Genomic DNA, 437,840 nt, shown 5'->3' on the forward strand with positions numbered 1-437,840 from the left:
TTTTCCGACGAGAGGAGCGGAGAAATGGAGGAGAAATAGAAGGTCGATCTAATTTCTGTGTTCGAGGGGCCTAGGGTGACTATATTGACAACCCCCTTTGCAGCTAAGGCTCCGCTCCTCACTAGTCCATTTTGATATAATTATAAAATTTTATCTATGCCTACAGAAGTACTTTTTTAACCCCATGCTGTTACCAGCTCTAAAGAAAGAAAGAAACAGAAAGAGAGAGAGAGAGATGTATGCAATATTCACACACAGACAGACATTGTTCTTTGATCTTCCTTCTTTGTATGTGTTTCTGATATTATTCTTAGTAAAGTATGTATGAAGTCAAAACTAATTGCTTATTTTTGTTGCTATAAGACAAACTCTTCCCCTCGGAAAATTTTGATTTGGGAGGGTTAATAGAACAAGATCGTTGGTGCGAAGGTAGATCTCCCTCCTTTATGGGAATTCGTACCCTGGATGTGTTCACCAACGCTATGGTAGTATTGAAGCTCGGTGTACAATTGTAGTGTTGCAATATTATGGACCAAAGTAACGGGAAAAAAATTAACTCAGTGATACCCCCTCTCTCCCTGACCCGACAATTAACAATACATTCCATTCTCAAAAGTATGCGAATAATACAATATACCCAAATTAAAATGTTTTCAATTTAGTTATATCAGCACCATTAAACAACCATGATTTGATTTGATTTGTAATAAAGATAATCTATGATTAAAAAATAATATATTTGTATTTATAAGATAAATGACATGTATTAGGAATGATTCTTATAATTAAGATCCTGTCTGAATGTGAATTAACAAAATAAAAAGGACATTTTCTCATCAAGACTGTAGTTCGTAAAAAATCAGGACAGGGATTAAGAATAGTGATCAGTCCAGACCAAATTGGGACTCTTGGTAACTTTGCAATTAAACAAAAATTGCTAAATATGCTACACTACATAGGAGAATATTTCTCTCCAGAAATAACCCATATAGCCTGTATATTATTATAATTGCATTATTGAAGTTTTAGAGCAAGCCTCCAGACAAAAGAATGCAGTAATTAGATACCACAATTTACCGACCTATACCATGACCGATACCCACCGATACCGATGCCGATACCGATACTTGTATAATTCCAGTATAAAATGACAAAGGCTAGTTACCGAGTCATACTAACCCTTCACATCACTAGGCACTTATTTAGAAATATATAATTTGGGGAGCCAGTCGGTGCCAAGTGTCTCAGAAATATAATAATACATCGGTATCGGTATCGGCTCAGCCTTAAATACAATCATTTTGTTACATGAAACTATAAACATTTGTAAATTAGTATTTTTTGGTGATACTAAATAGCACAATTTATCACACTTTCATTTCTATAATTGCGTTCATTGATTTACTGATACATTTACTTCCCATGTAAGGTGTACAGAACCTTAAATTTTTAGTGCATATTCTAAGTGCATATTTTGGCATTTTTAGTGCATATTTGCATACATATTTTGGCTTTTCTTAGCGCCCCCTAATAATAACCTCATTCATTCATTATTCACAGCACTTTTCATAGCTCAACGTTTGGCAACGCTGTTGGCAGGCGAGACACTAGACTACATTCTTCGCAAGAACCGAGGGGCATGAAAGGGGTCCATTCATTCAGGTCGAATGCAGGGCCACACCCAACTGCGAACACGTAACGAAAACAGCCTTAAACCTGGTCCCCTAATCTAACAACGTGGGCATTATTAGAATTCTGTTAAAATAATGCATGTAAGTTGGCTTACGTGGGTAAAGTTTGGTACTATCAGCTTCTAATTGTATTACAAACAGATTTTCGCGAAGTGTTAGCAGCTGGTTGTGTCCCTCGCCAATCACGAATTACGTTCTATCCATGCGTTCGTGAGGAGCGGTTAGCATAGCGAGCCAGGGGCCCGGGTTTGATTTCCGGCCTAGACATGGGCGTTTATGAGTGTCCCTTCATCAATTTCATTGTATCATCACTCATCCTCATCTCACGATTAGCCAAAAGTGGCCGAAAAGCAAAGTAAAATAAACCAAATCAATCAATGAATCATTTCACTTCGGTGTTTCATCAATGAAATTTGTCTTTTTCCACTGCTGTTGTTTAACCCTGGAATAGTACCTAAAAAAATCTATGTTTAATGGTACCTATACGTCCCATAGACGTACACATAAAAAAAAGTTACTATACCCTCTATAAATGATTTAATTTTTTTCCATACTCTTCTCGCTGCATTTTAGATACTTTTTATTGTTAATGAATATAATTAAAATAACATTTTTCCGTAAACTCATACATTTTAAACATTTATAAACTAGGTTGCATAGAAAGAGTCATAATATATATGCAAATACGAGTAGGTAACTCGAACATCAAGAAAATAATAAACAAATAAAGATTATACTTAGGTATAAGACAATCCCTTTAACTAGGAAATGGATGTAAAAGTATTAATGAAGAATACATGAACTAAAATTTACTCTCTATCACTAACAAACAGTCATTTAGACTAGCCACAATAACTAGAAAAAACTTCATGAATAAAAATGTTCACTCCTCCTTCCACATCCAGAACAGTAAATAGTTACAAACAAATCAGTCTTTAAATTATCATTTTTTACAAATGTGGCAAACGATGAAAGAATGCTCGCCACAGATAGGCTTTTTGCAGTTACAGCAGATCATTTTACTCATCCTTCTCTTTTTATACGAGCAGTGAGTACAGTACTGCCTCTTTCCAGATTTCGCTGCAGGTTGAACCACAACAGGTGGATCCACAACGCCAAGGCAATTTTGTATGCTGCTTCTTAGAGTGTGAGACATATGTGGCTGTTTCATTCGTTCCTTCATCCATGGAAACGTTAGTTGATTTGCCAATTTGATGAGGAACTGAAATCTCGACAAAGGCTTTGCGTCGTCATCTTTTTTCTTTTTCTTGTAAAAGTTGAGCACATATATTATGTAAAAGTTGTAGCATGCAATATTGAGCATGTTGTAGAACTGGTTCATTGGCCACCTTCTTGTTTTTCGTATGCAAGAAGTATTCGTGACACACTGGTCAAAGGCATCAACTGCTCCCTTTGTTTGATTATAACACAGAATTACCTCAGGCTTCATACTGTTTTCATTTATTGCATCGTCGTCATGTATTGTGGAAATAAGAGTGACCAGTTTGTTAACACGTGGAGTAAATGAAACTGCTGTCAGATCCTCATGAAAAAGAAAGAGCGATGACTGAGGAGGTCGTCAAAGATAACTGGGGTCCACAAACTCCTTAGGAAACTCAGGTTTATTTTTCTTCGTCGTCCCAATCATTGTGAGGCCTCTTTCTGCCATTTTCTTAGCTAACTGGATGCTGGAAAACCAATTATCCATTGTAACATTACGACTTGAATTTTGGATGATGTCTGTTAGCTTTTCAACAAAGTAATCTGCTGCAGGCGTGCCTGAAGGTGTAGTTCCTTTACCAAGGTACGGGATCGCATTTACCATGTAATTCGTTCCTTGGTCGCAAAGCATCACAATTTTTATCCCATACTTTGCTGGTTTGTTTGGGATGTACATTTTGAACCCGAGTCGTCCTCGGAATGGCACTAGTTGCTCATCAATTGTCATGTAGGCACTTGGTTCATAATTTGATATGCATTGCTCAATCAGCATGTTCCATATATCCCGTACGGGTGCAAACTTATCAGTTATCTTCCTTTCCTCACGAGTTTCTCGAGAATCAAAGCGAAGAGTGTTGAGCAAGAAGTGATGTCTCTGCACAGAAAATGATGCATGATATTTTTCGCCGCATTCCTTTGTGTCATGTAATGTTTGTAACTTCATATGGTTGTCTTTCTTGGCCACTGCGAGAATTGTCACACCGAGGAGTGCTCTCAGTTCAGCCAATGAAACGTCCTTCAAAGCAGAAGCATTCTTGTTTTTATAAGACTCCCTTTGTCTTGCAATTTCCTCATTTGTGTTGTGCAGGATCATGTCCAACATTGTTGAGGTAAAGAAGACGTTAAAACATTCAACAGGGTCAGAAACATCTTTCGTTTGACATGTACAATGTTTTTAACTGCGGCTTTTCCAGATGTGTTAGAAATGGGAACAGTTTTCCAAGCAAACCCGTTACGCCCGAACATATCGTCACATTCAGGTTTTAATCTTTTGTTTGTTGAATGGTCATCATTTCCTTCGGCTGACCTCTTCCTCTTTTCACCTGACTTTGGAGGTTGTTTTGCAGGTCCTGACTTTTGCTTGCCTTCAGCTCTTGACGAACTTGATTTAGAAACAGCTGAAGGCCGAGATGATTGTGCTGCTGATTGAATGATGGTTAAAGCTAAGTAGACGTTAAGACGTTCCACTTTTATTTTTTGCAAAGTAATTTCCCTACTTAGAAAGAATTCAATAACGTTCTGTTTTTAAAGCTGATATATACTTCCATTTCTGGAGCTGGGCTGCAGCCCCATCAGCTCCCCCCCCCACCCCACCCCCTTTGTAAGTCAGTCCTGAAGCAGGGATTAGATGCGTGTGGGGCTTAGGGCTTGCAATATACGCGGGGCCTATAACCGAAATTTTTAAGAGGTTTGACATTATTCTTCTTTAGTCTGAATGTAGGTGTTCCGTATGATCACAACATAAACATTATTATAATTAATGAACAATAAATTATATATTTCTTTTCATTGCCAAAGAGATGGCCTATATACAGAACATATTGAAGATTAATGTAATGAATTATGAGAGGCTAATGAAAGTTTCTAAATTAGGGCTTCATTTTATTTCCGATGTGCCACTGCTCCTACGTTCATTATATTTAATTGCAAAACTGGGTGTGCTCAACATCAAACTATTATCTAACGTAACAAAGTGGAAGTTTTTAATGATATCGAGTAAGATTCTCTATCACAATTCTCTTTCATTTAGTTTTCAATAAATTTTAACGCTGTACTGAATTCATTTTGTTTCAGATGGAATAATATTTTCACTTCATGATTTTGTTCTAAAGCAAACTGTCCTTGCCTCCCTCCCCCAAGGTTTGTCACCCAATCGCCGCAACTGATTTCAGTAATTGTGGATATTTTAAACATATGCGTGCTCAGTCTCTGTGATTAGGGAGGCAAAAACCTTGATGTAAGTTCAGTCGGGGAAAGAAAAACCTCATTCCACTTCACTGTTATAGAAATGGAACTCATATTTAATTATGTTAGTAAAGGAAAACCGAATTTATGCAAAATTTACGTTCTTGTTAAACTAAAATTTCACTACATACACAATTACAAATTAAGGGTATATATGTATGTAGCATAAACCCTGTTTTCTGAGCCTTAGAATGAACTTCTGCAGTCCTTCGAAAATATGCTACAACACAATGTTAGTCTTCTTTCAGTTGGTACAAGATTTTAAACACCTTCACTATGTTACTGACACAGACCTACACGGCAAGGGTATCTGATGTTGTTGATCGTAATTTAGTTTTACATGCGACATATTTGACAACACTCTTTCTCACGAACAACTTGTCACAGAAAAAAAAAAAAAAACAGAAAACATCCTCAACACTTTACAAAAAATTATATATGTTGCAGTTGAGCTAGTATCAGAATTACTCAACCACTTAAGCAATTTCCCATGGAAGTCAATTTTGAACTGTTTAGAAGAAGTCAGCCTTTCACACATAGCTCGGTTTCTGACACAATTAACTGAGCAGAAATAAGTCTGATATCTTCTTCATTAGGTTAGCCTGCCCACTGCATTCGCCATATTTACAGTTTCCTGACTAAAACGTAAATCGGTGCGGTTGACAAGTGAGTCAGGAAAGGGGCAAAGTGTACTCCTTTCCCTTTTGATTTGAGCTGGACTTAATTTTCTTACGTATCATCTAGACGGTGAGGAACTTATTTCTTTTGACTGGGCGAATTTCTGTATCCAAGGTACAAGGTATTACATCTTTCAACAGTGCTTGTGATTCTGGTTTTGTACCATGTGTCAGCTTCACGTAGGTTTTGTAGAGTGGCTTTAAGGTATCTCACATTATTTATTGCCGAAAGCAGGTCAATCTGTTGACTACGAAGTCTTGCAAACAATAACAATCGACTTAAAATGAGCCAATATATCTTTCCTTTCGCCTTCAGATACTTTTGTGAGTGATAAGACTGCCCGCAGGATTTTCTCTCGGGGGGACAGCAGTGCTTAAAGTGGGGGAAACGGGAAATAATGCTTTCGCCCAGTTAAGATAATTCTCATAAAGCATACGCAGCAGTCAGCACTAGGATATTTTGCATAGCCACATAATTTACTGTCCTTCACAGAACCCCCTCTCGGCGTTCTCGCGCTACAATTTCAAAATTTGAATTATATAAAGATTTTCCGGATATCCCATGGGTTCAACTGACCACTTCCCCTCTGCAGGACCCTTCGTGCGTGAGCCCATTTCATCAAAGCTGCTATCAAATATATACGGCATGATTTTATGATGGTCACAGAATCAGCATGGCAAGTCCATCTTGTTAATGGACGTCCGGAAGGAGAGCAAGGGGGAGCACGGCCTCCCTTGAAAATGAAAGTCAACCAAAAAATATATATTCCATGCATGTAATTTAATTTCAGTCACACTAATATATTGTAATTATTGCAAGGACGTAGCCAGGATCATTGTAACTTCAAACTAAAGCAATGTTTTATGAGGAGACACTATTAAGGAGGGAAATGTGCCATTTTTGCCTCCTTTCCGAAAAAAAATACCTTGATTGTACCTCCTTGAAAAAATCATTCTGATATCTGTGCTGATAGTGACTTTAAAGAAAGAAGTTTTTGTATTGATTCTTTTAAATTTCTTTCGAAGATAGTGTTGGTGCGTGAATGAAATTAAAATATTCCGAAAGAAAATGTGGGAAAGAAATCTAAGTTTAACTGCCCCCCTTGCCCCCCCCCCCCCCCTTGCACCCCGTGCGCACACCAACGATTTTAAACTGTGTCAAACTACCATGAAGTCAGGAAAAATCAGATTACTTGCTTAATTGGAACCACAAGCGCTTCATAAACTCGTAATAAACCGTGTACAGTGTCTCTCAAAAATTTTAGGACAACGACATTTTAAACTAGGCAACCCAATTTACGCAAGCCGTTGGTGGGTTGCGTGCAGAGTTAGGCTCAATTTCAGGGTTGCCACATGCACAATAGATATTTATAAAATACGCGAAAGAAATATAAACAAGTATTATTCTATAAAATTATTAAAAATATCACTATTATATCGCAAATGACAAAATTCTTTCTGAAAGAAAAAAATAGGTTTTCTAGTATTTCATCGCTGATTAGTCTACAGTAAGGAAAAGAGGTGAGAGGAAACGAAAGGTTACAGAGGAGAGGAGAAAGAGAAATCGAAAGGAGAAGAGGAAAAGTAGAGGAGAGAAGAAAGATAGGATAGACGAGGAGAGGAGATGTAGTGAGGAGAATGGAAAAAGATTCGAGGAGAGATGAGGAAAAAAGAACAAAGAAGAGAAAAGAGGAGGAAAACGAGAGGAGAGGAGAGGAGGAGACGAGAAGAGGGAAGTGGAGAGTAAAGTAAAGGAGAGAAAAAGAGAAGAACGAAAAAAGAGAGAATAGTGCAGTGGAGTCGGAAATCTAAGACAGGAAAGGAGATAGAAGGAGTGGAGAAGAGTGGGATGGAGATAAGATGCGAGAAAAGTAGGGAAGGCGATATGAGATAAAAGCAGAACGGAAAGAGGGGAGAGAAGAAGGAGATGGAACTGGAGAGATGAGGTAGTTGCAGAAAATATCGTCTGAGCGTCAAGAATGGATGCATTGGTCAAATTATCGACATGAAACATTCAATAACATTTTGAAATGTATTGGAGAATATATTAGATCGGTGCGAAATGCCTTTTGGCTGAGTTCATAGCAAATTAAAATCTTCCATGTAAGATCTTTGACTTTACCTGCGATTACACCACTAAAAAAATGAACGTAATTTTTAATATTTATAAGAATTATTCAATTTTTCACCACTTCTCGGTTCGTTGAAATGGAGATTTTGTAATTCAATATTTCCCCTCCCCCCATTGTTAATTCTAAACTGAATCATTCCGTTTCACACGGCGTGGACAATGAACACAATGGGATATGTCTAAAACCTAAGAAAATTTTCTGCCACCGGAAGGGTTTGAACCTACGACCATCAGATTGACAATCCTGAACGGTAGCCACTACCCTACAAGCTTTAGCTCCTTAAACCAGGTAGAAGAACCACTACACCACGCCTTTACCTTCGAATGAAACAACAATTTTTTTTAAGTATTCTGTCCCTCCAATATTGTAAATGTCGTTTGGTATACGTGTAGTTGAACTTTTACTTTAATTTTGATTTGCTTTCTTGTAGTATAACCGATATCTTCGAGAAATAATTTTCGGAGTGATTAAAAACGAGAATATTAGTAGTTGTGAAAATGCGAGATATTTCTTCTAACTTATTATTGTGATTAGACATTACTAATGGAAAATATCTAGAGGCTTGAACATTACAGGACGATGTTCTTTTCCTGTGATACTGTAACAGACAAAATGCTTGTTTACTGATGCAAGTCTTGTGTCCAGAACAGTCTTATGAAATGTATTTGCTGTTGCGTAAGATAACACGAAATAATTACACCGTGTACGAACTACCAAATCTGTGCAACGTTATACGTAAACAGGCGGAAAATTTTATTCATAAAATCACTTCACATTTGACAGTGTTAGTCAAGAGAGACTCGTGGGACACTGTGTTAAGGTGCTGGACTAAATCCTTCTAATTTTTCTTCCTCGAAGAACAACAATTTCTAAGGAAGAGCAACAGTGATGATCTTTCTTATTTCTTTTAAATGCTTACACTTTCCTTTAATTGGGTTAAAAATAAATAAGAATATTGCTTGCATTTCTGTCATTGTCGTAGACCAGAGAGAAAGACAGACAGACAGACAGACAGACAGACAGATATTACAAAATAGTTCAAATAGTGCGAGCGCCATTAAAAGGTCACGATAATTCTATGTTGCGTACTTAGAATTATTCATACAATAAAGAACATGTCTAATTGTGAGTTAACAAAAAAAAAAGCAATAATAAAGAGACATTTTCGCATCACGATTGCAGTTCGAAAAAAGTCGGGACAGGGATTGAAAGTAACGCACTGTCCTGCCTAAATCGGTGAATCGGACGTCTGGTAGCCTTGCACCAATGATTATAAAACTAAAACCACCTAATATTGCAGGTTAAACCGTTTATTGACAATCGTGAACTTTTCGTTTAGTAGATAATATTTGGTTTTAATCGACGGGAGAACATTGGTCGAATTTCATTTCTGCTCTTTTGAGAGAATATATACTTCTACAATAGGAATCGCGTTCGGAAACCGTGAAAAAAATGACTTGGTCTTCAAAGGCAGACAAGCTTGGTAGTCTAGCTTGCTCGCGATCAAAGTGACTCACTCACGCTATTCAAGGCCCGCTTCTTATCGCAAAACACCGTGCTTCGATGCACAGTGTCTGCACCGAGCACGTTACAAGTGACCAGAGTCGAATTTTAAAGAGAATATGAAGAATGGTAGATGTCATTAGAGGCGGTTAGGTAGGCACCAGCTCAACATGCAATAGTTTAAGTGATAATTTCTGACAAACAAAAAACCGTATTGAATAATTATTGGGATAGTATACTTGTATCCGCTCCTTTTTAACAATGTAAGCTCGAAGACAATCTGTATTCCATTTATTTATATTGGCAACTTGGTCAACCGGAGGTTATTTTATCGCCTTCGATAATCGAATTGTCTGATCGATTATTTTTTGTTTACCCAGGAACATGCCCCATAGGAGATTTCCGAGGCCGGGTTAGCTACTCACTCGTAGCTCCCCGATTTCTTCACGATGGTGGGTTGCAACCGGTCCCATACACAGGCCGGGAACCTAGAGAGTGAGCATAGGCGGACTCGAATCCATGCCGTCCTGCAGTCGGAGGTCACGGAGGAGAACTTTTCTTATTTTACCTTTGGCTAATCGCGACGATGAGGATGAATAATGAATAGAAAAATAAAGAAGGTCACGCACAAAGTAGAGTACGATCTTCAACCTCTTAGGTGACGAGTTCAAGCCCTAAATATGAGGATTTCAACCTTAGATGACCTCAATTTCAAAGTTATAAACAAAATGCCTACTTACACTAAACTTCTCATTAAGGCCAAAATAGTTTGTAACTGTGAAACTACCCCTGAATACAAATTGACATGTGAGTAAGAATTAAATGTGTGGCCTACAGAGATAGATGATACCTTTTGAGAAACAATTAACTGTACCCTGTCCCATCATCTCTGGAACAAAGCCACGCATAGCGGAAGATAAGTGAAGAGAGGGGAGAGGGGATCGAGTGGACAGAGTGAATCAGTGCACGCTGCTGGGAAGGCTGGTAACTGCAGTGGCTTTCCTCCCTCTACGCAATCCCATTCCTCTCACGTGTTCATCGTTGCTCAAATACTTGTTTTCGTTCACCTGCTCCAGAGATAAGTGGGACAGAGTGTAGTTCGCATACATGTAGCAAGTAAAGAACTTATCCCAGAATGAAATTTCCACATACTTTTAAAACGTTTGTTTAAGCAATGAATAACTGGAAACGGATCACACATAATTCCCTTGCCAAAATCTGGTGGTCGAAAATTAATTTCAAGACATTTCATATCTATTCACCATATTCCAAGTTATAAGGAACTATTTCGTAGATGTTCATGAAACCGTTATAAAATTACAAATAAAATATATTCACAAGCTTAGATATACCAATACGAAGAAAGAAATTCAGAGTTAAATTTCAAATGCATGTGTATAAAGTAATTCTAGAAGTACAGAGCTATCTATATCTGAGTATTTAACTTCTTTTTTGCAGATAACGTTTACAATATTGAGGCGACAGAATAATTAGGAACAGTAGCTCCAAGAAAACAAAGAGCGTAGTGTATTGGTTTGAGTTCTTGAAAGCATTGCGGTCCCACGTTCGATCCTCCATACTAGATGTTAATTAAAAAAGAATCCCTTCCATTAACAAGAGCATGGTAACATTATTTGTAATAGCAGTATATAGTGACTACATTGTTCTGCATATGGAATTTATTAAAACAAAATAAACAATTAAATGAATTGACACACGTTCAACGGGATATTTTTATATATAAGATCATGAATTATGATACTCTAATGATAATTGTGTACTGGGATCGAACCCGGGACATTTAGCATGGTAGTCAGACGCGTTACCGACTGAGCCACCGCGGCCACCGCAAGGATGTGTAAAAATTTCAATTTTGCTTTTGTATAAATGAATCTGTTTCTTGCGCAAAAGTCTTCAAGCTGCAATATTAGGTGGTTTTAGTTTTACAATCATTGGTGCAAGGCTACCAGACGTCCGATTCACCGATTTAGGCAGGACAGTGCGTTACTTTCAATCCCTGTCCCGACTTTTTCGAACTGCAATCGTGATGCGAAAATGTCTCTTTATTATTGCTTTTTTTTTTTGTTAACTCACAATTAGACATGTTCTTTATTGTATGAATAATTCTAAGTACGCAACATAGAATTATCGTGACCTTTTAATGGCGCTCGCACTATTTGAACTATTTTGTAATATCTGTCTGTCTGTCTGTCTGTCTTTCTCTCTGGTCTACGACAATGACAGAAATGCAAGCAATATTCTTATTTATTTTTAACCCAATTAAAGGAAAGTGTAAGCATTTAAAAGAAATAAGAAAGATCATCACTGTTGCTCTTCCTTAGAAATTGTTGTTCTTCGAGGAAGAAAAATTAGAAGGATTTAGTCCAGCACCTTAACACAGTGTCCCACGAGTCTCTCTTGACTAACACTGTCAAATGTGAAGTGATTTTATGAATAAAATTTTCCGCCTGTTTACGTATAACGTTGCACAGATTTGGTAGTTCGTACACGGTGTAATTATTTCGTGTTATCTTACGCAACAGCAAATACATTTCATAAGACTGTTCTGGACACAAGACTTGCATCAGTAAACAAGCATTTTGTCTGTTACAGTATCACAGGAAAAGAACATCGTCCTGTAATGTTCAAGCCTCTAGATATTTTCCATTAGTAATGTCTAATCACAATAATAAGTTAGAAGAAATATCTCGCATTTTCACAACTACTAATATTCTCGTTTTTAATCACTCCGAAAATTATTTCTCGAAGATATCGGTTATACTACAAGAAAGCAAATCAAAATTAAAGTAAAAGTTCAACTACACGTATACCAAACGACATTTACAATATTGGAGGGACAGAATACTTAAAAAAAATTGTTGTTTCATTCGAAGGTAAAGGCGTGGTGTAGTGGTTCTTCTACCTGGTTTAAGGAGCTAAAGCTTGTAGGGTAGTGGCTACCGTTCAGGATTGTCAATCTGATGGTCGTAGGTTCAAACCCTTCCGGTGGCAGAAAATTTTCTTAGGTTTTAGACATATCCCATTGTGTTCATTGTCCACGCCGTGTGAAACGGAATGATTCAGTTTAGAATTAACGATGGGGGGAGGGGAAATATTGAATTACAAAATCTCCATTTCAACGAACCGAGAAGTGGTGAAAAATTGAATAATTCTTATAAATATTAAACATTACGTTCATTTTTTTAGTGGTGTAATCGCAGGTAAAATCAAAGATCTTACATGGAAGATTTTAATTTGCTATGAACTCAGCCAAAAGGCATTTCGCACCGATCTAATATATTCTCCAATACATTTCAAAATGTTATTGAATGTTTCATGTCGATAATTTGACCAATGCATCCATTCTTGACGCTCAGACGATATTTTCTGCAACTACCTCATCTCTCCAGTTCCATCTCCTTCTTCTCTCCCCTCTTTCCGTTCTGCTTTTATCTCATATCGCCTTCCCTACTTTTCTCGCATCTTATCTCCATCCCACTCTTCTCCACTCCTCCTATCTCCTTTCCTGTCTTAGATTTCCGACTCCACTGCACTATTCTCTCTTTTTTCGTTCTTCTCTTTTTCTCTCCTTTACTCTACTCTCCACTTCCCTCTTCTCGTCTCCCCCTCTCCTCTCCTCTCGTTTTCCTTCTCTTTTCTCTTCTTTGTTCTTTTTTCCTCATCTCTCCTCGAATCTTTTTCCATTCTCCTCACTACATCTCCTCTCCTCGTCTATCCTATCTTTCTTCTCTCCTCTACTTTTCCTCTTCTCCTTTCGATTTCTCTTTCTCCTCTCCTTTGTAACCTTTCGTTTCCTCTCACCTCTTTTCCTTACTGTAGACTCATCAGCGATGAAATACTACAAAACTTATTTTTTTCTTTCAGAAAGAATTTTGTCATTTGCGATATAATAGTGATATTTTTAATAATTTTATAGAATAATACTTGTTTATATTTCTTTCGCGTATTTTATAAATATCTATTGTGCATGTGGCAACCCTGAAATTGAGCCTAACTCTGCACGCAACCCACCAACGGCTTGCGTAAATTGGGTTGCCTAGTTTAAAATGTCGTTGTCCTAAAACTTTTGAGAGACACTGTACAAATAATTATCTTCATCTGACGCAGGCCCCCTTGAAGCGCGGTGTCTCGGGCGAGTGCCCGAGTTGTGCTTCCTCAGGGCCAGTTCTGTTCTCAAGTAACTGAGGGAAAATGGACACAAAGATAGGGGCAGCTGTATTTAAACCTGTCGTTGCCTTACGTTATTGTAATAAAACATGGTTACCATGCACCAAAACCTAGTATCCAGAGAAGACACATAGTTGGAAAGAGAGTTGACAAATTAGCTCTTCCCCGCCGTTTGAAATTTTCAAGTTAACAATTTAAGTGTCGTAAAGTAACTGTTGATAACGAGTAACTCTGTTACAGTTACAGCTACTTAAATTTAAAAGTAGCTAGATACAGTTAAAATTCTTGCGTTACAAGCAGGATGTATAAAATTCATGTTTTTCAAAAATCATTCTTAATGATTTTCTTGATTTAAATCAGATATTTTTATTTAAATCGATTTTTTGATTTTTTGAAAAACATGCTTAAAATTGTTTGTATGTTTCTTGACACCATACATATAGACAGAGGCTAAGATATAGTAGCTAAAAGCTATGCAAGCACTGCTTGTGTTATTCGAATATATTTTAATGTACTTAATATTTTAGCCTTATTTAGTTTCCATCGTACTCGATTTCACGAAAAATTACGGCTGCAAACTCATTCAAAGTGAGAATAGGTTTAGTACAAAGGAGACAACTTGTCAATTATTCTATATAATTTTGTTCTGGAATTAGTAATGAGAAGCATGAAAACAAATCAGATGGAACAATACTGAATAGAACAAGGCAGTATTTAGCTTATGCTGATGATAATGTGGTACTTGGATGGTCAGTGAGGTAACCATACAAAAAATGGAATTGTAGAACACTTGTTCGAATCGTAACCATACAAATACAAGAAACAGCACAAACAGCAGGACTTGTGATAAATCAACAATAGACTAAATATAGGAAAGACACAAAGACTATCTCCAAGAAGTAGACATTGAACGTAAATGATATGCAGTTTTGAAGAAGTTAACTGCTTCAAATACCTAGGCTTGCTGATAACAGTAAAAAAAATGAAATAAAAGGAGACATGATAATAGACTTGCAGCAGGCAATGGATGCTACTATAGCCTCTGTATCGAATAGTCTCCTAACAATTGCAAATTTGAAATCAAGGAGGTGTCATGTGGACAGCCTGTACGTACATTTTTATGTCCAGGCGAATCAATAAAACTGTTAAAATAAAAATATATAAAACTATGATAACGCAATTAGTGATATGTTGGAGTAAGACATGGTCCTTAGCAGAAAGTGATATGATAATTCTGAACACATGAGAGAGAAAGATATTAATACGAATCTATGGTCATGTGATAGATAATGAATGTTGAAGAAGAGGAACAAGCCAGAAACTACACACTTGATATAAAGACTTTGATATACAGTAGAGCGTCGATTATCCGAAGTAATTGGGGGACATGGGTGTTCGGAAAACTGGTTTGTTCGGATAATCGAACTGTACATGTTTATTTGCCAAAAAGAAGTACTGTACAGTAAATTTATTCATAAAAACAGGCATCTCTTTAAGTATGTATTACAAAGTAACGTACAAAGGCAACTTTAGTAGGAATATATAGTATGTGGTACAGTTTATTAAACAAAAATATGTACATATTACATACGCATTTTGCATGAACAATACACACAGTACACAAAATTAACGTTTAAAAGAATCCTTTATTTTGGTCTGTCTAAGCAAGCCTACACGCTTACGAGCAGCTAAGTCACGTACTTTTTTCATTACAGATATCTGAAAGTGAGCGAGTACACAGTTCGGTTAAGCGGTCGTTCGGTTGACCGACGTTCGGATAATCGACGCTCTACTGTAGTAGCAGATATCAGAAGGAGAGGACTTCAGTGGTGAGGGCATGTTATAACAAGGATGGATGAAAGTAGATTGTTAAAGGGAGTGTTAGATGGTAAATCTGAAGGGAGGAGGAAAGTATGAAGACCCAGATTATCTATGGGAGGAAAAAATATAATAGATTCTCTACCTATATCAATTAGAATCATTATTATAAATTTGAAAATTAAATTGAATATTGACTTTCTTGTGGCTGAATTGCATTTAAAATTGAAAATATTGCAACAAGGATTTCATTGTGCCCTTAACTCCAACAATAAGTTTTCCATGCCTGAAGACAGATTATACATTAACAATAGTAAGTTGTAAATCATCATAATGGAATGTTAACCCCTAAGTTAGAGGAATTAAAAATATGGACCATCTCTCGGACCATTCTGAATTTATATTTTACTCTATTTCTCACACCCCACCTACCACGAGTGAATCCTTCTCCATGCCTTTCAGTTGAAGTGCTGGTACATGCTGTCAAGGTCACAAGGTTTTGCCTTTGTTTCTTCAAATCTTATGGAATTGTATTTGTGGAAAGTGGTCTGACAAATGTACCATAGTAGTTGTGTGTGTGTTTTTGTTACATTTTCCTTCAAATGGCTCATTACTCATTTTCAATTTCTGCAAACGCTTTCATATTACTTTGAACTCCTGCTCTTCTGGCAACATAAAAATGTAGAAATTTAAGAATTTGGAATTTCAAAGAAATAAAGAAGCCAATGTTGAAATTTTTGACTGATATCCTTCCTTTTTTGCATAAATTATGTCACGTTTGTTTAACTAAACGTTAAAATATTAGAACCGCTTTACATTAGTCTTCTATAACCATGTCAAGTTTCTCATGATTATGTTGCAAGTTATTTGAGGAAGTTATCTCTCCAAGTTCCGAAATTATGAATCAAAACATATTGGCCGGCGTTGTATTATAAAGCAGATATTAAACCTGCATTTCAAATTCTTCAGTTCAGTTTACCAAGATATAACGAAGAAGACACATAACCTTTATGTACATTTGAATACATATATCATTCGTAACGAATTTGCAGTTTTTGAGATGATATTACTTTAAATTGATGTGCAAGGGGTGTTCAAAAAGTAAAGTTACCTATTTTCCATTGCGAAGTGAAGCAAGGCATCATGTAGCCGCAGCAAGTGGATCTGGAATATGCACAACACCCAGGATATTTTCTTATATTACTGCTCTGTTGAATTAAAAATAGTGGACAGTAATAACACTTTGACGGTAGATGTTCTAGATCGTTTATCATGAGAGATGTAACCATCAATCCATGCTAACCGTAAATGAAAATATAATTTATTAAATCGCAAGCAAAAGTAATCTCGTAAAGCTAGTGCTCATAAATATATATTTCAAATGGAGGCCTCCCCGATGGCACAGTGGTAACGTCGTCGCCTTGTAATCAAGGGGCCCCGGTTTGATACCCACTTTAAACTGTAGGCCCAGTCCCGATTAGTCTTACTGTGCATAAAGTGGACACAAAATCAAGCAACTAATCAAATGGAATGGACAAGTACTACTTTCAATAAAATTTAAGTGTGTACATATGATTTCTTTTCTGGGGGGGGGGGGAATTGGCCTATAAATTATTAACTACCAAATTGAGATGACAACATAACGAAGTGTTTACTTCAATTTCTTCCGGAAACTTTGTTGCAAACAAAAAGTTAACACAGAAAAAAAAAAAATAAAGATTCCATCCATCTTCTGGCAAACTAAATATTTGGATTGGTATGAAATGTATTTCTCCTAATAAGAGCTTGATAATTGGCTCGTGTTATGTGCAGTCGAAGTTTTTGTGTCCTTTAATATGACATACAGTATTACACAATCAGTCAAACTATTGAATCCTAATAATAACATGACGCCCTGTCACAACTCCCGTGAGGGCCAGGGCCTACCCACAGACTGCCGACCGCACTCCCACCTGCCGATGTGGGAGACCACCCAACCAGTTACGGGGTGAAGTGTGGTGAACACGACGAACCTCAGTCATTGTTGCAGGTTTCCATGACCGCGTTACACTACTCATTCGTAGCTCCCGAATTTCCTTACGATTGTGGGTGGCCACCGATCCCATATACAGGCCGAAATCTCAGGAGAAAAGTTGTTACGCTTTTCCCAGAAGGATCGCACATACGCGCATCTCGTAGCCGGAGCCCAAATCATGATGCGTTAGATCGCACGGCCACTGTGCGGAGCAGAATTCTAATATGACTGATATTTGTCAGACAGATATGCTGCAATCTTATGAATGGGTATTATACTTTAGTATTGCTCCTTTTCAACCACACTCCAAGAGCTATATTATACATGAGAAGATCAGTCAAGACATCGGTAATGTCACGAGAGAAAACAAGTGAAGTGCAACTATGATCAAGTTCATGCTTCCCGTGGAGTATTATTGTTGTGTCTGCGTTTTAAAGTTGCGAATGAAGTCCATCAATGCTTACTTCTTGAGGGAGTTTTCAGCCTTTCCTACTGAAAACCATACAGCTGTTACTTTTTGGTCGCTTCTGAGTTATTTTCATGATATTTCGATAGTTTCCTCAGCTCAGAAATTTCTCATAAACAGGCCCAAAGTGGCAAGTGTCATGAAATTGGACCAGAATTAAGGAAAAGGAGTTGGCCTGCTGCTGATAATTCTGCGAAAAAGTGTAGCTCTGTTGCATCTCGTTTCACTTGTGCGTGAGTTTATTGATGGTAAAACATACTGAGCGAAAACATCAACTCTGTTACATGACGGGTAAAAAAATAAGACTTTCTCTCTATGAAGAATCTGCTGGTGCTCCTAAACATTGTGTTGTTTTTGGTTTTCCAATCCTTTGGACAAGAGCCACATCATCCACAACTGAAAATTCTCAGTAGTTTCGCAGTGAAGAATATGTTGTCCAATAAGTATGTATTAAAGAGATGATTTTTAACCAAACAGGAGTGATCCATCAGGCTTGAAAAGCAAATCCATTGACTTTATATCCCCGAAAGTCTTTGGGTTAAAGTTCTGTATTTTGTCATCGTAAACTACCTAGGTAGCATCAGCATTTCATCCAAGAATATGCTATAACATGATATTGGGGAGCCCGACCCTGTGGCCGAGTGGTTAGCACATCGCGCTGCGACGCCAAGGGTCCCGGGTTCGAATTCCGGTCGGGCTTGGTTGTTTGTGAATGTCCATTCATCAATTTCATCATTTCATCACTCATCCCCATCTTCGCAAATTAGCCAAGAGGCACAAAACGCGAAGTAAAATAAACTAAATCAAATCAAATCAAATCAAACATGATATTGGTGAATTTTCTGCCTTTGCTCGGTGCGTTGATCATTGTAAAAACTGGTTAAGTATTTATTGAGTAAAATTGATTTGCCGATGATGGTTTGCAGAGTTATTTCTTTCATTCAGAGAGAAAAGTGGTTTTCAATTTTATTTCTTTGTCTATTTAGTTGATACTTCAAGTCTTATATCATCGTAAAACGGACCTTTAATATCTTACGAAACATTTATAGGAGGTATCTCCAACCAAGAACTTATCACGTGTCTTGTTCTTATAATGAACGACCGAATTGGTAACTTTACTTTTTGGCAACCCCTCGCACATCATTTTAAAGTATTATCATGTCAAAAATTGTAAAACGTTACGACTGAAATATGTATTCAAATGTACATGAAGGTTATGTGTCTTCTTCGTAATATCTTGGTGAACTGAACTGGAGAGTCTGAAATGCCACGTTTAAAATCCGCGTTATAATCAGACCTCGCTCGGATTTTAGGTTTTTAACATATTTCTTTCTTTACAGGTATGTAACAAATAATAAGTTATGTCAGCGTTTCGTTACTGATGAAGTTTAATAGTGCCTAAAAAAAATATTTTGCTTGTTACAACCTATTTTAAGTTCATGCACCTAAATCAAGCCTTTTTTTAGATTTTTAAATATTTTTAAAGGTTTTACAGGATTTTTATGTTACACAGAGGCATTTGCTTTGTTTGGTCAGGGAAAAATTGAATGACGAACGTGTTTCAAACGTACTATCTGTCGATTTCCCATCCTCGAAGTCCATGGTGATTTTTCAAACATCTAAACAAAGCAAAATGTCTGGTGCCACTGTTACGTTCCTGTACAGTCTAAAGTGCAAACTTTCGATCCGCGTGGTCTTGCTCACTTTCGCGTCACTTCGATGCTTTGTGGCATTCACCACTTGCAAACTAACATTTCAGCATTGAAGTTCGCCCACTGACTATGCTTTTGTTGAAAGATTATTTTTAGCATATAAGATGATCCTCACAGACAAAATTGAGGAGTTTGACTGTGGATAACATGAAAAACGATTGTTGCCTACCTATACGTCGAAGAGTGGAATTAATAGCAAATTTCCAAGGAAAAATTCTGCCATCGCTGTAGGGTTAGGCAACACACATAACGTTATGCAAGATAGTGTGTATTTCATGATATAAGTTTCCCATTTTCACAGTATTATTCACGAGGTCTATTTTCAGATCCTATGAACCTACTTCAGGATTATTCGAGCCTAACTTAAGATTTTTAGGACCTATTTATAATTTTTAGAACATATTTTAGGATTTTTAGAACCTATTTTAGGAATTTTAGAACCTATTTTATGACTTTTAGAGCCTATTTCAGGAACCTAAAAGCACACTTTTTAGAACCTAAAAATCCGAGGTCTAGTTATAATATAACGCCGACCAATATGTTTTGATTCATTACTTCGGAACTAAGAGAGATAACTTCCTCAAATAACTTGCAACATAATCATGAGAAACTGTACTTTACTTTATGTCATAACCATATGTTCGATCTGATTGATATTTACCATGTTATGGAACAAAATACAATTTCGAGAGCAAGAAAGATATTTATCTTTGAAAGTTTTTTGTTTCTATATTCAACGGTAACAATAAAAACTTTAAGATTAATGGTAATGTTACACTTTGTTGGAGTTCTCTATTTTTGAATGACACCAGTTTTGCAAGTCTGTGTAGCATAGTAACGTTTCTATCATGAGAAACAGCAAGCAAGCTAATTGCATTTGACCTGCCGCCATTTTCAATGCAATATGGCGGCCAGTGTCCCAGGTTGCGAAGTTGGCCACATCACTTTTTTAACTCTCCATGATGACCTCTTTCAGAAAAATAGTGTTGCTGCTTGTGGTGGTGACGATCCTACGACATTTATTTCTAGGCACATTTTATACTAAAAGTCGCCCTACCGTAACGCAGCTACAAAACGTATCGCAATGTAACATCTGCGTTTGGGATCGAACCAAGAACCTTTAGATTATATTCATCTCTCAGATGGTTATCACTCGCTTGTCCTAAATGTGATAAATGCGAGAGGTTACCTTTAAAGGAAAGGCGATAGAAATTAACTTAAGTTAGATTTGGGTTTTTGTACTCTCCATGACTGAACCGATATGGATTAGTTTAGAAAAGGATATTACTTGCCTTACAATTACGTAGATGAAGATTATTCCCACACTTGTCCTCTCAAATGTCACTTGTCTGACCTCCCTGTCAGACATCATTCTCATCACACACCATTGTCCTAATCGTTCTCCACTTCGCTTCTCTCTCACAATCTGCAGGCCTTACTCTCTCTCGTATTCTCGCCAACCTCCTCGTCTTCCAAGTCAATAACCTCACGTTTCCCTCATTGCTTATTCCGCATTCCTATCTCTGTTTCCTACTATGCTAAGAATGACATAAGACTTATCATTTCTATTCAATACCTTGGGTACGATACGTTACTCTACCCCCTAAAGAAAATCTTTTGATTTTCACTAAAAGATGAAAGATTTAAAATTGTATTCCATATCGATCCTTTCTATGGAGAGATTTTTTATTATTATTCCATACTTATGTCAAGCTCTGAGCTGTATAAAATAAAGGGAATTCAAAGAAAACTAAATTGGCAACATTCTGTTGAACGAGACATCTTATTCACATGCAAGTAAACTAATTTGTGTACCTTCAGATAAACAGGCTTCTGCGAAACTGGAGTAATTCGTACGGTACTAAGAAACCTCTGGATTTGTATCTACAGCTACACGAAGCAAAGCGTTATGAGGCCAAGGTCACAAAATAACCAAAGTACGACAGGTTTTCTGAACAACAGTGGCAAGAAGGATTCACTAAACACGTTCTATCTATAGACGTCAGTGACAACTGATAATGCATGTGAGGAAAATTATTTGGTGTTACAAAAGAAGGTTTAAAGATTTAAAGTACTGTAGTATCAATCCCACTGGAACATGCGAATTAAAGATTTAAAGTACTGTAGTATCAATCCCACTGGAACATGCGAATTAAAAACTATGTTACAACAACTCTCTCTCTCTCTCTCTCTATCTAGGCAAACTGGGTAATCTCAAATGCTCTGCTAATGACGTTATATCAATAATTATTTTTTATGGAAACTAATTACAGCGAGTTCCGTGCCTGTCTGTGCAAGTTTATTCAACAATTCACGATATCGAATGACTTTGGTTCATAGACAGAGATTTTCGTAATTCTTACTGCATTTACATGTGAGAATTTTTTTTTTTTTTTTTTTTTTTTTTTGTTTTTGTAGCTGATTCTTTTGTCATCGAACGAGAAAGATTGTTAAGCAAAGTAAAACGGAGAACGCGTCATAAATTGTCCACATTTTTCATTATACATTGTAGTGAAAGGCTGATATTTTCCGACGGCGCTCGAGAAGTGCTTCTGATACTCGGATCAGCAATCCTCGTGTATTTCTATTTTTCTCATTTTACTTAATCCTTCTGGCTTTCCAGGCAAGTCGCAACCATAACGATGAATGACCCAGTGACACTTTTGTCCAGGCAGGAACTCGAATCCGAAAGCTTTGATAGCGAGATCGTTTTCCGATCATCTAAACGTAATCGGTCACTTCGGCGGCTCGAGAATATTCCGTTGCGGGGTTTTATGTTGTTTTTGTTTTGTCATTGTGCATTCCAAGCACCCTATACAGCTCGGCGCTTAACATAAGTATGGATAATTTCAAATTATTAATTTGGGTTTACTTCCTAATAAGGATTGATTGATTTGGTTGGTATATTATCCTTCGAATTTTTGCTACTTTTGGTTAATCGCGAAGATGAGGATGAGTGATGATATGATGAAATTGATGAAGGACCACTCACAAAGAACATCCATGCACGGGCCTGGATTCGAACCCTAGGCCCTCGGCGTAGTAACGCGCTGTGGGGACCACTCTGCAACGGAGACCTCTTCATGAAAAGTTGATCCTTTCATTATTTTTATTCTGAATTAATTTATCTTTACCCAACGTTTTTCTTAGTATTTTTATTTTGTTTTATGTAAGGGACTTGAGATAATGCCTTGGAGCCCCGTGATATTATTTGCACCCTATTAGGGGCAAATAGGGGAGGTTACGGTGGGCAAACATTAACGGCCAAGGGCATCCGCAGAGGGGGGAGAGAAGAAATTAACCCCTTCGATTTCAAATTTTATGCAAATAAAAATACATTTCGTAAAATGTTCTTGGTTGTTTCGCTCGCAATGCCTGCTTTTCTCAGTCTTGTCAATTGATTGATTGATTTAGTTTATTTTACTTTGCGTTTTGTGCCTCTTGGCTAATTTGCGAAGATGAGGATGAGTGATGAAAGGATGACATTGATGAATGGACATTCACAAACAACCAACCCGGGACCCTTGGCGTCGTAGCGCGATGTGCTAACCACTCGGCCACAGGGTCGGGCTCAGTCTTGTCAAGTTCAGAGCCGTAGATAGGGGGCGGTGGGAGTCGGCCATGGGCACCGAATGATCTAAATGTAAAACAAGTTGTGAAAGATAGAATGCCATAGCGTCCAGTGAAATTATTGGCACCCTATTAAATCAATATTGCTTTCAATTGTAAAAGTTGGATCTAAAAATGTTCTTGCTCGCTTCGCTCGCATTGTGATTATTTTCTGTAATGTATTTAAACAATATGTGTTGTATATGTGTATATAATTAACTTAGAATACGTATACAATTTACTGTTAGCATGTTGCATATGTGTTTTCTTATTTCATGTTGCTCTATGTTGCATATGTGTAAAACATATGTTGTACATGAAAGTTATACATGTTTTATGTACAAAAAGAATTGTCTTCGGAATGTATTTATCAATAATGATCTGCCATTCAAGGATACAGTTTGTGTGCTTGTTTTTCATTACTAGCTAATGTGAAATTGACGGTGTTGAAAAAATATTCAAATAGTTTGTTCCAAACAAATGCTTTAGCACCGGCTTCTACCACCTTCTTTTCGTAATTTAAGAGGATGATAACGTCCTTGATACTACTACTGCTACTACTATCACTAGTAGTAGTACAAAGAATAATAATAATAATAATAATAATAATAATAATAATAATAATGCCATGTTGTTGTTATTATTATATATTATTATAACATTATAATACAAATATATATATATATATATATATGCCATTATTAATGTTTTGTTGTTGTTGTTATTATTATTATTATTATTATTATTATTATTATTATTATTATTATTATTATTATTATTGGTACTTTTATCCTGGCACTTGCTCCCCCTCAGACAAAAATTCGTGGTTGCACCTCTGGAGAACATTCTCAGACACCTCATCGAAAATACATACATTCCCAGGAGGTAGATTAACAAGGGGTTGAAACTACATGTCGATTATCTCAAGTTCTTCACGGTACTAGTGTCGTCTCTAATATTTTTTACTCCAATATTTAAACTTTCTGGTCTTGATCTTGGTTCATGTTTCCATCACGTTCACCAATGATAATTTGGGCCTCCCCGATGGCGCAGTGGTAACGTCGTCGCCTTGTAATACCGAATTCGATACCCGGTAAAAGCGCATGTCACAGATCCCACTTTAAACTGTAGGTCCAGTCCCGATTAGCCTTTCTGTCCATGAAGTGGACTTAAAGCTATAATTCAGTGAACCAATGATAATTTCTCGTTGCCATTAACCAGAAGTGGCCGAAATGCGATCCTAAATAACGAGAATCAAATCAACCCATGTGAATTCTGAGATATATTTCTCCGAGGAAGTGTTCCACCCAAATAATTTATATATAAATTACTCTATGGTTTATTTTAAGAGATCTTCTATGTTCTCTCAAAGTTACACTGTAAGAAAGGAGTCGTTGAATGACCAAAAATACAAAAGAATGGTGAAAACAATCACTCAATTGATATGAAATTCCTAGACACAACCGTACATACCCTCGTTTAATTATATCACATTTTTCATGGGAACAGCCAAGTAGTAGAATTGGTGATAGGATGAGCACCACTTACAAGTGTAGAAAGGAAGAGCCCCCCCCAAGCAGAATTGTTTACACTTAAAACTAACTCAACATGCCCATATGAGCTTTTTGCTCAAGTGTGGAACCCCCTCGAATCCAAGATTTTTGTAAAAATGCCCTCATGGACTCCATGAGAAAGGAAGAGCTCTTCTCCAGCAGAATTGCTTACACTTAAACCTAGCTCAACATGCCTATATGAGCTTTTTGCTCTAGTGTGGAACCCTCTCTAATTGCTCAGAAAGAAAGAGCCTCTTGCCCATACTTACAAAAGTTGCATCAGCCAGATTTTTGTCCATAAACTTGTCAAAATTGGCCACACTTAAAACTATGCCAAGACACACACACATACACATACATACACACCTAATTTAAGTTTAATTGGACCCCAGCCTCAATCCAATATTAAAACAATGCAATATGCAGAGACCCTCTAGAATTGCTCCGTGACTCTTTCATTTCTTACATCATAAACATATGATTTCTCTCCTATGAGAATAACACTACATATGGTGTCATCAGGTAAAGCCTCATGAAATTCACAGATAATTTTAATGTTTGTTCTGTCATTCACCACAACCTGTTTCCTTTTTGAAGCATTGATTACAAACATGGGTCTCTGTGCTTTGAATTCATCTGGTGTGTAGTACATGTCAGTATTGCCAATTGTAGAAAACAGTAAACAAAATTTGCTTGTTTTAGAAATATTCCAAAAATATATAAGCAACAACAACAGGGGCCATCTATGAGCAAATGTCTGAACTCGGTGAACACTTGGGAACAAGCCAACTTTTTTCAATACTACATCATTTTCAACTCTTTCTGTTAGTAATAGGGAATGGTAGTAAGCATTAGACAAAGTACTTTGGAGCCGAATAAGCCTTTCTTAAGACGTCGTATATTGCTAAAATATCTTTAATTCACATATTTCTCATACCGCCGTATCTTGTTCTATTAGGCCTCTTCAAGAAAATTGCCAATTAGTGAAAATTAATTGAGCACAACAGCAAAAGAGGATCCTAATAGGGCAAGCATACAATGATATGGGGATATGCGAATTGTTGGTTTCTTCGATTCAGATAAATGGATCGAATTGAAACTGGGATATTTTGCATTTTTTTATACAAAATCTGATATTTGTTGTAATCCACTCTTATTTAGGGTCGGGCCTATACCTGTCACAGCTTGTTATACAAAAATCAATACACATGGCATTAGGTCAGTGCCTTCTGGGACATGCATGTTTGTGCTAGGTCAGTGCCTCTGAAGGCCGCTGAGGAGAAAAGAGGGGAAAAGGGTTTGTGAAATTTTTTGCATGGAGCTATCAGCATCGGTTCAATACATTAGTTCCTCAAATTCCCGTTGGAGCTGTGAGCATCGGGTCAATATATTAATTCCTCAAATTCTCGCATGGAGTTATGAGCATCGGATCGCTGTGAGCATCGGATCAATATATTGCCTTCAGCAATTGCCTTGATGGATTAGTTCCTGCGAGCCCCGGGGCATGGCGTGCAGTGTTGATTGCATGTACACCCAGCAGAGAAACGGGAGGTACGCACAGGAAAAAATACTCCAGCTATGCAGTTTTTTTTTGTCTGTACTGAACCCAACTGATTAAGCATAGAGATTAGATTTAAAACCCAGGAAATTTTATATAAATACCAAAGCGAGAAATATTAACACACATACACACATACACACATACACACACACACAAAGCACAGTGCTGAACCCAACTGATATTTTTATTCAGTATAAAGTTTTGAATTGAAGCCCAGGAAATATATATAATAAACAATAGGAAAAAATGCCAAGTCAAAAATATTGCAATCAGTGTAATAAGAATATATTTAGCTCTAATTGGGCTAGACACCAAAAGATTTGTAACCCAGACAAATACAGAACTCCCACGAAAATTTGCCCCAAATGCAATAGAAAATACAGCATGCAATACTTCAAATATACACATAAAGATACCTGCTCTGCACAGTCATCAACATTGCCCCCACAACCATCTACATCTGGTCTGAAAAGAAAGCACGAAGCACCTCTTAATGCCAGAGCAGCAAAGCAGCCACGCTATGAACCTATCCATAGCAGTTTTAATGGTCAACTTAGGGATTACCCGTTTGTATCAGAGCCAAGATGTGGTATTGAGAATTTTTTGAATAGTATAAATCCTAATCTGCAGGCAATTCTAAATGAACAAAATGGCTCTTATAAGCTCTCCCTCAAATTGTATACTCAATATAAGAAGCCAAACGGCACTAAATTTACACAGCCCCACATAACAGAAACTGTACCGGTATATTCAAATGCAAATTCAGACACAATAATAAACAGTTTAATAGATCAATTGAATATCAAACACTCTGAATTTGCTGGAAAAGAGTCTGGATGGAGCCTATGCGGCTCTCCACACAGGCTCTATGTTCATATTTCTGAATTCAGCCCATTGCAAGGTTCTACATATCTGCCATTACCTGCCAAAATTAAAAACAGAAGAGCCGTGGTTAATATAAAAAATACCGACCAGAAATGCTTTTTGTGGTGTATATTAGCTGCTTTGTATCCAGTTTCAAGAAATCCTCAGAGAATAAGTTATTACAAACAACATGAACATGATTTTGACGATGCAATGAAAGGTTTAGAATATCCAATGTCTGTTCGGAATATTGATAAATTTGAAAAAAGGGCCCGGGATATCAATGGCAAACAATTATCTATTAATGTATATATTTGCTCCACTAACCGTGGCAATTGCTTGATAGAACCTCTCAGAATCAGTGCATTTGACGATGATTCTGCTGTTCCTATTAATTTGCTCTTAATTGAAGGGGATGGCACATATCATTACACTCTGATACACAGTCTTGAAGCTTTAGTGAGAACACAACTAGACAAATCCAATAGAATATTCAAGTTGTGCAGAAGATGTTTAACTGTATTTGATGGCAGGAAAATGGTAAATGGGGTTCGTGAAGAGAGTGCAGAAATTGCAAAGAACAAATTAATTGAGCATCGGAAATACTGTGGCAACCATAAACCTGTTCATATGGTGATGCCTAATCCAAGTGAAAATTGCAAATTCAAAAAGTTTGAAGCCTTGTTGGAACACCCAGCATATATTGTCTGTGATTTTGAATCAAACCTCAAATCTATTGCATTCTGCAATCCAGATCCTGAAGAATCTTCTATTACACCATACCAGCTACATGAACCTTCCAGCTTTTGTTATGTGGTTGTACAGGATGGTGTTGCTAGTAAAAAATATTCATACTTGGGGCCAGATGCCATCAAAATATTTGCACATAGAATAGAAAATGAGTGCCGTGACATAGCATCTAACATCTTATTAAAATCAAAACGCATGTTGCCTTTAACAGAGGATCAGATTGAGGATTTCAACAATGCAGAAAAATGCCCGGTATGTGATTCTGAATTTTCAGATACAAATAACAAGGTGAAACATCATTCTCATACAGATGCTAAATTCTTAATGGCCCTGTGTAATAGCTGTAATCTTAAGATCCAGACACCAAGATTTGTCCCCATATTTTGCCATGGAGCATCCAATTATGATTTTCATCATCTGATCAGATACGAGGGGTTTGAGAAGCAGAATTTAAATATTTTAGCTGAAAATGATGAGAAATATATATCTATTAGCAAAACAATTAAAGTTAATGGTGTTCTTATTCACATAAGATTTCTTGATTCTTACAGATTTTTATCTGCTAGCCTGGATACACTGGCCACTCAATTATCTGATGATCAATTCAAAATCACACGTGCATTGTTTCCAAATCAGGATCTGAAATTAATTAGGCGGAAGGGGGTATATCCTTATGACTATGTCACAGATTTTTCTAAATTTGATGAGTGTTCCCTGCCACCACAAGAAGAGTTTTACAGCAAAATCAGAGGATCTGGAATCACAGATGAAGATTATCACCGTGCCCAATTGATGTTTAACAATTTAAAATGCCGGACATTTGGTGATTATCACATGGCTTATTTGAAACTTGATGTGACCATCTTTGCAGATATAATGCAGGCATTCAGAAAATCTTGCATGCAAAATTATGGACTGGACCCAGTGTATTTTTTCAGTGCCCCGGGCCTAGCATGGTCTGCAATGTTTTTAAACACCAAAATGCAATTGGATCTGATCCAAGATCAAGATATGTATCTGTTTATGGAGCAACATATAAGAGGAGGCATGGTGCAATGTTCTCAGAGATATGCCAGAGCAAATAACAAATATATTTCTGGTTATGATCCAGAATTGCCATCAAATTATATATTGTATGTGGATGCCAACAGCCTCTATGGTCACGCAATGATGCAAAAACTGCCATATGCAGGGCTTGAATGGGTTGAAGATTTCAATATTGAAGATCTTCAGGATTTTGATGACCGTGAGTGTGGCCTATTCTTAGAGGTTGATCTGACAATTCCAGATCATTTACACAACAAATTTTCTGATCTGCCCCCAATTCCCGAGGTTCAGTGCTCACCTGGCTCTAAACAGAAGAAGCTCATGATGACACTGGAGTCAAAACAGGGTTGTGTCATATATTACAAGAACCTCCAGTTCCTGATGAAACATGGTGTTCAAGTAACCAAAGTTGGCAAAGTTTTGAGGTTCAGGCACTCAAGATGGTTGAAACCATACATTGATACAAACACGGAGCTTCGAACATCTGCAAAGAGCGAATTTGATAAGACCTTGTTTAAATTGATGGTAAATTCTGTATATGGCAAAACAATTGAAAATGTCAGAAAACATACCGATGTTAAATTAATTACTGACCCCAGCCGGAGCAAAAAATTGGTTGCAAAGCCTAATTTCAATTACAGAAGAATTTATGATGAGCATATGGCACTTTTCAACATGAAAAAAACAAGGATTAAGTTTGATAAACCTATTTATGTAGGGGCTGCAATATTGGAATTGTCCAAATTACATATGATAACATTGTATTATGATGTGCTGAAACCTTTTTATGGTGATAATGTAAAATTGATGTACATGGACACGGATAGTTTTATTCTTGATATTAAAACAGAAGATGTTTATCAAGATATGGTACAGCCTGAATTGTTTCAATACTTTGATACCAGTGAACATAAAGAGATTCAACAACACCACAACAAGAAAGTGCCCGGCAAGTTAAAAGATGAGACACTTGGTGATGTTATTGTGGAATTTGCTGGGTTAAGTGCCAAGATGTACAGTTTTAAAACATGTGATGCTGTTGTCAAAAAAGCCAAGGGCATTGGCAGAGTGACTGTTGAAAAAGAGCTCCAATTTGAAGATTATAAAAATTGCCTCAAATCCCAGAGTTCAATCAAAACATCAGAATCCAGAATTCAGAGTGTGGATCACTTATTGACTTCAAATGTTGTAAGAAAAGTGGCTCTGGACCCACATGACGATAAGAGATGCATTTTATCATGTGGCATACATACTTTACCATGGGGTCATTGTGATTTGAAAAATGGCAATCAATGCACAAGCACAGAGCATGATTTGAAATAAATAAACATGCCTATGAACTTATTTGGGTTCAAAAAACGGACTGTTATGGACCTGCCAACACCACAACCCTCTCCTGATATGCAGTCTAAACTGAGTGGCTTGTTAATTATTCATCTGAACAGCATACTTACAGATGTTGATGATGAGACAGGCAAAATATTGTACATATTTAACAATAATTTAAATCATTACCAATTACCTGTGGGTGGGCAATTGCAATTTATTACAACCCCTGAGGGCGATGTCAAAATTTCAGTAGGGAGAAATATTTACAGAATTAAGCACTCAAACATGATTTCTGGCACTGTTTATACTGTTTCTGCTGGTGACTGCTTATATATCGAAGTCCCTGGATCTTATGACAAGCTTATACCCTTTTTTATAGAATTAAGAATCAGGTATTCAATAATAAATAACTACTAAACAAAATGCCTAATGATATATTTGGCCACACAAGACATGAAGATCACAGTGATGAGATTCTGATGCTTGATGTCAGAGTCAAGAAATTAAGAAGTGATTTACAAGCTTTACAAACTACACTCAATGCCAGCCTTCAATTAGAAATTACAAATTTACAATCACAATGCATGGACCCTCTTCTTAAAATTGATTCTGAACTTAAATTATTGCTTCAGAAATATACTGATCTGGCGACATTGGATAATTTTCAAAGTTTAGAAGAAGCTGTTGCAGCTCTTCAAGCCAAATTTAAGACCCAGGCCACCAATTCTGAGCAATTGAAACAGCAATTGGAAGAGCAGATAAATAATGTCCAGACACAACTCCAAACAATTGTCAAAAGCATAAAATCACAAGAAGATTTTGATCTAGTGATTTCCACTCTAAAGGAACAGATTCAATCACTCCAAATACCTAATCTGGACCCTCTGAACAATGCCATAGCCGAGGTTAAAGAAAAAATTGAGACACTTGAAAATTTTATGAACAATTTGCCATCTTCTGATGCTTTGAATGCAATAACTCGGAGTGTTGCAAACATCAAGCTGCAACTTGAAACATATGAAGATTTTGGAAAAATTCAAAGTTCCATAACCCATCTTGAAGGTACAATAGCAGCAGTGCAAAGTGATTTGGCAAATGTACTAGAATCCAGATTGCCTGGGATTGTAGATACCCTTGTTAGTGTCCAGCAACAAATCACAAAGCTTGAAAACCTCAACACTGAATCTGAACTGTCTCATTTTCATCACTTGATAGATGATATCCAAACAAAACTTGAAATTTTACAACAATCCACACCCTCTCAGGCAGATATAGCCCTGCTCCAAAATGCTATGCAAAATGTGGCTGATGCTTCTGAATTAAACAATGTAAAATTGGCACTTGAATTTTTACAAAATACAGTATCAAATCTGCCTACATCACAGGAACTTAAAAATATTAAGAGAGCAGTGAATCGCATATTGAAATCAGAAGATATCAAAAATATCCAAGCAGAGATCAAACATCTCACACAGACAGTGGCCACTCTTCCAACCAATCAACATATTAATGAACTGCATGCCCTGTTTGAGGATATCAGAAGACAGGTCCATGACCTTACAGCTCAAAATTCAAAATTGGCAGTTGTTGAAAATTTGCAACAAATTGTAGCTAATATCAAGCAACAGCTAGGGACCATGGAATCCAATCAAGCAAATGCCCTGTCTGTTTTTGCCACCCAGCTACAAGAAATTGTGCAACAATACAAGAAACTTGCTGTTGACATAAGAATCAAGCCTGGGCACGATGAGATTGTTAGGACCATCAATGAGCATCTTGAATCTGTAACAAGCAGATTGCTCACAGCAGAAAAAGAAATAACAGGCATAATCGAGAATCCTAAACATTCAGTAATTCTTGAATTGTACAGCATCCCCAACAAAGAATATGATTCTCCATTTACACCAGGTGGCAAAATATATATGTTGTCCCCTGCACAATTTTATTACCAATTTTTTGTTGGGGGCACATTGAGACCAATCAAGATCAAATATTGGCTTCAACCACAGGCACACCACTACCCTACCTTATCAATAACAAATGCTGATAACAAACCAAAAATCACCAGTGTAGAATTGGAGGATTTTACAGACCCCAATACATTAGAAACAGCCTATGCTGAAGATGATGGCACTCTGGAATTTAAAATACAAATTGGAGACAAATTATATTTAGAAAATCCTGCAGTCTCAGCTGCTGAACACCCCATAGTTGCAATATTCTTGTTTACATATTATGTCTAGACAAATTATTGTTGATGAATTACACAGACAAGCCCGACATAATTTTAAGAGACTCCCAGTAGTCACAAAGGGCATAGATGATTTATGGCAAAGCGACTTGATTGAAATAGCAAGTGGACAGTTGAAAAACTTAGACAAAATCAACAAGGGCTACAAGTATCTACTCACTGTAATAGACACATTTTCAAAATTTGCCTGGGCTGTGCCACTCAAATCCAAGACTGGAAAATGTGTTACAGAAGCCCTCAGGACAATCATCAATCAGAGTGGAAGATCCCCGCGCTATTTGCAAACAGATAATGGCAAAGAATTTTATAATTCAGTGTTTCAACAATTTATTAAAAGCCAGGCAATAAAACATTATTCGAGTTACAGTGACCTCAAGGCCTCAATTGTAGAGAGATTCAACAGAACCTTAAAAAATCTTATGTATAAACAATTTACCCTGCAAGGTAATTATAAATGGATTAATATTCTTCCAGAACTTCTACAAAAATATAACAATTCTGTCCATTCCACAATCAACATGAAACCCTCTGAAGTAACTTCATCTGATGAGCAAAAATTGATCAGCACTGTTTATTATCCTAAATACCAGCCAACAACAAGAAAGGCCAAATACAGGGTGGGTGATCAAGTAAGAATAAGCAAATATAAGCACTTATTCAAGAGAGGCTTCACAAGAAACTGGAGCACTGAATTATTTACAGTGGTTCAAGTTAAACCCGGGACCCTTAACACATATATAATAAAGGATCACAGAGGAGAAATTCTCAAAGGCAGGTTCTATGAACAAGAGCTCAGCAAAACTAAACAGCCTGACACATATCTTATAGAAAAAATCATCCGCAGAAAAGGCAACAAGTTACTTGTCAAATGGCTGGGTCATCCGGAAAACAGCTGGATCGATGCAAACAAAGTGATAATATGAACACCTGGGATGTTATAAAGAGGCTCCCAGAACCTGAACAACAGAATAAGAGAAATGGAGTGCTGCTACCTGATAATATTAGGTGTCTTATTGTTGGGCCATCTGCTTGTGGTAAAACTACACTAATGGTTGATAATTTTTTATTGGCACCCAACTGGTTAGACTGGAAAAACAGGCACTTGTATATCTTCTCTAAGAGCTTGGAACAATTAAAATATCAGCAGCTGATGAAGCTATATGATGGATTGGATATAGCCACTTTTGAACCAGATGTTAAGCAACTCCATGAATGTCTTGATAATTCTGTTGTTGTGTTTGATGACATTATACTGGATAATCAAAACAAGGTTAGAAACTTCTTTACACAGGGCCGACACAAAAACATTGATTGCTTCTACCTGGCACAGACTTTTTCAAAAATTCCGAAGCAGCTGATCCGGGACAATAGCAATTTTATATGTGTGTTTCATCAAGACCATACCAACCTCAAACACATACATGATGAATATGTAGGTGGGGACCTGAGCTACAATGATTTTTCCAAGTTTTGCAGCAAGTGCTGGAACCAGGACAGTTATGGGTTTGTCACAATTGATATGACAAGAACACCCAACAGTGGCAAATACAGAAATAAAATCAACAATTTTCTAGACGTTGAGACGTATATAAATAAACATGAAAAGGCCAATCATTGATGACCATAAGTTAAGAGATTATCTTGTAAAAAGATTTAGGGGATGGAAATCAGAGAACCGAGGAATTTATGAAAAACACAAACAAACAGAACAGCCTGTAATTGATGCTATTAATAATTTAGGTAAGAATATCAAAACTGTTACAGAGCAAAATCAAAATTTGCTCACAGAGCTTGTACCTGTAGCTGCTAGGAACATATTAGATTATCCATTCACTCCACTTTCCAGTATTCATACACCTAGTCCTCCTAGAAGAATTGAAGCTAGTCAAGATCCTATTGAATTGGGTCTTCTTGCTCAAAAATATTTAACAACACCTAAAGACAATAAAGATGAGGTGTTTGGCTTATATGCTGACACAGAGCTTGATGGCAGCATCATACATAGAATTGGCAATTTCAGAGTAACATTTATGGGAGATGATATAATTGTATATTCAGAATCTCGACTTGGAGAAAAAGGTGCTTTTGTTAAGTATCTCGGAACACCTGGATTGTGGGAACTGATGACTAGGAAAAGACCTGGCAGCTATACAGATCAAGATTATGAGGATTACAAAGAAATATTAATAAAATCAGATGCTCTGTACCAGAACAATGATCCCACACAAAAAAGAGTCAAGTCTAGCAGTGGGGCAAAATACAACAATTTAATCAAGCCCATATGGTCACAGATCAAGACTGGCAGTGGAATCAAACAATACAACACCCTGCCTAAAGAATTTGTGTGGGTTGATGATGTCAGGAAACTTGTAGACAGGTTATTGGTGATAGCTGGGGAGGAAAATGCTGGGAACCACAATTTTTACAATGAAAAGGTTGGAATTATGGACATGATAAGCACAAAATTGTCTAATTTTATAGTGAATGACACTAAGGGGATTGGATATCTCATAAAAATTATTAATACTCTACCCCCCAAATTTTGGAATATTTCTGAGGGTCGGGGCCTTGTTAATGACATTATAAACAAGTTGCCATTTGAACTGCATATTCCAGGCTATCAGTATTGTGGTCCAGGCACAAAACTGGATGAGAGATTAAACAGAGGGGACCCTGGTGTTAATCCTTTAGATGCTGCTTGTAGAGACCATGATATTGCATACAACACACATTCTGATCTTGACAAGAGACATGTTGCAGACAAGAAATTAGAAGAGGCTGCATTTGGCAGATTTGTAAGCAAAGATGCTTCTTTAAGTGAAAAAATAGCAGCATTGGGAACCACCATAGCTATGAGCACCAAACAAAAACTGGGGTGGGGGCTGTGAATATGTATATAATAAACCTACAATGAAGGCCAAGGGTGTTATGTATCAAATACCTTATGCAGGTCTCAAATCTCTTAAAACTATTGACAGTCTCTTGACCAAAAAGCAGCGCAAGAAAAAAAATTCCTGTATTGCAAAGGGGCATGGTATGAAATTGTTACTTAGTACCCCCCAATTAAAAAAATTACAGCAATCAAGAAAAAAATCACATGTGGGGGGATTTATATTTACTATCCCTGCCATCTTAGCTGCTCTCGGGGCTGTTGGGAGCTTGGCTGGGGGATCAGCTGCCATAGCAAAAACAGTAATAGATGCCAAGAAGAATAGGGCAGAATTAGATGAGCAGAGGCGCCATAACCTGGCCATGGAGAAACAAGGCAAAGGTGTTAAGAGAGCCATGAATAAGTTTAAAAAAAACAAGAGCCGCTTACAAACCAAGATATTGAAGCTTTAATCAGGCCACTGGGCATCAAACATTTTAGAGGTGTGTACATGTCTGATTCTTTACCAGAACAACCACTCAACAAAGAGTGTGGCATTGTTAATTTGGATGAGTTCAAAAATCAGGGCACTCACTGGATCTGTTATCTTCAATATTTAAACGATGAGGCATTTGTGTTTGATTCATTTGGAGGTGTTCCACCTGAAAATTTAATAAAATATCTAAAATCAGCTAATCTTTATTACAATAATGCCCGTGTTCAAAACTTCAGAGATGTTAATTGCGGACATTTGTGCTTATCTGTTCTTAGATACATGTCTCAAATAAATAAACCATCAATTGAAGATTTTCAAAAAGCCTTGTGGTATTTGAAACATCATGGGGGTATTCCATCTCACCAGCCAAAATTCAATATTGAAACTCAAATTGCATGATGACATTGTATATCCCAAAACAATAGCTCTCAGAGCATTTTATGGCATGTACTTGATCCCTAATATTACACACCACAACAACAAAATTGCAGTTGGTGATGAAAAAATTGTCATTACTCCAGGGCAGTATAATCTATCTACTTTAAATGCTCAATTACCCAGAGGTATAGTGTTAAGTCAAAATTCTGTCACTCACAGAGTAGAGATTGTATCTGCTACAGAAACAGTGGATTTGGGTACTATTGGAGAGCTGTTAGGCTTTGAGAACAACACAAAACTTGAACCAGGCATCAAACACACTGCTATGAATATACCTAAATTCTTAGCCATAGAGACTCTGAATATTCACTGTAATGTGGCTGAGGGTATGATCACCAAATCAAATGGCATAGGCTCTCACAAACAAACAGGCATCATTGCAACATTCAAACCTAATTCTGAATTTATGGAGCCCATCATCTACAATCCATCCCCAACATTATATTTTCCTGTGTGCCACAACAGAATAGATTATATTGAATTGATGGTCACTAATGAAAAAGAAGAATTAGTTGATTTTGCTGGAGCCACAACAACTGCAATCATAGAGATTAATATTTAAATAAAAATACATACAAGAAGAAAATGGAAAATATTGAGAGTTATGAGCTACAATCATTCCCCCCAAACAGGAGGACATTTGCAAATTTAAATCAACCCAACACAGAGATTGAGGTTGATCTTGATGTAGGGGATGGATTTATACACCCTCACAGAGCAGATCTATACATCAAATTTGATGTTGTAAAGCTCGATGGAACAGATTATCCGGCAAATTCAAATATAAGATTGGTAGACAATTTTGTGCCACATCTATTCTCTGAAATTGAGATCAGAAAGCATGGCGTTGTTATAAACAGAGTGGATTATCCCGGCATTACCTCCACAGCTTTGGCCACATTAAAATTATCCAAAACCGAGGCTTCATACTACAAAATAGGCGGATTTGAGGCTGGTGACAAGATATTATCTAAGAACCACACAGTGCTGTTCCCGATGCGCCTGTTGCCAGGATTCTTCTCAGATTACAAAGAAATTATGTGGAAGGGGGGGTTAAGAATCACATTTAGAAGAGCTGCAAATGATAATAATGCTTTGATGAGGTACAGTGCAATAAACTCTACAGGGGAAGCTCTGCCCAATACCCTGCCAGATGCAGGCAAATGCATTATTCAGACTATGGAGTTAAGAATCCCTGTTGTTGAGTACGAGGCCAGTTATGCTCTTAAATACAAAGCTGATATTCTAAAAAATCCACAGATTCCTCTACAATTTTATACATATCAATGCGTACAGAAGCCTGCATCTGGTACATATTATGAGTTTGATGCCACAAATTCATTCTCCAGTATTCAATTTGACATGCCTGATTTTGTGGTGGTACTGTTTCAGACTGGAAGACACAACAATCAGGAAAAAAATTCAAGTAAATTTGATAACTGCAACATCAAGAACATATATCTTAAAAATGGCAGAAATGAGGTTTTTCCTAGAGAGAATTATAATTTAGACATGTCCAAGAATGATTTTCTTAAATTATATGAGGCTTTTTCGGCTTTCAAAAGAGTCACTACAGGCAATACTGACATGTACTACACACCAGATGAATTCAAAGCACAGAGACCCATGTTTGTAATCAATGCTTCAAAAAGAAAACAAGTTGTGGTGAATGACAGAACAAATATTAAAATTATCTGTGAATTCCATGAGGCTTTACCTGATGACACCATATGTAGTGTTATTCTCATAGGAGAGAAATCATATGTTTATGATGTAAGAAATGAAAGAGTCACGGAGCAATTCTAGAGGGTCTCTGCATATTGCATTGTTTTAATATTGGATTGAGGCTGGGGTCCAATTAAACTTAAATTAGGTGTGTATGTATGTGTATGTGTGTGTGTCTTGGCATAGTTTTAAGTGTGGCCAATTTTGACAAGTTTATGGACAAAAATCTGGCTGATGCAACTTTTGTAAGTATGGGCAAGAGGCTCTTTCTTTCTGAGCAATTAGAGAGGGTTCCACACTAGAGCAAAAAGCTCATATAGGCATGTTGAGCTAGGTTTAAGTGTAAGCAATTCTGCTGGAGAAGAGCTCTTCCTTTCTCATGGAGTCCATGAGGGCATTTTTACAAAAATCTTGGATTCGAGGGGGTTCCACACTTGAGCAAAAAGCTCATATGGGCATGTTGAGTTAGTTTTAAGTGTAAACAATTCTGCTTGGGGGGGGCTCTTCCTTTCTACACTTGTAAGTGGTGCTCATCCTATCACCAATTCTACTACTCAGCCATTCCAATCACGCCTGATTTCTCACTCGATAGGTTCCCAGTCTCAACAAGGGTCAACGTAATAACAGGAAGCGGAGCCCAGTCACGTACCATAAACTATGAGTCAACCTCATACCGTGACAAGCGAGAATTCAACTGACAATCAACAAACCCCATTGTTTAACGGCAATATTCCATCCTGCCGAGATCCTCCCCCCCAAACTCTTGAATTGAATTCTTTCCGTTTTCTCGCCACGCAATAATTTGACCTCATTTTAGAGTGTGTAAATTACAAACTAATTAGTAACGCGTTACTTTCTATGAGTAATTGTAACGGTTCTTCGTTACTTGATGCAGTAGCGCAGAAAGTTCTTCATTTGAGGGGGTAAAAAGTTCTCTTCAGACATCTCATGTGTAATGAAAGGGAGAGGAAGAATGGAATCTGTACACGATTGGGCTTCAAACAGCCTATTTCTTCAGATTTTATGAAATTTGTGAAATCTATGCTTCCAGAAACACAACACTTGCAAATTTTTTTAAAAAAATATTTGTGTGTAGTTCTTATATTATAATATTGTAATGTTTTCTTCTAGTATTTTTTTTTTTCGAAATTCACATCATAAAACAAAGATTCTTTTGCGTTTATAAGGATCAAAATTATATTTTAATACATCTTGTATAAATTTCTAAATATAATAAAATATGAAGATGCCGTACTTCACTGTGCAATGTAAATGATAAATTCCTGTTGTGCACAACATAGTAAATGACAATGTAACAAAATTACATCATTCCCACTGCATTCCTTCTGGGTCGGTCCACGAACTTTTCAGCACTTCCTCATATTATAATAGAGGAAAATTTTACGGCACCGACCACAGCCAGAGAGCAGAACTTGACAATGACACATTGAAGATAATAACAATGTGTCACATACGCTAGGTACACTAGGGTTTGTTCAGAGCGGGACAAGCTACGAGACGCTGAAGGTTTTGCGTGGTGTTTAATGTGTGATAAAAGTTGTCTTGAAGCTCATCCTTCCTCTTTCTGAAGTGAGTTGATGATTTTGTGGTGACATATGTTTTACTTATAATCTATTACTTGAAGTTAAACATTTATAGCATTAGCTTGACTATGTGCTCCGTACGCAAATTACAATGAATATAAAATGTTCTCATTCAACATGGTCATTTTCACTTTTCACCATTTCCGAGTTATTGATATTTCGGTTGTCTTTTTGTTGTTGTTTTTTCGGGAGTTGATCGGGACTTTGAATAGTTTGAATTTTTGGGTGATTTTTGTTTATGTGATTTTCTTTTGCTAATGCTGATATGTATATGTTGCTTTTGTTGAAGTTAATTCCCATTTAGTTCTCTTTTCTTTGTATTTCGCCGCGAGTAAGAAGAGGAAGATTGAAGGAGAACAAAGAAAAGGCGAACGGCTCAAGAGAGGAAAGAAGCCGAATAAGGTAAGAAAGAAAACATAGGCCTACATGAGAATGGATATTTGATATTTCTATGGATAACCTGAATTTTAGTGGCGATGTCACAAACTGGGTCATTTGTGATAATGAGTAATTGTAAAATATGGGCGTAAGCCAGGTAGGCGTCCCTGATTTTAAGGGACAGTTATTTTTTTGGTAATATGTCCCGCGTCCAGTGAATAAATTTCCCGGAACGTCATTTGACTCGTGTTTGAAAGTTAATTATTCCCCGGCTGTATTCATGCTTCTGAACGATTAGATCATCAATTTTTCTTTCATCGGTAGGGTGCATTGTGGGGCAGATGTTAATTCTAGTTCCAGTGCCAGTTCCATTTCCACATGTTTGTACCGCTACACTATTTCCACTTACTTCCCAGTAAATTGGATGGGTTTTTTGAGAAGGTACTTAAAAGTTAACCTCACTTCCGAGTCATTCCATGCGAAATCAACACAGCCTTTGACCTGACCATCTCCGATTTTCATGAAATTTGGGGAGTTGAAACTATGCATGGAACTTAGTAAGTATAAAAATTTTTAGTTTCGTGCGTCTTGTAATTGTTAAATTATTTAAGGTCAAAGTTAGCATAAATTGCCCTTTTTGAGCCCGCTTAGCTATACTAAATGTGCTGTAACTCCGCCCCTATTTTGCCTAGGAAGCTCAAATAAAGCTTATTGTACAGGGAATTGAATAAGCTTTCCAGTGATATATAACAAGCCTACCTTTGGATAAAAATATAATTTTGTCACGTGACCTTGACTTTTGACCTTGAATATCTCAAAACATGTCATCACCAAAAATCGTAAAAAAAATATATTTGGTCCCTCACACCATACTCTAAAACATACCAAAAAATCATTCTGGGACTGCAAAGGGATCAGAAGATACAAAATAATATGTGTAACTATGTGACTGATAAAAGCCCCATTACATGAACTATGAAGAGTCAAATGTCCCTTAACACCCCCTACAAAATGTGAAGGAGTTATCCTGGGTATAATTGGTCATAAAAGAAATAGGTTAGGCACAGGGAGATCCCTAGCCGTGTGTGTCAAGCGCAGGTCCGGCATATTGTTGACCGCCATATTGAATTCAACGCAAAAATTTCAAAGGAGTTACAAGTTGGCACACACATAGACAAATCACATGGCAACACACAATCCCACAGAGGATTATACTGGCCGTAGGTCCAGACGCCAGAGCCTCGTTGGCTTGCAAGTCTTCTGTTATCGGGGTGTACTACGTGGAAGAGTCATTCCATGCCAAATCAACACAGATATGTGCAATTTTTAACCTGACCATCTCCGATTTTCATGAAATTTGGGGAGTTGAAACTATGCATAGAACTTAGTAACTATGAAAATTTTTAGTCTCGTGCGTCTTGTAATTGTTAAATTATTTAAGGTCAAAGTTTGCAGAAATTGCCCTTTTTGAGCCGGCTTAGCTATACTAAATGTGCTGTAACTCCGCCACAAGAGTAACATATTAAACTTACATACTGTGCCTTTGCAATTTTGTCCCTTGTTTTTAACTTGTGATTCCGATTTTGTCCCGTATTTTCATCTTACCACCTGGCAATCCTGAATTCAGGGTGCAAAATTTCGGGGAATCCCCAACCCCCCTCCAAAATTTTGTTTTGACCTCAAACATACGTACGGAAAACATCGATCTCGCTTTCTCTCTTAAATAAATATATGGTACGGGGAGCAAGATGTTTACTGCATATTATACAGGTGTATGCACATCAGTGGTGTATGCAGGTTTCTACCAACGGAAACCTGTGACCATTAAGCAAAGTAATATTATATAGTAGTTTTCTTGACACGCATTCACTTCATATTATACTCATTACCAGGGCTCGAAAAATCCCGGTCGCCAGGTGGCCATGGCGACTAAAAATTTCAGCCTGGCGACTGTGATCTTTTGCTGTAATTTGTACGAAATTTTGAAGATTTTAAGTTCAAATTGCAGTACAGCGTAAGTTAGCATATGATTTTTAATCAACATTGTGAGCATTCCATAGAGTCCGTAACAATGTCTTACCCTTTGTCCCCTAACACCCCATTTCCTGCTTTCTCAAATAATTTAGCGATGTTTTGAATACCGTGATGCTCAGCATCTTATACAGAGTGTTTCAAAAGTCGCACAACCCAAACTTTAGAAATGTGGTATATCATGAAAATCATAAGAGATATTTACACCGCGTTTTCTGCATTATAAAGCCTCATCCATTGAGATATATTTCAATGCTTAAAATTATTAGTTCACTCCATACAGAAAATTATATAAATTAATAACTGACGGAAAGCACCATTCAAATTTTTCCATAAATGAACTTCTGAGTAAGAAAAATATGTAAGAAATTATCGAAGGGTCATAATCAGACATTTGATGACTGATGCCATGTCAGTCTGTCATTTGCGACCAATATTGGTCATGTGCAACATTTGATGAATTTTTGACTGGCGATTTTATGTGTTGAGCGAAAAGTGCCATTTTTGGGAGATATCTTCGTATATGGCAACACTAGCAGGTCGAAATATTGCCAACAGTCGCAAACATGTGTCTAAGTATTGGCTATACATTTACGTGAAAAATCGTAAATCAAGATTTTGTGCCGAAATTGGACTCTTGAGAGAATCCTAGGCTGCCCCTGGTTACATTGAATTCTCTTCGCTCACTATCGCCGCTACTGTGCCTGTTTGTTTTAATTGATTCAGTATGGCGTATTCAATGGAGCAGTGCCTGTGCATTGCTGAAGAGTATTATACTACTCATTCATACACTCATGTGCAAGAAGTTTTCTAATAAAAATGCCCTGCTTCTGCTGTAGCTACCTCACAAGGCAACTGTTTTGCAACCAAACACCAACAAATGATCCCACAAATTGTTTAAGAGTTGGTATTTATGGTTGAAAATGAGTTCTCAGATGCTTTCAGCAAATGAACAATGTTTTTAAAATAATGTAATTGCCTTTATTTAGATATATGCTAACATACATTTATGAACCCAGTGATAGCCTACAGGATTAGTTTAGTGCAGAGAACCCGGTGTAAATATCTCTTACGATTTTCATGATATACATTTTCAAAGTTTGAATTGTGCGACTTTTGAAACATACTGTAGTATGCACAATTGCTAGTAGGTGGTTTCCTGGTGCCTGATATTCAGAGCAGGCGCCTAGCTTTGAAGAAAATTTTTCGAGCACTGCTCATTACAAGTAGTACTGGATTAATTTGAGGTAGACAGGAAATGCTATGTATTAGTGATCCCCAGTCAAGAGTGAGCTTAAGAGACAGTGTTGCCGCATCGTGAGCAGCAGAATGTTCCACTGCGCACTGAACTTCTGAAGCAAAAGTTACTATACGGCGCACGCTTTTAGAAGGAACATGAGTTCGGGCAATACCCAGCCAGTGCTACTGCGCTGTTGCCAAACTAACGGCTAGCGCAAGGGAAGGACAGCAAATTCGCGATGTGTCCATTATTTTGATAATGCATGCACAGTATATATGAGTACAGTGAAATAATATAGTGAATACTTCTACACAGGATTATAACATCATATCACTGTAGCATATACGAGAAACCCATACCTGAAAGAAGCTTGAAGGTATTTATTCATCGCCGCTCTCGTCGTCTTCCTCGGTCTCCTTGTCACTGATTTCACTCATTCCCGAGTCACTCTCCTGGAGGTTAATGATTAGATTTTGCACCCTTGGTGCCTGTACTACTGGTGCTAGGTTTTGAGAGTGACATTATTTAAAATAAAAAGAACACACGGAACACACACTATCGCAAGAAAGGGCTGTATTTAATCTTTTCACAAACTGTTCTTTGTGGCGCACGAGTGAACGATAAGCGAATAATTTTACACCGGCCTTGCTAAGAAAACGCTGAACTCACACTGACCCAGACTTTCAATGTTCGAGAATGCCCAGAACAATGAAGGGTCATTGTTTATATCGAGGCGAATTTAACACCCACAGTTTTCCCTAGACACAACAACTCAGCTGCGTCAACACGGTGGCAACGAAAAAAAAAAAACAGGCTGAAGGAAATGAAAGGTGTTGTTTCCCTTGTTTCTTCAAGGAACGATAACTCCGGCTGTAGGCGACGGAAATTCATGGGATTTGGACAGTCAGGTTCAAAATGTCTTTCCCCATCTTATGATGAACCTTAAAGTGACGTGTTTTATGAAAACTTCTTGCGCGCAAGAAAAATCCAGAACACGGCTTTTAACTTCCGCGCCGCAGTCTCCTAACGCACACCCTCTGCGTGGCCCCACCCGATATCGCTTCTAAAGGCGTGTGTCGTATAAGCAACGTTTACTGCGTAATAGAAGAGCGAAAATTTTTACAACAAATCAACGGTGCTAAGAAACGCTGATTTTAAAAGAAATAAAGAGGAAATCGTAAAATAATAATTAATCAAGATTTGCTTACTTAAAATACCATTCAATTACTATTCCAAAGGACAAGTCGATGGAATAGTGGCGACCAGTGGCGTACGCTAGGGGGGTTACGGGGTTTAACTCCCCCCCCCCTTGAGCTTGTGAAATATTATGAAAAATGCTGTGGAAAAAAATTAAATGGCAAATTTTTCACAGTCAAAGATCTGGGACAATAATATTACTATTACTACTTCTACTACTACTACTACTAATAATAATAATATAATAATAATTTGAATTATTATTTCCATGCAGCATGGAGAAAAGCACAGTATTCCAAACACACGCGTCTTTCAGTGATGCCTTGAAAATAACCACGAGTTTATGAGGTTAGGTTAGGGTAACTATGATTTAAAAGAGAAAAAAATTGTTTTGTATCTCAGTTGCAACAATGCTCAACACACTGGCGTACGCAGGACTTTTTTTTTTCTGGAGGGACTGGAATAGTAAATGTGGATAGACATGGCTTCGTTTTGGAAGGCAGGATGCATAATAAAATATTTCGTATTTTTGGAGCTTTTCAGTCTATTAAAATTGTATTCAAAGACAAAAATGGTAATCGGGATTCACTTTAAAAGAGGTTTCGCATTTACACATTTTGATTTTTTAAAGTTCTTAACGGATTTTTATTTGAAAATTCTGATTTTATCAAAATTTCGATAGGGGCTGGAACACCATCGGCCATCCCTCTACGTACGCCAGTGTTCAACGAACATGTATTTTTTTGTGTGTGTGAACAATGAGAATTAACTAAATAAAGTTATTGGTACGGTTGTAAGAGGCTAATGTATAGACAAAGGCTAGGCGGACAAGAATACAGTCACGAATTCGCCTTCTCATTATATTGTTTACCGCAGCACGTTTGAATGTCTCTCTTTAAAATGTCTCACCTTGTTGACTAGACAATTATTCAAACGACAATAAGATTAACTATTGTAAAATGTTTTGTTGGTAAGAACAGCGAGATAATCCAGATGTGAATTGTCGGGGACATTTATGCGGGGAAAAAGTCGGAAAAATTCCAACCAATTTCGGGAATCGAATCCAGATCTCCCGCGTGATATCACTTGTCAGACGCTCTACCGACCAGATCACCGCAGCTCCTTGTATGAGTTCCATACTTTGATTATTTCAATTTATTTTAATATATTTTCTTGTATTTATGGATCTTCTTCACCCTTGAAATGTCTCACCTCGTTGACCAGACAATTATTTCTTAACAAAGAAACAAAACAATGCTCCCAGGATTTGATAAAAATCGAATGACTAGAAAGTAATTTCGTTCTATTGTTTTCATAAACACTATATCTATGTAGATCTCTACTACTTAATAGTAGTAGTAGTGGTATTTGTAGTATTATTAGTATTAATTCAGCTAATTAATTAATTATAAGTATTATTAATTAATTGTGATTATTATTATTTAATTAAAGTATAATAAAACAATGGTAATGTGAATTTGGAAAAAAAGTTTTAGAAATAACACCCCCCTTGATGAAATCCTGCGTACGCTACTGGTGGCGACGTCGTTGCCTTGTAATCAAGGTATACAGGGTTCGATAACCGGTGAAAGTACGTTGCACAGTGGTTCAGATTCTACTTTAAACCATAAGTCCAGTTACGATTATCCTACCTGTGTATAAAGTGGGCTTAAATCAACAATCCAATCCGAAGGACAACTAACACTTTTCTTCAGGCTACAAGAAATCCTGATTTAGTTCGGACAGTCGATTCCTTTTAATCTATTCCCCGACTTATTTCGTCTCGGCTCGGACATCATTCACATAAAGGAAGACTCTCTATCACCACTACAGGGTGGTCCAAAAGTGCGGAACGGGCCGAATAAAACCGAAATCCATGCGGTTATTGAAATTTTATATGTGTACATGTAGTTTGGGGATGGGGGAAAACCTACCGAACCGCTTTTGAAATATGGTCACCATCTTGAAAGCCGCCATCTTGGATCGAGATCACTTTATTTTAAATGGGAACCAAGGCATGTGACACATGAAATTACACTAGAAAAAGCTCACAAACGCGATGGGCATTCATTTTTGCAAAACGTTATTCATGTTCATGCTACAGGGTGTTAAAGATGTGTTTACAACGGTTTCTCTCATTGTTGCAGGATGTTAGAGGATATGCTTAATGTGTCCACCATTGTTGGCCAGTGTCACATTCAGTCGGTTCACCCATTTCTGATAGACTTTCGATAAGATGTCGGGTGTGATGCTTGCATAACACTCGACAATTCTGTCTTTCAAATGTTCCATATCACGATTTTTTACGGAATAGACTAGTGATTTCACGTGACCCCACAGATAAAAATCGAGGGGGTCAGGTTCGGCAAGCGTGGTGGCCATTCCACAGGTCCCCTGCGACCTATACACCGATTGGGAAACAGTTCCTAACATTGTGACCAAAATGCGGAGGAGTGCCGTCATGTTGAAAGAACTCAGAGAAACTGCCATCCTCGATCATGAGAGATGGAAACACTTGTGTATCCAGTAAGTTCAAATAATCCTCGGCATTGAGGCTACCGTCAATGAAGAAAGGTCCTACCACACGGGTTCCCCATATGCCACACCATACCATCACTTTTGAACTTAGGACTGTTCCAGATGTATCCACCCAATAAGGATTCGATTCAGACCAGTATCTCATGTTTTGTCTGTTCACCTCCCCATTGAGATAAAAGTTTGCGTCATCACTGAAAAACACCTTGTGAGGGTAGGTAGGGTCTTGTGACACCTTACGGGACATTTATTCTGCAAATTCAACCCTGCGGTCAGGATCGTCCTCACTCAGGTGTTGAAGCAACTGGATCTTGTATGGATGCCATTTGTGCCTTTTCCGAATCCTCATAATGGAAGCACGACTCACACCAGTAACAGCAGCATGGCTACGGGTATTACGGTGCGGACTCAACGTAACTGCCGCCAACACAGCTGTTGATGTCGCTTCATCTGTGGCTACCTTAGGTCTACCTGATTTGGGCCTTTTTGCAACAGATCCAGTGTCTCTGAACTTAGCGATCAGTTTCCGCACAGTGCTATCAACAATGGGAGCTCGTTCTGGATGGCGCTGAGATGACTTTCCAGCTTCTTTCCCCACACATCAGGATGATATCCACGCGTTCTGCTTGTATGAGCTCCATTTCTTAATGCACCTGCAACAATGAGAGAAACCGCTGAAAACACTTCCTTAACACCCTGTAGAATGAACATGAATAACGTTTTGCAAAAATGAATGCTACCATCGTGTTTGTGAGCTTTTTCTAGTGTAATTTCATGTGTTACATATCTAGGTTCCCATTTAGAAAAAGTGATCACGATCCAAGATTCAAGATGGCGACCATATTTCAAAAGCGGTTTGGTAGGTTTTTCCCCATCCCCGAACTACATGTACACATATAAATTTTCAATATCCGCATGTATTACGGTTTTATTCGGCCCGTTCCGCACTTTGGGATCACCCTGTAAAGACATTTTACTGGTTATGTAGGACATTCTGCAGAAAACTGTGTATATTGTAAAAATTGGTTTGAATTTATCAGAACCAGCTGTTTGACACCCGATAAGCAAATAGGAACACCTTGATTATTGAATGGTTTCTTGGATTATAATGCCATTAATGTTTCACATAAATTGTCATTGAGGAGAATTTTTTATTTCCGTTACATTATAGATGAGGCACGATCCTGAAATGAGACGTCTTTATGTTGCGCAACTCCCCGCTTATAGCTCTAGCGTAGCACTGATCTTGGAGACCACAGCTGTTTACTCCATAACTTTCGGATTACAACTCCGGGTGGAGATCTGTTATCGCGATCTATTTAAAGGGGATTCAAATTTCCGATCGTTAAAGCCGTTGAGCCAGTTCCATCTTGTCGTTAATCGTACTTTTTTGCATAAAGCTGACTTTACTTTATTTCATATGATTTCCTGTCGATTCCCGTGTCAGTGGAGTTTAAAGTTCCACTGAAGGTCGCCGGTGTAAATATGCTCGTAACAAGCTACTTCCAGCGCTTCAGCCGGACACCTTGGCGAAGTGATTAGTCTATCGAGCTATGACGGCCGGGGTCCCGGGTTCGAATCACGCCTTTGGCGTGATACGCTACACACCTTTACAATTCCAGCCCCTCCAGAAAAATAATCCTGCGTACGCCAGTGTCCAATATCATGGTTTTTCTGCATCTGATGTTGATTCTGCCAGTCATAGAATAGCATAGGGTTAATGAAAATAATGAAAATCGAAGATTCCACTTCACAGCAGAAGCGTTGCTAGATTATCCAAAACACTCAAGATATTAAGTACAATATTATTTACGAGATTCTGCCAATCGAATTTATTTTACTATAACTTTCCTTCTTTCCTACTTGTAATTGTCTTGAGCAAGAATACACCGTACAACACCAACAACTATCACAGAGTGTGGAGGACAAATTCGATGTTACGAACCATTGAAAATGGTGTTTTATATCCTATACAGGGTGAGGCACTTAAAATTACCACCGGAAATATTTCGTGAACAACGATAAATAATGAAAACTACTTTCACAGACATAAAATTATGAGAGGGGCTAATGAAATTAGTGGATACAATGCGTTCAACTGCTTAAGGAAGTACGTTTTTCAAAACAAACTTATGTTATTTTTTTGTTGTTGTTGTTTCTTGTTTTCTTCTTATGGAAACCCCATATTATTTTTAGTGCAATTGAAAGTAGGAGAAAATACATTAGGGTACAACGAGGCTATTCCACCCGAAATAATAAATGTGGAAACAGCGCCATCCGTTGGCACTGTGGAATGTGGAGAGCTTCTGTTTCGTTCAATGTGAAGCGTGGTCTCCTTACTGCCGCCCATGTCCGTTGTTCAGTGCTTTGTGTTATATTTTGGATGTGACAGAAGTTGGGGGGGGGTCTCATGAGGTAAGTGAACTGCTATGAATTATTGAGGGTGTTAAAGAATAGAGCCTGCGAACTTAAGGTCTAGCATACACAATAACTCGCAATTTTAACTATTTGCTATTAAAATCCACTCTTCGCAACAATCTTTTTCCATGTTATCCACAGTCAAACTCCGTAATTTTGTCTATAGGGATCATCGTATATGCTGAAAATAATATCTCAACAAAAACATAGTCAGTGGTGCAATGCTCAATGCTGAAATGTTAGTTTGCAAGGTGTGAATGCCACAAATTCCCGAAGTGACGCGAAAGCGAGCAAGACCACACAGATCAGAACACTTTGAATTGTACAGGTAACAGTGGCACCATACATTTTGCTTTGTTTAGAGCTTTGAAAAATCACAATGGACTTGGAGGAAGGACAATTGAAAGAGAGTTCGTTCTAAACACGTTCGTCATTGAATTTTTTCGTGACCAAACAAAGCAAATACCTCTGTGTGACATAAAAATCCTGTAAAACCTTTAAAAATATATAAAAACCTAAAAAAGGCTTGATTTAGGCGCATAAACCTAAAATAGGTTCTAACAAGCAAAATAGTTTTTGTATGCACTATAAAACTTCATCAGTTGTTGCGTTTTTTAACAAAACGCTGACATAACTTATTATATACCTGTAAAGGAAAAAAATAGGTTAAAAACCTAAAATCCGAGGCCTAGACATAACTGAGATGTCCTTATTTATCCTTTTTTAAAATCAGAAATGGAAACTGCGAATCTTTAATTATAACATATAGTATCATTATTTTTATTAGTATTTCTTTTTTTCCTCATTTCAAAATTTGAAGGATGTAAATATCAGAAGCAGAAGAAGAAACTATCGAAGAATGCACATGAAATGTCGGTGATCTGTAGAGCGGTGGCACTAAACCACAATTATGTCTAGGACGCCAAAATACGAAGATGGCTCTTCAATATCAACAAATCTTAAATCGATAGTCAATGTCTCCATTCGTGTGGAATGTTTGGTACAGTCAACTTTTTTTTTTTTAATATAGGCGTGTTTACTTTGTTACACATTAATTGTAACAGTTAATTTTGAATTTCAGGACTTAGATGATAATTGTGAATTTCGTTTTGTTGTAAGCGCCTGAAATGTTATTGTAGTATAAAATATTCGACGTAGTGCTGTAACAAAATCTTTAGGTACGTGCAAGAAACAAATTAGGGGCCCAGTCAGATTCTTCCAAGAAATGTATGTAATTACTTCTAATGGCTGGTTGCGGCTACACTTACATTAATAGTTATGCGAATCGAACCTCTACCAGTGAATTTTCATGTATTACAACGTATCTTTCTTTGACATTTATGTATTCAAAGAAGACAAGTACAGTACTTACTTATCCCCTCCCCTCCTCCTTGAGTTGAAAACAACCACAAGTATTTAAATGCTCCGTGGAAGTTGGAGGTGCTTTATTGTTAACATATTAAAATCGTAAGAACAGATTCAAGAAATAGAAGGAATGAAAAGACAAAGTTCCTTTTATTCAAGAAAGGAATAAATGCGGAAAAATTCCAAGCAAGTTATTGTCAAATCTGCATAAATGTTTCACATGAGACAATAATTTTTACTTTTATTGTGGGCTCCCTTAGGCTTAGGGCCCATCTGCCTCTATGTTACGCCCCTGATTTGATGTTTTCATTCAAATTATAACTTTAAACTAAAATTTAAAGCCAGATAAAAACACAATTTTAAATTTTATTGTCCATAAAGTAGCCATTTTCATGTATATTTCTCATTTTTATTTATTACATTTTCGTACCAACCCTTTGGGACGTGGGGCCCCTTCAAGCGCGAGGCTCACTTCACTCACCCCTTGCTACGCCACCGATTGTGTGTATACATAAATGTAGTTTGCTTTTTCCGTAGCCGCCCTAGTTGGTGGGTTTTTCACAATTACTACAGTTTCGTTCAGTAAATGCGGAGCTATTCCGTTCAAGAAAATTATTTACGTAATTGGTGTTGTAATGTGTAATTGTCAACAGTAAATTATAAGTTCTCATTTCAGATGGTTCGTACATATAGCAGAAAAAAACCCGGCCCTAAATGGTCCGAAGAGATGATGAATGAAGCAATACATAGTTACCTAAGGGGAGACAGAAGTATGAGACGAGCTGCTGCATTGTTTGGAATTCCGTCCTCCACACTTAAAGATCGAGTAAAGGCTTCAAATTCTGATCTGGTATTAGAAGCAAAAACAGCGCATAGAACAACCGGCCATCCAACAGTTTTCGGCCCACAAAAAGAGAATGAGTTGACGTCTAGATTGAAGCATTTAGCTGAAATAGGATTTGACTGTTCACCGGATCAAGTTCGTAGAGCAGCATTTACTTATGTAACAATAAATAAATATTCGACATCCTTGGCGCATGCAAAGCATGACTGCAGCTAAAGACTGATTTTCCGGATTCTAGAAAGGAAACAGTGATATATATGTCTCCGGAAGGATTATCAAAATCGAGAGCTGAGAGAATGAATAAGTTTGAAAAAATTTGCTTCCCCAAACTTTCAGGTTTATTAACACTTACAAGTTAATGGTACTTTTGTTAAACACGTGAGAGCTGAGGGTCAAAATAATGGAGTAAATATTATAATTTCGGTAATGTAGCAGTTATTTAGCTATTTTGCTAAATAACTGCTGCGTAGTTATTTTTGTGGGATAGAACATTTTTGATCCCCCCCCCCCCCAAAAGTAAAGCCCCAAGTTAGATCCTGCTCCCCAAAGTTAGGCCCCAATATCCATATTTCCATCCAAGACTGTAGAGGCACTCTTCCTCAAAACAAATATTAGTTCGAATTTCCCATAGAAAAAAAATAAATGTGTATTCAGGTATTCAGTCACTTTACATGCATAAATAACTTTAGAAATGTTAGAACACTTCATATTAGAAATAATAATGTACATCGTGCCAAAACAAGCTCCCGATGTTTTAAAAGAACAGCATAGTCTTCTTTATGTCGCCATCCTTGCATCCATACAATGATATCAATTATTCATCGCTAAATATTTCTGGCACCCCTTCCTGTTGATTCACAGCTGGCTTTTAAATATACAAGAGTAAACTTCCTTTAAGAAACAATGGGCATGTGAGTGTAATGTTTCATGTAATGAATGATATCATATCCTGCGCAGCATAGACAAAGCATCGATGACACAATTGCGCATTGACAGCATGCTAGACGATGACTCAAGGTGCCTGGAATTCAAAAACTGAAACAACACGACGAGATACAATACACCTTTTTCACGTTATCTCTTTGCACGTGTTGGGTATTTGCGACACTTCCTCATGACCTCTGTTCCAGTTGTTTCCATAGGCTTATTGTTTTCTTTTAGACTTTGATTGTTGACTGACTCACTTGTAGACGTCAGAGATAATGCACGATAGCCCTCCGTTCTTCCAGCAGACACAATCGCTACTACATTGCACGAATTCTTTCTTCACAGGCGCTTGATTGGTTTGATTCATTGATTAGGTGTTCTAATTACACTTTATGCACAGTAAGGCTAATCGGGACTAGACCTACAGTTTAAAGTGGGATCCGAACAACTATGTGCCTCCACCGGGTATCGAACAAGGTGAGGACACTACCACTATGCCATAGGGGAGGCCGTCTTCACAGACGCACCTGGAAATTTTGCGTCGTTTTTCTGTTACATTATTTTTCTAATCTCGACGACTGAATTATTCTTTCTCTCTTATCAGCCAGATTTTGTATTTGCATTTTACTTTTGGCCCGACCCTGTGGCCGAGTGGTTAGCACATCGCGCTGCGACGCCAAGGTTCCCGGGTTCGAATCCCGGTCGGGCTTGGTTGTTTGTGAATGTCCATTCATCAATTTCATCATTTCATCACCCATCCCCATCTTCTCAAATTAGCCAAGAGGCACAAAACGCGAAGAAAAATAAACTAAATCAATCAATCATTTTACTTTGGCACTTCACTCGATTAAGGTGAACAATAGCGTTCTTAACCAAGGTTCCGGGTTTTTCGAAAAAAACTAACCCGGATAGGTTTTTCGGAAGGAAACAGAAATATTCGGGTGAAACTGTGTTCATTGGTCTTCTCAGGTCATGCTTGAAAATACGTCTTAAAAATGAAATATAGTGTTTCTTGTACTAGTATGTCGGAACATTCAAGTTGTATTGTTTTAGTTGACTTAATCGGAAAGTATTTAATATATTTATTCTTATTTTTAAAAAACCTCATTACTAGGGGGCTGATTTCTTCTATTTTCTTCCTTTGCAGTAAGAACTTTAAAGTTTTAAATTCATTTCATGTTCTTCGGAGCTCAATAACGGATTTTATAGTGCCTAGAAATGCCTACTTGAGGGTTAAATTCCTATTTTGTATAAAATTACCTAAAATGCCTTTCTTGGTATTTTTTGTAACAGTACGTTATAGAAATTCACAGAAAGTTCATCCAGAGCTCACCTGGTTGATATCCCCAGAGAATATGTTTAACCCTTAACTAGTGTCGTGGATCCATTTGAGCCATATCGAATTTTTCAAAGCTTGTTTACACAGCTATATGCACCGCAGCACCCCCATGCACCCCTACCTTCCTCTATTCGTCTGAGGCACATGCAAGTGGATGGGCATGTTTTTCTCGCTACTCCAAGGTTTAGTCCTGATACTCATATGAGTCCAGTGGGGCCACAACACTAGATAAGTTACTTTTTAAAAAATATATATGTTTCAATTGTCTCCTTATTTCACTAAATACATGAAAACTAAGGAACTTGCTGTGGTTGGAACTTGGGAAAAGGGTTTTAAAAAAGAGGTTACTAAAGAATTTTTGTCAACAAGGACCGAGAAGTTGGATCATCTTGTTTGGTTTTACCAAAAATGTGACCAATGTCAAGTTATGCACCTAAGAAATGGTATTGTATTATAATGACAGGAATGGGAGTGTATACTCTGCAGACCAGAAGTGTTCAGCATACACAAGCGCTGGCATATATGCAGTATGTAAGTTCCTTAAATTGAACAAGCGAACGGAAACGAATTGTCTGTGCAAGTAGTGGCTCTAAAGGGCTCTCCCATTACTCATGAAAGCGATAGGTAGGGCATAAACTTAGAGTATAAACGGAATAGAGAGATCGTGTGTGACGTCGGCTGAAGCCAAAATAGCTTTCGGCGGCCACCATGTTGGGTGGTGCCATCCGCCTGTTGCGTCCATTTGTTAACATTCAGAGCAGTAGCGTAACTAACACGCTGTGCGCCCCCCCCCCCCCACCGCAACTTTCAGTTGTGCGCCCCTACTCGTCCTTTTTTAAAAGAGAAGCTCTAAAATATTAATTCACGCCTACATTTATATTAGGTATAGTATACAAATATGAAAATAAATAGTACGTGTAATTAGAATCAATGTAAAAACTGGTACGAAAGGTTAAGACAACATACAAACTGTAAAAATTTAAATATTATAATCACATATGAAGATACACTGTTACTGCAAAAATTACAATATTGTTAAATGTCCATTACCAGTACTCTGCGTTTTTTGATGGAAGCAACTTCTTTTGCTAGTTTGGTCAAGTCCAGTTTTCGATCCCGATCGTTTTCGATGCTTAACAGCGCCAATTCACTCAATCTCACTCCTTTCATTGTGCTTTTCAAGTAATTTTTGATCAATTTTAGCTTTGAAAACGATCTCTCAGCTAATGAAGACGACACAGGTAGGGTCAAATACAGAATATAAGCAGTGCATACATCAAGAATGCTACTAGCAAGAATTTTGTTTTCTACGGAAGAGCATATTCTGCAACTTCGGTGATGTTCGACGTGTTTCTTCTTTTGATATCAGTTGACACCACATTCCGAAAACAAACAATTTCTATAGCTATAGTGCAAGATAAATACATCATTTTCATATTTCTCCCAGAAATTATTAGTGGATTTCGCTAACTCTCTGTGGGTATGTTCCGTTAGGGCGGTGGGGCTTATAAAGGCGAAGCTTTCTTTGATTTGAAATCAATTGTTACTTGATTAACTAGAATGCCTAAAGCACGGTAGAAAATCTTTAATTATAACCAATCCAATGGGTCGAGAAAGCCAACATCTTCTGTCAGTTCGTCGAAGAAGTTTTTTACTTTTCTTCTCCGTTCGGTAGAAATTGATGTTTCCAATTGCCACCTTCTGACCATTTCTTTAGCTTCATTTTCTAACACCCCAAAATTATTCTGAAGCTCATTAAGACCACGTACATACTTTTCTAGAAGCTGCATGTCTCTACAAGGAATTCTGGGATTGTGTAAAGGTTTTGAAACAACATTTACATGTCCCAAGATTTTACTTTGGAATGCAAGCATTAAGAAGAAGTGAAATGAAAATATTTTCTTTCGTAATGCAGATGCTTCTGCTATTTCTGCCCTTTTCTTTGACATTACGATCAATTTTGACAAGCAGTTTAAGATTAAATGGAAAGTGACTTGAATTGCCAATTAACATTTTCTGTTTGCAGTTGTAGGGCCATAAAAATATAATATGTTTGGTTGAAAACATATTTTAACCCCGAAATGAAAACTTTTATGAACTCTCGGTCTTTGTTATTTCATTCTTACTGCTCCCCCGAAGCCCGTGCAATTCTTATCTCCAGATTTAAGATCGTTAGAATATTGGCACGCATGAACAGGTCAGGAAACACACCTGTATAAATACACTTACTAAGTAAGAGGCACAGAGGCTGGGCCAAGGAGTCGGCAGTTTTGCAAAGGAAAATTGTCGGAATTCCATCTGGGGCTAAGGACCGGCACAACGGCAAAGGGGTGAGGAGAGATTTTAATTTTTCCAGGAGAGGTTTTAATGGAATATGGTGTGTGTTTGAGTTTGGTTTGAATTGGTCTTTTTAAGTCCACTTTATGATCAGTAAGACTAATCGGGACTGGACCTACCGTTTAAAGTGTGATCCGAACCACTGTGCCATGTGCCTCCACCGGGTATCAAACCCGGGAATAGGGTGTGTGTGAGCTGACATATTACGTGAGGAAGAGGTTCAGAAACTGTCTCCGAGGAGAGAGTTTCATGTAAAAACACATTGAAAAGTTGTACTCTCTCATCTCCTACAGAGGTGGTAGAATGGACCTTTTCACTACGACATAAAAAACGTTTTAAATCCATTCATTTTACGGATTATGACACAAAAATGAGGTGTGCAATATATCTCGGCTATATTTGTTTTGGTTCTTGAGAAATACGCCATCAAACATCGCTGAAATTCTCCCTCCTACGTCACTGAAGTGAAAACAGTCTCTGACGTACGCTGACGTCATCTGTCAGCGAGACGTGCAGGCAGGGCTTTCTGCTAGCCACGTGAACTTAGCGTGGGCCGTGAAAGCGACAAGAAAAAGTCATTAGTTAATACCTAGGTAGTTACTGTGTAAAAACACAAGTACCTTAAAATTCCTGTACAAAAAAGACATCTCCATGTCTTCAGATGCATTATGTCCGAACGGTGGCAGCATTCATTATCAATACATTGGTTCTGACTGACAATAATTTATTGATACAAGAATGCCTTTCTGGAATTACAATTATTTTCGTCACACAATATTTTGTTCTCAAATTTTAAAATAACAGTGCGTTTAGAACACTCTGGTTTACACGTCATTTTCTTCAATAAAAAAGGTACCTGGAGTTTTTAATTTCCTGCAGTAAACGACAATTTTCTTCATTTAATATATACGAGGGTTATTTTTTCAACCTCCGATGGCGCCGCTAGGTGGCCCGTGAAGCACTAGGAAGCGGGGGCGCAGCGTGATTGGCGCCCCCCCCCCTTCCACTAAGACCACCACTACCAAGGCCAACGCTTCATTTCAAGCTGAGCGACAGGCCCATAGAGATGTCTGCTACAATCGACTCTCCCGCCAAGTGTGAGGTGCGTAGTGTGTTACGATTTATACAGGCAGAGGGGCACAATCAATGCGGCTGCATACTGTGAGACACTGCGCAGACTACGCAGAGCCACCCAGAACAAATGGAGAAGCATGCTGTCTTCAGGCATTGTCTTGTTTCATGATAATGCCGGACCGCATGTTGCTGCGTCAAACAAAGACCTTCTTCAACTATTCCACTGGGAAGTGTTTGATCACCCTCCCTACAGTCCAGACCTGGCGCCGAGTGACTTCCACCTTTTCCCGGCGATGAAGAAGTGGTTGGGAGAACTGCGCTTCCACACCAATGAGGAGCTTCGGGACACCGTGCAGACCTGGCTTAACAGACAGGCGACACCTTTTTTTTGCAGAGGGTATTATTGGAAAGCTGGTGCATCGGTACGATACATGTCCGAATGTTCTTGGTGATTACGTAGAAAAGTAGATTATACGTGTACGTAACTTTTGCCAATAAACCAATTTTGCTATTCGCTGTGGTTTTCATTGCATGCCCTTTCGGAGGTTGAAAAATAATAACCCTCGTATTTTGCAAAATTATGTATTTATCCTACTTTCACGTTCCTTTTCTGTCATCATAACTACGAGAACACATACAGGCACGTATCCAGGAATTCCTTTCGGGGGGGGGGGGGGCTGAACATCATATTTTTAAGGGGTATAGACAGAACCTCACAATTGTATATGTAAGGGCAGTGGTGGCCATTGGGTTTCAAAACGGGGGGGGGGGGGAGTGCAAGGAAAGTTTACTTTCTCTTGGTAGACAAGGCCTAGGATTACGAGGCAAAAAAAAGGTGAGCAACTATCCCCTAAATCGATGCCACTGTTAAAGGCTGCCATTTTAATCAGGACGTGAAATTGGAACGTTTTTTACCACTAGACTCCCCTGTTTCCATGCATTAACATTGTGCGCCGGAACCAGAGTATGTGTGTTTGTCCATTTCTTATCATCAGGCATCAAAACATATATGGTGTCTTGAGTGTCTTTACGAAGCTGTTACACATGCATGGGATGGACAATTCACTCGACAACGCGAGATTCAAGCTGTGAACTGCGAACTGGATGCAGACAGTTCTCGAATATTTCTCTCTGATTCGAGCCTGAACACCACTAATGTGTCTTGTCCTCTCATGTTTGCAGCTCTCATAAAAGCCGAAACCCACCAAATTGTTCATATTCAGGCCTAAGCAATCGCAAGTGTTCAAAATTGTTTCACAGCTTGCAGTCTTGTCATACACGTATATCAGCACGAAACAAAGGAAGTCTTCTGGAATACGGTTGGATCGTGAAACAATTAATGCACAGTGAAAACACTTCCGTTCCAAACACATCTAATGTTTCGTCTCCCAATATGATCAAATGCTTACTCATTTATTTCTAGTGACGTGCCCAAGGGAGGATTTGTGGGATCATAACCCCATTTCATCCAGTATTCTTTAAAAAGGGAACGTCAAAGACAGGAAAAGATGGCAAAATGAGGACTGACTACCAAAAATACGTAGTATTCGTAACCCATTTCCCATCTGATAATCCTGGGTACACCACTCTTTATCTCGGATACATTTTTTATAATCAACTCACCAGAAGTTTTTATCCTTTCGTATGTATTAAAGACATAAGTAAGATGCATTCTTCCTGCAGGTTTGGATATTATCCTTTAGGGTGCTGACGCCTGACTTCGGACCTAACCTTAATAAAGTCCTAATTTTCCACCCTTGTGACTTGCATCTTCAAGACTTAGGAAGATTTCAGACGGAAGGAACACGCGATACATGTCGTATGGAAAGAGCCAATAAACAGCAACGTTTCACACCGTAGCTACACAAAAGGCCGCACAAACCAACGTTCGACTTGTGAAATCCTCAGGCGACACGGTGTAAAATCTCCCTTAGTAGGTCACTGTCATCGTCACCACGAAGCGGCAGCTTGTGTTGACTACAGAAGTAAAATGTCTCGTCAACCGGTGGGAATGCTCCTCAGTTTTCTTCTATCTCCTATATTTTCTGCGCTTGTTAATTAAACCGGTAACATCTTACGATTTGACATACACAGAACATGTACTATGCATACATTTTAGCGCAAAATCAGTCGAAGTCAAGGGTGGCTCTGTGGCTCAGTTGGTTGAGCAATAGTATGGTATGCCAGAGCCCTGATTCGGGTCCTGGTAGAACCTGCAATTTCCGCTAAAATAACTACATATGCAACATCTTCTTGCTTTCTCTTCTCGACATTCATAAAATTTTCGGATGCCCCTTGATGGTAGTTAAGTATTTGTGTGAGTGAGAACCTAGTAGACTTAAACAAAAGGTTTTTTTTTTTTTTTTATGCCATGAAATTCTCGGACTGCATACATGAAATTTTGTTCGGGCACAACTAAACCATCACTCAAAACTTTGATTTTCAGTTGATCTGTGAAGCTTATTTATTTTTAATAAAGCGCTGAAATATTCACCTTCGATCTCTTCGGCCTTCGGCCTGAACTAGCACTACACTGAGGCTCCGGAAGTTCCGCTGTCGTCAATGTCTTCAGTTTTAGACTCGAACTGGAACTAGTAGTAGACTTCGTTATTTTACGGTATTTAGTCCTTTTCATTTTCGAATCACTAGATCTTATAAAGCTATCAATGGACACTGACTGATCACTAATCGACTGTATTGACTGTCACACTTACCTCTGAAGTTTATTAACCGATTCTGTTGTACAGATCAACCGGGAAATTGAAGTCGCATATTTATATCCTCATTATCCTGTATTCTAGAACGTTCCGCAGATAAAACCATTCGATAATATTGCCAGTAGTTCGACTCCTTCTCTTATTCAAGAACGTTCCCTCTCGCTCTTTCCAGAGATTAAAAATTACAACGAATCATCCTACTTATGGTGCTACCTTTGTTGTGTAGCTTCCAAATGCTGACAAGTCTTTACATATTGCTAAAGTTTGGTGCAACAACACCGAAAGCGCAAGAAAAGTTTACGTGCAATATTATCAACAATAGGGTTATAGAACATTCTCCGTCTTGTCTCGATAATTATTTATCTCCTTGAAATATCATAACATTTTTCAAGGAGACAAAAATATAATTTTTGTAGTGTAAACAAAAAAAAAATATCCTGGGGGGGAATGCTCCAACCCCCTGATCCCCACCTTGGATACGTGCTATTTACAATAACAGGGTTATAGAACATTCTCCGTCTTATCTCGATAATTATTTCTCTCGAATTATCATCATATTATTCAAGAACCAAAAACGTAACTCCATCTAGCGTAAACAGAAAAAAATCCTCTGTTTGCCACTTTTAGCCACTTTTGCCCCCGCCTAAGCCTTGTCTACCAAGATATAGCAAACTGTCTCCCCCCTTCACCATTATTGACACCCAATCACCGCTACTGACTAGATAACGTAAGTAAATATTTTAACAAGTTGGGAATTTACTGCATTACTGCTGACATAACCAACCCTGGACAAGGTACAGTCAGGGCACTTCTCGGTTGTAACTATACCATTTACTTTAACACTTTCAATTACAAGATGCTCATATTCTGGGCACAAATTTGGTTAACTGCCAGGCCGTGGTACCCTTCGTATAGGCACCGTGCTAGTCTGTCCTTTGAGCCGATGTGCCTAGCTTATGGACACCATACCAACTGCTATGAAGTTTCGTGTGCACTTGAAGTAGCTGGCGTGGCAGTAAACCAAATCACCATTGGCCTCTGAATATGTTTTATTTTAGTCATTGTAGGGTGCGAAATCATTTAAGACTGTTGGGGGGAGAAAGATATTAATCTACAAACCCCTCCCCACAAACATATATATAAACTATACGATATACATATTTATAATGTTACCAAAGGTACAAAAAAATTACAAAATTAAATTATTAAATTAAAAATATGGTATTATTATTATTATTATTATTATTATTATTATTATTATTATTATTAATTACCCAAAAATAAATAAATTTGTTACTTTTAAATATATCAGATATTATAAAGTAGTAAACTACGTCATTTACTAACTGGTTAAAGATGTTAATAAATTATGAAATAGTTAAAGTGGTTCTATTATGTGTAAGTTTTTATTAAGTTTTTGGTATATGTTAATATAAATCAATTAGATTTCATAGTTATTATTGATTGGAAACACTAATTTGTGTATGTATTCGATATTGTTCTTAGTACAGTATATTTGACATTAAAAGTAATTGTTTATCTTTTGTTAGTTGTAACAAAAACTCTCGCCCCCAAAAATTGGGGGGGGGGGTTGAGGCCAAGATTGTTGGTGGGAGAATCCCCCCCAAAATTTTGCACCCTGCTTTTAGTAGATTCGTAATGTAGAAATACACATTGCTCAGAAACAATTGGTGAACATTTTGTGTACTAACAACTTGGAATATAAAAGTATGCGTCAATTAATGTTTGACCATGAAATACAATCCATGAATATAACGTTACCAGCTTCTACCCAGACCCGTGAAGCAGGGAAATTTGTTCCACCGTACAGTGACTGCTATTGGGTGCCAAAACTGGAGGGCAAGGAGAGTTTACTTTCTCTTTGGAGATAAAGTTTAGCATAGTTTTGCCTTGGCAAAAGGGGCAATTGCTGTCCCACGCCTTCCCTAATCGCCGCTACTGGCACCGTACAATGAACAATCACACAAACTGTATTCCACAGGGTCCGTGGGGCACCATTACAACTTGTACTCTATCCGAAATATGGGTACCATCACAAATGTGAAATATTCACATTATTTACAAAGTAAAAACACAATTTATATCACAATATGCGAAGAGACATTGGGAACTAAACTATGTATTCAACTTCGGGTAAGCTTTACCGAAACCAATCTGGCAGGGAAAGTGTTAAATAGGATCGTTACAACCCACAAGTGTCCGTCACAGTGTATCCCATACTATGATCAAACCCTGACAAAAAGTCCACATGATTAACACAGTTTCTATTTCTTATAAAACGTAACAATATTTATTTGATTTGCAGTTGCAGGGGCCGTAGCCAGGCAGGCTCCAGCAGAGGCATGAGGTTCAATGGCACTGCCCCCCTCCCCTAGTTAGGTATAATATAAGTCCTTTGTAAAATTTGTTTGCAGTGACGAGTAAAAATGTAGACACATGCCTTGATAATGGACAAATTCACAAAATACGAAGAACAGCTCTCAACCGCATTCATTCGTCCTGGTTATCAGCTGAATCTAACTAGCGAGAAGTAATTAGAAAACTTTCTCGAATTCAATTATGAGTGGGGATACCCGGTGGAGGCACATAGTGGTTTGGATCCCACTTTATACTGTAGGTCCAGTCCCGATTAGCCTTGCTGTGCATAAAGTGGACTTACAACTCAAACTCAATCAATCAATCAATCAATTATGAGTGGGGAAGAAAATGGATTGCATGCTGTAAGAGAGCAACAACTTGGTCGTCGAATTCGATAGGTTAATTGCTTTTAATCATCTCCTTACTGTTAAATGTATGGCAGAAATTGCTCTTATTAAACACTTCTTTTTTCAAGTGTTCAATGTTGTACAGATATTCTAACTAGAGGAGGGTAAGTTGCTAAACTATACGATGGCAGTTGTCTTTCGCGACATTTGACAGCAACGTTAGTCAGACCATTTAAATGTGATACAGGAAAATATTTGAAAATGGCAGGTAGGTAACACTGGTTTAATTAACTTTCTGCTTAGGAACTCGGACCCTATTTAAACTGATCCGGAATATGGGTTCCTGGACCGCATTTAAATTCAACCGGAGAAAAGGTTCCTGGACCGTATTTAAAATGATCCGGAAAATGGTTCCTGGAACGAATTGAAATACTTTACAGATAAAAAGTTTATTTACGGTCCAGAACCCATTTGCGCTTGCTGATTTTCTGTCCTGAACCGTAATTGAATTCCTGGTTCTTTAACTTCCCTGGTTACCAGATATCCGAATATGGCTACTTCTCTCATGAAATGGATATTCCCAAAAACCATAAAGTTCTCCATGTCACTCACAAACTTCCAATTTCATAATTTCTTTTTCTCTCCCGAAATTAAAATTTTGGACCAATATTTATACTAAATTTTTTCATTAATTAATTTCTAGTGGTTACGGGACAAATTTGTAAATAAAAGTATTAGAAATACGTAGAAACATAAAAATCCTGCTGAAAGTATATTTTACGACTATTGCGTGACGTTTGAAACACTGCATATTAGGTTTCTCACCTGAGTGTAAGAAGAATGCTTTGTAACGACCTTCTCACATCGCCGTCAAGTTAGGCAACACACATAACGCCATGCGGGCTAGCGAACATTTCAGGATCTAGGTGTCCCTTTTTTGCCGGTGGCTGTACAATCACAAAGAACACCCATGCCCAGGACGGGATTCGAAACCGCGACCTCTGGAGTCGAAGAGCGCTGTCTTAACCACTCCGCCACGGAGGCCGGATGTAGTCTCCCAGAAATGTACACTCTAACCATAGGCGTGCGCACGGAGGTGCAAGGTGCACGTTTCCCCCACCCTTAATAATTTCACCTATAAATTGAATGCAAATCTAAGTTATTTAGTCCAGGACCTGGCTATGGCTCTGTAGACAAATTTAGGAACGGATATTTTACGCCAGGTGTCTTTGGAAGTAGTTTTGACTTGGGTCGACATAGCCACCTGGTGCATTTTCCCTGTATGATGTCATCGAAGATGGAGGCCACTCGCTCACATAACTGATCACATCTCTGTTAAAACTTAATCAAATTTAGTATTATGTTTTAATTTCTATTGAGAAGGCGAAACACAATGCTTCGTTAACCATTTGGTATTTTGTTTATTGCTTCTAGTTTCCATCCAATAAAAAGATTCCTAGATATTTTCTTCTGCAATGAATTCAACATTAAGGTAAGGTAAGGTGAAGTTCCCGGTGCGTATTGCACCGCACCATGAAGGCACATCTTAGAGAATATGGGGCTAGGGCCTCACACATTCAGGACCTCGGGCATTTTGAAGGTGATATGATCAGCACTACACTCCGGCCGCCTTTACCCCCAGGGTGGCACCCAAGCACCCATTGATTTGAGGCTGAATTACCGCCAGAGCCGTTTTTTGCGAGGTCAGGGCCGGAAAAATTCCTACTTTAGATCATCCACCCCGGCAATGGAATCCGGGTCTCCCGCGAGTGGCAGTCAGACGCCCTATCAACGGAGTTTACTAGCAGTATATATTGCATATTTCGCGGCGTTTTTAGCATTATATGTAAACTTCGGCGTTATTCTGAAAATGGTATAATTTGCGTTAATTCGCGATACTGGAACGCCGAAAATTTGCCTTCTTGACCTGCCCAAATACATTTTAAACGCTTTATTTTGCATTCTTCAACTTTTCGATCATATTAAATCGAAAACTCCACGTCCTTACCTACGGCCAACATTTTGGACAACTTGAAAGTGAAATACGGAAAGTACCCAGAATCTTGAGCAAAAGTTGGGGGCTGTATCGGAAGTGTGTCCAGATCGTAGCTTGAATGATTGATATGGTTGCCGTTAGGAAGAAAAACTGGGCGCCTAGAGGGTATTAACGTCCTATTAAATTAAAATTAGCTGGTTTTCTCTGATAGTTGCCTCATTATTATTCGAACAAAATTATTAAATATGATTTGTTAATGAATGACAAATATCATGCGAAGGGATGCTTTGAATATCATACAGCAGCGTCGATTTTAATTAAAATTTTGGCATCCCCAGTGGCGTTGTGTAAATAAAATTTGGGGCGAGATTAATATAAACAACATTTTATAAATGCATTCCATTAATTTAAATTGAAAAACAAAAATATGTGAAATAATTAGTTCGTAGGCCAATTTAAGCCCCCAACTCTCCATGAGGATTTTGAGACACCTTATTGTAAACCTTACTGTGTAAGAAAGGCGAGTTTCAAGATGCATGTTGCACGTTGATTAGGCAAGGGTATGTAAAATTCATTCTGTCTGTCTTTACAATATAATTTTATTGACCTTGCCTCAACTAAAAATTAATAATTCGCTGAGCATAAATTTATGGTGACCTCCCTCTAATGGACATTTCCACTCTAACCTAAAATATTATTTTAACTGTATCACTGCATGCCATTCATTTTATATTAACGTTGTGCAAAATAGTTCGTGTTAATTCGACATAGTTTTCGAAAAATTGACCTTAGAAGTTGTACCAGATTGATGATATACGTCACGAAAACCGAGACGGCCTCTGATTGGATATTGCAGTTATAACGTTCTCGTTCGGCAGTGAAAGCGTTCGTCTGCTTCGCGCTTTGCAAGACGGTGCTGCTCCTCGTGCTTGTAACGCTGAACACCGAAGATTATCTGTGATTTTCATAATTAAAGTTTCTTATTATGACAGGCGAAAGATATACGAAAACCAATTCCGGTAATCTAACAGGTGTACATGCATTCACGGTAGCTTCATGTTTTGCAGAAATGAGAGGAGCGAAAGCAGCGAGTTAAGTTTTGCAAGGGAAAATTCACATTTTACTTATCGACAGCATCATTCAATATTATTCTGTTGCAAGACTTTTCTCAGTAGCAATCATTCCTAATCTTCTGTTATTATTATTGGTACTATTATCGTATGAGGGAAACACCTAGGAATCATATATTTCGGACTTCTTTACATTGCTAACGTGTTATTTTCGATTGCGGAACATTTCCTAAAGTGAAATAATGCATACCAATGTCTATTTCTTAGATTTTCTAGTACTTACTGTTACTTGATGTTTCAAATCTGTAACACATTATGGTCGTGATAGCGTACTGGTTTAGGGGGCGTTCTGAGAGTGTTTTGTCGATGTATGCAGTGTTGCAACCTCGTTCACCGGAAAATATCTACTTTCGTGCCCGGATTTGAAATTTTGCTAATACGTCGCAAACCACTGACGTTAGCCTCACAACCATTGACGTTAGCCTCACAAACCATTGACGTTAGCCCCACAAACCATTCACGTTAGCCCCAAAAACCATTCACGTTAGCCCCAAAAACCATTTTCCGTAAGGTTAGGTTAGGTTAAGTTAGGTTAGGCAAGCATAGTTAAAAAAAAATTAAAAATACTCGACACGTCATGTTCTAGTGAAAACACGGTGAGGCTGAAACACTGGCTACGGGGTTGCATCATCTTAACACACGGAACATTGCACTCTCGTGCAGAAAGCAAATGGCGGGAGCACAAACAGCGTGTCGGACAGAGATTTTCGCAGAAAACAACACGCATTCACATTAAAATGGATGAAATCTACATTCAGGAACTTCCACAACGCTAAAGAAAATGATTTCCGTAAGTACTTTCTCCTGTAAATTTGAAGGAATCCGTTTCCCTCATACGATAATGTTACCTTATTATTAGTAGTGGTGGTACTATTGCAGTGCAATACGTTTACCTGGAGAGAAATTTTACAGTGTCTTTTCGCGCGACGGTACAAAAAATAGTTTTTTTCTCGTTTTCTCGTAGCCGAAAGTAAATATATCTAATGCATATGAGCACCGGGAGGGGCGGGGGGCGAGAACCGATCCGTTGACCAGCTCCTAGAAGTTGGCATCGTTCATTTCAAGTTACAAAAAGCAGAAAGTATGTTATTTTTATTGTTAATAATAATAACAAATTAATTTCATTTAGGCATTATTCCAACCATGGTCGTTGCCAGAATTTTTTGCAGGAACTCGGTCAATGATATAACTTGAATAGTAGAAGTAATAACATTAATAAAACTTGATGAAATATACAATTGTTTTTATACAATGATAAATATTTAACTACTAAAAATAAATCAATTTTATTCTAATTATTATTATTATTATATTATTACATAAACGGGAGAATTCACTATTCGATTCAACAGATGAGTGAATATCTAGTACAAATTTCATTTCACACATTCTTTTTCACATTTCACTCAGTTAGTGTACTGAAATTCACAGTAATTGTAATGTTATTAAATTTTGCATACCTTTCGCCTAAAATTATAATTTTTGGAATTTTGAAAACTGTGGAACCATTTATTTCTTGGATTAAATGGTAAAACATAGAAAGAGATACAACCTGGTTCCTGTATTTTATATTATTCTTTTTAACACGGTTCGGTCGCTATTCTGTTCGAATACTAACTAAATTTACTCCTTTTCTGTTATTAACAATACATAAGGATTATGATTATGAATAAAAATAACAAGTTTTCTGCTTTTTTGTAACTGGAAATGAACGATGCCAATTTCCAAGGGGGTCGACGGACCCCTCCCTTTCCTACGCCCATAATTCCAACAGAAAAACCAAAGTAAAAAATGCGCGAGATGGAAAAAGTTAAGTGTAAAATGCAGGAAAAATATTTTACCATTTAAATCAAAGAATAAATGGATCTACAATTTTCAAAATTCCAAAAAATAGATTTCTTTGTGTGAGAGGTCGCACAACATAAACTTTATGATCAACATTTACACCTAACTTAAATTATTTTCTTTAATAAGGCGTGTGAATGTAAATAACAAAATATAGTACTATACATTTCATAATAACTGTATTGAAGGGTGAAAAATAAAGGTAAAAAAAAGGTAAAGTGCTCCCCTGTGCATAGCACCACGCCATGAAGGCGTATAGGGGGTGTGGGGGTAACGGGTGAAAAATATAAAATAAAAGACCTTTGTGCTGCATAGTCGCTCATCTGGTGGACCGAATAGAACAGCCTCCCGAAGGAGGAATGTATAGTAGAACCACGAGCAAAACAACCTGCGCAGACCCGCGACTATTGTGCACCGTACCCCCGCGAATAGGGGAGGTTAGAGTGGACCATGCTTCCTTATGGCCCGAGGTGGAGGGAAGAAGGGAAAGCTGCGCGGGGACTTTTCGTCCCAAGGTTTTTTTCCTTGTGGTCGATCTAATATAATAAAATTATTATAGGAATAAAACTGCTTTGTTTTATTAGTTTATAATATTGTTCTAATGTACAATGACAATCATAACCATTATTATATTTATCATTTCTATTATTTTGAGTTTTATCAGAGCCTGAACCCCTACCTCGTACAAAAATTTCTGGCTACGCCTATGGTAATGCATGACATTGTAATTAAGTAGAACAGTGTTTTTTCTAGTAATTTGTACTTTTACATAACTTTCACAGACCAAGTTCATTGTTCTTGTACCTTTTCAATTATTATTCATGTGGCCTCGCCATGCAAATCCCACCCCACCAAGTCGCCTTTTCATTCGTGGGTACCAGGGGTGCCCACAGGGGATATTATGACGCAGACTGCGCCATCGAGATTTTTTGGGGGGGATTTTTTTTGCCTTCAAATAATATAAAGTTCCACATTTATATATTTTTCTAAAATATATGTAAAAAGTTTAGACCTTAAATCCACCATATTGAATTCATTACATGAAGAAAATAAAGTATATATGGATAGGGGTGTCCAGAGGTGGGTTTCTGGACGCATGTTGTGTCCACTCAACTTTGGAGCTTTGTGGGGGGGGGGTATTTTTATAACTGAAATTTCAATGATAATTCAAACTTGTGTCCAATGCTACATTGTTGACGTCATTTACGGCGTACGCTTTTAAAAGGAACATGAGTTCAGCCAATACGCTGCCAGCGCTCTTGCGCTCTTGCGCTGTTAACCAACTGCTAGCGGAAGGGGAACACAGAGAATTCGTTGTGTTCAACTTTTTATATATAATGCATGCACGTGATATTTGAGTACAATGAAATATATAGTGAAGAATTTTACTCAGGATTATATCATATCACTGCAGCATATAAGAGAAACTCGTACCTGAAAGAATTTTGAAGGAATTTATTATAGAGGAACTGCAAGGTCATCATCATCATCGCTCGTTTCTGTTTTCTGGCATGTATCCCAGGATTTTTTAATAGGGGATCACCGATTTCAGTGGTAGATACTTTACCCTTTTTTATATTACGCAACACAGTAAAAACAAATACACCACACGCTTTAGCCGTAAGTTCTCGACTCTGAGAAATCACTGTTTCATCACGCACTTCTTCCGACGCCAATTCATTGAAGTAAGAATATACTTTAAAAGTAAGATTTCTGTCTTGTGAACTTAATATTTTACCCTCGGTGCCTGTACTACTGGTACTACGTTTCGAGAGCAACGTTATTCATTTGATTTGATTTGTTTTACTTTGCTTTTCTGTCACTTTTGGCTAATTGCGAAGATGGGAATGAGTGATGATATAATGAAATTGATGAATGGACATTCATAAACATCCATGTCCAGGCCGGGATTCGAACCCGGGACCCCTGGCGTCGTATCGCGATATGCTAACTACTGCACCATAGGAGCCGGCGCGACATTATTTAATAACACTCACGGAACACAAACTATTGCACAACTATCGAACATAATGGCTGTATTACACAGCGCGCTACGACGCCAGGGTTCTCGGGTTCGAATCCCGGCCCGGGCATAGGTGTTTGTAAGTTTCCCTTCATCAATTTCATCATATCACCACCCATCCTCATCTTCGCGATTAGCCAAAAGTGGCAGAAAAGCGAAGTAAAATAAATTGAATCAATCAATCAATAAGGGCTGTATTGAATCCTCTCACAACTGTTCTTCGTGGCGTACGGGTATTATCTTATACCGCCCTTGTTACGAAAACGCTGAACTCAAACTGACTTAACTGACTCGCAATGTTTGTGAACGCCCACAACAATGAAGGGTTATCGTGTATATTCAGCCGAATTTGACACCCACAGCTTTACCAAGACACAACAACTCAGCGGGGTCAACACGGTGGCAACGAAAAAAACAAACAGACTGAACCTGAACACTGATGGAAAACGAAAGGGTCATTGTGTGTGTGTAGAGACGTGTTGTTCCCGTGTTTCTTCAAGAAGCGATAACTCCGGCTGTAGGCGACGGAAATTCATGGGACTTGGACGGTCATGTTCAAAATGTCGTCCCCCATCTTATGATTAACCTTAAAGTGGCGAGTTTTATGCAAACTTCTTGCACGCAAGAAAAAATACAGAACCCGGCGTTTAACTTGCGCGCCGCATTCTCCTAACTGTAGAACGTTGCACTCCTGCCATTGGCTGGTCGCCAAGGACACGCTTTCAGTAGCTAGTAGCTCCGCCCGATATCGCTTCTAAAAACGTGCGTCGTATAGGTATAGATATCAATTTGTAGACTTCGAAGGGAATTGTAACGGGTAATATGTGTTATTGGGGAGGGGGCAATATCCAAATCTTACATATTAGGCCTTAAATTGACACTTGGATTCTGGGGTGGATTGAGAATTAAATGTTGGGGGGGGGGGGGGACAATACATCCAATTCTTCAATATCAGCGTTAAGTCTTTGATTATGGCGGGTATTTTAGTTATACCCTGGAGCAAGCGAACGAGAAAAAGTCTCTGTGCAAGTAGTGGCCTGAGACGGCTCCACCTGTGAACACGTGAGAGTATTGGGTTTGCATGGAAGGGGGCGGGGGACGGGGGAGAGACTGCACTTACCAGCCTCTACTGCTTCGCTCTGCCCAGTCGATTTCCCTCACTTCTCTGAGGCTATGCGCGACTTTGCTCCAGAGATTTCCGGGACAGAGTATAAGGGCAATTGAGCATTCAATTGAGGGGGCATCCAATTCTCGTGTATTACTCTTGTCTTAGACTCTTGCGCAAATTATTGTGCGGGGACTGAGAATTATTTGTTTTGGAGGAGGAAATATCCACTCTTCAACATAAACAGTAAGTCTAAAATTGTCATGGAAATTTTGGTGGGAGGGTTGAGTGTTAAATTTAAGGAGAGAGATATGAAGCTCTTGATAAAGAATTAGGTCTTGGATTGTCAAGGGATTTCTGTAGTGGAGGGGGGGTTCGAATATTATATCACAGACAAACACACATTTTCGGAATCGAAAGTTCGAAAAGAGTGACTATAGCGGGATATTAAGAAAGTATTGACACCCCATAAAATTAATATTCTTGAAAGCCTGCAAAGAAATGGATGTAAAAATTTTTTTGCTGGCTTCGCTCGCAATAATAGAAATGTGTGTTTGACGTTTTACTCGAGTGAATGTGAAGTTTTATACTATTGCTACATTACAAGACATTGACGATATTCTCGATATTGATTAATAACATCACTTCTTAAAATAAAATGCTTAGTGTTGGTATGCTGCTTAATTTAAAGCAGGTGCATCACTTGTATGGTGTACTTCTATTATCAATATTATTGTATTATTGATTTCCTGTATGCTGTAATAGTTGTACTAAGTGTACTTCATATGTTAACACCTTGCACATTACCCGATAAAACAGAAAAATAATATTTTCAAATTCACATTTCTAACTTCTTGTCACAGGACAATGTTACGTTAACAAGTGAAATTTGCATTGAAGATAAAATCTAGGTAATTATTGCTATGGATTACCAAAATAATTATATTTACCTCAAGCAGAGGGAGCGAGTTCTTTGAAGGAGGAACCGTATTATATTCTCGCCCTGAGCTTAGAAATTTCAATCTAAGCCTCGCGACAGGTTAAGTTTGCAGCAAGTTTTATGTATTAATCCACGCGAGAACGGCGCTCAGCATCTCCCGTGCCAATCAATCTTGCCTCAACCGTCGAGCTGCATGGTGTCGAGCTGTTCATGTAACAGGCAGCGATAAAATCGGCAGTGTTGCAGCGGAACTATATTCTGCGCGTACATTTGGGTCTACATGTGTGAAATGTTGCTGTAAACTTAACCTGTCACGGGGCTGCAGCAAGTTATTTGTTTGGCCAGGTTGAATTATCTATTTTAAGTTGTGTAACAATTTGTGATAAATATGTGGATTTTATAAATCTTATTCTCCAATTCACAAACACTGTTTAAATGCATATTTATATAATTTAATTTATTACATTTAAGCAATCAATGTGCTAGTTTCCGTTATTTCGAAAAGTGAACAATTAATTAAATATGGACAGTTCAACATGTTATTGCATTCAAATAAACATCAACTATTATGTATTCATCCAAACTATTGTGGGGGATTTTGATGAATGAATTAAGGTGGGGGAGGGGGTAATGCATTCACGATCTTGGGGTGATGGACAACCCTGTTTAGAGAGGAGGGACAGATAAATTATAGTGTTCAGTAAAGCTAAAAAAAATAGTTACTGTCAGTAGACTCACTGTTGTAATTAAATACTTTATAGAGATTATAACATAGTTTGAGGGGACGAATGACATGTTTCGGGGCCCGGGGAACGCATTATGTGATTTGAGGAGGGCACGTTACATGATTTGGGGGGGACACATGAGAAGATATGGAGGGATTGCGCCATTGGTCTTGGGGGGATTGCGCCATTGGTCTTGGGGGATGGGTACCCATGGTGGGTACATTGAGGCATCTGGTACTCGTATTTGTGCATAATGTTAAAATGCACCACTTATAATTCTTTATTATCCATTGTGATATCAACAACACTGACCAACTACAAATTCGAGCGGCTCGGCTCTTGTAATAACTCACAACATGGAAACGTGTTTTTTTTCGCAAAGCAACAGTAAAATCTTATTTGTAATGTTAACTCAACAGAAAAAAAACTGTAGTAAAGCACTGACAGAATATTTTCTTAGTTGTAAAGACCACTTCCTATTCAAATAGGCTAACCACATTTCTTTTCCAATCAATTATCTCATAGCAGACACAGACACGCCCTAATACCAAATGCAGCCAACACAAAGTGCAGACGACAAGACGAACCGAACCACGACGTCACAACATGGCGCAGGTGTGTTATGTGCGCAACGCTCGGCTCGAAAAATGGAAAGTCAATTTTCTACCTAGAAATGAACGCACACGAAGGTGGGAAATTGCAGGGTTTATTTGTCGATGGTATAGATTTTAAAAGTGCCCTATATAATATGCACATTATTCCTGACTGCAATTCTCTCGAAGCCGACATCTTCCCCTTCTGTTCTTTCACTTTTCCACGGAATTGAAAACAGCTCGGTGTTCGCGATTTTTTCAGTATTTTCAATATGGACCACCAGCTGGTGGTATTCTGTACAGTTTGCACTAGAGGCGTGGCATTCATGTAGCCGTTGTTACCGCAGGTAACAGCAAAATAAAAAGAATTGAAGAACCTGTCTTAAAATATTATTACATACATAAACTGGTAATATTGTCGTAAAGTAAATATTTCAGACTTACATTTTTTCTGACACCGTCAAAAGCGAAGAGGAGGACTGTTCCGGTATCCTCCTGAGCAGTGACGTGTACTGAGGAGTAGCTAGTCTAGCAGTGATAGATCAATCAATCTCACATCTCGAATTATAATCATATCATAATATTTATTGTCTTGTTAAAGCCACAGTTCATATGCAACACTTTCTTTTCAACGCGCTTCTCGTCCATCGGTGCGATCCGCGGGCAAAGCTGGCTGGATACCCCAGCTCGTTCTTCCTCCGCCTGACCAGTTTCCAGGAAACGGCCGCCCGAAGGCAAAAGAAAGATTTCTACCTCTACCTCCCTTGCCCCCTCGCCCCCCGCTGCAATGGTTGAAAGCACGTGCTTTCAGGTCCATCAGTCTATCTCTTATAGGACAGTTAGGGTATTGGTTTCTCATAGATTTTTTTGTAAATCCTCTAAAGAACTCAGATCAGGGTAAAATTTTCTGCAGTACTTATTTTCTCTGTATTTACACAACCTTTTACACGTTGTACAATATGTATGTATACTATGGGATGATGTTTTATTCTTTATGAAATGGGAACGTGTTATGTGCAGACAATAATGTTATGCTTTCTTTTTTTTTTCAAATATGGAATATATAATGATTAAATTACAAATATGTGCTTAGGCTCTCTCTCACTCTCGATTTAGTAGTGTTTTATTTAAATATACTACTCTTGGCCTCTAACCGTCATAAATACAGATGTATTTATTTGGGCAAGAGAACGCGTGTTCATATTGTTGTTGGTTTGGTTTATTTTACTTCGCTTTTCTGTCTCATTTGGTTATCGCGAAAATGAGGATGAGTGATGATATGATGAAATTGATGAAGGGACCTCATATGAACAATCCAGGCCAGGATTCGAACCCTTGATGAGTGCGCATTCTTGTCCTATGTGTTCTCCTCTGCAGTGAATAATGAAATAATTTGGAATGAATCTCAGAACTCAAAAAGCCAAATGAATATTATTGAAGAAACTACAAAAAAGTGTGTTTTGTTACCTGTTTTGTTTCTGTGCATAAAGTGTACATAAGACACCAAATCAACCAACCGTGGGGGAGTGGTTATCACAGCGCGCTACGACACCAGGATACGTGTACTTTTTTTGGAACTCATTCATCATTTTGCAATCTTTTCCTGTTAATGACATTCTCTTTTTAGGAATACTGGGCCCTAAAGGGGGGAGAGGTGTGACCCACACCAACTCCCCCCCTTGAGCACGCCACTGACTGCTACCCCAAGTGTCGACGTCACCACACGTCACTGCTCCTGAGGCAACATGAGAAAGGGGCCGTGAACCCACGCAAGGAAGAATTCGCGTAGCGGCAAAGGCCGTGTCCGAATCGGCAGCAGATGTCACCTAGAGCACCGTTCCATCCAGGGACTCAGCCAACCTCCGTTGTCCAAATTCGCGGCAGACGTGGAGTCGGAGGGGAGAGCAGAGAGGTGCGACAGATGCACGCTTGAACTTGCTGTGACCCTGCGCTTGGCAGCCATATTCTAACTTTCACTTTGTACAGACAACATTTACTGATTACACGATGTAAAATTCAGTGATACTTTAACATTTTATATATAATACTGAATGTAGAAAAATTATAAATGATGTTGGGACCTCTCCCATAATTTTTTTTTTTTTTTTGGAATATTGACAAGTGTGGAACAATTCACTTCTTGGATTAAATCGTAGAACATGAAGATAGAACTTTGTCACGGTATCCAGTGACATGTAAAACGCAGTTCGATAAAAATTATTTTTTGTTTATTGATTCATTTTATGCACCAACTTGAAAGTGTGAGGTTGTTTATTTTGTGAATAAACTTGTATCCGAGCCAGACGTCGGGAGTTGGGAGAAGGGTTTTCCTTGAGTGACAGCCGAACTGTCATTTCGGCTTAGGACATGACATATTTGCACCAACGCGGAGATAAGGAAAGATTATTTTCGCCGCTACCGGGCTTGAGTCGCAGCAGGCGTTCGAACCCATGTTAACGGATGACCAGAGATACCAGCTGGACCCCACGCCTGCAAGTATCGAAGACGCCTCGGTGACCGAGTTTCAAGACAATGGACACAGGTCATTCGCATCTCCTCCAAAAGCGAAGCCAAGCTACCTGAGCGTGGGTTTCAACGGACAAATTCGAAAGGGACATATAAACAAGAGTACCACGATCCCGAAGACAGTTTTTACCCGGATTTCACAGAGAGAGCATCTCCGCGCTACACTCTCGCGTGATCATTGTTTTGTGTCCGTGAACTTTGTTTCCTTACGAACCGCGAGCGAATCGCAGATAGAGCGTTACCAGTGTGCGCCTTATTTTTGGTGAAGATTACGCGGTGATTTGTTTTCGCCAAGCGTGGACTACATAAGGATGGAGGGCTAAAGAAGATAGAGAAGGGGGGCGTCGCTCCCCCTGACGCCTGCAACGACGCCGAAGCCAGTCAGCCAACGCCAAAGACGACACCAAAGCCAAACACTGCCCAAAGCCCGAAGAACGTCTTCGGAACGACGCCGATCGAAGCCAGAGGGAGAGATTGAAGGACGACTCCAGAACGACGCTTCCAGAACGACGCCGAATCGAAGCCAGTCACCAGAGAGATTCCGAACCGGCGCGTGACCACGTACATCCGACGCTAGTGGCAAGAGGAACGCCCGAAGTTCTGAGGAGGTGCAAGTACACCATATCGTCGCAATTATTCTTCGTCGCGATCGACCTCGGAGGACAATTTCGCCACAAAGGAACCGTGTGCAAGTCCCGCGTCCAGGAGAGATGAATGACCACGCCATGTAGCAGAGTCTGGTACAGTATACTTCAGAGGGTCTATGTTCATGTAAACGTGCGTCGTTAGTATCAACACCGTACAGTTAACGCCGAAGTCTCACTTATTCGCAAAGTTACTCAGGAAAAACCTAAACCTAATTTCCGCGTCTAAAAATTGTTTTGGTATTGTTGTAAAAAAGAGTTATTTCAGGTTCAGATGTGCTAATTTAATTGTCTGCATTCAGCGTTAGAAGCTCCATTTCATTTCTTTAATATTTAGTGTAAATTGTCAAAGTGTGCTCCATTTCTTGTGTAACCGACCGCCCCGTCGCGCCATTTAATTTGTCAATAGTTGACTGATGTGTCCTTTATAATTGTGGAAAGCGTAATTTTTATTGCAAGGTCGTGCGCATGAAGTAGTATTATTTGTTGCATAGTGGTTATTAAGGTAATTTTTGCTCGCGCCGACGATTGATTAGTGTATTCCGGCAGCTGGAGCCAATTAAGTTTTTGCATCACTATGTAATTGAGTAGTTGTTCTCATGGGACGAGAGAGGCTTGTGTGTAATGCCCCCGTCCGGGAAACTTGTATAATGTCGAGCTTACGACTCGATGCACACGTTCATTCGAACGAAAGATTTAACCACGCCGACCCAATTGTCTTAGATAACCGCTTTCCGAGGGCTGGCACTTAAGTTAAATTAAAAGAGCACAGGAGCTGGCAGACAAATGCCCCAAATTCACATTAAGGTTTAAAAATTAAAAGGAATGCTATGTTAATGAGATCCATGATTTGTATCCATACTTCACATGTAAAAATACCTCATGTGTGTGAAAGAGAGATAGCGTGAATGTTGTGAGAGTGAGGAGGTTTTGTAAACAGTTGTTGATTGCAATATTTTATTTGTTGCTACAATATATATTCACTTTTTTACCGTTCGTCAGTGTTGTTATTTGACGTTTTTCAGGTACCAGATACTATGCTATTAGTGTTTTATGATTGTTCGAATCTACATATCAAAGGTAAACAAAACAGTGTAACTTTTCAAGGTATTAATCTCCGCCTCGCAATAGTAAGACAATAAACGACCGTCTCAGTACCGAACTTGATAACTGGACCGTGAGTCACGACCGGTTTCCCGTACACATAACGACGTTTGGCCCCGTGCCGGGGTATGATTGACACGTCATTTCGGGGACCGTGAGTGCACTCGTTACAACTTGGTTCCTATATTTTCCTCTATTTTCTTTGATCTAACACACTTTCTACTGTTGCTATATTCTGTTCAAATACTAACTAAATTATCTTTATTTCTCCTATTAACAATAAAAATAACAAGCTTTCTTATTTTTTTACTTGAAATGAACGATGCCAATTTCCAAAAGTGTGGGGGGGGGGCGTCCGACTCCCCTAACTTCGACGCCCATGATTCCAACAGAATAATCGAAGTAAAAAGAAATGCGCGAGATCAAAAAAGTTTAGTGTAAAATGCAGGAACCATATTTTTATTATTTAATCCAAGGAATAGGTGGTTCAAGTTTTCAAAATTCCAGAAATTAGATTTCTTATGTGAGAGGTCGCACTATATGACCAAAATTTACTCCACACTTAATTATTTTATTTTGAACAAGGCGTGTTAATGTAAATAACAAAATATGGTACTTTGCATTTCACTACACTAACTGTATTTGAAATGTGTGTATATATATATATATATATAAATAGTTGCGCTGCGTATTCGCTCATCTGGTGGATCGAATAGAACAGCCTACCCAAGGAAGGATGTAATAAAAATATTTTAGAAATAAAAACTTTTATTTTATTAGTTTATAATAGTTATTTTTGTGAAATAACAATCATAACCATTATTATTATTTTTAATGTTTTAACTTTTATCAGAGCCTGAACCCCATCCTCCTTACAAAAATTTCTGGCTACGTCCATGGTAATGCACTACAATGTAATAAAATAGAACAGTATTTTTAGTAACTTGCACTTTTACATAGCTTTCACAGACAAATTTCATTGTTCTTGTAGCTTATCATTCATGTGGCCTCGCCATGTAAATCGCACACAAACAAATCATCTGTTTTTTTTTTTTCATCTTTATTTTCCACTGTGCTATCCACAACACTGACTCAGCTATAAAATTCGGGCTGCTCTGCTCTTGTAACTCACAAGATGGAAACTTGTTTCGGCACAAGGCAACAAATACATATATATATATATTTGTAAAGTTTACTCAGCAGAGAAAACTGTAGTAAAGCACTGACTTAGTGCTTGCTTAATGGTAACGACCATTTCCTGTTCTAGTAGTTACGTATCTTTTCCAATCCATTATCTCATATCAAAAACAGACACGTCCTACCACCGTCCTAACACGAAATGCAGCCAACGCGAAGTCCAGACGACAGGACGAGCCGAACGACGACGTCACAACATGGCGCAGGTGTGTTTTGCGCACAACGCTAGGCTCAAAAATTAGAAACACTATTTTTTACCTAAAAACGAACGCACATGAACGTAGGAAATTGCAGGGGTTATTTGTCGATGGTGTAGATTTTAAAAATGATCTTTAAAAAAAGTAGTGGAAATGTCCATTGTGTATGTTCATTTGAATGTGAAAGAAGGCCTTCCCGATGGCGCAGGGGTACCGTTGTCGCCTTGAAATCAAGGGGTCCCGGGTTCAATACCCGGTGGAGGCACATAGTGGTTCGGATCCCACTTTAAACTGTAGGTCCAGTCCCGATTTGCCTTTCTGTGTATAAAGTGGACTTAAAACAACAATTCAATCAATGAATGTGAAAGAAGTTTGGTACATTCTCATGTCTCCAACTTTTATGATCATCCCTCCCTCATATGTTAACGTGCTACTCGATTGTGGCAAAAAAAATTGCATTACATAGGAAATTAGTAAAGTCAATATCGGCAGTTCTCTGAGGGGGAGGTTTTACCCCCCCCCCCATAACCCATGGTCTAGTTACCGTAAGAAGTCCAGTGTGCGAGAACTCCCAAACTTTTTTTTGGCAAAAAGAGCATTGGGTATGTTTAAAACATACAAACGTTTTTTTCTTCTTTTTTACATGATTCCTGGCCACCCTCATGCACTCATTGATCACCCACCACCACCACCCACCCTTCTTCTTGCCTGGATCAGAGTCGGTCTGCCCGTGCAAGAGAGCCAGTCTGCCAAAAGCGTGTACGTACCAAGGGCGCACAAGTGTCGCAGAACACCGTGCGAATTAAAATTTTGGTTTTTTTGGGGGGGATGCCCACTCAGCGGCATATTTGTGATATCCTTGCGGGAAGTAGTATTTCCTAATAATAATAATAATAATAATCTCCCGACTGCCAGGCTCCCTCGCAGACGCAATGTGATTTTCAATTATTATCAGCTGTAAAAAGTCGACTTTATCGTACAACGTGATGACAACATTGCTTTCTGGCGTCACCGGAGGACTCTTTCATTGTTAGGCTATATGCATAAGTTGTTAGGTTTAGTTCTCTTAGCATAGATAATACATTTACGGTGTATTTATGCTAAGAGAACCAAACTTAACCGACCTAATCTAACAACGTAAGCATTCTAGCTCTGACGTCAGAGCGCAAGGTTGTCCTAGCGTTGTGCAATAAAAAAAGTATCACTGCATCCATAGTGAAGTCGCTGTCGCTCCTTCTTCACTTCATACAAGTAGCCAGCGCCTCCAAGGATCCTTGCTATGCTACTCAACAATGGGCGCCTCCAGGATCACTCAGCAACCCAACATTGTTGAGTAGCAAGAACCCTGAAGGCGCTTGCTACCTGGTTGTTGAGAAGGAGCGAACGCGGCTTCACTCAACATAAAATTCTCTCGCTACCTGCGGTCAACTGTCGTCTGCAAGTCTGTTGTCTTCTGTTAGTTGCATCATGGCGCGGCGGAACTAAAAGATGCGTGGAGTAAAAAGTATTTGCAAGTTTGATTATGTAGCCCAAGCGCACCTTTAGGTCGCGCATCCAATAGCCTTAAATAGTAATAACTTTTTCGCCACTATATTCTCGGAGAATGAGTGATCTGTCAACGGATAATTATGCACTGGATTCAACTGAACTATATTTAAAAATACCAACAAAAAAACGCAGTTAAAAAAAGTAATGAACCCAAGTACTGTTCACAACATTAAGTTTTTTTTGGCAAAACGGATGAGCATGCTTTGCAAACATGTGTTCAACTTGAGGTGGAGACCACTTTTTATCAAGCTACGTAAGTTTTGGGTTCGAGTTCCGGTATAGGCATGGATGTTATTTGATTGATTTAATTTATTTTACTTTGCATTTTTGCCACTTTAGGCTAATCGCGAAAATGAGGATGAGTGATGATATGGTGAACACTCACAAGGAACAGCATGCCCAGGCCGGGATTCGAAGCCGGAACCCCTGGCGTCTTAGCGCGATGTGTTAACCACTCCGGGATATTATTTATGAATGTCCCTTCTTCAAGTACGTGTCCAGCTTCTTTTTGCAAGAAAAATTGGCATCAAGTATCGAGGCCTTTTCCTGGGTGAAATACATACTTTTCAAGGGAGCGTGATATCAAGAAATGCACCGTGTGATATTTGAAAATCCATTGGAAGGAGGATGGTATTACAATAACTTAAACGATGATCATGCAGAGTTATCATAAAGACAACTAAAAAATGTGGCATATTCATGTATGAACGCCAATTCGTACGTGTTTATTTATATATATTTATATAGTGGTTTAATTTACATTTTTTGCAGCTACGAAAGCACAATCAGCAATTGATAATTTAAACTATATCAAACATTATTGCGTGAAATCAACGTGAGAACACCGTTATACAATCTTGCACACATTTTGCAACTTATACTCACTGTTAACCTTTCTTTTCGTAAGCCGACCTCCGTGGTGTGCTACGACGCAAGGGTCACGGATTTGAATCCCAGTCTGGCGTTCGTTGTAAGTGTCCTTTCATCACTTTCGTCATAACATCAATCATCCTCATATTCGCGATTAGCCAAAAGTGGCAGAAAAGCGACGATAAAAAACAAAATTTAAAGGAAACTATAGTTCATAAATCGTATTTATTATTGTCCTATTAACAATGGTTGATTGATTGGTTTTATTTTACTTCACTTTCGTGCCACTTTTGACAAATTTGCGAAAATGGGAATGAGTGATGATATCATGAAACTGATGAAAGGACACTCAAAAGCATTCATTCCCAGGCCGGGAACCACTCCACAACGGGGGCCGACCTATTAACAATGGCATGAAACTATTGAGGAATAGTTTCATTTCAAAGCACATTCTCGAAATTACTATAATAAAGGTTTACAACCAATAAGGTCACACACACACAATACCCGTGTGGGCACATGGTGTTCGGATTTCACTTTAAACTGTAGGTCCAGTCCCAATTAGCCTTACTGTGCATTAAAGTGGACTTAAAACACCAAATCAAACAAAGACACAAGAAGTAGAGTGTTGTGTCGAACTTGCACTCCTATACGAAAATAGTATTTAATTAAAAATATATATCCTTAAATAAAACTGGCCACAACCTTTCTGCACTCAATGCCACTCCTCCATGGTTACCTATTATTTTTTAGAAAGAAAATTGTAACCACGGAGAATTTGTTGTAACCAATGCTCTCAAATTAGGAATATAACATTTCCCCCCAATTATATCTCTATAGACAGTAGACACAGATCTAGATCTACTCATGTTTTACTTCGAGATTAACCACATACTTTAATTTGAAATAGCATCCATACATGTCATTCACATCGATTCATAATCCTTGAATAGTGACACCGTATTCAACAGCCCAACACGCCCTGCCATTTTCGCTGCAGACGCCACAAGGCAACGGGATGCGATTTTCAATTGTTTTCGGCTGGAACATCGCTACTTCTCAACTCTGCATCCAGGAAAGGCCATAAAACTGTGTGACGTAGCAGGTCAACATTTGCTACCATGTTGAGCGATCCTGGAGGCGCGTCCGGAAGGGGGGGCAAGGGGGGGCCGCGGCCATCCCCTGGAAAACAAAAGTGAATTACATAATGTTGGATTGCTGAATGCTGAGTGATCCTTGATGGATTGTTATCAGTACGCATGGGCGTCCGGAAGGGGGGGCAAGGGGGGGCCGCGGCCATCCCCTGGAAAACAAAAGTGAACCAAAAATTACATATTTCACACATATAATTTAATTTCAGCCACAATAATGTGTGTTAATTATTGCACGAACATGATAAATTCAAATTTATCTTTGAGGGATGAACACTATTATTGGGGAAAATATGCCATGTTGGCCCCCCTGGAAAAAAATACCTTCCTTGCCTCTCCCTGAAAAAAATCCTGCGGACGTCCATGTCAGTACGTACACACATCTTCACGATACGATTGACTTTCGTGTGTACCGTTGACCTTGGTATTAGACACACAAACTATGTTAGTCGATTGTGATGTTATATTTTCCCCCGTTTTCTTGGCTTAACTGAGCTTCTTTGCTACTCCTGGCTACCCTGCTCGTGTATGCTCACTTGTTCACTACGTTTGTATCGCTCACTTCAGAGATTTGAAGTCTGTGGTGGTAATATCACCGACGTGGTGGACGAAGAGGCGGTCTTTTCCATTTAGATTGCACTTCCTTTGAAATGGATAAAGATATTGATGCTTAGACGGAGGTTGAAAAACTCAAGCAGGTACAATAAACTGTACTAGTATACGAAACAATGTTGAACACAACAATTATGTTCTTCAATATTAGTATTCGGTATTTAATATGCACGTGTGTTGTTGCTCCTATTAAAAAAGAAAAAAAAAACTTTTCGCTAACAATTTTTGATAAGTACCTTACTTCAATGTGAGGGATTCGTCGAAAATTGTGTTTGTCTTAAAGATTAAAAACAGTGCCACACTGTGTATTGAGGTGCATTAAAAGTTGACATAATCAATTAATAGTCATGACAATTAATAGTCATGACAAAATCACTTCAAGTTCTTGCTATTATCATTCACTGGTGTTTCCCATATCTAATCTTGCATTATAGAAGATGAACTGTTCCATTACACCATTTCGACGGGCAGAGTGGAAAACAAAGTAGTAACTTTTTCTACACAGTCTTTTACCTCATTTTACTAACTAAATTTGGCTCAACTTCCCGATTGCTTGTTCATCAATATGCGGGTAAAAATCTGATTGTCCCCGAACACCTATAACTTTTTCGTTTTGTGAATTTTTGAGATTCGTACGTACCCATCTGCTACCGATCTACTTCGTATGAATTTGGGTAAATTTCTCGTATCTGACAAACTGCTGAAATTTGCTAGTTCATTTAATGTGAATATTCGTACTTACGTATTCTGCATTGAGAAACATTGCTGAAGGTGACATTTCGCTTATTTCACTGAAATAAGCTCTGTTTGCGACATATCAAGTAAGTTTTCTTAGTTTCTTTTTGCCTTCGGTAACACGCAAAATGGCGGTCACAGTTTCACTACCGTACTCGGCATGCAGTGTTTCCACCCCAATGCACCCAAAAATACCAACGTAGCCCCACAAACCATTCATACATAGCCCCACGAACCATTTCCGGTAAGGTTAGGTTAGGTGGGGTCAGGTATAGGTTACAATAGTTAAAAATTGGTTTCGAAAAAAGTATGCGTAGCCCCACACCATTCTCGCATAGCCCCACAAACCATTTGCGGAAACGTACCTTCTTCAGTTACAAAAACACGTGTTTGGAAACACTGACCGGGATTACGTCATCACACACAGGCTACATCCACTTGGAAGTAAATGGATGCAAGAGCTTTCGTGCATCGGTCACACATTTATATCGAAAAAATGGATGATTTACTGGCAAAATTCAATGAACGATGCGAGAAAACACTTCCCCGAACTTCCACAAGTATAAAGAAACTGCATTCGGTAAGTAATTTCTCCTGTAAATTTGAAGAAATCCGTTTGTCCGATACGAGAAATTTACCTGCTTTATGAGAATCTGTTTTATATTCGGCTGCTGCCTAGGTAATAATAATAATAATAATAATTCTTTATAAAGGGGGCGAGGTTCAGCCAAGGGCTGCTCTGCCACCTAACCCTTGTCAACACCTAACCCTTGTCAATATGATAATACGGTAACAGTTTCATACATCGGAGACACATTTCTTCAATTTTACACAAGAAACTACTTACGGAAATGAGTTTCTCCAAGGTTTACATAGTTCGTCGAGGTATTGGCTCAAGTTCCTTTTGTTTTATTGTAATTTCATCATGCTACAAATGCAATTTTTACATGGTTCGATTTTGATTTATGTCTGTTAACACATACTGCAGAGTTTTAGCGATCACTTAATATTTTGTTAAATATATGCTTTCATGGTTAGGTTAGGCAGGTTAGGTTTGGTTTCCTTAGTATTAAAATAAAGTCCCTAAATGCATTCTACTAAGGTTCCGATTTACTTCTACATTCATTTCCATGCTTCTACGATATTTACTGTTGCTTGTTGACAGAGAATAAATATCTTGTCCATGACAAGTGCATAAGGTCATTTTCAAGTTTTTTTTTCAACATAAATAACTTTTTTTTTTTCGAATCCAAATAACGCTCATTACTTTAAGGAAGGTTCAAATTTTGTGTGACAATGATTTCCAAAATTCTACGATAATTAGTCTTTGTGCTAGGAGAAATCATAAAACAATCTGAACTGTTACCATTCGTGGGGCTATCCATGAATGGTTCGTGGGGCTATCCGTGTATGGTTCGTGGGGCTATCCATCAGCTACTCGTGCATAATGTATAATTTCCACCAGTGACGAACATGATAGTAGGTATTTTTCGGCGAAGAAGATTGACACAATGCATATCCACAACGTGAGTCAAGATGTGCCTGCCATATTGTGTGTTCCGGAAGCGAAGAAAGGAATAAAAAAAGCACTCAGAATGTGAAAAATTGCATTTGTTTTCGTGTAGAAAGCATAATGACACCTTGAACGATGTTCCGCAATACACAATTGGTAAGTACGAACCATGCGAAACACAAAATATGCGATTTTAATGTTTCTCCGATCTATGAAACTGGTACTGATAATACATATAAGATGATATAAACTGCTTATGGAGCAGTGAACTAGAGTTGCCATCGTCAAAATATTTTATGTTCAATTGTGCATTTTCTTTGACTGCCAGGGTAGAAATTTTGGTAACAGTATGGTATAGTGAAAACACATTTCACTCGTTTATTTCCTAATTATTTACTTACCTCTTATGCATAGCGGAACATTTTTGAACGTGGGATTATGCTTTTTTCACTGAAAAATGCGTAATTTTTCATATTACAAGTATTTATTGTTAATTGCTAATTTGCTTTCGTTGCACACAATATGGCGGGCAAATCTTGGCTCACGTTGTCTAGTGTCAGCTGATATGCAGTGTTTCCAAACTTATGAACCGATAAATGCCGCACAAACTATTCACAGATGGTTTTTAAGCGAAAATTGATCCACAAACCATTCATGGAAGGTTAGGTTCAGTTAGGTTAGGCAAACATAGAAAATTAAATTGGAAAAAGAAAACCGCTCTCGCATCATCTTGTAAAACTACCGCGTGGTTGCTACACGAAGAGTTATTAACCGAAAAATGCCGCACAAACTATTCACAGAAGGTTTTAAAGCGAAAATTGATCCACAAACTATTCACAGAAGGTTAGGTTAGGTTCAGTTAGGTTTGGCAAACAGAAAATTAATTTGGAAAAAAAAAATGCTCACATGTCATCTTGTAAAACTACCATGTGGTTGCTACACTAACAGGGGGTTACATAATCGAACGCACGGAACATTTCATTCACATAGTCGATGGTAGTGGTGGCAAGAGCTATCGTGCTTCGGAGAGACATTAATGTCGAAAAATATGATTTACCGGCCAAATAAGTTGAACGAAGGAAGAAAACACTTCCACGACCTTCCAAAAGTCTACAGAAACTCAGTTCCATAAGTAGTTTCTCCTGTAAATTTGAAGAAATGTGTTTTCACTATACCATACTGTTACCGAAATTTTATTATTTGTATGCCTACAATTAAAATCAGTCATTTTTACATATGCCATCTATTTGTGTTTTGCTGTGCCATCCTTGGACCAAGTTCCTTTTGTTTTATTGCGATTTCGTCATGCTATGAACGCAATTTTTACATGGTTCGATTTCGATGTGCGTCTGTTAACACATAATGTGGAGTTTTAGGGATTACTTAAGGTTTTGTTCAATATATGCTTTCGTGGTTAGGTTAGGCAGGTTAGGTTTGGATCCCTTAGCATTAAAATAGTCTCTAAATGCATTCTACTAAAGTTCCGATTTACTTCTACATTCATTCCCACGCTTCTACCATATGTACTGTTGCTTCTTGACAGAGAAATCTTGTCCATGAGAAGTGCATAAGGTAATTTTCAAGTTGTTTTTTCGACATAAATAACTTTTTTCAAGTCCAAACAGCTTTCATTACTTTAAGGAAGGTTCAAATTTCGTGTGACAATGATTTCCAAAATTCTACAATAATTAGTCTTTGTGCTAGGAGAAATCATAAACCAATCGGAACCATTACCGAAAAAATTATGAATTAAGAGAAAGGAAGTGTAGAGATACTAAGGATATCAAATCAAATATGCCTCACATTTTATAAAATGTAAACTTTTGAAGAAATTGAAGCAAGTAAGTAATTGAACCTGCCTAACTTACTGACATTCACAAAAAGAATATTTTTCATAGTGTTGATGCACCCACAATTTGAAATAAAATGTATGTGTAGGATGATTAGTTCGTTATTAAATAATTTATACTTATGCCGATACTTCAGTATGCACAATTTATTCGATTAGTCCAACATTAAATCGTGAGGAATACACGTTTCAAACTTTTGTATCAATTTGTGACTCATTATTCTTTTTATTTCTACCAGAGCTATTACGTCGATTTCGAGATATGTCTGTTAACACGTGCTGCAGAGTTTTCACAATTACTTACTGCATTTTTCCTTGACACTGGTTTTTCACTTCCATATACTTTTATATAATTCAGTATTTGCCAACAGCCATTCAATTTTATCATCTTGGTTAGGAACAAACTGCCCCTCCTGCCTAGGTCACATGTGTGAGGTACAAAAGGGTTTCCGGTATCGGTGCATTAAAATGATATCCATAAATACTTTCTAAAAAAGGTATAAACTACTTCTACATTCATTCCCACTAATCTATGATACATACTGTCACTTCTATCAATGGAGAATGTCTATGGGGAGCCCACATGCTTACATAAGGTAATTTTTAAGTTTTTACCCAACATAAATATTTTTTTGGTACTTGTTTACTATCCTTCAGACACATTTATTTAGAAGAAACTACTTACCGTAATAAGTTCCTGTAGCATTGTCGAACATCGGGAAGGTGTTTTGTGTGATGTGGGGATGTTTCATAGCTGAAATTCATGTTGTTCGTTGAAAATTAATTCTCCGATGGAGAATAGCTAGCCCCACGAACCATTGCCGCGTGGATAGGTTAGTTCTGTTAGGTTAGGAAACATAGTTCAAATTTCATCAAAACAACGTTGATACACCTTCAGGAATGTTCCGCGAAGCAGATACATAAGTACGAATGTCAAAAATTGACGAAATGAAAAAATTAGAGGTGTCCGAAGGATAGTAAATTTTTACCAAATACAAATAGTACTCATTACCTTGAGGAAGGTTCAAATTTTGTATGAAAATGATTGCCAAAATTCTGCTATAATTAGGCTTTCTCCTCTGAGAGTTGGAAAATATCATATAAAAATTGGAACCGTTACCGTGACAAGTAAATATTCTTCCAGGAATCTGTTTTTCAGTATGCCTCTGTAGTACATACATGTGTCTGATGTATAAATACATATGTAGACATTCATATGATGTAAAACAAGTGCACACATTATCATACACCAATTGGAAGTTGTGCCAGTCATATTGCTTTGGGGAAAGAATTAAGGTCACAGTTTGATTGTGTAATGGTTTATGGAAATTTTACAGGAGGGTGGGGATGAGAATTTAGAGTACTGGGAAGATGATTGTGGAGGTAAGTTTGAAGTTTGGAGAAACCAATTTGTATATTTTAGAGAGAGAGAGTATTAATTTTGGAGGAATTATGTTGCGAAAAGTAGATTTGCAAGCCACAGTGCATGTAAGTTGCTGTTGTTTGAAGAATTCATTTGACAGGGAAAATATTGTATTTACTCTTTGCAACACAATGTTTGCATGCCCTGAAAAAATTCGAAGTCCTGAATTTCTAAATTTGGCAACATAGCACTTCTGAGCCAACTTTGCAATAGTTCTTCTTTTTGGTACTACTTTACTATAGTTGTGAAACCTATAAATCATTTATTTCACACTTTTTTACATTGCTAACGTACTATTCTGCATTGCGGAACATTTCTTTAGGTGAAATAATGAATTTCTAACGAAAATAATGTATATTTCTTACATTTACGAGTACTTACTCGTTATTCTTTTTATTATTCTTTTTATTATTATTATTTTTATTACTCGTTATTTTGATTCTGTAACACACATTATGGCGATAGCTTACTGGTTCATCACACGTTATGAGAGTGTTTTGTCGATTTATGCAGTGTTGCAACTTGTTCACCGGAAAATACCTACTTTCGTGCCCAGATACCTCGCAAACCATTGATGTTAGCCTCACAAACCATTGATGTTAGCCTCACAAATGGTTTTTTAGCCCCAAAAACCATTCACGTTAGCCCCACAAACCATTTTCCGTAAGGTTAGGCAAGGCAAGCATAGTTAAAAAAATTAAAAATACTCGACATGTCATGTTATAGTGAAAACACGGCGAGTTTGAAACATTGACTACGGGGTTTACGTCATCTAACACACTGAACATTGTGCTATTCTTAGTAAAAACTTTAAACAAGTGTAACTTGAGTAGGATCACTTGTAAGACTTGCTTTAAACAATTACCAATGGACAGTCTTTTGATGTGCCAAGTTGATGTACCCTTTTGGTACCATACCATCCAACCATGCCATGATTGAATTTGTGAAAAAAATATTTTTCTGAATTTCTACATAAAATACATGGTTCAAGTTCTGATTATTTCATTCAGATTTCATCATGGTACACAGACATTTTTTTCATTAAACTATTTCTATTTATGTCTGTTAACCATACTTTCGGTCCCATGCCGTGGCCGTGCAGTGTAAGGCATCAGGCTTTGGGTTCCGACTATAGGATGCTCGTAGATTCAAGTCTCCTGAAGGAAGTGAATGACTTTTCTCCTGAGCTTATAGCCTGTCTATGGGGTAGGTGGCCACCCACCGTCATGAGGAAATTGGGGAGCTATGAATGAGTAGCATAACCTGGTCATGAAAACCTACAATAATGACTGGGGGTTCAGCGTGCTGACCACACATAACCTCATAACCGGTTGGATGATTGTCCACCTCTGCATGTGGGGGTGAGGCTGTCAGTCGGTAGGTAGGCCTTGGCTCTCACGGTCTGTTGAGCCACGGGTTTTAAAATTTTTAACACATACTTTGGAGTTTGCTTGAGAATGGTTTTTCACTTCCGTGTATTCCTATATGATTCTTCTGTTGCAACCATCCATTCTTTTACTATGATCTTGGTTATGGACTGCTTCAGCCATCTAGGTCACATGTGTGGTGCAAAAGGGGTTTGTAGTTAGGTTAATTGAGTCAGGTTTAGGGTTCTTAGCATAGGCGGAGCTACGGGTGTGCCTAGGCACACCCTAATTGGCTGCTTTATCAAAGAGAATTAAAGACAGATATTTCAATAAAGGAGAAAATAAGCGGCATCTTTCTTTTCCAGGACAAAATTATTAAAAGTAGAGATTATTCGAAATATTAAACTCGCTGAGTTTATCCCCGAATCCCACCCCCTTCCTCAATATTGGTCTAAAACTTACCTATATTTGTGGAAATAGGTTATTTTCTTTACTGAATGCTCGAAATTAAAAACTGATATAATACAGGGAAACAATATGTATAACAATAACAACAATGTCACAGAAACATATTTGCTGCAAACAATCGCCTTCCCCTCCATTCTCACAATCAACTCATTATTGTATGCTTTCTTGGGGCAGAAAGCTTATCAGTAAACATTTTGATGATGCAACTATATTGTTGGAAGTTTATTTATCAATGTCGCTGGTGGCTGGTATTTAAATCTCTTTTTTGAACAGACTAGTTTACTTCGTTGTACTTGTTTTTTTGTTTTTTTCGGATTCTGTTGCAATTTCGTCTCTCGGAATGATCGAAGGAGCCATTATTTGATGAAAATTGCCGCTTGTGGACGTCGTATTTCGTTCGTGAAAACTTACAGTACTTTTTTTTTTTTAAATAGTGAGTTTATGCTCTAAAAGAAGATGAATAGTTTTGTCATAAGACTGAAAAGAAACGAAGGTGGTCCCAATCGAAAGAAGACAGTTGAAAGTTCAAACGCCTGTGATAGTACCAGTTGTAGTGGTATCGGTGAACTTGTAAATAACAAACCATCCTGTTTGAATGCTCCTGACCCTGAACAAACACCACGTAAGCCTATTGACATATCAGTAGATCCTTGTGACCCTGTGAATGCAATACCACATAACAGAACAGAATGTGATGTAAGGGTGATTTTAGGACCATACTAACCAAACCTGGTGGTTTTCCCTAGAAGTAGAATAGGTGGGAAAGAAAGGGCCTTTCAATCTAGCTGGTTTTACAGTTACAAATAGTTGGAATATAGAATAGCTGTTGACTGCATTTTGTTTTTACTGCAGAGTTCTTGCTTCAAACAATGCATCAGTGAGAGGGCACCTTGATCAAGCATTCATTACACGAGGTTTTAAAAACTGGCATAGAGCAAACGAATGTTTTTGAAGTCATGAAAAATCTAAAGGACACCAGAAAAGCTTAAGTTCCTGGTCAAACTACAATAAAAATAAACCAATTGACGTCCAATTAGATGAGTGTAAGAAGGCTTTTCTTTCAAAGCAAGAACAAACAAGACTGCAAAATCGACAAATCATGGAGAGGCTAATAAACATAATTCTTTGTCTTACAAAAGGAGGCTGCCCATTGAGAGGTCATACTGAGAATAAAGAAGCAAATGACAGGGGTTTATTTCTAGATGTCGTTGATTTAATTTCCAAATATGACCCCACTTTGAAAGAATACTTAGTGAACTGGCCAAAAAATTGCACTTACTTAAGTCCACAAATTCAGAATGATCTAATCCGCAGTTTGAAAAATGTTCTTGTACGGAAGTTGAAAATGTCATTACTTGGTACAAACGTGTGCATTATCGCTGATGAAACGCGTGATTGTGGTCATCATGAACAGATGTCAAAATTTTTCGATATTTTGATGTCATTAAACAGTTACCTGTTGAGCACTTAGTGTCTCTTCGTAAGTTATCTTCTGTAGATGCACAGACAATTTTGAATATGTTAGCACTAGTACTAGTGGTGTCAAAGTTTGGTGTTGACTGCCAAAATGTTCTTTCAGTTTGCTTCGATGGAGCCTCAACAATTTCTGGGAAACTATCTGGGGTGCAAAGAAAAGAACAGTCCAATAATGTACGTTCACTGCTATGCTCATTGTTTGAATGTTGTACTTGTGGACTTATGTAACTTGCGACCCGAAAATAGACTAGTTTTGAATTTTTTCAGAACAATTCAATTCCTTTACTCTTTCATTGAATGTAGTTCGTCAAGGCATGCAGTTGTTTGAAAGTGTATACCAGGAAATTGGTCTTAGTTTAAGAACACTGAAGTCTTTGTCAACAACGAGATGGGCGTGCCGTGCTGAAGTTGTTTCTGCAGTGAAAAGGAACTACTCTGCAATTATTTTGGCTTTGGAAGACATCACTCAAAACAGTCATCAGGGTGATGTGAGAGCTAAAGGGAATGGACTAAAACAACAAGTCAGATCGTTTGAGTTCGTCTTTTGTCTCACAATGCTATATCCAGTCCTACAAAAGATCATGTCCAAAGTCCAGATGTAAATCTACTTTCAGCTGTATCGAGTGTCAGATCGCTCTGCAATGCTGTGAAATCCATGAGAAATTCATCTCAATTCATTGAACTCTTCAACGAAGCTATGAAGGTCTGTGATAGTCTGGAGATTTCAATTACTCCAGTGAAGAGGCGCAAAATTGCAAAGACTCTTGACGAATCGGTCAGCTCGCAGTATTTGTATGAAACAAAGGAAGAGGAGATGAGAATTTCTTGTTATTATCCTCTTTTAGACTCGGTTGTTTGTGGTATTGATGAGAGATTTCGTCAAGAAACTGTTGGGGTCATCATTGCCATGGGAAATCTGGTTAACTTGAACGTAAAGGATGAAGAAATAGCAGTCTTAGCTAGAACATTCAAATTGTCAGGCGACGAGTTGGCAGAAGTAAGGTTTCTGAATGGAAAATCCTCTGTACCTAAGGGAAGTTCTTCTGTTACTCTACAGGAGTGGTTTGAGTGGTTGGAGAAAGAACGGAGAAAGAAGATATTTACTGCATTCTATTCTGTACTACAGCGCTTTTCTTCTATACCTGCCACAAGCTGCACGTGTGAGAGATCTTTCTCCAAGCTTACCCAAGTTAAAACTAAATTAAGAGCAACTCAGAAGCAGGATAGATTGGAGTTATTGATGAGTTTAAGAACATTGTACCTTTTGACAGACTCTCCTGTTATAGATGACGTGTATTTTGATGTATTTGTTTGTAACATTTATGAACATTTTGTGTGTGTAATTTCTATGCAATTTGATTTTTTCTACTACATATATTCAGAAATTTTCAGCTAGTGAATTTATATTCCTTTACAAACATCAGTGCAGTTAAAGAGCAAAGTGATTGTATTGCAAAATATGCTATTAAAAAGCTACAAGACCTCATTATTTTTTATTTGTGCACACCCAAATATAAAGTTCTAGCTACGCCTATGTTTCTTAGTGTTCAAATAATGTTACTAAATGGTTTCATGGTTAGGTTAGGCAGGCCAGGTTTAGGGCTTTTAGCATTACCATAATTCCACTAAATACTTTCAACAGCTAATCATGTTGGTCTCAAGCACAACACTCCTTCAAGCCTTATGTCGGCAGTAGTTTGTGGAATGCCTTGTCCATGGGACACGAGGATATTTGCGCAAGGTATTTTGTACATCTGCTTTTTTTCAATAAATCAGACTTTTCAGGTGTGAAAACTGTGCTAATTACTTTCAGAAAGCAAAATTCAAATTTACCTTCACATTCATATCCACTATTCTGTGATACTTTCTCTTCTGTGAATGAAAAATGCCTTGCCAATGAGAAGTGTAGATGCTTGCGTAAGTTTCTTATTTTTTTTTTTCCCCTGATAAATTGCATTTTTCAAAACTCATAACATTTCTAATTACTTTCATCAAAGTTCAAATTTACTGTAACAATCATATTTATAATACTTTGTCTTTCTTCTGTGAAATGTCTAAAAAATCATTAAACATTCAGAATCGTTATCAAATACATTGCAAATAAATTACCTTGACAGCTCTGTTTACAGTGCTTCACCCATTTAAGTTCAGTATAGCATTAAAAAAAGATTAAAGTAAGCAGTGAATGATAAAAATAAACCACATGTATATATCAATAAGTTGTGCATGCATATTTTCTGCATAGGATGTATCAGATTTATATATTTTTTCCTCTTCAGGACCAGATTTTTACCACATTTTTGATGACCAGTAACATTTATGGAGAATGAGAATGGATGTTGTGTGAGTACATTTTAATGTATTTGGTTTACTCAGCATCCTGGGATTTTTTTTAATTACATGAATGCCTTGTGAATAAATGTGTAAGTGGGGGTGTATTCCTATCACTGCTTGTTCGATATCCGGTGGAGGCACATAGTGGTTCGAATCCCACTTTAAAATGTAGGTCCAGTCCCGATTAGCCTTACTGTGCCTAAAGTGCACTTAAAACACCAAATCAACCAACCTACCACTACTTAGTTTGAGAAACATTACTTATTTTTTTGCAAAGCTTTACACTCCAAAGTTAATAGGTTGTCAAAATATGAAACACAATCATAACTGATCACAGATTATGTTGTACCACATTTTATAGTGGTAAAATCATTATATCATTACAGTACACAGTAATATCTCCCAGGGCGTAAACTACAAAATTTCAAAGTCCTTCCCAAAACAAAATTGACACTGGAAAAAGGAATGAGTAGTCATCCCCCCAGAACAAAAAGTTCTCATACTCTCATATTGCTCAATACACATGGGGGCATTTTTATCGAGATTAACCTAATGGTAGTAAAGTAAAGTAATATAACCTACTAGTGAATCAATCAAGCTGGGGCAAGTGAAACCATCTAAGCTTCTAGGTGGATGCTCTTACCCCACCCCACATGTTTTATTTTTTTGTCCCCCCCCCCCTGTATGCGAGGTTAAAAATGCTACATTAACCATATGCCATCATGAGGTTCGTAAAAAGATATGTTGTGCAATATATACATTAGAACTGTTAATATGTATTGGCAATAAGTAATGCACGCTTCTTTATATACATACCATAATCCTTGTAAAGATAACACTGAAGATAAATACATACCCGTCAAATCCTCTATTTTCAAGCAAGCATGCAACTGCCTCACACACAGCCTCTCCAGCTTCCATGACACCAACTAGCTTTCCGCGGAGTCATTTCCTGTCATGGTCTACAATTCAGCAAGGGTGGATGCACTTGCCCCACCCTCCCCTACCTATGACCCCTCCCTCAAAATGCACTACTAATGGCTTATTACTTATCTTCACTCCACACTGTACATACTGCCCGTCCCTGTGGCCGAGTGGTTAGCACATCGCGCTGCGACGCCAAGGGATTCGGGTCGAATCCCGGTCGGGCTTGGTTGTTTGTGAATGTCCATTCATCAATTTCATCATTTCATCAATCATCCCCATCTTCGCAAATTAGCCAAGAGGCACAAAACACAAAGTAAAATAAACTAAATCAATCAATCAATCACACTGTACATACTAGCCTAATCAATTCAATGTATTATTTTATCATGGTATAATCTTTGTATTATCTTTTTTCTCTCTCTCTTTGTTTCTGTGACAAGGTTTGACTGTAAGAATGGCCCATGAGGCCAAAACATGCCTGCTTCTTAAATTGAGATACATTCTATTCTATTTCAGCATGGCCTTACTCATTGTATGAGAATACCAAATTAGAGCAAATTGCCGAAGTGCATTTTATTCCCAAATAGGCAAATTGGTGCTGGGCCAACATTTTTAAAGTAGGATTGGAACCACTGTACAGTTTGCTTTCACTAGCTATTGAACCCAGGATCATTTGATTACAAAGTGGAAGTGTGCTGGCAGGAAGGCACAAGAGTAAATTTCGTAATGAAATGTGGCAAGGGATGGTTTGTCTTTTTGTATTGATATAAAGATGGTAAATTTTTACCAGTATCAATAAAATAAAAATTACAAATACATATATATTACACTAATCTATGTGAAATGTCAGATGTTTCATGAAAAACATGTGTGAATTCACTTCTGTAATTAATGACTGTGTTTGTTTCATGTGCTGACTTATGCCATAGAAAAATAGACATTGATGAGAATACTACAGGTGTTATTCATATTCAGTTAAATCATGGAAGACGTGGAGTTAAATTAACATTCTCAAAATTTTAATGAAATGTATCCATAAATATACACTGGTCGACAATTGCTAAGGAACAAGCACGTTGTGACCAATAACAATTGACTACGTGATCAGGGTGCAACAAGTGAACAATATATAAGTACAGATATCAGTTAAGGTTTATTGAAAAAAGATGACTGGGATTCCCCATCGACCAAAGAAACAGGACGTCATAAAGCAAACCCAGCATAAGCAAAACAAAGTGAGGAAAGCACATGAATCACAATTTGGCATGTGTAGAGTGAGTCCAGAGGTAATCAGTATGGTGTGTGGTCACCACGGACTGCACAGCAAGCTGCACACCTGTTCGGCATGCTGTCGATGAGAGCGTTCGTGAGCACGAGGGGTATATTGTCCCATTCTTCCTGAAGTGCAGTTTTCAGCTCCTGGAGGGTCCAGGTTGGGGGATTATTTGTGCAACCTGCCTTCCGAGAGCATCCCACGCATGTTCGATGGGATTGAGATCCGGTGAATATGCAGGCCAGTCCATGCGGTTGATGTTTTCTCTTTCCAGTGTCTCTGTCACTTGGACAGTTCTGTGTGGACGCACATTATCATCCATGTAAAGAAAGTCAGGGCCCACTGCACCCCGAAAAAAATGAACATAACCTTCCAGGATCTCTGTAGAATACCGTGCTCCAGTAACGGATCCTGCGGCGAAGATGTGCAGTGGCGTTTTCCCATTTTTCATTATGCCCCCCCATACCATGACTCCAGGTCCCCCATTCCTGTCATGTTCACAGATGTGCTGTGCATGATATCATGTTCCACGTTCTCTCAACACCATTTGATGTCCAGAATCACTTGTCACATAGTACCGCGATTCATCGGAGAACATAACATTTGCCAATTTATCTTAGTCCCAGTTACAATGCTGCACACATCAGTGTAATCTGGCACGTCAGTGAGCTGGTTATAATGATACACACTTAACTGGCTTCCAGGCATACAACCCACCACTATTCAGTCGTCGTGTAATGGTTTTTGGGGACACATGGACACCTGAAGCACCGACAAGGTCTTGAGCAATTTGGGCTGGAGTGGCAGATCGATTCTTTTTTGCCACCTGGACGATGTACCGATCCTGGCAAGCAGTTGTACACCTTCCTTGACCTCCACCATGCATACACAAAGCTGTTCCTCTGGTACGAGTAGCTTTCTGAAGTCTGGAAATGACACTTTTCAATACCTCCCCATAACACGTGCCACTTCAGTGACACTTCACCCTTACTCCAGCTAACCAACCACTCTGCCCCGTTTGTAATCACTTAAATGTACTCTTCTTGCCATCTTCCTACACACTTCATCTGTTGCACAACAGTATTGCACTGCCAACGGCCTCTACCATGTTTGATTGTCTCCCGTGGGTACCACCTCCTGCCACAGCACTGCAGTCTGTTCCTGATAACGATGCTCCAAGCTCACACATTTCTTTCTGAATGGGCACAACGACTCCTTGCTGCCCTCTACTGGTCTCTTTCTGGCAACAAACTGACAGGGAGTTGTGTATGAAAAAGATGTGGGTCAATATGTGTTTGTTCCTTAGCAATTGTTGACCAGTGTATAAATAAATCACCAAGGTGTATATGTGTATTTCATGTATTTATTTAATTTATTCCTTTTATTTTTTTATGGGTGTATTTTATTTCGGTTACATTATCGTATGACGGAAATGGATTCCTTCAAATTTACAGGAGAAAGTACTTACGGAAATCATTTTCTTTAGCGTTGTGGAAGTTCCTGAATGTAGATTTCATCCATTTTAATGTGAATGCGTGTTGTTTTCTGCGAAAATATCTGTCCGACACGCTGTTTCTGCTCCCGCCATTTGCTTTCTGCACGAGAGTGCAATGTTCCGTGTGTTAAGATGATGCAACCCCGTAGCCAGTGTTTCAGCCTCACCGTGTTTTCACTAGAACATGACGTGTCGAGTATTTTTATTTTTTTTTTAACTATGCTTGCCTAACCTAACCTAACTTAACCTAACCTAACCTTACGGAAAATGGTTTTTGGGGCTAACGTGAATGGTTTTTGGGGCTAACGTGAATGGTTTGTGGGGCTAACGTCGATGGTTTGTGAGCGACGTATTAGCATAATTTCAAATCCGGGCACGAAAGTAGATATTTTCCGGTGAACGAGGTTGCAACACTGCATACATCGACAAAACACACTCTATCACGGCCATAATGTGTTACAGATTTGAAACAACAAGTAACAGTAAGTACTCGTAAATCTAAGAAATAGACATTGATATGCATTATTTCACTTTAGGAAATGTTCCACATTTGAAAATAACACGTTAGCAATGTAAAGAAGTCCGAAATATATGATTCGTAGGTGTTTCCCTCATACGATAATAGTACCTTTATTTCTTTATGGTGTGTATTTTTTTTTGTTTTTTTTGTTTTTGTATTTGTAGAAACATTTTTCATTACCATTTATATTACAATTCCCTTTTTCATTGATGGGAACTTTTGAAAAATATAATTACGTTATTCTATCACAATAATTAGAATTACATGAACACTCACTGGGAAATAAGAAAACGTCGGCCTCTGTGGCATAGTGGTTATCACATCGTGCTGCAATGCCGGGGTTCCTAGGTTCAAATCCTAGTGGTTATCACATCGTGCTGCAATGCCGGGGTTCCTAGGTTCGAATCCTGGCCTGGGCATGGATGTTTGTGAGTGTCCATTCATCAATTTAATCATATCATCACTCTTTCCCATCTTCACAATTAGCCAAAAGTGGCACAAAAGCAAAGTAAAATAAACTAAATAATTCGATAAAAATCAATACAAGAGGAAACATCTATCTGCCGACATTCACATGTATTGCCATCATCTTGCACATCTTCATCTGAAGAATAATTGTAGACAAGTTCGTAAGTCATATGTAATGAACATCTATTCTGGCATTGTCATTATCTACTCTGAACTCACCATATTCATCAATATTGCCCTCTCCCTCAGATTCGACATCTGACAAATCAAGGAGATAATGAAGTAGCTACATCACGATCCAGTAAGCCAGGTTCGGGCGACATATTGGACACTGAACTGAGCCAAATAGAGTAAGCGAATAGATTACTCTAGATAATTCATTGTCCTATCTGAACTAACATTCAACTTGAAAATACGTCCGTTAGACGAACAATAATGAGCAAATATGAACTAAGGTTCACTCACACTTAGAATATGCTACTGCTAACAGATGCATCTACCTAAAAACTGTACCCGTCAAAATGACTGGTGATCGTACTTATAGTATTAATCCAATATATTATCCTTTACACGTGAGATAAAAGTTTAACTTTTTACACAAGGGTATAGCATAAATATTTGTTAAAAGTCAGAGAACATGGAAGCTGTGGAGTAAAATTAACATTGTCAAAATTAGAATCAAAATACGATCACCCGTGAAATTGACGGGTCCCGTCCTTCGAGTGTTAATATGTCATAATTGTGAGCAGTTATATTTATCACCTGCAGCATTATTAGCAAATTCATCAGGCTGGTTCTATCAGAATCACCTAGGCTCTATGAACTATAATATCATATTCATAAAAGTAATAACAAAATGGTTGAATTGTTCACTATATTACAGACTATTACTATTACACTATTGGGCCTCCTTGATGGCATAGTGGTAGTGTCGTTGCTTTGTAATCAAAGGGTCACGGGTTTGATACCCGGTGGAGGCACATAGTGGTTCAGATTCCACTTTAAACTGTAGGTCCAGTCCCAATTAGCCTTACTGTGCATAAAGTGGACTTAAAACACCAATTCAATCAATCAATATTACACAATTGCTTTTGATTTATTTCATTTGTTTTTATATTGTTGCATTTTAAACACCACATGTTATTCATTGGTTTGATGAAATGATTTTGTTTTAAAATTTCTTTCATAGATATTGCAAGCAGTTGTGGGGCATCACCTCTGGGACACACATTTTAGCTTCAAATGATGCAGTTCTTTCAGCATTGAAGAGTGCAGAAAAGCAGATAACTCAGGGTTTGAGCTTCTATAAGCCACCTAATGAGTTATCTGTGGAAGTAGTAAAGGGATTTGTGACCAAAGATCAACTGGATTTTGTTTGCCGTATCACCAAACTCTTGGTAAGAATGAAATGCATTTGGTTATTTCATAGTAAAATTTGCAAAACGTGTACATTACTCTCAATATGGATACACCACACTCCATGCTATCATCTTTACCACTGGTAAACCAAATCTTCTCATATACATTTAGCTTTACTATATGGGAAATTGCTCATTATATATTATGCAAACTATTAAAGCAAGCTTTTAAACCTGAATTTAAGTAAATTATTTAAAGAGGACTGGCTTGTGTTCACCATTGATCTTTCTCCAAAGGAAGCTGCTGATGACCAGGTTTCCTCCCTAGTGGTACACAGGGAGGGTGAGGGAGCCAAATAGAAAGTGGGCAAGTGGCAATTCAGAAACACCTGGCTAGCATGTTCAGTTCCACTGCTGCAAACAATGTTGACAGAAGAAAACTGTCAGAAAATTTGAAGTTAATACACTCCTGTTTTTGTTTACGTGCATGCCTGCTGATATTTTATTTGTTATATGTATTTAAATTAGAATTGTTGCTGTAAACCAGGTCAAATTTTCAGGATGCACTACTGATACACCAAGAACAGTTGAAAAGAGTACTTAGTTTGGAGCTCTTCACCAAAGGTTGCTAACATTTCGAAAACCACAAGTTTTTTTTCAAGCCACACTAGATGTTGTTTGATCAAATACTATACAGCTTCATATGTGGGTCTTGGGTGTTGATAGGAATACCCCATTTTAAAAGCAAGTAAAATTGCAATGATATTCATGAGTGTTGTTCAGCTGGAGGTGAACGTGTGTGTGCGGGAAGAATTCTGTCAGAAATCCAAGGACTGATGTATCTTGTGATAAATTATTCTTGACAAATATTTTTTTTATAGGAAAGCACGACAACAAGACCAGTCTTAGAGAACATATAATGCCCATTCCCCAAATTTGAAAAAATGGAAAACCTGCAAAATTTTAGAAAATGGTAATTTTCAGGAAATATTGAAATTCGGATATTTCCTGCTGAACCCCTAATTGTCACACATTGTGAACATGTTCTATTGTTTTTCATTATTGCATGTAAAATTAAAATATTTAAGCAAAAAGCGGTGGTTGAAGAGTACCATAAAATGACAAGGGAAAACATCAACATGTTCAATTTTTTTTGTTAATAATAGTAACAATGGATATATTAATTACTATGTCGTACCTTCATGTGTATATAAATGAACAGAAAAGACAGAATTGAAGAAATATCGTGTGTAGTTTGGAGAGATTTTGAGTTAATTCCTGCAATCTGGATGGATAAACATAAGTATATTTTTTTCCAGCCCTGTAGCCCAGATTTAAGTTTGGGAGGAACTCATCCTCCATCAGCATCCACCATCTAAAGGTGAAAAAGGTGGAGGGGGGGGTAGAAGCCCTGAAGATGAATTTTTCAGTATATTACAAATTATCATACAAGATGGTTAATCCTGCTAAGGATATAAGATTTATTACCACTATTCATTAATTAAATTAGATATTTGGTGGGGGGCTTCAGCCCCCTTAGTCCACCCCTGACTACGTGCCTGATTAGTCCTGAGCAAAATACGCATGCTGGTAAACATAGCTATTGCTTGTTAATTTTTTCATGTGTAAGCATAGCAATAGCAATAAATATGTTTAGCTAACTTAAATAAAATTGAAGTGTGTTATTTCTACTAAATCTTAGTGTGGCATAGTGTGTTTGGTGATAAATTCCACTTACTTATACAAAACCACATTATGAATGTGCTTAGTGTGTGTGAAAATCAACAGTGGTGATATTCTATTCCCCCCACCCCCAAAAAGTGAAGCAAGGAAACATTTTATTTGAACATGTGTGTTCAAGACAGTCAACCATTCCTGACAAGTAATAAATTATGTCAAAGCTGTATCACATATGAACTGACTGATGAAGACCACTCATAATATACAGCCAGCAACGTATACAAAAATATCGATAGTGTGTCCAATCATAAATTCAGTGTTCAAACAAATACATTTGTTATTGTGCTGCATACTGTAAAAAATTATAAAAGGGTAGGGTTGGAAGTTGTGATAGATGATACAAACTGTCAAGCAACCTTCATGAAAAAGCATAACTGACTCACATTTCACCTTCAAATGTAATACCACACCATGGATACGAAGAGCTGACATTTCAAAAGTTCTTCCAATTCCTGGAGACAATTGCCAATGATATTTCTTCCCAAGATTGACATTTGATCTGTGGTTTTTAACAACACAGCTCTGAAATTGGAAAAATGTTGTGCAAAGTTATTTAGATGTTTGAAAATGCTCTTGCCAAGGTTGTTTCTTGTTCCGTAGCCAGGAATTCTGAAGTTAGTGTTTCTCCAACCCCTTTCCTTCTTACAGCTCTCAATATGTCCTTTGTCCCAGTGTGTGGGGCCTGGCTGGTTGTCATGAGTATATAAGTACCTGGTTCGAACTAGAACCACAGGTTGAGTTCAAGATACAGTTGGAGAGGATAGAGTCGCTAGTTTTTGCTTATGGACACCTTGTGTAGGGTCTCCTGCATGATCAACTCTGGGAGCAGGTTCGCGCTATGACAGATTGTATACTTGTAGGACGAATTGAACTTACAGCACTTAATATAAGAGAGGACTACATAGGGACTCCTGTGTGGAAAAATATGTTGTGTTCTTATTTTCCAGGAAACAATCCCTGTGTACATTGCTTTGAGTTCACACAACTTTCACTTGTATTATTTGAGTTGCAAATTACATTTGTTCTAGTCATGTTTCAAGTGTAGCTACTTTACTAAGTTATATATGTTCCTTCATTTAACACAATCATGATAAAAAAATTAAACCTAGGTTTGTTCTAATTAACTTTACAGAATAAAGAATCTAAATTTTAATTTGCTTTCAGAATGTAGAGGCTAACCTGGTGTGGGATATGCTGAAAAATTACTTTGCATATGAATTTCGTGGATCTGAAGAAAGCTTAAAAGAGTTTACTTCATATGTATTGAGAACTCCATTCCTGGTGAAAGATATATATTATTTCCACATGTCAGAATGCTTATTTCTACTACAAACCATCAAAATGATTATATTGTATGTTGAAGATAGGAGCCATCCCCATCAGGTAAGATGTGTTAAATAAAATAGATTCTTCCATCAATTAGTGGTAAGCTGGAAACACCGTACGATTAATTTCATTCTTTGAATTCTGCATAGATGTGTTAAATTGTTTGTGTGCTTGTGGTTATTACTTTTCTACATTTTCAGGTAATAGTGGCCATGAAAGCCACAGTCATTTGAAAAAGGGGGTGGATGTAACGCACCTCATAGAAAATAAATGTCGCCCAAAAATTATGTATTTTTGTATTTTACGTACATAATGTCAGTTACAATAATATGCTTATTTAACCCTTAGTTCGCCGCCATAACATATATGTTACAAAAAAAGTATGTCCCTTGTAGCCGCTGTAACACACATGTTACAAACAACTTTAGATACAATTATCGAGGGTTTGCCACACTTATATTTGTATATTGAGGTTGAAACACTGACAGTTCGTTCGGAACATGTTTTGCAATCGTGTTTCGAAAATTCCAAATCCCCCCCCCCCTCCTTGTCACGTGTTTGGGCTCACCCAAACACGTGTTCGCTCGTCAGTTGACAGACACAATAAATGCTTGGTATTTACGATGCTGTTTTCCTCCAAGCTTCCAATGCTGTGATTTAGTACTGATAAGGCACACATTCTTCTTTGTGTTTAGACCTGTTGATCCAGCTGAAGTAGTGGTGGGGGGGGGGGGGTAGGGCAAGGAGAGAGGGGATTGGATGAGGTTTGGTGTTGTTGCCTCTATGTTAGAAATGCAATGAAGCTTGACGATAGCCAGAGGCCAGAAGCATGAGTCTAAAGCATGTGTCTATCCAGAAGTATAGACAAAATAAACGATTGCAAAGGCTCCCTTCCCTCCTCTGTTAGGACTAACAAACGCCTCACCATAAACACTTCGTATCATATAACAGCTCATCGATTTCCCTAACGCACAATCGTTTCCTTCCGGACATATTTCCACAAAGAGCCGAGTCAAAAGGGAGAAATAGATTCACAGTAGCTACACAAGATGCAAGTGTGAACGAAAAAAGCAAAAGTTCGGGTTTTCTCCCCAAAGTAGCTGGAGAAGGGGGGGGCAAACTCCATATTTTTGTGATTTTTTCATTGAAATTTGGGGGATGCAGCCCCCGCCCGTAACCCCCCCTTCACGGTTGGGGCATCCAAATTTTACATGGTTGCATGCACTGATGATCTGCCCGCAAAACAAAAGTTATCCAAAGTAGATTGGTCCCATAGTGTCAGTTATAACAATTTTATGAATAATATGCAAATTGGCTAAAATTCGCTAGAGTTTTACGTTTTGCCTTATTATTCAAATTGTATTGCACCCACGATCATGAATCAAGTTTCATTCTGTTGCGGAAGGTCCATTCTTTGAAAAAAAAAGCAAAAGTTCCGGTTTTCTCCCCAAAGTAGCTGGAGAAGAGGGGGCAAACTTCACATTTTTATGTTTTTTTCATTGAAATTCGGGGGATGCAGCCCCTGCCCGTAAACCCCCCCGTGGTTGGGGCATCCAAATTTTACATGGTTGCATGCACCGATGTATTGCCTGCAAAACAAAAGTTATCTGAAGTAGATTGGTCCCATAGTGCCAGAGTTATTACGATTTTTCTCCATTATGTATACAAATTCAAATTTCCCGCTCAAAGCCTCGGCGACACTGGGCTTACTTTCGTCAGACCGAGATGCTGGAACAATCATGGTAAAATCTGACTTACCTCATTGCCAGAAAACAAAGAAACAGCATGAAACACATTAAAAATTTAGGTCCAGACTTTCGACCTGCTCTCAGGGTCATCATCAGGCAGGGGTTTATCCAGAATTTGTTATTGGGGGGGGGGGGGTTGTAATTTTGTGTTTAGATGGGTATAAGTGTATATTTAGAGCCAAAATGACCATAAATTAGTCTTTGTGAAAAATTTTAAGGTGTGTGTTTGTGTGTATCAAATACATATCTTTACTACGTAGATACTTAAGAAATGTACATTTTAGGGAAACATGCACTTATCATCAGGTAGGAAACAATAGAAGTCTTTAATGTGTTTCAAGCTCTTTGTTTTAGTTCTCAGGCTACAAGGCAAGTTAGATTTTACCACAGTAGTTTGTGTGTTCATTATTATAAAGAACTGGTAATTACAAGTAAGACTACTATCCGTGACAAAAATATTGAGCCCTCAGTTTACACGCTTATAAAATTGTACTCCGTGGGAGGATACAAGTCAAATATACCTCATAGGAAAGCTTCACGTATCTACTTTTTAATAAGCATTATATGAAAATTAATTGCAACTTTATTTTCTTATAACGAAAAGTTCACTGAAAAGGGTAGTTTTTTCTTCCAATTTTAATGAACGGGAAACTTAACATCGTACAGTTCATAATCAACTCTACATATAATATTGAGATTTTGTGTACTTAAAGTTTGATTATTTTTGCACCTCTGTGGAAAAAATCAAATACATATCTTTACTAGATACTTCAAAAGTGGACATTTTAGGGAAACGTGCAAACTTCAAATGCATAATTGCAAGAAATCTGCTGATAACGCATTTTATTGAATTCGAGATGTTTGGCGTATGTACCTGATATATGGTCCCATATATTAATTATTCTTTCGTATTCCTAATATGGTAAACGTGTGCGTGACGTATGACGGTGTGCTGCCAATCTCAGACTCCGCAGGCTGCAGGCGACTTCCACAGCATCGCTGTTCTTCGCTGTGAGAGTTGCGGAAGTGCATTCCGTTGAGCCGATCCAAAGTATTGTCGCAGCATAAAATAATAAATAAAATATTTCTCATATTGCAAGTGGAGTACTGCTGTACTGCAGTTTTCTTTCCTTTTCATTTTTTCTAGCTTTTATCTTCATATGAATGTCGTCTCCTTCGACACCTGGTGGAGGTACATAGTGGTTCGGATTCCACTTTAAACTGTAATTCCAGTTCCGATTACCCTATCTGTGTATAAAGTGGACTTAAAGAGAGAGAAAACAACTCAATTCCGCTTTATATGAACGTCATTGTTATTATTTTATGTTGCATATTTAAGCAAATATATTGAATTCAACAATATTCGATGAAGACGATTTGAATGAAGTCGATGAGAGATCCAGTCTTTTCTGTATCAATAATAATGTGCATGCTGTGTACAGTGATTTCATTAAGGGAAACGGAGAGAGATAGGTGTGTACCAGCGACAGTGACGGTGCCAGCCTAAAATAAGGGGGGGGGGGGGCGCTACAGATTTCGGAGTCAAATTCTCGGGGGCTAACTAATATTGGCTAAAAGTTAATTACGTAATACTTTACTATGGTATAATTTTACCAGTGACATATTTTACAGTCAGATCCACAGATAAATCACAGAGATGTTATGTTGCATTTTGTTCCATAGGCACAAATCTTTTATATCAAATAAAATACAATAATGGTAATTGTTTTCTTTTCCTAAATCATTATCAGGGCCGGGAAGTTGAGGAAATGTCTTCTTTTCTTTGTGATGTAATAGACCTATCCAAGGAAGGTGTTTATCCATTTCACATGAAAGGGAGTCAGAATCTGTAACTTTTATTTTGCTTTTTTGTCCTTTTTTCCAGTTTTTGCCTTTTGTCGTCTTTTTTTTTTAATATTTTGCATCTTTTTGGACCTTTTCAAGCTTTCTTTCAAGTTTTTGTAATATTTTCATACAAAATTAACAATTGCTCAACTGACAGCAAAAGCAGGTAGGAGCCGGGGTTACTGAAACAATAGCCACGTCTTTCTGTGGCAACAATTAACTACCGCTTATTGGCAATAATAGGCATGGAGCAGGCAGCGGAGAGTGCCAACTGTAAGAGTTTTATTCCTTACTCTTTGGCAGCGATGTTAGTGGGAGAGTTAGCAGGGAGACAGTTCTACGAGGCCACTTATTTCAGTGTTCTTCAAGATGCCTAAGGTTAAACCATCGAAGTCATGTTTCTTACGACAACTTGTATCCTATTTCGGAGATGATGTGTTTTCAACTGATGGAACATATCTATTCTGTAATCTGTGTGAAACAAAAGTTTCTGTAGAAAAACTATTCCATGTGCAGGATCACATAGGGTGTGAGAAACATTTGAGAGATATTGCATGGGCGAAGGAGAGGAAAACAGCATCCCAGCTTCTTTTTCAACAAAGTTTGTCGGGTTCCTCAAAATGTTCTCCTTTCAACCAAGATCTCTGCAAAGCCTTTGTAAGTGCCAATATTCCATTATGGAAAGTGAATAATCCTTCACTTCGACAGTTTCAAGAAAAATACACTGGTCAAAGTATTCCCGACGAATCTACACTCCGTAAGGGATATTTGGAACGCTGTTAAACAAACATGGTAGAAAGAATTCGCACCGACATAGAAAATATTTTTTTTTGTCTCTATAGGTATTTTTTCTTATTTTTTTCGGTCCTTTTCTCCAATTTTAACGATATTTTGAAGGGTCTTTTTCTCATATTTTTTTGGGCCTCAACTTCCGGGCCCTAGTCATTATCGAGAGGAATAACATCACATACTTAATAATAATATGAACAGTAAACAAAATACACTATAAAAACTACACTCATTATCAAGTCGCTGGATATATGTATAAATACTACATGTAACACTCTTTCTATGTAAAGAGTGTGAGTACATTTTTGTTCAAACAGAAAACAACCAAAGCAATGAATTATGATAAGACACTTCTGTTTTTATGAGCCGCTACAACCTTGTTTAAATCCAAATATTTTGCAAGCTCTTTCTCAGAGGACAGAATAGATAGAGCTACTAAACCTCTCAGACACTTAGTGGTTCGGACCCCACTTTATACTGGAGATCCTGTCCTGATTAGCCTTACTGTCCATAAAGTGAACTTAAAACACCAACTCGATCAATCAATAAAAATAAATCCATTTAATCCTGTCTCAAAGCTAGAGTTATGTAGCATTGTATGCCGTTCAAAGCATTTACTTGCCTTATCATTGCTTATGAATTCATAATCATCATTCATTAGTAAAGTACCTATATTGATATTCACTCATTGGATTAAGGGAATTCTTGATTCCTTGCAAAATGGAATTTCCAGCTACTTATCTGTGTTATTGCTAATTTACAGGATTAAGTAGTCTTTGTAGTCTTGAAACCCCGGACTAGACAGAATTAGAAAACATGATTTGAACTGCCAGTGACTGACACATGAATCTTTAGATTACACAGATTTGTAGTACATACTACAAACATGCACACACATACTTTCAAGTTCATGTGTTTTATACAAAATGGTAAAAATCAACGCACTAAAAAAGATTGCAGTAAACTTTTGAAATGAGCTGCAAATGTAACAAGTGTTACAAAATGTTACATGAGATCCACTTATGCTTCCTTTCTTTCCCACATAAACATGCTGAGATTTCAGGAATCTGAATTCCTCATCTTGTATAAGGAAAAATGCCAGCTGTATACACTGAAAACTGCTTCCAAGAAGGAATTTGTAGAGGACAGGGCCACAAGGTTTTACAGATGAGTGAACTTTTCTGTTCAATGTTTCTACCCAACCTTTATAAAAACATCATTACCATTCAGTACTATTCCAAAGCTGGTATCGTATCTAATTGCTACACAGCCGACTTTGCAACTTCTTCTTCTTTCCTGGCACTACAGTCCATCACAGACCCTGGCCTCCTTCAGAATCTTCCGCCATCCATCTCTATTCACAACATTTCTTCTCCAACTCCTAATTCCCAGCACACTCGTATCCCACCGAATCAACCCACCTTAAAGGTGGTCTTCCTACTTTTCTTCTCCCATCCATATTCGTAAATGTGATCTTCTTACACACCATGTTGTCTGGCATTCGCTATATATGCACCAACCACCTTAGCCGTGTTAGTTTAATTTCCTTCACAATTTCTATATCCTGATAAAGCTGATATAGTTTCATATTATATCTTCTCCATAATCCATTTTCATATATCGGCCCATACATCCTCCTCAGAATCTTCCTTTCAAAGCTTCCTTCCCATCATTGACTCAACCTTCTTGGTTATTATCCATGATTCACATCCATACATTAAAATAGGTCTTATTAACGTTTTGTATAGTTTAACTTTTTTTTCCTTCTGATGTACTGAGACTTCATATGTCTCCCGAGTCCAAAATAGCTTCTATTTGCCATACTTATCCTGAATTTAATCTCTGTCAGAGAATCTCCTTTCTCAGTTATATTTGCGCCAAGATATTTAAATTCCTGAACTCTCTTAATTAAAAGAAAGTCCGTTAACTTCAAAGGTTGCAGTATTAGTAGGCACTTTAGTTATTTCCATATACTTTGTTTTAGCTTCATTTACCGTGAGCCCCATTTTTTGTACTGCAGTGAGAAGGTTAGCTACAGCTTCACGTAATGCTCTTGTTGTTCTGGCTATTATTACTATATCATCTGCACATGCCATAATTTGCACTGATTTGTTTATTATGGTTCCACTAGTTTCTATTCCTGCTTCCCTGACAGCCTTTTCTAATGCAACATTGAATAGCATGCATGTCAGGGCATCCCCTTGATGCAATCCTTGTTTGGTTTCAAATTCTTCTGTCAGCTGGTTTCTTATTTGTACTCTACAACGTACTTTTTTAAGGGTCTCTTCTACTAAGTTTGTTAGCTTCTGTGGGATGTCAAATTCCCTCATGGCTTCAATTAACTCTCTCCTTTTTATGGTATCTTATGCAGAATTAAAGTCTATGTAAAGGTGATATGTGTTGGCACATATTTGTCTGATTGTATGTATGTGGTCTGTTGATTTTCCCTCTCTAAAGCCACATTGGTAGTCACCTATTATTTTATTTACATATAGGGAAAGCCTTCGGAACAGTACATTAGAAAAAAAATTGTATCCAGTGTTAAGTTTGCTAATACCTCTATAGTTTCCCATTTGTAGACGGTCTCCTTTCTTATATATGGGGTATATGATACCTTCCTCCCATTGTGATGGAATTTCTTCATCCTTCCGTATTCTATCTAATAGCTTTTGCATGCTTCCCATGAAATCCCTTCCATAAAGTTTCATCATCTCAGTTGTTATTTTGTCAGATTCTGGTGCTCTGGTGTTGTTCAGCTTTGCAATGGCACTGATAACTTCTTCAAGGCTAGGCCCATCTTTTTCCCGTTCATTCATTTGGAGGCTTGTGGCATTCCGATTTTCTTCCCTATCCTGATTCTGTCCTTGCTCCCTTTCATTCTCATTCTGGTTCTGGTCATTCAATAGTTCATTAAAATGTTCCTGCCATCTAGTTAAAATATCCTGGTAATTGCTTAGCAGTTGTCCATCCTTATCCTTGCATATATATGCTCCTGTTTGGAATCCTACTCTCATTTCATTAACATTTCTATAGAATCGTCTACTTTCTCGTTTTGCATTAAATCCCTCCAGTTGCCTCATCTTACTTTTCTCATGCTCCCTCTTCTTCCTTTTGTGTATTTTCTTTTCTTTCTTCCTCAATTCCCTATATAGTTCTAACTTTGTTCTTGTAAAGTAGCTATTTATCATATTTCGATAAGCTTCATTTTTCTGCCTTGTTATCTCCCTACACTCCTCATCAAACCATTCACTATGATGTTGTTTCTTCATTTCCCTTATTTCTTCATCAGCTACTTTTATTATTGTGTGTCTTATGTTGGTCCACCCCTCACTACTACTACTATTCATACCACCTTCCAATTTCCTCAGTTTGTCAGCGATCTTTTGCTCATACCTTTTCTTTCCTTCTTTTACCTTTAATTTATTTGTCATATCTTCGTTGTCTCCCTTTTTTACAAGATATTCAGTTCTTAACCTTAGCAATAACCAGGTAATGGTCTGTATCCACATTAGCTCCTCTAAAACTACATACGTCTAAAATGTTAGATTTGTGTTTACTATCTAAAATTACATGGTCTATCTGATTACTTGATCCCCCATCGAGAGTTCTCCATGTTGCTTTATGTATATCTTTATGAGGACAAAAGGTACGTATGATCATTTGATATCTATTTGCAAAACCAATCAGTTTTATTCCGTTATCATTACTCTCATGGTGCAGGCTTTGCGTTCCAATCACTGGTCTAGCCCAGGTTTCCTGACCTACCTTTGCATTAAGATCTCCGACGATTATTTTAATATCATGTCGAGAGCAGGAATCATAGGCCCTCTCTAATTATCATAGTAGGCATCCAGTTTTATCCTCTGTTGGTGCATGGGTTATCAAGCTGTAGTTATGAAATTTTCCTCTAACTCTTAATACAGGGTCTGTCATCTGTTGCCTTCATCTATTGCCTTAAAATCCATTACAAGACTTTTCAACTTCTTTATTAAAAACCCTGTCCCAAATTCATGTCTTTCTCCACAGCTATAGTATATAACTGTATCTTTTTGCTCCAACACATCCTTCCCAGTCCACCTTACTTCCTGTAATGCAAGAATATCAAGGTTGTATTTATTGAACTCTTCGATAAGGTTTCTTAGGGCCCCAGTTCTATATAGGGATAATATGTTCCATGTTCCTAATCTCATAACCTTTTCCTTGCCTGTTCGTCTTACATGTTCCAGTCCAGCTCTCTGATTTGAAGGCTTCTCAGCAGTTGGTGTTTTTACTGGGAGGAATGGTCAGTCCCACGCCAAACCCCCAAACTTGAGGGACCAGGATTTTCCATTAGGGTTTACTCCCCTAGGGAGGCTGGCTTTGCTACACCTTAAAGAGTCCTTCCTACCCTTGGTTTTCTGTCAGGGTATCCTTCCCTTAGCCTTTGGGGATCCCTCCCCTCCCTGCAAGGCAGCAGGAGCAGTGCTTATTTGCTTGCATCACTTCCTCGTCATGTCACAGTGTTGTCAGTGGGCTTTTCTGGGTTTTTAATGGGGATGGTCCTGCCACCGGCCAACCCCCCCCCCCCCCCCCCCCCCCCGAGCCTGGTAACACTGCCGCCTCGGTCCGGGACTGCTTATTTGGCATTGCCTTATTCACAGCTAACCACCATATCTGATGGCCGTTCGCTATCCGCCACCTGCAACCCGCCCGGTTGTTGAGGCTTACCCCTCCCTAGAGAGGCCTGGAACTTTACAACTACAAAATGTAGTTGCAATGTAAAAATAAATCCAGGATTAGGTAAAAGAAGGTATTGGGATATGGAATTTAAAATTACATGAAGTTAAAAATGCCATGAAGGCTAAGAGATAATTCTAAAAGAACGGTGTACCCATATTACCATACAGAATGAATGACTACTGTAGCGTATGAATGCTACATCCCCTCCAATGAGAACTCCACAGATTCCGATGCAGCGCGAGTCACTTCCGGCATGACATGGAATTTAACAGACTCTTCATTATTTTTTCCACACCGTTTAAACATGTTGATCCAGGCCTCATTCAAGTTACCATCATCCCAATTTAGTTTTTCCCCCATCAACACAAATATTTGCAGCCTCGTGAACATTCATATCAGGTTGTTTATGAACTCTTTGTACCACTTCTCTTTTTCTAACCTTATGCTTTAATTCTAAAACATGTTCAGAAAGCCCGGTCTTCGGAGATTGTTCCCTAATATACTTGTCATGTTCATCCCAACGAGTTCCTATGCTTCTTCCTGTTTGTCCAATATATGCTTTATTACAAGAGCAAGTTATCTTATACACACCCTTCTCATCTCTGACTTCTTTTCGCCCCTTTCCATCCTTTTTGTATTCAGTGAAATATTCCTCTATATTTCGGGGAGCTCTGATCCCCCCTTTTAACCTGAAGGCTTTTAGAATCTTATCAAATTTTTCGGACACCCCTATTACATATGGGATGCGGACGTATTTGTATTCTATTTCCCCTATCTTGTTATTCTTACTTATCCCATTCTTTCCACCTTCCTTATTCAAGACTTTAAGTGCCCCCCTCTTTATTCTCCTCATTTCCTCTACTTTATAACCATTTCTTAACCCCACCTTCATTATCCAATTTTCCTCCCTACAATTACAGAGCCTCCCGGCCCGAATGTAGAAGTTCATGTATAGATTATTCTTAATTCTCATTGTGTGTTCAGAATCTTGGTGGATATATCTATCCCCTGCCAACTTCTTGTGGTCAACCCCGGTCCGAAATCTGCCATTAACCCATTCAATCCTCATGTCCAAATAGTTAATTCCTCCTTCGTTTTCTATCTCACAAGTGAATTTTATTCAATCGTCTTGTTCTCCCATGATTTCAAAAATACGATCTAATATTTCTTTTTTCCAAATAACCAAGATGTCATCAACATATCTACAAAAATATTTAATATCATTGTTAACCTCATTCAGTGAATCCTTCTCAATGTAATGGAGGAATATGCTGGAAACTATTCCCGAAACAGGGTTGCCCATAGCAAGTCCTTCGTTCTGTCTATAAATTTTCCCATTGAAACAGAAATAATTATATCCTGATACTAAATGGAACCACTGAACGAACTCCCAGGCTGTCACAACATCAGTTCCCTTATCCGTAACCCACCTCTGACATCAAAACTACATATTTCATCCTTCTCATCTAGGTTTATCCCCTCCAATCCCTTCTTCACTTCCCAAGAATTCTCAACACTGTATTCAGTTTTCCCCCCAACCTCCCTTAACCTCTCTACTAATGTTTTCGCCAGTTTATACCCTGGGTGAGAATACATGGATATAATCGGTCTCATCGGGATCCCTTCCTTATGAGTTTTCGGAATACTGAAAGCGATAGGAAGTTCACCCCTCTTACAGTATTCAATAAGTTTCTTCTTTTCTGATCTCGAAAAGGATGGAAAGGGGCGAAAAGAAGTCAGAGATGAGAAGGGTGTGTATAAGATAACTTGCTCTTGTAATAAAGCATATATTGGACAAACAGGAAGAAGCATGGGAACTCGCTGGGATGAACATGACAAGTATATTAGGGAACAATCTCCGAAGACCGGGCTTTCTGAACATGTTTTAGAATTAAATCATAAGGTTAGAAAAAGAGAAGTGGTAAAAAGAGTTCATAAACAACCTGATATGAATGTTCACGAGGCTGCAAATATTTGTGTTGATCGGGGGAAAAAACTAAATAGGGATGATGGTAACTTGAATGAGGCCTGGATCAACATGTTTAAACGGTGTGAAAAAAATAATGAAGAGTCTGTTAAATTCCATGTCATGCCGGAAGTGACTCGCGCTGCATCGGAATCTGTGGAGTTCTCATTGGAGGGGATGTGGCATTCGTACGCTACAGTAGTCATTCATTCTGTATGGTAATATGGGTACACCGTTCTTTTAGAATTATCTCTTAGCCTACATGGCATTTTTAACTTCATGTAATTTTAAATTCCATATCCCAATACCTTCTTTTACCTAATCCTGGATTTATTTTTACATGTGTGACGAAGTATTTTATATACTGAAAAGAAAGACTTAAAGAAGCAAAGCTTAGCTTCGCGAAACGTCGTCTGCAAGGAGTTTTACGACTATCATACTCACTCACGTACGTTTTTTATACATTTTATACTGTGAATATATTTAGTGAGTAAAAGCACACATTTTCAAAATGTACAATGTCTTTCTTGTCTTTCCACTTTAGTACCATCACACCATTGGATTCGGCAGAAATCACCTCCCCCTTTTTAAGCTTTTTTGAAGTTACTATGTGCGGCAACCCTTTTCTATTCATTCTCCAAGTACCTGCAACATTCACCCCATTTTGCCTGAGAAGTAAAGCTAATGTTGGAGAATTGTTATAATTATCCATCCATAGTGTATAGTTTTTTCTAAGAAGAGGTTCCATCAGTTTCACAACTATTTTCGAATTTTTCAAATCAACTGAGACATGAATATTGGTAGTAATATCTGTACCCTTACCCTCATATATAATGAAATCCCATAAATAGCCTGATGATGATTCACAAAGTTCAAAAGTTTTGATACCAAATTTCGCTGCCTTGCTTGGAATATATTGCCTAAAACCTAATCTACCACTCCACAAAGTAAGTGATTCATCTATTGTTATATTTTCCGAAGGCAAAAGCGCTCTTTTGAAATGTTCCCTTAGCATTTCAGCTGTGTCATGAATTTTGAAGTTTTTTAGGCCCTGGAAATGAATTTAGTTTCGTGTTATCAACAAAATGTAAAAATTTACATATGAGTTCAAACTTGTCCCTTGATATCGTTTTAGGAAATATTGGATTCTCAACAAATGCATCTTTACTAAAATAACTCTTTATAGTTGGCTTTCGAACTATACTCATAAGCATAAATATTTCCAGAACAAGATATATTTCTTCCACTGTAACTGGTTGCCATTTGTGCATTCCTGAACGTGGTTTCAATGTGCATTGTTGAATATAAGTGTCGGCATATAAGTTAGTTTCTCTGACAATGAGTTCTACAACGTCTTTGTCAAAAAACAACAAAATGGCATCAAGAACATTATTGGCTGCTTTTTGGGGACCGCACAATCCACAAAACGCAAGTTTATTTGCTTTGAAAGAGTCGTCAACTTCTTTCCAGTTCCAGGTTGCATTCGATGATGCAACAGGTGAGGATGTAATGCCATCTAATTCGCTTTCACTATCACTGACACTATCTACTTCCTGTTCTGCATAGTTTACTTCACTTTCACTTGTAGGGCCTCCCAATGGCGCAGTGGTAGCGTCGTCGCCTTGTAATCAAGGGGTCCTGGGTTCGATACCCGGTGGAAATACATAGTGGTTCGGATTCCACTTTAAACTGAAGGTCCAGTCCTGTGCAGAAAGTGTACTTAGTGTGCAGAAAGTGGACTTAAAACACCAACTCAAACCAAACTTTCACTTGTAGATAGAAATGAATAAATTGAACCTTCACCGTCACTTTCCTCTAGAAACGCACAAATTTCGTCCGCTTCGATGCCATTTCTCAGCTGCTTTCGTAATAAAGTGATGCAGTCGCACATAATTTCATGTAATTTGAAGGAAAACCAACAGATGGCAGCACATTGCAGTCTACTCTTGAGTTACATGTGTTTTCATTCATGTTGGAAAACAACAGATGGCAGAATATGCATCATTTTGTCACTACTACATGGGACGTATACGTGTATGTTGAACCGCCTCTAGAATAACTATGAGGGTCGGTACACATGTACGTCGAATCGGCTTGAAGAGTTAAAGAACAGCTGAGTAAGAAACTGTTCGAGAAGAATGGCAAGGTGAAAGAGGAAGCCATTAGTGATTCAATAGCCTGGTGGCAGATATCTACGTATCTGGGATACAGAACCTGGTTACAAGACTTAATAAGTACTTGGATAATGGCAGCAACTCTGTTGAAAATTGAAGTATATACAGGTAATTCATGCATAGTTGAAGTTTTAGAATGTAAAAATTATGTGAATGCATATTGATCTTTGTATCTTTACTTTCTGGACACCCCTTGCACTTGGCAAAACCTGAACAAATTTTTCACAGAAAATAACATTGTATTGCTCATGTTGTTGTAGAAATAAGATAAAAATAGTTTTGTAATTTTTCCTGTATATTTTGTAATTGTTTCTTTTTTTCTCAATGTTAATGACATACATTCTTTTTTAACAGGCCATTTTCAAACAGTTTTTGGATGGTGTTGACTTGAATGCATTGAAAGGGTCATTTATTCAGCAACTGAGAAATATTACGGGTGATTACATACCATCAAGAAAATTGAATGGTGAATTTTTTAATGATTACATGAGGAAAGTTTGGATTACCTTTAATTTACATGAGCAGTTAGAACTTTCACAGATACTTCTATTCTACTTCCATCAAAATGAATTCACGACTAAGGACTTCCGTACTGTTTTTGAAATTTTCCGAGTGAGTATATTTTCTGTAATTTTGACCTATGCTGCAAATAATGTTTTATTTTCCAATACATCTGTTTTGACTAAGATGCCTAAGTAGTTTGCTTCTTGCCACACAAAATTGAATATGTGATTAGAGGTATCAAAATTTTTATGAACAAATTGATATTTGGAGGCCTTCCAAAATTTATAAAGAAAAGTCTTCATGAGAGTGTAATAGTTCTTAAAGTTTGTAAATGCTTTGAGAATATCCTCTTAAGTTTTTGATTATTTCTTTTATTCAAAGTTTGCATATCTTCATAATGTACTGATGTAAATTCATTATGAAATTAAATGTGAACAAATTTCTTCCTAACCTTTCCTAGATCTTGAAGAACTAGAGTGGGTTAGTGCGTGAGTAAGTGAGTTTGTGTGAGTGAGGCAGAGAAATGGTAGGATCAGTGGTGGTGATTAAGGGGGGGGCAGTTGCCCCCCCCAGTTTTTGCTACTTTTGCCCCCGCACTATGCTAAATCTTATCTACGAAGGGAAATGTACTGTCTTTGCCCCCCCCCCCCCCTCCCCAGTTTTGGCACCTTGCCCCTCGGTTTTGGAACCCAGTCGTCGCCACTGGGTAGATACGTCTAGGGCTGTGCTGATACCAGTGGTATCTGTATCAGAAAGTATTGCTTGGAATGTATTTACAGATACCAGCCAATACTTTTCTGTTGATTTTGTTTTTCAAGTTGTCCGCAAAAATTCATTGTGACAATGGAAATTATCCTGGATTTGAACTTTACTTTTATTTTGCACCAGTGTTGTTTGGAAAACAGATTATGTAACATATTTTAATATTCTGATGAAAATCTTGAATATTTGAAAGCAAAACTCTTAGTAAGGTGGTGCATACAATTTGAGTTCAATATTTGCACACTTAATATTAATCAGGCGAGTACTGAATGTACTAGAGCCAGTGTTTACTGCATGGTTAGTGGTAGGTGAAGTTTGGGAAGGAAAAGGATGGAGGGGGTGATTATTGGGTGCCTAGGTTTAGTCTGCGGGAGGGGGTATAGTGCCATGCAACTGTGAAACTTTAAATAGAAATCCCCATTTTGTATTGTAGAATCGGAAAGAGGACTTTATTCAGAGTCCAACGCTGCCCATAATTGAGCTAGAGTGAAAGCGATTGGAGATTCGGAATCTGCATGTCAAGACCTTTCAATAGAGTATATGGAAGGGGGTCTACCGTATACTGTATTGAAAGGCCTTGACATGCAGATTTCAAATCTGCAATCGTTTTCACTCTAGCTCAATTAGGGGCAGTGTGTCCCTTTGAAAATTTTTTGAGTTTTATGATTTGACTTTATTTTATTATTATTATTATTATTATTATTTTTTTTTTTGGGCGAAAATTTAAAATCACCATATCTCCGTTCCTAATTGAGCTAGGAGGATGGTTGATAGCTCGTTGAACTCGGAATGAAGTCCTCTTTCTGATTCTGCAATACAAAAATGGAGGTTTCCATTTAAAATTTCACAGTTGCCCTCTGCCCCACCCCCAGAAGTTGGGGGTGGGGAATCAAGTGTGATATCATTGAATAGCTTTCTTTCACTTATTAAACACGTATTTTTTCGTTTTCCGATTCGATGTGTATTTCTCACGATATGTGACCGTTCCGGGACTTTTGGACCACCCGGTATGTTGAATGCAATGAAGGAGAGCCAGAAGGACTAAATAGCAAATGAGAAGGAATAGGAAACACTCGCCAGACACTGGTATAGTTTAAATTTTCATTGCTGCATCTTCATTTCAAGAAAAAAGGAGACAGAAATGGAAGTGAATGTTTGATGTGCAGAGTTACAAGTTCTGGTTCTCTCACCAGGCTTGTCTAAAAGTTATGTACAAATTCAGGGAAACAGTACACCCCACACAACATGAAAATTTTTGTAATTTGCCGCCACGGGTCCCAGGTTCGAATTCTGGCCTGCTCATGGGTGCTCTTTGTGAGTGTCCCTTCTTCAATTTCATCATATCACTCATCCTCATGTTTGCAATTATCCAAAAGTAGCATGAATGTGAAGTAAAATAACCAAACCAATCAATCAATCAATTTATGTAATTTGCAGCCTGGGCACATTTTCAATTAAGGAAAAAAGATGCATTGTACTTCAGTGTAGCCAGATGGGAGAAGGTAGCAACAGGTATTAGATGAACAGTCACTTTCACCAGAATCTAACTGTTCGTTGCTGTGTGGGTGGAATGGAAAATGTTGGAAATAGGTTGCTGGTAACAAGGGATTTAGATTGAGATGGTTACTGAGCAGCTAGGCCAAGTCCCAGCCTATGGTTGAATTCATAACTGATTGTAGGATCTTTCCCAGTATTTCCAAAATGATGTGTTGGTTGACTTGAGTAGTTGGTGGAATTAATATGTATGCGTATATTTAGATGTCTGTGAGATGTGTACATGTGTGTGTCACACAAATATATGAGAATTTGTGAGACTTGTTCTGCAATATACTTTTCTTTTAATGCAGTTTTCTGGATTTGGACTTGATCAACCATATGACCGGTATACTACTGATGCTGACCGTGAACAAATGCAAAAAATTTGCTACGTGCAGACGGTATTGGTTTTATACATGATGGGCTTTGGAAGTACTAAAAGTGAAGGGTAAGTACATGATTGTGTGTGATTAAGAAATTAATATGTAAATCTACGTACAGTAGAACTTCCACTTTGTGTTTTTGGATTTTACATTTTCTTGTATTAAATGTTATATTTTCCCCAGTTCCATTGCAAAAACATTAGAAATATTTCCTGTATTTTAAATTCTTTTATTGTAAGCCCATGAACAATTTCTAATTGAGGTTCAACAGTAATCAGTTATGGAAAACACACCAATGATGCAACATACATTATAAGTAGTGCTCGGAAGTTGACCTAAAAATCTTTAAAAAATGACCTATAAAATGACCTTAATATTATTCTAAAATAACTAAAAATTTTAAAAAATGATCTAAAAATAATTTTTGCTCTTAAAATGAAAGCTTGATTTTTTATAAATTATAGGAAAGTAGATAAATAATTTGATAAAAGTCATTGTGTGATGGTTTAAACTGCCAAGGCAAAGGGATAAGAGCAATTAGTGCTATGATGATTATTTCTTAATTTTTATTTCAAAGGTAAATAAATTCACCATTAGGTGGACCTTGCATGATACAGTGTTTTTAGTTTCTTGGGAGAGAAATAAAAATTTACCACAATTAATTATTTAATCCATTTCCAAATATTTCAGTTAAAAATAATATAGTGCTTTTGCATTGACCATATTTTCAGTCAGTGGTATACTGGGTGTACTTGCTAAAAAAACTGTTAGAAAATTTAAATATGTAATTTATGATAGCAAATGCATTTAACATTTATGAAACAACAGAAGGAGTGAATAGAATTCTCAAGAATGATAAAAATGCAACAAAGATGGCAAAAATAAACAAAAATACTGAAAAATGACCTAAAAGCAAAAAATGTCCAGAAAATGCAAAAAGTGCAAAATAAAAGCAATGTATTTTGGTTATAACTGAAGAGAAACTGACTATTATCAGGTACACCATTGTCTTCAAGGCCCAGAAAAAAGACTATTTTTCATCAACTTCCGAGCCCTATTTATAAATGTACATTATGGTCAGTTAGACAATTACTTTGCAAAGTGAGTTCACAATACAGTTACTCATGTTCCTCACCTATAGTGAGAATTCTGGCAAGGAAAAAATGTCATCTTGTACACTAGTCTCATCAAGTACTACGTTACCCTCCCCCTCCCAAACTGAGCCTCGGCTAAATGAAAAACCACGGTCAAGGTCTCAAGACAGCCAACACTGATTGGAGCAACAGACACAGGTTCTTATCGAACTACTATAAGGTGCACGTCCTTGAGGCGAAGACTCCTGGATATCGAGAGCAAATTAGCTTTTCTTCTCTTTTTCTTTGCATTGGATGATGTCCTGTAATAAGTTGCAAGTCAATACGCAATACGTTTGCTTTACTTGGGAACGTGAGCGATACCAATGCCTGCGCCGTGATAGCTATGAAATTATCAGGTGTGTGAATGTGTCAGCGTAGTGTGTTGTGTGTGCACGAGGGGGGGAGAGTGAGGTATGGAACAGAGAGACATGCACGCGTTCATCGAAATTTCAGACTCACATGTCACTCTTAACCCACACTGCTGACATACATGGAGGAGTGGTTAGCAGAGCACACTACGTCGCCAAGGACACAGTTTCGATTCCCGGCCACCTGGGAATGGGTGTTCTTTAAGTGTGTCCCTTCATCAATTTCACCATATCGTAACTCATCTTCATCTTCATGGTTAGCCAATAGAGACAGAAAAGCGACAAAACAAACAAAAGCGACAAAAACAAACAAAAGCAATCAAATCAATCAGTCTTAATCCCCACTGACCCTTTTTTCATACGTAGCACCAAAAAAGTGTTGACATGGACCCCTCCAGCTAATTCTTAAACATAACTCAGGTCTTCTAATGGCTGTCAATATATTTTTAAAAAGAGAAGAAGAAAGCACTAATGATTTCCCAGTTACATTCGTTTCATGACAAAAAATTTGTAAAAAGTTTATCAAGCAACTAACATGCAGGCCTCTCCGATGTGGCAGTTGTAAACAAGGAGTTCGGTTTCGATATGTGGAGGCACATAGTGATTCGGTTCCCACTTTAACCTGTAGGTGCAGCCCCGATTAGTCTGTCAGCATAAGAAGTAGACTTAAACAACATCCAAACAAACTAATTTAGCTGCTGTAATTATTAAAATTAATATGTGGTTAAATTTTCAATTAAAAACATTTTAAAATTTCATAACTTATAAACAAAGTAACGCTAATAATGGAATATAATGCAACTCAACATAAAACACTAATTTTGATTTGATTTCATTATTTAGCATAAAATAAACTAAATCAAGATCAACCAGTCAATGCCTTCTTATATTTCTGAAAAAAAAAAGAGCCTAAAATTTTCAACAGTCCTCCGTGACCGTGCTATCTAAGGTGCTGCGTGACGGCATGGGTTCGAGTCTGCCTAGGTTCAGTCTCTGGGTTCTCGGCCGGTGTATAGGACCGGTGGCAACCCACCATTGTGAAGAAATTGGGGAGCTACGAGTGAATAGTGTAACATAAAAATCTCCTCTAACGGCTCAGGGTTCAATGTGCCGACTCCACATCACCCCATTACCGGTTGAAGATCTCCACACTTCTAGGTAGGATTGTGGGAAGGAGACTGGCAGTCAGAAGATAGACCAAAGCCCTTCCAGGGCTGTAGAGCCATGGAATATGTTAAAATTTCCAACATTTTGTTTTGAATTCATTTTCAGTTTGATTGGTTACCTAGGTATATATTTAAAATTTATAATGACACACACTACTACTATTTACCTTTGACCAGGCTTTGAGATGCCTTCTATCTCTCTAGAAACTGGCATTTTTCTTATTTAACATTGCTTCTCTCTGCCACTCTTGCTCAGTCGCAAGAATAAAAATGAACGATTGATGGGTGAGATTTGTGAAAGGACACTCCCAATGGACATGCCTATGTCCAAGCTGAGACTCGAACTCGGAACCTTCGATGACGAGATCGTGAAGAGACAACTAAGGCAGCAAAGGTTTTTGTTATTTTGTCGTTGCTTTTCTATCTCTCATATTAATCTCGACTATGAAAAGGATGAAATGACAATGCACATAAACATTCATGACTGACCAGGGTTCGAACCTGGGACCTCTGGCTTCGCAATGCATTACGTTGTCCGTTTGTTTTCAGATGTCTTTATTTGGCTCTAATTCTCCTACGTTAGTTGTAATAAACATATTTTTTGTAACAAGATCAACATGTCAAGTGCTGTTTTTGAACTGACACAATTCATCTAAGAGATTACGTGTGTGAGCGAACGCACATGCACACAAAAACACCAGAGAGAGACATTTGTGACTATCATATATAAATCCTAACTCCCAGAGATACACGTTGATTCATTCCCGTGTTGCAATTGTAAAGCCGCACTTCTTTTCCTATTATAACACCATTAAGCCTTGTTTCCATGATTATGAAAAACTAAATATGCTGACCAAGGCAGTAATTTAATTTTATTAAAAATATAAACTAAAACGTTTTAGTTTATATTTTTAATAAAATTAAATTACTGCCTTGGTCAGCATATTTAGTTTTTCTTTTCCTAGTATGGTGACATTACAGTGAAATGATCCTGTAATTAACTGTAGATAAGTCACAATTAGTAGATCGAATGAAGTTGTTTTGAGGTAAAGAAAATAGTGTTATACTTGATGTATTGTAGCCGGCACACATGAATAAAATCAGAACACATTTATGGGTGGGCACACACAAACTGATATTTATATATGTGAATATATCTGAAACCGCATCACTAATGTATTTGTGTTTTTGGTTATATAGCGTCACTTTTCTACCACTTCTAGCTAACGCGACGATCAGGATGGATAATAATTAAATGAAATTGACGAAGGGAACTTAAAAAACAAACAAACAAAAAAAAAAACATCCATGTGCAGGCCGTTAATTGAACCCGGGAACTTCGGTGGCAAGATCAAAAAACAACTACGTAATGCCTTCGGCTGTCGATGGAAATCCACGCTTCTCAGTGAATATCAGCAAATCTAAACACCCCTTCCCCTTCCTCCTGTAGGTTGTGTGTATCGAGTTCGTTCAAGGTCTTGTTTGAATTGTGTTCAAGCTTTAAGCAGGTGGGCAGTGTGGATGGAAATGAGGCCTCGGACATGTTTTCTTACTAGCCAGGACTGCCTTGTGTAGCACGGCATTATCAGATTAGATGCAGTAGTTCTTTCTGAGCTGGCTGTACCTACTTTGTTTTTCTTAGTTTTGAAACTGTCAGTCAAACACCATCTTTCATTACATGATCCCTTTTTTTTCTTTTTAACCATATGCCAAAGTTGTGGCCTATTGCTGAGGTCTTCATATTTCCTTCTTGTTATGTATAATCTGTTCTCATGGAAATTGTCATGTATCGGTAGGTTGAAGAGACTGGACACTACACTCACTACCACTCAGTGCACGTCACTGCTTGAAATGTCCTGTGTGCCACTCGGAAATCTAAACATTAAATAGAGAAATATTTTTCCCACTTCTCAGCTTTCTCATTGCACACTTTCTTCATTGTTCCCAAAATAGAAGTGTAGAAATTAATACATACTTTTTCAATTATGACACCATTAAGCCTAGTTTCCATGATATGAAAAACTCAATATGCTGACCAAGGCAGAAATTTATTTTATTATAAAACATAAACTAAACGCAACGTTTCAACCTTCTAGCGAGGTCTTCATCAGACTCTGCATCAAGTACAAATGTAACAAGGTACAAAACAGGATGATATATATATATATACACACAAAAATTACTCCCCTCCAGACTATTAGAAAGTTGTTCTGGAACATTCTAGCAGGTGGCTTTCTCTTGTCAACTGTACTTTCACCTGAAAGGCTAAACATTTTCTTTCATCTGGAATGTGGTTGGACTCTATATCTCATGCTCTTTTTCCTTCTAGACCTTGCTAGAAGGTTGAAATGTTATGTTTAGTTTATGTTTTATAATAAAATAAATTTCTGCCTTGGTCAGCATATTGAGTTTTACACTTTTTCAATGTGAGTTGGTTTGTCAGTGAAACTGATGATAATTTTACCAGTCTGGTAAGTCTATAAATAGGCTGTAATTGAGTTCACAATTGTGCCAATTTGTTATCGTCTATAACCCTGGTGTAATAAGATATTATTATGTGAAGCATAATTCAGGTTGCTCATTGAATTCTTGCAATTTTTGCAAGCCAATTCCAAGCTGACTAGTAGCAGAGTACTTCAAAGGAAATCATGCCAACGTGTGAAGTGGATGCGGTACCTAGTGTGTGTAGAACAGGTTGAGGAAAGATTGGTCTTCTTTGTTCAACTTCTGATCGTGGAGTGAACGAACTCTGAAGTTATAACAATAGAAATATACTGTAATCATCCTCAGCTGTGGGATTTCAGACTGGGGACTATAAAAATTGAGACAAATGGAAATTGCTGTTTCATTTGGTAGCATTAACAAGTACAGAAGCTGCTGCTAAAAGCTCATCTTCTTTGTCAAACATTTTCACAGAGCATTTCACGTTTACTGTGAACAAGGTATCGAACCAGACTGATGCATGTCTCCACACCGCAGTGCTACGGGATCATCCATAGAGTTTGCCAAAGCAGATTAGCTGCTTTGCCATTTGGTCTTGCTGACTGACATAGTGGGGATGCACCTTCAAAAATGTTCAAAAGTGCCACTTTGTTTCACTACTCATTGACCCTGTGTGGAGATTGTTTCAGTTCCATCAATTACACACACCTTCATTTTTGCTACTTTTTCCGTTTTACTAGGATACTTTCACTTTGTAGTTGGAGACCTGGTGATGGTAATTTTCCTTGTAAATAGGATAAATAGCTCATTAATAGAGCCACGTATTTATGATGAATAGAAGATCACGATTTTGGTACAAAAACTGAACACGTTTCAGGATCAAAAGTAAAAATGACATTTCAGTGTTACAATGGTGAATGTAACCCTAAATTTAATTTAAAAACTGTACTTATTATACAAAATAAACTTTTCCCCTCTAATAGAACATTTATGTGGTTGTCAGAGTATTAAGTTAATTCTTATATAAAGAAGTCCATTTTTGCTTCTCAAATATTTACTGCATAATTAATGAATTTTCAGTTATTTGCATAACTTGCAGGATAGTTCAGAGTTCAAAAAGTGTCATGTCTGTAAACAAACTCTAAATTTCATTTTTAAGAGTTTTTTTTGCATTTTGCTGTTCACTTCACATCATTTTGTGACAAACCATGGTAGGAAATTTTACCTCATACCTTTCAAAAACATGAAAAATGAACATTACAGTGCTTTATTTCACATTTCATGTTTCTGTCAAATATGAAAGTGCATGTTTGTATGCATTATACATTCATCCTAACGGTTCCATTAGAGCATATTATAAATTTTCCTGTATTTTAAGTTTTTTTTCTCTTGATTCCTTTGATAATGGAAAATCAAGGTTCCAGATTGAGGATCTAGATGATGAAGATATGCTACTTTTGTTCTAACCACAAAAAAGCAACAAAAGAAGCAAATCTTGCATACATTTTTGTAATTTCTTCTTCCTAAGCAATTTGTTCCAATATTTTGATGCACTAAACATGACTTTTGGTGCTTTTTGTTCCACATTGTTCCTTAGTCTCTATCATAAAATGTTCTATATTTCCTCCCTTTTCAAAATTTTTTTTTTTTTTTATATCCGCTTTATGCATATACAGTGAACCTTGATTTTATGTTTTCCTTGAGACCAATGTGAAGAAACTTATAATGTGGGAAAGTGTAAAATCCTGGGAAAGTGTAAAATCCTGGGAAATTTTTCAAACACTTTTTCCTGTTGGGATCTGCATATGCTAATCAGGACTGAACCTACAGATTGAAATGGAAATCTGAACCACTATGTGCCTTCACTGGGTATTGAACCCACAGCCCCTTGATTATAAGGTGACAACGTTATGGCTATGACATCAGAGGAGTCCAAAAATATTGATGATAAATATTTGCCTTCATACAGGACTGTGATGTCTCCTTGGCTTGACCAAGCATCTGCATTGGAACTCAAATGGTTCAATGACATTCTGCAAATGTGGAGTCACTGCCTAGTGTCAAATGTTGTATCCTACTATAGAATCTAGCATAGAGCATGCCATAAACACCCACAAAAGTGCCATTCGGTGCCACTGTGTGAAGAGACCATTTTTTTTCCTTCTCCATGTCACAACAATGGTTTAAGGTCCCATTTGTTACAAACAAATTTTTATTTGTTAACACATGGCTGGTGCATCAAGTCCCATTACTGCTGTTATTTGGTGTTCTTTACTGAAGCTACTGTTTCTTCTTTACTTGTCCTCATGATGTAAGTGAAGGAAAGAGCACTAACCATTCAGCTACATGTGAACTCTTCTGATATGCATGGGATTAAATCTAAAAATATGCTAACAAGTTGTGCTGTTACAATTTTATTTATTAAGACAATGGTTTGAGGAATTAAAATTATTTTAGGATATGTTGATAGTCAAAACTGTATCTTTATGAATTCACCAATTGTGTGAAGGAACATAATTAATTTGTCACAGGTCATGGGAAAACTCACTTTAGATTCTCTATGTCCCGTAAAAGTAAGGAATTTCATAGCAGATTTTCTGTAGCAACCTAGGTGACCTCTGTGGCAGAGTGGTTAGCACAGCATGCTATGATGCCAGGGGTCCTGGGTTCGAACCCCAGCTTGAGCTTTGGTGATCTTTGTAAGAGTCCCTTCATCAATTTCATCATATCATCACTCATTCTCATCGTTGTAAGATGCCAAAAGTGGCAAAAAACAACGTTCAGTAACAAAAATCAAAATCAAATCCGTGCCCATCTTGTGATTTGGAATTTACTATTATTGGGCAATACACCAAGAAACTGTAGAATTGATAGTGCTGTCTTTTTTGCAGATGTTTTAAAATTCTGCTTTTTTTGTGTTTTGAATAATCTTTGTTGCTTAGTCATTTAATAGTTTTTCTCGTGTTCTAGTGATAAACTAAGACACTTATATTCATTTTCAGAATCTGGACTGATGAAGAGTCATACAATGCTATAAATGAGTCCATTAGCAAAATGCCAATGGCCCCTGGTGTTGCAAGTCCATTTCAGTTATGTTGGACGCTCCTAAACATGCATTGCAAGAGCGAGGAAGAATTATTTGCTCATAGATCTTTGGGTGAAACATTGCTTACCACTGGTCATTCACTGTCTTATTTGAGTAATATGCTGCAACATTCTCTATTTCAGGTGAGTGGAACACATGTGATGATATTTTGTTAGAAATACACTATGTAGCCTAAAGTCACTGGACACCCAGTGCAGTTCATTCAACATACACCAGCCAGGCAACTAATAAGATGTCGGACCTCCCTTTGCTATTATTACAACATTTACTCTTCGGGGCAGGCTTTCCGCTAAGTTCTGGTGTATTGCTGGTGGATTTTTTCTACATTCATCCTGTAGCCTAATGAATAGTTAGTTCATGGGTGGTTTTCTGTTGAGTGGGTCTTTCAAGCAAATGATGCTCCAGTTCATCCCAAAGATGTTCTATGGGGTTTGCCGTCAGGGCTTTGAGCAGGCCAACTAAGCACATCCACCTGATTGTCCTCAAACCATGATGCAATGGACCCTACTTTATGTACAGGAGCATTATCGTACTGATGGAGAAAAGGGCCCATTCCAAACTGTTGCTACAGTGTGGACAGCATGCTATTGTCCTAAATGTCCTCATAAACACCACTGTTCATGCTGCCATTGGCCAAATCTAATGGCCTGAGCCCAAACCAGGTGGTACAGCCCAAGACAATGACACTACCGCCATGTTCACTTGGTTGTCCGGTGTCTTTTGGCTATATAGTGTTTCAGTTTGTACTACTACATTTATTTTTCTGTGCTTTATCACTATCCATGTTACCATTTTAGAAATAATGATTTTTGTTGTATGCTCCATAACTAAATTAAATTTGCAAGTAATAATTTAAAGTGAAAGAAGTCATTTTTAAGAGACTATATAATGGCTGTATGTGCCAGAGAATGTAGGGTAGGTTTTTTAGGGGAAGTGGAGGGGAGGAGGGGTTGCAAAATCAGAAGTTAGAAACCCCTGAAATGCCTTTGAGATAATTTATTGTGGAACGGACAAGTAACGTTGCATTAATGGTTATCTTGAGAAATAAATCATAGCATCACACAAAAGAGTGGAGCTTCTTTGCTAACCATTAGCAGATGTCAATCTCTCCTGATGGGAATTTTCATGCACCGGCTTGTGAAACTTGCAGTGATGTACAAAATAAATTGTTGCAAGAGAACTAAATTTCATAGACAGGTGTTCTCCCTCTCTCATCTTTTCCTTCTTCTTTTTATTTTTAGAAATAGACCAAAATAAATGGGAAAAATGTGTAGCATGTAGCAGTGGTATATTCTTACTACCATGCGAAGTTGTGTTGAAAATGGACAGATACTTGGGGAAAAAAATAACAATAATATGTAAGAAAAGCAGTGTTGCCATCTTAATTATCCTCATCTTCATGATTAACAAAAGTCACAGAAAAGCAAAATAAAACAAACAAATCCATCAATCAGAATCTTACCATTTCTTCTACAAGGTGTGCCAGTTAATAATTCTTAATTTCGTCGCTGGATGGTGCTGGAAGCAAGGGTTGGTGCACAGTCTCAACTGTTACATCAGTGTTTTTCCAGGACAGTACCTGACAAATCTCCGTGGTTGTGCAACCGAGTGCCAATGATCGTGATATTGGGTTTGTGTGGGAAACATGTTGACCTGCAAACCAAATAAGGAACATGTGCGGCATGTCCTGCTTTTCTTGTTCAACCAAAAGAAAAACATGAGTGAAAGCCATCGTATCCTTGTGAAAACGTGACAAAGTCCTAATGCAAGACGTGTGTGTGCGTTTGTTTCGACGATTCAAAAGTGGTGATTTTGACTTGAAAGACAGAGATCACTTGGGCCAGCCGAAAAAATTCCAAGATGCCGAATTGCAAGCACTGTTGGACTAAGACGATACGCAAATGCAACAAGAACTGGCAGAGAAGTTAAATGTTGGTTGCCAAACCATATCTGATCATCTTCATGCCATGGGAAAGATTCAGAAGGCAGGAAAATGGGTCCCACATCATCTGAATGAGAGACAAATGGAAAAGTGAAAAACTGTGTGTGAAGTGTTGCTTTCTTGGCATGAAAGAAAGTCTTTCTTGCATCGGATAGTGACTGGGGACGAAAAATGGATCTACTTCGAGAACCCAAAAAGCAAAAAGTCATGGGTTGACCCAGGACAACCTTCAACATCGACCGCAAAACCGAATCACTTTGGAAGGAAGACAATGCTGTGCATTTGGTGGGATCAGAAGGCTGTGGTGTACCAGGTGAAACAGTGAATGCCGTTCACTACAGTCAACAACTCATCAATTTGAACCATGCATTGATTGAAAAGTGCCCAGATTGGGCCACAAGACACGGAAAAGTGATTTTGCAGCATGACAACGCCTCATCACACACAGCGAAAGGCGTCAGAGACACCATTTCTGCACTTGGCTGGGAATTCTTGCCCCACAGTGCAGGAAGCAGGACTTTACTAGGATCGACCAGACTTTCTCGTATTACATTTTTATTATTGAATTATTAAAATTATTGTTAGATCACCACATATTGCCCACTCATGTCCATTGTATATCAGTTTTGTGAGAATTACAGATAGGTTCTCGTAGCTTTCGTACAGATACACAGAATAACCAACAGAAAATGCATACATACTACCATTATGGATAAGCCCTGCTTTGAGGCTTCTCATGGAAGAGTCTATGAACAGTCTCCAATCCTTAACCTCATACTGTGTATTCTACCTCTCCATCAACCCAGGGACATTGCAAGAGTAAACTAGGCTCCCTTTCTTGGAAAAGTATGGAATGAAATCTGCTTCTCTCTTTCTAAACCTAAACCTAAACATGGTGCTAAGAAATTCTTTTCCTTTAGTTGAGAACCTAGGAGTGCTGTGGATTCTTTTGAAAAACCAGTCTCTCGATCAGTTTAGATGATCAATGATAGAGGTTGAAGTAAATCATGGAGTATTTAATGTTGCACACAAATGACATCTTATTTTCTTACTGGAGTATTTAATTCTGTCTAATACACAGTATACAACATAACGTTATAGTTTTATTGTCTATCAGTTTCTCAACCTAATTCAAGAAACCACACTGCTGCCAATTAGCAAGCAGATTTCTAGAATACAGTCAACTCTCGATACAACGACCTATCACACTTCCCGGGAAAATGGTCGTTTTTGGAATTTGCACCAATTTTCAGCTTAAACGGAGCTCAAACGGACACAAAGATGCCTAGAAGATGGTAACACCATTTATCCTGGTAGTTATACAACCTGTTATGCACAGGATGCATGTTGTGAGAAGGAAAATAGAACAGGAAAACGTTTTCAAAAAAAAAGAATTTAAAATAATGTTACTTTTTTCAATTGTGCACAGTCGTTGCTTTTCCAGGAAATTCTTACAATTCTAGTTCATGAGAAACCTGTTTGCACTGAGACCTATGGAAAGGAAAACAATCTCTCGCTTATTGCAAGCGAAACTCGAAGAATCTTGACACCAGTCACACTGGCACCAGCAAAAGTCTGGAGATAATCGGCCAGAATGAATGTTGGATTTTATACGGGTCTACTGGAGCATTGTCTGTTACAAGATTAACTGGTAAGATTAGATCTCTCGGGAGAAACAACACAACCTTTCTAGAAACCAGACAAAAAAAAACAAAACAACTCCTTCCTTCACTTGCATTGTAATCCAGTGTGAAAAAGTAAACGTGCAACTTGCGATCTGTTTTCACCCAATGTATGTTCTAGGACAGTCATTAAACAGCGTCACAGTCACAGTCGATAATCATTCGGGTTTCGAATTGAATTTCACTTTAAACTGTATATTTAGTCCCGATTAGCCCATCAGCATAAAATGAACTGAAAACAAGCTTTATCAAACTGTGCATTTTCCCATATCAAAATGGTAGATTGTTATTTTCTCTCACGTTAATGGACAATTTAATGTTGGATTTAGGAGTATTCTCGTGTCAAACACCCACTCCTCCAAAAGTTTTTCCCTTGAATAATGTCTTTTTAATCGGTCTCGGCGACCATTCCTACATTGAGCACTTTTTTTTTTCCACATGAATGGTTCTGAAGAAAAGTGGATGTGAATTCAATTTACAGTTTTGATTATCAGAAGGTGCAGAACATGAAGTTATTTTAACTCTTGTTTTCCTTTGTGGAGATCTTGTTATCGTCAAATCAAAACAGCTTTGCGAGATTCAAAACAATAACTTTTTCCTTCACGTTGGATGAGTCATTGCTGTTATCGGCAAGCAAGAGCTTTGCAGATGCTAGACAAAACACTGGCCCCAGCTGCATCGTAAAAACAAGGAGACTGGCTGGAAGTTCGAGCAACAGGTGGCGGAAGAGAAAAATCCCAGAATTTTAAAGATAACGCAACTGTCGAAGATGGAACTTTTAACAGCATTGTAAAGAAGAAAGAAATGAACCTTGCTTTATGTTTTACCATGCAACAGACAATAATATGGGCAATATTTCGTATGCAGACAACAGCATAAAAAAAAATAGGACCTGAATTCTGCAATTATCAACATTGCCCTGCACACCAGTGGCGGAGAATGAACTGGGTAAAGAGGGGGAAGGTCAATTTTTTTTACTTGTTCTATGGTTTTTGTTCGTTTACAAGAATATGTCCAGTACAGAACTCGTTGCCCCATTTTAGACGTGCAAGGAAAGGAAGAGGGGTGAGTCTGCTTTCACCCTCGCCTGTAATCAGCCCGTGTGCACACACGAGCAAGAAAATCGTGGCTGAAACAATGGACGTCGCCCCCCCCCCCACGTTTGCTGACAGGAAAAGAGGGAGAAGTCAGTCAGCCAATGGAACACTTTTTTGGCAGATATTACAACATCGACACAATTAGGAAAACGCATGAAGTGGGAAACTGGAGTTATGATGCATGTAAGATTGAAGTAAACTTTTGTGGAAACCTGGATGACAATGCATTAAGTGGGTTAACGATCTTTAGTTCGCCTATGTGTTTTTGATTATCTCTAACAGTTTCGCTTTTTTATGAAGTGTTGCAGGGAACAAAGAACATGTTTTGAATGAAAGCGGTTACCGGAAGTTGTCAGCTACAAGGCCAAGAGTTGCTCAATCACGGGAACCTGCTGAACTCTAGGTCAGAGCTAAACAGATGGGCCAGACTTCCAGGTGCCATGCATCTGTACTTTGGAACATTCCTGTGATCTTATCTCTCAAGGTGGTGTATTTATTGATGAAAGAGCTTGTCCTGCCATACAGATTGGCAAAGACTGCAAGTCCAGCAGTCATTTCGGGCCTCTCCCCACCCCCTCCCCCACAAGTTTTCAGCAGATCTTAGGACGAGGAAACAAGTCAAGGTCGATTTCAAAATAACATCCAAGCACATTCGATCTTCTCTTCTTGCATATTCAAGAGCAAGCGTGGAAAAACAATCCTGGCACATTGGGTAGCGGCCGTCGGGTATGGGGTAACATTGGTGCACTTGAGGGAGGGGAGGGCAGAGGTCAAGTGCTATTGGATATCACTCAAGCATGGTGTGGTGGTGTCTATTTTTAGTTCAGACCCAATTGTGAGTGGTAGAGCACTCGTGAAGGAAATGAGTGGAAATGAAAAGCAACACATTTTTCAGCCGATTTCCTTCAATTTTTCAACTTTTTTCTAAATTATTCATGGTTCCCGGGAAAAGGGTCATTATACCTGAGGTTGTAGAATCAAGAGTTGACTGTAGTTGCTTACATTGCTGGTTAGAGAAGGAAAAAGTGATGGACAAAAAGGATTTTGTGACAAATCCTTACATCATGGGACTTTTCTGATACTTTTTCTGAAATCAGTAGCCAAAGGTCTAAAGGAATCTGCTACTAGTTTTCAAACACTTTTTTCATTGCAGGGTAGTGTTATCGATGGAAATTAGGGTTGCATGACATTTGAAGCACTGTAATAGATACATTAGGAATCTCTTGTCATTGAGTGTGATTTTTGTAGTTTTGTTAGTTCTTGATCAATGCAGCTATGTGATACATTAAGTTTTAACACAAATATGTTTTTTTTTATTTTCAGGAGAAGTGGAAACTAAGAGACATAGCCTATGAAACAGTCTCCGTTGTAGTCAATACATTGTTCACCAGCTTCGATCCAGATTCATTGATTCATATTAAAGATCTGTGGACTTTGGGACAAACTCTGTTGAAACATCCTATAGTTGCAAGAGAATTTTGGGAAAGTGGTACTAACTTTGGCTTGAGATGGTTCTTTCAGCAGGCTGAGGCAAATTTTCCATTCCGTTTTCAACCCTTCATTGGTATGTGCACGTCGCTAGCTGAAGCTGGATCAGAAAGTAACATAAAGGTAAGCAGATGCGTTTCATGTATTTTTTAACTTCTCACATTCTGTCATGAGCTTTTACATTTTATTTTCATGAGCTTACAGTTTGTGACTGCATAAGCTAAATTACACTTGAACCCTGTTTTTATGTTCCTACATTATACATTGTCTTGATTAATATGTTCAGCCAACCAGATCCCAGCAAAAGGCCATGTTAAATAGGAGGATATTTACCTCTACTTTAGGTTTGCCATAACTCCTATTTCCCACTTGATTCATTTTCTCAACTGTCATGATATAAAATTGAGGTGGAACATGTGTATTTTTATTCTTAAACTAAGAAGAACATTTTTTGTATGCAGATCATGTGACTTGAGTCTTGTGTAATACAGTAAATTGTGTATCATCATGTTCAGTGGTTCTGTTTTCCACAGTATGCTGTTCAGTAATTGAAACAACAAGAATGAACAACTCAAGATGAACCTCTGCTCTAGCATAAGTACAATTCTATTCTCTGGAAATGCATAGAGTGAAGAAGAGGAAAGATCTTCACAGCTGATTGCACACCCAATGGTAAAAGTAATAATAGGCAAATTGTCCATCACAATTTTCATTCACTCTTGCTTTCCACAACATAATATTCGTGAATTGAAATAAAAACATCAATAAGCAAAAGACGACATTCTGCTTCACATCAACTGATTTCCATTCCAAAAAACAACACAGGATGTATAACAAAAAGGAATGAAAACGGTGATGAACAATTTGCCTACTCTATTATCTTTGCCATTTCCTGTACAATGATGGTGACAGATGAGTGTGGCAATATTTTCGTGGGAGAAGGGGAATCAATTTGGTACACATCAAAATACCATACAAAGATGCTTATTTTGGCTAAAATAGCATATATTTATCTAATTTTCCCTGTGTTTGCTGGTAGCAAACTGGTAAACCAAGGGAGGAGTTCATGCCTTTTCCTGGCCCTCTGGCACAATCACTCATGTTGTAATTACTAAAGAGTGCTGAGTATTTCAATTTTTTTCCAATTTTCTTGCTCGTGTGTGCTTATGGGCAAGTTAACCCTTAAGGGCATGCAGGACAGTCTCCTCCCAGCTTTTCCTTCCGATGCAGTGTTGCCAACTTAGCACTCTTGGAGCTAGATCTGGCTCTTTCGTGTACCTGTTTGGCTGTGAACTGGGGTGCCCACCCCCCGTGCCTCATTATGTGACTAAACAACAATAGCTTGCATTCTATGTACATATTATTCACTCGTTCCGGCCCACATATACCAACTTTTGCCATGATTATACATTTTGCACGTGACGTGATATTGTTATATTGGCTGCGTCGCTCCAACCCCCTCTTATATCCCCAGCTACTTTTTTTATAGCGTCGTGACGTGAAATTGGCATAATATTGTTATGAGGGAATCCTTTATTTTCAATTTCATATGACCATGAAATGGGCCAGATCTAGATGGTAAAAACTAAGAATAAATTGTCATCAATTCAGAGTTAACGGTAATAGCAGTGCCCCACCTCTTTGGCAACTAACATTACTCTAGGAAGACCTTCATAAATCTAGCTCCTTGAAAGTCAGTTTTAACTCCAGTTAAGGTGAAATTTAGCTCTTTTATGCACACCACATTTGACAACACTGCCAGGAGGCAAGGAGAATTGCATTGGGCATATGGGAGTATCATGTGATTTGTTATCTTGGGAATATCAAACTTCCATTTGAATAGAAAATGATATCAACGGGAAGAGGGCAGTTTGAAGAAGTGATTGCCAAGCAGAAAAGTCGAAACTCCCATTTGATTAGCCGAAACTTGATGTTGAAGTTGATTCCCCATAAGGAATTCATGGTATTCCAAAAATTCTTATTCTTTATATTTTTCAAATATCGTGTCCAGTTTAATAATCAACATAAAAAAAATGCTTCCACTTGCAACATGGAGAGAAATTCATACTCTTGATACACCCAAGTTTTTTTAGTAGCAGTGCCCATTCGATCGATATTGAAATAAATGTACAATTAGTGCATAACTGTACCTCCTCCCCTTAAGTGCCGGGGCTGGCGAATGCTGAATGCCAACACGTTTTAAGCAGGAAATTTAAAATTCTGCAAGTTTTTAAATAAAATTTTATTACTCAGAAACTGTGAATGCTGGAGTTACAAATTACACAAGCCTATGGGGGGGGGGGGGAGAGTTTTAATTTATGTTCCATTCTGATAGCAAATATTTGTGCATTTGTTGCTGATACTTTCGGAGAAAAAAATATTTTCCAATGTAAAGCAAAAAATCCACAGCTACACAAAAATACATTTCTATGTTACCTTTAATCCAATAGGCTACCATGTGAGGGCACTATTTTCTGAACCCATGTGTAAGGAAGCTTTCAGACTGAAGTGACTGGCAACTAAAGGCATACGGCAGGTGACAAACAACATTGATATTTCACACTAAAGCAACAAGTGGCTTGAGTCACTTCAGTCTAGCTCTTTCCTGTTACTAAATTATTTTTAACACACATTAGCCTACAGATAGGAGAGAGATTTGCCTGATGGAAAATAAGTTGGCAATGCTGTGCATACTGAGGCATTCTTGATAAGATGCTTGAAGAGCCTTGAGCAAACTTTTCTCAAACACAGAACTTCATTACTGAAGGTCATGCTACAGGTTGATTGACAACTTATGGCAGCATTCTCTCTGTCCACACACTGTCCCCAAAAGATGAGTATTGTGTTCACATTTTCTTTAAATGTAGTTCTCACATTGTACTAATCTTACAATATTTTTTTCTTATTATTATTTTCCTTTGCTTTTATGCCACTTTTATAATTAATTGCAACTACTGGGATGGATGATAATTAGATTCAATTGATGAAGGGACACTCACAGACCAAGACTCGAACTTGGAACTTCAAGTGGAGAGATTTCTGAAGACCGTCAATAAATCTTGGCCACGAACTGGCGTATAATTATTTGTAATTGCTAAGGAGTATTTTTTTTTTGTTATATTCATGCCAAATAGCTTTTTTGGACACTTACTTTCTGAGTGATATTAGATCCAAAATTCGTTCTGCACAGATTTGGTTGACAATCCCTGTTTTGTTTTGGGAGGGCGGACACCTAGTTCACATCCTAGAAACAATCATGGCCCATACTCGAAGTGCAACCTGCTAAACACTACATACAGAGATCAGTTGGACGTGGCAATTGTGTCTGCAAATTGCATTTTTCCTACTCAGATTCTTTAGGTCCAAAAGTTATCCTAATGGATAATCTAGAAACAACTCAAAATGTTTGCTGATTTACGTGAATTCACAGTGACTAATCTATACTGGGCCTACAATTTTTAATCTGGAAAATCTTGGTGATGGAACTGAATGAAATACTCAATCACTACAAAGTGAAAGATGTAAATATTAGCTAAACTTGAAACCAGTGAGTGGTATTCATACGAAGAGAGTGGTAGGATATTTCGAAAATCATGTAACAATTTAATCTAAGATATTACCTTTATTTTGATGTCATTATGTAGGTGTAAAATAAACACACACTTACAATAAATGTGTTCTTGAACAGTAACACTTAAAGCATTTTTAAAATGAGGCTATTATTTTTTATCATTAAAATCGTAAATATATAACATGGCCATTTTTTTTATTGAAGGAAGGTAGAAAGTAGGAGAACCAGGGTAGAAAGATGGAGGCAGGGTGGAAAGTTGGGGGAAGGGTGCCAAAAATTCACCTTGCCTGGGTGAAAATTTTATCTTGAACCACGTCTGATAACTGATTTGAGAAATCACAAAGAAATGTATATTTTCTTTGTTCCTCAGGTCCCAGGAGGTTGATAGAAATGCCTTTAACTTATAAATGTTAATAAATCTGAAAGTATTGGGGAACAATTGCCCTTCCCTTCTTCTCCTGTGAAGTTACACCTATGGTTGAACCATTGTAATGCACAGGTTTTGCCAAAAATTGGAATGCAGATATCAGGATTTTAACTGTAAAATAATAATTCTTAATTGACAAATAATGACTTGGTGAATATTAGGGAGGATTGTAAGTATTGATAAGTGCTTTTGTTGTTCTTACTTATGAATTCATTTTCAGAATGGTATCTTTCTGGTCTGGACATTTTTTTTGTATGCAGTCTGAAATTAATTAAATCTACATAGATTAACTTGTAATAAATTAATTTCACATAAATATAAAACACTTCACACTTCCGGGAATTGGAACAGTTTGGAAATTAGTTTTAGAAATGATCAAAAATAGTGGAAATGCCTATCCATCTTCCCATGTTACTATTGCCTTTATTATAATAAGAATTTAATTTACTGCCATACTCTATTGTCGCTGTTGATTGAAGAAACAACAATGCTTTAAACTCAGAAGTTCATACCACAGGTTATCGGCAAATCTGTATTTCTTTATTTTCCTACTCTTATTTTTGTTGGTTTTTTCACTGTTCTGTCCATCGCATTGATGAAGATATAAGATGAGATGCAATAAATGGTGTGAGTGGGATAAAAACAATGACACATCCATATTTTCCAGCTCAGGTTTAACCCCAGATATCTGACTTTAAAGCATGTTACCTTAGCCTCCCATGGGGGGAGGGGGGTTGGCCTTTTTGTGTTTGTTTGTCAAATTAATTTATTAAATTTGTCATTCAATCTTACCATTGTGAATATCAAGATGTAGCAAAGCGCCATAAAATAATGAAACTAGAAAATAATTTCATGTTCACTTAATATCTTGTATTATCATATCTAGGGTGCAGATTTTTGCCTATTTGCCTTTTTTATTCCTTTGTAGTAAAACATAGGCTTTAAGGTTTAAGTTTATTTCATGGTGTTTGTAGTCCAAAATGCATTTTTATAGTGCTTACAAATGCCTATTTTGAGGTTAGTGCCTATTTTGCTTAATCGTGCCTAAATGCCTATTCTGCAATTTTTGCTTACTTCAGCTTGTTTTATGCACCTTTGGCTTTTCCTGCATTGAAGAAGGTAAGCTTTTGTTTATGTTGAACTGATTGAAATCTGGTATTTGCCAGATTTGAGGGTTGCAAGGGATGTCAGATCTTTGGAAATACCAAATGTCCCTTAGTCAGGATAAGCAAACTGGACAACCTGTTGGCGACTCATACTTGAACAAAAGGACGCCAACTCACCCCTTCTTTTTTTCCACCTAAAAGCTTGTAGGAGTCAATCAGTTCTCATTTGCTTTGTTGTGTGTGTGTGAAAGGAAGTAGATAGTTATCTGTGGAGATATCATGTTCATATATTTAAAAATACCAAAGCACAAGATGGCCAGATGTGTATTAATTAAAGAATGCATTGCTGTAGAAGCATGTTTTACCACTGACTGAAAATTCGATTTTTGTTATTTAGCATCACTTTTCTTCCAATTTTGGCTAATCATGATGATTAGGATGAATGATGATATGATGAAATTTATGTAGGAATGCTCACAAAGAACACCCATGCCCAGGCCGTGATTCGAATCCAGGGGTCCTGGCATCATCAGCCATACTGTGCTAACCACTCTGCCATGGAGGTTGGCCTCACTGACAGGAAAGTAATTTTCTGTCAAGTCTGTGTTAAATTACTTTACAAATGAATACTTTGTCCCACACGTGCATAGTTTTATATATGGGCTTGTTCAATAACTATCAGCTGCTGATGTGATTTCCGGCTCCTGAAAATATTTTTCTACCTCTCACATTATATGGAAACCAGGATAAATGGTGAGCAATGCACACTGTGATGGGTCGTTATCTTACTTTACCTCAGTTCTGAATAGAACAATGTTACGTTATTATGTGAAAAACTTGAAGTGGCCTTTTGTTGCATCCAGAGAAATACACAGATTAACAATAATAATAATAAAACAAAACTTTAAATTAACCAGATTGTGTTATCGTAGCCTCTCTGCAAATGAGGATTTGATTCAAACTATTGTCAATTGTTTGTCAAACATTGGCTAACTACAAGTTCATTTCTTCATATAAAATTTAATTGGAATTTTCCTTTTTTTTTGTTAAAAGTGTGCAACTTGTGAACAATTGGGCATGAAATGGGCATTTGTTCAAAATTTGCAGTCATTAACTCAAGCTCTTTATGTGAATTACTTTAACTGACAATTCCCTACAAATGTGGATTGCGGTCAAAATAATGTTAATTGTTTGTGAATCGTTAACACACTTTCATATATAAACTGGAATGCTAACAGTATAACCAGTAGCGTGCCCAGAAATTTTGAAAAGTAGGGTTATGTATATTTTTTTTAGTAGTCAGCCCTTGCTGGACTTGCAGTCTTTGTCTATGTATATGGCAGGTCAAGCTTTTTCATCGATAAATACACCACCTTGAGAAATTAGAGATAAGATCGCAGGAATGTTCCAAAATACAGATGTGTGGTGCCTGGAAGTGTGGACCCTCTGTGCAGCTCTGACCTAGATTTCAGCAGGTCCCCGTGAGTGAGCAACTCTTGGCCTTGTAGCAGACAACTTCCCGTAACCGCTTTCATTCAAAACACGTTCTTTGTTCCCTGTAACACTTCATAAAAAAGCGAAACTGTTAGAGATAATCAAAGCCACATAGACCAACTAAAGATTGCAAACCCGCTTAATGATTTGTCATCCAAGCTTCCCCAAAAGTTTACTTCAATCTTACGTGCATCATAACTCCCGTTTCCCACTTCATACGTTTTCCTAACTGTGCCGATGTCATAATATTTGCCAAAAAAGTGTTCCGTTGGCTGAGTGACTTCTCTCTCCTTTCCTCTCAGCAAACTTGTAGGGGAAGGAGGAGGGGACAGCGATAACGATTGTTTCAGCCACGATTTTCTTGCTCTTGTGTGCACATGGGGTGATGGCAGGCGGGAGTGGAAGTGGACCCCTCTTCCTTTCCTTTGGTGTCTAAAATGGGGCAACCAGTTCTGAATACATTCTTGAAAACATACAAAAACCATAGGACAAGTAAAGAAAAAAAAGTGTGCCCCCCTTCCCAGATCAATCTCCGCCACTGGTGTGCATGGCAATGTCAGAGAGGCAATGTGATAATTGCAGAGTTCAGGTCCTATTTTTTCTTTTAACGCTATTTACTGCATAGGAAATATTGCCTGTATTATTGTCTGTTGCATAGTAAAACGTAAAGCAAGGTTCATTTCTTTCTTCTTCACACTGCTTATAAAAGTTTCGTCTTCGACAGTTGCATTATCTTAAAATGCTGAGGATTTTCTCTTTGAACACCTGTTGCTCGAACTTCCAGCCGGTCTTCGTTTTTACGCTGCAGCTGGCGCCAGTGTTTTGTCTAGCATCTGCAAAGCTGTTGCTTGCCGATAACAGCAATGACTCATTCAGGGCGAAACAAAAAGTCATTGTTTTGAATCTCGCAAATCTGTTTTGATTTGAAGATAACGAAATTCGATCTCCAGAAAGGAAAACAAGATTTAAACAACTTCATGTTCTGCACCTTCTGATAAGTAAAACTGTAAATTTTATTTTGCATCTGACAAGAATAAACTTCCTCAACACTCGGAGAGGAAATGCACACAATATAATCGCCGCTTTTCTTCAGAACCATTCATGTGGGAGAAAAAATAAGTTCTCAATGTAGGAACGAACGCTGAGACCGATTTAAAGAAACATTATTTAAGGGGAAAATGCTTGGAGGAGCAGATGTTTGACATCGAGAATACTCCTAAAGCCAACATTAAATCGTCCATTAATGTGAGAGTAAATAAAGATCTCCCATTTTGATATCTAAGAATGCGCAGGTTTCATAAACTTGTTTTGAGTTTATTTTATGCTGATGGGCTAATCGGGACTAAATATAGAGTTTAAAGTTAAATCCAATTCCAAACCCAAATGATTATTGACTGCGACTCTGTTTAATGACGTGTCCTAGAATACACATTGGGTTAAAACAGGTCGCAAGTTGCGTGTTTCCTTTTTCACGCTGGATTACAATGCAAGTCGAGGAAGGAGTTTGGACTGCTCCCTTGAATGGGGGAGGGGGTTGACTATGAAGTTGGTTGAATCAATGAAATCGTGACCTTTTTTTGCAATGTATTTTACACAGCCGAACCAGAACGAAATTTACAGCCGTGCTTTTTTTTTTTTTTGGTCTGGTGCCTAGAAAGGCTGTGTTGTTTCTCCCAAGAAATCTTATCTTACCAGTTAATCTTGTAACCAACAATGCTCCAGTAGACCCGTATAAAATCTAACAATCATTTTGCCTGATTATCTCCTGACTTTTGCTGGCGCCAGTGTGACTGGTGTCAAGATTCTTTGAGTTTTGCTTGCAATAAGCGAGAGATTGTTGTCCTTTCCATAAGTCTCGGTGCAAACGTGTTTCTCATGAACTAGAATTGTAAGAATTTCCTGGAAGAACAACGGCTGTGTACAACTAAAAGAAAGTAACATTATTTTAAATCCTTTTTTGTGAAGACGTTTTCATGTTCTGTTTTCCTTCTCACAACATGCATCATGTGCATAACACTTTGTATAACTACCAGGATAAATGGTGTTACTGTCTCCTAGGCATCTTTGTTTCCATTTGAGCTCCGTTTAAGCTGAAGAGTGGTTCACATTTCAGTAACAATCCCTTCAAAATAACAACCCTTTTCCCGGAAACTGTGGAAGGTCGTCGTATCGAGACCTGACTGTATATACATACAACATATTATTTAAATGCATTTCATACCAATTCAACCACCTCATAACCAATCAACAGCAACAATTATATATATCTTCTCTGAAATGTGCGTGCGCCATTTCCGCAAACCATTTGTCCATGCACATAAGACAAAACTGTTTAGCAGCAACAGTCTGATGTACATGGTTGGTCTTACTTCTTTCTCTGGTAATTTGCAATGCATTAAAGAAAAGAATCACATTGCGAGCAAAGCGATCAAGATAATATTTAGATCCAAATATTACAAATAATTTCACTGGGCACCAAGGCATTCTCTTTTCCATTTTTTTTGTTTAGATTGTGTACACTTGGATGCATCATTATTTATGAACTTAACACAATTTAGTACTCATGATGAAAACATTAACATCACAAATCAACTTGAATAGTGCCAGAACCTTTCTTTCCAGTAAAATAGCAATTACTGTAACTTTTATAGTGAGACTTTTAATTTTATCAATCTGCGATTTATCAATGATACAAAATTTAAGCATGTTAAAGTACAGTGGACTCTTTTTAATTCGAACTCCAACAGGCTTAAAAAAAAATTCGAATTATCCAAAATTCGAATTAACCAGAATATAAAAAAAGAATAACACACTGTATTAAACATAAAACTGCGTTTATGCGCAAACAGTACACCTTACCTTACAACTGCTATGTTTTATCTGTACAGTGGAACCTCGATTTTACGTTTTTCAGGGGACCAAGCTGAAGAAACTTGAAATGCGGGAAAATGTAAAATTGGGGGAAATTTTATAACTTTTTGCTATGTTGGGACCATCAAGATTGAATGTATAATACGGGAAAATGTAAAAACCGGGAACGTAAAATCGAGGTTTCACTGTATCTCCATCCAGGAACAGTACACTTATTGGAATATTCGCATCACGTGATTGTTTTTCATTCTTTTTCATTCCTCTTTCTACCTCTCTTAGCACTTCAACTTTCTTATCTAATGTTAAGCTACAGTACGCACTAAGTTTTGACATTGTGACTCCACTAAAACACACAGACAAATGACCCCTTCTGTCTGGCTATCCACTCTCCTCTCAACTTGTTTCTGAGAGGGTGAAGGTCACATTCCTACAATCAAAACTCTGGTGATTCCCGCTGCCCTCTCTTATCTGCCGTCGGCACATCTGTTAACCATAAAAACAACCTTTTCAAGAAGAAAAGGGGGACAAGTCATTTGTTGGAATTTCTTATGTAGCAACCACTTTGGTCTTTCTTGGAAAGATTTATGTTAAATTATTGGAAACCTGACTTCGAATTATCCAAATTTAACCTTCAAAATTCAAATTAAGTAGTCACTTTTAACATTGTTTTAGATAGGGGTTTCAAGGGGAATGTGCTTTTGTTCGAATTATCCAAGTTCGAATTCAAGAAAGCACACTGTATATGTTTTTCACGATGCAGCACATTTTTTAGTAAATACTATTAGTGAATATTTCATTTTGAACTTCAGTTTATGAAACAAATTATTTTGTGAATGCTGTGTTGTTCCTATGTTGGAATGAATTATGCTGCAGCTACCAACACATTTTTAATCACATTTATTTCATTTCCTTACAAGCTGCCATAGGCCATTAAATAATCCAAAAATATGATTGAATTCCTTGTTAAAGATGGAATTCCTGCTGCTGAAATTCAAAATCAACTTCAGCATGCTTATGGATATAACACAAGGGTTTAAATTTGCTTCAATAAAGTTTGTTCACAGTTTATCAGTTGTTTTTTTTCCATTATTTTTCTGGATATTTCAAGCATAATTACCTACTCCATGTATTAATCATGCCAAATTATAAGTCTGCCACATTTAACTGTCTTCGCTGATTTTGTCCAAATGGAATACCTTAACTGTCCTGCAAAATACCTGGCTATGGAAATGGCAGTCTGCATGGTCAAAACATAACAAACTAAAAAATTTACCAAACCAAGATTTGGTCCCCAATTTTCCCAAAATATATTTCAAAACATTAATTGTCAAACTATAGCTTAAGTGATGCCCTAAAATTCTTGAAAGAGTATCTTTTCATAAACTCCAAAAATGTAGTTTAGGCAGAGATTTGTGTGTGTCATCAGAATTTGGAATCTACCTCAGTATATGAAAAATTCCATTTTTCATCCACAATCTTGAAATGCTTTGAACAAATACAAAATAAAATCATTCCAGAGGTGTATCTAGATGTGATTAATTTAAGCTAAATACCTCTAAATTTGCTGCAGTTATTGTGGTCTCAAAATTGGTGACTTACCCCCAACATTCCTAAAACACACTATTTTACAGAGTTTTTATTAATAACTTAAAGCTCAAGTGATACGCAAGTGTTGCTGAGACTTGTGTTTCTTAATCTACGAAAATCTACCCTTGTCAAATACGAACATAATTTAAATCTCTCGCAAGACATTTTAAATCTGTCTGTCATGCACCATCTTTAAACATGGTGACCATTCTTAAATACAATGTGCAACCAATCCTTCAAGTTATCTTGCAACTATAAACATTGAAACTCAAAAGCTTTACATTTATGGCAGTTATCAGAAATCCAACGTTTACCACTACCTCTCCTAAACTATGAAATATGATTTTAAAAGTTTTACTGAAAAGTTGCAGTTTTTCATCCACCATCTTGAAACACATTGTCCAGTTTCACTCACAAGTTTTTGTCCAATTTCACTCAAAAGTTTTCTAGCTGCAGGAATAATTTTACCCAAATGATTTTAAATTTACATAAGTTATCATGGCCACTAAATAGATGACTTATCCCTCTCAGCTCGCCCATCCACCTCAAGTGCCTCCCCGATGGTTCAGTGGTAGCGATGTCACCTTGTAATCAAGGTGTCTCATATTCGATACCCGGTGGAGGCACATAAAGTGGTTCTGATCCATCTTTAAACTGTAAGTCCAGTCCCGATTAGCCAACCATGCACCCCAACTCATGCTCCTTCTAAACCATGCACCATATTTTGTTAATTTTATTGCCAAATTATAGTGCAAGTGATATCATAATGCTCCTGTAAGTTTTGTGCACAAAGCTCAAAAGTGTAGTCTTTACAAAGGTTTCAAAATGTAAAAAATGATCAAAATATGAAAGTATATAAAGTAAAAGATAAAGTGCTTCCCTGTGCCTTGTACCATGCGATGAAGGTGTATCAGGGGTGTGGAGTTAGGGTTCCACAATTTCTTGATCACAGCCGAAGTTTGGGGTTGATGTGATCAGCACCATGATCCAGGTCACCTTTACTCCCCAGAGTTTTCTCAGGTACCCACTTTATGTGACACTGGGTTGGCACCAGAGTATACATGTACACTGTATTTACTGTACTTGAGTACCCCACACCATTAAAGAAAGAAAGAAAAAACTGAAATTGTGACAGATTATGACAGTGCATGACTTTTACATGGGTATAGAGCTCCTAACCAGACATAAATAACATTTATCCTATAGGCAAACCAGCCATTATGATGGGAAATAAAAAATCATTTAAAGAATGTTCAGATTTAATTATGTCACAATTAATGAGATTTCAATCAAATGTACTCAGTTAGCTTTAAATATGAAAAAACCCAAATGGGGAAATCTGGGCCAGGCCAACTCTGACCAACTCCCACTCATGGGCACATCCTGAGTATAATTGTGCATTGGAAGAAGAAAATTGTAATATGTTCATATTCAGTGCCTATTTCAATGTCTTTTTTATTTTGGGGTGTCTCTTAAGTGCCTAATTTATTACCTTATTACCTTTTCTTATTTTATAGTGCCTCTTTAAATGTCTATTTTCATAATTTTTGGGGTGCCTTTTTGCCTGCCTATTTGAGAGGTTTTTAGTGTATAAATCCGCACCCTAATTGTATCATCACTCATCCTCATCTGTGCAATTAGCCAAAGTGGCAGAAAAGTGACGTTAAATAAAACAAATATTAAAATCTGGTGGTGGCAATTAGGGGGCAAGGGGGCAGTTACCCCCCACTTTTGCCACTTTTCCCCCCACACTAAGCTAAACCTTATGTACCAAGAGAAAGTAAACTGTTCTTGCCCCCCCCCCCCACTTTTTGCACCTTACCCCACCCTAGTTTTGGAACTCAGTTGCCGCCACTGTCAAAATCAAACATACCAATTTTATCATTCCCTAATCCACACACAAAGCTCTTCTGGCATTTGTTTTGCAGTATGGCCAAAAATCGCCTATTTCCTGGTTCAACTTGAAGCAATTCAGGTGCCTTATCACAATTGCCTTTAAGCATGCAGGGTTTCTATAACCCACTTCACTTCAGATTTGTTGTTCCTGCTGATTACTTTGGTGTTTCTTTTACATCCAAAAACGTGGACACAAATGTGTAGTAATTTCTTACCCATACATGAGTTTTCTTTTCATTTTCCTGCTTTAAGTTTCCTAGGCATGTTATGTTTTTTTATTATTTATTTATGGCCCCTGAAAATCATAAAATCAGGGTTCCACTGTATTTTATTTTATTCAATGGATATGCAATATTGAGAGTTTTTTATGGTGAAATTTCTGTGGGGTGCAACGAGAAAGACATGAATCCTTAATTCAGACCCCAGGTGAGGCATAGATAGTTTCGAATTTTTTCAGACATTTGTTCATTGAACAACATAATGCAAATGAGCACATGAAAATCCACGAAACAAATATATTTTTAGTTACTTGTGAGTGTTCACATTTGAAGAAAATAATATCATTCATTACTACACATTCTTAGCATGTGTAGTAATACTAGTATTGTAAGCTTATTTATTTACAGTTAAATTTTGTTAAAATAAAACAGCTATTTTTAGTTATCACGGACAGGTATTTCAAGAATGTAGACATGTTATCTGTATACTTGAAAAGCTATGATGGAGGGATTGGCCCTTCTTATGAAAAACACTAGCTGATTGTCCGGTGTTGCCCAGGTATTTATTTATCCCCATCTTCTATTAGACAGGAATATAATGAATTCTAACTATAGTGTAAAATGAACTTGGAGTTGAACAGCATTGGGAGTGTCACTATTCATCTCAGCGGCCCCGAAAACTATGGATTCCACACTGATATCGGTCGTTTTCATTATTTTTACATGTCACCCCCTTCCCACCCCCTACCCTAAGGGTGCCAGGGGTGTCTTGGAGTTGAACGGCATTGGGACAGTCACTATTCATCTTAGCGACCCCGAAAACTATGGATTCCACACTGATATCGGTCGTTTTCATTATTTTTACATGTCACCCCCTTCCCACCCCCACCCCTAAGGGTACCAGAGGTGTCATACGCCTACAGTATTTCTTTCGAGACTGCAAGTGATATGTATACCAAGTTTGGTTGAAATCGCTCCAGGCGTTCAAGAGTTATGCAGGAACAAACACACACACACACACATACACACACACACATCCATTTTTATACAGAGCATTCCCTGACATTCGCTATGAGACTCGGCGGCAAGCAGTCCGGCATCAGCACTTGTCTTTCCCGGTGAACGGGGTCCACGACAGTCGCTAGAGTTGGCTATTAAAATTACAGTTTTGATATTGTGTACTAACCTTGACTACACAAGGTGTTGAAAATGATGTCCCTCTGCTGCAACACATTCCTGGCATCTCTGAAGGAAATTGGCATTTACACGTGCAAGTTCGTCTACTGTAATTCTCCTGATTAAGAATTTTAGCGGCTCTAAATGCTGTGGTTTTTGAAACACCCGTTTCTTGTGAGAGGCGGCGGATAGATTTCTGAGGAGACTGTTCTAACCTTTGTCCTATCTCGTCGAGTTTTTCCTCAGTAAGTACACGTGGGTTTTTCTTTTGACTTTTATTCAGAACTGACCCTATTATTCTAAATTTTTTTTATGAGGTTTAATATAGTGGTCCTATGTGGAACGAGAACACCAGAAAATTTCGTTGCAAAACATCGTCGCACTTCTCCACAATTCCTCTTTCCGAAGTAGATAAATCCTTTGTTGTAATGTAAACTTTTGAGGTGCCATATTAAGCCACAATCTTCAACACACGGGCATGACACAACACAACTTCCAAGGGAGGATTATACTGGCGTCAGTCTGCAATGTCAACAGAAAGGGAAAGAGAGCAAAGGCAGGGAGAGCGAAAGAAACAGACTGTAACATGCGACTGTTCACCGTTCACCAGGAAAGACAAGCGTTGATGCCGGGCCGCTTGCCGCCGAGTCTCGTAGCGAATGTCAGGGAATGCTCTGTATATTAGATTAGATTAAGTTCACTGCAACTGAAGTTATGTAATTTGGAATATGACTCTTAATTTACCAGTGCTATGTTTTGTCCATCTTTCAATGTATCCAATGTTCTTTTTCATGATGCATAGATGACCATCAGTGTGGATATTAACTTTACAAATCTGATTATTTTCATGCTATTTTCAGCATTATTGCTTACATCATGGTCACTATCGAAATGTGTGATGAGAACTGTGTTGTGTGTGCCCACTCTTTTCAAAATACATTGTAACAATTGGGATCTTATTTCCATATGTGCACTTCATTTTGTTGTCATTCCATTCCATATGCCAAAAGTGGCTAAGAAAATATAAAAACTGTTCTCAGGCTTGTCATCAAAATTCAGGGCATAGGGATATGCTATCCACATCAATGTCATGATAATTTGAGAAATATTTAGCTATTCCCAAGTTACAGAGCTGCTGCTGTTGTCATTATTTGGATACTGGTGATAAACTGCTGACTCCAGAAATATTTAGTGTTCAGAGAGTAGTAGATTAGCAGGGGCTTGATGTGAAAGGAATTTAACCATTAATAAATCCATGGTACATGATGTATGCAGTGAATTTGCCTTTCCCCTATTTTAGTCTTTCAATCTGGTTCCAGCAAATTTTTCACATAACTAGGACACATTTAATGTTTTCCAAACTTAACATTTTATCTACATTTTACGTTGCACAGAATATTCTCCTAGGAAGAATGAGAATGGATGTAAAATTTCCAAATGGTTGAAGAAGACAGATGGAATATGACTCTTATCTAAATGATCTATTTTTCCACCCACCCCTCTCTCCCATTCCACTCTAACAACAAATTTACACAATCATTGACATGCATCTTCTGAAAAAATGTATTTAAAATTTTTCTCAGATCTCTTTCTTTTTTAGTTCCACCAAATATGTTTGATCAGAAAATCACTCAATGCAGTGAAATCCCAATAGATTAAAATGATATTGACATTTTCAGGGTTTTACCTTTTCCCTCATTCTAAGTTTTTCACTTTAGTGTCTCTCTCCTGAAAAATGTAAAATTGAGGCTCGGCTGTATTTAATTTTGAAATTTTGTTTGCAAACTACATCCACACATTTGATTTTGCTTATTTTGTGCTATATTTGTCTCTCTTAGCATGATACCTTGGTGATGGTAGTTATCTTTATATATATACATGTTTGTGCATTAAATCCGTCGATGACAGTAGGTGTGAAATAAATTTCGTCCATTAATTTCATATGTTGAAACTTGGCATCAGAAAAAGATAATAGAAGCTGAGCAGATGAACACACTTATTGAATTCTACATTGGATTAATTAATACAAACAATTCTGAAACAAAATTATTTCACTTAATTACCACACTTCATACTCAACACCTCTCTGTCTAATTTTACCTACTGCTCTACAGCGTGTCCAACAATTCTCACATCATAGGCAAAATCACAAAATGTTTCATTTTTTTTTGGTTTTTTTGTTTGTTTTCAGGTGAATCATGCTGATGCAAGATGAACATATTGAGCTCATTTGACCAATCCCATTGCCTTGAACTTCTGCAACAATCAAAAGACTATGCTTCCCCTCACACCTCTGCCCAGATGACTTTTGTTAAATTTGACAGCCACCACTCTCTGTGACCAGCCATCATGTCTGCAGAGCAAAGAGCTCAATACGCTTGTCCTGCATCAGCATGATTCACCTGAAATAAAATATATAAATGAAGAAATGAAAGATTTTGTGATATCGCCTATGATGTGGAACATTAGTGGAATACCCCTGGTGGTGAAAATTCGATTTTTTTTTATCAGCCTTTGCTTCCATAACATCTATACCAAGTTCCACTTCAGTCCAATGTTTAGAATGCACTCCAGAGGCTCTGAGTAGGGGAACTTTAATTATGACCGCCTGGTACATACATGTTTCATTTAGTCTATGGGCCAGCCAAGAATTCGGTATAATTTGAGGGTACTAAATTTCCTTTATGCCGCAGTTATATGGGTGTGTAAGGATACCAAAAAACCATGCTTGCCATCTCAAAGTGGTAGCTAATAGAAATGGCGGCCAAGTCAAGATGGCTGATGTTGACATTTCAAAAAAATGACTATATCTCTGAAACTAACGGCCCGATCTCAATGAAATTTTTCTAAATGAAAGCTTAATATATGTTCTATGTTTAATGATATATTTAGTTTTCGATAGGAGCAACCATTAAGTAGTTAATCACAGATTAGTAACAAAAATTCATATTGGTTACTATTAATTTTATATTTATCATTAGTTTATTAATAATCTAGGCATCTGAGAAGAAAATGTTCCAAACAAACATTGTAGCGTAAATGCTTATCTTTAATTTGACATATTACACTTGTTGGTTTTCACCTTAGAATTCATATGAAACAAATGAATTATGTAGTGTGTGCATCGAATTCCTCTAGCAGCATGTGTCCTTGGTCCTATTTAATTACGCGTATTGTAACTGGTATTGACTATTGAATAGTATATTATTGTTATATACATGCAATAACATTTAATAATAATCATAATAATTGATATTAGTATTGTTATTGTTATTAATAATAATAATAGTAATAATAATAATAGTGGTTTTTGTTGTTGTAGTATTAACTAGCCATTAATTTTGTTTAATTGTTATCGTTGTTCATGGAAGAATGTTATTGATTGATTGAAATTAAAATTTTGTATGCATCAGCACTTACGCTATTTTCACCCATCATATTATATGAGGCCAAGCCCCTTACAATGTATAAAAAATCACCATGCATGTGTCTAAAATCTCCTTACCCAGGGTAAAAACCGAGGCGGTACTGGAGCACCCAGCACATATATTTCTATGAGCAATACACAGGAGACCAGACATACAACCATACAAAGGTAGCCTCCCTGATGGCTTAGTGCAACGTCGTCACCTTGTGATCAAGGGGACCTGGTTTCGATACCCTGTGGAGGCACAAAGTGGTTCAGATCCCACTTTAAACTGTAGGTCCACTCCGGATTTTCCTATCTGTGCATAAAGTGTACTTAAAAAGAAAATCTGAAATCAAGCAACACTACAAAGGATTGTGCTGGCCATAGGTTCAGACGCCAGAGCCTCGTTGGTCTCCGAGACTGCAGTTGCTGAGGTGAAGTATGTGGAAATAAGGTTAACATAGGGAGTGTTCAGAACATCATCACAACACACTTGTATACAACAAAACAACTATTATTATTATTATTATTATTATTATTATTATTATTATTATTATTATTACTATTATTCATAATAATAATAACAATACTAATATCAATTATTGTGATTATTATTAAATGTTATTGTATGTGTATAACAATAATATACTATTCAATAGTCAATACGAGTTACAATACGTGTAATTAAATACAGACTAAGGACACATGCTGCTAGAAGAATTTGATGCACATACTACATAATTCATTTGTTTTATATGAATTCTAAGGTGAAAACCAACAAGTGTAATATGTCAAATTAAAGATAAGCGTTTATGCTACAATGTTTGTTTGGAACATTTTCTTCTCAGATGGCTAGATTATTACTCCCTCTGTCCCATAATTATAGTCCGGTGTGCCAAAATGGTGACTTTTTATTTATGTTCTTTTGGATACTTGATCGGCAAATTTGTACTGATCCTTGAGTAATAACGTTGTATGGTTCATTCTCGTGTTTAATTTTCTTCTTCTGTATACACCAATGTCACAGTTTGCCTATCGGACAATTATTATGGGACAACAAACAAAAGTGTACCGGACAATAATTATGGGACAGAGGTAGTAATAAATTAATGATAAATATAAGTATAGGATACCGTAAACCAAGAAAAGGTAAGCCATGGTTTGATAATGAATGTCATAATCTAATAGAAATAAGAAATCAGGCTAGACTTAGGTGGTTAAATAACTCTGATGATACTAATCTAAGCAATTATAATAGAATAAAGCGAGAAGTTAACTGCACGTTTAGAAGTAAAAAGAGAGATTACTTGAAAAACAAAATTAACGAAATTGAAACAAACAGCAAAAACAAAAATATCAGATTTATATAAAGGTGTAAATGAATTTAGAAAGGGGTGGCAACCTAAAGTAAACTTCATAAAAGATAAAGACTGTGATTTTTTGGCTGACCCAAGTGATATTTTAAATAGATGGAAGATCTACTTTAATGACCTTTTAAATGTTCATGTAGGAGATAAATCAAAGTAAATTAAGTACACACAGCAGAACCTTTAGTTCCAGAACCTAACTTGACTGAAGTTAAAGATGCTATTAAAAGGCTAAAGAATAACAAAGCACCTGGCATTGATTTAATACCTGCTGAGTTAACTAAATATGGTGGAAATTCATTAATATGTCAAATTCATAAATTAATTTGTTTAATATGGAATAAAGAATAAATCCCTCAACAGTGGAAAGAATCCATAATTGTTCCTGTGTTTAAAAAAGGTGATAAAATGAACTGCAATAATTACCATGGAATTTTTCTACTCAACAACATATAAAATATTATCTAACATTCTCTTAACAAGACTAACCCCATATGCTAATGAAATTATAGGTAATTATCAATGTGGATTTAAACGTAACAGATCAACAACAGATCAAATTTTTCACATCAGACAGACACTTGAGAAAGAGTGGGAATATAATCAAAATGTCCATCAGCTATTCATTGATTTAAAAAAAGCATATGATTCGATCACAAGAGATAAATTATATAATATATTAGTCGAGTTTGGAATACCTAAGAAGCATGATAAAAGTATGCATGAGTGAAACAGAAAGTAAAATTCATGTGGGTATTAATGTGTCTGACAAATTTACAGTTCATGATGGGTTAAAACAAGGAGATGCATTATCTCAATTGCTCAATTTTGCCTTAGAATATGCTGTTAGGAAGGTAAAAGAAACTAAAGAAGGACTAAAATTAAATGGTGTGACTCAGTTGTTAGCATATGCAGATGATGTAGACTTATTAGGGGATGATATAAATACAATTAGGAATAATGCTAAAATATTTTTCAAAACTGCTAAAGATATAGGTTTGGAAGTTAGCAAAGATAAAACTAAATATATGCTCACAGGCCGAAATCAAGTGTTATGTAATAATCAAAATCTAATTATTGATAACAACTCGTTTGAACCAGTTTCCAAATTCAAATACTAAGGAGTAATATTAACAAATGAAAATGAAAATTATATTAAAGAGGAAATAAAAAGTAGGCTTATTTCAGGAAATGCATGTTACTTTTCTATTCATAAACTTTTGTCTTCTTGTTTAATATCTAAGAAACTAAAAGTTAAAATATACAAGACAATAATTTTGCCTGTAGTAGGTGTGAAACTTGGTCTCTTACATTGAAAGAAGAACATAAATTGAGAGTATTTGAAAATAAGATCCTTAGGAAAATATTTTGACCTAAAAGGGATGAGGAGACAGGTGAGTGGAGAAGGTTACATAATTTAGAATTACATAATTTGTATTCATGTCCAGATATTATTAGAATAATTAAATCAAGAGACTTAGGTGAGCAGGCCATGTGGCACGAATGGGAGAGGAAAGAGGGGTTTACAGGATTCTTGTTGGGAAACCTGATGGTAGGAAACCTGTAGGAAGGCCCAGATGAAGATGGAGGGACAAAGTAGAGATGGACCTGAAGGAAATCGGTAGGGATGGAAAAGAGTATATAGATCTTGCTCAGTATAGGGACAGATGGAAGGCCTGTGTTGCTGCAGCCATGAACCTTCGGATTTAAGAAGGCTAGAGAGATAGTTAGTTATGATAAATATAAAACTAATAGTAACCAATATGAATTTTTGTTACTAATCCGTGATTAACTACTTAATGGTTGCTCCGATCGAAAACTAAATATAACATTAAACATAGAACATATATTAAGCTTTCATTTAGAAAAACGTTTGTTGAGATCAGGTCATTAGTTTCAGAGATATAGTCTTTTTAAATGTCAACATCAGCCATCTTGGCTTGACCGCCATTTCTATTAGCTACCACTTTGAGATGGCAAGCATGTTTTTTTGGTATCCTTACACACCCATATAACTGTGGCATAAAGGAAAATTAGTACCCCCAAATTGTATTGAATTCTCGATTTTGGCCACTTGTCCCATATACTAATTTCTTACACTTCTTGATTTCTTTTTAAATTATTGAGACTTCCCCGATTGCACAGTGTTCTTCTTGACACAGTGGTAACATTGTAATTTTTAATGAAGATGTCCCAGGTTTTTTTACCTGGTGGAAGCACATAGTGGTTAATATTCCACTTTAAAATGCAAGTCCAGTCCCAGGTATCCTACCAGTGCATAAAAGTGGACTTAAAACCCAAACTTTGCAGTCCTCCTCGATGCCGCAGTGGTAGTAGCATCACCACCTTGTAATCAAGGGGACCCGGTTTTGATTCCCGCTGAAGGCACATATAGGTTCGGATCTCACATTAAAATGTTGGTCCAGTCCCAATTAGCCTTTATATGCATAAAGTGGACTTAAAACAAACAATTCAATCAAACTTTGCAAAGCATGGGACATCGTTAATGTCTTGCAACTCTCAACACTTCAGGCACTTTCAGTTGCTTTAAGCACTTGTACAGTCACGGACACTTCCGAGTTGTAAGGATTCCATTGAAAGTCAATGTATTTGTTACAACCTGGCACTGTCCATGACTGTACATTACCTTTTTTCTTACAAATATCTCTAATTTCAGATTTCTCTCATTATCGTAATTAATGGACAGTTTTTTCATTTCTAAGAAACTGTCTCTTCATTTCTTTGTTACATTAGCAAGAATGTCACTTTTTTAATGCTATTTCATAATAGTGAAGTGGGGTGTAAGGGGTGACCCTTTGTGGAGACACCCAAATGTTACTTCTTTTCCTGGAATGCATTTTCCTGACTAATGAGGTACTGGCATCTGGGCTCTAAGCAAGTATAATCCTCTGAGGGGCTCATGTCTATGTATGTTTGTAATTGTCTTTTCACCAATTTTATCTCTCACTTTTCATCTTCATATTTCCAAATGCCAATAGTGGCAGAAAATGGAAGTACAATAAAACCAATCAGTCTATATAATATCGAGGTGAACAGATATATTGATGGAGTTGCTAAATGCTGCAAATTATCATATAAAACATATTAGAACATTTGTTACATATCTTACTGTGTAGTAATTACATACTGACATTTTTACTCTCTTACGTGGTCTGGATATAAGATTATAAAAGGTAAAACATAAATACAAGGTTAAATATTTAACTTATAATTGTGGTAACAGTTATACACATTTCAAAAATTTTAATAAGATCTACTTATATAATATTACTAATTATGGTATAATACTTTATTTTGTTAAAATTACAGCTTCTTCATGAGATGAGTAATCAGACAGTGTTTGCTGAAAAAGTGACCGAGTCCCTGATCCGTGGTGGGTATTTTGATGCATTGCCAGGAACAGGACATTCTGCTCTGCAAAGGAAGCCCTTACAGTACTCGCCACTGACAATTCCTGTTGGGACACCATACAGAATACCTGCAGGATATATGCCTCTGTGCACGTGGGATTTCAAATATGATGCATGGATTGTGCTTAGTCATGAAATATCATTGATTGTGAGACAAGTAAGTGTCAAATATAAACTAGTTTGGTGGTAAAATTACAGTAAAATTATTCACTTAGATTTAGCTATCTTTCTAGAGATTCCAGCACCAGGGTGGCTACTCACCTTGAATTCCAGGAATTCTGTGTGAATTATTGGCTCTGAGAATTTTGCGTGAATTTTTCTCCATAGACGTGAAAAATTGTGACTTTTATTAATTCAAATTCCATTGAATTTATACACATTTATAAATGCCCTTAGACACGTTTTCCATAGTTCAGCTTTTATTTTTATTGAGTAAGGAAAATAAAGCTGAATGGAAAACAGAATTATCTCAATCCTTTTACTTTCTTAGTGTCCTTATAATGAAGTGCTGTGTTCATACCTTATTTTGCATAGATGTTCAATTATGAAGACCAGAAATACATTTACAGAACTATCATGCTATTGAAAGGTTAGGTTTGGGGGGGGCGGGGGCAATGGTCCAGGTTTTGGCCAAAGGAAATAGGAGATTAAATCCTATAATCCTTTGGTCTTGCAAAATACAACAGCCGTAAATTTACCAGCACGAGAAATCAAGGCACTATTTCTGTAGGTGAAAATAAAATATGTTTATTTCACGTTACTTACATGAACAAGTATACATGATAGGATACTGCAACAGCTGACTATCGTAGCGTGCAAGTCCCTGCCAACACCGGTCTGGTGCGCTACTCGCTGATGGGCAGCATTGTACACAAAATAAGAGACATTGGTGACGACTAATATATTTGCATGTCTTTCAAATTTCAGACTGGAGACAACGGGAATGCTTCAGCCTGAATCAGAATATGTTACTGATAGATTGTTCAATCATACTAATGTTACCTTCCATATCAAAAGTTCACGTCACTCAAGAGTTTTAAGTACATATGCTGGTAGTAAGAATAATTCACACATGATATAGCTGCTCACTACGAGAATCACATTCTACGTGTTGTAGAGTAAAAATGTCTAAGACCTTCTTGTGTAACACTGATGTGAAAACTGTGGATAAAAACTGTGGTGGAGACTCGGTTGGAAAACTGTAAAACTCTCCATAAAAACTGTGCTGGAACTCTGAAAAACCAATGGGTATTGTCCTCATGGACACCAAGTTCACTGTTATGTTTCATCCAAAGGTGGAGTGTCCTCCTTTCTCATTGGTTACCTAACTCTAGCTCCGCCTATGTTCACTAAGGTGACTATCCTTTCATCACTAAAACACAGGCTTTCATGACCAAAACACTGGCTGTGGGAACTAATTAAAATTATTTGCACATGGCTAAACCACACTGCAGTAAATTTCCTGCGATCACTTTTAACTCCAGACATTTCAATTTGTCACTGTTCCTGCTGAATGTCATGAAGGTAGAAACTTATGATATCCTTTTAAAAATTCTCATAATCACTCATATCAGGGAGATGTCAGAATATCCTGATCGTGTCTGCAGCTTTTAGTTTACACAAGAAGGGTCACTTGTGTGAGGTTTTCTCATATCACTCATTTGCCAGGGAAATATCCTGGACTCTGCCTAATCGTCTGCAGCTAAGAGTTTACTGGAATGGGTTTTGTGTGTTTAAAGGTCTCAGCATGGGTTTGTTTACCTCCAGGCAGCTGGTTGACATCACCGGAACAGGGTTTCCTTTGAATGTTTCTTCTTCCTTGGGGTCTGGGACAAAGAGTGAGAGATTTCTTCCAAAATGAAATGTCATCATAAACTTTCAAAGGTCTGGAACGCTGCAATAAGTTCATTTCCAGTAATTGAACATCTGCTTTGTGTGAAATTTATGTTTACTGCAGCCTCTCTTGAGTCAGAAAAAGGATCAAGAGGTCATATTGAGAACACCCTGGCATTGGTCTTTGGGTGAAAATCCAATTATCGGGAAAATTTTTGTCCCATGGAAAGAATTTTGGTTCTCTGCAGCCCGGCTTTTTCATATCTCTGCGGCAGGGATTTTTCAAGACCGGAATGAAAAGTCTGTCAAATCCTTTTCAGAACTTATGGGGATTATTGTCAGATAAGATATCTTGAAGTTGATTAGGTAAATTTGAGTTTTCTTGAAGTTGATTAGGTAAATTTGAGTTTTCTTGAAGTTGATTAGGTAAATTTGAGTTTGAAATTCTTGTACAATTAACAATCTTTCATAGATTAGTATTCCAGTATTCTTACATTTGTGATATGCTTATAGATGTATTTCGAGTCTGTGTATGCAAAATGGCAAATGTAAACTACACCTGAAATTTAATATTTTATACATGTATACTGTTTAATTGAATTGATTGAATTGTTGTTTTAAGTCCATATTATGCACAGAAAGGCTAATCGGGATTGGACCTACAGTTTAAAGTGGAATCCAAACCACTGTGCCATGTGCCTCCCAACAGGTATCGAACCTGGGACTTCCTTGATTACAAGGCAATGACGTTACCACTACACTATCAGGGAGGCCCCTTAATTGAATTAGAATTTTTGGATACATTGGAATCACCCAGACCCTTTATACTGTTAATATATTTGTGTGTGTGTTTGTGGAGCTAGTGAGAAGCTGTAATACATAAGGTTGAAATAGAGAAAACGTCTGCTTGTACCCTTGAATTTTTGGAAAGTTTGTCTTAAAAAAGCTGGAATTATGCTTGAATTTTATTATGGTCTAGAGTGGCCACCCTGAACAGTCAATTTCTGTGCTATATTACTGTGAAAGACATATTCATATACAGAAATATAAATACGTTGGATAGTATCAAAAATTCAAAACTTACGTGAGTGAGTATAAATTTATCCAAATGACGTTTCGGAGGTCAATACTTCCTCCTTCTTCAGGTCCACATTAATATATAGACACCAAACATGGTGTCACGTAAAAAAGTGTTAAATAGGAATATAGGTTGAAGGCAAGGGTAAAAAAAAACTGGAAGAAAGCCGAGAGAGTCATCGCTTCAGTCTGTTGATGTCCTCAGTGTTGCGAACTGCACGATTAAGTGTCCAAGTGTAATGTATACTGTCAGCGATGTAGCATATCCACCAAGCTAGTTAAAATTTATATTCATAAATAAACTATAAAGTTTCAAAACACAGGAGAAACACAAAAATATGATTGCTGACATACGGATGACATATTCTATGTGAAGGTAAACATTTCCGAGAGTTCGGTCTATTAAGACAGCTAACATGTTCATGGACACATCCGCCAAATAGAGTTGGTAAAACTCGCTGGCCGCGGTCACACTTTTTCAAGTGCTTTGCGAGGTGAAAAGTTATGGTTTTTCAGGCGGGGAAATTTCTATTTGTTTGCTTCAAAAACTTTCGGGTTGGCATTGTTTACTATTTACTACGGAAAGAACTACATGCTGGCAAAGTGGATTTGTGAATATTGCAATGTGTGAAAATCTTGAAAATTGTTTGAATCATCCGCGATCATCTGTTGCATTAACCTTTTGTGTCCCAAGTGTCTCAATCGAGATACCCAAATGTAACCCTCACTGTCCCAAGTGTCTTGATGGAGACACTGTGTCAAGGTCATAGTTTTTACGTTATAACTTTTCTATTTTTGGCTAGAATTTAGATTTTTTTTATATTGTTCCTAACACATGTATTTAACAGAAATGTTTTTTTTCATTTTTTTTTGTCTTCATGAAAATGGAGGGGAAAAGGCGGGAAAAGGGACATCTCTTTTGAGTCTCTTTTCAAGGTCAAATTTTTGCCGACAAAGGAACACTGGCTTTGTTGTTCTAAAGCAATGCTTTTCACTCCCGCCTGTGAACTGCTTTCGAAGGAAGCTTGTTTATCAGTATCCGATGTCAAAATGAAAGTTTTCCGTGATGGGGTGGGGGTGGGGGGGAAGGGGGAAGACTGGTTGGTGAATCTGCATTGTGAGAATGGAATTTCAAAGCGCGCTGAAGGAAACCTTTGTTTTTTTTAGCACAAGTGTCCACAAGTTGCAACAGGGGTTACCCTGCATTGTCTAAAAATAGAATTTCAAGCAGCTGCAAGAATCGGTGCTCATTTTTCACTGCGTTCTAGCTTTTCGTCCGTGAATGTTGTGTATAGGTGTCGTTTTGTGCCCAAGTGCGAGGACTTTTTTTTAGGTGAAGTGACAATTTTTTTAAATAATTTTTTGGGGTTTTCTCCCTCCCCCCTCCATATATACGCCAAATTTGCATAAATTTTGCATTTTGACATTTTTTTAAAATTAAAATAATTTTTGAGTGTTAGCCACCTCCCCCCGCCACATATACGCCGAATTTGCATAAATTTCATATAGTCTGAATCTCTGGTTCATTCCGTGTACAACGGTATATCACTCATCTCTCTAGGGCAATGAGTCTCCGATCTACACTCATTTAATTGAAACTCTGCATTTTGCTCAAAATCGGCTCGGGACAGAGAGGCTTACATGTGAAAAAGGCCTTGGGTCTCAAAAGGTTAAATATGTTTGACAACACACCAACTGAATTTAAAAAAAAAAAAATGAACAACTGCGCCAGAGACGTTATGGGAACAGTATCAGGTAGAGTTCTATTTTTTTCATTTTAACATCCATGTAGAAGCAATGAATTCTTGGTTTTCTTAATTTATCGGGATCTGCTTCCCCAACGGAAAATGTCACCACACCCCACTGGTTTACATGTACTAGAAGATTCTTTTTGTTAATTTTTCGATTCAAAAGTAATCAAACAAAAAAAAAAAAAAATCTGTGGAATGTTCAAATGTACCCCAGTCTACCTTACATGTTCAAATTTGCTTTTTGAAATATGTCTGTAACAAACCATAAAATTTTTATAGTTTGGAAATAACTATTATTAACATAGATCTTAGTGCGATATTAAAAAAGATAAGATAATAAAGAAAACAAATGCACAAAATGAAATCCTGTCAGTTTTGCAGTACTTACATTCATAGTCAAACAGTTTGGAACACATGTATTCGATTACCTCACATTACATGCTGGAATTGTCGACCATTTTCATTTAAGCACAGATCAACACGTTTTAGCATGTTTCCAAACACTTTTCTCAAAGTTGCCTGATGTATAGATGCAATACCCTCAGTAATTGCAACCTTAAGTTCAGCAATCGATCGTGGGTTATTATTATAAACAGTATTCTTTAAAAAAAAACCAAAGAAAGAAATCTGGAGGGGAAAGATCAGGTGATCTTGCGGCCCATAAACCTTTGGAGATGACCCTGTCCCCAAAAAATCCAGAAAGCATCTGCATAGAGGCATTGGACATATGACTTGTAGCACCGTCTTGTTGCAACCATCCATGTCTTTCATCTAGCTCTAACTGTGCCACTCTAACTATGAACTGTTGTAGGATATTCCTGTACACAACACCATTCACAATTTCTTCAAAGAACAATAGACCGACAACCCCTTCTTCTCGATATTGCACACCAGACACCAATTTTTTCATGGTGTAATGGTCTTTCCTCTATGGCATGTTTGTTTTTTGCAGCCCAAATCCTCGTATTTTGTGAATTCGCATATCAACTCAAATGGAACCAGCCCTCATCACTGAAAAATGTCACATCCAATATTCTTACGACAGAAAGAACGTAACCAGGGACAATAACGAACACGTGTAACAAAGTCAGTTGGCTTTAATTCCTGGACAACATGCACTCTATACACTCGTAGTTTTGATTTTTTCAGAGCTTTCCATGTCAACCCATATGATGCACCAAGTTGTTGGGACAAACGATGCACAGACTTTCACGGGGACGTGAAAATGCATTGTTGAACATCGCAAACAAAGTCTTCTGTCACTACACAGGGCCTACCTGACCTTCGTCTGTCCTCCACACTTCCTGTTTCCCTACAGTGCTGTACAAGATCATATATGGCACTCTTGCTCGGTACAGGATCATCGCGATACAGTCTTCTCCACTTTTTCACACACAAAGTATAGGTCTTCAGCTCAAAGTAAGCCTCCAACAAAGCAACATGCTTCTCGCGATTAAAAACCATCTTGCACTGTACGGTCAACAAACGGCCACTGCTGCAGTTACAATGCCAGCCTCACTTTGAAAGTAGGCTCCTCCCCTTCCCAAGGGTTGTCCAAACAAGCCGTGCACGTTTGGTCCTACGGAACAGAACCAAACTTTGAAAATTATTTTTTAAACTTTCAGTCTGGCGACTTTTTGCTTGCTCTGTAGTTACCCTTAACAGCCACTTAAGCCTTGCATGTACAATCAACAGCAAATGAATTAGGAGAAAAAATATTTTCTCGACGAAAAATGAGTTGGCAATGCTGTGAACACCGAGGCATTTGCGATAAGACGCTTGAGGAGCCTCAAGCAAAGTTTTCTCAACGCACAACTTCAGTGCCGAAGGTCATGTCGATTGGCAACTTTCGGGAGCATGTTGTATGTCTACCTCTACACAGTTCTCCCCAAATGCCTGTTTGAAAATAAACTGGTGTTAATTTTTTTTTTGCCAACGTAGTTCTGACATTGCAGTAATGTTACAATATTTTCTTTCTTATTTTGCTTTGTTTTTACCATGACACATTTATAATTTGTCGCAACTGTTAGGATGGATAATAATTACATTAAATTGATAAGGAACACTGCAGAGATAGAACTCCATGCTGAGACGAGGAAATGACAATTTTTCTATCCCATGAATAAGCTATAGCGTCCCTGGGCTAGTGTGCTGCATAATTTCTACATTTAATTTGAGAAATCATTTTAAAAGATCTATATTTTTGTTCCTCAGGTCCCAGGAGCTTAACAAAAATATCCTTAACTAGTAAATGTTAACAAACCTGAAACTTTTGGGGCCAAGTGTCCCTCTTTCAGATGCCAGGATTTGAACCCTAAAATAATAATTCTGAATTTACGAATAGTAGCGTGTTGAATGGCAGTGGGTAATTAGAGGTGCTGTGCGTATTATTGCTTTACGAATTCATTTTCGTTCTGAAGAAAGTTGCCATTCCGATACAGACAGAATATTTCGAAAAGTCTTTAATCATTCTGAGTCTGAGTTTTATGCACAAATAGGCAAACCGGGACGAGATCTACAGTTAAACTAGAATCCGAATCAGTATGTGCATTCACCGGGCATCGAACCGAGAACTCCTTGATTACAATGCGGCGACGATTCCCTTGCGCCATCGTGGAGGCTCTCTTAATCAGTTGCATATGAATAAATTAGTATAAATTAAAGTATATTTCTCATACTACATAGAATTCATTATCACCACAGTCGGGGAAAATAGTTTTAGAGAAAATTGAAAATAGAGGAATATCTATCGCTCTTCCTGTTTTACTATTTCTTATAAAATGAGAAGCATTTCACATCACTGTCACAATCTAGAGCCGCTATTGAATGCAAAAACAGCAATACTTCAAACTTTGAAATCGACACCGAGGATGATATTTTTGTTATTTCACGTCACTGTTCTATCAGTCTCGGATAATCGCAATGATGAAGGTTGAAGATGTGATAGATGGAAGTGGGATGCAGACAATGACACATCTTCACCTTACTTCGAAGCGCGTGCGCTAACCAATTAGCCACTGGGTTGGCTTTTTTGTGTTTATCAGTTCACCAAATTAATTTATTCGTCATTCAAGATCCAGAGGTAGAAAAGCAACGTAAAATAACGAAAACAGAAAAAATACCATTCACTTATCATCACACAACAATTTCATGCTGACCAAATCCACACACGAACCTCTTTTGGCATTCGTTTTGCAGAATGGCCTTGGAGATTAAACATCGCCCATTTACTGGTTCAGCTCGAGACAATCCAGGTGACCATGTTATCGAAGCTTATCTTCAATCCTTCACACAACTTCGCTATTTGTTTCTTACAGGAATTTCTATCGAACATCGCTCATAGAGTATATTTTACCTATCAGCTCTTAATGAACCTTCTAATTTTCACATATTTTTTATTTTTATTTAGCGTCGCTTTTCTTCCACTTTCGGACAATCGCGACGACGAAGATCAGTGAAGATAAAATAAATAGAACATTCAGAAACAACACCAATGCCCAGACCGGTATTCGAACCTAGGATCCTTGACGTAAAACCGTCTAGTGCTACCACTCAGTCAATTTTCACATAGAAACTTACACTTACACACCTCTTCCTTACATATATGTTTTGTTTTACCTGCTGCACTTCTCTTGTGGTGAATTCTAACCGCTCATTTCAGGTTTATCTCATGTTTATAGCTATTGCTTTGTAGTGAATGATAATCCTATTACGCCATGTGAATCTTACTCCAACAAAACCCTGTTAGAGGATGGAAACGTTACGTGTGTAATGTTGTTAAAAGTCTGCTTTGGTTAGCTTTTTCAGTGTATTGAATGAATATTGCATTTTCATTTCGTGTTGAGGCATATTTTCGTCACCTAGATTTTGCATTTAAAATATGTAGGTCCAGTATATATTAGTCATTGTGAATTCGAGTCAATTAAAACATTTTGCGTTGTTGCGAGATTATCTATGAGGCATAATGAATAAGTAGAGAAAATGCAACTTGTATATCAAAATTGCTATGTCCAACTGATCTCCGAAAGTATTGTTTAGCACGTCACATTTCAAGTATAGTCCATGATTGTATGGATCTAGTATATGAACGAGATGTGTCCCTCCTCTCAAACAATACGTGGCTTGTCACTTATAAATTAAGTGTCCGAAAGCAGGTATTAGTCATGAACAGAACAAAAAATACTCCTGAGCAATTACAAATTTTATACTCCAGTTCATGGCTGGGAGTTATTGACGGTCTCCCCACCTTATCCACTTTAGGTTTCGGGTTCGAGTCCTGGTCTCACAATCTCTTTTTTAAGTGTCTCTTCATCAATTTAATCTCATTATCATCCATCTTCATAGTTTCGATTAATTGTAAAGGTGACATAAAAGCAAAGCAAAATAAGAACAAATACAAATAATTGTAAAATGACTACAACGTCAGAACTACATTTGAAAAATAAAATGCGAGCAGAAGGTTCATCTTCAAACAGGCATTTGGGGAGAATTGTGTAGACAGACAGCATGCTCCCGAAAGTTGCCAATCCACGTGTAGCATGACCTTCGATACTGGAGTTGAGTTGTGCTTTTCAGGAAAGTTTGCTAGACGCTCCTCAAGCATCTTATCAAGATTGCCTCGGTGTTCGCAGCATTGCCAACTCATTTTTCGTCGAGAAAATCTTTTTTCTCCTAATTCATTTGCTGTTGATTGTACATGTCAAGCTTGTTGTGGGGTTGTTCAATAGATACTTGGCACCAGACCTTGCTCCTCAAGAAGAGCAGTGTGGATGCCTCGAATTGCTCTCTGTGGAGGCTGATACAATGCAATTCGCCTTCCTAATGTTCTATGGAATTCATACTTGGAGAGACTGCTTGCCACTCAATGCGTTAGATATATTCTCTTTGGAGAAAATGTTTGACGAAGTGTGCTCTAGTATCGATGAATCTGAATTCTGAACTTGCTGCACATTTGTAAGTTCTCGCATGAGGTTCCAGTACCTTGTGTCTGTACCGCTGAACATAAATAGTTCAACCTTTCTGAGATGCTTATGTCCATTGAACATGATATCATCCCACACCATTACACAACCACTACCAAACTAGTCCCTTTCCATAATGTTCATCTAAAGGTCCCGGGTTCGATCCCCGGCCGGTTCAAATCCGGGAACTTTTCTAACGTTGGAATCTGCCCCGGCGCCCACCCAGCATCGAATGACATGGGTACCTGGGGGAAACCCTGGGGGGTAAAGGCAGTCAGGGGCGTGATGCTGATCACATCACCCCCACTCATGACCGGATCAAGAAAGTGTGGGGCGTTACCCCCACACCCCCTATACACCTTCATGGCATGGTGCTAAAGCACAGGGGAGCACTTTACCTTTTTTTACCTTTACCATAATGTTCATGGGATAGTAATAGGTTCACTCAGATTATTGTGACACTAATCAGTTTGTCCACTACAAACAGGTAAGATATCAGTCCCAGGGTGCGAGGTTATGACTTATGGGCAACCTGGTACTGGTGACACCAATCCTGGACACCTTTTCCAAAGCCTGGAGATGACACTTGTTGGATTTGTTTTACCCTACAATGTATGGCTGGAATGTCATCACTATGTCATAGTATACACTGTACATTCACTAGTGCCACTGTGCATTTACTATCAACACAGACCACTCCTGTGCTCATGAACAGAGCCTTATAAGCAGGGAACGGATTTATATGTAGTAACAATGTGCTAAATATGTAAATACATATTTAGCTATTTTCACCAAAATATGGAGTTAAATATAAACTTAAAATTGTAAAAATTTACCTTTTTAGTAATAATAGACACTACATGCGCCAAGTAAAATACAGTCTCGGCATTGTAACTATTATCGTGACTGTCTTGAAGAGAAACCAGAAGTGAATCCTGTATGTGTGCCATGAAATAATTGCTTCTTGTGCTGCTGTCAGGCACCCAACTAGTAGCAAGGGTGGGGTTAGCAATGGCCTGCTCGACTTGAGGCTCTCTTTCAACATTGCCAAAATAATGTTTGTAACAACCAGAAGCCTATGCTTGAGCCCTTATTCTCTATTGTTTACAACAATTGTAAATATACTGGAATTTCAAGTGATTTACAATAGCAAAAGCCAACAGATGGGAGGTGTAAAATTAAAAAAACAAAAAAAAAACATTATATTACGGATGACAGAAAACTTGTAATTAATGCAATTGGAGGGTGTAAAGAAGGTTGTAAACTTTTTTTTTGTTTAACATTGCTTTGGACTTTGTTATTCACAAGAAATTTACCCAACTTTTTTGGTCACACTGGGACATGTAGTTATTGCGCAAATATGTAGTATATGTTAAGAAATGTTCTGAAATATGGATATAATATGTAAAAATAACTACATATGTATAATATGAGCCAAACCCTAATATATGTACAAATATGGAAAAAAACCTGAAATTTTCGAGTCTACATGCCATGATGCCCAAAGATAATACAAAATATAATCGATTTCAACTTCATACATAAATTTGTATTTACATTATGTTATGTTCTCTGCTTATATGATTTGATAAACCTCATTAACTATGCTAAACACTTCCACTATATGCTGTTCCATTGCCTTGAACTCTTTCATTTCCTTCTTTTCCTGACTATTCTTCACCTTTGGACACCAGAGCCACTGATGAAGCCATTGGGTTGTAGACACATGCCTTTCTGCACTATGTGCATGGATCATCCCCCCCCCCCCTTGCCCCCTCATGAGTTGACACCATTTTCTGTATGCATGGTTTTTGTTTTTAATATTGTAGTTGATAACCAGGGGTGATCAAATGATTTTTTACAAAATTTAGATTTTTTTTTTTAAATTTCAGGCAGAAGATGGAATGCACACTCTTCCTCCTGGAAAGTTGACCAATCTTATGGACATTCTTCAGTGCTTGGAAGCAGTTGTGAAGCATATTACAGAAAATATTCCAGTGGATTTTCCATATGTAAAAAGTTCCTATGATCAGATATTGTCCATAACAGAAAGGTAATTATATTTTATTAATTTGTGGTTTTTATGAAAGTTGTTTTTAGAAATAATAAACAATCAGTGATGTGCGTGACCTCAGCACTAGGGGTAGCAATTGTCTTCAAAGCATCATGTATCCCCCACCCCCAACATCCAAATGTATAGATTTCAGTGTTTTTTCGGCACAGACCAAGGAATTAATTATTTCATAGAACCTAAATTATAACATTATAATAAGAAATAACTTTTTGGTTGGGCCTTTGCACTCAAGAGTCATGGTGGACTATTCGGTAGGATGTCTAACTGTCATGCGGGGGACTGGGTTCGATTCCAGCTCTGGGGCTCACCCAACCTCAAATCAGTGGGTACCTGGGGGTATCCGAGGGGGCTTAAGGTGGCTGGAGTGTGGTGCTGATCAGATCACATCTCCTCTGGAATGGCCCGAAATCGAGAATGTGTGGGATCCTACCCCATATCCCCTAAATATGGCTTCGTGGCAGTGTGCTATATCAGGGTGGCCACTGTAGGACCTTGATAAAATTAAAGTATAATTCCTGATTTTCAAGGTGAGCTTTACAAAAATTCAAGGGTATAAGCAGATGTCTTTCCTATTCCAGCCTTACATATTACTGCCTCTCACCCCCCCCCCCCCCCCACACACTAATATATTAACAATATAAGGGGTCTGTGCGATTCCAATTTATTCAAAAATGCTAATTAAATTAATTGCTTATATATATATAAGCACAGGAATAGGATCAGAAAAAGTGCCAGAAGGGCGGATAAATACAAATAAATACAAATGATGAAGGAGACAGTAAACACTTACCACACGAAGAGAACTAATTTTATATTTTGCGATCTGAGTCACATTTTCAAGGTAGAAGGAAGAACTGCAACACTAGTATTGCAATGAAATGTACGCCACTTTCTGTCCTGTCTGTTTAAAGTCATGAGAGATGGTCATTAATCTCTCACTGAGTGAAGTTAATGTCCAATATTATGAAATAAAATACTAATAATAAATACGTAAATATTTTAATATCATATTTGCTCGAATCATTCAATCATAAAACCAAATCACTTTCTTCAAGAATTCGACTTTTCTCTGCCAGCCCTGCTAAATTTTCACTTTCCATCTACTGATTTATACGAGGGGTGGCCAGAAAGTAGTTTCCGATTAGTAGGGACATTGATTTTTCTCAAACGCCAAAACCGTGAGGAATGGTAATTGCTGCGAAGTTATGTTTAGGAATGTGCAGTGATGTCTGGACACATTTTTCGCCCTTTCGAAATATCAAAATAATGTGAATTTGGCATAAAATACGAATTTTTGGCTTGTTTAGCGATGTTTTTTAAAGAAATGTCCTAAAACAACGAAAACTTTCATGAAATCCAACATTGTTGTCTTTTCTAGGCCATGTTTGTGTACATAGAACATGCGAGTTTTCCAACATTTTACTCAAGAGTAAACTATATAGTTATACGTACATGGAATAATACCGACAGCTACATTAAATCATGCATTTCCCACGAATGTTTCAACTTCTATCAACACCATTTGCATCACAGAGCAAAGTGGCAGGGTTTTAATAGGACATCGAGTGCGTATCTACAGTCACATGGGAGCCACATCTTCGTATTTGTCGCACAAGATATGTTTTGAATTACCAAGCTAAGTGCGCACCATCGACATTTGTCGAGCGAGTAATAATGGAGCTCAGTCGTTAGGGCATCTGACTACTGTGCAAGAGACCTGGGGTCGATCTCCTGCGGGGGAGAACCGGGATGTTTCCCACCTATTCAAACTGCTCCGGCACCCCCAGCATCATATGAAGAACTTTGAGGGATAAAGGTAGCCAGGAGCATGGTGCTGATCACATCACCCCCACATTCAGCCGTGATCAAGAAAGTGTAGGGCCCTAACTACACCCCTATACACCTTTATGGAAAAGTGCAGGGCGAGCACTTTACTTTTACTTCCTCAAAAATCTGTTCCAACATATCAAACTGTCACGAAAATACGTAGACCATGTGACCTACAATTTAAAATAATAGTTTAAAATCACAATGGAGTATTAAGTTTTGGTATATTTGGCAGAATGTTGTAAAACAAAAACGCAAATTTTGGGAAACGTAACACTAACAAGTCATAAAAAGATAATTCCAATTTTTGGTGCCATAATATATCGGTATCTGTCACGTGAGATTGATTGATTTTAATTTTTTGGGTACGTCGCCATTTATGGTCATTATGCACCCTTCAGTATATACGGGGAAAATTCCATTATCTAAAATGCTTACCTCAAAATTAAAAAGGGGTTGTGGAAAATAACTTTCAAGATATGAAAACCTCACGAAGAGGCATAAGCCATATGACTTACAATTTGAAACAGTAGTTTAAAAACACCATGAAGGTATAATTTCATATATTTCCAGAAAATGCGCTAAAATGAAAATGTGAATTTTGGGAAAAATAACACCGTATAGTAAAAAATAAGAAAATACACCAATTTGAAAAAAAAATTAACAAAATATCAAGGTCCCTACTGATTAGGCATAAATAAAACATGAATATCAGTTGTGATTTATTACATTAGTAACAGTGAGTCCTAACCTAATTTTCGGCATAATCACCACCGTTGTTCTGGCATTTGTCGGCACTAAATTTTGTATGTCCATGGTATATGTGTCTGACAGCAAAGACTGGAACTATCTCTACTACAGTAGCTGTCAAATCCCTGCCCTGCCAGAAACCTCTTCAGTTAAACAAAGATATGAAAGTTGGTACATTCAATGCCAGGGCTGTACAGGGAGCTGTACAGTGATCTCTCACCTGAAGTGATGCAAAGGGCCCATGTGTACTCAGCTGTATGGGGTTGTGCACATTCGATTGGCCTTCCGTGAATTGTCTGCACCATCGTCTGACCATACTATCACTCAAAACGTCCGGTCTGCACACCTCACACGATTGCTGGTGGCTGGCTCTATGCCAAATGTTTTTGATGTGCAATGCAGGCTACATCGTAGTCGGTGGGAAATTGTACGAGAGCAGCAATCTTTAACCTAGAACTGTCCTAAAATAACTGCATTGCGACTGTACCAGATTACAGCTAGATGCCACTTCTTTCTGCCTGCATGTGTGTGTGTGTATCTCTGACCACTATTGCTGCGTATAGTCACCACTGGAGCATTTTGCAGGATGTCCCTCGTATATGAACTTTCAAAAGCTTTTATTATTAGTGTGTTCCTGTTTTAATGTGTGGTTAGCTAAATCAGGTACCTATACAATGCAATTCTATAAATTCCTTGCATTAAATTTCTAATACCTTCATACCCTTTTCGTCAGCAATAATGGTATAACTGCATGTTGTCAGTTTCACAGTACTTCGCTTGGAGATACTGTACTGAAGCAGAAATCCCATTGATAGGGACATTGAATTTTCGCGATACGCAAAATTGTGAAATGTGAAAGAAAGATGCAATTTTGAACATTCAGCACATAACTACACCCCCAATGATGAAATATGCATGAGTTTTATTCGCGAAGTAATGCCAAATATGTGCTTTTCCACAAAATGAATGCTTTTTCGCGAAATAACAGTGAAATATCATCAAATTAAGTAGAAAACATGCAAAAACCAGCAATCGAGGTTGTGCGCGCAAACTGTCGATTTGTAACGAAACGTTTGCCTAAAGTTTCCTACCACTTGCAGCTGAAAAACGTTTTATCTTCGATCACATCAGGAAGACGCTACAAATTGGGATTTCCCATGAACATAATCTCAGTTCTAAATATTCGCTCCCTGTCAAGTTGCATTCCTTTCTTCCCCCGAATTTCTACTCAACTGCCAGTTTCATTGAACTTGCTAGCTGTAGCAGCGATAAGATTAGTCTGTTCCATCACATCAAGGGAAACAATGGTATCATTTGTGTTGTCATGAATGAATTTTGTTTATTATCATGTGATTTTCAACATGTGTTTGTGTATGTGCAGTTGTGATTATTTTATTTGTTGGACAGCAAGGATATCCTTTAAATACATACAATGAATAAATCACTTGCGATATGCAATTTAGAAATGAAGTGATTTTGTGTTGATGTTTTATTTTTGGTTGGGCAGCTAAGTACTTGTGTACAGTAGTATATAAAAATGAAGTAGTTTATCAATTTCGTATAAAGACTAAGAGCGGGGATCGTAGATAGGCTATGACAGCCTTTAGCCACTCGCTTGTTAGGCGAGAGGAACGTTGTAAAAGGAAGGGGGTAGCTCTGGAGAGCACGTCGACACTTAACTACAAGGGGACTAGCCCCGTAAGTAAGAACACACGGACATATATTTAAACACTACCTTTGACTGAACAGGCAGGGGAAGGAAAGACAAGGAATGTTCGTTACCTGGAGTTCTACGGCGATCTCTTCTCCGCTGGTCCTTGGATCGACGAGGTCCTACTCTGAAACAAAACGGACGAGGGAGCAACTCCGGGCTCCAAACTCTGTACTTTCGCCGACCGATATTCTAACGATAACTTTAACTTCCCGATTGTTCGTTTGCTCCTTTTTCTGAACTTACGATGCCTTTGGAGCTCTCTCGCGTAAACTGCAAACAACTAGACACGGATTTCTTTTGTAATAACTACTTCATCTGACTGACGGAAGACAACTAAGAATGAGATTTTCTCACGCGACCTATTTATGTGAAATTTGAACTATCGGCCGTTACGACGCTTGCTTCGATCGCGTCCTCTCGCAACGGCAATCCTGAGGAAGAACGCTGATTCCTTATTTCATTTTCTAATGCAATGTCAGCGGAGTTTTTCCAACTCCGCTGAAGGACGCTGTCGCGATGAGCTTTTAAGAAGCTCTTTTTTCAATGCTTCAGCGGGACCCTTTTTATAACGTGATTAGCCTATTTATTTATGATACCCGGGTCCTAGGTTCGATTCACGTCTGCGGCGTGATACGATTTATAGCTCTTTTGTATGTTGATTCCTCTCATGATGAAAAAGTGTGTGTCAATTTTTTTTTTCCACCGCTGGTATTTACCGCTGATATAACATTTTATTTACCGCTCTCCTCAGTTTCTATTTACCATAAATTTGTCTCCCTACCCATTGATAATGTAAGGTAATATGACACTTTATTTTGTCCGATTCAATTGTTTTACTTATATGCAAGAGTTAAGTTTTTTGCTTTACAGAGAAGAGAGAAGTAGCTTTATGCACCGAAAAGTGAGTCCGAATTCATGGTTTTTGCAAGCAAAGGGTTTCAAACCTCAGTGAAAATATCAACATATAATACCGAGAATGTATAAGGAGACTGATAAATTACAAATTGTATTTCTTAATCATTCACTCTTCACTCTTATCTCTTTTAATCGTAACTTTAAAAATAATCAACCTATTTTATTTTAAACTTACTGCGTATGACAAAATTCCGTAATCCTTCCCTAGCTTGTGAATTGTAATAATTTTCCAAATTCACTATTTTGCAGTTTGAATTCAAATCATAGAGAATAGAGAAATTTGTATGAGTTTATTATTTCCATTTGCAAAAACATTGATTTAGTTAATTTGTAATTGTCAGGGAAAAATGTAAATTTTGTCCTGGAAAACCTGGAAAAGTCAGGGAATTTCATTTCTGCTTGTTTGTAGCCACCCTGGTTGCCATCCACACCAACAGCCATAACACCACCTTCAATAACTGCTTCCGTGTTGCCATCATCCATCTTTTACCTCCCCCCCCACTCTGACACATCTTTCCGCAGGAGATAGGAAAGGGCCTATATAGCAGGCATGCATGCCACTATATCCCCCGGACTCAACCTAGCCAACCAGTAACCCTTTCCTCTCCTCCCCAAAACTAGCCACCCACCTTACAGTAACACTGGTTAAAGTACTTTTTGTTATCTATCCCTATCAACTGTTTCTGGCAACACTGATCGTAGAGACGCTATGGTCAGTATTCTGTGCCTCTACTCCATGTGACGCCGATCTTTCTTCCTTCTACCTTGAAAATGCGACTCAGATCGCGAAATATAAAATTATTTCTCTTAGTGTGGTACGTGTTTACTGTCTCCATCATTTGTGTGTGTGTATATATATATATATATATATATATATATATATATATATATATATATATATATATATATATACACACATACACACAAATATATACACGCACCATTTCACTACTCAAGACTCGAAATACGTCTACAAATAAAAGTCACAAATGTTACGGTATATGTTAATCTACGAAAAATTGTTAATTGTATAGGAATTTCAAACTTAACTTTACCTAATCAATTCAAGATATCTTGCAATAATCTTTCATCTGTCAGATAGATTGTTCTGCAAAGGACACAAACTGACTGAGAGAATTCTGTTTTATTTTCCATGCAGCTTTCTTTTATTTTTCAATAAAAATAAGCTAAATTGTGAAAATCTTACCTCATGGTATAAATGTGTATACAGTGGAACTTTGATTTTACATTTTTCGGGGGACCAAGCTGAAAAAACTTAAAATGCGGGAAAATGTAAAATCGAGGAAAATTTTATAGCATTTTGCTCTATTGGGACCGTGAATATTGAATGTATAATATAAATATATTAATAACTTACGTTTAGCGAGTATCTATGTAACTTCTGTGACGTTTTGGAATGCAACTGCTCCCTTCCTCAGGCTGCTCACGTTTCGGTTGTGTATAAATCATAACCACGTCGACCTCTCCATAGGTACAGGATATAAGAAAGATAGAAAAGAGGAAGAAATAAACAAGGGAGGGATGAAGGGTGTATATGGAATAGTTTGCCAAGGAATATGTGGGCCAAACAGGAAGAAGCATGAATATTCGATGGGGAGAGCACGACAGGGATGGATATAAGGGAAGGAGTTCCCAAGATGGGGCTCTCCGAACATATCCTTGATGAAGGCCATGTAATTGTCAAACTGAAAGTGCTTAGGGAAGAGGAAAAACCTATCAGAAGGAATGTATATGAAGGGTTGTATATATGTAAGGGAAGAGAGAATAAATTAAACAGGGATGATGGGAATATCGATGAGATGTGGGTGAAGATGTTCAAGAAGTGGGACGTAAAAATATGAATGTATAATGCAGGAAAATTTAAAACCGAGGAACATAAAATCAGGGTTCCACTGTAAATTCAATGGGATTTGGATTAATAAAAGTTGCAACTTTTTATGTCTATGGAGAAAAATTCACTTAAATTCTCACATATTTCCCGGAGCCAATAATTCATGCATAATTCCGGGAATTCAAGGAATTCCCAGTGAGTACCCACCCTGTATATGCACGAGGAACTTTATCTATGCATGCAAGCATGCACACACACACAGCAGGGAATTTTATGAAAGCACTCTGTGAAAACAATAAGCACTTGACAGAATGGCATTGAGTTCAAGTTCCAAGTACAGTATGAATGTTTAGGACCTTCCTCATCGATACCATGAGTTAGTTAGCCATTTTTATTGTTGCTTCGCAATTAAAGTTCAAAAATCAGAAAAGTGACATGAAATGGCAAAAATGTAAATTAACACAGCGAGAAAACATATAAGATATTTTGTGTATGTAATTTGACCCTTGTACAGTTTTTCACTGTACTTTGTCTTACAAAGTACAATACACCAAGCCCCAACCCCCACCCCTTCATGAATATATACAAATTTCAGATTTTTAGGCTTATCAAAATGTATTGAGTAATCTCTACTTGCGGACAAGAGATTAGTGCAATTATAGATAATAATACTACTAAAACGAAAGTTTTTTTTTGTTTTTTTTACATAATTTCATTCCTTAGTGGAGAAAAAGGAAATGTTTCCAGTAATTCGTCCACACACAAAATACTCACTTTCTCAGTTCATAAATAATAAGACTTTAAATATAATGCAAAAAATTTTGATGTAAATATTGGAATAACACTCCCTACTTTCTTGGTTGAAATGATAGGCAATCTAGGGAAACCAATCCTCCATGTCCTATGTAGGTGATAGACTGGGCTACCTCAGAAAACAGGCTTTCAACATTTGCTCTGGCCGGAGGGTTTGAGGCAAGGAGGTCGGTGAGTAAACAGAGAAATCTTTCCTTCCCTTTCCAAGGCAGCCTCTATACCTGAAACTGGTCTGGTGGTGGAGAGGTCAGCTGGAGTAGCTCCTTCCAGGCTGCCTGGCAATTGTACTGAGGGGTGAGAAGTGCGTGAAAAGAAAGTGTTGCATATGAGCTGTGGCTTCAAGAAGACAATAAATATTGCAATTTGAAAATAATTAGATGCATGAGATCATTCATCTATCACTGCTAGACTAGCTACTCTCTCAATGCATGTCGCTGTATACAATATATATATATATATATATATATATATATATATATATATATATACACACACACACACAGGGTGAGTCACCTAAAATTACCACCGGAAATATTTCATGAACAACAAAAATGAGTGAAAACTACTTTCACAGATATAAAGGTATGAGAGGGGCTCACAAATAGGGGGCAGATTTATATGCACTAAAAAAAGCCAAAATATGCATGCAAATATGCACTAAAAAATGCCAATGCACTTAAAGTATGCATGCACTGGAAATTTTCAAAACTACCCATTTTAATGTTCTGTATGCCTTACATGGAAAGTAAATGTATCAGTAAATCACTGAATGGAATTATAGAAATGAAAGTATGATAAATTGTGCTATTTAGTGTCACCAAATCATACTAATTTACAATTGTTTTTAGATTCATGTAACAATATGATTATATTACATGCATTCCTTTGTCTCGAGGCTTGCTCTAAAAACTGCAGTATTGCAATTATAATAACATATGTATCTTGTTGGAAACACTATGCTCTTTTCGTTGCATTAATCAATATCTTATTTTTTTACATTAGCATTTCAAGTTTGGTAGCAGACTATTGCGATTGTCAAAAATAAGTCTCTGCATTTTGAAAATGTTCTTTCCATTACGCAGGATGCCACTGGACAGTCTTAGTTTGTTTCATTTTTTGTATTGATATCCTGATGTAAAATGTTTTTTTCTGTATTCAGAATTTTCAATATAAAAATAAATAAACTTCAGTTGTGAAAATACCCAGGCAAATCCTGTACAGGTTGTTCCTGCAGGAACTGCAAACCTGGGTTTCTGGAAGCTATTGCTAACTCTTCCTCCAATTCAGTTTTCTCAATTTCTCCTGGTACTGTTTTCTTTTCAGCAATAAAGAAATTGGATTGGCAAAGAAAATAAACTATCAACAAAATTTTACCATATTTTTAATACTTTATATAAGATTCAGATTAACTGCATTTTTATACAAATTAACAAGACAATCATAAATTGCACATGGTACAACTACAGACATACAACAATGGTCTGGATGGCCTAATGTGGTGATTCAACACTCCGAATGTGAATCCATCACCTTAACCATCAATTCAAATGAAGCAATGCTGAATTGCTACATTTAATCTGCGGTTCTGGTGGCGATAGAGTTTGCACAGAGATAAATGTATTATAGGCAGGTATTGAACTCTGACAGCAAACCATCTGCACTATGAATCCATGGTTCGCACCTACCGTAACATGTGAGTCGAACAAACGCTATTTGTCGTGCGAGATTTAATGGAAAATAATGCACAATGATATACCAAAGAATAATAAAAGCACAATTCTTTAAAACATAAATTGTGTTGCAGGTTATATACAAGATATAATTGTGACCATTTTCCTTATCAAAACCAGGGACTCATATAAACGGCATTAAATATATCAATAAGTACACAAATCCCACAGACACTATCTTAGTTTCTATAGGACTGCCATCTTTCGCCTTCCAATTACTTTAATAGTAAAATTATGTACTACTTTCGTAAAGAAAATCATCCAAAAATCATGTTCGATCCGAACCAGTATGTTGTTTGAATATTTAATTGCCATCCATCGACACATAAATAATTGCAAGAAGTTATTGTATTTTTATTGTGTCTAATTTAAGAATAGAATGTGCTCATAGTGCATATCTTCATCTGACCATCATTCCCTTAGTTTCTACCATCTTCTTATTTTGTACTAAATAACAGAATGATCCTTCACTAGGTTATACAGCAGCATTGTCTGAAAAAAATTAACATAACTTTATAAAATCACAGTGTCCAGGCCTATGCAGGCAACAAATGTTTTCTGAAAGCTCTGTTTGAGCATGGTAAATTTGTGTTTCGGCAATTTCCCATTTAACCTGCCAAAAACTACTCTAAATGTCTGAAATGTATTACATGTTTAGAGCTGTTACTTCTCTCATTCTGTATTTATCATCACTTCTGCAGTGCTCACAGACACACTCAAAGATTTATCAAAATGTCACATTAACAGATAATCCTCAAATAATGCAACCCCAGTGTTGTTGCTTGAATTTGGAAATGTGACTCACATTTCTGAAATGTCGTTGGTTCTCTATCTTCGCAACCAGACCACCTGCAATGGTATGAGATGAGTTTTGGAATGTTCTTGAGCCAACTAGTGCCCATGACCAGACGAAGTAGGCTATTTTTAAATGCTGACGAGGAGAATGAAGCAGACAAACATGAAACGAACAATTACATGAAAATTACTCCCAATGTATGCCGATTATATGCACATTAAGCTAGAATATGCACTAACGTCCCAAATATGCATTTATATGCACTATAAAACTTTGCCAGAGTAATCCACATCAAGTGAAATGGATAAATCTATGATGAGCATATGAATTTTGCTTAAGGAAAAAACACATGTAAATATGCAAAAATCTTCCCTGTACTCATGAAATTAGTAGATACAATATGTTCAACTATGTAAGGAAGTACAATTTTCAACACAAACTTACGTTTTTTTAAATTATAACTCCATATTATTTTTAGTGCAATTGAAAGTAGTGAAAAATTCATTAAGAATGGCATTTGTTACATTGTAATACATCAAGTAGTTCTCAAGTAATTATAACGTGAAGTTGACGCTTGAAACAAACATTTCAGAAGTAGGGCTGTATATTTCGATATATATTGATGTAAAGTCTATATTTTTAAAGTATCGAAACATCAATATCGTGAAAATATCCAAGTCGATATATCGATAATATTGACATCAATATCTACATTTGATATATCAATATTGATATTCGATTTCCAATACATCAATATTTGATGCCAGGGGTCCCGGGTTTGAATCCCATCCTGGGCATGGATGTTTGTGAGTGTCCAATCATCAATTTCATCACATCATCACTCATCCCCATCTTCGCAAATTAGTCAAAAGTGGCACAAAAAGCAAAGTAAAATAAAGCAAATCAATCAATCAGTATTTGACATGTCGATATAGGTATCATTGATGTCAATATTGATATTATTGGTATTGTATCGATATCATATCCCCCTGTGTATATATATATATACATATCTAGTATTACATCTAATGAAATTTACACAAGAAATCATACATCTATGATTGAGTATGTCTGAAACATTTTCTTGACATCGACTTAAATGTTATTATGCAGCAGTTTTAAGTGTAATTTAAATTCATACATTAGACTGTGAAATCTTATCAATTTCAGGTTTTCCCAAGTGTCTCATCCACACCGTAAGATACTTTCTGCATGTATGAATATACTTGCTGCACTAACACCAACATACTCTCCAGAAGAATACTTCAAAGTTATCAGGAGTGGGTTAATCCCTTGTGTACAAGATACTACATTGAATTACCAAGCATACCACCATAGGCAATCATTTTCTGAAGGCTTTGTGGGAGAGATATTGCACTCTGAAGAATGTATTGCTGGAAGATATGAAATCCTTAAGTCTTACCTGAATTTTTTTGTATGTGCACTCAAGGTATGTAAATTTTCTTATTTCCCGTTTTATTTTTTCTAGGGATGGGACCGATTAATCGGTACTCTATCGGTATCGGCTGATATAGGCATATTGGTGTATCGGTTTATTGGTAAAATTACCGATTATTTTACCAATCCGATATATCAATAAATATCTGATAATTTAGTGCAAAATTCTGCCATTTGGTTGTAATTTTAATAGAGGATCTCCATGCCCTACTTTAAAAAAGTAAATGTTTAAATATGCAATTTCTTTTGCACTGCATTCACCTTGAAACACACCTTTATTAAGGAGGTTAATGAACCTTTCAATGTTCTTCAAGGACCATTTTAAATTTTATATCGGATTGGTAGATTATCGGTTAGGTATCGCTAAATTTTATATCAATACTTTATCGGTATCAGCCAAAATTTCATATTGGCCCATCCCTAATTTTTTCTAATTAATGGTGAAATATTCATTGTTTTCCTGAAAACTCATTAATATGAAGGTAAAGAGACCATAATATGTTAATGTCAAATTAAACAAATTTATGACTACATTATCAAAATTTTTGAAGGAGTTACTTCCTTTTCTGAGTTTATATACTTATACCCTTAATTACATGCTTGAAATATATTTATACTGATAAAGAACTACAAAAATAGCTTTATTTTTAGTGTTTGATAGTTTCTTACTAGCCTTGTTTATTATGATTACTATGAAACGGAGGCCATGGGCATGGGGGATGTTGGTATAGAGAAGGTTCTCCATAGAATCATTCCTCAACAGCTGACTCGACCACACAGTACAAGCACCCACTTCCTAATTCAATTAACCATCAATTAGCTAACCTTGTACACACCTGTAACAACTTCCGCTTTGGAGACCAACACTTTCTGTAATTATGTGGGACAGACATGGGCACCAAAATGACCCACTCCTATCTGAACCTGTTCATGGGCAGGCTGAAACAAGAGTTTCTAGACACCTTACCACTAAAACCACTTCTCTGGCTGAGATTCGTAGATGACATCTTCCTCTACTGGACACATGGCGAACCCTCCCTCACAACCTGTCTAAACCAACTGAATGGCTTCACTGCCCTCAAATTCACCTGGTTCCACTCCAAAGACCAAGTGACCTTCCTAGATGTGGATGCCCACATGGTGGGACACCACTTGGAAACATCCATACATATCAAACTGACCAACCACCTCCAATATCTCCACTACTCCAGCTCTCACCCCTACCATACCAAAATATCCATTCCGTTCTCCCTAGCTCTCGGAGGCCAATGTCTCAACTCATCCCCCTCATCCCACCTAAAGCCTCCCCGATGCCACATTGGTAGCATTGTTGCCTTCTAATCAAGGGGTCCTGGATTCGAAACGCAGTGGAGGTACATAGTGGTTCAGATCCCATTTTAAACTGTAGGTCCAATCCCAATTAGCCTTACTGTGCATAAAGTGGACTTAAAACACCAACTCATTCAATCAATCATCCTGCCTAAACTACAACCTATGCCTGCACCAAACCTTCATAACTGTGGCTACCCATCCACCCTCATCAAGAAACAAATCACCAGAGCCACTTCCCACACCCGCACCAAACAATCCAGAATGAATCCCTCTGCATTGATCACCCAGTGTCACCCTCATCTCATGAAAATCAAACACACCCTCCACTCCATCCTTCCCATCCTCCACAGTGATCCTGTCACTAGAGATATCTTTCAGGATATTGCAGGTGAGGATGTAAATGAGGTTAGAGGTGTAGCAGGTTCCTTTGGGATAGAGGGTGAATTTGCCAATGGCAGTTGGATCTGGAGGGTGCAGGAAGTGACAAAGTGACTCTTTGATTGAGATGGATTCCTGTGTCTAAGTATCTGATTGTTCATCTAATACAGCCACGTGGCCATGTGCGGAATGTTCGTGACAAAGAAAATCAGCATTTACAGTTTTTGTCACTTTTTAGCATGTCCGAATCCCGTCTATTAGCATGGATAACTTTCCTGGCTGTTATCTGCCATTTGAGCCCATACTAGGCTTTTGAGGGACTCTGAATCACTATATCAGCAGTTCCCCATGATTTCTGGGCCATTGTGCTCACTTACTAGAGTTGACGAGCTGTATCTTTGCGGGTGAACTCTGCCCAAGCACGGCTGCGCAGTAGCAAAGTGGAAGAGCTACCGGCTGCGCGTCATTATCCTTGCGTTCTGTCCTTGCTGTCGACCACCCAACGGGCAAGTAGGTGGCAACTACATAAACGTATCTCTCTCATACACTGCACAGAGTAGCCAAGGTAACCCGCAAAGATACAGCTCGTCAACTGTATGCATCTACATAACATGCTACTTGGACACGATCTTTACTCCTTGAAAGCTAGTACAGAATAGAAGTTGAAGATGGCTTCCTATACACTTAATAAAGGAAGTTTTCCATCTAGGCCATGATGTTGTGGCTGGCAAGGCTCCCTCCCATTGGCTAACTCAAGTCATGGGCAGCTTGGTTCAAGCAGTTCCAAGTCTGGCCACCAGGTGTCAGACTAGGATGGAGCTTTTTAACTGCTCGATTGTTTTACTCCAAAAAACATCGATTTTTGGGGTTTCTTAAGCCTAGTTATTATAACTGGGGTAAATGAATGGTATTTTCAAGGAAAGGGGTTATTCTGAACTTGCACAAACGTTCGCTTGAAAATACGTGAGTAAATATGTTAAAGAAGTTATAGCACATGGTGCATTGTATGCAAAATTGCTTGGGTATGTTGGTAACAACTTATTTTGTTCTGGATTGTTGCCTTAATATGATTTTAAGCTGTTTATTAGGGTTTTTAGGCATTACTCTTAATTTCCGCTAATATTGGTACTACACAAAATGGCTTCCCATGTCATTTTGTCATGGTAGCCTTGGGCCTTGCACTTGAATGGAATAGTGTGGTGCTTTGTTTGTATTTGGGAATGTATAGCCAATCCTTGATTGGTCATATCTTTTCAGTGTCCTATATAATTTACACCATCCATGGTCATCACTATTACAAATCTAAGGGAGGTTAAATAAGGGCTTATAAACAGGACGAGGATTGATAGGCACTAAAAACTCGCAAAATAAGCAGGCAAATAAGAACAAAATACAAAATAGGTACCAATCGTTCTGCACATCGCCCTACGACACCAGGTTCAGGTTCGATTCCTGGCCTGGGCTTGGATGTTTGTGAGTGTTCATTCATCAATTTTATCATATCACTCATGTCCATCTTTGCAAATTAGCAAAAAGTGGCACAAAATGCGAAGTAAAATAAATGAAATCAAATCAAAGTAAACGTGCTGAACATTTTTCATTATTCTCATGGATTAGACACTGAAAAAGCTGTTATCTTCAAAATAAGCACTTGTGACTAAAAGTCACAAAAGAACACTGTACCTGTGAAACATGAATACCACTCACTCAGGCACATAGTGGTTCTGGTAATTTACAATGCATTACAGAGAACAATGACGCGAGGAAGAAAATTTTTGGATCCAATTCTTTGTAGGCTGTAATCAATTTTGATTTAATAAGGTGCAAATAATTTCACGAGACGCCAATGCATTCTTTCTTTTACAACTTTTGTGCCTCTTCAATGGTTTTTGATTGATTGATTGATTGATTTGTTGTTTTAAGTCCACTTTATGCACAGTAAGGCTAATTGAGATTGGACCTACAATTTTTAAAGTGGGATCCAAACCACTGTGCCATGTGCCTCCACTGGGTATCAAACCCGGGACTCCTTGATTACAAGGCGACGATGTTACCTCTACGCTCCTCCTCAATGGTGTAGTGGTAACATCGTCGCCTTGTGATCAAGGGGTCCAAGGTTCCATACCTAGTGGAGGCACAGTGGTTTGGATCCCACTTTAAACTGTAGGTTCAGTCCCGATTAGCCTTACTGTGCATAAAGTGGACTTAACACACCAACTCAATCAATCAATCAATGAATACCACTCAGAAATGTCACGAGACAATTTTTAAACATAAACGCCTACATTATCTGGCCAAGGAACAAGAAAAGACATTTTATGGCAAATCGTTAGCCTATTATTGCATAAAATTTAAAACAAATCTCTGGGATCAGCCCACAAATTTCCTAAAACCATGCGAAAAATGAGTGGATGCACGAGGACAACATTTCCAACATCCCCCGTGACAATTAACGTGCTTACTTTGAATGTAATTGTAACTATAATTCTGAGAACTTGAAGTCATTTCGAAGCTAGCTGTTTCCATAGTGGAGATATCGCACACGATTTGATGGGAGTTGGCATCCGGTCAGCCATTAAGTGTGCCGCCGTCAAGGTGCCCAAGGCTGAACAGAGGATCCTGTATAATTTTATTAGGAACGCTACTTTACATGGTTGTAGGAATGTACACTTCGCAACATCTTATTTGACCACCCCGAAAGAATTTTAAGTCCTAAATTTGTAAACTTAGCAACATTGCACTTCGGCTCCAAGTGAGAGTAGCCAACTTTGAGTTGGTCCTTCCACTAGACGAAAAACGCTGCGGTGAGAGGTTTTCAATTTTTCGCACTTTCCATGAACTTAGAAACTATAAACCGCTATTATAATACACAATCAAACAGAAATAATACATTGGAAAAAGAACCTTGAGGAATTTTTACAATTCTCCTTGCTCGACTTGAAATTAGAGTTTACAGTTTATCTCCACCTGGAGGATATCACCATCAAGTTTGTGCAGAAAGAAGCAAATTTGTGAGGAGTTTATGCGACATTTTATTTACAATACCTTGCATAATATCGAACAGTTCTCAAAAAATAATATTTTTTATGACTTGTCGAGAAAATGTGCTTGGAACACAGGAAGGTGGGAGTCTTCATAAACGTCAACATGTTTTTAAGGGTATTACATCATGAAGTTAACGTAGAGCAGTTGGTTACACCCTGTTTTCCTTATTTTTCGTCAAGCGTGAAAGGTCTCAAGTTCAAATCCCACCCTCTCCTTATATATAATTTTTTTTTTTTTGCTGAACAGAGACCGTTGATATTAGAATATTTTAAAAATGAATCCGATGCACACTTAAGAGACGTCCCTTCTGTGCATATTTCCCCTTAGAAGTTGCAGATTTCCAGTTTTTAAAGTTAAAACTTTTTTTTAGTTATTGTTCATATGCTGTGTTAACCCACACATCATGATTAATTCACAAATCACATATATGTATTCAGGATGAAAAATGTAATGTTATTTAAGTTATGTATTGTTTGTTCTTTACTGACACCTAAAATATTGATTATTTGATTTTGATGTACTAAAACAAACATATACAGTTATGTTAAGTAGTGATGTAGTGCATTACTGTAATAAAGTAGAGCATTTAATGAGTTCAAATTGCTAAATTTGGTAATTTTATGTCCGTTCCTTAGTAATGACTGTTGTCAATCCCCTCACCATCATCTTACCATGCATCTAAAAATAATAGTAAATCGCCAATTAACATAAGTAAATGGTTATTGCGACGTATGCCGATTCGATAAGAAACTACTAATAAGTATTTATATAGTGAGTGACAAACAAAAAATTCAAAACCTCATAATGATCGTTAATTCGTCACTGCCTTTGTAAAATGTTTGTCTTTGAACAGAAAGTACGAGTATCAGGTATAACAAACTTTCCCCACTAACTTTGCAATATTCGATACCACCATTACAGACTTAGCTCTACGTAACTTGATTCTGCGCATTCCACATGGCATGTGACTTCCTTTTATCATCGAAACAACTTTCTCTTACTATTTCCTTTCACCTCGTGAAATACAGAGACCAATGTTAACTTCTTAGCATGGTGGATAAACTTTACATCCAACGATAAACTCCTGATAAATATCCTGCCTAGGTGGAGAATCGAACCTACGACCTCCCTCGTGAGAATCAAGCATGCTACCTTTCCTCCAGGTAGGTCATGTTGTAATTAGCTACCAGTTTGAAGAAACCAATTCACAATTCATGGCAATTTTCATGAGGAAAGGAATTCAGAAAAAATCGAGAAACGATGAAAGGGAAAGAAGATGAACATGTTTATTGGTGTTTTGTCATATTTTGTAAATTGAGTAAAAATTCCATGTTTTGAACAAGCAATTGTTTAGTTACGAAGTATTTTGTTATTTGTTTAAGGTAGGAACAGGAGAGCGAAAAGGAGTAGTTTGAACCAAAACCCGGTTGCCAAGAAACTTCAGCTTTTTTCCAAAGACTGTATGAAAAGAGAGAGGAAAGGGATATTCAACGTATGAAATATAAAATATGTGTGAAAATTAAACAATGGAAACCCTGCAAGATAATACTAATGAACTTCAAACTATGAAAACATATTTTCGTGGTGGAAAACTGCAAGTCATTTTCAAAATATGAACTTGATTTTTTTCTGTATTAGAAAGTGGAGATATAGGACGATACGATCCCTCAGCAAGAAAAATTTAAGTAAGCCGACTCCTTCCCTCCAACTTTTTCAATGGTCATAATTATTAATTAGGGTTCGGAAGTTGAGGAAAAATCAACTTTTTTTCTGACCCTTAAAAACAATGCCAAATCTGATATCATATCTGTTTCCCTTCAGTTAGAGCCTGAAAACACTTTCTATTTTACATTTCTTTTGCATTTTTCAGCCTTTTTTGGCTTTTAGTTTAATTGTCAGTATTCTTAACAGTTTTTGTTGCATTTTCTACTTATTTTTGAGGTTTCTTTTTCTCCTTCCCTGTTGTTTCATGCATTTTAAATGCATTTACTAGTAAAACTTACATATTTAGATTTCTTGACATGGTCCTTTTAGCAAATTCACTATGAATAAAAAATACGGTCAATGGAAAAGCATAATATCATTCTTAACTGAAATGTTTGGCAATGGATTATAATACTTTGTGTGAAGACTACTTTGAGGTTCTTTTTCTGGACACTATTATTGCTTTAATCTGTGGTTTTAAAGTAAAATTAGTCACAATATTAAATGAAATTATACTCTGGTGTACGCGATGCAGAACTGTATTTTCGGATGCTGGCCGACTACAGTATCGTAGAAGTTCCACTCTGAAAGGAGATGTATTGGTTGATTTGGTGTTTTAAGTCAACTTTATGCACAGTAAAGCTAATCGGGACTGGACCTACAGTTTAAAGTGGGATCCGAACCACTGTGCAATGAGGCTCCACCTGATATTAAAATGGGGACACCTTGATTACAACATGCTGTTTAAGAACATGTATTTATGATATATTAATTCTTAATGTGTGTTAACATAGCTTTTGACAGCTAAATGAAAAGAAAGGTCTTGCCAACAATCCTGCCAATCACTGAAAAATCAAGAAGATGAGTAGAATCATTTCCGAGGTATGCATCGCATAAATATTTACAGTGATTTAATGTAATCTTATATTATATTATTACAACACTTCGTACTACGTAAATAACAATAAAAAGAAAAGAATCAGGAGTCAGTGAGATTTGAACCTATGATGTTTTGTTCTTGACCAAAAAGCAAAACGAGATGACCACTTGACCAACTGCTCCAGGGGATTGCTAAGTGAAAGCCTGTAGAACAAGTTGATCTAAGTTGAAATAACATTTTGCCGGAGTTCCGAACCATGTTTCGCCACAGATCAGGGAAAAGACGCACTTTGTAGAATCGTCCTGTATTGTGCAATTTATCTTTACTGTAATTTTGCCTAAAATCGAGAGAAATTTGTTTCATTGCATTGATATGTGATTTCAATTCTCTCCAGGTGGTGGAGAACGACTTCAGTGTTTCGAACTGCACATAAATTCCCTTATTTTCTATTTCAGAACGATTAGTCTTAAAAAAAATCAACATTTCTATTTCCAATTTACGATTTTTGTTTAATTATATTACTGGTTTAGGGTTTCTAACTTCATGGAATGTGAAAGAATGAAAGAAATTCACAAGAGGGTTTTCGTTTGGAAAGAAAAACTGTTACTATGTTGGATGCTATTTGTGGACTCTGAAGCGCTATGTTGCCAAATTTATGAATTCAGGATTTTGAATTTTTTCAGGGCGGTCAATTAAGATGTTGCGAAGAGTACCACTGCTACATACTACATTTTTAGTGTACTTTTGTCTATTGTGGTGGCCACAGGGGAATACCAAATTTTGTGTAAAATTTCTGTTTTCTTCTTCTTTCTTTAACTTTCATTATTGGGAGAAAAAATGCATAAATTTCACCTCCACTAAGAGTCCTGTCATTCCAGAAAAGAAAGGCACCTCTATGACAATTAGTTCTTGAAGTACAGGATGTTCGTACATGAAAACTCTTTATTATTTATCTATTTCTTTATAGCATCCAAACATTGATGAGAAATGCCTGTTGGGTGGTACAGTGTTTGTAATGTGGGAGGTATTTCACAAGCATTCGACCTGGAGCTACAAGAATGAAAATGATAAGCTGGACATTACTGTGTTCTGTTTAGAAATTATTCATGAATTGCTGTCCTTTGGTATGCCAGATGTCAAGAAGCTAACCACAGCTCAAACCATCTGTGTGGATCATTTGATGAATTCAACTTCCGCTGAAGTTCTGCTTTCTATCATAGGAACAGGTATGTTCAAGTAAGCTATTATCTATTAAAGGGAGAAAATTTTCAATTTTAAAAATACTGTAAAAACATAAAGTAAAAATAACCATCTGTGTCACAAGAACATTCATTATCTACATCATGGTCTGCACATAACATGTTTTGGAATTATTTCACTACTTAAGGTAAAACTTCATTTTTCTTGCTTTGTTTAATGTAAAATACCATATTTAGTTGAGTACTTACCCACTCACCCAAAGGTCTATGTCTGGCAGCTTAACTCCCCTCTTTTGAAAATTGGTGTTTATTTTTTGACACTCAAAGTGTGCGTTGTTCCTTCAGAGCAGCTTTGTGGACGATTTATACATACATCCAGTAGTTGCAACACTTATATTAATGTACCTGGAATGTTCACCTGAGCAGTACTTCCATTATCTAGAGCACACTTAACTTCACAGGTAGAATGGCCATCGGAAACTGTCCATTACAAGCATGTTTCTAATTATCGATACTGCTCCAGATTGATTTTGCCACACTCGCTTGATCAAATCCTTAACGAGGCTTTCATCCATCCAAACTTTCTCTTCTCTTTACGCAATAACTCCTTTGACACTAATTTTAGACACAGTTTTTCTCAGGAGAACAAAGTATGGCAGACTTTTTCTTCCATCAGCTGTCACACACATCATTACTGTGCAGCTTTGTTTTTCAAATCCACTAGTTCACACAGTTCACTTCTTTCACCCTTTTTATTAACAGTAGTGTCAGATGGCATTTTGAAATAAACAAGAATTTGATCTGCAACAGAAGATATGAATTGTTTTTTCCTCAGAATGATCGCATACCATTGAAAATGTAGGATTTTTATCCTAAAACACACCTGGAAGTTGTTATGACAAATTTGTTGTTCTTCATAAACTTAGGTTGTTTTCTGCTAAAATATCAGATCATCAAACCCTGACTTGCTTTAAATTCTTGAACCCCAAGTTCCTCTGCTACTTAAAGAACCTTGAACTTACACATCTCTGTAGAAAGTGCAAATTCAAATTGCTGCTTCTGACATACATACAGCTTTCCTTGTATTTCTGGAAATTTAGTTTTTTGTCTTGGAAAAATTTCTCTGAGTAGGGCACATCTTAAGCAGAAGTATTTTTTTCCCACTGACAGTGTCACACAGCTATCAGATATATCGTATTTATGCATGTATAATGCTCATTGGGGTTTTTGATGTGGAAAAGCAAGAAACAATTATATCTCGTATATAATGTGCAGTACAATTCAGGTTCAAGGAATGGTTTTCTTAGTTGTAGGTTGTAAAGCTGTTGCTATGCCGATCTTGTGTATACAATGAGTCACCAACCCACACCACCTCCCGCTCTCCCTCCACTGTGTTCAGCATCCCAAAACTTTCATTTCTGTAACCACCTTGTTTATTCTGTGGCAGAAGGAAGTGAGATCAAAATTATGTTATGGATTTGCAGTGCTCAGGAAGATATTTTCTATTATTTTTCACCTGACAAATACTGCTGATACACATCCTGTGTGACGGGAGGTAAGTGCTCAAATTCTGCCAGAACGACACACTGCCACTTTTCTCGATGTCGTAAAACATCCCATTACAATAAATACAGAGAGACTAGTACTCACTTTATCTGCAAAACTGTTTTTCTTTGTTCTATTTATTTCAGTTTTAATTTATAATTTTTTTAAAAACTGTTTTAATTAAAAACAGTGTCGTGGATAAAGTGAGAACTAGTTTCTCTTTATTTATCTACTACTGCGTCTCTCATTTCCCAATTTTGAATTATAGTGAATAATCATGGGAAATAGCCATTTTATTTTTAGTGTTATTTTTAAAATTATTATTACTAAAGAAATTCAACATGGTAATTTGTACTTGTACCTGTTGATATATGTGAAGTGACATAGTGAAAACATGCATGGTTTTAATGTTTGCTCTCAGAATTATTCTGTGCATAATATGCACCACATTTTTTGGGGAATTTTTTTTGGAAGAAAGTGCACATTATACATGAGTATATATGGTATATCATACTTCTGAGCTGCATCCCTGGACATGCATCTTGGACAGTACATAATTTTTCTTTTGCCATAAAAGATCGCAGTGTCATTCCTTTTGTACTGATGTTTTAACACTGTACTTGCACAGCAAGATGAGAAGACCCTACTAGAATGTCAGGTGTCCAACATGCAAGTAAACCTTGCACCCTCCTCCCTCATTTTCTACCATATTTTTATCAAAAAGGAGTAAGCAGGGTATTCAAGTAAATATAGTGTTTCAAAATTTCTAAAGCTATTCACATGTAATTTAAGAGATATAAATCAAGATTAGAAATGACATTAGATTGGAAATTCACTGCAGTCCTAAGTCAAAAGAGAATATTGACTAATTAGTTGAAAAGAAAATGGCCTCCACCACTTAAATTGTCTACTTCACCATATTGATTGAGCACTTACTGTGGGAGAAATGAGAAAAGGTCAGATGGTGTTTACTGTTTACTGGGCTAAACAAATAAGAGGAAGAGGAGAAGAGTAGGTGGCTGAGGGATGCTCCAGCACTTACCTGTGCTTCCTGGTGGCGGCACTGGCTGCTACTATTAATGATCCACCAACTAATTACAACTGAATTAAGCCTGGTGACAGGGCACCCTTCACTTAAATAGTAGCCAGTTCCGCTGTACTTTGCAACCTCAGTTTCCTGTGGAATTCTCCTATGCAAGTCTGAGCATTCCAGGAGATGGAGGAAACTGGATGTGAAGTACACCAGGAAGCAAATGGTCTGCACCCGCATCCCTGGCCATCTACAATGGTTACTAATTTTTTGTGTAATATAGTTGAATTTGTCAGAGGATTAATGATAGTGAATGGGAAAGGCATCACATGGTGAGTGGATAATAATTAGATAATTTGATGGTTAAAGAGGATTTGTGAGTGGAATGAACTAGAGTCTTCGAAATGTGAATTTCAAAGTCTGAAAGCTATAAAAAATTATAATTGGCAAACCAGGAATTGAGTACTATGATATCATTCATCTTGTTTTCTTTCATACATACATGCAAATCTTCATGAATGATGTGAAACAGATACAACATGAAAAACAAAATATATTCAATAAATGATGCCCTGTATGTCCTTTGTTCGAGAGAATCTGTATGTAATCTAGGTTCTTCTTAAAGGTTCACATAACCACTTTTTCATGGATGCAAAATAATATCTGGTTACTTGAAGTGCTTTTTACATTATTTTTCATGCAATGTTTCATCCTGATATTCCAGAACTTTCTCAAGCCAAGATTACCACACACACAACACACAATCTTACATGACTAGTCACTCCACACTTCTAAGTAGAGTTGCAAGGAAGCTGGCTTTTTTGAATGGATGTTTTATTTCCAGTAAAAAGCTGGCTTCTTTGGAAAAAATAAATTACATCTTTTGACATTTTAGCAAGTGCGGCTAACCTATTTCACTTGTAGTGTCAGTTAATTGTGTAGAGATTCGTAACATCATATCTTGGAATGATATCTTACATGATGTAGCAGCCAGACGACACATACTGGCAATTTCTTCTGCAGGGTGTTAAAAATGCTACCTCTATTTGGTGCAAGGTGCATAAATCTTAATATTAAACCTCAGCTAGCATATCATCAGGGTAGAGTTCTTTGTAGAAAACGAAACCAGACAGGATGCCTTCCAATGGAGACGTTTAAACAAATATATTATTTAAACACAGGATATATGGAATCAGAATATTTACATGATAAGTTACGTTCTATAATTCTTATTTACAGTCAATTTTCATTTCAATATGCTTTTTATTATTTCTTTTGTTGATTTGTATATTCTTCTCTCTGGACTTCCTTCGTAAGGTACGATCTGGATTTCATTCTTAATGGACAGTCTGGATCTGGACTTCTTTCTCAATGGACAGTCTGGATCTGGACTTCTTAATGGAAGTTCTGGATCTTGACTTCCTTCTTAATGAACGTTCTGGATCTGGACTTCCTTCTTAATGGATGTTCTGGATCTGGACTTCCTTCTTAATGGACGTTCTGGATCTGGACTTTCTTCTTGTCTTCTTTGTGAACTTCCCTCTGGATTTCCATTTATTTATGTTTTTGACGATTTAATGAATTTCTTGATCCTTTTTCCATCTTTTTCCTTTAAGCTTTGGGAATTATACTAATATCCTCCCTTGCGGCTGTGATTGGAATGCGCCAACACTAACTGGGTACAACAGAGTGTATACTTATGCCCAACGACTGTCATGTGCATCCAAGTAGGTGCTACAGTTGAAACGCACAACCAAAAGTGCTGTGGGGCATCGATTGTAACATGCCGCCACTGATGTAAACAAAATTTCCGCTATGGGAATGGTAAATCAATCACACAGATGCAATATCTGTTCAAAGACACAAACTTGTATCAGTGCTTTGACTTCTTTAATTTTTGTATTAACTTACATATGATCACTGATTTGATTTATCAAATATATATATTATTTTTTTTTATATTTATTGTTTGTCATCTTATAATATATTCTATTGTTTTTCACCTTTCTAATTTGCTTTGTTCTTATTTATAAAGTTATTTACATATATTTAGAGGCATGCAAATTTCATTTTTGACGAAAACGCGAAATATAAAATAACATTCTATAATGTTCATTTTTCACGTTTCTGAAAGGTGTGAGGTGCATTTTTCTATCTTGTTTTGTCACGAAATAATGCGAAATGAACTGCAAAATGCGAAATGGACTCTTAAACACGAAATTTACCGTTTATATACCGACACGACACTTTCTGAAGTCTGGAGTATCCTGTGAGTTATGCAATTCACGGAAAATTGCTTAATTCTGCTGTAAATATTTGAGAAGCAAAAATTGACCCCTTTTCACAGACATAAACTAAATACTCTGGTAACTACATAAATCTTCTATTAGAAGGGATACGTTTACTTTGTATAATAAGTGCAGTTTTTGAATCAAATTTTGAATTATATTCACAATTTTAAAACGAAACTGTCATTTTATATAGCACTTTTGATGTGATTATTCACCGCTATAACACCGATATGTTATATTATTTACCACTTTTGAACCCGAAATCGACTCTGTTTTTGTACCGAAATTTGGCTTTTTTATTTACCAAAAATATGTGCCTCTACATATATTATGCTAATTCTTAATCTTGCATGCCTGGTGCTGCCATCTCTATTCCGCTTTGGCAAACTATTTACATTATTTGGTCCTATTGGGTATGTAACACACTATTCCCCCACCATAAAAATTTTTCATCGTAAAGGTATGAAGATAGAAAAATTTTTCTTCTTCCTAAATTTCTTCATTCCTTCATCTATTCTTCGATCTTCCTTAATCTTCACATTGGATTCAGCTCTCCTTTTCAAAAACTATACTTAGCATTCGCAGCATCTTTGTTTGGCTTCTATTTCATTGCTTTCTTTTCAGGAACTGACACGTCTTTATTCTTTTGTTTCTCCTAAGATGCTCTATTTTTATAATTTCTGTAACACACAACTCTTTTCTTGTCGGCAGATATCAGTCTTTTTCTGTACATGATAAATATATATTAAGGATGGTCTAGGCTTTTCATAAATGAATTAATACATTTTAAATTGCACATTTTTCACTTGTTCTGTCTCTACTTTCGGGACATTCTTGCATGCATCATCTTTATCTCATGTACCATCGACATATGCATTATAATTATCTTTCATTTTCACTATTCATTTCTATAACTCATATGTTACTCTTTGTCTTATACACAAGATTCTCATTTTCAATGCACATTTCCATTAATCTGCTTCACAATTTCTATTTCATAGGAACACATAGCTTATTCATTTACATTAACCTTTAGTCCCCCGCCGTTCCATATGTGGAACAAAAAAAGGATGTCCCTGTCAGCCGCGGTTGCATATATGGAACAAACAGCTTTAGATACAATTATCGAGGGTTTGCCACACTTATATTTGTATATTGAGGTTGAAACACTGACAGTTCGGTTCGGGAACATGTGTTTACGAAAATTCCAAATCCCCCCCCCCTCCTTTCTTGGAATATGTCACGTGTTTGGGCTCACACTTGACAGACACAATGAATGCTTGGTATTTATAATGTTGTTTTCCTCCAAGCTTCCAACGCTGTGATTTAGTACTGATAAGGCACACATTCTTCTTTGTGTTTAGACCTGGTGATCCAGCGGAAAGTAGTAGCAGGGGGGGGGGGTCAAGGAGAGGCTGGATTGGAAGATTTTTAGCAGTGTCAGCTTTCTGTCGCCTCTATGTTAGAAATGTAATGAAGCCTGACGACAGCCTTAGGCCAGAAGCCAGAATCATGAGTCTATCCAGAAGTATAGACAAAACAAAGGATTGCAAAGGCTCCCTCCCCTCCCCTCCTCTGTTTAGGAAAGGCCTCGCCATAGACGTTCAGAGCAGTGGCTGTGAAAGACCGTGTTTTGTGCTTTCCGATTGTGTGCCCCCTGAGCTGTGTTGAACTTGTGTCAGGTAATTTTTTTGTGATATGTGCTTCTGATTTTTTTCGTTCGCACTTGCATCTTGCATCAAGTTCGTCAACTTGGAGCCCGCACACCTCTCATGTTCAGGGTCCAACTCCTTTACCTTTTACTGGCCGGCCCGGACCCAAGACCTCAGATTTGACTCCTGATTCTTCACCTTTCGATTCTTTCCGCCTATTCTGGATGGATGCTCTTCTCGACATTATTCTGGTAGAATCTAACCGATACTACCAGCAATTTGTCGATGAGAATAATCCGTCCAGGGTAGAACCCCCCATCACCCTTGGAGAATTATTCCTTTTCTTTGCCCTCTGGATCTATTTTGGACATAACAAGCACGACTACATGGACTCTTACTGGCAGACAAATTCCTTCCATACACCTTGGGTCCGGCATGTTATGTCACGCAACCGTTTCCGACACATCCTAGCTTTCCTGCACTTTGCCGACAACTCTTCCCCTCCTCAAGACAACACCGATCGACTTTGGAAACTACGACAGGTTCTAGAACATCTGAGACAACGTTACTTCGACTTGTATCACCTGACGGAACACGTAGCCATTGATGAGGCTATTGTTCTTTACAAGGGAAAGGTGCTTTTCAAGCAATATATCCCAAAGAAGCACAAGCGATTTGGCATAAACCTGTACTTGCTTTGTGATGCTTTGGGATATACTGTTGATATGTTAGTTTACCTTGGAAAGGACAGTGCCAGACAGACTCCAACTGTGACAGCCACCCATGCCCTGGTCATGGAACTAAGTAAGAGAGTACAAGGAATTGGTCATAAACTTTTTATGGACAATTACTTTACCTCTCCCAAACTTTTTGATGATCTCGCAACAAAGGGCACCCAATGTTGCAGAAATGTCAATAAGAATCGGCGTTCCATGCCCACTGACTTGAAAACGGGGAAGACCAAAGGTGGTGACCTGGACGTGTATACAAAGGGGGACCTGACAGCTATACGTTGGAAGGACAAACGTGACGTCCGTGTGTTGACAAATTTTCACAAACCCCCCGCACAAGGAAACTTCACTGACGACCACGGCAACCCTTTGAAGCTCCAGATCATACTAGACTACAATAGGAATATGGGTTACATGGATAAGGCAGACAGAATGACATGTACATACCTGTCTGACAGAAGGATGATAAAATGGACCAATAAACTGTTTTTCTACCTTCTAAACCAAAGCATCCTCAATGCATACATCCTCCTCAGCCAGGTCTCCCGGACTCGCAGACATCGAGACTTCCGGATAGCTTTGTATGAAGAGTTGGTTCGGCGGGGATCTATGGAGCAGGCTGGTCCTTCTATACCTCTGATTGTTGATCATCCACCTCCCCCTGAGATGGTAAGATTGGAAGTTTCTGCTAGCAAGCATTGGCCTAGAAAGACCAGCAAGCGCATGAGATGCAAAGTGTGCAACAAGAAATAAGTTTTCCGCCGTATGTTTATTCAGTGCAAAAAGTGTCTTGTTTTTCTGTGCCTTGATCCCTGTTTTGAGAAGTATCACACAGTACAATAGATGGTGAGTACCTATTTATATAACCCTAATTATTTTGCCGCGTTATATATATCTAACTAGCCCTCGATCATGTCTCTTTTTCGAAGGGTTTGCCAAATATTGTAACCCAACATAATATTTTAGTCATTGGATTGTTCCACATAATGAGACTTATTTCACTTTGTATGGCAGCTAGGAACATGAAACAAGTTTCATTATGTTGCGAAAGGTCCATTCTTTGAAAAAAAGCAAAAGTTCGGGTTTTCTCCCCAAAGTAGCTGGAGAAGAGGGGGCAAACTCCACATTTTATGTTTTTTTCATTGAAATTCGGGGGATGCAGCCCCCGCCCATAACCCCCCGCGGTTGGGGCATCCAAATTTTACATGGTTGCATGCACTGATGTTCTACCTGCAAAACAAAAGTTATCCGAAGTAGATTCGTCCCATAGTGTCAGAGTTATAACAATTTTATGAATAATATGCAAATTCGCTGTTTTGAGGAAAAAAACAGAGTTTTACGTTTTGCCTTATTATTCAAATTGCATTGCACCCACGAACGTGAATCAAGTTTCATTCTGTTGCGGAAGGTCCATTCTTTAAAAAAAAAAAAAAAAAGCAAAAGTTCCGGTTTTCTCTCCAAAGTAGTTGGAGAAGACGGGGCAAACTCCTCATTTTTATGTTTTTTTCATTGAAATTCGGGGGATGCAGCCCCCGCCCGTAACCCTCCGCGGTTGGGGCATCCAAATTTCACATGGTTGCATGCACCGATGTATTACCTGCAAAACAAAAGTTATCCGAAGTAGATTGGTCCCATAGTGCCAGAGTTATTACGATTTTTCTCCATTATGTATACGAATTCAAATTTCGCGCTCAAAGCCCCGGCGACACTGGGCTTACTTTCGTCAGACTGCGCGGCGTACTAAAGGTTAATTGTCTTCTTGCCCTCCTTTCGTTAATGTAGATCATGTCCAGCCTACTTCTCTTAAAACGTTGTTCCACCATTGGCATTACACATTCAGCTTTATGGTAAGCTTGAGTCGTCAGTGAAACTTATTCCATGGAGATTCCTATTTCCATCAACAGTTCCTATGATATTACGTTCCTTTTTCTACTTCGATGACTAATCTTATTCTTATCCTTGTCCGATGTCTTCAAGTGAGCTTGTGAGTCTCTTATCTGAATAATCTTTTGGCCTCTATTTAACTTTTCTACATATACTTTCCTCTTCGAACAAAATCTCTGTTTTATCTATGTAGATTCTTTGATCAACTATAATTTCTTCTATTTACAAATATTTACATGTAGATTACTTCTATTTACAGTTTAACGATGTTACTATATTTTCATCTCTTTGCCATTCTATCTTGTGGGTTTTGGCGATCTTCTTCCTGCAATCTTTCCGGAAACCTTCTCTCGTCGTTAAAGTAATTCCTTGTCAGTTCTATTGCTTCATTTCTTTCTTCTTCCAATGGTTCATTACGTCTTTCCATTTCTTCATTGGGCACACTTTCTCGGTATTCTCTTTCATTCTGTTCATATCTGTTCCTCCATTGCTGACTTCCTCCTCTTCCATATCTTCGGAAATTATTTTGTCCTCTAAAGTTTCTCCAATTTCCTCGATATCTGTCATCATTTGTCTCTCTTTCTTCCACAGAGTCTATGTTTGTTTCATATCTTTCGTTGTTTCTTACTACGTCTCTTCTTTCTTCACCTGGTCTCTGTTTTCTAACTTCTATTCTTCTTACATCAAATTCCAGTGTTCAGAACTTTGGTTTAGAATGCCCTTCTTCTTCTGAATGTTACCTCTTTCCATAGAGTCTTCCTTCCTTATTGTTCCAGGAATTCTGAGATTTTCTTAGCACATCTTCGGTTCTTAGATATTCAATCAAATCATCCACTGCTTTTATCTTAACCGCTGCTATAGCTCTCTGTATTCTTAACGGCAATGTTTGGACAACTTGTTTAACCAGCTCCTCTTCACTCCATCCTTCCTTTAGGTTTTTGAAGCTTCTAAGAGTCTCCCATGTATGTTCTTCCAGGCTGTCGATATTTGACCAATCTACATATCTTCTTTTTAATGCTTCTAGCTGCCTTTCCTTTATGTCTTCACTGCAGTAGTAATTCAGGAATTTTCATCTGAACTCCTTAAAATTTCTGAATTTGTGCTGATTTAATTGATACCATCCTGCTGCCGATTGTTCAAAACATGTCTGTATAACATTCAAAATCATTCCTTCGGGAATCCTCATAAGTCTGACATTTGTTGTTAGTTCCCTTAAAAATTTTCTGGGACATTTATCAGATATTTTCCCGTTAAATTTTGGAAGGCGCTGCAATTCTTGTGGCCTAGGTATCCTGGTCCTATAGTTCTCATCTCTCGGGAATTCATTTTCCAATATGTCTAAGAGCCTTTCATTATTACTTCCATCTTTGCTACTCTTCCCTTTCCTTTTCTTGTGCCGTCCTGCTTTTCGATATCTCTTGCGCTTCTCTTCTTCCTCCGTCGTTGATTCATCGCTTGAACTCTCTTCTCTCAGTTCTTTCTTAATATAAGTCTCTTCACTTTCTCGAAAACTAGGTTTTATGTTTCCTTCTTTGACGAATAGCTTTCCTAACTTCCTTTCTACTTCTTCTACTTTCTTTTTTGTCTTCTCTATCCTTGGCACTGCCCCATTTAGTTTTTTGTCCAATCCCTTTCCCTTCTTATCTGCTGCATTCATTTTATTTCGATTTTCTGCAATGTCCTTTTCCATACTTCTAGCTTTTTCTTGAACTTCTTCCAGTTCCTGCATGCTTACTTCTCTGAGTTTTAGAACTTCATTTTCCATTCTATTGCTTATTTCCCAGCTTCTATCTTCCATTAGGACCTTTACCTCCTCTATCTAGCTTTTGTTTTCATCTATTCTCAAAGTTGCTACTTCTATCTGTGATTTATTTTCAACAGGTTTTCTTTCCATACTGTTGGTCCTGTGTATATTTTCCTCTCTAAGTTTAGAAACTTCTGCCTCGATCCTCCTATTTATATCCACCATTTTGTTCTCAATTAGCAGTGTTGTTTCTTCTATTTTCTTTTCCAATGATCTTCTATTTTCTTCACATATCTTGGTTATTTTCTCGTACATTTCCTTGCTTTCATTTCTTACTGCTTCTAATTTTCTACTATTTTCATCGAGCCTTTCTTTCACTTCCTTGTTATTTTCTTCTAACTTTTCTTTTACTTCTCTGTTGTTCTCTTCCGCCTTCCTATTATTTTCTTCTACCTTTCTATTACTCTCATCAAACTTCTCCTCTAATTCTCTCTTATTTTCATTTATCTGCATTGACAGCTTTTGGAACATTTCCATCAACTTTATCTCTTATTTTCTTTTAGCTTCTCCTTCTTGCAATCCTTACATGCATAATCTTCTTCCCTTTTACTTATTGATATGTATTTCTCCTTTCTTATTCCTTCGCACGTATAATGTTTCATTTTTTACGTGTGACACAGAAAATAATTTCTTCCTTGTTTCCTTCCTCTTCGCAACAGCTGAAAATTTCACTTTTCTCTCAATCTTTCTTCATTGTAGCTTCTATATTCTTATTTCCATCTTTATCCTTTTCCTCCATTTTCAATTATTCTTTCTCTGCTGTCTGGTTCCTAATTCTCTAGCCCAAAAGGTTGGTCACCATTTATTTTATGCTACCTCTATTTGGTGCAAGGTGCATAAATACTAATATTAAACCTCAGCTAGCATATCATCAGGGTAGAGTTCTTTGTAGAAAACGAAACCAGACAGGATGCCCTCCAATGGAGACGTTTAAACAAATATATTATTTAAACACAGGATACATGGAATCAGAATATTTACATGATACGTTACGTTCTATATTTCTTATTTACAGTCAATTTTCATTTCAATATGCTTTCTATTATTCATTTTGTTGATTTGTATATTCTTCTCTCTGGACTTCCTTCGTAAGGTACGATCTGGATTTCATTCTTAATGGACAGTCTGGATCTGGACTTCTTTCTCAATGGACAGTCTGGATCTGGACTTCTTAATGGAAGTTCTGGATCTTGACTTCCTTCTTAATGAACGTTCTGGATCTGGACTTCCTTCTTAATGGATGTTCTGGATCTGGACTTCCTTCTTGTTTTCTTTGTGAACTTCCCTCTGGATTTTCATTTATTGTGCCAACACTATAGATCCACCAAGCTTTCTGAAACCTCGGAAAATATGCGAACTAACCGGCTTCCCCCACCCCCTTCTTTAACCCCCGGTGTTTGCTCTGGCGCTGGTCAGGCAAGGACCTTCCCACTTCCGCTGACACAGTGTTGCTAATTTTACTCTCTTCAAGAATTCGAGGAGTGTTGTTGATGTGCGTAGACGTGTTTTTGAGTAAGTGTAAAGTGTCGAAAGTTGTGCACAGCAGTGAGCGAAATTTGCTACTACGAATCATCGAGAAGTGTGAAGAAGAGAAAAGAGAAGGGTGGAATTATCCTCGCGATCAACCCCTAAAGAGAGCAGTATATCTAACGGGCGCTGCGATGCCAAGGGTCCCGGGTTCGAATCCCGGTCGGGCTTGGTTGTTTGTGAATGTTCTTTCATCAATTTCATCACTCATTCCAATCTTCGCACATTAGCCAAGAGGCACAAAACGTGAAGTAAAATAAACTAAATCAAATCAAATCAAAATATCTAACGGGACGGTCGGAGTCATTGCTTAAAAAACTGAAAAAAGAGAAAAAAGATTTGCAAACCCCTGACCAGAAATTGTCCATGAAATGTACGTAGTGAAAAGAGAAGTTCCTACAATATTGAAACTTTTAGCTATTGCTAAGGAAGAAATTAATTATCATGGGGGGCGAGAAACATTACGGAAAATTATGGAACAAATAGGCTTTAAATTTAAAAAATGTAGAAACTCTCGCTTAGCTGGTTGAACGAAGCAACATTGTGGTTTGGAGAGCAAGATATCTTCGTGCGATCAACAGATTCCGCAACGAAGGGAGGCCTGTTGTTTACATTGATGAAACTTGGATTCATGCTTTTTTCTTTTTTTTTACATATTTTTTTTTATAGTTTACATAATTTAGAATATTAATCTTATGTGTTTAAATTGTTGATATCCTTCTGCGAGACAGCAGGCGTTTTTAACTTTAGTGTCCCCCTCCCTCCTCTCTCTTATGCTATGTTATTTGAATTACCACGTTTAGAAACGTATTTGTTTACTTGCAAACCTTTCACGGCACACGCCCACTTCTAGATTTGGCAACACAGGGGGGAAAACACGTGTTTCTGCCATCCCTTCCCTTGCCCCAGAGTTACCGAGCTCCCCTCCTAAACATTCGACACTAGCGCCACTTGTTTCTGGCCAGGGTTTCAAATAAGTTGGTGGATATATAACTGGGTACTTGGTGCCAAATGACTGACATGCGCATCCAAGTAGGTGCTACAGTTCAAACGCACAACCAAGAGTGCTGTGGGGCATCGACTGTAACGCGCCGCCACTGATGTAAACAAAATTTCCGCTATGGGAATGGTAAATCAATCACATAGATGCAATATCTGTTCAAAGACACAAACTTGTATCAGTGCTTTGACTTCTTTAATTTTCATATTAACGTTCATATGATCACTGATTTGATATATCAAATATATATATTAATTTATTTCTTTTATATTTATTGTTTGTCTTCTTATAATATATTCTATTGTTTTTCATCGTTCTAATTTGCTTTGTTCTTATTTATAAAGTTATTTACATATATTATGCTAATTCTTAATCTTGCACGCCTGGTGCTGCCATCTCTATTCTGCTTTGGCAAACTTTTACATTATTTGGTCATATTGGGTACTTAACAAAATGTCACTCAACCAAGACTTTCAACATATGCAATGCTTGTACAAAAAAGAATAGAGAAATGAACGTTGCATTGGGTATTAACTTTGTGTATGTGAATATTTTTAAAACATGAAAAAATAAAATTAGTCTCTGCATGAACATTTATTATGGAGAAAAGTTACTAAGGTGTAAAAAAGTATTTGTATGAAGTAAAGAAAACATGAATAAAAGACAGTCGCTTGCAAACATTTCCTAAGTTTGTCGATGTTTTCCATGAGTATTTATGGAATTGGCAAAGGAAGGTTCATTTTTTATGCATTCTATGCATTGCAGATGACTTTTGGTGTTATTTATGGCATATTCATAAAAAGTATGTTTTCTTCGAAATTACGAAGTGTACTGGGAACATTGGTCACGTCAGAGGGCAGTGCCAGGTGTGCCTGACATATCGCTATGTTATGCAATCAATGTCCAGATGAAAGAAAATATGGCTTCGGCATATCTGTGCATAATTCTGTAATTTTAACCTCCCGTTTCACAGCAACTATGAAGTGTAGAGAAGAAAAAATTTGCATGTGTTTATACCTTGTTCGTATTAACAAATACACCAAGTTTCATGAAAATCTGAATTATTGGGTTGCATTTTGAATTTTTTCTGGGTGATTTGATTTGGAATCAGTCTATGCAAACCATTAAGAAGAACATTTTCATCTTATTTACCACACAGAAGTCTAGCAGTCTTTGTCCGTTTCTATTTTTGATCTCGTCTCCTCAATATGGCCCAAGTCCCGTGCCCATTTCTCCTGCCATTGCCTAATCTTCCATTTAAGTCTCCTATGATGATAATGGGTTTCTTTTTGCTCAGTCTTTTCCACTCTTTTCTGAAGTTGATCATAGTAAAACTGAATGTCAATTCAATATTTACAATCTCTGGGGGCATACACCTGTATAATTGTTATTGGCTTGTCTAGGGCAATGTCTGTAGTAATGACTATAGCTGATGGCTTCCCAGCAGGTCATTTTCTGATCTATTTCAGCAGCTACCACTACTCCACTTCCTTCCTTTGCTCTATTCCCTATTGGGACCCGAGAGTATCAAAGTGCATAGTTCTTATCCATTATCTTTTCTCCACTTCCTTTCTGTTTCACTTCAATGAATCCTAGTATTTTGATATTGTATTTCCCCATCTTCTCTATTAAATTTACCTCCTTCCCACTTATTGATCTTATATTCCAAGTTCATATTCTCAGTTCCTTGTCCCTGTGTATTCATCTTATTGGATTCTGTCCAGCACTTTTGAAGCATGTTGGATTTCTATGAATCGGTTAATGACCTTGTGTGGGTGATTGGCCCAGTGACAAGGTGTCCAGTGGGGAAAATCTTGCAGCCTCCGGAACCAAGGCTGGATTTTTTTGTTCGGGTTGGCTCCCTTAGCCTTTTAACCTTTTGCCGCCCAAGCGTCTCGAACGAGATACCCAAATGTAACCCTCACTGTCCCAAGCATCTCGATCGAGACGCTGTGTCAAGGTCGTAGTTTTTACGTTATAACTTTTCTATTTTTGGCTAGAATTTCGATTTTATTTCTTTATATTGTTCCTAACACATGTATTTAACAGAAATGGTTTTTTGCATTTTTTTTTGTCTTCATGAAAATGGAGGGGGAAAGGCGGGAAAAGGTACTTCTCTTTTGTGGCTCTTTTCAACGTCAAATTTTTGCCGACAAAGGAAGACCGGCTTTGTTGTTCTAAAGCAATGCTTTTCACTCCCTCCAGCTATCTGCGTTCGAAGGAAGCTTGTTTATAAGTATCCAATGTCAAAATGAAAGTTTTCCGTGAGGGCGGAAGCGGGGGGTGGGGGTGGGGGAGGGGGAAAACTGGTTGTTGAATCTGCGTTGTGAGAATGGGAATTCAAAGCGCGCAGAAGGAAACCTTTGTTTGTGAGCCCAAGTGTTCCACAATGTTGAACAGAGGTCACCCAGCATTGTCTAAAAATAGAATGTCAAGCAGCTGCAAGAATCGGCGTTCATTTTCCAGTGCGTTCTAGGTTTTCGTCCATGAAAGTTGTGCGTAGGTGTGTGTCGTTTTGTGCCCAAGTGCGAGGATATTTTTTGACTGAAGTGACATACTTCCAAGGACTTTTTTGTCATCTACGTGTTTGTGAAAAGTGTGCTAGTGTCATTTGTGCCTGCTGTGTCCCCAAAAGGGTTATAGTCGACCATGGCTGCTCCCCGTGATCTTCGTTCTGATGAAATCCGAGATGAGCTGGGGGATATGGATACAGACTCTGAGTGGGATGAAGAAGAGCTTGACATTCCCTCTGATATATCATCAGAATCTGATTCTGATGATATGTCACAAAGACGTTCCCCTGAATCTGTGATTCATTCTGTGTACAACGGTATATCGTTCATATCTCCAGGGCAAATAGTCTCTGAGCTGTAGTCAATTCAATGTAACTCTGCATTTCGCTCTCAATTCCGAAGCTTGAGACAGTGGCGTACAAGCCTTTCGTTTCAGGGGTACAGCTCGCGTTACAAAGTCATACGGCAATGATGCAAATATTTTTCTGTTTCTTACATGCCAGCGATAATTTCTATGTGCATTTTGAACTTTTCATATCCTTTTTTTCGGGGGGGGGGGGGAGAAACCCCATTTTTTTAAAAAAAATTCAGGGGATTTCCCCCCTTTCCCCCTCCATATGTGCGCCGAATGTGCATAAATTATATATCGTCTGAATCTGTGATTCATTATCCGTACAACGGTATATCGTTCATATCTCCAGGGCAAATAGTCTCTGAGCTAAAGTCATTTCAAGGTACCGCTGCATTTTGAAGCTTGAATCAGTGGCATGCCGACAATTCCTTTTGGGGGTATAACTCAAGTTACATTGGTCGTATGATAATAATGCAAATATTTTTGTGTTCCTTACATGTTAGCAATCATTTCCATGTGCATGTCGACACTGTCTTGTACTTTTTCCTTGAGGGGAGGGTGGGGGAACAAATTTTTTTTCCCCGGAATTTTGGAATTTTGAGAGTTAGCCCTCTCCCCCCACCACATATGTGCCGAATTTGCAAAAATTTCATATAGTCTGAATCTCTGGTTCATTCCGCGCACAACGGTATATCACTCATCTCTCTAGGGCAATTAGCCTCCGATCTACACTCATTTAATTGAAACTGCATTTTGCTCAAAATCGGCTCGGGACAGAGAGGCTTACATGTGAAAAAGGCCTTGGGCAGCAAAAGGTTAATATCTCTCTTCTCCACAAGGCAGTGGTTCTCTCTTCATTACTACCAAGAGAGCAAGTTGTCTCTTCCACCATCTGCACTGTACTGAAGAACTCCTTCTCCACTGCATCTGCCATTGAGGACTTCACTGTAACCCTGGCAAGGGGCCCTTATATGGTACTATCAGCTGGAGCCAGCTGAACCATGTTCTTGTTTTTTTAACAAGGTGTTACTCCTCCTCGTCTTTGTTTCTCACCTGTGCTTGGGACCGACAATGGCAGAGTTGCCAATCTACTGAAGTTTTAAAATATGTTATTATTCTTTTGTTGAGTTATAGTAATACAAACGCATTTATATTACAATACTTTTTACAGAAGTTATATTTCACCCCACATTTTAATGTAAAATTTTAAATATCATTGATATCTGTTCTAATAATTCATATTTCCTGGAGTAGAACAAATGTACAGTATGTTCTTTGCATTCTACAGGTGATCATGTTCTTCAGGCAGCAATGGAGAATGAAAGCAATTGGCTAACTGGAAGAGGTAGAACCTACATTGCAGCTGTGCAATTGTCCCTTTCCATATTCAACAGACTGATAATTCTTAGACACTTATTGGTGGTTAGTATATCTATATCTATAAATATATATATACACATAATACAGAATATTTTATTTTAATATGTGCTGTTTTCTTTTCTTCTTTTAATCTTTTAAAAATAAATTGCATCCCCTTTCCATGATTTATCTGTTTTCATGTTAACATTTCAAATACGAGGAACTAGTACTCACTTTATCCGCGAAACTGTTTTTTCTTCTTCGTTCTATTAATTTCAGTGGCCACTGCCACCATCCTCATTGGAACTTGCTGTACTGTTCCTTGGCATGCGTCTTTTGTTTGTAGTTTTCTGGCTGCTGCTCGGTGCGCTGTTGTTAACTGTACGTCTGCATCCGTGTCATCTGCTATTTCCCAGCGATAACTGTTGTAGTTGTAACTGTGGTGCGCCTGTCTGCTATCGATGTTTAACTCATGCGGGAAGTGCATTATCGCATTCGTTTCCTTGATTTTGGTGTCTACGAGTGTGTGGGCAGTGTGTTTGACTTGTACCTTTTGAATATTATGGCTATTGTATTTCATGTGTTTAGCAAGACCATAAGTGGGTTGGGCTTTTTTCGCATCTGTTAGGTGCTGTTGGAGTCTTTCATTGACAGATCTGATGCACCTCTTGGAAAAAATGTATGCGGAAGAAGTGTTGCACGAAATGTGTCACCTCAGCATTGCTTCCAAAGCGCCTTCCTCCGAGAGCCTTCTTCAAAGCCGGAAACAGATGGAAGAGAGGGAGCGAGGTAGGTTACACAGAACACAGACTTCTTCCACTAAAAATGTAGACTATCTTCTCTTATTTCGGCCAGTATCTGGATGATTTTTGTTGTAAAGTGTTCCCTTGTCTGCATGATGGGTCTTTTCACCACCTTTTCTGTGGGAATAATATTAAACATGCAAGACCATCACTTTGCCTTAATCCACTTTTATCTATAAATGCTTCAGATGGGGGAGACTGGAACCAGATCATGTATTGGCAATTGTTAACTTCACCAATTTCATAAGGATTCTCCTAACTCTTCCATGGCTAAATATGTAAATCTCAATTTATTCTCTCATGTGCAACTTTGATGTTGATAAATATGTGATGATCCCCATTTGTCTTTTCTGAAATCTACTTGAAGGTAAAAATTTGTTTTTTTCTTGATTTTCCTTGGAGAAATCCATGTTGATAATTATGTAGGATCTTCTCTGTTACTCTAGGTCCTCCATTATGTCCTAATGATAGTGTCATTGCCTTGTAATCAAGGAGTCCTGTGTTGAATTCCTGGAGGACTAGCCTATCTGCATAAAGTGAACAAAAAAAAAATCTCCTTTTATGTATACTTCGATAGGCAGTGAAATACAGTTGAACTGCAATTTTGCTTTCCCAGATTTTAAATTTCCTGCATTTTACATTGAACCCTCATGGTCCCAGTTGAGCATAATGTTATAAAATTTTCCTGTATTTGTCATCATGTAGATCCCCTGAGAAACGTACAGGCTTCCACTTGAAAATATATTCAGCAACTTTGTAGGTCACATTTAGAAGAGAGATGCTTCTATATTTTCCACAGTCCATCACACCACATTATTACCAGTATTATAATTAGTCTGAAGTGGACAAATAATCTCATGGTTCCACTCATTGTGTAGTTCTTTTCTTGGTCCACATGTCGAGGATTATATTGTGAAGCCTCTTCTTAAGTTCTTGTCCACCATACTTGAGAAGCTCTACAGGAGTACAATCCCGTTCTTTAGTTTCTTGATATCCCCGCCTACCTCTTCATAAAACAGGTGTTCCACATCCATCATTTCTTGCTCTACATTCTCATTTGATATCATCTATTTTTTTATGAGTTTATTGAAGTGTTGTGTCCATTGTAAAATGATACTATGTCACTGATAATGGACCTATCATTTCCTTTACATTCAGTAATGCTTGGTTCAAATTCCTTTTTTGAATTGTTCACTCATACAGAACTTTCTCACATCTTTGTTGAGTATAACTAGGGGCATGCATATTTCGTTTTTGACGATAACACAAAATGTGAAATAACACATTGTAGTGTTAATTTGTCATGTTTTTGAAAGGTGCGAGTTGCATTTTGGTACCATGTTTTGTCACGGAATGATGCAAAATGAACTATAAGAGTTTTTGTTTAGAGTTTGTTTAGAGTTTATGTACCGACATGACATCTTCCTAGGTCTGAAGTTATGCAAATCATGGAAAATTCAAAAATTCTGCTGTAAATATTTGAGAAGCAAAAATGGACTCCTTTATACAGGAATAAACTTAATATTCTGATAACTTTATGTAAATGTGCTATTCAAAGTGAAATGTTAAATTTGTGTAATAAGTGTAGATTTTAAATAAAATTTAGGGTTTTATTCACCATTTTAGCACCAATATGCCATTTTATGTACTGCTTTTGATTCCGAAATATGCCCAGTTTTTGTACTGATATCTTGATCTTTTATTTACCATAAATATGTGACTCTAAGTGTAACCCTTATAGTTCCATGAGTTATTTGCTTTCCATTTATCTTTTGATCTTAACTTTTTCAGCTCCCCTTTCCTCTGTATACTTCAATGGTGCATTATGCACTCCATGTTTTTGCTGCATTGGCAGATAAGCCTAACTTTTTTCTGCTGTAGTTTTTGTACTTTCATCATCAAACCAGGAGTTTTTCTATGTTGCTTCTTTTACTTATACCTCATCTTGTATTACTTTCCTAATCTGCTGATATGCAATCATTTTCCATTCTTTTTCAAGACTGCTTTCCCATTTCTTGATTTTTCAATAGTGGGAAACAATATTTCTTTCATGTTTCAGGAAACAAAAAATGTGGTAGCAAATGAATATACTGGAAAGAAGTGCTCAATTATCACAACACTGTTTTTTCAGTATTCTATTAATTTCAATGGCCACTGCTACCATAAGAGGATTTGGTAGTGGCCACTCAAATAAATGAAACACTGAAATGCCAATTTCACAGAAAAGTGATACTTCTATTTAAAATTGTGTTGCTTTCTCTCCTGCATTTTGGCATTACAAATGAATGAGATGTGTTTTTCTCTATCAAGGTAACACTTTTAGCTTGCATAATTGTGATCTTGGAATATCTCTCTATCACAACGTGACTATGCAGCACCCAAACTCCAACATAGATTCTATTAGGTCTGTAATGTATTTTTAATTTAAGCTATTTACTTACATTTCTTATCTTTCAGGATGATCTAGGTCCTACTTTAATAGAAGGAAGAATCAATCAGAAAAGTAAAACTTTTGATCTTAATGTAGTCCTAATCATCAGCCATTATATCTACCATAGTTTTGATCCAGCTCTACCCATTTTGGCTATAAAAATACTCAAAAGACTTGCTGTGGTAAGAACCTAAAAATTTTTCATAAATATTAAGTACTTCGACTGCCTCTTACAGATATTATTTATTTTTAACATGAGTTATACCATGATACCCAAATATTCTTTACTATGAAAATTGGACACCTGTACCTGATATTATATCTATCCTTATTGCATAAACACTCAAGCTTGTGAAGTCTTGTTATTACTGGGACAAAATACCGACACATTCACACTCAAAAGGTAAAGGCACCCCTGTTCATGTACGCACATGCATGAAGGCATAAATTAATAGAGCAGATTTCCAAATGGCCACAAATCACATTATGTGAATCATTTCATCCTTATAAGTAATGTCTTCCCCACCCCCACCCCCATACCTGTTAAAATTACATAATTATTCATGATTATGTGATCATACACTTGATTCATGGTACAGTTCATGCAGCTAGACACTGTGAATAATAGTTGTGCTAGTACCCAGTGTTCTGTTAAACATGGTTGAAAATGGCAGAGAACACAAGGCTTGTCGTGCTGCATGAAATGAACCAAGTGTATACTATGATGCAGCTCCATGAAACAAGTACCATTTATGGTCAAGGCACCATGGATGGTAAGGGTGTCGAATCGACTCTTCCTAATAGAAATATGTATAATACATCGTTGAAAAGGGTATCAATCAAGGATACCAGAAATGTAAGATTTATGGTGAGGAAACAATTGGAAGTGAAAAGCAATTTGAGGAACCTCCATTATAAACGAAACAACATAATGAGCCTAAATTACGTGCAGATGTAAGGCTAAATACCAATTTGTTATGTTAGGCTTGTTGGGTTTTGTTATCTTAGCATAAATAATACATTTTCAGTGTATTTATGCAAAGTCAACCAAACCTAATGGACCTAACCTAACAATGTAGGTATTCTTCGAGTGACGTCACAATACAAGGTTGTACTCGCATTGTGCAATAAAGAAGACAAGTGAAGACCCTTATCACACAACGCCTGGACAACCTTGAACAATAAAATAACCAAAAACCATATATTTCCCAAACAAATTGAAGGAAAACAATTTAAATTAATGAAAATATTTTACAGTTATTAAAGAATAAACTTCAATATCCAAAAAATAAGATGAATATCATAAATATGGATGAAAACACGAAATAAAGAAAGCTGAATTCTAGTGGAAATTCACATACATATCCACGTTAAAAACCAAAGTTCGACCTGGCAATACTGTGTGTTCACAACATGGATTTCGATACAGGAAAGCAGCAATGGTAAGTAATGTAAGAAAGTTTATATTATTTCACAGAACAGGAACTTCTAAGTGAAAAATGCACAGTGCCAATTCGAAGCACGAATTAAGTACTACGAGTGAACATATTTGTTTTTTATGCCAAAACGATAAAAAACAAGGGTTGCTTGTGCAGTGTAGCCCCATGGATTACCAAAAGTGTCAGTGGTTACACCAATTCAGATCAAGAAATTACACCCTCATTAGTGTGTAACACCAAGTGCAAACTGTTAATCTGGAAAACAATGTGCTGAGAGCTGCTTTTGAGATGAATCCACATCTGATTCATCCCATTAAATTCTTCACAGGCATCTGCAAGACCTCAGTTATATGGCAAAACTCCGTAAGTGGGTACTACATGACACCATTCTACAAAACATGAATAGCATTTGTGGAATGAGGTAGTCATTTTTTGTCTGAATGATTTCAGTAGGTGAGAAATCGATCCTTTTCTGCAACACCTAACATTCAGCACTAATGTCAGTGGCTCTAAAAGAAAATGCCTGCATGCAAATTCAAGACTTTTCCATAAAGAGAATATGTGTGTGATTGATGTGATAAGAAGGCCAAAATCGATCATGCTTTCATCAACAATTTCAGCCTCTTTGCATTACCTTGTAGGAAAAATGTCCAGGTTTCCATTAAGACAATGCAAGACCACACATGGCAAGGATGATCTATTTCAGGTTGCCACCCTCTTCTTTTGTTTATAAATAAATAATAATATTAATAATCAATTTTCTTTATTAAGCAGGCGAGGTTCAGCCAAGGGCTGCTCTGCCACCTAACCCTTGTCAATATGAAAATACATATAAGATATATGTATATATATACACAGATATATATAATCTGTAATAGACTTAGATTCTCTGTGTTGTTAGTTATTCTAAGGAATGCACACAACCGATCTGCTTCAGACAGATGTATTAAAAAACTATTTGATGGAATGATTTGCAGTTTTGCATGTATGCTTATGACAGATGTAACAACATAGAGTATAAAATCTTGCCATTAGCATCACCATCTATGGTTGAGGCACACAACTTTTCAGATCACCCTCGTATGTTAATAAAACTTGCATAAAAATGAAATCAGGAATTAAATTAAGGGAAGTATGTCCAAAAATAGCTGGAACTGTACTGTAATTCCATCAAATTCTACTAAATATTCAACACCAGATAGCTTGCAATTAGTTGATTTTAAGTTGGATTCTGCTTTTTCTTGCCACATAAAGATGATTTAAAAAGTTTAGCATTTATTTATATTGGATCAGTACACTGTCAGATAATGTGCATATTAATTTATCAGTGTTTTCATATATGTTCAACTTGTCTGAAGTTGAAGGCCATGCAGAAAACCATTCAAAATAGGTCTTGTGGAAACTGTGGACATTTAAAATAATATCCATGGTTAACATTACAGATATGAATAACAATAATCAATGATCGTGATATGATGAATGTATAATACAGAAGATTCAGGTTAATGTATAAAATCCTCTTATCAAAATATAATAGTCTTTGTACTAAATTTTCCTAAATTGTACTATTCTCTAATAGGAGTAATTTCCCTTCCCTATTAAAGAAATTAGGCCTATGTTAGTCTCTGTTCCACAAAATGGTGTTTTGTTGTGACTTTATGATTAGGACTAACACAAAACCAATACTCTTACCAACTCTACCAATACAGATAAGTGAACAGTAAAGTTACTCAGCAGATTTAAAAATGTTAATATTCCACTGAGACTATTCCAAATCAATTCACCAGTCTTATTTTGAAAGTTAACAAAGTTAACATATGAGGTGATTAGAACACTAAAGCATGTGTCATTTAACATTAAATTTACTCTTACCATGCCATACTGTTTCGAAATTAATGAGCATTGCAAATTTTGCATAATTCCCAAGATATTAACCTTTTTGGTCCCAAGCGTCTCGATCGAGATACCCAAAAGTAAGCCTCACGGTCCCAAGCGTCTCGATCGAGACGCTGTGTCAAGGTCGTAGTTTTTACGTTATAACGTTTCTATTTTTGGCTAGAATTTCGATTTTTTTTATATTGTTCCTAACACATGTATTTAACAGAAATGTTTTTTTGCATTTTTTTTGTCTTTACGAAAATGGAGGGGAAAAGGCGGGAAAAGGGACTTCTCTTTTGTGTCTCTTTTCAAGGGAAAATTTTTGCCGACAAAGGTAGACTGGCTTTGTTGTTCTAAAGCAATGCTTTTCACTCCCGCCTGTGAACTGCATTCGAAGGAAACTTGTTTATCAGTATCGGATGTCAAAATGAAAGTTTTCCGTGAGGGCGCAAGCAGGGGGTAGGGGGTGGGGGGAGGGGGAGGGGGAAGACTGGTTGTTGAATCTGCATTTTGAGAATGGAATTTCGAAGCACGCTGAAGGAAACCTTTGGTTTTTTTTAGCACAAGTGTCCACAAATTGCAACAGGGGTTACCCTGCATTATCTAAAAATAGAATTTGAAGCAGCTGCAAGAATCGGCGCTCATTTTTCACTGCGTTCTAGCTTTTCGTCCGTGAATGTTGTGCGTAGGTGTCGTTTTGTGCCCAAGTGCGAGGACATTTTTTGGGTGAAGTGACAATTTTTTAAAATAATTTTTGGGGGTTTTCTCCCTTCACCCTCCATATATATGCCAAATTTGCATAAATTTTGCATTTTGTGCATTTTGACATTTTTTCGGGGGGGGGGACACCATTTTTAAAAAAATAGTCTTTCCCCTTCCATATGTACGTGGAATGTGCATAAATTATATATCGTCTGAATCTGTGATTCATTCTGCGTACAACGGTATATCTTTCATATCTCTAGGGCATTTAGTTTCTGAGCTATAGTCATTTCAAGGTACCACTGCATTTTGAAGCTTGAATCAGTGGCGTGCCGACCATTCCTTTTGGGGGTACAACTCAAGTTACATTGGTCATACGACAATGATGCAAATATTTTTCTGTTTCTTACATGCCAGCAATAATTTGTATGTGCATGTCGACACTGTCATGTACTTTTTTCTTGGGGGGAGGGTGGGGGAACCAAATTTTTTTTTCCCGAAATTTTGGAATTTTGAGAGTTAGTCCCCTCCCCACCGCCACATATACGCCGAATTTGCATTTCATATAGTCTGAATCTCTGGTTCATTCCACGTACAACGGTATATCACTCATCTCTCTAGGGCAATTAGCCTCCGATCAACACTCATTTAAATGAAACTCTGCATTTTGCTCAAAACCGGCTCGGGACAGAGAGGCTTACTTGTGAAAATGGCCTTGGGACTGAAAAGGTTAAGACTGCAAGTGTGTGGTACATCATTTTGTGTGGACCCTGCAAGAAACCAAGTCTTCAGAAAAAATATTAAATTGAAATCAGGGTTAAGGTGTAGGACCAACTCTAATTATTATGTATTTGTATTCCAGTAAGTGGGAATTGCATTTCTAATAATTCATTTTTTTTCTTTTCTTAAAATAGGAATATCCCATGACGCTGCTTTCATACCTTGACGTAAGGAAAGGTATTTTTACTGATTTGTTGCTAAGTAAACTGGATTCTGATGCGGATGATGTAAATTTGAAAGTGGCTATTCTTGAGTTTATCACAGCTTGTATTAAGAGTCAACCAGGACTGACAGAAATCTTTGTAAACATAAAGACAGCAAAGAAAAGATTGATCTTCATAGAAAAGGAAGTCAAGCCTGAGACAAAGGAATATGGAGGCTGCTTGAACACTGTCACATGCTTTTTGAAGGATTCTGTAGGAGTGAGTAAAATAATTATAATGCTATAATTTATGGCCATTTTTCAGGGTGTCTGTCAGTCTTGAATTTAATGTTTCTGGATAAATCATGGAAATCTTCCTCTTTTTCTGGAAACAATCACCTTTTCTTTTCTTTTCTCTTACAATAGAGCTGTGATTCTCAAAGAGTGCTCCGTGGAGCCCTGTAGTTTTCCATTAAAAATCCATTGTTACACCTTTATACTTGCAACGTTGCCCCAGCGACTAGTTTCAAGCATCCTGAGTCCCTGCCGCAATTTAGCGGGCCAAAGACCTATTATATTGCTGCCGAAAATGAGAGGTCATCACAATGTTTTTCAAGAGCAATGATACCGTTTCTGAAAGAATAAAGTACCGCAAAGCGATGTTTCTCTGATGCTGTTCTTTCATGCTCAATTGTTGGAATTTTAAACACAAGCATAGTTGAGGCAGTTGTTCTCTTCTTACCCATGGTGAACTTGATGTTGGTTTGTATGCTATTGAGGCCTGTCAGGTGGTCTAGGTTCACTGCATTTTCCATCCCACACCATGAAATATTTAAAGTTGTAAATAACATGCATTTTGAACTCTCTGCAGCTGTTTGATTAACTCACTGTTCAGATACATATATCATAATTACATGTGTACACACACCCTGGTTTGATAGGGAGAAGCAAAAAAAATTATATTAGCATGCAATGTTAATAGGACATTATCCATTGTCTAGTGCTTTAAACTATACTTATTCTTGCAGTACATTTCGGGAAAGCACCGGCAAAAGAAATTTCACCTGAAAAAATTTATTAATGCTGAACAAATCCAACCTGGCTGATAGAAACATCTGGTAGTAAATGTCTTAAACCCTGCAAACAAATTTTAATGAAGTCGTTTATGATGTTTTCCTGTAAACATTGAAAAACTTTTGGGTATAATTTGTATTTACACCTGTTGATATGTACGTGTTATATGCAGTGCCCAGGAATTGATAGCATCTGTTCCTGACAGTTTCTAACCTGAAGATGATTTTTGAGGAAACTATTTTCAATATTTCTCATGCAACAAATACGGTCATATTTCTCCCTCATGACGGGAGGTGTGGACTCAAATTCTGCCAGAAAAATGCCACATTGCTCAGTGACCTAAAATGCTCCAATATATGAAAAAAAAACAACCTACCCTCAGGAGCAATTTTTAATGAAGTTGTTTACATTATTTTTCTGCAAATAGTTGACAACTTTTTGGCATAATTTGTATTTATGCCTGTTGATATATATGTGTTACATGCAGTGACATAGTGAAAGCACGTGTGTATTCATGTTAGCTGTCAGAATTTTTGCAGGTATGACATGCACCACAGTTCTTTGGATCCAAATTTTGGAAAAAGTGCACATTATATGTATGCGTAAATATGATATACACAATCAAGGTAATCCACTTTATTTATTTACTTAAAGTTTCAGATTCACTACTCATTTTGTACTGAAACTATAACAACAATAGCAACAAGAGAAACAAAATAAAAAAAAGAGTACAAGATGGCACAGGTAAAAGTTTGTTAACAATTGTCAGAAACTGTGTTCAGCCAAGAGAATGTCAACATTTGGAAATAGGTTACTGTACAATAGGGATGGCCAGATCCGGATCCTAAAATTTTTGGGATCTGGATCTGCGGATCCGGAATTTTCAGATCCGGTAATTTCGGATCTGGATCCAGAAATTTCAGATCCAGATCCGGTACTTTCAGATCTGGATCTGGTACTTTCGGATCCAGATCCGGTACTTTCAGATCCGGATCCAGAACTTTTGGATCCGGATTCGTTTTGCCATCCCACATGCGCTTCTTTGGAAAGTAAGAATGTGTTTATAACATATTGTTACCTGCTAATATACATATACCGTGCGTTCATTTCGATCTGCAGCCGAGAGATCGGGAGAAGCGTGGCGGGCGGCGCTGACGGAGATGCCGACATTTGCGGCCTGTAATGCCCGCTTATTTTTATAGACATATGCAGACATTTATATAAATATTGCAAAACGATCACTAACCTGTGTTATAACACGCAAAAGTTCTTCTGTAATTCATCCAAGTTCTGCTCTTATATACACAAAAAAATACGCTTTAGAAACGATGTTAAGAGCCACAGATAATAAAACATTTTAATCATAGTTTTGACCAGTAACGACCTGCTTAAGTTTATATCCTTGAAAGAGTTTTGTGCCGATGGGGATCGTTTGGAGGTTTTGAATGTGCAACACTGTATCAAGATTACACTGTAGAAGAAACCGTTAAAAGTCAATAGTGTTCGTGAGCTTCCTTGCAATCCGAAATCTCCGAGCTCGAGTTTTTTGTTCCTTCGCGACTAGATGAAGACAGAGTTGTAAATATAGTGGCGAGCAATGTAAACCAAGAGCGTGTTAATTTCGTACTGTGCGCAAGAGTGTTATTCTTGGTTACTTGCAGTTACTTGTTTGTGTTATTGTAGTGTGTATGTGTGACGTGTCAGTGAGACGATTGGAATGCCAGCCGCAAGATTCACCTTAGAACAAAGATTTTTTTATGTATGACACGTACCTACGTGAAAAAAAACTCGTGTCGAGACGTGTGTAGGTAATTTGTACAGAAATTCCCATGCGTTTCAACTCCACACAGAGATACGTTTAGACATTTTGTCCTTAAATTACGAGAAACTGTATCGTTAAATTTTAAAACACCTAAGCAAAAACGACTGATTCTAACCGAAGCAAAACTCGATGATATTGGTGCAGCGTTAGAACGTTCTCCAAACAAACCTCTACGCCGTGTTTCACAAGAGGTGGGCGTGTCAAAATCATCGGCACATACAGTCACTAAGCTACTAAAATTAAAACCATACTCTTATAACACAGGTTAGTGCTTGTTTTGCAATATTTATATAAATGTCTGCATATGTCTATAAAAATAAGCGGGCATTACAGGCCGCAAATGTCGGCATCTCCGTCAGCGCCGCCCGCCACGCTTCTCCCGATCTCTCGGCTGCAGATCGAAATGAACGCACGGTATATATATAATATACATACATACACACATATATATAGTGTATGTGCGCGCGTGCGCGATTTGTAATTAATTAATACACTTACAAGGGAGGTCTAAGTCTCCCCCTCCGATTTCCATGAAACTTGGCAGGTGTATGGAGGGGCCCAAAGGAAGAAATACGTGTGTTTTTGTGTTTCAGCTAAAAAAAACTGTTTTAGGATGCATCCCCCCCCTCAAATGTCAAGATGAGGAGAAATTGAAGTGGGGATCCGACCCCGAAACCACGTAAATATGGCATAGGAAGAAACAGGGGACATTGGTCCTTTCTATACACCTGCCAAATTTCATGGAAATCGGAGGGGAACACAGGGGTCAGATGATCCCCAAGTCAATTTGTCCTCATCTTGACATTTGAGGCGGGTTTTGCCCCCTAAAACATTTTTTTAGCTGAAACAAAAAAAAAAAAAAACACGTATTTCTTCCTTTGGGCCCCTCTATACACCTGCGAAGTTTCATGAAAATCGGAGGGGGACACAGGGGTCAGATCCTTACTTCAATTTGTCCTCATCTTGACATTTGAGGTGATTTTGCCCCCTAAAACAGTTTTTAGCTGAAACAGAAAAACATGTATTTCTTCCTTTGGGCCCCTCTATACACCTGCCACGTTTCATGGAAATCGGAGGGGGACACAGCGGTGAAATGCCCACTTAAATTTGTCCTCATCTTGACATTTGAGGGGGGTTGCCCCCTAAAACAGTTTTTTAGCCGAAACAAAAAAAAAAAACACGTATTTCTTCCTTTGGGCCCGTTTATACACACACCTGCCAAGTATCATGGAAATCGGAGTGGGAAACAGGGGTTAGATCCTTACTTCAATTTGTCGTCATCTTGACATTTGAGGGGGTTTTGCCCCCTAAAACAGTTTTTTAGCTGAAATAAAAAAAACACGTATTTCTTCCTTTGGGCCCTACTATACGCCTGCCAAGTTTCATGGAAATCGGAGGGGGACACTTAGATAACCTCCCTTGTTAGTCTTACACTTTGTAATTATATAACACTGCATATATTATAATGTTTTATTTTAATTTGTAAAACTGTAACTGTAGAACAATTGTATAATTTTTGTATAACATATCTATCTTGTTCTATGTGTTAAAGGTTTCATCCTGGAATGGAATGTCTCACATTTATGTTTGTTTCCATTTCCAATACATTCGAATGAATACATATTCGTTTCAATGGCATTTACAAAATCACCTCTGACATTTTATGTTAAACAAGTAAGGTTATTTTTGTGTACGAGTGTGTTAGCCGATGCGTAGCAAAATATTTTAGGAACAACACTTGAAAAAAATTCTTGTAGGACTAACTAATGAAAAATTTCTTTGTAATCGAAGATCATAATACCTTTTAAAGTGTGGTAATATTATAATGGGATTGAGATACGAAACTCTCGGATCCGGATGCGGATTTTCGGATCCGGAACTTACAGATCCGGATCCATATCCGAAACTTTTAGACCCGGATCCAGATCTGTAACTTTTGGATCCGGATCCATATTTTTCGGATCCGGATCCGTTTGGCCATCCCTACTGTACAATTGTGTAGGCCTATAGAATATAGAGCCTTATCTTGGGATTCGGATTGGGAATTAGTTTTATGGTGTGGGTTGCTATGACAGGACCAGTGACTCAATGTGTGCTTTCTAGGGATGGGCCGATATGATATTTTGGCCAATACCGATATAAAATTTACTGATACCAATAACCAATATTCTACCAATCTGATGTAAAATTCCAAATGGTCCTTGAAAAACCTGAATAGTGTATTTACCTCCTTAGTAAATGTTTGTTTCCAGGTGACTGCAATGCAAAAGAAGTTGCATATTTAGATATTTACTTTTTTAAAAAGTAGGGCATGGAGATTATCCATAAAAATACAATGAAATTGCAGAATTTTGCACTAAATTGTAAGATATTTATAGATATATTGGATCGGTAACATAATTGGTAATTTTACCGATAAACCGATATGCCTATATCAGCTCATACCAATAGAGTACTGATTAATCTCTCCCATCCCTAGTGCTTTCTTGAGTTTCTGCGAAAATGTAAAGCTACATGTGACTTTTTACAAACTGTGTGTATCTGCTCAGTGCAGTTGAGATTTTGGTACTACTTTACTATAGGGGTGATACCTATAAATCATTTATTTCACACTTTTTTACATTGCTAACGTACTATTCTGCATTGCGGAACATTTCTTTAGGTGAAATAATGAATTTCTAATGAAAATAATGTCTATTTCTTACATTTACGAGTACTTACTGTTACTCGTTATTTCGATTCTGTAACACACATTATGGCGATAGCGTACTGGTTCATAACGCGTTGTGAAAGTGGTTTGTCGATTTATGGAGTGTTGCAACCTTGTTCACCGGAAAATACCTACTTTCATGCCCGGATTTGAAATTATGCTAATACCTCTTAAACCATTGATGTTAGCCCCACAAACCAATCACGTTAGCCCCACAAACAATTCACGTTAGCCCCACAAACCATTCACGTTAGCCCCAAAAACCATTCACGTTAGCCGCACAAACCATTTTCCATAAGGTTAGGTTAGGTTAGATTAGGCAAGCATAGTTAAAAAAAAAATTAAAAACATAAAAATACTCGACACGTCATGTTATAGTGAAAGCACAGCGAGTTTGAAACACTGACTATGGGGTTTATGTCATCTAACACACGGAACATTGTGCTCTCATGCAGAAAGCAAATGGCGGCAGCAGAAACAGCATGTCGGACAGAAATTTTCGCAGAAAACAACATGCATTCGCATTAAAATGGATCAAAACTACATTCACGAACTTCCACAATGCTACAGAAAATGATTTGCATAAGTACTTTCTCCTCTAAAAAGTAAGAAATCCATCACCCCTATATGAAAGTGTTACCGAGATTTTGATTTAACAAAACTCCCAATCTTGAACAGTGTGTGTGACAGTAGTGAGAAAATGAAATTTAGGAACATTTGTTTTCCCATATTTAGATATATTTTAAATATTATAATCTACTGAATAAAAGAGAATTCAAATTGTCTTAACAATAGTAGAAAAATGTGTTCTATTTATGATCCAGGAGTGTAAGGGGTGACCCTTTTTATTGAGAGACCCAAGTGTCAACCTCTCTTCCTCTCTTTCATATAGTACACCGTGGACTGAATTTTGCAGGCTAGCGAGGCTCTGGCACCTGGATCCATGACCAGTATAATCTTCCGAGGGTTCATGTTATGTCATCTACATGTGTTTGCCCTTTTATCCATTTTATCTCATTTATCCCCATCTTTGCAATAGCCAAAAGTGGCAGAAAAGTGAATAAAATAAATCAAATTAATCAATCTACCTGTATTTATTGTCCATTCTTCATTCTAAAAAAATGTTATATTTTTACAGTTCCAGGATTTCAATTTGAGTATTTGCAGTACTGACAGTTGCCTTGGTGTGTGAGTGGTTGGGTTCACCAGCTATGGTTCCAGGGTTTTAACCTGTCTGTAGGGATCTGTTGTGAATGTCCCCTCATTTATTCCATCTTATCACCATTCATCTTCATCATCGTGATTAATCAAAAGTGAAAGTTGTGTAAAATAAGAAAAATGCAATCTAAAAATTATAAAAAACACTGAAACACAACATGATTGCAAGAAACCTTGACAGCCCTTTCTTATACCTCTTAATGTTATGTGTTTTAATTTTGTATTTAACACAATTCAAAATTTAAGGTTATGTGCTATAATTTTGTGTTTAACACAAACAAAATGTAGGGTTGAGATAAAATGCCTTTGACCTGATAGCAATACAAATGCTGATACTCTTACCCATTTTCACCAATTATGATACCAATATTTGGAAATTGAGACAATTTACAATAGCTTAGAATATTTATAAATTTTAAAATATATTTTTTAATTTGAAGTGTACCATCCTTCAGGGGTTTGCTCTAAAATATTCACGATTTCACATGATATAATTATTTAATCACAAAATTAATTTCTCCCTACAATGCTGTGGCCAATATAATTGAACTTGTGCAATTTCCATAATTCCCAGGCTGTTTGGAGTGTAAAAGTATCGTGTGGCATTTTTGTGAACATTATGTGATTCTTGCATTCTGACAGACCTCTGTGGTATAGTGTTTAGCACAGTGTGCTATGATGCCAAGGGTCCTGGTTCGAATCCCAGCCTGAGCATAGGTGTTTGTGAGTGTCCCTTCATCAATTTCATCATATCATCACTCATCCTCATCACCGCAATTACTCAAAAGTGGCAGAAAAGTGATGTATAATGAACAAATTCAATCAATCTTGTAATCCAGAAAAGTATCAGCCAATATCTTTGATAAATTTGGACCAATACATTGGCATTTCTTACATTTAAGACTATTCCAATCAAATATTAATGTAATTTCCATTAATGGTTGAAACGGTTAAATTATTACTGTCAGTTTTGTATTTGAAAGAATTAACATGCAAGGTATCAGACACTGAATTTATTTTTTTTCAGGAGCCAAGGCTGCTCATCAGTAATTGTTTTTAATAATATGTGAAACCCAACTTTCGGCTTTCATGCGGACCCAGCCAGAGGCAGGAAACTGCGAGGGATCATGATGATAAAATGCAACTTGTTTCTGGAAGAACCTAAAAAAATTGTGGAATTAGATCATGGCTCTACTTTAGCCACCTTATGTTAATTTAGTATTTGTGAATCCCTCTATGAAGTTGTTAACTCCACTGAGAAATGAAAGAGTTGCATGTAGTAATTGCTATTTATCTTAATTTTCCAGTTACCACATGTTGTAAAGGACCGTATGTATGCAGCTTCAGTTGCAGTGGTTGAGACTGTATGGTTGGGACAAAGAACAACTGCCATGGACTATTTCAAGAAATGGGATACATTCTGGGAAAATTTCTGCTACAGTTTGTTTATCGAGAGGTATGCAATTTTGTGTGTTTAACCAATTTTACCTGTGTTTTATTTCTTTTCCATTGGAAAATACACAGGAGACTACCAAGAGAGACATTTTACACTTGCTAACTCCTATGTGAATAAAAATCCATGGAAACTAATTTCACTGGTGGCTTATTTTGGAAATTTTCACACAAATTTTAGTGGTCTCATTGTCCCCTTTCCATTTAGAAATTTCAAGTTTAATTCCAGGTTGCAGTTTTCAAGATAGTAGAATTTGAAAAACAACCTACAAATTTTTTGTCAAGACAAATTACACTAAATACATTTCCTTTCCTCAATACACTTACAATCTTTTTGCAGAACTTCCTCTTTGTATTTGTACTCTTAAGCGTTGCAGTGTGACACGAAAATTTAGTGAAACTTTGACTGATATCTGCCAGCAGGGTCTTGTAACAGGAGAAGGCATGTTCTACATAGCATGAGGTCAGTGGAGTAAATCTGAAACATGTTGTGTCTGCAAATGTTAAATCATCTTCAATGTTTTCCATGTTGATCCTCTGTCCCTGCTGAGGACACTGGCAATGCTGGTCAAGGTTCTGCATCCAGGATTATTGTTCAAGATGTTTCTTACCAGTTTGTCCCTTTGCTCTTGATAACTTAGTTTTCACTTTTTCGATCATTTCAAGAGAATCATATACTCGGAGACCATTTTACTCCAATCACTCAATGCTCAACACCAGGAACCCAAAATTTACAGAAATGTAAACAATATCTTCTTTCACTTTTGTATCTTGAACTAATTGTTGAACAACACTAACAGATGCAACACCCTCATTTTCATAACCACCATCTACATCAGCAAGAATGTGAAGATTGGAGGAGTAGTACTGAATTGCTCGAAGCCATGTTCCCCACTGTGTCAGCACCGGCAGCAATGTAATATCAGGTTCAGCTTCTTTTAGGGCTTGGCATCTTTTTTTTTTTTATTTGACACAAGACTCTACAGGGTGGCTACTCACTGGATATTCCAAGAATTCTGCGTGAATTATTGGCTCCGGGAATTATGCGTGAATTCTGCTTGAATTTTTCTCTGTAGACGTGAAAAATTGCAACTTTATTAATCCAAATTCTATTGAATTTATACATATTGATAAATGCCCTGAGGTGAGATTTTGACAGTTGAGTTTTTATTTTTATCGAGGAAGGAAAATAATGTGTGAAAAATAAAACAGAATTCTCTCGATCTGTTTACTTTGTTACTGTCCTTTGTAGAGCAATCTGACAGACGGAAGATTATTGCAAGATAAGATATCTTGATGATGATTAGGTAGATTTGAGTTTGAAATTCTTACACAATTAACAATTTTTTGTAGGTTAGAATATATACCATAATATTTGTGTGACTTGTGTTTGTAGATGTAGTTCGAGTCTTGAGTATGTGAAATGGCAAATGCAAACTAAGGACTTCAAATGTTTTAAATATACCATTTAATTAAATTCATTTTTGAATATATTGGAATCACACAGACACTTCATATTGTTACTACAGAGCATTCCCTGACATTCGCTACGAGACTGTGGCAAGCAGCCCGGCATCAGCACTTGTCTTTCCCAGGGAATGGGTCCTTGACAGTCGGTAGAGTCAGCTATTAAAATTACAGTTTTCATATTGTGTACCAACCTTGACTACAGAAGGTGTTGAAAATAATGTCCCTCTGCTGCAACACATTCCTGGCATCTTCGAAGGAAATGGCATTTACACGTGCAAGTTCGTCTACTGTAATTCTCGTACAGTACTCTCTTTTAACTTACGGATAATGTGCGGATTGTCTTTGTATACTTTATTTTTTAGATTTTATATTTAGGTGGCCGCGGTGGCTCAGTCGGTAACGCGTCTGACTACCATGCTGAAGGTCCCGGGTTTGATCCCCGGCTGGTTCAAATCCGGGAACTTTTCTAACGATGGAAGCGGCCCCGGCGCCCACCCAGCATCGAATAACATGGGTACCTGCGGGAAACCCTGGGGGTAAAGGTGGTCAGGGGCGTGATGCTGATCACATCACCCCCACTCACGACCGGATCAAGAAAGTGTGGGGGCGTTACCCCCACACCCCCTATACGCCTTCATGGCATGGTGCTATGCACAGGGGAGTACTTTACCTTTTTTTTTTTTTTTAGATTTCCCAGTTTTCTTTCGAAGTTTAATATAGTGGTCCTATGTGGAACGGGAACACCAGAAAATTTTGTTGCAAAACTTCATCGCACTTCTCCACAATTCCTCTTTCCGAAGTAACACTTGACAAGATGAATCCTTTGTTGTAATGTAAACTTTTGTGGTGCCATATTAAGCCACAATCTTCAACACACGGACATGACAGAACACAACTTCCGAGGGATGATTATACTGGCATCAGTCTGCAACGTCAACAGAACCAGAGCGAAAAAAACAGACTGTAGCATGCGACTGTCACAGGCCCGTTCAATGGGAGAGACAAGCGCTGATACCGGGCCGCTTGCCGCTGAGTCTCGTAGCGAATGTCAGCAAATGCTCTGTATATTTCTGTGTGCATATCAGTGGTGCAACCACAGTGCAGTAGGGGTCCCCAACTTTGAATGGAAATCAATTCTATGGAAGGCAAAGGGGCAAACATTGATGGCCAAGAGCACCTACAGAGGGGCAATTATGCCCCTCGATTTCAAGTTTTATGCAAATAAAAATACATTTTATAAAATTTTTTCACTCGCTTCGCTCGCAATTCCTGCTTTTCTTAGTCTCGTTAAGTTCAGAGCTGTAGCTAGGGAGTGGCGGGAGTTATCCCTGGCTGCCGAAGAATCTAAATGATAAAAGTTGTAAAGGAGAGAATGCCATGGAACCTCGTGAAATTATTTGCACCCTATTAAATCAATATTGTTTTCAGTTTGCAAAAAGAATGAATTAAAAATTTTCTTGTTCGCTTCATTCACAATATGATTGTTTTCTGTAATGCACTCTAAATTACCAGAGAGAAATAAGACTTCTCTTAATCATAATGGATTTTGTCTTAAATGTATGAACAAATGTTGGGAGACAATTTATATAATTTTTGCTGTTTGTTTGTTATGAGGTGGATGAATTGATTATGTAATGAATATAAGTAATCGACCTATATGGTGTGTGTGTGTTGTAACGTTCGAGTTGCCGGGTGCTTTTATCTATGTTACGAGTTGCCGGGTGCTTTTATCTATTGGGTAAACTGGGCCCCTTTTGTTACAAACAATTCCCTAGAGTCCTGGATCTAAATTATGTGCACCTCGGCATACGTCACAAAATCTAAATGGGGGGAGTAGTGATTAAGAAAAGGGAGTGTAACAGTCTTCACAAATATATCCACAAATAATTATTTGCACAAGTAACCAAAGGGGAGGAGAAACGTATTCCCCAATTAAGTTTTTCGAAAATGCGTTACGCAACCCCTGCAAAATATTTTATATCACTAAACTATTGCTACACAACTTTTACAAATCTACAACTCACTAACTACTATACCACACACACTCTTGCATACTAGTGAATATAAGCGCACGACGAATTAGGAAGGTACTTAGAGTAAATTGTATCAACAAAAAAAGTCAAAGATTCAATTTTAACAATTTAATAACAATAGTGTAACTCCTTTTTGGTATTCTAACAATTTACAACGATTCTAAACGTAATTTTTCCAGTAATAATAAACGAATTCAACAACGAATTCAAAAAGGTCAACGCATCAACTAAGTCAAAAGTGTACAATTTATTTTAACTTGCGTTTATGTCCAAGTTTTAAGTTTCTTTCGTTTTACATTACATTAATCAAAGAACGCTTCTTACACCTTCAATAATAAGCAACCACCGATTGTTCGTGATCACAGGTTCATAAAAATGTGGAAGAACCACCCTTTTTTTTTTGAAAAGACAAACGTCTTCAAGAAATTACAAAAAATCTTATTGGTACATATAAGAAAAGTTCCACCCACTTAGATGCTCATTCCCAAATTACGTGTTTCATTGCCTCATTCAATTACAAACAAAGTTTTAACCAAGTCTAAACGACCAAAAGGGAGAAATGTGAGGGGAAGTTACGTTAGCGAAACTTCGTCGCGATTACCTGATGTATGCTTTTGCGACGTGTCTTACAAAAAAAAATGCCAACCATTGTTCTCGTTAATATGAATGTTGATGTAAGCACATTGCAGAATAGCTAATGTGTTACCCAATTTTGCATCCGCATATTTTGCAATTTTATTTTATCTATTTAAACTGAGGGTCAGATGACGCAGTATCGAAGTGAATAGTTTATTTTACAACAAGCCGTATTCAGTTCTCAATTACGTGAACTTTTACCTTTTTTGTACAAGGAATGTTTATTTCTGTAATATGGCGCACTTCGTAAGAAACTCACACGTATCGGGCTCAAATATTAAACTCGTGCTTTTTTTGTCTGTCGCACTTCTATTCACCACTAATATAACAAATCCACTGTTTCCTACCTTGATTTTGGATGTTGCCACTCTCGTAGTCCTGGAAAAAGGGGGTGCACAACTTCCTTCACTTTTTGATCGTCAAATCCTCGTTGACCAGCGTACGCCTTGCTTGGATTCCGACGTAATACATTTCCCATTGCCAAAAATTACTCATAATTGCAGACTGTCGAAATGACCTTTTTCGCAATCCGCGTGTCCATATTCCAACGCGTAACGTAATTTAAGAAATAGTGCTTAGCACCTTTACAACAAATGTTCCGGAATTGTATTTAAAGAAGCACTTGCAATTCATCGCGTGTTATAAGTAACATGGTACAGAACGTCAAAGTTCAAAGTGTCGTTACCGATGATGCATTCTGCAGCGTATCAAAAAAGGTAGTCGACTGAACCAAACGCAATACACGACTGTTTGCCTCTAGCTGCACATGTCTATCGCTCTTGCCTTCCGTTGATTTAGGGGGCATGGTTTTACGATTCGATAACCGGAGAGTGATTATAGGAGCCATCTGTCGTAACTCATGAGAATTAAATCATGAGCGATTGTACATCGCGTAATTTTGAGCGGAGCATTTATTTTTTCAACGAAGTTGGAAGTTGTAAGATTTTTGCTAATTTTACTTGCAACAAATCGTTACAGTGTGTGTGTGTGTGCGTGCGTGCGTGCGTGCGTGCCTGCCTGCATTCCCCCCCTCCGCCCGTCCGTCCGGCTGGCAGAGAAGTTAGACTGTTTTGAAATGTGAATAACACACCTAATTTTCAAAGGTACAGAAATACGCCATTTTTATACAACAGTTCGTGTAAAAATAAATGATGCCTTCAATTTACTTCTATACACATTCAAAGGACTTTTTCCTTTCCTTTTAAATGACCTACGTAAGATCTTGAGTCAGTACTTTGTCCGTTTGAACAATTGAAATAAATTCAAATCAACAATCGGCGATCCAGTGAGAAGTTGGTGGCCTGCTTAACTGTACTAGTTGGTAAGAAAATACTGCCTCTGCTCTTAATTTCTTTGTCCGTAATTTCCTTATCATGCCATTGATAGTATAAACTATCTGTTGCACTAAAGGTACGAAGAATAACCAATTATATGGAAGACAATTACCAAATTATACAGAAACATGTCTTATTACAAGAAAATTGAAGAAATATGTTTTAAAAACACCGATTTGGCAAAATATGTCAAAATATACATTATCAAGTTCATCTATTTCGGCTTATTTTCATCAGATGCATCAAGATCTCACCCCAGTATTCGATCCGATGGCATATAAAAAGTATGTTATAACATAAAGTCCCAGGCTCTATGTATTAGATATAGTTTAGTGGTTCCTGACTTTTTACTCAATCTGTATACTAAAATATAGGGATGGGACAGACTAATCGGTACCGTTATCAGTATCACCTGATACATGCATGTCAGTAAAATTACCATACCTATCTATATCTAAAGAGAGTTACATGGAGGGGAATAGTTCACTCTAATCAATTTACAATTCAATTTTTTTGCACAGTTTTTTTTTGTGATTGATTTTGCCATCTGTTTGGTAGCTTCGACAGGCATGGTTCTTTGTTCTCCTGCTCATATACATACGCATGCAAGTGGGAGAGAGAAAATAACCATGCCACCCGTATCAAGCTAGTACATGCCTGACAAAATTACCAAACAGGTGGCAAAATCGATTGCAACAAAAAACTGTGTAGAGAAATGAATTGTAAATTGGTTAAAGTAAATCCGATATATGTATAGGGTTTTCCAATAAGAACGATATGATTATACAATGAAATAAAATAAAAAATATTTCAGATACAACCAAACTTTTTATATTATTTTTAAGCATAGTTTATTACATTATGTTTTGAATAACACATCATTTAAGTGGCCACCTTGACTTCGTGCATACGAGTGAATTTGATGAACCCATTTTTTGATGACTTTGTGCAACAACTATGTCACGAATGCAGTGTTCAATGTTCAATATTCATGCATCAAGGGTTCGTAGTCTTTTTGCATAGACTATAGATTTCAAATAATCCCACAAAAAGCAATCTAAAGGAGTTTAATCACAACTTCTTGGAGGCCAACTAACAGTTGTATTTCTTGAAATTATCCTTTCACCAAACTGTTCTTGCAATACGTCGATAGTGGCATTAACAGTGTGATATTTGGCACCGTCTTGTTGGAACCACATGTCCTCCAAATCAATTTCATCTAAATTTGGCCACAAGAAATCTGTTAACATCAATCGGTACTGCTCACCAGTCACTGTAACAGCATTTCCTACCTCATTTTGGAAAACAAATGGTCCGATGATGCCACCATGCCATAAACCACACCATACAGAGACCTTTGTGGATGCAAGGGCTTCTCGTGAAAATCTTGTGGATTGTTTTCACACCAAAAATAAAAATTTTGTTTGTTAACATATCCACTTAACCAGAAATGAGTTTCATCAGAGAAGATCATTTTTTGCCCATAATTATGATCCATTTTAAGTTCAATAGATCGTCTATTTTCATAATTTTTTTGGATAATAACCAAACGTTCTTGAAGTGTGTATTTAGCCATGATGAATTGTCACAGTATACTGAACACAAATGACAACTAGTGACAGTTATAACATTTGAAGCATAGTTGCCAGTTCATTTCAAAATCATATCCTTCTTATTGGAAAACCCTTTATATCTTAAAATATCTTAGTATTATGCCATTTTGTTATAGTTTTTATGATGCATACATTTAATATCGATTCTGTATTTTAAAAGTAAATGTGTAAATATGCGGTTTTTCGTGCATTGCAAAAGCTTGGTTTATCTGGTAACATCCTTTTACTTAGGTGGTCAATATACTGTTTAGAATTTTATATCTGATCAGTAAAATATCGGGTACATTAGTGTTGGCGAAAATTTTATATTGGTCCATCCCTACTAAAATAAAACATTTCAGCATGTCTATAGTTATTTTCATGGTTGTTACAAATAATTTTGTGAGATGTCTCATTTTTTCAATGCTTTGTTTTATGTGTTTTGCTAATAGAAACATGGAATAATGTTCTACATTACTTATTTTGCTGTGCAAGAAGAGTGGTTTGCTTGTTTTATATATCAATTTCTTGAAACTATTGTATTATTTTTGTCATTTTTGCCTAAAGAATCTCACAAATATCTTTAATATAATGAGTGAAAGTCATCAAGGCCTTATCATTATGTGTTAGACCAGTGACTGCACCAGTAATATATGTTAGAATACACCTCCATTTTGAATACCACCATCTTGATTTAAACTTTAGAGTTTTAAAAGTTGTTGTGACCACTCAGATTTATGTAAACTTTTGTGAGAAAGGCAATGACAAAATCTATTTTTATTGGTTTGGAAGTTATGACTCACCAAGTATTCGCATGTGTACTAGCCACATATCCACAGGATGTTTAATATCACATTAATCATACCATTGCTGTTAACAGTAGGTGAACCTACAATGTATGTTCATATTCAACACTCAGTGTTAACCAGAAGTCTCCAGACAACCAAAATTTTATAATAATCAACCCAATTTACACAAGGTATTGGCATGTTGCTACAAATACAGTGGAATCTTGGTGTTACATTTTTGAGGGGAACAAAGTAAAGAAACCTAAAATGCAGGAAAATTTAAAATTGGCAACAATCAACATTTTGCTATGCGGGTGAACTCAACTGAAGTGAGTGCCAGATTAATGGGAATTGATATTGTACATATTTACTATGCGCCGGCCTCCATGGCGTAGTGGTTAGTAGATCACGTTATGATGTCAGGGGTTCCAGGTTCCAATCCCGGCATGATCATGGGTGCTCTTTGTGTCCTTTCATCAACTTCATCGTATCATCACTCATCCCCATCTTTGTAATTAGTCAAGTGGCAGAAAAGTGAAGTAAAATAAACCAAATCAATCAATCAACATGTACTATGTCTGTGCTGGCAATTTTGGCACTGTCAGCTTGAACTATGGAAGTGATAAGTTGCTTAGCCTGGTTGAAGGTTGAGACTTTGTTTTTTACCCATTTTGTTAGGTGGACCTTTGGCTCATTGAACTCTGTTACAATTAAATGCTTAGGAATACCTGGGTTGTGGGCTTTGGGAATACTGTAGGCAATGGCTGGTGAACAAAACTGAAATATTTTCTCTGGTTTTTGAGAAATGATGCGTCAAATGCTGCCAAATGGCACAGGACAAGTGTAATCTTAGTCGTCCTGAAGGTGGTAACTTTTCTAGAACTACTGTGGTCCCAGCTATCCACATGAGGTTAACTGTAGATGCAAGACATCACGTTTACATGTAAATGCTCCCTAATTAAGTTGTCTGTACTCAGGTGGGTAGGCAAACCTTTTGCTCATGTTTATCATAGAACGGGGAATACTAAGCAAAATAAATTTTGAAAACATTATCGAACTTTCTAATACTCATCATTAACTTTTAATTATATTACTGCCCCATACACAATCATTTTATGTATTGTTGTGAAAATAGGGAATAATACATATATTACAAAATATCGGTACTCTATTGGTATCTGCCGATATAGGCATATCGGTTTATCTGTAAAATTACAGATTATTTTACCGATCTGATATATCGATAAATATCTGATAATTTAGTGGAAAATTCTGCCATTTTGTTGTAATTTTTATGGATAATCTCCATGCCCTAATTTCTAAAAAGGTAAATGTTTAAATATGCAATTTCTTTTTCACTGCAGTCACCTCAAAACACACATTTATTAAGGAGGTCAATGATCCTTTCAGGTTCTTTAAGGACCATTTCTAATTTTATATCGGATCGGTAGAATATCGATTATCGGTATCGGTAAATTTTATATTGTTACTTTATCGGTATCAGCCAAAATTTCATATCGGCCCATCCTTACAAAATATACACAATTAAACAAAAATCGCAAGTAGAAATATGAATGCTGAAAAATGATTCTTCATTCTGAAAGAGAAAATAGGGAAATTTAATTGCAGTCTGAAACACTGTACTACTCCACATGGAGAGAATTTCTGTCAGATTTGTATGCAAAGAGGCAAATAAAAGGTGGGAAAATGTAAAATCAAGGAACATTTTATAACATTTTGCTATGTTGGAACCATCAAGATTGAATGTATAATGTGAGAAAAGGTAAAATCAGGGTTCCACTGTATTTTTTTTTTTTATTATGTATGATCTACGATATTGTAATTTAACCTTAGTAATGCCATATTGTTTCAAATCTTTAACCCAGATCCTCTCACCAACCTTGAGGTATCTTAAATGTGTAACATTGTATTTTGTTTTATGATCAGCTTGTTCGTTTTTTATAACCTTATTCCTGTACGCAATTTGTCGACGATTCAATACTGTAGGTAGTAATTTGTGAGGTAACATTGGTAAATCAGACCTTAATTTCCTGTTTAGAAATAATTCTGTAGGAGAATAGCCATTTGCTAATGGAGTGTTTACACAGCGAAGCTGTTTGCTGCATGAATTTGTACTCTTTAGCAAAACAACAAAACTTATATTGAAATTGGGGTCCATTATCAGACCTAACCACATTACAAACACCATATCTAGCAAATAATTGTTTCATTTTTGTGATTATTGCATCTTCAGTCATTTGGTTCAAAGGAAATATCTAAAACAAGTTGAATAATCTGTGGCACCATTACATTTAAATAAAATTTATTCCCACCTTTTGCCATGGTCCATCAGGTAAACTTTCTGTGACAAATTGTTCTTTACAGTTACCTTTCAGTTCAATACATTAACAGCCGGCCTCTGTGGCAAAGTGGTTAGCACATCATGCTAGGACGCCAGGTGTTCCAGGTTTGAATCCTGGCCTGGGCATGAATGTCTGGGAGTGTCCATTCATCAGTTTCATGATATCATTACTCATCCCCATCTTCGCAAAGCCAAAAGGCAAATCAATACGTTAAGAGCAGTTTTTTTTAGTAATGTATTCAGTTGTGAAACAAGTCCCACCATACTGACATTTGTTCTCTCTGTATACATTTAGTGATTCCCTGATGACCTTGATGTATGAATTCTAAACCCTCTTGCTGCAGAGAACATGGTATAACAATACAAGAACCTTTTAACAATAAATGCTATACTGTAGAGAAATCATATCGATATTTTTAGTAAAAAAACAGTTCTACTGGAACGTTACTTTTCCCAGGTCCTCCATTCACTGTGTAGCACTTTATTTGTTTACATATCTCATCTTGAGCTTCACATTGTTTGATTTTTTCCAAATGATAATCTTTAACAGGACAGCTCTGAACAATAACATTCACAAATTCATTAACTTCATCACCTTAGTCCTCTCTATCTCAGTTATCAATATGATTTCTGGATAGATAATCAGCTAATGTAAGTTAGTACCAGGCATTGAACTTATGATCGTACTTCATTCACCTTATTCTAAATGTTTGCAATTTAGGAGTTAATTCATCAAAACTTTTAGAACCCAAAATCTGTATTAACAGTTTGTGATCTGTTTCTAAATTTAGTGTTAAACCTGAAACATATTCAGAAATGTTTTCCATTGCCCATGTTAAAAGCCAAGGCTTCATTTTATATCTGTACATATCTTTTGTTCTGTAGGTGTTAATTTTCTAGAAACATAAGCATCAATTTCTCTTTTTGTATCCTTTTGTTGATATGACACACCCTACTCTGAATGAGAAGCTGCATTTACTTCCCTGTACTGGTGGCATTCTCTGCATACTTTTCCTCAGAATTGTTGTTAAGAATTGTTTCTTCTTTTGTTTATTCAGCCGGTCTGTTTGTGGTTTTTGATAATTACCTGGTATGATGTTTTAGGTTTTCTTTCGTAAGCATTGCTGATAAAAGCAAGGATCTCATTCTCTCTCTTGCTTTGCATTTCACTACATAGTGCAATACAATTGTATTTTGTGTTATGTTTACACTAGATGACCACTTTCTTCGAGTTTAAGATGCAACATATGCCATTAGTCTGCCTTTGCTAATTTCTAATTGCAAAATATGTTGTGGATCTTGTCATCAAAGCAAGCAAATCCAAAGCTAGAATATCTCCCTCCCCCCCTTCCCCTCTGTCCCCTCCCTCCTTTAGTTTGGCTGACAAATTTTTGTAGAAGTCTACTAGAAATTGATAGGTATTTGATGTAATGGCTAAAGCATGCATGTTTTAAATTTTCTTTATTTTTAATGTCACACCACCTAAATTTCTTTCTGCACCCCTAAATGATTAATTCTAGTGCTGCTGCTGAGCATGATTAATGCATCATTAAATCTCCTTTGGATGTTCAGCTGGTTTCAGACTTAGCCTGTGCATGCTTATTGTTAATTTGAAATGCCATAATGAAACCAGATTTCAGTGTTGTATATTTCTGAGTATTTTAAATAAATTTCACTGGTCACATTTGAAAATTCTGAAGTTGAAATTGAGATGGTTGTTTCCAAGTGGTGAAGGGGTATGGTAACACATGACAAAGGTGCAGCAATTTGTTTAATACACAATGCTAATACTGTCATGATTTTTAAAAAAATGTTTGTGCTATTTCCAACTTTTCAGCATGTAGATGTATTATTCATGCACCCTGGTTTGTGATAAAAGTTCTAAATATGCAGTTTATTTTTCTAAGATAAGAGCTATGCAATCACCTGGTTACACATATTAATTAAAATGGGCGAATTGTTTTCAGGTTATTCATGGAACATTTGTAATTTTATATTAGATTTGTAGAATAGGTGTGTTTCACATATGTCACAAACTGTTGCATTGTGGGATCGAGCAGCCATGATTGAGGCCTGTTCTTGTAAACATATGCAATTCAAGTGGGCAAGCGGGAGATTTGAACTTTGTTTACGATGGTACATTGTGTAGTATTCGGTAGTTAAAACAAACTCACATTTATCCTCGAATTTTTCGAGAAAGAACAGAAGCTGCGCTTCAGGGCAGGGGACTGTAATTGTTGATCACAAGACGCCGCGCTGCATCTGGTTGGTGAGAATAAATTCTACCAACATAAATGAGCAAAGCAAACATTACAGTGTGTGTAGTGAACATTTCCTCTCAGGTAAGTTCATATGTCACCTTCCTCTGTGACTTTTAGTACAAATTGATATTTTGATTGATTGATTTGCTTTATCTTAGTTCGTTTTTAGTGCCACTTTTGGCTAATTTGCAAAGATGGAAATGAGTGATGACATGATGAAATTGATAAATGGACACTCGCGAACATCCATGCCCAAGCCAGGATTCGAACCCGGGACTCCTGGCATTGTAGTTTGATGTGCTAACCACTCCACCATGGAGGCCGGCATATCGCAAATTATTAAAGCAAGGAGTGAAATTACTCTTTTCGATCAACTCAACATTTTAAATTGCAGCTCTTGAATAAACTTTAAAAAGAAACAGTTGGCGATAATCACAGAGTCTTGGAATTTACAGTTAATCTGTATTGGATGTAAATATATCAAGCAGAATTCAAACCACTAATAAATACAAAAACATTGATTCCAGGTAGCTGGGTCAAGTAAATAAACACATGTGAACTACAGTTGGCCAATTTTAGGCCCTTTTTCATTTCGTTATTGTCCAGTACATATGGATTTACACCACAATACTTTGCTTTTTCTCCGTATCTTTTTCTGTCGACTGTCAAAGAGTTTGAACATATGAAAAATTACCGCTATTTCCAGAGAGCACAACATTGTCATTAATTTTATGCAATGTTACTGACATTTTACACAGTACTAACAACAAACGTACAGTTGGCGCAGGTGTAATGAATGCTACGTGGTGGGTATTTCCTTGCAGACGACAAACAACTTGGCCGCGAACATGTCGGTAGTGCAAATCCTGATGTCACATGAAACCCACCTATATGCATTACTAATATCATTAAATTTGACATTTTTTTGTTAACTGTTAAAATTTCTTATCAGTTCATCCCTAATTTATACTTTGAAGTGTTATTACTATTTGTAATGTCTCCAGTATGTATGATAATTAAGCTGATTTTTTAATTTCTGCATTGTGTATAGTTATGACAATATCAGTTTATCTTCAATAGACATGTGCTTCCTTCAGCTTGCATTTGTACATGTGTGATTGAAATGTTTAAATGTGTATTTGACATTGTATTATCAAATTGAATATTTTTCAGGCAAAATCTTGAAGTCACTGCAATGGTTCTAAATACAATAGCAACAGAATTATATCTGGTGAATATGCATATATCTGAATCATTAAGTGCTGTATTGTCAAAATTTTTTAATACACCACATGAACACCTCAAGAGATGGTCAGAGGTAAGCTTTGTGTTGCTAAATGTAATCATTAGAGACCCAATATTTAAACTATATTTCCAGTAACATTATACACTTTAGTTTAAAAATATGAGGTGGTGTTCATTATTTATTAAGGGATGTATACAGTTTGGCTTTGGGCCGATATAGCATGTGACTGCACATGGGCGAGGCATGGTGCAGATGCTGGCATTTTCATCCTTTAACGTCCTGCTTATTTTTAACACATACAGGTATTGGACAAAATAATGGAAACAAGAGTCAGAAGTGGGACATATTTTCAATGTGCCTGGTAACATTGAGCACGGCGAAAATCAACCTTCTCTTGTTTGTTGCAGGTAGTATGTACTGTGCACTGACAGTAGAGTGAGGCAGTGTGGTAGTGCACATTGTTCAGGTGTAGTGAGTGACCAGTATAGCCGACCTGATGGAGTTTGAAAGAGGTCGAATTGTTGGTGCCCATTTCACTGGAGCATCTGTGAGCAAAACAGCGAAGTTAAGCGGTGTAACGGTCTCGAAAGTCATGACCGCATACACAGTGCATGGTGAAACAGGGTCTGCTAAGCACAATAGTGGTTGAAAGACGAAGCTGCAGGAAAGGGACCGCCGGGCCTTGAAGCATATTGTAACGTTGCAGAAGAAAACAATGGCTGCCAAAGTGACTACAGAACTTAATCAGCACCTAAACACCCCATGTCATGCAAAACAGTGAGGCGGGAACTGCATGAAATGGGTATCCATGGACGTGTTGCTATAGCCAAGCCCCTAATAACTGAGACGAGTGCTCAAAGACGACGTGCATGGTGCAATGACCACAAAACTTGGACATTGGCGGACTGGAAACATGTCATTTGGTCAGACTAGTCAACCTTTACCCTCTTCTCCACTACTGGACGTATGTTTGTAAGGTAGGCACCCTCGGCAGCATACGATGTGGACTGTCACTGCCCGACTGTCAAACATGGTGGCAGCTCTATTATGGTCTGGGGCGCTATATCATGGTATTCGGCAGCCCCCCTTGTCACATTACACTGTCGGGTCTCATAAGCAGTGTATAGAGAACTCTTGGGTAACCAGATCCACCCAATGGTGCAAACCTTATTTCCAAACCGGAATGCCATCCAGGATGATAATGCCCCTCCCCTATTCATACTGCTGGCACTGTTCAATAGTGGTTTCGAGAGCATGCTGATGAGGTTCAACATCTTCCCTGGCCCACCCAGTTCCCAGACCTGAATATTATCAAGCCTCTGTGGGCTGTTTTGGAAACCAGGGTTCAGCGTCGATTTCCACCTCCTTCGTCTCTACCTCAGCTGGAGGCTGTGCTGCATGAAGAATGGCTTCAAATTCCACTCACCACCATTCAGAACTTGTATCGGTCTATTCCGTCCTGAATCCAAGCTGTATTGCATGCTAAAGGTGGCCCAACACCGTATTAATACATGATGTTCCGACTTCCACAGGTGTTTCCATTATTTTGTCCAATACCTGTATCTTTAACATGCAGAAAATTATATTTATATTGCATAACGAGTACTAACCTGTGTTATGAGAGTTGTCCAAAATGGTGGCCAACTGCATTCACACATTCCTGGCATCTTTTGATGAAATTTTGATTGAGACACAAAAGTCCCTCTTCCGTAATTTTTGTAAGTTCTGTTCATATATTGTCTTTCAGTTCATCTATTGTGTGGAGGATTGTTTCTACAGACTATTTTTTTAGGGCTCACCACAAATAATAAATTACCTGCAAAACAGAGAAATTACACTGCATGCTAAGATGAACAGAACTGTACTGATATGTGAGCAACAACAATTCCACGTGCAACGTGAACTTGAGACAGTGCATTGCTTTGTAAGCTCTCCTGGTGCCTCAACAATCAACTTTTGCATGTCAATGCGATGGCATTTTCTTTAACAGAATGATCACGAATGACAATACTGTAACTGCTGACAACTTGCTTCTACTGTTGGATTAGAAATTATGGATAATTCAGTTTGGGATCCAATTAATTACTAACCAGCAGACCTACATAAAAATGAGTTGCATTCAAATTTAGCTTATTCAGTTACTCGTTAATCTGCACACACAGATTTCCATTGAACTGTGGAAACTGTGGGCTGTCACAGCAAGTCTGTACAAGCTGTGTTGCTACATTCCACAAACATCTTTACTCCGTTAAAAGAAATCTGAATAAAATCGGTTTTGCAATGTGACTTGACAGTGGTAACGGATTTTAAAAACAGATGCAAAGGGTTTAAATTAGGGATGGGACCGATTAATCGGTACTCTATTGGTATTGGCCGATATAGGCATATCGGTGTATCGGTTTATTGGTAATAGTACCAATTATTTTACCGATCGGATATATCAATAAATATCTGATAATTTAGTGCAAAATTCTGCCATTTTGTTGTAATTTTAATAGATCTCCATGCCCTACTTTCTAAAAAAGTAAATGTTTAAATATGCAATTTCTTTTGCACCGCATTCACCTTGAAACACACCTTTATTAAGGAGGTCAATGAACCTTTCAGGTTCTTCAAGGACCATTTTTGATTTTATATTGGATCGGTAGAATATCTGTTACCGGTATTGGTAAATTTTATATCGGTACTTTATCGGTATCAGCCAAAATTTCATATCGGCCCATCCCTAGTTTAAATAGAAGACCAGGTTCATATTTGTAGGACTATCCAATCCTAAGAAAAAGTTATTTCACAAATTGAGAAGAATGCAATTTTGACCAATTTTTAAAATCTGAAAATTAAGAATTGTGTTGAAATCCTTTCTGCCTGCACCTTATTAAAATTTCATCATGATCAAACCACCTATTTTTTATTTATAGAATTTCAAAGAGTGATCATTAGGAAACCTGAAAAAAATTGCATTTCTTTTGTTTTCACGACGATAAAAAATTGAAGACCTACTTGAAAAAAAAATGTTAGCATAAATTAACACAGAATTAACTAAGATAAATTTTGATATAACTCATTTTTATGTAGGTATACTATACTGGTTAATTTTTAATTGGAGTCCAAACTCAAAATTGTTAATCCGGCAAGTGTTTAACAATCGTAGGAAAACAAGTTACAAACAGAACAATCAAAAGTTCATCAAAAGATTCCAGGAATGTGTGAATGCAGTTAGCTTCCACTTTGAAAAACACTTATAACTTATAGTACTCATTATACAATATAAATATAATTGTTTGCATGCTATAGATATGTGCGTAAAAATAAGTGGGACATTATGGTACAAAATTGCTGGCATCTGCACCATGCCTTGCTGTTCTGCACTCATGTGTTATCTCGGCCCAGAGCCAAAATTATCGCACTGTACTAACAAATTAATTAGATTTTATGGTTCTCAATTTTACCTAAATAAGGAATTCATAATGAAAGTATGTTATGTTGTTATGTAGAAAGCTAATTGATTAATGTTGCTACTTCCTGAGAAGATTTATGCATTCCATCATTTCAAAATTAAAAACTAACTTTTCATGTGTGCCATAAAAAGCTGTTGGAGAATGCTCTGTGTGATTCATTTCTATTAACAGCAGTTAATAGTGTAGTGTACTGAGATAGTGACATAAAGTCTCATAACTGATAATTTTGTATCCAAATTTATAGTAAATAAAAAATTGACAAGAATGGTAAATATTAGATCAGTCATATATAACACATGTTAAGTAATGCCTTCACTTACTATTTTGCATGATGAATGAATACGCCACCCAAAAATACACCCTTTCATTTAAAATTTTCAATTTCTACTTCATACCTACTTTTAAACTTTCTGAACTAGAAAGGATGCTGTGTGGTTCTGTGCATAAAGTAGAGAATTTGCAGCTTCTTTCTTATGGATACAAACTGGCTCAGTTGCCAAGTTTTATTGGTTTTTCATCCAGTTCGCTAATATTTCACAAAAAAGACATTCACTTCATAGGAAAGCACACATTTTGCATTAATTCGCAAATAATATCCATGCATGTGTGGGGGAAGGGAAAGAAATGTACAATGTATGTCCCGGGTTTGAACCCTATAGTGGAACCACAAGGAAAGAAACCTGCGCAGACCCCATCGCGCTGGCGGGTGGGGGAAAAAGACAGGAGGAAGGAGCCTTCAGAGCGGCCAACGTCAGTGTTGCCAGACCTATTAATTTCTCGGTAGGATTCCATAATAAACTATTGCTATGGCACCTCCGACGGCCTGCTCAAAAACTAGTTTCCTGGTCACCTTACTTGAACATGGGGGGGAGAGTGGAACTCCACTCAGCCATGAAAAGTGCTGTTTGAACTGTGAAATTATGCCAAACTATGTGCTAGGACATTATTATTATTTTATTACTATTACTACATTACCATGGGCGTCCGGAAGGGGGGGCGTGGCCCCCCTGGAAAATGAAAGTCAACCAAAAATTATATATTTTTCACATATAATTTCATTTCAGCTGCAATAATGTGTGTTAATTATTGCATGAATATGATACATTGAAATTTAAGCAATGTTTTTTGAGGGAACAACACTATTATTGGAGAAAATGTGCCTTCTTTGCCCCCCCTGGAAAAAATACCTTCCTTTCCCCTGCCTGGAAATAATCCTGCGGACGTCCATGTACATTACTATTTTTAGATGGTTGTATTTTATCCCACCCGAAAAGTGAGTTGATTTCAGTTACAGTAATTTACATCCATTATTATAATAGGGATGTAGAAACGTGATAATTTCAAACTCAAGTGGTGTTTTCTGAGAGGGCAACATTATACGGGGTAATATGCCTCGTTTACCCGCCTGATAAAAATACATTGTTTCCCCCTCGCTGGAAAGAATCTGCAGACATCCTCTTGCCCCCCAGTGCGCACGCCTATGCCGCCCCCGAGAAGGTCGTTCATCCGCTACTATTAGATCATCGGATTTTGTAGCAGATCTTCTGGTTTCCCAAGGAACAATCTCCTGAATTTTTCAAACCTGACCTGGCAACACTGCCCCGAACACCGATAACGGCAGAGAAGTTGCGCGAACGCTTTGGGCGGAAGTTTTTTTTCCTTGTGGTCGAGCTATAGTCAAGGCATGGGTGTATTATTATGTTTGTCTCATTTTGAATTTCACTTGTTTATTTTTCATTCTCATCATCATGATTAATCCAAGAGGTAAAAAAGTCACATGAAATAACCAAATTAGAAATTAGATTAGAAAGAGATGAAAGTATTGATGGTTCTAAAGGGGGGGAGGGGGAATGTTTACATGAACATGGATCTGATGCATAATGGTTACAGAGAAATCACAGTGTGTAATTGTTAGTAGTTACCTGGTTAGAAAAGATAATTTTATTATTTCTGTGGGAATCTAATTTTATTGACTAAAATAGTGTAAAGTGTAACCCAAGCAACTGAAATAGGCTCTTGTTGGGAATTGAACCACAGTACATAAATATTTGTATCTCTTAACAGTTGTTGTAGGAAAGCTTCATGAAGGTTTGTTTTTCACAAATTCCATCTATGTGCAGAGGTAACATGGCAGTAATTGGAGTATAAGTCACTCGGTCTGAGATATTGATTGGTTACACTGCTGCAAATTTGCTGGAAATAGTGTCATTTTTTTTATTATTTTATATTTAAGTTTGATTGTCAAAATCTCTGAACAAGTTTTTTTCCTAAATACATTGCCATCGAGCTTACCTTCTGCAATTATTGGCAATTGTGCTGCTTTGCCACTCCACCTGATGCTGATGCAAAACAGCAAGCATTGATTTTTAAGTGTTTTGGGTGAAGAACATCTTCCATCCAGAAGGCATTTTAGTGCATTTAATTTGTTGTCTTGTTTTCTTTTCAACAGCATTAGGAATATTTTTAGTAGCCATCACCTAATGTTCAAGTAGTTTCAATTTGAAGTTCTCTTTATGCACAGAGAGACTGATTGGGACTGGATCTACAGTTTAATGTGGGATCCAAACCACTATGTACCTAAACTGGGTATCAAACCTGTAACTCCTTGATTACAAAGAAATGACATAATGGTCAAGTTTTGTGGACAAAACTGGAAGAAATGTTATTAACATTCATAACTGTAATTTATTATAAAACTTGTATGCATGTAAATACATATTTCTAAATTGTAGATGATACTTAACAATTTTACCTGCTGAAATAATTTATTATTGTTTTGTCATCTTGTTTTATGAATTCTTCTAGTGAAAAGATCTAATGCAAATATCTTACTTTTCAGATAGCCACAGGCAACTCACCAAAAAGTGAAAATGATTCCCTCAATGTGTCTGGATTAGATACGATGGAAAATTCATTTTTAATATGCTGGAAAAATTTTCTTACTGTAATTCTCAAGCATGAAAATTTTAACAAGATGCTTTCAGAATGCCAATTTCTTTCAATCCATGCATTTGACACCCTCGTGAGGGAACTTGATGTGGAGAAATCAACCAATATGAAGATAGTTGTGCACGTAGCAGAGTTGTACTTACTCCTACTGTCTCATTGGAGAGAGTAAGTTTAAACATTATTATTATTATATTGTTTGCGTAAGGTTGAAGATTATACAGTGAAATCACAGTTACATGTTTCGCGATAGTACGGTTTTCTCGTTAGTATGTTTTATTCTGGCAGTCCCTGCCAATTCACATAAGCCTGCGTACTATTACAGGGAGGTTATTGCAGCATGACACCGCAAGAGCGTCGGCCGCTTGCCGGCCCAGTCATGCAACAGGTGCCGGCAAATTGCGTAACAGATAGCCCGTTACACAAACCGCTTGTTTTGTAATGTTTCCACTTTTCACAATTATAGTTACAATTACAACTTAAATAAGCACGTACCTTGCCGCAAGGATGCTGGAAAAGGTGTCCTCTAAAATACAAATATTTCTGGCACTTTATTTCTGCCCATATCGCTTCTGACAGCAATGACTCATCCAACATAAAGGATTCAATTTTTCATTCTTGTCTTGCCTTCGAATAAACAAAACCGTGACTCTTATTTTGCAGATAACACAAGATTAATCCTTTTGAACACTAGAGTCAGTGGCGTGCCCAAGATTTTCGAGGGGGGAGGTTACGTATACATTATTATGCAAAACGAAAGCGCAGATAAACGAATTATTTAACAGTGTCACTTAATTTTAACGTGTGAATATTTTTGAAGTAAAGTAGCGATCATACACTGTGTGCGTTTTTCTTTCTGAGAGCGCCATTTGAAATAAGCACTTTTCCCCTTTTGCTACTATGGGATAAACTGAATATAAAAGGCTATAACTGCTCAACAACTGCATCTTTTTAAGAAATTTAAATTCTAAATGTAAGAATGAACAAAAAGCAACATTTTATGTAAATTCCGACAATTGTGAGTCCAGGGGGAAATGGGGGCCAAATCCCAAAGTTCTATTTTCCCCGTAATTACGCAAAATTTCTGAACGTCGTAATTTCCATATTTTTTTTTTTCAAAGTTGCGGCAGGAGCATTACATATCCTCATAGAGTAGTCTTTTGTTGTGCTTCCCTCAAAATTTGGTCCATCCAGTGTCTATAGAGCCGACGCTAGAAGCGAAATTCCTCAGATGTCGCAAGAGCATCAGCGGCTTATCGGAGTAGTGGTAAGCCGCGAGAAGCCTCTCGATACTACGCGAATGCGACAGCTGTCGGCTACCAGTTGTTTAGACGTGTTCACTTCGGTTTGCGTTTATCAGTACTCGTGTTGTTTATACTGTGTTATTGAGTTGGTGTGCTAAAGTGCTAGTGCTTTATCGTGTGTTATTTGTTATTCATTCATTAGTTATGCCGCCAAACAAATATAGTCTTGAACAAAGAGTTTTTATGTACGATGCTTACGTGAAAACGAACTCTTGCAGAAAAGTAGTCAGGCGAGTCACAAGAAAATTTCCTGGCAATCCTGTTCCGGACAGACATACTGTTTACAACCTCGTTAAAAGATTACGAGAGACAGGATCTCTTGAACCTAAGAAACGTGTTTCCAGACGACGTGTTCTTACGGAAGAAAAGCTAGACGAAATTGGTGAACGACTTGAACATACTCCAAAAAAATCCCTCCGTCGGCTTGCTCAGGAAACAGGCATTTCAAAATCCTCAGCACGAAATGCCACTAAATTACTTAGATTAAAACCCTACAAAATTACAGTGGTTCATGAATTGCAACCGCGCGATCACGCGACTAGAGTTCGATTCTGTAACTGGATGCTGGATAATATTGTTGCTGGCAGAGTAAATCCAGAATTAATCATATTTTCAGACGAAGCTTGGTTCGAATTGAATGGCCGAGTTATTTCACAAAACAATCGCTATTGGAGCGCAGAAAAACCTGACCTTGTGCATGAAGTTCCGCTCCATCCTGCAAAAATTGGTGTGTGGTGTGGTTTGAATGCGCACAGAATAATAGGGCCTATTTTTTATGAAGGTACTATCAATGGTGAAAGGTATCGAAGAGACATACTACAACCTTTTTTTGAACAATTAACGGACATTGAATGCCAGCAGTCATTTTTTCAGCAGGACTCTGCTACTGCTCACACTGCTTATGAATCACTTAATTTTATTGCCGAGATTTTTGAGGACAGAATTATCAGTACTGAGTTGTGGCCCTCTCGTAGCCCCGATCTTACTCCTTGTGATTATTATTTATGGGGAACATTAAAAAACAAAGTGTATCAGAATAACCCGCGTACAATAGAGGATTTAAAAGAAAATATAAGAAGAGAAATTGCCAGAATCACACCTGAGGAGCTTATGGATGTTCAGAGGAATTTCATACGCAGATGCCGGAAATGTATTGGTGTTGAAGGAGGTCATTTTCAACATCATTTATAACACAGAAGGTTAGTGATCATCATTATTATTAGTTTTAAATATAATTTTACACTTTCGGTTTGCTTTATGCGCCGCGATGCTGTCTTCCCTTTCTGTCAACCGAGGATAAAGTAGAGATGTCTAAGAAAGATTAGATGTCTGAAATAAGGTTGTAATTGTAACTGTAATTGTGAAAAGTGGAAACATTACAAAACAAGCGGTTTCTGTTACGGACTATCTGTTACGCAATTTGGCGGCACCTGATGCATGACAAGGCCGTTAAGCGGCCGACGCTCTCGCGGTGTCTAAGAAAGATTTCATGTCAAAAATAAAGTGCCAGAAATATTTGTATTTTAGAGGACACCTTTTCCAACATCCTTACGACAAGGTACGTGCTTATTTAAGTTGTAATTGTAACTATAATTGTGAAAAGTGGAAACATTACAAAACAAGCGGTTTGTGTAACGGGCTATCTGTTACGCAATTTGCCGGCACCTGTTGCATGACTGGGCCGGCAAGCGGCCGACGCTCTTGCGGTGTCATGCTGCAATAACCTCCCTGTATATTTCAGTTGTTCGATTTTCAGATACATTACTTTTTCAGATATACGTTCAACGATTTCAGTCCTAACAAGGAAACTACTTCAGTTATACATTTTTAACCATGTTTGCTCGAAAGAATGCCTGCTCTTCAAGATTTCCGTGATGATAACATGTGCCACCTGTTCCCGCTACAACCACAGGACCAGACTCTCAGCTTGGAATTATATTTTTGTCACTTGCATCGGAGGGCAGGAAATGGGCAATGCACCCTAGAACAAGATTGGCCTGTTGTAAATAATCCTTCTTTTGTTCTTTGCATTTTGTTGGGCAAGCCGTATCTGCCTAAAGCGGATCAGAAACTGATATCTTTCAAGCTGTCAGACAAGTCACTGGCACCACACTTCACAGCCTGTCGTAAATATTACAAACAAGCTGAAGAAAGGGAGAGGGAGTCAACAATGGTTCGCAGGTGGGGAAAAGTTCTGCTGTGTCTTATTACCATGATATTTAAAGATAAACTTGCTTATGAACATAAACATTAGCCTTGTCACTGTGAAGGACTTTTAATTCAAGGGAAGCGTCACACTGTAAATTGTTCGCGACAACCATTCATAATGCACAGCTCTTCATGGATGTATCCAATTAAAATAATGTGCAATGGCATGCGAACGTCTCTCCATAGACGTCACTTTGATCTCGATGCATTACCGACGCGCTAAACAAATTTTAAGGCGTTTTTCCAACACCTCGAAAAGGAGCAAATTGATACAAGAATTCAGTCATAACTTTTTACTGGTTAAAGATACGTCGTAAAAACCTTCACCATTGCATTTCTCGTGAAATTCTAGCCTGATTTGATATATCATATCACCCCCTTCCCATTTAAAATTCTGAAGTTGAATTCAATATGGCGGACATCAAGATGGCCACCGACCGCGCGGGTAGCGTCAATGTGGTTCCCCTTTGGCCTGGCATCGATTGGTCATCACCATTTCCACGTTGCGCGCTGCAGTGGCCTTGTACCGAGGGTGTTAAGTGACTTTTTGAGCCACCCTGTATATTAAATGCACGTCTCGTATGGTTATTACCTTAAACTATAAACATATATAGGTAAACACTAATATTCACCATACGCACGTACTAACTCTAGGTTAGTTTTCATCTTCAAATATAACATACCATTTTAAGGTTAGTTTCAGTTAGGGATGTGCCGAAGCCGATTACAGATGTATGAAAATCGGCAGAAATTGACATATCGGCATCGGCAAAAATCCGATATTTAAACCGGTACAGATTATACTAGAGTTTTACCTTCTAATAAGTTTTATATTCTAGTTTTGTAAGATTTATTGACAATTAAGTTATGATTCATCATTATTGTAGAGTTTTTGTAATAAAATTATTGCAAACTCTCATTCAGAGGACCAACCTAATTTAAAATCGGAAATAAAACAGAACATTGCTGAACCAGGATCTGCTGTTGTGTTGGAAATTCAAAAAATAATATTCAAACCTGAAGCAAGTGCTGAGAAAATACTTGGGCATACCTGCTGCATCAGTATTCAGTGATTGAATGTTCAGTGTTGCTGAACAGATTTGCGATAAGAGAAGAAGTAGGTTACTTACTGAAGTGATTCCAAAACTCATGTTTCTGAAGTTGAATCTGGCAGCAGTAAATTGCTGACATTAAGAACAGGAATTCATTTTGCATTTCAAACAACTGCTTGTGTACTAATGTTAAATCTCTTGAGAATCCATGTTCTTAAAGGTTCACATAACCACCATTTGTAGATGCAAATGTACATTCGCATCTCTTGAGAATACATATGTATATACATATGATATGCAATACAAATGTACATACCAAATTTATTTTTGTCATGCTGAAAATAACATCCCATTTCTGTTTAATAATTTTATATATCGGAATTGGTTAAATATCGGCATTGGTTCCAAAAATTATCAGTGAGTACATCGGCATCGGTAAATTTTCAGCTTTGTCACATCCCTAGTTTCAGTCATCTTCTATTTAATCATGCAACAGAGTAATTATTGTAATGATAAAATTGTTCCAATAACAATTAACATGCATTTTATTTGCCAACAAGAAAATTTATCAAAATTGATTGCAAAATATTCATCAATTACAATTGCAGACTTACGACTTTTCCAAATTTACGGCGTGATTTATTAACAAGAGAAGTAGGTTAATTCAACTTCCAATCAACAAACATGCATGTAACAACAAATACGTATACATGTCTGCATATGCACATAGAAATAACATTGACTTTTAAAAAGCAAGACTAGATTAACACAGGTACCAAGACATAATATAATTATAATCCCATTCTTGAATTGAATGTGCACAATGTGTGTTGTTTCTAGATTTATAATAATTAATCAATTTGATTAGGCAATTTTTGATGCTACTGCACAAGGAATAAGGAATCAAAATTCTTAAAAATGGTAAGTGCTTTCAGGATTGGTGATTTGCATATTGTACCTTTTGTACTTCCAATCACTCATAGAAAACGATGTTAAATAATCACAATTCTACAACCAATTTTAGTTTTCAGTATCACAGGCATTGCAAAAATGGATTTTGAAATATTCGTGCACTTTAGTTGGGTTCGATGATATAGCGTCTAGTAATCCAACAAAATTTTCATCCAAATTAAGTTCAAAATTCTTGCAAGGAAAAATCATCCAAACCTTATCAATATTTTAGTTCTGTTGGCCTTTCAAAGTATTAGGACAATCTATAGTTCAATATGGATTTTTCCATGTATTAAAAATATAATGTTCACTTTTCTCATCCAAATATCACAGAAGAGATCAACGTACCTGAAAATAAATTACTAGTCAAAAGACATAGCAAACGTAAGTATTTTTACGGCACCATCCAGAAAACCCAATGTAAATATACACGTGTATCAGTTCCAAAGCATAATAGCAGCCTTCGTTGTGGAATGGATATTCATGCATCATTGCTTCTTCGTACGTGATCTCGACTGCATGCTGGCCACAAGGTGGTTAAAGTAATACGATGTTAACAGTTTGAATCCAAGATGTGTAATGCTGGAATTTTAGGTCTGCATCTAGCTAACAGATCTAATTCAATTTACAGTGCCAGGTGGCAGAAGGAACTTAAGCTGTCAGAAGGACCTGCCATCTGATGGCAAAAATGAGAACTACTTCAAGTTTCAAAGAACGAGAAGGTTCATATTTTGAGTGTAACGAATTGCGAATGTTTTTAAAAGATCGCAGATGTTACGCATAACACTGGTGCCAGTAGCAGCCTCCCTTCAAACAGACTGGCACCAACAGACAGGTGGCTGAATAGAAGGTCCTGCACATTTTAAAGGTAGAGCACTTGTTGGAGATAGAGCAGCGTGCTTCCCTAACCAAGTTGCAGAAAGAAAGGAGGAAGAATTATTGTATTGTAACGGACACATGAGCAATATTTCCTATGCAGACAGCTTCATTAAAAAAAAAAAAAAAAAAAAAAGGCTGCTTCATGAAATCATTGCATAGCTGTGCACAGCAGATTAATGAGCTCTTGTGAGGGGAGATTGGTAACTTTTTTCATTGGTTCCTAAAACAATATCGGATAACTGGGATTGGCAAATTCTTCTTACTTTTTTCCCAGCAAACAAGAAGAAAGTAACATTTTTCAAGCAATTTCCCCCCTCCCTCCCTTCCTCTCTCGTCTACAAGGAAGATTAACTAAAGAAGTGTGAATAGTATATGAACAAAAGACACCTCAGTCACACTTTAAAGTGTGTTAAAACCCTAGAGAAAGCAGCATTTAGTGACTATTGGTTTGGCAATAATTTACTTGTTCTTTGATCATAAGGCAGGAGTTCAAGGTTGCATGGTGAATGAATGAGACTGCTTCAAAAGCAAGGAAGTAGGGAGGGAGAGGTCGCCTGGCATGCAGAATAGGCTTCTGGCAAATTTTGTGATCGGCAGGGCTTGGAAAATGATTAAAGCGGGTGATGAGAGTTAGGGTAAACTATTACTTAATTTTACCATTTCAATTATCTTTCAATAATATGTTTTTCTCAGTTATACATATTTTCCCCTCTGTACCCCATAAAACGTGTAATTGAGATTTCACTGTATATTTGTGAAGAGCTTGTGTCTCATAATGGGATGATGCTAATTCATTTTGGAAACTGGTATATAGGTACTTGGTATGCATTAATATCACCAGTAGCAGGTAGCAAACACTCAGATTTTGTGCTTTGGCACTACTCAAACATGACCAATAATAATTATATTATTATATATATTATAATAAGAAAGTCTGAAAAATCTATGAAACCACAAGGGCACATTACTCAAATTTCGTATTTGGTATGCTGACCCCCATGCTGGAGTGGTTAGCACATCATGCTACGATGCCAGGGGTCCCGGGTTCGAATCCTGGCTTAGGCATGGGTGTTTGTGAGTGTCCATTCATCAATTTCATCATATCACTCATTCCTATCTTCGCAAATTAGCCAAAAGTGGCACAAAAAGCATAGTAAAATAAATTAAATGAATCATCAATCGTATTTGGTACAACTGGCTCAGTGGTGGAGCACATGATGATGTTGATTTTGATTTTGCCACCAAAGTTCCCAGGTTTGAGTCCTGGTTTGAGCATGATGTTCTTTCATCAATTTCATCTACTGCCGGATTAAAAATTATAGATACTCGAGTTTGGACTCGCAATTAAAAATTAATCAGTAGACCTACATAAAAATGAGTTAAATCAAAATTTAGCTTATTCAATTCTGTGTTAATCTATGCTAACCAATTTTTTTGGAGTATGCCTTCAATTTTTTATCATCATGAGTTCAATAAAAGTGTCAGTTTTTTTTAATTTTGCAAACGATTGCTCTCTTTGAAATTCTATAAATAAAAAAACTGTTCTGATCATTATGAAATTTTAGTATGGTGCTGGCAGAAAGGTTTTAAACACAATTCTTAATTTTTCAGATATTTAGAATTTGTCAAAATATTAATTCTTATCAATTTTGTGAAACAACTTTTTCTTAGTCCTACAAATACAATATTGGTCTTGTTTTGAAGCTCTTTGCATCTGTTTTTAAAATCCATTAACATTGTCAATTCACATTACAAAACCGATTTTATGCAGATTTTTATTCAACTGAGTAAAGATGTACGTGGAACGTGACAACACCACACATAGTGTGTCTGTTGAACAGTGGCTATCAGTGCTAGGAGTTGGTGCATTGGAAGGCTAAATTGTCACTTATGAAACATGTTTTCAGAAATTATTATTATAACATGAATTGTACCACAAAGTGTGCTGATTAGAATAATGCTTGTTTCAGGGTTCTATTCTTTAACTTTCCAGATATATTGATGATTTTTTTAAAGGTCTGTACATGCAAAGTTCACCATGTATGAGGCTGGCATTTCTAAACCAGATATAAGAATAAAATGATAAAACAGTTTTACCCTATAGCTATGTAGGTGAAATCATACAAAAAAATTTGACTTTTTTTTTTTTCAAAATGCTTGTACCCATATCACATATCATCCAATTCCTACTTGTCTTCTGGTGAGAAACTATGTTACTGAAATTTATTTTCTTTTCAGTTTTTGCTTTCATGAGTCCTACCAAGCCATGGCTGATATTATGTCTGAATTTATCTATAAATTTGAGTACAAGTACTCAATAATGCATCACAGAGCTAAGGAAGCCATTTTGAGCATTATTATTAAAATTGTGGACATATGTGCTGAACATAGTCCGCTTAGTAAGTATTTCAATATTATTTATGTTCTATCTATAAAAAGTATAATTTAAATGGTTTGTTGCTAGGTGAATAGTGGTAAAATGTGTTTGTATTTGCAAGTACAATGGAACTCCAATTATACATTCCTGTATTTTGTTATCTTGCATAATATGTATCAACATGCAAGTCACAACAAAATGTTGTTTTAAGTAATAGTGTTTACGTTCATCTTGTATTTGACTAACCTCTGTTTCCTACCTTATTTGTTTTCTGAAGCTGTGCTGGTATAAAATATGCCAGATAACTGTTGTATTGTTTGAGCAAGTTTTAAATAACATTTTGTGTGGACCTCTCCAATGTTGTAGTGGTAATGTTGTCACCTTGTAGTCAAGGGATCCTGGGTTCGATACCTGGTGTAGGCACATAGTAGTTCGGATCTTACTTTTAAACTGTAGGTCCAGTCCCGATTAGCCTAGCTGTGCATAAAGTGGACTTAAAACAGCAGCAACTTAACAACAACACGATTCCATTTTGCATGTTTAATTTGCCCACCAAACTTGAACTTCTTGTAAGCAAAATTTTCAAGTAACAGTTGAAAGAGTTTTCCAAAATAAAAGGCAGGGGGTTTTGTGAGTGAAATTAGCTAATACTAAAAAATAACTGATATTCACTTTGGAGATGGGTGTGCAAAACTTTGAATAGATTATTTATTGCTTTGCTTACACTCTGGAAGTAACTGAAAATGAGACAAGAAGACACTTAGCATGCAATGTTAAATTCAACATTATCTGTTTTCTAGTACTTCAGGGTGGCTTCTTCTTCTTCTACTATGGTGCTCCGGTCCGTATTTGGTCCATGGCCTCCCCAATCTTCATCTTCCATCCTGTCCTATCCAAGGCTGCTCTCTTCCAGGTCCTAGTTTTCAGCACTTTCTGTTTCTGGGTCTCCCCACTGATCTTTTCCCTCCAAAACTACCTTGCATCACCTTCTTGGGGATTCGGCTGTCATCCCTCCTGATTACATGTCCTGTCCACTCTAAACCTTTTATCAAAATAGAGCACACAATTTTTTTTTAGCTCCTGAAAGTACCATGTTGAATTTGCCACCATCTAGTGGTGAGAAATGAAACTACAGGAAACAACTGCAATACAAGAAAAAATTACAACTTTACTCATTCAACAAATGCACTGTGTCACTTAGTAATGCTAATAGTTTCTTTACAATAAATTTTTAAAAGTGTTACCAGACTTTATGTACACCCTGTATAATGATAATTTTTGAAGGTTTCTTACCTTTTGAGATATTTTGTAAGAAAAATATTGAATTTCAGCTGATACCCATACACGAACCTACTTCCATTGTGTACAAAGAATGATGAAACATGAACTTATCACAACATTTGAGAAGGCAGAACCTGAAGATTGCAATGATTACAGTCGTGTGAATGCCCCAGTATTGATTGTGACATTGCTTTCTACTGTTGTGGAGCAGCATGAAGAAACAAAACATTTGGTAGATATGCTGTATGACTCAAAGGCAATGGACATCATTGTATCAGCATTAAGATATGCATTACCAGTAAGTAGGTTACAAAATTTTGTACTTTTGCAATATCTTCATGTCTTGTCCACTTATTTATGCCATATACATTTTATGACTTTAAGTGTTTTGTACAGTTCCTTGTGTGTTAAAACTAAATGATACTTATTGGAAAAAATAATAAATTAAATGGTGCAATGCTGCAAAGAATTATGGCTTTATTTATCAGAGGGCAGCAGAACAACAGTGTTCCTTTCTTTTAACTTCTGGTTTTGTATCTGGTGTTCATATTTTGTAAGTGAAAACAAAATAACTTTGTGAGATGGCAGATGGAGAGCAATGCCTCTTTTCTGCTTTACTGGATGGGTCATTGCTGTGCTGTTGGAAGTAGATATTGGCAGATGGCAGCATTTGAACCACCGGACAAAATGCTGGTGCTAGCAGCAGCTCTTAAGTGTAAGACTGGTGGGAAGGGAGAAAAAGTTAAGAGGAACAAGTGGGTGAAGAGAACTTGACAATTACAAAATATGAGAATTGGACATGCAAGCAGGAGTTAAAAGTTGTGCATCTTAGAAGTACAAATCCTTTTTTCACTTCACGCTTTCTGCTAGTCTGTTGCCTTCAGAAAAATGAATCCGTAATTCTTACCTTAAGGCTTTGAAAACACTACAGGAATAAATATCTCGCAGTCAGAGCAGTGCATGAAATACATTGGGCTGAGCAGAGCGCCATGAAGATATAATTTGGAACTTGCAATCATGCTTCTCATATGTCCTCACACAATGAACTAATTATAATCTCATTTATTATAGAGAATATTAAGTAAGTTGTGATGATATATATTATTAAACATTTTGAAATATTCTTATAAACAGAATTTCTATGGCCATCTTCCATAGTGGAAAATTTTCTTGGTAAACTGTTACCAAATATTGTTTGACAAGAAGCAAGTAAACTTATTGTAAACTTTTTTATTGGGCCGCACATTAAGATTAATTCAACATTAACTTTGGCATGAAAGAAGCTGACTTAATGAAAATTCTGATTTTATTCTTTCTCTTTAATCAGAGACGTATCTGTTTGGGGTTCATAGAAAAGGCAATGGAAGCACTTATGTTCGTAGGTTCAACTGGCTTTGGAAAATATCTGATCAATATTGAATTGATGAATGAAGTGTGGATGCCATTAATCTATATCAAGGATTACGTAAGTTCAAATAGATGTATGACTGTATTACTTTAACCTTAGATTTCAGCTCTATTCTTTTGAAATTTACAGTGGAACCTCGATTTTACGTTTTTCAGGGGGCCAAGATGGAAGAATTTAAAATGTGGGAAAACGTAAAATCTGGGGAAAATTTTGTAGCATTTTGCTCTATTGGGACACTGAAGATTTAATATAATGCGGGAAAATGTAAAATCGGGTTTCCACTGTATATACAATTTGATGTACGCCATCTATTTTTCTGTGCTTAAGATGATGTAGCCAGTGCTGCCAAATTGTAAAAAATTCTGATTGTCTTGGGAGTATTTCATACTGTTTTCTCATCTTAATATATAAGTCCTCATCCACTGACACATCAATGCACAGCTCAAACCTATGAACCTGAAAGCTTGAAAGTTAAAGGAGTGTCATGAGGAAGGGTTTCCCTAAGAAGGGAATCTGAAGTGCTCCATCTAAGGGAGGTAAAAAAGGTATTAAAATTTATTTTGATTTGTTTAGCAACCCAAATACTTGGACCTAGAAACATGAAAATGCTTATATTACAAACATATGTCCATGTCCTGAACAGGTGGTGCTGTGTGTTATACATCTTGATATTGTTGTGTTTTGCAGAACACTACAGAAACAAACTAATGAACATAATCTAATTTTCTTATGAATGCTAATTTCTGATATGTGCCACTCATTTATTCTATTTTGGCAACGTGACTTGAATTTGATGCTGTAGTTTTGGATTATTGACTTCAATGTTTTCTTATCATCTGATGAACAAACATACAAATGTAATACAGTGTAGATGAAGCTGCAGGCAGGTTGCTAGTTTTATGTATAACAGGCATGGTTCTCCATGATGCTGTAGTGACCAACACTCTTGCTTTGTAATCAAAGGATCCTAAGTTTGATTCCTGGCAGAGGCACATTATACAATGGTTCAGTTTAAAATTTAAACAGTAAGTCAAGGCTCATGCCTGTTTTTTGCCAGGGTTTGCTGTTTTGCCCAGATTTTCTTTCCAGAAAGAAAAACAAGGTATTTTTTTTTCTGGCACATTCAGTGTATACAAATACACACACACACACACACACACACACACAATTTGTTAGGTGTGTAATGAAACTCATGAGAAAGTGCAAAAATACACTGGAATTATATAACTGTAACAAAACTTCTTTTAAACTATGTGTGTTTTGGAAAACTACAGTTTCAGATTCCACATCTTTAGTGAAAACAGAAATGATCTTATAATTTCTCCCATTGCTCAAATGCAACTTTAGATACTTTTATGAGTAACACGTTAAGTTTTTGTATTATGTTGTAAATTATATTAATTACAAAGGTAAAAATTCAGTCCAAGCATTCAAAAATTTCATCTCCCATGGACAAAAAAAAGATTGACATCATTAATTACACAAAGTATCCAAGTAATTGTAAATGAATCTAATAAAATTGCATAGATTTTATGAATTACATTATAAGAGCACTATTATTTTTGGCCTAACATCTTTCATCAGAAACTTGCTACATTTAAATTGTCCTTACCATTGCAATCAAACAAGATGGTCTGATTTATTCATTAAGGGTTAGCATCTATTACAATGGTTTAAAGCATTAGCATAACTAAGAGTTTACAATCATGGGAGTCCAACTATATGGACTACAAACAAATTTATTTATGTGCATGTGAAATTCCAATGTTGAATGAGAATTTCCAGGGAGGATAGTAGGTTGTAGATCAGAAGAGTCTGGATACCAGCACATCCTCATCCCTCTGCTAGTTGCGCCTATGGCTCAAAGTTATGTGAATATGATTTGAAAGGAGCAGTCCATTCATTATGAGGGTTAAAAGGGTTCCAGCCCTTCATAAGTTCTTACCAATATTACTCCGATAGTATCATCCTTATTTCAAAAACTTGGCAACTAGTTCTTCTGTTTGTCTCTTACATAGTTCCCAAGATCAAATATTTGATGAGGACCATGATGAACATGTGTTCTGCTTAAATCTGTCCTGGATGGTTATTCTACTTGCGCTCTGAAACCTCTATTGTATTTTCAAAGTAGGGGAAAATTAATCTTGGTGCTTTCCAGGCAACAATCATGCAAGTTCTAGAAAGGCTGATCTGAAAAATGAAATATTCTTGAATGATGCACCAAAATCGAGTGGCAAAAATTTTATTTTTTACACTATTCTGATAAAGGTAGAAATAATGTATGATTAATATAGATATGTTTGAGCAAATGCTGCTAGATTGACATAGAAAGTTGCAATGTTTATAACTATTCTGAGTAACTACTTTATGTTCAAAAATTGGCATGGGTAAAAATTGGCCATCTCTACTGGCTCGATCTCCTGTTATTTAGAAAGCAACATTGATTTTTTATTTTCAAATGGTAGGGTGTGAGTGCAATGTTGTTCACTGTATTGAATCTCAGATTATACTTGTCTTTTTTTGCAGGCTGACAGCACAGGCAGTAAATATTGGCAGAAAGTATATGTTAAAGGAATAGAAGCTTTCACATGGACTTTCAGAAGTGTAGGAGCTATAATCCTTTATCAAGCATCAGGCTTCTTAGAACTAAATAGGGACCATATGGTCAAATCATTGTGGACAATTCAGCATGATCCTACACCAGACACGCTGAACATGGCATGTGCATCAGCCTCATATATCATGGAAATATCAACTCATAAGCTGGTGACTAATGCAAAATATGAGCCTGTTTTCAGAGAGTGTTTAGTAAGTATGATGCTTTCAACTCATTTTTTAAATAAGTCAAAATCAATGTAACAAGTACGTACGTATTATTAATATGTTTTTGCACAATATTCTGTTCGGTCATTTATTTATTTATTAATTTTTTTTATTATTGAATTATTATATTATTTATTATTATATTATTTTGTTTACTTTTACCATGTTCTCAGCATCTTCCTATACAATTGACATAAAAAAATTGTAATTTAAAGAAAATTTCATTAATTTGAAGGTCAAGGAACCAAAAAATGTCAACTTTGAATTATCCAATCTTTTATCTGTTGTGTCAATTTCTCAAGTGGAATTAATTCACTCCCATAAGATCTGAGTTCCACAGAAACTTTGCACACACTGTATTTCTATAGTCCCCTGTGCAAATTTTTCATCTGAAATTGTGTCAGAAAATGAAAGTACACAGTTTCCAACCAGATGTAAACACCATTTATTCTGTATGGTTACCCAACGTGTTATGCACAGGATGGCAAGAAAGCTTCTCTAATGGTGCATGTTGTTGGAAAGAGAATGAAACATGTGAAATATACTACACTTATACTACTATAATTCAGATACGAAGTAAAAAATATTTTGTTTTATTTATATCCAAGTTTTCTCTTACTGCATGATGTTTATTGTTTCTCCTCTCCCCCAAAATGAAAGACCTTAAATGGAATTCTGAAAATTTGTTAGTCCTGAGAAACCTGTTTGTATTGAGACGTTCAGAACTCTCATTCACTTACTCCAAGTGAAACTTGTAAGATATTAACAACAATAACATTTGGAGCAGCAAACATCTAGAGAAAAACTGCCAGAATGATGTGTTGCATTTTCAGCTTGGGCAAAATTAGGCACGTGCTGGCAAAGGTATCTAGGGTTCAAGAATTTAAGGTTAGACTAAGATGGATAATGTAATCTTTTTTATGTAAGGCACTGATTTATATTCACTAAAATTCTAGGAACATGTGCTGAAATATGTATTTTATAGAAGATTAGGCACACACAGATGTACTAACGTAGAAATTTTCAGCGAAAAATACAGGCTTGGTCAGGACTCGAACCTGGGTCTCTGGCATACCGTGTCATTGCTGGCTGCCAAGCCAGCCTGGCCTTGCCTGATTTTTCGCTATCGCTGTTTTACCTGCGTGGAATCGTCTGCTACAGGCAAGGCCAAGCCGGCTTGGTAGATCAGTGGTAGAGGAATGCCACGGTATGACAGAGACCCGGGTTCGAGTCCTGGTCAAGCCTGCATTTTTTGCTGAAAATTTCTATGTATTTTATAGTCTATCGTAATGCTTTATAACCTAACCGATAACCTTCAGTGCACACAACTTCTCATAATTATAAGACCTGAAAGAATTCTTGTTTATAGATCCATATTTCACCTTGGCCGGGTGTTATACTATGTAGATAGTGAAAAATGACTGCTATTGTATTTTTTGGATCCCAAATAGCCTGTACTGGGAGCAGGAAAGAATTTCCCATCCCACTGCCAACTCTTTAGTATGCCGAACAGTTGGGAAATTCCATGATCATGCTTAAAAGTGGTTAATTCTCGATGTTTCCAGCACTATGAATGTCTGAAATTTCTTAAAAATAGCAGTTTTTATTCCAGAAATGCAAGTGGGAAATAGCGTGTAGAATTCCAAATTTTTCAGTGTGTGGAATTTTGAACATTTCCAGGGTGGCTACTCACCAGGATTTCCGGGAATTATGCATGAATTTTTCTCCGTAGATTAATCCAAATCCCATTGAATTTATACATATTTATAAATGCCCAAGGTAATAGATATTTTATTTCACCTCCTTAATTAGTGTATGCAACTGACCAATTGCAATGGGTTTTTGCCTTTGAAAAGGAACTGCATATTTAGACGTTTTCTTTCACAAAACCTATGATATATAACTTACGTTTTTATTTATAAAAATAAAACTGCAGAATATATCAGATTGGTAAAATTATCATTTATATTACTAATACATAGATACATGTATATTTCATTTTGACAGAAACACAAAATGTGAAAAAAAACCACTGTAATATTCATTTTTTATGTTTTTGAGAGGTGTGAGGTACATTTTCCTAACATGTTGTGTCATGAAATGATGTGAAATGAACTGCAAAGTGCAAAATAAACTCTTAACCCTTAACCACAGTCGTGAACATTTTGGGCACTAACACAGGACCTCTATAAAAAAAAGGAATATAAATATATCAAGACATATTTTAAATGATGTGAATTTAATCATGTCTTTTGCTTTGTTATTCACTGAACACAATTACGTAGTTTTGAGAGCGAAACATTATTTTTTAACTTCCCTCAAAAAAATATTTTGTTTATATTGTGAGTTTAAGCAAAACAAATACACCAATCCAAAATATCTCTTAACTGAGTATTTACACACAGCTGATCAACGTGAATTTAGTCCTTAGTTATTGTTTAACATTCATTCTTCAAAACCATGGGTCCCTCTGTTCAGTATATGCCACAAATAAAAAATCTGCAATTCTCTTGTCTATTAATCGTAATAAATCATCGGTGATTTTAACCCTCAAACACAGTCGTGACATCCGCGGGACCACAGTATATAAATAGAACACCACAGAAGCAGATAGTGCAACCTTTCCCTTCATGCTTTCACAGCACACTGAAGTTGAGGAAGGTACTGAAAGAGAGGTAGCCTCAAGGTCAAAACTACTTTTGGGGTAACAAGCAAAAGGAACACTCCGGTCCGTGGGACGTCACAACTGTCACACAACACTTTCAGAAGTCTGAATTATCCTGTGAGTTATGCTAATCATGAAAAATTGATTAATTCTGCTGTAAATATTTGAGAAGCAAATATGAGCTGGTTTGCACAGGAGGAAACTTAATACTCTAATGACGTAAATGTCCTGGTAGAAGGAAAAAAGTTATTTTGTGTAATTAGTATTGTTTAAAATCAAATTTAGGCTTATATTCACCATTTCAATACCAGAATGTCATTTTATATCCCGAAATGCGCCCAGTTTTTGTTCCGAAATCATGAGTATGCATTAATCTCGCCCATCTCTAATAAGAAAGAACGTGAGGATGGCATAGCTGTATTCATGATAGGTGAAATGGAGGGCATTGTAAAATAAATTTAAAATATTAATTTGCTGTACATTGAGTACTCTGGGAAACTCGGGCAAGAGGAATATATTTGGAGTTCTGTGGAAACCCTGCATTAGTTACTTTCAATTGCAGTGGGATGATGTACTGAAAGAGGCTTTACATTGCACCATGTTTTAATTTTCTGTGACAATAGTAAGGTAAAGATAAATTTCCCTGTGCACATAGCAGCGTGCCATGAAGGCACATTTAGGGGATATGGGTGCAGGATGCCACACATTCTTGATCTTGGCCATTTTGGAGGTGATGTGATCAGCACCATGCTCTGGCTGTCTTTATCCCCCAGGTACCTATTGGTTTGAGGCTGGGTGAGCCCTGGAGCCACTTTACATGCAGGGACAAGGTCGGAAAAATCCAACCTTAAATCACTCACCCTGGGAATTGAACGATGCCCTACCAACTAGACCACTGCAGCTCTCAGTAACAATAGTAGCATGTGTAAATCTCCATGTGAATCATCAGAAATTACTGTAATACCTAAAATATTAAACTTAATACTTACATGCCCAGAGTAGGCATAATATTACATAACATAACATACTCTGGCATCAGTGATACTGATAACTGCATCATTGCATTCACTGTTGAACAGTGTGTACTTCATTCTTTGATATTACAATTTTTTATTTTTTAGTAAATTCTTTCAAAACCTAGATATCCAGGGTGGCGACAGACCCCCGAATTTCAATGAAAAAACATAAAAATCTGGAGTTTGCCCCCTCTTCTCCCGCTATTTGGGAAGAAGGTGCGAACTTTAGTATTCTTTTCAAAGAATGGACATTTCTCAAGAGAACGTAACATGTTTCATGTTCTTGGGTGCCATACAAGTTGAATAATGAGCCAAAATGTGAAACACTGTTCGGAAATGTGGCATGCATATGTTGCGGAGAGGGGGAGAGGGAGAGAGATGGTCATCAATATGAATTTCCCAGGCTTGCTCCAGACCTGTGTCAGAGTTTCCACCCAAACATAAGAGTATTCATTTCGTAATCAGCACCATGATACCATATGGTATCATCGGGCGAGTATGACCTTACTCGGATTATACCATATGGTATCATCGGGAGAGTAAATGTCACGAGCCGGAAATAAAATGCTGTGTAATCAAAAATGCCAGCAGTCCCCGGGTGACGAGAGGTCGCGGGAGGAGTCTTGATCGAGGGAGCGAAGCGCAAAGTGTGTTGCGAGTGACAGTGTTAAGTCGGTCCATTTAAAAGGTTTGGGCGAACCCACTGAGGACACCTTCGTTGGACAGATAGAGTGCCACGTCGTGACTCAGCCGAGGAATCGTGAAGGAAATCAGGTACAGTGGTGACACTGGGTTTTATCATTGTCAGTGTTTAGATATCTTGCTGGCTTGTGCATGATATCCCCCCCCCCACACTTGTGCGATTCTATTAAATATTGGTAAGGAGCAATGAGCATAATTTATTCCATTCTTCATTCACACATCCTCTTGCAGCCAAGCAGTTTAAGCCGGTGAACGGCCCAAATGTAACATAAAGGTTAATCCTCTAAATATTACATGGAAAATGCATTGAATTATCATTTTTTCTTGTCCGTGTGGGAGTAGTATGGGGACTTGTCAACAGATGGAGGGTATAAGAGCAGGTGGCACCATCCGATAGTTGTCGGATGTCGTAGTAAGGCATTTTGTTGGGCAAACTGAAGGAACATGGAAACAAATAGATTCCATTGATATACAGTCAACTCTCAATTCTACGACCCCGGGTATAACGACCCTCTCGAAGTAACGACCCTTTTCCCGGGAACCGTGAAAAATTTAGAAAAAATTAGAAAAATTCGGAAAAAAAGTTGAAAAATTGAAGGAAATCGGCTGAAAAATGCATTGTTTTTTCCTCCACTCATTCCTTTACGAGCACTCTACCGCTCACAATTGGGTCTGAACTAAAAATAGACACCACCACACCATGCTTGAGTGATATCCAATAGCACTTGACTTCTGCCCTCCCCTCCCTCAAGCGCACCAACCCGACGGCCGCTACCCAATGTGTGCTCTTGGATACGCGAGAAGAGAAGATCGAATGTGGATGTTATTTTAAATCAACTTGACTTGTTTCCTTGTCCTAAGAGCTGCTGAAAACTCGCGGGGTTGGTGGGGAGCAGCCCGAAATGACTGCTGGACTTGCAGTCTTTGCCAGTGTGTATGGCAGGTCAAGCTCTTTCATCGATAAATACACCACCTTGAGAGATAAGATCGAAGGAATGTTCGAAAATACAGATGCGTGGCGCCTGGAAGTCTGGCCCATCTGTCCAACTCTGACCTAAAGTTCAGCAGGTTTCCGTGAGTAATCAACTCTCAGCCTTGTAGACAACTTCCCATAACTTTCATTCAAAACGTGTTCTTTGTTCCCTGCAACACTTCATAAAAAAGCGAAACTGTTAGAGAAAATCAAAACCACATAGGTGAACTAAAGATCGTCAAATCACTTAATGCGTTGTCATCCAGGTTTCCACAAAATTTTACTTCGATCTTACTTGCATCATAACTCCCGTTTCCCACTTCATACGTTTTCCTAATTGTATCGATGTCGTAATATCTACCAAAAAAGTGTTCCGTTGACTGACTGACTTCTCCCTCTTTTCCTGTCAGCAAACGTAAGGGGGGGGGGGGTGCGATGCAGATTGTTTCAGCCACGATTTTCTTGCTGATGCGGGCTGATTACAGGCGATGGTGGAAAAGGACCCACCCCTCTTCCTTTCCTTTGATGCCTAAAATGGGGCAACCAGTTCTGGATATATTCTTGAGAACGAACAAAAACCATAGAACAAGTAAAAAAAAGTGACCCTCCCCCCTTTCCCCAGCTCATTCTCCGCAACTGGTGTGCATGGCAATGTTGATAATTGCAGAATTCAGGTTTTTTTTTATTTATTATTTTTTTTTAATGCTGTTGTCTGCATAGGAAATATTGCCCGTATTATTGTCTCTTGCATGGTAAAACGTAAAGCAAGAGTCATTTCTTTCTTCTTTACACTGCTGTTAAAAGTTCCGTCTTCGACAGTTGCGTTATCTTTAAAATGCTGGCATTTTTCTCTTCCGCCACCTGTTGCTCACACTTCCAGCCCGTCTCCTTGTTTTTACGATGCAGCTGGCGCCAGTGTTTTGTCTAGCATCTGCAAAGCTCTTGCTTGCCGATAACAGCGATGACTCATCCAGCGCGAAGGAAAAAATTATTGTTTTGAATCTCGCAAAGCTGTTTTGATTTGACGATAATGAAATTCGATCTTCAGAAAGGAAAACAAGAGTTAAAATAACTTCATGTTCTGCACCTTCTGATAAGCAAATCTGTAAATTTAATTTGCATCCGCTTTTCTTCAGAACCATTCATGTGGAGAAAAAAAAAAGTTCAATGTAGGGAATGGTCGCTGAGACCGATTAAAAATACATTATTCAAGGGGAAAACGTTTGGAGGGGTGGGTGTTTGACATCGAGAATACTCCTGAATCCAACAATAAATCGTCGATTAACGTGAGAGTAAATAACGATCAACCATTTTGATATGTGAAAATGCGCAGCAGTTTCATAAAGCTTGTTTTCAGTTCATTTTATGCTGATGGGTTAATCGGGACTAAATATACAGTTTAAAGTGAAATTCAATTCTAAACCCGAATGATTATCGACTGCCACGCTGTTTAATGACGTGTCCTAGAATACGCATTGGGTGAAAATAGATCGTAAGTTGCGCGTTTCCTTTTTCACGCTGGATTACAATGCAAGTCAAGGAAGGAGTTTGGACTGCTCCCTTGAATGGGGAAGGAGGGTGGATGAACTTGGTTGAAGCAAAGAAAAGTGACTTCTTTTTATGATGTATTTTACACAGCCAAACCAGAACGAAAATTACAGCCCTGCCTTTATTTTTTTTTTGTCTCATACCTAGAGAGGTTGTGTTGTTTCTCCCGAGAGATCTAATCTTACCAGTTAATCTTGTAACAGACAAAGCTCCAGTAAACCTGTATAAAATCCAACATTCATTATGCCCGATTATCTCCCGACTTTTGCTGGCACCAGTCTGACTGGTGTCAAGATTCTTCGAGTTTCACTTGCAATAAGCGAGAGATTCTTTTCCTTTCCATTGGTCTCAGTGCAAACGGGTTTCTCATGAACTAGAATTGTAAGAATGTCCTGGAAAAGCAACGACTGTGCACAATTGAAACAAAGTAACATTATTTTAAATTCTCTTTTGTGAAAACTTTTTCATGTTCTATTTTCCTTCTCACAACACGCATCCTGTGCATAACAGGTTGTATAACTACCAGGATAAATGGTGTTACCATCTCCTAGGCATCTTAGTGTCCGTTTGAGCTCCCTTTAAGCTGAAAATTGGTGCAAATTCCAATAATGACCCCTTCGAAATAACGACCCTTTTCCCGGGAACTGTTAAAGGTCGTTGAATCGAGAGTTGACTGTATACGTTTTTTTGTCAAATATCACCACCCGACATAGTATCTCACTACAACATGCGACAGAAATTGCATGGACTGCAACATCCAACAAAAATTGCATGCATAAACAAGAAGACCTTTAGACTGCAAATATGCTGCTTGAATTTTATTACTCTTCTGGCTCACTTCACCTTATTTAATGTAGCAGTGCTTACGAAGGTTTTCTTTCATCATCCTGACGCATTACTGGTTTCGCACAAGTTAACATACGTTTACAATGATATTGCACTATTCTTAGATATCAAGAAGAATCCAACCAAATGGGATATATATTGAATACTATCACGAAAAAGTGAAACATAAATCTGCATTGGTGAACGTTATAAAAATTGGCAAGTGTATGCTCCCAATCTCAAATTTACTGCAACACTAGTATTGCAATGAAATTAACACCACACTCTGTCATGTCTGTTAACTCATGAGAGATGGATATTAATCTCTCACTGAGTAAGGTTAATGTCCAATATTATGAAATAAAATACTAATAATAAATATGTAAATATTTTAATATCTTATTTACTCGAATCATTTAATCATAAAATCAAATCACTTTCTTCAGGAATTGACTTTTCTCTGCCAGCCCTACTAAATTTTCACTTTCCGTCTACTGATTTATACAAGGGGTGGCCAGAAAGTAATTTCCAATTAGTAGGGACATTGATTTTTCGCAATGGCCAAAACCGTGAAAAATAGTAATTGTTGCGAATTAATGTTTAGGAATGTGTAGTGATGTCTGGACATATTTTTTGCTCGTTAAAAATATTGAAATAATGCGAATTGTTGGCATTTTTAGCGATTTTTTTAAAGAAATGTCCTAAAACAATGAAAAATTCCATGAAATCCAACATTCTTGTCTTTTCTAGGCCAAGTTTTCCAACATTTTACTCAAGAGTAAACTATAGAGTTATACGTACATGGAATAATTCCGACAACCACATGAAATCATGTATTTCCCACGATTTTTTCAACTTCTATCAAAACCATTTGATCACAGAGCAAAGTGGCAGGGTTCTAACAGGAGATCGAGTGCATATCTACAGTCACACGGGAGCCGCATCTTCAGTATTTGTCGTGCGTTTTTTGAATTACTAAGCTAAGTGCACACCATCGGCATTTGTCGAGAGAGTAATAATGGAGCTCAGTCCTTAGGGTGTCTGACTACTATGCGAGAGACCTGGGGTCGATCCCCTGTGGGGGAGAACCGGGATGTTTTCCACCTATTCAAACTGCTCCGGCGCCCACCCAGCATCATATGAAGCTGGTACCTTGAGGAAACTTTGAGGGATAAAGGTAGCCAGGAGTGTGGTGCTGATCACATCACTCCTACCTTCAGCCGTGATCAAGAAAGTGTGGGGCCCTAATTTGACACTACTATACACCTTCATGGAAAGTGCAGGGGAGCACTTTACTTTTACTATCTCAAAAATCTGTTCCAACATATCAAACTGTCATGAAAATACGTAGACCATGTGACCTACAATTTAAAATAATAGTTTAAAAGCACAATGGAGTATTAAGTTTCGGTATATTTGGCAGAATGTTCTAAAACAAAAACGCGAATTTTGGGAAACGTAACACTAACAAGTCAAAAAAATAATTCCAATTTTTGGTGCCATAATATATCAGTATCTGTCACGTGAAATTGATTGATTTTAATTTTTTGGGTGCGTCGCCACGTATGGTCATTATGCACCCTTCAGTATATACGGGGAAAATTCCATTATCTAAAATCCTTAACTTAAAATTAAAAAAGGGGTATGGAAAATAACTTTCCCAAAATAACTTTCAAGATATCAAACTCTCTCTTTGAGGCGTAAGCCATGTGACTTACAATTTGAAACAGTAGTTTAAAAACACCATGAAGGTATAATTTCAGATATTTGCCAGAAAAATGCACTGAAATGAAAATGTGAATTTTGGGAAAAATAACACCGTATCGTAAAAAATAAAAAAATAAGAAAATACGCCAATTTAAAAAAATAACAAAATATCAAGATCCCTACCGATTAGGCATAAATAAAACATGAATATCAGTTGTAATTTATTGCATTAGACAGTGAGTCCTAACCTAATTTTCGGCATAATCACCACCGATGTTCTGGCATTTGTCGTACCATGGCACCACATTTTGTATGCCCATGGCATATGTGTCTGACAGCACAGACTGGAACTATCTCTACCGCAGTGTAGCTGTACAAACAATGGAAATGAGGTACCTTCGAAGAATAAGTGGGAAAACCAGAAAAGATCGGATAAGGAATCAAACCATTCGGCAATCTTTAAATGCTCAGCCACTACAAGAAACAGTTGAACGTAATCAACTCAGATGGTTCGACCATTTGAGCAGAATGAGTAAGACGAGACTGCCAAAGCAGATATGGGAAGCACGTCCACAAGGAACAAGACCAAAAGGAAGACCAAGAAAGACATGGAATATGAGTGTCAAAGAGATTTTGGAGAAACGAAGCATAAGATGGAAAGAGGCACAGGAAAAGGCGTTAGACAGAAACATCTGGAGAGCTCTCTGTAACCCCTCGACACCGGCAGGTAGAAGAGGACGCGACTAAGTAAGTAAGTAAGTATAGCTGTCAAATCCTTGCAGCTGTATGGGTTTGTGCACATTCGATTAGCCTTCCGTGAATTGTCTGCACCATCGTCTGACCATGCTATCACTCACGACGTCCAGTCTGCACACCTCACATGATTGCTGGTGGCTCTGTGCCAAATTCTGAGCATGCAATCTAGGCTACATCGCGTCGGTGGGAGACTGTATGAGAGCTGCAATCTTTAACCTAGAACTGTCCTAGAAAGGCTGCATTTCAACTGTACCAGATTACAGCTACATGCCACTTCTTCCTGCCTGCATGTATGTGTGTGTTGCTCTCCGACCACTAGTGTTGTGTATAGGCACCATTAGAGCTTTTTTTCAGGATGTTCCTCATATATGAACTTTCAGAAGCTTTTATTATTAGTGTTTTCCTGTTTTAATGAGTAGTTAGCTAAATCAGGTACCTATACAGTGCAATTCTATAAATTCCTTGCGTTAAATTTCTAATACCTACATACCCTTTTCGTCAGCATTAATGGTATAACTGCATGTTGTCAGTTTCACAGTACTTCACTTGGATATACTACTGAAGCAGAAATCCCATTGATAATGTAAGGATATATGACACTTTATTTTGTTCGATTCAATTGTTTCACTTATATGCAAGAATAGAGAGAAGTAGCTTTATGCATTGAAAAATGAGTCTGCACTCATGGTTCTTGCAAGCAGAGGGTTCCAAACCTCAGTGGATATATCAACATATAATACCGAGAATGTACCATGCGTTCATTTCGATCTTCAGCCGAGAGATCGGGAGAAGCGTGGCGGGCGGCGCTGATGGAGATGCTGACATTTGCGGCCTGTAATACCCGCTTATTTTTATGGACATATGCAGACATTTATATAAATATTGCAAAACGAGCACTAACCTGTGTTACAACACGCAAAAGTTCTTCTGTAATTCATCCAAGTTCTGCCCTTATATACACAAATAAATATGCTTTAGAAATGATGTTAAGAGCCACAGATAATAAAACATTTTAATCATAGTTTTGACCAGTAACATCCTGCTTAAGTTTATATCCTTGAAAGAGTTTTGTGTCGATGGGGATCGTTTGGAGGTTTCGAATGTACAACACTGTATCAAGATTACGCTGCAGACGAAACCGTTAAAAGTCAATGGTGTTCGTGAGCTTCCTTGCAATCCGAAATCTCCGAGCTCGAGTTTTTTGTTCCTTCGTGACTAGATGAAGACAGAGCTGTGAATATAGTGGTGAGCAGATGTAAACAAAGTGCATGTTAATTTTGTACTGTGCGCAAGAGTGTTATTCTTGGTTACTTGCCGTTTCTTGTTTGTGTTATTGCAGTGTGTGTGTGTGTTGTGTCAGTGAGACGATTGGAATGCCAGTCGCAAGGTTCACGTTAGAATAAAGATTTTTTTACGTATGACATGTGAAAACAGACTTGTGTCGAGACATGTGTAGGCAATTTGTACAGAAATTCCCAGGCATTTCACCTCCACATAGAAATATGGTTAGACATCTTGTCCTTAAATTACGAGAAACTGGATTGTTAAATTTTAAAACACCTAAGCAAAAACGACGTATTCTAACCAAAGCAAAACTCGATGAAATTGGTGCAGCATTAGAACGTTCTCCAAACAAACCTCTATGCCGTGTTTCACAGGAGATGGGCGTGTCAAAATCATCAGCACATACAGCCACTATGCTACTAAAATTAAAACCGTACTCCTATAACACAGGTTAGTGCTTGTTTTGCAATATTTATATAAATGTCTGCATATGTCCATAAAAATAAGCGGGCATTACAGGCTGCAAAGGTCGGCATCTCCATCAGCGCCACCCGCCACACTTCTCCCGATCTCTCGGCTGAAGATCGAAATGAACGCACGGTATAAGGAGACTGATAAATTACAAATTGCATTTCTTAATCATTCACTCTTATCTCATTTAGTCATAACTTTAAAAATAATCAAGAATTTTATTTTAAACTTACTGCATATGACAAAATTCCGTAATTCTTCCCTAGCTTGTGAATTGTAATAATTTTCCAAATTCACTATTTTACAGTTTGAATTCAAATCATAGAGAATAGAGAAATTACGTCAATTTCATAGAAGATAATATTGGTACTTAACAAAACCATACGTGGATCTGTGCGAGTTTATTATTTCTATTTGCAAAAACATCGATTTAGTTTAGTTTGTAATTATCAGGGGAAAATGTAAATTTTGTCCTGGAAAACCTGGAAAAGTCAGGGAATTTCATTTCTGCTTGTTTGTAGCCACCCTGATATCATCCCCCAATAGCTAAACACTTACAACAAGCTACTCAACAAATGATGCCATTTCTTCTGCTGTTGCTGGCACTCAGAAAGGGGTTAATTTCTGGAGGGTGGTTTTCTTGGTCTTTGTAACGAGAATAGTTTCCAGTTTTGCATATCCTTGACCCAGGCGGTGCTTCTGGGGAGGCAATAAAGTTTACTCTTGACACAAAGGAAAAAAGTGCAAAATAAAAATTGAAATGGACAGTTGATTTATAATTTCATGTTAAGCTCACATATGCACTAACATCTCAAATAAGCATTTATATGCACTATAAGACTTCACCAAAGTATTTTCAATGAAGTGAAATAAATTAATCCATTGAAAGCATGTGAATTCCATAGAGTTTCCATGAAAAATTTTTGAGCCTACTATGCAACATCAGGGACAAGGATTTAGTTAATTGTTAATTACTTTCAGAAAAATGTATTTGTATTTTTTTCTTTTTATCCTGTTTCAACAGGGAAAGCAGCAGTATATTAGTAAGTCAATTAGTAAATTCATTCAAGAGGTAGATTAATAGTTAATAGATAAATATGATGTGCATATAAATGCTGATGTAATGAAAATAATTTTTAACCCTCTTGTGCAGGCTGTTACAAGATCTGCTTTGGCCAGTTGCATTTTACTCTTACTGAGGCCTAGGTATCTGAAAGCATTGCTGAATAAACCAACTAATGATAAAACTTCAACTCAACTACTGGAAGGGAGTGAGGATCAATTTGAAGTTACGCCACAACTTCTTGAAGCCCAACATAAGTAAGTGAACATGGTTATGCTACATGGCTTTGTATTATTGTTTATATATGAAACAGAACTACTACATACAATATATGTAAATAAAGTAATGAAACTGGCAACACTGCACACCATCTGACAATACTGCATGCTCTCCTGTCAGAAGAAGGTTACTTAAACATCTCATTGACTGTTGGTACAAGTTGGGAGTTCTGAACAGCAGCAGGTTATTGTAAGTGCAGCTTTTCGTGAAGCAGTTGTTTGTTGTGTGTCATGGAAATGGAAGAGAGCAATTTAGAGCAATGCTGTGCGACAAAGTTTTGTGTGAAGCTTGGGGAAAATGCCATGCAAACATTTGAAAAATGAATGAGGCCTGGGGGGGGAGCATATTTTGTTGAGGGCACAATACATTTTCGGAGGGCCATGAATCCATTAAAGATGAACCCCATGCTGGAAGGCATTTGGCTTCAAAAACCGATGATGATTTGCATGATAGGTGATGAGTTGAATTTGAACCATACCATGATCCCATCAGATTTTAACACAGGATTTTGGCATAAGTAAAGTGTACACAAAGATGGTTTCCAAAAACCTCTCCTTTGAACAGGACAACCAGAGGATGTGTGTTGTGATCTGGAATGCATTCAAGGTGATGGGAAATTCTTGAACAACGTGATTACAGGGGATGAATCATGGATCCTTGAATATAATCCCGAAACAAAACATCAAAGTCAGGAATGGCACACATTCTCCTTACCACATGAAGGAAAGCAAGAATGATCAAATCCATGTTCTACTTTTTTGACAGTCAGGGTATTGTCTATAAGGGATTTGTATCTGATGGACAAATTCTTAATCCGTTTTTTTCCTGTGACATTCTTAAAAGACTACAAAAAATAATTGTTCACATGCACCCAGACATTGCCCACACTTGAATGCTTCATCGCGACAGTGACCTTGTTACACAGCAATCTCTGTGAATGAATGTTTGGCTACAAGTACATTCTTGTGGTTCCCCAGCTCCCTCCCCCCCACTCCATTCTCCTGATCTGAGCCATGCGACTTTTACCTGTTCCCCAAATTGAAGATCACCTCGAACGATTCCATTTTGGGATGGTGGACAATATTGAGAAAGCTGTGATCAACTGGAGGTGATTACAGTTACCAACTTTCAGTGCTGCTACAAAGATTGGGAAAAATGTCTCCAGTGGTATGTGGCTCCCAAGGGAACTATTTTGAAGGAGATAAGTTAATTTGTACTTGATCATATAGACATAGGTATGTTAAAACAGTCTCTTTACTTTATTTGCAGACTTCATACATGCACAATGAAATCAGCAGTGGCGTAGCATCCTAGTACCCCATATGCCCAGTGTTCCCTGATTTAAAATTTTAAAATTGCTGTAAAGTAAAACTTGACTAATTTTGAGTATTATGGCATTATGAAAGATATTTTTGGCGATCCGCCTACAACGGTCCACTAACAGCTCTCGTTGCAGCATTTCCTCTGTCTTGCTTGCCGGATGCCGGCTGGTTTGGTGTACAGGACTCTTCCTGCCTGGATCACCCTGGAGAGAAAGCTTGGATCTCTACAGCACGAGCAAAATGCTCTCTCTCCTACACCAGGGTATGGAGCACCTGATTGGTTCTAGGGCCCAGTGATCTTTCCTGCCTTCCGACGCAGATGACAGAATTAGAATTCCTACCCGTTTTTTTGCGCTTGTGCCTCTGCTCGTGCTGTGTGATGCTACAATATGCAATATTGACTGACACAACTTTACCAAACTCAAATATAGCATTTCTTAATGACCATTGTATTGTGTAATTTATTGCACGAACAGTGAAGTGCATTAAAAACTAAAAGAACAAAACAGTTTTTGTCAAACAAGTTGGTAAAGTCTTTTTTTTTAAAAAAAAAAAAAAAAAAATTCGTTTGTATCTAACTGCTTAATATTGTCCCAATGGAAATGTTTAGCATTTGTTTCAAAACTCTCTACATCTTATGGTCTCTGGACAAATTATTTAAAAATGTTTATCAGCATTCTCAAGATGCAATAAACAGTGGTCTGAATTACTAAATCGGCACTGTTACATCAGAGTCACCCACCTCCATGTCAGACTGTTTTGCACAGCACGCTAAGACACCAGAGGTTCCTGGTTCAAATCCTGGCCTGGGAATGTTTGTTCTTTGTGAGTGTTTCTTCATCAACTTCATCAATATCATCACTCATATTCATATTCGTGATTATTCGAAAGTGGTAAAAAGTGAGGTAAAATAAACCAAATCAATCAGTAGTTGTATCATCCACAACAATGATGTCTACTGTTGTTTCTAGAGGCACTTGTGATTCATGTAGGTTTTTTAAATGACTTGCGTCATGCCGAAAGGTTTCCTTGGTTATAAAGTACAGTTTTGCTACACATGTGTTATGTGTGGAGGAAAATACTCTGAATGGTGTACGGTGTTTATGACTTCAGAAATCTAATTAAAAATTGTATAAAACACCAGTGCTCCTCCAAGCATTTGTTGCGCACTGAGGCATTTCATTCTCTAGATAAAACAAGCATGGATCATGTTCTATCAGAACCCAGCTGACTTCATGCAATAAACACAATGAGATTGTGATTTTAAATAGACAATATATATGTCTGCTAATTCCTTAAACTCTTAATCAGAAAAAAGGCCTACCCTTCCTTTGGACTTGGTGTTCCCGCCTGAAATGTTCATGCTACGCCACTGGAAATCAGTTATATATTTTTCAAGAATGCATTCTTTTCAGTAATACATTTTTTGTGAACATTCCATAAAGTTTCCATAAACATTTCTTGAATGTACTATGCAATATTAAGGACAATTTAGAACTTAAAACTGATGTGTCTGGAAATGTGGAAAAACCAGAGGATGAAAGATGTACCATACCATATATCAGAAACCTCTCCGGAATTACAAACTGTATTCTTTGAAAACAATATAGGAACCATTGACAACCCCAAGGACAATTTAGGACCTAAAACAACTGGAGTTTAAAAAAATATAAGATTTCATGAGCTGAAGACTACAAACTAAACCAGGGATCACCAAACTGTTGATCGCAACCTAAGCTCGTAATACACTGGGGAGAGTGCAGCAATATTAAGGCAAACCTTGACAAATGTTGTGTCTTCATGCTCATTGCTCCTCCATCCACATTCTGAGTTCTGAAAGATTCTCTCTCTGTAGTCTTGCTGTGATTGCACAGTAATGGTGAAGTGTAAGTAAAAAAATCAGATGATCTGTCATTTTCATTCAGATTGGGAGGAGTGGGTGTCTGTGGAAAGAAAGGAAACATTGAAAGGCACTACGAAACAGTTCATTCACAAATTGAAAAGTTTTTCACTACACAGTGCTGTGAGATAGCTATGTGGACAACAGTCATTGTTTTCAAAAACAAAGCAGCAAATGCGGCTTCCTACTGTGTCTCGGGATTATCACCCAAAAGAAACAACCATGCAATGATAGAAGACTTTATTCAAGCTGCTGATACATTATTTGTTAATTTTAAAAATAAGAATGAAATAATTACTGCCATAAAATCTATTCAGCTTTCTGCCAGCACAGTAATCAGATGTGTCATTGTTATGGGTGATGATGTTTCATAACTGAAAATTTATTTGAATAGCTGCTGATATTTTTCACTTGAGCTTGATGAATCCACATACGCAGTCAATGTTACTGAATTGGCTTGTTTCGTGAAGATGGTTGTTAGTGATTTCAAATCGAAAGAAGAATTGATAAAGATTTAAAAGAGCATATTACAGGACAAAGATTTATTTCCTCAGAAAATATTCTTGTGTGGAAAATGGTGGGTTTCAAACAGATAGTGCTCCATGGTTGGTGATGCTAAAGGACTCGTTACATTGTGCCACGAAGATAAAATCTTTTCCCAAATTATTCACCAACAAGCACTGTGTGGAAAGTTTTTCAGTATCGATGACACTATGAAATCTGTGGTGAAAAATGTGAACAAAGTGTGAGCACACAGCAGTGTCAGATTTCAGGATAATTACCTCCTGGTACCCTTCATCACATTGCCTTTTATGAACATTGATAATGAGGAATTTTTAACTTGTGTGTCATGCAACATTCTAAAGAAAATGACACAGCTCAGAAAATGATGCTCATAGCTTTTTTATGTGATTTGTCATTGAAATCTCTCAAGTCCATGTGCAAATTTAGCCTTTTGTGTCCAATGGGAATCCAAGTGTACTACTACAACAGTTAGCGCCGGGAAACAGCAGACAACATGGATGGAGACATACAGTGAACAACAGAGAACTATGAACAATAGAAGCACACCAAGCAACAGTACAACAAATTCCAATGAGGATGGTGGCAGTGGCCACTGAAATTAATAGAACAAAGAAAAAAAAACAGTTTTGCAGATAAAGTGAGTACTAGTTTCCCCATATTTATCTACTACCGCATCTCTCTTCTCCCAATTATGAATGAAACTATCCTGTTTTGGTTCAAGTTGCACTACAAATGAAGTCATTGTTCAATTCTACTTACATGTATGAGGCTTATTTTTCCAACATGAAGTTGATTAGATACAGGTTCAGAGAGAGACTAACGAGTAGACATCTCGATAACTGCATTTGAATGGCTGTGACAACATATTCACCCAACCTAATAAAGGTTGTGGATGAAAGTAAGCGTCTTCCTTCATGTTAACATGTTAAGAAGCTAGGTGATAATGATTAGGTAGTAAGCCTCCTGATTTTATTGTTTTGTGAGAAAAGTATTTACATGTCTTAAAATATACTTAAGAAATGTTATCCTCTGTATATTGCAGGGAAGTTAAAAATAATATTTTCATTGTAAATCTTGAAATTTTATAAATCAAAAAATAGTCATAATGATTCAAACCAAACATGGTAGCTCATCAGGTATTTCAAATGTGGAAGTAGCGGAATGACTCATGGAATTAGGGGACCTCTGAACTAAACTACAGGGGCTATCTATGGGAAGGAAAAGATGGGGAGGGGGGTTGGAACAAAGGAAGACAAGAGAAAGAAAAGAAAGAGAAAAGTGTCTTTGCACAGATGTCATAACTTCTGGTTCGTAGGCCCATGACATGTAGCTAAATGGAGTTAACATTGTAACATATGGGAAAGAAATGTAAAGGTATGGGGTGGTAGCATGCAAAATGTGATCAAGGCTAAATAATCTTTCACAGATATTCCTTATTAATTTCTTTGTGATCTAGCATGCTGAAATTACGGTAATCACTATGGGTGTTTGGAATCTCGAAAAGCTGGTACTGGTACTGGAAAGAAAATGTCATCCCAATCCAGACTTCAGCAAATGATTTTGCATTTCGGAAGCCCGAACAGTTGAGAAATTTGTAATGATGCTGTTATAAAATAGTTATTCTCAAAGTTTTCTGTGCTATAAGTGTCTGAAATTTCTTGAAATTAGCAGTTTTTATTCCAGAAATGCAAAGACAATTACTTGATTCACTTCAGGGGGGATAGTGTGTAGGATTCAAAATTCTTAATGTGTCAGGAAATGCTTATTATTTCCTGCAACAAAAATTTCATGATTTAGTTGAAAAATTGTATTTTTTAGGTCCCAAATGTCAGAGTTTTAAAAATGTCCCATCCAGATCCTGTCTTTAAACACAATTGCTGTAAGTGCCTATCTTGTGTAGACACCAGTACTTTCAATTACTTACTAACTTACTCCGATCCACTTCTACCTAAAGGTTTTGCAGAGAGCTCTCCATCATTTATGATCTATTGCTAGCTTCCTTTCTTGATCCCATTGTATGCCTCTTCTGATCAGGGTCTGCTCAATTTTCTTGTTCCATGTTTACCATGGTCTTCCTTGGGGGTCTCTTCTTTCCCATTCCTCTTGCTTTCCATATTTCCTTTGGTATTGTTCCATCTTCATTCTGTTCATCTCAGTTGCGTGTCTATGATATTTTGTTCCACTGGTTTGGAGTTCATCCTGATTGTTTGATTCCTAATTTTATCTTTTCCTTTTTTTTTTCAACTACTATTCTTAAGTATTTAACTTCCACTATCTGTATTTGCTGTATCTGCCTACTTGTTAGCACCCATGATTCATTCCCATAAAGCATAGTTGGTAAATATGTTGACTTATATGTTGCCATTTTTGTTTTCTTTATTTACCAGAAACCCTTCATTGATAGCATAATATAGTTTATTCGTGTTTTGTATTGTTTTATTTAATTCTCCATCTATCCTTCCACCACTGTTGATGGTAATTTCAAGGTATTTGAAACTCTCAACTTGTTCCAGTTCTTTGTTTCCAAAATCTATTATGCATGTTTTCTCTTCTTTGGCTATTCTCATAATTTTCCTCTTGTCTTTTATTTTTTCATTGATTAATTTAATAGGCTATAATGTTCAAGTTTCTTGCAGGTTTGTTTGTGAGTTAGCAAAGACAACTACACTATGTTGCCATTTGTCACCGGACACCCCTCAAAAAGTGCTTGGGATCGTCTGTACACGTCATACAACCTATAAAAGGCATTGCTGGTTGAGAATACACTCATACCAGCTACAGCAGTCAATATGGACAGACGACGCGAACTGAGTGAGGCAGAACGAGGGATGCTCATTGGAGCCCACAGGTTTGGGCATTCAACCCTTGAGATTTCCAACAAATTTCAGATACCGGTCGACAGTGATTGATGTTATCGTGAAGTGGAAGCGAGAGGGGGTCATCACATGCCGACCCAGACCCAGTAAACCAAAAATATTAACAGATCGTGACCATCGATGCTTGAAACGTGTGGTGAAGTCAAACCGGAAGGTGTCATTACAGATGGTGGCACATCAGTTTTGATCAGCTTCCAGTAGTGCTGCGGGAGATCATCGCACTTGTCTTTCATGGTCGCGCAGCAGTTCATAAGCTGCATATCGCAGCCCGCAATGCGACCTGTCGGTTACAGTGGTGCAAGGAACACCGCCATTGGACTCTCGAACAATGGAAATCCGTCTTATGGAGTGATGAATCGCGCTACCAGATGTGGCGGTCTGATGGACGTGTGTGGGTGTGGCGTATGCCCGGTGAACACTGTTTACAGGACTGTATCGTACCCACAGTGAAATTCGGCGGAGGTGGCATCATGGTGTGGTCCTGCTTTTCGTGGTATGGTCTTGGTCCTCTTGTTTTAGTTCGGGGAAACATGAATGTGATGCGTATCAAAAATTTCTGGACAATTCTGCGCTACTGACATTGTGGGAACAATTCTGTATTAGCCCATACCTGTTTCAGCACGACAATGCTCCATGTCATCCTCCAGGCATTATCAACATGTGGTTCGAGGACATGGGTGTGCCAAAACTTGATTGGCCGAAGTCTGGATATCAACCCCATTGAACACCTTTGGGACGAGTTGGAGTGCCGCTTGAGAGCCAGGCCATGCTGCCCAAAAAAACACCACTGAGCCATTTTTTTTTGTTTTTTTTTTTGCCGCTTTGCAGGAGGAATGGGGCAAGATTCCCATCGACACGTATCGCAAATTGGTGGAAAGTCTTCCTCGATGGGTTGAGGACGTCATTGAGGTGAAAGGTGGCCCTACACGATACTGATGTGGTGCTGCGACTGGATTAACTTACTGGTATGGGGTGTCCGGTGACGAATGGCAACATAGTGTATATCATCTGCATACAGCAGCTCTGAAATATTTACTGCTTTCATTCTCCAATATCCATCGTACTTGGAACTTCATCATCTTTAAGCACGTCATCCATTAAAATTGAAACAAGTAAGGTTATAGTATATCACCTTGTCTTACTCCAGCAGTAATTTCAAACTTCTCTGATTGATTTTTGCTTGTATTTACATAACGTATGCATTCCTTGTAAAAAATTGTATAGCTTTTATTAGTCCTGTTTTTTTTCTTAATACTTTCTATAACAATTGCTGAGGGACTCCTAGCAAAGATTTCTCCAGGTCAATGAAACATAGGTATACCTCTATCATATTCGATGACTTTTTTTTGATGATCTGACCTGCACACTTCTTCCTGGCCTAAATCCAGTTTGTGCTTCTTCCATTTTATCTTCTATTTCTTCTCTCAGTCTTGTTTCTATAATTCTAGAATATATCTCATTGTGGACACTCAACAGAGAAATTCCTCTGATTTTTACATTCTCTGTTCTCTCCATTCTTAAAAATAGGGGGATTGTAATTGAGACTTCCCAGTTTCTCACTATTCTCTTCTCTTTCCAACCACAAGTATGCACTCGAATAACACACCTACGGTAACATTTAGACCATACCGGAAGTTGTTGTGCTAAAGTTGCATAATCGATTGTGCTGTTTGATGTGCTTTTGTTTACTTGTGGATAGCCCCTATACTCCAGGGCCAGCCAGGTGTTTTTTTTCATTGGCTGCACATGGTCAGCATGTCAAGTCCTTTTTTTTCTTCTTCTTACATTCAAGTACCTTCCCAATTGTCCTCATGATGCTGGGTGAACACCAAAATTCTCAGGGCTCCCTCTAGGAATCGAACCTGAAATTGTTTGCTCCAAAGATGAAAGTGCTAACCATTTTGGCTATGTGGGAGCTCTGAAGACTACAAAGTTCTAGTATGATGTGTAGGGCCGAACCGATACTGATGCATCAGTATTGTTGAATTTTTTCCAGTGATACCATTGTTTTTGAGTTGCTAGAGCCATGGCCAAAATGTCCAACAGCAACATTCGTTCTTTTCAAAAGTTGGTTCACCCTTCGTTTTGACAGGTTGGAAGGCCAGCACAAGAAGTGCAGCATGTTGTTTTTCTGATAAATTCTTGACAAACCACCACCCTCCTGAGAAGCAATGATTGACAAAGCTCAAAGGCATGGACAACGTGAAAGCTACGACCAAACTTCTTGAAGGCATGTAACTACCTGGTAACGACTGTGTGGAAATAAATAATTCATTTCCAATTCCTGCTCAGAAACTCATGGGGTAAGAAAGATGGACATTTTCAAAACCAACATTACTATCATGCTGGGCTGTTTCCAGTCTAGATGATTGCGGAGTTCTTGGGAAAGACAGGGGAAGGCCACTGTGGAATTTGTTTGGTTTTATCTACATCTAGGGGAGAGGGAGAGTTGTGGATTCAACAATTTCTTCTTGTTCTTTTCCCTTCTGCGTAGGTCTTTAATGTGACTGTTGGTATCGGCTGATACCGCAGTGACTTGTTTTTATTGCAAATGACAGAGAATGATGGACAGCATAACATAAACAGGGTCAGCCAGATGAGCGTTATTTTAATAACTCTATTTGCACATATTTTTACATTGCTTTTCTTCATCTCTAGGTTAACCCAAATGACAAGAATGAATAGTGTTTACATGAAATTGAAGAAGAGAAACAATCCGTTGATTTTTTGGTGTAACTGTGACACTTTCAAAAATCTTGCAACATTTTAAAAACCTCTTTCTTTACATTCTCTGGGTCTAGAGAGAAGTTCATATAAAAAAATTACCAAATGTTGCAAGACATTTTAAAGTGTTATATAATGCTACATGAGAATTATTTGGGTATTATTTAATCTCATTAAAGGAATGTAATGTGGTGAGTTGAGTTAGTACGACTCTGTAACTAGCCTTTGTTATTTGAACTGGAACTATATAAGTATCTGTATTGAAATCTGTGAGAGTATCTGTATCAGTTCAAAGTGGTGTTGGCTCAACCATAATGATGCGATATTTCACATATGCATTCTAGTCTGTCTGCTGTTTTTTATCTAGTAAAAGGACCTGTATTAAAGTTGGTTATTCTTGGCTGGTGTTCAAGAGCTATCTTGCCACATTAACAATTTCTAGGCTTAGAAATATTTCAAGGTGGTCAGATTACTTTTGGAGAAGTGTAACTAATAATGCACCCTACATTCATGTTGCATATATTTCTTGATTTATTGTATTGTCAGATTACATTGTTACTGGCATATACTTTGATTGGGTATGATGCTCAATTTACAGAAATAATAGTGCATCAAATTATTATACTTACAGGCTCTTGGATATTGCATGTCTATGTGTGAATATCTTCAGAATATCAAACCCAAATGTTACAACACTATTGACAGACACTATGGAAGTTAACTGGGATGGTCAACTTGAGCTTGTTTTTGCAACTCCTAGAATTCTTAGAGAGAATGAACCAACCCAACTGACATTTGGCACATTATTTGCTGCAGCCAATATGGCAACTCAGGCTCTTGGCAAGGTAAGTTTTCCATATATTTATGTTTTTATGAAGCTCATATTATATATTTATTTTATATTCTACTTGTTTTGTTTTAAGGAAAATGCAAGGGAAGGCCAGAAAGTTCTTACTCTCACCATGATGGGCTAATGCTCTGAAATTTTACATAATTGTAGGCTGGTATCTCAATACCAATCATTAGAGGCACATACCCTATTTACTCATGTATAATGCGCACTTTTTCCCAAAATTTATGCCCCACGAAATAATTTGAACAGCCAACATGAAACTGTACATGGCCATTCCATGATTGTGTGTCACTTGGATTGATTTTTCATGTTTACAGAACCCTATCATCTTATATATCATTGTAAAACTTAAATTCTGCAGTTTCTGAATATGGCAACAGTATTCCATTCAACATGGTGACACTAAAGTGCAATGCAGTTGAAATAAGCTCATCACAAAATGAAGGAACATTCTAATTTTTATGGTAAATCGGATGCTAGAAAAGAAAAGGAAAAAGAAAATAATAATTAAAATGTATTACTGACCAAATAATATGATATATATGGAGTGTGTAAATGCCTTAATGGAAGAAATCTTGTGCTGCTAACTGCTAGTTTGAAGGTCCTGAATGTGCTTCATATAAATGTTATGTTAATCACGGAAAAGTATATATTTTGAAGTTTTTTTAGAAAAATTAAAGAAGGAATGAACAAAAACATGTATAAAAGTTTAAAGGCCGTTTCCCACAATTTTTTGCTTTGTAATGCAATGTTCTGTGACACCAAGAAAGGCAGTGCCATTCTGGCGGAATTCGAGCATGCACCTCCCATCACATGGGATGCATATCACCAGTATTTATTGGGCGAGAAATAATAGAAAATAACTTCCTGAGCACTGCAAATTCATAAGGTAATTTTGATCTCACTTTCTACTATTACAGAATAAATAAGGTGGTTAAAGAGTGAAAGCTTTGGGATGCTAAACACAGTGGAGGGAGAGGGGGGAGGTGGCGTAGGTTGGTGACATATTGTTTACACAAGAGGATTTTCTCCTCTTGGTCCACATAGCAACAGGTGACTCATTCAATGGGTATGATGTCATTCACTCTTGATCAGCATAGCAACAGCTTTACGACTTACAAATAAGAAAGCCATTTCTTGAACCTGGATTGCACTGTGCATTATATACGAGACATAATTATTTTTGTCACTTTTTCCCATCAAAAGCCAGGGTGTGCAATATACACGCATGTGCATTATACACGCATGTGCATTATACATGAGTAAATATGGTATTTTTGGTAAATGAAAAAGCAAAATTTCGGTACTAAGACAGAGTCAATATCGGGTTCAAAAGCAGTAAGTAGAGCCCGACCCTGTGGCTGAGTGGTTAGCACTTCGTGCTGCGACGCCAAGGGTCCCGGGTTCGAATCCCGGTCGGGCTTGGTTGTTTGTGAATGTCCATTCATCAATTTCATCATTTCATCACTCATCCCCATCTTCGCAAATTAGCCAAGAGGCACAAAACGCGAAGTAAAATAAACTAAATCAAATCAAATCAAAGCAGTAAGTAGAATAAAATTTTGGTGTTATTGGTGAAAAATCTGATTAAATGTGGTATATAAAATGACATTTTGGTTTTAAAATTGAGAATATAATCCTAAATTTGATATAAAAACTGCACTTATTACACAAAATATACTTACCCCTTCTAATAGCACATTTTTGTAGTTACCCGAGTATTAATTTCATTCATGTACAAATGGATCCATTTGCAACAGAATTAAACACTTTTCTGTGAAAAGCATAACTCTCAGGATAATTCAAACTTCAGTAAATTAACTCAAAATTTCATGTTTAAGAGTCTATTTCACATTTTGCAGTTCATGTCTCATCATTTCATAACGAAACATGGTAGGAAAATGCAACTCACACATTTCAGAAACATGAGAAATGAATATTACAGCATGGTATTTCAAATTTCTTGTTTTAGTCAAAAATGAAATATGCATGCCTCTAACAATCATGCTAATTTATATCATTGGAGATCCTTTTGAATTAAAGTTATGAGCCACGAGAGTATGAGACAGCAGCATGTTTCACAATATTGAGTATCGAGCTGTGAAGAGGTTCCTGCATGTGCAAGGAAATCTGCACAAATTAGAGGCGTAATGCTGTGTATGGTTAGCAATGTCCATCATATGACTGTCAAACAATTGAAGACAGAATTCAAATTTGGTGCCCAAGTATCCAGGATATCCCAAGAGATGAACACCCATCCAGAGCCACTGAACCAAGCATAGTAGCACAACTGGGGCAACTCATGCTTTAAGATCATAGTGCAATGGTTGATTTCTTGGCAAGGGAGGCGAGCTAGTAGGGGGTCAGTGTTCAACATATTTAATGACATCTTGCATAAAAGTAAGGTTGCTGCAAGATGAGTTCCTTCTTTGGTTGTTGATATCATTTCAAAAACAGCACTGTATGGAATGTGCGCAAAGCATTTTGGACCTATGGGAAAAAGATCGGTAAAACTTTCTAAACAGATTAGTGAACTCGGATGAAACTTGATTATGTCTATTTGATTGAGAAATGAAAGAAATGAGGAAAACATGTCTCATCACCCATCCCCTAAAAGATTAAGGTGCAACAGTCATCCTTCAAGGTCATGATGTCTGTGTTGTGGGACCACAGTGGCATGATATTGACTGGATACTTTCAAAAAGGATAACAGGAGCATACTGCAGAGACTTGCTGCAAAAGTTATGGGATGCTATCAAGGAAAAAAAAAAGTTTTGATACCAAAAGGTATAGTGCTGCTGGCTGACAATGTACCTGCACACAGTGCTTCAAACAGAGTCACTTTTTTCTGCCATTGTGGCTATGAACCTTTAGGCCATCAACTGTATTCACCCTACCTGGCAATTCCCAATTTCGACCTCCAAAATTTAAAAACCACTAAATGTTGAGACAATGGTGAGGTCATTACTGAAGTGGAGAACTGTTTTTCCACCAATTCTGCCTACTTGTAAGAAGCTGGTATTGAAGAACTGTTCCATAGCTGTGAGAAGTGTGTGGCCATAGGAGTTGGGTATATGGAGATTGAAGAGTCTACGGATGAAATTTCAGCTCCCTAGTACATCTGGAACATAATGAGGGTAAGAAATTGTTTGGCCTCCCCTCATATACAGGGTGTCGCAAAACTCTTTCAACAACGCTTGGGTGCTGGTAGATATCATAAAAACAAGTAACTTTTCCCTATAAAGTTTACCTCGAAAGCGCTTAGTTTCTGCGCTCTAAGCGCTTAAAATCTATCCTGTACGTATGCAACCCAACACAGCAAACGCTTGCTCTGACATAACTACCAGGGGCATGTGGCAGGGTTGCCACTAGCGTTCCTCGTTAAGAGAGACGACTTGAAAACAACAACCTGGGAGTCTTGCCTGAGCAAAATCCAAAACATTAATGATACTTGCGATGTTGTAAGAAGCATTGACAGTATTTATAAACTGACCAAGACAAATAATGGGCAGACTGAAATTCAAGATTACGTACTCATTCTAATAATTGATCGATTGATTTGGTTTATTTTAATTTGCTTTTCTGCCACCTTTGGCTAATCGCGAAGATGAGGATGATAGCTATGATGAAATAACAAATGGCACCATTGTCTAGGCTGGGATTTAAACTCGAGACACCTGGTGCCTTGGCGATCTTTGCTAACAACATCACTACGGAGTGTTTCGTGTATCATGCAATATCAACAATTGCAAGGGACACGTAAGATACGGGAAATCCACTTACGAACAAATGTAAATAATGCGCAAATGTGCAATACGAGTGCCCTTTACAGTTCATCGCTTGACATAAGTATGCATTTCTTGGCTTTGGTTCTTAATAAGCACTCGTTTTAATATGTGAATTTTGTTCATGTCAAACTACGTTTTTCATTAAATTGAAAGTCGGCGTCAGTGGTGGAGTGGTTAGAACATCGCGCTACGATGCCAGGAGTCTTAGATTCGAATCCCAGCTTGGGTATGAATGTTTGTGAGTGTCCATTCATCAATTTCATCATATCATCACTCATCCCCATCTTCGCAAATTAGCCAAAAGTGGCACAAAAAGTGAAGTAAAATAAAGCAAATCAATCAATCAATGAATCATTAAATTAAAAGAGCCTTGCAATTATTTCCTTATGATTGATTGATTGGGTGTTTTAAGTCCATTTTATGCACAGTAAGGCTAATTGGGACTGGAGCTACAGTTTAAAGTGGGATCTGAACCACTATGTGCCTCCACAGGGTATCGAACCGGGGACTCCTTGATTACAAGTCGACGACACTACCACTGTGCCATCGGGGATGCCTGATGAGACTAACACGATTAGCAATAACGGTAGCACAGATAGGAATATTTTTCAAATGAATTGTAATAACATTACAGTCTGCGAGTTCGAAATGAGGCAGCAAACACATCATGTTTACATTTGTTCGTTCGTGGATTTCCCGTATCTTACGTGTCCCTTGCAATTGTTGATATTGCATGATACACGAAACACTCCGTAGTGATGTTGTTAGCAAAGATCGCCAAGGCACCAGGTGTCTCGAGTTTAAATCCCAGCCTAGACAATGGTGTCATTTGTTATTTCATCATAGCTATCATCCTCATCTTTGCGATTAGCCAAAGGTGGCAGAAAAGCAAATTAAAATAAACCAAATCAATTGATCAATTATGGAGATATTTTAGAATGAGTACGTAATCTTGAATTTCAGTCTGCCCATTTTTTGTCTTGGTCAGTTTATAAATACTGTCAATGCTTCTTACAACATCGCAAGTACAAGGGTCGTTCAAGGTTGACCGGGATTTTCGTACGTAAAAAATCGATGAATAGCCGGATCATGATGAAACGTGCGGGTGACGTAATGTATTCCTTCGCGAGTAACTAGCACCCGGCATGACGTATTTCGCGCATGTGCAGCAGTTGCAGCGAACATGGCGGCAAGCAGTGTGTCTGTGGCTGTGGAGCAGTGGTGTGTAATCAAATTTCTCGTGAAGGAGAAAGAGAAACCAGCTGAGATTTTCAGACGATTGCAAGCACAGTATGGTGAACAAACGATGTCGCGGACAAGAGTGTATGAATGGTGTGAGAAGTTTCGCGAAGGACGGGAGCTGGTGACAAATGAAGCGCATGGACACATTCGCCCGACTGCAGTCACACCAGTGAATATCCCACGTGTTGAGCAAATGATTCGTGAGAACCGGGGAGTAACAGTGCGGGATATTGCTGCCGAGGTGAATATCAGTGTCGGGAGTGTTGAGACAATCAGTCACGACCACTTACGTTTCCGCAAAATCTGTGCAAGGTGGGTTCCCCGCCAGCTGACATTCGATCAGAAGTGGGTACGCAGGACGGTCTGTGAACAGCTTCTGAATCGGTTTTGAGCAGAAGGTGATGAATTGTTGCAATCCATCATCACGTGTGATGAAACATGGTTGCACAATTCAACCCCAGAGACCAAAAGACGCAGCATGGAGTGGCAGCATAAAGGTTCCCTGCCCCCAAGAAAAGCAAAACGCAGCCGTCCGCTGGAAAGACCATGGCAAGTGTCTTCTGGGACATGAAGGGCGTTATCCATGTGGATTTTCTGGACAAAGGGAGCACGATTAATGACCAGTATTACTCCACATTGTTGAGTGGTGCTGTACGAAAGTCCATTCGCAAGAAAAGGCCTGGGATGTTGTCTGGAAATGTCATTCTTCTCCATGACAATGCCCACCCTCACACCAGTGGTGGCTGGCCAAGTGCAACAAGTGCAGATGTTTTCACCTAATTTCCAAATTAATATTGACATTTTTCATTTGCTTGTTAAATTTAACTATTTCCCAGCAGAACGCACACGATAATACTCAAATAACACGCCGCTCGGCGCTACGCACGTATTGAGTTCGTCCCAACCCAAGAGCAAACACCGCTAGGTTGCGGAAAACTTAGCCGGTTGTCATGGCAACGGTGACGTCACCTAGTGTTGGCCTTGAACGGGTGTCGCCTTCTAGATGAAGCAGTTCTCTCGTCGGAGAAAACATCGCATCCAGTGCTTGTGGCAAAATCTTCGCGTTCTCGCGAGATCTTGTTCCGCGTGTGTGTTTATCGTTTCCTATCGTGTGTTGTGTTCATGTGTTGAGCTGTGGTTTCTACAATGAACCCAGTAAATGACTTAGTGTGTAATTTGTTGCAGACACCATTTTCCAGATGGACGGATGAAGACAAAAAAGACGTTTTAAATTGGGGGGGGGGGGGGCACTGGCACTTACTATTTGTTTTCATTGCCTATAAATATACTTCTTCACCTGTTATTTTAGGCACGAGCCGCGGCTGCCTCACACGGCCAATGTGACAACAACAACTCTGGCCGACATGCACTGGGAAGTTCTGCCCCATCCCCCCTACAGTCCGGATTTAGCTCCCAGTGATTATCATTTGTTTGCACCCCTTAAAGACCATCTGGGAGGGAAGAAATTCACGACAGATGAAGCACTGCGGAGCGATGGCCTCCAGTGGCTACGACAACAACCAAGTTCTTTCTACACCAAAGGAATTCGGGAGCTGCCAGAACGATGGCAACGGTGCCTCGGCATGCACGTAGAATACTTTGAAAAACTGACATAGTTTGGAGTTTCTTCTGCTACCTATTCCTCTGCAGAAATAAAAGTCCCGGTCAACCTTGAACGACCCTTGTATCATTAATGTTTTGGATTTTGCTCAGGCAAGACTCCCAGGTTGTTGTTTTCAAGTCATCTCTCTTAACGAGGAACGCTAGTGGCAACCCTGCCACGCACCCCTGGTAGTTATGTCAGAGCAAGTGTTTGCTGTGTTGGGTTGCATATGTACAGGATAGATTTTAAGCGCTTATAGCACAGAAACCAGGGTGGCGACAGACCTGGAAAACCTGGAAAACCGGGAAAAGTCAGGGAATTTGAGGTGTCAAAAAAAGTCAGGGAAAAGTCAGGGAATTTCGTCTTCATTGACTTCGAACACTCTTTTGACGAAAATTGTTATAACTCGGGCACTATGGGAGCAATCTACTTCGGATAACTTTTGTTTTGCAGCTAAAATATCAGCGCATGCAACGGTGTACAATTTAGAACACCGGATCGAGGAAGGGGACTTGGGGGGTACGTCCCCTGAATTTCAATGGAAGAAAACAAAAATCTGCAGTTTGCCCCCTCTTCTCCCGCTATTTTGGGAAGAAGGCGCGAAATTTAGTATTCTTTTCAAAGAATGGACATATCTCAAGAGAATGAAACATGTTTTATGTTCTTGGGTGTCATACAAGTTGAATAATAAGCCAAAATGTTATTATTATTTATTTTTTTTACGAAAAATAGGTAATTTGCATTTTTGGAGGAAAATTGTTATAACTCGGAAACTAAGGGAGCAATCTACTTCGGATATTTTTTATTTTGCAGATAAAACATCATAACATGCAACCGTGTACAATTCAGAACGCCGAACCGAGGAAGGGGGTTTGTGGGGGGGGGGGGTGGCCCCCGAATTTCAATGGAAAAATCAAAAATCTAAAGTTTGCTACATTCTTTTCAAAGAATTGACATTTCTCAAGAGAATGAAACATGTTTCATGTTCTTGGGTGCCATACAGGTTGAATAATAAGCCAAATGTGAAACTGTTTTTTACGAAAAATAGGTAATATGCATTTTTGGAGGAAAATTATTATAACTTGGGCACTATGGGAGCAATCTACTTCGGATAACTTTTGTTTTGCAGCTAAAACATCAGAGCATGCAACCGTGTACAATTCAGAACGACGAACCGAGGAAAGGGGGTTTGGGGGCGCGACCACCGAATTTCAATGAAAAAAAACAACAACATAAAAATCTGGAGTTTACCTCCTCTTCTCCCGCTATTTTGGGGAGAAGGCGCAAACCTTAGTATTCTCTTCAAAGAATGGACGTTTCCAAAGAGATTGAAACATGTTTCATGTTCCTGGGTGCCATACAAGTTGAATAATGAGCCAAAATGTGAAACTCTGTTCGGAAGTGTGGCATGGATATGTTGCGGAGAGGGGGGAGGTTGGTCATACATATGAATTTCCCAGGCTTGCTCCAGACCTGTGTCAGAGTTTCCACCCAAACATAACAGTATGAAGGTCCAAAAAGCACATTCATTTCGTAATCAGCACCATGATACCATATGGCATTATCGGACCAGTACGACCTTACTCTGATGATACCATGGTTGGTATCATCAGAGGAGTGAAGGTTAAGCCTCTCAATATTACGTGGAAAATGCATTGAATTATCATTTTTTTTCTTGTCCGTATGGGAGTAGTAAGGAGACTTGTCAACAGATGGAGGGGATAAGAGCAGGTGGCGCCGTCCGATAGTTGTCGGACGTCGTAGTAAGGCATTTTGTTGGGCAAACTGAAGGAACATGGAAACAAATATGTTCCATTGATACATACGATTTTTGTCGAATATTGCCACCCGACAAAGTATCTCACTACAACATGCGACAGAAATTGCATGGACTGCAACATCCAACAAAAATCGCATGCATAAACAAGAAGAGCTTTAGACTGCAAATAGGCTGCTGGAATTTTATTACTCTTCTGGCTCACTTCACCTTATTGAATGTAGCAGTGCTTACGAAGGTTTTCTTTCATCATCCTGACGCATTACTGGTTTAGTGAACATACGTTTACAATGACATTGCAATATTCTTAGATATCAAGAAGAATCCAACCAAACGGGATATATATTAAATACTACGAGGGTCACTATTTATATTTTGAGCCTTGGCAACACTGATTGAAGTTAGGCGCGATTTGACGTTTGCACGGAATCGTCTGGCATTATTGACCATAACGTACTTCAAATGTTTTGTCAATAGCTTCATTTGTGTTGTTTATGTTGCCTTGGAGATTGCGCGACAACAATAAAATGGAATTAACTCGTGAACATTTTCGTGCGATGATTTTTTACGATTTTCGACGTGGATTATCAAGACAAGAATGCATCGATCAACTTACTTCCACATTTGGCGATGAAGCCCCATCCTTTGCCACTGTGAAACGCTGGCATAACGAATTTAATCGTGGCTGCCATTCGCTCACCGACGAGATTCGCGAAGGTCATCCAAAATCAGTTGTTGTTCAAGAAAACATTGATGCTGTGCAAAACCTAATACTGCAAGATCGTTATGTGACATACTGTGAGATTGAGGCAACCATAGGAATTAGTTCCACCAGCATATATAAAATATTACATGATCATTTAGCCGTGAGAAAGGTATGTTCTCGTTGGATCCCACACAATTTGACAAAAACTCAAAAAGACGCTCGCGTCAATTGGTGCAAACAAATGCTCGATAAATACAATCGTGGTGCTTCAAAAGACGTATATAAGATTGTAACAGGTGACGAATCATGGATATATGCATATGAGCCGGAACGTAAACAGCAGTCGACTGTATGGGTGTTTCAAGATGAACCCAATCCAACAAAAGTTGTTCGCGCTCGAAGCACATCGAAATCGAAACAAATGGTCGCCTGTTTTTTCGGGAAAACTGGTCATGTGGCAACTGTGCCTTTAGAGGAACGTAGAACGGTCAACTCTGAATGGTACACAACAATTTGTTTGCCAGAGGTCTTCGGTCAAATACGGAAAACAAACGCCGTCGGATCATTCTTCATCAAGACAATGCCAGCTGTCACACATCTCGTCTAACAACCGACTTTATGAACAGTCAAAAAATCGAATTGATGGGTCATCCGCCGTACAGTCCTGATTTGGCACCCAATGACTTATTCTTGTTCCCGAATGTCAAGAATAAATTGCGTGGACAACGATTTTCGTCGGCGGAAGACGCCGTTGATGCGTTCAAAAACCATATTATGGAGGTGTCTCAAGAAGATTGGAAAAACTGCTTTGACAAATGGTTCGAACGAATGCAAAAGTGTATTGACCATAAAGGAGAATACTTCGAAAAACAATAAAGCAGTTTTCAATGCCAAATTCCTGTGTTTTCATTGTTAGGCTCAAAATATAAATAGTGACCCTCGTATCACGATAAAGTACAAAAAAACAACTGCATTGGTGAACGTTATAAAAATTGGCAAGTGCATCTCCCAACCGAAAATTTACTGCAACACTAGTATTGCAATGAAATTAACGCCACTCTCTGTCCTGTCTGTTTAATGTCGTGAGAGATGGTCTTAAATCTCTCACTGAGTGAAGTTAATGTCCAATATTATGAAATAAAATACTAATAATAAATACGTAAATATTTTAATATCATATTTACTTGAATCATTCATTCATAACAGCAAATCTCTTCCTTCAGGAATTGACTTTTCTTTGCCAGCCCTGCTAAATTTTCACTTTCCATCTACTGATTTATACGAGGGGTGGCCAGAAAGTAATTTCTAATTTTTTGCAAACGCCAAAACCGTGAAAAATGATAATTGCTGCGAAATTATGTTTAGGAATCAGTGATGTCTGGACACATTTTTCGCTCGTTCGAAATATCGAAATAATGTGAATTTGGCAAAAAATGCGAATTGTTGGCGTTTTTAGCGATTTTTTTTAAAGAAATGTCCTAAAACAACGAAAAATTCCATGAAATCTAACATCCTTGTCTTTTCTAGGCCATGTTTGTGGACATAGAACATGCAAGTTTTCCAAGATTTTACTCAAGAGTAAACTATAATGCTTGTTATACATGGAATAATCCCGACATCCACATTAAATCATTTATTTCCCACGATTTTTTCAACTTCTATCGAAACCCATTTGCATCACAGAGCAAAGTGGCAGGGTTCTAACAGGAGATCGAGTGCTTATCTACCGTCACACGAGAGCCACATCTTCAGTATTTGTCGCGCGAGATGTGTTTTGAATTACCAAGCTAAGTGCGCACTATTGGCGAGTAATAATGGAGCTCAGTTGTTAGGGCATCTGACTACTATGCGAGAGACCCGGGATCGATCCCCTGCGGGGGAGAACCGGGATGTTTTCCACCTATTCAAACTGCTCCGGCGCCCACCCAGCATCATATGAAGCCGGTACCTTGAGAAAACTTTGAGGGATAAAGGTAGCCAGTAGTGTGGTGCTGATCACACCACCCCCACCTTCAGCCGTGATCAAGAAAGTGTGGGACCCTAACTCCACACCAATATTCCATTATCTAAAATCCTTACCTTAAAATTAATAAAGGGGTATGGAAAATAACTTTCCCAAAATAACTTTCAAGATATCAAACTCTCGCGAAGAGGCGTAAGCCATGTGATTTACAATTAAACAGTAGTTTAAAAACACCATTTAGGTATAATTTCAGATATTTGCCAGAAAATGCACTAAAATGAAAATGTGAATTTTGGGGAAAATAACACCGTATAGTAAAAAATAAAAAATAAGAAAATACACCAATTTGAAAAAAAAAAATTAAAATATCAAGGTCCCTACCGATTAGGCATAAATAAAACAAGAATATCAGTTCTAATTTATTGCATTAGTAACAGTGAGTCCTAACCTAATTTTCGGCATAATCACCACCGTTGTTCTGGCATGTGTCGTAGCATGGCACTAAATTTTGTATGCCCATGTCATATGTGTCTGACAGTAAAGACTGGAACTATGTCTACCGCAATGTAGCTGTCAAATCCTTGCCCTCTTCAGTTAAACAATGAGATGAAAGTCAGTACATTCAAGGCCAGGGCTGTTCAGGGAGTTGTCCAAGATCTCTCACCTGAAGTGATGCAAAGGGCCCGTGTGTACTCAGCTATATGGGGTTGTGCACATTCGATTGGCCTTCCATGAATTGTCTGCACCATTGTCTGACCATACTATCACTCACAACGTCCGGTCTGCACAACTCACACGATTGCTGGTGGCTCTGTGCCGAATTCTGAGCGTGCAATGTAGGCTACATCGCAGTCGGTGGGATACTTTATGAGAGCTGCAATCTTTAACCTAAAACTGTCCTAAACCGGCTGCATTGCAACTGTACCAGATTACAGCTGCATGCCATTTCTTCCTCCGTGCATGTGTGTGTCGCTCTCCGGCAACTAGTGCTGCATACAGGCACCATTGGAGCTTTTTCAGGATTTCCCTCGTATATGAACTTTCAGAAGCTTTTATTATTAGTGTTTTCCTGTTTTAATGTGTTGGTTTAAGTAAATCAGGTACCTATACAATGCAATTCTATAAATTCCATGCGTTAAATTTCTAATACTTACATACCCTTTTCGTGAGTATTAATGGTATAACTGCATGTTGTCAGTTTCACAACACTTCACTTGGATATACTGTACTGAAGCAGAAATCCCATCGATAATGTAAGGAAATATGACACTTTCTTTTGTTCGATTCAGTTGTTTCACTTATATGCAAGAGTTGTTTGCGTAACAGAGAAGAGAGAAGTAGCTTTATGCATCGAAAAATGAGTCCGCACTCATAGTTTTTGCAAGAAGAGGATTCCAAACCTCAGTGGAAATATCAACATATAATACCGAGAATGTATAAGGAGACTGATAAATTACAAATTGTATTTCTTAATCATTCACTCTTCACTCTTATCTCATTTAGTCTTAACTTTAAAAATAATCAAGTATTTTATTTTAAACTTACTGCGTATGACAAAATTCCATAATCCTTCCTTAGCTTGTGAATTGTAATAATTTTCCAAATTCACTATTTTGCAGTTTGAATTCAAATCATAGAGAATAGAGAAATTAAGTCAATTTAATAGAAGATAATATTGGTACTTAGCAAAACCATACGTGGATCTGTATGAGTTTATTATTTCCATTTGCAAAAACATCGATGTAGTTTAGTTTGTAATTGTCAGGGAAAAATGAAAATTTTGTCCTGGAAAACCTGGAAAAGTCAGGGAATTTCATTTCTGCTTGTTTGTAGCCACCCTGAGAAACTAAGCGCTTTCGAGGTAAACTTTATAGGGAAAAGTTACTTGTTTTTATGATATCTACCAGCATCCAAGCGTTTTTGAAAGAGTTTTGCAACACCCTGTATGTGTGTGTGTGTGTGTGTGTGTGTATATATATATATATATATAATAGACTTCCGGTTCCGTCTATTTCTCCTCACACCGTTGATGCTATGAAATTAGTGAAAATTTTGAATTTTTCTACTGTCCAGTGAGTGTTTCCTTTTACCTTCTTTGATTTTTACTTAGCCCTTTTGGCCATCCATATATATAATGGATAAAAGCAAGGAGGCCCTCTTTGCTTTTATCCATTATATATATGGATGGCCAAAAGGACTAAGTAAAAATCAAAGAAGGTAAATGTCCATCCGTTTTACCTTCTTTGATATATATATATATATATATATATATCCCTACCACTTAACACCATACTAAAAAAGTTGATGTCACATCCCTCTACACTAATATTCCCCATGCCCATGGCCTTTGTGCCACGAAATCATTCCTTAACAGCCGACCCAAACCCCACAATCCCAGCACTCACTTCTTGATACAACTAGCCAACCTTGTACTTACCTGCAACAACTTCTGCTTCGGTGATCAACATTACCTGCAAATACGTGGCACAACTATGGGTACCCACCCACATGGCCCCCTCTTATGCCAAGCTGTTCATGGGCAGGCTGGAACAGGAATTCCTTGACTCCCAGCAACTAAAACCACTCCTCTGGCTCAGATTCATAGATGACATTTTTCTCCTCTGGACACATGGCGAACCCTCCCTCACTACATTCCTAAACCAATTTGACGACTTCACTACCCTCAAATTCACCTGGTTCCACTGCAAAGACCAAGTGACCTTCCTAGATGTGGACATCCACATTGCGGGAGACCACTTGGAAACTTCCATACACATCAAACCGACCAACCACCTCCAGTATCTCCACTACTCCAGCTCACACCCCTACCACACCAAAAAAAGCCATCCCATTTTCCCTTGCCCTCAGAGGCCAGCGCTTCAACTCATCCCCCTCATCCCGCCAAAACTACAACCTACGCCTGCACCAATCCCTAACCAACCGTGGCTACCCCTCCACCCTCATCAACAAACAAATCACTAGAGCTAACTCCCACAACCGCACCAAACAACCCAAAACCAACCCTCCAACTCTGATCACCCAATACCACCCCCACATTATGAAAATCAGACATACGCTCCACTCCCTCCTCCCCATCCTGCACAGTGATCCTGACACCAGGGACATCTTTCTGGATAAACCTAGGGTCATCTTCCGTCGCCCCCCCCCCCCAACCTCCAAAACATCTTGGTCCGAAACACTCCCACCCCTTCCACACCACTCCCCCCAGCTCACAGGTGCAACAAACCCAGATGCAAGACCTGCCCCATACTCATCACCTCCCCCACCCTCCTGATCCCCACAGCAGCAGGTGAGTTCACCCTTCACCCTAAGGGTACCTGCCACTCATCCTACCTAATTTATACCCTCATCTGCCAAATCTGCGGCAACTTCTCCCTAGGCGAAACCTCCACTCCCTTGAATCTAAGGATCAGTAATCACCATTCCTCCACGCAAAACTCCAATTTCACAGTTTCATCCACACCAACAGCCATAACACCACCTTCAATAACTGCTTCCGTGTTGCCATCATCCATCTTTTACCCCCCCCCCCCTTCCCGCTCTGACACATCTTTCCGCAGATGATGGAAAGAGCCTATATAGCAGGCATGCATGCCACTATACCCCCCGGACTCAACCTAGCCAACCAGTAACCCTTTCCTCTCCTCCCCAAAACTACCCACCCACTTTACAGTAAACACTGGTTAAAGTACTTTTTCGTCATCTATCAACTGTTTCTGGCAACACTGATCTTAGAGACGCTACGGTCAGTATTCTGTGCCTCTTCTCCTAGTAACGCCGATCTTTTTCCTTCTAACTTGAAAATGTGATTCAGATCGCGAAATATAGAATAATTTCTCTTCGTGTGGTAAGTGTTTACTGTCTCCTTCATATATATATATATATATTTTGGATAAAAGCAAGGAGGGCCAAAAGGGCTAATTAAAAATCAAAGAAGGTAAAAGGAAACACTCACCGGACAGTAGAAAAATTCAAATTTTTTTTGCTAATTTCATAGCATCATCAGTGTGAGGAGAAAGAGACGGACATTTACCTTCTTTGATATATACACACACACATACATACTTGTTAGAGTCTCTTGCTTCTTCTGATCTTTTATCTGTTCTTTATGACAGTTGCCAACATTATAATGTATGAAATCATTTTGTTGCACTTGGTAAAGTTCCCATCTTCTAAAGTTTAATGGTGAATATTGCCTTTCTTATTGAGGAGTAGAAGACACATTTGTAGGTTGAATTCTTTCCTGTCAGTTCATTGCTGAAATGATCTTCTTTATGTGGTAAATATACATCTCTCTTTATTCCAGGTTAACAGAACATCATCTCCATCAAGGTTTGCAATGACGCAAATGCCCTCACCATGTACATTGCTGCATCCAGATAAAGTCAACTTCCTTTTTGAGACGAGCTTATTCGTAGTATATCAACAAGGATTAATGCTTCTTCTCGACAGCAGAACATCCGAAACCACAAAGCAGTATTTGTGCAGAGAACTAGGAGCCGAAATAGTATGTTAGAATTTTATTAATACATGTTATCATGTCCACACATTCATTATCATCATGCCCTCTGCCAGCCATTTAATCTTGGTCTTCCTTGGTCTCAAAGAAATATATTTTGGCTTTCATTATCGTTGTAGTGAAAATTGGTAATTTTTTTCTTAAATTAGAATTCATACTTTAATGAAACAAAGTAATATTCCTGCAGGAATTTATGTGCAATAAACTTAAAATTTAGGATGGATCAAAACTAAGACTGAGCCAATACTTATAACAACCATGCTGATGTATCAGTATTGGCTGTGTTTTGGGTCTTTTGCAGATCCACAAAAATGCCATGCAACACTTTAACAAAGTCTTAATTATCCTGGAACTGATGCAAAATTCAAGTTTCCATTTATTTTGCACCCAGATTGTGTGAAAAACTGTATGTTGTGATTACACAGTAATTAGGGACATTGGATTTTCATAATGCACAATGAAATTTGTGTGAGTTTCATTCGCAAAGTAATGCAAAATGTGTGCTTTTCCACAAAGTGAATGAATGCCTTTTTGTGAAATAGCTGTGAAATATCATCAAATTAAGTAGGAAACATGCAAAAACGAGCAACCAAGGCTGTGTGTTTGCACTGCCAATTTGTGACAAAACAATTGCCTAAAGAAACCTACCACTTGCAATTGAAAAAAGATGTTATTTTCAGGAAGAAGCTGCAAATTGTGATTCCTCATGCAGATAAGTCTTGGTTTGGAAACTTTGCTATTGCCATGCCTGTCGAGCAGCATTTTTTCTCCTCCTCATCTCTTCACATCTGTCAGTAACTTTCTAGTTGATCTACCAGTGTAATTTTTTCCCTTGAAAACTGAGTACCATTGTTTTGCCTTTTGTGTCGGAAGTCAATGTGAACAACTTTCTTACGAATCACAATTGTTGCCACTTTCAGGTGAATGTGGAGAAGGGGTAAAAGAATATAAACCACAGTTGTAAGCACACTCACTGTGCATAAAATCAAATTAATCGATTTAAAAAGAAGGAAAATTGCATTTGTAATCTGAATACACCCTTCCCCCATTGCAAATTGCCCATTGAGTGCCAAGACCTGCCAAGCGACTTTTCGTTGTGCATAATCAGAATCAAATTGCATCACATCAGTTTCTGATTTTCGAGATTAAGAGTCAGCTGTTGCTTTCAAGTAGCTCTGAATTATCCTCATTATGCTAGGTCATCAAGATTTTAGAGATTGCACCAGGAATCAAACCCTGGAGCACTCAATGTCCAGTAAAATTGCTTCACTTCACTTGGCAATACAAACAGTGGTGACAGACCTGGAAAACCGGAAAAAGTCATAGAATTTCAAAGATCCAAAAAAGTCAGGGAAATGTCAGGGGATTTTGTCTTTGTTGACAAATGTTCCTTTGTTGAACTGCAGATGCAATGCAATGAACCTGCCAGGTATTGGATTTTTAAGAGGTTGTAATGAAGGACTGAACTTTAACTGGGAAATCTTCTTGCCAGCCCTTTGAGTCATCTTTTTGGTCCCTATTATGCATCGGACACAACCACAATACCAGGAACAAGTGATGGATGGTGAGGAGGTAGGGGATGAGAAAATTTCCAGAGGGGCAGACATATTTAATGAACCTCTAAATATCACATGTAAAATATATTGACTTATCATGTTTTCCTTGTTTGTATGGGAATCATAAAGTGGGTGGAGCTGTCAACCGGAAGAGGGGAGGGACAGGTGCACACACTCTGGCACCACCCAACAAATATGAATGAGGGATTTTATGCAACCTGATTTTTTGTTGTATGTCGTGATATGACATTTTGCTGGACATATTTATGCTCCACTGGCGTGTGCGATTTTTGTCTGATATCACCATCTAACTATGTCAAGTTGCAATAAGATATCTGTCTCTCTACGGCATAAAAACTCATGCATGGCACTCTTATGCATCAGATTTTTTTGACTGATGTGGTATGACATTTCGTCGGACAAACTTTCAGGCTCGTTTATGGATGCAATTTTTTTCAGATACAGCAGTCGACATTTGCCATTCCTTAACATTGGACAAAAATCACAAGCCTTAGACTGATGCACCACTGGAAAGATGTCACTGGAATTTTGTTACCCTTTTAGCTCACTTTACCTTATTTTAATCAATCTAGCAATGCACATGAAGGTATCATCCCGGTGTAATAGTGGTTTTGCACAGGGTAACACACCTTTGCAATGACACTGACATTTTATTCAAAATCAAGAAGAAGAAAATCGGGATATTTCTAATGAATAATATCACAACAAAGTGAAACAAAAATGTGCATTGTTAAGTGTTACAAATATTTGACAACCTCAGTTTTCTGCTACACCCTCCTCTTCCCCGTCCTGTTAACCTCACGAGAGATTATTATTAATCTATAGCTGAGGGAAGTTAATGTCCAATGTTATGGAATAAAGAAATAATAAATAGGTAAATATTTGAATATGCTAATAATTACTTGAATAATTCAATCCTTAAAACATATCATTTTCCTCAGTAATCAATGTTCCTCTGCCAGCTCTACTCGATTTTCACCTTTCATCTATTGTTATTGAATTTAATAGACTGGAGCTTTATATGTGGAGCATCCAGAAAGTAACTTCCAATTAGTCATAAATTAAAACAAGCACATCGGTAATAAATTAACATTTATTTTATTACTTAAAGTGACCCATAACTTTGACATTTTCACCTCCATTGTTCAGGTGCTTGTTGTAGTGCATCACTAAATTTTGTATACCTCTGTGCATTGCTGTAAAAATCTGTCCCTAGCTTGTGAATTGTAATAATTTTTCAAATTCACCATTTTCCAGTTTGAATTACAGAGAAATGCATTAAATTTCTTGTAAACTACTATAGATACTTAATACAATCCATACCTGGAAGCAGTATGAGTTTATTATTTCCATGTACAAATACGTGAATTTAGATGAAAATTATCAGGGAAAAAAATTTGAAAACTTGAAAAAGTCATGGATTTTAATTTCTAATTATCTGTAGCCACCCTGTGCAAATCATTTTTCATATGACAAATACTGATATTAATATTGATGTTAATATCCCACTTCGATCGGTAACACAAAATTTCCATGCGACAAATACCGATGTTGCAGCTCCCGTGTGACAGTAGGTGCACACACTATCTTTGGCAGAACTGTGCCACTTCACTCAGTAATGCAAAATGTTTCTCGCATGACAAATACCGATCATACAGCTCCTGTGTGATGGTAGATATGCATTGATCCTCACCAAAGTCATGCCAGTATGTTCCATACACATTAATCTGCTGGTGTTTGTACGGCGGCTCACAAGTGTGTCCAAGGGAGCCGAGGTGAAGTGGTGGATTTTGTAACCCCCCTTTGGCCCAGTATTCCTATTAAAAAAAAAAAAGGGAGGGAAAGATGTCAAAGTGAGGGCAAGCAACTTAAAAAAGGATCTGTATATCTAATTAATATGTCATAAATATATACAATGAATAATAATTGTTGTGGTAAATGAGGTCAAATTTTCACAATGCACCACGGCTTGCCTGTCAGCCAGATTCACATCTGCACTTCTGCCATCTTATGTTGAAGAGTTACCATGATTGCCACCCATACCTGTGATAGGGCCTTGATTTGAATAGTTTTGTCCTCTCCATTGTCTTTGGTAGGAACTAAGTGAGATTGTGTGTCATACTGTTACACTCAGAAATGTCACACAATAAAAAATTGAAGCTATCTGTGAAAACATGCATTTAAGCTGTAAACAGAAAATTTGAACATCCAAGGTATGTTGTAAGATCTCTACCAGAGTTTTAGTTAAGTAGAGTTATGAATTCTACAGGAAACATTAAACCATTTTGTGTACTTTCTTCTCTGCTGTATCTAATAAGAGAGAGTTACATTTATTCGACTGTAACCCCCTATCACTTCATCATGTATATTCAGTCACTCCTGAAAGATCTTTACCATAATTGTTTCTTGCATGTGTTATCTCTGTGGACATTTTATTAGATTGTCTTGAATTTTTGTTAATTTTGTCCACTCTTGCAGCTCTTTGACAGAATGCAATTGCATGTTAATTAATTATCATCCCAACTTCTCAACCTGCCTTAACTTATATAAGGGGCATATTTATTAGGTTGTTTTTAAAGTATTTATTTCTTAACCTTTAGCAAATGGGTGGGAGCAGGTCTTCCTGTCACATGTAACCTGCACCAGATGGCTGAGATAACTATTACCAGCACAGTGTAGCAGCAATTACAATTCATGTGCCATTTCTTCAAAACTACAGATGTTATTTCTGTTCTGTCTTTTTTGACCGTTTGTATGCACATGATGGTATGACATTTCCCTCTGTATTATGGGAAAAATCATATAAAATGTGCTCTCCTCAACCACTACTTTTTGATGCTATATTAAGTAAAATATTTTTTACTTCCTTAATTACATGTTGTTAAAGTGTTATTTTGTTCTCATTATTATTTGTTTGAACAAAATAACACTTTAACAACATGTGATAATTAGGTATACAGAAGAAAACTATATATTTTTTTCAAAATATACTGAAAGTCACAACTCCTGAAAATATTAATCTAATTTCATTTTTTTTCCAAGATTGGTGGACTGGCATTACATGTCATGGTGGCGACAGACCTGGAAAACCGGGAAGAGTCAGGGAATTTGAGGTGTCAAAAAAAGTCACAGAAATGTCAGGGAATTTAGTCTTCATTGACTTTTTTCATTTTTTAAAAAAAAATATTTAAAGATATCGTTATGGAACTCTGCACGGGAACAGAAAATCTCGTTCGTAATTTTCGGCCTCAACTTTTAGGCCCCTTTTATGCGCAACACAACCACGGCGCCAGAAACCAGTGATGGCAGGAGGAGAGAGAGAGAGAGAAATTTCTCTCGCCCTGGCTTCTCGGTGGGAATTTTAAATTCGAACACTTTGGAGGAAAATTGTTATAACTCGGGCAGTATGGGAGCAATCTACTTCGGATAACTTTTGATTTTCAGCTAAAACATCAGCGCATGCAGCCGTGTACAATTCAGAATGCCAAACCGAGGAAGGGGCTTTGGGGTACGACCCTCGAATTTCAATGAAAAGCAACATAAAAATCTGGAGTTTGCCTCCTCTTCTCCCACTATTTTGGAGAGAAGCCGCAAACTTTAGTATTCTTTTCAAAGAATGGATATTTCTCAAGAGAATGAAACATGTTTCATGTTCTTGGGTGCCATACAAGTTGAATAATAAGCCAAAATGTGATTTTTTTAAACAAAAAATAGGTAATTTGCATTTTTGGAGGAAAATTGTTAGAACTCGGACACTATGGGAGAAATCTACTTCGGATAAGTTTTGTTTTGCAGCTAAAACATCATAGCATGCAACCGTGTACAATTCAGAACGCCGTACCGAGGAAGATGGGTTTGGGGGCACAACCCCCGAATTTAAATGGAAAAAAAACAAAAATCTGGAGTTTGCCCCTTCCCCCTATTTTGGGGAGAGGGTGCGAACTTTAGTTATCTTTTCAAAGAATGGACATTTCTCAAGAGAACTTAACATGTTTCATGTTCTTGGGTGCCATACAAGTTGAATAATAAGCCAAAATGTGATTTTTTAATTATTTTTTTTTACGAAAAATAGGTAATTTGCATTTTTGGAGGAAAATTGTTATAACTCTGCACTATGGAAGCAATCTACTTCGGATAAGTTTTGTTTTTCAGCTAGAAAATCAGAGCATCCAACCGTGTACAATTCAGAACACCGAACCGAAGAAGAGGGGCTTGGGGGGGCGCGACCCCAGAATTTCAATGAAAAAATCTGGAGTTTGCTCCCTCTTCTCCCGCTATTTTGGGGATAATGTGCAAACCTTAGTATTCTCTTCAAAGAATGGACGTTTCCAAAGAGAATAAAACATGTTTCATGTTCTTGGGTGCCATAGAAGTTGAATAATAAGCCGAAATGTGAAACTCTGTTTTTTACGAAAAATAGGTAATTTGCATTTTTGGAGGAAAATTTTTATAACACTGGCACTATGGGAGCAATCTACTTCGGATAAGTTTTGTTTTCCAGCTAGAACATCATAGCATGCAACCGTGTACAATTCAGAATACCGAACCGAGGAAGGGGGGTTTGGGAGCGCGACCACCGAATTTCAATGAAAAAAAAAAACAAAAATCTGGACTTTGCCCCCTCTTCTCCCACTATTTTGGGGAGAATGTGCAAACCTTAGTATTCCTTTCAAAGAATGGATGTTTCCAAAGGGATTGAAACATGTTTCATGTTCCTGGGTGGCATACAAGTTGAATAATGAGCCAAAATGTGAAACTCTGTTCGGAAATGTAGCATGGATATGTTGCAGAGAGGGAGAGAGATTGGTCATCAATATGACTTTCCCGTGCTTGCTCCAGACCTGTGTCAAGAGTTTCCACCCAAACATAAGAGTATGAAGGTCCAAAAAGCACATTCATTTCGTAATCAGCACCATGATACCATATGGTATCATCGGGGAGTAAAGATAAAGCCTCATTGAATGCATTGAATTATCATTTTTTTTCCTGTTCGTATGGGAGTAGTAAGGGGACTTGTCAACAGATGGAGGGGATAAGAGTGGGTGGTGCCATCCGATAGTTGTCGGATGTCGTAGGAAGGCATTTTGTTGGGCAAACTAAAGGAACATGGAAACAAATAGGTTTCATTGATACATACGATTTTTGTCGAGTATCACCACCCGACAAATTACCTCACTACAACATGTGACAGAAATTGCATGGACTGCAACATGCAACAAAAATCGAATGCATAACCAAGAAGTGCTTTAGACTGCAAATGTGCTGCTGGAAATTTATTACTCTTCTGGCTCACTTCACCTTATTTAATGTAGCAGTGCTTACGAAGGTTTTCTTTCATCATCCTCACGTATTACTGGTTTCGCACAAGTGAACATACGTTTACAATGACATTGCACTATTCTTAGATATCAAGAAGAATCCAACAAAATGGGATATATATTGAATACTATCACGAAAAAGTGAAACATAAATCTGCATTGGTGAACGTTATAAAAATTGGCAAGTGCATGCTCCCAACCTCAAATTTACTGCAACACTAGTATTGCAATGAAATTAACGCCACTCTCTGTCCTGTCTGTTTAAACTCATGAGAGATGGTCATTAATCTCTCACTGAGTAAGCTTAATGTCCAATATTATGAAATAAAATACTAATAATAAATACGTAAATATGTTAATATCATATTTACTCAAATCATTCAATCATAAAAGCAAATCACTTTCTTCAAGAATTGACTTTTCTCTGCCAGCCCTGCTAAATTTTCACTTTCCATCTACTGATTTATACGAAGGGTGGCCAGAAAGTAATTTCCAATTAGAAGGGACATAGATTTTTCTCAAACGCCAAAACCGTGAAAAATGGTAATTGCTGCGAAGTTATGTTTAGGAATGTGCAGTGATGTCTGGACACATTTTTCGCCCTTTCAAAATATCAAAATAATGTGAATTTGGCATAAAATACGAATTTTTGGCATGTTTAGCGATGTTTTTTAAAGAAATGTCCTAAAACAACGAAAACTTTCATGAAATCCAACATTGTTGTCTTTTCTAGGCCATGTTTGTGTACATAGAACATGCAAGTTTTTCAACATTTTACTCAAGAGTAAACTATAGAGTTATACGTACATGGAATAATTCCGACAGCCACATCAAATCATGTATTTCCCACGATTTTTTCAACTTCTATCAAAACCATTTGCATCAGAGAGCAAAGTGGCACGGTTCCAAAAGGAGTTCGATTGCATATCTACTGTCACATGGGAGCGACATCTTCGTATTTGTCGCACGAGATATGTTTTGAATTACCAAGCTAAGTGCGCACCATCGGCATTTGTCGAGCAAGTAATAATGGAACTCAGTCATGAGGGCATCTGTCTCCTATGCAAGAGACCCGGGGTCGATCCCCTGAGGGAGAGAACCGGGATGTTTTCCACCTATTCAAACTGCTCTGGCGCCCACCCAGCATCATATGAAGCTGGTACATTGAGGAAACTTTGAGGAATAAAGGTAACCAGGAGCATGGTGCTGATCACACCAACCCTATACACCTTCATGGAAAAGTGCAGGAGAGCACTTTACTTTTACTTCCTCAAAAATCTGTTCCAACATATCAAACTGTCATGAAAATACGTAGACCATGTGACCTACAATTTAAAATAATAGTTTAAAAGCACAATGGAGTATTACGTTTCGGTATATTTGGCAGATAAATGTTCTAAAACAAAAACTCGAATTTTGGGAAACGTAACACTAACAAGTCAAAAAAAGATAATGCCAATTTTTGGTGCCATAATATTTTGGTATGTCACGTGAGATTGATTGATTTTAATTTTTTGGGTGCGTCGCCACTTATGGTCATTATGCACCCTTCAGAATATACTGGGAAAATAACTTCCCCCCCAAAAAAATCAAGATATCAAACTCTCACTTTGAGGTGTAAGCCATGTGACTTACAATTTGAAATAGTAGTTTAAAAACACCATGAATGTATAATTTCAGATATTTGCCAGAAAATGCGCTAAAATGTGAATTTTGGGAAAAATAACACCGTATAGTAAACAATAAAAAATAAGAAAATACACCAATTTAAAAAAAATAACAAAATATCAAGGTCCCTACCGATTAGGCATAAATAAAACAAGAATATCAGTTGTAATTTATTACATTAGTAACAGTGAGTCCTAACCTAATTTTCGGCATAATCAGCAGCGTTGTTCTGGCTTTTGTCATAGCATGGCACTAAATTTTGTATGCCCATGGTATATGTGTCTGACAGCAAAGACTGGAACTATCTCTACCGCAGTGTAGCTGTCAAATCCTTGCCCTGCCAGAAACCTCTTTAGTTAAACAAAGAGATGAGAGTTGGTACAATGAAGGCGAGGACTGTACAGGGAGTGGTCCAAGATCTTTCACCTGAAGTGATGCAAAGGGCCCGTGTGTACTCAGCTGTATGGGGTTGTGCACATTCGATTGGCCTTCGGTGAATTGTCTGCACCATCGTCTGACCATGCTATCACTCACGACGTCCGGTCTGCACACCTCACACAATTGCTGGTGTCTCTGTGCCAAATTCTGAGCATGCAATGTAGGCTACATCGCAGTCAGTGGGAGACTGTATGAGAGCTGCAATCTTTAACCTAGAACTGTCCTAAAATGGCTGCATTGCAACTGTACCAGATTACAGCTACATGCTACTTGTTCCTGCCTACATGTGTGTGTGTTGCTGTCCGACCACTAGTGCTGCGTACAGGCACCATTGGAGCTTTTTTCAGGATGCCCCTCGTATATGAACTTTCAGAATCTTTTATTTTTAGAGTGTTCCTGTTTTAATGTGTGGTTAGCTATACAATGCAATTCTATAAATGCCTTGCATTAAATTTCTAATACCTACATATCCTTTTCATCAGCAATAATGGTATAACTGCATGTTGTCAGTTTCACAGTACTTCACTTGGATATACTGTACTGAAGCAGAAATCTCATTGATAATGTAAGGAAATATGACACTTTATTTTGTTCGATTCAATTGTTTCACTTATGTGCAAGAGTTAAGTTGTTTGCTTTACAGAGAAGAGAGAAGTAGCTTTATGCATTGAAATATGAGTTCTTGAAAGCAGATGGTTCCAAACCACAGTGGAAATATCAATATATAATACCGAGAATGTATTAGGAGACTGATAAATTACAAATTGTATTTCTTAATCAATCACTCTTCACTCTTATCTCATTTAGTCGTAACTTTAAAAATAATCAAGTACTTTATTTTAAACTTACTGCGTATGAGAAGAGTCCGTAATCCTTCCCTAGCTTGTGAGTTGTAATAATTTTCCAAATTCACTATTTTGCAGTTTGAATTCAGATCATAGAGAATAGAGAAATTAAGTCAATTTCATAGAAGATAATATTGGTACTTAACAAATCCATACCTGGATCTGTATGAGTTTATTATTTCCATTTGCAAAATCATTGATTTAGTTTAGTTCGTAATTGTCAGGGAAAAATGTAAATTTTGTCCTGGAAAACCTGGAAAAGTCAGGGAATTTTATTTTTGCTTGTTTGTAGCCACCCTGCATGTCCAAAGAGTGTTTTTTTTTTTGTTGTGCTTCCGTCCAAATTTGGTTCATCTAGTATCCATAGGAATGACACTAAAATAGAAATTCCAGAATTTTTTCCATTTGCTGGCAACACTGCCACTCTTATACATTGTTATTTTTTCCCCCAAGAAGTATCAGCCTGTTTTCAACATTCAACTTTGCATGGTTGTAGAAATATGTCACTGCTACATACTACATTTTTCATTCACTTTGGTCTATTGTTGTGGCTACAGGGATGTGCCAAATACCATTTTTTTAAAATTTGATTTCCTCCTCCTTTTTTAACTTTCATTATTTGAAGGTATCATGTATAAATTTCACCTCCACTAAAAGCTGTGTTATTGAAAACAAAACAAACAAAGATAAAAAAAATGATTTCATATCTCTACCAGAATTAGTTCCCAAGCTATGACTTTTCTTTTCCATAAATTTTAAAAGCACACACTTGTAAAGTCTTCTTCGGAGTGGATAGACACGCATGCAAGAATCCACCCACTAAAGGTTAATATTTGTGCTACTTGGTACCCTATTAATTGTGAAGGCTTACTGCTTTCATTATCTGAGACAGCTTTTATAGTGAAGCAACAAGGGACACATGCTGGTTGGGAATGAGCAATAAACAGTAACATTTCACACTGTAGTGGCATGACAGGTGCCACAAACCTGTGCTGGATTGGTGAATTTGTCAAGTGACCCTTCGGTGTGAAATATCCCTAAGGTGTTCGATTTTTCCAAGGGATGGATGGATGAATAGTTGAGCAGGTTGTGAGAGTGGGACACTGTTGTTGGAGATCTTCTGTAGTATTGAATGCCAGATGAAGTGGGTTTGTCTCTTATCCAAAGTTTATTTTTTAAGTCCACTTTATGCACAGAATAAATGGGACTGGATCTACAGTTTAAAGTTGGATCCAAAATACTTTGTTGCTCCACTGGGTATTAAACATGGAACTCCTTGATTACAAAGTGAGACAGCATTACCATTGCACAATTGGTAGAGGCACATATTTTTGGTAAATAAAAAAGCAAAATTTCGGTACAAAACAGTCTATTCCAGGTTCTAACTAACTAACTAACTAACTCTCTCTCTAGCCTTCTTAAACCCGAAGGTTCATGGCTGCAGCAACACAGGCCTTCCATCTGTCCCTATCTTGAGCAAGATCTATATACTCTTTTCCATCCCTACCGATTTCCCTTAGGTCCATCTCGACGTTGTCCCTCCATCTTCGTCTTGGCCTTCCTACTGGTCTCTTACCATCAGGTTTCCCAACAAGAATCCTGAAAACTCCTCTTTCCTCTCCCATTCGTGCCACATGTCCTGCCCACCTAAGTCTTCTTGATTTAATTATTCTAATAATGTCTGGACATGAATACAAATTATGTAGTTCTAAATTATGTAACCTTCTCCACTCACCTGTCTCCTCATCCCTTTTAGGTCCAAAGATTTTCCTAAGGATCCTATTTTCAAATACTCTCAATTTATGTTCCTCTTTCAATGTAAGGGACCAAGTTTCACACCCATATAATACTACAGGCAAAATTACTGTTTTGTATATTTTAACTTTTAGATTCTTAGATATTAAACGAGAAGACAAAAGTTTATGAAGAGAGAAGTAACATGCATTTCCTGAATTAAGCCTACTTTTTATTTCCTCTTTAATATAATTTTCATTTGTTAATATTACTCCTAAGTATTTGAATTTGGAAACTGGTTCAAACGAGTTGTTATCAATAATTAGATTTTGATTATTACCTAACACTTGGTTTCGGCCTGTAAGCATATATTTAGTTTTCTCTTTGTTAACTTCCAAACCTATCTCTTTAGCAGTTTTGAAAAATATTTTAGCATTATTCTTAATTGTATTCACATCATCCCCCAGTAAGTCTACATCATCTGCATATGCTAACAACTGAGTCACACCATTTAATTTTAGTCCTTCTTTAGTTTCGTTTACCTTCCTAACAGCATATTCTAAGGCAAAATTAAAGAGCAATGGAGATAATGCATCTCCTTGTTTTAACCCATCATGAATTGTAAATTTGTCAGACATATTAATACCCACACGAATTTTACTTTCTGTTTCACTGGTGCATATTTTTATCATACTAACAAGCTTCTTAGGTATTCCAAACTCTACTAATATATTATATAATTTATCTCTTTTGACCGAATCATATGCTTTTTTGAAATCAATGAATAGCTGATGGACATTTTGATTATATTCCCACTTTTTTTCAAGTGTCTGTCTGATGTGAAAAATTTGATCTGTAGTTGATCTGTTGCGTTTAAATCCACATTGATAATCACCTATAATTTCATTAGCATATGGGGTTAGTCTTGTTAAAAGAATGTTAGATAATATTTTATATGTTGTTGAGAGTAGAGAAATTCCACGGTAATTATTGCAGTTCATTTTATCACCTTTTTTAAACACAGGAACAATTATGGATTCTTTCCACTGTTGAGGGATTTCTTCTTTATTCCATATTAAACAAATTAATTTATGAATTTGACAAATTAATGAATTTCCACCATATTTAATTAACTCAGCTGGTATTAAATCAATGCCAGGTGCTTTGTTATTCTTTAGCCTTTTAATAGCATCTTTAACTTCAGTCAAGTTAGGTTCTGGGACTAAAGGTTCTACTGTGTGTACTTCATTCACTTCTGATTTATCTCCTACATGGACATTTAAAAGGTCATTAAAGTAGTTCTTCCATCTATTCAGAATATCGCTTGGGTCAGCTAGAAAATCACCGTCTTTATCTTTTATCAAGTTTACTTTAGGTTGCCACCCCTTTCTAAACTCATTTACACCTTTATATAAATCTCTGATATTTTTATTTTTGCTGTTTGTTTCAATTTCGTTAATTTTGCTTTTCAAGTAATCTCTTAACGTGCGGTTAACTTCTCGCTTTATTCTATTATAATTGTTTAGATTTGTATCATCAGAGTTATTTAACCACCTAAGTCTAGCCTGATTTCTTATTTCTATTAGATTATGACATTCATTATCAAACCATGGCTTACTTTTTCTCGGTTTATGGTATCCTATACTTTCTTTAGCTGCTGATTCTATTGCATTACGTATGTGCTCCCAATTCTTATTTACGTCTGTTTCATTTATATTTTCATCATCATTTAAATCCTGCAAAACATCAAATCTATTTGACAGTTTAATTTGGTAATCTTTCTTAATTCTTTCATCAGTAAACTTTCCTGTATCAAATTTTAGAACTTTTAGATTTTGTTGCTTATGATTTATCACTGAGAGTCTTTCTCTTAATTTAGCAATTACTAAATAATGGTCACTGGCACAGTCAGCACCTCTATGTGTACGAACGTCAATTATACTAGTATGCCTTCTCTTATCAATGAGAATATGATCTATCTGATTATGAGTTTTACCATCTGGAGAAGACCAGGTATATTTATGGATATCTTTATGTTTAAAAGTGGTACTTTTCACAATTAAATTCTTTGAGGTTGCAAAAGTAATCAATCTTATACCATTATCATTACTTAATTCATGAAGACTTTCTTTACCAATCGTGGGTTTAAATGTCTCTTCTTTCCCAATCTGTGCATTACAGTCACCTAACAGAATTTTCATATCATACTGAGAAAATTTATCAAAGACCTGTTCTAACTCTGTATAAAAATCATCTTTAGTATTATCATCTTTATCTTCCGTTGGTGCATGTATGTTTATTAAAATAATTTTACACCACCTACCCTGTAAAACTGCATATGATATCCTATCATTAATAAATTCTATTGTTTTAAGAGCCGAGATAATTCTATTATTTATGAAAAAGCCTGTTCCAAAATTATGATTTTCAGTACCACCATAGAAAAAAGTATAATTTTTAGTTTTACAATTCCCTTCTCCTGGCCACCTAACTTCCTGGACAGCTACTACATCTAATTTATACTTGACTATCTCATTAACTGTACACTGAAATGCCCCAGGCCGGTAAAGGCTCAGAACATTCCAGGTGCCTAATTTAATATTTTTCTTATTCCTAACGTAGATCTTATCCTTAGTCCAGGGACCTCTCAAAGTAGTCCCCACCCGGAGATCCGAACGGGGGACTATTTTACCTCCGGAATATTTTACCTTGGGAACATCCATGGCCTTATATTGCTGATTCTTGACATGGCTTTTTACAGTGCAGAGTTGTCAGCTCTACGCCTAACCCCCAATATGAATGGAGGAACTACTACACAAGACAAACACAAACACATTAGACAGCACAACTACTACACAAGACACACACAAACACTTCACAACTATAACACAATATAAACACAAACACACCACAACTACTACACAAGACAAACACAAACAAATTAGACAGCACAACTACTACGCAAAACAAACCTACTAGACAGCACAACTACTACACAAACATACTAGACAGCACAACTACAACACAAGACACATACATACACACCACCGATACTACACAAGACAAATACAGGGTGGGAAATAACCCCTTGCCAGGGGTCCACAGTAAAAAGCAACAACAATCAAAAAATCACGGAAACACCAAATGCTCCCCACGACAACTGCGGCCACAAAAACAAAATTAAAAAACCAAATAGCATCCGATCTACAGTCATTTTTATAAAACTCTGCATTTTGCTAAAAATCTGCTTCGGCGGCAAGGGGGTTATATGATATTTATCAATTTTATCTTCTTAACCCTTAAACGGAATGTTAGTTGAGGGGGGGGGGGATATTTACTCGAACCTTGGGGATAGCTGGGGGATGTTTCTAATGGTATAGATGAGAAACTGGTGGAGCAATGCTTTACGTAAGTTTCCATGTAGGGATTGCTTCCCTGAAGACACAGTGGAAACTGTATGGCCTTGTAAACAAAAGGCCCCAGGCTCGACACCCGGCTGAAGCATAGTGGTTCGGATCCAATCTCGATCCGCTTATCTATGCATGAAGTGGACTCAAAACAAAAACTTGGAAATACGCCTAGTTAAGAGAATCGGATCCTCCTGCTCCTCCATTCCCACACTGCTCATCATTCATCACTCTTCCTCATTCTCTCAATTAGCCAAAAGTGGCCGAAAGTGACTATAGATAAGAGAATAACTAAATAAACCATTCATCCTCATTGCCATGGTTAGCATAAGTTACAGAAAAGCCACACAAAAGTAGGAAAAATACATATATAAATTGTATATTAACTAAAGAAAATTGTTTCTGCAGGAAAGTCAATACCTTGTACAGTCACGGACACTGCCGGGTTGTAACGATTCCGTTGAAAGTCAATGTATTCAACCCGGCAGTGTCCATAACTGTACGTACTTTTTACAATATTATAAAATATATTGAGGAGACAGATGTGTAAACCTGAGTGTTCTAAACGTGTTGTAATTTTAATTACATGTTATGTATGTATGTATGTGCTTTAATATAACATGGTTACTGGTTTTGATAAGAAAATTGTCACAATTATATCTCGTATACAGGGGCGCCGACTTGCCAAAATTATTGGGGGGTGGCTCTGATCACTGAAATAAATTAATGAATGACTCGCTCTCTCCCTTTTTTAAGTTTTGGCCTCAGTGTTCGGAATCTCATAAAAGCCCATGAATTCCTCAAAAATATCAAAATTTTTATTCACAGTTCTAATGCAGAATATTAATTGTCCACGGATGGATATGTCGCAAGTTTCGTGAACCATAATAGCAAAATCTTCCCGACTTTTAATATCTGCTACCACGGAGCGCAAAACAGATCTCCCTAATATATCAATTGATCTCGTTCTGAATGTCATGTGAGAGCCATTTGTAGCCCGAACTACCCTAGTTCATGCACATAGTCTTTTGAAACTCTTTTTAGTACAAATTTTAACAATGCTCATAATTACATACTTAGTATATAGTTTAAAAGTTAAAAATATTCTAAACTGCTTTTGAATTCATGATGGATGTGGTAAACGTGGTTTAAACCCCACCAACATACCTAACCTACTGGCAGTCATAAACCCACAGCGCATAGTAAACTAAGGAACACAACAGGAATTCCAAAAGTGGCTACAAGACAACAAATGTTGGTGCATAAAATCAGACAAAGGCAATCAGTATGTCATAATGGAAAAAGGCCAATACAGTGACAAAATGCATGGAAAACTAAACTCTGAAGGCTACAAAAAACTGAAACACGACCCCACAAGCAGGTACAATACAACCATCCGCCGAGCCATAGAGAACTGTGCCCTCCTCCAAGAAAGTGAAACGAAGAAATTAATCAAACACCCACCCCAGCCTTCCATATGCATACGGCATGCCCAAAACTCATAAACCAGGAACTTCTCTAAGAATCATAGGGGCCGGCGTCAATCAACCCAGTGTTCACCTGACAAAATGGCTCCTCCAGAAACTGACCGCTCACAATGACACAACTTACGTACTGCCTAAAGAACAGCCTTGAAGCAAAAAAAAATTGTCACCTCCTTCGTCAAAGCCAACAACTGCAAACTAGCCAGCACATGGCTCCTCAGCAAAGGCACGCCCCCATTTGTAACAGATGAAATCTGCAACCTCCTACAAGCCTGCCTCACCCACAACTATTTCCAGTTTGAAGACAGTTTCTTCCACCAGACAGGAAGCCTAGCGATGGGCAACCCCCTTTCTGCACCCCTATCCAACATTGTGCTATACGTGGCAGAGAAGTCAATACTCACCCAGTCAGAGTTTGCGCATATAAGATACAGAAGATATGCCGATGAGACCTTAGTCATTTACAAACAGGAAGAGGACTTAAACCATCTCCTAACTACCTTCAACAACATACATCTTAACATAAATTTCACCATTGAAAGGGAAGAAAATGGCCGCCTCAACTTTGTCAATCTAATCATCCAACGATACCAAGACAAATTCATCACTTCCGTATACAGGAAACCAGGTTCGGGCACCCAGTACATCCATGCCAAATCCAACCACCACCAAAACAGAAAGCTGGAGTATGGATGAACTTCCACAGAAGAGCATCCACACACAGCTGCACAGAAGACTACTTCCAATAAAAAATAGTGTGCGTAACCGAAATAGGACTAAACAATGGTTACACTGAAAGCCAGCTATCCATGTGGTGTGCAAAAGCAGAAGCCCAGCTCAGACACCCACGAGACAGTGATAATTCAAACCAAAATCCCAAACCCAAATGAATATCTTTTCCATACCACCCACCACATCAGGCAAATTCGCCAAGACCCTCAAACCCTTCAACATCCGACTGGCACACAAACCAATATCCCAAATTGGAACAGCACTACCCAACTTCAAGAGATACTACCTACCCAAACTTGCATCCTCTGGTGTCTACAAGACCACATGCCAATGCCACAACACCTACATTAATCTATTCCAGGTTCAAAAACTGTAAATAAAATAAAGTTTCGGTGTTATAGCGGTGAACAATCACATCAAAAGTGCTATATGAGATGACATTTTGGTTTTAAAATTGTGAATATAATACTAAATTTGATTTAAAAACTGCACTTATTACACAAAATAAACTCATCCGTTCTAATAGCACATTTATGTAGTTACCAGAGTATTAAGTTTATTCCTGTTAAAGGGGTCCATTTTTGCTTCTCAAATATTTACAGCAGAATTAATCAATTTTCCATGAATTGCATAACTCACAGGATACTTCAGACTTCAGAAAGTGTCGTGTCGATATATAAATGGTAAATTTCTTGTTTAAGAGTATATTTCACATTTTGCACTTCATTTCGCATTATTTCGTGACAAAACAGGGTACGAAAATGCACCTCACACCTTTCAGAAACATGAAAAACAAACATTACAGCATGTTATTTCATATTTTGTGTTTTCGTCAAAAACTAAATTTGCATGCCTCTAACAATTGGGGATGCCCTTCTGTTATCCAGATTCAGTTGAAGAGTCTGCCTACCAAGTAACTAACAACAGTGGAACCTCGATTTTACACTTTTCAGGGGCCGGAAAATGTAAAATCTGGGAAAACTTTATAACATTTTGCTCTATTGGAACCATGAAGACTCAGTGTATAATCCATGAAAATGGAAAATTGGGGTTCCACTGTGATATTTAACTATGTTTTCTGCACAACTATGTAGAGAGGCTATGCCATACTTCCCACCTGATTGCAGTAGGATTGTCCACATTTACTGGATCTTGATACCAACAATCCCAAGTTCATGTTCCTTGCATGGACATTGCTTTATGAGTATCCCTTCATCAAATTCATGCAATCATTATTCATGTTTATCACTGTTATTAGTCTAAAGAATCACAACAGCTGTGTAAAATATTTAAAAAAATATAAAATAAGCCACATTTAATATTTACTAAAGTGAAAGTGGTGACTGTTGGTGCATCAGAATCTAAGGTGCACCGTGCAATATAGTTTTTAGTTTTTCTGTTCGCATTTTATTATACAATAGGGATGAACTAATATGAAACTTGTGCCAGTACCAATGCAAGATATCGATAATACCTATTCTACTGATCCAATATAAAGTTATAAATATTCCTTGAGGAACATGAATGGCTCATTAACCTCCTTATTTAATATAGGGGTCATTCAAGTAAAATGTAGACAGAGCTGCAAGTATTTGACAGAGAGGCTAGATGGTGGCAGCATTGTAGGGCTTAGTGTGGTTCATAGTAACAGAACATAATGTGCACAGTCTGTTGCATGCATCTGCTGGGTTAGAGGAGGAAACACAAGGGATGTGTAATGGATACATTCCAAGTGCGTACAATGGGGCGTCATTCAATTCATGTGCAAAGTGAAATCTTTCAGCAAATGCAAGCTGTGTACAGGGATGCATGTTTCAAAAGAAGCACAGTGTTTTAAGTGGTGTGCCGAGTTTCGAGGTGAATGTTATTGTGTCACCTTAGAGAAACTGAAGGGCCATCAAAAATAAACAGCCAGGAAAACTCTCATGAGGTGTGAGCATGTTCCATGATAACGCATGCCCCCACACGCCAATGCAATGATGACACACTACGCCATTTTCGGTGGGTTGGAACACCCACCATACATCCCAGATTTTTCTCCTTGTAACTTTCACATCTTTGGTCTGTTGAAGAAAACTCTGAAGGGTAAGCGTTTTGTCTCCGATCAAGCAGTTCTAGATGCTGTGGAAGAGTGGTTCAACACGCAACCAGCACCCTTCTTTGTGGACTGTATCCAGAAACTTGTTCAGCATTGGGACAGTTGACTGAATGGTGGGGTTGCTTATCTGTAGCTTCTGTCGAAGTAATATCAGTACGCTATCTTTTTGATATTGTGTATTTTCTTGCATCTAAAAAGTGTTAGCTTCTACACCCAAGTCTATGTTTCAGGTGAACAACCCCTATATTTGGAACCGGGTGACTGCAATGGGTTTTTGCCTTTGAAAGAAAAACTGTATATTTTAAAACATACTTTACAAAACCAGGACATATTAATTATATGCTTATATTGATAACAATAACAAAATGACAGTTTTGCAGTAAATTACAGGCTATTTATAGATACATATGGGATAGGTTAAAATGTTGGTAATTTTGCTGATACACCAATGTGTGTAAATTGTCACAGAGTAACATTAATCTTTCCCATCCGTGTTATGGATTGATGTAAGTACTTCCATTATCTGGTGGGCGACACCTAGTCACTGTTGGGCAATTTTTTTGTATAATTTCTGTCATCTTTATGCTTCACCAATCACACATATTGTGTCACATAAATGAAGATACTTCTGAAACATTAAGATTGCTATTGTATCTTAAGATATCTGTTTGGCGGTTACACAGAGATATAATTCATTCTAATGAGTTCGTGTTTCATTTTTCCGTGCACTTTTTGTTCACAATCGATTTTGCCACCTGTCTGGTGACTTCGTCAGACATGTACTGTCTTGCCGCAGTTGGCATGGTTCCTTTTTCTCCTGCTCGTGTTCATGGTGGCGCTAGTTGATGTGGGCCTTTCACTTTCCACTGTAGCAGCGGAGGCATAGCACTTCCTTCTTTTGATATGCATCAGGATTTTTGCACTGTCCGTTCCCGGTCTCGTCATCTGCACCCGTGGGAGTCGTTTTTGTTTGTTTGTGTTTGTTTACAGGTGCTTAAGATCCATGCTTGTTTTTTTGTTGAGTGGGGGGAATGGGTTGGGTGGGTATTCAAATTTCTGATGGCGGCACTCGTGCCGACCTCGACACCAACCCCGGAGTCCTGGGTTCTTGCCATGAGAAATTCCCTCTTCTATAGGGGATTTATGACAATGCGTTACAAATCTTAATATGTAAGAAAGAGTGTACAAGTTGTTTTGTCATGTAGCAAGTTTTATGTTAGACATCAGCCAATCAAGCGCTAATCTTCCCCTGAAAGTTCACATGTTAAGTAGAGAGGAGTGGGGAGAGGTGCTATTTATTTTAGGTAAGGCCATATTTTTACACCTTCAGTCAGAAAAATCCTCTTCTGGGGAATTTTTTATATTTTCCTTTCTGCACTCATTTTACTCTTTGCTATCTAGGAAACATAATACATAAGTTGTTTAGCACCTGAAAACTTAATGCTGAGTACATAAGGGTGAGAGAATGGTATAATTTCAATAATATCATTCTATAGATATTGGATGTAGGGGAATCCCCCATCACCCCCTCCTTGAAAAACCATAAATCTAACATTTTGTAGTCTTGTTACACTTTTAATGGTCTAACAACTTAAGTTTACATAACTAAAATTATTGACACCCTTTCCCAGACATGATGACTTTTATGTCAATAGCCTGATCTCAGAGAATCATAATTGTGGTATTGGAGATGATGACATAGAAAAATGCTCAGTGATGATTGGGTGTTACCCATCAAATATGAAAGTCGTTACATCTTTTTACAAGATAATACTAAGAAATTAGCTATAGGCCAATAAACATTGTTCACCCCAAAACTAGGAATTCTGCTGCATTATGTACCTTTTAGTGCACTTCAAATGCATATCACTTTCATTTATTTTATATATAATTACTCTCTTCATTTCAGACAATGGTTTTTGAAAATGTTCGAAAGGCAAAAGCTCCTGAACTTCCCATGCTGAATTTTGCTACAAGTGCACCACTTCGTCCTACTTCAAGAACACATTTTTCATTGGGTGCACCTACTACTCCACCCACGCAGCCTGCAGCTGCAAGGGCACTATTTCCACATGGTACACATACTCCACCCCTTCCACTTGCTCCAAGTGCATTCATGCCATTAGCTGCATCTACTCCACCCTCACAACCTGTTGCAAGGACGTTATTTCCACCTGCTTCAAGTGCACTTTCTGAGAACAAATCATCTCTTGCCTTAATGGATGTTTCTCAGACCAATGGCAAGTCATCTGTTGGCTCCATGGACATTTCTCAAAGTAGTAGTAGTGAAGAATCACTATATAGGAGACCACAGCAACCAAAAGCACGACGATGCCTTTTTAACCCCAAGGGAAGATCATCAAGAAGAGGTATTCATTCGCAGATGTCTTCGGATGGAGACTCTTCTTCAGAAACTCCAGTTGGATCTAATGAATCATCTACTCCATCCCATCCCATGAGAGAATTAGAATGTGAGTTTGGTAATATATCTAATATTAGAAGTTACGAAGATTTGCAGCGTAAGTTTCTTGACCTGATGTGGTTAATCTTTCGTAATGTATTTGAAAGGGACAACTCTCTGTAACTTCTACATTAACATGGGAAAAATTGTAAATTGAAAGTAAAATGAGTACACATGAAATTAATTTTAGAGCCGCAGATTTAATTTTGTTTAAAATATATCCATTGTTGGAATATTTCTTTCTATTTTAAAACTTAAAATTTAATGTGGCTGATCATGAATTAGGTTCCTGTGCCCATGTGCTTAATGAAATACATTCACACACACATGATGTAAATATTAGAGTTTGACAAAATTGATGTTATTTCAATTTCTATATTTGTTCTACAGAAAATTTGTAATCATGTGTGGTGAACAAGTTATAATAATAATAGAAAAATTGTTATTTGTGACATGTATATGAACAATGTGAAGTAATTTTTAATAAATATGGTGCAAATTAAATAGTTATTATTTTTCTGTACTTGATATGCAGAAATATTTTTAAAAGTATTGAAATTGCAAAAAAGTGCAGGGGGGGTGGTGTACAAAATATGTTATAACCAGTGCTTTTTTTTCTCACAGTACACGTTACTCCATACTGGCACCTTATTATAGGTAAGAACTAATAACTTGTTATTTTAACAAGAGAAATGCCTACAATGCCAGAGGTCCCGGGGTCGAATCTCAACCTAGACATGGGTGTTGTTTGTATGTCCCTTCATCAATTTCACCATATCATCACTCATTCTGAATTGGAGATTAGCCAAAAGTGTCAGAAAAGCGAAGTAAAATAAACCAAAAAAAGCTAAGTAAAATAAACCAAATCAATCAATGAAACAAACAAGAAAAGTTCATATGTTTGTGTACACTTGGATGCATCATCATTTATGAACATAATGCAGTTTTGAGTAGTTATGATAAATACATTAACAAACAACACAGTAACATAACAAATCAAGTTGAATAGTGCGGGAACCTTTCAGTGTAGGAAAAAAAGCAATAACTAACTTTTTTATTGTGAGACTTGTAATTTTATCAATCAGATTTGTTACCTTCTTCCCCCCTGCAATGACACTCAAATTTAAACATGTTAAAGAATGTTTTTTTTTTTCAAGATGCAGCACATTTTTAGTAAATACTATTAGTGAATATTCCATTCTGAACTTCAGTTTATGAATCAAATTAATTTGTGACTGCAGTGTCTATGCTGGAATTATCTATACTACAGCTACAAACACATTTTTATCTCATTTATTTAATTTCCTTATAAGCTGCCATAGACCATTAAATAATCCAAAAATACTATAAAACACAAGGTTTTAAATCTGCTTCAATATAATTTGTTCACAGTTTATCACAGTTGTGTTTTCCCATTATTTTTCTGGATGTTTCAAGCATAAATACCTCATCTGTGTATTAACCATGCCAAATTATAAGTGTACCTTATTTAATTGCCTGTCTGATTTCATCCAAATGGAATACCTTATCCATCCACCAAAATAGCTGGCTGCTATAAAAATGCCAATTCCCATAGTCAAAATATTAGTGACCCCCAATTTGGTCACCAATGCTCCCCAAGCATGCACCATATTTTAAAACATTTATTGTCAAACTATAGCTTAAGTAATGCCCTAAAATTCTTATTCGAGTTTGTTTTCTTAATCTCCAAAAATGTAGCTTAGGCAGAGATTTGAAAGCATCACCAGAATTTGGAATCCACCTCAGCATATGAAAAATCCATTTTTCATCTACAATCTTGAAATGCTTTGAACAAATGAAAAAAACAAAATCATTCCTGAGGTGTATCTAGTTGTGATTAATATAAGCTAAAAATCTCTAAATTTGCTGTAGTTATCATGGTCTCAAAATTTGTGACTTACCCCAACCTTCCTTGATTGATTGAATTAAAATTGTTGGGTGCATCAGCATATCACACCATTTTGCATTGCACCCTTCAGTGTACACATGGATATATTCCCTTATCTAAAATTCTTACTGAAAATAATAAAACAAGGGGTGTAAAATGCCCCTTCAGAAAAATTAAAAGTACCAGGTTCTGCTTGCCACAAAACAGTTACTTCATTTGTAATCCCGGGTGCATCAAAAAAATGTATACACACTTTGAACTGTCGTAGAAAATTTATTTTCCAACCTACAAGGTTAAATTTCTAGGAAAAGAATGGCTACAGTCCAATTTGAAAAATAAGTGTACTTTCTTGTCAAACTGAATGTTCCAAATGGTGGTTAAAGTAAATGTTCAAAATGTTGGCCTTCAGCTTTGATACATTTCTGAGCAAGGGTCACGTGAGAGTGGTGTAAGTGCTAGTGTTTATGCATTCTGAAGAAAGGCAACTTGAGTGTGTACATTCCAAGGCTGGTGCAACAGCTAAGTGAAGACAACCCAGATTGCAGGGTACCATTTTGTGAATGGGTTCAGGAGATGGTTACACGTGAACCGGGATTTATGGGTAGCATTATTTAGTCGGATGAAGCACAATTCAAACTTAATGGAAACTGTCAATAGGCATAATTGTGTGTCCTGGGCTGAAGATAATCCCCACATTACTATTGAAAAGGCTGTGAATTTGCCTGGTGTAAATGTGTGGTGTGGTTTGTCTCCTAGGGGACTCATTGGTCCTTTCCGTTTTGAAGGTACTGTAACTGAAGAAAAGTACCTAACATGCTTGCTGATTCCATTTTCCCTGCCATTCGTGCAATGCACGGTAATGACAGGTTTTATTACCAACAAGATGATGCCCTGCCACATTATCATAGGGATGTGTGAGTATACCTGGATCAAAATGTACCAGGCCAGTGGATAGAACGCAGGGGACCAATCTAGTTTCCTACACGCTTTCCAAACCTTACTCTACACTATTTTTTTCTTATGGGGCACAGTAAAAGATGAGGTGTACCATCGTAAACCACGTAACCTGGACACACTTTGGGATGGGATTCAAGCGGTGTGTGCAGAAATCCCATTGGACACTTCGGTGTGAAGTACAGAATCAGTCGTGACTTGTACTCAGAAATGTATCGAAGCTGAAGGCCAACATTTTGAACATTTACTTTAACCACCATTTGGAACATTCAGTTTGACCAGAAAGTACACTTATTTTTCAAATTGGACTGTAGCCATTCTTTTCCTAGAAATTTAACCTTGTAGGTTGGAAAATAAATTTTCTATGACAGTTCAAAGTGTGTATACATTTTTTTGATGCACCCGGTATATAGACAAAATAATACATACATTAACAGGAATGGGCTTGATTGGTTGCAATCACTGAGCAGAAGAACTTGGAACCGCAGACAGATCAGCCAACTGGGCTGTCGGTTGCGCGAAAGGAAAACTTAAACTCAAGAGCAAGTTGAGAGGGACTGGAACACTTTGCATGGCACGTGGAATCAGTGATACCAGTGTTGCACACCCCACTATTTTCACCATGTGTTTATCGTTGCTAATTGTGCTACACAGCGGCAAGAATGGCTGAATCGAGGTCTCCTGTTCAGTGCACGTTTTTGCCCACGTGTTACTTTGGGAAAAGCTCTTCAAAGTCAAGCAAGTTGTTTTAAATGTATATTCTTCCTTACGGCAACAATATCAAAATGAAACTAAGCTTGAGGTGACGAAAATAATGCTAGTGCTGACAGGTGTCAGCGAACATTCCATTTATGCAATGATTATTTTTTTTTAACATGTAAGCTGAAAACATCAGGCAAGAGGAGGCCTCTTGCCATTCAAGAATGGTGGTCTTTAATGATTTCTCTACATGACTGATTTGGAAGAAAGTGCATGAGGTTTATACTCCACCACAATGAACTTTCAAGGGCAGCCAAGATAGTGATTTTCCATCAATGTGCGTATGAACTACGTCTCGGTTGTTGAATGATTTGGGGTTGGGTTGGTTTGAGTGCAGGAGGAGCAAAGAATCTCCGCAGTATTAAAAGATATTGCCATGAGAAGAAACATGTTTATTATTTGTCAATGCGGCGTACATTGAACAAAGAATGGGAGGATAGCACCCTGCAAAACCATCACCAGTTTTTCATTGAAGGGCTGCGCACTGGGTTGAGCGACTGGAAAGGCTGAGGGGGAAGCTTATTGTAATGTTTGTAATGAAGGCTTTGTTGAAGATGCATGTTTACTGTTCCGTGTGCAAAGAAAGGGAAGGGTGGATTATTACCAATATTTGAATCCTGTTTCAACAAAGTGTTGAAATTGAAACCAAGCAGAGTAATAGTAGCAAACAATGCACTCCATTTTATATATCAACAATAACAAATCATTCTTTTTTTTGTGTAAACTTGAAGTGCGTGTGGCTTATAGTAATGGGTGTTTTTCGAATGAAGCAACCAAGTTTTTCACAAATGTATTTATTTCTAAACCAAAACCAGTAACTCACCATTACATTCAAGAGGGGCCTGTGATTTACTTTTACATTTTTTTTAGTTTCTTACATGCTCGACACATACACACACGTCCTCATGTTTCAAAGTTATTTTGCGATTTATAGTTAGCAGTGACACAATTATTACATAATTTATGCACAGAAAGTCCTTTAAAAAATGTATGGTTCAGGAAACAAAAATAAGCAAGAATACATTCCGCTTGACATACATATACGGGTTTTGATCTGTTAAGCGGTTGGCAATACTGCATATTTTCTCATTGTCTGTGATATGAACAGCTCGCCAATGGAGCTGCTGCAAACTTAACCTGTTGCAGGGCTTAAAAACATTTGATAAAACACTGCCATCTCCCAACAGGGATGACAAACAGCTGAGAAGATTAAACGTCTGTCTGAGGAAAATCAAAATTGGCATGAATACTTAAAACAATGTTACAAACACAATACATCGGAGGGTTCAGCCCTTGCATTAAGTGACTATGTATCAGATGGCTGTGTCCAATACACAGTCGAGTTAGAAGAACTTCTTCACGACGAGAGGGACAGGACGAGGAATACAGGTCGCTAGCTGGCAGAAGGTGGACGAGAATGACGCCATCTGCATCAGTAGACTTGGTGGCAGCATCAGCTGCTTCGTTCCCTTTTATGCCCATGTGACTATTGTCGTTTTCACATCGTGAAGGCACAATGGCTCTTATGGAGAAACTGCGCGGTGTTGCCATTTAAGGTGCGCTAGCTCATATCGCCGGCCGGGATTACCGCGCTTGCTTACTTTCACAATAAACATGTTGTATGTATTGTATATAGTCAGTTGTTGCTACATTTGTTATAGTAGTTAGTTTTCCATTATTATTGTTGTTGTTGTTATTAACCGGAGTTAACAAAGTATGGGGAGACTTATGAAATGCAAGCATAATTCATCTATTTCATAAAGTAACATTCATTTATCTAATGTGTTAATACAGTAATACGGTTTTTAACGCAAATGTTATATAATAAGTGTTACCTTAATTGAACAGTGGTTCAACACCATCCATTGGTGAGTCTTCGGACTGTTCACTGCTGCCGTCATCAGAACTTGGCTCGTCACTGTTGGACGAACTGCTCTTTAACCTAATGATTAGAGGTTCAATGTCATCCTGCAGTTGATCTGCTTTCCACATGTTATTTTCAACCCCTTCGATGTGCCTACAGTAATTACACCATTGCTCCTGGGTGACTGACTCAAATGCATTGTCTATCAAACGTTCCATTTCCTTCACCTTAAAACTAATGTTATGTCTTCCAACATGTCCTTATATCTGACTCCATACCATTTCAATTGGATTAATTTCACAATGGTATGGAGGCAACCTACAAACAACTGCCCCATGTTCTTCTGCAATCGAGTGCCCTACCTAAGACCATGTCGAGCATATCTAAAATAGAATCTTTCCGAAACGAAGTAAAGAATTTTCTTTTGGCAGAGCAGAGATTGTGTTCAAATACTATGATGTAACTTGTATGTTTATGTTATGTATTTTGTCTACATGTTATTATTTTTACTTATTTTTCATTCATTTTATTTTATTTTTATGTAGTTATCTTTCACAATTTTTTGTATCATTTTATTCATACAATTATTACTATTATTTTATCAATAGATTTTGTAACTAAATTATACAGTTTATTGTACACTGTATTAATACTGTAATAACATAAGAAATGTAAATTTAAATGTAATCGATGACACGGGTTAGGTGGCAGAACAGCCTCAGGCTGAACCTCGCCCACGTAAATAAAGAATTTTGAATTTTGAATTTTTGAATAGTAATATTGAATCTCTCCCACAGAATTTACAATACTGAGTAATAAGAGAATCGTCAGAATAGGGTACATTTTTTGACATTAGCCATGCCTTAATATCTTCCTTACGTTTTTTTGAGGTGGGAATACTTTCTTTTTTCCTACAGTGATAATTGTCCATAACAATTACTGTTCCTGGTTCAATGTTAAGTAATAGTTGATCTTTGAACTACAGTTCAAACCTAACACTGTCCATTTCGTCATGGTAGTCGGCAGAATTTTTTTTTGCTAAAAATACTTGTTTCTCTCCCTGTACAAACCCCATCTTACCACCGGCATGCAACAAAACAAACCGTGGCCCCGAGCGGTAGGGCCCTTCAGACCTGTAGACAACCCAGCCAGAAAAGCATCCTTGGGTGTTGCTATTGTTTTGTCCTTCCAAACTTTAGACACAGTATGCCCTACATTTACCCAACTTTCATCTAAGTAAACAATGTTCCGTCCCACATTCCTAAATTGTCTCATTTTTCGTAAATATGAATGTCTCCAACGTATAATATAATTTATTTCAATCAATAAAGCCTTATTTCCTCGCTTTTCGAATTCAAACCATATTTCTTGCAGCAAACGGTAGAAAGTTGAATATGTAAAATTTGGCAAATCTTTATCTTCGTTAACTTCCTTCATCACAGACTGAATTGTTGTGGGAACATTTCTAAACAGAAATGCATGAAATTTGCATCTTATGGCACTGCGAATAAAATCATTATATTTCACTTCCCTGCTGAATTTGTATTTTAGTCCAGTTACTATATTTTTCCGAGGTGTAACGATTGAGGCTTTCTTACTTTCATTTCTTAACTCTTTCGCTGCGGAATTCTCTGGCACACAATATCCCTTGGCTGCATAATTAAATTTGAAAAAATATTTTTTTATAAACAAATAGTTTTCACAATTACATTGCGTTATATATGAGAGAGAACTTACAAAATTCATTCTTGCACTGGAAAACCATTCTGTAGTCCCTGATGGTATGGTATTTCTCAAAAAACGGGATGACACAGAGTGGTGGAGCGGCGTGGAAATTCGTAAGTAGTATCAAGATACTGGGTGGTGAAAACTTCAGTTTGTTCTGCTGTGTGTTCAAATACTGAGCGGGGGAAATATTTGATAAAACAAGAAAATGGTGTGCTAAATACTGTACTGTCACCAAGTAACTTAGCACTTGTCTGTGTCGAACTTCCGGCACCTAGATCAATGCTGCTTTGCACTCTGCTCCATAATGTTATGGACGGCGGTACAAATTCTTCATCAGACACTACACAATCACTGTCACCAATTGAAGTCTCATAAAAACTGTCGCTATTATCGTCACAATTTAATTCACCTTCTGATTCAACAGTTGAGTAACATCATTATCAGACAAGTGTTGAAGACTTGACGAAGCCATGTTGTTTACATTCGAACATGCATTTGAAACTGACATGTCAGAGCACTCAACGCTCGTATTCTAAACGGAGGCGTAATTAGCGACATCATACGGATTGTAACGGTGATGACGTGAATCTGTCATTCGTAAGTCCCGCTTTACGTCATCCCATTACATTGAGTGAAAATTTCCCACCCGGGAAATTTCGCATCCATAAAAATCCCCTTGAGGTTATTTTCCTCATTACCAATTTATACCGATAGAGGTCTCCCCAGTCACTTTTCACCTTTTTCTTTTCTTCGCTAGCAACGCAAGTATTAAAAACACAGTTCGTCACATTCCACTCAAGGTTCAACGTCGTTTTTGTATTTTATTCTCAACTGGGGCAAGTCTTTATATATTGAATCGTATGCAACCTTATATCGTAAGTTGAGGCTTTGTGAACTTTTCGGCATGCATTTCAAAGGTTACGTGTTGCTATTTTGAACTTAATTTGTTTCTTGCAACAACGAGTCACGTCACGAAAACATTAGTAAGGAATTGTGCATTGGATATATTTTCGTGAACCAACCTTCATTTTATAGAAAAAATCTTGCGATAGACATTTTTTGTGGTAATTGTCACGCCCAGTTGTTTTTAATTTCGTGGTACCATTTTTATATATATATATATTTGCATGACCAGTATTAATTTCGAAATAATTATGTAAGAAGTTTTTGATGTCAGTATGAACTGGAGATTGAACTTTGGCATTGAACCTTGAAACAACTAGATCCGATACACTTGCTGCAGTTTCCGCATGAGCACGTGTCAACCAGGAAGTAACGGCGAAAATCTATTACGTAACCACAACGCTTAAATTTGACCGCATCAATACATCAAAACGACTTGGATATTACGAACAGTCTGGCTAATTTGCAACTAGAACTTTCGAAGGTATGTAAGAATGCGTGTGTTTATAGTGAATTGAACTTATGTAACAAAACTCAAATTCATACTTGCCTATTTACTGCAAAAAGGGGATATTTTCTGAATGGCACATACTTTACTATTCACGCGGATTCTTTTGAGAGTCGTGCCCATTTATCGCTGTTAAAAATTGTGAACCTTAATATATCGATGATTTGCGGAAGTGATTTTTGCTTTACTAAAAGACGTGATAACAGATGGGGATTTTGAATGCATCATGTGTATAAAATAAATGTCAGAAGTGAGAAATAGATATGTACTTGTGCGTGTACTAAGTAATAGTGAAGAACAGCGTCGTAACAGTAACCCAAAGTGCAACCGATACACGTTTGACCTAAGATTGCAAATTCTGTGAATAATAATTCAAATCTCAAGACATCGTAATGAAAGTCCTTTTACTTGCAACAACAAAAAAACGAGACGAATAATAACCTACGGTGTATCTAGAATTTCATGAGCATCTAATTCTCTAAAAAAACAGGCAGAAATTTAAATTTTAAATAATTACAATTTTATGTATTTTATAAATTAGTAAAACTTGTGTGTTGAATGTTGAAATGCTAAAACTTTTGAATGAAGCAAATTTTATCTGCAATATTGCCGTAGGTAAAAGGGCTTATTTTTAATTGGATTGTTATTTTTGATTGTAATTATTCTGGCTAAAAATACCAAAAAAAAATGAGAATTGTCAGTTTTGAACTTAAACTGGAATTTTATTGTGAAAGCTTATTAAAATTAGAATGAAATATTGATGAATGTTGCTACAACTAAATTGTTAAATAAATGTGCATAGTTGAATGTGATACCTTTTTTCATTGGGGTGAGTCACAATTGGCGACGGAACTGATATAAAGGTTTGTTGTATAACTTACCGAATTTTGGAAGGGTAAAGAAGGGTGCGGTTATGCGTCAAGTATTTTTTCAAACTGTTGTTATTGTGGGAATTATTCCGTATATATATATATCGGCGAACCCCGTAACAAGTAAAAATTGTAATTGCGGTTCCTCGATTTTATATTGTCCACGCTAAATTTATACCTCTGCGCGTATTGGTCTCTTCGTTCCATGCTTCCATTTTTAGGGACATCGAGGAACGGCGTTACAGGATATAAACAAAACTACAAGTTCAAATAGTTCCAAATAGTATCTACAGATGTCTGAAGGCTACTAAAAGTGACGTACTGTGGAAATGCGACACCTGCAGTGAGTGGAAGTATGAACTCGCAATAATGCGACTTCCGCAGAGCAAGGCACCTGGCGTGCTGTGCATAAATGCGACGACCGCAGCGAAAGAGTTAATCTAGAGATTGTACAATTACTGACACCAGCCAGCTAACAAAGCTCACTAACAGTGAACGATTGACTACGTCCAGGGTTCTTTTCCTTTAAATATTTGAATATTCTTAAAATAGTTTTTCTCTCCCACTTTTAATTCTCTCGCTCTTTTTCCTGCGATCCATTGTGATGACTGAAGACTTACAGATTAGGACGATATTAATCACTTCTTGAACCACTTGTAAAAATCACCGAAATGCCGACACACAACACTTCACCAGACCACCAAGAGTGTTAAAACGTCACTGAACTGTTGGCCACGTACGAACTCATAACACCTGAGTATGACTAAGACTCACGCCAGCACGTCTCCTTACTTCGCACACTGATCGGCTTGAAAACAAACTGCATTTACAGGAAGTAATGCCTCTGGGGACCTTCGAGTGAAGATAAAAAATTATTTCATTATTATCTTTACAACTTTGTCGCTGTGAGTTTTTATGTAGATTTATAAAACAAAATTTGGCCAGAGACGACATTTTCCACTGCGCCAAAAAAAAATCCGCACATTTTATTCGACAATTTATTTTTTTAAAGACATATTTTTAAAAATATTGCCAAATTTTCAGCACCACCATCACCAGTGACAACTGTATAGTAGTGTTGATTTTTTCGTAATAATTCCTCCGATTTTACGGCATGATTTAACGTTTTGAATAGAAAAGATGTTCAAAATTTGTTTTCAATGAAAAATTGCATTTTAACTATTTTAAAATAATATGAAATAAAGTTCACAATTTTCGTCCTCGCCACTGTGCTGTACATAAAATTTTCTACGTTACTGTATTTTTATTTTTTTACTTCATGTAAATTTCAAAATCGACATATTTGGCAATAGCATGCTTTATTTTCCCATAAGAAGAGCATTGTCCATAAGAGCCCAGCAGAAGTGGACATCAGCACTTGCAGATAAGGACGAGCGGTCGAAAGATAAGCTGCATTACAGAATGACGAGAAATTCAGCGATACCAATGTTTGAAGCACGCTGGACAAATCAGTGCAGACAAGGAACTTCTTCAGACCATTGACATCAGCAAAGTCCAGTGCCTTGAGGATGGTATACATTTTTGACATAGAGATGGAACAGCTAGGATGTAACTTTGACAATCGAGGATAAAGGTGCAACCAACTGATTCAACTGACTGGGACCTGTCTGTATAAAAGAAATTGAGGTAGTGAGATCGAAGTTCTAAAAAACTGTGCTGGTATTGCAGCATTTGTGCCTTCTGCCTTTGGGAGGGCAGATAGACAAAAGGTGCAGGAAACTCCCAAGTTGGGAGAGGCAGTACCCCCAGCACCACCCTTTCTAAAACACACACACTATATTGCGGAGTTTTTATTAAAAACTTAATGCTCAAGTGATGCCTTAACATTGCTCAGACGTATATTTTATAATCCAAGAAAATATAACATAGTCAAATATGAGCATAATTTAAAGCTCTCATGAGACCTGTTAAATCAGTCTGTCATCCACTATCTTTAAACATGTTGACCAATTTTTCTCAAATACAATGAGACCAATCCTTCAAATTATCTTGCAACTGTAAATATTTCCAACTGAAAAGCTTTACATTTATGGCAGTTATCATAAATACAACGTTTGTTTTCTAGTTGCAGAAATAATTTTACCTAAATGATTCTAAATTTACAGCAGTTATCATGGCCACTAACTGGATAACTTATTTCTCTCTGCCCATCCACCCTAACTCATGCTGCTCCTAAATCATGCACCATATTTTGATAATTTTATTGTCAAATTATAGTGCAAGTACACAATGCTGCTGTAAGTTTCATGCACAAAACTGAAATTGTGGTAATTATTAAGGCACACAACTTACGTGGGTATAGAGCTTCTAAGCAGACATAAATAACATTTACCCTGCATAGGCAAGCAACCCATTATGATGAGATATAAGGAAAATAACACTGGTCAACAATTAATTTTGTTAAATGAATAATTTTCACTGATTCTTTGTTTTTTTGGTATGCTGATTCTGAATATGAAATCAGAATTTCTCTATTGAGCTCATCTTTTTGTAACACATTTACATTTTTTCTCATTGTAGCCTACTTTTAGCATTATGCTCTGTTAGTGTAGGGTTACCAGACGTCCGGTTTTTCCAGTTCACAGCCAAACGAGTGCACAAAAGAGCCAGATCTGGCTCGAAGAGAGCTAAGTTGGCAACACTGACTCGGAGGGAAAACCCGGGCAGAGACTGTCCTGCATGCCCTTAATGAACAAAGTTTTGGGACCACTTACTGCTGATGTCACTGTTCAATGCCTGAGTGGAATTTTTGCCTTAGGGTTTATACTGATTCAATATTTTGGTTGTCAAGCAGGGATATAGAGAACAAAGTTATTCAGGGTGTTTGAAGTCGAGAAAAAGCAAAGAAATCAAGACGTCAATAAAAAGGCAATAAAATATTCTTGTGGTCAAGAATTTTATCACAATGACTCATTGGTTGATTTAGTTTATTTTACTTCACTTTTCTGCCCCTTTGGCTAATCGCGAACATGAGGATGAATGGTGGTAAGATAAGATGGATGAAGGGACAGTCACAAACATGTAGGGACAACCAACACAAAGCCCCACATAATATTATACTGGCTGCGAGTCCAGACACCAGAGCCTTGGTAGTCTGCCAAAAGCAGTCCAGGATGCATTAATAGATAAAGCACGTTTAATTCTCTTCTTAAATACAGCTTCAGTTTTCATCTTAACTGCCCCTTTGGTAGGGATTTTTCATTAAATAAATATTTTCTTAATTGCAAATATCCAACTTTACCTAAGTTGAGGTCGAGTAAATAAACATTAAAAAACTAAATAAAAGGGCAAGAAAAGTCCAGAAAAAGTCAAGAATTCTGCATTTGTTATTTTGGTAGAAACCCTGTAATTGAACTAAAAACTACTCAAGATGAAACTCTGGAACTACTTCAAATTATGGTAATTGCTGAATATTTGTTTGCCAATTACAGGTCATAATGCAAATGTTGAGAGAGTACTTTTGTTACCATCAGCATAACAGACTCATGAGAGAAATTATTTTTTTCATAAAGTCTGTAAAATGTTTGGTACTGGTCCCTATAATTTCAAAATGTTTGACTGCCCACTCTAACATAAATATATTTTGACAACCTAAAATTTTGAGAAATATTGGCTCCTCTGAGAAGTACCACTTAAATCATGCAGTAAGAGGTGCATTGTTTAGTATGAATGCAAGTTCATTTTTAAATTACCTTCTAACTTGTTCTATAGAAATACATATTATTTATTGAGAATGTTTTGTGTCCTACAGTTTAACTTAATGTCCTACATTTTGGAACAACATGTCCTTCATTTCCCTTATAGCGATCTGGCAACTCTGTTAGTGTAGCAAAAGTACAAGCATTACGAGTTCCAAAACATGAATAAAATTGACTTTCTCTGCTTAAAATGTTTCTTCACAAGCAAATCATTGATGACAACAATGATAAAATACTGGTTTTTATTACCATCAGGATAAACAGCAATGGTCACATTTCAGTTGAAATCCATTATACTGTGCTTAATGTGAGAGACTGTTATGTGTACCAGAAAGCATTTGTGATATGCCATTCAGAGTGCCCATGGTTTGGAGAAAACAGTCAAACCACTCAATGGATTGCTATATTTGCATTACAAATATCTCTGGAATAACTGTGAAGATTAGGCATATCATGAAATACTATGATATTCCTTAAGCTAGATGCATGTTTGGCTGAAGCTGAGATGGCAGCGAGATTACTCCAAGAAGTTGTAAAGAATTTCCTCAGAAATCACAAGGCAGATAACTACAAAGAACTTGTAAGGCAGCATCTTGATAACTACAGAAACTGAGATGTAATATGTTCCTAAAAATCCATTCTGGGTCAAACATTTAGGCTTTTCCCCCTCCAACAATGGCAGTGTAAGTGACAAACATGGAGAAAGCTTCCATCAGGAAATATGTACCATGGAAAACCATTAATAAGCTAAATGGAGCCCATGAATGTTAGCCGAATATTGTTAGACTCTCAAGAGAGATGTTCCTTAAGGTAAAGACAGCAGAAAATCCTTTAGAAGTACATTTTATGTCGGTATACGGAATATGTAATATACATAAGTTTCAATAAAGCAAATTTATTTCATTATTACAAAAAATCTGAGCCCAATAGAGAGAGATCGTAAACATATTTGAAATCAGCTGCTATAAGAAACACTTTTCTTTTCCATTTAACAGAGAACAAGTTAAAATTTGTTTTCCAGTGTCATTTAAAGAGTGTTCCGATTTAATTATCCCACAATTAACGACATTTCAATAAAATGCACTCAATTCCTCCTTGTAATGCTTTAAACATGCGTAAATGTATTGCATTAATTTATCGTCCCAGGTGAAACTATGATGTGCCACTATGGTTTCATGCACATAAGAAAGTGACTGATAACCACAGTGCTACCACATTTTAAAATTGTAAGCTTTGTTCAACTATGTTGCATCAATCAATGCAAACATTTTATCTAAAACTTTCTGATACTTTTTTTTCCTTTGATATGTTGTATTTTTATTTTTGTTAAAAGACCATTTCTATCATGATTTGAGGAAAAGAGCCTGAAAAAGCCCACTGTGACTTTTACTACATTCATTATTTTAGTATTTTAAGCTCTGATAAGCCTTTTCTTTACAAGTTTACCAAAAACTTTTGACAACCTTGCAAGTATTTAAAGCAATTATTTCCAACATTTTCTGAAAAACCAACTTTTTTTTTTATTGTTGAAGAAACCCACATGGGAAAAGCTGGGCTGGGTCCATATGGGCCAACCCTGCCTGGAATGCACCTACTTTCATAGCAGGGTGGCAACTCACTGGAAATTCCTTTATTTCTGGGAATTATGCTTGAATTCTGCATGAATTTTTATCCGTAGGCATGAAAAAATTGCAACTTTTATTAATCCAAATCCCATCAAATTTATACATATTTATGAATGCCGCAAGGCAAGTTTTTCACATTTTAACTTTTATTTTTATCAAGGAAGGAAAATAAAGCTGCATGGAGAAAAAAATACATTTCCTCAATCCATATACTTTATTAGTGTCCTTTGCAGAGCAATCTATCTGACAGATGGAAGACTATTGCAAGAAAAGACATCTTGAAGTTGATTAGGTAAATTTGAGTTTGAAATTTGTATACAATTAATAGAGGCACAATTTTCGGTAAATAAAAAAGCAAAATTTCAGCACAAAATGGAGTCGATTTCGGGTTCAAAAGTGGTAAATAAAATAAAATTTTGGTGTTATAGCAGTGAACAATCACATCAAAAGTGCTATATAAGATGACATTTTGGTTTTAAAATTGTGAATAGAATCCTAAATTTGATTTAAAAACTGCACTTATTACACAAAATAAACTTATCCCTTCTAATAGCACATTTATGTAGTTACCAGAGTATTAAGTTTATTCCTGTTAAAGGGGTCCATTTTTGCTTCTCAAATATTTACAGCAGAATTAATCAATTTTCCATGAATTGCATAACTCACAGGATACTTCAGACTTCAGAAAGTGTCGCGTCGATATATAAATGGTAAATTCCTTGTTTAAGAGTATATTTTGCATTTTGCAGTTCATTTCGCATTATTTCGTGACAAAACAGGGTAGGAAAATACACATCACACCTTTCAGAAACATGAAAAATGAACATTACAGCATGTTATTTGATATTTCGTGTTTTCGTCAAAAACGAAATTTGCATGCCTCTAGCAATTAACAATTTTTCATAGATTTGCATATTCCGTGACTTGTGTTTGTAGATTTTTTTCAAGTCTGAGTATGTGAAATGGCAAATGTAGACTCTGCACCTTAAATTAAATATTTTAAATGTATATACTGTTTAATGGGATTGAATTCGAATTTTTTGATACATTGGAATCACATAGACTCTTTATATTGGTAATATATTTGTGTGTGTATATATGTATGAGTGGTGAGAGGTGGTAATACGTAAAGTTGAAATAGAGAAAACATGTGCTTGTACCCTTGAAATTTTGGAAAGTTCTCCTTGAAAACTGGGAATTATTACTTGAATTTTATTGTGGTCCCAGAGTGGTCACCTACATAGGAACATTCCACAGGAAATGGAGGTGACAAAGGATGGTGGAACTGGCTACATATCACTTTTTGTTATGTAATGTGATTCAGTAAAGTGCAATTGCAAGGATTCAAATGTAAGTGTTGGTGCATCCTCATCCAGCTACTTTCCTCCTCCTTCTTTGGTTTACCTTAATAAAAGAATCTAAATATGTCTTTGCCTTTTCTGATTACCTGTGAAGAGTGCTCAAACAATTATGTTGTTGGTTAGGCAATATAAGTAGAAGAGATTCGAATTCCTGGCTTCTAACCAGGGTTGGCATTTGGAGCAGGTTTTTCATTTTTTTTTTTCAGATGAAACCCACGAAACTTGGGCAAAACTGTGTTCTATTGCATTTTTTTTCAGGTTATGTTTAAAATATATATATATATTAAAAATTAAATACATTTTTCCTTGGTAGGAAATTGTATTGTTTTAGTTGAGTGAATCTAAAAGTATTTAATATTTTCTGTTAACACAGTTAAAAATTGATAACAAAGGTCTCACACCTTTCAAATGTGTACCTTTCTGTGTACTTCACCGAGTCTCATCGTTCACCGCTGAGTATTATTAAGTTATTATTAATAAATATAATAATACATTTAATAGTATAATAATACAGGCTTGAACGTATCACCCCCTTAAAACATGCACTAGTCAAGTTGGATAATTCAATGAACTAACCGATATGTAACTACGCACTGGTAATGTGTATGCTGGAAAATTCATATGAACTAACCGATCTCTGAGCAAAGGTGTCAGTTTTTGGATAATAAACCTTTTCGGGCAAGGCCTCATCTCCAGGAAGCTATCAACTCGCAGCAAGCCATGGCACCTAGCAACCTGTTGAGTGAGATGAGTCAAGGTAAAATGGATAATAAACCTTTTCCTGCTCCCACAAAAATAGGCAATAATTAGGCTGGAGAGTTTTTTTAATTTTATTTTTTATTTATTTATTTATTATTATTAAACACAACAGGCAAATGCCCAATTACAGTGTTCTACATTTCTTGCTTTGAGTTTGTAAATTTACAGTTTGATAAGAAATATTATTGTGCAGAAATGTAAATAAACATAAAACATGTCAACGCTAAATTATATGTGTATACAACAGTTAAGAAACCGAGTTATAATAATACATGTTAATTGAAGAGAGTGGAACAAAATATCTAACTATTATCTACAAAAACAGCCTACATGAATACAATATTTCAATTATTAAGTACAATGCACAACGTATTTATCTTTACACTCAGTATTTCAGATCTTTACCACCATGTACAAATATATGTGTATATATATATATATATAAGGAGATACTAATATAATATATTATAAATTACATAAAATATGGAAATAAAATAAACAGTATAAATCAAGGATAGAAGTTATTTACCTTGAAGAAATACATTAATTATGTGTGTAATAAAGGACCTGTAAATAATTGACACTGTAGAAAGTACGTACATATATGTAATTGAGTATAAACTACGAAATAAATATATATTTACAAAAATTGCGTTTATGTTTACGTTGTTGACATTTATTCTTCCATTCCTTGTATAACTTTTTTGAATGTCCCAATAGGCATGTGAAATATATCTAATTTTGGTTCCCTTTCGGAACGTCTGTTGTACAGTTCACACATTCTCCTGGTAGGTGATTTATTTATAATGTTCGATCTTCTGTTAATACAGTAAAAGAGGCCCCCTTTAGATCGTGTCTTGGAGATAGGAACACGTATGTGTATTTGTCCTAGAAGATGTTGCACTTGAATATTATTGTTCATGATTTTGTATAAGAAACAGAGCAATTGCATCTTCCTTCATTTGCTGAGAGAAGGCAGGTTGTGGTGTTTACAGAGGGAAGTGTATGATTAGTATCGGGGATATATGCCTGTTTCTTTATAAGTGGCGTACCTTACCAATTTAGACTGTAGCATTTCTATTTTATGCGTGTACTTTTTGTCCTGAGGAGCCCATATTTCTGCTGCATATTCTACTTTGCTTCGGACTAAAGCGTTAAATATTATTTTCATTATTTCTTTGTTCATAAACTCTTTACTCATTCTAATTGCGTAACCTAGGTTCCTGTGTGCCTCAATTACGACACTTTCAACATGTGTTGCAAATGTAAGTTTTGAATCAAATGTAACTCCTACATCTCTCAACTCGTTCACCCTTTCAATTTTGTGTTATTTATTTTGTAATTTAATTCAATTTGCTTTCTGTTGCGCGAGTATGTCATCGTGCAGCATTTTTCTATGTTCAGATTAAGATCATTTATTCTGCACCATTTTGTTACTGTATTGATTTCATTTTGTAACGAGTTGCAGTCATCAATATTACAAACAGTCCTACCGAATTTTAAGTCATCCGCGTATAAGAGTCTGAATGAGTCACACAGGTACTTTGGTAAGTCATTCATTAGAATTAAAAATAACAGAGGTCCGAGATTCGAACCCTGGGGGACTCCTGAGAAAACTGCGAACTCTTCTGTTAAAATTCCATTATAAGATACGTTCTACTTACGGTCTTTTAGATAAGAAGCAAAGAAATTTAGTGCTGGTTTCGAGAGGTCGTAACACGAGAGTTTACTCAACAAAATATCGTGGTTTACTCTATCGAAGGTAGTGTTGCCCACGGGACGAGACGGGACAGGCTTTTAAAAATTCGAGACGAGACGAGATTGATCATGTGTCCCGAGACAAACGAATATTTTCGAGACGAGACAGCATTTCCACGAGACGAGACGGGCCAAAGTCTCGTCTCGTGGGCAACACTATTCGAAGGCCTTGGATATATCTATATAGATAACATCTACCTGCTTTCTTTCTTCTAGATTAGTTGCAACGAAATGACTTAGGAGGGATAGGTTCGTAACAGTGGATCTACCCGGGACGAAGCCGCGTTGGTGTCCAGATATTACTGGGGATATGTGTCATAACAATCTTTGATAAATAAGACATTCGAAAACTTTTGCGGGCGCAGACAATAAAGCTATGGACATATGCTCTTCAATGTTACCGGTGCCACTATTTTTGGGTACGGGACGCACTGTAGATGTTTTCCATTTCGTGGGAAATACAGACGTAGATAGGGAAAGATTGAATATTTTCATTAAGTGTGGGGCTAATAAGCTTCACAACCTTTTATCACGTAGGGCGGAATGCCGTCAGGGCCACAGGATTTCTTTGGTTTTAACTTTTTTATTGCCTTTTCAAGATCTTCAATACTGACTGCGTTTAGTACAAATGCTTCACCTACAACTATCCTTTCGTGGTCTTCGATTAAATTGCAGTCGTAATTCGCGGGTGTGCTCTTATAGGTGGAAAGGAAATGCTGAACAAAGGCGTTCGCAATTGCCTCGTCATCGTCTAGTGTAGTGTCATTGTATTTGAGTGGCATGGACGTATTTTTCCTTCCTTTATTTTGGACGAAGAACGAGAAGTGTCTGAAATCGAGTTTTATATAATTTTCTGTTTCTGATATGTAATTCCTGTAAGCTTTTTTAATTCGCCTTTTGGTTATTTTGCGGAGAGTTTCAAACTGAACACGATGAAAGTTGATATTACCAATTCCGCGTTTCCATTTCTAATGGTGGTGGGATTTGCTTTTAATGTTTTTAATTATACCACTGGTGAACCAACTAGGATAGCGTGATGTTATAGATTTGTTTCTGTATGGGACGGTGACTTCGAAAACTTTAACAAGATTTTTCGTAAAAAAATATCAAGCGCGTCATTTACATTCTTTTGATTGGATATTTCTTCCCAGTTGATGGTAGCAATTTCACGGTACATTACTTCAAAGTTTGCTTTTTGGAAATTACGTATGGTAATTGTTTTCTCTTTATTTGCTTTAACGTCTTTTGAAACAAATAATTCGATGCTAAGTTGGGGGTGATGTTCTTCCTCCGGTACTAACGTTTCAGTTTCTTTACAGACCGACACGTTTTGGATGTTAGTCAGGACTAAATCTATTGTTTTGTTGTTGGTGTTTAACACATTGTTTACACTACTTAAATTATAGTGGAGAGAGTTTTAGATTTTTGCGAGCCTTTGCTGAAATCATAATTAGAACCTGTTACTTCCGGCAAGTTAAAATCACCTACGAGGAGTATGCGTGAACTGGTAAGACATACAGAATAAATCGCTTCATAAAACGCTTCATAAATTGAAATAGTAGACAATGGTGGGAAACCAGAAACAGTTAATTGTTGTTAATTACAGTTTATTCCGAGAACACATTCAATTGGTAGGACAGGTAATTAATTCTATGCTGCTTGATCTGAATTTGTTTTGTAATACTAAAATAACCTCCCCTCCATCCTTTTCCCAAGGTTTTCATTTTCGGGTCACATCTAATTACGGCATATCTTTCATCACACAGTTCACTGTCCCTGATGCCAGGTACCAGCCAGCTGTCGACTACAGCTACTGCAGCATAGTCGTTGGCAAAAACGCTTTGAGAGAAAGTCCTGATTTTCGTACGGAGTCCTCTGGTATTTTGAAATGCTAGATTAAATAATGCTTTACTCACCGTCTCTTTCCCTTTTCTAGAGATGACCGTTGACTACGCACTGGTAATGATCAGGCTGGAAAGTTCATACGAACTAACCGATCACTGGATAATAAATCTTTTCCTGCTCCCACAAAAATAGGCAATAATTAGGCTGGAGAGTTCAATGAACTAACCGATCTCTAATTACGCACAGGTAATGATCAGGCTGGAAAGTTCATACGAACTAACCGATCACTGATCACAGCTCCTGATTATATAGTCATGAATCCGAAGGGTTGGTCATGGGAAATTTACTTTTATTCATTGCATTAAATTTTCCTCTAATCTTTCGAAGAGTGTTAAAACACAATTTTTCATTATATTTATAATCAAACATACCATTATTTGTGTTACGAAAACTTTAGTTTCTTTTATACATTTTGACAGTGACATCTAGCGAGTGAAGGTAACATCAACATCACAATGTATCCACATTTCACTTCATAACATTGTCTTTCGGTTTTATTTCATTTTGTCAATACTGTTTATGTTTAATGAGTATATCTATTGCAAGGACGTATTTAGGGGGTCCAGGGGGTCCGGACCCCCCCGAAAGATTTATCAAGTACTAAAATTAAATAATGAAAAATATATTATTTTAGCCTTTGTTGTATAATTTCCTCTTAACGTATTGGAAGACAAGGATTATATTGGGATCATACGGCTTTGAAGGACAGGAAGGATGTATTTAGGGGGTCCAGGGGTGCAGACCGTCCCCCAAAAGACTTACGAAGTACTAAAATTAAGTAATGAAATATTAGCATTTGTTGCATAATCGATGTTTAGTAATTTCCTAGTACATACCGGTTGAACTTTTTAGAAGGCAAGGGCACTTGTTCTTATGTAAATTATTCCGATCTTAACTACAGGTTAACTATGTAGCCTAATGAATATGCGCGTTATATATATATTCTTATACAGTCTTTTTACCTATTCGTGTATCCTAATAATAATATAATATTAATTTATGTATTGTAATTAGTATTAATTTCATTTAATATAATTACTTTAATTTAAACATTATTATTATTATTATTCCTGAGACACTTGTTTCTGACCCCCCCCCAAAAAAAACATATTTCTAGATACGTTCTGATTTGGTTATGCTACGGAAATAGGACGGGGTTCTATCCTTGAGAAATGCCATGAAATATGCCATATCATCTGAAAAGCCATAAGATTTTTCACATTACACGGTACCGTGTTGGTCATGGCACAAATGTTAAGAAAAATGCTTTCGTCTAAAGCGGAAGTAACGCTATCAGAATTGACTCGATTTGAGTCTCGATTGTCTTTTAGCGTTGAATAATGCTAAATCGAAATTTTCTGATTCTAAGAAAAAAAATTAACGAATCACTAAATAACAGGTACATAAGTTTATAAACGCTGCTGCTGATCAATTTCTAATATCTAAAACACATCCTATTTATGTCCTTTGTTGGTTATCCAGTTCTGGATAAGTTCTGTTTTGGATATCCAGAATTGGATGTGTTTTGGCTATACCATTTTGGACAAGATCCAGATATGTTTTGGATATCTAGAATTGGAGGTGCTTTGGATAGACATGATATAGATATGTTTTGGATATCCAGAATTGGACGGGTTTCAAATATCCCGTTTTGGACAAGATATAGATATGTTTTGTATATCCAAATTGGACGTGTTTGCGATATCTCTTTTGAACAAGATATAGATATGTTTTGGATATCGAAAATTGTATGTGTTTTGGATATCCAGTTCTGGATATCCGGTATACGTCCAATTGATATCCAAAATTGGATATCCCGAAATGGATATCTAATGTATGTCCAATGGATATCTTTTCGAGATTTGTGTTATATGGGTAAGAGACTACTGTTCAGTGGCGTGCGGTGATAAATCAGGCAGCGGAACAGGTGACTTGCACTTGTCTCCTCCCCTCCCATACCTGTCGTAATATAATACAGTAAACCAAGTAAAAATCAACCCTTATTGAAATGAACCAAATATACATACGATACATATGTTACAAATTGTCAGAAGTGACATACATGAAGCACGTTAAAATTATGACAATCCCAATGTTAAAGCAAATATGATATAATGTAAAGGAAACATTAAGAACAAAATTGTTGATGCGAAACAAAGAAAACAATAATAAAAGCAATTTATGAGTGATCAGAGAAAAAAATGTTTTGTCGAAACCTGTTTTAACTCTCTATCTGTAGATTAAGTTGAAATGTTTTTTTTTTTTTTTTTTTTGTAGAGTTGAGCATTCTTGTAATTCAAACGTCCTCAATGGCAATCAGATGTATGGATCATATGTAGTAGAAACTAGTAAACCCTGCCAGGATAAACCAGGTGTTGTGTACATAAATACAGGATCTAATTCATATAATTTAAAACAACGATCTCGAAAAATTTCGAACACATCAGCTAACAAGAGAACAACTAGTAACATGTACTTGTCATGATAATCCCCCATGGTTTTGCAATTTAGTGTTTTCCAGATTCTTTGTGCATATTGATAATCTTCCTCACTACATTCTTCATCCTGAAGTTTGTTATATAATTAATCTCTCGATGGTAACTGTGTCTCATTAAATTTTTCAAAATTATGCATGTAATCATATAATAATAGTTTTCTTTTCAGCAATTTTATCTTATCCTCACCAAAATATTATTTTGTATGAACAAATTCTTCGTTGGTTAATTGACTCACCAGAGTAGCTAAACTGCTAGGTAAAAATTGATATGAATCCAAGAATATAAGATTTTTTTTTCCATTTTCTAATTTGATAGTTTTCTCTATGGCAATATATATATCTTTACTGCGTGGTATAATATTGATATTCTCTGCATCATACCCCAATTCTTTGATAAATAAATGTGTATCAAAATTTTGCGAATTGTGAATGAATACTGGAATGAAGTTAGGTTTTTGTATTTGCAAATTACATGAATTTCAAATTGTATGAATATATTCTCCATTAAAATGGTTGTGGTGTTTCTTTTTTTCACTATCAGAAATAAAATATCTATTACAGTATTTACATCGTATGGCATTATCATGTTCCTGTTGTTGTTTTGGTGTAAGTTTGTTCATTGGTATTTCTTTATGTAAAATTGGAGCAAGAATTTGAAGCTACTCTCGAAGTGTTTGAATAAATTTTTGGGCTACATCTTTGCCTCGAAAAATATATGGAGGTGGATTATATTTTCCATAACTGTTTACTAATTTTAGTGCAAAACCACAAGCTTCATGCTTAGCTGTATGTGTTGTACTTGTGTACTTGATACATTCGAATATGGGATACATGTTGCTATTGGTTCTTGTATTGTTTCGAAATCTGCATAAATTACAAATGGATGTCGTACCAATGATTTATAATTACTAAATTTTATACTCTTGGATGAAAAATTGTAAGTCCCAGGAGGGTAGAGAGAACAATTTTTAATATGTTCTTCTAATTTCTCTTCACATGTTTTCCCACCTCTTCCATCAAATTTTGACAAGCATCGGTGATCACATATTGCTATTCTAGCTGTGTGTAACGTGTATTGTTTTCTCACCAATCGTGGTAGATCCTGTATGAGACAATAGTGTTTCTTGTTTCCTTCTGTAAAATATAATAATCTAATAATGTCTGCACCATCTGCTGGTGGATGGTGTCTGAGTACACAAATTTCATCTTTTTCGTTAATACTGTAAACATACACAGCTATTGCTTGATTGGAGTGTTCTTTATATTGTTTTTCAAATTGATCGATAGCTGAGATATCTACTGGATATTTTATTCCTGACATAGGTTTTCTAAACTCTGCTATATATTCAGAATAATTATAATTAGAGACACGATGTTTATTGTCAGTTACTGGATGAAAATAGGCTATGAGACACCATAAAAAACATTTGTTGTCATTATTTTGAATATTCAATACAGCTTTTTTGTTTTTAATCTGGTCGGGTAATTAAATATAACTAGATCCACCAAGAGGCTCATATTTTACTATTTTTAATTCAAGTTTATGGTTTGTATCACAAAGTGACAAACCCGAACCTCTCCCTTGGAACTGTTGTTGTTTTAACTTAAGTTCTTCACAAATTTTATCATAAATATCATACAAACAAAGAATATCATTTTTGTGTAAAAGTAACACACGAGTACGATGAATATATTGTTGTTTTTCACTATGAGAATTTATATACATTGAGAATAAATTAAAATATATTTTGAGAGAACATTATTTTTAAGTTTATCTTGAATTGCATCTATAATTTTTTGTTTTAATTTCATTAGAAAATTTGGAATATCTGAGGCTTAATCATTTATGTCTGATGTGCTATATTCTTTTATATACAAATTTTTTTGTTTGTGGTTGTTATTCATTTTTTATATAATTTATGTATATATATATATAATTATATAATATTCTTTTATAAAATGTTAGGTTTTATATATTGAACATTTTAAAAATAAAATTTCTTAGGTTTTATATATTTTTTCTTAAAAAATGTTAGGTTTTATGTATTTATTTTTTCAAAAATATTAGAACAATTTATATTTAATAAAAAATAATTACAAATGTATATGTTATTAGTATTCTACACACCAAGGTGTGTACATATTTTTATATAACTTTTCTTCTAAAAATACACACATACATTTCAGACGTAAATTAATCAGAATACACATTTAAGAAATAATTATACAAGGTGCGTCTGAAAAGTTCGGTGAAAAACTGCGCTGGTTAGGATGACGCGCCCGCGCATGCGCATTGAGAGACATGTCAACAAGCGGCCCCTATCGTGCAAATCGCCGAACTGAAGCAGTGGTGCACGCTGCGACAAAGCTAACGGAGTGAGTCTGCGAACTCGTGTCATTGCAACATGGAGCGCAAAATGGAGCAAGGCGTCAACATGAAGTTTTGCTTCAAATTAGAGAAAACAGCGACGGAGACTGATGGAATGTTAGTGCAAGTGTACGGTGTTGAAGCAGTGAGTAAAAGGTTTGTGTTTGAGTTGTTTAAATACTTTAGAGACGGAAAGGAAGGTGTCGAGGATGAGCCACGTTCGGGTCGACCGTCAACAAGCACGATCCCAGACAACATCGAACGAGTGAGACGAATGCTTGCGGATGATCGGCGACTGTCGTTGAGAATGATCGCAGAAGAGTTGCAAAAAAGCAAAGACAGTGTACGCACTATTGTTCAAGTACATTTAAAAGAGCGAAAGATTTGTGCCTGGTTTGTACCGCACACGCTGACAGACGAGCAGAAGCGAACTTGGATGGAAACGTCTGGAGATGTCATCGACATGTCTAACCGGAATCCGCAGTTTTTGGAAACCATCGTTACTGGAGATGAGACCTGGTGCTACCAATACGATCCGGAGACCAAGCGACAGTCAATGGCATGGTGTTCATCGTCTTCCCCGCCTCCCAAAAAAAGTCGGCTGACAAAATCCAAGATTCAGACGATGTTGTTCGCCTTTTTCGACAGCAAGGGCTTGATCCATCAAGAATTTCTACCCGCGGGTCAAACTATTAACGCGGAAGTTTACGAGGGAGGAAACGGCTGCTGCAACGCATCCGGCGGGTTCGGCCAGAACTGTACCGGAGTGGACAGTGGACTTTCCTCCACGACAACGCCCGTGCGCACACTGCGATCCGCGTGGTCAACTTTCTCGTTCAACACTAGGTGACTGTTCTTCCACACCCTCCGTATTCTCCAGATTTGGCGCCGGCAGACTTCTTTTTGTTTTCCCGCCTTAAATTAGCCCTGAAAGGCTTCCGCTTCGCAGACGTTGCGGATATCCAACGCGTGACCACGGTGCTTCGTGCGATTCCACAAGAAGCGTTTGCTGCCAGTTTCCAACAGCTTTACAACTGATGTCAGACGTGTGTTGTAGCTAATGGTGATTACTTTGAAGGCCAGTAAAGGTGTTTTGTTTGTAACTCTAGTTTCCTTTATTTTCTGAGACCATTTGCCGAACTTTTCAGACGCACCTTGTATATATACACACTGCACTGCACAACACTGCACTGCGCTGCAAATAACTCAAAATCACTATCAACACATCTATTTCTCTTTTAAAATCTGGATAATTGTAAATATATGCTTAAAATATACTTATTTATACTCGAAAAGTGAATTTTCCCCTATAAAAATGAGTAGTTGAACTTTGATAAAAAAAAACAATTATTTTTTATGCTATAAAAATGGTAAAAATTTAGATTTTTTGGATATTTTTCCCTTGAAAAATTAGCTGAAATCGGGGTAAAATGAATAAATACAAAATAAATGGCCCAGAACGAAGCATATACTCTAATAATAATCAACGATAGAAAGGAAGAAGAAGCCTTTTCCCAAAATAGAAGGAAGAAAAGAAGAAGCCTTTTCACTAATCAACGATAGGAAGAAGAAGAAGCCTTTTCCCAAATCAAAGATAGGAAGGAAGAAGTAGCCTTTTTCCAAAATTAGGAGAAGAAAAGAAGAATAATAATCTATTTCTATTTGAAGAAGATGATTTCCTTTCAATGATACATATATATAAAGAAGAATTTAACCGACATAAATTTGGAATCAACATATATAGTATATTGCAATGTATATACAAGCTTCGCTATATATTTTTCTCTGTATTGTGTACAGTTTTCAGATAATAGATCCGTATTTAACTATGTCCTCTTGGATATAAAACGCTTTCGTATTTGGAATTCTCGAATAAAGAACCTATCCCCTGAGATTAAGATATTTCTATAACCGTGGTAAATAACATTTAAGTACGTACCCTAAGGGAGGCGAAGCACGTGGCGCCCATAACTTGGGAAATTACTTTACGCACGAATGAGGTGGTAGCATGTTTTTATTGTCGATGTTTTTACCGTCGATGTTTTTGGTGTCGATGCTTTTGCCGTCGATGTTTTGTTGGCAATGATTTGACGCTACACCCCTTGGATTAACCCTTCGTGGGTTACACGAGAAAAATACCTTGTTGATCGCTCACGGTGCCAGAGACCGAGTCAGGAGCGTAGCCACTGGATGGGCTAAAAATGTCTCAGCCCACCCGTCTGCCCATCCAAATAGAATAAATACATGATATATATATATATTATTTAGAAAATGCAAAGTAACAAGCTAGTAAAGAATTGTAGTATAAAGCACACAAAGCGGCCTTAACAATTGACTAACATGACTGAGTTTCGCTTCAAACGTGAAGAACGTTTCTCCATCTCAGTTGGTCTCATCTCATTAACATGCGAAATATAAATATGTAAACAAAATATTATTATTCCGCGGTTAGGAGATGCCGCAGTGCTTTTCGTCAATCGGTTTCCATTCTTGACGATTTTCGTTTTGTTCTCTTGTGTTTCTTGGAGAAGAGACGCCTTTGATAATTTGTTTACCTTTGCTAGACATTTTAGACATTGCTAGATTTTAACAGCTGTGATTCATTGCCAACGTTTCATTCTATTCGCGATCACTTGGCGTAGTTCGTGGCATCTGTGTGAAGGTGAAATTTTAATTAGTCTGCTGTAGTCATAGATGCCTACTTCGGAGAGGAAGACACTTTCTGCCACCCCCCTGCTTTTCACACACACAAAGAAAAAAAATAAGTTGCCGCCTATCGTATAGTGCAAGCAGACAAAGAGGACTTAACATTTGGGGTAAACGAGTTAGTATATCCGATTATTTTAGAAAAGATAGTAAAAAGTCTTAACTTGATGATGCCATCCATAAGTCATTCTGATGCCAGTGTAGAGGAACTTGAAGGTATTTCATCAGTTGAAGTTGAAGTTGAGAGTGATTCAGAAGACACGATAGAAGGAGACGTATTGGCAATTCAAACTCTTTTCCCAGTGATATTGCCGAAATTCCAATTCGCACTTCCATCATCCTAAAAACGCTGCCTATTTGGGCCGAAATTTTAACTCTGCCCTTGGGTGGAACAAGTGGAGCGACCATGCTAGAAACTATCTTCTGAGGACACCAAAATGATCAAATTAAACTTTTAACACATGTAATAACGATTAGAAAACCTACAAGAATAAAAATAAATATTGTATAAATTTGATTAAAATGGTTATTTCAGAATTTCATTTAGTATTCCAGAAACTGTGACTAAATGAGTTTTGGTAAATTAAGTCCTTTTTGAATGTTATTAGTTGAAAATTATTTTTCCCATTATTGCGTTGCTCGTTTACAAGCTATTTTGTCTTGTAAAAGCATAGAGAAGCTTTTCTTTAACTGATGAAAGAGTATTTCGATTTATTTTTATAATATTCTTTATTTTCTATAAAATACAGGCAAATTTTATGTCGAACTTTTTAACACTAATAAAAATTGCATACAATATTTGAAATAGTTGCATTATAGGTATGATTTAATCCATGAATAAGTATGCTACAGTACAGCACAACGTTGTTTGGGGAAAATAGTTTCAAACACAAAAGTAACTGAAGTGAAGGCAATAGAAGAGAACTGCTTTCGCAAATGAGAATGGCAGAAGGAAGGGGAGGATTGGCCATTCAAAATTTTTAGGTTTATTAAAATTTGAAAGTCAATGGTACTTTTGTTGACATCCTTGGACCAGAAGAGCAATTTTTATGATTTCACAAATGTGACAGTTAATTATCAAAATAAAAATTATCTTGGATGCTATTTTTTGGGCTAGAAAACTCTCTAACGCCCCCCCCCCCCAAAGTTAAGCAGCAAGTTCCATTGTAACCCCCAAAGTTAGATTCCAAGTTACGCCCATGGGCTCGGACATAGAAATTCCTCCCGTCAAAAAAAAAAAAAAGTGTCTCACGGAGTAGATAATACGTGGCAAAATGATGTACAAAAGTAGCGGCGATTGGTTTCCTAAACGGGGGCGAGGGCAAGGACAGTTTCCTTTCCCTTGGTACGTACCTGAGAGCAACCCTGGGGGATAAAGACTGCCGGAGCGTGGTACTGATCACATCACCCGCAAAATGGCCGCGATCGAGAATGTGTGGGACCCCACTACACCACTACATGTGCCTTCATGGCACGGGGAAATTTATATTACCTTTACCTATGGAACTCACCCAGGATGATGATCAGGCGGGAGAATACACGTTGCTAAATTCCACTGAGTCTATGTTTTCGTTCAAAAGTAAGTTTATAGACATTCCATCACATTTATCACTTCTAGGTGATTCACAAAGCACTTCTTCAAAATTATTTAATGATGTGGATGTAGACTCAGCATCACTTGAGAGTTCACAAGGGGATGCAAAATCAGTACCGGAAGAACGTTTGCAATAACGTCGGCACACTGCGATGAAGCAAGGAATTTTCACAATTCTCGCAAGAATCACTGCGCGACTTTTTGCAAGAAAATTGCAAATTGAACTTTGTGGCCGCTTAGATTGTTTAGACATATCGACGTATCCCAAACTACACTGTAAAGATTTATGGCAAACGCACGAATACTGCTCTCAAAATCTACTATGCACGGGCACGATAATTCACATCTGGATTGTCTCGCTTTTCTTAACAACAAAACATTTCACAATAGTTAACGCTTTGTAGTTCGAATTCAGAAACTCAAACGTATCGCGTAAACAATGGGAAGGCGGACTGGTGATTGTACATTTGTCTACATTAGCAGCTTACAACTAACCAAGAACTCTATTTAGTTAAAGCTCATTGTTCACAGAAAAAAATACACGTTCGTTGAACATTGTTGCAGCTGATGTAGAAAACAACTGTTTTCTTTTAAATCATAGTTGCCCTTATATTTAATTTTCAAGAATTCGTGCTTATTTTCAAGGCGTTCACTATTAGAGACGCCTGTGTTTGGAATGTTGTGCTTTTCTCCATGCTGCATGAGAATAATAATTCAAATTATTATTAGTATTATTATTATTACTGTCGCAGATCCTCGGCTGTGATACATTAGGCATTTTTTTCTACAGCTTTCCATAATATTTCAAAAGCTCAAGGGGGTGGGGGTTAAACTTGGTAACCCTCCCTTGCGTACGCCACTGACCCAGGACATTTTGAACGGCACATATATTCTTGTTCTAGACATTAGAGATTTGTGTGTATTTGATGATCTAGGAGTCACGTGCATTAAACCATGAAGGTCTCCACAATAATATTTCCTTCGAAAAATAGCTATATCAGAATGTTATAATAATTATTTACTATTATTATTATTATTATTATTATTATTAGTAGTAGTAGTAGTAGTAGTAGTAGTAGTATTATCTACTATTTGTCACAACACGATTTACCGCAAACTAAAACCATGTGTCAGCTTAAAAAAAATTTAAAATATTACGTTTATAATCACGCAATCCACGCACACACATATAAAAATACTCATACAGATTTTGTCTATGTAACATATTCTACATGTAATTACTAGAAAGTATAATAATATCATAGCTAAGGTTGAACGTTAGGAAAAAAAAAAGAAACTCTGTTATACAAGTGATGGATGCTATCTAGAAATGTATTGCAATGGGCAGTGTATACAATACGTCATTCTTAAAAAAAGAATACAGTAACTTTGAAACTCAGTTACTATTTTCCGTCGAAGTAAAGAAACCAAAAGAACCTGTTCATTACAACTGTTTTATGTGACAGAAACAAATACAGATACCTTTTTCTCTTACGAACATTTAAACATTTGACAACAGCGATACTTCTCTGTAGCAATTTACTTGAAAACCACACATGTTTATACCAGATATTTCAAAGACCTTCATTGACAATTTTCATCTAAATTGAAATGTGCACATCTTCATAAGATCAAGCGATTACAATAGCGACTGCGAAACTTTGTCAGCCTGTTCTACGAAAATATGCAACAAGATATGATTAGTATATTTAGGACTAACCATTAGATTTCCAATTTGAATTCACCAGGTTATGTGCCAGAAACATTTATATATATATAAACATAAAGTAAGAAACATTCCAGCAACATATCCTTACTACAGATTTCATTATGAACAGCGTGAAACATCACGTGGAGTGAGGATTCCTAGTGTCGTAGAGGCTTGAGCATTTTACATTATACTCAGTATATCACTGTTCTACTTCACAGCAAATTATAAAATATAATAATGTATATAAGGTGGGTGTGCGCAATTTCGCCATGTTTTCAATTCTGCCAGATACCTGTATTTCCCAACACGTCGGCCTAAGTCGGCAGATGGTGCTAGTGTATAGGTAGGTAGCGCACGCTGATCGTGTTTTGTCTCATTTTGATGGGGAGGAGCTAGACGGAAAAGACAGGCAGCCATTGTGTGTGCGAGACGTAGCATTGTTATAAGATCGAGAGCAACAAAGTGCGGTCCTTTTGTCCAGGAAGGAGGGTTCGAAGCTATGTAGCAAGTATTGCATTGTGAAGACGAACGCTTTCTGCCTACAATGATATGTGTAGTGTTGTGTCGTATACATTGAGAGTCATATTTTCACCCCATTTGTGTAGTCATTGGAAGTGCTTGCAATTTCGCCATGTATCGCATGCCTACCTTCCTATTTACAAAACTGGACTTGTATCCAAGATGGCGGCTTTCAAGATGGCCGCCGTCAAGGCAACCCCCCCTTATGACTTCCCCTAGGCCTAATGTGGTCACACATGGTTGTTATTCATCAATTTCCACTAAAAAGATTTTTACAAGGGGTGGTAAGGGACTTTTGGCCCACCCTGTATATTATGTATGTCATTACTATCTATACTTTTTTCATTATATTCATGGGGTGAAAATATGTTTGTTTTGTAGCGTGGTTTGTCCTGTCCCCTCTGTTTACAGTGGGTGGCAAAATTGTGTACAGGGTGTATGCAATTTCGCCAGTTGCAAGGTTTTTTTCTTTTGTCTTTTGAAGTCCTGATTAATAGCGCATGAACGTGATTTTTTTCCACACATACCGTAACATATATACTATCAATTTCCAGTACAGACGTTATCATCATACTTATCAGGAATTTGTAACGGTCGTTCAAAGCTTAACGTGGCGAAATTGCGCACACCTACCTTAGTTCAAAATCACAACACTGTTCTCTGATGAGTATACTTATTATTTGCACTGAATAAATACATTAAATTATTCACCAATTAATATGATTCGAACTATATGCAAAAACGTTCTTGTTATCTCCTTTCACTTGTTTTTTTATAACTGGTTGCTACGCAACAAAACAGTATGCTATGACATTTCTTTCTTTTTCTTTTACACAAGAAGTGATTATATATTTTACAATTTGAAAACAGTCACAGGATACAAACGTAAATATTGTGAACGTATGATACTTATAAATGAGTCAAATAGGCTAATATTGAAGCGAAAATGAAACAATAAAACAAGCGGCAAATGTAAGAGTAGGTCAATTGCCTCCTATGGTGTTCAATCGGCTTGTTTCACAGCGAATTAAAAAGAGATCACTAAGAAAGCAGAGGACATGGTATGCCTCAATACCAGCACAATGGATGATATTCAACTTGACGTAATCACGAAATCCACTTTGGGAAGAAATAGCATGAAATCAGGCAAACAGATTCGCACGTGTAATTAAGAAAAGGGTATGAGAAACCTTATTACAGCGAGAAATTTGCGATATTTTATACTACACATTCCTCATGTGATCATGATAATCAGCCCTTGAATCACTTCGGCAAATAACATGAACAGAATGCTTACCAGGCATGTTCTCAACGCAGTATCTGATGTGTTTGTCCGAAATATGGCGGCGGAGGATGATTTTGTGCAATGAATTGTGGGGGAAGTTGTTCGCTGAATATCACCCGTTCCTTCCCTTGCAGACACACAGATTGCAAAAGACAGGATCTTGAAAACATAAATGGCCAATTAGCCTTTTATTACATTTGACGTCGGCTACAAGTTATCTGTAAAAAGAAAAGGAGCTAATGTTGGTAGACACTAGGCAGAAGTTCTGATTTGTATGTGACAAAAGCTCACCGACAGAGTCGCTGTAACCCATATATGTCATAGAGATATGTGTCAGATTTATTTTTCATAAATAGATTCACCCTATACAGGTGATCCTAGAAATGTATTGTAATGGGCAGATATAGAATACACAGACCCGTAGCCGGGATTCTATTTTCTTATGGGGGGGCTTATCCCTTCAGCACAGGCGTCGCCAGAAATACTTGTAGACGGTGAAGGCCACTCATAAAAATTCCGACCTTATATCGCCCCCCCCCCTCACCCGGAATCAAACCTGGGTATCCCGCGTGGCAGTCAGCTACTCTACCCGCCTTTTTTCTTTAATAAAAGGAATACCCCTACACAGTGGCATCCCCCGTCATTCACAATTTTCTCAACTTTTACACTTATCAAATTTTATTATATTCTCAGTTTTTCTCATTTGGACAAGCAAACATCCATGTCAGAACTGGGATTCGAACCAAGGGACCTCTGGCTTCGTAGCTCGCTGCGCTGACCATTCCGCAAAGGAGGCCGACACCGACTAGACCACCGACTAGTCTTGAAAGTCTGGTAACGATTTTCAAACAGCCATCTCAGTCTCGATCACCTAGTCCCCAAAACCTGCTCTTCAGTCAACCTGTCGAATTATAGGTTTTCTGGTCAGTAGTATAAAATACGATATTACTGGGACAACAAAAGTACGAACCTCAATCAGATTAGTTTGGCTACACTTAAAACTATGTCAAGATGCCCATATGAGCCTATTGCTTACAGTGTGCTACTCTGTCTAATCCAAGACTTTAGCAAAAAGCCCTCGGGGATTGCCCGTAAAAAGTACGACCCCCCTCAGATTGATTTGGCTACACGTACAAAAAAGCTGCATCTGTCAGATTGTTGTCCATAGGATCGTAAAAAATATGCCCCTCTTGGCAGTGTTTTGGCCACACTTAAAACTAGTCCAAGATGCTCATATGAGTTTATTGCCTTTAGTGTAATACTCTGTAAAATGTAATCTTATTAGCTACACACACACACACACACACACACACACACAAGTTTACTTCTGGTCTACTTCTATTATTAGGCAGTATTATGATGACCTACATCTAATGCGCTGTCTTCTGATTGGTTGCTGATGACCTACATTTAATGCGCCGTCTTCTGATTGGTTGCCTATGACCTACATCTAATGTGCCGTCTTCTGATTGGTTGCTTATGACGTAATGCGATGATGTGGTGTCTTCTGATTGGTTAGTTATGACGTAATGCGATGATGTGGTGTCTTCTGATTGGCTCACTGTTTCAGATGTTTTCGCGGTCCGCGCTTAGGCTACTTAAAAAGTTTTCGTATTACAGATAAGTTAGTATTGTGAGATTGGTTGAAGAGTATGGACGTGTTGTTAACTATCTCGGCCCACATGCTTATGACCATATTCTTGAACTCCCTCTGAGTTTATTTAGATCAGACTCGTATAGACTGGACTACAGGTCTGTTCGGTTTGATATAAAGAAATTCTTGTTATTCATATTAAATGTATTTCTAGTATACTGTACGAAAGGCTTATATTTTGTATAAAATAGTCCGATATTTGACACATCCAGTTTGTTTGTTATAATCCACTCATATTTAGAGTCAGGCAGATACACTAATTTATATCTGTCCCAGTTTGTTATACAGGATCAATACGGCTTCTACTACGTGACACGCTTTTGCGATCATTACCATTCTATAAACACAACGTGCATGTGCAGACACGCATTTGCCGTAGGTCGTTGCATTTGTAGATCGACGTAGTAGGTCAATAGCTTTACGACCTGTCATAGTTTGTTAGACACCTGTGTTTTTTTTATTAAGTATATAGTTTTTGATTTGAGCCCCAAGCAATTATATATAAATACCAAAATCAAAAATAGTAACACACCAAATATACATACAAAGTATACACACTAAGTATACAAAGCACATTGCTAAACCCAACTGATATTTTTATTAAGTATATAGTATTTGATTTGAGCCCCAAGAAATTATATATAAATACCAAAACCAAAAATGCCAAATCAGAAATATTGTAATCAATGCGATAAAAAATATATATATCTAGCTCTAATTGGGCTAAGCACCAACCTAATTGTGATCCAGAAAAACGCAAAATGCCCACTAAAATATGCCCAAAATGCCATAGAAAATTTAGCAAGGCATACTTCAATAGACATATAGGCTCTTGTTCTGCACAGGCATCAATATTGCCCCCACAACCATCTACATCTGGTCTAAAAAGAAATCTTGTTACATCCGATAATAGTAGACCGGGAAAGCGACCGCGCAATGCACCTATTCGTAGTAGTTTTGATGGTCAACTTAGTGATTACCGTTTTGTATCGGAGCCAAGATGTGATATTAAGAATTTTTTAAACAGTAAAAATCCTGATATGTTAGCTAATCTAAATGCACAAAATGGCTCTTATAAGCTGTCTCTAAAATTGTATACTGAATATAAGAAACCAATTTACAAAATTTACACACCCCCACATAACAGAAACTGTGGCTGTGTATTCAAATACAAACTTAGACAAAATACTAAGCAGGTTGGTAGACCAATTGCTTGTCAAACACTCTGAGTTTGTTGCTAAGGAATCGGGTTGGAGTCTTTGCGGATCCCCACACAGGCTCTATGTTAATATTTCTGAATTCAGACCTCTACAAGGTTCTACATATCTGCTTTTACCTGACAATATGAAAAACAAAAAAGCCGTGGTTAACGTAGAAAATACCGACCAGAAATGCTTTTTGTGGTGTATTTTGGCTGCATTATAAACAACATGAACATGATTTTGATGATGATATGGATGGCTTAGAATATCCAATGCTTGTCAAGAATATCGATAAATTTGAAAAAGAGGCCATAGATAGCAATGGCCGACCATTATCTATTAATGTGTTTATTTGTTCTGCTAGTCGTGGCGATTGCTTAATAGAGCCTCTTAGAATCAGTAACTTTGATGATGACTCTGCTGTCCCGATCGATCTGCTCTTAATTTATAGAGACGGTACATACCATTACACTCTGATACGCAATCTTCAGGCTTTAGTCAGAAAAGAACTAGGCAAATCCAATAGAATATACAAGTTGTGTCGAAGATGTTTGACTGTGTTTGATGGTCAAAAAATAGTAAATGGTGTTGATGAAGAGAATACCGAAATTGCTAAAAACAAGTTGGCTGAACATTTAAAATACTGTGGCAACCATAAACCTGTTCATATGGCTATGCCTAAACCAAACGAAAATGCCAAATTCAAAAAATTCGAAGCCTTGTTGCGGCACCCAGCATATATAGTCTGTGATTTTGAATCAAATCTCAAACCGCTTGCATTCTGCAGCCCAGATCCTGAAGAATCATCAAGTACACCGTATCAGCTACACGAACCTTCTAGTTTTTGTTATGTAGTTGTACAGGATGGTGTTGTTAGTAAATCATGCTTATACAGTGAACCAGATGCTGTTAAAAAAATTGTGCATAAAATAGAAAATGAGTGCCGTCGCATAGCCGATGATATATTATTAAAATCAGAACCTATGCTACCTTTAACAGCGGATCAAATCGAAGATTTCAACAGTACAGAAAAATGCCCAGTATGCAATTCTGAATTTTCGGATACAAATATCAAGGTGCGTCATCATTTCCATACGGACGGTCGATATAAACAGGCTTTGTGTAGTAGCTGTAATATTAAGATCCATAGACCAAAATTTGTCCCGATATTTTGCCACGGTGCATCTAATTATGATTTTCATCATCTGATCAGATACGAAGGGTTTGACAAGAAGGATTTAAATATTTTAGCAGAAAATGACGAAAAAAATGTAGCTATTAGCAAAATAATCAGTGTTAATGGCAGGCCCATATACCTAAGATTTCTAGATTCATATAGATTTTTGTCGGCTAGCCTTGCCACTCTGATGCCCAATTCAAAATTACGTCTGACCCGTTTCCAAATTTGAACCTGAATTTGCTTAGGCGTAAGGGTGTATATCCATACGATTATGTTACTGATTTTTCTAAATTTGATGAGTGTGCTTTGCCACCGCAAGAAGCGTTCTACAGCAAGCTCAGAGCATGAGGAATTAATGATGATGATTATCCCCATGCCCAGTTGATGTGGACCAACTTAAAATGCCAGACGCTTCGCGATTATCATGAATGCTATTTGGCACTTGATGTGACGCTCTTAGCCGATGTACTTCAAGCATTTAGAGCATCCTCAATACAAAATTATTATCTTGACCCGGTCTATTTTTACAGTGCTCCAGATCTAACATGGCCTGCGATGTTTCTGAACACTAAAATAAAATTGGATCTGATCCAGGACCAGGACATGTATCTGTTCATCAAACAATGTATACGAGGGGGCATAGTACAATGTTAAAAGATATACCAAAGCCAACAACAAGTATGTTCCTGATTATGATCCTGCACAACCATCAAACTATATATTTTATGTGGATGCCAACAGCCTATATGGTTATGCCATGATGAAAAAACTGCCATATGCAGGGCTTGAGTGGGTTTAAGATTTTAATATTGAGGATCTTCAAGACTTTGATGACAGTGACTATGGCCTGTTCTTAGAGGTGGATCTGGCAATTCCTGATAATTTTCACAGCCAGTTTTCTGATCTGCCGCCCATTGCTGAGTTCCAGTGTCCGCCCGGCTCTAAACAGAAGAAACTGATGATGACTCTAGAGCCAAAACAGGGTTATGGCATATCCTCCTGAAACCCCAAGTCCATTGTGTTGGACATTTGTATTTTGCATGCTAAAATGTTATTCGTAAGTCTAAGTCATTGGATTCTCTTGTCCATTACACTGGACCGTCTTGTGCTGCTATATATGTACCTATGTGGCAACTACGTGCTCCTGAAGCTTGTCCTTTGTTGTTTGGAAATGGCTGCCGATAGGAAGAGGTCCGTTGAAGGTAATTATGCAGTTTCAGTTAAATTTTTACTTATTTTGCCAAAGTATGTTTTTGTTTGCTCACCTGATGCGTTATTTTAAAGCATTAAATAACATAAATAATTCACTGATTTAACATTTTCGTGTGTACTTTTGAAGCCTTAGGCACGTTTTTGCTCGTGTCCATTGTAATGGACGGTGGGTCTCCGTCAGCTAATTTTACTACAACTGTGTTTTTGCTGTTCTATTGATACAGTAGTATTTTATAATTAAGACACGCACTAAAAAATGGACTGTCAAGACAATACTTCATTTCTTTGATTTAAGTGTAGCAAATGCTTGGATTTTGATGAGGGAGGATCGAAAATCCAATGCAGGCGGAAAATATGTTCAGTTTCTGGATTTCAAAATTTCACTTGCAGAAGAACTGCTGAGACAGTCGGAATATTCCGATTCCAGTGATGAAGACTGTAAGTACACCACCAAGCACTCGTAAGCGACAAAGGCAAGATGGAAGCACAGGGGTCAGTAAGATTAACAAAAGAAGAATCAAGCATCTTCCAGAAATGATGGATATAAAGAACTCTGTCAGATGCAAGAACAAAGGTTGCTCAAAGAAAACTAAAGTCCGGTGTATGAAATGTGATGTGTACCTTTGTTTAACTGTACAAAGTAATTATTTTGCAGAAGCTCATTCATAGAGTTTGCACTGGTTTGTAAGTAATAAGATCTGGTTGAGCTTATTTCATATTTATTGGTTTCAGCATTTATTGTAATCAGTCAAATAACAATTAAAAATCACAGGCCATGTAAAGACAGTATACTCAGTTTGTTATACTTTTGATCTGGTATTATTAATATTTTTTCTCTTCATATTTGTTTGTGCAAATTTTTAACGTGTAGCAAGAGGACTCATGTATTAATAATTAATGTAAAAATGAAAAATATAACATAAATATTCAACTTCCATTATTTAAAAGCTTATTATTGCCAAACCCACCAATGTTTCAGCCGGACTCTTTTTTATACGACCAAGACCCAATGTCCATCGTAATGGACATGAAAAAAAATAATGTTATGAAATATATTTTCGAAAAATGACTGTAAGTACTTAATTGTAGTTCTATTATGAATATTATTCTCAAATTTGGTTAACATCGACTGAAAAATATGAGCTTGGGTCTCAGGAGGATATACTACAAGAACCTCCAGTTCCTGATGCGTCATGGTGTGAAAGTAACCAAGGTTGGCAAAATCTTAAGGTTCTGGCACTCAAGATGGTTGAAGCCTTATATTGATACAAATACCGAGCTTCGAACACGTTCGATAACACAATTTGATAAGACCTTGTTTAAATTGATGGTCAATTCGGTGTATGGTAAGACCATAGCAAATGTCAGAAAACATAATGATGTCAAATTGGTTACTGGCTCCAGCCAGAGCAAAAAATTGGTAGCAAAGCCCAACTTCAATTACAGAAGAATTTATGACGATAATCTGGCGCTTTTTAACATGAATAAAACAAAGATCAAGTTTGATAAGCCTATTTATGTAGGGGCTGTAATATTAGAATTGGCCAAATTACACATGCTGGAGTTATATTGCGATGTGCTGAAGCCTTTTTATGGTGATCGTATAAGACTGATGTATATGGACACGGATAGCTTTATCCTTGATATTCAGACAGAAGATGTCTATCAAGATATAGCACAGCCTGCATTGCTTGAATATTTCGATACCAGCGAATTACCTGGCCATCTGAATATTCAACCACACAACAAAAAGGTGCCTGGCAAGTTAAAAGACGAGACACTTGGCGATGTTATTGTAGCATTTGCTGGGTTAAGGGCCAAGATGTACAGCTTTGAAACATCCAGTGGTGCTGTCACTAAAAAAGCCAAGGGCGTTGGTAGAGTAACTGTAGACAAAGAGCTCAAATTTGAAGATTACGAAGATTGTCTCAAATCATGTAGTACAATCAGAACATCAGAATGTAGAATCCAGAGTGTGGATTACTTGTTGACTACCAATATTGTAACAAAAGTGGCTCTGGACCCACACGATTTTATCATGTGGTATACATACTCTACCATGGGGTCATTGCGATTTGATAAGTGGCAATCAATGCCCAATCACAGAGCATGCCTTGCAATAAATAAACATGCCGATGAACTTATTTGTGTTAAAAAAACAGGCTATTATGGACCTGCCAACACCAGCACCCTCTCCTGATATACAGTCTATGGTATCTAAACTAAGTGGTTTGTTAATTATTCATCTGAATAGCATACTTACAGATGTTGATGTTAATACAGGTAAAATATTGTACATATTTAACAATAACTTAAACCACTACCAGTTACCTGTAGGTTGTCAATTACAATTGTAGACTGAAAACAAAAACCGAGCTAAGTGCCAAAATCTAAGTTCCGAGAAAAACAGGAAAAACATTGTCTTGGAAGATATCCTACAAGGTTAACATTACCGTTCTAGGCTTACCTCATTAGACGGGGCTTGTTTTGGAGGAAACGCAGCACACAATAACCTCCAAGACGTCCAAGTGACCACAAAACCAGTCACATGTCGCTTGGCACATAGCCGGTATTTAGATACACAGCAGGTGGCACTTAGACCAAGGCGCATTCTTATGGCTAAAGTTTGAACTACTTGCAGACTGCATATCACATAGCCCGGTTTTTACCGCACTGGCATAGGCCCATAGCCCATATTTTAGCAATAAAATGGAAATCGATTGTTGTGGCACATAGCCCGGTTTTTATTTTCAGTCTACAATTTATAACAACCCCCGAGGGCGATGTCAAGGTTTCAGTAGACAGAAATATTTACAGAATTAAGCACTCAAACATGGTTTCTGGCACTGTATATACTGTTTCTGCCGGTGACTGTTTATATATTGAGGTTCTAGGACACTATGACAAGCTTATAGCTCTTTTTATAGAATTAAGAATCAGATACTTTATAATAAATAACCGCTAAAAAACATAATGCCTAACGATATATTTGGCCATACAAGGCGCGAAGATCACAGCGACGAGATTCTGATGCATGACGTCAGAGTCAAAAAATTAAGAAGCGATTTACAAGCTCTACAAACCACACTCAATGCCAGTCTTCAACTCGAGATTACCAATTTACAATCACAATGCATGGACCCTTCTTAAAATCGACTCAGAACTTAAATTGCTGCTTCAGAAATACACTGACTTGGCTACACTAGATAATTTCCAAAGTTTAGAGGAGGCCATAGCAGCTCTTCAAGCCAAATTTAAGACTCAGGCTACCAACTCTGAGCAACTGAAACAGCAACTAGAAGAGCAGATTGGTAGTGTCCAGACACAGCTTCAAACAATTGTCAAAAGCATAAAGTCCCAAGATGATTTTGATCTAGTGATTTCTACTTTAAAAGAACAGATTCAATCACTACAGATACCTAATCTGGACCCCTTAAACAATGCCATAGCCGAGGTCAAAGAAAAATCGAGACACTAGAAAATTTTATGAACAACCTACCATCTTCGGATGCTCTGAGTGCTATTACTTGTAGTGTTGCCAACATCAAGCTACAACTAGAGACATACGAGGATTTTGGCAAAATTCAGAGTACCATAAGCCATCTTGAGGGTACCATAGCAGCAGTACGCAACGATCTGACAAATGTACAAGAAACTCTGGAGTCCCGTTTACCTGGTATCGTAGACACCCTTGCAAGTGTTCAGCAACAGATCACCAAACTTGAAAATCTTAATACCGAATCTGAGCTATCACATTTTTATCACTTGATCGATGATATGCAAACAAAGCTTGAAATTTTACAACATTCGACACCTACTCAGGCAGACATAGCCCTGCTCCAAGATGCTATGCGTAGTGTGACTGACGCTAGTAAATTAAATGATGTAAAATTGGTTCTTGAGTCTCTACAGAATACGGTGGCCAATCTGCCTACATCACAGGAACTTAAAAATATTTGAAGAGCCGTACATCGTATATTGAAATCTGAAGACATAAAGAATATTCAGACAGAGATCAAACAGCTTACTCAGACAGTGGCTACTCTTCCAACCAATCAGCATATTAACGAACTGCATGCCCTGTTTGAGGATATTAGAACCCAAGTCCATGATCTTACAGCCCAAAGTTCAAAATTGGCTGTTGTTGAAAATCTACAGCAAATTGTAGCTAACATCAAGCAACAGCTAGGGACCATAGAATCCAACCAAGCAAATGCTCTGTCTGTTTTTGCCACACAGCTTCAAGAGATTGTGCAACAATACAAAAAACTTGCTGTGGACATAAGATTCAAACCAGGCCACGACGAGATTGTTAGGACTATCAACGAGCATCTTGAATCTGTAATAAGAAGATTGCTTACAGCAGAAAAAGAAATAACTGGCCTAATCGAGAATCCTAAGCACACAGTAATCCTTGAATTGTACAGTGTCCCAACAAAGAATAGGAATCACCGTTTACACCAGGTGGAAAACTGTATATGTTGTCCCCTGCACAATTATATTACCAGTTCTTCGTAAGAGGCACACTCAAACCGGTCAAGATCAAATACTGGTTACAACCACAGGCACACCACTACCCTACCTTATCAATAGCCAATGCTGACAACATACCAAAAATGACCAGTTTGGAGTTGGAGGATTTTACAGACCCCGATACACTAGAAACAGCCTATGCTGAAGATGATGGTTCTTTGAAATTTGACATACAAATAGGGGATAGGCTGTATTTAGAAAATCCTGTAGTATCAGCTGCTGAACACCCCATAGTTGCAATATTCTTGTTTACGTACTATGTCTAGACAAACCATAGTTGACGAGCTACACAGACCAGCTAGACGTAACTATAAGCGACAGCCAGTGGTTACAAAAGGCATAGACGATTTGTGGCAGGCTGACTTGGTTGAGATGGCAAGTGGACAGCTGAAAAACATAGACAAGATCAACAAGGGCTACAAATATCTACTTACTGTCATAGATACATTTTCGAAATATGCCTGGGCTGTGCCACTCAAATCCAAGACTGGAGCATGTGTTACAGAAGCTTTTAGAACAATCATCAATCAGAGTGGCAGATTACCATGCTATCTACAAACAGATAACGGTAAAGAATTCTATAATTTGATATTTCAACAATTTGTTTAGAGCCAGTCAATACGACATTACTCAAGTTACAGCGATCTCCTCAAAGCCTTTCTTGTAGAAAGATTCAACAGGACCCTAAAAAGTCATATGTATAAGCAATTTGCGCTTCAAAGTAATTATAAATGGGTTGCTATGATACCAGAACTTCTAGATCAGTATAACAACTCGGTCCACACCACAATTATTAAAATGCCATCTGACGTAACCAAATCTGACGAGCAGCAATTGATCAACACTGTTTACTATCCGAGATATCAGCCAACAACCAGAATACCTAAATACAAGGTAGGTGATCAAGTAAGAATTAGCAAATATAAACACATATTCGAAAGAGGCTTTACTGGAAACTGGAGCACTGAATTATTTACAGTGGTTCAAGTTATACCTGGGACCCGTAACACATATATAATAAAAGACCATCACAACGAAATCCTCAAAGGCCGATTCTATGAAGAAGAACTTAGCAAAACTAAACAGCCCGACACATATCTTATAGAAAAAGTCATCCGCAAAAAAGGCAACAAGCTACTGATCAAATGGCTAGGTCATCCGGAAAACAGCTGGATCAAAGCAGACAAAGTGATACTATGAACACCTGGGATGTTATAAAGCGACTACCAGAGCCCGAACAGCAGACTAAGAAAAATGGCAATCTGCTACCTGATAATATTCGTTGTCTTATTGTTGGGCCGTCGGGTTGCGGTAAGACTACGCTACTGGTTCATAATTTTTTACTGGCACCTAACTGGTTAGACTGGAATAACAGGCACTTGTACGTCTTTGCTAAGAGCTTAGAACAATTAAAATATCAGCAGTTGATGAAGCTATACGATGGACTGGATATAGCCACTTTTGAATCACATGTTAAGCCACTCGATGACTGTCTCGATAACTCTGTTGTTGTGTTTGATGACATTATATTAGATAATCAAAACGAGGTTCGAAATTTTTTTACACAGAGGCGGCACAAAGAGATAGATTGCTTCTACCTGGCGCAGACATTTTCCAAAATACCGAAACAGCTGCTACGAGACAACAGCAATTTTATATGTGCGTTTTGTCAAGATTATACTAACCTCAAACACATACATGACGAGTATGTAGGTGCAGACTTAAGCTACAACGATTTTTCTAAGTTTTGTAGTAGGTGCTGGAACCAGGACAGCTACGGGTTTGTCACAATCGATATGACAAAGAAGCTCAATAGTGGTAAATATAGGAGTAAAATCAATGATTTTCTAGACGTAGAAACGTATATAAACAGCCATGAAACGACCAATCGTTGACGATCTTAAATTAAGAGACTATCTTGTAAAACGATTCATGGGATGCAAATCAGAGAACCGAGGTTTTTATGAACAACACAAGCGCACAGAACAGTCTATTATTGATGCTATTAGTGAACTAGGTAAAAATATAAAAACTGTTACAGAGCAGAACCAAAATTTGATCACAAAGCTTTTGCCGGTAGCTGCTTCGAACATATTAGATTATCCAATCAACCCCCTTTCTAGTATTCATACACCTAGTCCTGTTAGTCCTCGAAGAATCGAAGCTAGTCAGGATCCCATTGAATTGGACCTTCTTGCTCAAAAATATTTAAGCACACCTAAAGACAACAAAGACGAGGTCTTCGGTTTATATGCTGACACAGAGCGTGACGGTAGCATCATACATAAAATTGGCAATTTTAGAGTTACGTTTATGGGCGATGATCTGATTTTATATTCAGAATCTCATCTTGGAGAAAGAGGTGCTTTTGTTAAGTATCCTGGAACACCTGGATTGTGGGAACTGATGACTCGTAAACGGCCTGATGACTATACAGATCAAGACTATGAGTACTACAAAGAAATACTAATAAAATCGGATGCCTTGTACCAGAACAACGATCCTACACAAAAAAGAGTCAAGTCTAGCAGTGGAGCAAAATACAACAACTTAATCAAGCCCATATGGTCACAGATCAAGACAGGTAGCGGGATCCAACAGTACAGCACCCTGCCTAAACAATTCGTCTGGATTGACGATGTAAGAAAAGTAATAGATAGGCTCCTCTTCATAGCTGGCGAAGAAAATGCCGGTAACCACAATTTTTACAACGAAAAAGTCGGAATTATTGATATGATAGCCACCAAATTGTCTAATTTTATAGTCAACGACACTAAGGGCATTGGATATCTTATAAACATTATTAATACTCTACCACCTAAATTTTGGAATATCTCTGAGGGTCGGGGGCTGGTTAATGACATCATAAACAAGCTGCCATTTGAGCTTCACATACCAGGCTATCAGTATTGTGGTCCCGGTACCAAACTAGACCATAGACAAAACAGTAGGGACCTTGGTGTTAATCCCCTAGACTCTGCTTGTAGAGACCATGACATAGCATACAACAAACATACCGATCTTGACAAGCGACATGTGGCAGATATGAAATTAGAAGAGGCTGCATTCGGTAGATTAGTAAGCAGAGATGCTTCTTTGGGTGAAAAAATAGCAGCATTAGGGACCACCATAGCTATGAACACCAAACAAAAACTAGGGTGGGGGATGTAACAGATTAAATAAACTGGCCCAGCAATAAGTGTTACGACTTAAATTTGAACCGCTTAATTAAGCTATGTAATCCCAGAATATGTATATAATAAACCTACGATGAAGGCCAAGAGTGTTATGTATCGGATACCTTATTCAGGTCTTAAATCTCTTGGTACTATCGATAGTCTTCTAAACAAAATGCAGCGCAAAAAGAAAAGCTCTTGTCTTGCCAAAGGCCATGGTATGAAGTTGTTACTTAGTACTCCCAATTAAAAAAATTACAGCAATCCAGAAAAAAATCACATGTAGTTGGCTTTATATTTAGTATTCCGGCTATCTTAGCAGCACTTGGTGCAGTTGGTAGCTTAGCAGGGGGATCGGCAGCCATAGCAAAAACAGTAATAGATGCCAAGCAGAATAAGGCCGAATTAGCTGAACAAAAGCGCCATAATGTGCCCATAGAAAAACAAGGCAAAAATCTTAAAAGAGTCATAAATAAGTTTTAAAAAAACAAGCACCGCTTACCAACCAAGATATTGAAGCTTTAATCGAACCACTGAGCATCAAACATTTTAGAGGTGTATACATGTCTGATTCTTTACCAGAACAACCGCTCAAGAAAGAGTGTGGCATAGTCAATTTGGATAGCTACAAAATTCAAGGCACACACTGGATCTGCTATCTTAAATATTCAAACAACGAGGCGTTTGTGTTCGATTCATTTGGGGGGATTCCACCTAATAATGTACTAAAATATCTAAAATCTCATAATCTGTATTACAATAACGATCGTATTCAAAATTTTGAAGATATTAATTGTGGACATCTGTGTTTATCTGTTCTTAGATATCTGTCCCAAATAAATAAACCATCAATTGAAGATTTTCAAAAGGCCCTGTGGTATCTAAAACATCATGGGCATATTCCATCTGACCAGCCAGGATTCAATCTTAAAACTCAAACTACATGATGATATTATGTATCCCAAATCAATAGCTCTTAGAGCATTCTACGGCATGTACTTGATCCCTAATATTACACACCATAACAACACAATTACAGTTGGGGATCAAAAAATTGTCATCACTCCAGGGCAGTATAATATATCTACTTTAAATTCTCAGTTACCTAGTGGTGTTGTCTTAACTCAAAATTCTGTCACTCACAGAGTAGAGATTGTGTCTGCTACAGAGACAGTGGATCTGGGTACTATAGCAGAGGTTTAGACTTCCAGAACAACACAAAACTTGAACCAGCCATCACACACACTGCTGTTAATATACCTAAATTCTTGGCCATAGAGACTCTGAATATTCATTGTAATGTGGCCGAGGGTATGATCACCAAATCAGATGACATAGGCACTCACAAACAAACTGGCATCATCGCAACATTCAAACCTAACTCTGAATTTATGGAGCCAATCATCTACACTCCATCACCAACATTATATTTTCCTGTGTGCCATAATAAAATCGACTACATTGAGTTGGTGGTCACCAACGAAAAAGAATAATTAGCTGATTTTGCCGGAGCTACAACAACCGCCATCATAGAGATTAATATATAATTAAAATACATACTAAAAAATGGAGCATATCGAAAGCTATGAGCTACAGTCGTTCCCTCCAAACCGTAGGACCTTTGCCAATTTGAATCAGACCAACACAGAGATTGAGGTTGACCTTGACGTAGGGGATGGCTTTATACACCCCCACAGAGCAGACCTATATATCAAGTTTGATGTTGTCAAGCTCGACGGCACAGATTATTCTGTTAACTCAAATATAAGACTAGTAGACTAATTTGTACCGCATCTGTTTTCTCAAATCGAGATCCGAAAGCATGGTGTTGTCATAAACAGAGTAGACTATCCTGGTGTTACATCTACAGCTTTGGCCACACTGAATTTATCCAAGACCGAGGCTTCTTACTACAAAATAGGCGAATTTTAGGCTGGCGATAAAATAATAACCAAGAGCCACACTGTACTGTTTCCGGTGCGCCTGTTACCTGGATTCTTTTCAGATTACAAATATATTATGTGGAAGGGTGGTTTAAGAATCACATTTCGAAGAGCCGCCAATGATAATAATGCTTTGTTGAGGTACAGTTCATTAAACTCTTCTAGGGCAGCTCTGCCTAATACCCTACCTGACGAAGGCAAATGTGTTATTCAGACTATGGAGCTAAGAATCCCGGTTGTTGAATACGAAGCCAGTTATGCTCTTAAATACAAAGCAGATATACTAAAAAATCCACAGGTGCCTTTACAATTTTATACATATCAATGGGTCCAGAAGCCTGCCACTGGTAGATATTACGAATTCGATGCTACGAATTCATTTTCTAGTATACAATATGACATGCCAGATTTTGTGGTGGTACTGTTTCAGACTGGTCGAGACAACAACCAGCAACAAAATTCAAGTAAGTTCGATAACTGCAATATCAAGAACATATATCTTAAAAACGGCAGAAACGAGGTGTTTCCTAGAGAAAATTATAATTTAGACATGTCCAAGGATGATTTTCTTAAATTATACGAGGAATACACAGCATACAAAAGAGTCACTACTGGCAATACCGACATGTATTACTCACCCGATGAATTCAAAGCACAGAGACCAATGTTTGTAATCAACACCTCAAAACGCAAGCAGGTTGTAGTTAATGACAGGACAAATATTAAAATAATCTGTGAATTCCATGATACACCACCTTCCGACACCATATGCAGTGTTTTTCTTATAGGTCAGAAATCATATGTTTATGATATAAAAAACGAAAGAGTCACAGAGCATTTCTAGAAAGCCTCTGTACTGATTGTCAAGTGTGCTTAAATATCGCAAATGCGTGTCATTGCTTCTTCTATGTACACGACAAGCCTGTGTCGACACGGCGCCATGTTAATAACCACGTGGCCATATCACAACTCAAATGAACTAACTCAAATAAACTAACTGTCAGCACGCAACCTGTAGCATTGACCAGCACGACTTGAGAATCTCAAATGAACTAACTGCCAGCACGCAATCACGACTTTGTAGCATTGACCAGCACGACTTGAGAATCTCAAATAAACTAAGTGCATGCAACCTTGATATCACGAATTCGTAGCGTACGACTTCAGAATTAACTTGTTTTGAAATTACCTACTTAGCATGCTACGCTTGATACTAGACTTCTTACAATGAATAATGCCAGCACATATTATCCCTCTATGACAAACTGTGATAAGTATAAATTAACACACATGCTTTGGATTGTAACAGATAAGCTGGATTGGTCAAATATCAGATTGATCTATACAAGAAAGATCATACACTTTATACAATGCTCTATAGAGGAATTGTATAAGAATTTAAAAATAAGTAATGATCATGTACTGGTTGTATATGCTGAAATGGAAAGAAAAAGTCACAGAGCAATTGTAGAAAACCTCTGCATAATGCTTTGTCTTAGTACTAGATATACAAATTGAGCCAGGTGCCCGATTAAAATATTCGGGTTAACATATTAATACTCTGAACTGACTGTCAAGTATTTAAGCACACTTGACAGAGTATTACACTAAAGGCAATAAGCTCATATGAGCATCTTGGCTTAGTTTTAAGTGTGGCCAAAACAATGCCAAGAGGGGCATATTTTTTACGATCCTATGGACAACAATCTGACAGATGCAGCTTTTTTGTACGTGTAGCCAAATCAATCTGAGGGGGGTCGTACTTTTTACGGGCAATCCCCGAGGGCTTTTTACTAAAGTCTTGGATTAGACAGAGCAGCACACTGTAAGCAATAGGCTCATATGGGCATCTTGACATAGTTTTAAGTATAGCCAAACTAATCTGATTGAGGTTCGTACTTTTGTTGTCCCAGTAATATCGTATTTTATACTACTCTGGCCTTCTCAATTCATTGTGATTTCAGAATCTCAAGCTAAAAATGTGACCTATCAAGAGCGTCCGAAAAGTAAAATACAAGTTCAACAACGCTTGGGTGCTGGTAGATATCATAAAAACAAGTAAATTTTCCTTATAAATTTACCTCGAAAGTGCTTAGTTTCGGCGCTATACGCGTTTGAAATCTATCCTCTATGTATGCAACCCAACGTAGCAAACGACTGCTCTGACATAACTTCCAGGAGCGCGTGGCAGGGTTGCCACTAGCGTCACTTTGCAGTCTTGCCTGAGCAAAATGCAAAATAATAATGATACTTGCGATGTTGTAAGAAGTATTTAAAGTACTTACAAACTTACCAAGGCCAAGGATTTCCAATTAGTGAGGACTGAAATTCAAGAACGCTCATTATGAAAGGTCTCCATCGTGTTTCGACTGTCATGCAATATGAATAATCCCAAGAGAGGCGTGCGACAGATGTTGATTAAATCGATGAACGAATAAATGCAAACATGTGCTCGCCCCCTCGTTTCGAACACGCAAACTGTAACAATTTATTTGGAAAGCGTAATTTCTAAACAAGTCCGTCACATAATACGGGAGCAAGCCCATTCTTCCTGCGAGCGTCTTTAGTTTCTCTGTCATCGAAACGTATTATTTTCAATAATTCTCGAAATCTAGTAAGGCTCATTTTTGCTAAGTAGACAGGTCGACCAAATTTTTGTGACCACAAATCGTGGTAGTTGATTCTTGTATCATCATTACACGCCATGAGAATAAAGACGCCAATCAGTCCCTTCATTTCAACCTCATTTGTCTTACTTATGCCAGTCCGCTCAGCTTCTTCATTTGAATATCTCACTATTATTTGTAGAATGTCTGAAGTGAAAAATTTCGAGAAAGAATCCAAGATATTGTCGACTCTTCCTGCAGGTAGCAAACTCGAGCGAACTCTAACAATATTTTGTGTAGAGCGTCGTCTTCCTTGATGATGTTCAAGTAAGTACATTCTGCCTGACTTCGCAACATACACTGTTGGAGAACTAGATCCAGAGATTTGTTCTGTTCCCTCAGCATCATCTTCATCTTCATCTCCTGCATCTTCATCCTCACTTGAAGGCGCAACATCAGTATATGCAATTGAACCATCTTCTACCTCACTAATATTTTCGTCTGAAAGTCCATCATCATCATCCCATAAATGCTCAATAGCTTCCTCTAACTCTTTCGGAGAAAGAACGTCACATTTTCTTCCGCTCGTGATGGAAGGAAACACACGTCTATGAACAGTGCACTTCTGTAACCGAATGATTATTTGGGGTAAAAACAAAATAACGGCGGCGGCTACTTCAAAGACAATTCGGTACGAAACCGCTCTGAAAATTTATCAACTGTCTCCGGACAAATATCGTAGCATACAAATAACACAGGCAGCTAAACAACAATACCAAACACTAAATGCAAATGATGCCGACAAGAATTGTAAAGAAATTGGCAGGTATCACCTTGGACCAAGGGTGGCAGTTAATGACACTTTCTATATATGACCTTTAAAAATTAAAATGGAGATAAAATTTTCTCTTGAATTTTAGCAAATATAAAAATTCACATCTGAATTGACAATAAACAGGATTTTTAATTCAATTGCTCAAGGCAGTTTCGATTACCAACACAAAAACTTCAAAAGTGGTACTTTATGCCACACCTTGGTCCTGCTAGGGTAGCGCTGAACTGTATAAGATAATAGTGTTTAAAGGAAACTAAATTAACATCTTTCTGTTGAACGAAACACTTTATTCACATGCAAGTAAAGTATTCTGTGTACGATAAACAGGTTTCAGCGAGACGGGAGTAATTCGTACTGTAGTAAGAGACCTCGGGAATTGTATCCACAGGTCCCGTGTAAGAAACACAGAGCAATGCATTATGAGGTCAAGGTCACAAAATAACCAACATACAATAGGAATTCTGGAAAAGAGTGGCAAGAAGGATTTACTAAACACGTACTGCCTACAAACTTCAGTGACAACTGATATGCAGGCGATGAAAATTATTTGGTGTCACAAAAGAGGGTTGGTTACAAATGGGGTGAAAAGTAGTAGACCTACAGTATCTAGGAAATGGCAAGACAGTCCAAAACTTCTAAATTTTTCGTGAATGTGAAGCTGTACGGTGAATCTGCCAATTTATCTGACAAACACATTTTCGGGGAGGTTTGATTGATTGATTTGTTTTAATTCGAATTTCTGCCACTTTTGATTGCCTTCCTGCTTAGTGCTTCCTTCCTGTATTTGCTCCTAAATCTCAGCTGAACGTTTCTGTAGCACTATTTGTTTTATCAAAATGTAGTACACAATCTTTTTAAGCTCCAGAAAGCACCATCTTGAATCTGCCACCATCTAGCGGCGAGAAATGGAACTGCAGGCAACACCTAAAGGTAAAGGTAAAGTGTTCTCCTGTGCATAGCACCACGCCATGAAGGCGTATAGGGCGTGTGGGGGTAACGCCCCACACTTTCTTGATCCGGTCGTGAGTGGGGGTGATGTGATCAGCATCACGCCTCTGACCGCCTTTACCCCCCAGGGTTTCCCCCAGGTACCCATGTTATTCGACGCTGGGTAGACGCCGGGGCCGCTTTCACCGTTAGAAAAGTTCCCGGATTTGAACCGGCCGGGGATCGAACCCGGGACCTTGAGCATGGTAGTCAGACGCGTTACCGACTGAGCCACCGCGGCCACACGCAGGCAACACCTGCAATACAAAAAAAAAAAACTTACGACTTTATTCGTTCAACTAATGTAGTGTGTTACTTAGTAATGTTAATAGTTTCTTTACAATACATTTTTGAAAGTGTTAGCGGACTTTATGTACACCCTGTATATATTTCTCGCGTTCTTTTCGCGCAATTGGCTAGAGTTTGGAGAGAGGATCGATAAGGTAATAATAATAATAATAATAATAATAATAATAATAATAATAATAATAATAATAATAAACGAAATGGCATTTAAAATTGAAATTATTGTTAAATTTAAATTGCGCACATACAGTATGTGAATCTTGCAAATTAATACCGTCATCTGTACCTAAATAATAATAATAATACAGATCTTCAGACGATTTCACTTCCAGCGCCCCTCGCAGTCCTCTTGAATTCGCCCCTGTACATAGTCAGGAGCACTGCGAATGGAGCAAGCAATACAATTTTTAAGGTATTTACTTCGAAAATGACAATAATATTAATTTAATAAGGATACAATATTTTCACAGGGCCCCGCGACGTTTACTCTCTTCCAACTTTTCTCTTTTCCTTCTTTCAGCAAAGCAACTCATTTTGCCTCGGCGCTGGTGGCGCTCCTTGACTTTCTCCGTAGCTACTGTAGTATATAATCATCCCTCATCCTCATTTCCCAAAGGAGGCAGAGAAGCAATGTAAAATAACAAAAACACAAACACCCATGGACATTTTATTTAGTAGTCGGTGCTACATTTACTTCACTACTTTTTCATGTATCCGATGTTTGTTTTAGGAGAGAAGGAACTCAATAATCCAGAGTCAAATCCACTTGATACTATACGACTTGCAAATGATGTAGGAAAATGTCGGCATAAATAACGATCAACATGAGATTTTTTTTTTTTTTTTTTTTTTTTTTTTTTTTTTTTTTTTGCCAAAGCGCTCCAACTTTAAAGTTCGATGCCCCAACCAGAGGCCTGCACAAGACCTGGAGCAGACCCGTTCGCGAGACATCGCTCCTGAAATGCCATGCAACCTGCGCAACACCCTCGCTTGAGCAGCTAGTCTGTCTACGTGCCCAGATCGTTCCTGGCAGGCATTGTAGACCCGCCGGGTACCCACAGTCTTACGATACCTAGTAGGTCTCAGTTCGTTCTTTCCATCAACTGCAGACCCCTCCCTCTGCATGACGTAGTTGCTTCGAGTAGAAACTGCACCTGGCCCACACCGTTCTGCGGTGTTGCCAACTGCAATAGATTTTCACTACTTAAAAAAGGGAACTCAAAGCTTCGTAAGCCACATCGCCAATGAAATGAGATTTACGAATGTTGCTACCCCCCACCCCCACACACACACATTGAAATAGGTTTTCCGTGGCACAGGATCCATAAGTATATGTCGTAAACAACCAATATACGTATATATAGTGATATAGGGCAGGACTGAAACATGTCACGTTCGACGCCGAGGTCGCGAGTCGAACAACACACTGTTCTACTGCGAACACCAGGGCCGTAGCCAGCCAGGGGCATTGCCGTTACCCTCGTTTGGGGAGGGGGTTTCAAGTACTTGGATAAACGTGCCAACAACAACAATCACAATAATAGTAATAAAGTAGCATGAAAGGCATTATTATCCTCATAAATCACGCAAAAAGGGCACGCAAAGAGAGGGTAGAAGTCCGTTCTCACGTATTTGCATTGAAACAGAGGATTAGAAATATTTTTTTTCAACACGTCAATTTCACATTAGCTAATAATGGAAAACAAGCACACAAACTGTTTTTGAAAGAAAGAAAGTGCATGATAAATGCATTCCGAATGTACATACATATGGCATGTAAAATTTCCATCTACAATATTTTCTTTTCACGTGGAGCGACGTATTACATAATCAATTCATCCAACTCGTAACAAACCAACATTAATAGCAAATAATATCACGGGCCGCCATAGCATTCTCTGTTTTAAAACTTTTCTCACTTACGGTAGATCGTTCGGTGTTCAGGGCCGACGCCCGCTACCCCTTTCCTACGGCATTGAACTTGATGAGACTGTATAATATTTTATAACATATTTCTACTTTCGTAAAATTTGAAATCAAGGGGTTGCAATTACCCCTCCATCCCCCCCCCCCTTGCAGGTGCCGTTGGCCGTCTGGAATGAAAATGCAAGAAAAATATGAAAATTAATTCCATCTTGAGTACCTTTTAGCCCTGCTACTCTTAAATTCTGCTAGCCTGTTTTTTCTTGTACTTTAATGTTTGACCCCCACCCTGACCCCTCCGCTAGACTTAATTTCCGTCCAAGGTTGTAAGCAATGCACCCTGCCCCCTCTGGTTGCGCCACTGCGTGCCTGGTTAAGGCACCATGCAATGAAAAACAATTAGTTTTCAGTGAGGAGATTTTTGTTTGCTCGATCATTCATTTAGATAAATGAAGCTGTAATACTGCGTGCATTTCCTGGCAATAAGATAAAAACTGCTTACGCTGAACTGAAATTGCTAAGTATACAAATTCTCCTTGGAGGAGAGAGCTCCTCCTAGGACTTCGTAGGATATAGGAGCTACGTAAGTAGGCAACACTGGCTGCAGCCGTCCACGTGGTGATGAAACACCTGGAGCGACACGCTGCCGGAGGGCTGTTTCCTTCCAGCAGGTTTTGCAGGCGCCCGGGTCTTGTTGAATGCCCAGTTACCTTGTAAGCGCAGAGCGCCTTGAAGACCAAGAACCCGGGTAAAGACGCAAGTCGACTCGTTGCCGTGGGCAGGCGAGCAGGTATACCTGTCCTCGCGGGCAAGCGGGCAGTGAGTAGGTAAAAGGCAGACTATGCAGCCCTCTAGCCCCAACTTACTATAGAAATTCTGTGCCAATCTAAACCTTAACAACATTAATATCCAATATTTGGATATTTCCCCCTTCCAAATTCCACTCGCCCCAATTAAATGCTCAATCCTCCCCTACTAGAATTCTCATGATAATTAACATTTATATTCAAGAGTTGTTTAGCGTCCCCCCCAAGTTTATGATGGTTGCAATCATAATCTTTTCACAAGATTTCGCCAGAGATGGACATTGTCCCCACCAAATAATACGTATTACCAGCAGTATATGAAGTGATTCTTGAATGTTAACGAAGTTCAACTTCTCTTCAATGCTGTATTGTTTAGTCAGACAAATTCCCATTACAAAAAAACAAAAGAAAAATCCCCCCAAAATTTGGGTGGACGAATGCTGCGTCCACAAACCAGGCCGTGAACACCCCTGAATTGAACCGCAGTGGGCATATGCTGAGACTTTTAATTTGTGTTGCGCTGAAGGAAGTATATACTTGCTTTACATGGACAAGATGATATTCCACTTGACCATTGGCTTGTTTATGTTCTATTACTAATTTTTATATTGTGGTTACCATATATTTAGCCGCGTTCTTGTGGGACGAGATGTGAACATGTCAAGACAAATGAGATCAGCAAACGTTTGATGTTTGTCTTTACATTTGGGCAAAGAACTATTTCTTATTATAGAGTCAGACAGAAGCAACGTTTTGTAATCCTGTCAGGACCCTGTAGTACGCATGACATTATACCGTAGTTTAGTGTACTTGTTGGAGTGTCCCGAATGTCTGACAGCGTTTTGCACCTTTGTCGTAGGTTGATGTGGAAGACACGATGATTCAAAGACAGATAGGTGAATTCGTGCACATCGATAAATGCATATACTATAGTATTACGTGCGCAGTAGGGGGGTTATTCCTGAGTAAACAAAAAATAATCGATCACAGAATTCGATTATCGATGGCGGGGAAAGAGCTTTCGGTTTGGCCAATTTTCCAATGTAAACAAGTGGGATAGATATAGTCACCGAGCTTATTTTGTTACAAAAGATCGGATACAAACTGGATCACTTGAAATTTTTAAGTAATATGGAGAAAGAAGGTACCTGGAAAAGATTGGCAATTTCCCGGAGCTTTTGGATGAAGATTTATGGAACAATAGTAATGTTTTCCGAGACAATGTTGATCTTCAACCAGCGGTTTCGTCAGGAACTTTACTTTTCGTCAACTGGATCTAAAATTCTTCTTTTGTTATTCAATAAATATTCAATTCTTTATTAGTTTTCTTAATTTTGGCGATTTATACTACATATCTTGTAAGCTATAATTTATATGTGCAGTTATACATCTCTATTCTTATACCGTCTTTTTACCTAATAATGTAATTTCTTTTATAAATAAAACGTACAATTGTATAATAATGTAATAAAAAAATATATTATTATTATCAGACACTTGGTTCGGACCCCCCGAAATATATTTCTAGATACGTGCCTTGTACACATATATCTATGTATCGTAAAGAACCACAAAAGTTTGAATTAAGGAACTACAGTTTATAAAGGGACCTTAGAGGTTCTGGGATCATACCATTGGGGGAAACTGTAGCTCATAAACACTCGCTTATCTGCATCTTCCATCAGCGGAGGTACCTAAATAAACTTTTAAATGAATGGCAACTCACTTATTTTGGGTTAAAATGACCTAAAGACTGCATAGGCAAGGTTGGCGATAGAGAAAGCATATTACCTGTTTCATTCTTGAAGAGTTGATCAATAAGTCTCTCCAGGGTAACTCTCTCTCACACACAGCAGTGAGTAATTATACCTCTTTTATTGCAAATTTTCTTCTAGTTTGACAATTTAATGTATATTGAATAATTGTTTCACACAGAAAATTTTCCCTAAGGGAGGGGATTTATTGTGACGAGCACAATAGTTACATTGTTGTGTTATTTGAATTATGATGAGCTTGTAATGTGAATTGTGACGCCGGGAAAGATTTCCAAATCTTTAGCCCAGAGGATGGTAAGTGGAAGTAACGTGCTAAGACTAAAGGATGTTAGACGATTTGAAAATCAAGCAGGTGCCGCAAACTATAGGGGCTATCCACGAGTAAACAAAAACATTTCGAACGGCACAATCGATTGTGGAACTGTAGCACAACAACTTTCGGTTCACGGCGGCCGGGTAATTGAAGCGCGTACTTGTGGCAATTTCTTCTCGTTTTGTATACCGGATGAAATGGATCATATAAAGCACTTGACGACGAGGAGAATAAGAGATATCAGGGCAAAGGAGAGGCCTTTGCATATCAATTGGATGAGCAACTAGGAAGTAATGCGGCATTATTCCAAGATGAGATCCATTTGCTGATCGTCGTTTCATTGGCGATATTTGTAGCCTACATATTTAATAGAAAGGAATTTTTCCTACAGAGCGAGAGCGCTTAAATCATGTAAATCTTTGGATGAATACATTTATGTTTTAAGTGAAAAAGTGCAAGATGTACGGACATATAATAAAACGGAAAAAGGTGCTTATTATCTTCTTTCTTCAGTCAGGGCGAGTCAGAGGGATGTGGTAATGCACACTTGCTGGTTTCGTTCCCGTTTCAAAGCAGAAATACAAAACGCTTATTGTTATTTTAAGTCAATTTTCTGCTATTTGTGTTAAACATGACGATGAAGATGAATAATAAACTGGAAAAATTAATGATGGGACAGAATGACACACCATTGCCTCACCATGGTGTTCACACCTAGGACATCTTCTCTATCAATGTTGATTTGATTGATTGAGTTGGTGTTTTAAGTCCACTTTGTGCACAGTAAGGCTAATCGGGACTGGACCTACAGTTTAAACTGGAATTCGAACCACTATATGACTCCACCAGGAATCGAACCCGGGACCCCTTGATTACAAGGCGACAACGCTACCACTGCGCCATCAGGGAGGCACTCTATCTATCAATGTTGAAAAGATTTCCATTGCAAAAGACGAAAATTAATAATAATACCCGCACTTAATTTTCTGGCTACACAAAAAAATATTTCCTCTGGTTGCACAAAAATTTATTTAATCTGGTTACACACACATAAAAAGAGTCTGGTTACACAAGAATTTAATACAGTTCGTGTGTACTTCAAGAACGTAACGTGTAACCTATCTGACTATGACCGAGCATCTTTTGAAAGGAAAAGTAATATTTTTGCTCATATCACTAAAACAGAAAGAAAATCGAGAATTGAATGATTTCTCTTCTACCTTTAATGAAGTGCAAGGGGTTCGGAAAGCAAAATTTTTGGTTGTTAAGGAAACAGGACGGGGTATTTTTGAAGTCCAGACGTTCAAAGCGGGAAAAATAATGTTATTTCCCGACTAAATTGGGAAATTATAGGAGCGGAAAATATTCAACATTACCCGATACTAAAAAAATGTTAATTATACACACAATTTCACCCTTGGGTGATGATTTATTTTGCATTTCTGGAATAAAAACTGCTAATTTCAAAAACATTCGGACATTTAGTAGAAAAAAAATATGTAGGGAATAAACAACTTTTTAAACTCTATCATTTTTTCCGATTCCGAGCTTGTAGCGAACGTGCTCTTAGCCAACACCGGAAGGAAAGGTTTGCAGGTGCGTACTGTTAGTGAACATATAAACTTGCCCTATCTTGTTTGTCCTTGAAAGTGTAAATGTTAACCAACCTAGGTTACTTTTTGTACAAAGGACATCTTCCTAAGACATTTGTAAATGTTATTATCAATTTTAGGTTAGGCTAGCTATGCTTACTTCTCTTAGCATAAGAATTTTTCATTGTATTTATGCTAATGGAACCTAACCTAACAGGCTAACCTAACCTTGTAGGCATTCCTCATCTGACGTCAGAACACAAGGTAGCAAAACTTCTGTGCGACAAGGAAGACCCGATTGAAGAATGATCAGGGGTGAGTCACGTCAGGTCAGGTCAGGTCAACAGGCATTAGCCACCGAGGTGTTTCTCCACGCAAGTTGGCTTATGACTGGCAACACTTGCATGATGACTAGTTTCAAGGACAAATTTGCGTGTTCGTTAACAGCACTCACCTACAAATAGTTCCGTAACTGTGTTCGCTAAAAGCACGTGTTCGATACGAGCACGTTCGCTAACAGCACGGCACCTTTTTTCGGAAGTCTGGATCGGAACGGGATTTTTTTTTTTTCACGTCCCGACTTTTTGGGTTCCTGCACATCCGTTGTCATTACTGCGGAGTCTACTTCTGCTAATGGGCTTGCAATTTTCACGCCTGACAGCTTGAATGCAATAATTTTGGCGTCTAGATCTCGAGGAAATGGATGAAGAGAAATCCGTGAAAGATTAATTAGCCTTGATCGTAGTTTACATCCTCCTTGAACGCACTCGTTCGTTCCTTTCATACATGACACAATCTCAGCTCCCTTTAGCGGCATGTTGTGAGCCTACGAACCGGCAGTTGTTGTGCTACAAGTATGGCGTCCGCGAGAAGGCACTTCCTTCCGGTGGATAGCCCCTATAGGTTCTGTCCATCAGACGCATTCAACTCGCAATTACTGAGCAATATGCCAAGAAGAAGAAGAAGAAGAAGATAAGAACAAAAAAGGGAAGGGAGAGAAACAAAGCTTTGAATTGCAACCTCCACTTCAAAAACTACTATTTGAGCAATCCAGCAAAACGGCAAACACCGTTCATGTATTTTCTCAAGCAAGAATTAAAACTAATTCTTGTTTAGTTCCGTTCACTCATTACTTAATAAAACATGCAAATCAATTGAACACTCTTACATGCTAATTACGCTTTTGCGTATTTTAAGGAACGCAAAGGCTATAGTCATATAACAGTAGCTGTAGAGTGGGCAGGAGCGGCCACCTCTCCAAAATCTAAAAATTTTATAGTGAGCTCTCTTAGTGTAATTTAACTGATAATCATGATTTTAGCTGATTTCTCAAGTGTAAAAAACTGAAAATTTGTTTTTCGCAAGAGCTTAAATTTCAATTTTATTGTATAAAAATTCTAAGATTTAGATAATTTCCCCTATGACATCCAATTTTTACGTATCACCCACACCCACCCACACCTACACCTACACCCACACCCACCCACACCTACACCCACACCCACCCACACCTACACCTACACCCACACAAATTTACTTCCAGTCCACTTCCGGTCTACTTCTAGTCTACTTCCGGTCTACTTGACAGACACCTGTGGGTTTTTCCAGTTTTTTTTAAGTATACAAGTACAGTAATTTTGCCGATTCAAAGCCACACTTGGTACGAGGCCTATTGTTTTTATTAATTTTAACTACAATGGAAAAACTTATTTTGACGATGTTTTTGTCGATTTTATACTATTGCAAATCTGTGGTTTTTCACCTCACACTTGGTACGAGTGTCATAATTTCTTACGAGTTAAATTACACAACATTGCGATGGCTCGTAAGGTAAACTATTGCGCAATGTTTACGCAGCAAGTTATTACGCAGTCAATAGACAACTTCGACAACTTGGCGCTGAGCATAGGCAAGCTGCAGAACGAATTTTTGAAGCTGCAGCAAGCGCAGACCTCCGATGTGGAACAGCTGAAGCGACACTTGCAGGACCAAACGAGCACCATCCAGACTGAACTGCAAAACATTATCCAGAGTATAAAAACTCAAGATGACTACGATTGCGTGAATGCCAGTATTGCCAAATTGCACGAACAGTTTCAATCGTTTGAAATTCCTACGTTGGAAAGCATCAAGGCTGAGCTTCAAACAGACGCTTTGCATGCAGCCATCAACGAAGTCAAAACTAAACTCCAAATCTCTAGAGGACTTCATCGACAATCTACCTTAGTCCAGCGAGCTGAATGCTATTGCCCGTAGCGTGGCCAACATCAAACTCCAACTTGAGACCTTCGAGGATTTCGGGAAGCTGCAAGGTACCATAGCCCATATTGAGGATGCTCTAGCTGTCATCAAAAATGATCTGGCAAACGTACACGAAGCACTGGAATCCAAACTGCCTGGCATCAGGGATACTCTGGCCAGCGTCCAACAGCAGATCACCAAGTTGGAAAATCTAAACACCGAATCAGAGTTGTCGCATTTTCATCACTTGATCGACGACATACAGGCTAAGTTGGAAACTTTGCAACAATCCACCCCCACCCAGGACGACATAACACAATTACAAGAAGGTTTACGCGCTGCTGCTGCTACCTCAGAGTTGGATGCGATGAAAAGAGCTTTGGAGTCGCTCCAAAACACGGTGGCCACCCTGCCTACCTCGCAGGAATTGAAAAGCGTGAAGAGGGCTCTCAACCGAATACTAAAATCTGACGACATCAAAAACATCCAAACCGAAATTGAATTGCTTCGCGAGTCTGTTGCAACCTTACCCACCAACCAGAACATCAGCGAGCTACATGGCTTGTTTGCGGAAATTAGAACCCAGGTCCACGACCTCGCAACCCAGAGCTCCAAGTTGACACTCGTGGAAAGTCTACAGCAGATTATCGCCAATGTGAAAGAGCAAATTGGCAGCATCGAGGGGAGCCAGGAATAGGCCATAACCAATTTCAGCACCCATCTACATGAGTTAAACGAAAAATTCAAGAGGCTAATTGTCGATGTGAAGATCAAGCCCGATTACGACACTGTTGTGCGTGCTATCGAGGAGCATCTGGAATCAATAAACGGTAGATTGGAGGATGAGGAGAGCGAGGTTCGAACCAATGTAAACACCCTGAACGCCAGCATCGACAATCTCAAGTCCACTGTTGTCATTGAACTGTACAGCATTCCAAATAGGGAATTTTCCTCGCTCTTCCACCCGGGTGCCAAACTCTACATGCTGACTCCTGCCAAAGCCTATCACCAGTTTTTCATCGCTGGCACATTTCATTTCGTCAAGGTTTCATACTGGCCTTTGCCTCACGCAACCCACTACCCAACCATGACCGTGACGAACATCAGTGACGAGCCTAAAATAAGAGGAGTGGAGTTGGACGATTTCACCCACCCCGAAACTCGCGAGACTGTCTATGCCGAAGATGCCACTCAAATTATCGACAAAGAAATAGGTGACAAGCTGTACATAGAAAACCCGGCATTGTCTGCGGCCAGAAATCCCATCTAAGCTATATTCTTATTTTCGCACAATGTCTAGGCAGGCTATTGTGAACGAGCTACACAAACCTGCACGGCGAAACTACAAACGACTGCCGGTAGTGACCAAAGGCATAGACGACCTGTGGCAAGCTGACCTTGTGGAAATGAGCAGTGGCAACTTTACATAAAATCAACAAGGGATACAAGTATCTTCTCACCGTTATAGACACATTTTCAAAATTTGCGTGGGCAAAAACAGGAACCTGTGTAGTGGAAGCATTCAAAACTATTTTCGATAAAAGTGGCAATCGACCTCGATTTCTTCAAACAGACAACGGAAAAGAATTCTAAAACTCTGTCTTTCAGCAATTTATTCAAAAACAAAATATTCAACATTACTCCACCTTTAGTCACATCAAAGCCAGCATAGTGGAACGTTTCAACCGAACTCTCAAAACACGCATGTGGAAAGAATTCACGCTTCAGAGGAATTACAAGTGGCTCGACATGCTTCCGCAACTTGTTAACAGCTATAATCACAGTTTGCATCGCACACATTTTGTTTGGGTAGACGACGTAAGGAAGCTTGTAGATCGATTGCTGGTTATCGCAGGCGAAGAAAATGTAGGCAATCGCAACTTCCAAAACGAGAAGGTGGGCATCATGGACATGATTAGCACCAAGCTTGCCAACTTCATTGTCAACGACAACAAAGGTATAGGTTACCTTATCAAAATCATCAACACCCTGCCTCCTAAATTCTGGAATGTAGCCGAGGGTCGAGGTTTGATGAACGATATTATCTATCAACCAGCTACCCTTCGAGATGCACCTGCCGGGTTACCAGTACTGCGGCTTCGGTACCAAACTCGAACAGCGACTGGATAGAGGAGACAAGGGTGTGAATCCCCTGGATGCTGCATGCAAGGATCACGACATTGCTTACAACACACACACACAGATCTCGACGCACGTCACGATGCGACAGGAAGTTGGAGCATGCAGCTTTCGGGAGACTCGTCAGCAGAGATGCCTCGCTAGGTGAACGGGTTGCTGCATTGGGTACGACCATCACTATGAACACAAAACGAAAATTGAGGTGGGGCTGTAAATAAATAACACCCTGTGAAAATAGCAACCATGAAACCCAAGGGCGTTGTTTACCAGATACCCTACACAAACCTCAAGTCTCTCGGAGCTCTTGATGGATTGCTCACCAAAAAGCAGATCGAGAAGAAACATTCCTGCCTGGCCAAAGGTCATGGGATGAAATTGCTGGTCAGCATCCCTCAACTGAGAAGTTTGCAACGTTCGCGAAAGCAGCAGAAGACTGGAGGTTTCATATTCAGCATCCCGGCTATCTTGGCAGCTTTGGGCGCTGTAGGCAGCTTGGCAGGAGGCAGTGCCGCCATTGCCAAGACCGTCATCGATGCAAAGAAGAACAAAGCCGAGTTAGAAGAGCAGAAACGCCACAACCTGGCTATGGAGAAGAAGGGGAAATGTGTGAGCAAAAAGCGAATGAACAACCTTGAAGCTTTGAAAAAGTTTAAAAAAAAGAAGAGCTCTTGTCCAACTTCGATATTGAATCTTTGATCGAATCGTTGGGGATCAAGCACTTCAGGGGCGTTTTCATGTCTGATTCTCTACCCTGTGTTGTGAAGAAAAAAGAGTGTGGCGTGGTTAACCTGGCCAGTTACGAAAATCCAGGTACACATTGGATATGCTACCTCAAAGCCAAGAACAACAAAGTATTTGTTTTCGATTCATTCGGAGGCATACCACCTGCTGGGTTGGTAAAGTATCTCAGTGTTGTCAATCTCTACTACAATGACGAACGCATCCAGGGTTTCAGCGATGTGAACTGTTGCCATCTCTGCGTTTCAATGCTTGTCTTCCTCTCGCAATTAAATAACCCAACAATCGAGGATTTCCAGAAAGCATTGTGGCACCTGAAGCACTATGGGATTATTCCATCTCACAAGCGAGACTTCGCTTCTGAAACTCGCATTGCATGACGATATCATTTATCCTAAATCTATTGCTCTTCGTGCATTCTACAGCATGTACTTGATACCTAATGTGACGGTACACAACAATACCATCAAAATTGGCAGAGAAAAAATCAGCATCACCCCTGGCCAGTACAACCTATCTACCTTGCAGGCTCAATTGCCAAGAAGTGTACTGCTGTCGCAAAATTCTGTAACTCACAGGGTGGAACTGGTGTCTGCCACGGAAACCGTAGACCTGGGTACCATCGGAGAGCTTTTGGGATTCGAGAACAACACAAAGCTCGAACCTGGCATCAAGCACATCGGTGCTAACATTCCTAAATTTCTAGCCATCGAGACTCTGAACATACATTGCAATGTGGCAGGAGGTATGATCACCAAATCCTCGGACGGCATCCCAGGGAGTCACAAGCAGACAGGTATTATCGCTACGTTCAAACCAAACTCTGAGTTCATGGAGCCAATTATCTGCACACCCTTCCCACCGATATACTTTCCTGTATCTCGTAACCGCATAGACAACATAGAATTGGCAATTACCAACGAGAAGGGAGAGGTGGTTGATTTTGCAGGAGCCACGACCACTGCTGTCGTGGAGATTAACATATAATAAATAACCATCATGGAGCAAATCGAAAGTTACGGGTTGGAGTCCTTCCCTCCCAATCGTCGCACGTTTGCTAACCTCAACGAACCGAACCGAGAGATTGAGTTCGATGTGGACGTCGGGGACGGGTTTATTCACCCTCACAGAGCTGATTTGTATATCAAGTTTGATGTTGTGAAGAGAGACAACGGCGAAGCATTTCTTGCCAATACAAATTTAACACTTGTAGATAATTTTGTGCCGTACCTATTCTCGCAGGTGGAAGTTAGAAAGCATGGCACCGTCATCGATAGGGTTGACTACCCCGGGATTACCTCTACAGCTGTGGGAACACTGAAACTCTCCAAGACCGATGCAGCATACTACCAGGCAGGGGGATTCGAAGCAGGTACAAAAATCAAAACTCAAAGTCACACAGTACTGTTTCCCATGCGCCTGCTTCCTGGCTTCTTCTCCGACTACACAGAGATTATGTGGAAGGGTGGTTTGCGCGTCACTTTTCGCAGAAGCGCCAACGACAACGATGCGCTGATGCGTTACAGCACCTTGAGTGCAGACGGTTCAGCACTTCCCAACACACTACCTGATCCTGCCAAGTGCATCATCCAGTCCATGGAGCTGCGCATGCCCGTAGTGGAATACGAAACTAACTACGCTCTCAAGTACAAAGCAGACATTTTGAAGAATCCCCAAGTACCCATCCAATTTTACGGTTACCAGTGCGTGCAGAAACCTGCTTCCGGCAACCATTTTGAATTCGATGTGACCACACAGTTTAACAGCATCCGGTACGATATGCCAGAGTTTGTGGTCGTGCTCTTCCAGACAGGGGAGGACAACAACCAAGAAAAAGATTCGAGCCAGTTCGACAACTGCAAGATCAAAAACATCTACCTCAAAAGTGGCAGGAACGAGATATTCCCGCGTGAGAACTACAACCTGAACATCGCAAAAAACGACTACCTGAAACTGTACGAGGCATACACAGCTTACAAGAGAGTGACCTCCGGCAACGTGGACGTGTACTACAACCCTAATGAGTTCATAGCTCGCAAACCCATGTTCGTCATTAACACATCGAAGAGAAGGCAGGTGGTTGTTAACGATCGCACCAACATCAAGATTGTCTGTGAGTTCCACGATGCCTTGCCCGCCAACACCCTGTGCAGCGTCATCCTTATTGCAGAGAAAACTTTTGTGTATGATGTCAAGAATGAAAGAGTGACCGAACAGTTTTAAGTACAAGAAAAAAATCGCATAATTCTATATATATATAAAAAATTATACTGACCGTAGGTTCAAACATTAGATTTTTTTTTGTTAACCTGCAACGCAGTGTCCAGGATGTACTGCGAAGAGAGGAGGTTGATAATTGAGCATACTTCATGGAACATCTTCTTAGAATATAAAGATTTCACTCTTCCCTGTCAAAACATTGTGCCATGCTGTTCTTTTTGTAGAGAAGATTATTTTTGAGAATAATCTGAAAAAAAATAATAAAATTTAATTTTGATGCATTTTAGAAATAAGCACACTTGAGCGCTCAAAGAAACTTCCTCTTTGGCCCTGCATGTGCCCCTTTTTCGTCCCGTAGGACACGGCAGGGAGTTAGTTCCGTTAAAAAATCCCAATCCTCCACCTGTTTGCATTTGAAGATAAACACTATTGTTCTTGTATCTTGGCTATATTAAATTGGAACTTCTGTTACATGAGCTTTTTTTCTCATTATTACATACTATCTACTACTTCATACTACTACATTTGAGGCATATCTTACTAGTTTTTAGACGATAGTGACCCCACGAGAGCGTGTGAATGCCACATTTGAGAACACACCTCTTGTCGCGTGCGTCCAGGGCAACCTTTCTCACCTTGTTGGTTGTCAACACATGGTCGACACTCTGGATGCGCTGCTCCACTCCTAGAATTGGCGTCCTAGTTTGAAGAGTCTCGACGTAATCCTCGAACTTGAGGTGCTCTTGGACGACCTGCCTGCCCACACCCTTAGCTTTTTTTGTGATGGAACCCTCTGCCCGAATAGCATAGGCTTTGGAAGACCGGCAAACTCAAGAATTAAATCTCCGTCCTTCTCGTCTTTGAGTTTGCCAGGCACCTTCTTGTTGCGAGCCAGGATTTTGTATCGGTTCGGCTGGGAATAGCCTGACGTGTCAAAAAGGTTCCCAAAAGTTGGTACCGTGGCTATATCTCTATATGCGTCATCCGTGCGAACGTGGTACACCAAACTATCTGTGTCCGTGTAGAGTAGGCTGATATTGTCGTTATAGTGCTGGCGTAGTATCTTATAATATATTTGAAACATGCGCAGCTTGCTCAGGTCTAATACTGAGGCACCAACATAGATTGGCTTGTTGAGCATCACGTCGCTCTTCCTCATATGCACCAGAGCAAGCTGCTCATTGTAAATAGTACGTGACTTGAATAACGGGCATGCTACAAGCTTGCGACATTGTGCTTTTTTTTTATATTAGCCTCACATCCAGACGATTTCGCACATTCTCCATGGTTTTCCCAAACACTGCGTTGGTCATTAAGTTGAAGAAATCGCGATCGAAATCAGAAGTAGCGACTGTGCGGTGTTTGGTGTTGAGCTCGATGTATGGCCTCAACCATGGAGAATGCACGAACATAAGAACTCGATGTACTTTGCAAACGGTAACCCCTTGCTTCATCAACCACCAGAGGTTTCGGTAGTGCAGAACATAACGCTCTTTGGGCTTGAAGTCTATGACGAGCTTTGGTTGGATCTAGCCAGGCGGGCATTTGAATTCCGGGGCTGGCGGAAGGTAGCAGAACAAATCCTGCAGCTTCTCGGAGACCTCAAGGTCCACCTCGGCAAAAAGCCCGCACTCCAAATCGCAGAAATCTTCAACGTCAAATTTGGAGGGATCAGACCACATGAACCCTCTGGAGGGGAGTGACAACATCATGGAGTGTCCGTAGAGGTTGTTGTAGATGGTCTTCGCAGTTCCACAAAACGCCTGGATCACATCAGCGAGGAGCGTCACATCGAGTTTTAGGTAGGCATCATGGTAGTCCCCAAGATTTTGGCAATCCAGCCCGCGCCACATGGACTGAGCATGGTTGTAATCGTCCTCAGAGATGCCTGAGCCTCGCAGCTTGCTGTAGAACTTCGCTCGAGGAGGCAGCGACTTCTCCGCAAACTTGGTAGAGTCGGTGATGTATTCGTAGGGGTAGACCCTCTTACGCCTGAAGAGACCGGCGTCCAAGTTCAGAAAGATGGCAGAGGTGATGAGCATTTGTTTGTCGCTGAGCTTTTTCGCCAGGGCATCAAGGCTGGAGGAATCTTAGGGAGTCGAGGAAACGAAGTTTGATGCGAGAGCCTGAATCTGGGATTCGCACCCACTTGCTCAAGCTAATATAACGCTCCTCGTTCTGCGCCAGGACGTTGATTTGCATGTCGTCGTACCCAAGATGTGGCACCAGATGGTGGAAGTCGTACCCCGAGCCATTGTGGAAAAACACAGGGATGAAGCGCGGGTCCCGGGCCAACAAATTACACTGGATGCACCAAGGATCAATGTATTTGCCGTTGAAGTGATCATGATGTTGAACTTTACGGTTGTTGGTGGTAAACTTCCAGGTGCACACAGAACAAGTAGTAGCCTTCTCGTGCTTGATTTTGTCGTCACGAGACAGCGATTTCATAGACTTGGGGGTCAACAGGAACTTCCCTATCTTGTTGGCTTCCACAACCATTCTCTCTAGAAAGCGTTTGACTGCGTCGGGACCGCGATACACATGGGGCTCGGGGTCAACAAGTCGGTCTCGCCACACCACAACATAAGCAAAACTCGAGGCCTCGTGGAGTTGGTAAGGGGTAGTAGAGGAAACTTCGGGATTGGGATTGCATGTGGACATAGGTTTGAGGAAGGCCTCGAAATCGGCGATGATGATAGCAGGGTGCTCTACCATGGCACTGTGCATGTGAAATGTTTCTACAGTACCAGGTTTGGACAAAACTGCCACGCCTATCTCGTTGGCATTGCAATAGAGTTTGTGGCGAGCAAGCTTCTCGGCAGCAATGTTGGGACCTCTGATGCTCTGATAATCCTGCTGTTTTCGATTATCAAAAGTGGACAAGCACCTGCGACACACCTCGACGTGGTGACTATCACTGCTCCGTTGGCTCGAAACAAGTCTGGAGAGGGAACGGATGACGGTGTAATGGTGATGGGTCTCGTCCTTGATGAGCAGAAGGTGAATTTTCTGCGCACCATCGTCGTCTACATTGCTCACCCGGATAGAGTACACCACATTTTTCTCAGTGAGGCCATAAACGTTGATGGCAAACCGCGCACGAGCCTCAAACTTTCGAATGTCCGAGACCTCCACGGGATATGCGATTCCCACCATGTCATCTTCCAATTCCAACTCGTACTGCATGTAGTGGGTAACGCGTTTTGGATTATTTTTTTGCTCGACCGGGTGCAACGCTGCCAACACACACCATACGAAGCACTTGTTATCATTATTTTGAATGTTCAGGACAGCCTTCTTTGCCGCAATGGTAGGTGGTAAGGGGACGTAGCTGGACGTGGAGAGAGGCACAAACTTGTTAAGTTTGATACACAGTTCGTGAGGTTCACCACAGAGCGAACCTCCTGAGCCCTTAGCTTGATGTTCCTCCTGCTTGGCCACCAGCTCCTCGGCAAACTTGTTGTAGATGACCTCTAGGTTGTCGACATCCGCCAGATGCAGCGTCTTCGCCTTGGTGTTGTGGCAGAAGCTATACATTTCATCAGACGGCTTCTTGTACAGGCAACGTAGCGATGCGTAGAATTTGGGGGAGTGTGTTGCAAGCGCATCGCTGAGGATGGAAATAATCTTGGCTTGCTCGTTCTCCAAAAAGCTACGCACGTCACATGAGCCCTCCGAAGTGAGGAAAAAGTCCTCTAACAAACGCTCGAAAGCAGACTGGTTCGCTTTCGCCACAGGCTTGACACTTTTGGCGGATGGTGGCGAGTCGGCTTTCGCTTTCCTCTTGGTCGTGCTGGTCGACGGTTGTGGGACAGGTGCTCCGACGACTTTGCATGTTGTTATATGCCTTTTCAGATGACCAATAGTGATATGTTTACCGCACCTGGGACATGGTTCTGTAGCGGTCACATGCTTACCAGGTACACAGGTACGGACGGCAGTGTCTTTTGAAATTTTTACTTGAAACACCAGTTTCACACATAGGGCAAATTTTCACAGATTGCATCTTGTTCAAAATATTTGTGGGTATGTTATTTTATTTGTGGAGTGTCACAAAATAAATGCTTTACAATAAAAATAAACCTTCAAAGGCTAATTCGCAATAGTGAACATATTTGTGGGGTATGTTATTTTATATATTTAGTGGAGCGTCACAAAAAAAATACTTTACAATAAAAACCTTGGAGTGATAATTTACGATAATGAAATATTTGTGGGGTATGTTATTTTATATATTTAGCGGAGTGTCACAAAATAAATACTTTGCAATAAAAACCTTGGAAGGATAATTTACGATAATGAAATATTTGTGGGGTATGTTATTTTATATGTTTAGTGGAGTGTCACAAAATAAATACTTTGCAATAAAAAAAAACTTGGAAGGCTAATTCACGATGGTGCTGGTTTGGTGTATGCTATTTATGTATATGCTATTCTTGCTGCTTAATCAATCCTGTAAATAAATGAAAAAAAATGTTTGTGTATAGAAAACACAAAAATATTATGCGTACATAATTCTATTTAAGTTTTTCTACCAAACAATTTTTTTCTAACCCTCAGTCCTCTTGGCGTACGAAGTATAGATCATAATTTCAGAAAACAGAGTTATTTCCGGTCGCCATTTTTGAAATCAAACCATAAGCATTATTTATGTTTATAGTATTCGTCGAGCAATAGCAGATACAGCAAGAATCGTTTTCCTACAACCCATAGTTTATGAATTACAAAACATCTTAGAAATTACATCTTGAATTTTTAATCCAAAACAACTCGAAAACAGCAAGCACTAGTCATCATCTCTCCAGTAGGTTGTAGAGTACTTCTAATTTTTTATCGAATCCTATTAAAATTTTCGAATTAGTGTAAAAACTAAGACAGCAAATCAAGTTTCTCAAAAAATAAAAACATGTCTGTATTTCCGAAACTTGAGGGGGTAGAATCGATTTTATTTGCTAGTCGAATAGTTCTCGTCGAATCCTATCCAACAAACCTAAAATCATCATCCTAGCTCAATTAGGAGCCAAGAAAATAAATGTCTTGGAAAACGTCTTAAGATATTTGTCTTAAGAAAATTTTCTTGACAAACCGGAAGTCGACTTTCTTAAAGATTAAGACAAATATCTTAAGATGTTTTCCAAGACGTTGATTATCTCGACTCCTATGGGACCTAGATCCATGTGATTTTGGTTTATGTGTATACCATTGTTTTTCCTACATATCCACTCACCTTACAACCCACCCAAACAATAAAAAATCACCCCTGCGCGCATGCAAGTAGATATAGTTAGCCGCTTGACCAACTCCAAGTGAGCCGCAGTGTTGCCAACCCACCCCAAGAAAATTTCACCATATGATATTTTACAGGCGAAGCTAACCTACAAATATGAGTTGGCAACACTGACTACTTGCTTCACAAACCTTTTGTTTTTTAAATGTTTTGCTATATTATATTTCACAGGCGAGGCTAACCTACAAATAGGAGTTGACAGCGTAGCCTTCTAAGATGATAAGTATGCAGTAAGATGAAGAAGAGTTGGTGACGCTAACTGGCAAATAGTGGTGGTGCTCTTGTTACCCCCCTCCCCCTCCTCTATTTTTTCTAGCATACTGATCTATTGCATGCTAACCAAACTTCTTAAGCAATATTGGGAGGCAGACTCTTGTAACGCCACGGGTCCTCCACATGTATGTATGTATGTAATGTGATTTGGGGGAAGAGGGCGCCAAAATTTTGAACTTACGGCTGGAAAATGTTTCTATAACATGTTTTCGTTCGAAGCAAATTCATAGATATTGCTAATAAAGAAAAATAAATATTAATATTTTGCTATTAATTGTAAATATATACTTATTGTATTGTAGCAATTAGTTTTTGGTTTCGAAAAGCGACTGTGCTCTCTCTCTGTTATCGTATTTGAAAATTATTTTTCTGTGGACATCTAGAAACTACAATTTCGTCCTTCAGTGTGCTAACAATGTTGACAGAATGACAGATTGAACAATAGGTAGTCCTTGGACGGCGGAAGTTACTTTCTGGTTTTTCAGTAGTTGAACAATAAATAATGGAATTCCTCACTGGCCAATTTTAACCTTACAGCTAGAAATATTCAAAGTGTGATCTATCGTGAACTAAACTAACCTCACTCACCTACCCACATATAGCCTTACAGGTGACTCAAAGGCAGAAAGTGGTGCATAGCTTTGATTGGCCGTGACAGGTCGATCTATCGTGAACTAAACTAGCCTCACCCACTCATACATACACACTATGCCTTACAGAGTAAGGCAGCTATATCACTTGTAAGGGCCAACACACAAGATCTATTGCAAACTAAATTAACCTACGACATAAGCCATGGGCACACACACACCAAGCCTTCCAGATAGGGTATAAGCAACTCACCTCTTGCAATTATTTTTTTATATTTTATGACGGGGAAAATTAACCTACAGCTGGAAACACTGCTTGAGCTGCTTTCGACGAGCAGTGTTACCAAACTTACCTTTTTGCAAATAGGCTAAAGCTAATGCTCTACAGCTAGAAGCTTGAAACATAAACACACAAAACACCCTACCAGAGTATGCTAACTTACTTCATGTAAAAATATTACCTAGTACGGTTAAGCTGTGACATACAACTAGCGATTGACACGACCACCTGACGAAAATAAGACACACAGACAAAGAGAGAGAGTGACAGCTTATACGCAGTTTTTCCTACACATGTATTGGGTTTAAAAGGTAACTTGCAACAACTATTTCACTCACCTCGTATCAATATCGCCTAACATATAATAAAATAACCACAGGTTTTTGATACTTGGTGCCAGAACATATGGTTTCAGGCTGTAAATTCAGCAAGATTATTTTATTTGTGAAAATAGAAAAATGATGATGCCTGCATTTGGAATATATAATTCTTCTTTCTTGGCTTGCGTGCCCCAGTAACCTTACGTTCAATTCACGGAAGCTATCACGTGTATTTCCTGTTTCGCGAACATACGAGAACCTTTCACAACTGTTTTTAATGTTGCATCAGATAATATATTGCAAGAGTGAGTGGTTGTGTATATAAATCTAGTCTTGGAAAATGGACATGAATATAATGTCAAAATTATTGCAAAACTTAAAAAAGGACATTTATTGCACTGCGCTTTCTAGCAAAGGTAAATGTGGAATGCAAAAAGCTCAGTCCCCAGATTCGAATACTGTTAGGTTAAACAGCATAAAAATTTCAACACTGACAGCAAGCATTGTCATATGGATTGACGATTAGTTTTTTTTGTGTTTTTTTTTAAAAATTAGACCTAGTAATAAGTTATAACCTGTGCTGTCTTGCAAGTCTCTCGAGTTTGATATCTGGTGAAGGAATATGATGCCACTATAAACTGTAAACAAGATATGCAGTCCCTGGCATGAGATGCACGAGGCTTATGAACATCGACCTATACAGTTGTACAATCTGGCAATGAATTGATGTTTCTTTTTTTTAAGCATAGCGGTGTGCATGCAAAGGGAGGGGAGACCATAACGGATAATTCTTATTTCGATTTCAGTACTTTTGCTAGTTACGATTCACCTGCTATCTAGAAGGACACTGTAAGATGGCTAAAAGCGAGGGAAGGAGAGAAATGTTACCTTTTACCCCTCTGCCTGTGTGTGATAAACTAGTTTTACATGCATACGGCTGTTTCGTGATGCGAGACTGAAAACAATTTCGTCTTCGCATTCAGCCAACAAGGGAAAAATAACAACAAAATAAAACATTACGCATGGGGGTCGCAACAGCCAAAGTACGGTATTGTCCATGGATGTTAAAAACTTTTGTGTTTTTCTAATGTTCAATATAGAAATCAGATGACAAGAAAAAAGAAGAAAAGAAATGTTGCGGGCAGATACCCAAACACATCTATGATCAGACAGGAAATCAACGATGCGTTCATAACTAACATGTGATTATTCAAAATTCAAATAGTGCAGTGAGAAACAACCAAGTAACTAACTCTCTAAGCTTCTTAAACACGAAGTGGACAAATATAAGCCCATCCTGATCTGAGTCTATTCACTCTTTTTCCACCCTAACCGATTTTGCTTTTAGGTCCATTCAACCCCTCATGGTATACGAGCTCCCACTGCCCATCTCCCCTGATGGTGGAGGAAGCGAATCTATTTATCCTTGCCAAGTGGGACATAAAAGAGCATGATGTGTGGAAGTCTAATTTATTTATACATGTGGTTGCTTGGATGCTTACAGAGGATGACAAGATACCCAAGGATGCCATAGCTCGTGCGATTGAGGCATTTTCTTAAGCACATATTTTGATGAGTGTAAAAAATTAAGTAAGTAAGTCGCAAGAGACTGCGGCATGGGTCGAATCTCTCGGTATAGGTATGGATGCAGACAGGCACGAAGTTCTGTGTGTAGACACAATTGATAATGAGAAAATGTCCTTCATCCCGATAGCATAGTGGTAATGTTGTTCTTGCCTTGTTCCCATCGATAACATAGTGTTTACACAAAAAAAAACACTGTCCCCTATTAAGATGTTCTCCTCGAAATTATTGAATCACTCTCTCTCTTCTCTAACCAAAAAAGGTTTTCTCAAACGTTTAGACGACTACGAAAACGTTGAAATGTAAAATATTGTTGCATTTTAATCAAATGAATTCGTTGAATATACAGAACAGTTCTCTCTAGCCTAAAATAAAATTCAACAATTAATGTTATAAATAGAGTTAAACATTTGCCACTCTGAAATGGCGACGGCTATCATCATAACATCATTTTCAGCAGGATAATAATAACAATATTATATATATATATTAAGCATTATGCCCAAGGATTCTTATTTCACTATTTTATTTACTACACTCGTTTCTAACCTGTCCACATTGGAGACCGAAAACACAAGTACGAGACACTAACTTAGGAGAGGACATACAAAACTCTGCAGTAATATGGCGGGGCTCATCTTAAAATTTCAGTAGATATTTGTCATGGTACTCCCTCTCTCTACCCCTCCTAAAATTCGATTAGAAAGGCACAATCATTCCAGTTCTTGAATAAGACTCGCATATGCCATCAGAAAGAGAGAAGAAGAAATAAATAAATCAACTCATGCATATTCGTCATGTACGTACGCTTGGTAGCAATGTGACAAGAAACAGTATGTTTTTTTTTACTCTTCAACGAAGTTTTTCATTTTTTTTTCCGCTGGGTGGCCCAACAGGAGTGGACGAAATAGCTTTTTCATACAAACTGGAAGCTTGCTTTCCCCCCAACAATTGAAAACACATTATTTCCAATGAAATATCGACTCAACTACCTTTCTAAGATGCTAGAATGGCTACCACGGGCTTGGTGACTGAATACTAAAAACCACCGAGCGATTTACTTCACAGCAGTGTCACTTAGTTTCAACAAGAACAGTTCAAGGCTTCCCGGGTGTCCTGCAAGGTTCGGCATTTATTTTTTAATAGCAAGCAGATGAACTGGCCTTACAATATGAAGATCCCTCTCACTGTGTCGGTTTTGGCGAACGTCACGACTGTGTTTGTGTCTGTACTGTGAGTTAAATAAAAAAATGTGGAATATATCAAGCAATGCGACCTCTTCTTTCATGATCCAAACTTCGAACAGAAACTTGCAAATATGCTTGCCGAGATTTCAAGTGATGTGTCAGATATTGAATTTTTCAAAGAATATATTCAAAGCAATCATGATACCGATTCATATGTGTCAGTTGACAGCGATGAAGACAACTAAAACAGTAGACCTAATACCGTAAGTGGCAAATATTTTTATAGTAAAAAATAGATTCAAGAGATCTTCAGTGGAGACTACGAAACATACCAGGGTCCCGGAATATAATAAAATTAAAATTCTTTTGTTTCATCCCGAAATACAAAGAAGAAACAAAGTAGATCAAGTTGTTGCATGGGGCTACGTTATCACAGACACTATGCTGGAGAACGTGCTAAAATGGACAAACAAAAAAGAAACTTGAAAATGTGAGAATGAAATACGTTAATTCTTATAGAGTTGTGCTCAAATCTTGTACCCTTACAGAACTGAAAAGCTTCCTTGGCCTCCTCATTTACAGTGTAATTTTAAATAGAACAACAAAAACTTTCGATCTCTTTTTGCTACAGACGGAACAGGACATATTTCGAGTAACCATGTCATCAGCTAGATTTGCAGTACTTCTGAGTTGTATGAGATTTGTCAACCCTGAAAGCAATTTTGCAAGTTCTGAGTGAATTTAATGTCAATTCTCAAGCTTGCTATTCGCTTGGTGCTAATATAACTAGAACTAATAATCAGAACACATTACATTTACAATACTTATCTCTATTGCGATAAAAGAACAGATGGGCTAGAGTTATGTAAAAACAAGAAAAAGGTTTCTATACATAGGCAGGCTGTAGTAAGACTGTGTAAACCTAATGTTAATACCAACGGAAATGTAACTACTGATAACTGGTACATTTCCATGGAATTTGTAGATGTACTGTTAAAAACTAGGCTAACTATTGTAGGAACAATGAAAAAGAACAGAAAAGAGATTTCACCACAATTTAAGGCTCAAAAAGAACGAAAAGTCGGAAATATTATATACAGCTTTACGAAGAGTGTTACAATAGTTTCTCAAGTACCTAAAAAAAACCGTAATTCTCATTTCAACATTTTGTGTTTTGTCTAACAATTGATTAAATTAAGTACCGAACATTATCGAAAAGCAATTCTCGAAATATTATACTGAAATGTTTACATTATAATAAGTGTCCTGGCATAGCCGTTCCAGTCTTCAAACTGCTCCCAACACGGCTTCTGCTTGCTTTTCAATAAAATCTAAATTATGTGCAGTTCAATTTACAGTGCTAGCGTGTCTCATTGTTACACGGAAAATCCTACAGGAGTTTTTTTTTTGGAGCTCTGAGACTCACCAAACCCTATATGGTACTGAGTATCCTCATAATTGCGATGTAAAAAGAAACATGAGTGTCCGTGTTGTGAATGGAAGGGCATGTCACGGCTTTTTGATGTTATCTGTAAGAAGCATAACGAGAGCAAAGATCGTGTCGGAAATAAACGTGTAGAGGGCGAGGCTTGCAGCATGAAGTTTCGAGGATGCCAGTTCCTAATAGCTCGGTATTAACCAACTAATTCTCTTGCCTTCTTAAAACCAAAGGTTTAGCAACAAAAGCCTTCTATCTCTCACCCTATAAATGAGCAAGATCAATCCAATTTTGTATCTAAATCTGTTCAAATCATACGGCTGGAAGCTTGCGTGTATCAACCTCACTGTTTATTCTTTCCGCTAGCTTTTGACCTTGACCATTGATCATGCATTTTTATTGCATGTTTCGAATGTCAGCACAATATATTTTTCTCTTGGATCATTCATGACTATGAGGATGAAAGAATCAGAAATACAATATTATTTAACAAGCAGTATATATGTTAAAAGTTCCTAGAGAGGGATGTACTTGACACAAGAATATAATTACCAGAGAATGATTGATTGAATTGCAGCTTTAAGTTCGCTTTATGCACGGAAAGGCAAATCGGGATTGGACCTGTAGATTAAAATGCGCCTCCAACAGGTATCAATAAAAAACTGGCACCTTTTGATTACAAGGCGACAACGCTACCACTTCGCCATTGGCAAGGCATAATTACCAGAGAATAACTGCAACCGACACAGTGAGAGGGGTCTTCATATTGTAAGGCCAGTTCATCTGCTTGCTATTAAAAAATAAATGCCGAACCTTGCAGGACACCCGGGAAGCCTTGAACTGTTCTTGTTGAAACTAAGTGACACTGCTGTGAAGTAAATCGCTCGGTGGTTTTTAGTATTCAGTCACCAAGCCCGTGGTAGCCATTCTAGCATCTTAGAAAGGTAGTTGAGTCGATATTTCATTGGAAATAATGTGTTTTCAATTGTTGGGGGGAAAGCAAGCTTCCAGTTTGTATGAAAAAGCTATTTCGTCCACTCCTGTTGGGCCACCCAGCGGAAAAAAAATGAAAAACTTCGTTGAAGAGTAAAAAAAAACATACTGTTTCTTGTCACATTGCTACCAAGCGTACGTACATGACGAATATGCATGAGTTGATTTATTTATTTCTTCTTCTCTCTTTCTGATGGCATATGCGAGTCTTATTCAAGAACTGGAATGATTGTGCCTTTCTAATCGAATTTTAGGAGGGGTAGAGAGAGGGAGTACCATGACAAATATCTACTGAAATTTTAAGATGAGCCCCGCCATATTACTGCAGAGTTTTGTATGTCCTCTCCTAAGTTAGTGTCTCGTACTTGTGTTTTCGGTCTCCAATGTGGACAGGTTAGAAACGAGTGTAGTAAATAAAATAGTGAAATAAGAATCCTTGGGCATAATGCTTAATATATATATATAATATTGTTATTATTATCCTGCTGAAAATGATGTTATGATGATAGCCGTCGCCATTTCAGAGTGGCAAATGTTTAACTCTATTTATAACATTAATTGTTGAATTTTATTTTAGGCTAGAGAGAACTGTTCTGTATATTCAACGAATTCATTTGATTAAAATGCAACAATATTTTACATTTCAACGTTTTCGTAGTCGTCTAAACGTTTGAGAAAACCTTTTTTGGTTAGAGAAGAGAGAGAGTGATTCAATAATTTCGAGGAGAACATCTTAATAGGGGACAGTGTTTTTTTTTGTGTAAACACTATGTTATCGATGGGAACAAGGCAAGAACAACATTACCACTATGCTATCGGGATGAAGGACATTTTCTCATTATCAATTGTGTCTACACACAGAACTTCGTGCCTGTCTGCATCCATACCTATACCGAGAGATTCGACCCATGCCGCAGTCTCTTGCGACTTACTTACTTAATTTTTTACACTCATCAAAATATGTGCTTAAGAAAATGCCTCAATCGCACGAGCTATGGCATCCTTGGGTATCTTGTCATCCTCTGTAAGCATCCAAGCAACCACATGTATAAATAAATTAGACTTCCACACATCATGCTCTTTTATGTCCCACTTGGCAAGGATAAATAGATTCGCTTCCTCCACCATCAGGGGAGATGGGCAGTGGGAGCTCGTATACCATGAGGGGTTGAATGGACCTAAAAGCAAAATCGGTTAGGGTGGAAAAAGAGTGAATAGACTCAGATCAGGATGGGCTTATATTTGTCCACTTCGTGTTTAAGAAGCTTAGAGAGTTAGTTACTTGGTTGTTTCTCACTGCACTATTTGAATTTTGAATAATCACATGTTAGTTATGAACGCATCGTTGATTTCCTGTCTGATCATAGATGTGTTTGGGTATCTGCCCGCAACATTTCTTTTCTTCTTTTTTCTTGTCATCTGATTTCTATATTGAACATTAGAAAAACACAAAAGTTTTTAACATCCATGGACAATACCGTACTTTGGCTGTTGCGACCCCCATGCGTAATGTTTTATTTTGTTGTTATTTTTCCCTTGTTGGCTGAATGCGAAGACGAAATTGTTTTCAGTCTCGCATCACGAAACAGCCGTATGCATGTAAAACTAGTTTATCACACACAGGCAGAGGGGTAAAAGGTAACATTTCTCTCCTTCCCTCGCTTTTAGCCATCTTACAGTGTCCTTCTAGATAGCAGGTGAATCGTAACTAGCAAAAGTACTGAAATCGAAATAAGAATTATCCGTTATGGTCTCCCCTCCCTTTGCATGCACACCGCTATGCTTAAAAAAAAGAAACATCAATTCATTGCCAGATTGTACAACTGTATAGGTCGATGTTCATAAGCCTCGTGCATCTCATGCCAGGGACTGCATATCTTGTTTACAGTTTATAGTGGCATCATATTCCTTCACCAGATATCAAACTCGAGAGACTTGCAAGACAGCACAGGTTATAACTTATTACTAGGTCTAATTTTAAAAAAAAAACACAAAAAAAAACTAATCGTCAATCCATATGACAATGCTTGCTGTCAGTGTTGAAATTTTTATGCTGTTTAACCTAACAGTATTCGAATCTGGGGACTGAGCTTTTTGCATTCCACATTTACCTTTGCTAGAAAGCGCAGTGCAATAAATGTCCTTTTTTAAGTTTTGCAATAATTTTGACATTATATTCATGTCCATTTTCCAAGACTAGATTTATATACACAACCACTCACTCTTGCAATATATTATCTGATGCAACATTAAAAACAGTTGTGAAAGGTTCTCGTATGTTCGCGAAACAGGAAATACACGTGATAGCTTCCGTGAATTGAACGTAAGGTTACTGGGGCACGCAAGCCAAGAAAGAAGAATTATATATTCCAAATGCAGGCATCATCATTTTTCTATTTTCACAAATAGAATAATCTTGCTGAATTTACAGTCTGAAACCACTATGTTCTGGCACCAAGTATCAAAAAACCTGTGGTTATTTTATTATATGTTAGGCGATATTGATAGGAGGTGAGTGAAATAGTTGTTGCAAGTTACCTTTTAAACCCAATACATGTGTAGGAAAAACTGCGTATAAGCTGTCACTCTCTCTCTTTGTCTGTGTGTCTTATTTTCGTCAGGTGGTCGTGTCAATCGTTAGTTGTATGTCACAGCTTAACCGTACTAGGTAATATTTTTACATGAGGTAAGTTAGCATACTCTGGTAGGGTGTTTTGTGTGTTTATGTTTCAAGCTTCTAGCTGTAGAGCATTAGCTTTAGCCTATTTGCAAAAAGGTAAGTTTGGTAACACTGCTCGTCGAAAGCAGCTCAAGCAGTGTTTCCAGCTGTAGGTTAATTTTCCCCGTCATAAAATATAAAAAAATAATTGCAAGAGGTGAGTTGCTTATACCCTATCTGGAAGGCTTGGTGTGTGTGTGCCCATGGCTTATGTCGTAGGTTAATTTAGTTTGCAATAGATCTTGTGTGTTGGCCCTTACAAGTGATATAGCTGCCTTACTCTGTAAGGCATAGTGTGTATGTATGAGTGGGTGAGGCTAGTTTAGTTCACGATAGATCGACCTGTCACGGCCAATCAAAGCTATGCACCACTTTCTGCCTTTGAGTCACCTGTAAGGCTATATGTGGGTAGGTGAGTGAGGTTAGTTTAGTTCACGATAGATCACACTTTGAATATTTCTAGCTGTAAGGTTAAAATTAGCCAGTGAGGAATTCCATTATTTATTGTTCAGCTACTGAAAAACCAGAAAGTAACTTCCGCCGTCCAAGGACTACCTATTGTTCAATCTGTCATTCTGTCAACATTGTTAGCACACAGAAGGACGAAATTGTAGTTTCTAGATGTCCACAGAAAAATAATTTTCAAATACGATAACAGAGAGAGAGCACAGTCGCTTTTCGAAACCAAAAACTAATTGCTACAATACAATAAGTATATATTTACAATTAATAACAAAATATTAATATTTATTTTTCTTTATTAACAATATCTATGAATTTGCTTCGAACGAAAACATGTTATAGAAACATTTTCCAGCCGTAAGTTCAAAATTTTGACCCCCTCTTCCCCCCAAATCGCATTACATTCATACATACATGTGGAGGACCCGTGGCGTTACAAGAGTCTGCCTCCCAATATTGCTTAAGAGGTTTGGTTAGCATGCAATAGATCAGTATGCTAGAAAAAATAGAGGAGGGGGAGGGGGGTAACAAGAGCACCACCACTATTTGCCAGTTAGCGTCACCAACTCTTCTTCATCTTACTGCATACTTATCATCTTAGAAGGCTACGCTGTCAACTCCTATTTGTAGGTTAGCCTCGCCTGTGAAATATCATATAGGAAAATATTTAAAAAAACAAAAGGTTTGTGAAGCAACTAGTCAGTGTTGCCAACTCATATTTGTAGGTTAGCTTTGCCTGTAAAATATCATATGGTGAAATTTTCTTGGGGTGGGTTGGCAACACTGCGGCTCACTTGGAGTTGGTCAAGCGGCTAACTATATCTACTCATGCGTAAATTTAAATATAGATGAGAAGCTACGGTCGATATTAAAAAATTTATCACTTTCCTTCTCTCTGGCCAAGATTGCAAATAATTGCAGAAATAATACCATAATATTTTAGACTGTAGGTCCAGGTCCCGAGCCAGACAAGATATTTGCACTACAACACCAAAAAAAAAAATAGGATAAAAAATTTCATATCTGTGCATATGGTAACATAGGGAAGTCCAATACATAGCTCCAACATAGTTGGCAATGTGTGATGTGATCAGCACCAAACATTTAATTTATATGTATGTATATTTAAGTTCCGCAATATTTGTGTTGCAATCATGAAATTAAATTTTAATTAACTTTTCTATCCATCTCTCTCTCAATCTATATAGCCTGTTCATATTTGGCACAGTCATTGCGAGTCGGCCATTTTGTATACGTAGCAAAAAGAAAATCTCAAGCCACATCATCGCCATTTTTGCGAATGCTCGCTGTGACCATAAGCATAATTGTATATAGTTGCCATTAATTAGAGGATTTTATTTAATTTTAGGTTTAATATCAATAAGCTTTTTTATTTTTTCGTGCATAAAAACTAAATATTTTAAATAATAAGATTCGAATCACTATGTACTTCCACTAGATATCAAACACACGCAACTCTTCGATTACGTCCCTCCATTTTCTTGCCTTTCTCTAACAATTTGACACATTTCGACCTTTTATTATTATTTTTTTGAAATATGCCCCGCACACATATTTCCTACCAACAACGGCATACAGAAGATAAAAATATTCCAGCTACCCACATACTGAAAAAGCAATATACAACTAGTTTTTTTTAAGAATTCACGAATAACATATTGCTCACAAATTCTTAAAAAATAGTTCCATTAAATTTTCAGCATGCTCCAAATATATATAAAGCAGAGAGAGACATGAAACACACTCAAAAAACTTCTATATTCTCCCTCTTTGTATGTTTTGTGAGTATATTTTCTTCCACAATACATAAGGGCTGTTTGGTTTTTCAGGAAGTTACCTCTCATCCACAATCCCTTACGTCTGTTTGGTTTTTCAGAATCTACTCACAAAACCAACGCCATATTTATAAATCAAAGCCAACCCATGCAAGCTAAGAAACAAAGTTACTCACTTTTGGAAATCCTGCTGAAATGTTCTTCACCGACGTTCAAAATAAAACAGAACTTTCCACACTAGAGCTTTTAGTTTTATCCGTTTTAGTGAGGTCGAGGAGTGATATGTTAGCCAACGCAACGTGGACCAATAGAAATCCGAGACAATTCGCTCTAGAAAATAGTCCCTTACATTCCAACGTCACTATTCCTCAACAGTTGCCAAGGCTGATGTAAAAAAAAACCTGCTGTAACCTACATAGCATCGTCTGTATTGAAACATGAACAGATTTATACGTCAGTGAGGAATTCCCTTTTTATTGTTTAGCTACTGAAAATCCAGGAAGTAAACTTCCGCTGTCCAAGGCCTACCTATTGTTCATTCTGTCAATATTGTTAGCACACAGGGGAACGAAATTGTAGTTTCTAGATGTCCACAGAAAAATAATTTTCAAATACGATAACAGAGAGAGCACAGTTGCTTTCGATACCAAAAACTAATTGCTACAATACAATAAGTATATTTACAATTAATAGCAAAATATAAATATTTATTTTTCTTTATTAACAATATCTATGAATTTGTTTCGAACAAAAAACATGTTATAGAAATATTTCCAGCCGTAAGTTCAAAATTGCCCCCCCCTTCCCACAAATCCCATTACATACATACATACATGTGGAGGACATGTTTCCGTCCGTGGTGTTATGAGAAAAAAAGCCTGCCTCCCAATATTGCTTAAGCGGGTTTGGTTAGCATGCAATAGATCAGTATGCTAGAAAAGACAGAGGAGGAGGTGGAGAAGGGGGGGGGTTAACAAAACCATCAACACTGCACCACCACTATTGCCAGTTAGCATGTGCTAGATCATTGTCATTTGTCACCAACTCTTCATCTTACTGCATACGTATCTTCTTAGAAGGCTACAAAATATTACAGCATAGATCGCTGTCAACTCCTATTTGTAGGTTAGCCTCACCTGTGAAATATCATATGGCAAAATTTAAAAATCAAAAGGTTTGTGAAGCGACTAGTCAGTGTTGCCAACTCCTATTTATAAATTAGCTTCGCCTGTAAAATATCACATGGTGAAATTTTCTTGGGGTGGGTTGGCAACACTGTGGCTCACTTGGTGACGCAGAAACGGGCAATAATTACTACTGAGTCGATTTTTGTTAAATTAGATTTGAAATAACTTCCAGTGAGAAAGTTACAAAGAAAACTCCAAATTTTAAGTTCGTATAATATTTACAGCGATATGTTATTTGGTTACTGAGAAAACGAGAGAAGAACTTGATTCATTCTTTCGCGGCGCGGCAAAGGCAACTTTGTTTGCCGCAGATACCATGCGCCGGTCTTGTGGCACTCGCAATAACAAAACAACTGTCTGGCATGCATAAAATGAACTGAAAAGAAAAATTAAAATGCCATTTACTTACATAACGCTCATTCCGTACTGCTGTCAACCTCCACTTGATTCAAGTTCTTCGGAATCCGTGTCTTGCAAATTTATAATGACCTTCTCGATGACATCGCCTCTGACTATTTCACGCTGGAAGTCATCTTCTTGTATTTTCTCTGCGTGAGCTACAAAATCTGCCAACTCGGAAACACCTATTCTGTCTATTGCTTCGTGAGTCAGTTTCTGTATGTCGGCAATTTTGAAAGTCTTGTTCTTGCTAGCTACGTACCCCTTCACCTGGGCCCAAATCATTTCAATCGGGTTGTACTGACAATGATAAGGTGGGAGACGAACAACTCTGTGACCATATTCTCTTGCTATTATATCGATTTCGTAACTTTTGTGAGTTGGTGTATGATGTTTCACCAACTGCAACAATTCTGCTCGGGTTTGCGTGCTTGTGTGGGGAATGTTCTTGTTACAGAGCCATGCCATAATATCCGCCTTCCTTGTGTTCGAACAAGGCGTTTTATCCACTTGAAAGGAATGTATGCTCGCGTTGTCCATTACAATCACGGATTCGGGAGCGAGAAACGGCAAGAACTGCTCGCAAAACCACTTTCGAAACACGGCAGACGTCATTTCTGAATGATAGTCAGTACTGTTTGTTTTGGAGCGGAAAACGAATTTACATTGGGGCACAAAGCCTGTAGCAGCTGAACCCGCATGACACACTATAAGACGAGCACTTTTTCCTAATGGCACCTTTAACCCACCAGAACCATCACTCATTCTCCAGCAGCTCGTCTTCGTGTGATTCTGGTTGACCCAGGTTTCATCTAAATAGTATATATTTGCAGTACCAGCTTTCCTAATTTAGTGCATGGTTCTGAGGAAGATCACTCTCGCAGCTATAACATCACCCCTCTCCATTAAAAATTTCCTCCCGTCGTTGCCTTTCCTATATCTGAACACCATGTTTTTCAAAATTTTTAACACTGACCACGTACTGCCTGCAAACCCGATAGCTTCCTTCAATTTAGCCCTAAGTTTCACTGCAGTAGGAAATTCGCCATTTGCGTACATATCAAATATAATATTACGCAATACCCCTTTATCAAAATCGTTCAAGTGCGTAACATTATTTCGCCGATTAGGACGTTTGCCAGGCGAGCGAAAAGAAACCGACCCTGTATCACCAATCGACGACCTGGCTTACTTCGCAATCGTCTGAACTGTACGCAGACCTATCCCACATGCAGCCGCTGTACGCCCCTGACATTTGGCAACACTGCTCCTTGACGAACACGAGGCACTGTCTGCACTGCGAGATTCACTATGGAAGAACTGATACACTTTGTACACCACATCTCGCGCTTGTTTGTGTAGAACACGACGCTTAGGTGTTTCTGTAGCCATCTTGCACACGTATATTGACAAATTTTTGTGATCACACTGAAGAAACACGAACAGTCACAACGAAAACCAAACCGATTCTTGCCGCTCGAAAAACAAAAGAACGACATCGCGCGTTTTCCACGGCAGTCTGTACTTCCTCCTTTTGCTACTGTGCATCGAGGCTTGTTCAAGGTCAGCCGCTTTCATATAGCTTTTCGACTCTAGGCTACTTAAAGGGTTTTCGCATTACAGATCAGTCAGTATCGTGAGAGTGTTTTGAAGAGTACGGATGTGTTGTTGCAGTGTTAAAAGTTAAGTATTTAATTTATTTTAAAGCTACATACTATTTATTATTTTAAGTTTAAAAAAGTGTTTTCATAGTAATTTCGATCAGCTTGAATTTTGATGTGATCAGATGTTACTTGTTGTCTCCGGAAATTCTGTATAAATAACATAGCTGAAAATTTTATCGTAATAGCTACAATTATTTTATTTTGAAGGTGGTTCAAGTTGTTTTTTCATACAGATTGAATTTGTATAAATTTGTATTTGTATTGAATTTTGTATTTTTTTCCCGAGAAAATTTATATATAAATACCAGAGCTGAAAAAATATTATAATTATAACTATTGTCTTTTAAGTTACATTCTATCAATTATCGTAAGTTTAAAAGTGTTTTCTTTTAGTAAATAGAATCTTATTGAATTTTGACTTGATTGTGCGTTTTTGTATTTTTCCCCCAGAAAATTTATATATAAATACCGAGAAACTTCTATTTAAATAACACCTCGTGAAAATGACAACTTGTGTAACCGACTTACCACTTGAACTGCTGCACAAGATTTTTGCGTACACATTCGACGGAGGTGAGGCTCGTCGCGAGGCTCGTCGACTTAAGCAAAATAGCGCCTGAATTTCGTCCACCGTGCGAGATGATTTTTATGGACAATCTTCGCAAAATAAGCGGTATGAAAAACTTGCAGAATCCCGATTCTCTTTTTCGGGCTGCAGGCAAAATGTTGGCCGATAGGATGGACGAGCTTCATGAGGCGAGGGAAGGAAGGAGACGATATACGGACGATTGCTATGAGTCAAACGCGGAAACAGACAGCATCATCACACAACTCATCGCATTGACTGAGGCGCGAACTTTCTTCCTGTCACGTGAATTGTGTTGATTGGTTCGCTAAGGGGAATTTTCCCGATTAGTAAATTGAGGTTATAAATATAATATATTCTTACTACTTATGTGCGTCTAGTTTTTTAAACCACTGATAAACGGTCACACAGTGCAACATTAACTCGTCTATTTTGTTGATTTGGTGTTAAGTAGTGTATTTGGTGTCTGCATGTGTAGTACTACGTTCTGGAGCGGTGTAGTGTGTGGTGTATGGTTACATGGTGCGAGCTAACTAAACAAATGAATGTTTAAAGCAGAGGCAATTGTTGAATTTTTTGAACTTGAATACAGCTATTCGTCTATTAGGTTGAATACAGTTCTACTGCACTTGCCTGGCGCTGGGATGCACCTGCACTCCACCATATGTCTAAAAGTGTAGCGAACTAGACGGGGCTAATAATTTTTTAATTGCAATCATTTTTCCAAAAAAGGTGACTTGACTTTATGGATGTTTTTAGAGTTTTAACACAAACACACAGCGTAAATTTATTTTTGTAGTGTTTAATTGATTAAATTGCTTTATTTTACTTCGTTTTTTGTCTCTTGCTGCAACTGTTGTACATTTAAAGAAGGTAAGGAACATGTTTCTAAGAGGTAGGGATATAATTGATCGAGATAAAGATTGTGAGAAAAGAGAAAATGTGTAAGCAGAGGTTAAGGAAAATTTTACATTTTGAGTTTCTTATTGTGATAGAACAAGGAGATAAATGGATTAACTTTTGCAGGTGACCAAATCTTATTAAATATTGATAAAAGATACGCTTTCTATTAAAAATGCAATTACTTATAAACACAGAATGTGTGATATTCTCGAAAAACTTAACCCCTCTTCCCTCCCTTCAAGAATTCGAATCCTGTTAAAACAAACAAAAAACAACAACACGGACAACAAACATGCATCACAAGAAATAATATCATATTAGCAAACAACCTATTTCGTTTAATTAAAAAATTCTAAATTTAATATCTAATGAAAGCACATGATAACAACTTATTTGAACTAGTTTCTAAATTTAAATATTTAGGAGTAATATTAACAAATGAAAATTATATTAAAGAGGAAATAAAATAAAAAGTAGGCTTAATTTAGGAAATACATGTTACTTCTCTCTAAGAAACTAAAAGTTAAAATATACGAAACAGTAATTTTGTCTGTAGTATTATATGGATGTGAAACTTGGTCCATTATATTGAAAGAGGAACATAAATTGAGAGTATTTGAAAATAAGATTGTTAGGAAAATATTTGGACCTAAAAGGGATGAGAAGACAGGTTAGTGGAGAAGGTTACATAATTTAGAACTAGAATAAAGCAATTTAATCAATTAAACACTACAAAAATAAATTTACGCTGTGTGTTTGTGTTAAAACTCTAAAAACATCCATAAAGTCAAGTCACCTTTTTTGGAAAAATGATTGCAATTAAAAAATTATTAGCCCCGTCTAGTTCGCTACACTTTTAGACATATGGTGGAGTGCAGGTGCATCCCAGCGCCAGGCAAGTGCAGTAGAACTGTATTCAACCTAATAGACGAATAGCTGTATTCAAGTTCAAAAAATTCAACAATTGCCTCTGCTTTAAACATTCATTTGTTTAGTTAGCTCGCACCATGTAACCATACACCACACACTACACCGCTCCAGAACGTAGTACTACACATGCAGACACCAAATACACTACTTAACACCAAATCAACAAAATAGACGAGTTAATGTTGCACTGTGTGACCGTTTATCAGTGGTTTAAAAAACTAGACGCACATAAGTAGTAAGAATATATTATATTTATAACCTCAATTTACTAATCGGGAAAATTCCCCTTAGCGAACCAATCAACACAATTCACGTGACAGGAAGAAAGTTCGCGCCTCAGTCAATGCGATGAGTTGTGTGATGATGCTGTCTGTTTCCGCGTTTGACTCAGCAATCGTCCGTATATCGTCTCCTTCCTTCCCTCGCCTCATGAAGCTCGTCCATCCTATCGGCCAACTTTTTGCCTGCAGCCCGAAAAAGAGAATCGGGATTCTGCAAGTTTTTCATACCGCTTATTTTGCGAAGATTGTCCATAAAAATCATCTCGCCCGGTGGACGAAATTCAGGCGCTATTTTGCTTAAGTCGACGAGCCTCGCGACATCCTCACCTCCGTCGAATGTGTACGCAAAAATCTTGTGCAGCAGTTCAAGTGGTAAGTCGGTTACACAAGTTGTCATTTTCACGAGGTGTTATTTAAATAGAAGTTTCTCGGTATTTATATATAAATTTTCTGGGGGAAAAATACAAAAACGCACAATCAAGTCAAAATTCAATAAGATTCTATTTACTAAAAGAAAACACTTTTAAACTTACGATAATTGATAGAATGTAACTTAAAAGACAATAGTTATAATTATAATATTTTTTCAGCTCTGGTATTTATATATAAATTTTCTCGGGGAAAAAATACAAAATTCAATACAAATACAAATTTATACAAATTCAATCTGTATGAAAAAACAACTTGAACCACCTTCAAAATAAAATAATTGTAGCTATTACGATAAAATTTTCAGCTATGTTATTTATACAGAATTTCCGGAGACAACAAGTAACATCTGATCACATCAAAACTCAAGCTTATCGAAATTACTATGAAAACACTTTTTTAAACTTAAAATAATAAATAGTATGTAGCTTTAAAATAAATTAAATACTTAACTTTTAACACTGCAACAACACATCCGTCCTCTTCAAAACACTCTCACGATACTGACTGATCTGTAATGCGAAAACCCTTTAAGTAACCTAAGCGTGGATGAGAACATCCGAAACAGTATGTCACTCAGAAGACACACATTACGTCATAACCAACAACACGCTAGATACGAGTCTGCGTAATAACTTGTTCCGTAAACATTGCACAATAGTTTACCTTACGAGCCATATCAATGTTGCGTAATGTTGCGTAATTTAACTCGTAAGAAATTATGACACTCGTACCAAGTGTGAGGTGAAAAAACACAGATTTGCAATAGTATAAAATCGACAAAAACATCGTCAAAATAAGTTTTTCCATTGTAGTTAAAATTAATAAAAACAATAGGCTTCGTACCAAGTGTGGCTTTGAATCGGCAAAATTACTGTACTTGTATACTCAAAAAAAACTGGACAAACCCACAGGTGTCTGTCAAGTGGACCGGAAGTAGACTAGAAGTGGACTGGAAGTAGACTGGAAGTAAATTTGTGTGGGTGTGGGTGGGTGTGGGTGTGGGTGTAGGTGTGGGTGGGTGTGGGTGTAGGTGTGGGTGGGTGTGGGTGATACGTAAAAATTGGATGTCATAGGGGAAATTATCTAAATCTTAGAATTTTTATACAATAAAATTGAAATTTAAGCTCTTGCGTAAAACAAATTTTCAATTTTTTACACTTGGGAAATCAGCTAAAATCATGATTTTCAGTTAAATTACACTAAGAGAGCTCAGTATAAAATTGTTAGATTTTGGAGGGGTGGCCGCTCGTGCCCACTCTATAACTACTTATAACACATGAAATTAACGTAATAGCGTGCGCGTTCATTTTTACTTTAAGTTCATCTTTCTAAACATGATTAAACTTAGTTCAAATAACATGCAATTTATCACTATGTTAGTACATAGAACTAATGGTAGAAGATCAACATTGTCTTGGAAAATAGTATTGTCCCTTATATCTGCATCCAAACGATCCGGGAGATTGCCAATCTATTCTAGGTACCTTTGTTTCTCTACATCACTCAAAAATTTCAAGTGATCCATTTTGTTTCCGATCTTTTATAAGAAAATATGCTCGGTGACGATCTGTATTCCACTTGTTCACATTGGAAAATTCGCCAAACCGGAAGTTCTTTCTCTGCCATCAATAATCGATTTGTCTGATCGATCATTTTTTGTTTACTCAGGAATAACCCCCATAAGCCCGTTAACTAACGACATGTTAGAGGCGTTTTGCTTTGATGCCTTACTATTCTCATACTTTGATACGAGAAATGCAACGTTTTGATTGGTTGCACCGTGGACAGTAGACTGTGTGTAAGCGGATTTGGGCTTTTTTGTATGAAATCCCAGGAACAACAATAAATAAAGTAATGTGTAACACATAAATATATGTTTAAGAAATGAATGTTAGTTAGGTATTTACGTCCGCACACCGAAAATGTTATGTATTGGGATTAACAGTTACATTGTAATTTCGTAAGTTAGATTTAAATGAGAGCCTACCGACTGCCAATCCAAGATCATAAATATATAAATAGAAACTACTGTTCTAGGTTAGGGTAATCTGTTTGAAGTTTGATAAATTTCATTATATTAAAATGGCATTTCAAAAGAGGCCTAAAGGTGGAAATGAACGTGTGTTTGCTATAACAATTTTCCTCAACAAAAGAGAACATTTCACGAAATGTACACCATGTATAACTTAACTTGCTTTGCCATGGCAATTAAATAATATGTAAATATTGCAATTTTCTTTTTTGGGCAATGATGTGAATGTGACACTGCAAACAAGTAATCTACTGTTTCCAAATAATCATTGACAAAAAAAAGAAGGGACGTAAAATGTTTACCAGTATGCTTACCGTTCATGCATAATGTACAAGGGACGTTTCTGAATGGTTGTGTTTTTGTTTCGTACAAATATTTTTTAAATAAAATATATATATACACAATACGATATTTTATATTTGGTTTATCATAAATGGTAAAAAGAAGGACAAGTACACTGTTAGACAGTATCCTTACCACTTGTACGAACGTACCGTGCAAGGAATAATTTCCGAATGGGTGGTAGTGTGTTTTACAAACAAATATGCATACTTTTACAATGTACATGCACGAAACTACAATACCTGACTGCTTAGGATTAAGCTTTGTTCTTAATGAAACATACATGTGTAGTACGGTACTTTACATTATGTTTGGATATTCATTATGTGATGAAATCGTAGTCATTCAGAAAATGTACCTTGTACATGGAACGGTTGATTAATATGATATTTTAAATTTGATTTATCTTAACTTGTAAAAAAAACAAAAAAAAACAAGTGCACTGTTAGACAGTACCATTACCACTTGTACGTATGTACAAGGAATAATTTCCGAATAGATGGTAATGTGTTTTACAAACAAATATGTACACTCTTACAATTTCCATGCACGAAACGACAACACCTGAAACTGCTCAGGACCTGAAGCTTTATTTCCTTAATGAAACATACATGTGTAGTACGGTACTTTACATTATGTTTGTTTTTCATGATGTGATGAAATGGTAGTCATTCAGAAAATGTATCTTGTACATGGAACGGTTAATTAATATGATAGTTTACATTTGATTTATCATAACTGGTAAAAAAAAACAAGTGCACTCTTAGACAATATCATTTCCACTTGTACGTATTTACAAAGAATAATTTCCGAATGGATGGTAGTGTGTTTTATGTCACTGCACAATGTCAAAATGTTACAATGTCCATGCACGAAACTATATACCTGAAACTGCTTAGGACCTCAAGCTTTTTTTCTCAATGAAACAACATATATAATCTATATTACGTGATGAGATGATAGTCGTTCGGAAATGTACCTTGTACGTACATGTAACGGGTGATTATTTTTTTCAATTTTTAAATGCTCTTTCAGTTTGTTACAAATACGATTTAATTTCTATTTGCACCGTTATATTTTAGCCCATTTTCAGTATGCTCCATAAATAATGTTTTGATTTTGTGATTATATTAAGACTCACGTTATATTAAATAACATGTTTTATTCTACAGTACTTACGTACAGCTACGAGCTAAATAAGTAAATAGGTTAGGCAGGTTTTCTTTATTTGTGTACTTGGTTAGGTTAGGCAGGTCAGGTTTGGTGCTTTTAGCATCTCCAGTTTGCTACAGCTGTCCCTAGCCGCTTGTGATTCAGAATATAGAATGATGAACATTTGTGTCGAGCATTCTCTTCACTGCAAAATATTTTTTCCCATTATGTTAATTGGAGTAGATGGATAATAATTTGAAAAGTTCGAAAGAACAATTCCCTACTATACTATGAAAGATTGCAGGCTACGTTGTGTAATGTCACAGATTTATTTTACATTAAATGAGAGTACAGGACGTGTATTGCCTATTTCTAGGACAGTTGCTTAATTTTAATTTTATCTCTTACGTTTTCTGGCCTTTTTCAGTTTAAAAAAACAACATAAAGTTGGAATGGTAGTTATAAGCAGACATAAGCATAAACACAACAAATCACGACTTTCTTCAGTTTCTATGTGATCGACTGGAAAACGTCGTGGACGACAACACCGAATAATTTGATGAATAACTTTACCTTATACAAATTAAAAAATGTAAAAGGAGGTTACATTATTTTAAAAAGTCATGCGATATTTTGTGTTTATGGTTACAGTGCTTTGAAGGTGGAAGCCCAATATGCATTTTAAAAACATGAAGTTCGTATAATTAACTATAAGCATATATTTTTGGCTGGACAGGCAAAATTAATACAATTTGAATAATGTGTGATGATCACGATGCCATTATTGACAAAACTTTAAAAAGTACATTGATACAATATTTCTCATTTAACTTACATGTGATTTCTGATTTTCAGTAAGAATTTATAATATGAAATACGAAATGGGAAAATTATTTTTGCTGTAGAAAGAAATCGAACTAGTGTACGTTTTGTGATGGTATGCAAATAATGTGTTCAAATCGGTCTGGGATAACCTTTCAACACAACAGCTGGCATACGCAATTTCGCCATCTTATTTCCGACACAACACAACGCGCTGTTAAGCACTTTAAGGAAGCAAAGAGTGCTTTAAGATTTAACGACGACATTAGAGATCTGTTAGCCTTAACGAAGGTTCGAGAAATGCCTCGATGTGCTAATGTAGCGTTAACTTGACTTAACGCTTCTTTAAAATTTAGCGCTCGTTGAGCGAACCGGTCATTGGTCACATAAGCCACCTCGGTCTGTACGATCGTGAAATGAGATGTTCCTTGTAACCGCGTCTGATGCCAAGTGAATACCGAATTTTCTTCATGTAGAAGTTAGCAATTGAAATACGCAAATTTGCCGCAAGAGGGCAGCAGGTATCAAATAGTATCAGCAGCACTTGCCCTCTGGTGGCGAAAGCAAGAACCACGTCTTACTGATGGAACGAAATGCGTATGCCATAATATAGTTCATTTCGTTACAAATTTTATGAACGTACGTGTCCAAAAGAAACAAATGAATATCGATGATAGTAACCAGTTTGTAAAAAGTTATGTACCATGTCTAAGTTATGATTACAGAAATATTACTATTGAAATCTATTTTTGTGTTGATAAAATGTGAAGGTTTCAGTTGATAAACGTTATTGTCAGATACCAACAATCTCATCAGTTTTTTTGTTTGTTTGTCTGTTTGTTTTCTAAGTCCACGTTATGCACATAAAGGCTAAACGGGACTGGACTTGCAGTTTAAAGTGGGATCAGAACTTCTATGTGCCTCCACAGGGTATCAATCCCAGGACTCCTTCATTAGAAAGCGACGACGTATGACCTCTACATATTGTGCATGGTGTTTATACTATGTAAACGAGACGGGAAAGATACAAATGTATATGAATCGGTCTATTTTTGCACATGAGTTTACATTTTGGTATAAGAGATATAGCTACACATACAGTGTACGTTAGCTAGTTGCTCCTGCTAAAATACAAGGGTCGTTCAAGGTTGACCAAGACTTTCGTGCGTAAAATATTAATGAATCAATGTAGCACTGCATTACTTCTTCAGGACAGACCAATAATTGCATGCGAGTAACCATGATTCTTTGCGACGCATTTGGTGCATGCTGCGTAGTTGAAACAAAGATGGCGGCAAGTAGTGTATCTGTTGCTGTGGAACAGCTGTGTATAATATTTCTCGTGAAGGAGAAGGTGAAACCTACTGAAATTTGGCGTAGACTGCAAGCACAGTATGGTGAACAAACACTGTCACGGGCAAGAGTGTACGAATGGTGTCATAAGGGTTCTCCCCCACCCAAAAAATGCAAAGCGCTGCCGTCTGCCGGTAAGATTTTTGGTACTGTCTTCTGAGACATGAAAGGTGTTATCCATGTGGATATTTATGGAAAAGGGTGCCACAATTTATGCCCAGTATTACTCAACACTGCTTCACGGTGCTGTACGTGGGACAGTTCGGAAGAAAAGACCTGGAATGTTGTCGAAACACGTCATTCTTCTCCATGACAATGCCAGGCCACACACGGCCCATTTGACTCAAACGACACTGGTTAACTTGCACTGGAAGGTTTTACCACTCAGTCCTTATACAGGGAGGTTATTTCAGTCGTTCACCGCCAGCGTGTCGGCCGTTCGGCGGACTCTTCATGCAACAGGTCCCGGCAAATTGCGTTCAGGAAGTCCGTAACAGAAACCGCTTGTTTTGTAATGTTTCCACTTTTCACAATTACAGTTACAATTACAATTGAAATAAGCACGTACCTTGTCGCAAGGATGCTGTGTGTGTGTGGAAAAGGTGTCCTCCCAAATACAAATATTTCTGGCACCTTATTTCTGACAGAAAATCTTAGATTAGACATCGTTACTTTATCGTCAGTTGTCAGAAAGGGAAGACAGCATCCCGGCGCATAAAGCAAACCGAAAGTGTAAAATGATATTTAAAAGTAATAATAATGATGATCACTAACCTCCTGTGTTATAAGAGATGTTGAAAATGACCTCCTTTAACAGCAATACAACACGTTTCTTAGGTTCAAGAGATCCTGTCTATCGTAATTCCCTGACCACTTTTCTGCAAGAATTCGTTTTCACGTAATTATCGTACATAAAAACTCTCTGTTCAAGACTATATTTGTTTAACGACATAACTAATGAATGAATAACAATTAACACACAATAAAGCATAAAGCACTGGCCATGAGTAGCACATTACAATAACACAGTATAAGCAACACGTGTACTGATAAACGCAAACAGAAGTGAACATGAACGTACACTGACGTCTGGTAGCCGACAGTGTTGCTAACCATTTTTCGGCAATGTCCCTACAGACGTAGTCAAAATGTCCCTACAACTGACCAAATGTCCCTACGCCAAGTAAAGCGACTAAAAAAATTATCACCTCATGAGAATGCAAAACAGAAGATAAAATATACACATTTACTTACCAAATCTTTCTGCTCGGTGCTTCCACAATTAATGAAGGAGCGAATTTACATTTGCCTATCCTAACTTAACCTAACCGTACCTGGAAGCGGCTCCGGCGCCTACCCAGCGTCGAATAACATGGGTACCTGGGGGAAACCCTGGGGGGTAAAGGCGGTCAGGGGCGTGATGCTGATCACATCACCCCCACTCACGACCGGATCAAGAAAGTGTGGGGCGTTACCCTCACACCCCCTATACGCCTTCATGGCGTGGTGCTATGCACAGGGGAACACTTTACCTTTTTTGTACCTGAATGGTTCGTAGGGCTATCCGTCAATGGTTTGTTGGGCTACCCGTTTTTTGAGCCCAAATTTTAACTATGTTTGCTTTGCCTAACCTAACTTAACTTAACCTAACCTTACCGAGAATGCTCAGTGGGGCTATTCCTGAATGGTTTTGCGGTAATTGTGATTACGAACCGATAAAAAATATTTTTTTCGTAGCACTTTAACATCATCGAAGACGCCATTTTAGTATCCTGCAATTTTATGATTGATGTAATGTTGCCAAATTTACCTGTAATCAAATCAGTTCTTCTACATCGTGATTGTCGCTGTCACATGTAAGCACGTTCTTTGGGCAATATACTGAAATGAATAAGTTTATTAATTAGCCCTCCTGCACACTCCACCTAACAATCTGTATAACATTAACAACTTTTTTACTGTTCTCTTCCGCTATTCTTACACAATCCATGCTCTCCAAGTATGAAATCAACAGTGTGGCAACGCTGTAGACAGCGTAACTAATTGTAATTTGTTCATATCAACAAATATGGCTACCATACTTGTATACGGAGAATCATTGCGAGAATTGAAATGCTTATTTTACAACTTCTACACGTTAATTAACATTTTTTCCCCCTCACCCCAACATGTTAACTTGAGATAAATCATCACGAATAATTATTTCGTGAGTATAAGACGTAGCATAGAAATTACAGAAGGGTCCGGTATTGTAAATTCTTGCCTTAATGAATAATAGGGGTGTGCGGGACAGAATTTTTTGGGTCGGGACGGGATCGGGACGGTAATTTTTTTAAATCCCGACATTCGCGACTGAAAAATTTGCAATTTCCCGACCAAGTCGGAAAATTTTCGGGACGGGAAATGTTCGAAATTTCCCGAAGCACTGGAAATCTCGAATTTTACAAGTCATTTTCACTTTAAGTGATTGTTTTTGCATTTCTAGAATAAAAACTTACAATTTTCGATAAGTTCCAGAAACTTACAAGGCAGAAAACGTCGAGAATTAACGACTTTTTAAAGTAAAGGATCCCGCACACCCCTAATGAATAACGTTGAGTCGTTTACTGTTGATTATGTTATTTGAAGTCATACATGCTGCTGCTGTGCAGAGATAGGTGTTGGTTGGTGATGCTGTATTTCCTGCAGTCTTTAACAATTCTGGTCCCATTTTATTTCCCTTTTTTGTTTTTGTATCACTTAACATTGAAAATATTATTTCCGTTTCCGCTTTAGAATGTGGCAATGTTAGCACTATTTTCGCGAGAGTGGAAATGTTTTCAAAAAGGAACTTGCCTTGAAAGTTTTTGGTAACCGATAACATGTTCCAAAATTCTGATGGAGATTTGTTAGTTAGTTCTTTTTTCTCCTCTTCGCTAAAGTATCCAGATAAACTAATTCATAAAATGTCATTTACCAAGATTGAAAAAAGTACCTACGTTTTCCCTCATTTGGCAAAATCTGTCCCTACGTTCCTACGCGGGCGAAATTTAGTGAAAAGTCCCTATGCTTAGGGACATGTCCCTACGGTTGGCATCACTGCCGACACGTGCAGTATGAAGCGCCCTCTCGCGGCTGACAACTCACCCAACCCCCGATAAGCTGCCGGCGCTGTCGTGACAACTGAGGATAAAGTAGCGATGACTAATCTAAGATTAGATGTCAGAAATATGGTGCCAGAAATATTTGTATTTGAGAGGACACCTTTTCCAGCATACTTGCGACAAGGTACGTGCTTATTTCAATTGTAATTGTAACTGTAATTGTGAAAAGTGGAAACATTAGAAAACAAGCGGTTTCTGTTACGGACTTCCTGTAATGCAATTTGCCGGGACCTGTTGCATGAAGAGTCCGCCGAACGGCCGTCACTCTGGCGGTGAACGACTGAAATAACCTCCCTGTAGTTCAGATTTAGCTCCCAGTGATTTCCACTTGTTTGGGGCTCTTAAAAAGCATTTGGGCGGGACGCACTTCCAGACAGATGAGGAACTCAAGAACGCTGTCCTGCAGTGGTTACGACACCAACCTGCTTCTTTCTACGCCAAAGACATCAAGGAACTTCCACAACGATGACAACGGTGTCTGGATGTTCAGAGGGAATACTTTGAAAAACTGACATAGTTTGATGCTTCTATGTATGTATATTTCCTGTCTAGAAATAAAAGTCTTGGTCAACCTTGAACGACTCTTGTACATTATATTAGTCTTTACTCCTAATTTCGATAACCCAACTGTATAATCGGGATTATCGTTCTCGAAAGATTCTCGCAGGCTCTCAGTTGCAAATTGTTTCTGCTTAAGGAAATGTTTTTAATTTTCTTTGACATTTTTAACATCTTTAATTCCAAGGAGTTATCTGCTAACATGTTGTTCTCAATACATCGACTGCACACTCTGAAAAAATACCAGTACTTAAGAGATTTCCATTCTTTTGGTGTTTGTATAGAATAAATTTCTCTCCGGTCCTTCCTACAATGCTTTCATTCCTGAAACGCAGACATTATTTTGTTTACCCCAGCTTGAAGACAATACGGAAAGAATTCGAATCTCTGCACACACTTTCTTACTGCCTTGAAACTTTACTTTTGTTTAGTGTAAAGGTAAATTTATAGCCTAAGTGATCATAAATTGGGCTTTTGTAAAAAAAAGTTTAGGAGTTGGGGAAATGTGGAATTGTAGGTTGTGTGTGTGGATAAACCACTGAGTGCTTGGTGCGTTCAGCACATGGGTCATTTTGTCATGGCGAACAGACGGCGACTTAACAGAAGTACTTAACCCGAGCTTCAGAAATTCACTGTCTTTGGCACCGTATTCTTCTATTATTTTCAGACGTATATCAGAAGAATACTTCATACCCAATGTTGCACTTGTCCAACATGTTAGTCTACGGATAGCTGATGTATTACCAACCACGGTAATATGATATAATAAATTATGTGGGTTCGGTTTTATATAAAATAATCATTTAATCCATAACTAAGAATATACAACATGGCTAACTCCATGCTTGAAAAACCAAATCAACAAAATAATTGAACATCTATATTCAAAGATATAATAATGTCATAGATGTTTCACAATCTAGCTACTGCAACTTTCCCCTTCTTCCAAATGATAGCTGCAGCCTGTCAGGTGGTTTCCTCCTTCTAAAAGATCGTCGTGGACTGTTCACTGCGGAGGCGGTAACAGCTTCCTCTCACCCAGTCTGCGGTCTCTCCTCACACGCCCTGTCCTGCGGACCGAACTATCAAAGATCCAAAAGTTATCTTCTCCACTGTCTGTATCCGACCTGTTGATGCAGGTGTACCCTTCTCGTTGTTCTACCGGCATTGACCAATAACAAGCGTCTTCCTAAATGACCCGTAACTGTAGCTCGTACGTATTTTGGAAATCTGGATGTATAATTTCTTGTCCACACTGTACTTCCGATTGATGGTAATTCTTCGTTCTTATTGGTCTCACTTATCACCACTTCCTTCTTCATTATTTGCGACCAGGACCAATTATAGATATTACGAGGTTGATATGACAACAACTCTGCAGGAGTCTTCCCCGTAGCATGGTAAGGTGTAAACCTGGCTACTCTTAACGCAACTTCCACCGCTTCTCTGAAATAGAAACTTCTTCCTAGATGGCAATCTTCTAACTACTTCTTCTTCAGAGTATTTCTTACGTTTTGGACCCACTTTTCTGCTAAACCATTTCTGGGTGGATGATATGGTTGTGAATGAATAATTCGTATTCCTAACTTAGTGCAAAATTCTTTAAGCTTCCTTCCCGAAAATGGAGGTCCATTATCACATGCTATTACACTAGGATATCCATATCTTTCAAAACATTCTTTGAGACAATTTATCATTTCTTCACTAGATGTGGACTTAACTTTCCAAACCTCTATCCATCGTGTGCATGAATCAACTAACAATAAACATGTGCGACCAGCGAAATGAAAGAAATCCAAATGAACTCTTTGAAATGGCTTATCTGTTTGCTCCCAAGGTACATATTTATTTTGCGGAGCATTGTTCTGAAGTGCTTGACACTGTGGACAGTTAATAACTTCTCTTTCTAAGTCAATATCAATTTGCGGCCACCAATACATAGATCTCGCTAATTGTTGTAATTTCCACAAACCTAGATGATTAGCGTGCAGTTTTTTCAAGACTGCATTATGCAACGATCTTGGAATAATTAACCTGTTGCCCCATATCAAACATTCTTTTACAATCACTTTTACTTTCACAATCATGTCTTCTCCGGAAAAAATGTGCAAATGGTGAAGCTTGTTGATCTTTATTTAGTTGTGCTGGCCATCCTTCAGTAACATACAACTTTATCTGCTGCAATAACAAGTCTTTGGCTGTTTCTTACTTAATACATTGTAACAAGACTGGTTCACATTCTAAGTGAAATACATACTCATCGCTAGGAACATCATCTTCAGGTACTTCCATTAAGGGTAATCTTGATAATAGATCTGCTACTTCCACATGCTTAGTGTACTCAATTTTAAAATCATACGTTCATAAAAGCAAAGCCCATCTTTGACGTCTACTGTTACCCGTAGAAGGAATTTTAGCTTTTCCTCCAAAAATATATTTCACAGGAAGAGAATCGCTATGTACAGTGAAAGTTCTTCCTTACAAATAATTGTGATATTTCTTCACGCTATGTATAAGAGCTAAAGCTTCTCGTTCAAACTGACAATAGTTCTTCTGAGCGTCAGTTAACGTTGCTGATGAACAAGCTACTGTGCGTAAATTACTTTTGTACATATTACATAATTGACAACCTATTCCTACAGGACATGCATCTGTAATTAGTACAACTTAAAATTCTGATCGAAAGGAAAAATGACATCTGCTCTCTTCACCATTTTCTTTACTAATTCATATTCCTGTTGATGAACATCAGTCCATTCCCATTTATGTCCTTTCTTCAGCAATTCATGCAAATGAGGTATATGCATTGATAAGTTGGGTATATGCCTATGGTAAAATAAAATACCTCCCAAAAATGACTTTAGTTGACTGACATCACTGGGTACAGCACATTTTAATATTGCTTCTAAGTTCTTCACAGATGGTCTAATTCCTTCACCAGAAATGCAAAATCAGTAGCACAAAATTGACACTTCTTAGCATTTACCTTCACATTATATTTCTGAAGACGATCTAGTACAGTCACGGACACTTCTGGGTTGTAACCACCCTATTGAAGAAGCACTGAAGCAAGCCATCCATGTCTGACCACCAAGCGCCTTGTGACTAGATAACACAAACAACATTGTAATTCTGCGGCTTGTATACCAGTCACTGGTATACATTTCTGTAAATTGAGCAGTGATGCCAAAGAGAAATACGAGATGAAGATTGTCGGAAGTAATGTCTCGTGTTCTCGACATGGAATAATACTCTGTCCAAGTTACGTTCCTTTATTTAATGTTGTTTGGTAACGAACCTGACGGACTGGGTTTATATTTTCACTCCTTGCATTACACTAAGTTATATATTTTACAGTTATATTAAGGCTTTGAACGAAAATAATACCTAGAACAACATCCAACACACGTTCACACCACTCTTGTCACACACATGCACGTGAAAACTCACACACAAAGCTAAGTTTTAACTTCCAAGTGAATGTCCAAATGACAGTAAACGGAGAAGCATGATGTGCGAAACATGTGATATTTCACAGAAAGAATGCGTCTATTTTTGACTTACGTGGTTTCTATTAATAGAGAATGAGACAATTATCAGAAATTAAGATGCATTTGCTTTTTCATGTGCTGAGGAAGGAAACAGACTGACTGGAAAAAAGAAAATGTACTGCTATTGATAGTGTGTTGGTTAGCGTGCAGAGCTTTCATCAGCGATGCCTGGGTTCGATCCCCACCATGGGCAAACTTCTTTTATTATTTTCTTGCAGTGAACAAGTTTATTATTTTGTTTTCTAGGCATTTTAACGAAAGGATAAACATCAAATTTAATATTTTAATCTGTCCTTTCATTCTTCTAATAGGTTCTCTATCACAAGGGATATAGAGATTCTCTATCTTGGCGAAGGATATTTTCTCAATAGTTCCGTAGCTACGATTCTCCAGTCCCTTCCACCCACTTATTTATTTACTTTCTTCATATTTACTCACGAAATACCATGAATCTAACGAAAACACACAGATATAGTTAGAACAAGAAACACACCTCGCATCGAAGGTTCCAGGTTTGAGTTTTGGATTTATTGCGAGCGTGGATTATTCCTGTGTGTCTATTTATCATCTTCGTCTAAAAAACATTCCTCACTATTCCCGTGATTAACTTAGGGAGAGACCAAAGCTACTCAAATACCAAAAGTACAGAAAACGCAAGACACGCCTGGCTACGCATGTTTTACATTGGGAATTAGCAATCTGAAAATAAACTTTCGTTTTGGTGGACTACTTGCAAAATTGTTTCGTGTTGTCTCGTTTGGAGTGTTGGTTAGCGTGTCGGACTAGCGTGCGGCAACCCGAGTTCGAGACCACGAAAAATTAACTTTTTTTGTCAAATTTCATTCAACCTTATTTATAAAAATTGATGTTTCTTCAAAACCTTTTGAATTACATGCCACTTTGTATGTTAGTAATCTGAAAGCAGCAAAGATGAACATTTCTTGTTCCGAAGCGACGATGTATTTGTGTATACGTTGAAAGACACAGTTATTTATTAGCGAAAAGCATGCAGCCACGTTATAATTGAGATCGCTTCCTAGTTGTCAGTGCTAATATGGCAGTAGCTACATTCTGTCAACACACCAACTTTAACGTTCCCGTAAAATGATTACCTTTCCACGTTTCAAAATCGTGAGTTCTGTCTAAAGTAATACTTTGATACTTGTGTTTGCATGTTCGAATCCAAAGTAATACGATTTACTTTCCCAGCAAATGTCATTGAAACCATTAATAACTGTTTTTGCAATGTAATATTGATATCATATATTGAAAGATTAAAAATGGAGAATTTCTCTTAAACCAACTTATGAATACCACTGATGTGAAGCGTAAGATGCACGATTAGAAAGCCTGAATGTTGCATTGAAAACTGCAGAGAACAATCACTGACTTATGAACAGCGAAAGGTTTTTCTATGCTTCAATGGGCTTTTAAATATTACTATAAATAAACAAGGGAGAAGAACACAGGTTGGTTTGATGAACTAATTTGTAAACTAAAAGTTTTAATTAAAGAAACAAAGTACGTTCACGATGTAATATGTCATTCAATTTCAGGCACATTCAACCAACTGAAAGAGTATTTTCAAAATTAATAATATTTGGATAACCGACAAATCCAAAGTTGACGTTGAGCTCGTAAAGCACTTGATAATTACAGAAATATACGTAATTTTACTTGAGCATGCCCTTAATTTTGTGTCTTGATTGTGGAAATAATGTGTTGCAACGAGCAGTAGTATGTTTTAGGGAGTGTTTATAATCTCTTGTGTACTGCATGAAAATACTGAAGTCATTATTACTTTCCTAATCAAATAAAAATTATTTATTGTAATCTTTAAAAAGGAAAGCCTTTGTTTCTTTGCAGCTGTTAATGATAGAAATTCAATTGCAAACAAGTTACCAAATTAACAAATATTTCTCTTACATATTTGTGTATTTGTGCTATATGTTCGTATGCTTTATGCAGGATGAGGAAGGAAGCAGATTGTTCTTGGGTAACCTGCCCTGCTTTTGTCAGAAAACCTGATCAGCATACTGAACCAAGCCATCAGACGAGATACGACTTCAGTAATAAGATCCGTTTCTATGGCCAACTAACTCCAAAAAGGGTAATAAAATTGTCAGTGTGAGGAGACTGAGAAATAATTGCCTCCCATATTACATTATACTCCGTATGCGTAGTGTGGTTTGCTTGTCCCTAGAGAATAAGCTGAAGACAAACCTCTGTCGATCGTAACCCGTGTAAAGTCTATTCCAGCTTTCAAATCACATGAAATACCTTCGCTCGCTTCAGTATGCTGCACAACGTCATGTTCGACTGATACGAAGATACCACGTGATTCTGCTTCCAACCGACAGCACTCCAGAGAACCTTCTGTAACTTTGCGAGGTTCCTTCGAATTCCTGATAAAGCGCATGCGTGTAGTCCAGGCACATTTTGCATAAGTGGGTAACTAGCAGTGAGTTTGGATTCTGGATATTTTTGAACTCTGAGAAAAGTAATGATGTGCAGAAAATACATTTTTTCTGTATGTTTCGATTGTGTGCTCAAATGTTGCAGTAAACATATCTCCGTGACACACAACAACAATTACATTAGTCAGTCACTCCCGAGAAAAAAAGCGCTTCAATGTTTAGAAACTTAGCAAGCTTTACTTACGAGACGAATATATTGTCCGTCTGTCAGAAGGCCCGGTGGTGTGGTGGTAGCTTGTTAGTTTGACACGTAGAAGGTACTTGGTTCGATTCCATTTGATCGCCTCCAATTTTATTTCAATTTATTTATTGCACACATTCTTATTTTATTTGCTGTGCGAATTGTTGAATTTCGAATTGAATTTTGTTTTCCAAACTTTTACGATAATTACTTGCGAATAGAATTATATTTATTCCTGGCTCATTTTCTCGAAAGAAATGTATACTTTTCACCAGGTATAACATTTTTTTAATAAAACACGTGGACAATTTAATATGTAAATGTTTGTAAAATGATGAGAAAATTGGAAAACTATCTTAAAAAAATATTTCCATAAATAAAATTGAAAACGGTAAAATAGAGATTTCCACCCAAAAATAAAGCAAAAATATATTTCACCTTTATTTCAATAAATTATTAAATAAAATGCAAACATTTGTTGCAAGAGTTATTAAAATAAAATTTGGCAGTAGAACGGGAATCGAACCCACAACCTTCGGGACGTGATACTTATTCGCTACTATGGGGCTACCTGGCTACTTTAAAGTCATACAATAGCATCTCCTCATCAAGGCACTTGGAAAGCATTGAAACCTTCAAGCGCTTTTCCTCGGATTTTTTCTTCTTTTAAGTCCACTTTATGCACAGTAAGAAAGCTTATACCGGACTGAACCTACAGTTTAAAGTGGGATTCCAACCACTCGCGTATAAACCGGGTGTCAAACTATTCCTCGGAAATTGCTGGCTAACGTGCGATATTATCAATACTCTTTTCGGGCATGGATGTTTGTGTTTGTCCCAATGAGAATAAAGAGAACATAGATAAATGTGGCATGTGTAGCAACTGAGAAAAAATGTGAAGAACTGGGGATACTGCCAAGTAGTTGTATTCCTTTAATTCAATAATAAAAAAAAACCTGCAGGATACCGTACCACTATAGAAAGTCCCGTCCCAAACCGTAGCCTCTCCTTCTTAGATGAAATCAACAGACATTCGCAGTTTGTGACTTGTGTGCTTTTTCCTGAGAAACTTAGATATTTTATTTTAGTTTACAATTTTAGGTCATCATTAGTTCTTCTCTCTTGTTTATTTATATTAATAACTAAATTCCTATTATAGTACGAAAATAAATTTCACTATTCATAAGTCATGCATTGTAAACTGTTAAAAAATAATGCATTGTTCTCTGCAGTTTTGTGTAGTAAGTGCAATTTATGTAATTACATTAAACGTGACAGATCAACTACAGATCAAATTTTTCACATCACATAGACACTTGAGAAAAAGTGGGAATATAATCAAAATGTCCATCAGCTATTGAGTGATTTCAAAAAAAGCATATGATTCGGTCAAAAGAGATAAATTATATAATATATTAGTCGAGTTTGGAATACCTAAGAAGCTTGTTAATATGATAAAAGTATGCACCAGTGAAACAGAAATTAAAATTCGTGTGGGTATTAATGTGTCTGACAAATTTACAATTCATGATGGATTAAAACAAGGAGATGCATTATCTCCATTGCTCTTTAATTTTGCCTTAAAATATTCTGTTAGGAAGGTAAAAGAAACTAACGAAGGACTAAATTAAATGGTGTGACTCAGTTGTTATCATATGCAGCAGATGATGTAGACTTATTAGGGGATGATATAAATACAATTAAGAATAATGGTAAAATATTTTTCAAAACTGCTAAAGAGATAGGTTTGGAAGTTAACAAAGATAAAACTAAATATATACTTACAGGCGGAAACCAAGTGTTAGGTAATAATCAAAATCTAATTATTGATAACAACTCGTTTGAACCACTTTCCCAATTTAAATACTTAGGAGTAATATTAAAGGTAAAGGTAAAGGTAAAGTATTCCCCTGTGCTTAGCACCACGCCATGAAGGCGTATAGGGGGTGTGGGGGTAACGCCCCACACTTTCTTGATTCGGTCGTGAGTGGGGGTGATGTGATCAGCACCACGCCCCTGACCGCCTTTACCCCCCAGGGTTTCCCCCAGGTACCCATGTAATATTAACAAGTGAAAATTGTATTAAAGAGGAAATAAAAAGTAGGCTTAATTCGGGAAATGCATGTTACTTTTCTCTTCATAAACTTTTGTCTTCTCGTTTAATATCTAAGAAACTAAAAGTTAAAATATGCAAAACAGTAATTTTGCCTCTAGTATTATATGGGTGTGAAAGTTGGTCCCTTACATTGAAAGAGGAACATAAATTGAGAGTATTTGAAAATAAGATCCTTAGGAAAATATTTGGACCTAAAAGGGATGAGGAGACAGGTGAGTGGGGAAGGTTACATAATTTGTATTCATGTCCAGATATTATTCGAATAATTAAATGAAAAAGACTTAATAAGACTCAATATAATCATTGAAGGTGATTGAAGTAACAAATATAGTTTACGTTTTGTAGAAATCGAGGTGGACACAATAAATTATTCAAAGTTGCTACGATGATCAACTTTAAATGAATTTCCATTTTATGAAGCAGCCAGAGCATTAATTTAAGGTAACTATCCCCTCCTCCGTTCGGTGCCCCCCCCCAAGGCCCATGACCCCCCGTTTATGCCGAATTAATTACTCAAATTATTTTTGTTGGACAAAATTTGCGGAAAAATATAATACCAGAGATGGAACCACGAATTTTTTACAAGTAGTGAAAGTAGTAGTATTATCAAAGACGTTATATTCCTCATAAATTACGCAACAAGGAGCTAGAAGTCTGTGCTAAAGCATTTGTTTGGAACAAACGATTGATTTGCAATATATTTTTTCAACACCGTCAATTTCACATTAGCTAATAATGGAAATCAAGCACGCAAACTGTATTTTTGAATGGCAGAAATGATAAATGTATTCCGAAGATACATGTGTAACTTTCATGTGCAACATATGTTTCAAACATATGCAACATGGAGCGACATAAAATAAGAAAATACAGATGCAACAAGCTAACACTAAATTGTGTACATATTCAAAGCTTATTGAATACAAATATACAACACGTATTATTTAAATAGGCTACATTACATTACAGGAAACAAGCACATTGCGAGCGATGCGAGCAAGAAAATTTTTAGATTCAATATTGATTTAATAAGGAGCAAATAATTTCACTGGACGCCATGGCATTCTCTCTTTTACATTTTTTTTAAGATTATTTGGCGCACATGGCCGACTCCCGCCGACCCTAGCTACAGCTCTGAACTTGACGAAAACGAGAAAAGCAGATAATGCGAGCTAGCCAAGCAAGAAAATTTTACAAAATGAATTTCTATTTACATAAAATTTTAAATCGAAGGGGTAATTGCTCCTCTGTCCACCCCCCGCACCTTGGCCGACAATGTTTGTCCCCCTTGCTCCCCTAGAATTGATTTCCGTCGATGGTTGGGGGGGGGTAATGACCCCCTGTGGTTGCGTCACGGTATAATACAGACATATTTAAGCAATATATGTTTACTTTAGATACTTTAGGTTCACTGCCATGGTTAGTCAACCTTATTCTGCACAGTTTGTCTGCTCGACTAACCTTGTATTAATGCGAATACTACTCCCCCCTCCATCCAAACCGATTCTAAAGGCATAAGAAGTGGTGTTTCATTTCAATCCTATCGCCGCGATCGCCTACAGGTAGGTATTATGCATAATAACCAAAACTAAAAAACAATAACAAGACAAACAAACGATACGATCACCCCAATTTTGTGTGAAGATATATAGAATTGGTATAAAATTTTGTCCCCCCAAAAAATTTCCATGACGCAGGCGCGTCATTAAACCCCCCTGTGGGCACCCCTGGTTCGGTGACATCGGAAAACAAGTGGATAAAATTTGTCAGGACAATGGACTTCAAGATCAATCAATGGACCTGTCGAAATAGAGGTTCGCATGACACGGTTGCGACAACCCTGTAAATAACAACTACTGCTATCATTATTATGCAAGTTTGTAGTTACCTTGCCAATTGGAAGTAGAAATGACTAACTAAAATTTATTTACTTGATTTTCACACACGAGAAAGGAACGAAAATTAATTTAATATATTTGGAAGAAGATAAGCAGAAGAAATAATTTCCTAATATACTGGCCGCGGTGGCTCAGTCGGTAGCGCGTCTGACTACCATGCTAAAGGTCCCGGGTTCGATCACCGGCCGATTCAAATCCGGGAACTTTTCTAACGGTGGAAGCGGCCCCGGCGCCCACCCAGCGTCGAATAACCTGGGGGAAACCCTGGGGGGTAAAGGCGGTCAGGGGCGTGATTCTGATCACATCACCCCCACTCACGTTACCCTCACACCCCCTATACGCCTTCTTGACGTGATTCTAAGCACAGGGGAGCACTTTATGTTTTTTACCTAATATACTGAAGCTTGAGGGAAAGTAATCATTTTTTTACACGTAGAACAGAGGGAAATGACTTGAAATGTGAAGTAAGTATGTGTGTAAGGTTCATAGTTCAAATTGATTTGTTATCAGATAATAAGAACTAAATTATAATTAATTACATATTAATGTAATCGTTGCCACTTCTGTTGTTACATCTACGAATGTAACCTTGCCATTACTATGCTTCTGAGACGTATGTCTTATGAGATTAATATATAATATATTTTGTGGTGTGACAATTAGCCGAAGTTTGTAATCTGAGCATGACATCTATTCAATTCAATGATTTGAGCTCAATTAAGAAATATGCAGGAGTCAAATATACACAATAAATCCGATAACGTGTTGACGAGGTGGATAGGTCACAAATCCACTAGCTTGTTATTGTAGCATAAATTACTGGATAGCGTGCACAAATTAGCACAAATTATGCACCCAACAATGACACATGGTTTTGATCTGTTTCAAATAAGTGGAGGAGGGCTAGTGTGAAGTTGCCCCACCATTTAGAATTACAAACTCCTACCAAAACACGTGTACACAAATTCCGGATAGCGTACACAAATTAGCACAAATTAGCACAAAATATTGGCACTGGTTTTGGTCCGTTTTAAGCAAGTACGGGAGGGCTAATGCGAAGTTGGCCCCACCATTTTGAATTAAAAATTCCTTCCAAACCACGTGTGCACAAATTCCGAAATACCGTGCACAAATTAGCACAAATGATTCACTAAGTATTGGCATAATCGTTTTTTTTTTTCATTTTGATCATGTTGTTGGGCCAACTCCACATGACTCCTTGAAACCCAATTTTTTAAGTTTTGCTACTAGACTTTCGACTTTAGAACTACACCGATGTATTAACGGAACGTTACATTTCGTGACAGATCAAGTCGTAAGTATTGATCTTGACCGAATTCGTAAATATGTGTTCCTGAAATTAACCTCGCGAATGCTTGGTGAAAGATTTATACAATGTCAGACGGCATATAGAGATTTAACAAGACGAAGGTGAGCGTATTGCAGTGGTGATCTGACTTTATGGGTGTGCAGTTCATAATGATGCTATATGTGTTGGCAACCCAAGTTATGCACTTAAACATATATTGATATAATAAGCCCTGAAAATCAGGCTATGAGAGAGTTTTATTTCATGAAAAATATCAAAAATATTAATATATATAAATTGAAAATACTTCGGTGAATTTTCCGTCGATCACGAGAAGAGCGATGTTTTTGGGTATAGATAATTCAACATTCGAAAACCTGACAAAATCACAATAAACATAGAAATACCGATCTACAATATTCAATATTATTGTCGATTTGCAAAATATTTAGTAAAAATTTTCTCCTTCGCTCCACTGATTATATTGAACAAAAATAACATCATTTGCATACATCAAACAAGTAGGGCCAGGCGATTATCCGGGGCGCCAAACCAAGGATCCTCCTTCATTAAAGTCAAATCCTAACTTGTTTCTCTGTTTGAGTTTATTTTTTAGGTCCACTTTATACACACAAATGCAAATAGAGACGACCTACAGTTTAAAGTGGCATCCGAACCATTATGTACCTCCACCGTGTCTGTGACTATTTGTTTTAAAAAGTGTTGGATTTATTGTTGACAAGAATTATACGACGCACGGTTTTAGAAGCGATATCGGACGGAGCCACGCAGAGGGTTTACGTGGCGACCAGCCAATGGCAGAAGTGCAACGTTGTACAGTTAGGAAACTGCGGCGCGCAAGTTAAACGCAGTGTTCTGTATTTTTCTTGCGCGCAAAAAACTTTCATAAAACTCGCAACTTTAAGGTTCATCATAAGATGGGGCACGACATTTTGAACCTGACTGTCCAAGTCTCATGAATTTCCGTCGCCTACAGCCGAAGTTATCGTTTCTAGAAGAAACAAGGGAAACAACACGTCTCTACACACACACACAATGACCCTTTCCTTTTCCTTCCATGTTCCGTTTGTTGTTGTTTTTTTCGTTGCCACCGTGTTGACCCCGCTGAGTTGTATCTTCGTAAAGCTATGGGTGTTAAATTCGGCTGAATATGCACAATGAACCTTCATTGTCTTGGGCGTTCACGAACATTGCGAGTCAGTTAAGTCAGTTTGAGTTCAGCGTTTTCATAACAAGGGTGGTGTAAGACAATTTTATTCGTACGCCACGAAGAACAGTTGTGAGAGGATTCAATACAGCCCTTATTGATTGATTTATTTTACTTCGTTTTTCTGCCACTTTTGGATAAACGCAAAGATGAGGATGGGTGATGATATGATGAAATTGATGAAGGGACACTTACAAACACCTATGCCCGGGCGGGGATTCGAACTCGGGACTCCTGGCGTTGTAGCACGTTGTGAAATACAGCCCTTATGTTCGATAATTGTGCAATGGTGTGCGTGTTATTTAATAATGTCGCGCCGGCGCCATTGTGGAGTGTTTAGCATAGCGCGCTACGACGCCAGGAGTCCCGGGTTCGAATCCCGGCCTGGACATGGATGTTTATGAATGTCCCTTCATCAATTTCATTATATCATCACTCATTCCCATCTTTGCAATTAGACAAAAGAGACAGAAAAGCAAAGTAAAATAAAGTAAATCAAATTTATAATGTCGCTCTCGAAACCTAGTACGTACCAGTAGTACAGGCACCAAGGGTAAATACTCGTATTACGTTCACAAGACAGAAATCTTAGTTTTAAAGCTTATTCTTACTTCAAGGAATTGGCGTTCGCAAGAAGTGCGTGCTGAAACAGTGTTTTCTCAGAGTCGAGAAGTTACGGCTAAAGTGTGTGGTGTCTGTGTGCACACCGTGTTGCGCATTATAAAACAGGGTAAAATATCTACCACAGAAATCGTTGAATCCCTGTTCAAATCTCCTGGGAAACATGCGAGAAAACAGAAACGAGAGCGATGATGATGACCTTGCAGTTCCTCTACAATAAATATCTTCAAACTTCTTTCAGGTACAAATTTCTCTTATAAGCTGCAGCGATATGATATAATCCTGTAGAATTCTTCACTACATATTTCATTGTAATCAAATATCTCGTGCATGCATTAATGTATATAAAAAGTTGAATATTGGACACAACGAATTCTTGCGTTTCCCTTCCGGTAGCAGTTGGTTTGGCAACAGCGCGACAGCACTGGCTGCGTATTGGCTGATCTCATGTTCCTTCTAAAAGCGTACGCCGTATAATTGAAGTTACTGCTGAATAACTTAATAAGTATATTGCAAAATCATGTAGCAATTTAAGCTAAGAGATTTTTGTTGTTTTGATGTCATTATGTAGGTATTAATTAAACACATACCTACAATAAATGTGTTCTTCAACACTATTAAAGTATTTTTAAAATATGGCTATTACTTTTCGTCATTAAAACCGTAAATATATAACATAGTTATGATTTATATTGGAGGAAGGTGGAAAGTAGGGGGCGCCAAAATTCCGCTCCCCCCCAGTTGAAAATTTTATCTCTAGCCACTCCTACAAACAAGGTAGCAGATCCAAAGACCACATGCAGAAAATCAGTTGTAATCTATCTAGCAGTTGTTTACTCCTAATGACCGACAGAAGCAAGCGAAATCAAGAGAATAATACAGTAAATATTAAAGAAAATAACATTACTTACGCAGTCCACTCCACACTGCCCTCTTCGTACTTCAAACTTTTCCTTTCCCTTCAGCCGTATCCGTATTATTACTGCAGTCGCTGCCCGCTTTGTAGCTAACTTCCCTCCAAAAATTAAACAACGTTATATATTATGTCTCTGCTTTTGCTATGTACAGTTTTTTATTTCATTATGAAAGCAAACAATTTCCACTGAAACAGGAACGAGCTTTTGACAGTGCAACAATTTTGCAACGCACGAGCAGGCACAGCTGACTGATCCACGTAATTAGACTACAGCGCCACAAGTGCAGTTTATTTTGACCAAGCTGCACTAAGTAAAGTCAATGCAAGACATTATTTAATGCACGCGTTTCGCTTTCAGTTTCCCCCACCCCTCCGTTCTTTCTTCTTTTTTGCCCCTGTCATGCTGTGAACAGTGTGGGCGAAGATACCATAGAAATTCCTTTTTCCATATATTTCCCTTGATTTACGACGATTTGTGGGTTGCCTCTACTCCACTACACGATCTCGAAGATCTCGAATGAAACGGGATTCCAACACTGCTGTATCTTGAACACAGCACTAGGAGTGTGTGTAAAGCCCATAATACAGTGATCTAGAAGAGCGTATCCCTTCTCTTATCTTGCGCACTGCAAACAGCGGCAAACGAGCACAGGGCGACTTGTGTTCCGAGCGAACGTATCTCAGCGGCAGGCGCTGGTAATGCGAACCCGACGGGTCGATTGGGCTTCGGAACGTTTTGATGTTTTGAAGGAGATAGTTTACAGTGAATAAGTATAATAAAAATTAATTGCATTGCAGATTTATTTGGGTGTGCACGTGCGAATGTGCGAATAGGCAGAAGCCGCTACTGGCATATTGTCGACATGACGATAGCAAATGCAGAATATGTTATCGTTAGGTTACATGTGGTCCCGGAGGAACTCAAAGACGATGATATCCGTCCTGTTTTGAGCCAATATGGCAACATACAAGACATCCTCGACATTGCTGTGCGCAGACCTTCTGATTGGGGGGGGGGAGGGATAGCATTGATGAAAGTCCAGTCCAGGATAGAAAAGCCTCATTTTATCTCACAGGCCAGTACCCAGGATTTATTTTGGGGGAGGGGGGTCCGAAAATGTGGAACAAAGGAGGACCGAAAATGCTGTTGGATTGTTGGTTATTTTACGTCACTTGTCTGCCACCTTTGACTAATCGTGTAATCGTGACGATGAGGGTGAGTGATGATATGATGAAATTCATGAAGGAACACTTACACCCATGCCCTGCCCGGGATTCGAATCCGGGACCCCTGGGAGTCGTAGCGCGATATGCTAGTCACTCTTCCACGGCGGTCGGCGTAGTTTCGTTGAAGTATGTGACCAGCAACGCTATGGTGGTATTGTATAATTGTAGAGTTGAAAATTTTAGTGCATGTTCCCTAACCCCTCCTCCTCTCAGTCTACTTCCTCTTCGCACTACTCGGGAGTTCACAAACCGTCCTTCATTTCCCTTACTTTCACTAGACGTGCACTATTTCACTAAATTCTTAGCTAAGTGATTCCTAGATGCTTTTAGATTTATTTATTTAGTAGCCTCCTTTCACTGATTTTCACTCTCCTCCACTGAGGTTCTTTGTTCTCTTTGTCCAGACACAGTGCAGGAAAGTTCCCAGATTTCTTATTAGCGACTCCCCCCCCCCTCTCGGTCTCTTCCTCCTAATAACGGTTATCATTATCTTCTCAATGTTGGATTCATTAATTTCCCTCATATATTTCTGCCTTGCCTCCCCTGTTTCTCAGAAATAGTCGAATAGTACTGTGCTCCGTAAATCTAACAGTGATTTCAAATTTGTTTTAATTATCTTATACCAGCACCATTGAACAGCCATGATAATTCTAGGTTTAGAAAATAATACATTTATAAATTAAATGATACGTATTAGCAATGATTCGTATGATGAAGAAAGTGCCTAATTCTCAGTTAATAAAAAAACTAGGCATTTTCGCAACACCGCTGCTGTTTAAAAATGCCGGGACAGTGATGGACATGATGGGCCGAATCTAAACAAAATTCGCGGCTGTTGTTAACTAAATCCTTCACTGCACACACACTTACAAATTAAAGACACAAATTTTTACATATATATATTTACAAATATTGGATAACCTAAACACTGTACCACCAAATTTTGCTCAATGTAAGGCAACAACAGATAATTTAAACTGTTTAAACAGGTATCTGTTATTCCACCATCTTATAGAGAACTGCCTTTCACACGAACAACTTGTCACAGGAAAATCGTAAAGTATTTTCAGCAGTGGCGGTGATTGGATGCCAAATTTGGGGGGGGGGGATGGGCAAGGAAAACTTACTCGCCATTAGTAGACAAGGCTTAGCTCTATGAGGTAATGTTGCGAGGAAAATGTGGAGGGAGAACTGACTCCTTTCCCCCTTAATCGCTGCTACTGATCTGTAGAATTTTAGAACAAATTGTGTGTGCCTCGTTAGAGGTATTATCAGAATCATTCATCCACCTAAGTATGAGGGTGTGCTAAAAGAAGAAATTTTCTGGAATGATAATAACAAGAAATTTGTTATTGAATAAAGTGGGACAGTGCAATTACATAGTAAATAAAGTGTTTGCTACGTAATTGCTTGGAACTCTCATTGACATGAAAATACTCCATTTTTTCAATAGTATAGTATTGTTTATTATCGTCAGTAAGATTGCTCTGCAACAAATTTCTAATTGGCAGTATTAGGGGGCGACAACTGACCCCCTTACCCCCCCCCCCCCACCCGTGCGTACGACCATGATCCTCGACGAAGTGTACAACGGGGGTCATATCTATAAAGTTAGAACAGGTTGGAAACTGTTGAAAATGTCATTACGTCGACCAATCCCATCTCACGTGTCTATTTGTGGTCAACAATTTTGGATATGGACCCTATCAGATCAACATCAATGAACCAATGATGCCCGCAATACTTAAAAACATGTCAGTTCAACAAACCGAGCCAAATAACGACGACCGGGATAGTTGTGGTATCTACAGTATACTCTGCCCCAATTATCTCTGGAGCAAGGCCGCGCATATCGCCAGATAAAAAAAGGTAAAGTGCTCCGCTGTGCATAGCACCACGCTAATGAAGGCGTATAGGTTGTGTGGGGGTAACGCCCCACACTTTCTTGATCCGGTCGTGAGTGGGGGTGATGATCCTCGCATATCGCCATAGGAGGAGGAAATCGAGTGGGCAGAGCGAAGCAGTGAACGTTGCTGCGAAGGCTGGTTACTGCAATCGCTTCCCCCTCCACGCAATTTTGTTCCCTCTCACGTATTCATTGGTAGATCCGTCTCACGTCAGAACTTGGGCAGAGACTTGTTTTCGTTCGCTGCTACAGAGATATATGGTACAGGGTATAGGGTATTTTACGTCGCTTTTCTGTTATGTTTGGTTCGCGGGTTTGATACCCGCTGGGGGCACATAGGGCTAAGGATCCCATTATAAACTGTAGATCCAGTCCAGATTAACCTTACTGTGCATAAAGTGGACTTAAAACGCCAAATCATTCAATCAATCAAATTCTACCATGTTTGTCTAATCGTGACGATGAGGATGATTTATAAGATGAATGAAGGAATCCTGACGAGGAACACCCATTCCCAGGACAGGATTCAAACCCTAGACACCTGGCGTCGTAGCGTGCTGCGCTAACCACTCCGCTACTCTGGTCGGCGAACTGCTGTTAAAGTATTACATGTGACCACAAATGATATGGTAATATTACAGCTAGAGCTAGATGTACAATTGTAGAGCTAAAATATGATTAAATTAATGAAAAAAGAAATCAACTCACCCCGTCCCCTCTCGCCCAAACAATCGCGTACAGACAAAACATGTAACGCAGAGTGCAGTTCAGTGCTTGCTTATTGTTTACAATCAATTCTCAAAAATGATCGAATAGTACTGTGTTCTCCAAATGAACAGTGTTTTCAAATTCCCTTTAATTATCTTACACCAGCACCATTGAACAGCAATGAAAATTATATGTTTAAAAAATAATCTATATGTAAATTATATGATATATATGGGTAATTACGATATTAATAAAGAGTATAATGTGAGTTAACACAAAAAAGAATGAGACATTTCGCATCACGACTGTTATGAAACAAGTCGAGACAAGGATTAAAAGGAATGGACTGTCCCGAATAAATTTGGACGTCTGGTAGCCTTGAATCAATTGTTATAAAACTAAAACTATGCAATATTCAGGAAAATCGAAATTCTTACAGATTTGAAAATTCGTCGATGATATTTTCATAGCTTTTGTAGGTTCACATTTATATATTTCGTAGTTCGAGAGGGGAGTGCTCCCCATGGCCACTTCCCTGGGTATGGGATAGAATGAAGGTATTACATGTTTGAAATACAACACAGTATTAATATGATACGTATTCCAAGAATATTTTTCAAATTAATACGTAAGTTTCTTTTAAATGTAAAATAGGAGTCGCTTATAATTTTGCGATTGCCCTCTGCTGCTGACATGTTTTGTTGGTGCAATTTGTAATGTTCTAATGTTGTAATGTTGTAATGTTGTAGGTGCAATTTGTAATGTTGTAATGTTGTAGGTGCAAAGAAGGTTTATGTTCATAATATGTTTTCTGTATTTGATAAATACATTTTCTCATGTTTAAGTCCACTTTATGCTGAAATAGGTGAATCGGGGTTGGACCTGTAGTTGAAAGTTGGACTCGAATACATGTACTGCCTCCAGGATCGAATACCTTGAGTACAGTTTAGTATGAGAGACCCTAACTTCTCATGAAAATGTGCTATTAGTAAAGTTATTTTCTTCCACTTTTGTAACGTTGAAATACTTGAAAAATTGGAAAACTAGAAATCCAAGGTTGGAACCTTGGTCAGGCATGGATGTATCATTGTGTTTGTTTGTAAGGTGGACATTTTTAGATGTTTCTTCAAAGCGACTTGGCATATTTGCTTGTTACCTATTGAACTGGAGGAGCAATTTGAGAATCGCCAGGTTGACGCAAGTGATCTGAATGATAGGTAGAAGGAAGACCTTTCAAATAATTGGCAATTAATTATTTGCACATATTTTTCAGGTTTCAATTACATTTTTTCTATGTGCTGCCATACATTTTATTTGGCTAATATTTATCATTCAGTGAATCATTACAAAAGTTGAGAAAACTATGGAAACATTAATCCAGTTAACAAAATTATACATTTTGCATGTAGAAATATGACACATGTGATGTTAATGATTCTAATAGTTGTAGTCATCGGCGGAATGTAATCCTTGCCTCAATATTGGGAAATGACAGCCACAAGCCGTTTACTCCTGTAATTTTAAAACTAACTATAATACATTAACTTTTCTTTTTTATTCTTTTAAATCTCTTTTTGAGGCAAAGCTTTGTTCTAGGGTTAAAAAAAGAAATTCCTCCATTCAATAAGTTTTTGTGGCGCAAATTATCAGTTTCAGAACAAAACTAAAACAAGAAAATGTCCTAACCTTTCAATTGATTCACTAAAATTTGCATTTCGATCTAGATTTTCGTTAAGATTTGATGATCAAAATCAAAATGTTAATTGCTTGGTTGATTGATTTGGTTTATTTTACTTCGCATTTCAGCCACTTTTGGGTAATTGCAAAGATGAGGATGAGTTATGATATGATGAACTCCTCTCATAAGGGAGGGAAGTTGTTCCCCACATGGCAATTCAAAATATGTTCTGACGATAGCCACCACAATTGCAATCACTAAAATTCAATAAATAAATAACTTGCCAAGTCTGTCTCACGCTTTAACATGTAAAATGAACATATAAAATGAACATTTAAAATGTCA

At 37.6% G+C, this 437,840-nt stretch overlaps 3 protein-coding genes across 4 annotated transcripts; 2 read left to right on the top strand and 1 right to left on the bottom strand.

Annotated features, from left to right (window-relative positions):
* The first annotated feature begins 82,551 nt into the window (after positions 1-82,551).
* LOC145984131 (nucleoporin Nup188-like) lies at positions 82,552-318,779 on the top strand. 2 transcript variants are annotated; one of them, XM_083117569.1, is made up of 26 exons: positions 82,552-82,586; positions 94,207-94,270; positions 100,134-100,341; positions 103,207-103,425; positions 116,964-117,221; positions 119,723-119,859; positions 127,909-128,134; positions 134,057-134,344; positions 156,674-156,931; positions 168,289-168,449; positions 180,038-180,317; positions 188,632-188,890; positions 206,481-206,614; positions 209,812-209,967; positions 214,719-215,006; positions 222,858-223,006; positions 236,652-236,796; positions 243,022-243,296; positions 251,761-251,921; positions 253,231-253,478; positions 254,508-254,645; positions 257,115-257,396; positions 270,512-270,678; positions 280,679-280,892; positions 296,307-296,507; positions 317,730-318,779. In XM_083117569.1, the coding sequence occupies exons 2-26, from the start codon at positions 94,254-94,256 to the stop codon at positions 318,402-318,404; spliced, it is 5,544 nt and encodes a 1,847-aa protein (XP_082973695.1). In that variant the 5' UTR covers positions 82,552-82,586; positions 94,207-94,253; the 3' UTR covers positions 318,405-318,779. The 2 variants fall into 2 exon arrangements, with proteins under 2 accessions (XP_082973695.1, XP_082973693.1); XM_083117567.1 differs by lacking the exon at positions 82,552-82,586 and adding an exon at positions 83,058-83,182.
* Positions 318,780-343,804: 25,025 nt separating this feature from the next.
* Positions 343,805-344,617, top strand: LOC145983653 (protein GVQW3-like). Its single transcript, XM_083116712.1, has one exon. The coding sequence runs from the start codon at positions 343,805-343,807 to the stop codon at positions 344,615-344,617; it is 813 nt and encodes a 270-aa protein (XP_082972838.1).
* Positions 344,618-403,514: 58,897 nt separating this feature from the next.
* On the bottom strand, positions 403,515-404,246 carry LOC145983654 (uncharacterized). The gene has a single exon (XM_083116713.1). It carries the CDS (start codon positions 404,244-404,246, stop codon positions 403,515-403,517), a length of 732 nt encoding a protein of 243 aa, XP_082972839.1.
* Positions 404,247-437,840: the final 33,594 nt, after the last annotated feature.

The sequence above is a fragment of the Lepisma saccharinum genome, chromosome 2, assembly GCF_977018435.1.
Source record: "Lepisma saccharinum chromosome 2, izLepSacc3.1, whole genome shotgun sequence".
In the NCBI taxonomy this organism is placed as follows: domain Eukaryota; kingdom Metazoa; phylum Arthropoda; class Insecta; order Zygentoma; family Lepismatidae; genus Lepisma; species Lepisma saccharinum.

Bases quoted from the DNA above. Each gene is read 5' to 3' on its own strand.
- LOC145984131 (XM_083117569.1), top strand. The intron at 128,135-134,056 runs GTGAGTGGAACA...TTTTATTTTCAG, and splicing joins TGCAACATTCTCTATTTCAG to GAGAAGTGGAAACTAAGAGA. The intron at 168,450-180,037 runs GTAATTATATTT...TATCAATTTCAG, and splicing joins ATATTGTCCATAACAGAAAG to GTTTTCCCAAGTGTCTCATC.
- LOC145983653 (XM_083116712.1), top strand. From the start codon at position 343,805: ATGGAGCGCAAAATGGAGCAAGGCGTCAACATGAAGTTTTGCTTCAAA.
- LOC145983654 (XM_083116713.1), bottom strand. From the start codon at position 404,246: ATGAGTGATGGTTCTGGTGGGTTAAAGGTGCCATTAGGAAAAAGTGCT.